This window comes from Lemur catta, chromosome 5 (assembly GCF_020740605.2).
Source record: "Lemur catta isolate mLemCat1 chromosome 5, mLemCat1.pri, whole genome shotgun sequence".
Taxonomy (NCBI): domain Eukaryota; kingdom Metazoa; phylum Chordata; class Mammalia; order Primates; family Lemuridae; genus Lemur; species Lemur catta.
Window position 1 is genome coordinate 69844861 of NC_059132.1, and position 576716 is coordinate 70421576.

General features: G+C 39.6%; 4 protein-coding genes and 1 non-coding gene across 7 annotated transcripts; 3 read left to right on the plus strand and 2 right to left on the minus strand.

Moving 5' to 3' along the window:
* Window positions 1-114834: 114834 nt before the first annotated feature.
* On the minus strand, window positions 114835-114939 carry LOC123639022. The gene has a single exon (XR_006735594.1). It is a non-coding gene; the product is annotated as a U6 spliceosomal RNA (small nuclear RNA).
* Window positions 114940-127323: 12384 nt separating this feature from the next.
* Window positions 127324-196221, plus strand: SMAD1 (SMAD family member 1). Of its 2 annotated transcripts, none has more exons than XM_045552077.1 (7): window positions 127324-127621; window positions 159082-159663; window positions 179801-180058; window positions 182613-182729; window positions 186286-186507; window positions 191364-191620; window positions 194809-196221. In XM_045552077.1, exons 2-7 carry the CDS (start codon window positions 159264-159266, stop codon window positions 194950-194952), a joined length of 1398 nt encoding a protein of 465 aa, XP_045408033.1. In that variant the 5' UTR covers window positions 127324-127621; window positions 159082-159263; the 3' UTR covers window positions 194953-196221. The 2 variants fall into 2 exon arrangements, with proteins under 2 accessions (XP_045408033.1, XP_045408034.1); XM_045552078.1 differs by lacking the exon at window positions 127324-127621 and adding an exon at window positions 143254-143311.
* Window positions 196222-233863: 37642 nt separating this feature from the next.
* On the plus strand, window positions 233864-253342 carry MMAA (metabolism of cobalamin associated A). Its single transcript, XM_045552079.1, has 7 exons — window positions 233864-233893; window positions 241085-241589; window positions 243756-243878; window positions 247310-247480; window positions 249889-249974; window positions 251837-251986; window positions 253033-253342. Exons 2-7 carry the CDS (start codon window positions 241145-241147, stop codon window positions 253318-253320), a joined length of 1263 nt encoding a protein of 420 aa, XP_045408035.1. The 5' UTR covers window positions 233864-233893; window positions 241085-241144; the 3' UTR covers window positions 253321-253342.
* Window positions 253343-267596: 14254 nt separating this feature from the next.
* Window positions 267597-311113, plus strand: C5H4orf51 (chromosome 5 C4orf51 homolog). 2 transcript variants are annotated; one of them, XM_045552081.1, is made up of 7 exons: window positions 267597-267829; window positions 273365-273441; window positions 285413-285471; window positions 287596-287656; window positions 288357-288430; window positions 290606-290775; window positions 309820-311113. In XM_045552081.1, exons 1-6 carry the CDS (start codon window positions 267597-267599, stop codon window positions 290708-290710), a joined length of 609 nt encoding a protein of 202 aa, XP_045408037.1. In that variant the 3' UTR covers window positions 290711-290775; window positions 309820-311113. The 2 variants fall into 2 exon arrangements, 1 of the variants encoding a protein (XP_045408037.1); XR_006735366.1 differs by lacking the exons at window positions 267597-267829; window positions 273365-273441; window positions 285413-285471 and having other exon boundaries at window positions 287595-287656; window positions 309820-309982; window positions 310135-311113.
* A 1104-nt stretch (window positions 311114-312217) lies between these two features.
* Window positions 312218-474950, minus strand: ZNF827 (zinc finger protein 827). Its single transcript, XM_045552080.1, has 14 exons — window positions 474366-474950; window positions 438902-439954; window positions 429944-430116; window positions 423803-424283; window positions 409898-410131; window positions 388754-388993; window positions 386336-386393; window positions 368874-368977; window positions 332503-332640; window positions 329446-329617; window positions 328192-328358; window positions 320185-320376; window positions 319630-319807; window positions 312218-316206 (listed from the first exon to the last, which is right to left on the minus strand). Exons 1-14 carry the CDS (start codon window positions 474406-474408, stop codon window positions 315387-315389), a joined length of 4053 nt encoding a protein of 1350 aa, XP_045408036.1. The 5' UTR covers window positions 474409-474950; the 3' UTR covers window positions 312218-315386.
* Window positions 474951-576716: the final 101766 nt, after the last annotated feature.

Genomic DNA, 576716 nt, shown 5'->3' on the forward strand with positions numbered 1-576716 from the left:
GATAGTTTCTTTTCATTGGTAAGCATTTTGTTTAGTACAACTGACCTTAATTGTGCCCTTCACCTACTTTACATAAAAAAAAACACATGCATAAGTAAACTGAAAACTATTAAATCACAAATTTGCATGTCTTGTGTTATCTCTTTTTAAACTGCTTTATTGAGGTATAACTGACATATAATAATATAATACACTGCATACTTTTAAAGTGTACACTTTGATAAGTTTTGACATATGTCTATGCTGTGGTTTGAATGTACACTTTGATAAGTTTTGACATATGTCTATGCTGTGGTTTGAATGTGTCCCCCAGAAGTTCCTACGTTGGAAACTTCATTGACTTTGTAACAGTGTTAAAAGGTGGGGCCTTCAAGAGGTGACAGATTAATGCCTTTATCTCAGGAGTGGGCTCCTGAAAAAAGGATGAGTTCTGCTTGATTTTCTCTCCCTGTCTTATGTGCTTTCTTGCCCTTCTGCCTTCTGCCATGGGATGACCCTCACCAGAGGCCAGCACCATGCCTTTGGACTTCCTAGCCTGTAGAACCATAACCCAAGTAAATTTAAGGACTAATGGGGTGATGGGAGGGATTGGCTACTGGAACCTGCAAGGGCCAAAGCTGAAGGGAAGTGCCACCAGACAGAAGTGGGGCCGTAGGTGGAGGCACACAACTGTTGCCGTGCTGTGGTCTTGCAGGAAGCCAACCACACCTCTACTCCTGCCCAGTGATTTCTGGAACAAACTGGAAATCAGAAGGCAGGGGAGCCATGATGTATTCTGCACAGCTCAGTTGCCAGAGGTTCAAAGAAGAGCTGGAAAGAGTAGAGAGTGAGTCTGGAGGAACATATAGAAAATATTCATGTACAGACTTCCCACAAAATCCTATTCTCCTAATACATTAACACTGTAAACTACCCACTTCTCAGCTTGAAAATCATAAGAGATGGTTTCAACCCAGAGACTGGTGTTTCTTAATTTCTTTGGGGTCATGGACTCTAAAATGTGCATATAAGTATATGCACGAATTTACACACAATATTTTGCCTCCTCAGAGACAGAGAACCTTTTATTAAACAATGAATTGGATTTTTTTCACTTATATTCTTAGAAAAAAATAGTGGCCAATAGCTAAAAATTTAAGAAATAAATCCAAATTATGTATTTAAAATGAAAAAAAAGACATTCAATAGGAAACCTCTGCTTAAAAGGAAATTTCAAAAGTCCATGGATTTTGTTTTTTAACTTCAATAAGAACTTTAACTTTTGGAGTGGTCACTGGCATGATAACACTCATCAACTTTGACATTCCACAGATGTCAACTCTAGTGCTGATGACAGAAAGTTATGAAATCCCTGACTTCCAAGGGTACGTAGTTGCAGATAGGATAAAAATTCCCCTTGCTTGCCTTTCCAAGTGAGGGTTGGCTTATATCAAAAAATGCCAGGATTCTCAAACACTTTTTGAGTTGGATTGCATGTGTACTATTTCTTTGTCCTCAGGTCATTGAGGACATTTTTGTCATTGGCACTATCTTTATGGTATTTTGAGCAGAAGTAACCTGCAAAGAGATTTGCAATGTTTCCATGTTCTACAAGTTTCTTCCTCTAGAGGGATTGTTACTCTGGACTCTAGCTGCCAGAAGAATTTCCCCCAGATCTGGAAAGTTTCCACAGCTATTTACCTCCAAGCTTCACTTCCAGAGAGGTAGCTTCATCCAAAGAGTAGGAAGTTTTCTAGCAACTCCCATAATGGTGAGTATGGAACCTTGAGTTAGGAGTGTGGGCTCGAGATTTAGACTGCCTGGGTTAGAAGCTTTGCTCTACTCCCTTATTAACCATGGCAACATAAGCAAGTTACTTGCCTCTACCTGCCTTGATTTCTTCATCAGTGGATAATATAGCCCCTATCTGGTAAGATTATTGTGAGAATTAGTTTACCAGCCTTACAATAGCAGCGGCTGCATGTTTTTGTTCAAATGGCCACATAAATCTGGAAACCTCTTCCTGAAAACCTCTTCTCTGCCGTTCATTCTTCTGTTCATTCATTCCTATATTTCTGAATATTTATCAATGTGCCCAGCACAGTGTTGTACGTCAGAGATATAATGATCAGCTAAAATAGAATCAGTGCCTGGCCTCAGTAAGTCCACAGTCTAATGGGGAAGACAGAAATTAATCAAAAATCACAAACACACATGTAAAATTGCTATGGAGGAAAAGTACATGGTTCTGTGAGAACCAATAATGGAGGGTTAACCATTGTTTAATCTGAGATCTTAAGACTAAGTAGGAGTTATCCAAAAGTTATTTGTCTCAAGTTCAATTAAGTGCTATTAGACTTAACTTCCAGATGGCTTAACTTCCAGATAGATTTCTGTATAGCAGAGGACAACTTCATGATCTGCTTTCCTAACAAAACTTCCTGAAAAGACAGGAATACAAGACCCTACTACTGAATAGGTTGATGACTTCCGTGGTAGTATGCAAAATTTTATTTGGGATTTATCTTTGACACTAATGCAAGACAATCTAGACTAGAATGAATCACGCTGACGTGTGGAGTTTCTTCCTTCACCGAAACAGAAAACCTAGATGTGCTTCCAGGCATTGCTGGTTTTCCAACCATGCACAGTACCAATGTTTCTTTGAGTTTAAGTTTTGTTTGGCAAATAAGGTTTTTACAATTTCAACACCACAGGAGTCCTTTGAACTTTCCAAAAGTGCTCCCAAAATAGGAATCCTTATTTGATGCTGACCTTGTGCAAATAACGTGGGCCCCTGGACTTGGCTCTGCTGGGAGAAGTCAATACTGTCGCAGGGAAGGGAAACAGCAATTCCTCCATGATCTGCTTCAGAATACTGGAATAGATTTTAGTGATTCTGGAATGGATGAGAACATTTGACGGAAATGTTTTAGTTTTTAAATTTTCCTCCAAAGCACAAATCAGCTTAACCATATCCAGGGTGTATGGCTTCACCAGGGTCTTTTATCTAGTAATGCAGCAAGCAGTCTTACAGGTTCCCCACCCCTGCTTGAGACGATACATCTTTGTGTTGGAGCAAATCCAATTTGGGGAAAGTTTTTTAATGTTTTCCAATTGAGACTTTTACTCAGGCAAAAGAGCCAGACCATGTGGTGTATTTCCAGGATGTAAGGGGACACTTCAGCTTTTCTGGCTTCCTACTTCCATAGGTAACATGTTCAACAATACAAATAAAATATAAAGCAGGAGAGTGGAGTGGGGCAGGGGGGGAGAGAGAGAGGGAGACTGATTTTTTTTGGGGGGGGCGTATTTCCTCACCTAAGCTGGCATTAGGTATAGATAGACAGATGCTCATAATCTTAACGACAACATGTGTTACATTTTCAATTCATAGCAAAGAATGGCCTGTTATAATATCTAACAATGACAATTATAGATTACCACGCTGTATATTGTTTTTTGCATGCTGCTTTTTACTTGTTTAGTATGAAACAATGCTTTAATAAAAATATGTTGCACAAAAAAATTTCTCTACCCCCAACTGGAGTTTTAAATATTAGGGAAGACATAAAAGAAAATTACATTTGCCCCCATATTTGTGGATCTTCCAGAAGCCATCCATGAGTGCTTGGGCTCATAAACTCCAGGGCAACAATTTCACTTGTCAATAAGTCTTTAATCTTATGATACTAGTGTCTTTCTGATTTCACCTCTATTAAGCATAATTGTCTGAAGTGAGACAGGAAATAATTAAAATAACTTGGAGTAACATGTCATAAACTATCATGCAAGGAGACACCGATGGCCCACTGAAAAATATGTCACTTCCCCAGTGTCCCCAGCCTTCACAGTTACCAGAGCCTTTGCCATTTCCTCCTTTCTCCTCAGACTTTTTTTTCCTTACCCCTTATCCCTACAGTTCTCTGAAATTATGATGAATCTTTCAGGAGTTTTTTGTGTATCAAGATTGAACATTGGCACATCAGAGAGAATATTGCCTTCTCTTACAGTCTTGACCTATGCGAGGTCTGCAAACTCAGGGGATTCATAGGTGTCCTTTAAAAACTGTCTGGGGTGGGGAATGGTGGCTCCTGTCTGCAATTCCAGCACTTTGAGAGGCCGAGGCAGGAGGATCGCTGGAGCCCAGGAGTTCAGGACCAGCCTGAGAAACACAGTGAAACTGCAACTCTACAAAAAATTTTCAAAAAATAAGGGGGTGGTGTGCAGCCCTTGTAGGTGCAGCTACACTGGAGGCAGAAGCGGGAGGATCGCTTGAGCCCAGGAGATAGAGGTTTCAGTGAGCTGTGATGATGATGCCATTGCACTCTAGCCAGGGTGACAGAGAGAGATCCTAACTCCAAAAACAGAAAGGAAAAAAAAAAAAAAAGGTAGGATTCTGTAACCCAAGCCTCCATTTACAAGACCAGTGCTCTAATCCCTGAGCTATGAAGCTGACTTCCCCAAACCTCCATTTAAATTTATGTATCTTAAGTTTCACGTACTATGATTCTTTTCTTGCTATGACTCTTTTTCATGCCCTTCCTGTGATTTTTCCTGAAGACCAACTACCTCAGCCTGTTCATGCACAAGCACTTTATCTTGGATCCTTTTTCTTTCCTTATTCTAAATCCTCATCCTTTTAAGTTTTTCAATTTGCAACCTCCTCATCCTAAGCCTGGCTCTATGTGGAGAGCCCTAACCTTCATTCCCCCAGCAGGGGTCACCATAGTTCCTTCTCAGAGAGCCACATGTTTCAAACTGCCATTAGCACATAAAAGAATCCACCTTCCGGTCAGGATATAGTTCCAATTTCCACGAACACTGTGAGTACTTGAGGCTCAACATTCACATCAGAGTCATGTCCATCCTTATCTAATACTGAGTAACACTTTAAGCACTTTTTGAAGCAAATAATTTTATTTTAAAATGGTATTTGTTTATTTATTTTTGCTATAATTCTAGGATGGTCAGGAAGGACACCCCCAAATCCTGCCTTATACATTGCAGATCAAAGTTCCTGTCCTTAGATACAAAGGTATACGAAGGTAAAATTACTGCACTTTTCTTTTTTCTTTTTTTCTCTTCAATCTATACTTTCTTCTCATAAACTGGAGATTTATATACATATGTATTTGAAGCACTTAGAATCTAAGTGATGCAATCTAAATAAGATTGAATTAGCATATATTTTAATTGTTTTTTAAAGTCATTCTGTGTAAAATTATTTTCTCTATGCCATTTTTAATTCATTGCATTTATTATTTTTTTATCATGCTAAATAAAAAAGAGCCAAGAAAAGTTAGCTACATGATAGCCAGTTATGGAAACGTAATAAAGTGTTAATTAAAGTGATTATTATTAGAGTTAAGTTCAGGGAGCAACCTGATTTAAATAAGGATATCACATCAGCAATTCTACCCTCTCATTCTTGCATCACTAAATTAGATCATTCCCACAAACATCAAACATGTTATTGTCTTTTTCATCTTAAACAAACAAACGTAACCTCTTTAGAGCCTACTTCGCCAGCTGCTGCCTTGGTTCTCAGCAGGAGAAGCAAAACTACTTGAAAGAGTTGCTTATACTTTCTGTCTTCCTCTCCTTCCATTTTCTGATACCCATTCCCATCAGGCTTTTCCCCACCTCCCCTGAACTTGCTCTTGTCAAGGTCACAGTGACCTCCATGCTGCTAAATCCAATGGACCATTCTCAGTTCTCCTTTTACTTGGCCTATGAGCAGCATTTGACAATTAATTACCACTTCTTACTTCGACATTTTCTTCACTTACTTCCAGGACACCACCCAGGCCTGGTTCTGCTGCTACCTGGTTGATGCCTCATTGTTGATCTCTTTCCTCATGTGAAGATGTCAGAGTTCCACAGGCTCTGGCGTCGTCCTCTTCCCTCCTCTATCTCCACTCCCTTTCCAGATCACCCCATCCAGTTCCATGGCTTTAAATATCATCTGCTCTCTAAGAAATTATGCTCACTTGCTGATAACAAAGATCCATCTACCATAGGTTTGACACAAAAGAGGCTAAAGTGCAGTGGCACAATCAAAGCTCATTGTAATCCCTTGGGCTCACGTGATCCTCCTGTCTCAGCCTCCCAAGTAGGTAGAACTACAAAAGCATGCCACCATTCCCAGCTAATCTTTAAATCCTTTTTGTAGAGATGAGGTCTTGCTATGTTGCACAGGCTGGTCTTAAACTCTTAGTCTCAAGGGATCTACCCACCATGGCCTCCCGAAGTGCTGGGATTATAGGCATGAGAAAATAATTATTTTCTTTGATAATTGAATAAAAAGGTGGATTCTGTCTATAAAAAGCCATATTTTTCAAATGAAAGTATAGAGAAAAGAGAAAATAAATGATTATGAGGAAAGAAGAACAAAAAGAGAGAAAAAGAAGAAAATGGTAGAGATATGTCACAGTAGCATCTGTGAGAAGCAGGTAGAGTGAGCAGCAGATACTCAGAAAGGGGAAAGGACAGTTTAGGAGACAGATCAACTTTGTTCTTAAAGGGGGGTATCAACTAACCACTCCTTCTCTATTGACCATCAAAAGTTTCTTTGTGGTATATTTTAGAAAATTTTTATCAAAATAAAATAAAAGTTTATAATCTATTTTTTTAAGAGTTAAGTGTCTACCTGGAAAACTGCTCTTGAAAGCTCAGTTCTCAATGATGACAGTTATTAAAAATGTAAGAAAGTTTCTTTTGCCTTTCTTCATTTAGAAAATAATAAATTATTATGCCACGGAAACCTGGTAATATTCTGAGTACTTGAAACACAGCCATTTATATGTGTCCATTCAGTTTTTACTGCCTGCGTACCTGCACACATCACTGGCTTAACTACAAGGAAATGTCACGGCAGGTCAACTCGATCACCTGGATTCAATTCCAAGTTCTGGTACTTAATACTATTGTGAACTGGGATTGAGAGAGTTACTTAAACTCTTTGAGTCGCTCCTTTCTCTTCTGTAAAATAGAGAGAATGATAAAAATACCCATTCTCATCAGGTTCTCGTGAGCATTAAATGATTTAAGATATTTAAACTGTTTAGAGCTTGCAAGTGCTCACTAAATAGTGGCTGCTATTGTTATCTACTAATTAAAATTCCAATGAGCATATTGTACTGTCTTAGACAGTACAGCCAAAGTTAAGTATTTTAGAGCCGGCATAATATATACATTGTATTAATATATATCCAATGCACCTGGCACCATTTTGCCAAAGTATTTTGCGTTTGATAGTACTTTACAGTTCTTAAAATGGTGGCATAGCATAACCTAAATACAGCCTCATTGCATCTGGAGAAGCTTAAGTGACTTGACCATGGCTTGTAAACTGAAGAACCCCAAGTAGCATATAGGTTTTTATTACTCATGATTGTTAATAAGCATCACACAGATCGAGAACTGTCATTCATGGAATTGTTGGTTAGCTTAATAATTGCCCTAATCATTTCTTTGTTTTGATACAGAAATTGTATTATTTTACTTCCTGTTATTAATATATCTAAGGATATACACAAACCACAAAGTGATTTTGTTAGTTCATTATGCTGTATGAAGCATAATTTTTCTTATACATTTACAGGGGGAGCCGTTTCTTTTATTCAGTAGTTTAAAATTCATATATTCATCAGTCCCCTTCCAGTTACACATAATCAGCTAAAGAAAATGTCACTATTGTTCTTGCCACATTTCTTTTTAGTCATTATCTTCCTCTTTCCCCTTCCCTTTTCTGTTTCACACTGAAGATTGGTGAAATTTATGACATTTGTTATTTTTGCTGTATGGTGTCATGTGAAAATAAATTAATATGTTTTTGTTCCAATAGTTTTATTATGTATTGAAAATGGGAAGTTACTGGCACTTTTTATGAAGCTATTTTAAGCACTTGCCTAGAGTTTGCTGTTGCTATGATCTGACCTTTGTCAGTCTTTCTCCCTACCCTTTTGTTTAAGAAGGAAGGCCCTTTCCTGCTTAGGAAGATACACCAGAGCCTTTGATGTCCTGGTGGAGAAAAGCGCAAAGCTACGGACCCATGGGAGCCTAGAAAAGCCTAGAAAAGGGGGTGGATGGCTCTCTGGAATAGGCAAGAGAGACAAGAAGAATAGTGTGGGGATAGCAGCTGCCATGTGACATGGGCCCAAGGAGAAACCTCGTGGTGTGTGATGTCAGGGTAAATTCTCTTAACTTCTCCTTGAGAAAATCTGTGAAAATTTACATTATTCTTCAAGGCTTTTGGAGTTGAATTTGTAAATATTGTGTATGTGTCACTGTGGGTCCTAAGATCAGAGCAATGTTGTATTTGGATTATACAGTCATACACACAAAATTTATTTAATTCAGCTATAATTTAATTAAATACTCATTTCTATATGGCCCTGTTCAAAATGCTTATATAAGAAAAAAAAATTGTAGTTTCAATCATAATGCAAAAAGTTGAAAAAACCTGCCCACTAAGGGATTTCTTTTTAAAACCTGCCTTAAAAGAGTGTGGATAATATTTTATGATTTATCTAGACAGTACTAAAACTTTGTTGGTAGTCTTTAAAACTACATGGAAGGGTCATTCCTAAATGGATGCACTTCCACAAAAAAAAATATTATTACTGATATATGTTGCATATTATGGTCATTAGTTTGTAAATTTATTCAGAAGACTCTTAATTTTTCTGGAAATGAGATAGTAGCATTGTTCCAGCAGTTTTCCTGAATTGTCTATGTAGTTCGTTTTAGTGCCCTCTTTGCTAAGAAAATTTGGCCCATAGTTCTTCCAAGTTAGCAGAATCAGTGAAATTTAGTATAAAGCTGTCCTTTTTCCAGTTAACCAATTTTACTGTCAAGTTGGTTAATTTCTACTGATTGGCTCCACCACAGATTTATGGTGTCCGGCCTCAGCTGGCTCTTTAGTGCCATTGGGCAATCATCCCTGTGGCAGAGACCAAGGATGAGCTACCTGAAGCGATTCATAGCCCCCTTCTCCCTTATCTTCATTTACAGCTTGGGCTAGAAAATTAAAATTCCCTACTTTCCAGCCTCCTCTGCAGCTGAGAGATGGCTACATAGTTCTGGCCAATGAAGTAAAGGATTTCCTTTGACACGTGGAAAGGTATCAGCTATCTAGGAGATCCCTTTTTCCCTTTAGACTGTCTGGCTCTTTTTTGTTTTCCTACCTTGAACTTGGATGGGACACCTGGAAGTGCAGTAGCCATCTTTTGACATGAGGTAACCATCCTGAGAAAAGGGCGTCATTCAAGGGCATCACTGAATCACCACACCCAGCCCTTTATTTCCTACCTGTTGTCCCTTCACTGGGTGAAATAAATAAACCCCTGTCCATTTAAGGGTTCTTGTTAGGCTTCTATTCTTTGATTACACTTTGGACTTTTCTAGCCCCAGTTGTCTCCCTTTCTTTACAGTGGCAGGACTGTGATTCTACTTGCGTGAGCACCTCTGTGGCCTCTCCAGCTATTCCCCAAAGCTCCAACTTCTGTTCCAGAATCCATGTGGCTTATGGAAAACCATCCCATTCCCATATGCAGGGGGTGAAGAACCTTGCCTAGGTGAAGCCAATTGGTGCATTCCATAGTCTAGCCATACTGTTCACAATTGAGTATTTGACCCAAAATAGTCTAATCAGAGTGAGTCTCAGAACTTTTATTGGGAATTCTGAAACATTGTTCGCTTTTACTAGTCAGTGTGGTACACAGGTCCAATGTCAGGAACTGCTGCAGCAATTTTGCTACCATGTGGTAAGGCAGCACAGTGAGAAGAGCAGATCTTATGGCATTGCAGAGAACCAGCCTCCTGATTTGACTACACGTGAAACCTGTCCAGTAACTCCTTTTTATTGTGTAGTCAATTAAAGTAAGCTGAAGTCTTACTGTTACACTGTTCTAGTGCAGCATCTAACTCTCAGTAGAAAACCTCATGTGCAGGATGTCTTCTATAATATTTGCTCCTTCAGATCGACTCTACTCCTTTGCTCCCTGTTCTGTACCTCATGAGGCTACGTGGTAGGGATTCCATCAATAAGCATCCTTGCCTCTGGCTTCCAATTGAATTGGGCCAAAGGGAAGTACCAGCAGGTGATCAGAGGGAAGGAAGGAGAGGAGTAAGATCAAGGTACTGCTTTCCCTAGATCCCTTCTTGTGGGGTCACTACGGGCTGCTGTGTGCCATGGCCAAAGAGCAGAGCTCCTGTGAGGTGATCTTCCTGCACAGACTTTCCTCTGCCCGTTCTAATAACCACATACTCCTCTTGTTCTTTCAGTTCTGTGCATGGTAATGTTCCTCACTGATGCCAACTAGAAAACTGCACTCGGCCTTGTAGTTTGCCTACACCCTGAGCACTCTTTTGTAAGTAATTCCTTTATTAAAATCTCCTCAAAGTATCCAATTTGACCACATCATCTGTTTCCTGCTAGGACCCTGACTGGTACACCTCATTTGCTGTTTCCCCATATCGCCAGCTGTCATTCAGAGTCCCCATAAACTTGATGTTCAACTGTTTGAGCCACTGTTTAAGGCTTCAGTTCAGTATTTCTGAGATTGTTAGGGGATGTAGAACAAGTCTGTGCCTCTTTCCTTCTTCAAAAGAATGGGAATAATGATGTTATTCCTACATATCTTGCCAGGAATTTTGTAAGAATTAAATCATATAATGGATACGAGAATACTTAGGAAAGCCAAGTGTTAGACATACGTGAAACATTATTATCATTATTGTCACTACTATAAAACTAAATGTCACCCCAAGTTATGATTGTAGTCCAATGAAAGATGTTTGAGCGTGCTCTCTCTTTCTCTTTCTCTCTGAGTTTACATGCTACTATCTAAACAGAGATATATGTTTTGGTGACAACCGCAAACATCTCTACTTACTGGCCGCACAACCCAATCAACCACCATCTTAGTACAGATCACGTGTGCTCCTCCACAGTGGTCACATGGTGGAGAGAGCATGGGCTTTGGAGCCCACTGGATTTAGCTTCAAGCTTTGCTCTGTCATCTACTAGTTCTCACATACCAGGGAAATCACTTAGCCTCTCTCAGCTTGGTTTTTTGGTCCATCAAGCAAAGAAAATTGCAAAGATTGAATAAGATAATGTGAAGGGCCTGCTCTGGTGTCCTTTTCCTTGTCTAGTAACAGGAGATGTCCTGCAATGGTGTGGCACACGTTTCCTGGACCTGGCACAAGCAGGCCATGGCTGATCTCTATAGGGGACAGAGGGCTAGAATGCCAAAAGATGGACTCCATGATGATTGTGGCAAAAGGACTGGGAAATGACAGCATGCTCAGGTCAGGGAGGGGACACTCTCTTTGATTGAAGCTTACTGGAAACCACACACTGTGGGTGGGACTAACCGGCCACAGAAATCCTTCCCAGAAGTAATCCATGTGATTTGAAGGCATTTTACTGATGAGATTAAGATGCTAAAATGCCATCATGAAGCAGCCAACCTAAAGTATAACTAATGTCTAACCAGTTTTAAACTTGGAAATTGTAACATCCTATGGATGTCTATTAAAGTGATGATATTGGGATGAGAGAAATAGCATTTATACAGCACCTACATTGGGCCTGGCAACTTATACAGCATATATTATCACATGGAGACCTCATGTTAACCCCATGCAATGAGTATGACAATCCTTATTTGACTCATAGGGAAATTGCGGCTCCAATGATTGGTGTGTAAGTGACCCTGGATCAACGTCTCAAACTCACAGGAATCTGATGTATGTGATATGTACAGTGGGTATGAATCCAAGGCCAGAGATTTAGGTGCACAAGAAATACAGAAGTTTTATTCTTATGTAACTCAGCTACATTTGTATTGAGTCATGATTCCATCGGGATGGCAGACACTTAATCTCTCCAAATTGGATTCCTGCTCCCTCTCTTACATGGTGTTGTATCTGAGTTCTGACGTTATGTGGTTTATATGTATTTATATGGTCACATGGTTTATATGATCCAAAGCACTGGTGGTGTAGTACAGGGTTGGAGGAAATCTGGTCTCTATTGAGGGGCCCAAGGGGAAAGTTGTTCCTCCCTTGAAGGCTGTCAGGGAGACATCTTTTGTTCCTATCTGTGCAAAGCTAGTCAGTCTCTCTCAACTATTTTTGTGCTTCCTTTGGGTGCATGAGAATATTCTGTTGCTGCCCCATCATGATGTCTTAAAGGTTAGTCATTCACACTATCTCTAGATAGATCTCAGAGGCATTTCTTCATGGTTTTATTGTATCTACCCAGGATTCTACTTAGTTGCTGGGGCACGGGTCTCTTCTGCTACTGGGTTCCACAATCTCATCTGGGGTTTGGGCTCTGGCTCACTTCCCAGTGCTTAGCCCTAGAGCAAGGCACAGACTCTCTTTCTCAGTGTCACACTGGTGTCATACTCTTGCCACTTCGTCTTTAATTCTTTTCCTTTGCTAGATGTGGAGGATCTTTTTCTAGCTGGTAGGAAAGGTTGACAGACAAGTTCTATTCCTACTGCTCAAGAATCTTGCCATGATCCCTTTTGTTACTCTAAGGAGGTAACTTTGGAAACAGAAAGCTAAGTTCCGTTTTTCCCCTGTTTTCTGCTATCACATATCTTCCCTGGACCAATCAATACCTAATGGCTTAGACGTCTTATTAGATAGAAGAAAATGCTTGGAAACAAAGTATAACTCTTTGTTAATCCTATCTCATCTGTACACAGATGACTTTATTTTTAATTTATTTAAAGATAGTAAGATACTTGAATTCTTGGTGGACGGGAATCACCCCTCACCCTCCCTCGGCTAATTGGGCTATATTGTCTCCATGGACAAGATACATGGGAAGCCAAATAGTAATTAGAAACTTGTTGTCAAGGCAAGTAGAGGCAGGTGGATGACGACGTCGCCTCACTGTGATGGTCTGAAATACCTTCTACTATTGCTCAGGAAAGAGCCGACAGAGTTACACTGACTTGGGTACCCGGCATCCAAATGGGAAGAGATTCTTGATTTCCAGCTCTGACTTTTCCTGGCTCCATCATGCCCGTCTCTCTTTCATCTGTCCCATCCCCTCTGTCCTCGCCTCTCAGATTGGCCATCAGGCTTTCTCCAGTCAGGGTACACCAGACCTGTTTAAGCCTTAATTTTCTGAAAGTTGTATGTATATATATATATATATATATATATATATATATAAGGTCTGTTTCCAAATGTGGCTTGGATGTGCTTGGCTATGCCCCAAATACCTGAGCCTTGCATTTCTGGGCAACTCATGCATTCTTGTTTTGCTTTGAAATGAAAATACATGCACATAATAAAAAAGAAAACGACAACAACAAAAAATACAAACACATAGAAAAAGGTACACAAGAAAAAAACCTGCTCCTCACTCTAGTCCTTACCCCACAACCTAGTACTTCTAATCCCATTTCTCAGAGGCAACCATTCTTACCAGTTTCTTATGAGTCTTTCCAGAGACATTTATATCACACACACATACACACACACACACACAGCAACACCACAAATTGTAATATATTCTGTCCATTTCTTTGCCTTCTGCATCTTTTACTTAATAATATATCTATCCACCATGTTCTGAGTGCCTCACTTTCAGTGTTTGTGTTCTGACCATATCCATCAAAATTACAAAACTGTTGCTTCTAACCTTCTCTTTAGCCCTCATTCATTATTACCTCCATCTTTGGAGGAAATAACTTCCAGCAAACTTCACAGTACCACTAGCTTGTGACTATTTGTCAATCATTTCCTTACGATGAGCAGAGTAAAGGAACCCAGATCTTTTGAAAAGATAGAGATCTATATTTGTACCATATTTTTATTTCTATACCTGTAAACTATGACCATGTATAGCACACTAAAATAATGTATTTTAATCTGCTCTGACTACAAATTAGACTCTCCTAAATCTTAGAAATGGATATTTAAGTGGCTTATCCTTTACACCTAAATTATTTCTATTCCAATAGTGTAAATTTTCTTACCAGATGGAAGCCCTTTTTTTAAAAAAAGAAACATTTCTTAAGAAATGTGCTATGTTTTATAGTGTAGAAAGGAGATATAATGGTCCAAAAAGAACCCTCTGATTCCTCATTTCTTATGCTAGAGATGTCATGGGACAAAAGTGGTCCTTGAGGTACGGTTGTCTGAAATGGTTGGCACTTGTCTTTGCTGACCAAGAGAACCCACTACTGTGTAAGTCCTTGACATCTTCCTCTAGTTGGTGAAAAAGCTTTGCTGTAAGGATTTTGTGCTGCTTCTGAACACCTGTGCAGCCTCTGCTTGAGAGGGCCTTGTTCTTGAAAGCTTATGTTTAAGATTTTATTTTAATATTACCTCTTCTATCATGACCTGATTGATCCTTTATTTCACTGCAAAATTGGCCTTTGGAGTCAGACAGATCTGTATTTGGAAACCAGTTCTGCCACTTATAACTGTATCAACTTAGACATGTTACTCAACCTTTCCAAGCCTTGTTTTCAACACCCACAATGATGGGATAATGACATCTACCTCACAAGAATGTTGTGAGGATGAAATGAGATAATGTATGTAAAATGATTAACATATAGTGGATGCTCAGTATTTGTTAGTTAATCATTCAACAGGTATTTATTCAGAACCTACAGTGTGTCAGAAATCTAGCACAGGAACAAGCTGAATGTTGACATACAAGCAAGAATCAGTCAATTAAGGTGGATGGAAGGTTCTGGGATCAGGGAGAAGAGTGTCCTTCTAAACAGAGAGAACAATGTGTGCAAGATTGCAGAGTATGAGTGAGCATGTAGTGTTTCAGAAATGGAAAGAGGATGAGGATGACTGGACCAAGAAATGCAAGATGGGCCAGGGATGAAGCTATAGAAATTTATAGGCCAGGCAAAGTTGTTTTAATTTCATATTAAAAACAATAGCTCACCATTTTTCCCTATTCTTCAAATGGAGAAATTAACCCAATGAAGGTAAATATTTTCTTAGTGCCAAACAACTCACGAGTGCATGGCACTGAAGGGCTTTAAGTAAAAAGTGACATGATCAGATTTTGCTTTAGAAATACCATTAAGGCAGCAGAATGGAGTACATGTGTGTGGGAGGGAAGCCGAGGTGAGGAGGAAGGCTGGGCGGCAAGGAGGCTATTGAAACAATTTATGGGAAAGATAATGAGATGAGAGCCTTAGGAGTTAGAACAGCAGGACTTAGTGGATGTAAGGACGGAGGGAGGCAGGGAAAAATCAAAAGCAGTCTTTCCTCCCCACGGAGTTTGGCAGTGCTGCCTCCTTCACCAGTAACATGACCATGAATGTCCCAGGCTTTAGGGACATGGAATGTGGACTGACAGATTCAAAGCAAGGGCAGAGGGTGAGAAGGACAAGGTAAGGAGAGGGAAGGACAAAGCCATATGCTATGGCAGGGCAAGAAGGAGGTGGAAGAGAAGAGAATGACAAAGTCAAATCTCAACAAGTGCAGCAATCTTCCTTCCTGAGCAGGGGATGGGGTAAGCTGTTTTCAAGGTGTCTGTGTACTTGTTTAACATAAAGTCATAGAAAAGGAAAGCCAGCTCTCCAAGCCATGACAGAGGCTAAAGAGAGGCTATTAAGTTTTGCGGCTCTGAATCTGTGACTTGGGAGGTTATATTTTTGTGTGTATCTGATCTTGGCTAGGTCCCTTTCTTTCATTGCCCTCAATTTTCTTGTCACCGCAATAAGGCTACATCATCTAAGGGTATTGAGTGCTTGTGGTATGCCATACATTTTATGTGCATTATCTCATTCATTCTCACAACAACCTTGAAAGGAAGATATTGTCTTAATTTTACAGATTAGGAAACTGAAATTTAGAGAGGTTAGATGGTTTTAATATTTATAAGTGTATCAGAAGAAGTTTTGTCATTGGGGTAAAGAAGACATTTTTATGCAAAATTAAAGCTTGTCAGCTTCTAGGAAAATAATTACAGATTATACAAATTTTAAATTTCTATATGTTGAAAGACACCTAAAGATGGGTAAAAGGCAAGTGACAGGCTGAAAGAAACTATCTGCCCCATGTTTATCAAGCAATATATCAATATGCAGAATATACAAAGAGTACTCACAAATCAATAAGAAAGATTACAAATGACCTAAGAGGAAAAACTGGGCAAAAAAAAAAACCCCATAAATAGGCAGTTCATAGAAAATGAAGTATAAATGGTCAAAAAACATAAAAAGATGCTCAACATCTCTAGTGGTCGGGGACAATTTTTATTTTTAATATTTAAAAAATATTGAAATATTTTAAATTTAGATAAACAAATTTTTTATTTCCAAGAACTTTTTCACAGCAATCTATTCTGTTTTAATCGGTGCAATATTCTCTTAGGATACTTATATCGTTTTTAAATTATCTTTCGTTTCTTGCATGTTTCCCAGAGGTTAATTCAATAAAATAAAGTAATGCCATGAAATGAAATAATTTGGTTTTATTCCCATGTTTGGCAGTTTTTTGTTGTCTGTAAAAGAGGTCTAGATGGGCCGATGTGTGTCTGAGACACCTGATCTCCTGGCAGTGACTACAGCTTCCTGTCATAGGAGCCAGCTATGGTGCTTGGGGTGAAGGGGAGGGCCAGGAGGACTGAGTGTGGCCAAATGGGCTCTTTTCCTCAGGGTGGCTGGGTACCTGGTTTTCTGCATGTGGGGGCTCCCTGTCCCTCAAGCCAGTTGTCAGTTATGGGGGCTACCGCCTGTTCTCTCTTGTCTCATTGCTCACACTGGGAGTCTTGCTCATCAGAATCCTAATTTTATTTGGCTTTTTGCAACTATATTCATGGCTTTACCCCAGGACTGAGGCCAAGTCAGCAGCTCTGAGAGTTCCAAACCGGTGCAGTTCTTCCCAGAGCCTTAGCTATCTGTTGGCTGCCTCTCAGACTCAGTGAACCGCTAGCCCCGGTTACTTCTAATCAGAGTTTGTTCCTATTCTTTATTGGGAACATTTACTTGTTTAGAAGTATCTTCTTTCATTTATACGGGGCTTCTGGTTCCTTGAGGGAAGAGAGGTAAATGTGTGCATCTTGAACTGAACGTCTAAATAATTATTTGAGCCCATTTGTGGTAAGTGCTTTGAAGGAGAAACACAATACAGTGTGAAAGTGTATACTAGAGGAACCTAACCTAACTTGAGGGTAGCAGGGAGAGGTTTAGGGGAAAGCCCTCTCTGGAGATACATTTTAAAGTTAGACTTAAATTTTTTGCTTTTCCTCAGAAGCAGAGAAACAGGCTAGATGGCCTTTAGAGATTGCCTTCATATTTATGATTCATTGGTTTGCCACATTTGTGTTCATAGTTGAGGATTTTTAAAAAATGAAGGGAAGAAAGAATAAATTTCTTTTCAAAATAGGGAGACTTAAGAACCTGAAATGGCAATGGACTGAGCTCAGCACTTCGGCTCGCTCCTCTGTCATCACCCCATCAGACTTGCTCCACTTAGGCCTGAGTGAGCTCCTCAAAGAATTAGAGCTTTCACTGGAGACTGGAAGACTTTTCAAGGGATTACCTCCTTGTGGGCAAGGAAAGTTCACTTTTTGCCTAGGCAATAATTATCTCTTTTCTTTAACTCTCTAATTTCATGGAGAAAAAGCCACTGCAGAAATTCTTAATAAGATACAAAAAGCTAAATTAATCTTTCCTATGGAATGTAGGGTAAGTAGAGTTTATAGTGCTTTTTTGGTATAATCAGTAATTATTTTAGTACCATGATTATACCTTGACCATCAGCATCAGGATCAGAACTTTTATTACTCTTATAATCTTGCTAATAGGCTAAACTAATGGCTCAACATAAAGGGATTAGAGAACGTGTGCTTCTTGTCATACCTAACTTTGAGTTTTAGAAACTTGTATTCAAAAGACTTTCTAGAGTACAGAAACATGAATGAACGTTCTGATAGTTTCCAAGTTAAGATCACCATAACAGTCATTTAATGATACCTCTCTTATCTAGTGAAGAATCCCCAAGTATGGGCATAAAATTCCAGAAAGTCTACTTCAAATGCATTGGTAGCATGGATTTGGTCATCTGATGGATCAAATCCTACCTCCTGTGTACATAGCAATGTTCACCAAAATACTAAAAAAATTATAGTCGTTTGTCACATGATAAATTGACTGTTACATAACTATTACCAACACTTCAGTTGAAAACTTGTTATTTGAGAATAACAATTGAAGGAATGTATTAGCTGCTTGCTATTTTTCTTACTCTCTGTGCTCAATCCCTGAGAGAAATTCTATTCCCAAGAAACAATATGCCTGGATTTTGTAATCTCAATCTCCCACTGCTTCTTTGAGATATAATCTAATAATTTTCCCTCTCAACCTTTATAGAAGTTTGCTATTTAAAGAAAATCTTTTGACCCGTTTGCAAAAGCCCAAGATAAAGATATTATTCATTTTGTATTCCAAAGTCCTGTAGGGAAAGATTTCTTTTGGTATTTAATTAAAGGAAATTTCTCTCTCTAATATACCATCTTTTTAGCATATGAAAATTTATTACTAAAGTTTGGCATCATCAAAACTTATGACTTTGGTCTTTCCTTCTTGTTTTTGCAACAGGATGAGAAGGAGACAGTGGCTACTTTGACAACCTTCAAACAAACTCCAGGAGTGTCACCAGCAGCAACCAAACCCAAGCAACCAGAACCTCATTGTTTTCCTCAATAAAGCTCAAGCGACCATCATCAGGTATGAAATCTGTGATTTTCTTGCCTTTCTTTTTTTTTTTTTTTTTTTTTTTTTTTTGAGACAGAGTGTCACTTTGTTGCCCGGGCTAGAGTGAGTGCCGTGGCATCAGCCTAGCTCACAGCAACCTCAGACTCCTGGGCTTAAGCGATCCTACTGCCTCAGCCTCCCGAGTAGCTGGGACTACAAGCATGAGCCACCATGCCCGGCTAATTTTTTTGTATATATATTTTTTAGTTGGCCAGATAATTTCTTTCTATTTTTAGTAGAGACGGGGTCTCACTCTTGCTCAGGCTGGTCTCGAACTCCTGACCTCGAGCGATCCACCCGCCTCGGCCTCCCAGAGCTAGGATTACAGGCATGAGCCACCGCGCCCGGCTTCTTGCCTTTCTTGATCAGCTGGACCCTGATACACTTTTGACAACAGAATTCAGCTGTTTGGCTTCAACCTCTACTTTTTCCAGCACAAATCCCCTTAGCAGTTGACGTGGCTGCAAAGGGCCTGGCCTTCAGGGCTATACCTAAATGGGCTTTCTTGAACTGTCTGTCATACCACTTCTGGGCCCGTTAGTTGGCTATAGAGCTTCCTGGCAGCACAAAGACTGCAATACTGGCCCACCCTGCTAGTGCCCACCCTGCTAGGCTGGAGTGAAAGATCTATTAATAATATACTCTATAAAAAAATTGTGGTAAAATACACATATCATAAAATTTACCATTTTACCCATTTTTTATGTGTATAGTTCAGTAGTGTTAAATATATTCATATTGTTGTATAACCAGTCTCCAGAACTTTTCATTTTATAAAACTGAAACTCTATACCCATTGTGATGATTAATTTTACATGTTTACTTGGCTGGGCCACAGTGCACAGATATTTGGTCAAATGTTATGCTGGATGTTTCTGTCAGGGAATTTTTGGATGAGATTTACATTTAAATTGGTGTCCTTGTAAAAAGGGAAGGAGACTCCAGAGATGTCTCTTCCTTTCCACATGTACTCAGAGGAAAGGCCATGTTAGGACACAGTGAAAAAGTGGCTGTATATAAGCCAGAAGGAGAGGCCTCCCCTGAAACCAACCTTGGCTGCACCTTGATCTTGGACCTACAGCACCCAGAACTGTGAGAAAATAAATTTCTATTGCTAAAGCCAGCCAGTCTGTAGCTTTTGTTATGGTAGCCAATTGTGTCCAGCTTCATTGTTTTGCACGTGTATATCTCGTTTTCCCAATGCCTTTTGTTGAAAGACTGTCCTTTTGCCATTGAATAGTCCTGGCACCCTTATCGAAAATTATTTGACCAATAGGTGCAAAGGTTTATTTCTGGGCTCTCTATTCTATTCCATTGGCCTGTATGACTATCTTTATGTCCGTACCACATGGTTTTGATTATTGTAGCTTTGTAATATGTTTTGATATTCAGGAAGTATGAGACATCCAAATTTGTTTTTATTCAAGATTGTTTCATCTATTCAGGGTCCTTTGAAATTCCATATGAATTTTAGAATGAATTTTTCTATTTCTGCAAAAAATGCTGTTGGGATTTTGTTAGGGATTGTATTAACTTTGCAGATAGCTTTGGGTAGTATGGACATCTTAACAATATTATGTCTTTTAATTCATAAGCACAGTTGTCTTGCAATTTATTTATGTCTTCTTTAATTTCTTTCAGCAACTTTTTTTTTTTTTTTGAGACAGAGTGTCACTTTGTTGCCCTGGCTAGAGTGAGTGCCGTGGCGTCAGCCTAGCTCACAGCAACCTCAAACTCCTGGGCTTAAGCAATCCTACTGCCTCAGCCTCCTGAATAGCTGGGACTACAGGCATGCGTCACCATGCCCGGCTAATTTTTTCTATATATATTTTAGTTGGCCAGCTAATTTGTTTCTATTTTTAGTAGAGATGGGGTCTTACTCTTGCTCAGGCTGGTCTCGAACTCCTGACCTCGAGCGATTCACCCACCTCGGCCTCCCAGAGTGCTAGGATTACAGGTGTGAGCCACTGTGCCCGGCCTCTTTCAGCAACTTCTGATAGTTTTCAGTGTATAAGTCTTTTGCCTCCTTGGTTAAGCTATTAATGAAATTGTTTTCTTAATTTCCTTTTTAATTGCTCATTGTTGTACAGAAACACATTGTGTACAGAAACACAACTGATATTTGAACAGAAATGGCAGAAGTGGGCATCCTTGTCTTGTTCCTGATATTAGAGAAAAAACTTTCAGTCTTTCACCATTGAATATGATGTTAGTTGTGGGCTTTTAATATATAATTTTTTTTTTTTTTGAGACAGAGTCTCACTCTGTTGCCTGGGCTAGAGTGAGTACCGTGGCATCAGCCTAGCTCACAGCAACCTCAAACTCCTGGGCTCAAGCGATCCTCCTGCCACAGCCTCCCAGGTAGCTGGGACTACAGGCATGCACCACCATGCCCAGCTAATTTTTTCTGCTTTTAGTTGTTTGGCTAATTTCTGTCTATTTTTAGTAGAGATGGGGTCTCACTCTTGCTCTGGCTGGTCTCAAACTCCTGAGCTCAAGCAATCCTCCCGCCTTGGCCTCCCAGAGTGCTAGGATTACAGGTGTGAGCCACTGTGCCCAGCCTCATATATGATTTTTATGAGCTTCCCCAGTTAGAAAATTCTTTCTTGAAAAAAATGATTAATAAAGTCAGAAAATCAAAGAAAGTAATAAATATGCACTTTAAATTAATCATGCCAAAGAGGGTGGTTCCTGCTTCTCAGAAAGTTGAGGTTCACTCCGTTAGGAGTCTCATTTCTAGTTATTTTAAGTTTAAGAGTAACAATACCCCACATTTGCTATTTTATTATTTTCTGGTAATGTTATTTTTCTTGAGTTGGGTGCTGACTGTTTGGATGTGCTTACTTTGTGAAACTCATCTGGCTGTCCCTTCATGATTCTTGCACATTTCAACATGTATGCTATGCTTCAAAAGATGCTAAAAAAAAGCAGATGACATCTACATATGGTTGGTATACATTTATTAGGGTACAAAGACAAAAGATCCATGCATTTTACTCATGATGATTGTCAAAACTGAAAATGATATTTCCAGCAATAATAATACTGCAAGCACCCAAAATAATCTCCTGCAGGGGTCATTTTTGTCATGGGACACTGCGTGTTTGTGTGTGTTGGGAGGAATGCTGATAAAGAGTCCATCCTAGAAAATATGATGTTAAGACTTGATACTTACATAATTTAGGCTGAATCTACATGATTTTGCAATTATTTAGAAGTGAAAAATTCTGTCAAGAAGTTACTTTGCCCTGTAGTTCTAAATGACTGGAGTGGCTGGTTTTGTTGTTTAGAATTGGTGTACACGCAGGCTTCTTCAAGTTTTTCCTCCATAAAATGTCTATAGATCATTATAAATGTCACTAAGTCATTTGGAGTGGTAAGCATTTTTAAATTCTGAGGAAATTCATAATGTAAAGCAGCCAGTACAAACTGACAGGCCAGATCAGGCCCGGAGACTTATTTGATTTGGACTGTGCATTTGTTGGCCCACACAATGTTTTTCAAAAATTTGAATTAGTTGACAACTTTTTAAATGGAGCGATTTCATGCAAAAATCTTGATTTCTAGCTTTTTTGGAAAAACTAGCCAATCTGGCAAGACTGAGCCTGCATTCCCACATGGCAACAGTTGGCTGGAGCTGAGTAGCAGCTGCCCTTTTTAGCTAGAGCTTGTGCTATTCTGTTTTCCTCCGTCCCCACCCTGCCCTGAGGCTGGAGAGCTTGTGAACACCCAGGCAGTAGACTTCTTGGCTTTGCCAGGAACCACTTCTAACTTCCTGGAATGTCCAGTAGAACACAAGGCTCATGTGGCTTTCAGTAGTTGCTTGATTTTTTGTTGATTCTGATTTTTCACATGCTAAAATCCTTCAAAATCCTTGGCTTTCTTCTTTGGTGGAAAAGGAAATGATAAGAAGACTATGGCCTTAAATAAATGAAATATTGCAAAAGGAAGATGATTTAGACAGAGCAGAATGGGGGAACACCTTAAAATAAAATATTAACTAAAATATAATTTTTTACTAAGCAGTTTAACCTTGAACTCTTTCTCCCATTTGAGGAAAACTGAAGAAAATAGCACCCAAGAAATGTTTCAAACCAAGCCCTCTGGTGGTTGCATCCAAGAGGGAAGCAAGGGGCAAAAGGTCAATCAGCCCTCTTACAGTGGCAGAATTCTTTAGTTAACATAAATAGAAATAGATACAGAAAATGAAGACCATATGGTGGGCTAGGTCAGAGCCACCCTTTATGTGTATGTGTGTGTGGGCGTGTGTGTGTGTGTGTGTGTGTGTGTGTGTGTTTGCAAGGCCACCCACTGAGCGAAATATTCAAGTCAATGTGTCTCAGTATATTAACTCCTCCCTTTTAATTACTGAGGCAAAATATAGTAGTTGTTCCTTATGAAAATTGGATTTTAATATTTGTATTATATCTATTAAAATCATGCCCATTTTTAAAATGCAAGAAATACAGAAATTACTAAGAAGAAAGAGAAAAATCACCGAAGGCCTACTACTTAATAGAAACCATTCTTAAAATTCGGGGCACATGATTCCAGCAACGTCCACTTAGAAGTGGTTCTGATCCACTTGGAAGGGTCTCCAGAGATGGTAGAGGACAGAAGCCTGAGCTACACTGGAATCAGTCCTCCCCTCTAGAACAGTCTGCAGTACTTTTCATTCTGTGAACCATGTGTCTGTCTGTAAGTGCGCTTTGACTTAGAGTTGGAGAACCTTCTTAGGTTGAGAGAAAGGGAAGAGGTAACCTACACTCATGGAAAAAATCATTAAGAGGAGAGAGAGGAAGGGAACAGCAATCACAAAAGCCATCCAGCATGGAGAGGGGACAGCAAAGTATGACACAGCCGTGGGGATTTGGTGATGCGGGAAGGGCTGACTTACTCTCAGGCACAGTGCCGAGGGCCCACGACACATCAGAAGAAAAATAAATGAACTTTTAGGACAAGAAAAACATTTTCTATATAATATTACTATATTTATCATTATGCTAACACAGTCATAAAATATATTTTTTAATGTCTTTTTATGAGGGAGGGCGTCAGGGAAGGCAGAAGTGCCTATGGCCCACAAAAGTCACAATCTGGTCCTGGGGGCAGTGTCACGTCCCAACTTATTCAAATTTATTAAACATATATGTGGCCATGTATTGTTTGCCACCTGTGATACTATTGTTCCAACTTTACAAATGAGAACTCTGAAGCCGGAAGGAGGTGGAGGGAGAGAAAGTGGTGAGGTTAGGGGCTGCTCTCAGGGGTCCCCATCTGCATTTCAGTGCTCTTTGCACAGAGTGGGCCCTGGGAGGCGGCAGATAAGGGATAGAGACCAATAGGGGAAGGAAGAGGATAGAAATTTAAAATATGGAAGGCTTTATAATTGGCCAAGGATTTCCCTAGCCACCAGACTTTCTTCTTGAGATGATACTTAGATGTAGAAATGAATATTTCTAAAAATATGCCAGCGCAAGCGGGCATAAGGGAACGTGAGGGGAAGATGCTGGGCACCCAACGACAAACAGGCTCATCAGGTTGGTCGTTATCACCCTTTCACGTTCCTTTGTGATCATGTTCTATGAAGGTGAACAAGACAGAAGAAAAACAAAGTCAGTTTAAATGCCGGGCAGAAAGTTAAGGCCCTTAAAAGACATCTAATAAGATTGCTTGTTGCTGAGTCATGACTGTATTTAGAGGCAGACTGCAATGAAATTCAGTAATGAGTTAAAGTTCTTTACTGACAAATGTGTGATTTATTAAAAAAAAAACCACTTTCTTACATAAAGATTTCTTTTGCTTTTTGTAAAATACAGATAGGTACACACATATTCGTATATTTCTGTGTCATATATCTTTAGGTGTTTGTGTATATATATCTTGCTCCTTTTTGCTGTGTTATCTACAAATTAATTTTACTTTGAACTTGAATTTTGGTTTGATAGAGAGCCTAAGTGAGTCATTCAAACAAAAAAAAAGACATGATCTCATGAGCATTATTTTAAAAGTTTACTCCATTATTCAGAAGGCTTCATGTTTCTAGAAACAGCAGTGTCTGCCTCCCAGATGGCTGACTGAGGACAATGAGATAACCCTCGAAAAGGCGTGGAGCGAGGATGGTGCCTCTGGGAGCACAGGGCTGGTAGTCACCCCTCGAAAAGTCACCATGCTTACGTCTGCCAGAGAGACCCTCATGAAGTCTGACTCTCCAAACGTAAACTATCAGATGATGTTTAAAAAATTAATTTGGACTAGAATTACCCTGTGATTCCTTTTATGCAGATCTATGGAAGCGAGAACACGAGTTAGCTTACAGCTCTCAGAGCAGCATGTTTTTCTTGTTAGCTGCAGGGGAGAATAATGTACAGGAAAAGGTGACGTAATGGTTGTCTCACTTTCATTATTCTCTCCCAAATGAATAAAGCTTCCACACCAAGGATGAGCTCACTCACTATTAGTGGAATAACATCTGGTGAGCTAGGGCCCCCAGCTGAACAGGCTATTGGTTTGGGGCTATATTTAACCAGCAGAGACTCAACTATTGTTACATGTATCACATACACGGCCCAGATATAATGTGAATATCTTTATAAGGGGTAAGGAAATACTCCTTAAAGTATTTTACCAGGCAAGCTTTTTCCTTATGAAGCAAGGCATTCACCTATTCCAAAAGAGAACCTAGGCTATTATTAGAGTGGAATATCTGAGACATGTGACAGATGCCTTGGTCCTCCCTGGCTGAGGCTCAGATGCTTGCCATAGCTATCTAAGTTTAAATTTCAAATCACGGAGAGGAATCTCTCTTCTTCAATTTCCTTTCCCATTCTTAATTTCCAGGCAGGCCTGCCACACTGACAATGGTGAATTTTGCAGTGTAATCTATCTAATAGATTTACTGTAAATGATGAGTCATCCTAGTACTTAAATCTAATGAGTAATGCTATAAGTCAATTTGGTTTTAAAAAATGCAGCATAGCTAAGGTCATCAGTTAAATGTGCTAATACAGAGTCAGGGAGATGTTCAGACTCATGCGCAGTCAGTCCTGCTGGTCATGAAGTCAGAATCTGCTGGAATCCACTGTGTGCCAAAGCATTTAGGGGAATTGTCCACTGAAGACCATGACAGTCAAAAAGGAGATGGGAATTTCATTCCATCAGGATGAGGAACACTCCCTCAAGTTTAGGCTCCTCTGATTGTTCTCTGCATAAAATGTATTCACACTTTATTGTGAAAACATTAACAAGCTATTATTATTTTTACTTAAATGACTGATTATGAAAATAATACCTGTTTATTGAAGAAAATATGGAGAATTTAGAAAAGAACAAAGAAGAACATGCAATGCACCTGATTCTAACCACGTAGACCTTTTAGCATATGCTAGTCTTTTTGGTTTAGTGTATATAAGCATTTTCTCATGTTATTAACTGTTCTTCTATATTTTATTCTAAGTGGCCATGTAATATTCCATCATATGACTGTACCACAATTTATCAAATCTATTCCCTCTTGAACATTTAGTACGCTTCTAATTTCTTGCTGTTATGAACAAGGCTGCGATAAAGATCTATGTAGGTAAATCTTTGCATGCATAGGTGATTATTTCCTTAGGATAAATTTGCAGACATAAAATTGTTGAGTCGAAGTGAAGGTATGTCCTTAAGGGTTTTGTTACCTGTTGAGGATGCCTTCATGGGGGAATGGGAGATTGCTTCCTTCCCTGCAAACGGCATCCTTGAGATTAGGGATGCTGCCCCAGTCCCTTTGCCTCAGTCTACCCTCTGGTTTCTTATCTATAAAATAAAAGGGCTGGAACAATGAGGAAATAGTGATGTTTACCCTGCCAAATGACTTTCATATATTACCTCATTTAATCTGTATGATAGTCCTATGAGATAGGTTATGTGATTTGGTGAAGTTCAGTCAGCTCATAGACAAGAGGAGCCAGAACTTGAACCTGGGTCTGCCCTCTCCAAAGCCCATGCTCTACTCTGCCTACTATATCGTTTCCCCAGGGCTATCACACATCCGATCACCAATTCTGTGCACTGTATGAGAGGCATTGTTCTAGGCGCAGGGCACTCAGTGGTGAACTAAACAAAGTCCTTGACCTCAGGGACTCTGTAGTGGGGAGACAGACAAGTTTGTAATATGTTAGGCAGCAGTAAGTTCTATGGAGAATGATGAAGCAGGGAAGAAGGATGTGGTATGACAGGATGCTGCTTTAGACAGAATGGTCAGAGAAGGCCTTTCTGAGTGGATAAAGTGAGTGAAGCTGCCAGGTGGGCATAGAAGGACATACTCTCCGGGCAGAGCAGCAGCGGGACAAAGGTTCTAACACCAGGACTTACCTTGCATGCTGGGGAACTGCACAGAGGCCCTTAGGGCTGGAGTGCAGTCAGACTGACACTGACCCAATGAATCAGTTAGAGCAGCGGTCCCCAACCTTTTTGGCACCAAAGACCATTTTCATGGAAGACAATTTTTCCACAGACCAGGGGTAAGGGGGGATGATTTCAGGATGATTCAAGAGCATTACATTTATTGTGCACTTTATTTCTATTATTATTACATTGTAATACATAATGAAATAATTATCCAGTTCACCATAGGCTGGGGACTCCTGAGTTGGAGAGTCAGGGAGTTAGAGATTAGACACAGGTGAGCACGGAGCGGCCACTGGCCGGCAACACTGGTGGAGCAGACGACACCTCCGTGCTTCTGGGGAGGGAAGATGCCTAACCACCCCTCACCTGATTCCCCTGTGTTCGAATTGGCTTTAGGTAGCTGGACCTTAAGCCATAGCATTAAAACTCTAGCCTTCCATGCCCTGGAAAAGCTCGTGCAGGTATATTTCTTGACGCAAAGGGAAGAATTCCAATCCATGGATCATTCGGCCATATTCATCACTCACCCTCTCCAGAGCAGGAGCAACGTCCGCTCCATATATCACTGGGAAATAAAATAACAACATAAAAAATAAACAATTCATTTGACTGGAATTATCTTGCAGCTTTGGAAAAACATTCCATTTCAAAGTCCAAAATGATGTAGTTATTAATCACTTTAAAGGACAAACACATCTATCCAGAGACCAGCTGTTTCCTGATGTCATTTAAATTTTCAAATACCACTACAGGATCCTGCTAGAGGAAGGAATCAAGCTTCCTTTCCATTCTTGCAAATGTGTCTTTTAAAATTTAATTTGGGATTAAACTAATTTATTACACATTATTAAAATCTAAATGTTCTCCCAGACCAATTTCCAAGAGTATAGGAACAATAGCATTGCTGGGTGGGAGTTTACCTGCAGCAAGTGAACTGGATTCTACAAGGTTCTTCAGACAGAAGAGAAGGGTATGTTGAGAGCTTCTGTTGTTCCAATGTAATAACCCACGAAATTTAGTGCAAGAAAAAGCTAGTGTGCTTTAGAATCCTCTAGTTTCAAGGATCATATGCATTCTATGTATACTAGTAAGGAGGAGGGGCATTCTTAACAGCAGAAACTAGCATCTGTGCTAGAGAAATACTCTATAAGCTACTGGTAGTGAAAGAGGCTTCCTGAGGGCATAGGATAGCTGGGGACAAAGGACAGCCATAGCTAAACTGCTCTACAATAAACATTTGGAAGGGGGAGAGACTGAGAGGAGGGAGTGTATGGAGAAATTGGGTGATAGATCTCAAAATCTTTCAAGATGTAGACTATGCAATGCTCAGTTTTATCTTTTTATTTCTGTGATGTGAACTCCACCGTCACCATCCCAAATCTTTAGGGAATTCCGCTGTGTACACAAATGCCCCGTGTGAAGGCTGCGCATGTGTGAGCACGTGTCCTGTGAGCACTGAGAGGCTGAGTTCCAGGTTTGCGTTCATGTGGTACAGAAAAACGACAGTGTGTGCCACATGGCAGGATAATCTGTCAATTAAACTCATCAGTGGAAGCAGCATCCAGAGCCAGAAGTAACAATGAGGATGAAAGTCCCCTGGGAATTTCCAGCCATTGAGGGGATGAGCACTGCACTTTCACAGGCGGAAATAAGAAATGGGAGTTTGGGGCTCATTTCTGTACTCCTAGCACTCTGGGAGGCCAAGGCTGGAGGATTGCTTGAGGTCAGGAGTTCAAGACCAGCCTGAGCAAGAGTGAGACCTCCTCATCTCTACTAAAAACAGAAAAAAATTAGCCCTGTGTGGTGGCGTGCAACCATAGTCCTAGATGCTCTGGAGGCCAAGGCAGGAGCATCTCTTGAGCCCAGGAGTTTGAGGTTGCAGTGAGCTATGATGACACCACTGCACTCTACTCAGGGTGACAGAGTGAGACTCGTCTCAAAAAAAAAAAAAAAAAAAATCCAAAAACGAACTCTTGAACAGCAGACTTGATGAGCTTTTGGGTCACTGAACACAGCGTACAGGGAGGACGGCATGCCCAGAAAGGGCATGGAAGCTCTGTGCACAGCCAGCCCACATAGTGTCCTCCATCTAGCTGTTCCTGACTTGTATCGTTTATAATGAATCAGTAAATGTTAAAAAATAAATAAATAAATGGGAGTTTGAACCACCTTAACAGGCAAGGAGACTCTTTTGACATCTGGGTGATATGTCAACAAAAAATTTGGAATTGAATGAGCTCTGTCATATTTCTCATATTGCTCTTGAAACATGATTTTGGTTGAGGCATAAAATGTAGTCACTGAGGTTTCTCACCTCGTAGTAACAGCTAGGACCTTGGGCTGAATGTCTAGAAGTTACCCAGTCCTCTCTGGTCTAGACAGTGGTGAAGACCAGATTCTGAATTTTTTTCAGTATTTCTTGATTTCCATAGTCCTAAAGTAGTTCTTCACAGGACTGGGTCAGAGCTTGTAAATTGACACACAAACGTTATAGAAGTTACAGTCTATTGTGACTACAGAAACCAAAAGAAAACACTTGAAGGAAAACATCAGGAAATACCAGGCTGGGGGATGTTTGTGGAATGTGGTTTCTGAAGTGTCCCCAGTTCTTCAGGGGAGACAGGCCTGGGTTAGTGGCAGTGGCCATCTGCACGACCACAGTTAGCTCTCTCACATCAGCTGAAGCCCCACTTAGAGGCTTATAAAACTTCTCATCAACCTCACTACCCTAAAACTCTATTATATTAATAACTTTTTTATGGTTGGAAGAAGAAAAAAGCCTTTGGCAAGTTTTGTCACTTGGATAAGATCACGTTCCAAGTGTAATTTCTTGGTATGCCACATGACCATGTTGCTTCATTGACCGCAGGTTATCCAATAATTACTAGACACCCCCTATATAGATGTATTGCAGTTACGATCTGGAGGCAAGCCTGTGGCATGCGCGACTGGTTGAGTACTCAGAAGTGGTGGAGCCTAGCGGGACGGGACGGGCCTCCCACAGAGCTCTATTTAAAAAATGGTTGACTAGGATATTCAGAATCTGTGATATCATGTTAGAAAATTGTTTTCCTAAGGGTCATATCTGGCTTCATATAGAATAATGCCATACACCAGAGAAGGGCTTCCTGATTGCCTACGTAGGATTTGCTTATATTTACCAGAAGAGTAACTTTTCCTATTTTTATCTCCATCTTTGGGGAAGGTGGACAGAGTATAACCTGGGAACAATTTCTTTGCAAGAAGAGAAACTTAACACAATCCAGTTTAAGTAAAATTTGAGCTTAATTGAAAGAATACTAGAATAGCTCAGAGGACTGAAGGATGGTTCTCAGGAATTACAGCAATTTTGAAGATGCCATGACCAGAACCAGGCACTCAAACGCTAAGTAGCATATGCTTCTGAATCCCATTTCTGCTTTCCTATGCTTGTTGTTTTCATTGTATTTTACTACGAGGAAAGGGTTTTTCTTCATGGTGGGAAATAGGGTTTTCCCAGTCCTGGGCTTTCTTCGTCCTTAGAGGAAAAGGGGCTTTTCTCATCCAATCTTACGTTAAAAAATATCCTGAGTCAGGCCTCTGGCTGGCTGGGTTTAAATCATGTTTCCAACCCCTGAATGAATTCCCGTGGGTAAGAATATGAAGTCCCATGATTGGCTGGTCATGTGTCCATTTCTTTCTTTTGTTTTTGTTTTTTTTGTTTTTTTTTTTTTGTGACAGAGTCTTGCTCTGTGGCCCGGGCTAGAGTGCTGTGGCGTTAGCCCAGCTCACAGCAACCCCAAACTCCTGGGCTCAAGCAATCCTCCTGCCTCACTCAGCCTCCCGAGTAGCTGGGACTACAGGCATGAACCACCATGCCCAGCTACTTTTTTCTGTATAGATTTTTTAGCTGTCCAAATCATTTCTTTCTATTTTTTTTTTTAGTAGAGATGGGGTCTTGCTCTTGCTCAGGCTGGTCTCGAACTCCTGACCTTGAGCAATCCTCCTGCCTCGGCCTCCCAGAGTGCTAGGATTACAGGCATGAGCCACTGCGCCCGGCCCATGTATCCATTTCTGAGAGTAAGAAGGTGGATTCTGCCAGCATAAGGAGAGCATGGATCATTGCATGCCAGGCAGCCACACCCATTTCTGTGGTACATCTTTTAGCATCTTTCCCCTGCCTCCCTTACCTTAATGAAGATCACTGAGAGGAGGAGACCCACCCACAAATTCAACCTGGCCCAAAGAAGGAAAGTTGCTTTTCCATTTTCATGTAAGTAATGTTGGCCATCGGGGTAGATGGTTCCTTTGCTTGGCAAGACACTATGGTAGACTTTATCTCTGAAACATAGGTAGGCCTCTGGAAATTGTTTGGAAGTAGGAAAAAAACCTAAAACCTTTCTGGCATAATCTTGTAAAATGCTGTTTCCATCGTGGGCAGAGGAATTTAGACAGATAATGTTACATTTAGAAAACATGTATCTTCTCTAATATATTAATAGATTCAGAGTGTACTATCTTTGAAAAGTATTGTTGCTATTAGAAAAGGTGTGTGGGATGTGTTTAGTCCAACAGTTACCCACAGAGAAAACTACAAGAATGGTAAAGAGGTATAGGTTCACGGTGAACTGGCACAGAGATTTCAAAAAGAAGTTGGATTTGCAGGGCAAAGCCCACCTTGGCTGTCCCATGAGTCTCCCCGTTAAAACAAATGCATTGCTATGGTGGTTGTATCCTTGAATCGTCCAGGTGGGAGCCCAGGGCCAGGGGTGGGGTTTATGCAATAGAGGTAAGGATTTGCATTTGGAAAACTGAAGAACTAAACATTTTTACAAGGAGCAAAGGAGGCTGCACTTCAAGCAAGGGAGCAAAGTGAGAAACTGCAGTGTTTCCACAGAAAGACACGTGCAAGGGGCTTGCAATTTTTTTCCCCATTGGGCTGTGGCAATTGTCATATTTGTCATCCAATCTTAAGTTTTCTCCTCCTATATTATAAACCAACCCTTTAATTAAGTCGAATAGATATGCACAAGTTCTGTGTTGGTGCTGTGGGGAATTAAAGAGGAGAGCAACAGAAGAAAGTGCAATCTTGTATCCTTCCGCAGAGACCATCATCGTATCCTGAGAAAAGGAATCCCAGGCCATCCAGGTGGCACCAGGATGGAGACTCAGGGCAGAGCTGATGGCAATGGAGAGGAGCAAGTGACTCACAGGAGCAGCTGCAGAGAGGGTGACTCAGGGGCAGATGTGAGGCAAACATCCTTTTTCTCAAATATCCTAGAGGAAGGTGACTCTCTGGGGTTGAGAAATGGGAATGATGAGGAGGGGTAAAGGTAAACACTGACTTTATTCGCTGCAATTACGTTCTTTCCTCCTCTTTTTTTCTCTCTTCCTCAAAATTTATTAAATTTATTTCTCCTTCAAAGATGGCTCAGAGATGCTTTGCTTGTGCAAGTTCTATGGAGCTCATTTTATTCCACCAGGAATTTTTACTAGCTATATGTCTGTCATTCCCACTGGACTGCAATGACAGTGACTATGACCTGTACACAAGGGAGGATGGTACTTGAGATAGTGCTTTGAATACTGTTGGTGCTTAATAAATGCTTTTAAATTAATTTCAAAATTATTTACTTAAATTCCCTTTCTACAAGAGCCAACTAAATTCTAGTTGAATCTTGTCTTCACTCCATTCTCTCCTTTAAATTGCCATGTTATTTAGAATATTTTAATAACTTTTGCCATTTTAAAATGATACCTAATTAAGGGCCAGGCACGGTGGCTCATGCCTGTAATCCTAGCACTTTGGGAGGCCAAGTTGGGAGAATCCCTTGAGCCCAGGAGTCCAAGACCAGCCTGGGCAATGGCTAGACCCTGTCTCTACAAAAAATACGTAAGTAAATAAAAATTAGCCGGATGTAGTGGTGTGCACTTGTAGTCCCAGCTACTCGGGAGACTGAAGCAGGAGGATTGTTTGAGCTCAGAAGTTTGAGGTTGCAGTGAGCTATGATGATGCCAAGGCACTCTAGCCCTGGCAACAGAGCAACACCCTGTCTCAAAAAAAAAAATAAAAAACAAAGATACTAACTTAAACTAATTTCTTGCTAAGCTTCTCAAGGAAGGAAAATCACAAATATTTCAGGTTTCAGAACATCAAAAGCACACATTGTTCTTTATGAAGGGAAGAACCACAATGGGACATTTACTTTTCAGGAAAGTTCTTGATGCTGTTAGGATGATCTCAACTTCCACTTAGGAAGTTAGGCTGTTTTAGGAAGAGAGTAATTGTTGCCTGAAAGGGAGTTGGATTTTCTAGTGGTCCAACCAGCAGGGTCGGCTACTGAGAAACTGATACTTAAAATTTGTTTTCTGCTCAAGAAACAATCCCCGACTCCAACCTTCTCTAATTACTACATATGCTTGTGGATGCAACAGTCATTACATGAAGGGAGAATCTCAAAAGAAACGTCAACTTTTTTTCATTGTACCAATCTTCTCTGAGCAATTTCATTTTTTTTTTGTTTTAAAATGAATAATTGAAGATAATTTTGAATCCTGGAACACAGTTATGAGGTAAGAAATGAAAATAACAGAGTAAGAAGTCACATGTACACTGCGATTGCAGCTATTTAAAATATTTATACCCGTGGAAGATAATATTGCAAAAATAAGATAGCTGTGTTGAAGAAGAGCAGAAAAAAGAAAGAAGGTGTGTTATCTTGGACAAAGACAGCCCTGCTGTAACAGAGACACCTGGTGGCACAGTGGCTTAAAGGACAAAAATGTTTATTTTCCTTCACATGAGTCCAGGGCAGGGAGGCAGGCAACTCTGCTCCATGTGGCCACGCAGGGACTCAGACTCCTTCTGTCTTGTTCTCATGGCATTCCCCAGGGCCTTGTCCTCATCTGCTGGGTTGCAGTCATGCCTGTGTTCAGCCTAAAGAAAGCAGACAGCATGGAGGAGTTAGTGCCATGCCATAGGATCCAGACTGAGAAGTGGCTCTCATCATTTCTACTTACATTCTTTTGGCGAATATTGTCACATGGCTATACCTAACTGCAAAGAAGGCTAGGAAATGCAGTCTAGTTGGGTCATCTTGTGCCCAGAACAAAGTAGAGCATGGATTTCTCTGCTGTTCTATCTATCAATCGTTGAGAACTGTGCTTGGTGATTTACAAATTCTGCCTCATTTAATCCACACAGCTCCATGTCCAAGACCCTCTGGCTTACAATAGTCACCAACCATATAAAGGATCTTCAAAAAAGTTCATGGAAATTGCATATTATGAGAAAACTATGCATGATTTCAATCTTTTTTGTACCCGAATAAACTCATACTAAATTGTTATAACACGTCTGAACAGGATCTAGTTTGAAGCACTAAGGAGGATAAGACAACAGTTTGAAAAGAGCCCCTATCAGAGCAACACGAATTCTGCTAAAACGGAAGCAAAAACAAACATAAAACTTATGGTGACGGTTGGGTGGAAAAATGGTGAAATCACTGATGCTTTGCAGAAAGCTTATGGGGACAAGTCTCCTAAAGAAATCAGCAGTTTACAAATGGATAACTCATTTTAAGAAGGGAAAAGATGACATTGATGTTGAAGCCTTCAGCAGCAGACCATCTGCAGGGATTTGCAAGGAAAAAATTAATCTTGTTCATGCCCTAATGGAAGAGGACTGACAATGTATAGCAGAAACAATAGTCAACACCATAGATACCTCAGTTGGTTGAGCACACATAGTTGTGACTAAAAAATTAAAGTTGAGCAAACTTTTCACTTGATGGGTGCCAAAACTGTTGCACCCAGATCAGCTGCAGACAAGAGTAGAGCTTTCAATGGAAATTTTAAAGAAGTGGAATCAAGATCCTGAATCATTTCTTTGAAGAGTTGTAACAGGAAATGAAACGTGGCTCTACCAGTATGATCCTGAAGACAAAGCACTATCCAAGCAATGGCTACCCAGGGGTGGAAGTGGTCCAGTCAGAGCAAAAGTGGTCCAGTCAAGAGCAAAGTTCATGACAACAGTTTTTTGGGATGCTTAAAGCATTTTGCTTGTTGACTTTCTGGAGGGTCAAAGAATGATAATATCTGCTTATTATGAGAGTGTTTTGAGAAAGTCAGAGAATGCTGCAGCAGAAAAGTGCCTAGGAAAGCTTCACCAGAGAGTCCTTCTCCACCACAGCAATGCTCCTGCTAATTCTCCTCATTGAACAAGGGCAATGTTGCAAGAATTTCAATGGGAAATATTAGTTATCTACCTTAGAGTACTGATTTAGCTCCTTCTGACTTCTTTTTGCTTCCTAATCTTAAAGAGTTTTTAAAGGGTCCCTGTTTTTCTTCAATTAATAATGTAAAAAAGACTGCATGGACCATATGAAATTCCTAGGACCCTCAGCTCTTTGGGGGTGGACGAAATGCCTGGTATCATCACTTAAAAAAGTGTCTTGAACTTAATGTAGCTTATATTGAGAAATAAAGTTTATATTTTAAAATTTTTATCTTTAAATTTGATTTTCCATAAACTTTTTGAAGTCCCCTGGTATGATCCTTGCATTGCATCTACTATCTTTCAGCATAATAGTATTCTGAGTATTTATTATCTTAAAATGTTTTAATGTTGTTGTACAGTCGTGCCAATCTCAGGAATCCACATTTCATTACCTCTGAAGCTCCTTTTGGCTCCAAAATATCCGTTTTTCATTTCCTACAAAAACAGCAAGCAGGGCTATATGGACCATTGACTAGAATTGAGGTGTGGGAGGAGGGGGGATTCTCAAGGAAACTGTGATAAAATAATTGAGAACTATTGATTCGTATATTATGACTTTTATATCCTATGTTTTTTGTTTCATTATTCATCTCCATCAATGTTTAGTTTCTAAAGTAAATTTGCTTTTCATATTTAAAAAATTCAATAAGTTATTATATCAGAAATCTGATTAGGATCAAAATTCAGTTACTTCATTAAATATGTGGATATGGATTTTTAATATCAATATCAGAGAATTAACAATTTTTATCATGTATCCTAATTTCTAACTCCCTCTGCCCAACACATATACCAGTTAATTAAACCATAAATTTTGGTGTCATCCTTGAGTACCTGCTATTCTCACAAAGCAGGTAGGATAAGTAATCCAGTGCTATCAATTTTACTCCTTAAATGTGTTTCTTGTCTGCCTTCTCTTAGAGTACCACGGCTGACTCCTACTGTTTTCTTGATGTTCTGGTCCAATCCATTCTGTACACTGTGGCCAGAAATGTATTTTCTAAAACACAAACCTGATCATGGAACTGTCTGACTCATAACCTTTCAATGACTTTCTAACACCTTCACCATATGCACCATATTTCATTTGGTCTCACTGACATTTCCCACCTCCTAGGGTATAATGTCAAACTCTACGCAGGTCTCCACGTACGCCATGTGCTCTCTTACTTATGGGCCTTTGCATATGCCTCTCCCTGGCATCCCAGCTCCTAGTGGACCCTCAGGTCTCACTTTCAACACCAGTGTAAACAGAACTGCAAACTGACTGCCCAAAATAGAGTTAATTGACCCGCTGCGTAATCCCCTAATACTCTGTTCTTAAACCTATCTTGGCACTTATAATGTCTTATGATTTTCTGTCAATTTGTCTATCTGTGTAGCTAAACTGTAGACCCCTTGAAGGTAGGGACAGTGTCTTATTTGTTTAATCTCCAGTACCTGCCATTAGTCTGGCACAAGATGGACACTCAGTAAATGTTTTTTGGAGAAAGAAAGGGAGGATGGAAAGTCTTGACTTATCACTTAGCCCTCATCTTTCTTGAGGAGTGATGGGAATATCTATTAACTCTGATGTCAGCCTTTATTGAGCCCACTGAGAAGTTGAGTGAACAATTCAGGGCTCTCTGAGTAACAGAGATGATGGAAGTAATTTCCTGTCCTCACTGCTGGAGCCCATAAATCAGCTGAATGAATCACGGTTATGTTCCTGGTATGAGTGCCATGAAAATGGTCTAAGAACTCCTAGCAGCTCTCTCAAAATTAAGACAAATTTCAGTGTTTGGCAGCTTAAAGTATTTTCTGGCACATACATTTCCAAGCTCCACACCTGGCAGAAAGATGGTATCATAAAATTGAACATGATTGTGTTGGACAAGTAAACTGTGCTTCTGCTAATATAAGCACAAAAGCTACATTTATATTCTCATTCACTGAGGTATGTAGTGGTGACTAAGGAAGACATATCCGAGATGGGTGTGAGTCCAGAGCAGGGTTAGGACCTAAATTTGGCTGTGGAATACATGTCCACTGACCTTTTCAGTATCTGGCAAACTTTATTTTGAAAACAAATTTGATGTTTAAATTATGCCTAGAAAAATCTGAGCTGAGCAGAGGTCCCTGCCCAACCCCTGCCTCCCAAATAAGAGAATAATGGTCTCCGTCTTTAAAAAATTACCAACTATCCTCTAAATAGATAGGATCCAAATGGCAGATAATTTTTAAATTTCTAGAGCCCTCACTTAGAAGTCACTGTATTGGTCAGGAATTAAGTTCTGTGTGAATATAGAAAACCTTGAATAAATAGAGGCTTAAACTGATTAGGAGCTTTGTGTTTCTCATGTGATAAGTTCAGAGGTAGAAAATCCAGATCTGGTAAAGTAGTTCTAGAATGCCATCAGGGACTGTTTTGGGTTGAATTGTGTCCCCCCAAAGATAAGTTGAAGTTCTAACCCCTGGTACCCTTGAATGTGACCTATTTGAAAATAGAGCCTTGCAGATGTAGTCAGGTTAGGATGAGGTCATTAGGGTGGGCACTAATCCAATATGACTGGTGTCGTTATAAGAAGATGAAATTTAGATAGAGACACTCAGGAAGATGGCCATCTGAAGATGGAGGCAAAGATTGGAATTATGCTATAGCAAACCAAGGAACACCTGGGGCTACCTTCTAAGGGGCAAGGAAGGGCCCTCCCTTAAAGGCTTCAGAAAGAACATGATCCTGCCAACACCTTGATTTAGGACTTCTAGCCTCCAGAACTGTGAGAGAATACATTTTGGTCTAAGCCACCCAGTTTTTGGAAATTTGTTATAGCAGCCCTAGGAAAGCAACACAGGGATCCAGGCTCCGTATACGTCTTGGCTGAGCTGAGCTCTTTGCTTGTAAGCACATGATGGCGGCTTCACCTTACAGCATCTTGTCTAAGTTCCAGGTAGGAAAAGCACACAACAGACAAGAGGCATCTGCCAGTGAAGTCTACCTTCTTTTGTTTTCCTGAAAATTAGTGTTTTATTCAAAGAGAGAATAAAAAATAATTTACATTAATATGCTTATGTATCTTTAAAAATTTTTTAAATAAACTTTATTTTTTAGAGTATTTTTAGGTTCAAAGCAAAATTGAGCAGAAAGTACAGAGTTCCCATTTACTCTCTGCCCCACGTGCACAACCTCTCCCATGATCAACATCCTACACCAGAGTGGTATGGTACATTTATTACAATTGATGAACCTACATTGACACATCATTCATTATTACTCAAAGAACATAGCTTACCATACGGTTCACTCTTGGTGTTGTACATTCTGTGGGTTTTGACATTCTGTGGGTATAATGACATGTATCTACCACTGTAGTATCATACAAAGTAGTTTCGTTGCCCTAAAAATCCTCTGTGCTCTGCCTAGTCATCCCTCCCAGCTCCAGCCCCACCCCTGGAAACCACTGATCTTTTTATTGTCTCCATAGTTTTGCCTTTTCCAAAATGTTATATAGTTGAAATTATATGGTGTGTAGCCTTTTCAGATTGGCATCTTTCACTTACAATGTGCATTTAAAGTTCCTCCATGTCTTTTCATGGTTTAGTGCTGAATAATATTCCATTTTATTAATATACCATAGTTGGTTTATCCATTTACCTACTGATTGGATAGTAGGATTGGTTGCTTCCAAGTTTTGGCAATTATGACTAAAGCTGCTATAAACATGTGTGTGCAAGATTTTGTGTGGATATAAGTTTTAAAATAATTTGGGATTATTTGAAAACATTTGCTGAATCATATGGTCAGAGTATGTTTAGTTTTGTAAGAAACTGCCAAACTGTCTTTCAAAGCAGCTGTACCACTTTGCATTCCCACCAGCAATGGAAGAGAGCTCCTGTTGCTCTACATCCTCGCCAATATTTGGTGTTTTCAATGTTTTGGATTTCTCCCATTCTAATAAGCATGTAGTAGAATCTCATTGTTTAATTTGCAATTCCTTAATGACATATAGTGCACAACACCTTTTCATATGCTTATTTGCCATATATCTTCTTTAGTGAGGTGTCTATTCAGTCTTTTGCCCATTTTTAAATCAGGTTGTTCATTTTCTTATTGTTAAGTTTTAAGGATTCTTTGTATTTTTGGACGACAGTCTTTTATCAGATATGCCTTTTGCAAATATTCTCTTCCTGTCTGCAGCTTGTCTTTTCATTCTTTTGGGAGTCTATTTTCTTTTAAAAAGCTTTACTAGAGGCCTCATTCAGCAAATTCTGCTGTCATTTTATGATCATCCCATCAACAAGGGTGTCTGCAAATGCATTATTTTAGCTAGGCACACTGTTGGCACACATTAAATTAGGGTTTTCTTAGTAAGAAAGAAGGGGAAAACACTACAAAAATGATTCATGTAACCTAAAACATTTGTACCCCCTTAATATTTTAAAATAAAAAAATAAAATTAACTAAAACAAAAGAAAGGGGGAAATAGATATTAAGTCGTGTCTTCTTCTATTTGTGCTGCTATAATAAAGTAGGGGCTGGGTAGTTTAAAAACACCAGAATTTTATTTCCTACAGTTCTGGAGGCTGGAAAGTCCAAGATCAAGACACTGGCGGATTTGGTGTCTGGTGAGGGCTTGCTTTCATAGACGGCATCTTCTAGCTATGTCCTCACATGCTGGAATGGCTAAGCTGGCTTTCTGAGATCTCTTTTACAAAAGCACTAATCCCAGTCATGAAGGCTCCACTCTCAGGACCTACTCACCTCCCAAAGTTGATACCATCCTCCTATTACCATCACATTGATGATTAGGTTTCAACATATGAATTCTGGAGGGACACAAACATTCAGATCATAGCAAGTGGGCATGAATAGTGTTAGAAACCTTTTTACTTACAGGTTTGTAAATAAATTTATGATAGAGTAAAAGTAAGAGATCGTAAATTAATAGAACCTCATGTGCTTCTTTCTAAAATATTAAAAATTATAGTACCTAAAAAATAAATAAATAAAATTCACAATTGGAAAATAAAAAAAAAATTATAGTACCTAAAATCTAAAAGGGCAGTTACAGGTTGTCTAATCAAACACTCTCATTTTATACATAAAGAATAATTCTCTGAGATGTGTAAGCAGCATAGTTAGAGTTTACAAAGATAGCCAATGTCAGAGCCCTTGACTGCCACATATAAGCTTTTGCTATCGTACTTGCCTCAGTTGTGCATTTCATCTTTAGAAGGTAATACCCTAATAATTTCTTTGCCAAGCTGTATTCTACTAGATACACAAAAAAACTTACCGAAATAGCTAAGTGTGGCATCCATTCATTTTGCTTCTTATATTTTATTTCTAAGCTTAAAGCAGAAATGAAAGGTTTTTATCCCTGAGGGACAGGAGCAATAACCTAGACAACCCATATTGGGTATTAAAAAAAGGATAAACTGCTTGTGAATCAGTCTAATCAACTTTGTTTATTCTGTGACTAGATTCCTAGACCAAGAAATTTAAAAAGTAAAAACTCAGCTGATTTCAGACCCCCAAAAAGAGTGAGAAAAGTAATGTACTCACACTTTTCCAAAAAAAAAGCATCATGGAAGACATTTTGAATTGATGTATGTCCTTGAAATTGGTCTCTGAGTGTTAGAAGTTTAGATAATTTTATGATTTATGTATAAAAAGTACACTAGAAAGTTAATTGAGCTAGGCTGAATGGCATGAAGTTTTATATAAAACACAATAAAATAAATTTATCATTCAGGTAAGATATGATGTGTCTATTTCATTAATAAAAGTTCCTCTCACAATACACATAGCAGTTATATAATGAAATCTAACCCACTCACCAGGATATAAACCTATCAGTTAGGTTAGGAAAATGGGCCTCCAGCGTAAATCAGATGTTAATAGTAGTTTACAGTTTCTTGCAATACAGGCACTGTTTTTGAGCTATTCCAATGAGACTTGCATGGAAAAATTTACTTCATAATGATATAAACTCTAATGCCTACAGGTACGATTCTGAGTCATTCAGTATTATTTATTTATTTATTTATTTATTATTTCAAAGTATTACAGGAGTGCAGATGTTTTGGGTTACATGGATTGCTTTTGTAATGTCTGAGTCATTCTAATTTTGGTTTATATGCTGCTGAATTAAGCATTGCCTCAGAATAACAAGTCATGAGGCAATGAGCAGGAGATCAGAATAGGGATACTCAAGGAGAAAATAATTGACAGCTTGTCCCACGACCCATTTTCAGTGCAAACTGCTCCTTCCACACATCTGCCAAGGAAGTTTTAAAATTTTGACTATATTTATTAATACATTTCAATGGTTTGACATTTCAAAGATACAAAAGGAGAGGCAGGGAAGGCTCTCCCTCTTATTCCTTTTCCCAGCCACCCCTTTTGTAAGGCAATTAATGTTACCAATGTTCCATGTTTTGTCATAACAGTGTATTGATGTATGTAAATATTTACACTTTATTATGTTAAATTTTTAATATACATAAATGTAGAGAGAATAGTAAAATGAACAACAATCATCAATTTATGGTTATCTTTCATTCCACCACTGCATTATGATGAAGCAAATCCTAGATGTCATATTTTATCCATAAATATTTTAGTATCTATCAAAAATAAGGACTCTTTTTTAAAAAAAAGCCAACTGCAATACCAATATCATAACCTCCCAGATTAACAATAATTCCTATTCTTTAATTTCAAAATATTGTGGGGGTACAAATGTTTTTGGTTACATGGATCACTTTTGTTATGCTTGAGTCAGAGTACCTGTTTGGTAGGTTTTTGCCCATCCTCTCCTTCCCTTTCCCCCAGATTGATTTCTACTGACTTTTAGTTCCCTCTGTGCACATGTGTGGTCATTAGGGAGTTCCAATTTATTAATAATAGCAAGTACATGTGGTGTTTGTTTTTCCATTCTTTAGATACTTCACTCTGGCTCATGGTCTCCAGTTCCATCCGAATTGTTGAAGAAGGCCTTAATTCATCCTTCTTCATGGCTGAATAGTATTCCATAGCATACGTATACTACATTTTGTTAATGAATATACATATACTACATTTTGTATGAGTCCTTGTCAGTTAGATGCATTTCCTGGAGATAGCAGATACTTGGGTTGTATTTTTTCATCCATTCAGTCAACCTATGTCTCTTGAGTAAGGCATTCAAACTGTTCACGTTGATTGATAGAATTGATATGTTGGATGCTGTTCTGTTTATCCTGTTGGGTAGTGCCTTATTGCTTTGTTTTATTTCTTATGCTATTGTTTTATATGAGCTCTGAGCCTTAGCTTTTGGGTGGTTTTATACCAGTGGGTGTCTATTGTGCTGATCCATGTATAATGCAGTTCTGAGTATTTCCTGTAGGGCAGGTCTTGACAACTTTCCTCAGTGTTCGCTTATCTGGAAAAGTCTTTATTTCTCCTTCATATATGAAACTTAGTTTTGCAGGACACAAAATTCTAGGCTTGCAGTTCTGTTTAAGAAGACTGAAGATGGGGCCTCAATCGCTTCTGGCCTGTAAGGTATCAGTTGAGAAGTCTGCAGTTAGCTCGATGGGTTTTCTTTTGTAAGTTACTTGATATTTTCAGCTCATGGCTCACAGGAGTTCCTCATTTGTGTTGACTTTAGCCAGTCTGATGACTAGCTAGTCTTGGTGATTGCCTCTTTGCAAGGAACCTCCCAAGTGTTCACTGAGCTTCTTGTACCTGGATGTCTAAATCTCTAGCAAGACCAGGGAAGTTTTCCTCAATTCGTACCTCAAATAGTTTTTCCAGCCATTGTTCATTTTCTTCTTCACCCTCAGGGGTGCCTATGATTCTTACATTTGGCCATTTTACACAATCCCATATTTGTTGTAAGCTTTGTTCATTCCTCTTAATTCTCTGTTCTTTATTTTTGACTGACTGAGTTAATTCGAAAAAGCTGTCTTCAAGCACTAAGAGTCTTTTTTCTGCCTAGTCTAGTCTAGTCTTAAAACTATCCACTGTGTTTTGTATTTCCTTAAATGGATTTTTTAATTTCAGAAGTTCTATTTGATATTATTTTTAATATGTTGATCGCTTTTGTGAATTTTTTATTCATTTCCTAAATTGTTTTTCTGGTTTCTTTGAGTTGGTTTTCCATTTTCTCTTATATTTCATTGAGCTTCCTTACAACCAATATTTGGAATTATTTATCTGTCATTTCAATATTTTCATTATGGTGGGTATCCATTGCTAGAGAGCTGGTGTTCCCTTTTGGGAGTGTCCTTTTGCTCCGATTTTTCATACTTCTGGAGTTCTTTCACTGATTCTCTCTCATTTAGGCCAGCTGTTACTTCTTATTTTTGGATTTTCTTTTGTTTAGATGGGTTATTTCCTCCCCCCAACACACACGCATGTAAAAGAGTGTCTGTAGCATATGTTGGGTAAGAATCTTTGGCTTTGCTTGTGGGTGCTTTGATGGTGATCTAGGTTCTGTATGGATGACTTGGTTATAAATATCCCTAGCATGGTGGTTTTCTCAGTTGCTAGCTTTTTGTAGGCTGTAACAGTGGTAAGCTGTGTGTGGGGACAGATTCCCTGTCTCTCTTTGATGAGGAAGGATGGAGGTCTTTGAAATTCTTTCTATTTCCCCAGTCCTGTGTGAATTCTTAACAGTGTGAATTGTTATGGCATGCCCAGTTTAATTTCTGAGACAGTAGATGGTGCTTGTGGGTAAGAATCAACCACACCCTCTATGATTGAGTCAGTAAATGCTGTAAAGGGCTGTGCAAATTGACCTCCCGTCAGTAGGTGGTGCTTCCCAGAAGGAATAATCTGTAGTGTCATTTTTGGGATTCCTGAGGGGTTAGTGACTGGCTCTAACCCCTCAGAAGAAGCACTAGAATGTCCCAGGTGGTGGCTGGGATCCTGAAACTTCCAGGTTAGTGTTTATATTCCTCAAGAAGCTTCCAGTTCACTGGTGGCAGCAGCTTTTGGAATCATGAGGGTAGAATGTCTCTCCAGCAGCTTGGGAGCCTGCTGACTGCCAGAGATGTGAGGGAGGGAGAAACAGACCATTCCACCTACTCTTTCCGTTGGACCGTACGTCTCTCAGGGGTTGTCCTCTGCCGATATCTTGCTCCTTCTTATTATGCTCTGCAACTTCTTCCCATGGAAGCTCTTGTGGGTTCTGGCACTTTTCCCTTGGAATTACACCTGATCTATGATTCTTTGTTTGTTTTTTTCTTTTTCACCTAAAACATTTCCTGCTTTCTCAGACAATCTGGCAGCTGGTGTCTCTGGTCAGTCATCTTGTCTCTCCCTTCAATAATTCCTATTGTCAAATTAAATATTATCAAATGAGCCAATATCTACATTTCTCTGATTGTCTCATAAATTTTTTTTACAGTTGGTTTGCTTAAATCAGGATCCAAACAGGATTTACAAATTGCATTTTATTAATATATAGCTTAAGTGTCTTTTAATGTATCAGCTTCACCTTCCCTGGGTTTTTTTTTTTCCTTGCAATTTATTTGTTGAAGAACTTTTTCACTCTATAGAATTTCTCATATTCTGGATTTAGCTGATGGTATCTTTCCAAGGAATTTATAAATTTCAAACTTAAAGCAACTTACTATCTTTCTTTTTCACTTGTGGATTTAATTACTCAATATTTTTCATCTCCCCTAGATAAAAAACATAAATTACTATCACTGGAAGGTAAAGAGAATTTGCCATTTGACACAGGCCAAAAATTCTGGAGTTATCATTCCTTCCTTTTTCTTTCTTTCCTTCTTTGCTTGCTTTCTTCCTTCCTTTTATATCTTCTCTCAATCCATCCCAAATCCAGTTGGCCTTCCTTTCAAAATATAGGCAGATTCCAAAAATTTCTCACCAGATCCTCTTCTACTATCCTGGCCCCAGCCACCAACATCTCTCACCTGGACTATGGCAATAGCTTGCTAGCCCTTCTCTCTGCTTCCCTCTTTGCCTCTTTAAAACCAGAGTAATCCTAAAACAAACCAAATCAAATCACATCAATGCTCTGATCAGAACCTTCCAATGGCTTCTGACTTTACTTAGACAAAAGCTGAAATCCTTTCAATGGTCGACAAGTCCCTTTACAATTTGTCCCTACATCCTTTTTATCTTGTCCACCAACCACTCTCATCCTCTCTCATTCTCCAGCTACACTGTCCTCCTTGTCTTCCTTAAACATATCAGCCTTTCTCCATCCCACTAGCTGTTTCCTTTGTCTGCAGTCCTCCTTCTCCAGCTATCTGCATGGTTTGCCTCTTGCCCCCTTCAATTGTTAGTTTAAGTGGTACTTCTAGGTGAGGCCTCTCAGACCACTCTGTTTAAAACTTCAGCCTCCATCCTACCTCCTGCATTTTCCATCCACCTTACTTAGGCTTCATAGCATTTGATGCCTACTGAAGTACTATGTGATTTACTTATTTATTTTGTTTATTTGCTGTCTCCCTCCATCGGAATATAATCACTATGAGGGAGAGGTTCTTGTTCACGTTGCTCACTGCTGTGTTCTCAGTGCTCTGAACAATGCCCAGTAAACATTTGTTAAATGAGTAAATTTCAGACACTCAAACCCTCCTACTTTCTTTTGCATAAAATATTTCTAAATTATCTCTGTCTAGAACACATGCAGAACCAAGTTTGTAGTACTTGAGAGCTAGCTGACTCTTGTAATCACTCTGTCCCTGCTTAATCTCATTCCTAAAATAGAAGTAAAGTTGCCTTATTTATTGGGCACAGTGGGTCATTGCTCTGGAAATATGATCACTAAGGACCTGTTATGGGTTGAACTGTGTCCCCTCAGAATTCATATGTTGAAGTCCTAACCCTCAGCACCTCGGAATTCCTCAGAACCTTATTGAGGAATAGGGTTGTTGCAGACGTATTTAGTTAAGGTGAGGTCATACTGTAGTAGGGTGAGTTCCTAATCCGATGTGACTGGTGTCCTTATAAAATGGGGAAATTTTGACACAGATACGCACACAGTGAAGATAAAGACAAAGATCCACAAAACAAGGAATGGCAAGGATTGCCAGCAAACCACTAGAAGCCAGGAAACGTGTAGAGCAGTTTCCTTCACAGTCATCAGGAGGAACGATCCTGCTGATGCCTCGATATCAGACTTCTAGCCTCCAGAACTAGAAGACAAAGAATTTCTGTTGTTTAAGCCACCTGGTTTATGATCTCTTGTTATTAGCAGCCCTGGGAAACTAATACAGGACCCATGGAACCACGGCATCTTTTTGTTTTTGTTTACAAGTGATTTATATAACTGGCGCAGAATAAGCACTCAACAAACAAATGTTGAATGAGCAATGGGAAAAGGATACCATTAATCTGCTTCAAAAAGGGCAAGGAAGATGAGAAATAGGAAATCATCATTAGATTGTAATTTTCACCAGAGTGGTGACCATGGCATTTAATATTCAGTTCCAACACAGAACCTAATTCTCAATACACATTTGTTGAGCCAAACTGAATACCAGGCAATGCAGGTAGCTCTATGCCAAGCAAGCAGTCTTAGATGGGAGAGCTTGGGTGGGCTGGTTCTTCCTGAGCCGTTCATGAAGCTTAACCAACTGTCCTGATTCCACATCAACAAAACAATAAGGTTATGCTTGTTATTTCATTTCATGTTTATTTCGGTATATGGTTTTTAAGATATATTTCTGGGATGAAGATCTATTTGTAGGTAGATACAGATTTATTTTATGTTTAAACAGGTGGCTCAACATTCTGTAAAACTCAGACGTGTAATGGTTGTTAAGTTACCCATGTTGCATTTCTAAAACTTTCACTTTCTTAAAGTTTGATACTAATACAAAACCATTCTTTCTTCAGATGGACTGTTTGAAACCACAGCAGGTATTCCTAATAGATTGTCTTTCTTGATGGTTATTTTATATCAGAGGAGAAGATAATGCTGTTATTGTGGATTAAAATATCATGTTTTAAATGTCATTGCTATTAAATATCAAGGACCTAGAAAACCAAAATAGTAGTGACAAACATTTAGGATAAAAATAATGGGATCCAATATAATATTTTCGAAATGTGCCTATTCATGTGAATTCAGAATGGGTGTAATTGTCTGGACAACTCAGGTAAATATTTATTTTTCCATCTGAAATATTTTCTAAAGGAAATCATGATTTTTTTTAATGCTTGAAATTTTTAAATGTCTCTATCATCCATCTGTGGTTAACTAAAGAGGGCCATGAATTCCTTGATAATCTACCCCTTGAGAGGTATGAGGTGTGATCTGGTTGCCCTTCTCCTGACCCTGGGCTGACCAGTGACTGCTCTGACCAATGAAGTATGGCAGGAGACATGCTGTGCTAGTCTCAGCCTAGGCATCAGGGGACTGGCAGCTTCTGTCTGGTCTTCTTGGACTCTCAGTTACCATGTAAGAAGTCTGACAGGCCCAAGGTTACCATATGATGAGGGGACCCAAGGCAGCCATATAGAGGGCCAGTAAGCAGAGAGAGAGAGAGAGAGAGAGAGAGAGAGAGAGAGAGAGAACCAGGCCCCCTTCCCATCTCTTTCAGTCCCCAGCCATTTGAATCACCCCAGACATTGTGGAGCAGAGACAAGCAGTCCCCACTGTACCCTGTCCAAATTCTGACCCACACAATAGACATAACAGACCCACAGTGAGAGTTTAATAATGACAAATTGTTGTTTTAAGCCACTAATGCTTGGGGTAGTTTGTTATGTGTCAGTAGGTAACTGGAATATCATCTTTCATGTATAGATAGCTTCAGGTTATATCTTGTAACTTCCTAGGTATTCTCTTTATGTCATCTAATAATACTTCTAGTCTTCAAAATTGGAATTTCTTCTTCACTTATATTATGTTTCCCATCCCAGTAAATACTGATTAATTTCTTATCACTCAGTAATAATCTATTCAAATTATTGGTGCCATTTACGTGAAGCACAAGGCGCCAAAACACTGTTCAGTGCACTTTTTTTCTTGGCATGGCATGAGGATTATGCTCACTAAATTATTTAAAAAAGAATTTGTGTACCTCTGCTGATGGAGATTTTCTTTAATTGATATTAGGGAAAAGTAGACTTCTTGTTAGCACTAACAGCTGGTCCAGTGGTTCTTGTAGCAGAATGTTAAAAATATTGCTGTTGGCTTCCAAGAAATACAATATAACGTGTGTTTTTAAATATGATTAGTTACTGGACTTGTTACCCTCTTTGCATGGCTACCAGAAACTATATAATGTGTCTCATAATGGTTTGGCAAATATCAAATTCTCTCTATCATTACTCCCTTTTTTCCTTTTGTTGCTGCTATATAATGTTTATACCTTTGAAAACCTAATGCCAGGTAAAACCATAGTCTATTACAAACATATATTTTAATCATATGCAATGTGACCTTTAAAAAGCAACTGTTTTTGTGGCTAGCAGTTAAAGAGAAATTAGAGGTATAATATATAGTATGAAAGTAAGGGATTTGCAAGGTTGCTCTAGCAATTTGCATTTAGAGGGCGTATATTGGATGTTTCTATTGAAGTCAATTCATTGTCCCTATAAAAGAGATGTATTTAGCACATGAAATTGAATTTACTTTTCTATTCCCAGAATTATGTCAGGCATATGGTAACGGTTGTTTAATGTGCCAATAAACTAGGGTGTTTGTTTGTATTTAGTATAAACAAATTACAAACATGCACATGAACATATGAAAGAGCTTCTCTATAGATGAAGTGAATTTTGCTTCATATGTTTAAGGGTCCCTTTTATGAAATGAGTTACTTATGCCTCCACAAAACAAAGGTGCAAGAAAACTTCCCACAAATAAAATTATTATATTTTAACTTGAATATAAATTGAGTGGTAGAAGAATGCCAAATGATTTTATCTCTGTTAAAAGGGTTTAATGAGGGGCTTACGCACACCCATAACAGGCTCTTTATGTCTCAAGTAAACAGAAGTTTAGAGCCCTGATTGTCAACTGCATTTATTTTCAATCACAAAACCACTGTAAGGCTTCAGCACAACTTATAATAATGGGCAACCTCTGTCCAAGAGGAAGTTTAAGATTGGCACATTGGCCATACTAAGGGCCAGGTATATGCATGAGCAGACTGCATGGGTTTTTGCATAGTGCTTGACTCAAATGATTGCTACAGATCACTCCAAAATTCATACTCAAAAATGACTACAGGGCTTTTATTAGGAATTAAAAAATATAGTGAGAATTTATAGTCATTCTTTAACGTTCTTCAAATTTTGATTCTGCTTTACAAGATACGTGAACTTGAGACCCCTGACAACCACGGCTGTGGAGAATGTGTCAGGTTTTTAGCATAGAGGTCAGCTTTTCCCTCATTTTGTCACTGGTATGCTCAAAGAAAATTTGTTGGGGCATTTTTTTCTCATCCCTGAGATAAAAACAATAGGCCCAGGTTTTTTCCTTTTAAATACTTTGACCCGGAGAGCGACGATTCTCATCTGCCTAGAGGTGCTATCCGAATTGCTCTGGTTCCGTGGAGTACATTTGGATAGTGCTATTTATATTAGTTCTCCGGAGCAAAGCATTATATATAGCTGCGAAGCCATCCACAAAGTGACACAGGAAACTTGATTCACAGTGGGGGTAGCTGATCTAAATCATTTTTTGTTTCTCATTTTAAAAGCCCCTTTATAAAATCCGTAAGCTTTTGCCAAGCTCTTCAAATAGTCTTTTAGCCACCACATGAGTTGAGTTCCTGCCTCTGTGCCCTGACTGATTGCTCAGGCAGCTGCGTGGGTGGCTTGGGAGTTGCACTGGAGGCTTTTATGTGGTTTTTTTGGCTGATGGGCTATTTCTACTGCCTTGTCCTTACGGGTAGCATCTCAAATTTGACTGGCTGTGATGAACACATCGTTAGTCATTTCAGAAAAATATTTGGTGAAAATTCCTTGTGATGTAAATACAAATTTGTCTTCTTTTCCCAGCATGGAAAATTTTCTGCCTCAGAAAATTATAAAGGACTTGGAAGAATTAGATCGTGTCCCATTTTCACGAATAAGAAGCCAACAAAAACATCATCATCCTTGCTGTATTCAAATCCTGAAAGGGCTTTTGAATTAGAATATAAAAGTAAAGAGAAAATAAATTTTATTTGCATTTGCCATGTTACTTGACCATGACTAAGCACACAGTTTGCCACAAAATACTTTAGAGAAGTCAGTCCTGGTCACCAAACAGTGGCTGAGCGCCACTTATATTCGAGGCACGATGTAGGTAATCTGGTAATAAATATGAATAAGATTTGTTGAATAAGTTCTCTGGAGGGCAGAAACTGAGATGACTTAAGAGTGCAACAATTTTACTGGGAAGTAACCCCCATGAAAGAGAATCTGAAGGAGCAGGAATGAGAAGAGGGAATCATCAGAACATGAAGACGTGACACTGTATCTGCCAGCCCGACAGGAAGTTCCATGGTGAAGACGTCCCATGGGAGGACGCCTGCGAGGTGCATAAAGGGCTTGGCCCTTATACCCCTGCTGTGCTCACTTGTTGGCGGGGGCCACCCCAAGAAGAGCCTGACCTCTGCCACCATTGCCTTCCTCAGTCACTAACCAGGTTCTCTCCGGGAAGAGTTTGAACGTGGCTTGAACGCTGAGGTGAATCTTGAATAAGCCAGCAGTTGGAGGCTGCCAGGTAACCACCCTCTTCCTTCTGGTCAGCAAGTCTTTTCTCCATGTTATTTGGAAACAGCTCTTCAAGGGCTCTGGTGGACCTCACTTCTGGAGGGATACTTAGAGGGAGGTCAGTGTGACAAAACAGAGCCCCTGTCTCTGCAGTTGGTCTCAAGGGCTCCAACTGCTGCGTATGTCAATCCCAATAATACACTCAGGGACAAGAAAAATAAGTCAGACTCTGGCCAGGACCATGTGTTGACTATCTCCACATGCCCCGACTCTAACAGGTAGGCCCTGATGATCCTTCAGGTCTCTGGGAATCAATGTAAACTTAGACTCCTTGTCCACTAGACCTCAGGAAGCTTATTTATTTTCATTTCCACAGTGTATAGCCCTTGAGTATATGGCTATAGTTTGCTTTGGAGAAGGACTGAGGGACTCTTTACAGTATATGTTTGTTACAGTTTTGCAGGGTCTTTCTTTCTGGGGATTCAGTTCTTTAGTCAATGGGTTCTGGATCTGAGAATTGGCTCAGGCACAGGAACTGAAAAAGGGGCCATGAATTTCTATTTGTACAACCACCCTCAACTTCCTGCTTCTCCATTCTTGCTTTATTCTTACTACTAATGTTAAATAGCACCCTTCTTGGCTGCCTATTTTATCCACAGGGACACCTCCATAACTCCCTATGGGTCAAAGACCCTTGGCTGCCTCTGGGACCTGGCTTCTAGTGATTAAGTACCAACACATGGCCTCTATGCTATTAAAGAACGCAGCTCTGTGACTACTTCCCGTATCACCAGCCCCGGCCTGCAGAAGAGAGCCCTTGCTGAACATTTTAGTGATACTGGTATCTCTCCCACCAGCACAATCTTGATTGTGACATCCAAGGCTCAGCCATAAAAAGCTTAGTCACTTTCTCCTTGGCCCGTCAGGATCTCAGATACCGTATTGTGAGGAAGCCCAAACTAGCCAAGGAGAAGAGACCAAATAGAGGCCACATGGAGATGTTCTGTCTACAGCATCAGCTCACTCAGCAGCCGGTATCAACTGTTAGATGTGTGAGTGAAGGTGCTTCCAGATAATTCCAGCCTCCAGTTGTCAAGTCACCTGCAGCCACTAAGTCTTCTCAGCTGAGGCCCCAGACATTATGAAGCAGAGACAAACCATCCCTACTGTTCCCTGTCTAAATGCCTGACCCATGCAATCAATGAGCAAAATAAAACAGCTATCTTATACCACTAAGTTATGGCATGCTTGTTTTGTAGCAATAATAGTAAACACAGTGAAGATCAAACTGACAAATATAAAATATATTCCTCTCTAGTAGCAGCAACTAACCAGAAAATATAGTGTAACATAAAATATTCAGAATCGAAAAAAAAAACTATAAAGAAACTAGGAATCAGCTTGACAAAGAATTCACAAGAGCTTTATAGAAAAATTGTTGAACTCTATTAAAGAACGTAAACACTAGATTCAAATGAATCTGATTTAAAAAGCAAAAATAATGTAGCAAAAAGTCATTGGATGTGACTACATAAAATTAAAGATTTCTGTTCAAAGAAGTACACATGACAAAGTTAACTGATGATAGACTGAGAGAAAATATTTGTGAAGTCTAAAATTGACAAGGGTTTAATACCTAGACTTTACAGCAAACTTCTGTAAATTAGTAGTAAAAAGATAGGAGACACAATAAAATATTATCAAAGGAGATCTACTGGCAAGAACATAAAGTAGTGCCTGAATGAGTAAAAACTTTATGAAAAAATACTAAAACTCTCTTATAATTGAAGGGAAAAAGCAAACTAAAATCAATCAATGCTACTTTATGTCCAAATATCAAATATTAGGAAGGTGTATAACATCAAATAATGATGAAAATGTGAGAGGATGAGGCCTGGCATTCATTGATGAGGGACTTTAAATGTGATAGTCATGTTGGCAAGGACTTTGACAGTATTTTGAAAAATTTCATGTGCCAAGATTGTTGCATGTAGCACAATTCCTGGAATTATGCAACATAGGAGCCCCAGCGGTGGCCTATGCTAAGGAGAGAAACCAAAGTGGGAATTTCAAAGAAAGGCAAGAAAATAAGGAAAATAAGAGAAAGAGGCCATTAATAGATGGGAAAAAATAATGTGCTATGAACAGAGGAGTATAACTCAAATCTCTATACTTGAGGGTTTTAAAGTAAGCTTTCATTAGTTGTATTTATTGCAGAATTTTTTCTAATTTTGACCTTTATTATTGCTTTATGAAGCATTTGACATTCTGAATTTTTTTCTGTCATTGTAGGAATTGATCTTTTTTTTTTTTATTTCTGCTGATAGTGGATTAAAGGTGCCATTCTTCCCACTAAGAGTTCTTGTCTATTTCTCTTTCTCCTCCCATTGCACCTAGGCTGGCCTTGTGACTTACTTTGGCATAAAGCATATAGAATGTAGAAAATAATACTGTGTAATCTTCAAAGTTGGACCTAAGAAACCTGCAATTCTCACCTTCTTTGGTTCCTTGAAACCCAACGACCATGTTGTGGGAAGCCCACAGAGGTAAACTGAGGCACCCCAGGCGACTGCCATCACCAACTGCAAGTGGTATGGAAGAGACATCTTGGTGGTTCTGGCATTGTCAAGCCTCCAGATTTCTGCAGCCCTCTTCAACACCACATGGAACAGAAGAACTACCCAAAATCAGCTCAGAGAGTCACGAAGATAACAAATGGCTGTGATTGTTTTAAAGTACTAAATTTTGAGATGATTTGCTAAAAAGCAACAGAGAACCACAACACTTCTTTTGCTTTGAGAAAACCTAGATACCAGTGATCTCTTTTCCCATATTTTCTTCTAATTTTAAGAAGTATCATCTAGAGTTTTAGTTTAAATATCTTATTTTGTCATTCAGCTAAATGACTCAACTCCATTTGGTAGATAATTTACCTATTTACCTATTTGTTTGTAACTTTTTTTTCTCTAAGCAATTGAAGAAAGATTTAGTGTTTTTTTTTTCCATTATAAATTAACATAAGTCCATTCCAGGAAATGAGGGTTGGGCAGGTAGGGCTAGACTCTGCCCCTAATCTCATCTTTGAAAGGATAACCACTATTACCATTTTGATGCATTTCTACAAATTTTCTCTCTATATTTTTATATAAATGCTATTATTCAATATAACCCATTTTATAACTCAGGGATGCCACATACCCTGTAGAGTTTATTCATTGTGCAAAAGCACCCTGCTGAGAAAGTGAGTGGGTACTGAAAGCAGGGCTGCTCTAGCCCATAGGAAAGAGATACCTTTTCCTAACAAAGATGCTACAAGCCTATCAAGCCCTGTGCCCTCAGCTGCTTTCACCCAGACATAGAGCCTTTTTTAGCCTTGACTCTGTTATGACCTGCTCTATTTTTGCTTAATTTTTTAACAGAAGACTTGCCCCATATTCCTAAAAGCTGAGAAATATTTTGAAGAATGAAACCACTAGACCTGGGCAAAACTGAATACATGAATAAGAAATATGGGAGACTGAAGAGTTAAGAAAAACTGAGTTTTCAAGATTGGTGTTATCAGTATTATACCAATATTACCAAAAGGGAGGGAGGAAGAGTACTGTAGTGGGTTGAACAATGTTCCACCAAAATTTATATGCATGCAGAATCTCAGAAAGTGAACTCATCTGAAAATAGGATCTCAAGATGAGGTCATACTGGATGTAGGGTGAGTCCTATATCCAGGACAGATGTCCTCATACAAAGAAGGGAAGACACATAGAGACACAGAGAATGCCATGCGAAGATGAAGGCAGAGTTTGGAGTAAACATCTTGAAGCCAGGGAATGCCAAGGGTTGCCAGCAAGGCTTGGAAAGCATAGAGCAAATCTCACTCAGAACCAACCTTCCCAACATCTTGATTTAGAAAGAACCAACCTTCCCAACATCTTGATTTCAGACTTCTGGCCTCCAGAACTGTGAAAGAATAATTTTCTGTTGTTTTAAGCTGCTAAGTTTTTGCAGTAGTTTGTTACAGAAGCCATAGAACATTAATACTGATACTTATTACCAGTAGTTTATTAACAGCTTAAGCTGGTAAAGTTGAATCATAGCAAACTGTCAACATTTGACCATTTTTTTTTTCACCTACTGAGGCAGCAGTTTCATATACTTCAACCTAATAATTTATGTAACTAACTTATTTCTCTCTCTCACACACAAAACCAATTCTCTTGGATATGTTCCCAACAACTTTTTGAAGTAAGCATCAGTAGCCTGACTTTACAGATGAAGAATTGAGATTCAGAGAAGCTAAGTAATTTGCTCATAGTCTCAGAGACAATAAGTCACAGAACTATAAAACAAACTCAAAATTGTCAGACTCTACAAATCTATGTGCTTCACATAAGTTAGTGCATCTCAAACCTTAATGTCTTACAAATTACCTATGGATCTTGCTAAAATGTAGGTGATGGTTTAGTAGGTCTGGGGCAGGGCCTGAGATTCAGCATTTTCAGCAAGCTCCCAGGTAATGCCAGTCTTGCTGATGTTCAGACCATACTTTGAGTGGCAAGGGTCCAAGTATCCTGCTTTCCCCAACATGGTGTAACTGACAACGTGATTTCTTTTGGAGGAATTATTATGGCTCTAGTCATACCCTGGCAGAGTCATAGTGCAGACAGTTCAAAACATCAGGCTGGACCATTTTGAAGAAATGAGTGTGAGAAGAAAAGCTTTAGGAACCATCAGCAAAGAGAAGATGGTTGAAAACATGAACGGATGAACTCATGGAGACACAATGTAGTCTGCTTTCTAAAATTTTTCATTGTTCATTCCTTTTTGATGAGACTGATTAAAAAGAAAACAAAACCTAGGGATTCTTTGCATCATCGTTAAAATATTTTCTATTTATGATGTACATCCTCAAAGCAGTATTTTAAAATGTTTTAACTAAATAGGCTTAAGTCCTATACATTTATGTTGCCTTATGGTAAATTCAATGAACTTATCCATACGCCTAATTAATGACATTTTTACAACTAAATGTTTAAGCGAAAGCTTTCATAGTGCTTCTTTCAGAATAGAGTTTTGGTTTCATGGAGCAACTGAAGAAACTGGGAAAATGTTAAAGATACTCCCATTTTCTATAGCCTAGAATGAATCTGAGCTCAAAGACGTCCAGATTTCTTGGCTGCCCATAAGGTGCAGCAGCATAACACATACCAAGGGATAAAAAAGTAGAGGAGGAAAACCGTCTTCAGATTTTTTGTAAAAAGTCTTCTCTTGAGGAGTTGCATAGATTTCTGAGATTGGTCTGTCTTTGTGAGTCAGTAATGAAATTCACATTTGAGTTAGATCTACTATAAAGGATTTTTTTACTTCATTTGCAATATTTTAAGAGCTAATTTGCAACATCTGCCTAAGTAAACAGAACTTACTTGAAAAGTGGAGAAATAAAACCATGTGTCTGAAAAATTGCACACAAGTACTTGATGGATTAACTAAATCAAATCCAGACGGACATGTGGCCATGTAGAATCTCAGTCGTTTCCCAGCACGCCATTTGACAAAGGCCACATCATTAAAGCCAAGTAGAGTCTTCAAGGCCAAGGAATTCTTATTGTTGAATATATGATTAAGGAAATAATTGATGGTTTCCATTACACTGGCTAAGGACTCATAGAAGCCTTTTCTCTGAGTTCCATGTCTCAGAGGTTCTGGAAAGAAACTAGCCGAGGTACCCTGGCTTCTGACTGACTTAGAGAGAATATTGATACCACAGAAAGACTTAAAATTTTCATTTGTGGGTAGTTTTTCTTAGTGATTTCATGCAAGTGTCAAACATTTGAGACATTTTCAGAGCTTGGAACCCATTATCCACCTGTTAAGACTTGATAGAACTGTTTATAATCTCTAAGGAAAACAGATTTATAGCCACAGATTTCTTATAGAATATATATGTATATTCTGTGCAATGAATCAGGAGGAACAAAGATGACAATCATTTCTTCATAACATATTCTAGGGGGAATGTTTCAAGATAATTTAATAGTTCAATTCACAGAGATCTTAATAGTGGCTAATCAGATTATAAAATAGTGAAGTTTATTTATCTCCTCCATGGTGTGCTATACTGTAATTATTCAATGATAAGACAAGTTATGGTAGGGTATTGTGATCTATTGAATAAATAGATTTGAATGTTTAAGCCTGGTAATTCTTCCACATATGTAAGGCAAATCAAGTTTCCTGGATTGAAATTAAGATATCCAGAAAAGCATCTGGGAAATCACAAAACTAGTATTCTTCCTCTAAAGGAGAGATGATATGTTATAATTGCTGGATTATTTTCTATTTTTCTTTAACTGAAATATGTTCTACTTCTGTAATTTAAATATTATAATGAAGAAAAATGATCAATTAAATTTATAATAACTCTAGCAGTTGCATTTTGAAGAAATAGATCAAGAGTTTTTCTAGGTGACGGTTCATGTAGAAGTTAGAATGATTTAGTGACTACCCCGAACTCAAAAGACATTCCACAGTAAAATGTCTTTCTGTTGCAAGGGCCATGCTAAGCACAGTCACTTTATAAATACTTTTTGATGACTGTTAGAAAATCTCCTAAACCCTTAAAATTGAGTAACCATAAACCATTCTACATTAAGACATTTTCTTGGCTTTCTTTTATAACTCCATGAAAAATCAAATTATTTTCCACTTTGGCTAAATACTTCGTCATTTGTGGTTGGAGGATGCCAAGCATCGTTTTAGTTATTTTCATTTGGGAATCAAAAGATAAATTGACCCTTTGTGAATACACATATTATACACAGTATGGTCTTATTTCAATCTTTCAAACTGACATGCTAACTAGGGGGGATGAGAAGAAGATCATGACCCTAGGGATTGATATTGCAAGTGTGTCTTCACTCCCAGTCTACCCTGCTCATTCGCCACTCCACTGAGCTATGCTGAGTTGACCTTGCGCATTGTGCATACCATATTGAACAGAAATTATAGGCCTATGTGTCTGTTTCCCTCACCAGAAAAAGGCTCAGGATAATCCAGTCAATGGTTGAGCAAAGCAGGATGGCCGAGCTCATATTCTTCTCAGATAGTCCCTAGCTTATGACCTCATAAGGAGGTGGTAAAATTGGCTGGCCATCTCTACCTGACACAGGACAGCTCTCACAGCTAGTCTTTGCTCCAGAGCTCCCGCTGGGCTGGCAGAGATCTGTTGCATCTGCATTGTGCTCCAATAGTTACCATGACCAATCCCACTTCCAGCTCTTTTAATTCACAAGTCATCCTCCACATAAACTTTTCCACCCCTCAATCAAGCTCATATCTGTTTTCTGGAAACCCCTATCTATGACTGTTGGTGCCAGAGCTGTCGAAGAAGGCAGTAAGGTGGGGTCTAGGAGCTAGTTCACTCACTCCTTGGCTAGTAATAAGGAACCAATTCCTGGTGGTAGTTGGTTTACAGAAAGCCCCTGGAGCAAGTGGCAGTCCACTTGATACACCTTTCATAAGTAGTGAGCTGGGATGTGCTGGTAGAAGAAAATACACTGGTCAAGGAGATGATTCAGGCATTTAAAAGGCATGGGAGGATGAGAAATACAATGATAGTGGAATTGGGTGGTTGTTTCTAAATTGCATTGAAACTCTACAGATTAATAACGGAAATCCAAGGGCAATTAACAAATTGAAAACTAAGTGTAAAAGCCAGAGAGGCTGTTTGGTGGCTTTCACAGAAGTCCTCGTCTTACTCAGTGGGCTCACAGAAAAAGCTGATCGAACCTGGGATTTGGTGTTCAGACTGGCCAAACTTCAAAGATGATTGAAAGCTCCACCATGCTAGTCATGATTCTAGCTGGGAGAACCTGAGCTACTGAGATGAGATGAGGGCACCTGGGTGAATGCCTTTATAGATTTTGACTCCCCAGGCCAATCTGAACCTTATGAATGTGCACAGGTGACTTTCCCTCCTCATTACCAGCCAGCACGTGAGAGTGCTGACTGAATGGCAGAACGGATTGCCCAAGGGGCAGCCCAAGTGCCAGCCCAAGTGACAACTTGTAGGCAACACTTTGGCCCTGTTTCTCGTCCCTCACTTGTCCCCTGTCATTACAATTACATCACTTTCTTTGGCTAAAATAATAACTTTGTGTTTTTTTTTTTTGTTTTTTTTTTTTGAGACAGAGTCTCACTTTGTTGCCCGGGCTAGAGTGAGTGCCGTGGCATCAGCCTAGCTCGCAGCAACCTCAGACTCCTGGGCTTAAGCGATCCTACTGCCTCAGCCTCCCGAGTAGCTGGGACTACAGGCATGAGCCACCATGCCCGGCTAATTTTTTTTTTGTATATATATTTTTAGTTGGCCAGATAATTTCTTTCTATTTTTAGTAGAGACGGGGTCTCACTCAGGCTGGTCTCGAACTCCTGACCTCGAGCGATCCACCCGCCTCGGCCTCCCAGAGCTAGGATTACAGGCGTGAGCCACCGCGCCCGGCCTAACTTTGTGTTTTATATGTTGTGACTATCAATATTGTTTTCTCTAAAGCCAAGTAAAGTAATATGATTATATATTTTCTCTCACGATCTATTATTTTTTCTGGAGTTACCACCTAGCTCTTGGTTATACACACAAACATATATCCCACTATGCTAAGTATCCACTATAATGTTTGCCCCATCTTTCCCGAAAGCAACCTACAACCATTTATATTGTGGAAAAGGGAATAGCCAGACCTTGTGAAGACTTGTTGGATATACAGTCCAAGCTGACATCAGTATCCAGAGACCCAGAGACCCAAAGCATCATCATGGCCTCCCTGTCAAAGAGAGGGTGCAGGGAGGGAGGTCAGGTAATACATGGAGCTCTGGCCAAAGTCTGGCTTATGGTAGATCCCCAGGGTCCATAGACTCACCACGTGGTCATTTCTTAGATCTCCAAGGATGTAATAGGATTTGACATGCTTGGCAGTTGGAGTAACCTCACGTTGGCTTCTGAAGCTCAGAGAGATTATATAACATACCCAAGACAACATGGCTAATAAATGATGGAGGTAGATTTGAAGGCAGATGGTCTATCTCTAAAGCCAGTGATCTTAATCATTACACTGTGCTGCATTCTAGGGAAGAATCTAGATGTCCCAGGGCTTAAGAAGCGCCATTGTATTATGCCATAATCACTCATCACATTGTGTCATTGAGTGGGGATCATTTGTGTACTAATCTTCCTCCTTTATTAGTCTTATGAGCTCTTTGAGGATATATACATACTTGTCTCAATCTGTTTTTAGTTTACTTCAGTGCAATGCCCACCATAGAATAAGTGTTCAGAAAAATGTGTACTAAGTGAGTATTGGCTACTGATTTCAAACATTAGGAAGAAAAGCAATCTGAAGCAGCAAAAAATGGGTTTGTGGGAATAGGGAAAAAGGAACTTCCTAACTTTATTTTAGTACTTATGGGAAAGGAAACAGGAGAATTTTACTTTGAACTTGGGGAGAAATTTATTCTTAACTTATGGTATTCTTAAATGGTACTTTAAAAAAATCATCAAAGTCTGGCCAAGTACCCAGAGAATATTGCTATAACTAGCCATGAACTATGACTAAAAAGGACAGCTCTATATTTAAAAGTTGTGGTGGCTGCTGGGATGGGTAAAGGAGGAGGAAATGGAGGGAAGTGAAGTTTACAGTTCTGTAAATTACAGCCTGCGGCAGGACTGTGATGCCTCCCTGATCCCAGCCAGGGGACAGTCAGCCAAGGGACATTTACTCACACTTGTCTAATTAAGGTTGAATTTTTGGTGCAATAAAAAGGCTTATGTTTTGGCTTGTATTTCCTTATTAATAGTTATGGTGACAGGCAATTTATTCCAAAGGACAACTGCCAGGATTGTCCCTATCAGGAGAATACAGTGAGTAACACAACTCTAAAATTGGCACAAATAAACAAACAAACAAAAACCCCACAAAAAATAGGACTTAAGACCAAGAGCTTCTGAGGAGAAAGAAACCCAAAATTAAACATTGAGATACCGACGTTCTATCCATATCCTTGCCATTCAGAATTATTTACCTGTCAACAGCAAAATCTAGGGTCAACACGCAGAAGTTCTTTCTGTACTTTGAACATTAGTCCCACCACGGAGTGTGAGATTGCCCTGCTGGGGAACTTATAAAGGAAGAGTTAGTAATTTCTTAGAGAATGTGAAAAATACATGGATTCTCCCAAGATGTATGTTCCTGATGCAAAAGAAAAGCTAAGGAATTGATTTTCACTGGGCTGTTCACTAAAGGAAGCCGAGTAGACTATCCTTAAATGTGTATATACACCCTTCCTCTCAATGTGGCCATGGATTGTTCCCTCTCCATGAACTTTGGTAGCCGCTGGACTCCCAAACCTTGAACTAATTAAGCAGCAGTTAGGCTTTGTTGCAAGTCCTCTGTAAATTCCTTGAAAAATTTCTTTTTGGAAGATAACAGTCGCCATTGAAGAAGTAGGGGTGGATGAGGGTTAGTTACTCCTCAATCTTACTACAAAGTTGTAAGGAATGCAAGTTTCAAACCAAATTCTGCAACATATACAGATATTTATTAGCCAAACATGGATTAGCAAGCAGGTCTGAAATCATTTATGCAGTTCTGTATGTTTGATGAAGGCCCAGCTTTCTGTCATCTTAGGCTCTCTGAAAACTATCGTGTCTGCTTAGAGGGTGACACAGCACTCAGAGTCAGGATCTTTTACCTTCATGGTATTTATCAGAAGTTACAACCAAGAGTTAGACACAAGACTGGTTAGGGAGCAAACCTGGGGTTCCACCTTTAAGGGTAAAGGCTAAGTCTTTGTTGACTTCTTATACCATATTCAGGCAAGCTTGGAGAGAGTCTCTAATATATTTATAGCCACTCCATGCCTCAAGAATACTTTAATTTCACCAGTGATGTCCAATATCTAACATTCAATATTGATTATGGCAATCAACACTGTTAAACCCCAGAGATTTGCTTCTGACATTCAATATGCTAATTAGCAGGATGTAGGGTATTGATCTTGAGATATAGAAAACAGGATGAACTATAGTTGCCCCCTCTGGTATGTGGGCTGAACACCCCTGAACTGTAGCTTAACTGAAAAATATTTTAAAGTGAATTACAGACCATTTTAATACTGACTTGTTCACCAAGCACACGAACCTGGCCTAGAAGGACCTACTCAAAGTGTGCTGAGTTGAATGGGATTGTTTGAAGAGCTTGTAAGTTCAAAGATGTTTATGTCCAGTAGGTTACATATTCATAGGTGGTTTGGATGTTTAGATTTGATTATTGTGACTCGTGAGTTTATGTTGGTTTTCCAGTTTTCTTAGGGCACTCTAGAGAATGCCCTTGGTTGGCTTCAGGCCCCTGAGAGGAGCTTGATAAAATTTTTGTCATGTTTCTAGGATGCCACAGGAGGTCATTCTACTTTGTCAACAACTCCTTTGAAGTGATGGTTTAAATCATGTATTCATGAGACTTGCTTCAGTATTGTAGGTAATATGTTTAATTGCTTAAAAAAGAATGGGCTTTTTTTTTAAGGGGGAGGAGGATAGGGTGATATCTACACACTTCTGAAAACTAGGCCAAAGCATCCCTCCTTCACTGTCTGCCTCTGAGGTGGGTGGGCAATGCAGAAGTGGGAGTCCTAAAGCTAACGATGGCGTTGACTTTGGCAACTGCACTGTTGGCTACTGCACATCTCCCTTGTTGGACAACACTAGGTGAAAGAACTATGGAAGAGGCATCCCAAACTCCCCCCACAACCGGATCCACCACCATCACACGTAGAACTCTCTCAGCTCCGACAAAGTGAAGCTTCCCAGTTCTGGTATCTGGCTCTCAAGGCCTAGCATGTAGTTCAGAGTCACGAAAAAGGATAAGGTCATTTAGATGTTCTTTTAAAAACGATCTTCATTTAAAATTCCTTTAAAAAAATTCACAAAGTCATAAGCTATTTGCAATCGTCTCTGGTTTCCCAACTCACGTTAGGTTGGGAACCTTACTCTTAGGGTGAACGATAGTGTCTCTTTCACCATCCAGGCTGTCTGAGACAAGCATCAAGTCCATGTGCCTCCTCCTCACCCTGGGACACACGTTTTCCTTCCCACACCCTTGTCCCTGCAGAAATCTGTGACTACACCTGTACCGATACATGTCAGGTGTTCCAGAATAATGGATGTCTGGTTTGCTAGCTCAGAAAGCACCCTCTTGTTTTGCCTCTTGCTCATGAGAAAACATGCACTTCTGCACTTGAGCTTTGATTTCTTACAGTCTGCAGCTTGCTAGAATAACATATGGGCTTGCTCAATGTCTTTATTTTGCCAACAAAACACCCACCATCTCAATGATATTTTCAACCCTTTGTATCGTATCCTGATGTCTATTTATATTGACATCCAGACATTTTAGTCTCACTACTGGCACAGATAAGACATTTTTGTGCCCAATTATTACTGTGATAATGTAATGCAATCTCTCTCCAGGCAAAACCCCGTACTGCCAGCCACAGCTCAAAAAGTTCCTTTTTGAAAGGCTTTTCTGATAATTGTCTTTGGCTTCTTAGAAACCATCCATTTAATATTGTGTGATTTCAGGAGATTTTGAAGAGCAGGGGCCACCTGTTCCTCTTTAAAGCTAAATGTTTGTATCAGCCACGAGAAGATGTGATTTATTATTCATGTGACCAACACACTTGACTTATATATTCTTGGCCTTGCTAGTATAGGCTTAATGTGAGATCATACACATTATGGAATATGGAATGAAAGAAGCCCTACAGTGATTTAAAAATATTTATTTGCCTCTGCTGTTAGGTGGGAGTTTAGGACAGGGTGGGAGGAGACGCACACAGGACTACAGTAGAGTAAAACCCATGATAACACAATCCAAGATAATGCAAATTTGGGTACAATCCAAGTAGCTCCTATCTTCTGTCCAGTCCCCATTCTCAAACACAAGTGTGTTAACGTCCTTATGTCCTGGGAAATGGGCTGGGACAATGGAGAGAGTGTGAAGACTGCCGGGGAGCCAGCAGGCAATCCCAACCGGGAAGCAGAGAACAAGAGGATAGTTCTGTAGAATTCCACTGGTCTAGTCTTTCAGGTTGGGTTAACAAAGAAGCTTCCAATGGAGCAGAGATTCCCAGAGTCACTTGCACTGTCCTGGAAGTCCTAGCCATCCATGAGATCCAGAATTGATATTTAGGCTGGTGGGGGGCAGGAGACAAAGGAGTCCTACCAAAGGGCTCCAAAATTCGGCAGGGACTTGAATGGGTTTGGATCACACTAAACATTCCCTAGGGATATCCCAGCTGGCAGGCAAGATAATTTTATTAACCTTGCAATAATGCAAACTCACATGTTACACAGTCTACAGCAAGTCTGTTTGGACCCTGCTTGTCATATTATGGTGGGGTTCTACCATAGCTCCCCACTTTCTATTAAAATATCATTGATGTTTACTTAGCATTACGAAACTTTGATAGGTGTATCATGACACTGACTCTTCAGCTCAAATATCTTTTCCCTACTCCTGAAATATATTCTATCACATAAGATAGAATCTATTCTATAGATAGATTCTGTAAGATAGATTCTATTCTATAAGATAGATTCTATCACATAAGGTTAAGATTATGATTTTCAGGCAGCTTTACAAAGCAAAAGCAACCCACATTCCAGATTTTGGCAGTGGAATATATATAAACATCGCATATGTGTGTGTGCACATGCATATATATACATATATAAAATAAATATGTTCATATGTTTAAACATGATACCATTTTTACTGATTGAATAGAAAAGCACAGGTGGATTTAGATTTGCACTTAACATACAGAATTTGAGATGCTAACACACAGGATGCAAGTGACAAGTAAACCAGCAAAGCATCACAGCATCTGCTATGGATACCAAACTGATGCCCAGCTTGCAATTCAATTCGAGCATTTAAATTTTTTTTCTTGCTTAATGTACAATGAGTCTGGGGGGAAATGCAGTGAAGCAGATCATTATAGTTTGGGGGAGAGTCACTTAAGTGGCGTCCTCACTTATGTAAGTACGGCATGAATAGACTCCATTGTCCTGGTGGACAGTATCACTTTGAAAAGATTGCTCTGGGAAGGGTCATGTAAGTGGCCTTGCTTAGTCACATAAGTGCAGGGTGAGTCGACGATTATTCTGGGTGGAATATAACCAGAACTTTGGTGTTTTAAGTGTCTTAAAAAAGTTGTGAGTCCATCACTGCAGAAAAAGGGGAGAATTTCCCCAGCCCAGAGCTCCTGGGGCTGTGCTGCATTCTGAGACGTGACCCTGGACATGAACTGGCAGAGCTTAATCACTAAGATTCTTGTGATCAGAATTCTCAGCTCAGGAGGTTCCTATAAAGGGACTACGAGGCTTGGGGGGGGGTGGCCTCTCCCCACAAAGCACTGCTGTGAAAGAAGGAGTGGAGGACAGTGCTGCCCCAGTAAGCTCTAGCACTGCCCTCTGGAGATGGCTTCTAGGGTGTGGGCAGCTTTTCACCTTCTTGGAGTTGCCCCAGGGGACTCAAAACACTTGTTCTGAGACACCTCCCACCCCAGGCCTCTCAGCCTGAGCACACTGCCTGTCTGGGACCAGAACTCGTGAGGCCTCAGCCCTCTGAAGCACTAGAGAGCTAAGAGAGTGCTGAGCAGGTGGGCCGCAGCCAGTGTGACCAGGAGCCACTCCACCGTGAGTAACACGAGGACAGGCAGTACTCATCTGTAGGGCTGAGCCCTGTGGCTGCCATGAGGATCGGGGACTGCCCCCACTTCTGCTTTTTGGCTGCGCTGTGGTGTGAATGTTCTTGTCCCCTCCAAGTTCATGTTGAAACCTAACCCCCAATGCAACAGTATTGGGAGGTAGGGCTTTGGGGTGGTGATTGAGTCATGAGGGCTCTGCCCTCATAAATGGAATTAGGTGCCCTTATAAAAGGGCTTGACAGAGGGAGTTTGTCCCTTTTGCCCTCCCATCTTCTGCCATGTGAGGATGCAGCAAGAAGACCCTTACCAGATGTCGGATGCTGGCACCTTGATCTGGGACTTCTCAGCTTCCAGAACTGTGAGAAATAAATTTCTGTTCTTTATAAATTACCCAGCCTCAGGTATTTTGTTATAGCAGCACAACAAGGACTGAGACAGGCTGTAACTCTTCAAGATGAGCTTCCACTTAGCATATGGTTCCCATGAACCATAGCCAGTGATGTCTCTTCCACTTGACTGTCCTTCTCAAGTCACTCCTGTGCACTGTGGGACCCAGGAATGCCTAATGAGGAGGTTTATTAGGAGAGGTAAGATGGATCTCAGGATTTGCAGTTACTGTCATAAGGAAACTCAAGCATTACATCCAGAGAATGGACTAGGACACGTTCGTTGTACCCCATACCAGGCTGAGGGGCACCCCAATTGCTCATAAGAAGCACAAGTGACACGCAGGGAAAGATCATGGTCCCATGCCATTAAATGGAAAGAGCAAGAGACTAAGACATGCTGAGGCACACACACACTCACACGCACACACACGCACATATACACGTACTATGCTACTTCTGGTTATGTAAATCTTACGTAAGCAGCAAATTCCCAAATGAAATTAAAATTGGAATAAACAAAAGGCCAAAGAATAATTTCTTTCAGGAAACAGACCAGAGCAGAGTAAAGCAGCCAAAAGTTCCAGCCCATACAAGAGATCTATGTTAACAGCAGAAAGAGACACTTTCTCACGGGCTAAGCCTTCGGGGTTTCCCTGAGTCATACGTGGCTTTGTCATTAGAAGAGGTCAATTTAAGTTAAGGTAATGGAAAGTCTATGACCTGCTGACCTTGTTTTAACATTAGAGAATCAACCTCTAGCCAGAAAATGGTGATTCTTTTCCCTATGATTCATATATTACCTAGAAGCTTCTGGTTTCCTGGAATTCTTTTAAAATTCCAGTTCTTTCAGCAGTAACTATTAAACAGCACAATTCTGGATAACACATTTCCCCTCCAGAGGACGGAATTAATTCTCTTAACTAAAATTGTTTGTCTTTTAGTGTCCCCTGTCCCAAATAGCAGTGACCTAGGTTATTTCTGAATTGCATAAAAATGTAATGATAGTAATAATGACTTTCTTCTATTTTTTTGTCTTATAAATTTTATGTATCATTATTGTTGTTGTTAGAGCTGTCATTCATTCAGTAAACATTTATTGATAGCTTACTATTCTAGGAGCTACTGCATATTGTCCTTTAACAAGGTGCTTTACAGATATGTCTTAATCCTCACAACAATACTGAAAAGTGAGGACTATTATTCCCATTTAATAGAAGGAAAAAACTGAAGGTCGGAAAGTTTAAGTAACTTTCCCAAAGTCAGCTCATAGAGGGCAACACCAGGATTTTCTGATTGCATAGCACTTTCTGCTAGACCAAAACAAATCTTCTTTAAAGCTTTATTTTCTTTTTTTCCTGCTAATCCATTAAAATTTTTCATTGTTATTCTATACTGCTGCTCACTGCTGATAGTAGCTGTTCTGCTGGTCAATATGTAATTTCCTTCTATTTATTTTGTAAGCAGAGAAACTCTCTGATACCCAAGTACTTCACCATCACCCTTACACTAGGAAGTTTCAGGGAAAAGCAAACTCAACCATTGAGAGAGAACATGGAATGGAAAAGTGGGAAGGGTTGATGAAGGGAGTTTGGGAAACTAAGAAGTTTTGGAATCAAGACTTCCTGGTAAACATTCACTACTATCTTTGAAACAAATTCCCAGAATATCAGTTAATTCTATTGCCAAGTGCCATCCCAAAAAACATGTATTGAAGTCAAATATAAATAATTGTAAACATGCCATTTAAGATTGCCCATAGATCTACTCCATTTAGTGCAATAATCAAGACTTGACTATAACTAGATGAATGTGCACAGCTCCTTGTAACTCACTGGCATGCCAGAACGACAGGCAAGATGGCATTTGTGTATTGTGTTGTTTTCAAGTGTAGGAAGCCCAGAACACTGTAAATACATATTAATGGGTTGAGTTCTTTGCTGAGGAAGGAAAAATACTTGGCTGTCTATAAGGTGATAAATGTGGGAATGTGTCATGGATATGAATGCCATCTGGCATGTGTGCAAAAGTAGAAAAAAGCTTTTGACCTCCTCCTCTGGCTGTGTTTTGGTTACAAGACTTGAGTCTGGCTATTGTTGAGAAAGAGGTGCTCCAAAGTAAAAGCAGCCTCAGTAAATCAGAGATGGTTGATAGGTCTAGAAGGATATTCTTCCCAGGGCATTTGGCTATCAGTCCTCTTCCAGGTTCAAGGTAGATAATCACGCAGGACAGTCATATGTGTACTTAAAATGTCCAGTATTATATTTACATTCATGCCAAGCAAAAATGTAAGAAAGGTTCTCTTGCTCTCTGTTATTTATAAAATAACAAGACATTTTTTTTTTCTGGATTACATTTTCCATTCAGGTTATATTTGGATAGTATTTTTTTATATAATTGATCCAGACATTATACTTCCCACTATTATCCTAATTTGCAATTGTATAGATTTAGGGGACTAAACCAAAGCAGAGTGGAGTTAGTGGCATTCAGTGCAGTTTGGCTGGAAGTCATGTAAGCTCATGGTTGGGGAGCTTGTCCAAGCCTGACAAAAATTGTGTTTTATTTATGTTTGAATTTCTAGCATTTATCACCTAAAATACACCAAGTATTCACCAATGATGGTTAATATTGAAATACTGATAGCAGCAGTGATAAAGATGACTTCTTTCTCTTAGAGGGACTTGCCTGCATCCGCACGTCCAGCCCATGCAGGCAAACAGGGGCCTCAGATGCAGGATTAGCCTGAGAGTGTTCGCTGGTTGCCTTGGAGACATCTGGACTTACTCAGCCAACACCTACATTCTCCTCTGTCGTTTCTGGTCAAGTTTTCTGTTTCTGCCTCTCTCCTACCTGTTTCTTTCATTGGATGAAATTTTAAGAATTTGTTCAGAGACTTGTGCCTGGGACCAAATAAGATGATTTCCTGTGTCAAGGGCTTTAACTTCACCCTTGAGATTCGCCTGGGTACTGAGTGAGGGGAGGACCATTCAGGCTGTGGACGCATGTCCACAGGGGTCATCTCATCTCACTGTCTAAGAGGTTCCCTTTCCACAGGGAGTCAGAGCATAGTCTTCACCATTGCCTTTGGGGATTAAATCGGGGTGGGGAGAGGGATTTCAGATTTCCATTTTTTTGTCTTTCTGTCAATGGTAAGTCATTGGCTACTTCTTGATGTGTCATCAACTCACTGGTCACCACAGGGCCAAGTAAAAAGGACCTGCCACTTCTGCTCAGAGGCCATTCACTTTTGGCATTGGATACAAGGACTCTGCTTTAGGGCGTGTTCCTTCACCTTCTTCAGGTCTTTGCTTAAATGCTGTCTGCTCCTGAGGTCCTCCTGGAGCACTATGTAGTGTTCCCATCTCTCTCCCACCGTCCCCGTCCTCCTCTGCTTAATTTTCCCCATCATATGATCAGCCATAAATGTAACTTATTTACCTTCTTCGTTGTTTCTCTTTCCACAAGACAATGTAAATTCCATGAAGGTGGGATTTTTGGTCTCTTGTTCACCACTGTAGTCAGTGATTAGAACAATGTCTGGTTCAACACTATTTGTGGAAGGAGAAAGGAACGAAGGAAGGAAGGGAGGGAGGGAGGGGAGGGAGGGAAGAAAAGTAGGTAGGGAAGGAAAACGAAAAAAAGGTTTGAGGAAGGAAGGAGTGGAAGTGGAGTTCAGGGCAGGAAGCTGATAGCTTCAGAGAAGCATTAATGGAAGAGAGAATTGTTGTTTTGGTCTCCTCTAAAGGTTCAAGAATACATTTGAGAAAAACATTTATAGACATATGGACAAGAACCCAGGGCTTTTAGGACTAATCAGATTGTCAGAACTTAGAAATAGCCACAGAAACTGCTATTATACCCACATGCTCATACATACTTAAATCTTCACCTGAAATATTTATTTGTGCGTTTGCATCTCTTTGTGGAAGGTAAGAAATGGGATATATAATTCCATCAAGAAGTTTATTTGCTAGAACATGATGTTAATGAGGTTATGACTACAGGTTCAATCCTCAGGCCAATGATTTGTCTGACTGCCCAGAGTGGACTCCTAAGTCCAGCCATTGCCTCAAAAATGCTTTAATTAATTGTTTGGTGCAACAGTGATGGGGCAGACGTGTGAGTGTGGGAATGAAGACGGAGTGAAGCAAATCCATTACTGCTCCTAGAAAAGCAGCTCAAAACCCCCAGCCCACCGCTGTTGGATCAAGAGATCAGTAGCTCTTCACTCCCAAAGTTTAGCACGTAGCTCCCAAGTTTTCCAGATTTAGAAATACAACTTGATTTTCAATACAGCTGAGTACAGAAGCTAATTCAGTATAAATAGTGAAATCTGTAACTTCTTTCAGATAGGGTCAAATCCATAATTATCTGATCATTTTCTTTTAAATTGAGAGGCAGATAGGCAAGCATATGAAAGTAATATCCCCATGGGGATAGTTCCTACTGCCTCTTGCACTGTTGGCTAACAGCTAACAACCTGGGAATGCCAGAGGTTTTTTTTAAAATAAATATTATTTACTTAGTTTATAAACTCCTTTTGGGAATTTGCTATTTGTAAGGCATAGCCTTGCCAGATGCCAAAAATGAATCAGACATGGACATTGCCTTTAAAGAACTTACGAACCAATAAGGAGACAAGACAATAATGTCTTGTCAACATCCTGTTGTTTTGCCACATTTACTAAGTGATTGAAATCAATAAGAACAATATAAATGATTGTGTCTTTGCTTTCTCACTTGACATGCACAAAAATGCTGCTAGTTCTTTGAACAAAGAAAAACTGGAAGCATGCCTAAGCACGCCATTTTAGATTTCCCTAATCAAACATCCCTGTGCAACACCCTCAAAAGCCTAAAATCTTACAGCAGCTGAGCTGCAGTTAAGGTTGTAAGGCTCAAAAACAACATCAAAGAAGTTAAGACGGAGGCCCTGCAAGGAGGAATCCCAGCACACAGCTCAGTTTGAGTTTTCACAATTTAAGGTAAACTTTAAAATATCTGATGTGAAGAAGAGATGTGGACAGCTGTACTGGAACAAGCTGGTCTCCTGCTGACTTGTTATCAGATTATCAGCTGGGAGAACCATTGGTAAAAGAGGTAAAAGGTGGGATTGGTTTTATTTTTTTTTAAAGCCCCAGAACAAAACCAAATAGCCAACAGGCATAGGAAAAGATGCTCAGTGTTACTATCAGAGAAATGCAAGTCAAAAGCAAAATGATATTATCAACTCACACCTGTAAGGATGGTTAGGATCAAAAAGACAAAAGACAACAGGTATTGCTGAGAATGTAGAGAATTTGGAACCCTTTACACTATTGGCGGGAATGCAAAATGGTGCAGCTGCCATAGAAAATAGCACAGAGGTTCCTAAAAAAATTGAAAATTGAACTACCATTTGATCCAGCAATCTCACTAGGGGTATATATCCAAAAGAATTGAAATCAGAATCTCAAAGAGATATCTGCACTCTCATGTTCACTGCACTACTCTTTACAGTAGCCAAAGTAGGGAAACAACCTAAATGTCCACCAACAGCTGAATGGGTAATAAAAATGTAAATACATACAATGGAATATTATGGAGCCTTCAAAAAGAAGGAAATCCTGGCATATGCAACAACGTGGCTGAACCTGGATGGCATTAAGCTAAGTGAAATAAGCCAGCCACAGAAAGATAAACGCTGCAAGACTCTGCTCAGATGAGATACCTAAAATAATCAAACTCATAAGCAGAGAGCAGAACAGTTGTTTGCTGGCGGTAAGAGGGAAGGGAAAAATGAAGAGCTGAAAATGGGCCAGATCCTTGCAGAAGCCACCAAGCAAACCCCAGTGGGAATCTGTTTCTACCTGTTTAAACATGTCTCTTTATAACAGAGGAACGTCTGAGCCTTTTTTATTTTCATTTTTATTGTATTGTGGCAAGAACACTCAACATGAGATCTACCTTCCTAATAGATTTGTAAATGTACAATACAATATTGTTGACTATAGGCACAATGTAGCAGATCTCTAGAATTTTTTCACCTTGCATAACTGAAACTTTATGTCCAAACAGATTCCCACTGGAGTTTGCTTGGTGGCTTCTGCAAGGATCTGGCGATGTCTACCGCTCTTATTTCGGAGCAAAACTTCCAAATGAGGTGTGAACTGGGGGCTACAACTGCTTCCAAGCATTTAGTGGTGAATTGAGAAATGGCTGGCAGCGAAGATGCCGTGAGTCAGGAAGGCGTCCACTCTGGCGGCTCTGGCACACGCGTGTGCCCCAGGCCACCTTGGATCTACACCCCTGTTTGCAGGGCCCCTAAACGCAGCTCGCAGCTTGAGCCGCCAGCGCGGGCAGTCGGGAAGGGAGGAAGCAAGCGCAGCACCTGCTCCCCGTGCGGAAGGCAGCTATCTCCTTCATACCTTTGGCTTGGCTCTCACCGCCAGCCTTCTTCACCTGTTCCTGGCATGTGTTCTTTTGGGCCCAAATGGCCAGAGTATGGAGACAATTGTTTCTTCCACTTGTTTTGGAAAGAAAACTCCCTACCCATCATAACTCCTAACATTTGCTCTTGATGTTTCTGCTGTTGCTTAATATGGTAGAAGTTTTTAGGCATTTTTGTAATGTCTTGTTTAATTTCAATACTTCTATTTGGCCTTTCAAATAACCTGAACTTAAATTTAAAAAATGGGTATTAGAGTCTTAGAAGAAATGAATAAAGTGACCGTGAATGTGATTGGGGAAAAAATTAATCACTGACAGACATCTTGCCAGATAGGTCAGCTTGGCAGACGATGGTGTTTAGATTTTTCTGAAGATAATATTTATTTTTGCATGTGTGGATATATATGTATATGTATGTGTGTGTCTATGTATGAATATGTATAGGTATATATGAATATATATTATATTTTTTACAAACCCTCCCAACACTTCCCTTTTCAACCCAAGACACACACATCTAAATGTTTTTCAAGTTCTTAAAACTAGTCCAGTTCAACAGAATTATATTGTCAAGAACTAGGGATACAAAGAAGACTAAGATGTATTCATGCCTATCATGCATCTCTTGGAATTCATGCCTGGTCATCCTTTGTTCACTAAATACCACCCAGTGTTTCACCTTCTGCTCCTGTGGTTTCCCTCTGCTAAGAATACGTTTTCTGCCGTGCACCTGGTGAACCTCTATTTCCCAGTCCTCTGCAGGCAGGAAACAGCCTCAGTCCCCTTTCCTGGGTGGTCAGCCACATAGCCCTGGTACAGGCCAGCAAATATGGAACAAGCCCATCATCACTGTTTGTTGTACACTTATGAAAACCTGCTATGAAAACTACACATCGCAGAAGCATAACACCACCCAATCGCAGAAGCACAACACCCAATCCCCCGCTCAAAGGAAAAAAGGGGGAAGTACTCTTATAATTCCCCACTGAGCCAGGCTACATAAAGGGTATTCAATAAAAATACATATTTAGTACCACAAAATCACCATCAATAATTAACTTAGCTACTCCTGGGTGTTGGGATCTTATCTAACGCCTGCCCTGGCTGAGCAGTTGGAGCTGGTTGGGAGTGGAGGGCTAAGTCCACTTGGCTGTAAAGTTGGAAGAGTGAAAGTAATCACTCTGTTGATTGTGTCAAATATTAAATTTGAAAGCAATTACAATCAGGGAATCTCAATGTCTACAATTTTATATTTCCTGAATCTCATAGAAAAAAAAATTCATTCCTTATACAGAAAAGTCTGTCTCTGAATTTCCTAAAAACTATGGAACGGTGAATTTAGGAGACAAGATGTCAGAGTTGGAAATGTTCGACTTGTGTAAAGCACAGTGCATTTTTCCCCATAAAGAGCATGATTTTGCTTGATAAAAGAGAAGTGGTATGTAGAAGAGGTCAGATAAGCAGGCAGGTGCAGATCCTGAGGCAGGTGGACACCTAAAATCACGAAGGGAATGCAGAACGAACCATATAAATGCTGTTGTACAAAAATCAGGATTCTAATCTGGAAACCTAAGGCAAGGAGTGCGGACTCTAATCAACTTACCCAAAATCATGAAGAATGAGGACAAGAGAACAGCAGCAATATAAATTGATTCAAGATGTAAATCTGTTTGAGTAATTCAGACTTACAGGTGACAGTAAGGTAAATTAGGGATGTTTAGAGTTTACAGTCCCATTAAGGCTGATAGGAGATCAATAGGCTTCTATATGGCTGCCTTGTAGCTATAAAAGAATAAATGGCAGCAAAATATCATAGAAAAAAGAAACAACAAAACTTATGTCATGTTGTTATATTTTAGCACATAAAACAAAGCTTTATTTAAAAATTCAAAACCTGAGAGCATAGGAAATTGGACTCTGACTCGGTTGCCCGGCCTACCACATGCCCATTGGCAAAGAATTCTGCCTGGAATACCCTGTGCGTCAGCTGGAGAGTTAGTCTGGAGCCTCAGGCGACCCTGGCTGCACAAAAGAAAAATGAAAAGCTCAGGATATTCTAGTCCTCTTGCTGCATTTGAGGCCTACCTAAGTCAACTGGCAGGTGCCAGAGCAAATAGAAACACCAGATATTGATTTTGGAAACGTATCCCAGAAAACTGACCTGGGCCAAAGGGAACTTAGCGTTATGGATGTGAACGAGGAAGGCAGCCACCTGCCAGAGGTCTGCGGACCCTCCAGCTGGCAGCCCGGGTCAGGGAGACCTGAGGAGAGAGAGACTTGCGAACTGGCAGACCCCAATCAGAGCTTCTGGCGGACGATGATCTCAATTATTAATGAACAGACCCTAAGGCTCAAGCAGAAACTGACTTGGATTTCTGTCTTTTACTAAAAAAAACAAAACACAAGCAAACAAAAAACAGTTTATGCAAATAAAATGGAGCACCTACAACAGGCTGTGCTCTGTGGGAGAATCAGGAAAGTATAGGCCGCCTAACTTTCCACTGTAAAGCATTCCTAGAAACACATGTGAACACAGATTATTATACAGCAGGCTCCTGTAGGAAGGAGATTGTAATTCGGGGTTGGCTTCCTGATCCAGGGAATAAGCCACGAGGCAAACTTCACACACAAATTTCTATAGTTTTTAAAAGAGTAAGTTTGCTCCAGGTCTCTATAAAATGCGCTTTCCATATTGGGTATATAAAAGCAAAATAAGCTATAAACTATCAATAAAATACATAAAAAATACAGCTCTGTCATTTCAAAAGTTTGTTTTATTTTACCAAATGTGCTGCTGCAACACAGAGAACACAACTGCCTGTGTTTATTGAGCACTTACTAAGTGCCACCACATGCTAAAAGCTTTGCTTGCATTATTTTACTTGATCTTCTCAAAAATCCTAAGAGGAAGCTGAGGCTTGAAATGATAACATCACTCATCCAAGTACAATTATTTAATAAGTGACTGAACTGCAATTTAAACCCAAGGTATCTAATTCTAGACTTGGAGTTCTCAATGCTGTGCTATACCACCTGAAACAAAGTGAAATTTAAGCATTTCATGAATCTATGGAATTTGAGAGCTGGAAGAGGCATCAGATAGCATTTAGCTCAGTTCTTTTATGTTATAGATAATGATCATAAGCTCAAGAGAAGTGAAATTACTTATAAGTATTTCTTAGTGACAGAGCCAACGCGGCATTCTATTGATTTCCAAATCCAAATTCTTTTCACTCAAGACAGTGTCTTCTCACTTTAGTCCAGCAATTTTCAGACATGTGTATGAGTTCCATATACAAAATAAATATTCAAGTTTCCTAAAGGAATATGATAGTCACAATTGGTTACCTAATCTATTACCTCAAAACTTAGCGTTTAAAACAACAAACATTTACTGTCTCAGAATTTTTGTTGCTAGGAATTTGGAAATGGCCTTGATGGATTGTCCTAGCTCAGGGTCCCTCATGCACTTGCGGTCCGGCTGTTGGTGGGGACGGCAGGCATCCGACCATGGCAGAGGATCCACTTCAAGATGTCTCCCCCACACGCCTGCTGCCCGGAAGCCTTAGTTCTCGCCGCATAGGCCCTTCTTTTGGCTGTCTGAGTGGCACGGCACCCAAGACAGGGGGCGGGAACGAGGCTCCACTCCTTGAAGGGGAAAGATTATCAAAGAATTTGTGAGCAGATTTTAAAACCACATCTACCTATCTTAGACACTTTTTTCTTCTTTTTCAGAGTCTTCATTTCCTTTGGTGTTCCTCCCGGCTCCAACGTGACTTGGAGGTAAATCCTAATTAGTCTGAATCAATCATGGCAGTCACATTCCTCTTAACAGTGATTGGTTTATAAAAGGACATAGGATTCAATCGTGGAAAGAACATATCAAGGGAGCTCTGTTGGAGGCTTTACAAGAATGATTTCCTCACTCTTTAAAAGAGGCACATGGGAAGAGATGCTACCTACCATCTAGGACCTTTTCACGTCTTGAGGGCACATCTGGGACTGTTACAGCCACTTCGCAAGCATCAGGAGAGCCAGTCTTAAGGACCAAGGTAATACGCTCTGAGGATGGCAGAGAGGAAAATCGGAGAGAACCTGGATCTTGATGGTGTTATCAAGTCACCGCTTTAACCAACCCTGGAGAATATTGTCAACCTCTGCACTTCTTATTACATGAAATAATACATGTTCTTTACTGTTTAAGTCATTTTGGGTTGTGTTTTCTGTTATTTTCAAAGGCCACACTACCTGATATCCTGCATAAGATTTAATGCCAGCTCCAAAATGTGCAGTTAGTGCTTTCCTTGGCATGGTCCCAGGCCAGAGCTGCACAGCATTTAGTAATTCAGAATCTAGAGACTTACAAAGGCTTTCCAGAATACAAGGACAAAAAATGCTTTTCCCCATGCAGGCAGGATAACATACTCTCCCACCCCCGACAGTTTCCAATTATTTTCCATTATTTTCCAATCCTCTTTGAGTTTGGGGAAAAGGAAAGGAAGGAAAGGGAGGATAAAGGCTTGATCTACTTGTATTCCTCTGCTCACTTTGTACTTATCACCTAAACTGTCCTCTCCTTTCCTGGCTCCTCTAACTAGCTAAATCTTACCTCCTTTTGAAGGTTTTTCAAGTCACATCTTGTTCAAGAAATTTGAGAGCACTGTAGTTCCTTTCACTTTGATCTGTAATTCCTCTGGAGTCAGAGTAACACATTTGCTAACCACCTGGAGACATCTCTCAGGTTATGTATTCCATATTGCTTCTCTCTTGTTTATTTCTTGCCTTCCCTCACACATTCTAAATTTCCCTGAGGCCAGAGACTCCATATGGTGCCTACCTGCATATGGTACCTACCTGCATATGGTGGATGTTTACAACTAGGTCTTGATATATTGACTTAAAAGATAAGTGAAATTGTGGGGATAGAAAGAAGAAAAGAGAAAAACCTAGGAATGCATGTAATCTTGGTTTGGCCTGTCTTGGAACTTACAAAGTAATGGTCTGGGTGCAGTGTGATTTGGATGCCTTAGGATTCCCAACACAATTGTGTTATTTCTCCATCATATCTGCACCTGGGTATCAGTAAGGAAAGATGAGAAAGCTGAACTGGCTCATGGATGTAGACTTGCGGGGTTTTCAGACCTAGCCCATGCTCTTCAATTTCCAATAGCATTTCCTAGGAGTATTTGCTAATACTCACAAGATCTTATCCCTTGGTCTGCACACCCTCTCATGTCCCAAGCACAAGGAAGAGAAGGAAGTGAATAATAAAAGCTCTGTGGAACATAAATTAATTGAGAATAAAATTCATTATACTTTTAGTCCAATATGTGGAGTAAACATGAAAGATTACTTCTAAAACATTTCTAATTCGTAAGTATTTACTGAATAACTTTCTACATACATGTTTAGAACAGTTCCTAAATGTAAGATTTGTTTTGTACATACATACAAAAAAACAATTGAATAATTTAATTACAATCCTGGTAGTTTATGAATAAGTTTCAAAATGAATGGTACAGACAATGAGTGTTCTGGAAAGAAAGAGAGAGAGAGTGGGCAGGGAAGGTTCTGGAAAATAGAGGGGGCATTTGAGCAAGGCATTGAAACACGGGTGATAAGACTGGAATGAGGAGAAGAGCCCTACTTGGGAGTGAGGCACCCCTTCCAAAGTAAAAAAAAAAAAAAAAAAAAAGGAAGGAGAATGCACGAGAGCACACCAAGGGAAGGAATGGCATTTTGAGTGACAGAACTAGATTCTCACACATGCTTATCAGTTGGAGCTGACCACAGACAGTGATGAGGAAGAACTTTGATCCCACAAAGGTGACTGTAAAAACTTAATTTCTACTCCTGGTTTCTAGTCTGGCATGTAATGAGCTTGGAGGTTGTCACTCCCATCCTCGCAACAAGAAAAATGCTGAATGAACTAAAAATCAACAACTCTTCTTAGATCCATCAGAACATTGAGGTCACAGGGCAAACTGCTGTCTTAAAATTAAAAAGACAGACAGGCAGCAGGTACAGAAAATCATAGTTTATAGGAGCAGAAACCCAGAAGCAGGAACCTCCACAAGAACCAGGACTGAGGTACAAAAACCTAAACCATAATTGACAAATTGCAAGAGGCTAAGTTTGGATAAGCTTGAGAGTTACAAATTCCAGGGGCAAAGGGCCCATACCTTCATGAGGTTTACCTCCCTGTGCCCCACTAGGTTCTCACAATAAAGGTCAGAGAAAAATCCCTCATGCTTCTGACAGAGGGAGGGGGAAAGTGGCCATTTTTAAATATGCCCAGAGCATGCCTTCAAGAGCATCAGAGCGGAACCAATTTGGAAAAAGGGAGATACCCAACTTCAGCCCCCTCTAGGCTTCCCATTTTACTGTGGCAGGTAGCAGGGAGACAACTGAGAAGCACATGTGAATGCCACAGCCCAGGGGCACAGGCTCTCAAAAAGACTGAGACCTACTAAGTATAGGACTATAAAACACTTCTTTCCCCGCATTTTACTACCAACATGGATATAACTGAAGACCATTGTGTTAAATGAAATAAGCCAATCACAGAAAGTCATGTGCTCACTCGTATGTGGGAGCTAAAAGATTAGATCTCATGGGGGTTATCAGAGGCCAGGAAGGGGAGTGGAGAGGAGGGAATGAAGGGGAAAAGAAGAGAATATAAATGTATTTATTACCACTGAGCTGCACACTTAAAAATAGTAGAGATGGTAAATTAGGTATGTATATTTTACCTCAATCAAAAATTTTAAAAACTAAAACTAAATTTAAAAAAAAAGTAAAATGCATAGTAGAAGGGTAAGGGGTGTAGGAAGAGTTTGGTGGGGATGAGTGAACTTTAGGTAGAGAAAGCTGGGAAGATCTCAAAGAGAAAGACATTCCCAGGAAATATATGAATTGAGTAAAGATCAGAAGAGAGGGAGCAACATTTTTGACAATTTCCCCATTTTATGAATACAGAAATTGAGGCGGGGAGTGTGCCGGCTCTCAATCTCAGAGCCAGCATACGGTACAGCTAAGTGGTGTAGATCTACCTGATCCAGTAAACTTGCTACTGAACCACAACTGCCTTCTGCATGAGCCAAAGAAAAATAAATCTGTCAGCATGTGTTTGAGTTAAAAAAAGAAATAAAGACAGCGAATCTGTCATTCTGCCAATTCCCACCTGTAAATGAAGTTTTCAGACAGAAACTATTATTCTAAAGAATGTCAGAGGATAGGGGAAAATGTATCATGATCCCTGAAGAGAAGACAGGTAAATATGTTTTCTTGAATTGAAAGAAAAGAACCAGCTAAATTATTATTACATATCCTTAGGCAGGCTCTGTATTTATTATAGGCAGGGGGCTGGAAGAGTTAAAATTTTCTTTTTCACATCTAAGAAAACTCACTTAAATAGAATTATTTTTAAGTAAACAAATATGTGAAGTGCTCTGATTTCACAAAAGAAAAGCACTAAATTATCACATTAGAGTACTAACATTTTGTTTCCTCTCTCCAAGAAACTGACTTGGTCACGCTCTGGCTCCAAGTTTCAGATCCATTAGCCTTGACCACAGAATAGGTACCAATGGGCATATTTGTTTGCTATTTATGATCCCTTAAACATAAATCTAAAGAAAGATTGGAGTTTTTAAAGTCTTTTGAGTTTGCTTGATTGTGGATGAGATGGAATTGTAACCCCACATTCCAGTCCAGTACTTGAAAAAAATTAGACCAAATAAAAAGGAATTCGGGCAACAGTTGAGAAAATATATTAATAAGAACCAGTACTCTTTAGTTGCTGGATTTCACTGCCTTTAGCAATATTCTAGATCACGCTGTGTCAATAAGCACAGCTGTTTTGTGCCATTAACATGTGAAGAGTAGATTGGTGGGAATTCTACAGGGTAGTGAGTTCATAGAACTTTGGATTATTTTAATATGTTAGTAAACTTACCTTATCTTGAAGCAACAAAAGTGTTAATTAATTAATATTTGACAGTTCTATTCAACGTTTTGTCAAAGACCTTTCTGTTACTTTAAAAATAAATTTACTGGGCCTTGAGAATTCTAAAATGCAGTTCTCACTGCTGGCTTTATACATATAAGGACATAGAAGCAACAAGATTGGCCAAGGACAAAGAGAGAAAGTGTCAGCACTGAAATTGAAGTCTTGGATCCACATCTGGGTGTCACGTTACCAAACAGGAGGAGATAAAGATGGAAACTTTATCTGGGCTGGGCTAAAAGGTGCCATACCAATGATTTGGGAAGAAATTGGGTTTGCAAAAATGAAAGTAACATAAGAGGCAAGAAACAAGATAGAGGAAACTCAATTTTCATCCTGTAGAGAACACTTAGAGGGCATTTGAATGTGTTCTTTTAATATATCTAAGAAAACAAAACTCTCAATAAGGTAATTAAAACTATGAAAAGGTAGCTCTCTATTTGAAGAAGTCAGTATATGAAGGAAAGATAAATCAAATTTCTTATTTTGAAACCAAAGATTTATTTTTCTTTGTCAGATAGACTGGGTTCAGATGCCGATAATACCTCTGGTTGGCTACGTGACCATAGCAGATTTCCTAGCCTCTCTAAAAGTCCGTTGCTAAGAGCACCAAATGAAGTAATACATGGAAAGTATTTGTCATTCTGCTTGCCCCATAATATGCATTCAATAAACAGTAGCTACTGCAACTACTACTGCCACTGCTTTGACGACTACTGTTACTACCACTGCCACTACTACAAGTTGAGCAAGCACATGGGGGAATCTGGGCATGTGTGGAAAAGATACATTGCAGCTGAAGACTGGAGATTCTTTTTTCCCATTTATTCTTTGTGTTGTTCTTTTTCTTTTCTGATATTTTGAGAGTCTTCCTTTTTTGTTATTGTTGTTCATTTATTTGTTTCAAGAGTTTCCTTTAGCCATTTTTTAGAGTAGGTCTGCTGGCGACAAATTCTCTTAGTTCCTTTCATCTGAGAAAGTCTTGAGTCCCCCTTTATTCTTGAAGTATATTTTTATTGGATAAAGAATTCTGAGTTGATAGTTCTTTTCTTTCAGCACTCAAAAAATGATATTCCACTTTTTTCTGGTCTCCATGATTTTCAAAGAGAAGTCTCTTATTCAAATTATTTTTTCCCTACAGGAAAAGTGTTGCTTTTTTCTTGCTGATTTCAAAATTTTTTTCTTTGTTTTTACTTTTCATAAATTTGACTATGTTGCGCCTTAGCATGAGTTTCTTTGGTTCTATCTTGTTTAAATTTCTCTCAGCTTTTTGAATCTGAAGGTTCACGTATTTTGCCAAATTTAGGGGTGGTTTTATCCACTGCCTAGATGAAAAATATCCATATTGGAAGATACTCTTGGTTATTTGTCTAAGTGAGAACTTGTGTCTTAGAGAGTCTCTTCTGGTTGTTTAATTACAATTGACCCATAAACAACATGAGGGTTAGGAGTGCCAACCCCCTGTGCAGTCAAAAATATACATATAACTTTTGACTCCCCTAAAACATAACTACAAATAGTCTACTGTTGACTGGAAGTCTCACCAATAACATAAACAGATGATTAACACATATTTTCTATGTTACATGTATTATATATTGTATTTTTATAATAAATTAAGCTAGAGAAAAGACAATTTTATTAAGAAAATATCATCTGTGAATATTATGAAAACCTCTGCATATACAAACTAGTAAACTTAGAAGAAATGGATAAATTTCTGGAAAAGCATACTCTTCCAAGCCTAAGTCAAGAAGAAATAGAAATCCTGAACAGACTGATAATGAGCATATCATTGACTTCTTCTGGAATCATAGTAGTGCCTTAGAGAGCTCAGCTTTGAAGTTGTCAGCTTCAACTCTTAACTATAAAGATCAAGAAAAGAATATTTCCAACATGACAGCTTACCTGTGGTCTAGTTTCATAGCTTCGTTTTCACAAAATATCGTTTTGTGTGTCCAAAATTTGATACATTTGAAACAAACTTTCTATCATTTCCTGCTAATCAACTTCCCCTCTGATTTCCTTATTTTTATCATATGCCCAAATATCCTTTATATTCCCACTTCAACTACTTTAATACTACTCCCTTTGTTACCTCATGCCTGGATTATCTGAAACAGCTTTATTCCCAGTTAAACTGTTTTGCAACTAGAAAGGCAACAACAAATATTTTTTAATAATACAAGAACTCAAGGAATAAAAATCCCATGAGCACTTTGAGAAAGATCAAACTTCAGCCAATCAAATTATATGCGAAGAAACTACGGTCAAGAGATTGCCAGAAAACATTCAATCTATTTAGTCGGTAAAACTAAATTGTGAAGATAATGGTCCGGAACAGACAATAAATGTTATAAATCATGACAACATATAAATTAAATGACTGAAAGTTGGAGAGAAAGGAGAGGGAAGATGAAAAATAAATATTCAAATGTTCCTATCTTTTATTACCAGGAGTAAAAAGATTAAGATAAATGAATTATGCAAATGCAATTTTACTTCAAGGTATAAACATGAACACTAAGGAAAATAACACAATCAACTAAAATAGGTGGTTGATGGGTTAGAGGTGAGGACGGAGAGAGGAAATATGCTAATTTTGCCATTACTCAGAGTGGCTTCAGGCCAATTTTCTGAAATTCATCCAGTAAACTGGCCATAAAGCAAATTGGCTTTTGGTGAATCTGTTCAGTGAATTATAATAGCTTTGGGAAAATATGCTTTTCGTGAATTGGCTTGCTCCTGCTTGAGTAGGAAGGCAATAAATATTGCCTAAATAAATAGAGGATTGAATACATATATGTATTACAGTACCTTATATATATATAAATATTTTATATAAAATTATGGTACATAAAGATAACCACTAAAACAAAGACAGAAACCTTCTAAGCAATCAGGAGTATCACACACACACACACACACACACACACACACACACACACACACACAAGGAAAGGAAATAGTAAAGGATTTTTAAAAAAGCAATAAAACAGAAAGCATAACAAAATATTGCAAAACTATACCCAAATATAGCTGTCATATCCATAAGTACAAAAATCATTCAGTTTTTAAAAACTGATTGGATTAAAAAAAAAAAAACCCTCCACCATATCCTGGATATGAGGTACTGTAAAGAATTTACTAACAGTTGTGGAGCTAGATTGCCTATTTTTAAATTTATGTGATTTGGGGACACTTACTTAATTTCCAAGTGCCTCAGTTTCCTTCTTAATAAAATGAAGAATTAATTAACTCACAGAATTCTTGGAAAGAATTAGCAGCTTAATATATATGTAAAGCACTTAGAATGGTGCCTGTCACATAATAAAAACTCAAAACATATTAGCTCATCATTATTACATGAGACACACCTAAAACAAAATGCTTCAGAAAGGTTGAAAAAAGAAGATGGCCAAAGTTATGTTGATCAAATGCCTATACAGAGGAAGTAGGGGGTTGGATCTTTGTACCAGAAAAAGACCGAATTAAGGGGAGGAGCTTTAAATAAGAGACAAAGAAGGACACCTTCTAATGATAAGCGTAACATTAACACTAAAAAAGCAAAAAAGACATGAAAAAGGAGAAATTGGCAGGAACCATTAGGGATCACACCAGGTCAAGATGATTGGAGAATTCTACCAAATTTTTAAAAATAGATAATTCCAATGCATTTATACTCTGTCAGAAAAAGAAAAAGAAGAAAAGTTTTTGAATTATTTTTATAAATCAGCAGAAAGTTGTTCTGAAACCTAACAAAGATAAAATAAAGACAGATACGGATCAATCCCACTTATAAATATAAATACAGAAGTCCTATATAAAATATTAGCAAAAATCTGGCAGTATATTTAAAGGAAACTACACCATGACACAATATTTGGAAATCTATTAATACAATTTATTATATAACAAAAGAGGAAAAATACCTATGTTCATTTCCATAAATGCTGAAAAATTACATAGTGATATGCAACTACCATTTCTTTATAAAATCTGTTAATTAAGCAATAGATTATTCCTTCCTTGAGATAATAATAAATGTGTACATTGAGCAAAAAGATACCGTATTTTATGGGGTGACACTAAAAGCATTCCTATTAATGAATAGAATTTTAAAAAGTACGTCTAATATCACTGCTATTATTTAAGATTTTTTCAGTATTATCCAATGTAATTAGAAAGAGAAGGAAAGGAAGTGGTAAAATATAATTTTACTAAATGTTTAATTGATGTCCAGAGAAAACATGAAAGAACTGAAATGTATTATATAAAAAGAGCATACCATAAGATGGTAGGGTTCAAACTTAATAATCAGAAGTCAATAGTCTTTACATATATAAACAAGATATAAATGGAAGGGAAGTCTCCATTTACACCAGCAACAGAAAAGTTAGACAGTGTTGGGGTACAGACAATGATACCCCAAAGTATGGTGCCTTGGCATGCTGAGCACTTTTGAATTAAAGGAAATTGGAGGACCTTAGTGGAAGCTGCCTTAGAACCAAAAACTTTCTAAACTTCTTTTGTTTCCCCACCCTCCCCCAAGCACACAGTGGGTTCTCTCTGGAAGTTCCCTTATATGACTGAGCAAAATTTCTTCCAAAAGAAATGCAATTGTCTTAAAACCCCCTTCCTCATAAACTCATAAATAATCAGGAAAGATTAACCACTGGAGGTTCTGGCAACCACCATTTTATTTTCTGTGTTTGTGAATTTGACTTCTCTAGGTACCTCATATAAGTGGAGTCATACAATATTTGCCCTTTTGTGATGGGTTTATTTTACTTGTACCTAGTCTTCAAGTTGATCCATGTTGTAGCATTTGTTAGAATTTCCTTTTTTAAGGCAAAATAATATTCCATTGTATGTATATACCACATTGTGCTTATCCATTCATCTGTCAAGAGACACTTGGGTTGCTTCCACCTTTTGGCTATTGTGAATAACAGTGCTATGAACAAGGGTGTACAAATATCTGCCTGAACCCCTGCTTTCACTTCCTTTGGGTATGCACCCAGAAGTGGATTTGCTGAATCATATAGTAATTTTATGTTTAATGTTTTGAGGAACCACCATACTGTTTTCTACAGTGGCTACACCATTTTACATTCCCACCAGCAATGCACAAGTGTTCCAATTTCTCTGCATGCTCACCAACACTTACTAGTTTCTGGGTTTTTTTTTTGTTTGTTTATTTTTTGTAATGGCCATCCTTGATTTCAGCCCAGTGAAACCTGTTTCCAACTTCTGGCCTGTAGAACTGTTAGAGAATAAATTTGTGTTGGTTTAAGCCACTAAATTTGTGATGATTTGTTACAGCAGCGATGGAAAACTAATACTGGGTTAATTAAATAAATTATGGTAATCCAGACAATGGAATATCATGCAGCCATTACAGAAGAATGAAGAGACTCTCTGTGCATCATCACGGAACAACTCCTGGAATATATGTTAAGTCAAAAAAGCAAGAAATGGAACAGTGAGTGTAGCATGACACTTGTTGTGAGGATGTTTTTAAAAAATATATATACAAGGGAATAGTCAGAGTGGTTTCTCCTGGGAAGAGAAATTAGGAATCTGGGACACGGGTGGCAGGCACAAAAGCACTTTTTACAACATATCCTTTTGTAATGTATAAATAAATATTTTATGTAAAAATAAAGAAATGTGATTTTACCAAGGAAGCTGTCCTTGAACCCTTAAAATGGGTCAGGCTTTTGGGTGACACACTCTGAAAACTTTGTAAACTTCTCCTTCATAACCAGATAGTATTATAACAATAATGTCATAATTTATAAACACATACTACTGAAAGAAATAATTTTTGGTCCCAGAGAATTTGGTTAATGTCTGTCTTATCCACTAGACTGTAAGTTTCATGAAGGCAGAGACCATATCTGCCTTTTAGCCAATACCTAGCAGTTTCTGTCACTTAATAGGACTTTCATAAATATTTATAGGAAGAATAGATGGATTTACTAATGAATGAAGCCAACATACCATGGTTTTATCAAGTAAAAAGAGCTTACAATCCAATCAATTATGATTTCCAAAAAGAAAGAACGATTTCTAAAATGCAAAATAATAACACGAAACAAAAATAAAGACTACTATTCTTCAAAGACACATAAATGTCTAGCTATAAATAACTATCCTTCTAATATTGAACTCTATTAAATCACAGCTAAATCCAGTTCTGTAGCTTTCTTTACCCAGAGAAAAAAGTTTCAACTATTTCCAACTCATGGTGTTAAGATCCCTGGACCGTGTTCACAGATTGAAGCCGTTTAACACAGGGTTTGCCTTTGTACAGCTGTCCCCAGCTTTAGCGGTCAAGTGAAAGGCCTTTAATTCACAGGCTTTCCCTGTTTGCTCTGTCTACCCTACTGTGTCTATTTCTTGCAGCTTGTGTCAGGTAAACCACTATTCAGAGAAAATACTATTTGTTCACCAAAGTCATTTTTTTTTCCCTCCAGGACATACAGACAGTCTATGTTTCCCAGGCCTCTTTGCTGTTAGGTGGAGACATACGACTGAGTTCTGGCTGATGGATACAGAGACCCAGTGAGCTCCAGGACTCCGGAGGATGGGGAAACCACTTGATTAGAAGAAGTCTGAGTTCCTGAGCTGCCATGACGAAGAAAGCTACCCAGGAGATTCCCTCAACCACAGACACCTGTGTTGGATGGTTTCAGATCAAAAAATAATTTTTTATTATTTAAACCACTGAAATGTTGATGCCTCTGTTAAAATTCAGAAACTGGCATTTTGAAGTAGGGTGCTAAGTGGTGAGGTGGTGAATGGTAAGAAAACTGACGCTAGTGGCTGGAATGAAGGATACTGTGCTATATAGTGACAAGATGTTATGAAAAATTGTCACCTGTAGTAACTTAAAAGCAGACCATTATGAAACTGGGGCTCTAGGGGAAATGTTTAGAAATCATGTGAGTGCCAGTGTGTGCTGGCCGGCTACCATTAGCTGTCTTTGGTAATGTTTTATGGGCAAAAAATGAGCTTAGGAAGGAATGGGCTGGCTAGCAAGCTGAAATGAAAGGGAATAAACTCAAGAAATCTGGGTCCTTGAAATGTTGGGAAGACTGATAGCTTTTATTCCCAAATAGTAAGAGATAAAGAGTAATCAAGGCCAGTGATACTCCTCAGTTAAACAAAAGACTCAGCCCTGGGGCAAAGATCAGATTAGGAACGTGCCTTCCCATTTATTTTTTAGATATATATCGGATAGTGGCCATTCAATTGAGGGAGAGAGGACTAGGGTGAGGAAATGAAGAAATAAAAGAAATTTGAGAATTATGTGATCTTTCACATAAGAACTTTGGCATGGTGACTGTACAAGGAACTGGTTTGAAGTTTATTAAGTTTTTAAAGGAATTTTATGGCCAAAGATATTATGACCATTCTAAAAATATCTTTGAGCTATAAAACAACTTTTGAGCCCCAAACTCAATCCAATGGGAAGCAATCTACAAAGGTGTGAAGGCCTCAGGAGAGCATACTCCCCGGTGCCTACTGCAGATGTGGCCAAAGAAGAAGAAGGACAAGATGGAACCTCCCCGAGGGTAGAGCTAGGAGAACAGACAAGGGAGCTTCCAACAGAGAGCTTAATCAGGGCCTAATAAAACAGGTCAGAGAGCTTTCTGAAGGTCTGAGAGGTGAAATTCTATACATGCATGGACCAAACTTTGCTGTCTGTCTTCATTCTCATCCTTTCCAAATAGGAGTTTTCATTGTGGATATATTGTCTGTGTTCCATAATTGTTCATTAGAGAAAGGAGAGGAAGAGGGACAAGTAATTTGTTTTGTTTTCAACCACGATAAACTACATGTGGAGCTGATGGAGGGGACTTGCGTCACCAGGAGATCCCAGGATCTCCATCCCTTGAATGGCATGCAGTGACAAGTTGAGATTTGGGGTTGTTTCTTTGGGGGAAGGTAGAGTGTGTTACACGTTTGAGAGGAAGTTTAACAGATGATTGGTGAGTAGAAAGACAAACTGAGGCAAACACAATGCTATGGGCTCTCCAACCTTGTTTTCCTTTCCTCCTAGACACACAGGCAGACTACATTTGCCAGTCTACCCTGACGTTTGGTGGAACCAAGGAACTGAGTTGGGGCCATTGAGATGTAGACACAAATTGCCACTTCCCGATCTGGTTCATAACAATCTCCCATCTGATCATCCACACTCTCTCTTCCTTTGTCTGCCAGCAGCAAAGATCCAGGGAAGGTCTCTGATGCCCTAGGGCAGAGTTGCACAGAAGGCCTCTGGGCTTATCGGCTAGGGCTGCTTTCATGCTACACAGTAGTTGTGACAGAGACAGTATAGCCTAGAAAGCCTAGAATATTTACTCTCTGGCCCTTTACAGAAAAAATTTGCCAACCCCTGCTCTAGGGCATGACAGAGCCACTGTTTGGAAGTAGCCTGGCTTGTCTTTAACCATTATCACTTGGAGGGGAGCCAGTGGACCAGGATCATCCACATTGAACTGTTGACTAAGCTAGAGATAAGCTTTTGTTGTAGTAAGCCACTCTACTAAGGAGTTATTCATTATAGCAATTCCCTTACCCTAATACAACCATGAAGGGACATGTTGCCTTTTTGAGTACGGATCACTGAAAGCTTCTCATTTACTGCAGTACTTGGGAACAGGGCTTCTGCCATGATTCAGTTATACCTCCTGGCATCCATCCATTCATGCATCCTCAAGTGTTTATTGAGTGTGTACTATGTGCCAGGCACTGTGCTGAGGGTACAATGACATATAAAAACACACTTGAACTCTGTCCTCAGAGAGAAGGCAATGGGAAGAGCAGGTAGCCACTAGCCCCTTGAGACCTGAAATATTCTTTCCTAGTTCTCCACAACCTCCACTGGGCCTGCTTCGCTCAGTAACCTTCCTGGCTCTTGTAGCATTTTTGGTTTTCAATGCTCACATCAGAGACAAAAGGATAGTGTGGCTGGAGCACACAGCAGAGAAGCCAATGGGAGTGGTGTCTATCTACTCTTCTCCTTCAATAGAGAAGCCACTGGGATGATTAAATGATTGGAGGAGAAAGCATGGGAAGATATAGCAAAGATGTGGTTGAGGGACAAATGCAAAAATAATAATCATAGCAATTGGTAATAAATTCATTCAACAAATATTTTAATGAGCCAGGCAATAAGATCAGCTCTAAGGAGCAGAGCTGTGGCCTCAGATATTGATTCAAGGTCTGCTTGCTTTCCACTCAGTCATTTTGCTTCTTGATTTGTACTCAGGAAAGGACCCGTGGCAAAGAAGCGTAACAGCCCTAGGATCAGATCTTGGCTTTACTGATTAGCTGTTTGATTTTAGAAAAGCTACTTTTCTATCCATTGAGTTAGGAGGTTTATTTCCCCATGCTTTGCCCCATCACACTTGACCTAGGACTGAGCCTTTTCCTGTTCCCCCTACTCTTATAGACTACCCCATCCTGGACTTGACTTGTTCACCAAGACCCATGGATGGTCTTGGTAATTGAGACTGCCTGCTCCTGCTTATCTTGCAAGCCTTCGCAGATATTCTGGACTCTGCCTACTAACCTGAAGCTGTGGCATTTGCTTTTCTATACTAGTTAAGCCAAAGCCCAAGGGTCTGACTTTGATTTTTTTTCTTCCTAGACCTCCAAAGCTCCTAAATATTTTTTCTATTTTTTTTCTCATCTCCCCGTGTCCACTATCACGAGCCTTGTCCATCCACCATCTCACTTAACCTTCTAGAAACCTCTCTCCTCCACCTCCAGTTTTTTCTATATATCACAACCAATGTGATCTCTAGTAGTAAAGATTTTTATCGTGTCTTTTCTCTAATTAAAGCCTTTGTATGATTTCCCTTGGTTCATAGGATAAAGCCCACACTTTCTAACATGGACTTCAGGACCCTGCAGGTGCCAGTAATACACACTTTCAGAAGTGGCACATGCTAGATATTTCAGGACTTTTAAAAATGGTTCTGAAAAGTTTAAATACTTGAAAAAGACTGATTTTTTAAAGCGTATTCCCTTTTATTTATTATTTCAATAGATCTAGGGGTACAAGTGAAATTTTGTTAAATGGATATGTTGCATAATGGTGAAGTCTTGGCTTTACCTATCACCAGAACAGTGTACATTACACCCAGTTGGTATTTTTTTATCCTTCACCCCCTCTCCCCTCCTGCTTCTAGTCTCCAATGTCCATTATGCCACTCTGCATGTCCTTTTTAATTACACAAGAAATGTAGAAATATCAGAAATACAAATGAACAAAAATAAAAATATATATTAAACTAAAATCAACCAAAAATCTAAAACACTCAGGAAAAAAAATATCACTATTAGCATTTTGGTGCATAGCCAATCAGATTTCTACAAAGCAAATGCACGTATTTTTAACAATTAGATTGTAATGTACACATGCTTTTATACTCTTTGTATCATTTCATATGTTATAAAAATTTATCAATATCAATAAGAATAAAGGTACAATATCATTTTTTAATGACCTTATGGTATTTCATTATATGAATATACCATAATTTATTTTAACAAGTCCTCTACTATTGGATGTTTGGATTGTTTCTATTTGCCATTATTGCTGATGGTGCTGATATTACTATCTTAAACAGACAAATTGTCTAGTACATATATTTCTTTCCAATTTATCTCATTGTCTCCTTTAGATTAATTTCTAAGTCCTAGGATTTCTGGGTAAGCAGCATGAATGTTTTTAGGACTTTGATATATATTGCCTAATCTAACTCCAAAACAGTTATAAAAAATGAGATAACTCCTAAGTAGAGACACATAAAAGTGAGATCTAAACTCCTGGCCATTGTTTCTCAAACTGAGTTTCTCATACAGTTGTTTCGACTTCTCCAAAATGTGATTTCTCAGGGAGGAAGAAACTCTTCCAAACTTATTCTATGAGACCTGTAACACGCTGATACCAAAACCAGACCAGGACACAGCAAAAACTGAAAACTATAGGCCAATATCTCTGATGAACATAGATACAAAAAATCCTCAACAAAATCTTAGCAGACTGAATTCAACAACACATTAAAAAGATTATTCATCATGATCAAGTAAGATTCATCCCAGGGATCAAGGATGGTTCAACATACACAAATCAATCAATGTGATACATCATATCAACAGAATAAAGGACAAAAACTATATGATCATTTCAATTGATGCTGAAAAAGCATCCAGTTAAATTCAACGCCCCTTCATGATAAAAACTCTCAAAAAATTGGGTATAGAAGAAACTTACCTCAACAAGACAAAATTGGAATGTTCCTAACACAAAGAAATGATAAATTCCTGAGATGACGGATACCCCGATTACTCTGATTTGATTAATTCACATTGTATGCCTGTATCAAACATCACATGTACCCTATCTTTCTAAAGATAAACAACTACTATGTGCCCATAATAATTAAAAATAATCTTTAAAATGTGATTTCTTTGGATTGACATCCTTCTTGGCCAGGTGGCAAGCTGAGGCATCCATGAGGAGGGAAGCCACCCTCTGTCATTCCTCTAAAAACAGTGCCCAGCTTCTCACTAATATCTCCTGCACTCTTGCACTACTCCCACCTCTATTTTGATTATTCAACTATTTCCTGGAAATATAATAGTATGAAGTCAAAGCAGGGCTGCCAGGCTGCCAGCACATTGACAATAAGAGATGTGAAATTACCAAAGCTTAGACCCTAGAGTTGAAAGAGAATTCAAGAAACCACTTGGCCCAGTTCACTGGCTTCAAGCAGACAAGATATTCCATTATGCAGAAGTATTTTAAAAGATCTAGGCTGCTTTTGGCAAGAAGTGATGTCTCTCTGGTCATCATATTAAAATAAAATAGAAAACACTATATAAGGAAAACAAATTGCAATTAAAATTAAACTGTTCTGCCTGTGAAGGACTAGCCCCCAGAGTAGTAATCTCATTGACGTAAGATTCTCCCCTGTTCATTTCCTGTTTTCAGTTTGTCTTCAGCTCCACATCTTTTCCTCACAAACTAGGATAGCAATTGCTATCAATCACTAAGATGTAAAATAATAATTTTACATTAATTTTATTTTCTCTACAAAAATAATGTTTAAAAAACACATAAGGAAAAGCCACTGTTTTAACACCATTTTAACACATACTCTACCATCTTAAAACAACCACTTTTACCATTTTGGTGCATTTCAGTCTTTCCTGGGTGCATTCCAAAATAAAATTTCTTTCAATATAATATACTTACATAGTGTTTTAGATTGCTTGTTTCCCTTAATATTATTTCATAACAATTTTCATGTGATTAATAATCTATTAAAGTATCCTTTTTAAATGACTGCAAAATAATGCTAGGCTTCATTCTGTGGCCGTACCATAATTTACCCAACCTTTCCCCATTTTTAATTAGTATATAAATAACAAGGTGGGAAATATTCTCATGCATGGAATATTTACATATTTTGGGTGATCTTAAAGAGATATATTTCTAGAAATGAGATGTCTTGTTCAGTGCATATGAACAGTTAAATAATATATAATGAGGATACCTGTTTCATCACAAAGTAAGGGTTTTTCCAAATGAGTTCATTTTAGGACATCGAGGAGTAGAAGCAGACTAGGATTATGAAATTGTAAAAATAGAGGAATGGGAAAACTATCTGAGTGATATTTCTTATTTGTAAAAATAGGTCTACTCACAGATTTTTCTTAATTGTGGTAGCTTAGGGAGCTAACAGCTTCTTTCCTTCACTTCCGGCCGGCGTGATGTAGACTAAGGCAGGCACTGCCACTATTCCTGATTTTCTCTTGAGTTCTGTGACGCACATAACACAGGGCCTAGTACTTAGTGAGTGATTGATAAGGCTCTGTTAAAGAGGTGAACGAAAGCACAGGTGTAGGAAAGCACAGGTGTAGGCTTTGAACCTGAGCTGAGGGGGGTTCAAATCCTGATTTTGCCACATAATAGCTGATACTTGTTAGAGAAATTGCTATGGAACAAAACAAAAGCTGTGTTCTGGATAAATTCCAGAAGTTAGTGCCAAGTCCTTTTATATTTTTCTTATGTGAAACCTTACATTAAATTCTTAAGTACTAAGAGCAATGCTCAAAATGTATCTCAACAAGAAATCTAAAGACTATGGTGTGATACAATAAGAGATTCTTTAAGGTGAGGAACCACTGCTCACTAGGATGAGCTTTGAAAATCAGCTTTTATTTCCTTTTCCTGTTGCCAACTTTTACAATTGCTGAACCATTAAATGCCAAATAGCTTAATGACCTCATCACCTGAGGGAGGCAATGGGACTTATGCAATGGACACCATACTTGGTTTTTGATAAGATGAATTACCTTGGCTGGGCAAGGAACTGCTGACCTGTAGCACTTCTTTCTTTCTAGTATTTCCATAACGTCAGCACTTTCAGGCACCTAGCAAGTACAGCAAACAAAGGCAACATCTTTGATCCAACTCCATTTCCATAAGGTGGGTTTTTAATAGGGATGTGCTGTAGGGAGCACGCATAGGAATCCACAAATGACAAGTTATGGCTGGATTCCAAGGTTATTATTAATGGGCCAATGAAATAGAGCTCTGAACGTTAGTTTGTCTGCTCTAAGGAAGATTGTCAAAAGGAAGAAATTTTAAATATATATTTTTCAGCTTCCACCAGGAAAACTCCAGTTTGTGGGGAAAATTTTTAATCTTAGGAACAAATGGGGGAGTGGAGTGTGACTAGGGCTAAAGCAGAAAGTGTCTACATTTCAGGTCTCCCAACAGTAAGTCCAGCCTAACGGTCCATTGGCGGCCATAGGCCCGTCATCCCAACACAGTTCTGCAGGGGCAGGGCACAGAGGAAGGTGGGCTTAGAATTGTGAGCAGAGCACAGGAATGACACTTAAAGCAGGGTTAGATGGCATCTCTAGGGGGTCTGTTGGAAATAAAAGGATTATGCTTCAATCTAAGAACCCTTGTTGCCCTACTAAAGCAGGGAGCTCACCCCAGCTCTCATCTCTGCCCTCTTCCTCTAAGGCAGGGTCATGAGGCTTGTGATGTGGCCTTATTCTCCTTCACGAGCAGCATGTCCCACCCTGCACCTTCTACCTCCTTTTTGTTAAGATAGGAAGAGAGAAGTATGTAAAATAGTGTATCAGTCAGGGTTCTCCAGAGAAACAGAACCAGTAGTAGGATATACATACATGTATAAAATATGACATATGACTTATGTATATCCTCCTAGTGGGTTCTGTTTCTCTGGAGAACCCTGACTGATACACTATAATGTATGATATGTAATATGAACGAATATAAAGAATATATGATATATATCATATATAATGAAAAGGAACATATAGGCAGGGCATAGTGACTCACACCTGTAATCCTAACACTTTGGGAGGCTGAGGTGGGAGGCTCACTTGAGGCCAGAAGTTCAAGACCAGCCTGAGCAACATAGCAAGACCCTGTCTCTACAACAAAAGTAGAAGACTTAGCGGGCTGTGGTGACACACACTTGTAGTCCCAGCTACTTGGGAGGCTGAGGCAGGAGGATCACTCGAGCCCAGAAGTTTGATGCTGCAGTGACTTATGACGACACCACTGCACTCTAGCCTGGGCAACAGAGTGAGACCTTGTCTCAAAAAAAAGGGGGAACACACACACACACACACACACACACACACACACACACACACGAGAGAGAGAGAGAAAGAGAAATTTATTCCAAGGCACTGATTTCCATAACTGTGGAGGGACTGGCAAGTCTGCAATTGTAGAGCAGGCTGGCAGGCTGGCAATTCTTTGGCAGAAGCTGATGCTGCAGTTTAGTTAAAGCAGAATTTCTACTTTCCCAGAGAAACCTCAGTTTTGCTTTTAAGGCCTTTCAGCTGACTAGATAAGGTCCACTTTGATTATCAAAGAAAATCTCCTTGATTTAAAGTCAACGATTTAACCACATCTACACAACACCTTCACAGCAACACCTGGATGAGTGATTGACTAGGGAACTGGGTATTCTAGCCCAGCCAAGCTGACACATAAAACTTACCATTACCGATGGTCTTGGGATTATACATAATATATACATTTTTAATTAAGCTATAAGAGACATACACTAAGTAGATTCACACTTGAAGTAGGATCCTCCTGCCTTCTCTCTCCACTCAGCTTCTCCCAGAGCCCACTTCTTCAAGACTTCCCTCGCTTCTGGGCTCTCATTGGTTTATGCTGCCCGGATGGTCACCGTGATCACACTCTCTCTCTCATACCACGGTCACTCTCCTCCCAGAACACGCCCTATGGAGGCACATCCATCTCCCCTTTACTATTAATATCATCCCCGGGTCCAATCCACCACCTTATCTCCTTAAAAGTCTCACTGTCTCCCCCTTTGATTCTGTCCTCTTCTAATCCACTCACCCCCGAGCACTCCAGAAGTCTATGTAAAATTAAATCTGACTTTGTCACCCTATTTAAAACTCTCCAAAAATGTTTCATCAATAAAACTCAAACCCCTCATATCACAAGCTGAATTTTGTCCCCTCCAAATTCATATGTTGCAACTCTAGCCCCCAGTGCCTCGGAACGTGACTGTAGATGGGACCTTTAAAGAGATAATTAAGTTAACACGAGGATGTCAGGGTGGGTCCCTAATCCAATCTGACCGGTGTCCTTGTAGGAAGAGGTGATTAGGACACAGGGAAACATGCCAGGGGTGCAGGCACACAGAGGGACAACCGCATGAAGAAGCAGCAAGAGGGTGGATGGATCATCTATAGGCCAAGGAGAGACCAACCCTGCTGGCACCTTGATTTTGGACGTCCAGCCTCCAGAACTACAACAAAATAAATGTCTGTTGTTCAAGCCTCCAGGCTGCAGTATTGTTATGGCAGCCCCAGCAGACTAAGACACCCTACCATGGCCCACAGTGTCCTAAGTGCTCCGTCCTACCTACCTGTCCACACTCATCTCTTCTCATTCTGCAAGTTGCTCACTTTGCTCAAGCTTCCCCGACCTCCTGGCTGTTTCTCCAGCGTGCCCAGCTGGTTGCTTTTAGGGGACCTTTGCACTGGTTGTTTCTCTGCAGGAAAGGCTCTTTCTTCAATTCTTTCTGTCATGGGCTCAGGACTTGCCTCAAATGTCACTGAATCACAGAGGCCTTCCTAGACCATCTAATTCAAAGTAGCCTGCCTGCCACCAAACTCAGCCAGGTAACTACCCCATCATTCTGCCTTCTTTCCTTCCTGGGCACTTACCATTCTCTGGTGTGTCATGTTTTTATTTGGTTTTAACTCATTTATTGCCTGTCTCCCCATAGGGGAAAGAAGTTCCCTGAGAGCAGATACCTTCTCTGCCTTGCTCACCACTGGATCCCCAGAACTTAGGGCCTGCCTCATAGTTGGTGTCTAAGTAAACATTTATTTCTATTTTTTAAACAAGCAAACAATAAAAGATTTAGTGTATTGCCAATAGTGTATTGGCAAAATATTTGGAACAGTGACTCAGAAAATGAAGAGATCTGATTTATGTTTCATAATTCTTATTTCCTTTGTCCCCTATCAAAACTCCTGGATTTTTAATTTTTTTTATTTTTATTTATTTATTTATTTTTTGAGATAGGGTCTTGCTCTGTTACCCAGACCGGAGTGCAGTGGTGTGAGCATAGCTCACTACACCTCAAACTCTTGGGCTCAAGCAATCCTCCTGCCTCAGTCTCCCAAGCAGCTGGGACTATAGTCATGCACCACCATGCCCAGCTATTTTTTTTCTATATTTTGTAGAGGAAGGGTCTTACTATGATGCTCAGGCTAGTCTTGAACTCCTGTCCTAAAGCGATCCACCTCAGCCTCCCAAAGTGCTAGGATTATAAGTGTGGACCACTATGCCTGGCCACTGCAGCCTACTCTTTAGTGAACTTTTTCCCAGACTTCAGTATGCCAAAGAATGAGTTTGAAGGGGGCCAAGGACAATATAAGTAACTTAAACTTATGTACCCCCATAATATGGTGAAATAATAAAAAAATGAGTTTGAAAGCTGTTAAAATTGTAGGTTCCAGGCCCCCCATTCTTAAAGATTCTGTATCAGCCAATTTTGGTGTGTCCAGGAATCTTTATTTTTAACAAACATCCAGCCAAGGTGACTCATCCTTTGGGAAATGTTGTTCTAGGGGAAGACACAGATAGTCCTCCAGACCCAACTTTGCTGAGAACTTCTCTTAGCAACTGAAATGGTATCAGAGAAACAGCTCTCAGATACTCTGCCCTCCAGGTATGTCAGGGGCTCTGGGAAACACACAAGAAGGATATGCTTGAAGCTGAGAGACAATAGGTAAAAATCAGATCAATGTTCTAATATTTCTTCCAACTGCCATCTTCCACTTTGTGTAGGCACAGGTCGTAGCCTAAGTAATGGATGCCACTTGCTTCATTCACTTTTAGGCCACACTTGGGGCAAAAGAAACTGAAGAAGGGCTATGGCCTATGTAAGGTTCACCTACCATGCTGTCTTTATGGCAAACCTGCTATAATGTAGCCAGAGGATATGAGTCCTTTCTGAGAGGAGATAGAGATGCCTCTATCATTTTTTCACATCCTATTTCTGCACCAGCATTCCTTCCAACCACCCCTTCAGGTTGCATGATAGTACTTGTTCCTGTAAAGATCTGACTTGTTAGATACTTGACCTCTAGGTCCGAGGGGAGTAGAAACTTTTTGAGGGCATGAATTATTTATTCTTCTATCCCCAATGCCCACCACAGTGCCAGGCATAGATTATGGGCTCAGAAAATACCAATATCTTCATGTTTGGCTGAGGAAGACAATAAAAGAGCATTTCCTTTCTGCCGAGGTAACATCTGGGAAGACCTCAGATGTGATAGCACATGTTGATGGGAAGCAGTGATTACATCACACTCCATGGTATAAATTAATGGAAAGAAATTGTCCTTTTTGTTCTTCCTAGGGTTATGAGAAGGTGGGTTTAATTATTCCTGATTAATCTCAATATGTTGAAAATCTGTATTTATTCGAGCTTTAAAATGTGAGGTGACTTGCCTCAGCAAAACAATACATATAAACAGGCATTATTTTAATTATATTCATGAAGAGTGTGGCTACATTCTTGTAATTTCTCATTTGGTTTAAATGATGCCAGTGTTTCATACTTAAGTCACAAATGTGGAATTTTGAGACAGAGGACTCTAAGAATAAAGACATATATTTTGCCAACATTTCCCCACATTGGTATTTGAGGGAAGAGAATCAACTCTATAGTTGTGAAGAGTAGGGTGCTTTTATATTTAGCAAAAGAATTGCCTGAGCAAGTTAGACAATTCCCGACACATCCATTTTTAGCTAGGAAGGAAAAATCTGATAGAATATTTCTGAGTTCTTTGATGAAAAGGTGATAGGACACATTTATAGTGTTCCCACAGTAACAAAAGGGCTCCCAGGACACACAGCTGCTCCAGATAGCATATGTTCAGGGAACAGTGAGAACATTACTGTTCTTAATAATAAAAAGGTTCATCCTTTTTCAGACGCCAAGAAATAGTCAAACGTCTTGGACCAGCTCCAACTCTTTTTGGTCAGCCCTCTCTCACCTCTTGTGGATGTTCTTTTAGCAGCAGTGAAAAAAAAAACATGTGGACTAGGAGATGAGCCCGCCAGGAGGAAGGGAGTGAGCATACCAACAGTTCCTTGGTTAGGTGTGGAGGCAGCTGTTGAGCTTCAAATACATAAATAAAGGCAAATTCAAAGATCGAGAACACAGATAGCGCTGTCTCATATTTTCCCCAACTGCGTTTAACATCTATCTTTTTCAACAGTATTTGATTGCTTTTTCTTGGAATAAATAAAAAATTGTCTTGATCTTCACATGACTATTCTAGATCAGGCCCCCATTTCTGTCTTTCACATTAATGAGGGAAATAAATTTATTGCTCTTTCAATCTTCAAGCATAAAACCTGGTCTGCAGGGTTCCCAGGGATGGAGGTGTTGTGTGTCAATCACCAAAGCTAAGTCAGACAAAGAATATTTTGTTAAGTGATATATAATTATTATACAAATGTACGTTTTACATATTGACAATGATTTAATACTGGGAAATTGTAAAAGTATATTTTAAAACAGTAAACAAAATGATGAATTTTCACAAATAGTGCAAAGTCTTCTGGACATGTTGGTAGGAGAGTATTATGTAAAACTGGAAACCTTTGTAATAGAAAGAATGATCCAAACCAATCTAGGCGTTGCCAGGTGTGAAATTCCATTCTTAACCATTTTGTCGAAGGGTCTCAGGACACGTGGAGCAAAAAGGATCTGACCGTACACAGAGAGAATTGGTGGCCGCATACCTGACATGGTGACCTGAAAGACCGTCTCACCACAGGCTATCAGAATACCTGTTGTTCCACCTCCAGAGCCATGCTATGGCCTCCAGAAAGATCATATTATGTACAAGTATCTTACCCAGTAGAAGTGTTGCATTGACTCATAAATTCTACTCTTGGCATGGACAAGGTAAACACATGTACTGAAACCTAGAGAATGGCTCAATGTGAAAGGAGATTTTGGAGATGAGAAACGAATGATACTGGTCCTCAGTAGGGGACCCTGCTTGGGTAGGGGGAGAGATGGGAGCTTGGAGAGCCAGGGGACAAGTGTGAGGACCGTGACTGTGGGCAGATGGCAGTCAGAGAAAGGTGAGGGGAAAACCTCAGGGTTCTCCTCTCTGGATTGTTTGGTTGTTCTACCAAGAGAAAGCAGAAGATTTTAGACTCTGGAAACTGGGAAGACTGCTCACTGTTTGGTTGGATGAGGCCTAATGAAATCTCCACTTTAGGGCGCAGGGATGATGTCCTTTATGAAAAGGTCAGCTCTGGGGGAGGCATTTCAATTGTCTCTGCTTTCACGCTCAAGAACAGAATTTTCCAAACAGCGAAATGGGAGCCACTGTGGGACAGGAGGGATATTTTTGTCTTAATAATTATATATGTTTAGTATCTATTAGAAAAAGGTAAGTAGCACATCAAACCTATGATTTTATGAATATTACAACTTAGGAAGAAACTAAAGTAAAAAGAAACTGAGTCCATTTAAAGGAAAATATTAAGTAGGTTAAAAAAATCATGAAGGCATATGAATGATTAGAGTGTGGAAAACACTGTTTTAAAGATATTTGGAAATAAACACACCACTGGTCTACTTAAGGGTTATGATATATTCATAAGCTAGTAAATGGAGCCATTTATCTTAAATGCAAATGACTGGGGGGAAAATAAAGTTGGATCCTCAAATGATACAGCATTCTGGTGTCCACAGCATTTTGGGGAAAGTACTGTAATCAATAGGCAGCACTTCAGAGACACTATTACTGGGTGGGGTCTTTGGAATTCAAGGTCTGAATTCAGACTTCACAAATTATTAGCTGTGTGACCTTGGGTAAGATACTTTATCTCTCTGAGTCTCAGTTTGCTCACCTATAAAATGAAAATACAGTCGGCCCTCTGTATCTGTGGGTTCTACGTTCATGGATTCAACCAACCTCAGACTAAAAATATTTGGAAACAAAATAGATGATTGCGTCTGTACTGAAGGTATACGAATTTTTTTCTTGTCATTATTTCCTAAACAATGCAGTGTAACAACTATTTATATAGCATTTACATTGTATTAGGTATACAAAGCAATCTAAAGATGGTTTAAAGTGCATAGGAGGATGTGAGTAGGTTATATGCAAATACCATGTCATTTTATGTAAGGGACTTGATCATCCGTGGATTTTGGCATCTGTTTGGGTTCCTGGAACCAACTCCCGAGGATACCAAGGGACAGTTATATCTCCTTCCAAGGATTATTGCAACAGTTAAATGAGATGATGAATGCAAATTGCTTAGCATACCTAGATGATAGCAGTATCTCAACAATCTCAAAAATGGTTGTTCTGTTGTGCTTATTATCCTTTTCTTGCTTGGGACTTTTTTCAATCCTTTTCTTTTAAAGTACCTATCTCTACAGACATGACACTTATTACTACATACTTTGGTTTCACATGTCATCATTTTAGTATAAAAGACTATGGAAAAGTACATGATTACTTCCCAAAAAACCTCCTGATTGCCTCCCTGGGTAATTCAATTCATGACCATTCTCTGCTTTTCATGCATTTTTAAATGTTTTGCTTCTTCTGTTCGTAGAAGATCCCATATAATCTACCTCTTTCTATTGCCAAAATTCCAGAAAGGCTTCATGATGATCTTTCACCCATTTGATACTTTCATAACAGCCAATCGACCTTGTAACTACGTGACACATTCTTCCACTTGTGGATCATCTGCCTCTTTTGGAAAGACATGTGAAATGGAGTCTTCTGTTGCTTTATCTAGATACCGTGTGCCAATTGCTGGGGCCACTTAATACCAGGAGAGGGTCAAAAGGAGACATTCCTGAAACAATTCTTCCTAGTGCCAAACTGACCAGCTTAGCTTTCTAGAGCTGAATCATAACCCTCATTGGCTGATATATTAGGCTAACCTAACAGGCCTGAACTACCAGGTAACTAAAGCTAGGCTGTTCTATGCTATTTTGAAACAGCCTTGTAAAATCAGTGTTTTCACAATGTGCTTTCAATCATTAAGACATACATCACCACCATGATGCTCCTGCTGTCCCTGATCACCACTGCCACTGTGGCTCGATCAGCAGAAGCTGACTTTGTTAAGAGCGTGGATTCCCGTGTGAATCCCAGCTCCACTACTCATTGTGCGACCTTTAGCCAGTTACCCGGTTTCTCAGTTTCCTCAACTATAAAATGGGAAGCACACATGAAGTGCCTAGAATAGCGTCTGCGTTGTAGTCATCCCACAGGATTGATACGAACCCCCACCCAAAATTTGATTCAGATGTTGAAAATTGATAATGCTACGCACACACCAAGAAGGTATGAAAAGGTTTATCATGATGAGGGTTTTGGGGGAGAGCAGGGCAGGCCTCCCAAACTGGTCCAAAAATGGCTTGAAAGAACAAGGAAAGGAGGCTGGCTTGGAGTTTTATTGTGGTTAGTGGGTAGGGACCACTGAGGGTCCCAAACATGGGCAGGATCTTTTGTGGTTGGAATCTTGCTGGTGTCAAAGGAGGGAGCGCCAGGACTTCTTACCATCTTGCCCAGATGTGTGTAGAAGGGAGGAGGGGTGGGGCTTAAAAGCTGTCAGGAGTATAACATCAAAACATGGAGTCAGAATCTATTATAGCATGTCGCAGAGCAAATAGTCAGTAAATTCTGTTACTGTATTTGCCTTCCACTAATCCCTAAAGTTCTCCTAAGTATGATACACTGGATTTTTGACCTAATAATGAGATGTATTATATAGACTTTCTAGGTAGACTTGTTCTCTATTTAATGCCAAATAGAGCATCACCCTGAATGCGTTTATGTTGCCCCTGAAAGTCCAAGTCAGTAAGTCAATATGAGCACTTCATCACCAATAGCAAATGACTTAAGAGTGAAGAAAAAAGTCTCAATCTACTTTTCTATATTCATGTGAGTATGTGTGGATGTTTCATCATCTGTATGCATATAATAAATACATAATCACTGGTTATGACATTAGTTCAGTACATTGCAATAATTTTATACATTATTATCAGCATCCTTGAGATCATTAAAAATGTTTTCAACCTCAGGAATATGGGTATATGAGGTAATAGGTGTGGATTTACTTGCTTTTTGTTTTAAGAATTTTACATCAAAACATCTGTGATAAGTCAAAAGGCAAAGAGAGCCCTAAGTTATGGTGTGTGTATGTGTGTGTGTGTTAGTTTTATTGTGGTATAATTTATATATAATAAAATGTAATAATTTTGACTACAATATGGTAAATTTTGACAAATGTACAGTCATATAACCTCCACAATAATCATGATATTTCCATCACTCTAAAAAGTTTTCTTGTGACCCTTTGCAGTCAGTCCCCTACCTAAAACCCCTGGCCCCTGGTAACCAACCACTGATCTGATTTTAATCACGATAGCTTTATCTTTTCTAGAATTTCATATAATCAAAATCATACAGCATCCAGTCATTTGTGCATGATTCCTTGTATTAGTTTTCTATTGCTGCCTTTACAAATGACCACAAACAGCAGCTTAAACAATACACATTTATTATCTCACAGTTCTCTGGGTCTGAAGTTCAGGTACAGCATGGTCCAACCTGGTCCTCTGCGTAGATTTCACAGGGCCAAGATCCTAAGGCAGCCCTGTTCTCTTCACTGGGTGCCCTGGGGAAGATGCCGTTTCCAGGCGCATCCTGGTTGTTGGCAGAATCCAAGCAGCTATAGGACTAGGGTCCCATTTCCTTGCTGGCTGATAACTGACCACCATCCTTAGTTGCTAGAGGCCTCTCTCCAGTCATTGCATATGGCCCCTGATGTCTCAGAACCAGCAACAGTGCATCAAATCCTTCTCACACTTTGAATCATTCGGACTTCCCCTTCTGCTGCATCTCCATGACTCCAGCTGGAGAAACTTCTGTGCTTTTAAGGGTGAATGTGATTAGACTGAGCCCCCCTGAATAATCCAGGGTAATCTGTTTATGTTAAAGTCCTTACCCTTCGTGACACCTGCAAAGTCCCTTTTGCCATTTAATGTAACATGCTCACAGGTTCCAGGGATTAGGGTGTGGACATCTTTTGGAGGGTATCCTATCTACCCCACTGCTTTCATTTAATAATTCTTTTAAGATCCATCCATGTTGTTTTATGTGTCAATAGTTCATTTTTATTGCTCAGTAGCATACCATTATAAGGATATACCATAATTTGTTTATTCCTTACCATTGGTGAACATTTGGGTTGATTTCAGGTTTTGTCTAATATTAATGAAGTTGTTATTTTGGGGACTCAGAAAACAATACCCCAAAGTATGGCACTTTGACATGCTGAGTACTTTGAACTAAAGAAAGCAGCCTCCTAACCAAGGTCTCTTAGACCTTTTCCCAGTCCTCCCCTCCCCCTATTTCTTGCCCCTCTGCCTCTCCTGAAGTGTATGGTGGAGCTTTCTCCAAAGTTCCCTTATCTGACTGAGGGAAGTTCCTCCAGAAGGAATGTAATTGTCTTGAGTCCCCTCCCAGAGCCCAGATGAACTTCGTCCCAGGGTATTGTTCGTTTCATGTCCCCTAAAAATTGTTTACTCTTCCCCTAAAAGTGCCCACAACGCTTCACCTCCCTCTCTCCTGTGAAAAAGGGTATATAAGCTGCTAAATCTCATTGGGTTATTAGGTACCCAATTTCCTCTGATACGCTTTTGCACCTAGTAACTTATGCCTTTTCTCCTGTTAGTCTATTATCAAGTTCATTTCTCATTCAAATACTGAATCTCAACAGGGGAGAGACAGGGTTCTCTCACCCCAATACTATGAAACGTGTATACAAGTCTTTATGTGAGTATATATTTTAATTTTTCTTGTGTAAATACCTAGAAATAGAATGGTTGGATCACATGATAAGAGTACATTTAACTTTAGAAGAAAGTGCCAAATTCTTTTCCAAAGTGGCCGTACCATTTTGCATATCCACCAGCAATATATGAGAATTCTAGTTTCTCTACATCCTCACAATAGTTAGTATTGTCAGTTAAAAAAAAATAAAAGCCCCTCTAGTAGGTGTGGAGTGATATTTCATTGTGGTTTCGATTTGCATTTCACTAGCAACTGATGACGTTGAGCATCTTTTCATGTATTTATTTGCCATATATCATCTTTGTTTCTGTTTCTTAATTTGCAAAATGGGGAATGTCATGTCCATTTTACAAGGTTATCATGAAGATTAATGAAAATGATTTACCCCAAAGCACCTAGAAATAAAAAATTATTACAGGACAGGTGCTTTAGAAAAATCGTCTCATTTAAGCCTCAGAACAACCCTTTTAGGTAAGTACTTGTAGTGAGTTAAATGGCAGCACCCAAAAAGATATATCCACATCCTGACACCTGGAAGCTATGCATGTGATCTTATTTGGAAAAAACTTTTGCAGATGTAATTAAGTTAAAAACCTGTAAATGAGATCATCTTGAATAACACAGGTGGGCCCTAAAGTCAATGACAAGTATCCTTATTAAGAGACACACAGTGGGGATGGGGGGAGGATAAGGCCATGTGAAGACAGAGGCAGAGAATGAAGTTATGCAGCCACAAGCCAGGGAATATCTGGGGCCACCAGAAGCTGGAAGAGGCAAAAAGGGGTTTTTTCCTGTTCCCTCTCCAATCTACCTTTCCTGGGACTCCAATTACACATATGTTAGACTATAACTTACTGATGTCCTGTTCATTTTTTTCCCAGTCTTTTTATTCTGTGTATTTTATTTGAGTAGTTTCTATCGCTAGGTCTTCAAATTCACTATTTTTTTTTCTTCTGTAGCATCTAATCTGCTATTAATTTCATCCACTCTGGGTGTTTCTTTTGTGTTTTTGTTTTTGCCTCAGGTATTGTGTATTTCATCTCTAAAAGTTCCATTTGTATCTTCTTTATGTTTTTCATTTCTCCCCTCATCATGTTTATGTTTTCATCTACCTTCCTGAATATATGTAGTATTTTTATAGATTGTTTAATGTCCTTTTCTACTAATTCTATCATCTGTATCACTGTTTTTTATAATTATATTTTGTCCAGTTCATGTTTGTTTGGGGAAATAAATCTGATTCTTATATTCCATGATGTTTAGAATCTAAGACTTTAATGTTGTTGGGACAACTGTTGAAGAGAGTTATTTGTTTTATATACTCAAGGTACGGGCAATAATTAGCCAAGTGGGAGAATATTAAAACTTATTGCTGAGTTAATCTCAACTTGATGAAAACTGTTGCTTGATATAATTAGGTAAAAGATATGATTACATGATTAGAAAATAAAACTTGACTATGTCTTCAGGGTTCTAAATTTTTGTCTTAAATAGAATAAAACTTTTTTACATCAATAATTTTCTCTTCACTTCATATACCACTACAGTCACTAAATTTTCATCAGGTGCTTGGCATTTCCTACATTTGTACTCCTGCATGCCTCAAAAATATGCCTGCACTACTGGAAGAAGTTTTAACACTAGCTGCTAGATGTTCAGATCTTCATTTGCAAATACCTAGCATAGTTTCCCTACTGAAATCCCACAGATAGAATTTCCTATCTGGTTAGTATCTAGTAAATGCTCAACACTTTTTGGCATATCGCCAAATTGATAAGTGAAAAGGGAGCTGTAAAAGTCTCCTTTTGCACAAAGCACTATTGCTTTGTTATGTGAGATGAAAGTGCTTGTGTATTGTTTGCTATATGGTAACTTCTTTGGGGAAAGGAGTGTGTCTTGTGCAGAGCTGTATCCACAGAGACCATGCTGGGCACATAGTAAGTGCTGAAAATATTTGTAGAAATAAGTGAAGAGACTACTGTTTATACTCAAAGGTGACAAGACGTACCCTGGCTAATTTACCAGTATCTCTCAGAGCCTGTTAATTTTTGCATTTTCAGCCGAACATCCAGAAAATTAAAAGACAATAAAAACGATAAAGTACACCCTTAGGTGTTACAGGTTATAGCTAAAATCTTTTGATCAGAGGCCCATCTGCAGTGGCCTATTAAAGTCTGGGTGCAAAAATCTGAGAAGACTGGATTGCTGGCATCAGACTGAATTCCCAGAGGTGAATCTTTAACCTTAAAGATAAAACTTAATTCTGGTAGCATATATTTTTATGGTATCATATAAATTTAAACCACCTTAACTAAGATTATATTCCATAAGGAATACTTTTTCTTATACATTTTGTGATTTTGTATTTCATAATTAAATTTACAAGAGAAGAGATAGTAGATGTTTAGGCTGTTTTAAAATGTTTGCTGAATTTTGCTTGTCACATCTGTTCATTACTGTGTACTTTATGTCCTTTTAACCAAGCCCAAATTTGAAAGAAAATAGCAGATGTTCCCTTAATTATTTTTCCGTGTGTGTGGGGGGGGGGGGGTGGGTGGGTGCGTGTAAAAAAGAGAGAGAGAGAGAGAAAGAGAGAGAGAAACTATCTTTAAAAGATAGGCATTGCTTATTGATTGGCATTGCTTATTGATTGGTAGGCATTGCTTATTGATTGGTAGTCTTTTTTGGTTGCAAACTAATCAACTGACAAAAATAAAGTCGATCCTATGTGAGCACTTGGAAAATAGTTTATAACAAAGAACCGCAAGCAATGTATGTCAGGAACAAGACCATACATGTAGACTAAAGCATGTATTGTTTGCTTTGGGAATAAACAAGGAAGCTATTAGCTATGTAAATCTTGAATAATTACATTGATGTGCTTTCTCTTTATCAAAGTACATTTTTGGCATATGGATATCAAATTATTCCACCATTTTTTATTGAAAAGACTATTCTTTCTTGACTGAATTGCCTTTATACCTTGTCAAAAATTAGTTGACCACATATATGTGAGATTATCTCTGGAATCTATATTCTTTTGCATTGATCTGTGTATCTATCTTTATGGCAATATCACACTATCTTAATAATTCTAACTTTTTAATAAGTCTTAAAGTCAGTTTGTTTGTTTTTTTTGAGACAGAGTCTCACTCTGTTGCCCAGGCCAGAGTGCCATGGCGTCAGCCTAGCTCACAGCAACCTCAAACTCCTGGGCTCAAGCGATCCTCCTGCCTCAGCTTCCCGAGTAGCTGGGACTATAGGCATGCGCCACTATGCCCAGCTAATTTTTTCTATATATTTTTATTTGCCTAGCTAATTTCTTTTTATTTTTAGTAGAGACCGGGTCTCACTCTTGCTCAGGCTGGTCTCGAACTCCTGACCTTGAATGATCCTCCTGCCTTGGCCTCCCAGAGTGCTAGGATTAGAGGCGTGAGCCACTGCGCCCTGCCAAGTCAGATATTTTTAGTCTTCCAACTTTGTTCTTTTTTCAAATTGGTTTTGGCTTTTCTAGGACCTTTACATATACATAGAAATTTTTAAGTCAGCCTGTCAAATTCTACAAAAAAGTCTGCTATGATTTTGACTGAGATTGCATCAAATCTATAGATTACAATTTCAGGAGAATTGACATCTTAGCAATATAGAATCTTTTGATCCCTGAATATGACATGTCTTTCTACTTGTTTAGGTCTTCTTTACTTGCAGCAATGTTTTATAGTTTTCAATGTCTAGGACTCGGATATACTTTGTCAGATTTAACCCTAAGTATTTTAAATTTTTTGATGTTATTATAAATAGTGTTGTTTTAGATTTCAATATCTGATTGTTTATTGCTAGCATATAGAAATAAAATTGATTTATGTATACTGATCTTCTATCTTGCAACCTTACTAAATCACTCATAAGTACTACATAAACAATGACACTATCTCCAATTAAGTACAGGTTGGGTTCTTCCTTTACCATTTAGATGTCTTTTATTTCTTTTTATGGCCTCATTATATTAGCTAGAACTTCCAATTCAACATTGAATAAAGATGATGAAAGCAGATATCCTTAACTTGTTTGTGATCTCGAGGGGAAAGCATTTAGTTTTGTACCGTTGAGAATGATATTAGCTGTAATTTTTTATAGGTGCTCCTTATCAAATTGAGGAAGTTCACTTCCATTTCTAGTTTGCCAAGAGTTTTTATCAGAAATGGATGTTGAATTTTGTCAAATGCTTTTCACATGTCTATTGAGATTATCACAGTTTTTTGTTTGTTAATGTGGTAAATTACCTTGATTGATTTTCTAATGTTAAACCAACTTGCATTACTGGGACAAACCTCATTTTGTCATGATGTATTACCTTTTTCATGTATAGTTGGATTCAATTTGCTAAAGTTTTGTTAGAATTTTTGCATTTAGGTTCATGAGGTAAGTTGGTATGTAGTTTTCTTTTAAGATCTTTCTCTAGTTTTAGTATCAGGGTAAAGCTGCTTTCATAAGATGAATGAAGTGTTCCCTCTCCTTCAATTTTGTGGAAGAGTTTGTGTAGATTTGGCATTAGCAGTTTTGTTTTTTTTTTTTAAGCAGAGGAGAGGGTTAAATAGAAATTCAATTTCTGTCTTAGATATAGGCTATTTGGGTTATCTGTATCTTCCTGAATGAGCTTTATATAGCATGTATCTTTTAAGGAATTTGTCCATTTCCTCTAAGTTGTCAAATTTATTGGCATAAAGTTGTTCATAATATTCTCTTATTATCCCTTTAATATTTATAGAATCTGAAGTGATGCCACTCTCATTCATGATATTGGCAATTCATGCCTTCTTGCTTCTTGATGTACATTGGTGTGGTTTTCTTCATGTTTCTTGTGCTCTGGGTTTGTTTTGTTTCTTGGATCTGTGAGTTTTAGTTTTCACCGAATTTGGGAGGTTTCCAATCATTATTTCTTCAAATGTTTTTTCTGCCTCCTCTCTTTTCAGGAACTCTGATTATACCTCTATTAGGCCATTTGAAGTTGTCCCATAGCCACTGGTGCTATTTATTTTCTTTTTGTTCTTTTTTCTCTCTGTTTCATTTTGGTTAGTTTCTATTGCTATATCTTCAAGTTTACTAATCTTTTCTTCTGTAATTTCCGGTCTACCATTATTCCTATGTAGTGCATTTTTCATTTCAAACATAGTACTTTTCATCTCTAGAAGTTCAGTTTTGTTTTTAAATATCTTCTTGTCTCAAGTTCACTTTTTAAACATATATAATACAGTTATAATAGTTGTTTTAATGTCTTTGTCTATTAATCGTAACATCTGTGTCAGTTCTAGTTTGGTTTTAATTGATTAAGTTTCTTCCTCATTGTGGATCATGTTTTCTTGGCATGCGTGGTTATTTTTTGTTGGATGCCAGACAGTGTGAATTTTTCTTTTTTGGTTGTTGGACATTTTTAAATTTTCTATAAGTACATCTGATTTTTTTTTTCTGGGATGTAGTTACATTACTTGGGGATAGTTTGGTTATTGTCTTCCTTTTTAGATTTGTCAGGCAGGTCCATAGCAGTGTTTAGTCCAGAGGTAATTATTCCTCACTACTCAAGTAAGACTCTTCCACCCCCTGAATTATAAATTTTTCCAGTCTAGGTAGGAACAGGCACTTTCCCAGCCCTGTCTGATCACTAGGCATTCTTCCTTTGAATCTTTTCAGGTGGTTCCTTTCCTAGTCTTGGATAATTTTCTTATCTGAATTTAAATAGGTCTCTGAAGTTTTCACTCTGTGCTGTTCTCTCTTCTCCAGTTTCTGTCCCATAAATTCTAGCCATCTCAATCTACCTGGACTCTTAACTCCATCCCCTCAACTCAAGGAGTCTGCTGGGATCCTTCAGCACTTGTCTTCCTGCATTGTAACCTGGAATTTCTCAGTAAATGGAGGCAATCCGAGGGCCCACCTTTTTACTTTCCATATCTCGAGGATCATCTCCACTGTCTTGAAAAATCATTGTTTTGTGTATTTTGTCTGTTTTTTTGATTGTTTCAAGTGGGAGGATAAATTTGGCCCCTGTTTCTTCATTTTGATCAAGAGTAGAAATTCAGTTTAAATGTGTTTTAAAGGTACAGTGTTATAGCAGGACTTCAAGACACTTCACCAAAGTGTATATATTTACTTTATTATTCCAAAGTAACAAATAGGCACCTAGGATATTATGAAAACCCCACCAATTATGTCTTATTCCCCCTTGTACACTTAACATCTATTGTAGTTCCTGGCCTGTAGCACATAGTAGGTACTTAATAAATATTTTAAAGATAGATCATGAATGAAATAAAGTGAAAAAGTATTGAAAGGAATTAGATTCAGATGTTGCCTGATTGAGTTCTGGATTCTCTATCTCTGTGTATGCTTAATTTTTATTCTTCCTTATACAGCCAGGCTTTCTCTAGGGAAGAATATATCAAGGGCGATATTTCCAAGCAACTCCATTTTCACATCCTTCTCACTATGTGACTCCAGAGATAAGATCCCCTTCTTCTCCAGCTCCAAATGGAAAAATCCTAGGGCAGAACTCTAATCAGTCTAGATTAGATCATATACCCACCCACATGCTGAGAGAGAGCAGGATACTGTTATTTTTCAGCAAAGCATTTTTTTTTCCATTAAAGTATATGTCATTCATAAAAATTGTGGAAAATTTAGATAAATAGAAAAAAGAAAGTATAAATATTTCACCATCCATAGTAATCTACTATCAACCTGTAGAACATTTCTTTTCTTTTTACAGATAAGTTCTCATGGAAGATGGAGGAGGGGCAGCAGAAGTAGCACGTTAGCATGTTATTTCAGTTTCTATTTGTAAATGCTTGAATCCATTCTTTCTGCAGAAGGGTAGATGGAATTGGAAACCAATTAGACCCTGTATTTTGCCTGTAAACACAAGAAGTCAATGTTTTAATTAAGCACTAGAAAATAAGGAAAGAGAAGAATCATTCTACTTCTTTGTCTATATTAAGAAATACTATGTCTTTAAGAGACCCAGAAACTATTTTGCTCCCATTCCCAGGCTTGACTCACCTGTGTGAAGAAACACTTGTATACCTTCAGGGCAGCCTCTTTTGAACACTTGTATAAATTAAAGTTTGCCTTTAGGGATTTCAAAATTCTGTGTCAAAAGTTACCTGCGAGGGGAGTGTTAGCAAATCAGCTCTTGTGGTTCTCACAAAGCATAGGCCTTAAGATACAGGTTTTGAAAGCAAAACCCCTATTTTATTGGGGTGAGCCATTCACCAATGTTTATTGAATACCTACTTTGGGCATAACACTGTACATGCTACTTTGGGGATCATAATAGGAAATGGACACGTGATTCCTGCCCTTAAAAAGAAAATGAACCATCTAACTGAGGAGGTAGGAAAAATGGATTTCTCAGCTTTTGTAGGAGGGAGAGATCAGGATTTTAAAGCCACAAATCCAGGTTTGACAAACATTCAGTTCAACAAATTTGTATTTCATTGCCCATAACACAGTTCACTGCATCTGTTACTGAAGCATAAAATACGAAAGGCACAATGTCCCTCCCGACAGGGCCACTGTGAGAACATAAAGTACCTCTTAATCCAGGGAATGGAAATCTCACCAAATCTCTCTGAGTGGGGTTTAGCAAAATAGTCTCTTCTCTTGACTGACCAATTAGAAAAAGGTTTCCCCTCCGGCAGACTAATTCAGAAAAAATCTGCTCCTTCTCCTACAGCCCTGGGCTGAGTAGAGGGAGGCTGGAATTTGGATACTGTTTGCATCCCCATGGCACAGTCTACACGAGGAACCTGTAGTTTATTCTCACTCATCTGTCCTTATTTTTTCTAATAATTACCAATCCTAAGTTTCTGAGCCAGGCAACTAAGGAATGTCCTTATAGATGTGGAATTCTGCTGCCTCAAGTTGTTACTATGACTTTTTTTAACCTCGTCTTACCTACAGATTCCACAGTCTTGGTGCTGTACTTATTCCAAGAGATATGTATGTTTCTTTTCCCATATTGTTAGCTAGATGGCAGAAGATAAGAAGCCCTGGGCAGCTGGAGTAGTTTTTGCCAATACATGCATTTCAGTGCTATGACTTATGGGCAGAGACAAGAGGGCTAGAGTACCTTTGAGCAAATACACAATCCTCCAGTGACCCCTCTGGCAATGCATCAGAGGTTCTGCAGTGTAGCTCCAAGCAACAAATTGAGGCCAGCCAGAATGGATGGGGAGGCCTCTGCTGTGCTCAGCTTTTAAAAATACCTGCACTACAGTGCATGACAACTGGCTTCTGCTCAAGTGCATTTGATGACTTCAAACTGGGCCTGATTGATATTCAGACTGCACTGACCTCAGGAGTGCTTTGGGGAGATGGCTCTCGTCTGCAAAACTTTCTTTTGAGTCAGAGTTGTTTCAAGAATATAACTAGGGTGTTCCTATAACTGACTCCGAATAAACGGAAGCCTAAAACTAAGTAAAAACCTTCAGCGTTTTTACAAACCTTGTTATAAATTACCTGGGATTTGTTGGGACTACCAAGCGTACTAAAGTTAGTATCTTGAAAATAAACATTGTTTTGTGGGGTTACATCCTTGTTTAGAAAATAATTGGATTTCTGGCCCTCCTTCAGTGCTGGTGTCCAACAGCTATTTGGAAAGCATGAGATTTGCCCCTCTTAAATCTGTACTTCTTTACTCAATTTTTACTAACCAAATAATAATCTTACCAAATGAGAAGGATAATCTAGGCTCCTAGAGAAAGAATTAGGTTATTTGTTGCTGCAGAATTTGTAGTAGTGGGCAGCTGGAGGTAACCTTGGGATCTATTACTGGGTAGTAAATGCACACCAAGGAATATTATGCGGTGGTTAGAAACAACTTACATGTACACATAGCAACATGGATGAGCCTAAAACACATAGTACCTAGTAGAAAAAGTAAGAAGGAGGGGTGAATAAATATAGCACACTAACATTTACATAAATTAAAAATACATGCATACAAGACAACACTATCTATATTGCAAAAATATATACAAACAAAAAGGTAACACATCACAAATACCAAAACGGATGCCCAGAGGGGCAGGATAGGAAAGAGAATGGGGTATGAGAATGAAAGAATAAGGCCAGGCGAGGTGGCTCACACCTGTAATCCTAGCACTCTGGGAGGCCGAGGCGGGTGGATCGCTCGAGGTCAGGAGTTCGAGACCAGCCTGAGCAAGAGTGAGACCCCATCTCTACTAAAAATAGAAATAAATTATCTGGCCAACTAAAAATATATACAAAAAATTAGCCAGGCATGGTGGCGCATGCCTGTAGTCCCAGCTACTCGGGAGGCTGAGGTAGTAGGATCGCTTGAGCCCAGGAGTTTGAGGTTGCTGTGAGCTAGGCTGATGCCACGGCACTCACTCTAGCCCGGGCAACAGAGTGAGACTCTGTCTCAAAAAAAAAAAAAAAAAAGAATAAATAGCATAAGAATCAGACCTTGCACAGAGCAATGATTAGTTTTGTATTTATACTTCTGTATAACTGGGAAGTTTTAATTTTTTTTTAAATCATGAGTCTGCACTTCTTTTATAATTAAAAATATTCATAATTTTTAACAATATGTGTCAAGGTCAAAATTTTAAACAATTTATCCTTGAGGAAAAGGGAAAGAAAAATTGAAAAAGATATCCCTGACTTATTACTCTATATATTTATACTTCAGAATTTTTTTTAATATGGAACACTTTACAAATTTGTGTGTCACCCTTGCACAGTGACCATGTTAATGTTCCGTGTATCATTCCAATTTTAGTATATGTTCTGCTGAAGCAAGCATGATGCTTTAGAATTTCTTAATGTACATAAACTCCTTTTATAATTTAAAAAATGTAAGACTTTCAAAATATTGTCACAAAGAGGAAAAAATAAATACTTGATATTTTGCTCTATGATGTTCAAGTTTAAGTGCTGGGCACAAGGATACAAAGTTCCTGCCCTCGGAGAGCAAAGAGATAGGTAGGACATAATGTAAAATAGCTTCTAAGTACCAACCCCGGGGTGCAGAGTGAAAACATCATGGGACAAACTAAAAGGCTATTGGAACTGGTAAGAATAAATGAATTTGTAACTTTCAAGAATGGTGTCAGTGGTCTATCAGGGACACCAGGTTTTAGGAGTTGAAGAAAGCCCGGATGGGGATGAGTAGGAGGCATCGAGGGTTGGCCACTCATCTGAAATCTCCACTGAGACAAAAAGCACTTCATAAGAAAGTGGTTGAGAGTATACGTGCTCTGGATGCTCGCGTACGAGTGCTGGCTCTGTCTCTTTCTCCTTGTGTATCCTTAACCTTAAATGGGGCTAACCATAGTCCTTGCCACATAATCTTTCATGAGAATTAACTACAGTGCTACATGTAAAGCATTTAAGATGCCTGGCATATGGTAGGCACTCAATAAATATTAGTTGCTGTTATTATTACTTGTCAAGTTATATTTATATTTATTATATTAGAAAATATAAACGTAATGGCCTTGGGCCTCTAATAATTCAATTAATATTTATAGAACATGATGCTTGCATACATGCCATGAGATATTATCCTTTCCTTAAAGGCTAATAGCCAAATAACATTTTAAAAGATATATAATAATGCAGGTCAGTGTATGCCACATTCCAAATATGTGATCTGGACCACACTGGTTCTGCAATTTGAAGATCAGAAAAGTCACTGAGGACAGGAGCAACTAGGAAAGACATCGCAGAGATAAGACATGAATGGACTTTAAAGAATAGGTCAGGAGAGGAAAGTGCACGCTGGGAGTGGGGTGGGGAAATGTGATGAGCAGAGACTAGAAACAAGAAAGACGCCTGGTCTAAATGTAATATGGTACCCTGGATTGGATCCTTGACCAACAAAGGAACATTAGTATGAAAACTGGTGTTCCATGAAAGCAAGACTCCTGCATTGCTTAGTGACTTATAATGGGGCCTGGTGGATGCTCAGTAAATATTTATTGAACAAACAAATGAATCCAGTGAGCTAACCGACATGAGAGTATCCAAATACTATAAAGTAGGATTGAAGGTTGATGAGGGCTAATGTCTATGCATTGAAAACGCTACTAGGGAGGGAGAAGTTTTCTGGAAGAAGATTGGCAAGAGGAAGGAACACCTTGACACGAATACACAGTGGAGAAGGCTTATGTGACCGAGGGCTTCAATCTAGATCCCTGTAAGCTAAATTGAACCAGAGAGCATTTCCTTGTTGATGAGTGTCCCTACCTAGAGGAAATAGAGAGCTTTAAGAAGTAGAAGTAAATCTCTGTTTTCTGGGCATGATTCCAGATATTGTAGCACATTAGAGATGACAGACAAAGGAGATGACACCTTAAGACTTATTCCAGATTGCATATTTTCCTCCTTTTGTGGGTTAGCTGGTATTGAGGAATGACTGTCCAGGAAGTAATAGGGAATGTGGGGAAAGAAGGTTTCTGCTGTTCTCTCTATAATTTTAAGAGCTACGTTATCAGGGAGGCTTGAGGTCTAACTAATATTGTGATGTCTAGACTAAGTGCAAACTACTGATCCATTTTATAGATGAAGAAGCAAAGAGTATGAGTTTCTTGCCAAGTTCACATGGCTAACCTAGCTCCGGAGCCATCGAAACATTCCTCTGCTCGTACATCCTGTATACAAATCTACAATGATGAGCACGCAAACATACACATGCGATATTATAAAAATACTGAAGTAGGGCTTTTGCCTGTGTGGAGATAACGATGAGGTAAATCTTCTTAAAGGAAGTCAGGCCAGAATTAAGCCCGAAAAGATGAGTAGGCATTAAGCTGATGGTTGAAATGGGGTAGGCAGGAGCCAGCTCACAGAGTGTTCTGTGTACCTTGTCATGGAACTTGGACTTTTTCCTGTTTTCATGGAGAAACGACTGAAACCACTGGGAAGTTACATTGCCAGACTTGCATTTTAGACAGATCTCTCTGTTGGATTTTTTAGAGCAGTGAATATCCAACTTTCACATGTGCATCAGATTCACCCAGAGGGCTTTTAAAACAGATTCTCTGGGCCCCATTCCCTGAGTTTCCCATTCAATAGATGGCATAGCCTACCATACATCTAGGCTATGGGTACAGCCTATTGCTCCTGGGCTACAAACCTGTACAGCATGCTACTGTACTGAAATCTGTAGGCAACTGTAACACAATGGTGTATCTAAACATAGAAAAAGCACAATAAAAATATAATATAAAAGATAAAAAGTGGTACAACTGTATAGAGCACTTACCATGAATGGAACTTTCAGGACTGGGAGTTGCTCTGGGTAAGTCAGTGAGTGAGTGGTGAGTGAATGAATGTGAAGGCCTAGTGCATTATCACACACTACGGTAAACTTTATAAACACTGTATACGTAAGCTACTAAATTTATAAAAAGTAGTTTTCTTTCTTCAATAATAAATTAAGCTTAGCTTATTATAACTTTTTTACTTTATAAATTTTTAAATTTTTTTAACTTTTTGGATCTTTTGTCCTAACTGTGTAAAACACATTGTACAGCCATACAAAAATATTTTCTTTCTTTATATACTTATTCTATAAGATTTTTTCTATTTTTAAATTTATTTACTTAAAAATTTTTTTTGTTAAAAACTAAGACACAAACACACATATTAGTCTAGGCTTGCACAGGGTTAAGATCATTAATATCACTGTCTTCCACCTCTATGTCTTGTCCCATTGGGAGATTTTCAGGGACAATAGCACTCATGGAGCTATCATCTCCTATGAAAACAATGCTTTCTTCTGGAATTGTAACTGTTTCACAGTTGACTTTTTTTTCATAAGTAGAAGGAGTATACTCTAAAATAATGGTTAAAAAGTATAGCATAACAAGTACATTAACAAGTAACAGTCATTTATTATTAACAAATGAGGAAAATGAACTCTAGAAAAGTTAAGTAATTTATCCAAGGTCAAAAAAACTAATAAATGACAGAGTCAGGCTTTTGGGGAAAATAAAACTGCAGCAAATTCAAAATGGACAAAATTTAAGTTTAACCTCCCTGAAAACAAAATGCAAACTTTAGGGAGTTTTATTTAGGCAAAGTGGAACCTCCCTGGGTTAACTGGAAAAAAACCTGATCACCTTGTGTCAAATGGAAAACTGCAACATTAGCCTTTCTTTTGAAAGGTGATATAATTTAGGGCATATGCTGATGCAGAGTGGAAGAATCCTTCAGGAAACCAGAAAAAGGGCATTTTCTTGCGAGAGAGTGACCTTTTTTGATCCACAATTATACAAGTAAATTGCAGCCTGTGGCTGTTCCACTATGCTAGTGCCTGAGACTTTTAAATTTGGAGGCAAAATATTAGCAAACCAATCTGGCCACAGACCTAAGGCCAAATCTTCCATTTCACTTTACAGATAACAAAGATCATATTTTGACTTTCATCTCTCTGACTTCTTATTTGGCTTCCTAATTAGTAGAGAAAGCAGGTGTTATTTACTGACCACCCTCTAAAAACCCACAATAGACGGTGTTCGAATATATACAATTCAGTTACATTTCCACCCCTTTTAGACTGATCACTATTGATCATTGTTTTTATTTTCAAAAAAAGTTCTTCATCGTAACTCCTACAGTTGGACAACGTTAACTAGTAGTCATACAAAGCAAGATTTTTACAAGAACCATCTCAGGTACATGTTGCAACTCTGACACGTGACTTTGTTTCCAGTGTTCATTTCTAAATACCCCAAATACTATCCTGGTGGCAAAACCCTCCAGAAAGGTTCATGTTCACAAACCCTTGATGCTTACTTCTCAGTTTCTGGCTCAGCTCCTAAAATCACGCTTCTTATTGCTTTCTTTCAAGCTGAAGGGAAGGCATTCTTTGTCCTTGTCAGTGCTGTGTTTTTAAGTACCTGTTTGTATTCAAAAGAAAAGAGAAAAAGACCTATCTAGGAAGTCCCCTCCTCCAGAGTGAAAAACCACTGGCTCTTCCTTATAACCAGGAGGAGACAACATTACATTTTACTCTTTTTTTCAGGATTAAATCTTGGAAGAAGAAATTATTTTAAGGTAGTTTTTATACCCCACTGAAATCATACCTTGAAAAAGCTGGTTGTCTCAGCCACAGCTTGATATCACAATTGCTTTCAGTACAAAATTGAGAGGCTATTTCTGAACATGTCTGAATCTTACCAGAACAGACTGTTTTAAACCAAAACTTTTAAAACGTCATGAACAGAAACTTACAATAGTTTTATGCACCCCTAACTTAAACCACCAAAGAACAACTTGTACATCCTCTGGAGAAAGACTAAAACCCAATATGAATGCATACTCCTAACACCTTTATGGAACAAAGAGAGGGGAATTATTAACACATCAAGTATTTTAAAAGATTACTTGCCAAAGTGTTAAGTCTCAACCATTACAGTCAGAAATAACCGACAAATGTAATAAGAGAAAATAGCCTTCAGTAGCAGGGACTACTAGTTACCTATCCAACATTCAGTGGATGCTGGTAAATGCTTAACCAAAAGAAGGCAGGGCCTTAATTTTCAGTGTTTGTCAGTTTTCGTTTTAAATACTCCTACTATGGCCAATTTCAGGCTACCAATGTGTTTTAGCAACAAGCTTTACAAAGACTCTGAAAATTTAACCATCAGCTTTTGAAAGCCAGTGCAAGCCTTTTGGAACACACTGTGGAATTCATCCTTTACCTTCTTTCTCACTTCCTCATTTTGTGACAGTGACAATTTGCCCAGATTAAAAATAAAAATGATATTTCCTAGCCATCTTTGCAAATAGGAGAGGCTCCATGAGTGTTCTCACCAAGGAGATGCAGGCAGATGTTGTAGCAGTGGTGACGGCCTATCATACATGGTGGCAGTCAGTGGTGTCTTCCTCAAAGTGGCTTCAGTTTCAGTTCACCTCTCTCTGTCCTTATCCATTTCTTTTTCCTGTTTGGAATACAGACATGACGACTGGAGCTGCAGCAGTCATTTTACAATCAACAATGTGGGAGGGGCAAAGGCAATCACAGAAACCTTGGCCCTAACACCTTTGAACTGTCTCACTCCTCCTGATTCTTTTTTCTGGTCTTCCTTTTACAAGAGATGAAGTAAAAACAAACAAACAAAAAAGCTCCTATCTTGCTTAAGCTACTGTCATTTAGGTTTTGTATTAAATGCAGCCAAAACCAATCCTTCAACATGGGAAAACTTGCCAATGGCGCTGTAGGCCTAGTGAAGAGAAATTGCTTGCTACTGGAAGCAAAACTGTTGAAGAATTTTTTTTCTGGAAATCACATAGTCATTAAAACTTTTAAAAATGAATCCACTAATTATTCTGTTGGTACAAGTCTACCTAAAATACTTGACTTGGGGGTGGAAATTTAATTCTCAGCCCAGCACCATGAACATTCAGTGAAAAGAATATGACCACATTTACGGAACACATACAATATGCTAGATACCATGTTAAGTACATTAGAGGCATCAGGGAACTTTGCTGTGTGACCTTGGGCAAGTCACTTAACATGTTGATGCCTCAGTTTCCTCATCTATAAAACGGAGAGAACACAGTACCTATCTCATAGGATTGTTTTGAAGGATAAAGGAGTTAATAACACATATGTAAGGTGCTCAGAACAATGGCTGGCAAATAGTAAACATAAGCTATTATTATTTCTCTCAAACCCTATTTAATAGTCCCTGCTATTATTCACAAATGAGGATGATGGCATGTACCTCACAGGGAGCTTCTGAGACTATAAGGAGATGCTGCCCCTCAGGTATTTAGCTTGCACCAGGTAAATGCTCAGTAAACTCTAGCCGCTATGTGTCTGATATGTAATAGCACTTGAATGAGGCTCTTTTAGTGAGATTAGTGCCAAAATATTGTGTCAGTAAAGAGAAAGAACTAGGTTTTTGTGGGAGAGAAGGCCATTATTCATTTACCTCTATAATGTACTAATGGGGTCTCACGATACATAATTAACGGGTCAAAGGATGAGTGATATGTGACACACAATACAACCCAGGTGTTACAAGGCACCATAAGAGGGAAGGAGCACAGGACACCTCAGGAGGGAGGTTTTGGTAGATAGAAGAGTTAACTCTAGATACAGAGACCTGGTATTGGGCCTGATTCTGCCATTTATTCATTTTTTGACCTTGCATAAATTACTTAACTTTTCATTTTCCTCGTTTGTTAAAATGAGCTCAACAAGCTCATCCATCCTAGCTTTTAAAATTATTTTTGTTTATTTGTTCATTTATTTAATTCCTAGGACATGATGTTGAACTTTAAAAGAAAAGATAGATGTTTTAAAATTAGAGATGCCAGGATTATAACTAAATATGAACAAAGGGTATGACATTTAAGTGCTTTTGGAGAATATGTGTTGCAAAGTTGCTTGTGTTTGTATGAGAGTATGGAGACCAAGCAAGAAATGTGGGTCAGAGTTGTACTTTGAGAGATCTTGGGTACTAGGTCTTGGAGTTAACAGTTTATTGGGAGGCACTGCTAAACCATTGAACTTTTCTGAGCAGGAGAATGACGTGGTCAAACCACTGCCTTAGGAAGAATAATTCAGCAGTTAGAATGATACCCACATGCCGGAGGCAGGGAAGAGAGTTGGGGGACCACTCCAGAGATCACAGTTAATGAGAGTGTGAGGAAGGAAGGACCTTCCTCTCATGAGAGAGTTTGAAAAAGGACATGAGTATCATCTGGAAGGAATGAACCAATGGAAACTTCTCCCTGTGTGATTTAAATGGTGAGGAGTGAATGTGACAGCTCAGTAGTTTAGCTCAGGACCAGGCCTGGCACAAACTAGGGATATGAACATTTGCTAGGTGAACTTAGGAGCAACATTTGAACAACAGATAGTAAAATCATTAATAAGCAAAGAGAATGCTGTAAATATATATCAGGAGTTGAGTAGCATTAATATTCACTGTGAGGTTTTGGGGTATAAGAACACTGAAGTTCTATATAGCAGGAAAATGGATGAGGGAATTGTCCTCAAAGGCCTGTGTCTAAATACTACAAATAGTTCCTGACCCCACTGGCAATGTGGCCCCAGAGAGTAATTCTGTTAAGCAAACAGTATTAATGCCCCTCAAATTTCAGAAACTGTAGGAATCAATATGAAATTCTACTGTCACCATATTTGCCATAAAATTTTCACACGGAACTTGTAGTATACATAGACTGTTACAACCCCCTTAGGAAAGGGCTAGCAACTTTTTATGAATTCCTAGAATTTAGAATTAGATCCAAAATTCAGACTTGATAGTGAGGACAATCATGAGAACAATTACTGTATCTTACTTTAAGGAAAAATATCAATTGGTATTTGACCATAACAGTTGTATTACACATTTATCCCTTCAGGGAATATATGAGGGTCTGCCATGACAAGTCTGTGCAAACTTTGGGCCTGCAGTGGGGAACAAACCAGACACAGAGTTTACTGGGAGGCACTTAAAAGGCTAGTGGGTCTTCCCAGTAGATATTCAACGACATGCCTAAATACATTTATATACAGCTACAAATTCTTTGTAGCAAAAAGGGTGTGATGAGTAAATAAAGGTTCTCATAATTCTTTAGCAGCAAAAATCATAATTTTCACCTTTTCTGCTCCATAGTGATCACTGAAGCATTCCTTTTTAATATGAAGAATACCCCACCAGTGATCCTTGGTGGGCTCATTCCAGGGAAATTGATTCACTTAAATTCACTGAAAGAGCTGATAAATTATTACATTTATTTTTCTATTGCGTGGAACCATCTCTTAAAGTAGGTTTTTGCCATTTTTTTTACATATATAAAATTTACAGCCAATTTTAAGGGCTTACCTTTTTGTAAATGGTTAATAGCTGACTTTTTAAAATAAACTCATTAAATAGCATAATTAATTTCCCTTCAGTTCCTTGAAATCTCCTTTTCTCTGAGGATCTTTTCCTCCTCTCTACTTCAGCTGTCCACTCTCTCTGCTTACACCCCTAGATCTTGGCATGACTCAAAACTGTCCCAGCTTCATGATTTCAATTTCAAGCGTCTCATTCTCAGACTGCTCCCCAGCTTTTGGGAGTGGCTCCCAACTCCAGCAATTCGTGGACCTTACTGGGACCTTCAATCTCTGGGTCCTGTCATCTTTCCAACATCTCACGCTCCTTTATATCCTCACCTCCCTCCTATCACAGTCCCCCATAGTCACTCCCTTGCCTACACCTTCTGCTCTCTGACCCTCTTACCCTCCCACACCCACCTGCAAAACCCCAGCCCTTGTTAAACCCAGCTCTGCCCCTTATGCTGACTGAGGCTGGAGAAAATCCACAGCCTTGCTGACTGGTCTTGCTCTAAATTCATGCCCACTAACCTCAAATGGGCACTTAACAGGGCTGCCTGGCAATCCTACCACATTTCCGTAATCCATTTGCTCTCAAACTCTCCCAGATGACTGTTTCATATCGCTCCTCTTTTCCAACCTATAGCATCTCTTCCACCCCTTCCGCTCTCAGGAAGCAGGTTCCTTGGCAATTTCACCAAGGTAAGAGAACAGTGAGAAGACACCTGCATTCCCACTTCTGCAGCCACCAGCCCGTGTGCATCTGGGCCCACTCATCCTGCCTTCCCCGCAGTGTCTAGCTTTTGTGGACTGGACCCCTGGCTTTTCTGTGAATGGGTAAAGTAGACTCAGCTTCTGGGTCCTTGCACTTGCTCTCCCCTCTGGCTGGGACGTCGGAAACGCATCCCTCAGTCTGCCAGTTGTGCTTCCTGCTCTTCCTTCAGGACGTCTTGCCAGTGAGCTTTTCCCTGCCCCTACAGAAATGGCAACCTCCCTCATTCCCAACCCCTCCCTCCCTGCTTTTGCCATCAATTGTATCACACCCTAGCATATTTGTATATTTATTGGTTATCTGTTTACCTTGATGGGGGCAGGGATTTTTATCTGTTTGCCACTGTATCCCCTGCTGGCACCATGCTTGATTTATTCATTCATTTACTCAACATATGTTCAATGAGCCCCCGTTAGGAGCCAGGCACTGCCTGGGCACTGAAACTGTAGGAATGAACACAACAGACCAAAATTCTTGCTCTTTTGACTAAATAAGTAGTTAGATAGTGATAAGTGAAACATCCACAGCCAAACAGGGAAAGAAGGTGTAAAATGGATGTATGAGGGATTGAAGAGAGGTGGGTGAGATTTTAGATGGTGGTTGGGGTAGGCCTCATTGAGTGGAGTGAAGAGGGAGGTGAGGAGTGAGCTGTGTGGACATCCATGGGAGGGCTTTCCAGGGAATGCTTTGGGTTGAATGAGTGCCCCCAAGTTCATGGGTTGGAAACTTAATGGCCAATGCAGCTGTGCGGCGAGGTGGGACCTTGAAGAGGTAATTAGGTCATGAGGGCTGTTAAATTAAGTTTAGCCTCAAGCTGACTCCTTACATAGTTTAGTTCAGCCTGAAGGTTTCTCCATACACAGTGAACTGTAACCTAACTGGATGTGCAAACAGACTGTAACTTACTCTTGTACCAATCACAGAGTTTCATCCAATCACAGGAAGCCAACTGTTCACACTGTATTCAAATAAGGCAAATGGTAAGCTGTAACCAATCCAGCTGTTTCTGTACCTCACTTCTGTTTTCTGGGTGTCACTTTCCTTTCTCTGGCCATCAATATTATCCAACTATGTGGCAGCTACGGAGTCTCTTGGAATCTATCCTGGTTCTAGGTATTGGCCGATCCGTGAATTGTTCTTTGCTCAATGACGCTGTTGAATTTGTCTAAAGTTTTTCTTTTAACAGAGCCCTCATGAATGGATTAATGCCATGATGGGAGTGGGTTTGTTATCTCAGGAGTGGGTTCCTGATAAAAGGGTGAGTTCAGCCCCCTTCCACTGTCTCCCTCTCACATGCTCTCTCTCTCACTGTGTGATGCCTTCTACCAGATTATGAGGAGCAAGAAGGCCCTCACCAGATGTAGCCCCTCGACCTTGCACTTCCTGGCTTCCAGAACCCTGAGCCAAATTAACTTCTATTGTTTATAAATTACCCAGTCTGTGGTATTCTGTTACAGCAGCACAAAATGAACTAAGAGAGGGAGGGAACCGCTAGCACAGAGGTACTGAGGTGAGAGTGTGTCCAGATTGTTCCAGAAGAGTGAGGAGGCTTGAGTGAGAAGGAGAGCAGGAGACCAGGCCAGAGTGGTAAAGGCGGGAGGGGAGGAAAGATTATATAGGGTCTTGTATACTTTGTGAGAACTTTTATTCTGAGTAAAATGGGGAACCAAGTAAAGATGTGTTTAAAATTTTAATACAATAATATTAATATACAGTCCACACTTAGGTTTTTACAACAGTCCCAGTATCCCAGTAGTGTCCTTTCAAAAAAAGAGAATCCAAATTTTTATTACCATTTAAAGAAATAACTTGCACAAGGGGCAAAATCGAATTTTATAGCATACATAATAATTATCACTGAGGCTACTAGGACTGCACTAAGAAAGGCCATGTATAGGTTAAAAAAATATTAACAGCTTTATAATGTCATTTTATAGCTCCCCCCCCAGAATCCAATCAAGGATCATACACTGCATTTAGTTATCATGGTTTTTTTTTTTTTAAAAAAAACAGCTTTATTGAGCTAAAATTCACATACCATATAATTAAATGGCTTTTAGTACATCCACAGAGTTGTGCAACCATCACCAGAAACTAATTTCAGAACAATTTCATCATCCCATAACCTTTAGCTATCACCCTCCAGGTTTCTCATTCCCCCAACCCCAGTCTACTTTGTCTCTATAGATTTGCCTACTCTGGACATTTCATATAAATGGAAGAATATAATATGTGTTTTTTTGTGTCTACCTCCTTTCACTCAGCGCCATGTTTTGAAAGTTCATCCTTGTAGCATGTACCAGCACTTCATTCCTTTTTTATGGTTGAATAATGTTCCCTTGTGTATATATATATATATATATATATATATATATGTATGTATGTATCTCATTCTATTTATCAAGTGAGGGTTTGCACAGGGGAGTGGCCTGATCTGAGAGGCATTTAACAAGGCTCACTTTAGCATTTGTTCCAAGGAACAGGGAATGATCAATTGTGCCAAATGCTGCTTTTAGGGAAAATTAGATGAGGTCCAAGAATTGACCAATAACTGCTCAAATAGTTTAAGGAAGAAAGGAATTTAATTAGCAGAAATATTCTGATACATAATTTATAAATGGCATTTTATGAGTTTTATGGGATTTGTTGCCTTTCCTTTGAATAATTAAACATGGAATGCAGATATAATAACTAATAAATAAGAATTTAAAATGGAATGCCAGACATGTAAAGGTACACAAACAATTAGAAAGCACCATTAATTTACATTGATCTTTGATATCTTCTTTATGTTGCTGGTAACAGTTTTTTTGGTTCATGTGAAATATATTCCTCAGAATAATTATTCTTCTCTAAACATAATTGAACATTATGGTAATTACCCAAGATTTTATGCCAGCTTCCAGCAAGTTGGCCAAGAGAAAAACTGACACTTGTAAGAGGATATTTTCAATATCTATGCAGATCGGGTACATACAAGTTTGCTTTTGTCTGGGGGGGGTTGGTGTCATCTAAAAGATTGTAGAAACCGAACCAAAAATTTAGAGTTCTAAAGAGATATCTCCTTGTGGCATGCCATTATTTGGAGCAACAAGGTTACTTACTTGAATCATTGGATTCCCATTTGGCACAAAAGGCATCTGTTGACTCAGGGTTTGGTATAAGCACAAGCAATAGGCACTAGGCTATCCAATTCTGGGCACGAGCAACTTCTGGGGCCTGCAAATCATTGGGGGAGTGAGCGGGGGGCAATGAAAACTGTCAAAAATGCACTCCATGTTTATAGGACGATTCGGTGGGCGCGGTGGAATGAACTGATGAACATTGCAGAAAATAAACACACGGAACATTGAACTTCACTTGAAGAGAATGCACCCAGTCCGCTCCACCGGGACTGAAGAAGACAGGGTTAGGAAAGTCGGAGCGCCGCCGTGTTGTTTCCTCTCCTCGGAATAAATGGGGCGTGGGGCTGGGGGCGGGGGGCGGTGGCTCGGTCCGCTGCGCTCGCGCCGGCCGGGCCGGGAATTTGGAGAGGATCCCTGGTCGCGCGGCGGCGGCGGCGGCGGCGGCGCGCGGGTGCGCGTGTGAGCGGGCGGGCGGGCGAGTGCGCCGGGTACTGGCAGGCGAGGAGTGGAGGCTGGGCGGCTCCGACTCCCTGACGCCAGCGCGACCAGATCAATCCAGGCTCCGGGAGCGAGCGAGCGCGCGGGCGGGCGGAGGAAGGAGAGGCCGAGCGGCTCAAGCCCGGGCGAGGCGCGGGGAGGGACCCTGGGAGCAGAGTGCGGCGCAGCGCCCGGCAGGGGCCGCGGGACCCCGTTCGCCCGGCCACTCGTGCGCCCGCGCGGACGGGCGCGCCGCCAACCCGGTAAAACGCAACAGACCCGAACCCAACTTTCCCCTTTAGCCGCTTCCCCGCCCTCCCCTCGGCGCCCTGGGCTTTCCAGCGCCGCGGCTGCCTCCGCTGGGGCAGGCGCGGGGCCGCCGCGGTGGTGCGGGGCCGGCGGCGCGGGCCGCGGCGGGGAGGGGGCTGTTCCCTGCGTGGGGCGGACCGCGACCCCCACCCCCACCCCCCATGATGGCGCCTCCCGGCCGCTCGGAGGAGCGAACTTGCCACCGCGTCCTCCGCCCGCGCGCAGCCGGCCGGGCTCCCCTCGCGCCTTTGTTGGATCTGCTTTGGGGGAGCCGCGTTCCTCGGCGCCGAGCCTCGCCCCCGGGCCTGCCCGCCGCGGGACCTCCCCGGCCGCCCTCCCCCGCTGCCCGCTCCCGGCTTTGCTTTCCCTTTTTGCAGCCGGGCCGAGGCCCGTCCGCGCGGCCCGCGAGCCCATTGTGTCCCCGCGCCGGCCGGCGGGGCGACCCCTGCGGGAGTTTGAGGACGGCCGCCGGGGCCGCCCCTTCACGCGCCCGGCGCCTGGCGAAGCGGGTCCGGCAAGGGGGACACCCAGCGCCTGCGACCCTCCGCATCCCACGCGGGCTCCCCTCTCTGCCCCCAACAGCCTCTTTGGGGTCGAGGTCAAGGGAACTTCGCACCGAAATTCCCTCTAATTTATTCAAAGGTTTGGCGGCGGCGCGTAATTTTTTTTTTTTTCCTCTTCCGCCTACACCCCCTGCGTCTCCGTGTGTCGTCTCATTCCTTTCCCTTTGCCGGATTCGATTGCCTCACTGCGTGTGCATTCGTGAGTTCGCTCCGGAACAACTGTGCCTTTACTCTGCTCCTGCCTTTGTTAGTGATTCTCGGCGTTGTTTCTGTGGCAAGGTGGGGGTGGTGGGTGTGAGAGACAGACGTGGGCTTGTTTTTCTAGTTGCTGAATATATAGGAAGGTGTAAAGGGAGAGCGTTTACTTGATTTGCTTTAGGAAGGGAGGAGGAACAAATGCTTGCCAGATCTCACAACTCCAGTAGCTGCGGCTTTTGTTTATTTTGAGGCGCATGCGATTTTTAAATACACTGTGCAAGATAACCGGTGAGGCGCTTTCCTTCTGAATACTGAGGCCCGTCTCAGAACCATCTCCCGAGCATCGTTTTCGTGAGTGCTGTCATAACCGGCCTTTTTCTTTGCTCTCCTGTTGTCCTTCCTTCCATTGTATTTGAAGTTTCAAAGTACGTGGAATGATACAGAAGTTGCATGATAACTGGTATGTCTTCCTGTTGCTGAAACTCTCAGCGGCTAAAATGACAGAATTCCTTTATTTCAGAACATCTCTTTATTTGTCGTTGATAACATGCCCACACCTCAGTAACACAATGGGAAGACTATTCCCTGCCCATGTTGATTTTTCATCTTGTGTATAATTCCACTTTAAATTATATTGAAGATAGGTGAGCAGTGAATCACTGTTTATTAATAAAAAGAATCAAGACAGATATTGTTCACCGCCCTGGCATTTTCAATTGGCATAAATATTTTTGCATCAGTGTTACTCTGATGTAGGTGGCAGACCTAAATATGATATACTGATTAAAGTGTTTGTATTCCTCTCACCCCCTGTCTTTCCCATTTGCAATTATTTGATATTTCTGTGCAGGTGGTGTACCATTTGTGTAATGCTGCAGTTCTTAGGAAACTAACTAGGGTCGTGAGAGATGATTTTCTGGAGGTGGGTGATGCCAGAGCCTCTACAAGATCCAGGCGGGATCAGGTTTCTTCTGAGGGTAGGGATTTGTCCTTGATTTAGTTTTGACCCCTACAACCATAGGTATGTAACCAAATACATTTTTCTTTTTGCCAGTATCCTTTGGTTTTATACCCTTGAAGAGCTGATGATATTTGCATTTTAGAGAAATGACAGTTTCTAGGCAATTAAAAATGTTGACCTCTTACACCTCTTGGAATTTAATTTTATTTTTACTAAGTTCAAAACATTAAGAGGAAGTAAGTCTCATTTCTCCAACTACATTTATTACTTTAGCTAAAAACTAAGTTTTAGTTTGTAATTTTGATTTCTAGTGATTCTGGGTTAAAGATAAAATCTAATAACTCGGTAGATTGGAAAAAGAAGTAACTTGAGTGTAATTAGACAAGCATGTTTAAGCTGCAGTAGCCTACATAATCAAGGCCAAGTTGTGTGTGTATAAAAGGTCTCATTTGTGTAGTCTTACAGGGCTAATGGAGGCATCATTGAGGCTTTATAAATAATGTAAGTTGTGTATAATGTAGAGTCTCCAGAGACGGCAGAGAAAGCATCATTACCAGCCTTTTCAACCTGCTTGAGATCTTAAATTGATTTACAGCACTGAACTGGTGCAAAATGATACATCAGGATGACATGGGGTCAGCCTGTAAAAGTCTATGATGTCAGCCTATTAGTTCAGTCATCATAATTAAACCGTATTACAGGGGCAGCTAAGCAGGAGTCTGGCGTTATACTTCGGATATGGGTGGTACATGGATTTTGTTTATAGTAGAAAGGCTAGTATGGCCAGGACACTGATCTTTCTGAAAGAGGGAAGAAAGGCTTACAGAACTATGAATTTCTGGAAAAAATTGCAGATAAATGCAGAGATATTTACTCTGCATTGTATAAGTAGCTTTTCATTTGGTAGTGGAAAAACAGATGCGTTGGGGGTGCTGATAACTTCTGATTTGTACTGAATCATGCTTTTTGTGAGCTTGAATTTAACTTGGCCTTAGGGACCTTCTAAAATATCAGAGGACCACGTACTTCTTATCTCTGATCCCTTTATTAGCACTGAGTTTGCACTGTATTGATGTATCAGCTGACATATTATTTCTTTAGTCATAGTTACCAGGCTTCTACTAAAGATACTTGAATTGAATATAGGAACATTTCAGGAAGAGAACATCCTTAGTATTTTTTGCTTAGATTTCTCACCAGTGCTCATTCAGTTTTTGGGTCATCTAGGGTTGCCTTTGTCCAATAAGGCAGCCATAGTCACACGTAGCTGTTTAAATTAAAATTAAATAAAAATACAAATGTGTTTACTCAGCACATGCCACATTTCAAGTGCCTAGTAGCCATGCATGGTTAGCGGCTACCACATTGGACAGTGTGTGTACAGAATAGTTCCATCATTGCAAGTTCTGGTAGACAGTGCTGCCCCAGGACCTTTGCCTCTCTTCTCACTTATTACCTCCACTAATGAGTTTGTGGGGTCAAAGAGAGAAAGACATATATCAATTAATTTTACTACTAAGTAGCTGTTCTTGTTAAAAAACAGTTTGGAAGTGACAGTTGAAGCTACAAGATAAAAGGAGGTTGACTTTTCTGTAGATTTTATCATCATTAGTGTCATGGATCCTAATTTGATTTAGAGCATTAGGTAGGAGAAATAATCGTAGCTGATTTTTTTCTGAACTTTCACTGGATATATGTATGCCAGGCATTGTTTATAATATTAATATCTCATTTAAGTCTCAAAACTTTCCGAAATGCGGTTGTTAATCACATTTTACAGGTAAAGAAACTGAAGCCAGAGTGATTCAGTGTCTTGCCTCAGGCTGCATAACTAGTGAGTGATTATGGTTTATAATCTTAGCTGGGATATGAACGAGGCAATCTGACTCTAGAGCCTCATTCTCAACTCTACCTTTTGGTCTTTCGCCTAGCATACCCAAATATGCTAGATGGAAACATTGCTCTGCTGTGCTTCACGGTGCCAGTATAGACATGACTTTGCTTTTAATTTTTTAGGCCTTTAGATAAATTTGCCTTCTGTTGTGTTTTTCTGGGCTATTTTCTTCTGTTGTAAGTGTTTAAGAAAGGAAAAATAATGTGAATACTTATCTAAGCAGTACTTAATTTGAAGAATACAACTGACATAAAAGTAATGCATTTCAAAGCCAAATTAGTTTTATCTTTGTTTTTCTAAATAATTCCTTCCACTTGCCTCTTCATTTTCTTGTATAATCACAAGTTGATATTACTTATGAGGAAAGTTCTAGTAGTTCAGTTTATCTGTCTTGCCAAAATTAGTCTGTCTTCCCTGAGCTGTTAACCACTGAGCCTTGAGATAAGAATAGTTCATTGCAAATTCCTTGGGGATTTTTTAAAAAAACATCTAATGTCTACTTTTCTATAATGTCTTTTACAAGTCAGTTCTTAACTTTTTGGGATCAGGGCTATTTAAATCTGATGAAACTATGGATTCTGTATCTTCTCCTTATTTCCATCTTCCTATCCGAAAATGTTTATATACCCTAGTGAATTTATGTGTACACTTAAGTGCCCACATTGCATGGTCTTTCAGGTGAAGTACATCCGTGGAACTGCCTTGTTGAGTGCTTTCATAAACATTGATTTGTAATTTCCTTTACAGAGAATAGAGATATTTAGTGTTAAAGGTTGCTTTAAAGATTTCCTAATCTAGTTGGTCCGTACCAAGATGAGCAATCTGAGACCCAGAGAAGATAACCAACTTGTCTGAAGTCACGCATCTAGTGACTGGAAGAGGAAAAGCTAGGACCTGGATCCCTCCTAGTGTGAAGTACCCATTTGTTTGTTTTTTTCCTATCATGCTTATGTTCCTGAGGGTTTGGTCTGAGCATATCCAGTGTAATTTATACAGGAAAGGAAGAATTTGGCATGATAATGGCTTTTTATACCTAACGCTGTTTGAGCTAAATAGGAATCAAGTCTGACAACCATATAGAGATGTGTATGTTTTTGTTTTCTACAGATTAAAATAGATTTTTTTTCATTCTGGAGATGGAAGACAAAAGCCCTATGTCTAATTTAATCAATAGGACCTTAGTAGAAAATGGGAGATCCAAGATTGTACACAGTTCAAATTAAACCAGGCAATTCTGACATACAACAAATACAAAATAAAATCTCCTCTTTTAACTCTCAAATCGCATTCCCAACCAAAAGCTTAAGTTTGCGGTATTTAGGGAAGGAGCTAGGGAGTATCAGGGAGAGAGTTGGACAAGTCTGAGAAGAAAAAAGATAATTTAAATATTAAAATGTGGAGAAAATAGGTATAAGTCATAAAATAACTTTGAGGTTGATGAAATGTTCTGGTACTTACTACATGGTTTTACTTTTGGGTACCAAAATTTCAAGGCATGCTTTGATAACAAACAGGGACATCTTCTCTTTGCCCCAAGCTGAAATCTCTTGACTTACTATATTCCTTTTCTGCTGTTGTCTGGTGGTACAAATATTCAGTCTAATCTGGTGATCTGTCATCTGATTTGCAGCAAAAATACCTGAAGTATTTTTAACACTCTGCTGTAGCTTCCTTTAAAAAGAAAAGGAAAAAAAGGCAAAGATAAGTAGCCTGAATGCAATTACTTAAAATCTAAATTAAAACATTAATTTTGATATGCATTATCAAGATGGTGTCAGTTTTAGAGATGCACCACTAGTCCTGTATGGAAAAAAGTAACATTTACAGCTGTTACTGGCTGACTTGCAGAAATTGGTGGGCTGTTTATAACATTCATTTGCATAAGGGAAGCTATCTTTCAGACAGGAAAAGCCAAAACTTTTGTAAACGGTTCAACTCCTGTGACTACATCAGGGTTTTAGGAAAGTACTGGGAACTGTAGTATTTGAACAGTTTAGCATCTTTGTAATTTCTGTTAGCTAAAATCATAGCTTTCGAGAAGTCTCTTTCTTGAAAATAAAGCATCAGTTTCTCTGAGATTTGAGGAAGTCCTGGCCTGGTGATTCTCCCAAATATCTTCTCTGTTCCCAGTGTTTGAAAAAGCAGCCTTATTCTCTTTTAAGAACCCCAGGTCTGTGGTGTGGTAGATTGGTTTCTTAACTAATTTTTTTGAAACAAATCTAAATTTAAAGAAAGAATGCATGTACACACAGTTGTTAATTATGCATCTATATGCTTTTGAGCTCAGGATGTAAATGAATATTCACTATGCCCTGTTTGGGAAGAGGGGAATAGGAGAGTCTTTCTAGTGATTCAAAATGTATATTTATATATAATTTTTAAATGCCTTATTTGTAATTTCCCCTTAATTTTAGGGCTGCTGTACTATGGATATTTTCCTCTACAATCTGAGAGTGTTAGGGTATAGTTACTCAAACTATTCATTTATTTTCTTCTCCTTATCTATTTTTTGTGGTTTCTTTGTGGTATGCTTATACAAAGTAGAAGTATCTCAGACCTTTATGGCCTTTTTTCCTTTCCATTTGAAACACTGCAAGAAAAGAAAGGGGAACTAATTTCCTTTCAGCTATTATAATTAGGCATTAAATTAAGTCATTATTCTGTTGGTTAAATGCAAAATCTTTTGTTTGTTTAGATTGATGGGAAACGTATCTCATTAATGGAGGAGGGATATTCAATATCCCCTTGTTTGATAATTTTGGTGCAGTATTGTAATAGTATATGCTTCATTTATTTTATGAATATTTATTCTAATAAGTGGGAAGACACATAAAAAATACAAGGTAAGATAGGAGTAAGTACAGACAGCTCACATGAGGACCACTGTGCTATGGAAGGACATGTGGGTTTGCGTAGGTAGAAGGGTGAGAGACATTCTAGGCAGAATAGTGGCCTGGAAGACTTAGGAGATAAGCATGAATGTTGAGTATCTCTAGAGCAGCACTGTCCAGTAGAATTTCTGCAGTGATGGAAATGTTCTATATCTGCACTATCTAAAGCAATAGCTTTAGCCACAATTGGCTACCAAGCACTTAAAATGCGGCCAGTGCAACTGAGGAACTGCATTTTTTTGTTTTAATTAATTTATGTTTCAATAGCTACATGTGGCTATCATGTTGAACAGCACATATTCAGAGGCGAGTGAGCTGCTCTGCCTGACCTCAGTGGGTATTCCTGATGGAGCCCAGTATGGTGGGGTGGAGATGCTCAGAAAGGGTAGTTGAGGTAGGAATTTGAGGACTTTACAGTACCAGAATAAGGAAGCACTGGGAAGTCACTGCAAGTGTTTGAACATGTAGTTCAGATTGGAGGGAAAGAGCCCAGTGCCAGGAGATTAATAAGAAAGCTATAGATTTATCTATGTGATGATAAATCTCTGATAAAGTTCTATATGGAAAGAGAAAGGTTTTTGTGGGCAAAAAACCATGAAGAATAGTAATTATATGGTTACAGAGTAATGAGAGAGAGATTGTCCTTAAGTTTCCAACCTCGGTGGCTGGAAAATTTATAATGCTGTTACTTAAGAATAGGGAAGAACTGGTTGTAGAAGGAATAAGGATTGTGAGAATAATAAATTAGAATTAACATGTTGAGTTTAAGGTGGGATATCAAGTAGAAGTATTCTGCAGGCAAGTTGGAGATATATAACTAAAGTTTAGGGAGGATCAGTGAGTCTTACGTGTAGACTGTGGGTAGTCATCTACTGAGTATTCTGAGAGAACTATGGAGAGAGAAACAGCTGGTAGTTTGATTCTTTCATTGGATCATCACATTAGGAATTGGTAGAAGAAGGAAGAGGCTAATTTGAAGTAGATTGTTTTGCGAGGCTGTTGGAGGAGATGAAGAACTGGAAGAAAGGTGTGGGGTCCGAAGAGTGGTGAAACCAGGAAGCCACAGGAAGAGATTCCAGAGGTAGGTTTGGAGGGGGAAATGGGATAATCAAGTGAATGCAGTTTTGCAGAAGAAACTGAGCATATTAAGAAATGAGAACTAGATTCTTATACTCTCTCAGGTAGCTTGTTTGTGAAAATAGATGAGACCTTTTCACATTCACAGATTGAGGGAAAGAAGTCTATGGACAGAGAGTGGTTTTGGAAGAAACACTGTACTTAGTGTGCCAGGGAATCTATGAAGAATTCAAATTCTAAACAGTTGGTGGGAAGTCTAGGGTGAAAAGTGTGATGAGGTTGTATAGTATACTAGGTAGTTGTCACTTTCTAGTGTCACTTTGTGGCCTGGTAGATTCAGGCATAGCAAATGGGCTCAGAGAAAGGCTCTAGAGTCAGCCTGCCTGGGTTTAAGTCCAAGCCTAACACTTACTTGCTTTATAACTTTGGGGAAGCTGCCATTAACTTTTGTAGCTCCCTCGTCTGAGAAGGAGAGATAATAGTATCAGCCTCAGGATTGCTGTAAAGATCAAATGAGTTGTACTTCCATTTTTCATCTAAGATTGTGCTAAGACATTATTTCATGTACTACTGAGGAAAAAACCTGTCAAATAAGACATACCATTAATTGTAAGAATTCCTGGTTTCAGGGTGTTAAAATAGGAGGGAAAGATGTTTCTTAGTGAGTGAAATATAGAATACATAGAAGATTTAGCATAGGAATTGGCACATAATGAGTGTTCCGAATATGTAAGCTATTTATAAAAATCAATGTGTGTGGGTTTTTTTTTTTAGAGTCCAGATTGTTAATGAGGACAATAACTAGTCCAATCTAGATAAGGGGGTGACAGGTTATAAGGAGCCTATGCACTTAATAAATTGAAAAGAGGTAAGCAGTGGGAATCCTGGTAATGAAATAATGAAATACCAAGTTTAGGAATTTGTAGATAAAGCGTTTCCATAACGATTCTAGATAAAGATTTCTAAGAAAAGTATAGTAATTGAATTAAGAGAAGAATCTGTTTGATGATTTAAAGCTATTTAAGTTGCCAGATCTTTACAAAATAAGTACTGCATTCTGAATTTATCTATTAATCTTATAGCACTTATTACTGTTAAAACAATTTCTTTTTCATTAAAGCAATACATGCTTAGTGCAGAAAGATTTTGGAATAAATTCTTGTCATAGTGTTAGAAGAAAAGAGGGAGATTGATTTATGCCATTTTGGGGGCGGGGGAGGTTGTTGCTAATAGCCAGCTACAGAGTCCTTCTAAATGTGGCTCCGAAAGCAGAAACAATAAAGGAAAATCTTTATAGATTTGACAGCATTTATGTGACCAAACATACTCAGAAACACAACCTGAAAGAAAGATAACAGATTTGCAACAAGTTATTGTTCTTTGTAAGAAACTCTCTATCAATAGGAAACACCACCCCAATAGAAAAATTGGTAACGGACGTGAACAAGCAATTCACAAACAAATGAAAAACAAACTAATAAACATAAAGTGTTCTGCTGTGTCCTGGATCAGACTCTTGACTAGAGTAGGGACGATGCCTTTTACTTTATTTTGTTACTTTTTGTGGACCAGGGAATAATCAGACTGGGAAAACTCGGCTTTTCTTATTGAGGAAAAGGAAGCCAAAATTTTCCAGCCACCTACGAGAATCTGGAGTTAGGAGGAGGTACAAGATACCTATAAGCTGAAGTTGTAAAAGGCAGGTATCGTTCTTCCTTCCGTGACATGATTTTGGACTAGGAGTTTCCGTATTAGCATGTGAGGTGGTCCAAACCCTTTAGGGGCCATCAGTTATACAGTCTCCCAGACAATTGGCATCTTCGATGAACCTTAAAGACACAGATGCCTCCTAGAGCACGTTGAAATAGGCCTCTTTTTGTCCTGCCTGAGTTTCAGTATTAGATTTTATAGTGGCATTTACTCATTGAAGTGAAACACAGTGATGGTCCTTTAATATGGTTTTGATTATTGAGATGGATGAGTTTATAACGTATTAAAGTGAGAAAAGTTCTTCCATGTAGTAGTAAAACCCTTTATAGTAAAAAAGTTTTTAAAAGTTAGGTATCAGCGTTTAATTTTCTAGATTTTCTTTTAAGGATAATAGTTAATGGTCATGGGCTTTCTATCGGTGGAAAAACTCAAACTGTTTTTCTTCTGCTTTCACACCACAGCAGTCGACACAAAAGGCTTCTGTGACCAGACGCATGGGGTTTTTTCGCCACATACTAGCAGCAGACACACCTAGGCGTCCTCTAATTCAATTGAGTTCTGACACTGTCTACTTGGAGATGACCTCAGATCCCACAGGGTGAGGGCTCAGTCCCCAAGGTTGCCCCTCACCACCGCTGCTCACAAGCTGGGGCCTCCAGAACTTCTGACCGACCAGCTTCAAGTTGCCCACAGCTGCCTCTTTGGGTTCAGTTAATTTGCTGGAATGGCTCACAGAACTCAGGGACCTTACACTTGCTGGTTTATTATAAAGGATATTGCAAAGGATACAGAAGAAGATACGGACAGGGCAAGGTATGGGGGAAGGAGTGGGGAGCTTTCATGCCCTCCCCCTCCCTCCAGGAACTCCCGCGTGTTCGGCTGTCCAGAAGCTCTCTGAACCTTGTCCTCTTGGGGTTTTATGGAGCCTTTATTACGTAGGCATGATTGATGAAACCACCAGCAGTTGCTGTGATCGATGTTACCTTCAGCCCTCTCCTCTCCCTTTGGGGCGAGGGGGAGGTTGGAGGGTGGGGCTGAAAGTCCCCACCCTCTAATCTTGTCTTAGCCTTTCCCCAGGTGACCAGCCCCCATCCTGAAGCTACCTAGGGGCTGCCAGCCCTCGTCAATCATTAGCATACAAAAAGAATCTTTGGCGTCCCCAAGGGTTTTGGGAGTTGTATGCCAGGAAATGGGGTCAAAGACCAGGTATATATTTTACAGTATTACAGGTTTAAAAAGGCTTTTCATATGCTGCCATAAGGGAATGCGTTTGTCGGTTATTGGTAGGATCCGTACCTAACTGAGTGACATTCAGTCTTACCTCAGCATTAAGTGGGTTCTTACCTAGCCACAAGAGGGAATCAGAATTTGTCTTCTGCCTTACCATCTCCTTTCTTTGAGATGATCTGCAAATATTCCATAGTTGGGAAAAAAAGGCTTTTAAACCTCACAGGCTCATGGCTTGGTCTGCTGGCGTCCGCGCCAGTCCTTAAGCCCTTTCCGGTGATGCTCCAAAGTGGTCTGTGTCCATCAGACCTGTCACTCAAACCTTTAAGCTAAGTTGGACAGGGAGGATGAATGCCTGGAAAATGGGTCTTAATTTTATTGGAGACAACAGCTTTTTGTAGAAAAGAGAATAATGATGCGGTGAACGTTGCCGTGGAAATGATACAGCTGATCCTGTATAGCTTGCTATCTCTTCTATTACCGCTTCCTGTTTTGCTTTCTGCCCATTGCTGGCTTTGCAGTCCAGCATAATTAATAACAACCTCTTTATTTTCCATGTGTTTCTGTTTGTGTACTCAGGACTTCTATTTAGTTTATTCGAGCTTGAGGGAATATTTTATTGGTTTTAAATGTTTTTCTGTTCACTGTGAACAAAACTTGATTATCATTTAAATGTTGGCACAAAAACTATATTTATAGCATTTATTTGCAGTTAAACACTGAAGAGTTTTGTCACATTGTGTGGGCTGAGATGTTCTGTATTCTAGGAAAGCCTCTGAGAAGGGTGCATCCTCACTGTGGGGTTCTGCTTTTTTGTTAAGCTGACATTAACCAGTTCAGCAAGCATTGCATGCATTCCTACTGTGCAGCCAGCACTGGGCTCTGTTTTGGGAGTAATAGAGAAATATGTAAGTCATTTTCTGCGTTGAAGAAGCATCTAATTGGTAAGAGGAGATTATAAGTTTGAAGATGTTTCACTTACAGTTGGGATAGTCTTTTAAAATCAAGGGATTTTGTCTGATGCAGTTGGTAGGGCTTTAGCTTCTAGCCCACTTCTATCTTAGTTCATTCCTTCAGCAAGGTTTTGAGTGTCTTTATTTATATTTATACTTATATTCATAGTATATCTCTTACTGATAAAGTTGGGATAAGGGGTCATAAATGTAGGACTTGCACTGAGGATCTTGTAACTTTAAGGAGCAATACAAACCTGCTTGTCTAGTCTAGCTTCTGTTGTAATACCTTTTATTACAGTTACCTCATTAACCCTTCAGACTGAGTTCCTTGAGGGTATGGACACTGTCTCTATGATCTTTGTGTTAGCATAGTGCCTAGCACAGTGGTTCTCATTTTGTCTGCTCATCAGAATCGCAGGAATAAGCACCACAAAAATGCCTGGGCCCATCCTATTAAAGACTAAGGTAGGGAGCTTTTAAAAAAGTACCAGGAGAGTATCAGTATTGTTAACCTTCAGCAATATTAAGAACTGTTAGATTGACACACAGTAGGTACTTGAGTGAATTTTTCATTTTGCTGTTTTAAAAAATGTGTCAGGAAATACAATACCATACGTTGTAAGTTCCTCGTGGATGTGAACCGTGTCTTTTATACTCGGTGGTGCTTGGTGCTGTGTGATGCCTGTTGTAGGTGCTCAGACACCACACCAGTTAAGTTCTGGGGATTGACTGTTTTGCTCCCCCTTGTTTTCCTTTGAGGAGAAAAGAGATAGGAAGAAAGGGTATGTGTGTTTCACATCTTTCCCTTTTCCCTTTGTGAAGGCATCAGCAATTCCTTGAGTCCTAGAGTCCAGAAGTGGAGTTAAATGAAGCTGTTGAGGCCTGAGGTGCTCAGATGACAATGAGAAAGGGAGAGGAAGAGTGTGGTGGAACAGAGCAGTGGTTCAGCTGCCAGTGTCTAGGAAAGTTCCTGGTTGTTACAACTAGGGCGGGGGCAGGGGGCCTTGCAGCTGGCATCTAGTGGATGGAGGCCAGAGACTAACAACCTGTGATGCTAACGTTGAGAAACCCTGAAGTAGAGGATGAACGGGGGCTCAGGAGACAGACAGGAGCTGAGGTAGTGGTGGCAATGACCACTGCTGCTGCCACACCAGTCCCAGGTTTGCTTTGTCCTTCCCCCTACTCCTCACCTTCTCAGCCCACATCCTCCAGAGTTCAGAGGACTGTTTTTTGCCATTATCTATAAATAGCTTTGTGATTTACAGCTGGGTGTTAAGCATTAAAATTAATGTTTTGGTGTCTTACCTATATTAAAATATAGTACTTGAAAGAGTATTATCTTTTAGTTTAGTTACATTTTCTTTATTTCTACATTTGCTTGATTGGAAAAGTATGACCTCAAGAAAAAAAATGAGCCAGTAATTTTTGTTGCTTTGTTTATGTTTTCAATAAAGGACCTTAAAAATAATCAGTGGGACTGTAAAGAAAATTAATTTCTTCAAAGGAATTTAGGTTTAATATTCCACAGATTCATCATGACAAAAGGATCATTAAGATTTGAACACATACATGGGCCGTTGTTGTGAAGTAATGTTGATAACTTGTTTATGTCTTGTTGAATTACAGTTTATAACTTCTTATCCTTGTTCTAAGCTCTTTAGATTAAACTGAGTTTAGTTTTATCACTGCTACTCTGATAAAAACTCTTGGTCTTTCCATGTCTAGGAATGTGGGAGGATACTAAGAAGGAAAGCGACAAGAAAAACATGACTAAGTTGGGAAGGGAGGGGAGGGAGATGGAGGGATTAACATAAGACTGTAAGCAAATCCTTGCTCCTCAGTCCTGCTGTATGCAGCAGACAGGAGGGGGTTACTGAGGAGGAGGGTGGCAGAGGGGTTGCCTTGGCAAGTTTCTTAACCTTTGTGTCTCAGTTTCATATCTCTAAAATATTTAATATTAATAGTATTTATTTTCTAGGATTCTTATAAGGATTTTAGTAAGTTTAAAGTGCACAGAACAGTGCTTGGTTATTCATTGTGGTGGTGATGATAATGAGATATGAATGATTTTTAATTCTTTCTGAATACAGTTGACCCTTGAACAACAGGGGCCTGAACTGCACAGGTCCACTTATACTCAGATTTTTTTCAACCAAAACCAGATAGAAAATACAACATTCAAGGGATGTGAAACCTGAGTATGTGGAGGGCCTACTTTTCATGTATACAAGTTCCACAGGGCCACCGAGGGCCTTGAGTGTATTCGGATTTTGGTATGTGTGGGGTGGGTGGGAGGGGTGGTCCTAGAACCAATCCCCGGCGTACACCGAGGCACGATTGTACTTGTGTTGGAAATTGGTGGAGACCGTGGATGCATGTTTACACAGTGTTTCCCATAGAGCCACCTACCCGACACTCTCTCCCTTTGGAATCGGTGGTGATGGTGATAAACGTTCACTGAGTTTTCAAACTGGGATGTTTCATGTGTTCTGTAAAAGTCTGTTTCTTGCAGACTCTGAATTCTAAGAAAAAAAAAGGGTGATTTATATGATAAAACATTTGTCTTAATAAGTTCTTATAATAAAACCATTATAGTTAACTGTTATCCACTTACAGGTTTTCCACAGTAATTTCTGAGTCTTGAATAGTCATTTCTCTAGAATTTACCATGTTCTCAGGGTATATAATAGCTTTATTATTGGTCTAAGCAAAATATAAATGATTAAAAGCTTTCTTTGTTAAATCATAATGCATTCTAGAGGCAATAGTTAATTATTATTAAGACTGCTTTGGATTATCCATTCTGCTGTTTGTATGCATTGATGTGACTGGTTGATAGTCAGTGGAACATTGGGTTTTCCGTTGCAAGGTAAGTAGCACAAAGCTTAGGGTGCATGGAAGATTAAGTTGTAGCAAAGCAATGGCACAGATTATTATGTTCCTCCTTAAAGGGCTGAATGTGTCCTGTGACTCTTATCACAGTTTACCATATTACTTGGTTCTTCCATGCTTCTCACACCTACTTTGTAACTATAAGCTTGGTGGTGGTGGGAAATGTATCACACTCATTTTCTTTCTACTGCACCTTTATGTTGGTGGTAAGGGCTTAAAGAATTTGTTCAATTAAATAGTGGATTAATTGAGACTAAGCTGTCTTAGTCGTTCAGCATGTAAAGGAGGAGAACTTAAATTCCTAAGGCTTCTAAGAGCACTATATTGGGTTTTTCCATTCTGATTGGTAAATAAGTTGCAGTAGGGAAGTTAGTGGATAAGACTGGACTGAACAAGTCATCAGAGGTAGAAAAGGTCTAGATTTATGGTACTGGTCTCGCCTAATTCCACAGGTAATGCTTGCTTGTATCTAAAGCGTGATTTCTCTAAAAGCAGTGCAAAACTTTGCATTTGCTTCTTTTAGCTCTTAGGTGGAGGGAGTGCTTACATTCTGGAACAGGGCTGCTGCTGTTTGTGCAGTTTCTCCTCTGAGGTGGCCAAGCGAACGTCTGTAAGTCCAGTGCAGTGTTTGGCAGATTGAAAACAGACTGTCATTGATTGTCATGTGGAGGAGAGAGAAATCTGGCCGACCTCAATGTTTGTTTCAGTGGTTACATAAACTTTGATTTTTAGAAGTTATTCTTCTAAATAACAGATTTATATACTCGAAAAGGGACAGGACCAAATTGCTCTTGAAGATATTTAAGTGATGTGAGACTTTTTTTTTTTTTGGTAAAAAATTCATGTCTTGAAAAATTTAATAGATATTTGAATTGGTAATGGAAAGGAAACTTACTTTTTTGTTATAATATGACATTTTGTGGCATTGGATTTTTTGATCATGTGGCTGAATTGCTTAATAAAGTACATTCCATTCCCATCCATATCATATTCACCCAGAATTAGGTCATATATTCCAATGGCGTATACAGGAATACATTTCTCTGAACATCCCCGTTCAGTGGCATTCCATGTTGTGTAGATACACTTTCAATGGTTTTTTTCCTTTATAAGAAGATACATCTTGCCACCTCTTGGTCATAATGTTATCCTCTTGAGCCATGCAGAATAAATCTCTTATCTACTTTCGGTTTTTATTTATTTATTTAATTTTATTATTAAAAGTAAAAGTGGCCAGCTCTCCTGCACTCCCCTGCTCGCAGCTCACTCCTAAAGGTAATCACTTGTTCCGTTTTGTTTATTTCTTTCCAGGCCTTTAAAAACACACATGTATATACATAGTTTTTGTTTCTGTTTGTGTTATTAAAAAGGGATCATACTACAGATATTGTTCTGCTACTTTTAACTGAACAGTTATGGTATGGTTTTCTTTTCACGCTAGTACTGTACATGAAAGTCTGTCTTTTTTTCCTTCTTTAACAGTTACATCATAGTTGAATGTACCATAATTTATTTAATCATTCCATTATTGTTAGACATCTGGGTTGTTTAGGACGTGAATATCCTTGAATATAAATCTTTGTGCGTGCTCATTTGAGAATGCTGCTTCCCTTGTTGCTCCTTCAAATTGTGGCTGTTTTTTCTCATAACCCTCAGACCTCTTCATTGCCACCTCCAAACCATCCTTCTACCATCCTCTATAAAAACACCCAGCTTTGACTATCATGTAAGGTTGTACCACTTACTACCCTTCTTTGTTAGTTATTTTGTGTCCCACTACCCTAATTCCTACAACATTTAACTTCTAGTTGCTGCTCCCGTTAGACTACAGGTTGAATATCCCTAATCCAAAAATTCATACTGCCCCAAACTCTGAAACTTTTTGAGCACTGATGTGATGCCACAAGTGGAAAATTTTACACCTGACCTCATGTGATGTGTTGCAGTCAAAACACAGTCAACACTTTATTTCATACACAAAGTTTTAAAATTATTAAAAATACTGTGTGTCACTACTGTCTAGCCATGGTTAAAAAATACTGTATAAAATTACCTTCAGGCTATGTGTATAAGGTGTATATGAAACAAATGAATTTTATGTTTAGAATTGGGTCTCATACCCAAGATAGCTCATTATATGTATGCAAGTATTTCAGAATCCCAAAAAATCTGGAACACTTCTGGTCCCAAGCGTTTTGGATAAAGGATACTCAACCTGTACCCTTGTCATAATTCTCAGACTACTTCTCCAACGGCCTTGTCTTTGACCCAACCTCAAATACTCAATCTCTGGCTAGAAGGATTCCATAAAAAGAAAAAAGAAAAAACAAAACTCAGTTTCATAGTCCCCATAATATGGGATTGCATACTTCTAATAGTTATTTTCTTCATTGACATAAGCAGTAAAGTGTTACTTGTTCATGTCTGTACTTTCAAAATATATCCAGAATGTAACCATTTCTGCTACATTGGTCCAATTCTTTATCATCTCATACCTTAGCAATTGCCATAATTTCCTAACTGGTTTCCCTACTCAATACTCCCTACTTTTATCCCTGCATCGTTCAGTTTGTTCTCAACCCAGCAAACCATAGTGATTCTATTGGACTATAAGTCGGATAGTGGTTCTCCTCTGCTCAAATCTCCCAGTGGTTCATCTGCCCTTGTCAGCTCTCTGAGCTCATCTTCCATTTCTCTCCCCTCAATCACTCCATTCCAGCCACAGCAAGGACTCCTTGCTGTTGCTTGAGCATTTCAGGCACATTCTTGCTAAATGGCCTTTGCACTTGCTCTTCTCTTTGTAATGTGCTTGCCCAGTTATTCCTTTTCACGGTGCTTATTCATATAGCACATTCTCCATAAGACTTTCCTAGAATTTCGACCCCATGAAGGGATGCACTTGGAGAAACTGTTTTTGCCTGTGCTGTGTCCCCAGTGCTTAGAATAGTACCTGACACGTGGTAGGTGTTTGCTGAATAAATTGAATGACTATAGTGGCTATTGGTTTTTCTTTTTATTGTTTTCCTTCCTTTTTTCTTGTTATAAAGTTAGAATTTCATTAGACAGAAAAAAACTAGAACATAAACTTATTTTTTTTGTATATACAAAGTATTAAAATTAGCATTATTGGTGAAACTGCTCTGTTAAATACTTTGTTTTTCACTGTGTTATAATTTTCAAATCAGTCTTGCATATTTATATTTAATCCTTGTAACAACCCAGTGGAGTAGGTGGTAGTATCAAAATTTTGTGGAAAAGCAAGTTGAGGCTCAGCGTTGTTTTTTGTTTTTTTGTTTTTGTTTTTTTCTTCAAAGTACCGCTACTAAGTGGGAGAGCTACAAGTCAAACCTTTTCAAGTTAAGGACTCTTGTTTGGAAGCCTTTTTAAAATGGCAAAAAAATTTTGGGCGTTTTATTTGAAAGCCTGGAGAATATGCCCCAATTTCTCATTCTGGGTTTAGTCTGCCTTTTGTTTCCATTTTGAAAATATGTAAAATAAATGGTTAACTTTAAAATTCCTGACAATGACAGATCAACAAGTTTTATTTCTCTCACCTGTGGAGGAAGTGGCCTCCACCCAGTTTTACTGAATTAGGAGGGAAGTGATTTTTTCAAGTGATAAAAAGAAATAAAATTCCATGCTCTTCCCAGAGGAGGAGTTCAACAATTGGGAGAGTGGCGTGAGACCATATGTTGGTTTGTAAAAGGATATAACTTGTAAAGATGTTTCCTTTGATGCCTGTGATGAATATGGATGTGTTTCCCTTCTAGAGGGTCCTGATTAAATTATGCAATTAAGAGCTGAGCTAAAGGATCTAAATATAGGGAGAGGGTTCAGGCTGTCCTGCTTTGTGTAAGTCAGTTCACCTCTACAGATGTGCATGTTGTTGTCATAAACGGCACCTGTGAGATCAGTGGAGAAAGAGAGGTGTGTTCCAAAAAATGAAATGTAGTAGAATTTTTGTTTTAAAAATAAGACAGATAAGTTTTTCTTCCAGTAGTTGACTCCATTTTCATCTGTGAATTTGGTATTCGAATTACTTATTTTTTGTAACCTGATTAATGGATTCTTTAGTATCAGTACTGGTTTAAAATGTAGATCTGCCACTTACAAGAATATGGTCTTGAGAAAGTTTCTTAGCCCCTGAGCCTCAAAGTTATTAGTCAAACTGAGGTAATGATATATACCTTGAAAGATTGCTGTGCAGAGTCAATGTGATGTTTGTAAAAATAGACAGTATAGTGCTTATATAAGGTAATAGCTCAATTAAATAATTTCATTTATTAATATGGAATCATTCATAACTGGCCACTTACGGAAATTTACCACATTAAGCATTCTTTGTAATCTGTAAAATTGCTATTCTAGGATAACAGTGACTCAAAGAGGATAGTTTTTTCTAAGAGACAAACTCTTAGATTTTTGTCTTTGGGTAGTCAATAAAATTTATTTGTTTGTTTATTTGTTTATTTTAATTTTTTATTTCGGAGTATTATGGGGGTACAAATGCTTTGGTTACATAAATTGCCTTTGCACCGCCTGACAAGCATGCCCATCCCCCAGATGGTGCACATCGCATCCCTTAGGTGTGGGTTTACCCATCCCCTCCTTACCCCTCCCACCTGCCTGGCACCCTGTGAATGTTACTTCTCATATGTGCACATTAGTGTTGATCAGTTAGTACCAATTTAATGGTCAGTACATTTAGCATTTATTTTTCCGTTCTTGTGATACTTCACTTGGAAGAATGGGCTCCAGTTCCATCCAGAATAATACAATAGGTAGTTCACAATTTTTTTTTTTGTGGCTGGCTGAGTATACATATACCACATTTTGTTAATCCACTCATGTATTGATGGGCACTTGGGTTGTTTCCACATCTTTGCAATTGTTGATGCTGTGATTGCTTTTGGGGTCTTCTTCGTAAATTCTTTGCCAATGCTGATGTCTATAAGAATTTTTTCAACCTTTTCGTCTAGAATTCTTATGGTTCCATGCCTTAGGTTTATATCTATTATCCATCGTGAGTTGATTTTTGTGAGAGGTGTGAATCCTAGTTCAGTCATCTACATGTGGCTATCCAATTTTCCCAGCACATTTATTGAATAGGGATTATTTTCGCCAGTGTATGTTTTTGTCTGCTTTATCAAAAATCAGATGGCTATATGAGGATGGTTTTATATCTGGGTTCTCAGTCCTGTTCCATTGGTCTGTATCTCTGTTCTTGTGCTAGGACCATGCTGTTTTGGTTACTGTAGCCTTGTAGTATAGCTTGAAGTCTGGTAAATTGATGCCTCCCAATGTGTTCTTTTTGTTTAAGGTTGCTTTAGCTATATGGAGTCTTCTCTGGTTCCACATGAAATGCCTCTGGTCTTCAGTCTTTCCTGTGTTTGAGGAGTGAGCACTTGCTGGCCAGAGGAGCCTTTATAGTGTATGAGTTGACATGAATATGGATGGACTTTATCAGAGTGAGGTAATGAGGACCTGGATATCTTGAAAGGCTACCATGTCCTGAGGGACAGTATTCCATTGTAAGCATCATTTTGAGAATGGAGAATCAATGGGATTAAGGAATGTTATATGACTTTTAGAGGAAATGGCATGGAGAGGTAGAAAAAGCCAAGTTTATTGAAGTTGGGGGCAGTAAGAAAACTTATCAATGCCTTCAGTCTCCTTAAGTCAGCATGTCATCATCTGATGAGACAACAGAACTGACACCTGCTATTATATCGGGAATCTCTATGACTAAGAAAAATTAACCAGGGAGACTATAAGCAGCCTGGATTTGTCAGGATGGAAGGATTTGTGTATGCAGAGCAGAACTAGAAAGAATTCTAGAAATAATTTTCCAATACTGTGAAGATATGTTAAATAGCATACTTGGGACACCTAAATGTATAAACAACAGTTATAGCCTTGTAGACTCACATAATTGTGACATCCATACATTCCTTACTTTTTGTCAAGGGGATGTGACTTTTGAAATCATTTGGCTGAAATATGACAGCTTGTAGTGAATTTACAAGTGGTAAGTGGTAAGTTAGAATTCAGTCTACATGTTATTCCTTTTCTTTTTGATTCCAAAGATTTCCACTCACTTAACAGCATTGCAACTCTTGTTAGCATGTCACTTAAGTCACACCTGACAGGCTGGAATGCTGGCTGTTAGTGTGTGTGGTTTAAAGGCAGTAGTTACCTACATTATTGCATTACTATACATGGGCTTTCAAGTGCTTAGCCTCTCTCCCACCTCCAACTCCCCAGTTCTCCAGGTTTGGAAAATCAATCTCTGAAAAAAATTTCTCTAATGGAAAAAACAGCAAACTGGCTATTCTTTATCATTGATCCCATGTTTGGAAGGTTTGGAAGTGTTTGAAAGTAACTAAAACAAGGCTGAAGTGTAAGATGCTCAGTAGGTTAGAATTTGACTCCAGGGCGTTTGTGACAGTAGGACTCCCCTGCTGCTGGGGACTGACAAGGCAGAGTTCCATGATCTCCGTGGGTCTCCACATGGCTTTTTTTGTGTAAGAATTTTGTTTAAATACATTTTTCCCCCTGAAGACTCAAGCGGAGTTCATGTTAGCCTTTCTAGCAGTGAAATTAAGTACTGTACTTTTAAAAGAATACTCAGAGTCTGTAAAAGGAATGGAGAGAGGTTTTATCCATTTTCATTATTCTTCTTATTCTAGAATTTTTTCTTATTTTGGTTAGTGGTGAGTTTTAGCCATATTTGACTGATTTGAGATAGAGAAATGTTGGAAGGTGAGGGCTAACTGCTGTTTTAAAACAGGAAAAAGGAGTGCAAAGGCACTTCACCTGTTTCCTCCTACTATACAGACACAGCGGGTCCTCCAATAACATCATTTTGTTCGATGTTGTTTCTTTCTAATGTTGATGAGAAAAAAATTAATTCCCAGGTGGTGCCGCTGTCTATGGATTTAGCACGTACTCCCATGTCTTCATGAGTTTTCTCTGGGTACTTGGGTTTTCTCCCACATCCCAAAGGTATGCATGTGAGGTGAATGGTCCCAGTGTAAGTGAGAAGAGAGAGAGAGTGTGAGTGTGAGTGCCCTGTGGCGTCCTGGCCAGGGCTGGTTCCCACCTTGCACACTGAGCTACAGGACAGGCTCCGGCCACCTTCAACCCTGAGCTGGAATAACTGGGTAAATAATTACCTTACTTGTTCTGTTTAATCTCTCTTAAATATATGCGTAGCTCACATTTATTTCAATATTTTATATTAGAAATATTTTAGGTCTTTATTTAGAAGTTTCATGATGTTTTTGTGGCCAGAAATATGCCCTAGGAACTAACTCATGTCTGTATGAATTAGCCTCTAGTAAAATTGGTTTCGTTATTTGTCCTTTTTCTTAAAGTTGCAGTTTCTGAGAACCTGTCGATGGTAAGTGAGGACTTACTGTGTCTCAAAACCCAGTTACTTCCTAATTGGAGTGACCGGAGGAAAGAAGTATTTGGGCATATTATTTATAGAGCATTCCTACTTTGGGATATTTTCTGAAACTGAAATAGTAAGATCCATCTCTGTTTTTATATTCATTGTAATGGCATTGGACTTGTGTAGCAAATTTTAGCCTTTTTCCTGTCTGCCTTAAGGATAAAGATTTATTTTTTTTAAGGAACTGTAGAGTAACCTTGCATACTTTTTATTAGGAACTGTTTAGAGTCGGTACCACTTGCAAGTGCATTCTACTTGTTCCAAAATACTGTATTCCCCTGTCTTCATTACTGTTTTTTGTGGGTACTGGTATCAGCTTGTTTCTCCATCTGGAAATGTGAGTGTATACCAGTTTCTGGTTCAGCCCTCTTGCTGGGCTATTCTCTCACGTGAATTGTTCGCTGTTCCACTTTTAAGTAATAGGTATTTTAGCTTTATCAAAAGTTTGCAAGCTCCCAATTCTTCTGGACTTCTGGTTAATTCAGTAGCTTAATTTTATTTAGGACTAATGATTGTGACTATGATTTTCCCTCTCATTTTATGAAAAATTGTCTACTCTTACCAACAAAACTTACTGCAGTTCTTGGCTTGCAAGATGGCTCGCAAAATGCAAGCAATGATGGATTGTGCTTTATGTTTTAAAATATTTACTGACATTAAAACTCTGAGGGTTTTTCTGAAACCTTTGTGTTTTTAAGCATTTTTAACCCTCATCTTTAGTGTGTAGTCTTCTGTGGTTTCTCTGAGTGTCAGGAATTTTTAAGGTGTCTTTTTTTTATCCACCTTGGGAATCCTGAGGTGTTTTGACAATTCTGTCTTTGTTAGGAGGATACAGTTAACTACTTAAGTGAAATGAAGCAGGTTAAAAAAAGTAGTTTATTTCGGAGTAATGAAAGTTACATTACAGATCCCCTGGCATGATCCCCTTTGACCCTTTTTGGTGTTTTAATTTAGCTAAGCATCTCAGAGGAGGCAAGAGTTAATCTCATCAGGCTCTGAATCCTGTCTAAAATTGGATGTTAGGATAAATGACACATGCCTTTCTGTAGTCTTAATTAATATTGCCAATGATCACTTTATACAACATATCTCTGAAGTTTCTTACATCTCCATGGCATCTAACGAGGTATATTGTGAAATGATTTTATATATTAAAAGTACTGAACTGCAGAATCTATGTGGTTGGTTTCCTTGCGATCACTCTGAAGCTCACTGTAGATCTCATTTGGGAATTCAAGTTTTGCTTTTTCTGTGTATTCACAAAACCAGTACATCTGTTTAAGAAGAAAGTTAGTGGTGTAAGTCTGGAAATACGCACACGGTTGTTTTATTTAATTACTTGGAAATATTTGTTTCCAACAACAACAAAAAGCATCAAACAAAATTTTTATAAAGTTGTCTTTTTTTTCTTGAATAGCTTTTCCAGCTGTTAAACAGTTTCAAAGTGAAGTTGATCGATACCCTGAGCTTTTAGTTCCTTAATTCTTTAGATTTTTATGCCATGATTTTTTACCATTAGTTAAGATGGAGTAATGAACCAAAGAATAAGAAGTGGGGACAAAAAAGAAAAAGAGTTTCTTGCTTCATTGACAATAGACCATTTATCTTTGTCATTTGCCTGAAGGTACTATGAGTCTTTGGGTTTTCTTTTCCTTCCCCAGTCACTTTTTGGAGCCTAATAGTTTGTTTATTTTATTGAATAATATAATTATTCTCTCAGTATTCAGTGAGAGGATTTATTTTGTCTACGTTGAATTCCGTGCCATTGCAAGAATTGTAAAACAGCCTCTAGTCTGAAGGTGATAAGAGGACAGTTGGTCATTCTTTGTCTCCTCATCTTTTATTAAAGGAACTTGGTTTGTAACACTTGTAGATTACCTCTCCCTTTTTAAGAAATTGTATCTTCAGATACAAATTAGAGTAATTTTCTTTTAAAACTTTCTGTGGGTATTTGAGTTCTGTATGGTATTCAATGGCAGAGAGTGTATTTTGTTGATATTCACACAGTTGGAAAATTTACATGTTTGTTTACTATTAATACATGAGGCCAAGATGAAGAAAATGTTCATTGTTGTGCAGTTGTCTAATTAGGTTTTCTTTAAATAGAAAGCAAGTGACACAGCTGTTAAGAGTATTTTAAAACTTTTTGCTTTTTTCCTTTTAACGTTAAGGAACATCACATAAGTTTACAAAAGTAAATAGCTTGTCAAGAGTAGTATATTTTTCTAATTTCACTTGTGGTAGTTCTAATAAAAATCCTTTCCATGGCTGAGACTACTTAGGAAAAGGTTGTGAATTTAGAACGCTGTTTTAATTTCTGTCTTTATTATTTCCAAAACTGGATCACACTATAAGTCCAACCTGACTTCTAAATAGAGTATATGTGTGGCTTGAGCTCACAACTTGATTTTTGTAATTTTGTGATTAACAAATATTTGCATAGAAAGGCTTTTTTAAAAATTTGAAAGTTACAAATTTTCAATGTTTGAAAAGTTTAGAGAAGTAGGAGAGGTATTATACTCTGCTTAAGATCTTTTCCAAGTTATTACTTAGTTTTTATGAAGATAATTTTTAAGGGCTATATAATATTCCATTGAATGGATTACACAGTTTACTTAGCTATTTTCTGATTGTTAGAGGTTTCTCTCTTTTTCCTATTATAAATAATGCTCTGATGAAAATCTGTGTGAAATTTTTTTCCCTTTCCAGTTCAGAACATTTCCTTAGAGTAAATTTCTGAAGGTGAAGTTGCTAGAACAAAGATCTCAATATTTTTAAGGCTGCTGGAAGGTTCTTAACTAGGCAAATGCTTTTTCTTTCTCGTCAGTGTGAAATGTTTTTATTTGGACAAGAGGGAAGGAAATCTCTGTTTGCTGACTCATGTTTTTATTTTGCACTTTAAACTGATAAGGCCACTTAGCTTTTGACATAAACTAAGGCAGGAAGTACAAAAGGGGCAGAAAAAAAATTAGTTGTCTTGCCAAGGCCATGGTATCATGGACTCATTTGAGTTCCTTATGTGAAGTAGTTTACTTGTTTGACTTGTATATTTAAAAAATGCTTAACTCAGGTAGGCAAAAATGAGTCATCAGCCTGCATTTGTTTCATCTGTGCATATTTATATGCAAAGGTTTATGATCTTTTCACTTTAATTTTTGTGAGTGGCATCAAGACATTTACTACCAAACTGGCGTCTGCAGTGTTTGGAAGTGGTAGGTTTTAAAATTTTTTTGCTCCCTGTATGGAGAGATCTTCCTGAATAGAAAGATCTTCCTGTATTGAGGAGATCACCTTAGCTGTCTTTCTAAAAGAGATCTGATCACACTGATGCTCTGATTTGAAACATTCCACTTGTCCACAGGATAAGCTGTGTCACAGGCCCTTCACAGTCCTGCCTTTGCCCTTCATATCAACCTGTGTCATCGCCACCCAGATTAAATTCTAGCATTTCTATCATGTGTCTGTTAGAACAAGCAATTTAGAAAAGTGGTTTAAAAATTCAAGGTCTAAATGGGTTCAAATTCTGGCAGGCCATGCCACATATAGCTGTGTACATAACTTTGGACAAGGAATTTAACTTTTCTATCTTTCCCTTCCCTTACCTGTAAAATGAAGAAAATGGTAGTATTTACATTAGAGAGTTTGTTGCTAGGATTAAACTAATTAATAGATGTAAAGTGCTTAGAACAGTGTCTGTCATGTAATGAGCACTCAAAATGTTAGCACTATTGTTTGGCAAAAATTCTAATCCTTTAGATCTGATATTTTCTTTGGAAAAACTTCCTGAAATCCCTGGAGTTAATTGTTCTCTTCTTTTCTGCTTTTATATATTATTGGGTGTCTTAGTCCATTCAGGCTGCTATGACAAGATACCATGGACTGGGTGGCTTAATAACAACATAAATTTATTTCTCAAAAGTTCTGGTGGCTGGGAAATCCAAGATCAAGGTGCTGGCAGATTCTGTGTCTGGTAAGGGCCTTCTTCCTCCTAGATGACCTCTTCTAACTATAACCTCACATGGTGGAAGAGAGGGCACTAATCCCTCTCTTGGGGATTCCACCCTCAAGATCTAATCACCTCCCAAAGGGCCTACCTCCTGATACCATCACCTTTGTCATTAGGATTCCAACATTCAGGCCATTGCATTCTGTATACTTGTTTTATAGCTGTTATCACACTGTGTTCTTTTTAGTCAATAGTGGGAAAATGCACAGGACATGGGCATCCTCTTCTCTTGTGCCTGTGCTCATGGTTGACCTTGGTACACCCACAACATTACTTCTGACTGAGGTCCTGGAGATGGCCTGCCTAATAAGAAGACATCTCAGCACAGTCCTTTGTCATTAGCATGCAGGTTAGCAATTTGCTTTGTGGGAGTTAGTTGTTTACACATTGGCCCTTCTGTCCCATTGTGAGCCTCTTCAGGGTGTCACACATCTTTGCCTTTGTGTCTCCTGTGTCCAGTATGATGCCAGGTGCTCAGCAGGCGCTCAGGACAGCTTTGTGGAGTGAATGTCAATTTGAGTAGTTTCAGCAAAAGTCTGAAGTGGTGGTTCTTATCCACACCCCACCCCCAACTTATTTGTCTTATATAATACTCATCTGAGTTTGAAATAGCCCCAAGTGATTTTGATGTAAACTTACCCCTTCCATTTCAAAATGATTGGTTAAATATTAAAAAGCTGTTTTCAGAGTAGAAGAAAAGGACATGGAGAATGTAAAGAAATGTATTCCCTCTACAAATTGTTACTGGAGGCCTAGAAAGAAGTCGTCTGTCTTGTTCTTTCGCAAAACTGACCTTTAGTAGAAAGTAAATTATCCTAGCAATAGGTACACTCTGACCAAGTGTGACTTTTGATAATAGCATAGTTTTGTTTTCTCTTTCCTTTTCTGTTAAAAGAAAACACTACCTTCTTCAAAAGAACTAGTAAATTTGTGTAAAATGTTTTACTTTAAAAAAGAAAACTGACCCTCTGTAGCCTACTGAATAAAGTTGAACCTCCACACTTGGCCTTCTAATTTTTTTAGGAAGCTAAATCATTCATCAAACATTTGATGAGAATCTGCTATTTGCCAGGTATTGTGCTAGGTTCCAAAGATAGGAAAATAATAAGTTAGAGTCCTCAACCATTTTCCTGTAGTGAGGAAGGCAGGTATATAGATTATCACAATTTAGCAATAGATGTGCTCAATTTGCTGTGACAGCTATTCATGATCATTATATTTTTTTAACTTATGAAGATCACTAATAATTTCCCCTGTTTTATTAATATTCCTGTTAATGGTAATTTGTGCTTCTCTTTTTTATTGAAACTGTGCTAGGGCTTTATCCCATTATATTAGTATTTCCAAAGAACCAACTTAGATTTTATAGGTTTTTTCTTTAGTATACTTAAAAAAAAAAAAACTGCTCGTTTCTTTTTACTTTCTTTGAATTTACTGTTCTTATTTTTTTTTTCTTGTGGTAGATACATAAAATACAGGTTTTCAGCTTTTTTCTTTGTAATATATGCATTTAAGCCTACAATTACCCTCTAAGCATTACTTGAATGACATCCTATAAATTTTGATATGTCATATTCAGTTTAAAATATTTTCTATTTTGATTGTGATTTCTTCTTTGATCCATGGGTTGTTTAAAAGTGTGGTTATTTTTAATAACAATATTTTTGTTGATTTCTTAGTTATACTAAGATCAAAGGATATATTCTATATGGTTTTACTCCTTTGATATATGTTGAGATTTGCTTTATGGCTCATTATATGGTCAGTTTGAGTACATATTCCATGTGTATTTCAAGGTATTATGTATTCTACAATTATTGTGTTCAGTGATCTATATACATGAATTGTATCAAGTTTTTAAACATGTTACTCTTATATATATATCAATTTTTGTTTACTAATTTTATCAGTTACTATGTTAATCTCCCACAAGAATTTTGGATTTGTCTATTTGTCAGTTTGTCAGTTTTTGCTTTATGTATTTTGAGACTGTTATTACTTGCATAAAAATTTGGGATATTGATATATATATGAGATGGATATGAAATGTCCTTTTTTTTTTTTTTTTTTTTGAGGCAGAGTCTCGCTCTGTTGCCCAGGCTAGATTGAGTGCCGTGGTGTCAGCCTAGCTCACAACAACCTCAAACTCCTGGGCTTAAGCGATCCTACTGCCTCAGCCTCCTGAGTAGCTGGGACTACAGGCATGTGCCACCATGCCCGGCTAATTTTTTCTATATATGTTTTTAGTTGGCCAGATAATTTTTTTCTATTTTTAGTAGAGACAAGGTCTCCCTCTTGCTCAGGCTGGTCTCAAACTCCTGACCTTGAGCGATCCACCCACCTCAGCCTCCCAGAGTGCTAGGATTACAGGCGTGAGCCACCACACCCGGCCTGAAATGTCCTTTTTTAACAAAATCTGTGGTGATGCTTCTTGCTTTAAAGTCTATTTTATCTGAACGGATAGCTGTGCCAACATTTTGGTTAGAATATGCATAGTAGATCTTTTCCTATCCTTTTGTTTTCATTCTTTCTGTGTCCTTATGTTTAATTTAACTACAATATAGTTAAGTGGTGTTCCCCCCACCTCTGTCTTTTAATTGTCATATTTTAGTCTTTTTTATGTTTAAGCAATTGGTTATACTTTTGAGATTAGATCTTAATCTTATTATTTTCTATTTGTCTCATCTATTTGCTCACTTTTCTCCTTACATCCTTTGGATTAACCGTGTTTTTAAAAAGTTTTCATATTTTTTAACTTCTCTATTAGCTTGCTATAGTTTTTAACTCATTCTCTCAGTTGTTGCTTTATTATGACATGAATTCATAACTTATGATACCAGTAATAAATTAATGCTTAACCATGGCCTGGACAATACAAGGATCTTAGAACACTAACTTCATTTGTTCCTTTTGTTTTTTATTGCTGTTTTCACACATTTTAATTCTACATATATTTTAAACACCACAAGACAGTCCTGTTGTTATTTTGTAAAGTCATTATTTATTTAGACTTTCAGGAGCTCTTCTTTCTTTCCTACAGTTCCTTGCTGATTTGTAGAATGTTTTTTCTTTTACCTGAAGAATTCCCGTTAGTATTTCTTTTAGTGCCAATCTGCTGGAGGCCAATTCTCTCAGATTTTGTTTGTTGGGAAACATCTTTTTTTCACAATCATTCTGAGTGATTTTTTTCCTTTAAGTGTAGAATTCTAAGTTACCAGCTATTTGTTTACATTTGACATGCTTAAGATGTCATTTCATTGTCCTCTTGTTTTCATTGTGTGTGTTGAAATGTCAGCTGTCAACCTTACTGTACTTATTTGAAGGCAATGTGTCTTTTTAAAGATTTTCATCTTAGGTTTTCAGTGATCTTACTGTGATATAATACATAGAAACTTGTGGATTTCTTTGTATTTATCTTTCTTGGGATTTGTAGAGCTTCGTGAATCTATGGCTAGATGTGTTGTCAGTTTTGGAAAATCCTTGGGATCTAAAAATACTGCTCTGTCACAGTCTTTCTGTCTTCCTTTGGAACTCCAGTGACATGGTGATAGACCTCTTCACCACATATATTGTGTCCTTTCAGTTCCCAGTTCTTTTTTTGAATTTTCCTTTTTTTCTTTCTCTCTGCTTCAGTATGGACATTTTTACTGATCTTTCTGCCCACTATTCCTTCACTGTAGTTAGTCTATTGTTCAGTTCATCTATTTAAAGTCTTCATTACCGTATTTTTTAGTTCTAGAATTTTTATTTCATTCTTTTTTAAGGATCAGTTTTCTGTTAAAATCCTCAATCTTGTGTTGTTTCTTTGACATATAAATCAGCAATCATTAATATTTTAAAGTCTGTATCTAGTAACTCCACTATCTGGATTACCTCTTAGGTATGTTTCTATTCTGTTTTGTTTTGGTTATTTGGTCCTGTCTCCTGCTATGCCTGGTAACTTTTTATTGATTTCTGCACATCATGAATAAAAAATTGTAGCAGCTAAGGATAATGTTATCTGTCTCTATAGGAGATTTATTTTTCTTCTGGCAAGCTGTTAGAGTGATACCCATTGTCTTGATCCAGTTTAGGATTAAGATCATTCTTGGCCAGGTTTTAGTGCCAATGAAGACTAGTCCATTTCAGTGTTGCCCTTATTTTTGGGTATACTCCTGGAGACTCAGCTGAAAGCCTACAGTATTTGCCAGGGCTTCTCCTTGAGGGTAGGCTTTTTTGTTTTTGTCTCCTCAGCACTGTGAGCGTACTGGAAGCTCTACTTAGTTTTTAGCCCCTTAGTTGCCACTTTCTGCTTGGCTACTAGACCCCTTGCTGCTTATAGCATAGGCACTGGCAAGTGCCTGGAGAGGAAAAATAGTGAAGAATGTTCAGTTCACTTCATTGCATTGAAAGGAAAGGAAGTTGCTCTGACATGCTGTTCCCTCTTAGCTGGCGTTTATGCACAGCTAACCTCTTTAACTTTTCTCACCTTTTGTGGTTTAATTTGTTGAAGATTAGATAGAAGGTTTAAGTGAGACAACTAGAGTAAAGAATTTGGTACAGTATGTGCTCATGTGCTTCATTTTTTTCATGTCAATAAAAAGCAAAATTTTAAAAGTGGGAGTTAAATTTCTTACTCTACTTGCCCTGTAGCCCATAGACACGGGCTTGTTTACTTAATAAGTACTTTAAAATGTTAACCACATTTATATGGTAGAAATATTAATGTAACTGCCTTTTCTTTTAATATAAGAAATACTTGTGGAACAAACTAAAAAACAGAGATGTTAAAACTTGTATTTTTATTACTTCCTGTTTTCAGTTTTTGTTGATTGAGGTATATTTTGAAACATATTTTTAGAGGTCATAAATGAATCTAAAATAAAGTATCACAATATCTGTTGAGAACTTGGACTTTTTTGCACTAAAGTGTCTGTTGCCTCTATCCCAGAGCTTACGCAAACAGTGACATACTACTTTTTAAGCTGCGTCTCAGTTTACTCATCTGTAAAATGGCAATGGTTGCATTACCTAGCTCAAAAGATTGTGAAAAGGTTTGAATGCTGTGTATTAGTCTGCTTTGGCTGCCATAATAAAGTATCATAGACTGTGTGGCTTAAGCAGCAGAAATGATTTTCTAATAGTTCTGGAGGCTGAAAAGTCCAAGATCAAGGTTCTGGACAATTCGGTTTCTGGTGAGAGCTCTCATCCTAGCTTGCAGATGGCTGTCTTCGTCTTGTCCCTTCACATGGCCTTTCCTCAGTGCATGTGCATGTGGGCTAGGGGTTAGGGGAGGGCGGGGAAGAGTGCTCTCTCCTCTTATAAGACCACCAGTCCTATTGGATTAGGGCCCCAACCTTATGACATTTTTTTTTTTTTGACCTTAATTACTTGCTTGGAAACTCCATCTCCAAATATAGTCACATTGGGAGTTAGGGCTTCAACATATGACTTTGGGGTGGGGTGAGGGGGACGTAATTCAGTCCATGACATACTATCATACATAAAAGCACTTAAAATAGTACTTGGCACATAGCAATTAATAAATTGTGGTTGTGTGGTAGAGAGGATTTTAAACAATTTTTTTCCTTCTTTTCTTTGTAGGTGCTGACTTTGGGTTACTTTTTAAAACACTAGGAATGGTAATTTCTACTTTTTGGAACCTCAAACTAAGAAGCTAAAGAGAATCCTGTGTAAATGAACTGAAATCTCTTCTGCTGTTTTCTTGCATTTTGAGACTCCTTTATTTCCCGGTATCCAAGGAGTGTATAACCAGTGCAGTCATTATGAATGTAACGAGTTTATTTTCCTTCACAAGTCCAGCTGTGAAGAGACTTCTTGGGTGGAAACAGGGTGATGAAGAAGAAAAATGGGCAGAGAAGGCTGTTGATGCTTTGGTGAAAAAACTGAAGAAAAAGAAAGGTGCCATGGAGGAACTGGAAAAGGCCTTGAGCTGCCCGGGGCAGCCCAGCAACTGTGTCACCATTCCCCGCTCTCTAGACGGCAGGCTGCAGGTCTCCCACCGGAAGGGACTGCCTCACGTCATTTACTGTCGTGTGTGGCGCTGGCCCGACCTCCAGAGCCACCATGAACTGAAACCACTGGAATGCTGTGAGTTTCCTTTTGGTTCCAAGCAGAAGGAGGTCTGCATCAATCCCTACCACTATAAGCGAGTAGAAAGCCCTGGTAAGTCAGTCCTGTTACATTGACGTACTTTGGGTACCCAGTAGCAGATTCGTGGTGTTTAGAGTATCAAAACAGTCCTTTTCCATGTATTTATTTGTAATTTAAAAATATTTGGGGAGATTTTCTGTGTGTGTGTGTGTGTGTGTGAGAGAGAGAGAGAGAGAGAGAGAGGGAGAGAGCACGCTTGAGTATTTCATATATTTTAATAGTTTATTCCTCTCTAGTTATTTCCTAGGAGCAGGCTATCAGAATTGTCATTGCAGCACTAATACCTCTAATTTTTAATAAATTGTTTTCTTTCTAAATTTAGTTTTTATGTTTCACATTGGTTCTGTGCATTTCTTTAGACAAATTTAGCTATGAATGCATTACAAGGGAAGAAAATTAGGAAGGTAGCACAGTGGTGCCAACTACGTACTTGAGGGAAGTACAGCATGAGGGCCATGCCATTGACTTTGTACCACTTTGTACTTAACAACGCACTTTTTATCATCTCTGGTAGAATTTTGCTGTGCCATATTCCCTGTGCAGGATATGAAGGAATGATATTCTGCTATAGAATCACTTGCTACTATTACTTTATAAGATATTCCTAGTTTTTACATGTTTGACCTTTTTGGAGAGGGTATAGTAAAGGATACATTTTTAAATTTGTATGGTTTTGCCCTCAGGTTAGAATCTACATTCTTGACAGTTGGATCAATGGGAAAGTGATTAGACATTCAAGCATTTAACTATCTCATTGTCAGATTGGGACCAATTTTGTTGATGGATTGGCTATTAACAGCTTCATGGTTAACAAAGGTTCCCAAACGTGGCAGTGCATTAGAAACACATGGCTCCCCTCCCAGAAATCCCGATCTTGGGATAGCCCAGTTATCTGTTTTTAACAAGTACTTCAGGTGTTGCTTGGCGTTTGGGAACTACTGAGCTATCGTGTAATAACATGGTTTTTTCCTTTTTAAAAAAAAAATCTATATTTTTGTGGAATATTTAAGATATACCAAAAAAAATTTAAAGACTAGGGAAAAATATAATGAACATCTTTGTATCTACCCCTCATTTTAAGAAATAAAAAATTACACATTTTAAGAAATAAAAAATTATGCATATGTTTATGCCCCTCTCTCTGATCCTGTTCCCTTCGGTAATCACCATCCTGAATTTGATATTTATCATTCCTATGCATGTTTTTGTACTGTTATTACGTATGCATGAATCCATGACAATATGTAATATTATTCTGTGTATTTTTAAATGATATATAATGATACTGAAGTTTCCTTTTACAACTTGTTATATTCATTCAACATTATGTTTTTGACTTCTAGATTATATACTTTAGGATTATCTTGTCAAATTCTGTGAAAAACTTTCTGGAAATTTATTGGAATTTCATTGATTTCATTTGGGAAGGATTGACATAGTATGCTCTTGAGCTTAATATTTACCACTGTAAGTTTTCTCTATACAGTTCTTGCACATCTTTTCTTAGATTTATTTCTAGATAACTGGTTTTTATTGTAGCCTTTTTAAAGTTACATTTTGTAACAGTTGTTCTTGGCTAGGAGTGCTATTGCTTTTTTTCCAATAACCATACTGAATTTTCCTCATTAGTTCTCATATAGACATTCTTTAGTCCTTGTTATACCAGCTGTGATACAAATTAAAAAAAAAAAAACAAAAACTCAACATAGAGATACGTGATCCCCTTTTAGCCAGAAATTGAAATGGAGCTAAAAGTTTTGAAGAATAAAAAGTAGTGTATACATAGTGATTTTTTGATCCCCATAGTAACTTTAAGAAGAGAAGTTTTTAAATTCTGTACAAGCGATGACATTGAAGCCCCTACAAATTGAATGACCTGTGTGTGTCAGACAGCTGGAAAGCAGAGGTGTTTAGACATGAACAGTGTTCTGATACATCCTCTCCATCAATGCTCCCCCCCTCTCTCCCACCTTCCAGCATTTCATCTTGCACTGCAGCACCTGCCTCCTGTCTGGTCACCCCCCTCAGTCTGTCATCCACACTGTGGAGAGGGGTCTTTTCAGATGCAGATGGAACCTGTTGTCTTCCTGTTTCCCATTGCTCTTGGGGAGACTTGCACGTCCTGGTCCTTGCTTACTTGCCAGCTTCCTTCCCCACCCTTGCGTGCTTTGTGTGCTTGAGTTGTGTGGAACACTGTGCTTTTCCTCTACCTGTACCTTGTTTCTCCTCCCTCTTGCTGACTCTCATTTTTCCTTCAGGTCTAAGCGTAAGGGAGGTCAGTCTCTTGGGGAAGCCTTTCTTGATCCTCCTTTTCCAACCCTCATTCCCCTCCCTGGAGGTTATGCCTGACTTTCCCATAGCAATTTGGGTTTCTTCGTAATGTTCTTCACACTTACAATTTTTGTTCTGTTGGACTTCTCTGCAAGATAGTGCATAAAGCCCCATGAGGCCAGGGATCATGCATATTATTAACATTTCCATCTCAGCAGCTAGCACAGTTCAATAAATTTTTACTGTTAAATGAAAATGCTGATTTTAGTTTACCCCTAAGGTCATTTTTCCATTTTTTTAAGAGATGAATTTTCAGTTTGTCTATACGCTTTAACCATGATCTTCTCTTCTTTGGTCATTTCATGGCTTATTATTAACACCACTGACACAAGGAGAAAAGTTAAAACCAATACTGAGATGATTTTGTTACTCTTAATAACTTACATATGCTCTACTAAAAGGTTTGAGAGGGAGGAGGTAGAAAATGGGCTAAAATAGGCATTTTGAGACTCCACGAATATCATTTCAGCCTTCTCTTTACCCAAGAATCCTGTGAGTTGTGCATAGAATGGAACAACTCTAGAAGACTCTAAGGCTGATGCTGAAATCTGTTTAATTTGAACATATCAGGATTTTACTTACATTTGTCATGTTGTGAAGTGACTGGTGTGAGAATTGGAACAAATGGACTTTTCTTCCAGAGACTGCGATGAAGCAGTTCCTGTCCCTTGTGGGGAAAAGCCCCACTAGTCAAAGTGCAAGGGTCCCTCCGCCCCTCACAGCTCCCAGAATGAGCATGTTCCCTCTGTAAAGCCCTGTGCAGCACACTTGGGGTTTGTTTCTGTGAGACAGTAAAGGGGGAGGTCTGGAATTCCAAGCTGCACGTACACAGTGCAACACTGACTTATTTTGAACCATGTCATTATTTTACCTCAGATGAAGTATTTCAAAGAACAATTTAGCAGTTGAAGCATAACATAGTTAAGTCTCCCAAACCTAGTGTTTTCTGCTGAGGTCCCAGCAACTCTTGGAAAAAAACTCAGTAAAAACTGAGAGTATCTAGAAGGTGCAGAGTAGTGGTTTTCAGAGTGTGGTCTGTAGACTAGTAGCATCAGCAGCACCTCGGAACTTGTTAGAAATGCAAATGATTATTACTTTAATTGACAAATAATTATATTTGTGGGATATAATGTGATGCTTCTATACATGTATATATTGTAGAATGATCAAATCAGGCTAATTAACATGTCCTTCACCTCCCATACTTATTTTTTGTGGTGAGAACGTTTAGAATCCACTCTTTTCACAATTTTTAAATATACAGTACATTATTAATTATAGTCACCATGCTGTGCAATAGATTACCAGAATTTATCCCACCTGTCTAACTGAAACTCTGTACCCTTTGACCTACATCTCCCCTTTCCAAGTCCCCATCCCTCTCCTCTACCCTGCCTCTGGTAACCACCATTCTACTCTCTACTTTTATGAACTTTACTTTTTTAGAATCTACATGTGAGATAATGTAGTATTTGTTTTTCTTTGCCTGGCTTTTTGCACTTAGCATAATGTCATCCAGGTTCATCTGTGTTGTCACAAGTAACAGTTTCCCTCTTTTTAAAGGCTGGATAGTATTTCATTTGAAAAAATGCTCAACATCACTAATCATAAGGGAAATGCAAATTAAAGCCGCAATGCGGTATCACCTCACACCTGTTAGAATGGCTATTATCAAAAAGATGAAAGATAACAAGTGTTGGTGAGGAGGTAGAGAAACGGGAACCCTTGCACACTGCTGGTAGGAATGTAAATCAGTACAACCAGTATGGGAAGCAGTATGGATGTTCCTCAAAAAATGAAAAATAGAAATACCATGTGATCCAGCAATCTCCTACTGGGTATATATTCAAAGGAAGTAAAATCAGCATGTTGAAGAGATACCTGCACTCCCATGTTCACTGCAGCATTATTCACAATGGCCAAGATAGAATCAGACAAAGTGCTCATCAACAGATGAATGGAGAGAAATGCAAATTCTTAAAACTTCCACAGACCTACAGTACTGAATCAAACTCTGGGGTTGGGGCGGGTAATCTGTGCTTTAACAAGTTCCCCAGGTGATTCCAATACTTGCTAAAGTTAGCGAACCACTGGTTTATGGTATCCAGGCAAGTCATCAAGTCCGATTGTCCAGGTGAAGTTGTCTCTTATGAAAAAGAGATGCTAATGATTAGTTTTTTAAATTTTCCAGTGTTTTGAATTTTGCCTATTCTTTTACAGATTTAAAATTGGCTTGTTCTTTCCAGAATTTTCCTTCTTATATTCATTAAGATTAGTACTACGATACGATGTGATAAGGCATCTTGAAGTGGATAGGGAAGTGGGGGAGGAAACCATGCTTTGCAATTTGGGCCAATGCAAGTTTTATAACTGTTCTTTTGAGGATCTTGTTGTATCTCTGTACTTTGACCAAAAATAATTTTATGGACTTAAGTAATAGCAGTTTTTCCTTAACCTATGCCATTTATTTTCTTATAAATAAAATAGTATAAAAATAGTCGTGGGGAAAAAACCTGAAACTTACGGAAACATTTTGTTGCAACTTGTGTTCAGTATAGTTACCAGTGGCAAAAAGTGTGCAAGGTGAAGAACCTTCCCTTTTTTGAAAGGTACTACTTTGACCATTACTGAAAAGTACATTTTTGGGAAAGTAAAAATGTTAGGAATTTCTTTTTCTGCAAATGTGTGGACACTTACAGGGAAAAGAGAGTCTGTGGAGCTTCTGAAGACTCTGATCTTGCTGCTGATGTAACAGGTGGACTGTTTACTTGGACTTGCACTAGCCTTCAGAATCAAGGCTACGTATTTGTGATTGAATTAAATGTAGGTTTTTCTTTTTCTTTACCACAGTAAATGGTGACAGTGGTTAAGGAAGTCATCTAACTGTGACATGGAGAAGACCATTCACTTCCTATCTGCTGCTATTAAAATGACTTAATGGAGATTTCCTGCCATTTGGCTTTATATTTTTTATGTTTTTCACCTGGTTCTTGAAAGTTATCTTTCTGCCCTTTTAACTTAATCAACTTGAAAGGCTATATTAAACCAGAGCTTGAGATTCTGAGATTTCAATTTTGATCTTTAACACGCTGGAGTTGGCTTCCAGGTGCTTTTATTTTCAGCATCATGGCTGCCAGCTGTTTAAAATTGAAATGCACCTAAAATCCTCTTCACCTGTTGACTAAGTGTGTGATTTGCTTCTCTGGCTGCCTCAGTCACCATGTAATTCGTGGCTTGGTAAATTTTGCCTTGAAGAGAAAGTCTTAAAATTTTAGGAATGGCGCACAGAGTGGTTGTTGCCAGGGGTAAAGGAGGAGATGGAGGCAGGAGGGAAGTGGGTGTGGCTATGAAAGGGCAAAGGGAGGGGAGAGGGAGGGACCCTTGGGCTGTTGGAAACTTTCTGATGGTGATGGGAAGGTAAGCGGGATTGCTCTGTTACAATTGCATGTGAATCTAGTTATCTCAACTTAACAAATGCTGTTCCATGAAAAAGCAGTTAGTTCAGCCTACATTCCTTAAGACAGCCATTGTCCCTTGGCATGCAGCAAAGGTGTTCTGTGCAGGGGTCCTGTGCGAACTTCTAATTGTCACACAGAATATTAAAAAAAAAGGAAGAGTCAAGATTTAATAAAATTAATAATTTTTGGAAAACAAAAAGGAAAGTCTTTTTTTTTAAGTGTTGCTTCAGCATATTGTGAATGTACTTTTATATGAGCCAATAATAATAAAATCTTCAGGTTAATTGAATTTTTTAAAAAGTCTTGCATTAGTATATACATTTGGAGGGTGGGGGGAAAAGTATTAACTTTTCCTTCAAGTTTATTTGAGTGGTGATCTCTGGGGATCTGATCATTGAAGATGGAAGTCAGATACCAAAATGTAACCATTACAAGTATTTTTGAAGACTTGGGATTAATTAGCAGCAATATAAACAGTAAAAATTAGGGCATTATGCCCTTTGTTAATGTACATCCAAATTTCTCTTCATTCAGACATTTATAACACATACACAATTCCTGAGGAACTGTGCTTGCCTCAGTAGGCTGGCATGTAATTACAGCGTGGTGTGCAAAATTGAATAATAGAGGATGCAGCTAGGAGTTATAAACCCGAGAAGAGCCACATAAAAAGCTCACTGAACTCTAACACATTGTGTTGCAGCCTGTGCAGTGGTGCAGATGTGTATGTATATCTCATTGTACCAAGGAGTTAAATCAGTTTAGAGGTAGAGATACAATAAGAAAAATATTACTAATAAAGTAGACCAGGGAAAACAAAATTAAAAGTAAAGTAGCATGTACGTGTTTCATAGGAGTTACTGTGATAGAAATATACTACTATGTATAATTATTATGTTTGTAATCCTAGTCTGGATGTTTCTCCAATTCTTTTGGTGTAGGGGAGAGATGCCTACAATGAGGTGAAGGAAGAAAGCTTTAAAAGTTATTTTGCAAGGCACAAATCAAGCATCTGTGGCTGGGTGTGGGGCAGAGTCTTCCTGAGGGAGGGGTGCCTTGGGGTGAGCAGAGTCCCGCCTTTGCAGGTGCCCTTCCACAGTCCACATGGACGTTTTTTTAAAAATCTCTAGGTCACTACTTAGATGTCTGTCTGTGCTTGGCACACAGCCAAGTGGGCCTGTAGTTTAGACAGCAAACTTTCTCCACAATTTTATCATTGGCATTTGGCTTATGTTTGAAATTTTCATCATTGTTATCCATAATATTACTAGAAACATACAGTCATGAGTAACATTTTATACCCAGATCTTTTAGTGGATGTCATAGTCTTAAATCTAAGACAAAATATGAAATTTGTTATTTTGATTTTTTTTTTCCTGAACAAGTATTCTTTTTTTTTTGAGACAGAGTGTCACTTTGTTGCCCTGGCTAGAGTGAGTGCCGTGGCATCATCATAGCTCACTGCAGCCTTGAACTCCGGGGCTCAAGCAATCCTACTGCCTCAGCCTCCCGAGTAGCTGGGACTATAGACATGCGCCACCATGCCCGGCTAATTTTTTCTATATATATTTTAGTTGGCCAGATAATTTGTTTCTATTTTTAGTAGAGACGGGGTCTCGCTCTTGCTCAGGCTGGTCTCGAACTCCTGACCTCAAGCGATCCACCCACCTCGGCCTCCCAGAGGGCTAGGATTACAGGCGTGAGCCACCGCGCCCAGCCATGAACAAGTATTCTTAAGTGCGTTGTTTGGGGTGTTTGTTCTGGGTTATTTATTAATTGATGAACAGATAGTTTCAGCCATGTTACTTTTACATAAATTGTAAAAGTACTTAGATTATATCAATTGAAGCAGACATCTAGGCAACTACAATGTGATTTGTTTCTGGGTAGAATTTTTCTATTGGCAAATCTACTCCAATTTGAGATTTTAAAACAGTAGTAATCTATAGATTATATAAAGTATCTTTCTCATACTTACACTTTCCTGACTGTTAATCCTCCACTTTCTTTTTGTTTTTGTTTTGAGATAGGGTCTTGCTCTGTCACCTAGGCTGGAGTGCAGTGGCGTCATCATAGCTCACCTCAAACTCCTGGGCTCAAGTGATCCTCCTGCCTTAGCCTGCTGAGTAGCTGGGACTACAGGTGCATGCCACCACACCCAGATAATTTTTTTTTTTTTTTAATAGAGACAGCATCTTGCTGTGTTGCTCTAGCTGGTCTTGAACTCCTGGCTTCAGGCCATATAGTCAGTCCCTCCTGGCCTCCCAAGGTGCTGGGGTTACAGGCGTGAGCCACTGTACCCAGCTTATTTTTCTTCTTATTCTATTAATATTTGTGCAGTATGTTAGGTGAGCAAGAGAAGACATTTTCAGATCTTCTTGATTCATTTAAAATGCAGCTGTCTTCCACCCTCCAGTGCTAGTTCATAGAGCAGAAAGAACACCAGCCAGCTAGCAGCTGTTAAAAACAAAACTCAACAACAACAAAAAAATGGCTGAAGAAAAAACAGCAATTTCGAAAATCATAGAAAAACATTTGTCATAATAAGTAGTGTGTAAAAATAATGCTTCAAAAAGAAAAGCCTGCCTAATATTTCCAAGACTAGCTTTGCGTGAAACAATAATCAAGACCTTGTAAGTTGTGCTTTTTGGCTTATTTCCACATTTGGATCATCCTCAAACAATGATTTCTTATAGGTCTGAGGAGGTTTTTTGTGTGATTGGAAGTGGGGAAAAATCACAGGTGATTTGACCCATGTTGGGAGTGCCCTGTGCCCTTGACGGACACTTGCAAAAGGGAGAGAAATAGAAGGGATGGTTGGCTTACATAATGATTTTTAGGTTGATTATCTTGGTTTTACTTTCAGCCTCATTGCTACTAGATATCAAGAGGCCAGAGAAAAAGCTGGAGATTTCTTTGGCCCAAATGTATGTCCTATCCCCTTGCCATTTTCCACTTCAAATTGCAAATCTTCTCTTGAAAGACGTTGTGACCAATAATCATGAATTAGCCAAATCATGCAACTTCTGCCCTGATATTTGGAAAAATGAGATTTGTTTGGGGAGGAGATAGGGAAGCAACAAGGGGCTATTTATTTTGAAGAGCAGAGCTGTGGGGTGGATAACCATGAGCGCTGTGGTAACAATCTGAGGGCTTGCAGTATAGTAGAGCTAAAAACCCCACATTCTGTTAATTTGCCAGTTTGGCTGAGGATTAGTATAGTTGGTCAATACTCGGGTTAGGGCCAGTTTGAAAGGTGCATGCAGACTTCCGTTTCCCCTGGGTTTGGCCTGGGCCTGGTGTCCATTGTCTGGGCAACGCTTCCCCATGCATGGGAGATGGGGAGATAACCACTTAGCTTGCTGCTTCCCATCCCAGTTTCCTAATTATCATTGCACTCCAGAGGATTTCTCTAGCACTCAAGCCTGACCATTACACTCGATTGAGGTCTGCTCTTCATAAAACTGTTATGGGCCACAGGGGTTATGTAACTAGAAGTAGCCGTGATTTCCTTGATAAAAGATCTAGAGTCTGGAAACACATTCTATGGTTCCAATAAAAAGACTTAGATCAACAAAGGATATTTTGGCAAAATTTTTTCTTTACATTGTAGTTCTTTTTCTTTATATTGTAGTTTTTATGCTCTGGAATCTTAGCAGACCTTACAAATGGAAGATCAAGTTTACATTCTGTATCACTGCCTCAGTTCTAAAACAGCTCTCCAAGAAATGTTGCCGTTCTTAGTTCTTTACTCTTTCACACAAGAGAAGCCATTTCCTATCTGAGTTGTGGCCTGGCTTGGTCTGGCTTATGTAGTCACACATCACCCTCACTGGACTACCTGCCTGCTTGCCTGTCTGGGATCTTCAGTCAGAAGACAGCAAAAAAAGAGTGATTTTATAAGGGGTATTTGGGCAGCTTATTGTAAACTAAAAGTAAGCATATATGTGATAATAGAGTGATATTGCTTTGTATGTTTTTTCCTGTGTTTCCCTGTAGTTTCTTTATCAGATATATCTAACTAGCTAGCTTTGTAGTAGATTCGACAGTATTTTTTCTATGACAGTATCTATCTTTGAGCATCCAAAAAGTTTACCTGTGGTACAGTCATGTACTCAACAGATATTTATGTATTTATGTAAGATGGTCAGATTAGGAAACAGTTGTGGATAAGTGCTTTTGAAACATACAACCTACAGCTTTTAAACAGGAAAAGGAAGGGCTAATTTTAAAATGAGTTATTAAACATTTAAGAGAAAACTGATGGGAGCAGGGCACAAGGACCCAGGGGCAGCTTGAAGGGGCTGCTCCCAGCCAAATCTGAGACAGTTTGATCAACAAAATAATTAAGGACAGAAATGAATTATAAACCGTTGGAGGAAAAACAAGAATCCAAGAGTCCATGCTGGTGATAAGTAGGGAAGAAAAGAGAGGCTCTTTCTCAGAGAAGAATGCTGATTTCCAACTGGTAAATGTGGAGGTCTTTAGGAAATTCAGGACAGATAAGGCCATTTAAAGGAGTTGCATCCCTTTAGTAGTTAAAATATAGTGAGGGGGAATCTAGGGTTAGAACTCTTGGATGAAATTTTGGCGCTTGATAACTTTGATTTTGGGTCAGTCACTTGTCCTTTTTGAGCTTGTGTTTGTTAACCCATGAAATAGGGGAGTGTTTGCTTCCAGGGTTGTGGTGAGGATTAAATTAAATAGTACATATGAAAAGGCTTTGTGCACTAATGCATTCTTGAAACATAATGTAACTGAAACAATGATATAAGGAACATAACTTCTATGTACATCTTTTTAGAATAAAAACAAAATATGTAATGTAAGCAAGTTTTCACTAAACAAATATTCAGAAAACTAATGATAATCGTTACAATAAAAACAGTAATAATAAAAGTTAAAATAGCTACTTTTCATGTTTACTGTGAGCTAGGTACTGTGTTTATCACTTCCCATGTATTCTCATTTAATCTTGGCCACAGCCATAGTAGGTACCAGCAGGGCTACTGAGATGTAGAGAGTTTAAGTTGTCACACAACTTGCAACCTGGCATGTAGGGTTCAAATTAGAGTCTAATTCCCAAATCCATGCTGCTAACCACTGTAGTGTACTGCTTCCCAAAAGAAGTGGTTTCCCCCTTTTAATCAAGTTTTTCTCTTTAACACAGGGGAGGGACATCCAGAGTTTTTAGTAGTAGAGGATGTGATCTGAAATACACCAGCTGTATGAGTTTGGGGTGTGTTTATGGAGGCTTTACTTGTGTTTATTTCCCATTGGTCAGTAATTATCGTTATTAGATAATAAGCATCTCGGAATATATTTAATGGAATCAAATTTCAACTCAGAATGAACTGGACATAGTCAATTCAGCTGCATTTACAGAGCTGGTGTAACACCTGGGTTAGTAGTGTAATACCTAGCAGTCCCCAAACATTTTGGCACCAGGGACCAATTTCATGCAAGACAATTTTTGCACAGACCAGGGTGGTGAGGGGTGTGGTGGTTTTGGGATGATTCCAACACATTACACTTACTGTGCAGTGAAACCTCTCTGCTAATGATAGTCTGTATTTGCAGCCAGTCCCCAGCTCTAACATCACTGCCTCAGCTCCACCTCAGATCATCCAGTATTAGATTCTCATAAGGAGCTGCAACCTAGATCCCTCGCATGCACAGTTTACAGGAGGGTTCACACTCCTATGAGACTCTAATGCCACCGCTGATCTGACAGGAGTCGGAGCTCCAGCAGTGATGCCAGGGATGGGGAGAGGCTGTAAATACAGGTGAAGCTTCGCTTGCTCACCCACCACTCACCTCCCACTGTGTGGCCCGATTCCTAACAGGCCACAGATTGGTACCGGTCAGAGACCCTGGGGTTTGGGGACCACGGTAGTAGATGATTAGACACACAGGCTAGCTGCTTTCTGTGTAACATGACTGTCCCTCACTGAGTGCTTACCATAGCTCAGGAACTTTGTTAAACTAGCTGTTCAACACTGTGAGAGACATCAGCACAGTGGTTAGGAGCTTAGATTACAGTGCCAGGCTGCCTAGGTTAGAATCTGTCTCTGCTGGTTACTTATTGGTTATATATTTGTAGGCACATTGCCTAATCTCTGTATCTCAGTTTCCCCTTTCACAAAGTGGAGGTAATGAGTGCCTAGGATCAGAGTTGTTATGAGGATTAAATGAGTTAATATTTGGTACAGCTTGGTATATAGCACGTGGCATATATACGTATAAGCACTATGTAAATATTAAAAAAACTGAGAGAAGTACTATTATTTCCATTTTACTAATAAAAGTGAGGTTTGAATACCAAATTGCCCCAGGTAATTGGCTAGTAAATAATTGAGCAGAATTTCCAGTTTTGAAACTCAAAAACTAAAAACCTGCCTCTGGCTATTGTTATACTTCATGTGTGGCTTACAAAGGGTTTTTTCTTCCTGATGTTTTTAGCTTAAACCCTGAAGTTTTTTCCAACCTCTAACAACTTTTGAAGTCTCTAATAACATAGTACCTTCCTTCTGTGGATGTTAGGCAAATAAATGTTTGGCAAAGAAAAGGAAACTGGGGTAAGAGTAGGAAGAGAAGAGACAGGGAGCTAGGTCTTAGAAAGGTGGTGTGCCACTGCTCTTGACCCTCACACTGCTGTTGGGGCTGCTTTTGTTATCCCTCCAGGGAAACTGAGGCAAGAACTTACGCTGCCTAAATTCGTACAGCAAGGACCCTGGACTTTCTTGATCCAAAGCCAGTGCCTTTTCCATGACACCATGCTGCTTGACCAAAAACCCTGGACTCTGTAACTTCTCGTGTCCACTTAGTATAAGGCCATGCCAGCCTTTTCCATGACATTCTAAGTTAAATCTGTGTCTGATACTACCTAAGAATCAGGACCAACACTGTATAGTGTTTTTTATGTGTGAAAGGGAGGATCTCTAGAAATTTGACTTAAGAAAATTGAAGTTCAAGTTCCACAGCTACTTAGCGACCTAGGTAGGGCAAGAAACCCAGCTCTGTTGCCAGTGCATGTAGCAGCCCCTCATCGTCCTTCACCCAGGCTGTGTTCCCCCAGACTTCCTGCAGGTTCTGATTTATTATATCTGGGAGGAGGTATAAGAATCTGCCTTTTTAAACAAATATCTTGCTGATTCAGATGCCAGGAGTCTGAAGATTATACTTTGAGAAAGACTGGTCTGTATTAATCCACTTAAAACAAGTAAGTCAGGAATAGTAATGTAATTCACAAACATACATTAGTTGAAAAACTATTTATTAAGGACCTATCAGACAATGGATGATACAAAAGAAAGAAAACCAGTTCTACCCTCCAGGGCATTAGGGTTTAGGTGAGGTGAAGTCAAATTTGCAATATAATGTTACAGATGCTTGGTGAAAGTGTTAAGGCCACCATGGGCACAGAGAGGAATTCGTTTCTGTTGGGGTGGGTGGAAAGACCAGGAAAGGCACCACAGAGATGCCATTAGAACTGAGACTTGGAAATGTGGCCTAGTGAGCAAAGGTATAGAAATATCAAACTAGCAGGTAGAAACTACAAAAAGCCTAGGCTAGCTGGGTGCAGAGTAGGGTGAGAGGACAGTTACCCCCAAAGACAGGTTGGAGCAGGAATCTGAACTAGGTCATGGAATCACAGCAGATGCATTGTGAGTGTATGGTCTCTCAGATAAGATGTATTTCAAGGAAATGTCTGTGGTGTACAAAAAGAGAATCACTGGCCTGGCATTACCTAGGAAGTTGGATTCTCAGAAGTTGACCTAGGTTTAGGGTATTTTTAAGTAAATCTAGTGATTTTTTTTTTTAAGCTTGAGAATACTGTTACTGAATATAATTCATTACCCCTATTTGAATTGTGTTCACAGATTTGTTTTCTATTAATGAGTTTGTATACTTAAGAGTAATATTCCTAGAAAGTAAATACTACAATGTTGCTACCTTTAGGCAAAACTATCTTATCTTTTAAAAAGATGTCTCCTCCCAAAGACAAAAAAAAACTAAACAGAAGAATGGAAAGAGAATTTTAAAAATAACTTCCACAATCTCTGTCCAGTTTACAGTACCAAGTAATGTTGCCCCGTGGTTATGAGCAGACCTTGATTCAAATCCTGGCCCTCACCTTAGCAGCTGTGTGACCCTCAGCTAGGCTGCGCCTACTTCTTCATCTGTAAAACAGAAATGGCCGTGTGAGAATTCAGCGATAGCAGCTCTCCACGGGCAGGGGCAGTCTGTCCTGTTGACTCCTATATCTGCAGTGCTGCCCACAATGGAGGTGTAGCTAGTGCTCAGAGAACCTTATCTAATATTTCAAAACCCTCCCCACCATCACCTCATCACCAGTAAGCAAACAAAAAGATAAAGTGCCACCACTCAGGGATTCGGGCTATTATATATTTTCATAAAATTTAAACTTGGTTGAGGTTCCAAGAATCATTTCTCCAGTGTAAAGTTTCTCTGACATGCCCTGAGGTAAGGAATCTTATATAGTAAATGTGTATACTATTAATTTTAAGTGGTCTTACCCTTTCCAGCACTTCCTTCTTGAAAAGTTTCCGTTCAGAAGGTCAGTGAACGCGCTATCTGGGGACATCCGTGAAGTACAGATATTATATTGGGCGCAGCTGCTCTGGCAGCTTGCCCTCCCCTTTCAGTGTTGCTGCAGCTGACTCGCTTTTGGGTCATTCTTCGACTATCCCTGGGCCACCTTTCTGCTCTTAGGTGGCCTCACTGAAATGTTCTGAGACTCCACTTAGATGCCGTCTAGGACGAGCTTTGGACACTGAAGCTCCAGGTGTGTACATAAAGCGGTGTTCTCATCAGTCAGAAGACTTGCAGAATTTAGAGCAGGAAGACCCGTTGGGGAGCAAAGTCCCTTGCTCTTTGGGGAGGAAATTGATACCCTGAGACGTTAAGTGATTGGCTCAAAGTAACAAAGGGAGCTATCATAGCCAGGACTAGAATTCAGGTGTCCTGACTTTACCTAAATGCCTTCTCCAGCGCTACAGAACCAGAAAGCATTTCTCTACTGCCAGGTTGCAAGTAGCTTGTTTGCCATTGTGTCTATGTGGACAAACATACCAGAACTCCCTTATGTGTTTAAAAAAAAAGGAAAACTGCTTTTTCACAAACATTCGGTGGGTGGGTCACAGCCCAAGTGGGGATTTGTCAGATTTAGTGGCATTACTAGCTACTTTATCATTGACAACGTGGTGCTGGAACTTCAGGCAGTACTTCACTGGAGTGTACAGGAATGCTTTCCAGACCTCAGCCCTCTTTACAATTTCAGCTGTTCTTCTTCATTCTTTTCCTTGCGCCTTGGCAACGTAGAAAAGCTGAGTCCAATAGCAGAATCACAAATATCTCCTGAAACTCCTGCTTCCTGAAACATTCAGAAGCTTGGTTTCTCTGTTGGCTGGACAAGGGATTTTATTTTTTAACCAAAAGTACAGTTTGGAATCAGCAAGGTTACATCGCTGAGAAAAGGCAGAAATCTGAAGTATTTTTCTGCCTGAGAGGTCAGGAAAAGAAGGGAAGATAGCTTTTTTCTTTTTAAGACATACGACAATTAGGGATTTTCTGAGTGGGTGGAAAGGGGATTTCTGAAATCACCTGGGAGCCTTTTTTTCAGAATATACTTGAGGGGGTGGGGTGCAAAACCAGGTTTGGGTTTTTGCCAGAGGTAGTGCTCCTAGAACATAGGAATGACGCACACAGCCTGATTTTTTAAATGACTCAAATCAGAAAGAAATTCATGTGTGTAGAGAAAGGTGTTTTAACATTGGGCTCCTCTTTCAGAGGAGATTCATGTAATTCAAATGAGCCATTAGGAGCAGCCCTGAGAGGGAAGCCCCACACTTTAGTCCTTCTTTGGAGATTCCAGTGGGAGCAGCCTTAGTGCACTAAGAAAGTGGTTCCCTGGACACGTCAGTGCTCTCATAGTTCTGTTTTCCATAAAATAGAAATATCCTGAAACATAGAAATAGTGAGAGGAAAACATTGCTCACCCTCACTCCCTTCCTGTTTCTGACCTGAGCCAGGCCTAGAGTTTGCAAATTCTAATTCTTTAGGCTGGTTTATCTCTCACCCAAGAAATGAGAATTGCCCATACAGATAATTAGTCTGAATGTTTCTTCTTTCCTTTTCCCCCAATAGAAAACAGATCTTCGTTATTCCTTGCTGAAATAAAAGGAACAAGCACAAGGTGGGGAGGTAAAACATCAGGCAGAGAGCCCCAGCATTACACTTTAGGATTCCACGCAGGTGAGAGAGGCCCAGGCCTTGTTATTTGAGAGCAACACATGTGTGTAGGCTTAACCCAGCCCGACTAGCTTCCACACGTTTCTTCTCTTCCACATTAATCCTTCTTTCTAGGGCTGGCAGCTGTTCCAGACCTGTCTCTATACTTTCCTGAATTTAATTAGTCATTGCTTATAGTTAATATGACCTTATAATTTATTCTCCAAGCCAGGAAACTTTTGAGCTTGACAAGGATCACCTATTCCTAATTACATCAGACAACAGGTACAAATTGGGATTGTCCCAGGCAAGTCAGAACACACAAACACCTTCCTTACAAAGACTTCAAATTACACGAATTTGAACTTGATAATGATTTATTATGCATGATCAGGGAGCTAGGTACTTCTCATAACTGAACTAATCAATTAGACTGGCATTTTCTCCTTTAAACTGAATGACTTTAATTTGTCCAGAAACACTCCAGGATTTATTCTACTCATCTATGCCTTGAACAGACTATATAGGATATAACTTAACATTCTGGGAGTTAAAATCTCCATTTTGCAACCATTGTAGCAAAAATTGATTCAAGCAAAAATGGATGGTAAATATGAGCGGTGATGAGAACAGGATATTTACGTAGTCTAGAGGTATCTCCCCACTACATACTTATTAATTACAAAAGGAAAAAGTAACTACAGTGGAGGAAGTGCTCAACACCTGTTTAACCAAGGGATCGAGATTAACATCTATCAGGAAGACATTGTGTGCTTCTGGATACATGCCTTGAGAGGGGCATGATATCACTTAACTACTAGTCCAGCCACATGAGGAAGCATCAAAGAAACCCAAATTGAGAGAAAGTTTATAAAATAACTTCTGTCTTCAAAAATGTCAGCATGAAAATGGGGCAGGGAGACGGGAGGTGGGGAAGGCTGAGGAACTATTTGGAATTACAGGAGACTACAGAAATATGACAACAAAGTATAATACATGATCCTAGCTTAGATCCTGTATCAGGAAATTGCTACATAGGACATTTTGAGGACAATTGGCAATGTTAGAATGTGATTTTACATTAGATAAAACCATATCAATGTTAAATTTCCCAAATTTGGTAACTATAATGTGTGTATGTAAGTTAATTTTTAAGGAGCTACTCGGAAATGTTATGGGATAAAGGGATATACGTTACCTGCTCTCGTACGATTCAGAAAGTGTGTCTTTGAGGGCAGAAGGGAGGAGAAAGAATGAATAAGTAAATGTAGCAAAATGTTAAATATTGGTGAGTCTGGGTAAAGGGCATATAGTGTTCTTTATATTATTCTTGCAATTTTTCTGTAAGTTTGAAATTGTTTCAAAATAAGTTAAAGAATGTTCATAGAAGCTTTATTATAATTGCCCCGAACTGGAAGCAATCCAAATATTCATCAGCAGAAGATAAAACTGTATTAAATAAATTACAGTATATACACATAAGGTGCTACACACATTGGATGAATCTCACAGACATAATGTTGAACCAAAGAAACCAAACACAAGAGTGTATTTGATTCCATTTATATGACTATTTTTGAATCTTACCGTAAATGTGCAATGTTTCAGTATATTTTTTAAGTTTATTAAAAGATGACTTCAGCATTTTACAGCGTATCCATATAACAAAACATTTGTACACCCTTAATATTTTAAAATTAAAAAAACAAAGGTACCCGTACCTATATTAGCCGTGGCAAAATCATCTTAATAATCAGAGGTGAGGAAAAAAAAGTTCCTGTCTTGTCAAGTTCATCTATAGGGTGCTGCTTTCTTGGTGGCTCATCTCCCAGGTCATCTACTAAAGGTGATTGACCTCACCTGTGGTGTACACTAAAGACAGTGCTATGCCTTAAGGAAACCACTGCACACCATACAGCAGGGTTACTGCAGGAACATGTATGCAAAATATCAAGTTGGGGGTGCAGAAGTGCATTGCCCTTTGCTGTGGCTGTTGCAAAGTTTAATTCTTTCCCCCTGACTACCCCCATTTGAGGTAGTAGAAACAAGGAAGTCCTCAGTTCTAAAACAGGCAATAAGAGCTGCTAAAATAGGCACCCAGTAAGCAGAATCTGTGCGTGGGTGTGTGTGTGTGTGTGTGTGTGTGTGTGTGTGTGTGTGTGTGTGTGTGTGTGTGTGTGTGTCTCGTAGGAGGAAGGGTCCTCTGAAGGAAGAGGAAATGTTGAATTGATTCAGGTTGCTCTCTGGTGCTGCATTTGCAGGAATGGTTTAGCGGTCAGTGTTTGCCCGCTTTAAGGGTAAGAATCAGCCGGCTGTGGTGGCTCATGCCTGTAATCCCAACACTTTGGGAGGCCTATGCGGGAGGAGTTCGAGAGCAGCCTGCATAATACAGCAAGATCCTGTCTCTACAAAAAAAAAGAAAAAAACGAGACCATAGCTAGGTGTCTGTGAAAAGGCAAGTTGGGAAGTGGTAACTCAAGCTGCTGCAGCTAAAAGAAAAGAATGTTTATGATTGCATAGATCATTTAAGGGTATTGGACTATTTTGGAATGTCAATTTCTATTGGCATTGGGGGAGCCTTTATCAGGATTTTTTTCTCCAACAAAACAAAGCAGTTTATACTTCAGATAACTATTGAAAGGCACAAGGAGAAATTATCCTTTTAATGGTTTGGTTGGGTGGACTCCATCACTGTACTAAAAAGAAAACATATTTATTATATACTCAAAAGATTGTTTCTAAAGGACCAAATAGAGAAATCCACAAATTTATTGCTACAGGATTATGTAGGAATTTAAGATACAGCATATGAGAAATTTTTAATACTATCAAAAACCTATTTTTACTTAAACAATTTTAGTTAACAAGTGATAATCCAAGTGTTAAGACCATGTTTTTCCATAGAAATGATATAAATTATGGATAGATTCCCTGGGAATCCCTCACAAGTCTACTGAATTTCTAATGCCACTAAATATTGTCTCTTTGGGGAAATATAATATATCCTGAGTCCTAACTGCCAACAACGATAGGTTTTAAACATCCTCCTCTCTTCTCCCATACAGTTTACAAAATGGGTTTTCACTCCCAGGCTGGGGCCATAAGAGCAGGATGGATTGCAGAGGATTTTATTATTAGGACCCATCCAGGGACCCTGGTGGGGAAACGCAGGCTCTAACCTTGGCTGAGACTCTCTAACTGACTGTTAAAGCCCTTCCCTTATAGAATCATGAAATTTATAGTGGCTTTACCTCAGGAGGTTTCTGGAGGTTGATGACCATGGCAGTTATTAGCTCCTTAGATTCCTAACGTGTAGAGCTTTTAGGAGAGACAGGAATTCTTTGCTTCTCAACAAGTGTCAACCTTTTGGGCCTTTTGTAAGCTTGAATTTTCAATTAGCAAAATGTGGATTGTATGACACATTTTTTTCCTTGGCCTGTCAGGTGGTGGTAAGGATTATTGAGAAGTGGGTAACTTCATTAAGATCCTTAGAAAAAAAGATGTTCATGAAGTATGACTGTTAGCACAGGGTATAACATAAGTTCTGTTTCACAAAGCACCATATTTTGTGTAATTAACTATCTTCACTGGCTTTTGGATGTTATACTGCTCACTGTATTTATTTCCTCAGCTTTATTTACTACACTTCTTTTTGTGCTAAAGTGTATCAAATTAAAACATTTGTGGTGAATAATTCATATCATTGGATAAACATTAACTCTTTAATGTAAAATTTTACGAGCAGAGCTGTGAAGGGGAATTGTCAGTGATGATATATATTCTTAATTGTGCTTTGGTTTTTAGCGAATGAAAAATTAAGAATGGGGAACCTGAACATTTTTAACTTAAAAGAATGTATTTTGCAGACTTTCCTCAGGCAGTTTGTCAGTGCTGCAGATCTCAGACATATGTCATCGGTGATTCTAAAGAGACCATATTTGTTCCTGAGTATAAAATAGCTTTTCATTTGAATGGTGCTTTTGAGTTGGCAGCAGGGCAGGGATCAGATAATTTGTTGTCACTTACAGATTGTTTTAACTTTGTTGTGATATAATTACAGATTTTTATCATACTCATTTTTGTCTTTCTCTTTTTTTTTTCCCCAGTACTTCCTCCAGTGCTGGTTCCAAGACACAGCGAATATAACCCTCAGCACAGCCTCTTAGCTCAGTTCCGTAACTTAGGACAAAATGAGCCTCACATGCCACTCAACGCCACTTTTCCAGATTCTTTCCAGCAACCCAACAGCCACCCGTTTCCTCATTCTCCCAACAGCAGTTACCCAAACTCTCCGGGAAGCAGCAGCAGCACCTACCCTCACTCTCCCACCAGCTCAGACCCAGGAAGTCCTTTCCAGATGCCAGGTGGGTTGGAATGTTCAGTGACGTTCTGTGGTCAGATCAGTGTTGTCACAGCGTCACGGAGAAGCCCGGTCAAGCTGGACTGGAGGGAACTTTCCAACTCTGGTATATGGCACAGTGCTGTCCTACTCTTAGGGTACAACTTTTGGTGAAAGGAGACCTTGTAGCCAAGTAAGCCTTATTTTATTTGTCAGGCACAGATGCTTGAGTAAGCTATCTTTTTTCCTTGTTTTTAAAAGGTTTTGAAACAGCTGCATCCTTCTGGGAGTGGCATAATTGTTACAGTCTTTGCTCTTGATAAAAGAAAGAGAAAAATAGTGTGTTATACACATTTGCTGTTATGAGAAATACAACCTCCATTAACACCATTTCATACATGGAAGAACCCCTGTTGTAAGTGCAACCTCAGGAAAGATATTTCCTGAGGGATCACATGCCCTCCCATTTAATTAAATTCATCTAAATGGTGATGTAATCCCAAGAAACATATACTTTAACAACAAAGGAATTGCAACAGAAGTACTGGAAACCATCTGCTTGTTCAGCTTAACAAAGACAAAAAACAATTATCCTTTTTTTTTTTTTGAAGACATAACTGATGATGTAATGGTAATCAAAATAAATGATTAATTAGGACATTATAGTTTTCAAGTTATAGGTTAATAAGCATCTCAGAAAGAAAAAATAATGCCAAATTTCTTGCCAGTAGACCTCAAGAAAGATATCCTAAATATAGATATACTTGACATCTATTAACATTTAGGAGGGAAAATGACTGTGCAAGCATGTTTATCAGGCCAGTTGAAATGTTTTTAAGTAAATTTGAATTCAACATCAATGCTAGGACTTCAATTGAAAGCTTTATCTCAAACCAAGAATGAAGACAAAGAGGTCTTCACTTTGTCCACACTTGAAAAGTGGTCCACACTCTATATTGCTTCCTTTTATTTATGTATTTATTACTCTCTTTCATTTTAAGCCTGTTTATTTTGCATTGTTTTGTTTTTCAATCCAAGAGATTGGGATAAGGATGGGCGATAGATTAGTTTAAAAGTCAAACTAATATATGGTGATTTCCTGTCCACCTCACCCCCTTCCAAACCCATTGAGTTTGACAGACAGGTCGGTGGTGAGATTAGATTCACTCTTGGGTGGGCCCTAGAGTGAACTGAAGGTTATTGCTTGAATTTACATTTTGTCCTTAGCTGTCAGGGATTAAGGTACAGGCCAGGTAGAGGAAATACAGAAGGAAACCAGTTACAAGGGAGAGGTGTAGTTACTTGTGGAAATAGTAGAATTACCACCAAGAAATTACCTGGTCCGTTTTGGTGGTACTAATGCCATAGGTTTGCTGATAAAATTTTCAGCAGCCTGTTGGCAGAGATTCACTGATTCAGGCTCAGAGGAGGCTCTTTGTCTTCATTCCTGGCTTGAGATAAAGCAGAGACATCCTCACAGCTGCAGGGAAGAAGCTGAATTAAAAGAAGCTGGAGAAGGGGTGAAAAAGGCATCCAGAAAAGGTCCCTGTGGTCTGGTCTTGATGCTTTGAGTCGTTGCTTGTGAGCAGCTGGATAGTGGAAGTTCCTGGGTTGTGACTCAGCTGGAGAGTCAGTCCTGGAAGCCACTGGGGATCTCCGAAGGGGCAGTGTTAGTTACTCATGTGCAGTAGTTGCCCTGAGTGGTCTAGAGCGCTTATTCAAGTGTTTTGAGTCCCTTGGGAAAAATCTGTCCCTAAGGCCCTGCCATATATGCTCTGGCTCACGATAGCCAGTGAGAAACTTGTTTTTGGATTGAAAAGGATTATGTGTGGGAAACCTATACCCTTTATTTATATTAAGAAAACACAAAACTTGTGTTAATGTTCTTTGTTTCAAAAATCATGTTGTTCACCTCTTATTTGCCAGCTGGTTATGTGCTCTTCAGAAGAAACATGTAAATTCTGAAATAGAAGATAGCTGTGACGAACTGATTCATTTTCTATTATTCTGTTACTAGGGATTTAAAGACTAATGATTGTTTTAGCGGGTGGGGAGAAGATAGTCCTAACAGATTGCTTAAAGTCAGAGAAAAGTAACAGTTTAAATCAGTAGGCTGCAATGAAACTCAGTTGGTAAATTCCTAAAAGTCCCCAGGAGGTGTAATGCGAGACCCTGAAGCTCCTTTACCTAAGAGGTCCAATGTAGCTTCCAAAGGTTTTCCATCTACCAGAGAAGCTGTGAAATGCAGAGGCCCTCTCAGAGCTGATCGTATGAAAGTATGTTTAAAAGCTCTTCTGGTTGCTCTTAATAGCTTGATCCTGGATAGGCAGGCAACTTTTCAAACTAGCATATAGTGCTTTTCCTCCCACTGAATTTTTGCTAAAATATATAAGATTATGGGATGATAATACTTTTCAGAAATTGTGTATCAAGTCCAGTGCATGTAGTATCCAGTCTTTTAATGGGGAGGTTCAAATAGCAACTTAATCTCTTAAGAATTTCAGCACAGAAGAGAATGTATGTTTTAAGCATGTATGTTTATTAAGGTTTAAGAAGTACTTTTTTTTGCAACTTTGTAGCTGATACGCCCCCACCTGCTTACCTGCCTCCTGAAGACCCCATGACCCAGGATGGCTCTCAGCCAATGGACACAAACATGATGGTGCCTCCACTGCCCTCAGAAATCAACAGAGGAGGTAAAATGAGTTGCTGCTTATTCCCTTAAAGGTTATCTGTCCAAATGTTACTATCTCTCACATATTTTTATTAGATTTTAAAAAGATAGCTGTTTGAGGCTGGGTGTGATGGCTTGAGACCAGTCTGAGCAAGAGCAAGACCCTGTCTCTACACAAAATAGAAAAGTTAGCCAGGCCTGGTGATGTGTACCTGTAGTCTCAGCTACTCAGGAGGCTGAGGCAGGAGGATTGCTTGAGCCCAGGAATTTGAGGCTGCAGTGAGCGATGGTGATGCCACTACAGTCTAGCCTGGGCAACAGAGTGAGAACCTGTTTCAAAAAAAAAAAGCTATTTGAGAAAGTTAGAGATAATGATAGAAGAAGTTCGGTAGAAAGAATCCTTTGGATAACAAATGAGTCTTTTATTTAAAGAACAAATACACTGTCTTAACTAATGAATGTCTGAGTACAGTTGTGCTGTCATCTGTTTAGATCCTCAATACTTAGTAATTTTTCATTGGTGATGAAAAGAATGTTTTTAAATGGACAAAGTAGTTTTGAGAAACCATGAGCATGGTAGTATTGAAGTAGAGTTTTCAAGGGTGATTTCCAAAATTGGAAGTTCCTATAACTGGGCTGTCCAAAAGGTTTCTTTTGTAGATTCATAAGCCACATCTATTTTCTAGTCATAATATATGTATAGCTACAACTGGAACAAACAAATAGCATACCTTTCTTGCTGTGTTTGCTTCTTACTTTGTTACTGGAAGAAATTGAGGCACAAGTTTTTCTTCTTTTCACCCTGGAAAACTTATAAGCAGAACTGAAAATTTCTTTCCCTCTTTAGTAAAGTATGGGTCTTTCCATCTCAATGTTATCCTTAACAGTGACTGAGTGGAGCATGCCATCATTTTTCTAGGTCTACACTGGCTAGTTGAGTAGGCAGAGAACTCAGGTAGATAAATTTGGTAGAATCCCTGAGTGTCTGTAAGAAACCATGGCCACATTGGTGAATAAAACTATTCCCAGATAACCTCTCATGGAGGAAAGTGCTTCACCAGTGCACTCAACACGTGGCATGGGTTGTTCAATTTATATAAAGTTTATGCAAATTGAAGTTTGATCACTAGATATGTCTTATTTCATTCTTGGTGCTTTTTTGTTAAAATAGGAGATACCTCAGAATTTGTCAGAGTTCCTTATATGTTTTAAGTATTTAAAATTTGATGCATGATACTATAATGATGGCCACTTGTCAATGTACATTTGTCCAAACCCATCAAATATACAAAACCAAGAGCGATTACATTACCTAACATTAGCTATAGATTTTGATAATGATGTGTAATGCAGGTCCATCAGTTTTAACAAATGTACCACTCTGGTGAGGAGTATTGATAATGGGATAGGCTAGGCATGTGTGAAGGCAGGGAGCATATGGATATATAGGTATATGCACTTTATGCTCAGTTTTGCTGTCAATCTAAGACTCCTCTAAAAAATATAATCTATTAAAAAATTGATGATGAGGTCAAAGAACTTTTCTTGAATGTGCAGTGTAATAAATTGGAATATATACCTTTCTAATTGGCAAAAAAAATTTGTATCTTTTTTTATTGGCTCTGAATTTTATAGTTTCCAATCATCTCTAGAGCATCCTCTCAAACAGATAATTATGAGCCAACAATTAAGCACTCTGGTTGGGGAAAATAACCCCTATCTCACACATCTTTGGAATTTGTATTTGGGAAACAAGATAGCAGGAAAGAATAGGCACCATACTACTATACTGTTATGAGCACATGGACCTCTAACTGTTTTGTTAAGCCTAAAATGTCTAATTTCAGGAACCAGACCTTTAAATAGCTTTAAAGTTTTTTCCTTTAAATAGCTTTAAAATTTTTCTGCCTTAAAATAAGTTTATAGTCAGTTAATATTTTCAAGAGGAGGAATGTTGGCCTTTTTTTCTTGTACTTTTTTTTTTTTTTTTTTTTTTTTTTTTTTTACCTTTGGTGATTTTCCTAGAGCAAGTGTCAGCAAACACAGGCCAATTTATCCTGCTGCCTATTTTTGTAAATAAAGCTTTATTGGAACACAGGTGTGTTCATTCCTTATCTATTATTTGTGACTGCTTTTGTGCTATAAGGGCAGAGTCGAATAGTTGTGATAGAGACTGTACAGCCCACAAAACCTTTCTGGCCTTTCAAAGAACAATCTGTCAACCTCTGACCTAGATGAATAGTATTTTGAACAATCCTGATAGCCGATAAAAGCCTTCTATTAATGATGTTGCAGCCTTCTTTAAGATTTGGCACTTGTAAATCACTAAAATTTTGTTCCTTGAAATACAGCAAATTGACATAGTAGAGTTGCTTAGCAAATGGGAAAGACTGTATGTTTTTAGCTAACCTACTTAAGTATATAAAGCAACTAATGTATGTGTGGGGTTTTTTAATGATCATTTTCTTTTTTTTCTTTTTTTTTTTTTTTAACCAAATTCTAAAGTAAAATGCATTTTTATGGAGGTTGATGTTAAGAACACAAAGGTCCTTCTCCTTTAGCAGTTAAAGTCCATGCTGATGTGGATTTTCTTTCTTTTCTTCTTTTTTTTTTTTATGATTGTACACACAAGACTTCTTAAACCTCAGATCATTATATACTGGTATGCTAAAAAGATACGGTTTGTATTCCTGGAATCTCTAAAGCAGTGGTACAAGAGGTTTTACTACAGAAGGAACTTATCTTTAAAACCTTTTAGTTGCAAATGTTTAGAAGCATGCTCTGTTTGGAGATTTGTTAGTCTTAAGAGATTTGACTTAACAAGCTGCATCCTGTCAGTAAAGTTGGGTAATTTCCATTGTTGGCCCATTCTGGGAATGGAGAGACAAAACACACCTGCTCTGCATGACTTAAAGCAAATATAAGGAAGTTAGCATGCAATCTGGATGAGAAAGATATGATTCATTCTGTAAGAATGGCCAGCTGGCAAGATTTCTTCCTGAGTTTGAGAACTGGAGCAAAACTGTAGCTGCGATAGTTATTGGCAACTTAATATGAAGTAAAGTAACTTCTTATCAATAATTAGAAACTGATTTTCATTGCTTTGGAAAAGCGTAGATGTACTAAGGCTTTGCCAAAAGTAATTCCTTTTTATGCCAGCACCTTTGGCATATTTCCTATCTTCTATTGTTCTCTTCCCACTTGTTTTTTCACTTGTCACTTGTTGTGTTTCTTTAGATGGTGAGCCAGGGTCTGTGGTTGGGGTGATTTCCATTTCTGCATATTACAGAGCAATTAACATGTTGTTAGTATTCAGCAAAGACTCTTGCTTTGCTTGCTTAGCTGGTGTTTTGGTTATCTAATAGTAATTGGAGAAAATTGTTTTCCAGTTAAAGGAGAATGTCATACTTACTAAGAAACACCTGCTTTAGACATCATAGAAAAACTATATACATTATAATAGCAGTTGCTTTTCCATATCTTCATTCCATGATCCTGAGCCAATTCTACAGCATAGTTTCAGTTTTTGAGAGCCTGAGGTGCTAATCTTGGATGATACAACCTTTTCTTTCTTACAGATGTTCAGGCAGTTGCTTATGAGGAACCAAAACACTGGTGCTCTATTGTCTACTATGAGCTCAACAATCGCGTGGGTGAAGCGTTCCATGCCTCCTCCACAAGTGTGCTGGTGGATGGTTTCACCGATCCTTCCAACAATAAGAACCGTTTCTGCCTTGGGCTCCTCTCCAATGTTAACCGGAACTCCACTATTGAAAACACGAGGCGGCATATTGGAAAAGGTGAATTTTCACTTTAACCTCTCTTTGTCTGTTGTGTTCTTCCCTCAGAGCTGATGTAGTCATTCCTACAGCAAACTAGTACAGCAAAGATCAGGTCACGTTCATGTGCTACAGTTTGTAAATATTTTTCCAATTTGTATTACTGGGAAGTACTTCCCGTCAGTTATTTCTGTGGTCTATCAACTCTCGTAATATTGATATTAATTAGTTGAAATTATGATTTGCTATTTTGGGACATTACCTTACGTTTTGCTACAGAGTAAGATGGCTATTAAAAGATGAGTTACAACCTAAAATTAAAAGCACATTAAAACAAACTTAATCATCTTTCAAATGAATAGTATAACTCACTAAAAAGAAAAGAAAGAACTAATAGCTTATGAATATAGTATTTGACTATGTATCCTCAGTCTAGGCCAGGTGGGGTAGGGTCAGGGGAAAGATTTCAAATAAATCCTGAGCTCTTTTTAGTAGACTTGATTATTTCATCGTGGTGTGAGTGAAACAGTTCTGAAACTTTCAGATGTATTATAAGATTAAGTAAATGACTAAACGTGTAGTTATTGTTGGGAGCTTCAGTTGCCACTGTGAATAAGGGACACCTGTGGAGGAGGGCAAAAGCTAAACCCCTTGTAGGTGTGTGGAGGTGGACAGATAGCATATACCTCCAGATGTGACACCCCAAGAAGGCCATGACATCACTACACAGAATTGCAGCCGAGATTGCAAATCTTAATCTAATCCCGAGGAAACATCAAATTTAAAGTGGGGAATGTTCCATTAAAAAGGGTGAGAAGGGACTGTATTCTTCTAAAATACCAATGTCAAAAGACAAAGAAGGGTGTGGGAATGTTCCAGATTAAAAGGTTAAAGAAATAGGACAGCTATATGCAATACCTGACATGATCTGTATGGGACAGGGGAAAAAATACTGCAAAGGACATTATTGGGGTCAGCAAGCAAAACTGGGATATGAATGGTAGATTAGATCAATGTTAAATTTAGTGACGTTGATCACTATACTGTGGCTATGTTAAGAGACCATCCCTATTCTTAGGAAATAGACTCTTAAGTATTTAGAGAATGGTTCGGGAAGAAATTATGGATATAAAAGTACCTATTTCTATCTTTGTTTCTGTGTAAAACACTCCTGAATTAGAATACACACACACACACACACACACACACACACACACACACACACACGTATGGGGGGGTGCGTGGTGGGGTGAGGGCACAGATGATGAAGTAAATGGAGTAAATTGTCACAATAAGTGAATCTGGATAATGGTTATATGGGTGTTCCTTGTTCTATTTCAAACTTTCCTATAAATTTGAAATTATTTCCAGAGTGAAAAATGAGCTGTGAAATTTAGAACAGTGGACCAGATTAAAAGGTTATGTAATAGGTGCTTAATGGGCCTTCAAGATGAAGTTTACCATTTAACTCTGGTCGGGTTGGGGACACTCAACAACTCTTAAACCGGGAATTGGTATTTTCTTAATATGATTAAAGAAAAAAACTACACATTCATTAGTGAAGTGCTACTTAAGTTCATAACACACATAAATACCTTCCTATGGGCTTTAAATCTGTGAAATTGTATATAGACACAATTTTGCATACATTTGAGAGGGAAGGACATATTTTTCACTAAATTCTAAAGATGATGATTATTCCAAAGTAGCAAAAAGCCATTGTACAATGGGACATTTCCTCTTAAAAAAAATTAGGAAGAAAATAAAGATTCTGGGAATACTGTTATTTAAAACTGTTACAGATGCCCTGAGTGGTATACTCAAATGTAGAATTATAGATACTGGAAATAAAGCAAGATTGTCATTATTTGCAGATGATATGATTGATCTATAGTATTCTTGGGATAGATTCTTGAAATGAAACTAGTAGGTCAAAGCTCTTTATATATTTTGCCAAATTACTTTCTGAAAAGCATTTATTAATTTGCACCTCCTACCGGAAGTGTATGAATCCCTTTCTCCCTTTACCCATTGCCGGTATTTATGGATGGGCATTGTGTTTGTTCAAATGATATGATTATTTACTAGAAACCTCCAAATATCTATTTTTTAAAAGTTATATAAGTCAGTTTCCTTTAATCTGGTAATAACCAGTTAGAAAATACAATGGAGGGGAAAATCCCATTTCCAATAGAAAAACATAAATTTCTTGGAAATAATCTGAACCTACAGTATCTGAGGATTACTTAAAGAAGACCAAATCTTACCGAAAGAGAAAATTTGAATAAATAAATAGGCAGTCTGTGTTCCTTAAAGAGAAGACTTCATGTTGTGAGAACATTTTAAGGATATTAATTCTTCCTAATTTAATATATAGTTTACAACAATTCTTATCAGAATCACAATGTGATGTTTTTTGAAAGTTGAGTAATGTATTCTGATTACCTGGAAGGATAAACAAGTGAGAATAGCCAAAATTTTTTAATGGAAGAGTAAAGAAAAAATTCTTGACATTAGGGTTAATAAAACATTGTAAAACTACAGTTAAATCAGTATGTAGACAAAACAATAGAGTAAATTAAATTCAGACTATACTGTATATAAAAATTTAATGTATGTTAAGTGAAGCATAACAAATCAGATTCTTCTAATGGTCCTGCAGTAACAAAGTTAAGCTTCTTCGGTGCGGCTGCGGAAGAGAAACGCTGACCTCATACCATATATGCAAATAGATTAATGAGTTGAACATTTTTAAAAAGGCAACACAATTAAAAAGCTGTAAGAAAATATATTTAATTAGAGAGGTAGAAATTTTCTATGCATAAAAAGCAACAGAAAAGACTAAGAGATTTGACTAAAAGATTGCAGACTTCCTGTAGGTTAAAAAATATGAACAAAATTAAAAGAACTAACAGGGTTAACAAATAAATAAATTATTTATATCCTTCTTATATGCACAGCTCATAAAAAATAATAAAAATACTAGAACCCCAGTGGGATAAATAGGTAAAATATAAACAGTGAATTCCCAAGAGAAATAGAGATGGCCAATAAACTACGAGAGCATATCCAGCCTCACATGTAAATTAAAACAATTATATTATTTTCAGCTATAAATTAGGGAAATTTGTTTTTGTTTTAAGCTCGGATTCAGGAGTGGCAGGGGTAAAATTAGAAAGGCACTCATACACTGCTAGTGAGGGTGTAAATTGATACAAGCATTCTGGAAAGTCATTTGGCAAAGTGAATCAGAACCTTCGATCCAATGATTTAACTTCCAGGAATCTCTCCTAAGGACATTATCAAACATTGTCCAGGGACATTTATCATGGCGTTGTTATAATAGCAGAAAATTAGTGTCAACTCAATGGTCCACTAATGGGACAGTTGTTAAAAAATTGTTAAAGCCATACAATCAATCACTCACATATTTTAAATGTTAGCAGAGTAATTTTAATGATACTCCAAAACTGAATACAATGAGTCAAACTACTAACAGTTATTGCCTCTAGGTCATTAAAGGAGTGATAATATATTCTGCTTCTTTATATTTTAATTTACTTTCTGAATTTTCTAAAATGAAACTTTGTCATTTGAATAATCAGGGGAAAAAAGTAAAACACACGCACACACTTTTTCTCTCTCTTTAAAATTGTTTTCTCTACATCAGGCCAAAAAATGGGCTTCTGCCCCAGCAGCTATTTAATGGTTACAGAAGTCTTAACTGTTGTGTGTACATATAAACACAACACATAATACTTTGTGCGAAGCAATAGTTTTAGCATTGACTAAGCCATGCCTGAGTTATCTGCAAGGTGGATTGTTCAAAGGCACAGATCTGACTGTTTGCTGGGCGGCCTGTATAAAGTAATCTCCCTTAATGGTGTTTGGGGCTTTGTGAGAATGGGGTTTTTTTCCCCCACTTTCTTTTTTTTAAAGGCTGAGTAAGATCAATTTCCTACACTTTCAGCACTCTGGTTCTCACAGGAAAATGTTTGGAGCAGGTGGTAATTTACTGAGATCTGATTTCACACAGTATGAATTATTTTTCTACTTTTTAATTTTTTAACTGGACCGTCCATCAGCAATGTTTCTCCACCTGTGGTTTTCTAGTTCCTCTACTTCTCCTGCTCCTCCCTTCTCTCTACCTTAAAATTTTCTCAACAGCTTAGGTGCAGAATAAATCTAAGAGAACTTTTGTGGTGAATACATAAAGTCCAGGTTTTATTATGTTATATTTTTAGAGTGAGACTACACTTTCAATCCATCCCCAAATAGGGCTTTAAACACCTATCAAAATAAAATTGCTATACTTTGTTATAATTTTTAAGAGATTTTGCAGCCAGGGCTCGGTGGCTCACACATGTAATTCTAGCACTTTGGGAGGGTGGAGGATTGCTTGAGGCCAGGAGTTCAAGACCAGCCTGAGTAACATAGTGAGACCCCATCTCTACAGAAAATAGAAAAATTAGCCAGGCGTGGTGGCGCATGCCTGTAGTCCCAGCTACTTGAGAGGCTGAGGCAGGAGGATTGCTTGAGCCCAGGAGTTTGAGGTCGCTGTTAGCTATGATGATGCCACTGCACTCTAGCCTGGGCGATAAAGCAAGAACCTCAAAAAAAAAAAAAAAAAAAAAATTAAGAGGCTTTATTATATTATTTTCTAAAAACCTCCTAGCCATGCTTGTTGACATGTGGACATTGTATTAACTAATACAGCTAACTGAGATTTTATTAGTTGCGCAGGACATAGAGAATATCTAGCTAGAATATCTGACTAGCTAAAGTTTAAATCCATGTAAATTTATAGGTTGAAGCTGCACAGGTGCCTTTCAGCTGTAAAAAATGATAACTAAATGATACGCTCTGTCTTCCTACAGGAGTTCATCTTTATTATGTCGGAGGAGAGGTGTATGCCGAATGCCTCAGCGACAGTAGCATCTTTGTGCAAAGTCGAAACTGCAACTACCATCATGGATTTCATCCCACTACTGTTTGCAAGATCCCCAGTGGGTGTAGTTTGAAAATTTTTAACAACCAAGAATTTGCGCAGTTATTGGCACAGTCTGTGAACCATGGTTTCGAGACAGTCTATGAGCTCACAAAAATGTGTACTATACGCATGAGCTTTGTGAAGGTAAGTGAGCTCTGATTCTCTAGTTAGGGTTTCACACACTTTTGCTGTGCTTTTTTGCAATATGAAAATCTACATCCTCTTCATAATATGTCTATATTAGCTGACTTACTATCTAGGCACTTTTAAACTTTAATACGAATGTCAGTATTAGGAGAATACCATTGGAACATAGGGGTACTTGTGTTAAACAGCAGTAGCAGTAGGCTTTAATAACCTTTTCCTTAGTCAAATAGCACTATTTTAGCTATTGTAATACCATTAGAATATGTTAGGTTATACATTTAACATACGATTTTAATACATGGTTGTCTTATGAGATCAACTGAATAAACACATCTTCTTTTCTTTTTCATTCTTTGTGTCTAGTAATTTTTATGATGGTAACGCTTGTTGCTTTTGTTTTAGCAATAAGCAAGTGATCTTTTTGTAAAAATTAAAGTTCATCACACTGGAAATTATTTTTAATCGGTCAGTTTTTTTAGCAGTTTCAATAAACCTCATGATTTTCTTATAATTCAAAAGTTAACAAGACCCTTGCCCAAGGATAAATAGAGGACTTTGCTCTATGATTGTATCATGAGATTTGAGGAGGGAGATGGTTAAGGATATGATATTGTTCCTAATAATTGATCTCTTTGCTGCCTCATCTTCTGCTTCTGAGAAATGAAAATTTTTAAGATGCCACTGAAATGTTATTAAAAAAAATCTTGAAATATGTGATTAGATTTTGTGAGTCAGTGACTTATTCTAGTAACTGACTGACTAGTCTCTGAATTCTCAAAGATAAATTTCATCCTGTGTTACTTTGAGAAACAAAACTAATTATATATTTGGGTGAGGCAATCTCCTTTTATGTCCTCTCTTCAGAAGCTCACCAAACTTGTTGTTAAACCTGTTTTGTAACGTATTTATTACTGAGGATAATTTTGGAGCCTTACTTTGTTAATCATCCTTTAGATCAAAGATATCTTTTCCTGAATATAATTATTTTTCCTACTTCTTTGAATCATCTTAGCAGATTTTCAGTGTGTTTTCTTTGTGTTTGTTTTCTTGAAATATACTTCACCAGTTCTTTGCAGCTGAGTCCAGTACTTCTCTCATATTAAGGGAGATTTTTTTTTTAAAGAGGTTGACCTATATGCTGTGTGCATATGAGACTACAGAGACCTCTCTCATTCATTATTAACATTCACTTTTTAATTTTTGACTTAGCTTTTTGGCCCAAATGACTTTTAAAATAAGAACAGTGACTTGCCAGGAGTATTTTTTGTTAGTTTTTATTGGTATGGAGGAAAAAAATGGCTCTTGAGAGTGAAGAGATGCAGGTTCTAGTTCTATTTGCCATTTTAACTGTGTGATTAAGGCACAGCAATTCTTCTCTGGTCTTCACGTTCATCATCTTTAAAATTAGGGTGATGGAGTTGGGAACTGTAGTAATTATTACTGTGGTCCCTCAGTATATTATTATTAAAAGACCACTCTAGAAGAATTTATGACTCTAATGTTCCAATTAGCATTCTCCTCCAATTCATTTCATATTGATTACCCAATGAATTTTTGTAACTGTTTTACTTTTGCACAGTTTTAATTTACTTTTACTCAAGTAAAAACAACCTTTTAAACTAATAAAAAGTACTTCAGTGCAAATCTGTGTCTTCCAAATTTCTTAGATTTCATTCATTCAGCAAATATTTTAGCACTATTCCGGAGAAGTAATACAAAGATGAAAAAGCACCTAAAGTCTCTAGCTTCAAGGTACATAAGGTCTAGTCTAATTATAAGATGATAAGCACTAGACTGGAGGGTTATATGAAATATAATGGACATAACTGGGAAGTTGGATTTAGAGAGTTAAAAATTAAAAATTTGATTAAAAACTCCTCACATGATAAAGGGCAGCTGCTTATCATATATTAACAACAAAAAAACATTGTATAATGTTTTTACCACATTGTTCTTTTAATATTATTATAACTCCAAACTTTACCCTCTCCCACTCAGCATTTTAGAGAAATGATATAGAACATTTTACTAACATTAATAGCCAATCTTGTGCTATTTTTAAGATGATCATTTTTGGATATTAATATAAAACATATTTTATAAATTATTTGTGCCTTAAACTCTCCCATGTCTGAAAAAATCCAAGTCAGTTCAGCTGAATGAGTATTTATAGAGCTTCTGCTTTATGCCAACCGCTGTGCTAGATACTGAAGGTCAAAGACAAATCCCTGCCTTCAGAGATCTTACTATCTAATGGAGGAAACCTACACATAAACAAACTTGTAAATGAAATTTAGCAGTTTGTTGATATATATACAAATACATGAGTGTACATACATACGTACAGATGTAGTTCATATAGCACAACTTTCTCTTGAAAGTTCTGATATTCAGATATATTTCTTGAAACTGTTAGAGTAGGTAGGTAGCAGAGATAAATAGAACCCAACCTTCTCTGATATTCCTCATGAAATGAGGATTAATAAGAATCTTGTATTCTGTTGTTCACCCACACCAATGAGTTTTTGATCTTGCATTAGCAAAATTTGTTTTCTCTTTTGTGTAGTAACTTTCTCCTATGGAACTTCAGCGTTCTAATTCAGTAATTCTGAAGATGTCTGGCAGGCTATCTTCTTGTACAAATGAGTGATGGAATCTATTGATTAAAGGCAATGGCTAGGTGTCAGTAATAGCTTTTTGGATGCTGCTATGTCCCCCTGCCAGTTTTGCTTAGAGATGGAAAGATCAAAAGCCCTGTGTTGATAGGAGGACCTTGAGCAGCTAAATAGGGAAGAAACAGGATGTCAGTCTAACACAGCTTTTTCCTTTTCTTGATAAAATGAGAATTTAATAATAGCTATTACATTGCTATCAATCATGTAATGGGCAATGAAATGAAAGTTTAAAAATGTCTTTATTAAAACAACTTTATAATGTACCTTAAAACTTTCATTCCCCCAAACCAGTAATTCTTAATCTGGAATCCTTGGATGGACCTCGGGGAACCGTCTTCCCTCCCCTGAAATTGCCTGCCAGATTATGTGTGCCTTTGTGCATGTGTGCATCTTTCTTGTGGAAAAGGTCCATAGGTTTAATTAGGGTCTCTGGTTGTGTGAACTCTTTTTACTTTATCAATTTAACCACCGAATTAAATAAATAAATACCTCCAATATGTTTTTTTCTAGGGCTGGGGGGCAGAATACCACCGCCAGGATGTCACCAGCACCCCCTGCTGGATTGAGATACATCTGCACGGCCCCCTCCAGTGGCTGGATAAAGTTCTCACTCAGATGGGTTCACCTCATAATCCTATTTCATCTGTGTCTTAAATGGCCTCAGGCTTCTGCCTCTTGAAAACTATTGAGCCTTGCATGTACTTGAAGGATGGATGAGTCAGACACGGTTGAGAACTGACAAAGGAGCCTTGATAATACTTGACCTCTGTGACCAACTGTTGGATTCAGAAATTTAAAAAAAAATAAAATAAAAAAATAAAACCTTGGTAACATACTGTTGATATCAAGAACCTGTTTAGTTTACATTGTAACATTCTATTGTAAAGTCAACTAAAAATGCAGACTTTGAGCAGGACTTTGTGTATAGTTAAAGGAGAGATGGCCAAGCCAGGGACAAATTATCTATTAGAAAAATGGTCCTAAGAGATTCTTTTGTGTTTGGCACTTTAAGGTCATCGTTTGGCAAAAGTTTAGCATTAATAGTCTTTCTGAAGCGTGTTTTTATCAGGTTTAGAGCCCATGTTGAGTCTTCTTGTCATGGGTTTTCATAATATTTTAAAACTATTTGTTTAGTAATGGTTTTTTGTTTGTTTTTTAAGTAAAGGTTAATCTTGATGATATACATAATAATCTTTCTAAAATTATATGCTGCCCATACTGCTGTCAGAATAATGTTAGGCATATGCTCTTTGCTAAATATGTATGTACAAAATATTTGGAAGTTAAGAATTGATTAGACTAGTGAATTTAGGAGTATTTGAGGCGGGTGGGGGGAGAGGGAAATGACAACTGCAAATGTAGAATATACTGTAAAAATTTGGTTTGTTGCTTTAAAGAAACAAACTGATGTCTGAATTTTGCTGTGTTTCAATTTTTTAGAGATTTTATCCTGTTCTTATTTTTTTTGGCATTCTTCTATCCCATCCTCGTCAAAAAGCAGTTATGCAGCTGGTTAATTCATATAACTGTGAGAGCAAATGAATAATTCCTGCTACTCTGAAATTGACTGCCTACATGTTTCAATACCAGTTGTATGGAGTGCTTGAATTCAATAAGCAGTTTTTATGGAGTTTACAGTACAGAAATAGGCTTTAATTTTCAAGTGAATTGTTTGCCAAACCTAGTAACTCTGTTAAATATTTGGAGAATTTAAAGAACATCCCTGTTTGAATCCATTTCAGACTTTTTTAATTTTTTTTGTACTATGTTTGGTTTTATTTTTCTTCTGTTACTCTTTTATATTCACTATGCTCTCGTACATTGAGTACTTTTATTCCAAAACTAGTGGGTTTTCTCTACTGGAAATTTTAAATAAACCTGTCATTATTGCTTACTTTGATTAAAAAATTGTCATTTTCTTTCTTCACATAGTAGATTTTAAGATCAGGAAGGTTTGCTACTCCTTTGAGAGTTTTTTCTCTGATATTTTCTGCCAAACGTAACAAACTAAATTGCTAACGCAGAGACAGGGACACTGAAGCATGAAAAGAGCACTTTAAATCAGAAAAGAAAGGACATTGTAGAACTTGAAAAATTAAAGAAAACCTAACAAAATCTAACTTTTAATGGAGGCATTGGAGCAACAACAATGTTTTGATGAGTGCCACTAAGTCAACCAAAAGTACCAATTTCTAAACCTCGGGTGACAATACAAGCAAGGGTGACTGTGGGAGGATGTGATAAAGGGAGGGGTGAAAACTGTTAACTGCGATAATAGAAACGACTGCTTTGGCCATCTGCTTGGCACTGGGACAATCCCCCCAAAAAAGTTTGCCCGTGAGGAACCCAGACTGGGGGACTCTTAGGTTCTTTCCTGGGCAAACAGGTGCCATTCTTTCTCCTTTTTATGTCTTTGCTGGAGTGTGCTTATGCGCCCTGAAATTTAAGGATACTCCTTCCCCTTTTTAAACCTAATTTAGAAGAAAAGAATATCTTGCTTTTTCCTGCCAAAATATAACATTTATTTCCCAAACTATAACCAAGCAAAAATTTCTACTGGTTCTTTTTGTCTCCAGAAACATCACATCACAGTGTAAGTGGAGAAAGCCCCGGACAGGAGACCTACCTTGTAACAAATTCATGCACTTCTTTGCTGGGTCACTTCTGTAAATCTCTGTTTCTTCATTTAAGTGAAGAAAATGTAGTTACGTCCTTATCACAAAATTGAGGTGAATACCATTGAGCTAAAAAGTATGTGTGAAAATACCATAGAAACCTACCTGCCGTGTCAGTATAGGGGTCACTGTTTTCTTGAACTCTTCGCCCATACTCTGTGTTCACCTGTTACCTACGTCATTCCTGGCACAGGTGATCTAGATCCATGATGGTGATAGGTGAGATAGAATCAAAGAAGAATATTAAAACTATTGGGCTTAACAATGCAGTATAACTGGAATTGTCTAAACATAAAGAGCTCAGGTCAGGATTCCTCACCCTTTTCCTAGTGGAAAGCTCTTTTTTGCTTTCCTTGAGTTCCCAGGGTTGCCTGCTGGGACAGTTATGCAAGCTGTTAATTGGGTGTAGCAATGCTGGTAGCCAGCTTGGGATCCCTCAGATGAAACACCAAGATCATCCAGTAGATTGAAACCTACCCGCTGAGGACCTCTGGAGTTTGCAGCATGGGGCATAAGTGGGCCCTTCAAAGTGCAATTAATTGTGTGGTAAAGGAAGACCATCGTCATCAGTTATAGGAGGCTATAAGTCTCATGTAAAATTTTAATTAAAGGAATTAAAAATCAACTACTCGTTTAGATTACTAGAAAAAATTTAAGCTAGTTCAAACAACAATGAAGAGCAATGTGAACTGTTTCAGAATAGACATATTTTCTGCCAGTAAGAAACCAGTAGCTGGGACAATTAAAAGTGGAGGGCCCTGGAGCTACTGCCTCACTCTGTCACTTAATAGTATTTGACCTCTAGCAAGTTTCTTAGTTTTTCTGCACCTGTTCCCTTATCTATAAAATTGGAGGCAATAAAGCCCGCCTCTTGAGGTTATCCTGAAGATGAAGTCAAGTACATGCAAAGCACTTACAACCTCTCACTAAATGCTAATATTACTAATTAAGTCTGGCTGGGAAGACAACTGTAGTCAACAGACATTTGATGAAGACCTACTTACCTTTGAAATATTTAATAAACACTGGGAAATCTTGTTCTCAAGGAACTTTAGAGAGAGAAACCTGAAGGAAGAAAACCAGCAATTCACAAGTGCCTAGCCCACTGCATTCCAGGCACCTTGTAAGGAGTTTCCAGACATTGTTTCTTTCATCCTCACAAGAATATATGAGATACTACTCTGTCCTCAACTCCTTATGCCATTTTTCTTATAAATGAGGAAACTAGCTCCGAAACTAAATAACACGTCCAAAGTCAGCTAGCTAGTTACTATGGGAATCAGGATTTCAATTGAGATCTGACTTTAGAATTAATTCTACTATTTCTTGCATTAGTTTGCAGACATATAAAATTACTATAAAATAAGATAGAATGAAGAACACAGAGGGAAGAAGCAGCAGTCCAGACTTGTTTGGGTGGAGCCCAGTGAAGGTGTTACAGAGGAGGTGACATTTCAGGTTGAGCCTTGAAGGATGGGAAGCATTTTGTTCACTGGAGAAATTTCTGGGCAAGAGAAGAGTCTGAGTGGAAGCATGTGTGACAGACATGTTGTTGGGTATGTCCCAGCATCTACCCCACCCCAATTTCTAAAGATGTGCCCCCCAGTCCACAGGAGACTGTGGGATTTGTCATGCTGCATAACACCATATCCCCCCCACCCCCGCCATTGTGAGGGGGTCTACTTGGGAGGCTGCTTTTTGGGAATTCTGGGGCTGGAAATAAGGAAGCTTCTCTGCAGGGCTGGAGATGTAGTAAACCTTGGGAACTGTTCCCTACCACCTCTCCTGCTATATGGGCTGGAGACAAGGAAGAAGAGAGAGTTTCCAGGGCACCCAGGTGGCTGGGTCTAGGATTTACCAAGCACTGCCACATTCCTGTTCTTCACTATCCTTTGTCACACCAGAATCCTCACAGGGAATCCCTACTTCTGCCTAATGTAGTTTGATTTGAGTTTTTGTTACCTGCAAGCGAGGTTTAAGTAACACAGTATGAAAATATTTGAGTTTTAAAAAAAATATTTGTTTAATAGATCAATTTCTTTTAACCAAAACAATACTTGTTCACTAAAGATTTTTAAAGTACCAGAAAACAAAAAGAAGCTTAAAGTCCCCTGTATTAACCTGTGGTAATTAAATTAGTTTATCCTTGAACCAGGTGATTATGCCAACCTGGCACTGAGACAACAGGCTGTAGGAAATGCAGGTCTGGAGGTTACTAGGATCATCTCTTCAGCACAGAGATAATGATCATCTCCATGCATGGGAGGCAAGAATGCCACCAGGGAGCCACCAATGCCTTCTCATTGACTCTATTTGTTAAGCAGTTATTGGGACCAGTCTTGTGCCAGCCACTGTGGTAGGTGATGAAAGTGAGCATACGTCAGCCTGCACTCTAGTGGGAAAGGGGGACTAGTAAGTAGTAAATGAACAAAGATGACACAGTGCCGTGATTAGCAAGGGGCACAGAAAGGTACGTAACCCAGCCCAAAAGAGTAAGGGAAGACTTCTCAGAGGAGCGGGTGGTGCAGAGCTCAGTGTTGCTGTGCTAACTGGGTATTATACAGGCAAAAGGTGGGAAGGGGAAAATGGGTACCAGGCAGAAAATAAAGAGGCACGAGTGAGAGAACCGGGCAGGTCTGGGAAGAGCCAGTAATTCAGTGTAGCGGGAGTGTAGGGCAACGAGGCACAATGGTAGGTAAGAGAAAGGAGAGGTAGGAAAGGGCCAGGTCATTAAAGATCTTATGTATGTTGTACTAAGAAATGGGATTTTTTCCCCCTAGGATTTTATCTCCCAGGAATCTCAACCAGAGGATCAAACAGACCAGGGATCCAAGAGAAAACCAATAGCCAAGCACACACGTAAGGAGCAGGGAGGGGCAGGGAAAACCATAGAGGCCAAGGGAGGCATTTCAACAAGGAGGGTTCGGTTCACAGCGTGACTCGTACAGGAGAGAGAAGGATGGAAATTAGAAAAGATTTACGCTTAGGAGGACTTTGATGACTTTAGAAGTTTTTTGGGGGGGGTGGCACATAAAGCCAAATCATAAAGGACTGAAAAAAGTAGATACAAAGAGTATTTCGATTCCAGAAAAGTTTACTGGTGAGAAGAAGGAGGCATAGCACATGGTGGCTGGAGAAATGCGTTGATGTGCAGGGAGGCTGTGCGGGAACGAGGAGCTGTGGACATGCCAGTTAGGTGAGTCTGCCTCTGTGGTGAGGCTGTCCACGCAGAGGGGATTAAGGCTGGGCTGCAGAAGAATGCTAAGGTCAGAGCAGCTGCTGTGAAGAGAGGAGGCCACTAGTAATAAATTCAAGCGCATCAGTGTGCATAGCTGAGGTTGGGCCTGGACTGGCTCCAGTCCACATAGTTATGTAAAGACTCTGGAATTGGGGGACAGGATCAGAGGGGAAGAACACTGTAAAGTTCCAAGAGTTGAGGATTGACAAAGCAGTCCTGGGGAAGTTCTCTCAGACTAATGCCCGTCATTGGAACGAGGGCCTGTGTGGTCCAGACTAAGGATGGAGCTAGGGACAAGAGGCCGGAAGGGAGCTGCCGGGAAGCTAAGATGAGAGCTAAGAGCACATTCAGTGTGAATGACCTCAGCCTTCGTCATTGCCTCCTGCAGAGAAATTTAAGAATGCACGCAAGCATCTCAAAATTCTCAGAGATAATAAATCCTGAAGCACTGCCTTCCGTGAGGGGTGCTAGTACGGAGTAGAGTTGTGAAAGTCAGTGGAAGAGAGAAAAATCAAGAAGTAGGCTGAGAGGCATTAAATGTTTTTGTTCATCACTGTATCACTAGGTGGTGCCTGCCCCATAATAGGCACTGAGTAAAGAATGAATGAATGAACAATGCAATTTAGCTTCAGCAACATTCAAATCCTTTAGCAGATGATGTAGGAGACCCTGTGAAGCTTCCAGTGGCATGAGGGTCAGGGCTGGGCAGAGCCACAGTTGTGAAGAAACAAAAACAGAACCATCAAGAATCCAGAAGCACAAGGGTCTGAAAAGGGAGACAAATGGGGAGAGAAAGCCAGGGAGCGTCAGCACCACCCCCCTGGGGGCAGAGTGGGAGCAAAACGAAAAAAAGTGAAGAGCCTCCTTCTCCCAGTGCGCCCGGAGGCTGGCGTTGCCCCAGAGCTCTGTATTTTTCATGGACATCCCTATGCTATCATCTCTGTCTTTTGAAGATTCTCTACACCTGAAGTTTTAGAAGGATTTCTGAAGAATTTCTAGCTCAGCTCACAGAGGCTGTGATAATGTTAAATGAAGCAGGAGCTGGAGAAAGAGGGAGCATGTGTGGGGAGAAGCGAGTGAGGCCGGTGAGGCACACTGCATTCGAACTCCTGGGCTCCAAGCGTCTCTCTCCTCTTTCTTGTATTTCAGGTTGTAGCCGAGTTGCTTCCCCAGCTGTTACCACTTTCCAAATAAATGCACACCCAGCAAGCAGGATGGATGGCAGGCAGTGAGAAGGTCACAGAGGCAGAACCAGGAGAGCAATATGGTGACAGGGATACAGGATCTTTTCATCTCCATCAGCAGCTCCAGGATGTGGGGACAGACCTTCCTCTTCCTAAAGCACACTGGATTTTTGCGGCAAGCGACAGAAAGAATGGAGAATCTCTGATAAGCTAGATGCCCATTGCCAGCTCTAGGGACCACAAGCACGAAACATTAGGTATTTCCTGGGCTAATATAATACCAGCTGGGTCGTTTAGAACAGGAGGTGTTTCTTTCACAGAATATGTTTTATTTTATGTCTGCATTTTCTTATATGAGCAGGACATTAAAAAGAAATAATTTGCCGAGTGCCTTGCAAATGTACCAGATTCAGACTTTATTACTATGAGGTTTCAGCCAACATAGAAGATGCCAAAATGCTGATTGGTTTGTTATACAAACATTTGTTTCTTTTCTAGGAGAATTGAGATTGCACAAACTGTAGGAGATTTACTGAAAGGTCTATTTTTTATTGAGTCTGGTAACTGCATACCAGGTACACTCTTATAATTCTTAAATGGTTTTTAAGACAGGGGTCTCCAAAGAGGGTGCTGTGGGGAAACCTCCAAGCACTGGAGCTGAAAAACCTCTTCAACAGATCTGGAAGCTTAGTGTTAGCTACTGACAGGCCATGATCTATCCAGACTAAATGTAGGGTGATAATTAAAACACAGGGACCTATTCTATTTAAAAGCTTGGGAGCAACTTCTCTAAGGAATACTTTATGAAAAGCTGACAATTTATAAATTTCCCCTTTGGTTCAAAAACAAATAAATCAAAATAACTTGGCTCTCTTTATCCCTAAACATAGACTAAGTTTTAAAAAAGAAAAAGAAAAGAAAAGAAATTGCAATAGAGTTCCTTGTTACGCTTCAGGACTAGATACCCTGTGAGAACAAGAGAGAGAGAACAGTTTCATCTCTGCCTTGGCCTTGGGTCGGATAGAGACTGGAGAACAGCCACCTACACCTGGTTTCCATGCATGGATTTGCAATGATGTTGCTGACGTCATGGTTAAGCATGGGCACCGGGTTCTGTAGACTTGCCTTTTCATGCCAGCCCCACCTCTTTCTAGCTGCATCTCAGGCAAGTGAATCAATGTCCGAGCTTCAGTCTCATCATTTGTAAAATGGAAAAATAATAATCACTCTCTCGTAGGTTGCTATGAGGTGGTAACGGGTGTCATGAACAGAGCCACACGGTGCTTAATAGTGGCTTGACTGCAATAGTGACAATACCTAGAGGGCTTCGTTGATACAGACCTGGTGAGCACTCAGTGGATGGAGGCGGTAGCGTTCTCAGTATCCTTGGGATATGGCAGATGATTTGAAACCCAGTAAGAATTTTTAAAATCCCCACAACAATAATAAGCATTATGGTAGAGAGAGAAAAAAAAAAAAAAGAAAGACAGAAAGAAACCCAAAGCAGTGCTCAGTGCATAGCCAGCTTATGTTAAAACAGACCTATCAGTTCTCCCCTGATGCTCCAACAGGTGTCTCATCTGTGGATTCTTCACTGAAGGGGATGATGTGACTATCTTGCAAATTTTATCCTATTTGCTCTGTAATTGTGCTTTCAGGGTACTTATGAATAAGAATTTTCACTTAGATTACTGCCTATGCCACCCTTAATTTATAGACGAGCCGCTTGGGAGGACATCCCCGAACCTTGTGATTTCTGATACTGAAACAGCTTCTTCATTGGTGGTTCCACCCAGAGTTACTCTACGTCGAATGGATGCCACCACGCCTGCGCTCAGTCCTGTGAGTCGAATGGATGCCACCACGCCTGCGCTCAGTCCTGTGACTCTCAGCATCCCGCTGACCCCTAGGACTCGAGCTACTCTTCAGTTCCTACCGCCACCCACGTCCCACTGCATCTGCTGAAAGGACATGCCAAGTAATCCTTTCATCCCACTGGGAATTCTCAGCCAGTCTTTGTCCTCACCCACGACTTTGGCCGTTGCTTTCTGTGCAGTTTCACATCCCACGTTCTTGTTTATCCCTCTGTAGGCAAGGCTTTATTTCGGTAGCGTGATTTTGTCTCCTCTAGTCAGGACACTGAAGTCTCCTATTCTACTTCTGGAAGTAGATGATTCACAACTGGGTGAACTGGCAGCCACTTTGCCCTGGGTGTCTGCCTAAATACACAGCAGAGTCTACTGTTACCACTCATTGTGTATTAATAACTCACTGATATCTAGTAAGTTCCATTAACTCATGTCCCTACCAATTTTCCTACCCCACCCCCACACTTGCTTAAATATATTTAGAGACTTAAATTAGCATAGGTCCTTTTGAGAGGAAGGAGACAAGATAAACCAATTTAACATTTATAGGATATGTAATTCTACTTAAGCATAAGGCATTAAAGGCATTAAATGTAACACCACTAAGACATTTCTTTGAAGCTAATCCCCATGTGACAGTAAAATGCTTTAGAGTTTGAACTAGCAAGACTCCAATACCAATGAGTTGTGACACTGATCTATCTTTAAAATGGGCAGGGAGTTTCTATATATATTCCAGACTCCAGCTTCCATCTTCCAGGAGACTGGGAGCAGGACAAAGTAAGGGAGAGAGACGAAGCTTTGAGTCAGAGACACCTGCGTCCAAATCCTGGCTCCAGCGCTCCCTCCACGGTTATCTCTGGGCAGGTCAGCAGATCCTTTGAGACCAGATTTTCTCTCTGTAAAATGGGAGACATACTATTCAGGGATGTTGTGAAGATTAGGAACGATTAAAATTCTGCTCATCACACCTGTCACCTGAGTTAGTGCCCAACAAGCACTAGTTGCTATTATTATGTCTGGTTACACCAGCAGGGGGACTTGTTTTTTAATTTGTGTATGTCTATTTGAAAATGCACCATAACCACCTTTAAATTCAAAAGCATTAAAGTTGAAGGGTATGACAGTTATACCTCAACAAAGCTGTTAAAAATTGTTTTTTAATTTAGAAAATAGAACCTGTCAAATTCCCCAAAATATGAAAGTGATTTTTAGACTGAAAAATTTCACTGCCTATTTTGTAGGTGACCAATAAATATTGATTAATGGATTTTATTTGTAATTTTTCATGAGAACGTGAGTCCAAGACCTCTCTTGCGTAGCCTGCCCTTAATCTAAACATTAATTACCACTTTTGTATCATAAGATGATTATGATATCTGTACTCTATGCATTGGGAAATCATTTGAAATTCATGAAGAAGTACATCCTTGTGCTTTGATAAATGAGTATAATTAGTTCCAAAATTTTTGTTCATAAACCAAAACCAGTGTCATCAATCATTAAGTATTCCCATTAAAATTAATGCAAAAACCTGTGTTTCTCTTAACGGAATAATTAATAGAGTAAAGTGCCTCATTTAATAGTGATGGAGGTCCCCAAGGCTCTGTCCTGGCCACCCTTCTCTCCTCCACCCACCCACTCTCCCAAGGTGACCTCCCATCTCCAACCCCATGGCTTGGATGCCTTCTATGTGCCATCGACTCCCAGACGCGTCTCCAGCCAGGGCATCTCACAGGAACCCATACCTCTAACCTGATATTTCCACGTGGGTGTCATCTCAAACTTAACATGGGCATGGCATGGGGATCGTGAGTTCAATTTTGGCCATGTGAAATCAAAAAGCATTAAGAAGGCCGGGCCCGGTGGCTCACGCCTGTAATCCCAGCACTCTGGGAGGCCAAGGCGGGTGGATCGTTTGAGCTCAGGAGTTCGAGAACAGCCTGAGCAAGAGCGAGACCCTGTCTCTACTAAAAATAGAAAGAAATTAGCCAAACAACTAAAATATATACAAAAAATTAGCCGGGCATGGTGGCGCATGCCTGTAGTCCCAGCTACTCGGGAGGCTGAGGCAGAAGGATTGCTTGAGCCCCGGAGTTCAAGGCTGCAGTGAGCTATGATGATGCCCCTGCACTCTATCCCCGTGAGACCTTGTCTTGGAAAAAATTAAAAATAAATAAATAAATTGTTCAGGTGAAATTAACATATTATCTAGGAATTCCATTTTAGGACAGTAGGAGGGGCACTATGAATTTTTTCTTAAAGCAAGGTGTTGGGTCTGATAGGTTTGACAGCCACTGTCCTGCGGGCTCTGGCTCCTGCTTACTTCTGCTTGCTTCACCCCACCCCAATCCAAATCCTCGGACACACCAAGCTGGTGCCCATCTGAACACCTTTGCACCAGCGACTTGCTCCCTCTTCCTACAATGCTCTTCCCTATGGTTTGCATTGATGCCTCCTCCCTGAGTATCACCTTCATCCCATCACCTGCTTGAATTCTCTTTAGCACTTGTCACTTGATCAAGGACCTTTTCTCTTACACAACAGTGTATCTTCCACGCCTCAAACATTGCCTAGAATACGGTAAGGCCCAGTACATATCTGTGGAATGCATTAACGAATAAGATGAGGCAAGGTATAGCATCCTGGCGGTCATGCATAAATAGCATTCCTAATCCTATGATATACAAAACTGTGGAGTTTTACAGAATGAAATGAAGTGTGAAAACATTTGAGCCAACCCCGTAGCCTCTGCGGTAGCTATATGCACCATTTCAGAGACAGCAAATGCGGGCTAACTGAAAGTGACATTCACAATATATTTACCAGGTTTTTTCCAATTAGGTGTGATATTTCTTAGATAAAACATATTTGCAGGCACGCATGTGGGGTATAAAAGCTTATGTAAGTGAAATCTTGTTCAAACTGAGGTTAGAAACAAATCATAATGGATAAACATGAGGTCAGAAGACACCCAGCAAGATTACCAATAAGCACAAAAGTGTCTGTCAGCATCAAAAATTGGCACGTGTGCACAGGGCTCAGGCAACTGGAAATTTTTCTCAAGAAAGTCCACAAAGAGACGTGTGTAGAGTGTCAACCCACCTCCAGCCTCCCCATCTCCAATCCATCCTCCATGCCATCTTTCTAAAATACCAATCGTATCACTCTGATGAACATCCTTCAGTAAGTCCTTGTCCCCATAGATGACATGATTAATGAGGAGATCAATAAAGTGCCACCTACTTGCAGAGCATGCTGAGCCCTTCGTAGTCTGGCTTCTCCCATCTTCTCCTAGCACATCCCCACATGGGTGTACGCTCCAGCCACACCGGGAAACTTGTTATCCTCACCCAAGCCCTCTAATAACTGCTTGCTCTTACGCAGCCATTTGTCCCAGAGGTCCTCCTCCTGCTGCCTGGAAAATTCAAACTCATCTTTCAAGAAGTGTTTGAGTCCCCCCTGGCACCTGACTCAGGCAGGGTTGGGTACTGCCCACTGTGCTCTCATAGCAGCCCACTCCCCACACACCATTGCAAGCAACAAGCACTCCTCCTGTGATTTTCTAGCCACCTTTCCTTGCTCCACAAGCTGCTGTTTGAATCCAGGACTGTATCTCATTTATCTGAGGATCCCCAGTGCTACTCCGGGGCTCAGAATATGACAATCGCTCAAAAAATGCTTGTCTGAATGAGCTAACACTTTATAACTCTTTTTTGCAGGAGTGACTAGATCTCCCAGAAACTGCTATTTTAAATATTTTTATCCTTTTTGATTTGAACATGACTCACTTTTTCCATTCACATTTGGTGTGAATGTGTGATCCGAGCTTTCCTTCCTTGAGATTCTTAGATTCTACCTCTTTAGAACACTGTCCTGGGCCAGGCGTGGTGGCTCATGCCTGTAATCCTAGCACTCTGGGAGGCCAAGGCGGGAGGATCGCTCAAGGTCAGGAGTTCGAGAACAGCCTGAGCAAGAGCGAGAACCCATCTCTACTAAAAATAGAAAGAAATTATATGGACAACTAAAAATATATATAAAGTTAGCTGGGCATGGTGGTGCATGCCTGTAGTCCCAGCTACTCGGGAGGCTGAGACAGGAGGATCGCTTGAGCTCAGGAGTTTGAGGTTGCTGTGAGCTAGGCTGACGCCATGGCACTCTAGCCTGGGCAAAAGAGTGAGACTCTGTCTCAAAAATAAATAAATAAATAAATAGAACACTGTTCTGTAGAAACACAGGAGATGCATGAAGGCAGGTGAATATTTACGTACATTAAATTCAACAAAATTTTATCCAGGATGTTTGTGACCTTAACACTATGATGGAGTGTCCAAAAGAGTGGAGGGTGTGGCCCAGGGTGGTTGACAATTAAGTTGAGGCAGCCCAGCATACAGGGACAGAGAGAGCTTGAAGGATTAGAAAGATCATGGAGCCCACAGGCCCTTGGCTGGTACATGTGTGGCTTTAGAGGTGGGGGATGAGACCTTGAAATTGCATGTAAAATGTTCAGTGTATGTACCAAGGTTTATTTCCCCTGAAAGAGTGGGAGTGAATGGGCCCACAGGTTTCACCAAATTCTCAAAACCATCTGCAGCTGATAAAAGGTTAAGATCTAGCCTAACATCCACCCTTCCTACCTCTATGAAGAAAACTGAGACCTAAGTTAGGTAATTTCTCCATGGGGTCCCAGCACCTTAGTGTCAGATTTGTGTCTAGAACCCAATCTCCAGGGATCTGTCCACTTCTTGTCCTCGTTGTCATTCCATCAAGGAAGCCTGGAACCTCTGGCAGTTTTGTTAGAAAGGCTTCATAAATTGATGACAGTACTCCATTTGTCCTTAGTTAAATATAAAATGAAAGGGTACTCCTTTAAAGCTGGGAGTAAACAGTAGGCTTTTTATATTTGATTTCAGTTTGACACCAGATTATATAATTATGCTGCAATACTTACATCTCCCCCCTGCACCCTGCACAATTTGGAGACACTTTTAAATTACTTTTAAATTTGTGCCACAGGTCAGAATGCAAATTTTATAATGAAATTACTGAGCTGTATCTGAGCTTTTAGAATTGCAGTTTCATAGGCTCTTAAGTTTCTAAAATAGTGATGATTTGGTTTATTTATTCATGAGACAAGTTAACTCTCTTAAAGGGACTATGCATTTCAATATTTGGGTCTCTCTGTAGGAAATGACAGTCAGAAGTTCCCTGGGAAATTCTTGTTTCAACTCTATTTTTATGCTTTTGGAAAGAGAAGCATGGCTGCTTTTCGGTTTGGAATAGAAAAAGAAAGAGGCTATGCATTTCTGTTTCCCATGGAATATGCCCCTTTTTAGAGTTATTGCTTTGATGTAATTGCAGATGGAAGTGAAGAGAACGGTCTATCATCATTTATATATTTTCTTGGCTGCTAAATACAGTGCCCCTTTGTGTCCCCAGGGGGGATTGGTTCCAGGACCCTGCCACACAAACACACAGGGAACCAAAATCCGAGGATGCTCAAGTTCTTTATATAAAATGGGTAGTATTTGCAGATACCCTATGTACATCCTCCCATATATGTGGAATCATGTCTATATTACTTATAATATCTAATACAATGTAAATGCTGTGTAAATAGTTGTTATACTGTATTTTTTATTTGTAAAATAAATATACTGCATTGGTGTTTTTTTTTTAATTTATAAAATAAAAAAAAATGTGGTTCTGCATCTGTGGATTTGCAGGGCCGGCTGTAATATTAATGCTAAAGGAGAACAGGAGGTTCTTCCCAGGTTGCACAACTGCCTATGGTGATTTTACTTGAAGCTCGGAATTATTGCTGGAAAAAGTCTGACTTATAGTGCTTACATGAGGGAAGGAAGGGAGAAAACTGCTCCCAACTGCAGGAGAGCTCCATGAGATATGTCACTGTCATTATGAATCAGCTAGCCATGCGGGGGTGGGGAACCTGTTCTCCCCCTATAGGAATTCCTATTAAAAAAAAAAGAAAGTGGTATAGACCAAGAAAGAAGAAAGGCCAGAAGGAAAATGATGGGAACATTATGCAAATACAGTGAAATGAATCATTTGCATTTCATAGGAGGGACAAATGCATATAAATTGCAAATGCAGAAGAGAACCAGGGAGCAGGAGGGGTGAGTCTGGAAAGGGCCTGAGAGCAGGGCCGGGCAAAGGAAGGTAAGCAGAGAAGAAAGAGGAGGGTGGAGGGCTGACAGCAAATGAAGGAGGAGGAGGAAGAAAAGACTGAGAGGAAAACCCCGCTGTTACCTGCAGCCCCACTCCCCTGAGGTACTCAACTCACAAGTTCCCCGCCTCCACCCTCACCTACAACTGCTGACCAGCTCGTTTCCAAGCTTGTCCTGGAAGCCTATTCCTCCGGCTTCTAATCATTCATTCAGGTACGCAAGCATTAGTGCAGCAAACGTTTATTGAGAATGACTCTGGCAAGAGTCAAGAATTCATCGAGCTCTGGAGCAGGAAATTGCAAGGAGGAAGTAAAACCTGGGACAGTTCCAACAAGAGCCTTAATCCCCTGCTGTGTGTGGTTACACTCAAATAGAATTGGGGTCACTGGCAAAATGGTCCCTTTCCCCAGCTTCCCTCACACAGCAGTCAAGTTGATGTCGCGTTTGTGCTGACTGCGGGTGACAAGGGGGAGCCGCAGGCGCCGGCGAGTCCGGGCCGTTGGAGATGCGCCCTCTGATATTAATTTGGGGGCAGTTGTTTTGTTGTTATCACACATTGACTTGTTCTCTGGGATTCTTCCCCAATCTCCAGGTCAGCTCTGTGTGTTACCGTGCTGAACTGCCACCTTGGCCCCCAAACACAAATCTTGGGGGGCTTCTCATTGCCTGCGGCAATAGAATACAGGTAGTAACCCCGGATTCCCTTGTGAATGGCCTGAGTACTACAGTGCTCTCTCCTGTCTAACTGCCATCTTTTACACATCACACAGCTCTGTTTCTGTTTGAGAATTCTTTTTTACAAATACAGTTGTTTATATATTTTTATAAAGGTAACATGCATTTAATTAACAGTCAAATGATACAGATGGACTTATCCTTGCAAAGCAACCATCCTGACTCTACTCTCCCCTTTCTTAATTTTGCTGCCTTGAGGCAACCACTGTTAACATTTGTTATTGTTTTTCTTTTGGTTGCCATCTCCACAGCACTGAATAATAAGCTTCTGCTTCTATTTCTTGATTTATTGACTCTAGACTTTATTTATTGATTTCCTCCCATGATAGAGGATTTAGCTAACTCATGTAGCTCCCACATCCCCTTCCCGCCTCCTCCCAGTGTAGCAATTTCATGATTCTCATTTCCCTCTCTGGCCTTCTTGTGTCTTCAAACCTGAATCTCCGTTCTCGTTCCATCCATTGTAGCCAGCGCCTCATGACTGCCCGCTCTCCGAGATGAAGACGTAAGTGTTCATACCTTGTCTTCAGTTTCTCCTCCTAACCGGAACCTCTATTTGTACAACGTCCAGGCTGGTGGCATTTACACCATATTCCTCACACATCGTCCAGTCTCCTGTGATTTGCCCAAAGGTTGATTCTAAATGTTCCAAGGCAATAAGCGTTGACATTGTCATAACTGTGAATAGTGTGTGTCCAGAGCCAGGTGGCGGCTCTGATTACCACCCCTCCTCTGTGGATCCAATGTCATAACGACTGAGCCCCTCAGTGAAAAATGTTTCTGGTCAAGTTCAAGTGGATGTTGTTTTTGTATGTCCCACCATGTAATCAAAATAGTGTTTTCATTTTAGTTCCCTTTGTATTTGGACCATAACTTTCTGATGATGGAATTTTTTTTCTTGTTTCTGATTCCTTTTCTTTTCTGTTGCCTGCACGTGATGCCTTTTTTGAGTATGTCAAATTAGCCAGGCTAGAGTACTCAGTTATTCAAACACTAATGTAGAGGCTGCTGTGAAGGGATTTTTAAAATGTAGTTAAAGTCCCTAATCAGTTGATTCTAAGTAAGAAAGATTAAAGAGAGTGGGCTTGATTTAATCCATTGGAAGGCTTTAAAAGCAGGTGAAATTCCCCTGAGAGAGAAAGAAGAGATTCCACCTGTCCACAATGGCCTCAGCCTGCACCAGGGTTTCAAGCCTGCCAAGATCTTCCCTTCATGACAGCGCACTCTACGGATTTTGAACTTGCATAGGCAGCACCCATAATCGTGTAAGCCAATTCCGTGTAATTAATGAGTCTGTCGATTTACCATCTGTCATCTCCTACTGGTTCTGCTTTTCTCCTTGAACCACATCTTCAAGTTGCACCAATATCTTCATCGTACTGTTTTGCCTTCCAAATCCCCCTTTGTTTCTGGAGCCCTCCTTCCTCGAGCTGCCTCCCTCCTCCTGCAGCCCACACGAGCTGCTCTCGAGGGCTGAGTAACCACTTTCGCAGGACTTCCCTTCCCTGCTTTCTCAGATTGAACCTGCGTTTCCTGGATTCCACGGTATCTGCTTTGTTGGTTTACTTCCTCATGTTGTTAGAGTTCAGCTGAAAGTTATTTCCCAAAAAGAAAAAAAAAAAAAACATGAAAGTAACTTTGAGAAAACATTTTAAATTTGCTCTTCTTCTCCATTGATTGAACATAGAATTCCAGGTTGAAAATAATTTCCCCCTAAGAACTTTGAAGGCATTGATAGAGTTTTTCCTTATTATCTAGGGTTGCTGAAGAGAAACCAATGCCAGACTAATTATCGGTCTTTTTTATGGGACCTTTTGTTTTTTGGGTTTTTTTTTCCACTGAAAGTTTTTAGGACCTTTATCTTTGGCGTGCTGAAATTCGCAATGATAGTTCTAGTGGTGTGTCTCTCTCTCACCAATTTTGCTAGGCACATCCTAATCCCTAGAACCTGGGACTATGTTACCTTACGTGGCAAAAAAGGACTTTGCAGATGTGACTAAGTTAAACATCTTGAGGAGAAATTGTCCAGATGAACCCGATGGAATCACAAGGGTCTTCGTAACAGGAATAGGAAGGCAGAAAAGTCGGGGTCAGAGAAGCAGATGTGATAATGGAACACCGAGGCGAGACAGCACGTGAGGTTTGAAGATGCTATGCCGCCGGCTTGCAAAGTGGAGAAAGAGGCCACAAGCCAAGGAGTGCAGGTGGCCTCTAGAAGCTGAAAAAGGCAAGGAAACAGGTTCTCTCTTTGAGCCTCCAAAAGGAATGTAGACCTGCCAACAGGTCTTTGATTTTAGCCCAGTGGGCCCCATTTTGGACTTCTGATCCCCAGAACTCTAAGAGAATAAATTTGTGTTGTTTTAAGCCACTACGTTTGTGGCAATTTGCTACCGCAACAATACACAAGTGGGACAGATTGTGGTGAGATTTACTCATTTTTATCATCCAGCCTTTCAATTGCATGCTTTATTTCATGCAATATCATGTTTTCAATTTCCAAGAACTATTATTCCTGGGTTCTTTTTTATAGCATCCCATTCTTATTTTATAGATATACTAGCTTCTTGAATCATCACTGTGAGAAGTTTTTCTGAAACATCTCTTATTTCTTTAATTTCTTCTTTCTCCACTGTAAATTTTTCTGGGTGGTGGTGGTTGTTTATTTTTAATCTTGGACTTTCTCCATCATGGTGCCTTGCTTTTCTCAAATGTCTGTTGAGCTCTAATTGTCCATTTATCCTGAAGAAAGAGGCAAGACAAAGGCTGGTTTGAAGCTCTGAGTGTAGGCCAGGGGCTTATTGACCAGCAGGTTTCCCTTCACAGCTATTATGTTGGGGGACCCCTAAGCGCCAAGCTGAGCTAGGTTTTGCTCCGGGGTTCCAAGACCCACAGTGGCTGCCCTAGTTCTTCCCAGAGAGTTTGAGGGGGAAGAATCTTTGTCTCGGTGTAACTGCTGGGCTGCAGCCGTTCTGCAAACAGTTCTGCTGGAGTCAAGAGAGAGGTGAGAGAATTGTTCTATACAGTGGTCATTCTGTTCTCTGCCTCACTTCTTTGTCCTGTGCTGTGATATCTGTCCTTTCCAGCCCCCTTCCTGCAGCTGTAGCCCTCACACCTCACACTCTGGTGGCTCCTGCCTCCTAGCTGCATCATGCCCCATATTCACCATTCTCTTCGCACATTCCAGAAGTGTGTTGGGTTCTCTTATCTGTGAATGCTTCCCTTGCCATTTCATTATTATTATTATTATTATTATTGCTGGAGGTTTTTTACATTTTAAATAACCATAATAACAATGGGCTCTCGGAGGGGATATTGATCAGCGTGTGTGCTCTGGTCTGTGATCTTGGGTAAATCTTGTGGAATTCTGAAATTGGTTAGGAATGTGGGCAAAGGAAAATCCTCAAAAACACAACTTGAGGCAAATGGGGCTTGATTGTGCCTTGAAAGACAGGAAACACAGCCACAGACAAAATAACATAAAGTTCCTATTGGCAGATGTAGAATAATTACTAATAGCCTTCAGTGGACCAGTCAGAAGCACCCCTAGTGTTGGCACGCATCATCATAGCCACAAGCCACACAGGACACTTTGCCCATGTCCCGAACATGAAAAACAATGTTAATGTAGCCTGAATTTTTTCAATCACCGACACCAGTGATCACCATTCATTCAATAAATAGATAATTAAGCATCTATATTTCATGCCAGATACTGTACTGGGGGCTTGAGATATAATGGTGAACAAACCCAGATACATTTCTTGCCCTCATAGAGTTTACAGGCTTGTGATCGCACAATTACATGTGAAATTACATCTGTGGTTAGTGCTTGGCAGGAATGATACATTTACCTCTGAGAGGGAATAAGGGGTTGCTGACCAAGTCTGAAGGGTAGGTGGGGGTTTCTGGGAGGAATTGATACATGAGGAGCATCGTTTTCAATAAGTGTCATTGTATATTTTGTAAACATGTGTGTATGTTATTATTTCATAGCAGATTTGATCATGAGACATGGTAGAGCCCAGCCTGGGCATCAGGAGACCTGGGAGGCCTGGGGTCTTTTAGTCTCAGCTTTGCCAACAGATGGTCGCATGACCCCGGGCAGCTCCACTCAGCCTCCCTGGGCAGGGTTTTTTCCTCTGTAAAATGAAGAGGTCAGATGAGATGATATGTTAGGTCATTTCTAGATCTAAAAGTCTCTATCAGAATATATATGTTTGCATTCAAAGTCTTGTCTCCCTTAAGTGCCTTGGCTTTTTTTTATTTTTTATTTTTTGAGACAGAGTCTCTGTTCCCCGGGCTAGAGTGCCGTGGCGTCAGCCTAGCTCACAGCAACCTCAAACTCCTGGGCTCAAGCGATCCTAGTGCCTCAGCCTCCTGAGTAGCTGGGACTACAGGCATGCATCACCATGCCTGGTTAATTTTTTTTATATATTTTTAGTTGTCCAGCTAATTTCTTTCCATTTTTAATAGAGACAGGGTCTCACTCTTGCTCAGGCTGGTCTCAAACTCCTGAGCTCAAATGATCCAGCTGCCTCGGCCTCCCAGAGTACCAGGATTACAGGCATGAGCCACTGTGCGTGGCTCTTGGCTTCATTTTAAATTGAGAAAATTTCTGAAATGTTAACTTGCTATAATGTTAACTATTGCTCTTGAAATATTCATGAAACTGGATGGAAGTTTGTGTGTGTGTGTGTGTGTGTGTGTGTGTGCATTGTTTATTTGTGGGTAAAATAAAAAGACCTCTTTGGAGAAATGCAAGATTATTTTCTCAATCTATAGAAATATCCCTAGAAACTGTAACATGTATTAGATTGCCTGAGTAATTTGGCAAATTGAATGGGAAACTTAAATGTGATCAGTAAACCAAAACAGTAAACAGAATTAGGCTAGCTCTGATTCTTAAGTGTGTGGTCTTTAATCCTTTACCAATTTGTGCTTATTCTTACACTTGATTAGAAATGTTTATAGTTTGGAAATATGATCTCTAAGTGAATTAATACCCACATATTTTACAAATAAAGATATACTTCCATCTTTTAATTTATTTTCAAAGTATCCTTGATTATGTTCATAATTTTAATTCCTAATTTGGACTGAACTCTCTGCCTTCAGGAGCTTCAAGTCAGTGATCCACTTGGTGCTCAAATCGAAGTAAGTTCATTATTTCACTAGAGGTGCCATCCCTCGCCCCTGGATAAAGAATTGGAACTTGGATGTGGTTGGCTAAACTCACAGAAAACCTGACTCTACTATGATTTCTTTGGGTGGTGATGAAGCAGGAAGTTAAGATGAGACCTGACTACTAACAGGTGGGTGAGAAACCTCATTTAAGTCATTGAAAAAAGCTAAAGGAGAAATGTCTCTCTTTCACCAGTGATATTCTTTCCTCCCTGAGAAACAGTGGTTCCACTAGCAGAATGCAGCCGTCAATCTCTTTTGATCTCCAAGGGCCTTTGAAATATGAACATAATTACAGACAGGGTTTTGGGTGGCCATGGAAACATTAACACTTAGCATCATCTTTGGGAAAGTGGTGGTGCTCTCCATGGATTTCAATTCAAAGGCCAAATTCCTTTCCTGGAAGAAGTTTTGTGTTTTTCCCGTTTTCTGTATTGAACTTGGCATTTCAGTTGCTAACCACCAACTACAGTCCAGAATGTGGAATGAGACAACAATCAATGCATAAATAAATACATACGAACTGCTAATAGGTGTCTCAGAAATGACAGTCATTTTAAGAGTTAGAAGCAAATATGTTATTCATATCAATACACATAACCTTGATAAGCAGTGGAGGGATTAGAAAGGGCTGATTAAATCCTTTCTTAAAAATTGCATTAAAATGCAACACAGAAGAGATAAAAGGAAGGCATTTATGAATTTCCTAAACCTACAAAATCTGTGCCAATAGTTTAGACCTGCATTTTAATATTATACAGCCATATTTAGAAACACAGAATCTTTTGGCATTAAAAACTGCACTGTGGATGAATATTTACTGACATGGGAGGAAGTTTGTGATAGACTGATAATTTAAAAATCAGGTTAATTAATATACTAAATGATGTCACTATAGTGAATAAATATGTATACATTTATAATAAGAGAGCTGAATTGATATGTGGAAGTTATTAACAGTGATTACCCCTAGACAGTGGAATCATAAGTGTCTTATTCTTTTTGCTGATCTGTGCTTTCCAATCTTTCTTCAATAAAAGGTTGCATTGCTTTTTTAATAAGAAAAAATAATAAACATTAAACATACTGTATAATGAAAAGTATTAAGATCACTTGGCAGCATCTGAGCCACTGATATTTGTAGTGATCACATAAAACATGGATGAGAAGCAAATACATACAGTATAAATGATTCCTTAGGGCCAACCTTTCCCAAAGTGTGTTCCCCAGAACATGTCTACAAAATGCTCTGTGAAAAATGAAAAGGAGATTGATTTTAAGATGACCTATGGCAACGTCAGCAACGTTAAACAAAGTATCCTTTTGTCAATTCAAAATGCACTCTGGAAAGTTCTGCAGTGGAGAAACCTGTTGCAGCAATTACTTAACCAAAGACCCTTTTTTTCATAGAACACCTATTAATATTCCATGGCCTCCCATTTTAGGAAATCCTATCTGTCTCAGTCTGTTTTGTGTTGCTCTAATGAAGTACCACAGACTGGGTAATTTATAAAGAAAAGAAATTTATTTCTTACAGTTCTGGAGGTTGGGAAGTCCAATATCAAGGTGCAGGTGTCTGGTGAGGACCTTCTTGCTGTGTCATCCCCTGGCAGAAGGCGGAAGGTCAAGAGAGCGTGTGTGCAAGAAAGCAAGAGAACAAGAAGGGGCAAAAACTCGCTTTTGTAGCAAGCCCACTCTCATGATGACAGCATTAATCCATGCACAAAAGCAGAGCCCTAGAGACCTAATCCCCCATTATTAGGCCCTGCCCTCCAACTTTGTTGCATTGGGGATTAAGTTTCCAATACACGAACTTTGGGGGACACATTCCAATCATAGCAACAACTTTGATAAAGTCTGAGAAGACCTTCTATCTTTAAGTCCCAAATGCCTCTTATTACTTTTCTTTTTTTACTTTGCCTAAAGAAGGAATTGCATACCAAAGGCTTTCACTTTAATATGCCTACTAAGTTAAAGTGCAAAATAAATACAGAGCAACCAAACAAACAGTAGTAACTGAGCTTCTGCTGCCTGACACTGGCTGTGCCCACCATTCCTGTGTTCCTGTTGGTGAGAAGGAAATCCAGTGTGCTGTTTCTCTTTGGACCCTGTCTCTGCAGTTAAAAGGAGAGTGGACTCCCCACAGCAAACTACAGGGACTTTCAACTTTCACCTCCTGGCTTTCATTCCTCAAGGTTAGTCCTTCTCCTGGTCTTTTCCAATCCACTCCCACTTCCTCCATACTGTAGAAATGATGCTTCAAGAGTCCCTAATGAGAATTTCCAGAGCTGGCGTCCAGCACCCACTGACCAGCCGCTGGGTGTTTGGCGCACACACAAGGCTAAGAATTTGGAGTATATTCAAATGCATTTTTATTATAATTTCAAAATAGTAATAAAAACAATTACTTTACTGTGGAAAAGAATATAAAACAAAATTTGCCATTTTAACCACTTTTAAGTATATAATTCAGTGGCATTAAGTACACTCATAAACATTTTCATTACTCCACACAGAAACTGAGTACCCATTACACACCCTCTCTCTATTCCTGCCTCTTCCCAGCCCCTGAGCACCTCTATTTTTCTTTCTGTCTCTATGAATTTGATTAGGTACCTCATATAAGTGAAATCATATAATATTTGTCACTTTATGTCTGCCTTATTTCACTAAGCATAATGTTCTCAAGGTTCATCCAAAACACAATATTTTTCAATTAATAACTATCAGTTCATATCTGTGAAAGTGATGATATTATTTGTATTTTTTTAGCAAGTTTCTGTAACCCTCTAAAAAATGAAGAGTTCGAGGCATAGATTAGCATTCACCTGCAATCAACTTCTTTTCTATTAAATATTTCTACTGAAATAGAAAGTCCTAATCATCATTATTGGTCATCAGGTTTGGCAAAATTGCTCAGGAGCTCTGCCTGATGATTCTAAGTATATGGCTCAAACATGCACAAGAAAGTATGGTATGCTTTCTTTCTCAGCAGTAAGTCAGGCACTAGGATGAAAAAATTTGTACTTAATGCCTGGAATGCCCTCTGTGTTAACCTCAGAGATGATGGTAAATGAAGTCCTACTCCACTTTGATTTCATTTGGCTCTGGAAAATGTTTCTGCAGGTTTGGGAATAGTAGTTGGACTTATTTCTCTTTATGTATCTTATCTTTTTGGTTATGATGTATGAATATCCCATGATGTCATTGACTCTCCGATAAATAAAAAAAATCAACTGTTAAAATCAAACTTGTTAATTAAGATATTTATGCCATAGTTTGGTCTTCTTAAGAAATGCTGATAGCCACAGTATTTAAAATGATAAAATTTACACTTTGGCATGATAAACTGAGGCTATTAAGAAGTAGACTGTATCACTGAGCTATGCCACTTGAAAAAACTACTTTAAAAAAAATAGTGTTACTGGTGTCATGAAGAAGTGCTTTATCTCATCCCTGGTTTCAAAAACTTCTGTCGGCACTTTTCACCTCAATGAGTAGTTTATTTCTGTTTGGAAAAGGAGGCTTATACTTCCCAATTTCTTCACAATGCATGAACACGTGGGGCCACAGTTTGAATGTATTGACTACTTTCACCAAGTATTTTCTAGGAGCAGTGGGCCATTATTAAGACAACCATTTTTATCCAGGTAAGTAAACATTTCCTTGTGGAACACATAACTGGTGCCGTCAGTGTCTTTCTAGCCTACATCATGGCTCACAAAATAATTGCTAACTACGTGAAAAACCTTCCCTGGCATGGGGTTGGAGGAATAAACTAGCCAATACGTCACTTCTGCACATTTCTGCCAAGCGCTGATTGATACGCTGCACGTCTGTGATTCATCCCCAGTGTAAGCCACATACCTGCTAGCACACACTCCTGATAAGACATTGCTCTTGTGTGCTGTTTGCCATTAATATTACATGATGTAGTCCACTTGGATTGTGAAATTCCCAGTAGCTAATTAAAGTTTCTTCTCGGAGCATGGTAACCATCACTAACCTTATAGCTGGTCTCTAAATTTCTTAGCAAGGGTATGAATGCTATGTATGTTTGTTTGGTGTAAAACTCTGAATAATGTTTCTTTAATTTTAGTCTCTTCTCCACCTTTAAATGACAACATTTATCAATTTCATATTAGAAAGCATTATTTTGTGCTTGTTCAGGAAAAACTCAATTGGTTTATCAGAAAGGTCACGGTACTTTGAAAGCAATGCAAAAGCTTCTGTGGCTTCTTGCCATTCTCTAACAAAGTTTTGTAACAGACAATGCAATAGAAACTAGAGGCAAATTGATTGCTGGTCTGATACAATCCAATTTTCACGTATTCATCAAGATTCACTTGTTCTAGCAAATACAGCTCCACATTCTATATTTGCATCTGATTCCTGTTCACTGTTTACATTTACAGTGTTCTATTTATGTTACCATTTTCATCACTATTTTTACACTTAACTACTTTAAAGTCATTTATTTCTGTGAATTGGCTATCACAGCACACAATCAAAATGTAAGAGTCACAGATGTAAATAGCATTTAAATATATCAAATTCAATAGTCAAGGCAGAGTGTACCATTAACTGTTAGCTGAGATGAACTTTTAGGAACACAGTGATTATTAAGTATGTGACTAGATTTCTATAAAATATAATAAGTTAACCTTTTGAATTTACAGAATAAACATGAACTAAATTGTTTCCTTGCCCTTTCCTCTTATAGCCAGCCTGGGAAATACCAATGATCCGTAGTTCACCTGGGAGCAGCATTTCCCCATAAGGTGTGATTGCAGGTGTTGGCATGGCTACCAGCCCTGCAAAATAGCTCATCAAAGTCCCCAAGTTGTGATGTATTCTTCCTGTGGCTGCACGATAGATCTGGCTCATAACACTCAAGGCAATTTTTATTAATATCATGGATCCCACAGCATAAAGACAGACTATAGAATAAGCTATATGTAAAACTGCTTTCCTGGAGCATGATTGGACCTCAAATCAATAAACACGAATAAATGGCAAACTACCAATTGTGGTACTCGCTGAAGGAAAAGGAAGATAAGAGAGAATGATAAAGTGAGGGGGTGTCTAATTTAAATTGGTGAGTCAAAGGCAACCCCTGAGTGAGCTCTTCAAAGGGGGAACACATGATGAGTACTTGCTATTAATATATATTCTTTTCTAATGACAGTTGTGTAGTATAGGAATGTCTGGAGACAACATTTGTTTGTTCTTTCATTAAGTTAATTTTTCTTCTTTTTTATTTTTACTATGTCATAGGCACTGTTATAGGCTCGGGGCAGGGCAGGGTACAGTGGTGACTGGGACAGACACAATTTCTGTTCTTATGTAGTTTTTGTTCTAGAGGTGAGACATTCCTCCCCAGAATGTAGAAAAATATATATCACTAAATTCTGGAGTAAAGATCACCATAGGGATAAAGAAATATACCCTTGCCTAACAACACTTGACTGTAACCTAATTGAATGTTTAATCACATGTTAAAGAAAAAAAGGTATCTATCCGTCAGAACTAGTGATCAGCAACGTAGAAAAGAAACCCTAAAATGGAGCTGGTGTGTCAGGTATTATACAGATTGACGACACTAGCCATTAATATCAGCTTATCCCTCTTGCGAATGAAATTTGACCTCAATTGGAAATTTGCTGGTGGAGAGAATTATTAACAAGTACTGTGTGTGCTACTGGCATTCTGGTGCATGCATTAGTCTCTGTGAGCGTGAACATGAATCTTTACCTGAGAGAGTATAAATCTAGCCATGAGCCTGCTAGGCTGGGGGCTGAGTGTGGTGACATCATCCCCAGGTAGTGCCCCTCGGCCCCCTGCCGGGATGGCCAGCCTTTCCCCAGGAGACTACTGGCTTTAGGGTAAATTCTTGTTCCAATCAGCAATTTCAATTCATCAATCATGAGATATTTTGGAGACAGGACATCAACTATCCTTACGATTTAGGATGTCAGGTAGGAAATAGTTATTTCAAGGCTTATAGTAAACCATTTTCAAAAAATTGGCTGATGTTCTCAAGCACTATCCGAAATAGACTAGAAAATGTAGGAGCAACTGAACCTACAACTTTTGATCCTTTTATAAGTGCAGTTGCTTGTACGATCAGGGGGAAGATGGGCTGACACAGCCAATGGGATTCTTTTAATTAAATAAACAGACATTTCTCATTTATTCTGACAGCTGAAATTGTGCATAAGATCAAAAAAGAAACATTCAGCAGTTCAGTCTTGTCTGCCTGACTTGTGAAACTGAAAAGAAACAAAACAAGCACATTTGAATTTGGTATAAAAGGGATGAAGAATATTTATTATAGACAGTTGACTATTACTCATTCGAAACCAAAGCTACTCTTTCTGAGTTCAGCAAAAATACACAAAGAATTTCATAAATATTGAATTATGCTTCAGGGCAACTGCTCACACTTTTAACATAATCTTTTTTAAAAAAAATTCCTTTTCTTCTACTTTGAAATTAAAATCTGTCACCAAATATAATACAATTTCAAAAATACATTGTATTGCTTTTTGTCTCAGTTTAGGGAAGAGCTTTTGCTTGCTTTTATACCATAAAATTTAGCAACTTTTCTCTTGAATGATAGGAAAGAAATTTGAACATTTCCAGCGAAATGTAGCAAAAAAAAGGCTTTCGGTAAAATCATGTGGTCATGTCAGATACATTACACATATCACTGTCAAGGTAAGACAATGTCTTTAAAGATATTAAGTGAGAGTACGGTAATTATTTTGATAGTATTCATTTTATGGAGCTTTGTGTGAAATGGAGAATATTTAAATATTGATCAGTTTTTCTAAACTTTGCACATTAGGATCATGAGGGAAGGGGTGAGGGGTATCATGTTAAAAAAAGTACTAATCCCAGCTTCGCAAGATGCTGTGGCTTCCCCACCTAACTAACCAAAATTTCCTAGACTATTTACTAAATAATGCTTCTTTTCCCCACATATTTGGGATGCCATCTTTCTCATATACATTTTTTTTGTTAGTATTGTGAATCAGGCATTTTTGTTGTGATTCATAACTGGTTTTGCTGTTATAAAGGAAAGTTATTAATGTTTATCAATTTATTTTGTATTCGGCCTCCTTTGTGGACTTTCTGTTTAAGCAGCTCACCAGACTGAGGGACTGCTACCCCTCCTTTGCCTAGGCCTCATTTAAGCTGTAAAATCGGGTCATAGGGAGGAGGAAGGAGATGGATATAAATCAAGGGATGGTGGTCTCCTTTAATTCCTTGTCAACTACTTAAGTAGGGTTAAAATATGCCTCTCCTTTCATCCAGCCCTCTTGGGAAGGAGAGGTTTCTGCGTATGCCACTGGGAGGACCACTTCCCTACTCTTCACAAACGGGGTTGTCCTGACCCTCTTATTACCCCTGTGGGTCAAAAACTGTGTGCTCAAGGTATCACCCAGCCTCCGTATCTTCACCACTGAGACACGTTCAATGGGCATTTCCAAGACCAACGTTTAACCTTAGTAGGGCTATCATTTTTACCCTTTCCTGTCAGTTTTAAATGGCAAGAAACATAATTTCTTGATAAATATCATCATCTAAGAGTAGTTTTTCAAATATTAAATGGTCTGCTCATGTCGCATGATGTATACTTTATTTTCTGGGAAGAGATACACAAATCTTGGTGTGACTTAATTAAGAATCATGTCACAGTTTATTAACCCCATGTGTTCCTGGGAGAAAAAATGGTGAAGCCACGAGCATGGTGAACCCAAAAAATCTCTGTGAACTGTCTTTTATTAGTTATAATAGTTTTAAAATTAGTTTTCTTGGGTAGATAATAATAACATCAAGACAAAAAATAGTTTGGTCTTCCTTTTCAACATTTATATCTTATAAATGTAATACATCAAATTAAATAGGTCAGTGAAGAAAAGTCATGTGACTCTCCGAATAAAGAGAAAGGCATTTGATATTCACCATTCATTCTTATTACATTTTTCAAAAATTTAGTGAACAAGGGATAAGATTCTTCCCTAACATGATCAAGGGTATGTATCTTAAACTAATAGTCAACATAAAGATATCGTTGTATTTCTGGAATAAGACATAAATTTTATGTTGGCTTTTGACATTTCTCCTATAATGAGTTAATGTGAATTATATTAATTGATTTTCTAATTAAAACCAAATATGCTTCCTCGGGTAACCCCAACCTGACCTTCAATTATTATTATGCTTTTTACAGATTGCTATTAATATATTTAACATTTTAGAATTTTAATTAGGATTTATGCATCAAAACTCATGTTTCAGACTGGGCTATAAATTCCTTTCTTGAAAAGTCTTTGAGATTTTGGTATCCAAGTTATGATAGCCTAATAAATTTAGTAGGAGAGTCTTTCCTCTTTTCTATTCTCTGGAAATGTTTGTGTAAAATTCAATTTTTTTTCTGATTGATTGGTGGAGCCCACTGGTGAAAACACCTGGGCTTGAAGAATTTTTTTCTGTGGGAATATTTATGACTTCTGGTTCAATTTCTTAAATGGTTATAGGACTATTCAAGTTTTCTATTTATTCTTGGCTCTGTTGTGATTAGTTACATATATTTCCTAAGAATTTTTCCATTTCATCTAAATTTTCAAATGCATTGACAAAATTTTTTTCATAATCTAATTACACATAATATCTTTAACCTCTCTTATATTTTATTTTTTATTCTTTGTATTGATAATTTGTGCTATTAATATATCTCTTTACTTTTGGTCACTGTCACCAGAGGTTTATGAATTTTATTAAACTTTTCAAAGATCCAACTTTTGGCTTTGTTTTCCTCTTCATTTTATGTTTGTTTTCTATTTCATTTATTTCTGCTTGTTTTCTAATTATTTATTTCCTTCTACTTTCTTTTTTTTAAATTAAAGCATTATCTATCTTTAATAGCAAACAATTGGGAATAACAAGAATGCCAAACAATGAGTCATTTAAAGTAAATTATATATATTTTACCACCTCTAAGATGCCATCCACACACCACTGAGAAAAGCAGCACTACTAACAAAATAATACTTACTGAAAGAGCTTTTCAGGGTTATTTCAACATCAATTTTATCTTATAGCATTCTGTGCATACATTAAAAGGAAAAATAAGTGAAACGATTGGTTAAATTATTCTTAAAACTTCTTTCATACAAAATCCAGCTCTTCTCAGTCACTTTTCTTCTTCTTCTTCTTCTCCTCCTCCTCCTCCTTCTTCTTTTCATTTTTAATTATTATGGGTACATAATAGTTGTATATCCTTATAGGGTACATGTGGTGTTTTGATACAGGCATACAATGTGAATTAATCAAATCAGGGTAATTGGGGAATCCATCACCTCAGGCATTTATCATTTCTTTGTGTTAGGAACATTCCAATTCCACTCTTCTAGTTATTTAAAAGTATACCCTAACTTATTGTTGACTATAGTCACTTTGTTGTACTACTCCTTCTATTTTCTGTGGGTTTATTTTACTAGTATTTTTCAAACTTCTTGAGATGGTTGGATAACTCATTAACTTCAGCTTTTTTTCTTATATTGAGCATTTAAGGCAGTAAATTTCCTTCCATATACAGCTTACCTACATCCCACTAGCTTTTGTTATGTAGCATTTTCATTATTATTTAGTTCAATATATATTCTAATTTTCATTATTACTGTTTTGACCCAGTGATCATTTATAAATATATGAGAATTTCATATTATTACTTTGTTATTGACCTCTCAGCTTAATTGGTTTGTGGTCATAGAATATGCTTTGTATACTAAAACAACAACATACCTTTTTGTGTGAAATATGACATGCATATAGAAAAGTGCATAAAATATATGCATACAGATTAATAAATTATTATATTAAGTCATAACCACTACTTAGGTCAAGAAATACAACACCATCAGCATTCCAGAAGCCTTCCTCATTCCTCTTTTAAAGCACAACCTCCTCCAACTTCTAAAGGTAATCATAATGCTGACTTAAAATAATCTGTTTTCTCCCGTATCTTAAATAGTTTTCCCACCCAAGTGGGATCTCCTTTTAGATCTTTACTTTGGGTGGACGCTAGGCTTTCATTTCTGTTGTTCACACTCTACAAGGCCACTAGAGCCAAAGTTTGCTTGGTTTGGTGCATGCTCTTAGGGCAAAAGCAGTTTCAGGGCTCTGCTAACATCTTGGATTCTCTTCTCTATTTGGATTATGTTCTGGAAATTCCTTACTATCTCATCACATCTTTAATGCTTTAAAGACTTTGTTATTATATGCTATCTATCATTTTAAGTTGTTCTTCCCTCCAGCTGGGAGAGTTGGTCTGAATATCCTAGCCTGCCATACAATTGGAAATGGAGGTCTTCTTCTATAAATAAAAAACTATATCTAAGTGTTTCTATCCCCTTTGTCGCTCCTAACGTATTAGGGGTGTGTGTGTGTGTGTGTGTGTGTGTGTGTGTGTGTGTGTGTTTCTTAATTAGAAATTTCCAATGCATTTTTGAATTATTTTTCCTCTAAAGACACTACTCTCTTGGTCTACTTATAACAGTAATGAATTTTATTTCATAATTCTTTAATTTTTCTTTCATCTTTCTTATTTCTTTTCTCATTTTCTGGGGGGAGTATTCTTTCTAACTTATTTAATTGAATGCGGAGTTCATTTAGCTTTTCTTTTTAAAATAATGAAAATATTTAAATAATGGATTTGTTTTTGAGTTCATCTTTGTATGTATCCCATTAGTTTCATTATTTCATATCCTTCTTGTTCTAAAGGATCAATAATTGTAGTTTTGATTTCCTTTTTGTCCTAAGACTTATTTGGAATAATTTCCCTCTCAAATTTCTAAATTATTGCTTTTTTTTCCTTGTATAATCAAATATTATTAATTTTAATTATATTTCATTATTTTCAGAGAATGTGATTTGTTAAGTTTTAGATTAATTTTTAAATACTGAGTTTTTAAGGACCTAAGATATTGTTAATTTTAGCATATATTCCACAGGTCTTTCTCAAAAATAAAGAATCAAATAATCATATATATAATAGGATCCAACATTCAAGATATACATAAATATAGGTAGGTAGTAGATATTAATCTTTTAAATTAGAGTCTTACGTGGCTTTTTTTTTCCTACTTGACTCATCGGGCCATTAATTCAAATGGCGCAGGTATAAAATAAAATCTTTCTCAGGGTTAACATGTCTAAGCATATTCTTCTCTAAATTTGAACATATTTTCCTTTACATTACTTTACAATACTTAATATTCTAACTGATACTTGAAAGAGCAAAGCATGTGGTTAGTGTCTGTAACAAGATTGTTTTCTCTCACTGTCAAATCTTTATCTCCTACACCCCTTTCAACACTGAATACAAATCAACTATGCCAGAATGGTCTTTCTGGGCCTTGTCTCTCCAGTAAGCAACATGATGACTGTAGGGGGTTTTTTGTTTTTGTGGGGGCTTTTTTGTGCTGGTCAATTTTTTCTCAGCAACCATATATATTTTTTTTTAAATGGCAAGAATGTAATCTCCAAATAGGACTTCAGAAAGTCAATCTCTCTCTCTCTCTTTCTTCCCCCCTTCTTCCTTAATCATATTGATAAGACATTTTATTTTTTTGTAAGCATAAAATGGTTTCTCATAGAAATTTTGAAAATAGCACCTGCAATATAAACAAGCAGGGGGAAAAAAGGTGCTTGTAATCTCATCACTCCAAGGCAACCACTGCTAACTAGTTTTGCTTGTTTCCTTCCAATATTTTTTCTGGAATTGTTTTTACACAATAAAGATCAATTTTATATTCTGACTCTTCCACTATTGTGTCATAAGCATTTTTCATTATTAAAAATTATTCAACAGAATTGTGTTGAAATGTCTTGATAATATGCCATTATTTACTTAATATTACTTTAATATTAGACTACAATTTCAATATCTTTATATTATTAATTATGCTTTAATGAATTGTTTCTCAAACATTCAGGTGCATTTGAGTTTCTGAATCAGTAAGTCTGGGTGGGGCCAGAGAATTTGCATTTCTAACAACTTCAGGTGATGGTGATGCTGTTTGTCTAGGGACCACACTTTGAGAATCACTGTAATAAGAATCTGTGAAGTTTTGCTTCCATAATTTTTGAAAAGCAATCCTTCTTCCTTCCACCGTAGTTTATATCTTTGTTATTGCAGGGGGGAAAATGCTTATCCTGATTAGAAAAGGAAGTAATGATGTAAATGTTCTCTAAAATCTTTTAGTCATTGGCTTTTGCTGACCTCTGCACTCACTGTGGAATCTTACTGGGACACTTGTCCACGTGACCCCGGAGCTACATCACTATACAGCTGGTCTCGTTATTTTTTTAAAAAGTCACCTGCTCTCATTTAATTCGTTTCCTTTGGTGTTTTCCTTCCTGTGGAACGTCTCTGACATCTGTCCTACATACTTCTTTTGAATACAAAAGCTCATCTTTTATATTTTTATTTTTAACTTTTACGAGACAATTACTCTTACCCTTTTGTGATCTTTTCATTCCTTATGTTTTTAAAAGATACTCTACGCTATAATTATTTATAACTGCTCTTTTTTTAATACTTGTTTTTTAATATCTTTAACTACATTCTGTTGACATTTATATTTAGGTCTGAGCCTAGTGGGAAAGACCGGCAGGACACAGCTTTCCACCTCACTGGCACCATCATGTGGTGAAATTGTGCGCTGCACTGAAAATTTTGCCAACGTGGTGCCATTCTATCACATCTTGTATAGAAAGAACACTAACACTGGAGAGGTCATAATAAGTTGGGGGAATCTGAAATAATCCTGTTACTTTAGTAAATGCACAGCAAAATGGGAGGTAGCAAATACCAATGATTCAGTGTGTGGACACCGAAGTCAATTACCTAAGCTCAAAGCCAGGCTCTATCACTTAATATCATGTGACCTTGGGCATCTTGGTCAGTCTCAGTTTCCTCATATGTAAAATGGGGATACCACTGGCATCTATCTCACAGGGATGTTAAAAGGAATGATTAATACTATAATAGCACGATGGCCACCAAATAGTTTAATAATATCAGCTGTGATTAGCTGTTACCAAAGCATTACATTTGGTTTTCCCTTTATATTCAAACCTAGAATAGAAACAGTATCAGAAAAGAAGACATCCCCTGCAATTAAAAAAATTATATCAGGCCGGGCGCGGCAGCTCATGCCTGTAATCCTAGCACTCTGGGAGGCCGAGGCGGGTGGATCGCTCGAGGTCAGGAGTTCGAGACCAGCCTGAGCGAGACCCCGTCTCTACTAAAAATAGAAAGAAATTATCTGGACAACTAAAAATATATATAGAAAAAATCAGCCAGGCATGGTGGCGCATGCCTGTAGTCCCAGCTACTCGGGAGGCTGAGGCAGGAGGATCGCTTGAGCCCAGGAGTGTGAGGTTGCTGTGAGCTAGGCTGACGCCATGGCACTCACTGTAGCCCGGGCAACAGAGTGAGACTCTGTCTCAAAAAAAAAAAACAAAAACAATTATATCAAAATGGTATAATTATTTTCAGAATGATCAGAAGTAGTGAGAAGTTAAAAACTGTAAAAGGTGGGGATTGAAAAAGCATTTAAATAAAAATTTTTTTAGAAAAAAAGGAAGAAAACTTCTGGAAAGAAAAGTCTTAGGGACTCTACTTACAAAGTGAAATTTGAAAAACAATCTAGTTAAATTAAGCACAATTGACAGCTAAATTGATTATAGGGAGAAGTATCTTAAAACCTTTTGAAGGGTCAAAAAATACTTTTTAAAATTAGAAATAAATTTTTTTGAGATAGAGTTTTGCTTTGTTGCACAGGCTAGAGTGCTGTGGCATCAGCCCAGCTCACAGCAACCTCAAACTCCTGGGCTCAAGTGATCCTCCTGCCTCAGCTTCCCAAGTAGCTGGGACTGCAGTTGCATGCCACCACACACGGCTAATTTTTTCTATTTTTTAGTAGAGGCAGGCTCTCACTCTTGCTCAGGCTGGTCTCGAACTCCTGACCTCAAGGGATCCTCCCACCTCGGCCTCCCAGAGTGCTAGAATTACAGGTATGAGCCACCGTGCCCGGCCGGAAACGATTTATAGTCCCAAATCCTTTCAATGGTCTATTAAAGATAAATTCATACTTTTATAAATTCTTGAAAGAGATACAGTTAGAGCAAATCTGTATGTTAGAAGTATTTTAATTAGAAATAAATTTTAATTATTTTATTAGAATAATAGGATGAAAAAGATCTAAAATCAGTCAAAGTAAAGAAAAGTATGCAGAGTTGCCACGGTTGTGCGTGTTCCCCAAAGTTCATGTGTTGGAGGCTTCATTCCTAATGCAGTGGTGTTGAGGTGGGACCTTTGAGAATCTCTTTCTTTCTCCCTCCCTCTTGTCTTTCCACCTTATGCCCTGGGATGACGCAGCACAAACCCTTTCCAAGATGTGGGCCCCTCAATCTTGGTCTTCTCAGCCTCCAGAACTGTAAGAAATAAATCTGTTTTTTATAAATTACTCCGTCTCAGGTATTCTGTTATAGCAGCACAAAACAGACTAAGACAGAAAATTAATACCAAGAATTGGGGCTGTTTTTATAACAAATACCTGAGAATGTGGAAGTGGCTCTGAAACTTGGTAATATCTGATTTAGATGAGATGTTTGGATTTTGAGTTGATGCTGGAAGGAGTTAAGATTGTTGGGACTATCAGGATGGAAGGAATGTATTCTGCATTGTGAGGACATAAATTTTGGAGGCCACGGGGGGAGTGCTATGGTTCGAATGTGTCCACCCCAAAGTTCACGTTGGAGGCTTGATCCCCAATGCAGCAGTGTTGAGCGGTGGGACCTTTGGGAGGTGATCAAGTCAATGGATTAATGCTGTTATCACAAGAGTCAGTTCCTGATGAAAGGAGGAGGGTGAGTTTGCCACCCCCACGCCCTCTGCTTTGCTCTTGCCCTTTCTTGCCCTTTGACCATGAGATGATGCAGTATGAAGTCCACCAGATGTGAGCCCCTCGATCTTGGACTTACCAGCCTCTAGAATGTAAGAAATAAATGTTTGTTTTAACCTTTATAAATTACCTAGTTTCAGGTATTCTGTAATAGCAGTACAAAATGGACTTAGGCAGGTGTATGTCCCCCTCCTCTTTAAAACCTTGCATCATCAAATAGGAGTAATCTTGCTAGAACCAGAATCTTACATTCAGTTTCCAAACTGTGGTTTCCCCAGGTAATTAGCATTGTTCAATGAATTTTTGTTATGCCATTATGCAAATGTAGACTGTGTTCATTTTTCTACTTATTAAATTCATCAAAAGCTGTCCAGGAACAGATTTTCTGTTTTGTCAACTACACCCACAATCTTGTTCCCTGATTTTTCATCAGTATTTTCAGACTGCAGGGAAGGAAAGCAAAAAATGGGAATGATTTCATGAATTTCAAATATGCTGTAACTCTTGGTACAATATTCAAGTATGTAACAGCTGTCCACAGTTGCTCCCAGCACACCCCAATCTCAGGGCAGTGCCAGGTTAGTGCAGTTGGTTAAAATGTGGCACTAATATGTCCACTATCATTTCTGATGTGAATCAACTGGCTATGCAGAGAAGAAAAATGTCTTTGGTGTCACTCTGGACATTGCCAAATGTTCTCTGGGGGCAAAACACCTCTCGTTGAGAACCCATGTTGTAATGTCTGTACAATCTTCAGACTATGGATACTGGTAATTTGTCTATTTTTTTATTAGTTTTATTAGAGTTTTGTAGGCTGTACAAAAAAGCAGACTAGGTACTGGACTTGGCCTGAGGGCCACAGTTTGCTGACCCTGAGTTAGATTTAATTTTTTCCTCTTTGCTAATGAAGGCATGAAAAACTATAAATTTCCCTCTAAGAATACTTTAGCTGTATTTCATAAACTTTGAAATGTTTTCTTGATGGATATTAGCCAATTAATGGAAAATAATGTGAGCTTTACTGAGTGTTATTCCAACAAAATGGCTAACGAATGAACTTTTGGTTCTGTGAGAGATGAGCAATGAAGAACAATATTAACTACAGAAAATTTAGTCACATACACATTACATACGCTCTCCAAACTAGTTGATAAATTGATATGAAAATCCCGTAATCTTGCAGCAATACTCTTTCGGCTCTTCTAGCTAAAGAAAGCCAGTCTGCAATGTTAAAAACATTTACCGGAGCAAGAAAATTACAATGATTTTACTGCACCCTATCGAATATTGATTTGCTGCCACCTGCTGGGAGGCAGAAACGGGTTTGTTCTGGGTCCTTAAAGGGTGAAGAAAACTACTACATAAATAAATTTTGTAATTTCTTATAAACATAATCAGTGGTTTTTGTTTTACAAAATATAATTGCTAGCCACAAATTGTTCCCACCTTTTTATGTGGAAAAATTGCAAACTTACAGAAGAGTTAAAAGAATGCCCACATACTATTAACCTGAAACTACCAAGTGCTTTGTAGTCTCTCTCTTCCCACTTATTTTTGGTTTTGGTCTGTACTATCTGAAAGAATTGTGCAGACATGACTTCATTTCTAAGTAAGTGAGCATGTATCTCCTGAGAACAAAAGGATTCTTCTAATAACTGCAATACCATTATCATTCCTGAGTAATTTAAGTCCATAATATTATACTTTGATGTTCAAATTTTTAAAATCTTTAATCCTATCCAGTTGACATTTGCCTTTAATGTAGACCAGTCCTCCTATTTTTGTTGTCTTTCCTGATATTATTATTGCAAAGTCCAAACAAATCATATTCCGAATTTATCTGTTTCCTCATTATCAGATTCAGGCCAAACATTTTTGACAAGAATGCTACATAAGTCTACTTCCCATAGCCTCACAGTGACAGGTTCATGTCTTCACCAGTATTGGTGATGCTAGCAATTTTTTTCCCATGAAGCATTGTTAATATTTTGCAAAGGACTAATGTTCCACAGAACACAGTTTAGAGAACACCTGAATAAGAAAAAAATCACATGGACTAAAGTGTTTTCGAGTTTGTAGACTAAAAAGAATTAAAAATCAGTTTTTAACAAACTACTTCATTTCTACGGTAGTGCAAACTGAGCTTTCATAAAACTTAACCCTTACCAAAAAAGAAAACAAAGAACAAAAAAATATTGTACAGATGAGCAAATCCAAGCTTAAAGAAATGAAGCAAACAGTCTCAGGTCCTGTCCTTATTGGGCTTGTGTTCAGGAACTCAGAGTTGAGTCAAAGTCTGCTTCCACGTTCTTTCCAGTAGAGCCTCTGCTTCATTTGGAATTGTTTAATTTTCTGTAATTGACTACTCTTGTGTCCACAATTACTCTTTGGGGTAGAAGTGGTAGTGTTTTAGTCTAAATAATAACAAAAAAGATGTTAAGGAACACCAACAACTCATTTTTTTATTGCTCTATAGTCCGTAAGAATCAACCTATATCAATCAAATGGTTGAGAGGGCCTAAAACCTCCCAAATGCATACAATTACGCAAATATGTGAGGACTTAAGTGTTGGTTCCAGATACTAATTATACTGTATAGCCCCAATTTATGACCATTTCTACTTACTTGTCATAATTTGATTCTGGCGATTGCGTATGGATGCTGTATTTTTCACAGTATAGCAAACATTTGGGAGATTAAATAAGTTTTCCCTAAAAATCCTAGAACAGCATACGAGGGTCTTACTACTTATTACGTCATCTCACAGGTTTTAAAGAACTCAGTTACCGTCCGCCCCGCAGTGAGGCGGCAAGTATGACGCATGTTCGTTTTCATGTCCATTTCAGGCGTGAGCCTTTCGCCCGCTCAGGTGACGTCCCGAGGGCATCCCTGCAGCGGTGGGCCCGAGTCCTGGCTTTGGTGCAAGTTAAAAACTATTAATCAGTATGAACGGGAGCCTTTTAAAAGTAACAACCTGTGGGTCCTTCAGCCTTTAAAAACCACGCCACGGTTAAAAAACTTAAAAGTATAAAGTTGAGCATTTATTCCAACAGGTTGCAAACTGCTCTGCGGAGTCTGAGTTTAATTTCACCAATTTGTCAAATATTACGCGTCTCGCCCGCCAGCCCACACTGTAAGCTGCCAGGGAGCGGAAGACCGGGCCGGCGTGTCTCGGCCGCCGCGGGGCCGGGGACCTAGGGCTGGACTCGGCCTCCGACTCGAGGGCAACGCGAAGGGCCAAAGAGTCAACCCGGACCTAGAAAAAGGCAAAAGCTACCCCAAAGGCCATAAACCGCCCACCCTCCCCTCACTTCCAAGAGAACGTCCCCACTACGCCGCAGGCAGGGAGGCCCCTGCGCTCCCACACTGTCAGCCACACGCCGGAACTCCGCAGCCACGTCCGCTGGGGGCCCGGCCGCGCCCCTGGCCGCCGTCCGGCCCCTGCGCTCCGCGGGCCACGCGCGCCGGCAGCCGGCGCTGCGCCTGCGCGGGCGGACCCGGCGGAAGGGGCGGAGCCAGCCGGCACTTCCGCGGCTGCGGGAGGGTGAGTACGGGGTGTGCGCGCGACGCCCGAGAGTCGGGGCTGGGCTCCCGCCTCGGGCCGCCTGCCGGGGCGAGCCGGGTCGTCGGGGGCGCCCCCTGGAGGACTGGGGGAGGGGGAAGGAAAAGGAGACTATAATTAAATGGATGGTGTTGGGGGTGCGGAAAATGTGTGGACGGGCAAGCGTCGGCAAAGGGGTTCAAAGGGAAGGTTTGTTTTTTCCTTAAACAAGAAAAGTCCTGTCAACAGTTTTAAAATTCTCATCCTTTTGGGCAGGTTTGTCAACTTACCTTTGTGCCACAGGGAGGCAGCTTCCGTAAGGTGGCTCTTGCATTGTCGCCACCAAACCTGGTGAATGGTTAACCTGGGGCACGGGAAAGGCACGAGAGTCTAGTGTGGCTGCTACCGAGGAGAGAAATTAAAACTCATTTTGGTGGGAATAAAATCCAGGATATGAAAGTAGGTTCACACCTAGAGCCACCAACAGTATCTAGAGTCTCTCAAATAACCGTGCCAGGCAGGGGCTAGGTCTCTTCCAGCAGAGGACATGCTGGCTTCAGGTACTGTGTATTTCTCATTAGGAAATGAAAGGCAACCTAAGCCAAGATAATCTGATAAAAATTTCCTATTTTATTTCTTGAGAGGTGTTTCCCTAATACATATATTTTGGAAAACAAATAAACAGACTAATAAAACTTTTCCATGTTGGTAGAAAACCACAGTTTCCAAAAGAACTGTGTAGATTCTTAAACATTTTGGGGTTGTCTGCAATGTCCAGAATATTCTTTTACATAGGAAACACTAAATATTCTTGTCCAGGGCAATAAGAATTTTTTAAAAAGACAAAGACCGGAGCAGTTCTTTTTAGTGGCTGTATTCTCTCAGGTGATACAAAACAAAGGTGTAAAGTTACATAACCATAGGAATGTAAATCAGCATTTGAGATATTTGAAAATACCTAAAGAAAACCTATATTTGGAATGGAAGGAGCTGGTGAGTACTTGAAACATTTACCTTTCAGCTGATTTTGCCATATGGAAATGTCCCTCACACACAGATTTTCTGATTTTTTTCCAACACAGGTGAAAAATCTTATGGTTTTTATGTGATTTTTATTTGTTTTTAATGTTACTGGCAACCAATTTAGTTAACACGCAGCCTCTGTGGGCCAGGTGGAACTAGTTTGTGAGTTGTGCTTGTTTTCACCTGAATACAGACGACCCTTCTCTCCTTTACGATGATTCAATTTATGATTGTTTGACTTTACAACGGGCTTAATCCCGTCGTAAGTTGAAGAACATCAGTGTTCAGAAATAATGGAATTAGAGGTCAGAAAAAATTCTGGAGACTGGGATTGTCAGGAAAGAATTTAAGAAAACTGTGGAATTTAAGCTGAGTAGGATAGGAGAGGTGTCAGAGGGTGAAGGAGCAGATGAGTAAAATCTCAGAATTGGGAAAGTAAGCAGCAGATTTAAAAGATAATGAGTAAACTCTCTGTAAAGGAGGTCTGGAAAAGCATGCACAACAAAGAAATGGAAGAAAAGCCCTATAATGCTACACAAAGAAGACTAAACTTTATCCCAACACAATGGTTCTCAAACTTGAGCATACATCAGAATCAACTAGAGGGTGTATGAAAGCAGATTCTGGGCCCCACTTCTGGAGTTTCTGATTCACAAGGTCTGGGGTAGGGCCTGAGAATTTCCCAATTCAGGATGAGACTTGTTGTGAAGTCCCAGAGGGGGAGAGAAGAAATGAGAAAAGTTCCTTAGAGGTAATTAGCACCTGCATGATGCCAGGTGCTGTGCCAGGCTCTCTCATGCACACTATCTCATTTCATATTCACCATGACGCTGATGTATAGGTCTTAATGTTTTCATTTTGCAGATGAAGACACTTTGATGATATGAAAGATTGCCAGGCACTGTAATTGGTCTCAGAGCTTCCTAAAACAAGTGCAGATTTGAACTAGGGTGGTGGCAGCAGGAATAAATCAAAATGTTTCATGATGAGGGAATTTAGAAAAATAGAGACTTCCCACGCAAATTGAAACATAAAAGTGGAAACTGGGAAATCTGAGTCTTATTGAAAATGATAAAAAGTAAAGTGGATAGAACTGTAGAGAATCCCTTCATGAATTTAGTATGTGTTCTGTATTGCTCATAAATAGTCATGACCTATTTAAAATCTATTTAAAAGTTGCTTATTTAAAAAGTCATTCTACTCTACGAGAATTCTCTGAAATTTAAAAAGGAGACAGTAAAGCCTTCTGTGGGGGTGGTGGGAGATGGTAGACAGATTAATGGCATCTGACAGCTTATCTTCCAATCAAACGTGATTAGCAGTGAGAAATGGAAACACGTGGCATAACACTGCATTGCCTGTATGAATTGTGCTGTGCCGCAGACACTGACCTAATGTATTGATTTTGGAAATCCTGTATATTTTTTCTTGCCAGAGTAGTTATTGAAATTGAGAGTATTCATTGGATCAATTTCAAGACAAATATCCCAAGTCAGACTGGCTGCTGCTGAGCAAATTTTTAATGAAGGAAAACATCCATATATTGAAATCAGACTTTAAAAAAGAAAGTCCTTAAAGTAAATATATATTTACTGTAAAATCTAGGAAAATGTATGTTTTAAAGACATCAATTAACTGAGTAATCAGTGTAATGGAGTTATTGACCCATGCAAAATTATGGCATACATTCATTCGTTTATTCTGTGAGCAATAAACTGCTGTGAATACAAGATACCTCATAGTCTAGGGAAGACTGACATCTTAAAAAGGAACACAGTACAGTGTGGTGGGCACTATAATAGAAGTTGTGACCACTACACAATGGAATAAAGATAGGGGTGACAACTAAAGGGGTGGTAAAGGAGGCCAGGGAACTCTTTATAGAGGAGGAGACATTTGGGTTGATTCTTGAAGGTGGAGCAGAATTTGTGAGATGGTTAAAGAAGAGACGGGCATTCCAATCAGAAGGAACATCATGGACCAAGGCCAAGATGCATAAAAGAGTGTAACTTTTTCTGGGCCCTGTGTGCAGATCAGAATAGTTATAGCCATGTGGTAAAAGTGGAAGAGGGGAATGAATTAAGTTGGAAAGGTGGACAAGAGTGCTCACAGGGTATGAAAATATTTATGTAATGACTGTCTTGGCTGGATTGTAAACTTCATGATGTCAGGAGTCATGTCTGACCTATGTGTCAGTGTATTCCAAGGCCTAGCACAGTGCCTAGCATATAGTAGGTTCTCAGTAAATATTTGCTGAAAGAATGAATGGCTCAATCACAGAAAAATATTCTTTCTACAGATAAAGGCAAAGGGAACCTTTTGGATAAGTGGTAGTATGGAGGATGAATTAATAATAGTCATAGAGGTGGCTATGGTAGATTGGGGTTTTTCATACTTAAGGTTGTGCCCATTTATGGGTTGCAATCTGCAATAGAAAAGATTTTAAAAGGCAGTATTAGAGCATATGACATGTAATGGGGTAAGTATTGTGAAACCTTAGTTTCAGTTGTATGTGTGTGTATTGACCGATGTAAATGTATTTCTTCCTATGGACTGCAGTCAAAGCTTGAAACTCAGTAATAGAGAAACAAGGGAGTGAGGATGGAGAGGAAGGAATGGATATGAAAGATATTTTTGAGGAAAACAAATGTGAATCTTAAAATGCTAATGTTCATGTGACCCTTCCTGCAGTTGAGGGGATGCACTTACCGACCCATTTTAGTATTTTTGCTCCCTTTGTTTTTCGTTATGTATTGGTAAGTTGACATTCTGGTTTACTAGACATGGCGATGCTTTGAGGTATCTTAATGAATGTCGTAAATGCTGGAGAATTTCTCTTGTAATTTGGTAGTGTTTAGCTTACAAAGTGTAGGAAGAAACCATACTATCAGGAATCATGAAAATTAGTTGAAATAATCTGATTTGATTATTGGCCAAGTTCTTTGATTTCTTTCCATAAGAAAGCAGGAAAAGAGGCCTAGACATATGAGCAGGTAGGAAGTCCTTCCCCTTATCTACATACTTGATTTTGCCATTCTGCCTGTGAACTGTATATAAGGGTAGAAATTTGCTCATACAAGGCTGTTATATTGGCTTTAAAAAATTTATGAGCTCCTTTAAAATCGGGTTGATTGCCTAAATTAATGGGGTTAAATATGTTATGAACTTAGTTATCAGGTGTGAATTCTCTGTGCAGTGAAAAACATTTAAAAATACAATATTGAAAATTTAGTCTGTTCCGGCAACTAATACATTGGGATCTCCTAACAAGGTTTGCATGGGAAATGTAAACTAATTTTTAATTTTCTTTTAAAAAATTAAAAAGATAAACAGCCAGCCATAATCATACCATATTCAAATATAAGGATTATTTTTTTCTCTGGAGTTGACACCATATAGATCTGGATTTATGAAATCCATAGTTTTTCACAAATTCTGCCACTAGTTGTGAGGCTTTGGTCTATCAACCTCGTTGCTGAGCCTTACCTGTAAAATAAGACATCATTCACTGTAGGATTGTTGTGAGGATTAGCTGAAGAAATGCATGCATGATCCCTCACACAGAATAAGCGCTCAGTAAAAGGTAGCAGCTGCTGCTCTGACATTCGGGTGGTCCACAGGGTTTGGAGGCATCGAGAAAATCAGCCTCCAGGGAGAGGCTTAAAGATACCACAACTGAAAATTACATACATCTGGATAGCTTTTTGTTTTGGAAAAAATGGAATAAAACAGTATCATCCTTTCCCTGGTTGGTTCTTTTCACTTAAAAGGCCTTTTAAGATTTGTATTGGCATCAAAAGACAGAGAACTTTGCAATCCCAAATTGTGATAAAGCCTGCAATATAAACCATAAGCTTGTCAGATGGTTGGCTTGAATTTTCTGAGAAAGATTGCAATTAAGTTGTTGTAAGAAACCACTGTTTTAAATGTTAGAGCAATCTGGAATACTTTTATTAGACAAGTTTTATTCATCTCATTTATTTAGAGAATGTTATTTGCTAACATTATTATAAATTGACATATCTTCATCTAGTAAAGCTCTTGCTGTTGAGTTTTGATTCCTTACAAATTTATCTTTTTGTATTTCTGTTTTGGAAGATTGATTAGATGTCAAAGGTACCTTGATTCAAAACATGGAACTTTGAAGGCAGAATGCTTTTAGTAAAGGTTCTCCATGATCACACAGGTTAAGATTGTTACCCAGACTTTTCTTTATAGTATATTAGACAACATACATTCATGAACCTAAAAAAATTACTGAAACATAATAATTGAAATATACGGTAGTATACCAGACATTGTGCTGGATTCTGAGGAAATAAAGAATAAGATATTGTTCTTTCTCTGGGAGGATCATCAGCTGAGGTAAGGGATGAGAATTAGGGGGAGAGGTCTATAAATAAATAAATAAATTAGAAAACAAGAAGACAAATACTATACCCGGGGTGTGAACAAAAGGCTGTGGATCATTAAATAGAACAGTTAACTACCTGGAAAAGGTAGGGGAAGATGTGTCCCAGAGGAGGTTCTAACTGACTGAGTAGGCATTTGTCAGGCAAAAAAGTGGAAGATCTGCATTCCAGACACCTGATTTTTATTATAGCACATAGATGTTTTAAAAAAATCAATCATGCCTAAAATGATTGCTAGCTTATGTACATTGTGTTATTTCAGAGTATTGTTGAACTTCAAATCTATAATTCTGATAAAAATCTCAGTGCATAGAAGAATAGCTAAAATGTGATCATCACCTTTTTCATCTTGCACATAATTCCTTTTACTAGGTTTTTTAGTATTTGTGCTAATTTTATGTATAATTTAGAAATTAACCTAAATACATGGGCTGTAACACAGATGGTCGCAATAACTAGTTAAGGACTCATCAAATTTGATTCTCATGTTAGGAAGAAATCTAAATGTAGAAGGAAGCAAGGTTATGGCAAAGATAATTAAATCATTAATAGTTATTAGATATTTTCCATTAAATTCTAAAAATTCTTAATTTTATCTTTAAGAAGAGATTTTTTGGGGTTGCTTTAAAAAAAAAAAACGTAGCAACTGTATTAGTTTTCTATTGCTGCTGTAACAAATTACCGCAAACTTAGTGACTTAAAACAACACCAATTTATCATCTTATAGTTCTGTTGGTCAGAAGTCTGACATGGGTCTCACTGGGCTAATATCAGTGTGTCAGTAGTTCTTTGTTCCATCCTGGAGGGTCCAGGGGAGAATCAGTTTCCTTGCCTGCCAGGCAGTCTACAGACTGCCTGTGCTGCCTGTGTTCCTTGATTCAGGGCTAACTCCTTCTTCAAAGCCAGCAAGGGTGGGTGAATCCTAACATGAGGTCATTCTGCTCTTCTTTTCTCCCTCTCTTTCTCGTTTTAAAGATCCCTGGTGATTACATTGGATCCACCCAGATAATCTAGGATAATTTTTTTATCTTCATGTCAACTGATTAGCAACTTTAATTCCATCTGCAACTCGAATTCCCTTTTGCCACATAACATAACATATTCCCAGATTCCAGGGATTTGGACATGGACATGTTTGAGGGGCCGTTATTCTGCCTACCACAGTAACATATGTTGCTTTTTAAAAAGTCAGAAAAATATGCTCAGCCAAAAAACAACATAAAAGCACCATGATATCACTCTTTCTGTAGATGAAGCTATATACACATTGATGTATATATTCCTTCTGTCTGTGTGTATGTGCATGTGTGTAAAATTTTATGAAAACATGATGTCATGTCTCCTCTTTATCAGAGGGATTTGTTTTTAAAAACCTTTATTATGAGCTTCTGAATCAGGTATATTGACCTGAAGAAATTGTTAAGATGAATGTAAGAAAAAGCATGACATAATATTTCTACCCTAATGGTGTTTTATACATTTGGTTTTTGTTGAGGAGAAACTTTTAATGTAAATTCTACTTTACAGTAAAGTAATACTTAATAGTTCCATGATTTGGGTTACTCTTAATATTAACTGTGGCCAAAGAAGGAGTCTTCTCTTTTAAATTTAGTAAGAAAACTTTCCCCCCATTTGTACTATCAAGAACTCTGATTATGTGTGGTTTAAAATATGGAGAAAACACTATGTTTTCAATTTTACTATTTCAGTATTTCAGTTGTATATTGAACTGGCCAAAATATGTTTTCCTTTCTTCTAGGGAGGTCACAAATCACATTGAGCCAAAACGCGTCCAGTGCTTTCATCAGTTACAAACAAAATGAATATTCCCATGCTGCTGCCACATCCCCACCAGCGTTTCCTAAAAGGCCTTTTAAGGACACCTTACCGATGTTACCGCTTCATCTTTCCCTCACGTACTCACCTGGGATCAGGAACCCTGTGTGCTCAGTCATTTAATTCTCTTGGACTCCATTGTACAAAGTCGATGCTGCTGTCAAATGGTTTAAAGAGAAAATTATGTGTACAAACAACCTTAAAGGACCACACAGAAGAACTTTCTGATAAAGAACAAAGATTTGTGGATAAACTTTATACAGGTTTAATCCAAGGGCAAAGGGCCTGCTTAGCAGAGGCCATAACTCTTGTAGAATCAACTCACCGCAGGAAAAAGGAGTTAGCCCAGGTGCTTCTTCAAAAAGTATTAGTCTACCACAGAGAACAAGAGCAATTAAATAAAGGAAAACCACTAGCATTTCGAGTAGGTCAGTCTTTTTTTGTTTTGTTCAGTAAACAAAACTTCTCTGTAGCCTATAATAAGTCTAAAGAGTTTACAATCTAATTTTTTTTTAAAAATTTTGGTTGAATTTTAAATACCCTTTCTTTGCAAATACTAGTCTTATTAGGTTGAAAATATTGCCATGACCATTTGAAACAAGGCTTACATTATTTAAAGAAATAATATAAGGTTTTTATTTTGGCAAGAGTCTTGCTCTGCTTCTCAGAATAGAATATGCATAGGAAGAATTATTAACCAGCTTATTCCTTTCATTCAGTAGTCCTACTTAATAGTCTAAAGTGAATTGCTTGTTTTTATGGTTATATCAACTATAATTATCATGTTTCAAAATTCTTAGGTGTGTCATTAGTCTTTGTATAGGTAAGTCTCACATCTTTCAGATACTTTTTATTGAGTTTCTAGGAGTGGCTCTAAACTCAGCCATCTCAGTATCAAAATATTTTTAAAAAGACATCATATTTATTCGTTATCTGTACATTAGATGTTCATTTGATTTCTTGAACAATTTGAGTTGGCTCTGTGATTGCAACTCAGCTTGTTATATTTTTGAAATTGTGCATTTTAAAGCAATTGAGATATGTTTGACCAGCAAGAATTAAGCATGGCAGCTTAGGTGGAATGAGCGAGTCCCATGATGGTGAGCTAGGTGATTTGAACCAGCCCTTCTGCTAAAAACAACTTGAAATGGTGGTCAAAGTGCAGAAATTATGTGGGAAATGAGTAAATACATTTAAAAATTCACTGACATTACTTTTATCTCACAGTTTGTTGGCAATACAGGGACTGAAACCTAGTTTTTAGGGTAATAGGCATAAATGCTTTAAAGATGATTTAAAAATAGCTAACAGCCAATGTTTGTACTGGTCCACGTTTTTTGAACTTCTTACTCCTTTTGCCCTCACTGAGGGACTGTCATTTTGAGAGTACTACATTGGGTATTAATAATCTTTATGTGTTCTAGACAGAGAAAATAACAAACTCCCAAAGAGAAATTCTAGCTATGGCAAAGTGTCTACTTACTAGGTTTTAGAGAATCTTTGAAGAGAAAATGTCCCAGAAATATCTGGAATTAACTAGCAATTCACACTTAACTTTGTAGTGCTATTCTGGCTCTTCTGTCTTGATCTTACGAGCCCGGATGAACCTGTGTCTTTATTGCAATTTTTTTAATCATCATCATAAATAAAAGCAACAAATGTTTATTCAGCACCTTTAAAGGTGTTTAAGACAGGACCGGCCCTGAGAGTTGTGGTAAGAAGCCAGACGTACCATACATTAATACTGTACCTACTTTTGAGTATAGTTACAATTAAATGCTTATGTTCTATATACTTCATTGAACATACACTTACATATCTCTTATGCCATGCACTATTCTAAAGCTATTGCGATTGTTAACTCATCTAATTCTTAAAATGACATGAAGAGATAGGTACTGTTACTATACCTGTTTTATTGTGGAGGATACTAAGGCACAGAAAGAGGTTAAGTAACTTGCCCAAGATCACCCAGCTCGTAAGAGAGAAAGCTAGAAGGAGAACTGGCTGAGCAGCTCTAGGGTTTGTGCTCTTACCCACCATGCTCTGCCAACTCTCCAAGTAGGGGAGCTTTCTGCCTTTCTTAACACAAATTATTTTTTTTTCAGGATTCAGTTTATGTTCTTTGAGTTATGAGAGAGATGAAGAAAAAAAGTGATCTTTTATAAATGAAAATTACTTAATCACTGGGAATTTCTAGAGTAGTTTTTCCAGTGGGAAGACAAAGTGTACAGAATTGGGGTAGGTGGAATAATTACAGATCCTGATGAGAGGTGGGCAGATATAGAAATTGAGCACATTAACAACATGGGCAATGAAGTCTGTCCGAAAAGATCTGTGTTATAGTACAAAGGCAGACCATGTTATTTTTAAAAGTGAATTTTGTGAACATGTGGAACTCAGAATTTTTTCTTTCCTATATCCCCATTACTCAGAAATTAGATAAAGAAATAGATTTTCATTTACTCTTTTTGGACATGTTAAAATATATTAATGATGGTTTTAGGAGGTAGTCTAATATTTTATTCACTAAAAAGGATCATAGTTCTGATTTCCTTTGTTTCATTAAATTAGAAGATCTCTTTCCACCATAGGATTGTCTGGTCCCCCTGGTGCTGGAAAATCAACATTTATAGAATATTTTGGAAAAATGCTTACTGAGAGAGGGCACAAATTATCTGTGCTGGCTGTGGACCCTTCTTCTTGTACTAGTGGTGGTAAGTATGGCTAATGCTTTTTAAATTGCAGAGCTGTAGGGGCTCTCTGTTGCAATTTAGTGGGAATTTGCACAGTTAGGTTACCTCTGTTAGCAGAGTTTGGTCTCACTGAAGGAAGGAAGTTCCACAGAGTAAGGTGGAAGCTGAGGGAGGTAGTTTGGGAGCATTGGACTTTTCAGAAGTCAGCTTGTGGGTAGCTCAGTGGTAATTAAAGAACTGCGATAATAGGTGCCAGAAGTTGAAGATGATCAAAAACAAATTTCTGCCCTTTGGCTCTCATGTCTAAGGTTAGGCCCCTTTTCCCTCCTGTTTTTCCTGGCAGCATCAGCAGCTGTGCAATTCAGAAAATGGGTCTTTACTCATTCATTATTTTCCTCATATTGTAACATCTCTTAAGCTTAAAAAAAAATCTTACTGCTGTTTATAACTTGTCATCTGTTTGTATTATATGTTCAGTTAAACAGAAAGCTTTTAGAGAGACCACGTAATATATTGCTGCTCCCCTTACAGCACTTAGCACAGTACATTGCAGATTGCAGAGTGTTCAGCAATTACTTTCCTATTTGAGGTCATGCAGTCACTCAAAGTTTAATTTGCAGCTCATCAGAGATAAAATGAATATAAATTTAGTTCCCTAAATGATCATTTAAAGAAAACATAAAGCATAGTATATAAATACTCAGAAATAGTTTTTCTTCCCTTGTGATTTTCAGCTTCTCATATTACAGTTATTCACTTAAGTATCTGAGTGCCTACTATAGGCGAGGCCTTGTGCGTGGAAGGTACTGTGTTGCATAATGGCGAATAAGACACAGTGTTCTTGGCCTTATGGAGCTTTACATCTTAAGAGGGAAACAAACAGTAAACACAACCATTACAATATAATGTGTGTTGTAAAGGGGTAAGTCCGGGGTGCTTTGTGGAAGTATTTGGTTTGTGTGTTGTGGTATACTCTGGGTTTCATACAGAAAGGAAAGAGTGATGATGTAATCATATTTTGGGGCCTTAGGTCTGTAGAGAGGTAGACAATTCCTGTCACCACCTATCAAGAAATCTAACTCAGATCATTCAAAGTTTTTGAGTCACTATAATAAAAAAGTTAACTATAAAATAAAATTTATACTCACAAGTTCAAGATTAAATCCATGTCCATGTATTGTCTATTTACAGTCTTAGAACTTTGTTAAAGAATTTCAATAAAGGATTTTTTGATAAGTGGCCTTCATTTTTATATAGGTGAGAAGGCCTTTCCCCCTCCATCTTCATAATATTCTAGAATACTTGCAATGGAAAAAGAAAATAATAGCTTGAGATAATAATGGGTAGCAGAAATGATATCATAAGATAGTCTGTGGTTAAAGTTGCATAGCTATGTACTTCCTAACCTTTCACAAACAAAAAGTGAGGTAAAAATGTGTAGACTTTGAAAGAAAGAAATACATGAGGATAAACAGAACACTATAAGTACAAAATTTTACCTTACTGCATCAGTACATATAATACATTTGAAAAATAGTATTACATTAAAGTTTGAGATGCATTAGGTTTTTGGTCTACAATCAATTCTTATTATCTGGATTCACAGACCCCCTGTAATAACTTTGAGACCTCCCTGAGGGTCTGCAAGTAATAGTTTTAGATTCACTGGCAAAGACAATTATATGTGAGAATAAATTTCATAATCTGTAGTTCAATGTGATAGGGTCTGTAAGATAATAATTTAAGGTATAGGTTTGGCAGATTGTTGACTTACACAGAGATGATTTCATGTAGACAATTACTTCAGAAAAAAGTTTTATGTGAAGTTAATAAGGTAATTGAGGTATGGGGTAGGCATATGCTCTAGAATTAAAACCTATGAGAAGACCCTAAACTGGAATCATAAGGGAAAAGAGCATATCTTTAAGGAACTTCTTAATCTTTAGTATCAACTTTATGTGGAAAAATTGGCTCTTAGGCAGAGTGAAAATAAGTATTTAGATTAGAACAGTACTACACCTACAAATGTTAGTATGCGGCTAAAGCAAAGTAGTAAAAGGTAATAGCAATTTCAGAGGTTTCTGTCTTCTAGTATTTTCAGGTATTGATGTTTGTCAAAATACTACAGTGAACACAAAAACACAACCAGTTTCATTCCACAAGTATTAAAATGAATGCCTAGTGTGGACACTTGGTAAGCACTCAGTGTACAACATATGTAAGACACAGTCCTATAGGCAAGGAACTTACATTAAAGTACTATTTCTCAGCCTTGGCACTAGTGACGTTTTGGGACAATTGTGGGTGGCTGTCCTGTCCATTGAAGGATGCTTAGCAGCCTAGTAGGGGCCAGTAGCACCCTATCCTTCATACGTTACAAGTAAATATGTCTCTCTCTAGAGATTTCCAAATTTCTCCTGGGGGCAAAATTGCACCTAGTTGAGAACTATTATGTGAAAGATATAAGACACATAGATGTGAAACCAAAAAATATGTTGTATGAATAGTTTTCTATCCATTAACTCAGCTTTCAATGCTTTCATTGAAGACTCCAAAATTTCTAAGTAGTGAGGGAATAGATAGGAAGCAACAGACTGGGCGGAAGGGGCAGCTTGAAGGTACATGTGCATAGCATTTACGTAAGGTTGAGAAAATGTTGTTTGTACAAACGAATGGGGAGCAGAGGGTGCTCATGGACTTAGTAGAAATGGGAGGGATGCTAAAGTTCTCTTTGCCCCTCCAGGATTGCAGAACAGTTGTGCCATAGACATTCACAGAGATGGGCAGGGGTGAAACGTTTCCTGACTATGAAGGGGCAGGGACTTTCACTGATCTTTCTAAGGTGGAGGAATTCTGTGTTTTCGTTATTAATAGTTTTTGAAGTGCTTTCCTGTATATAATTACATTTGATTCTCCCAGTGGCTTATTACCCCTATTACATAGCTGAGGAAAGAAGGGTTCAGTTGTTAAAGCGACCTCCTAAAATTGAAGAGCGAGAAATGGTGGAGCCAGGATGGGGACCATAGACTTGGAACATAGTAAATTAACAGTGAAAAAACAGGGGAGATGCCTCTGGCAGGAGGGCACAAACAGGACAGGAAGTAAACACAGCAAAACTAAGATGACAGTAAAGAAACCCCCCACGCTGGAGCAGAGGGTTGACTTGGGGACTAGTGGAAGCTGGAATTGGATAGGCATAGGGTAGGGGGGAAGGATCCAGATTTGAACCTCTGGTCAGTGGGAAGCCATTATGGGTTTTGAGGGGCTTGAAATGTTACAAAGATTAATCTGGCATCATTGTACACAGTGAGTTGGAGGAACGCTCAATAATATGAAGTACAATTTGAAGATTTAGGGAGAAATGGCATAAAGCCCTTCCCTCCCAGGAACCGGCTGATTGATAATTGGCCCTTACAACTGTTGCACAATTATAAAATGTAACTGTGTTTTAGGGTCACTCTTAGGGGATAAAACACGAATGACTGAGTTATCAAGAGATATGAACGCATACATCAGACCATCTCCTACTAGAGGGACGTTAGGAGGCGTGACAAGGACAACAAATGAAGCTATTCTGTTGTGTGAAGGAGCAGGATATGACATCATTCTTATTGAAACCGTAGGTGAGTGTGATATATTTATTAAAAACAATAAACGATTATCGCGAATGCTATGTAAAGATGAGTGACAACTAATTTCATTTTGTTCATTCAGCAGATATTTGCTAAAGGTGTAACTAAATATAAGATATCCAATATTCCACAGAAGATATGAGTATATAGGCTATAATCCCTACCCTCAAAGAGCTTACCGTTTAAAGAGTGAAAATAAGCCATGTACCTGGATAACTGTCCTACAGGTGATATGTTATACGTGCCAGAGGGGAACTGTAAGCATTAGGATGACCCACGTAAATGATACTTCAGTGTAACACCTGTTTTGTTAAGTGCATTTCATATCTAAGCAAATTTTTTTTTTTTTTGAGACAGAGTCTCGCTGTGTTGCCTGGGCTAAAGTGAGTGCCGTGGCGTCAGCCTAGCTCACAGCAACCTCAAACTCCTGGGCTTAAGCGATCCTACTGCCTCAGCCTCCCGAATAGCTGGGACTACAGGCATGTGCCACCATGCCCGGCTAATTTTTTCTATATGTATATTTTAGTTGGCCAGATAATTTCTTTCTATTTTTAGTAGAGACGGGGTCTCGCTCTTGCTGAGGCTGGTCTCAAACTCCTGACCTTGAGCAATCCACTCGCCTCGGCCTCCCAGAGTGCTAGGATTACAGGCGTGAGCCACCGCGCCTGGCCTTCATGTCTAAGAAAATTAATGTAGTTAGGTGCCTTTTGAGTACAGAGCTATGTTCTATTTTTACATCCTTAGTGTATAGTTACATGCAACAAAGAGAGTGAAATAAAAACCCAAAGAAAATTCACATTCTTATGGGGAGACACTCTATTTTATAATAGTATTGTGTGATAATTGTTTGTGACACAACCTAACTCAGATTTGGGAGGATCAATGAAGACTTCCTAGAGGAAGTGACAGCTGAACTCAGTTTTGAAGGAAAAATTAAACAAAGTAGGGATGAAGGGTATTTACAAAGATGCACAGGAGTGAGAAAACACGACCCATCCAGAGAAGTGCAGTCTGCTCAGGGCACTTAGAGCACAGAGTGTGGTGGCAGGGAGAGAAAGGAGGTGGGTTGGAGCAGTAGGCCAGGGCCAGATTGCCAAGGACCTCGTGTGCCATGCCAGGGAGTCTGGAGTTGGCCCTGAAAGAAGTGGGAAGCCACTGCAGGAGACACAGGAGAGTGAGAAAACCAGATAGACACTCTGGCAGGACCCCTGGCTGCAGAGTGGAGAATGACTAGAAGAAGGGCTAGAGTAGAGCTAGGGAGGCAGGTAGGAGACTATTGTAGTATTCCCAGGCGGGGGGTTAGGGAGGGTCTGAACCAAGCAGAGGGAGTGAGAATGGAGAAGGTGAAATGGATTACAAAAAGCATTGAAGGTAAATTGGCAGGACTTTATCCATGTTAAGATTATAAGGGAAGGAAGGAAGAGGAATTAAAGATAATGGAAAATACTGTGAGAAAAGTGTACTTGGAGAAAGGAAAATAACGGGTTTAACTGTAACCATATTAAGTCTGAAGTCTCTCTAGGTGTCCAGGTGACTCTGTCTAAAGAGAAAGGGCTGAGTGAGAGATCCTGATTTAACAGTTACCAGCGTAGTTCGTGGCTTCACACTTCAGGTTTGGAATTTGGTTCAGATCAATGGGAGGAAATACAGGGCAGAAATGGAAGGTTAGTTGTATTAATTTGCTAGGGCTGCTATAACGGAATACCACAGGCTGGGTGGCTTAAACAACAGAAATTTATTTTCTCACACTTCCGAAGGCTGGAAGTCCAAGACCAAGGTGTGGTAGGGTTGGCTTCTCCTGGGGCCTCTCTCCTTGTCTTGTAGGTGACCCCCTTCTTGCTGTGTCCTCACATGGCCTTTTCTCTGTGTACTCGCTCCCCTAGTATCTCTTCAGCTTACGAGGACACCAGTCCTATTGGGTTAGGGCTCTATGACCTCATTTAACTAAATTATGTCTTCAAAGGCCCTATCTCAAAATAAAGTCACTTTGCTGGTTAGGACTTTAACATAGGAATTTTTTTGGAAGAGGGGAACACAATCCAGTCCATAGATGAACATACTGGCAGGCATGACTTAAGGTTAGAGTCATAGTTTTCCCACTGCTCATTGATGAAAGGGAAGCAGAGAAAGAGCTGTGAGAGTGAGGAGAGAATGGAGGTTCTGGGTTCTCCAATCCAAGAATAGGTTTAATGGCAGCCAGGGAGGGAGAGAGCTGGAAGGGTAGCTGTTTGCTCAGAGGGTAAGACAGTGACACTTAATACTTTCTTCAGAGGTTCTGTGTTTAAGGGGGAGGTGACAATGAGTATGAGTTAGTGAAGTGGAATGGAAGTGATGGTCAGTGTAGTTGAGGAAGTCTGATGCTGAATATTTGGGGATACAGTTGTCATTTAAAATTTCAGGTGTGGGTCAGTCGGAGTTTGCAGTTGCTGACATGGTTGACATGTTTGTTTTACTACTGCCACCAGCAGGAGGAGATGAATTGCAGGTAATTATTTTTATTTTTTCCCCAAGTACAAAGAATATATCTTCTGAAAGTACAAATTTCCAGTGTATGTTTTTGTAAATTAAGTTGATAATAGTGTAGAGAAAGAAACATCATTCACATTGGCTAAAATACCGAGTCAAAGGCAGATTCTCTATATTTTTTGTCAGCTTATAGGAGTAGAATGTATGACCTTGAGGTAATCATACATATTAAACTTTTCTACCTATAACATGGGAGTGACTGGAATACAGGGGTGGCTCCAGCCAGAGTAGACCACAGTTTTTAGTACACTTGGTTCAAAAGTTCTTCGTAACGTATCACTTTGTTTTTAACTGGGATCCTGCTATCATGGTTTATACATTGTATAATGGGATTCTTACCCTCCCCCTGTAGTGCATTCTGACGCTACCTACCTGGCATTAGTGCAGACTTCACAGGGTGCGGGCACCATGCACCACAAGCTGCCCCTCACTCAGACACCAGCCGCAAGCTCCATGGTTCCCAGGCCACCCACACCTCTGACCAACTGGCTACAAACTTAGGGGTTCCAACTACCCCTTAGGTTTAATAATTCACTAGACTGACTCACAGAACTCAAGAAATCACTATATTGAAATTATAATTGTGTTATAAAGGATACAAATCAGGGCCAGCCAAATGAAGAGATCTGAGAAAGTCCCAAACACGAAGCTTCTGTATCCTCAGGATACATTTCTCTCCTGGCATGTTGATGTGTATCAGCAACCAGGAGCTCCCCTGAGCTTTGGTGTGCTGAGTTTTCATTGGGGTTTCATTAATGAAGGCATGATTGATTGAATCATGGGCCACGTACTTGAACTCAATCTCTAGCCCCTGTCTCCTACGTGGAAGTTGGGCTGATGTCACATGGCACAAGGCCGCAACTGTCTTCCTGGTAGACACATGGTAGGTCCTCCTGGGTGGTCAGTCCCACATCCTGAGTGATCTTGCTGCATAACATCAGGTATGGCCCCAGGCACCACCATGAATACCAAAGATACTCCTGCCACTTAAGAAATTCAGGGAACGTGGAGGTTACCTCCCAGGAACCTGAATAAAGACCAGAGAAAGTCTTTATTATATAGCACTTCTGTTTCCATTTTAGAATTCAAAAAAATAGTGATAGTAGACTATGGCTGCTGTGATTTGGAAACATTAACTATTAGAATTTAATAATTGAAAGTTAGGTTTAAAAATATTTGAAAAGAAATTTTAATCTTAGGTGGAAAAATCCATATTTCCCAAATAAGATTTGGCCTTTGAATTTCCTCCTTTATTTCTAGAATTTTTATGCAACATAATTTAAATCAAGAGATTGTGGCATTAGCTCTCAGGTTATTTTTCCTCAAATGCAAATTGAAAAACACTGCTATATACGTTTAAGGAAAATTTCAAAGACTTTGTTTCTAGAAATACAGATGTTAATGATATGTCTGTTTCTTTTTAAGCACGCTAATTAATGATGGATGGTTTTGCATCCTGCAGTGCTAGCTTGTGAGAAGCAGAATCCATCATGACACAATGTGAACTGTCTCCTGCTACTCAATCATGTCGTGTGTTGATGATATATTTACTCTAGTTCTGAATGTATTTCAACATGTTAGTTTCTAAATTTGGAAGAGACATAACAAATGACTTCCGTAGTCCCCAGAGCCAGCGCTTTTGAGTAATTTCTGTCAAATAACTATGATTCCTGGCAACTGGAACTTAGGAAGATGCAGAAAAAAAGTTGTAATAGTTAATGAAGTATATGACTCTCAAAGTCTTAGCATTGACCGGTTGTCCCATTTTTATGTTGATTGTGAATAAATGTTTCTGATAAATCAGTTCCTTTTTCTCTTTAGGGTATCAAAAGGGGTATAATTGAGATGGCAGATCTGGTAGCAGTAACTAAATCTGATGGAGACTTGATTGTGCCAGCTCGAAGGATTCAGGCAGAGTATGTGAGTGCACTGAAATTACTCCGCAAGCGTTCAGAAGTCTGGAAACCAAAGGTTAGCTTGAGTTCCATTTTATATTTTTCACCCTGAGTGGATTGTGTACATTAGAAGAGAGGATGTAAGTCCCAAACCAGACATATAATCAATCTTTGCTTGTATGTGAAGATTACAGTTTGAAAAATTATGACACAACTAGAGTGTCTAGTCATGATTTGAAATGTAGTCCTTTAACCACTAGATGTCAAAAACTAGGTATGAGGTGATAGATTAGATTGTTTAATGCTTGACTGAAGCCATTTGGAAGTGACAGCAAATCCATTCTGAAAGGGACTATCCTTAAGATTATGGAGCAGTTGATGACTTGATTATCTATACTGGAATTTGAGTAAGAGGGGAAAGGCTTATGATGTGATACGTCCATTCCCATTATGTTTGTTGGGTGCTGTTTTCAATAAGGAAAAAAAAGTAATGAAAAATCCTGTAATAAGTGCTGCAATAATATTGATGTGGGCAGCTTTATCTGCAGGAGGACACTATGTCATTAAAGAATAAGGTGTAGTCATTATACTGAGAACAGTGACGACTTAGCTTAGTCATCTCTTAGATTTCCCTATCACTTTGTCTGTGTTGAGTCTGGAGCCACCTATGTGTTCATATATATGATCTGGATGCTCAGCTCTGCCACTCGCTGAGTTAGGAAAATTTGACAGAGGGAATTGGGCTATTTTCTCAACGTAGCTTTCTTTTCTGGCCCTGAGGCCTCAGGAAAATGTGCCTAGCATTGCCCTTCTTGTGCTGTGACTCTGACAAGTCCTCCATGCTGTCCCTGGCCATCTGAGCAATTCTAAGTTAAAATAAATCTCTGGGCTAAAATATTTGACCTTGAATCCGTGTTTTATTTCTGCTATGCACTTAGTAATCCTAGGTACATTACCTCAGAGTATATGTCAGTATATTCACTTTGACACAGCAGTGAAATCTCATTCTTGTCTCTTGCCTTGTTTTCATAGACTATAAGAATTAATTGGCAAATACGAGTCCCCATGAAAATGTTTTCTGTCATTTTAAGTAAAACAATCTGGTTCTTCCCTTTTCAATAGGTAATTCGTATTTCTGCCAGAAGTGGAGAGGGGATCTCTGAAATGTGGGACAAAATGAAAGAATTCCAGGACCTAATGCTTGCCAGTGGGGAGCTAACTGCCAAACGACAGAAGCAACAGAAAGTTTGGATGTGGAATCTCATTCAGGAAAGTGTGTTAGAACATTTCAGGACCCATCCCATGGTCCGGGAACAGATTCCACTTCTGGAAAAAAAGGTTCTCATTGGAGCCCTGTCCCCAGGACTAGCAGCAGACTTCTTACTGAAAACTTTTAAAAGTAGAGATTAATAAAATTTATCCAATATCACAATTTATGTGTTGTTTCATAAAGTATTTTAATATTAAGAAATTGCTTGTATGCTTATATTTTCAGTAATTTTTTATGGTATCCTTGGCTTCCTTATTTGTGAACCATGCTTGAAAACTTGAAGGAAGTTAGATATGGATGGCAAAGGTTGGGCAGTCAGGCAGTATTTATAAGGTACTGGTTGTCTGATAACTGAGTTCCTTTTCTTTTGATTCTTATGCCCTGGCATGGTGGCCTGTAGGGTAGTTTCTTCTTAATAGTCAGGAGCAGAGAAAGCAGAGGAAGACAGAAAAGATCATGTACCTTAAAATGCTTCTATATTCTAAAATGATTCTATATTCACCGAGTTTCCAGAGAAAAATGTAAGCAAGAGTGTCCACACTTTTGAAGTCTTCCCTGAGGCCAGAACAATCCATAGTGGGTTTCTAAGAGCTGAAAATCATGATTGACATTTAGTGTACCAAACTATTATTCTAGGGATTTCTTAAATGGCCATGTACATGAGCAGTGAAACAGCTGGATTACTATAATGATGTGAACACAGTTTTAAAGTCTACTTTTCTGGATTTCCACCCCCTCCCGCCCCCGTGATAGATAGGAGAGCCAAAGGGAAACTGGGAAAATCAGCTGTAGATAATGTGGGTCCACTAATCCCTAAGTGTTAGAGTAAACCCCTAAAAGACCCAGCTGAGGTCAGAATGATTCAAGGGTTATTCAGTTTGAAGTTTATCAAAGGGCTTTTGCTTCTCTTCCTTGGCCATTTAACTTCATATTAGCATTTTAAAAATCTGTTTTTTTCTTGATGGTGCAGAACAAGTTTTGTCCTATGGAGGAAGCATGGCACCGTGGTTACGAGCTCGAGTTCTGTAGTTGGACTGTGTGGGATTAAACTTCAAACCCAGGTCAGTCACTTACTAGTTAGATAAGCCTGGACAAGTAATCTGTCAGTTTCCTCCATGGTAAAATGAAACTGGCATATAACTTTCTATGGTTAGTGAGGATTAAATGAGATAACGTAGGAAAATCATTTAGCCATCATGGTGGTATACAGGAGACACTCAAAGCCTGCTTACTGTCATTAGTGTGTTAAAGTTATGGATACCCAAAGCTGTACAAACCTTACATGTAATTTCAATTTTCTCCAATGGTCTTATTACTACCATCTTGACCTTGTGATATTTTATGATTATCTATAAAGCATCTTTTCTAGTTAATTACTTGAATATATTTTATACTAGTTGATGGTAGTTATAACTATGTACATTTGAATACAATGATTTCTAACCATAAAATTTCTCCACTGTACAAAATATCTTCACGGACACTTCAAATATATTCTATTCTGAAGCCTTTAGAATATTGTACACGGTTTGTCAGCTTGCATTATTACTTACCCTACAGGAATTAAATTTCTTGAGTATTATTTTAACAAACATTTCTTTGCATTTTTTGAAAGATTTTTGGTACTGTTTTGGCATACCTATAACATATATGAGGGTTAGAAGAAACTTTGAAAGGTTATCTAGTCATTTTTCCTGATTTTAGAGAGGGACCACCACCATTAAACCACTCTATCAAAGGAAAAACTGGCTTTTAGAAACTTCAGAGAAGGAATTTCGTGATTTCCCTTAGTGAACTATTACAGGGAATAACAAACCTCCTGTCATTTATGGTACAATATAAGTAACGGTGGGGCACACACACTTGCGTTATGAAGAAGGTAGAAAGGGGGATTTTGTTAGCCCTGAATTTAGCTGTGCATTTCTTCTCAGTTTGAACTACTTCTAAATGTTATAAATGTTGTCATAAAAATTACTAGAAAATCCCCTTCTCATGTTGTCATTGTACCATTGGCCATCATAAAGAGAACAATTTCTAAGATATTTTTCATTTCTATTTCTGTTATTTGCTGTACTAGAGGCAATATAATGAAATATTTATAGTCTTTTTTTTTCCAAATCAAAAATCCCAACCCCTTTCCTCCATCTGTGATTCTACTGTGCTGGGCTTCTGACCTGGTCAAAACCATAGATTTTGACTTGGACACGTGCAGGGTCAAATCACAGCTCTGTCACTAACTAGACGTGTGGTTTTTGGCAAGTTATTCCTCTGTATGCACCAGTTTTCTTATCTGTAAAATTAAGGTAATAGCTACTTTACAGGATGGTTGGAAGAATTAAATGAGAAATTATAAAGTGCTTAGCACTCAATAGTTGGTAGGTATTGTTGTAAATATTACACATAGACATTTAGGGCAGTTATTTGTTCTGCAAAACAGACCCGTATCGTTTAATTTCAGATTGACCAAACTACTCCCTGTGCCTCAGTTTCCTCACTATTAAATTTAGATGACAATAGTGTCCACCCAGAATTGTTGAAAGAACTATTTTACAATACCTGGACATAATAAGTGCTAAAGAAGTATTTGGCAATGTATTACCTCTTAAGAGTTGTGAGGATCAAATGAGTTACAGCCTCCCTTTATCTTAAAAAGGTAGTTCTTTTCTGGAAAAACTCTCATAGGTTGGTTTTGCTTTGTTGTCAACATAATTACATTAATTTCTGTAGGTAGGAAAAAATATGCTGTTTCAAACTTAGCTCCAAAATTGACAGAATTTTTCTGAAATAATATCAAGTCTCATTAAAATGACTGCAAATACTTCAATAGTTAGCTATCCCAATACAACCTAACACGGCATTTTGTCTTCATAATCACTCTATAATATGGCTATTTACCTGCCTTCCCTAAGCTTTTATAGCTAATAGTGTACACTTAAGACAACAGCTAATGAATAACATATGTCATATATACTCAATGTTTATGTAGTTCAACTTGTAATGTGTTAAGAAAACAGGAAAAATCAATGAATAATACTCAAGTATTGCAACCTGTTCCATCGTGGAAGTCATGATGCTACTGTTAAAAACTCATAAGCTACAAGGACTCTGAGGAGAGACGTAAATGCTGTAATCTGTATGCTTGTGCAGATGGTGGGGCTTTGATGCTCCTGAAGCCAGGAAGTCCATATGGGGCTTCATAAATGCTTCCTAAGCCATGCTTTATGAAACTCTTCATGAAGTTGGATTCTTATAACCAAATGGGCTTATCTCAGGATGCCGCTGTAATTCAGGTAGACTGTCAGAGTGGTGGCTGGCACCAACACTCACTGAATGTTAGTGTGGTTATTCAGATGAGATCAAGACAGTGGTGAACAAAATGAAATTTTCCTTGAAAAAGAACAATCAGAAAGACTTTTTAAGCCAGGCATGGAGGTGCACATCTCTAGTCCCAGCTACTTGGGAGGCTGAGATGGGAGGATCTCTTGAGCTCAGAAGTTCGAGGCTGTAGGGCACTATGATCATGCCTGTGAATAACCATTGCACTCCAGCCTGGGAAACATAGCAAGACCCTGTCTCAAAACAAACAAACAAAAAAATGAAAAACAAACCCCCCCCAAAAGGCTCATGCCTATAATCCTAGCATTTTGGGAGGCTGAGGTGGGAGGATTGCTTGAGGTTAGGAGTTTGAGACCAGCCTGAGCAATAGAGCAAGATCCTGTCTCTACAAAAATTTAAAAATTAGCCAGGTGTGGTGGTGCACACCTGTAGTCCCAGCTACTCAGGAGGCTGAAGCGGGAGGATTGCTTGAGCCCAGGAATTGAAGGCTGCAGTGAGCTATGATTGGGCCACTGCACTCCAGCCTGGGTGACAGAGTGAAACCCTGTCTCTTAAAAAAAAATAAAAAAAGACTCTTCCACCTTTTTGTTTTTCTTTCCACTATAGTATTTTGGTTACTAAATTTACGAACTTTTTCTGAGGAGCTGACCAGCCTCTCCCCATCCTCCCCCTCTGCTCTCCCTTCCCCCATCTCTGGTGACCACTGTCTACTCTCTACTTCTCTGAGATCTATTTTTTTTTAGATTCCACATGAGTGGGATCATGCAGTATTTGACTTTCTGTGTCTCTGTCTTATGTCACTTAACATAATGTCCTCCAGGTTCATCCATGTTCTGTCCAGGTGTGGACAGAATTCTACAGAGAAGTATCTTAGGATGACAGTAGAGCCATTTATAGGGCTCACACTTAAATGCCAAATCTTGTTATACATGGAGACCAATTATTTCAAGGATCAACATTCTCTTTTGAATAAAGTCATGTTAGTATTTACACCCAAGTTTTGCTGACTCAGAATTCCATCACATCATGCAGGATTCTCAGTCCCCTGAAAAGTCCTCTCCGCAAGTATTTTTGGAAGTCTCGGGGGTTTCTCACTGATTCACAAACGAGTTCACACTCTTGGGTGCAGCCTCATCCTGCCAGGCTTCTGTTGGGCCGCCACTGTTTCCACTGTTGCGGTTCCTGTAGGAGAACGCTAGCCTGCGTAGATGCTCCCCAACTGTGAAACTCTGAAGTTGCCAAACTAGTGCTGTTTCCAGGGTACAATATCCTTGCCTCTCTTCCCATAGAGATCAGCCCATTGTGCCAGGGTAGGGACCAACTGCTACCATCTCTCAGTGCCCTCAGCTCTCCTGTCTCTTCCCCCAGCGCCTAAGTACACGACCTCTGCAGAAAGCTTTCCCCACACAAGCCCACTTTTCAACATATAAATCAAGTCCTGCAAATGATGCCTAGATAGTTAGCTGTACTTCATTTTCTGGTGGTGTCACCTTAGGTTGAATCGTGATCTCCAGCTTCACACACACACACACACACACACACACACACACACACACACACACACACACACACACGGTTGCTAATTCTGTTAACAACCCCTCTAAAAAAAGTATTTATCACCCTTGTTTTCCAGAAAAAGAAATTGAGCATCAGGGATATTAAGAAATTAAGTTCACTGTTTCTAAATGGGATGCATTATATACATTAGATTTAAACAATACTATTTTCCATATTTACCACATTAATTTACCCCTTAAGTTCCCACTTTAACACTTCACACTTTCTTGGTTCCATGATAGAAATCTGATCAGCCTGTTCATCTTGTGGAGGCAAGAGGGGCCCCTGAGAGGCATCTACGGACAGCTTGCCCAGAATCGATGCCCACCTCAATCTGTGTCTCAGGAGGTGGGAAGATAAAGTACAAATATGGTTCCTGCTTGTTCAGCAAGCGCAGTTTGTAAGGCACTTTTTCTTGGGGCCCGTGGGTGGGGAGGCAGTGATGTACGCTTCCACCGCAGAATAAATTGGTAGGTAGATCGATGAGTTTTGGAGGAGAGAAGCGATTTGCTTAAGCAGCCAGTGTGTCTTAGACTCAAACCGACCTCTCTTAGCTAGTATTTACTCAGTGTTCTCTCCATTACATGGATTAGAAACAATTTGTTAAGAAAAATGTGTCTCTTGACCATCATCTTTTTTTTATTGTGGCAAAAAAACACGTAACATAAAATTCACTCTCATACAACTTCCCAGCATGCAATAGGGTCAAGCACTCGCACATTTTTGTGCCCCAGGTCCCCAGAGCCACCCCCACCCTGCCTTACTGAAACGCTGCACCCACCAGACAAACTCCCCACCATCCCTCCCACAGCCCCTGGCGACCACCATTCTACTGTCTGTTTCTATGAGTTTGACTGTTTTAGATACCTCGTGTAAGCGGAATCATGCAGTATTTATCTTTTGTGACTGGCTTATTTCATTTACCATAATATCCTCAAAGTTCATGCAGGTTGTAGCATGTGACAAGAATTTCTTCTTTTTTAAGGCTGAGTCATATTTCACTGCATGTGTACACCATGTTTTCTTTATCCATTCCTTTGTCAATAAACATTTAGGTTACTTCCGCATTGTGGCTGTCATGAATAGTGCTGCAAATGTGAATAATGCTGGCTGTGTGAATACCTCCTCAAAATCCTATTTTCAATTCTTACGGTTCTATATCCAGCAATGGGATTGCTGCATAGTTCTATTTAAAATAGTTAAATAAACTATTTAGAATAGTTAAATAAACTATTTAAAATAGTTAAATAAACTATTTAAAAATAGTTCTATTTTTAATGTTTTAAGGAACCTCCATACTGTTTTGCGTAACAGCTAAGCCATTTTATATTCCTACCAATAGAGCACTAGGGTTCCAACTTCTCCACATCCTCACCAACGCCTTCTGTTACGGTTACTTTCCGTTTTGATAGTGGCTATCCTAAATTGTGCGAGGCGAAATCTCACTGTGACTTTGATTTGCATTTTCCTAATGATTAATGATATTGAGCATCTTTTTATGTATGTATTGACCATTTGTATGTCTTCTTTGGAGAAATGTCTACTCAAGTCTTTTGCTCATTTATTAATCAAGTTATTTGGGTTTTTGTTATAAAGTTGTAGAAGTTCTTTATATATTCCAGATATGAACCCCTTATCAGATATATGGTTTACATATAAAAGTCTAAATTATTCCTGTTCTTCTATTATAAAGTTACCAGTCTATTTCATTCTAGAAATGCTATTGCTTCCTAGAGATCTGATACATATACTACATCTTTGTGTCAGATCAAGAATCTATGAAATGACACTCCCTTTTTTTAAAAAGCCAGTGGTGCTGCTGGTTCCAGAAACTTTCTTCCTACTAGGGCTAGTCACTTGGAGCTCTTGGAATAGTAGAGGCTACAGAGACCATTTTACTGAATGAATCTCAGAACATTTTACTGCCTGTTACATAGCGTCGCTGCTATAGTTTGAATTGTGTCCGCCCCCAAAAAAGATATGTTGAAGTCCTAACGCCTGGTACCTCAGAATGTGACCTTATTTGGCAATAGAGTCGCTTTAGATGTAATTAGTTAAGATGAGGTCCTACTGGATTAGGGCGGGCCCCTAATCCAATATGGCTGCTGTCCTTATAGGAAGACAACATGTGACAGAGACACAGGGAGAATGTCGCGTGATGCTGCAGGCAGACACTGGAGTGATGTAGCTGCAAGGCAGGGATGCTGCAGGTTGCCAGCAAACCACCCGAACCTAGGAAGAGGCAAGGAAGGACGCCCCCACAGGTTTCAGAGGGAGCATGGCCCTGCCAACACCTTGATCTCAGACTTCCAGCCTCCAGAACTGGGGGACAATAAATTTCTGCCATTTTAAGCCACCTAGTCTGTGGTACCTTGTTAAGGCAGCCCTAGGAAACTAATGTAGTCAATCTATTTAAGCCTGACACAGAGAAGGAAACTTCTGGAGAAGATTGTAAAATTATAATTCACTAAGATTAATTTCTCTTTAATGGATTTTTTTGGATACCTTGCTTGCTTTGATATTTCACAAATTATACCATACTTTGGCCTTGTACTCAGTATTTGGCTTTGAATATCCCAAAGAGCTAAATTTTACAAGTCTGGGGGGTTTGGGTTCCCACAAGAGGGATTCAGGTAATTATAGAGGCATTCCAAAGCAATTAGCCATGAGCAACAGAAAAGCCATTATGAAACGTTTGGCCACTGCAGGCTGTTCTGTCCTGAGCAGATAATATCTGACACTCACCAGAGAGTGGGGAAGGGGCAGAGTGTATATAGTGTTCTGCCTTTATAAAACTCACCTCAGTTCTATTCAGTTTTTTATAAAGTGTTTTAAGCTTCTCTACCATTAAACTCTATCATATGGTATTTGCAATACGAATTTTTAGCTTAAAATAAGTTAGCCTAAATAATTTGCTCAAAAATTTTACTAGGTATCTGTATCTCAAAACAACAGAAGATACTTCACTATACATGGTTGACCTACTTTCCAATATACCCAGTTAAATTTTTATGCTGTTTATTCTGCCTTTTTACTAGTGTTTTTATTTAAACATCTTTTGATTAGTGAACTAATCCTAAGCAGGATGGCAGGAAGAAATGCCATAGGTATGGTGTGTATCATTCAAACTAATATTTGTAGGAAGTAGATCAATGTGATAGGAAATAATAAATGGTGCTGTTCAGTGGCCCAAGGTAGATGTGCAATAAATATTTATTGAATGAATGGATGAGTGAACAAATTCTGAGCAAAGCTAATAAGTAGCCACAGAGACAAAGAGGCAAAGTCACACAATGAAAAGTCCCTTCAAAGAATGGCAAATCAAAGGGCAGGAATATATTGAATTAATACAATTCTCTAAGTATCCTAAAAGGCATTTGTTAGGATGCCCACATTTCTGCAGGGACAAAACACTACTGTGCATCTCTTAGCTCAAAGCATCTCTCTGTGTAGCTCTGGAAATGCAGAAACAGGTATGTAAATACCAGTGCACGTTATAAATCTGCTACCATGCAGATTAAATGTCCAAAGGAGGTGGGTGAAGTATTAACTTTGATCATTCTAGGGTAGTCTATTCCCAGGTCTTGCCACATTCCTTCCTATGCATCCCTAAACTTGTGGACCCCAAATCAGCACGCAGTGAGAACAGAGAAAAGGAAGTTGAACTTGGATGTGTATTTGACTAAGCCAAAAACACAGGCAAATAAACTCCCCTTGGTGAATAGGGAGGGAAGGAAGGTTCTGTCCATTTAACCCCAAGAGGATTTATCCACTGATCTCTGTTCACCAACATATACCCACTAACTGATCATTTTAACATTGTAATTTCATGCCTTTCCCCTAGACCACCATGGGCTTCCAGGTAGAATTCAGCTTGATGTGAGGAGTTCATCAATCTATTACTTGCCTTCAAGCATTACGAAACTGTAATTCACTAAGATTAATTTCTCTTTAACAGATTTTTAGGGGGGACCATAATTAGGAAATATGCCATGGGAGATAACTTCTTAGAGCTTCTCCTCTTAGCTTGGATAATTTCTGGGCTAGTGAGGGTTTTGCATGTTTATATTTAATTGATGTTATTAGATGTATGGTTCTTAAACTTGGTTTCAGAATCTTCAAGGTATTTAAATGCTGCCTGTAACAGGAGGCTGTGTGGCTCTTTCCTATAAATGAGTCTGCAGACCTTAGCTTGGGAACACAAGGCGGTTTGCATTTAAAAAAATAAATAAAGGCTGTCATTCATTTTTCCATCTTGCTCTTCGAGGCCTGTTTATTAGGTCATCATTAGAAGCTTCTTTGAATATGAAAGTCAATCTTTTACAGGTTGTTGGGGATGCTTTTGGACTGGACTAAAGAGAAGGGGAGTAGTTAGCAAGTGTGGGACCAGACCAAGGAGGCATTAGGCAGAGACAGCTGGAGGGTGATGGATAAGGAGAGTGAAGCATGTTAAAGACGCAGTATTCGGGAGTCTAAAACATCCAGACTCTGCAGTCACTTTGCCTGAGTTTCAACTCCAGTTCTACCACCTCCTAATGTGACATTGGGCAAAATCCCTGTGGATCAGTTTCCTCCTCTGTAAAATGGGAGTAATAATGGTACCTTCCTCATAGGGTTGTTGTAAGAACTAAATGAGTTAATGGATAAAAAAGATTTGGGAAAGTGCCTGGAATATGTATGTGCTTCTATATTAATCAAGCATTATTTTTATTAGTTATATGAGACTCAGGTTACTTAAGCAAGGATACTTTGAAATACCTCTTAAATATCCTTCGAAATGACTTTTGATTATCCTAATAATGTGTTGTGTGTAAGACTGAGACTGTCGTCCAAGCAGAATTGTACAGCAAAGGCTTACTTTTATAGTGCAGGAAACGTGGGCCGGCTCCACTAGGGAGTCGATTTCTCCCACTCACTCCTGGAGCGAACCGAAGGAATCAGCTATTTCTACCTGCTGTTTGTTCCAGGAGGTACCACTGGGAAATCCATGGGGCCCTGATCATGATTATGAATCATTTTTTATTTTCAGTTGTTCTGAGCCTTTTTATTTGAGGGTGCGGAACACAATTTGTGGACTACTTCATTGTATTTATGAATAGACAAGATTTCCTTGAAAAAGAACAACCATTCACTCAAGTTTTCTCACTTATATACCTTGGTCCTTTCCTCAGTAGACTCTCATATCCGTTCCATCCTATTTTCCTATCCTCTGTTCCCTACACACACACACACACACACACACACACACACACACACACACACACACACACACACACACACACACACACACACGGCTGTATGCTTTATTTTCTCCTACCTCTGATTACTGGACCCAAAACTAAAGAGAGAGAAAGTTTAAGTATCATATTTGATTGAATTGGTTCCAATCTCTTTGCCTTAGAGCCATTTTTTTTTCTCAAGACCTAAACTCTAGAAAGCAGTAGAAAATAAATGCAAACCCAAAAGAGAGTTCTTGCAAGATCTGAGTGATTGATTATATGTGGATGCATTCAATTTGTTTTAGTTTTTGTAAAATAACATTTTGGCTCTGATTGTAAGTTACACATATTCATTTTAAAAAGTTTGGAAAATAAAGAAAAGAATGTAGGATATAAAAAAATCATGTGTATCTTCTCACTCAGCTGTAAGTATTAACATTTTATATGTAGCTTTCTAGGCATTTTCTTTTATACACACACACACACACACACACACACACACACACACACAGCTTTTCATGGGATCACAATGTACACACTGTAATCAGTTTCAGTTTTCAAATAGTAAACATAGCCAAAAATAAATTTCAGGAAAGCAAAGAAAAAAGATCCTTCCTTTTGGGCTTTTCCTCACTAATTTTATCAATTTCCTTTTCCTGTTCCTTTGCAGTTTACCTTTCTTTTATTTCCACCATGTCCTGTTGCAACTGGTTCCTTGCTTCCTGTGTTCTTTAGACCATCTGCCACACAGTTTTTGATAGGTTACTAAAAATTTCCAAATCACACAATTGGTTGTAAGCGTGAAGAAATTATTCCAAGATCAAGGACTAAGAATTAATATTGTTATAATCGACACACTCAGTTATTAGCTAGTTATATGTATGCTCATCCAAATGTTAGCCACACTCATCCAGATAGCAGAACTTGGCACCTTATGGGGAGGAGACAGAGTCAGGCTGAGAGGGAAGCTTTAGCTTCACATGGGATCTTTTTCTCAAGGGAGTTCTGCCTTTTCTGGTCTTCACCTGTTTTCTTCCTGGGTTTCATCTTGTGATGGCATCAGTAAGTTTCTGCCTTCACACAAGATAACCTGACATTTCTTGTCTATGGTGCTAGAAACTGAAATAGTGGTTACTAGATATTGTGGGGTATACATTTATGTGTGTATATATGTGTATGTGTATGCTGTTTTCACTGGAAAGAGACATGGAAGAGTCTTCTAGAATCCTGGATATGGGTTGTAGTTACATGGGTGTGTACTTTACTGTTTGATGTTATCTCTCCATTTTAAACAAAATCCTGCTTGATCTATCCTTTTGCCAGCCTGTCTGTGCTTTAGGCTGGAGATCTAGCCAAGATCTAGTGAATTTCAAAAACTGTAGACCAGCCATTGTTTCAGCTATAGAGACCTCTAGCCTTTCCAATTCCTGGACTGTTCCACAGAACAGCAATCTTCAGAGATGCTTCCAACAAAATAAATTTTGTGGTCAAGCAAGTTTAGGCCATGCTGCACAATCTAGGCCCCTTTGAAAGATGTACAATGCACATTGAAATATTAAGGACTCTGAGAAGTCTTACAGCAAAAAAAAAATCATGTTTACCCCAACTTGTTCCAAACTTACATAACCATGAAACCCTTTTAAGGAATACCTACTAACACTTCATTAGAATAATCAGCTTGTGTTTAGAGAAAGGCTCCCATGACCAGGTGACATGCACGCCCCCTGCTGGTTTTATTTGGTATGAGGCTACTCAGCTCCCATTGCCACTAAACCGCACCACAATCCAGAGTTCCTTGTCACAGTGCTTTTGATTCTTTTTGTTGTTATTACATTTAATATACTTGGGACTGGAGAACACAGCTGGCAATAATTCAGTTACAAAAGGAAGTTTTTAGTGCAGACTTTCCGACATGGAAGTCAGACCATATAAGCCAGCACTGACTATCAGTATCCACTAGAAAAGAAGTATCTGATAAAACGTGAGGACAAAGAATGAGTATGAGGGCCTCTAGAATTCTTACAGATTAAACACTTACGATAATAAATTCAATTAGTCCGTTCCAATTATTCTCTAATTTGCAGTCCGACCTATCTTTAACAGACTTGTTCAACATCTAGTAGACTGATGCACTAAGCCATAATTCCATCTAAACCCAATAGTAGACATTTTCACTTAAATTAAGTTTCACTACTTTTGGTTCTTGAGGTTATAATTGTTAAAATGATATCATAATTGATTGTGAGAGAAGAAAAATATTATAGAGAACAAGAAAGGGATAACGAAGTACACTTATACCATAGTGCATTTTTGAAAGACCTTATTTTATTCTATATTTGTTTATAGACTACCACATAATTTGAGAGAAAATTTAAAGATGTTTTCAACAAATAATTTTTCACAATTTGCTCAACTATTTTCCTGCCTCAAAACATTACATATTTCTAGCAGAGTTAAAGTAAAACTCACCATTTTTAATAGAGTGAAGAAAGGTTAAAATATATAAGAAGCTGTTATATATTTCAACTTTCTGGGTGGGTTGAAAAGACCTAGGCAGCCCCATGTTCTTTCCTTTCCTCCACCCCTTGTCTCCAGCAACTTTAATCTCACCTGGGTTTCTCCATAAAGCCTTCAGGTGAGAAAAAGCACCTGAGTTGGCAAACATCTGCCTAATTCTTTTGCTAGGACAAAGGTGCTTATGTTCCAAATTTCAACATTTTAAGGAAGAAATCTCTAATGGGACATGCTAAGTAGTATTTGCAAATGATTGCATTCTCAGAGAAACACACCATGCACTGTGTCAAAAGACTTGAAATTCAATTAGTGTCCTCTGTGCTCAAAGATCAATTGCATCAGACGTGTAACAGTATATGTCAAATACCCTATGTTCTCGCTTATAAGTGGGAGCTAAATAATGTGTCCACATGGCCATAGAGAATGGAATAATAGCCACTGGAGACGTGGAAGGGTAAGAAGGTAGGAGGCTGGGAGGAGGGTCAGGGGTGAAAAATTACTTAATGGGTACAATGTACGCTCTTCGGGTGATGCTTACACTAAAAGCCCAGATTTCACCACTACACACTATATCTACATAACAAAACTGCACTTGTACCCTCTAAATCTATAAAAAATAAATAAAATAAAAGCAAATGGGGACAAATGCAGATTCCTAGGCTTTGACTCAGACCTCACATAGGCTCTGCCTGTTTAATGTGCCCAGTCGCTGCTGATCAAATCATCTACGGAAATTCTTTCATGCAATGCTGATGATGGCTCCGCTAGGGGAGCTGCTGATCGATACCTGGGGCGGGGGCATGGCATCCGTATTTATAAGGAATTCCACAGGTTGCTGGAATGAGAACAGAGGGTTGAGAATTACTGCTGCAAGAGTTGGTAACAGAAAGGACAAACACTGAAAGATCCATTTCTTTTTGATTTGCCACCAAAGTGCCACTGAATTGTTCATTAATCTGGAGCAGTGAGAATGGGCACACATCTTAACTGGATTTAGAGTAATTATTAGTGAAGGATAGAGGCAATCATGTGAATAGAAGATCGAATGCTACAACTTCTCAACATAAAACAGGCTCACTGTGGCATTTCCATGACCCTGATTCTTAACCCTTGCTGCTCTTTAGAATCCTCCAGGATTAAGCTTTTAAAAAATACCAATGCCCGGGGCCCTACTCCAGGCCAATTAAATCAGAATCCATGGGGTTGGGGCCTGGGCTCCTGCTTATTTTAACGGCTCCCAGGTGACTCCTGTGTGCAGCCAGCCGGAGCACTGCACTGCCCTATGACACATGAGAAGCTGTTGAGTCACCTGCTATTGTTGACATCACAAGAGGGTCATGTTCTTTTCCAGACACTTGGAGGCCAGGTCTTTAGGGGAAATGAATGCGTGGCACTGTCCTTTTATCTCTTGTGTCCACTTCTTAAACCATTGTCATTAGCATTCACTGCTTTATTTGTGATAACAGTAATACCCAGATAATTTTGTCACCCATTTTCTTGCCAAAACTATGAAGCAGTCAATTTCTTAGAGCAAAGTCCAGAAAGTCAGATCACTTGCAAATTTGTTAGTTAAAATTTGGGGGCACTGGGGGCGGGTAGTATTTGTGGAATTTTGTGATCTGTTGCTTGGCAACTATATCTAAGACAGTTAAGCTTTTGCACTCTGTAAACTGTTGGAGTTAAGAAGTTGGGTGAGCCCGGTCAATTGCTTCCTGCTACTGGAAGGAAATTAATTCTTCATTATGCAGAGGGCTTGAAAAGTTGTCATTCAGAGAGGGCCATCCTTAGCTATGTCACACTTCTTCTACTTGACTCCACAGATTCTTCTGCCATTTAGCCCTCTTACTTCCCAAGAGTTTGAGCTGATCAGACGCAAGGCTGGAGCATCTTGGCAGAATGAAACACGGTGGTCAGATTCTTCTGTGACAACATATGCAGGCAGTTACCGGAAAAAACAACTGGACAAGTTCACGTGCAGCGGGTTTTCTTTTAGAGCAGGACAGCATAAGCCTGAGCGTAAACAGTAAGATTTCTTTGTCATTTGCACCTGGATATATAACTATAAATAGACAAGAGTGCTATAGAAGAAAGAGGGCATTGTAGACTCTGAGAGATTTCATAGACCTTGACCCTGCAGATTTTCCTGTTTAAATGTCAGTGGGAAAAAGAGCTAAGAGTCAGTGACCAGCTGAAATTAGGATTCCAATCTCTATTTAATACTCCTGAAATTACACCTGACTACCTACTCAGGAAAGTATACAGATTTGACTAAGTTATAGATATTTGGAGTTCTCAGCAAAGACGTGCTCCTGAGAATTTCATTTTGTTTCTTATATAGTTTTCCCATTGTCAGGAATTTAAAAGTTCCCTTAAACTAGGAAGAAATCGACTAAATTCTCTGCTCCATACCTGTGGTTATCAGTGCGTGCAAGGACTGAGGGCCCGATACACATTCTGAGTGTTTACTGAAAGCCAGGCCCTGTGAGGGGCCCACAGTCAAAAATTTAATTTCAGTTTGATACAGTAACTGTGACTAATAGAAATAAGTCGTCAGTGCAAGGGAAGAAGACTTTATCAGTGTCTAGGTGGGGGAGGGATTATTCTATGTCTGAAAAGCAATTTCCTCTGAGCTGGTTTAGAAGGCAGGCAAGGCGGGCAGCAGAAAAGCACCTTGTGTGGAGGGAAGAGTATGCACAGTGGCCAAGCGGTGTTTAGCCCCAAGAACCACTAGGGAGCTGCAAAGAGCTCAGTGAGTTTGAGACAGAAAGTATAAGTGGGGATGTGGAAAAATGTGAGGACTCATTATAACATTTCTCCCTCTGTATATTAATTGGTAAATACCTTATCCAAATTCTGGAAACCTATTTGAAAATCAACTGGATTGTTGGCTCCAACTTCAGATGTGAGGAATAACCCACGTAATACCCTATTAAATCCAGGTCTTTTCAAACAAAGTGCTTAAAGCTAGAATGCCTCACAAGTACTTTCCAACTGGGTGCCTTGTCTGGTTTATTCTAACATACTATGTTTCTGCATTTTTAATAGCTCTAAAGTATGTAGACGCTTCAATTAGCTTGGAAAGTCCCTTTGCAAATTCTGTGATATTTGAGGTACCTTTTGGCCAGATAGGGGAGTTGTCTTAGTCCATTTTCTGCTGCTATACCGGAATACCACAGACTGGGTAATTCATAAACAATAGAAGTTTATTTGTCTCATGGTTCTGGAGGCTGGGAAGTCGAAGAACATGGTGCCAGCATCTGGCACGGTCATCCCATGGCAGAAGGATGGAAGGCAGAGGTGAGCACACAAGACAGACTTGCATTATAACAACCCACTCTCAAGATAACCAACCCACTCCCATGATTAATCCATGAGGGTTCTGCTCTCATGATCCAATCACTTTTTATTGCCCCCCCGCCCGAACACTGTTGCACTGGGGATTAACTTTCCAACACATGAACTTTTGAGGGACACATTCAAACCATAACGGGAGTCTCTGAGCACTGCTGGGGTTCTTTCTGAAAATAGTGTTTGAAAGCTGGTGTCCAAACAGACCCCGTCACCATGCAGGAAAGAAAGTACTGTATTTAATAACCCTGAAAAAAATGTAGAAAAATGACATCTGGTGAAAATGCACAGAACTTTGAATTTGTTTCCTATTCAAAGTGCGATCATTATGTGAGTCATTCCAACCAAGGCAGCCTGTACTTGTGAGGTTTATCCATTTTTTGGAATCTCAGAAATGTAAATATATTTTTCGCACAACTACTACTTATTCTATTAGAGGCTAAGAAGAAGCAAGTGTTATAAATGAAGATGGAGGGCAGATTGAGCTCATTTTGAAAGTACTGATTATATTCTAAATTTGCTTTTGTTTTTAATCTTTTTCATGGTTAATTTTAGCCCTGAGGACAAATGTCTTCTTAAGTTCTGAGCAAAAACTGTTTGATTAAAATTTTGTATGTCTATAGACAGACATTTTTACACTGCTATAAAATCAAAATTGTCCAAGGGGGATTATTGGAACAGAATGTGAAATGACTGATCATTTAAAATGTAAGTCAGAAAAATATTAAAGTATAAAAGACAAATACTTTCTATTCACCATATTTATTCACCACCTACACTGAATATCCATAATGTATAAGACAGAAGAAACTTGGTAGAAGTCTTGATCATTTAGTTCTGCATCAGTTTTAACAGCAAATATGTGAAATTCATACACATGCAAAAAGACGGATCCTTGGAGAATTCTCCTTTGGAGAATAGAGATCAGTGTGTCACAGAACTTAAGCCATTATGAAATATTGGTGTCAATCTCAGTTGTCTGCCAAGGTTCAAATAAGGGAAGAGTTGCATTTTGGAATTCCTAAGGCAAGAATATGGCTCGATGTTTTATTTATTTATTCATTTATTAATTAAATATTTATTAAAGTCATACTATGCATAAGGTATATGTTTAGGTCTGGGGCTATATCTGTGATCAAAACATATACAGGTACAGCCCCTGCCATCATGGAGCTTTTAGTCTAGTGAGGGAAATGATCGCCAGGGAAACATATACCATTTGTGCTTTGAAGGAAACAACAGGGAGTTTTGTTAAAAGCAAAGAGGGATGAAAGTTTCTTACAAAACTAAGCATAATCTTACCATATGATCCACAAATCATGCTCCTGTGTATTTACCTAACTGATTTTAAAATTTTTGTCCATGTGAATGTTGATAGCAGCTTTATTCATAATTGCCAGAAACTATTAATAGAAGGAACCAAGATGTCCTTCAATAAGTAAATGAATAAACAAACTGTGGTACCTCCAAACAATGGAATATTATTCAGTAATAAAAAGAAATGAGGTATCAAGGTACAAAAAGGCATGGATTAATCTTAGATCCATATTCCTAAATAAAAGATGCCAGTCTGAAAAAAGTCACATACTGTATGATTCCAATGATACAACATTCTGACAAAACAAAATGAAGAAAGTGACAGATCAGTGGTTGCCAGGGGATGGAGGAAGAGTTGAGTAGGTGAAGCACAGGGATTTTTTAGTTTGTTGAACTTATTCTGTATGATACTATAATGGTGACTATAAGACATGACATATTTGTCAGAACCCATAGCACTTTATGGCACAAAGAGTAAACCTTAATATGTGCAAATTGAAAAAAATTACGTACTAGTTGGAGGATCCCAGGATGGAATACAGAATCTAGATGTACTACAATTGTAAAGTGCTCATCTAAGTAACTTTGGAAATAAGTGGAATTTTTAAGGCTAGAAGGCTAAAGGAAATGTACATAAACACTGTACTATAGTTGATAAAGTTGTTACCCATGGGAGTTTTAGTAACAATTCTTGAAACCACTATACATGTATACTGGAATTGAACAATTAATAAATGGCAGATTGTGGGAGCCAGGTGTATTGTTGTTGGAGTGGGAGATTAAAGATAAACAAGGGAGAGAGGCCAGAATAATCCATACAGTAATGGATTAGAATTGGATACATCTGTATGAACTCATGTTTAGCTTAATATAAATGGTTACATATAAAAATATTTCTAGGTAAGTGTGTATACACAGATTAGTGTGCACACATATATTTCCTTGTTCTTTGGAAGAAAGTCACCATGCTTAGCGCCTATCAGCATGGACCAGTAAACATATCAAAGGGGCTCAACCACATTAACAATCAGGAAATGCAAATTAAAATCACAATGAACTGGCCAGGTGCAGTGGCTCATGCCTGTAATCCTAGCACTCTGGGAGGCCGAGGTGGGTGGATCATTTGAGCTCAGGAGTTCGAGACCAGCCTGAGCAAGAGCAAGACCCCGTCTCTACTAAAAATGGAAAGAAATTATATGGACAGCTAAAAATATATATAGAAAAAATTAACCAGGCATGGTGGCACATGCCTGTAGTCCCAGCTACTCAGGAGGCTGAGGCAGGAGGATGGATTGAACCCAGCAGTTTGAGGTTGCTGTGAGCTAGGCTGATGCCATGGCACTCTAGCCTGGGCAACAGAGTGAGACTCTGTCTCAAAAAAAAAAAAAAAAAATCACAATGAACTTACTCTACACAGCCTCTAGAAAGTTTAAAATTTAAAAGACCGTCAGTACTTAGTGTTGCTAAGGATGTGGAACAATGAGATCTCTCATATACAGCTAGGGAGATGTACACTGATAAAGCTTTTTAGAAAAACTGATCTTACCTTCTAAAGTTGACTCTATGGATACCCTAAGACTTCACAATTTTACTCCTAAGTATATATCCAACTGAAATATATTTGTACATGTTGTACCAAGAGACATCTACAAGAATGTTCCTAGCAGCATTTTTCATAATAGCCAAAAAACCAAAAACAAGTGAATTGTAGAATAAGCACTGTTCATCAACAGCAGAATATATAGACAGTGGTATGTTCACACAATGGAATACTATATGGCAACGAATAAGAACAAACTATGGTTACACTCAATAATGTACACATTTTGAGCCAGATACACTACATACTGTATAACTCTGTTTATATAAAATTCAAAAACAAACAAACAAACAAACAAACAAACCAGCTCAAACCAAACTAAGTGTTTGGTGATTAAAAAAAAAAAAGAGAGAGAAGCAAAAAAGTGATTCCCGTAAAAGTCAGGAAACTGACCCACTGACTACGTGTATCACAACCATCTGTCCCAATCTACTGACAAATAATTACTGGGACTTGAGCTCATAAATCTGCATATTTAAATTAATGCCTTCAGGTGATTTAACTGCTGGTTTAGGTTAGAAGAAGAAAGATGCAAGGTGGGCCACCAGCCCGTCTCAGGGATGATTAGGGCTGGTTTTATTTTTGTGGGCTGAATACACATAGAGGAGCATTTTAGGACTCTTCAGGCTGACATAATTTCATTCTATCCCTGCCTCATACACCAAGTTACAGGTTCCTGAAGCTTGGAGACCCTCCTCCCTCCATCAGAGGCCATAAAACAATTATCACCATGTATTGTACTTTAGGAATTGACAACTTTGTTCATTCTGTACAAAATAACTCCTGCTTGCTTAAAAAGGGTGTTATGTCTGGATTCAGGGAAATGAGATGCAGATGTGTTTGAAAGGATAGACATTGCATTTATGAGTCCCGAAATGACTCCACTGATAATTTTCAGTTTTATTTGGAAATAAGCATAATTACTGTAATCTTTCATATTCCATTCATAGCACTTATCTTATTTTGAAAACAACTCCCTAGAGAAACACTTATAAATCCTGTCGAAATACATATAAACTTAATGTTTGAGCTTTTCATACACAGAAGTTGAAAATTTTACCATTTTATGACAAATCAGAAAACAAATCACTAAAGGCAATGAGAAAGTCCAATCTGGGTTGACTTAATGGGAGTGTGGGGTTATGGTTGGGAGTGTGGAAAGAGGGAAGAGAAACAGAAAAAGTTTAAGAAGCCAAATGAAAAAAATGAGTGAAATCCCTGTAAGTCCATAGGCTTCATATGATTTATAAATCCTTAAACTTATAACTTTTTTCTTCTACTTGCTTTCTTTAGGATGTTATTGCCAAACAGGTCTGCCTGGAATCTGCCACTCTGCCAGGCCGGTACCCGAGGGACTAAAGATGTTAAAGGTAAGTGCAACATGATCAGTTTTTCTGAGCCCTTTTGCCCAGGTTGCTGTGTTTCTTTTAGGTTCTTTCTTCCCCCAGTTTTACCGAGGTATGATTGACAAATAAAAATTGTATATATTTGAGATGTACAACATAATGTTTGGATATATGTATATATCGTGAAATGATTACCACAGTCAAGCTAATAGCATATCAATCACTTCACATAGTTACTGTGTGTGTATGTGTATGTGTGTGTATGTATGTGTGTGTAGGGGCGGGGGCGGGCAGGCGTGTAGTGAAAACACTTGAGATCTAGTCTCAGCAAATTTCAAGGATACATTTTTGTTAACCATAATCACTGTGGTGTACATTAGGTCCCCAGAACTTCTTTGTCTTTCATTGAAAGTTTGTACCCTTTGAGCAACATCTTCCCATGTCCCTCACTCCTGGTAACCACCGTTCTAATCTCTGTTTCTGTAAGTTTGACTTTTTTAGATATGACATATAAGTGAGATCATGCAGTATTTGTCTTTCTGTGCCTGGCTTATTTCACTTAGCATAAGGTCTGCCAGGTTCATCCACATTGTCCCAAATGGCAGGATTTTCTTTTTTTTTTTTTAAGGCTGAATATTATTATTACATGTATATACTACATTTATTTATCCATTCATCAGTGGACACTTAAGTTGTTTCTATATCTTGATTATTGTGAATAATACTGCAAGGAACATGGGAGTACAGATATCTCTTCAAGATAATGATTTTATTTCCTTTGGATATATAGCAGTGGGATTTCTGGATCATATAGTAATTTCATTGTTAATTTTTTGAGAAACCTTTATATTGTTTTCCATAATGGCTGTACCAATTTACATCCCCATCAACAGTGCATAAGGGTTCCGTCTTCACCACATCTTTGCCAACACTTGTTATCATTTGACTTTTTCATAGTAGCCATCCTAGCAGGTGTGAGGTGATATTTGATTGTAGTATTGATTTCCATTTCCCATTTCCCTGATGATCAGTGAGGTTGAGCACATTTTTATAATATACACTTTTTGGCCATTTGTATGTGTTCTTTGGAAAAATATCTATTCAAGTCATTTGCCAATTTTTTTATCAGGTTGTTTATTTGTTATTGAGTTGTGTGAGTTCCTTTTATGTTTTATATACTAACCCCTTATGTGAGATATGGCTTGCAGTTATTTTCTCCCATTCTGTAGGATGTCTTTTCATTTTGTTGATTATTTCCTTTCTGTTGCAGAAATATTTTAGTTTGATATAGTCTCACTTGCTTATTTTTGCTTTAGTTGCCTTTGCTATTGGTGTCATATCCAAAAAAAAAAAAAAAAAAACAGCAAGTGCTGATGGACAAGCTGCAGTAAGTTATCCAGAAGATCTAGCTAAGATAATTGATGAAGGTGGCTACACTGAACAGATTTTCAATGTCGATCAAACAGCCTGATATTGGAAGAAGATGCCGTCTAGGACTTTCATAGCTAGAGAGAAGTCAAGACCTGGCTTCAAAGCTTCAAAGGACAGGCTGATTCTCTTGTTAGGCGCTAATGCAGCTGGTGACTTTAAGTTGAAGCAAATGCTCATTTTCCATTCTGAGAATCCTAGGTCCCTTAAAATTAGGCTAAATCTACCCAGTCTATGCTCTAAAAATGGAACAACAAAGCCTGGATGACAGCACAACTGTTTACAGCATGGTTTACTGAATATTTTAAGCCTACTGTTGAGACCTATTGCTCAGAAAAAAAGATTTCTTTCAAAATATTACTGCTCATTGACAATGCACCTGGACACCCATGAGCTCTTATAGAGATGTACAAGGATATACATGTTGTTTTCCTGCCTGCTAACACAATATTCATTCTGCAGCCCATGGATCAAGCAGTAATTTTGACTTTCAAGTCTTAAAATTTAAGAAATACATTTATAAGGCTACAGCTGCCATAAATAGTGATTCCTTTGATGGATCTGGGAAAAGTTAATTGAAAACATTCTGTAATGCACTCACCATCCTTGATGCCATCAGGAACATTCGTGATTCACGGGAGGAGGTCAAAATATCAACATTAATAGGAGTTTGGAAGAAGTTAATTCCAACCCTCATGGATGACTTTGAGGAGCTTAAGAATTCAGTGGATGTCTGCAGATGTGGTGGAAATAGCAAGAGAACTAGAAGTGGAACCTGAAGATGGGACTGAATGGCTACAGTCTTATGATAAAACCTGAATGGATGAGGAGTTGCTTCTTATGGATGAGCAAAAAAAGTGGTTTCTTGAGATGGAATCTACTCCTGGTGAAGATGCTTTGAACATTGTTTGAAATGACAATAAAGGATTTAGAATATTACATGAACTGAATTGATAAAGCAGCAGCAGAGTTTGAGAGGTCTGACTCCAGTTTTGAAAGATGTCCTACCGTGGGTAAAATGCTATCAAAGAGCATCACATGCTACAGAGAAATCTTTTGTGAAAGGAGGAGTCAATCAATGTGGCAAACTTCATTGTTGTCTTACTGTAAGAAATTTCTACAGCCACCCCAAACTTCAGCAACCACACCACCCTGATCAATCAGCAGCCATCAACATCAAGGCAAGACCCTCCACCACCAAATGATTATGACTTGCTAAAGACTCAGATGTTAGTGTTTTTTTCCCAATAAAATATTTTTAATTAAAGTATGTCCATTTTTTAGACATAATGCCATCACACATTTAATAGACTACAGTGTAGTGTAAACATAACTTCTATATGTAATGGGAAACAAAAAATTCATGTTACTCACTTTATTGATATTCACTTTATTACAGTGGTCTGGAACTGAATCCACACCATCTCTGAGGTATAGCTGTATACAACACGATTTTATGGGATACATATGGATAGTAAAAAGTTACTAAATGAAGAAAATTAACATATACATCATTTCACATAGTTATCCTTTTTTTTTTTGTTTTTGTGGCAAGAGTAGCTAAAATCTAATTATTAAGCATAAATCCCATATACAGTACAATTTTATTACCTACAGTCCTCATGTTGTATATGAGATCTCTAGACTCGTTCACCCTATATATCTGCTACTTTGTATCCTCTGACCTACCTCTTCTGTTTGTTGTTTGATTTCTATCTCTTTGCTGAAATTCTCATTTTATTCATATATTGTTTTCCTGATTTCACTGAATTGTCTGTGTTCTTTTGTAGCTTGCTATGCTTCCTTAACACAATTATTTTGAATTATTTGTCAGGAAATTTATAGATCTCATGTGGGGGTTGGTTACTGGAAAATTATGGTGTTTATTTGGTGGTATCATGTTTCCTTGATTTTTCATATTCCCTAAAGTCTTGAGTTTCTGTCTTCATGTTTGAAGGTGCAGTCATGTCTTCCAGTCTTTCCTGACTGGCCTCAGGAGAGAAAACCTTCAGCAGTCAGCTCAGAGAGGGATTTTGAGGCTCTCTCAGAACCTTTCTATGCATGCACCTGCTTCCACGCTTCTTGCTCCCTCTTTGGAGAGAATTCTTAAGATTGTGTGCCTTCTCTCAATCCTGCAAAGCTAGGCCAGATGCTGAGAGCCTCCTGTTTGTTTTCCCAGGGGAGGTGCCCTGAAATGCTCAAATTTCTCCCAATCCCATGGAGTTGGGCTGTCTGTGCATGCCATCTAGCAGAGGCTTACCCGCCCTGTCCGCGGGGATGCATGCAGGGAACCAGCTACAGGGTGGGGATAGTGAAGCACGTGGGACAGTGGCAGTGCCTGTGGGTCAGTTGGGGCGGTCTACAAGTGAAGCAACCCAAGCAGCATACGGGTGAGCATTCTGATGAAGTCCCTGAAGCAGTAAGTAGGATCCATGGCTGTTTGTTGAGTTCGAAACCTTGGTTGCTCTGAGTCCCTGCCTGTCTTCCCTGCTCTCAGTCTCCCTCAACCACTCAGCTGTGCTAACTGCCTCAATATTCTGTGTGAGGTGAGAAAGAAGTGGGCCTCTTGGGCAGTGTCTAGCATGCCTGGAGGAGCCAGGTGCTCACTCACTACACTCTCACTTTTTCCCGTGGAAGACATCATAGGCTCAGGAGATGTCTCTTGGCACGGAGCCGTGCTGCCCTGGGGGAAGGCTGACAGGGGTAAAGGGAAATTGTTCTTCTTACCCTCTTTGATGCATCCATTCTTGGCATTTTTATTCCAGTAGTGTGCCGGAACTTCTCTACTAGATGCCTGGGCTCCCACAAAGGTACTGTCATCTGTGGGTGGTTGTCAAAATCAATACTTCTAGGGGGAGATGATGATAGAAAACTCCTATCCCATGATCTTACTGAAATCACTGTCCTCTACCTTTAGGATCTTGATTACAGCCCATATGGCTTCCATTTGCTTAATAAAGGCAAGAACATGACCATGTCTCCCTCTGGATATGTTGCTCTCAAAAATGATAGTTTTTCCAAGGCAAAAAAAATAAAGTTTCTCCTCATATTAGTTCCAGAATGAAACTTCTGGTCTCCACCAGAGCTTGGAGCTCTAGATAATGTAATTTGAGCTTTACTGGGTACACTAAAGAACTAAGAATAGAAACCAAAACTATTAGGTTGGTGCAAAAGTAATTGCAGTTTTGGACTGTGAATTTTAAATCATTATAACTAGGCTGAAACACATCTTTATTAATCAAGATAGGAATCATTACAAGCAACACATTGTTGCCAATGAGAAATAAGTTTGTTTATTCCTGTAGCATAAAAATCTGTGCTTCAGGATTCCACGAACTCTTGGAAAGCATTTTCTGCATCCTGCTGGTTGTGGAAGCGTCCTTCCTTCAAAAAGTTGTCGAGATGCTTGAAGAAGTGGTAGTCTGTTGGCAAGAAGAGGTCAGGTGAATATGGCGGATGAGGCAAAACTTCATAGCCCAATTCGTTCAACCTTTGAAGTGATGGTTGTGCAACGTGCGGTCGGGTGTTGTCCTAGACAAGAATTGGGCCCTTTCTGTTGACCAATGCTGGCTGCAGGCATTGCAGTTTTCAGCACATCTCATTGATTTGCTGAGCATACTTCTCAGATGTAATGACTTCACCAAGATTCAGAAAGCTGTAGTGGATTAGACTGGCAGCAGGCCACCAAACAGTGGCCATGACCTTTTTTGGTGCAGGTTTGGCTTTGGGAAGTGCTTTGGAGCTTCTTCTCGGCCCAACTGTGAGCTGGTTGTCACATATTGTTCTATAAAATCCACTTTTTGTCGCATGTCACAATCCCATCAAGAAATGGTTCGCTGTTGCGTACATGAGGAGAAGACGAGGATTATTTTGATTTTTGGTCAGGTCATGAGGAACCCACTTATCAAGATTTTTCACCATTCCAATTTGCTTCAAATGCTGACAACCATAGAATGGTAGATGTTGAGTTCTTCAGCAACTTCTCATGTAGTTGTAAGAGGATTAGCTTTGATGATTGCTCTCAATTGGTTGTTGTCAACTTCCGATGGCCCGCCTCTGTGCTCCTCATCTTCAAGGCTCTCATCTCCTTTGCAAAACTTCTTGAACCACCACTGCACTGTACATTCATTAGCAGTTCCTGGGCCAAATGTGTTGTTGATGTTGTGAGTTGTCTCCACTGCTTTATGAGCCATTTTGAACTCAAATAAGAAAATCGCTCAAATTTGCTTCTTGTCTAACATTATTTCCATAGTATAAAATAAATAAATAGAAAGTAATGTCATTAGCAAAAAACAGAGAGAAATGTGCATTAAAATTATGTATAACATAACCGCATTTATTTAAGAATATATTCCACTATCAAACAGCAAATTTCAACAATGTTAAAACCGCAGTTACTTTTGCACCAACCTTAATATAAGCCATCAACTCATAAACTATATTTACATCTGTAGCCACCTCCACTCTGTTTTAGTTAAATTAGGTTAACACTAGCTGTTATAATAGATAAACCCCCAAATTCCAGGTGCTTACCACAATAAAAGATTTTTTTCTTCTTTATACAAGGGCCAAGGTGGCTGTTCTGCAGGTAGACGTTTTTCATGGTGATTTAGGGACACAAACTTCCTTCCCCTTGGGGTTCTACCATCTCCTGGGGCCCTAGAGTCCTTTGTCTCCATCTGGCAGGTGGGAGGTGAAGGGTAGCGAAGGCACACGTGCTCTTTCTGCGCTTCAGCCTGGAAGTGGCATGCGTTACTGATGCTCACATTCCAATGTAATGCAAGAGGGCTCAGAAGCGGATTCCTTGGCTGGGCAGCCACATCCTGGCAACAACTGCACACTGTGGCAGGGAACACACTCTGATTTTGAGAAGGGAACACAATAGAGTTTTTCCATATAATTTCAATCTCTCAGGGTTGATTCTTTGAAGGTTTAATAAGACCAATGATTATAATCTCAAATCGGGATTTTTAGCACTTTATAAAACATTCTGGTAATGCTTGCCTATTTGCTGTAGTATTTAAAGTTTTGATGGAGGGGGACAGCGGATAGTGGAAAAAGTTATCCTGCAGCCTTTTGAGGTTTTCCTAAATAATGGAGATAAAGGTTTTTAATGGTTGCCTTGGACGATCACTGTTCTGCTGGCTTTCCTAATACAATTTGACTTTATGGGAATAGTACATCTGAGATCGGTTTTATGTGTTCCTCTGTGGTTTGCTGAGGCAAGAGGACAGGACAGCTGACCATTTGTGCTAGTGTTAAAATCAGGAAAGACTTTCTTTCTCCCCTTTGCAGTAAAGAACATAAAATTGAAACACTCTGCATAGCTTGGAGACAAGTCTGAGCTCGTGTATGGGAAATTAAACAGCCTGATCTCATCATTCATAGGAAGTCAAGGTGACAGTGCATCTGATCTGTAGCACAAAGTACAATCTTATTACATTCACATCGATATTTGTGCCCTTCAGAATTCTGATTAACCTCACTAATCACCTGTGGCTTGCCAGAGCGGCTGAGCCGCGCTGCAGTTGGGTGGGAGTGAGTGTTTGCAGGGTGGTAACATGAGCAGCTAAAGTGATAATTTACCACTCTACAACAGGTGTTACTTTGTTTTCCTATCTCATTTCCAATTTTTATGGTAAAGTATTGGTAGGAAGAAAGGTAGCAATGACATATATATATTCATAATGATGACATCAATTTACCTTTTTCAGAAATTCCTCTCAAATGGTCATTTTAATATAATTGATGGCTCCTCTCTTCATTTAGAGGTGACAGTAAATCAAGGCAGAATTATTGAATTTACCCAAATGATACCTGCTCTGTGCACTTCTTTTTCATTTCCATGTCTAATTTTTGGATTATCAGTGTTAATTTTGCTAGAACTCCCTAATGAAGGGAGTTTTTAACTCCCTTGTAACATGAAGCCAAGGATCAAATTGTCAATATGAGCCAAAAGCTGTCAGAGAGGCCTTCCCTGAATACCGTGTTTAAAGTAAGTTCTTCACATTCTCACCTTCTTTATTTCTTTCTTGATATCTACTTTGCTTTCTGTGTAGTATGGTATTTGTTTACTTGTTTATTATCTCTTTCTCCTAACGTCAGCTTCATGAGGGCAAGAACTTGTCTTTCTTCTTTGTCTTTATATCCCCAGAACCTGGGACAGGACTTAACATAAACCAGATGTGTTATAATTGTAGGTGTGAGCAGACCGCATTCCCCACAGCTTCTTACCCTCAGGATCATCTTCATTGCTTTTCCCTAGGGCCACTCTTACTTGCCTTCAACAAAGCAAAGCTGCTCCTGTGAGATAGTTGAGGAGTGGGGGCCAGACAGACAGACTGCTCCCTCCCCTAAGCACTGCCTCACTCTCCTTCTGCTATTTCACTGTGGAACTCGACAGCCACCTCTGCCCGGGGTGTGCGACAGAGGGAACACACGCAGGGACTTAGAACAAGCCTCACTCCCCACAGGTGCCCCACATTCACTCCAGGTGTGAGCTTTCACAGCAGAGGAACCTTCTAATGTAGGCATTTAGTTTGTTTTCTGGCTAATTTGTATGCCCTGCTGTGACAAGTGCATATATTTCTTTGAAACTACAGAAAGGAAAAAAAGATCCCACTGGCCACTGGTAAATCTGGGTAGAGTGACAAGCACTTTGCCTGGAATTGAGGTCCTCACCACACTAAAAATGACAGCTATGCTGTAAGACTGCCAGCACAGCCCAAAGAATCCCAGGATGCACCTCCAGACTCAGGAAATACCAATGTCCCTTCCAGGTGTCGGGAATTTTGTTTTGTTTTGCTCTATTTAAAATTAGGGAACAGACTAATAAATGGTTAAATGTGTTTGCCAGAAAATATTCAAGTGTAAGGCAACAGTTTCCAAATTCCCTGCAGAGACTGGACACAAGGGAACATTGGCAGCCAAGCCTGTTATTAAGAAGGTCACAAGATGCCATCTGTTCTGCGTGCACTTTACTGTTCAAGCATAACATCAACTAGGAGGTGGCTGCAATTGATTTTGCCTGTGAATTTAAAAGTTAGCACGGTGGTGGGCACTGCCGTGATTTCAGTAGGCTCATAGGAACAAACCGTGCATCTGCCTATGAGATGGCTGGAGTTATGTGGGGAGGGAATAGGAAAAAGGTGAAGCATTATTTTTAATTCTGTCCTTGCTTATAGCTCACGTGTAATTTGGGGTGGGCTGACTGATTTTTCTGTGCCTGGTTTTAGCCATCTATAAGATGTGATAATAGCACTGCTTTCTTCTAATTATGAAGTTAAGGCAGATAAATGAATGCCTTATTCTTTTATTCACAACTTAAAAAAAATTTTTTAATACATAGAAAAGTGGAAAGACTAGTACAATCAATACCTACCTACTCCCTCTTAGATTCATCAATTGTTAACATTTTGCTACATTTATTAACATTTTACTTTATCTCTGTCTCTATATACTGATACCTGAATATACTTCTTTGCTGGTGTATTGAGAGTACAGTAAACATACCCTAATGCTATATCCTTAAATACTTCTCCTATGAATAAGAATGTTCTCTTATATAACCACAGTACTATTATCACACTTAAGAAATTTAACACTGATAGAATAGTTTTTATCTAATATATAGACTATTGAATCACCTATTCTTAAAAATCTGTCAGGAAAGAGATTCATTCTATAATCTATCCCAATGGTTAACACATCTCTCTCTGAGACAGTGATACCTTATATTTTTGAAGCACTTTGAAAAATCTGAAGAAAGCTCTAGGCCCTATCTTCAGAAAAGTATCCATAAAGACATCTACACTAGCAAACAACGCAGAAATCTTGGATCCCTCCGGGGTGTCCATGGTTTAATATTTAATCTAAATTCTCCTCTTTGTATACATACCATTTAAGACCATGGTACTCAAAAAAGATGGAGAACAGTTTGTCTTCACCTTCCATCATTATGCTTTGTATTTACGAAACTTCATTTCAAGGAACTTAAAGTTTCAAGAAACTCAGAGATAGGTAGGTGAGAATTCAAATTATTCCCACTCTACTAAAAGAAAACTGCATCACAAATAAGGCTGACAGTTGTACTATGACAGACACCCAGTAGGTGGACTAAATGACTAGAATAGAAGACCTAGAAGAATACTGCCCAACTTGAGTTTCTCTGATTCTGAAGAGCTGACACTCACAAGCCTACACTTGCTTTCTTGATAATTTACTTTTAAAAGCCAAATACCTGTCGGGCTCTGTGGTGCAATAGAGCACTGGACTTCTAAAAACCAAACACCTGTAACATTCCATCAAGGTTGGCATAACATTTAAGGACCTAGTATCTAAAGGTAGAATTTGTCGGCAGTTACTAAGATAGTTTCATCAACAAAATCGCCCAATTCAGTTACAGTTCTAGGACTGGGAAGCAGAAGCAGCGAGGTGGATACATGCTAGCAAATTAGGGTAACATTAAACGTCCTTAATTAAAAGGGCAGCTGAAACTGCCAAGGTCAAGTTGCACTGTGGGCTCTATTTTGTCAACCGTGAACTCACAAAGAAAAATCATTAGCTAAGCATACTACAACATATGTGAGTTTACCGGCGTTACTCTCCACAAATAGATTAAAGAAACTAAGAGACATTCCTAGCTCAGTTAGAAAAATGACCAAGTTTGGCTAAAATATGGATACAAATGTGTAAATACCTCATGCTATGGTCTAGCACAAATTCTAATGTCTGTTTTTTTTTTCCATAACACATCAAATACCTCAAAATTACTTTCTGTAAAACTTTAATATTATAGAATCATATCATTTACTATTTAATGATTATCTAGCATAATTCTTGAAAGGAAGGGTAACAAAAAGCTAATTAAGCCTCTAGTAGGAGAAGTCTTATAGAGCTTTGAAAGGCTAAGAATTCACCTGGCATGGAAAAATCAGAGCTAATTGTGCAGGATAAACTTCTTATCTGTCTGCTTTTATTATAGCTATGAAAAAGTGTTTTTTTCTTGAATATCGTTAAATAATTGTTAAGCTTTTTGACTCTGACTTAAGATACCTTGTTTACAAAAAGTGTGTTAGCATGAAATAGCACACATAACAATAAATATTTGTCAAAGGCTATTTCTCTCCCTTGACTCATCCCTAGTGACCAGAGTCTATCATATTATATTTTTTAATAAAAATACACCAGTGAACTCAACTTTATTAGTCACTAGGGAAATGCAAATTAAAAACACCATAAGATATCATTTCATGTCCATTAGAATGGCTATAATCACAAAGACAATAACAAATGATGAAGTGGAGAACCTGGAAACTTCATTCATTGCTGATGGGAATATAAAATAGTACAACCATGTTAGAAAACACTTTGGTGGTCTTTAAAAGTTAAACATAAATTAATCATAGGATCCAGCAATTTCACGCCTAGGTTTTTTTACCCAAGAGAAATGAAGACATATGTCTGCACAAAGACTTGCACATGAATGTTCAATGTAGCATGATCCATAGTAGCCAAAATTGAAAACAACTCTAATGTCCACCAACTGGTGAATGAATAACAAAATCTAGTACATTCATACAATGGAATACCATTCAGCAACAAAAAAGAACAAAATACTCAAACAGCTACAATGTACACAAACTTCAAAAACATTATATTAAGTTTAAAAGCCAGACATGAAAGATCACACAAGTATATGAGTGATCATTTATATGAAGGCTTCAGTAAGGGCAAATCTATAGAGAAAGAAAAGAGATTAGTGGTTTTCCGGTGCTGATGGTAGGAAAGGAGATTAACTGTTAAAGAGCATGAGGGATCCGATTGTGGGGATGAAAATATGCTAAAACCAGACTGTGATGATGGTTGCATAACTTGGTAAATTTACTTAAAATCATTGAACTATACATGTGAAGTGGGTCAATTTTATGATATATAAGTTATATCTCAATAAGTTGTTCAAAAATATACCTAAGCTTCTCAAGACCTTAATAACAATTTACAGCCTTGGAATTTCAGTATAGTCTTGGTTCCCTCTGATTCTAAGAGGTAATTTGTGTATCATAGATGAATGTTTCAGACACAAAATGTTTACCCTCCCAAAAGCTCCAGAAGGTTTACTACAAACTTAACTTTTAGTCACAATTTCATCTTACCTGATTGACGCTTACTTTTTAAAATATTATTCTTCTTAATTGACACATAATAATTGCACATATTTCTGGGGTATAGTGTGATATTTCAAAATATGTATAATATATAATGTGTAACGAGCAAATTGGGGTAATTAGCATATCCATCACCTCAACGCCTCAAACACTTATGATTTCTTTGTGTTGGGAACATTCAAATCCTCTTTTAGCTATTTGAAAATATACAATAAATTATTTTTAACTACAGTTACCCTACAGTGCTATAGAACACCAAAACTTATTCCTCCTATATAGCTGTCATTTTGGTCAGATGTTAATGTGTGTCCAATTTGTTGGTAACAGCCTAATTGGAAGTGTAAGAAATTTTATTCTAACACTGTGTTTAATCCCGACGTTCCCTCTTTATTTGCATGCAGGACTATTTTCTGATATAAACGGGCCCTTTAAAACATCTTTTGATGTCGAACATGGAGTGGTAAGTCCAGCATTTCTCAGGGATCATTTCCCTGCACAGAGCTTAAGTGATTGCACCCTGCATATTACTCATTAAAAGCAAAACAAAAAGGGTTGGTTTTTTTAAACATAATACTCATTCACCAAACATTTATTTCTAAGTGCTTATCAGGCGTGTAGCTTTCTGTTAGGGGATGGGGAAACAAAGACAGCCAAGGTTACAAATTGTAAACAACTGGTGATGCTGTGTTTTCATCTTAGTCACCAACTTTTCCTCTTTCCCATGCATGGAAATAATTATATGTAATATATTGACAGTTAACAAAAACAGCTTTTCTCTGGTTGTAAACTTTCAAAAAATACAGACAAATGAAAACAAAACTAAAAATCATCTGGAATCCTTCCCCTTTCCTAGGGATAATCACCATTTTTGTTTTAGTGAACATCCTTACAAATGTCTCTCTATACTTACGTATACATAAAGATACATGCACATACTACATACGCAGTGTATATGGGTGAGATCACACTGGACATTGTCCTCTGTAATCTGCTTTTTATCACTCAGTGTCTTCATGGACATCTTTCAGTGTTAATAAGCATAATTAAAAAAATAAATAAATAAGCATAATTATTTGTCATCACCTTTAATGGATACATTATATTCCTCATAATTTTAACATACCCCATATTCCCAGGCTTTAGGTTTTTTGAAATTTATAACTATTATAAACAATGCTGTGATGAATAAAATTTGAATATACATTTTTGCAGTTGTAAAATCACCTCTTCAGGATACATTCTCATAAGAATCCTTGGGTCATAAGGTATGCTTATTTTACATATGACTAAATTGCCTTCCAAAAAATTGGCCTCATGCCCCAGCAATGCATGAGAGTGCCTGTTTTCCTGTATTCTCTCTAACACTGGCTTTAAAAAATAATCTTAATGTTTTCCAATTTGATAGATGAAGATATTTCATTTTTTTCATTTAATTTCTTTATTAGTGAGGTTGAGCATCTTCTCTTATGTTTATTAGTTATTCATAGTCTTTCACAAATTATACATTAATAATAGGTGATTCTCATTAGTCACAGTACTTATGTGTTGTAACGTCACCATGAACACTGAATTAAGGAATATTGAACCATTGCTCCTAGAGGAAATATAAGGTTAAGTTCCTGGGAGCCTCCAATCACAACATTTTTGTCAAAGGATCAATATGTAACTTTGTTTTTATGTGTGTTTCTGTTTAAAGACTCTTTAATATATACTGTTAACTTAATGAACATTGAATTCGTGGTTAACAGCCCTACAACTCACGGCAGAGTGGAGCTTAATTAACACACATCTTTTCTCTGTGAAGCACATCATAGCCTTCTTGTACTTAGGAACCCTAGACAGCACTTCGGTGCTATGCTTGGGGGGCATTTTAAACAGCTAAATCACTAACAGAATGCATAAAAATGTGGAAAATGTGGCACGGCAAAAGGACTGCAGACAGAACACCTGGTTACAGTATAAGAGCTGAAACAAGAAGGGCTTGTTCACCTTGTTTGACCTCAGCTGGGAAAGGGCATGTCAGGTGACTCAAACTTTTGCCAGTCTGTGCATGCCTGCAAATGACCTCATAAGTGCTGTGAGCATTGACTTTGGGGTTACAAATAAGTTTTAGTAAATAGGTGAATTCACAAATACAAATCCATGGATAATGAGGATTGACTGTGTATTTCCTTTGTCCATTTTCCTATTAGGGTGTTTAGCTTTTTCTTAACTGATTGGCATAAGCTATTTGCAAATTAGGATTGTACTCTTTTGTCTAGCCTATTTCATAACTATTTTCCCCAGTTTTGTCTTTCCATTTTACTGTTATTGTCTGTTACTACAGTGATGGCTTTTTTTTTCCTTAGAAACAGAGTCTCACTGTGTTGCTCCAACTCCTGGGCTCAGGAGATCCTCCTGCCTCAGCCTCCAGAGTAGCGGGAACTAGAGGCTCACGCCACCACACCCACAGCAGTGGCTTTTGACAGCAGCATCAAAGTGCTTTTTGAATGGGAGGGAAGCAGGGAATAGCACTGGAAAAGGAATTTGATTAGATTTCTATTATTGTGGAAGTGGTTGGTATTTATTTCCCTCCTTTTTACAGGCACACCAAATTTGGGACTTTGGTGATTTTTCTCGGGCACCTCCAAATTATGAAAAATCATGTAAGTCCCACTCTAAACTACTACTTTATGTCCATTTTCTTTCTTTATTTTAATCATGATCTTTATGTGATTTTTTTTCACCCCTTCCAGAGTCTGAGGCCATTTAAGGCCTTTTGCATTTGTGCTCCCTCCCACCTACCACCCACTGTGTCACCTCATTGTATCTGTCTTTTCTTTTTAGACAGAGTCTCACTCTGTTGCCTAGGGTGTGTCAGCTTAGCTCACAGCAACCTCAAATTCCTGGGCTCAAGTAATCCTCCTGCCTCAGCCTCCCGAGTAGCTGGGACTACAGGCATGCGCCACCATGCCTGGCTAATTTTTTCTATATATATTTTTAGTTGTCCATATAATTTCTTTCTATTTTTAGTAAAGACAGGGGTCTTGCTCTTGCTCTTGCTCAGGCTGGTCTCGAACTCCTGATCTCGAGCGATCCTCCCACCTCGGCCTCCCAGAGTGCTAGGATTACTGTATCTCTCTTAACAGTAAGAAAGATAGGATGCAGAAATAACAAGAGGGAGAAATCCAACACAGACATTTGCTACTCGTGGTGGTGGCAGAGGTGGGGTGTGTGTATGTGAGGGTTTAGAACAATTGATTTAAACAAAAAAGGTTTTAGAATGTCATTATATTTTATTTATTCACACTATGGTAGGCTCTGTTTGCCAGAAACACTTACGCATTGGCTGTCTCTTCACTATAGGTGTGAAACCTAAAATGCCAGCACTTGGGACCCTGATGAACTACGGACTGCGAGGGAAAGACATCCTAAAGCGCGTAAGAATCTTTTTGCTTGTTATCCCACAGGGGATCGCTGGGGGAAAGTCAGGAGGTGGGCTTCCAGGTGCCTCTGTATGGCAGTGGGGGTGGTGGCCTGTGTATGTTTAGAGTTGGTATAAAAGTATTCCCTAATTTATAATCAGGTGAAAAGCAGAGCTGTTCTGATAAGATATGCAGCCTTCCTTAAAGCATCAGAACAGCTTCTTGTGTAGATCTCTCCAGTCGTTTTGGAGACAAGCCTCAAAGAAGCTTACAGGGATTGGAATTTCTGTTGTATTGTCCAACTTTCTGTCAGTGATATCAGTGAGTTGTTGGATTTTGCCTCTTGTAAAAAAGGCAGTAAATTTTCAGATTGTCCTGTCTGCCAGGGACCTGCCGTGGGTGCCCAGTGTCCTTGGTCCCTCCCCATGTACCTGTGCTGCCACCCCGGGTCCACTGTCCCTGTTTCCCCTGATATGGCCCTCCAGACCAGGGGTTCTGTCTTGCTTGATCAGACTTTCTCAAAACCCAGTAACTTTTAACAAGATGTTAAAATGGGATTCTTCTGTCTTAGCGTTCTGGCAGAGACTCTTAGAGAATAAGCTGAAAGAAAGAAAACAAACTGGTGTCTGCCCTTCTGACTTTATTTATTATAAAAATCACAACTTTTCGCTATCCAATTACTTTTATTAAGATTTCTCTTTAAATTGACTTAAAAAAAAAAACTCAGACTCACCCTAAGTAATTATATTTGTGATACCATCAGTTTGATGTTAGTTATGTGTAATAGGAAGAAGAAGAAGAAGAAAAAAATAAAACAACCCTGACCTAGAGAATAACATAAAAAATGTTGTTCAAGTACCACCTAACATCATCTCAAGAACCACCACTTATATACATATATTTCACTTTGAAAATTCTCGTCTATGGGCAACAACGAGCAATCTGATCAATTTAGCTAACGGGACAGGGCTAGATAGCACACCTTGGTTCCCAGGCAGCTAGTCTATTTTAATGGTGGTCCTGCAGAAATTGTGCGTTTTTTCTCGACTTTTCTGCCTTAGGACCTGATAACTTTCCCAGGGAGCATGTCAGGCCGGGAAGGCAGCGCTGTAGCAGACAGTGGAGGGAGTTATTTGGAGGGCATCTGAAACTGTGAAGTCCACTGAAAATTATATTGTGTGGGCAGCCTGGGACCTCCCTTCACTATAGGGTTGCTGCTTGCTTCTAGGAACGGTAGATGATTTCCTGAAAGTATATTTACTTCTAGTTGGCCTCCCGGGAGTTACTTGGGAGAATCATTAGCTATTGTTAAATAAATAAATCCCTGTTACTACATGGAGTTGTGCTGGTGCCAAGCAATTTCATTGCCAATCAGCGTCCGCAGCTGTTCTGGGGAACAGTTGCCTTTCTAACGTGCTTCCCCAACCTTCCCTGAGTGTGGTTTCTCTCTACTCACTGCAGCCTCTTTTTAAGTCAGCCATTCCCGAAAATAAGTGGCATTACATCCTGCTCCTGGGTGATACAATAACAGGCTAAAAGTGTACACACACGCATGCGCACACCCCAAACAATATGGGGCACTTAATTTGGGAAACCTTTGACCTAGAGTCCCGACCACAAAATAAATCATTGACTTTTATTTTTGAGCCAAGGCAAGTCTTATTATTTTTAATTGATGATACATTTGGGGGGAGGAGAACAAGCACTGAGATGTAAAAATGTGCAAATTCCTGCATCAGCAACAAGTAGAGATTGAATGAAATATTCAATCGTCATTAACAATATTTTTACTTTAAAAATTAGTATCTGTTTGGTGTCTAGTGCCCTCGTAACCATTCTCTATCTATATTCCTGTGTCCTATTCTGAAGAAGTTTGATGATGCAAACTGAAAAGCAGGGAATTTGCACCCGGGAATGTGGGCACTAACGGAATGGCAGGGAGTGAACAAGGGGCACCGCAGCAGCGGGACCGAGCGGCTGCGGAGTCCTCGCCCTATTTCCTCTCCTGCGTATTGATCTGGCCTTCCTGAAATAGGAAGGTTAAAAGAGACGGAAGAAAGTGCGGGAGCAAATCCCAACTCCTGCTCGTGAATGATGTCTGGTTTGGAAGAGGCAATTTAATTCCCAATTCTGTGGAAAAGTGACCTTTGCGGATGAGCGAGTGTTGACAACCAGGCCATTTTTCTCCAGCTTCAGGGACAGCGCGATTCTGAAAGCAAGGTTGGCTCATCCGAAGACTCAGAAACTGATCGATACTCCGATCACTGCTGGCGAGGACCGCTGTCGTTTTTTTAGCTGACTTGGAAAACGTACCCACAAAGCTGGCGGCCCGGAGTTTGCCCGATAAACGACTGTTTGAGGTAGGAGGGGCCGGGGACATGTGGCCCTCGGCAGGCTGGCTTTCTTAGACACTTCCTACGCTTCATGCCTCAAGTTTTTTCCTTTTTAATTGGCGGAGGGGGACAAAAGTTGTTGCCATCATTAAGTTTAGTTTTGCTTTTCGTTAAGTGCTTGCAGCCACATTTCTCTGCAGCAACCACAGAAACGGTGCCACGGCCGCGACCGTCGCGGGCCCCCGCGTCAAAGCGCCAACTCCCGGGTGTCCTGAAGCCCCGAGGCGGGGCGCGGGGGCGTGAGAACGGCTTCTTGGTATTCGGAGCAATCACCCGGAAGAGCCGGAGACTCCCACCGCCAGGTTTTCCTCCGCGCAAGGCGCCGCCTGAAAGCAAATTGGCTCCGACGGTCGGTCGCGCGGGGGCGACCTGAGCGCAGCGGGCGCCGGGGCCGGGGGCGGGGAGTCGCGGCCTTTCACGCCCCGGCCGGCTCGGGAGGCTGCGCGCCCCCTGGCCCCGCCCACTCCTCGCCCCGGGCCCCAACCACGGCCCGGCGCGTCCCCCCCCTCGCTCCCGCTCCCCCCCCCGCCACGGTCCTACTCGTTCCGCTCCGACGTCCCCGCCTGGAGATCTCCCTCCTCCCAGTACCGCCCGCCTCCTCTCCCTCCGCTCCCCCACCCCCGCCCACCACCCTCCTCCCCGCACCCTCGATCCTCCTCCGGCTGCCCGCCCCCGCCCGGCGGGGCCCGCTGGAGGGAGGGAGCGCGAGCGACCGAGGCTGCGCCGTGACCCGGGGCGCGGGAAGGAGCCCGCCGCCGTCCCGGCAGCCGCTGTCTGGGGCGGGACGGCGGGACAGCGTGTGGTTCGGGGCAGTAGCCGCCTCTGCCCCTTCTTCCTCCCTGATCCCGCTCTGCTGCCCCCTCCGTCCCCGCGTCCCCCCATTTACCGAGACCGTCCTTCTCTTAGGATTTCTCTTGAATCGAAAAGATAATTAAAAGTCGCACTGCCACCACCCTTACCTCGCGTCCCCCGAACTCCTAGTGATTGTTTTTGTCCTTTAGCCCTAGATTGGGTTAAATACATTCCCGGGGAGCCATCTGGTCTGGTTCCCGGCGGCCCTTCGTATGGTTTCCATTAAGCTCGCCAAAACCGTGCATTGAAAATGCAGCCCCGGAGCCACTCGGGAGCCGCCAGGACCCTTCCCCCGGCCGGCTAAGTCGGAGAATCCCAGGCAGAGGGAGGTAAAGGCCTCTGTTTGAGTTCTGAGTCCAGTTCCTAAAGATCCCGGTCTCAGGCTGGAATTACTACGCTTTACTTACTCCAACTGTACAAGAGAAAATACGGTTCTCCGTGGCAATGGTTATCACTCATTCATCATTATTTTTTTTACTGTATGCAAGGCATAGCCTATTAGAATCCTGTTTTAATTCTAAAAAGCAATGTTAACAGCTTTACAAAAATCACCTGGCCACAAAAATTCAATTTGACCAGCAGCATTGGTATGGTCCGGTCTGCCTCTTCTCCCTTGCCTGTCCCCATTCCTTAACCCCCAAAGGCAAAGAACAAATGTTAGTTTGTGGAGAAATATTCCCTTACACATGGGGTATGGTATGTGGCCCAAGAAAAAGGGAAGCGGCAGGTTCATGGAATCACAGTGTTATAACTGGAGTGTTGCTTGGAATTCATCAAAGGTAAGTCTATCCGTTTATTGGGGAGACTCAGAAGGTGGAGGGGCATGGGGAAGGTCATACGACTTGTGAGTACAGCAGTGACTCTTTAGGTTCTGTGGCCTAATTTGGGGATAGGAGGGTGGGGAGGAGACCAGGTATCAAGTGCTTTATCATATACAGCAAAAAGGACTTTGGTCAAACTCTCATTTGTGGCTAGTACTCACTGCTTCCTGCCCTTCACCTGTAGTTCCAGCTCTGTTTTGTTCTAAGTCTTGCCTGTTTGGGGAGTTCCAGCCCTTTCTTCCTTCCCCTAACCCCCCTTCTTTCCTTTCCTTTGCTTTTCTGCCTATCTCCCCACCCCCTCCCTGACCGTGTGATTTTTATTTGGGTTTTTAAAATGAAACCAGGTGCTGCATAAAACAAAAGCAAAGTAATAACAAGGAAAGACTATCCAACGCCTAAGGAATGTGCTGAGTTTTATGACTCAGGCTGTCCTGGCAAAGAACTTGGACTGACATGGAGAGGTGGGTGGCACAGAGCACAGACCATACATGGCAGCCCTGGCCTCCCCAGATAGGCATGGTCAAGGCAGCCTGTGACTCATTTCACAAAAGCAGAGACTCTTGTTCTTCGTGGAACAAGACTTCTTGGAGGCTGGAGCTAAAGCATCGTCAACTTTTCCCATTAGTGCCAGTTCAGTCTGATGGAGTAGGAGCCACCCCAGGGGTTTGGCGGGGAAGAGAGCCCAGGCAAAAGGCCATCCCTGGGAAAGAAGCAGGCTTGATGGACTTGGGCGAGGGCTTTGGTGCATTTAGGAGAAGAATAACATGGAAGCTGCAAGGAGACATGAAAATTAGCACATATTGTAGTGGAGACAACGGTTTGAGAGTTCCAGGTCACAGCAAGATTGCAGCTGTGCCTTGGAGCCTCCTGAGCACCCAAGAAGTGTTTGCTCTTTGCAGCAGTGTGCTGAGCACGGTAGAAGCTCCTTAGATGCTGGGGGGATTCTGAGGTGCCATTCATAATGCAATCAGGAGTGGCAGCTGAGGGCATTAGTGGTGGACTTCATTGCATAAACACCCACAGAGACACCCAGGCACACATCCTCACATTTTGCAAATTCTTTTCAAATGAGCATGGTAAGGGTGTGAGGTGTACATTTTTTCTGTTACTAAGAGACAGGCTGAGAAAGTGAGAGTGCTAAGGAGAATGTCTCTCCTAGCAGAGGTGGTAGGAGGAGTCGGAATTTGAGTGACAAGGATCTGCCTGTGCTCCCTTCATTACATGGTCCAGGGACTGATAGTGATCCTTCTGGTTTCTGCCACTCCAGAGAAAGCTGTCACTTTCTGAATGAGAATGAATCTTGACTGGCATAAATGAGAGCTCCATGCGGCAGCCTCATGGACCTGGGCTTGGTTTTCCTTTTCTTCTTTCTTTTTGTCTTTTCCTTTCCATGGAATGCCCATTGAAAAGCTATGGCGACTATTCCATATTTGCAGGAAAAGCCCTGCTTAATTTTTTCATTAAAGTCTACTTACCTAGAAAAATAAAGTCTTTGAAGGAGGATGACTTCCTAAATATTTATAGTGTAAGCAGGCGTCACCCTGGTTCTGTGGGAAAATGGGCTCATTCAGTTTTATTTATGATGTGACACTCGGGTGAGTGACATCCGTCATCTGGGTCGGCCCTACACTCTGTTCCACTGCAGCATGTTTATGGAGTGATTATGTCTGTAAATATTTGCTATATTTAGACCCTCTCTCCTCCCCTAACCCTCTCTTAGCCTTCCTACGTCCCCAAACCAGCAAAAAGCCAAACTTGTGGGCCAGGAAGATTTGAACCCTAATGACAAGGCCTGATGGGAACTTGAACATGTGATGTAGCAGCATTTGACGAGTTGGGAGGCAATTAGAGTGGGAAGGCTGCCTGTTATTATGGCATTCCTATACGAAGGCGGTTTTGTTGGGCCTGTCTAGCAGGTGAGGGCTCTCAGCTGGGCGTGAGAGGTTTTAACAAGGGCTGAGCACAGCCCTAGTGAAGAGTGCAGAGGGATGCTTAGGAAAGTCCTTGCTTTGCAGGGAGTGTTCTCTGGACAAGATCTCACAGGCCCACAGACCTGTCACTGTGCACCCCAGGGGTCCACGGACAGGACCTGGTGGGGGCTTTGTGACCTCAGCTGGGTCAAGGTCTGTGGTGTGACCCGAGGCCCCTCAGCCACACCTGGGCCCTGGCTGCGGAGGAAGGAGGGCCCCTTCTGGCTTCCTGGCTTTAGAGCTGCACCTGCCCTGACCTAGGCATTTCAGGTTGTACTTCGGCCAACTTTAGGACTCAATATTTGTGTCCAATCAGCTCAGCCACCTATTGTTTATTCCAGGAAAGGCCAGGTCCTGGCACGGGGGCCTGAAGTGTTGCCAGCGTTTTTATTTTTAGAGACAGGAAAGTGTCTGCTTTTTGGCAGCTGTTCCTTTTCTGGCACACACCAGGGATGGCGTAAAAAAGTTCAGGTGAGTGATTCCAAGCCCTAAATTCATGGCCTATGACATAGGCAATGGCACCAATGGGCCTCTCTAGAGAAGCCTTTGGGGAGCTAAGATCTGTCATTAGAAGGTCTCCTGGATAGAGTGGTGGCCCTCCTGCCACACCCTGGCAGCCAGAGTCCTCTAATATATTAGAATTAATATTTGTCCTAATATGGTTTCCTCTTAAAATAATACTTTTGTAGGTCTTGTGATTCTGGCTACTGACAGTTTATCTGCAAGCATTTTGTAAACTGTAATGAGATATTATGCAAAGGTAAAATGGGATGGAAATAAAGGTAAGGAATTAAATTTTAAGTATTTCCTACCTTCTTTTCTCCCCAATCTTTGAAAAAAGATTACTTTCTAATAATAAAAATAAAACATGAATACATTCCCCTTTACTGCTGATAGCCCATGATTACCTTTTGTATACATTTTTCTTCTTGCTGGAGTACATCCTTGGTAGGTTTTCTTTTGTTTTCCCTCCCTTCTTCATCAGACAGTGGGCAGTAAATTTTTCTGAGGGTTTGTGTGTCTGAACATTTATTTCAATCTCTCTGTGAGTGTTAGTTTGGCTTGTAAATAGAACTCTAAGTTCAAATCTATTTTTCCTGATCATTTCTAAGCTATCGTTCCATTATTTTCTTGAAACTGCTATGGTTGATGGGTAGTCTCCTGTTGATCTGAACCTCACTCCCTTGTAGGTGATCTCTGTGTATCCTATTGTACCTTTTGGGATTGTCTTTTTCATTGTGATGTTCTGGAGTTTTATTTTGATATCACTAAGTATGAGTTTATTTTTAAAGTTTATCCTCCTCAGAACTAATGGGCTCTTTCAATCCGAGGGCTCAGGCTTTGTTTAGTTCTAAGATATGGGGTGGGGAGGAAGAAACCAGAAAGGTTAAATTGATCGACACATTACAGTGCTGAGGAAGAAAGGAAAGGGACTGTGTTGCCCGAGTGTTGGGAGGAATTTTAAGGGGTTATGGAGAAAGAGAGAAGAGTAAGACTTGGAGAGATTCAGTGCCAGTTAAGAAAGAAAAATGTCTAAAGAAGATTTTTAAGATCTTTGGGTGTATATTGAAATGTGCTCCCCTCTTTGGTGTTTTGTGGAGAAACTAAGATTTGCATTGCTGATAATTATATTTTTTCTGTGGAACTCTTGTTCTGTGATTTGGTGTTGAGACTGAAGCACAAGACTGCCTTGGGTTAATATGAGTTCTATAAGCGATTGTTGTTATTTACAATAATTAAGCAAATATTTTCCTCTCTTTGCCTCTCTCTCCTTATACCTTCCCCCACCTATTAAGGCCACAGTTTCTTCTTCTTTTATGTAATAAGGAAATGGAATTTAATACTCTAACATCCTGCCATTTCTCTATAACTCTTATTCTTTCTATCTTACTCATCTGTCATCTACCTACCTAAATATTCTCTTTTATGGCTGATAGCTTATAAGAAGCATAGACACATAGTTTGTTCACTCATTTGGTAATCTAATCTGTTACCAGATGAGCTGTCATGAAGAGGCTATAGATTTGGACAGAAAAGACAACACAGTGACTAAGCTTATAGCAGGTTAGGACTCTTCACTTTAAGATCCGGCCTGTGAAGCTCTGCCGAGTTCCCTGGAAGTTCCCTACTCGAGGCGAAGTAATTCATTCCATAGATTCTCTAGGTGTACCCACTGGAGTTGATGTGTGGCACAGGGGGACAAGATTTGAGAAAGGCTCAAAAATGAACTGATGTTCAACCAACAATAATAGCATTTCTGAGTAAATGAAGGCAGAAGATGCAAACAAAATCATGTCTTTTCACTCTCTTCTTGAGACAAGATCATTCATTGTATTGGTTTTTATTTTATCATGTATGTGTATTACCTTTTAAAAAGTACTAAAAGCAGTTTAAACTTTTAAAAGTGTAAGGAATAGAGGAATAATCATTGAGGGTCCCAGTTCTCCCAGGAGATTTGGGTTGCACGAGGGCTTTTTCTTCTACGTCTACTATCCACGTCGCAGTGTTTAATGTGATGAGACAGTAAACATATGCCGCCTGTATAATCTGAATTACTCACTCTCCTGACTAAATGGTTGTTAGGATTGAGTCGCTGCAGCCCAACACCCCTGAAAAATACTGAGCTCCTAGTTGTTAGATCCTGCCAGTCTCACTGGAATTTGAGACATGCATAGCCTCTGCCTGAATAAGTAGGAACTCAGTATGTCACAGTAATACAGTTTGGTGTTTAATGTGGCACTTTCAGAAGACTCCATACATAATGATGAAACTTTGGTGGGTGGGTGCCTGATAGTCTTGGGTAGAGCCAAGATGGGAATGAACTCTCAAGTACTGAAAAGCTGCCAAGGTCAAGCTCTACTGGCCTCTCCACAAGCTTTCTATTCTTCCCTGAAGAGTATCTTCTATAGATTCTCTAGGTCCACCCATTGGAGGTGTTGTGTGACCTACAGCAGGGAGATTTGGGAAATGCTCAACATGAAACAGATATTTAACCAGCACTGGCATCTCTGAGCAAACGAAGGCAGGAGATGCAAACAAAATTAAGTTCAGGAGTCCACTGACAATGGAGGGTAGCCAGATGATAACAGTTCACAGGGATCCTCAAGGGAGTAGGGTGTTCCTTCACGTTGCCATCAGCATTTCTTCTTTTCTGGAATGCAAGGTTTCCTCCACTTTGTATGTAACCGGTGTTCCACCCATCCCCAGAGAGAGAGAAATGCTTTCCAAATTATAGACATCTCTTCCTTTTTGCAAAGAAATGTGACAGTGTGAGGTTTTCAAAACGACATTTTGCCAAAAAAGAACCATACATTTGCTTTATAATTTTAGGATGCTGTATGTTTCATTTTCGGTTAATCTATAATTAATTGTGGCTCCTAACTTATCGGGTTTCCCACATTCCCTTTTGTCATCTCTTCAACCTTTATGGTAAGCAATTCATGCTCTACACATTTGTATGGAAATACCCTTCTGGAATTCTGTGCCCAAAGAAAAATCCATTTTTAAGGAGAAGGAATCTGAAATAATAACCACCACTTGTTTTAAAAATTTAGGTTTTCATAAAACAACATTTGTAAAAGCAGGCCCACCTCTAGAGAACATGTGACAAGTATCTAGCAGATGTCATTACTGCAAAGTACTCCCCTCAAAACCCTTAGATTTTCACTTCCTCAGGATTTGCCGCTTTGATGGAAGAAGCCGCCATGGTGACACATACGCTTTGCTTCTCAAAGTGTGGTCTGCGAGGCTCTGCCAGATGGTCTCCTTCAGAGTAAATTCTTTCAATATGATAATGTTTATATTTGTGTTTCTGGCATGAATTAATAATTTTCTCATGATATTTAATAAAAAACAGATTACTTCATTTCTATCTCATAAAGCCTAGTACCTTTCTTCCCATTCTGTCTGAGGAGGGTTGTTTTTTCTTTTTGGTGAGGTGGCAGCAAGTGTGAGCAGGATCACTGAGCAGCAGCTCTCTCTCCCCAGCTGAAAGGACATGCAGCCCAGAAGGACTTGAGAGCCACTCCTCTCCACAAAGGTCGGGTTTGCAGTGCATCAGAAAGGGCCAGTTTGTCAGGGTAACCTGTGACCAGGACTCCAACATAAATAACCTTTTAAGCTTCACGGTTTACCTCCTAGCTCTAATATTCTGGAATTTGGTGACTGAGTCTAGACTCTCTGGCCATATTTACCATGTTTTTTTTAGAGGCTTGTCATACTACTTTCTAAGCCTTCATTTTTCCAGAATCCTTGTTTTATAATTTTGGCAACAGCAGAGGGGGACAGGGAGGGTGACTTTCTACCTCTTGACCTTTTTTTGCACTCCTCTGGACTCTTGTGCTTAGGAGAAGTGGTACTATATTTTATCCATGTGTAACAGAGGTAAGGTCCTGAAAAAGGGCAAAATGTATTACAAGTTGTCTCTTTCACCACCATCCCCAATCTTTTTAGGAATTAAATCCTGAATTCCTGCTCGAGGCCAGTGATCAGAGGGGCAGGGAAGCGTCCTTTGTTCTTTGTGCCATAGGTGATGGCTCAACAGAATTGTCCAGCCAAAGGTCACGAAATTGTCTTCATGAGAGATGCTATAGTTAAACAGCAATATCCCAAAGCTGAAAACTCTCTTTCAAAGCTCTGTATTTTTGCTTATAGATAGGATGGTGGTACTTTAAGATTAGAGTCTACCATCCTCCTCATTTGCTGGCAAATTAATAAACTGCTCTTTCCTTTTCCTTAAACCACTTGTCCTGATTCTTCTGATGCAGTCTTGGGGACAAGTGCAAACTTTCGGTAACAGAATTTGGTGTTGCAGGTTGGACCCATCAGTGCCCTGGTGGAATGGCACCCCACAACTGCTGCTGTGGCTGGAAAAGGTGGGGAGCAGCCCCAGGTCAAGCTGTGGGTCTTCAGCAGTAGAGACAATGTGTTTGCTAGGCAAGAGAGCAAGGGGCAGTGCCAGCAGCTGCCAGAGCCTGTTTAGCTCAGGGAACTCCTGTCTCCCCACCATCCTGAATTAGGTGCAGCTCCCTGCAACCTGAACTAAGTTGGGGAAAAGGAAATGGATTTGGGAAGTGTCATGATGCTCTGGCCATTTTGGTAAGTTCTCTGATGTGCAAACTGAGCCCCTTGATCCCACCATTTGGGAAAGGTTCTCAAACCTTCCAGCCCTGTGGCAGGCCATTGTGTTTGGAGGCACCATTTAGGGGTGGAAGTCATGGTTGAGTGGAACTAGGGAACCAGGGGAATTCATTCTCTTTTTGGATTAGGAGATATTGGTTCTTGGTTGAGAATTTGGTTCTCATTTGTCTGATTCCCATTTGTTTGGCAAGGCCTTGGCATTAAGATGATTTGTGTTGGGAATTCCCTATATTGTCTACTTGTCATTTGTGTTCATTGTTGTTTGTTAATAAGTGAGGCTCTGTTTCTGTTTCATCTGAAAGCCCCTTGGGGAGAATCTTGGCTGAATTGCCAACTTATAGCTATAAGTCTATGCCTAAAAGAGAATGGTGTTATTGTAATCCAGTGTACATTCTGGAGTAAGAGGAGAAGTGGCCATTGAATGGAACCTTAAATTGTCATACTGTCTTACAACTGGAATTATTTTACCAAAGGACAGGTAAATGGGACGAGATCCCATATGTACAGTCTTTCATGCAATTGCATAATAAAGAGGCGGCAAGGCTGTGTGACAAAACTGGGGAGGGATTAACCAGGTTATATCTCATGAACTTGCTCCCCCACTGCTATTTCCTCACCTGCCGAGAAAGGCACTACGGGCTCTACTGCACTTGAGCTTGCACTGCTGGGGTCCCCAATGCAGTGGCCATGGAGCACACTAATGGGAGCAGCTTTCCCCCCACTGGAGGTGCATAGCCAGCCCAGGAAGCGGCCCCACATGGAACCAGGTATGGGGCAACTGCTGCTGCCACCACCAACCACCGCTGCCCCCATCTTGGTGCCACGAGAGGGGCCAGGGAGTGTGCGACTGGGACTGATTCTTCAGTCTTACCACCACTAGGTTAGAACTTGGGAGTGGGAATGGTCTTTCCTTCTAAGACTCAGCAGGGAACTCAATTCGGCCACAGGGCATCCATAGCTGGGGCAGGGCAATTTCCATTATGGCAATATCAGATAGAGGGGTTGAATGCCAGATCAGCCAACAAGGTATTATTGGACTTGCACAAAATGGGATCCTAATGCAGATGATCCTTCTGAATTTTTGGAACATATCTATCAGGCTTATCAGAAGTATACAGATGTGGATCCTGAGGCCCCTGAAAACATGTACATGGTTAATGTGACTTTTAGAGGGCAGAGGGCTCCAGATATAAGGAGAAAGCTACAGTGTGTGGAAGGGGCAATTGGCATGAATCCCTCACAGCTTGTTGATATCACCTTTAAAGTATTATACATAACACTAGGGAAGAACAGAAACTGAAACCTATATGTGTTCTATTAGCTGCACCAACCAAGGGTCTTTTGGAAAGGAAGGTCAAAAGGAAAGGGCAAAAAAGTCACCTCAGGTTGAAGTACAACTGGTGTGCTTTTTTTTGAAAAGGAAGGACGTTAGAAAGAACGTTGTCCAAAATTGCAAAGGGCTCCAGGTAACAAGAACCCCCTCCAGGAAAGCAAATGATTTTTTGAGTCCAGAACTCAGATGATGAAGGAGGGGGCCCAGGGCCCCTTACCTCACTAGTGGCTCCAATCCAAATATCCCCGCAGGAGCCCTGGGTATGATTGACAATGGGGACTCGATTAGCATCAAGCTGGGTGGGCAGAAGTGATCTGGGGCCTCCCACCCCGACCCTCTGGCACCAGCTGTGCATGGCACTCCATGAGCCAGGCAGGGGGCGGGGGCTGGGCAGCAATGCCTGAGGAACTTGTCACCATGGGCCCAAGAGGCAGGCCCTGGGGAGCTGCCGCCAGAGCTGGTGCTGCTCCGCCATTGACTCCAGTGACCCTGATATTTTCAGTGGACCTGGGCAAGCAGTTGGAGTGCCGGGAGCTGTTCCAGAGGTGGCAGAAGTTCACCTCCAAGGGCACTGCCAAGCTCCTGCTGGCTTTGAATAATACCAGGGCCTGGTGAAGCATACAGGAGGTTGCCACTGCAGAGCAGTTTGTTTTGACGTTTGGGCCTCAGCGGACTTGCACGTTGTCAACTGAAACTGCAGCATTTGCAAGAGGAAGCAAGTTCTATTCCTCCTGAGGTCTACCAAAAAGTGAGTAAGGCCATGTAGGCCAATAGGACCCTGGGATGTGCAGAAAGAATTTAAATCCCCCATACCAATAAGTATAGATTCATGAAGGATCTATGTGCCATTAATGATATTGTACAAGTGACTATGAATGGTACTCAGTCTCATTTGAATGGCAGGATCCTGAGACTAGGGTGACCTCATAGCACTGCTGGACTGTGTTGCCGCGGGGGGTTAAAAACTCTCTTGCCCTGTTTAGTGAGAGCTTGGCGAGAGACTTGTGGAACCTGCAGTTGGATTAAGGGAATCCATTACAATATGTAGATGATTTACTTATAGCCAGCCCTGATTATGATCATTGTCTCACAAATACCGTGGCTGTGCTAAATTATCTGGTTTTGTGTGGCTATAAAGTATCACCCAAAAAGGCACAGATTTGCAAATAGCAGGTTACTTATTTGGGATTCCAAATTAGCAAGGGAACCCGTGACCTAATGTTAGACTGGAAACAAGTCATCTTGAATCATAAGGTGCCCCAAAATAAAAAGCAACTGTGTGGTTCTTAAGAATGGCAGGGTTCTGTCGCATCTGTATCCCAAACTTTGGACTAATAGCAAAGCCCTTGTATGAGGCCCTAAAAGGAACAGATGTGGAGCCCCTGATCTGTACCACAGACTGTCAAAATGCCTTTGAAAAACTAAAGCAGAGCCTTATGACTGCCCATGCTCTGGGGTTGCCTGACTCACAGAAAGAATTTAAATTATATGTTCATGATAAACAAGGAATGAGCTTTGGAGTCTTAGTACAGATGTTGGGAGACATCCCCCCAGCCAGAGGCATACTTGTCAAAGCCACTGGACAATGTTGCGAGAGGATGGACAGTATTGTGAGATGATGGCCTCCTTGCCTCCAGCCAATGGCAGCTAGTTGTGAGTTGTTATTAAAGATTGTATCTACTGTCAATCCTGCCACCCTGCTACTACCTGAAGAAAATGAGCCTTTGTAGCATGACTGTTTTGAGGTTCTTGAGGCTGTCTATTCTAGCAGGATGGATCTGTCAGATCAGCCAATGCCAGAGCCAGACTGGGATCTTTTCACTGGGAGCAGCTTTATGGACAATGGATAATGAAGGGCTGGATATGGGGTGGTCAGGGAATGACGGGTACTGGAAACAATGGCACTGCTGCCTGGGGCTGAAGCCCAGAAAGCTGAGCTGATTGCTTTACCCAGAGCTCTTCAGTTATCCAGAGGAAAAAAACATAAACATTTACATGGACTCTAAATATGCTTTTATGATTGTGCATGCTCGTGGTGCCATTTGGAAGGAAAGGGGGCTCCCGATGGCAGGAAGTAAGGATATTAACTACGCCACTGAAATAATGGCACTGATATGGGCCATGGCTGAGCCCAAGTGGGTGGCCATCATGAACTATCCTGGTCAAGGAAAAAGGGAGATACTTATGTTGCAAAAAGAGATCAGGCCACTGGCAGAGCTGCTAAGAAGGCTGCTGAAGGAGATCTGTTCCTCAGGGCCTTGATTCCTTGGCTAGATTAGATCAGTACAAACCGTCTTTAAAGCTAAACATGGGCTCTGAAATTTGGGATAGCACAGTTAGTGGAGGCAGAATTCTCATGGACTCATTTTCCTACCTGAAGCCTTGGTTCAGCCTCTTATGAGGCAGCTACATGAATGCACATATTTTGGGTATGATGCCTTAATGGATTTGGTGGGACCTCATTTAAGAGGACCCCATTTGCAACAAACTATGTGCTCAAAACAATCCAAAGACAGAAAAGCAACCTGCTGCACAGGGAACCCAACATGTGGGGGTGCACCCTTTTGATGATTGGCAAATTGAGTTCACTCAGATACCTAAACTAGTAGTAGATACCTTTTCAGGCTGGGTAGAGGCTTATCCTACCCAAGTGGAGAGAGCATCTGAAGTTACCAGAATCCTTCTGAAGGAATTCATTCCAAGGTATGGGCTCCCTTCCTCCATACATAGTGATAATGGGCCCTATATTATATCGGAGGTAACTCAGTAAGTGAGCAAAGCCCTACATCTAGAACGGAAACTGCAGGAAACCCATCTAAAGTGGGATAGGGTGTTGCCACTTGCCCTCCTCCAGATAAGGGCTTAGAAGCAGGCTTAAGTTAAGCCCCTATGAAATAGTTTATGAGAGACCCTTCTGGCCCCCTGAGCTAAGTATGGTAATGTAACCATGAGTAAAGAAAGCAGAGTAAACCAATACGTAAAATGAGTGGGTCAGGTGTTAACCATTATGTATGAGTTTGCCTCTTTCAGGTCCTTGCCCCAGTTGGAGACAACCCCTGCCCCCACCCCTTTAAACCAGGAGACCGGGTGTTGCTTAAAGCCTGGAAAGAACAAGGACCTGAACAGCCACTGGCAGAGAAGTGAAAGGGACCCTATGATGTGCCTTTAACAACTCACACCTAGTTGAAATTGTTAGAAGTAAAACCTTGGGTCCATCACACCAGAGTAAAGAGGTGTCCCATGGAGGAAGAGGACCCAAGCCCCCAGTGAAGGGGCCAGCCTTTGGGTGATCTAAAGTATCTGTTTAAGAAGGAAAAATGAAAATGCTGATATTCTTTTTGCTATTCTTTCTTTGGTTATTTGTTCTGTCTATAGGACGGAGTGACAACTCCTTAGTGAAGATTTCCTCTTTTGCTGATCTGTGTCACTACTGGGTTTGTCATATTTGTGTATATAATTTACTTTCCTACACTCTGAATTTGCAGAAGCCAGTCTCTTGGATACCTACAGGATGCGACTAATAGCTCTGTACTCAGAGGTCCATGTTTCTTTCTTGCCTAGCCCCGTATCAGACATTATGTACAAGGCAACAGTCAGGACCCACAGTCCTATTGGTGTCTTACATACCAAGCAGGGTAAAATCTCTCTTATCAGGTATCCTCCATTTTGCCTTGTCAATCCTCACAGTTGTAACTGTTGATCATGCCCCTTTTCACCTGGTAATCTGTTGCATTCTTTTCTTTTCTTTTTTTTTTTGTAAGTCTACCGCCAAAGCTTTGCAATGGCATAAATAAGTACAAACCTTCCATCTAAAACATCACCCCAATTCAGCAGGAAGTAGATCCATGACTACATCGCCACTCCTCCCATAGATACGGAAGGGTAAAATTGACGGTGGGGAATATGTAACAGAAGTAAGGGTCTGAAAAATGGCAAAATGTATTACAAGTTATCTCTTTAACCATCCCCCGAATTCTTTTTGGGAATTAATGCCTGCATTCCTGCCCAAGGCCAGTGATCAGAGGGGCAGGGCATCGTCCTTTGTACTTTGTACCACAGGAGACAGCTCAATTGAATTGCCTGGGCAGAAGTCATGCGACTGTCTTCATTGGAGGTCTATAGTTAAACAGCAATAACCCAAAGCTGAAAACTCTCTTTAAAAGTTCTATATTTCTGCTTATAAATAGGATGGTGGCACTTTAAGATGAGAGTCTACTATCCTCCTCATTTGCCATCAAAATAATAAACTTCTCTCTCCTTTTCCTCAAACCACTTGTCTTCATTCTTCTGACGTGGCCTCAGGGACAAGTGCCAAACTTTTGGTAACACATTCGGCTCCTGTTTCCTGCAGATGTCTTTGGCTAATAGAAACTGGGTCCTGGCAGATGGCAATGGCAGATGGTATGAAGACAAATAGCCCGCACTTCAAAGGATGAGTTTATACCAAAAAGATATGGAAAATTGGTTTGGAGTGTGGCTGGCAATTATAATGCCAGCAGTTTCTCTTCTTCAACAGAATGTGAAGTAGGGAATGGGAAAAGGTTAGATTTCCTGATAGAGAAGGGAAGATTTGGCATCTTTTGGCAAGAGCTAGGTATGCATGAACTTTGTTTCATTCACTACCAAACTTAATACAAGGGTAGACCTTTCTCCTTGTTGCCAGCTTCTCACCACTGACTCATTCTTTAACCTCTTGGAATCTGGTTTCCACTCCCAACCTACCATTAAGACTGCATTCTTAAAGATCATCAAGGACCATCAAATTGGTAAAGGCTATGAGATTCAGCCTCACTCTATTCATCCTTCTGTACAACTTCATATAAGTCTCTCTATCCTTGGATTCTCTAACAATGTCGTGGTTGCCTATGACTTCTCTGATCGTTTTTTCTCATCATGCTGTGTTGTCTCTGCCTCTTCCATTAAAGCTGGCATCTCCCAAAGTTCTGTCTTTGTTGCGTTTGTTGTTGTTGTTGTGCTGCTGTTGCTTCTATCACATTACCACCCTCTCTGTTGTCTTCAGATATCACCTTTGTGTCTACAAGTCTGGCCATGAATTTCTTCTGAGCTCCGGAATACATTTTCACAGTCTTTCTACACAAGTGCATCCTATTCAGGCAGGAAACTATTGTGGTATACCTGGTGAACTTGCTAAGAACCTGCACCAGGATGTTAAGAATGGAAAATACAGGATAGAGCCACAAAACATTTGACAGATAAAATAAGCAGAGCTCTGTGTTGCATTAGCTGTCCAAAGAGGAGGAGGAAGAAAAAAGAGGAGAGATAGGTGACAAATCTGACGCCAAGTTTTACAGCTTAGGTAACTTGTAGGGTTGCAGTTTAGGTAACTTGGAGGATGGATGTGCCTTTATTGGAACTAAGAAATACATGGTAAGGGGCATGTATTTGGAAGAAGATGATGAGTTCAGTTTAGGACATTTTGAACACACCTCGTCTCTCTGCCTTTTGAATCTTTCTTTTTTGCTTAGTTCATTTTGTGCTGCTGTAACAGAACACCCGAGACTGGGTCATTTATAATAAATTTCCGTGGCTCTGGAGGCTGGGAAGTCCAAGATCAAGGGGCCAACATCTTGTGAGAGCCACCTTGCTGCATCATCCTGTGGCAGAAGGTGGAAGGGGAAGAGAGCACGTGAAACAAAGAGATGGGGAAGAGGGCTGAACTCATCCTTTTATAAGGAGCTCACTCCATGGTAACGAACCTATTCCTGTGATAGAAGTATTAATCCATTCTGAGGGCAGAGCCCTCATGATCTAATCACCTCTTAGAGGTCCTACCTCCCAACACTGTTGCATTAGACATCAAGTTTCCAACACACAAACTTTGGGGGATGCATTCAAACATTAGCACTTTCTTAATGCTGCTAGAATTATCTTCCTAAAACACAGGTCCAATCATGCTGTTCTCAAAATTTTTTGTTAGCTTTTACTAACTACAGAGTAGTTTAGGCATTCAGTCTCTTTGACAGGAACTGGAAGCCCTGCACAAGCTGGCTTTGTTTGGTTTTATTGTAATCTTCTAGCACAACAGAATCCACCAAGCAATTTCTCACCTTCTTGCCTTTGCTCAAGCTGTTCTCTCAATCTGGAATGCCCTCCCCACTTTTTCTGTCTACGAAAGTCCCACTCATTCTTTAGATTGCAATTTGCATGCTACGTCCTCCGTAAAGCCTCCTCCCACTCCTGTTAGAATCTGTAGCTCTTTATTCAATATTTCCACAGCAATTTATGTGTATTTGTCCTACTATGATAGATAATACATTTGCTCAGACATGCATTTCTTCCATTGGTTGGTGAACTCCTTAAACCTAGGAAATGTATCTTAATTATCTCCATTCTTTGTCAGCTGCTAGCACATGACTTTCCACATATTTGTTGCTCATTAAATAATAAATGGAAAAGAGAGGGAGACATTGATCATGGTTAGAGTAGAAGGGGATTCTGGAGGAGAGAAGAGGTTGGTAGGGTAGGCTTGGACTTGCTTTAGGATGTGTTCAACTTGGATGGAAACTTTGGGCTGTGAAGGACAGGGAGGGAGAATAATGAGGGAGGCAATGGATCATGGGTCATGTGAGGGGCTCGTATTTAAACACAGCATCCTGTGGCACAAAATCATGCGTGTACATATTTAGCCTCTTATGCACAGGAAGACAAGCCAAATTGTAATGTCCTTCAGCAGGAAATTATTATTCTGACCATTTAAAAAGATACATGGCCTCTTTGTGTAACTAAGAATCCTGCATATTTAGCTATTGCTGCTGCTCTATCTATTGTCTGATGCCACAAAGAGATGGGACCTTGACTGATAGGATGGTGGTGACCCGCTGCCCTGCCCATTTATTTAACTGTAGAAAAGATGGGCAAGGGGATATTCTGATTAATGAGATTTCTTTGACCCCTAATTATTCTTTTCATACGTTAGACTCTTTCATCAACCTGTTTTTATTTGCTGCAGTACAAAGGAAAAATGAAAAATATTGTCTTTTAATATGAATCCCAGAATAGTAAAATTGGTGACCTTCCTTCCGGATGTTCACACACAGACGTATTTATTATGTTTCTGTCTTTATTATGGATGCACGCTATGCATTCTTTATATACACATTCTATGTATCTACGTACCCATCCATCAGTCCATGTTTACTCCAATCTTCCTTTAGTAAAAGGACGGCTAATTGAGTGTTAGAGATGGAAAGAAAGGGAGAAAACCCATATCTGGGCTATTTTAATTTTCAATTAGCTGTTTTCCATGAGGGTAGCTCCAGGTTCCTGAGGGAGCTATATGCACAGAGAAATGCTGGACAAATTTAACCTTTTTATTCCTAGCTGGAGCGTGGCCCCCCACCCCTTTGGTGGACCCCTGTTCATGGTGAGTTGGGGCCTGAGCGCCACCAGGGTGCCTTTTGCTGGGGCTCAGGCTGGCCCCCGAGGCCTGGGTGGTGGCTCCGCTCCTTGCCCGCTTCCGGCTCTCACGTGACTTTCCCACGCCAAGGAGGCTCTCTGAGGTGGGAGGCAGCCCCGGAGTCTGGCAAGTGGCTTCCCCCTATGGGATTCCTAGAAGAGCTGCATCCCATCAGAGAAACCAAAAGCCCGAGAAGAGAGGACGCTAAGAGACCCTGCCCCATAGGTGAGAAGGGCCTTTACCTGCTCCTCATGTGCCTGCTCTTCCATTCCTGCCATCAGTCCTTGGGAGTGGGAGGGAGGGGAAGAGCTTCAGCCGTAGCCAACATTGGTCCAGAGGCTAAAGTGACAGCAACGTTCACACCAAATAGGATCATTTCACGGGACCCCGTCGCTTCCCACCTCACACACTCACCTTCTCACCCAGCCTTTGCTGCGGTAGCCAGCTGCGGTCAGGTGTGACGGACAGCACCTCACCTGGGCTTCACCAGGTAGCTCCTGCTGTCTGCCCGCCCAGGGCTTCCTTGCCACCTCAGTCTCTAGCATATTCTTTCTTTATGCTAAAACTGAAATGTCTTTCATTATATCTATTAAAAGAAACCATTGACTGTATTGCAGTGCACATCTGCAAGCTCCGTGGTTGCAACTGCCTAGTTACCTGAGGAGGAGGCTGGAAGCAGTCAGAGGCGGGCTGGGGAGGTGACAGTGGGCAGGACAGAATGTCTCCATTCCGCCGGGCTCACCCCTAATTCATCGAACCAGATTGAGTATCCACAGTGTGGTAAAATACATTTAAGCCACCTTCAAGCTGACTGCGGGCAATCCAAGCATGGTGATTTAGCTTTAATCAGGAGAGAAAAACTCTGGACCTCTCAAACTCTGAAGTGGGTGAAAAAATATTTTTTTTAGTCATTTTTTTTTCCCTCTACTGAGCCCGCTGTGGCTTGAAAATGTTGAGGTGCCGTTTTTGCTGTAACTGCCTTGCAATCACGTCTGCTTCAGAAGGCTTTTTCTTGTTTAGAGAGAGTAGTAGAATCACAGATTATTATATGTTGTCTGTTAGGGTGGGAAGGGGTCTTAGAGATTGTTTAGTTCAGCCTCTCTTTTTATAATATCCTTAATGGTATGTCATAATCACAACCCTGGTTTGTGTCTGAGCCACGCAGCAAACTCAAGGAGTCTCAGACTCCATGGTAATGTCTCTCATGGTTGAAAAGCATTACAGATATGATCCAGATTTTCTTACTCAACATGGTAGAAAACCACCTGTAGGGACTGGTGTAGGGGAAATTGATTTTGAAGTGTGAATTAAGGTAGCTTCTCTGTCCCAAGTTTATAATTCCACTGAAAACCAAGAACTAATAAACTAATACTTAACTGTACCAAAAAGAAATTTCAAGGGGATACAGTGATTAGTTTTCCTTTTCTCTTTTACAGTTCCTATCAACATGAGCAGGATTTGTATTTTTCTGTTTTACAGATCCAATTACAAAGGAAAAAATATGGAGATCTATTACCTCATGAAGAAGGGATCTTGATTAATACCTGAGACCATTCAGACCTTGGACAGGGGAAATGGGGTCTTTTCATCCCCAGGAGTTACCATACTGCACTTCCTCCCACCTGTTTATGGGCATTTCCTGGTTAGTAAATTGTAGTTATTCACAAAATAAGCCCCATTCTGTGCGGGATGCCTCTCTTCTGAGGGAGTGATGTAACAAAGAGTGTTGGCTGGAGTATCTTGAATATCCTGAACCTCCAAGGGTACCTTTTTACCTTGTGATTTTGCTCACAGGTTATAAGGTGCTGCTGGGAAGTTGTCCAGTTCCGCATTCTCTGTCTTCTGGGAGCTCAGGTGAAATCACTTAGCGGCTATCCCCTTCCTTCCCTCCCTACCCTCTTGCCTGCGCTGAGCTCCCCTCTGCTGTCCTTCCTTCCTCCCCACGGGATGGAAGCACTGAGGCAGCTGATGAGATGTGTCTTCCCCTTCAAATTTTTCATGAGCCCCACGTGACTTTTGGCAGGCAAGAGTTCTGATGTGATGCTTCTGGCGGTGGGGAGGAGACACATGTGCTCAGCAAGTCTTGATATTTCTCCTTGTTCCCCTGTGGCCAGCACTGTGGCTCTATTAAATGGTCAAGCATAGTTTGCTGGTGACCACCAAATGATCAGTCAGTCGTGTTTTCAATCATAGAAAACATGGCCCTGAGTCTTAGCTTAAAATGTATTTATGTAGCATGATAGTAGGCGAAATGGCCATGATATTGGATTCAAATCCACACAACGGCCACATGACTGGCTTGGAGATGCCCAGGTCCACATGGAGTGTTTTCTAGATAAGCTGAGGTGGGAGGGGATTTGGTCTGTTCTGTCCTGATGGCTCTGTTCCCACAGAATTTCTCCAAGTCATGGAGCTCATTTCAGGGGAAATGATTACCAAACTAATGATCATTTTCTTCATATTGCTGGCTATTATCAACCACAGGGGAAATGTGAGGTAGTTGAAGAAAAAAAATGTGTATACAAAGTGAGAAGCCACTATACAAAATGAGAAGCCACTCCATCTTGTTCTGCTAGCAGAAATCAAAGAAGTCTGGGTTATTTTAATATTTTCAATAAATACCAGCCACCCCAAAACAAAATGGAATCTGAATCAAAGAACTTGATTCAATCATCTAAAAAATAGCTAGTGGATGAAAAAAATGAAGGAGAAAATAGTGTCTGATTAGTGACTGGTCGTTTTCAAAGTGGCTTCTACGTTATCTTTTTTTTTTTTTTGAGACAGAGTCTCACTCTGTTGCCCAGGCTAGAGTGAGTGCCGTGGCATCAGCCTAGCTCACAGCAACCTCAAACTCCTGGGCTTAAGCAATCCTTCTGCCTCAGCCTCCCAAGTAGCTGGGACTACAGGCATATGTCACCATGCCCGGCTAATTTTTTATATATATTTTTTTAGTTGGCCAGATAATTTCTTTCTATTTTTAGTAGAGACAGGGTCTCGCTCTCGCTCAGGCTGGTCTCGAACTCCTGACCTTGAGCGATCCACCCACCTTGGCCTCCCAGAGTGCTAGGATTACAGGCGTGAGCCACCGCGCCCGGCCATTACATTATCTCATTTTTTAAAAAATAAAATTGATCTTTTTAAATGTCAAAGTGGTTCACAATTTCTTGAAATAAGCAAAGGACGTAATATTTGTAAGCATGCAAATTACAAACCAGGCAAAACATTCTCTTCTGCCGCTTTATATAGTTTTATCAACCATCGCAGATTCATGGGAAGGTCTCAAATGGATAAAACTTTAAAAGGGATTAAAAAAATTGTTTTAACTTATCACTGTGCTTCCCCCCCCCCTCTCTTTTTTGGCCTTAGTTTCTTTCTCTAGTATCTTCCCTTAAATGGTGAAATATTAGTACTTGCATTTGGATAGATTATTAGTTTGCAAAACATACAATTTTTCCCCTAATTAAAACCTCATAGTTGCCCAATTTCATTAAGATAAATGGAATTATTCATCTGTTCCCCCAACTCCCTCCACTTTGGCTATGGGGCCAATAAAATAATACTTAGCAGGATAGCATACGGCTGGTGAACACTTTTAAATGTCACTAAATAATTTCAGGAAGGAGCTAGCCTGCCACTGTCCTGAATGATGGATATGCTCTCAACCTTAATGGCCATGAATGACTTAAATAATAACAGTTTGCACTGTAACCATGGCTGTTCAAAACTTGTATTTTGTAACAGTTATAAGAATGGACATTTCCATAATCTAATTAAAATACACTGAAAAGTGAAAAAAACAGAACAAAGCAAGACAGACAAAACCCTGAGACTAACAGGTAGTCAAGGATGGCAACCAAGAAAGAAAAAGAAACAAGAGTATAGCCAACCTTTTTTTTTTTTAATTAGAGTATATTATACTTTCAAACTGGATACACTAGAAATTGGCAATGCAACATAAGATGCAAAGGAATATACCAGTTACTGTCAAAATGACCCTGTACAGCCTTGTAATGCAAAAAGCTTTATACAATACAAATTTTCAGTAATGTACACAAACCTTGACAGTATGATCATCTGAATGAACATAATATGAGGAGTTAAAAAAAGGATAGAAGAAAGAAAGTGCTGAGAACCCTAACTGCATTTACTATATGGAAAAATAAGCTAGCTTTCATTGAAGAATGCATAGTGACAACAGAATTGGAGTTAGTTGGTAGATGAATTTCTCAAAGATGTTAGTGTTTTACACGGAAAGGATATCTATGGAATACATCCTTCCCTGAGTATCAAACTGCAAACCAAATTCGAGGGTATGTATTATCTAGGTGGAGTCTGAAAAATGCTGTAGATTTTTTTCTTTATTAATAACAATAATAATATAAAAAGTCAAACAAACTCCAAACACACCTTTCTCACTCAGAAAACTTTTATAATTTACCAGAAAGATTGATGACTCTTTCCAAAGTGCTAAAAAAGTTGCCCAATTATATTAAGCATTACTAAGTCATTCAAATACAAGTTCAGTGGCAAGCAGTGAAATGCATGGCATTTGAGCAGTAAACGTCTCCTTCCTTCACCCCTCTCACTCTTCAAAGTCTCAACCCTAGGACCCCCTATTGCACAAGTGGCATGCTGTGAAAGCTACAGTCCTCATTGTCAGGGCCACCCTTTCAGGTTTTTAACCTGCTGGTGCTTAAGTGTGATTCACCTTTTTCTACCAGCCTCTGTGGGATCACCATGGCCGTCTTTCCTGTCATCACTGAACTTGTAATTTTGAAAACATATTATTAGCCAAATGGCACATTCTCCATTATATGGGGATAAAGACATGACTTTCAAAAAAAACCCAACCCACCCATAAGCCCAGTATTCTTGGAGTGTATTGTCCATAACTGTCTATATAGTGTCTTTTGCTGAGACATTGACATGGCGAGGTTGAACAATGCTTCAAACCCAGCCAAGAGCAAAGGTCTCTGCTGGAGGATGACTGAGGGTGTGGGAGCTTCCTGCCCTGGCCAGTTAGGCCTCCCTGCCCCCGTGGCCATCTCCTTAGTGTAAACAGGTTTGCCAGGGCACCGAGCAGGCTCCCCATCCATGGCTGGATGACTGGGAAAGGGAGGTGGAGCACCCCTGCTTGGTCTGGGGGGACAAGGGCGGGAATGCAGGGGAGGAGGGACTGTGGTGTAGAAAGACAGTACAGTCTTCTGGCTTCCTGTAGAATTGTATTAATATCCAGGGGCCTTTCAGTGAAGCAAACTGACTAGAGGAAGAAAATTAGGGATGGTTTTATTTTCCCCTGGTGAGACAGATAAAAAAGAAAATCCCAACTCTAGGATAACACATAATGGAAAACAGCAACACAGTAAGAAAGTGTTCCTCTTGTACACCAGTTCTTCAATAGATAAATAATATATAAACTTTTATATTCCAAACTTCCCATTATTATACAAAGCACATTCCTTCCTGCTCTTTCAGCCTGTTTCATACTGGAAATTCTGTTGTCTTAAAAATACAAGCAATGAACATATTCAGCCAAAGATTTTTTTCCTTTTTAAATCACCCATTACTTTTTAAGATTAGCAAAGGGCTATGCAACCAATCCACACCTGCTTCCTGCTGCAATAAAGTGCTGTACATAAATTGCCATTTTAATGACCACAAAATAAGAGCTTTAAATAAGTATAAAGTTAGCCTCCTAGCAGGTTACATCTACCAGGCGTTAACAAAATGGAATACAGAATTACTAATAACATGGAGGATATCGCTATAGCCAGAGGATCTGCAAACAATGGAAACTTGTCAGGAGCATAAACTGAACCATAGGACTAAACAGCACCTTTTTGTTGTGTCATATGTCAAAGAGGATGTGGCTAAATTTTCAAACATACAGTCTACTCATTCCATAAAAAAGGTACATTTTCTTCCTTTTACTTTTTTTTTCAGATTAGAAACAAAAACTAGTGCAAGACCATAGCACTGTGCAAAACTGCCGTTTCTTTTTTTTTAGTCTGAGCATTTATACCCAGAATTTATCTGAACCCCTTTTAATCTCCTTGGCTGGATTTATCAACCATAAAATTTGCACTCATACAATTTTTTTTTTCCTGCAAACAAATGGTAACCACTGATTTAACACATCATATATATATATACATATATATATGTATATATATATATATATATATATATAATCTGCCCTTAAAAAAATGATGCACTGTGTGCGCGCCATACACATTGTCTATGTGTGGGCACACGCACAAAACACACTTAAGTTTTGTGATGTTAGCTGCAGTGCTGCGAGATATTTCTTCCAGATCAGTCACTCGATTCCTTGCATCTTCAAAACGAGAGAAGATCTGAGTGCAAGGTCTCCAGCACTCTGTTGGAAACCTCCAGCAGCACTGTAGATGTCTACCATTCCTTCATCAACTAAGCACCAAGCCCTACCACTCTGTAGCTGTAAAATAGAGAGGGGAAGGTGATGAAGGAGCTCAGGGAGAGACTGCAGAAGATAAACAACCCAGGAGGGAAAAGAATGTTCATCGCTGTTAAAGAACCCAGTACAAAGAAGGTGCAATAGAAATGTCATGGCACACGACATACGGCTTTCTCTTTCAGATCCACAGACACCTACACACCCCATTCACCCAACAGAAAACCAAATGCACCAGTAGATAAGCTTACAAGTGCTGATTGCTATTAAGGACACTCTCTTTAGGGTTTAACAAGACAGAATTCCTTTCAGAGAAAAGTACGGAGAAGGGCTGAGAGTGGGAGTGGGTGGCTGGGGGGGCATGCCTCTGAAGGTAGAAGTATGCAGTAGGTCACCTCTCTGAAGACTGGATAAAGCAGCTTTCAGGTCAATGCAATAGGTATACACACAGAGCCAATTCTCTATTCCTTACTAAAGATATACAGTACACGTGGTTCAGACCCACGGGGGTCTGTAGGTTTTGCAGCAAAATACACCTGCTGGGGTTGTGTTTAAGTTTTGTAGGTTTTTTTTGTCTTTGTCTCTTTGTTTTTGGTACAGAACATGGCTGCCCTCAGACAGTCTCTGCTCTTTCTCTTAGTCCGAGATAGGCGAGGAAGGAGTGTTTCGGCGAGGGGATACTGGGGGGCGCAGTCTGAGGTCGGGGAGGGTGGAATGTGAGATCCAAGTGGTTCTTGGGGTATAACATTGTCAAGGGAATGAGATGGGCGAAATCTGAGTTCCGGTACTTGTCAAAGCGCAAAGGGGAGCCGTTGAAGGCCAAAGCCTTGAGTGCCAGGTTGGGCTCTGAGCCGCTGCCGTGGGCGGCTGACAAGGCCACGGTCTGCAGAGCCTGGGAGGCGGACATGACCGACAGGGGAGACAGGAGATTCCGGGAGCTCCCGACGACCAGGAGTGGGGCCCCGGGGCCGGCCGGTTCCTTGGGGGCCGGACACGAGCCCTTCTTGTCCTCCTCGGGGCAGTCCCCGCTCTGGTGCTTCTTGATGTGGCGGCTGAAGACGAAAGGGTGTGTGGTCTTGAACAGGCACTCTTCGCAGCTGAAGGTCTGGCGTGGGGCGTGCTTCAGCTTCTTGTGCAGGTTGAGATTGTCCTTGCGCTTGCAGCTGTAGCTGCACTGGTCACAGTGGAAGGGCCGCTCCCCGGTGTGGACGCGCACGTGCTCGATGAGCTTGTTGGCCGTCTTCGACAGGTAGCCGCACTGGTCGCACTTGTAGTGGTTGCCCAGGCGGTGCTCCCGGGTGTGCGTCTCCAGCTCCAGCTGGTTGGCCTTCACCGTCTGGCAGATCCGGCACTTGTACTCCATCTTGTAGTGGGTCTTGAGGTGGCACTCCATGGCAGCGGGGCGGTTGGTGGAATAAATGCAGAATGGGCACCTGCCGGGGGAAGCAGCGCAAGGGAGGTTCAGCCGGAAGGGTTCGGCGGAGCCACGCTTCTCCCCTCCCCCCGGCCTTCCCTCGCACCCCCTCCAGCGTCTGAGGCCTGCCCAGCCCAGCCCGGCCGCCTCTCGGGGGTGGGATGGCCCGCCTGGGCTGCTGCTGCTGCTACAGCTGTCCCCACTGACGGGCAGCTCTGGCCAGGGCCGCTCACCCTACGCAGGATCTCCGGGCCGGAACGGGCAGTGCCAGCCCTCGTGAAGGGGAGCAGAGAGGGTGTGAGGAATAAATAGCTGGTGCTCCCCTCCAGGCCCCACCCCGCCCCTTCTGCCCTCCCCGCCCCCACCGGACAGCATGGAGGTCTAAACCTCCTGACCTCCCCTCTAGATGGGAGCAACACAGAGAATCGACTTTTCATGCACCACACCAAGCACACGCAGAAAGGCTAAGAGGTTTTAAAGAACAGCTTATAAGGGGAGCGCTACCTCCAGCAAACAGAAAGTCACAGGGGTCAGAATCGTGCTTATTAAAGGCTTGTTAAGATGAGAAGGCCTGTGTGTGTGTCTCTATGTGTGTGAGTGTGTGTGTGCACACATCTATGTACTTGTGAAACGTATCTCTTAAGGACTGGCTCTTCGTCAGGAAAGGAAGGTGAGGGCTATGGCAGGGGCACAGGAGAAGAAGGAAGCCCACCCATCAGCCCATCTGCTAATGAGGGATGAGGACAAAGGGAGACGACTGCCATCTGGAGCTTGAAGACATTATTAATACATTATTATGCCATGGAAATAATAATAATCCAACTGGATCATGAATTCTCAGAGGGCAGGACCATATTTGACATTTCTTCTGCATTCTCTACAGTGCTTGGTAGAGTACTCAGCACATGGTAAGCACTCAGGACATGCTGATTCATTACTGGAGTGGTCTCTACAGGAAATTTAGGTAGATTCTGGAAAGGCAGATGTTAGCCCCAGCTCCATCACCTTATCAGGCTGTAGCTGGAGACCCCAGGACAGAGCCTGGGCTCCCTGTGGCTTGGTCTCTCCGTCCTCTACAGTGAGGCTATGCTGCCACCAGCCCTCCTGGCTGTCCAGAGGGGCCACAAGGAGTAGCGAGGGTATGTTAACAAAATCTACTGAGCTTCTCTTTTAGAAGCTGCCAGGCTTGAGTTGGTGGCTTATATGGTAACTATAGCGTGTTTGCTCTCTTTCCAAACAGAATGCAAATGCAAAAGTGGCTGCCTCAACTCTTGCTTGGCTCCTGCAGGGCAGGGCCCAGGGGTGGATTGTCCTCAGAGGGTTTGGAGAGGTGTTCAGCAGAGCCCAATACAACCAAGTGCACCGTGCACTGCCTCCTCAGCGCCAAGCTCGCCGTTAGCCCTTGAACCTCAGCTCACAGAAGAGTGCACACGAGAGAAATATAAAGCCCATTCCCAGGTCAGGTGCACACACAACCCCTACGCCAAGCTGGGCCTTACCTAGAGGAGTCTGAAACTCACCACTGTCCTGAGCTACGGCAAAAGAAAAATAATAGTATAATCTTATTTGATCTGCATTATGAACAGGATATAGAGTACAAGCAGTTCCATCACAGAAAAGCAATTTAGACATTGGCAGTCTGTTTCATTTTAAGGACATTTCTGTGACCCACAGCTCAATCTTTCTTTCGCTGCTCAGGCAAAGTGCTAAGGGTTTTCCGTGCTCCCATTATTTATCTTAAAGACACTCTCTCAGGCAAATTAATTCTCTGATACGGCAAAGGAAACAAAACAAAACAAAGACTCACTGTATAGCCAGAAGGCATTATCAATTTTTTCAAAGTATTCTTCTACTTGGTCATCCTAGAACATAAACTATTACACGGGACGGTTAGCACCGCACAGAAGTGTCTGTACCAGCACAAGCATCAGGGTTCACTGTGCATTCTCCCCAAGGGGTTCAGAGGCTCAGGACTTCTTAGGTCCCTGAGGAGAGGCGAACTGGCAAAGCCACAACTGGCAGGGCTGCAGCCTTAATGGGTGTGACTGGGCTACTGGGAAGGGCAATGAGCACTGGTCCAACCACAGAAAAACATGGTTCTTTTTTTCTTTTTAAAATAAGAACACACAAATATTTATAAAGGGACAGTGGGAACAAACCAAATCAAATCCCCAAATAAGCTCTTCCTAGGCACTTCCCATCTACAGGTTTTCTTAAATTATAATCACCCCCTCCCCAATCCCTTTAAGGCCCCCCTCCCCCTCCCACCTAAGCACCACTCCCAAGAGTGAAATAAAATGGAATTCAGCAGTGGGTACTGTTCCCTGACTCTTCTGTTGGGGGAGGTTTCTGAGGAGGGTCTCCCTGAACAGGCAGAGTCCAGGGGGGCCAACCCTGCATCGCCCCCAACACTCGATGCCCAGGGTCCTTCATGGTCTCTCCCTTCCTCACCCATTCAAGGGAGCCATGCTACCTCTCTGGCAGGTTGTCAGTTTCAACAATGAAAATGTTTTAAAACAAAAATTCCCCTCCCCCCCATATTAAGTAAGATGTAATTTTTCATTCTTTTAACTACATGATCGTTTCAGCTAAAAATGAATAATTATGCCTAGAAAATTATGTGTCTTTCTGCGCCTGACAGCATGTGCTTCTTTCTCTTTACTAGACCGTGAGTGCCTTGGGAACAGGGCCTCTGATTTCAGAATCACTGGGCAGATTAAATTCTGGTAGTGCTAGGACATAAATTTCCTGAGGGCAGAAACGGTGTTTTATTCTTGTGTGCCCTTTAGCGCCTATAATCAAGCCAAGCACACTGTATGTTTGATAATAATTGAACAGTCTCACTCGCAACCAGAGGGCTTCCTGCGCTGCTGGTCAATGGTGATGCGCGTTGCCCAGATTTCTGGAGGAGGCATCAGCATGTTTGCAGGAAGACATGAAGCATGGGATCTTTGCATGAAAATGTTGCTTCCTGCCTGTTCAAACTGTCTAATTTTTGCAAGTGGGGTGGTTATAATGCTTACTTACAAGGTATATGGCAAGCCATCTAAAAAATAGACATGCTGAACTGCAGTGACAGTGAAATGATCTACACTTGGGGACACGAGCCCCCAAGTCCATTAAAATCGAGCCTGAACAAAACTCAAGCAGTGTGGGATGAGTCTACCCGGCATGCTGGGTGATCCAGCATGGCTTCTTCCTTGCCCTGAATCCCAGAATATTTGTGCAATGGACTCTCCTGTTGACATTGTCGATCCCCTCAGGGGACAGGTCGAAGTCAACCCAGTTAAAGGCAGCAGAGGTTCCTGACTGACTCCCCTCACACCAAACTCCCCCACCCTCTCCACTGACCCCCAAAACCTTCAGGAGAAGGGCTAGGTAGGGAAGGGGAAAGGATGTTTAATAACAACGCAGTAAAAGGTTCTGTACTTGCTTTCCTTACTTGAGCCCACCGGTGGGGACAGTGTGGCATTTCTTATGCTCCAGCAGCTGTTCAGGGGTCTTCATGAACTTGTGGCACACGTCACACTCAAACATCCGGGTGATGAGGTGTATCTGCAGATGGCGCTCAAACATGTTCTTCGTCTTGCAGACAAAGTTGCAAAAAACGCATTCGAACCCTGCAAGGACCGAAGCTGGGTGTAGAGGCGCATGGGGCAGAGGGGGAGAGGAGGGCAGGAGTGGAGCTGAGGCCTTCTTCCTCCTACCTGCTGCACCACCTGACAGCTCTACCTGTCCAGGCACTGTTCCTGCAGCTCCGAGCTAAAAGGAGCTAAACGTATAGCTTTGGAGTCAAAGTCAACCTCCCCAACCTTCTACCCCATATTTAGATGCAAATCAAGCCAAAAGGAAATGCAAATTTGAGATAATGCATATTATACTGTATCCTGGGCCTAGTATCTGTTTTCGGACATGGCTCCTCTCCAGGGCTTATTCTCAAGAATGGGTCATCCTGGAGTGGGGAGGGATGAGCAGGCCACACCCACCTCCTCCTTACCTTTCTCTGGCTTTTCCTCACTGTTCAGTGAGGGCTGGCTCCCAGGCACGACAGAGATGACCAGCAGGTTGTTCCCGCCCTTGTTTTTCTGGGAGCTGTCTGAATCCTCTTTGCTGTTGGCTGAATCACTTAGAGCTGAGAGGGAGGATGAAGAGGGGCTATTTGATTCGCTGGGGGTCTTCCTGTCTTCCCCTGAAAAATAGAAATATAACCCAGGCCTGTGACTTTGGAGATGAAAACTCTTAGAGCAGGTGTTGAGGGTGGGGAGCCGGATTCAGGAAGGCATCACCATTTGGGGAGCACAGGCTATGTCTGCAGCTCCCCAACACACACACTGGAACCCAAATCCTAGGGCACCTACCTCCTTCCAAAACATATCAACAGTTTTCACAACATTGGACATTAGGCAAGGAAGAAGAGACGTTCCTGAGAGACAGGAAACAAAAGAGGTGAGCCCTTTGATTGATCAGCTTCCCGCCCTGAGAGACCTTCCAGGCTGCAGTGCAGGGAGGAGGAACCAGGTGGAGCCTGATGGATTCCTGGACTCTTCGTGTGGAGGAGATAGAGCCGAGGGTCTGATCAGACTGTGCAGGACAGAGTACCAGAGAGGAGAGTAGCACAGAGAAAGAACTCCAGAGACATGCAGAGGTCCCCTTTAAGTATTCAGCAAAATATGGATCAAAGCATGAGGTGAGGAAACTACCCATGGTTGGAGGGAAAGAAAGCCACCTGAAAGGTTAGAGAACAGTGCCTGGCATTCACAGAGGGCTGGAAATAATGCCTGTTTCCAGCAGCCAGATGGAAAATTATATAATTTACAGGGCATTAGGTAGAAAACTGAGGAACATCTCTTAGTAGTAGGTAAACCCTAGATGAATCACTCCCTAGTTATCTAGATCTGCCTCACAAATCATAAAAGACACCAAAGGATCAAGGTTTCCAAGGAATCAGCTGCATCCTAGAACAATGGTCAGGAATATTTATAGGAATATAAAATATTGAGCACCCAACATGTTGAAAACACAATGTCTGGCATCCAAACAAAGATTATCAGATGTGCAAAGAAACAAGAAACAACTCAAAATGGGGAGAATAATCAAAAGGGACCCAGAACTGACCCAGTTGTTAGAATTTGCAGACAAGGACATTAAAACAGTTAACTACAACTGTATTCTGTATGTTCAAAGTGGAGACATGGGAGATATAGAAACCATCCAAATCAAATTTCTATGGGTGAAACCTACCATTTTATGTCTGAAATGGAAAAATACACTGATGGCTTACCAGCAGAATGATTAGTAAACCTGATGATAATAGCTAGAGAGACTATCTGAAATGAAACAGAAAAAAGAATCCTCCACATGGCAAGAGCATCAGTGAACTGTGGAATGCCTTCAGGCAGCTTAATATCAGTTTAACTGGAATCTTGATGGGGTGGAAAGGGCAGAAAAAAATATTTAAAATGGCCAAAAATTTTCCAAATTTGAGGAAAATCATAAACCCATACATTCAAGAAGCTCAATGAATTCCAAGCGTAAAAAACATGAAGAAACCTTTACCAAGGAATGTCATCAAATTGCTCAAAAGCAGTGATAAAGAAAAAATCCTAAAAGTAGCCAGAAGAAAAAAGATAACATTATGTGCAGAGGGAGACAGCAGATTTCTCACTGGAAACTATGCAAGTGAGAAGACAGTGAAGAAATATCTTTAAAGTACTGAATGAGAACTGTCAACCTCAGATTTTATACCCAGTGAAAATATATTTCAAAAACAAACGCAAAAAAAAAAGAAAGAAAGAAAAGAAAAAAAAAAGCACTCACATTCAAAGAGGTGCAAGAATTCATCATTGGCAGACCTGCGTTACAAGAAATGTTCAGAGAAATCTTTCAGGCAGAAGAAAAATGACACCAAATGTAAAAATGGATCTACACAAAAGAATGAAGAGCACTGGAAATGATAAGCACATGGGTAAATTTGTGATTTGTTTTCTTATTATGGAAATATCTTTAAGAGATTAAAGTAACTTTGTTTAAACAAAAGTAAGTGTATTTTAGGGTTTATAACACATATATAAGTAAATATAGACAACAATAGCATAAAGGCTGGGCAGGGAGAAAGGTAAATATAGGATTTTGAGGTTCTTATGCCACATATGAAATGCTATAATCACCTGAAGTTACACTGTGATAAATTAAAGATGTGCATTATAAACTCCAAATAAGTGGAGAGCCATACTTTGTTCCTAGTTCAGGAGACCTGGGATTGTTATGATGACTTACAGATTCAGTGTGACTCCATGGTTTTAGGTTAGAGTAGAAATATAGAGAGACTGTTTTTCGATTCCCTTTAGATCAGTCAATAAAGCAATCTAATGATTATAAATTCTACAACCTAACTTCCTTTATTAGATTAAAAAATAAATCACCCATAGGCATAAAGAGTCTAGAAGTAAACAGAACTGTAATGGTGGGTTACATCTGCAGCTCAAAATTATCAGTATCATGTTTGTTTACTTTTATTCTGTTTTCAAAATTTTCTAGAGTGAACAATTTATTACTCACCCAATTAAAGAAATTTTTTTAAATTTTTATTTTATTTATTCATTTTTTTTTTTTTTTGAGACAGTTGCTCTGTTGCCCAGGCTACAGTGCTGTGGCATCAGCCTAGCTCACAGCAACCTCAAACTCCTGGGCTCAAGCGATCCTCCTGCCTCAGCCTCCTGAGTAGCTGGGACTACAGGCATGTGCCACCATGCCCAGCTAATTTTTTTTTCTACATATATAATTTTAGCTGTGCAGATCATTTCTTTCTATTTTTAGTAGAGACAGGGTCTCGCTCTTGCTCAGGCTGGTATTGAACTCCTTACCTTGAGCGATCCTCCCGCCTCGGCCTCCCAGAGTGCTAGGATTGCAGGCGTGAGCCACCGTGCCCGACCAAAAAAAATTTTTTTAAAAGAGAAAGGAAGAAATATTTACCCACTTACAATATTTTCAAACCCTGTTTCTGTCAGAACTGCACTCAGGGTCCAAGGTAGACAATTCTTACTTCAGTTCGGAATTTAAAAAATCTTGTTCCTATCAGAACTGAATTGGGTTCCTAGGCAGACAGTATGTGACCTCAGTCAATGACCACGAGCAGGGACGGTAGATGCCTTTCGAATACAGAGTCTTCCCTTGGTACAAGGAAGTTATGTGGAAACTAGTGTCATACGTGTTTAACCAGCTTAGTCACATTTTGTAGAAGAACAGAACATTTCCAGTGGGGGCCTTGAATCCCTGATATTGTAAATCCATCTTCTAAGACTGGTGTGTTGCAAGTGATTGTTTTAAATTCATTTTTAGAATTAAAACACATTCATTTGAATTACCATCTTTAAAAAGAGATTCAAGTACCCTCAGGCTTAAGGCACTAGGCAGAGCTACCTAAATGAATACATTATAAAGACACAAGGTGCTGTGTCAGGCACTCTGTGATGCAGCAGGGGAACAGAGCCAGCTTGCTCAGCGTGGAATCCCATCCAAACAGCCTCCCCGACTTTCAGTGTTCATTTTATTCCTTGTCTGTAGAGAGTGAGCCATGTGGCCTTTGCCAACTACACCCAAGGCTAACTGAGATCCAAGGTGATGTACACCTCACACATTAGGACAACCAGCTGAAGAGGAATTTAACAAGAAAAAACTCTAAATACTTCATAATTTTAAAAAATGGAAATTGAGAAATTGAGACCAAAAAAATTTACCAATCACCTTGATGCCTCAATACAAAAACCATTACATTTTGGTGTTCTTCTTTTCATTCTTAAAAATGTAAGCATCTCTATTTTAAAATTGTTGCCCTTAATTGCACAGTGGTTAAGAATAAGGACTTCAGATCCAGCATATCTGAGTCTGAATCCCACCCGTACCACTTAGTAGCTGTATGACCTTGGACCAGGTACTTAACTTTGTGCCTTAATTATCTTATCTATAAAATGGAGCTAATACCCACACTTGCCTCATAGGGTGGTTGTGAGAATTCAATGGGAGTGTATTTGTAAAGCACTAAGATGAATGTCTGGCTCACGGTAAGCATTATATTATATATTATTACTCTATTATAAAACATATAATGCTTATAAAATATAATAATAACAATAACTAACATACTGTATTTTTCCCATGCTATTTTAGATACCTGGCACACAGTTGTCTCTCAAAAAATTCATGAAAATGTTTAGGAATTAATCGTTGTAAATGATAATATTATATCCATGGAGGAGACTTATCCTATTCTACTTAAGTATTTCCATAAAATTAAATTGTAAGTTAAAATCATTTTTGCACAATTTGAATATTTTCTCTTGAATAAATTCCCAGAGGTGGGATTACTGGGTCATAAGACATTACATTTTTAAGCCTCTTGGTATATATAGCTTAATTAGCTTCCAGAGAGTTTTACCACTTTGCAGGGCAACAGCAACATGAGAGCAGCAGCATCCTAGTGACAGTGGGTAACACTAGAAAATGTTCTCCAGACTTAGCAGGTGAAATAGAAGCCACTGTTGAGTTTTAATTTGACTACTAGTGAGGTTGTTATGCTTTTCCTTATGTTAAGTAGTTAGTTTTTATTTCTTTGTGAATTGACTGTTCATGTCCTTTTGTCCTTTGCCAATGCTTCAACTACACGCCTAAAGTTTCTCCTACTTGTTTACATAAATATTCTATGTAGTAAATATATTATTAACCTTTTGTCATTTTTATAAACACATTTTTCAGACTGTGATTTTGGTTTTTTTTTTTTTTTGTTCCTTTGCAAACTGAAGAAATTTTTATGTATCAAATCTCTTATTGGTTTTTGTTTGTGATTTCTTTTTTATCACTTAAGCTTTTACAAATCCTCACTCTGTAAGTCTGATGAAAATTCTGTTCTATTTTCTTCAAGCTTTTCTAGGGCTGATTTGTTAACAGGGATTCTGTAAGTCATCTGGAACTTATTTTGGTATCAGTGTCAGGTGAGGTATTGACGGTTTTATTTTTCAAATAGCTATTCAGATTCCTCAGTGCCACTTTCTGCAACATTTAAAAACTGCAGCAAAATTTGCACTGACGAGGTCACAAACACCAGAGGGGCTATTTTCCCCCTGCAGGGATAAGCAGCCAGGAAGTGGGAGAAGAGGGTGAGAAGAGGTCACTAGGCAGAAACATCTCAAGAGATGACAGTCCTTCAGAGACCCCCTCAGTATTCCTTTCACAAGTATGCCTTAGGTAACAGCAACCCCTCAGGGAGTGTGAGAAAGCATGGGCTCCATAGGAGACTAAGTGAATGTGTGTTGTTGATTAAAGCTCATCCTGTAGATCACAACTTCACTTAAGTATTAGTAACAAGACAGCACTGCGGATTTCCTAGGGTCCTGAAATCATAGGTGCCTTTTCCTAAGACAGGTAAATCAAATTAAAGAGCAAGTCTCATAGAATTAGAGAATCGTAGGCCTATAGGGCATATTCCTGTGAATCTATTAATAAAAATTCAGGGAATGGATGGATGCCCAGAGAAGTTATATGAATTCCTAAATTCACAATGCTATATATATTACATGGGGTCTAGAACTCAGTTGTAGAATTCAATGTGTACTTTCCCCATATCAAGTAACTTCTTCCACATAGATTATAGAAATAAGACAGCAGAACTCTAAGGTTCAAGGAAGGGCCATGTCTGAGCAATTTTCTTATTCAGCATGCACAAATACATGTACATGAACTTGTATACATGTGTATTCACTTACTGAATGAACATTTACTCCCCACTTACACTGGGGAGTGGGGATAAAGCAGTGACTTAGACAAGCTCCCTATTCTTAGGAATATGTATTGCTATATATGCTACATGGCGTACGTATATATCATATGCTTTATATAGATATACGCTTTATGTCATAACTGTGCAACAATACAGCTTATTCATTTATAGATTTAGATCGATATATTCTGGGTCAAATTCAAATAGCTCAAAACAGCACTAAATATAGAAAACTCTCTCTGTGAGATCATTAACTTATAACAGGGGTCAGCAAGCTATAGCCCTTGGGCCCAAACTAGCCTCCTATTTCTGTAAATAAAGTTTTATTGCAACATAGACATGCCCATTTATTTGCATATCATCTATGACTACTTTCAAGTTCCAATGGCACAGTTGAGTAGCAGTGACAGAAATTATATGGCCTGAAAACCTAAAATATTTACTGTCTGGTCTCTTACAAAAAGTTTGCAGGGTCCTGGCTCATAAAATAGGTTTTAACCTTATTCTAATAGCAGCAGCATCAAAGGCTTCTACTGAATTAAAGAAGAAACTAATACATTTCACTCTTGGCTCTCTGTACCACCAAAGGAGAATATTCCCAGCTAGACAAGGAGCCCTGTCACTGCAGAGGAAACAAGATCTTTGCCATATTCACTGTGGCAATTAGGAGTGAGTATGTTTGCACTGGTTAGTTGTAAATGTGAAGTTTGCATTGATGACAATGAAATGATAAGTTCAGCCTCTTCCCAGCCATTATGGTTTCTATAGTGTCCTTATGGTAGAATGAGATTAGGGAGTGGGTGGGAGGTAGGAAGGTTTTCAGCTGGGTTCAGGCACACTTTGGAGTGAAGAGCATTAGAAGACCAAGGGTTTAATAGAAAAGAGAAAAAAAGAATATCTGAAAAGCCAGTGGAAATGGAAGACAGGCTGGCCTTTTCCTCCATTAGCCACTCCAGAAATGCTGAATTTAATTTGTCTTCAATGTGGGTTTCCCGGCTCACCTGCTGCCCACAGGCTAATGTGATTACAGTCAGACAACTGACTGTAAAAATGGCACCTTCTCAGTCAGCATAACGGGTCTCTGCAGACCTCCAAGTCATGGCTGCTCAATTTACTGACAAAAACAAGCTTTTATTGCTGTTGGCACCACTGAGCCAAAGCGTCCAGAGAAGTACAGAGAGATCCTTCTCTGCCGTGCACATCGTCAGCACAACTGTCAGGGAAATTCCCTTTCCTGAATCCTTCAAGGGCCGGTGGTGTGAGAGGCTGACCCAACACTCAGGGCTGGCAGTCAGCAACATCAGCTCTTAATCTGTAAGCACCGCAAATGCAGGGGGAGCGCTCCTTACTCTCACATAATGACTCCACGCTGGTGTCATTTGTAACCATCACTTGTGAGAGTATAATTGCATGGTGAAGTCAGAATGTTAATATCAATAAATGGAAAAAGCTAACTAGAATGGCAAGAAGCTTAAATGAAAGGTGAGCACTGGCAAAGTCTTGGCCATGGCCTAGAAGTGATCGGTTTGTTTCAGGAGGATCTGGTTTTCTTTGCTCCTGAACACACATGCCAGGCGTCAATATGGAGAACACCAGGGCTGCAGGTTCATGAGAGGAACAGAGCCCGCAGAGGTAGGGGCCCTGGGCCCTGACATAGCAAAACAGAAAGGTTCAAAGGTCTGCCAAGTGTTTCTCAAGGCTGTCAGAACAGCAATGATGCAGAGAGCAAGCTCTGGAACTAAACCTATGCTAGGCTGAGTTTCAGTAGTCACATCCAGTTGCTGACCTTGGATGGAATACCCCACCTCTGTGAAGCCTCAGTTTCTCTACCTATACTGTATAGTGTGATAACAACAGTATTTACCTCGCAGGGTTGCTATGAGGCTTAAATGAGATGCAGTGTGCATAGGCGTGAGCCTGAGGCACTGTAAGAGCAATGGCTATTAGGTATGGGGATAAGGAAGAGGACCTAGGATGAGGAACCAGCAAACAGCTCAGCACCTCTCATTGCACTCGAACTTGTAAGTCATTCAGAGCAGTGAGGCACAGGGCATGTCAGGCAACAGTACTATGACTGCAGGGAAATGTGGTTCTTTTCCTGGGAAAGTCCTTCTTTCCATGGAAGGACATGTCAGTGTCTCATGGTGGTGAGGATGCTTCTGCCAGGTGGCAAGCACTCTGTGGTGCAGGGGATGGAAGGGAAGGGTAAGAAGGACTGACAGAAATGGTCACCTGTGTGCTTGGTGCCAATGTGAGTCTTTATCTCTGCTTCCTCCATGGTGACGAAGTCGCAGGCAGTACAGCAGATGGAAAACATCCACTGTTCCTTGTCCACGTGGAGTGACATGTGGCTGACAAACTGGACATTGAGCTCGGTCTCAAACCCACACACGTGACAACTGTATGAAAGGATAAAATCACAGAGGGGAAGAAAGAGGAGTGATACATGCTTCTAAATGTAGGCTACCCATTTATATGTGGCATATTCAAGAAAACTGGAATTTTACACACATTTCCTCTATACCAAAAGGTTTTTCACTAGAAAATTCTTCTGCTTTCTGGGATGCCTCTGAAGTGGTCACTGTGCCAAACAGATTAAGGGCCAGCATAATGTAACAATCACATACATGCTATAATGATGCTAAACAATCATAAAGTTAATTAAAAACTACAGATTCCAGATGCCGAGTTTCACCTAAGTGCTTCCTTTGGGCAAAGAGATATGGGGCGATGTTGCCAAGATATTTAGTGGTGCTGGTCCACTGATAAACCCAGAGAGCACCTCATACCACATGAGCTTCTCTCTGGCTCTGGAAACCCTCCTTTGTAGTAATGGAAACATATTAATGTTGTCGTATGACACTCCGAGCAAGAGGCAGCCCTATCTGTGACAGCTTCTGATAGAGGCCACCCATCCAAGGAGACATTTTGTGCAAAAGCAAGTTTCTGCCAATCTGTGTGGCATATCTCTAGGGCAAAATTTGGTAGACAGCCTGAAACTTGGGGTTTTATGGTGACCAAACCAATATTGAGTCATGGCTGAATATGAAAGGAAAACATAAAATCCAAGTACTAAAGGGCAACACAACCGGGGGAAAATATGTAATGCTTTTTCTGGGCTATTTCCTCAGGGTTCTCAGATTTATTTTTCCTCATTTTTTCCCCCTACAATTCGTAGGAAGCAGCAAGGCACATAGTTGCACAGGTGGGAGCTTCTGAGCTGCAGAGACCTAAAAGCTAATCATCCCTAGGGAGCCACCTCCAAGACCATTTCTCTTTCAATTAATTCTACCAGGGCCACCCACGCCAAAAGCGGAGTCTGTGCAACTGCAGGGTTCAATCTAAGCAAAAAAAAAATACTAAAATGACAGTCAGCTGTGATTGAGAAAAGGGGCCTCATGATGTATTCCCCCTAGCAGACAGGCAGAGGGTGTTGAAGCCAGGAGTCTGAGATGCCCAGAGTAACACTTTCCGTCCACAACTCACCTGTAATAATAAGGGTGTTTCTTCCCATCACTGCCTTCAGAGGTGACGGCGCTGACAATGTCCTCAGTGTCTGTACTCACCAGCTTCACGGAATGGACGGTCAAGTGCTGGTTCAGGTTTGCACGGCACTTAGCAGCATAGGGGCACAAGTGGCATTTGTATTTTCTTTCCTCTGGGAAAGAAGAAACAGGAAAAAAAAAAAACCCAAATGGCTCTCAAAAAAATGAAATTCCAACACCTTACAAGAGATCAGTTAAAAGTTTCAGAGTTAAATCGTTCAAGTATCATTCCAAATGGGGGCAGAGGTAATACCTTGGAATTGTAAGTATCTAAAAGTGTTTACCCAGCAGGTCACTCCTGTATTAATACTTCTAAATATAAAATAAAGTCTCAGAGCAACTAGACAATCTGCTTTTTCCTGGACACCCACAGTCCCCCTTCCTGATACGGTGACCCCCACAAGGGCCAAAAGAATATTGTGTGAGTGTGTGTGTGTCTGTGCACACGCACCCCTGTGTGTCGGGCGGGGGGGGTGGGGAGTGCTGTGCACAGCAAGGGGAATGCAGTATAAGAGAGGCCCCATCATTTTCCCTAAGCTCCAGGCCTGGGTCAGCCAAGAAATAAAAATACTAATGAAATTAAAGGGAAAAAAAATGCTGTGTGAAATAACTTAATTGGAAATTTCATTTTATATAAATAAAATAAAAAATTTCTATTAATTTCCTAATGGAAACCCTCTCATAAAACTGACAAATGTTTCAGGATCGTTTCCAGAGTGGCATTCGGAATTCATTTGATTAATCAAGCAAATTAAAGTAAAAGGAGCGGGCTTTGCTTTCATTGTACAGATAAAGGTAATGAAGAAGGAAAAAACAACTTCATTTTTCTACTCTTAATGCTTACTTGGTATTACTGGGCCTGACTTAAAGAAAATACCTGCCATTTACTTCACAGAGAAGAACATGGAAAAAAGTTTTTCTCTACAGAATATCAGGCACCCTTATTACCATAGGTGGTCCCTAACAGCTGAAGGCCTGGCAGCTCAGCAGGGCTGGGTGGGGTGGGGTGAGCCCCACAGCAGATAAAATAGAGCCCTTTCTTTACAATGTATGCATTTGTATTAATAAGTGAGGTTGTTAAGTTTTGCTATTAAGGTTATGCTTCCTCCATAAAGTGAACTATGGAACTCTTTATCTTTTTCTATCACTTGGGAAGGTTTAATAACACTGGAATTTCTTCCTTTCAAAGGTTAGAAAGAACTCACCTGGGAACATTTCTGGACTTGATGTCTTTATTAATAATATTTCCTTCATCTTTACAAATTCCCCTTTGGTAACTGATTTATTCAAATTTCCCTCCCCCTTCTTGGATCAATTTTGGTAATTATGTTTACATTATCTGTCATCTAAGTTTCTAGCTCTTTTTTTTGACATAGAGGTATCCTTTTTCTCTAATAATTCTTTAATATAATCTACATTGATAATTAGGCTTCTTTTTTCATTCCTAATTTTGAGTATTTTTGCTTTCTTTTCTTAATCGGGCTTAACGGTATTTATCTATTTTATGGCTGTCTTTTTCCTAGATTTTGTTGTTCTTTTACTAATTCCTTAAGAAGAGTGCTTAGTTCCTTTATTTTTGTCTTTCTTGTCTTCTAATTAAAACATTTAAGTCTATAAATTTCCTCTGATTAGTGCTGTAGCCCTTTGTGCCAGGTTTAGGTATGAAGTGTTCTTTGTTCATTCCTTCTAGATATCTGTTATTTGAATTTTGATTTTCTTCCCTTTTCTTTGATTCAATTAGGTAGGATATTTTATTGATCCTTGGTTGTTTTAAATTTCATTTAAGAATGCTCAGAGAATGTGGCCTTATAAAACCTCCACTTTTCTTTGTGACTAAGTATATAACTAAATTTTGCCTTTAGTGGAATTTAAGATTAAAAATATTAAAAATATAAAGAGGAAAAAAGGACGAAATTAATCCTGTCATATTAATATCCTGCTCTTGCTTTTTTATTTTGTGTGATGTACAAAACCTTTATTTTGAACTTTTCATTTTGTTTTTGTGTTTCTGATATACAAGATATATCTGGATTTTTTTTAAAAGCTTCACTTTCAATGTAAAAATTGAAATGCTTGATTTTATTATTTCCATCTTGTTTTATTTTTACTATTGATTTCACCTTGTGTTTTTTTGTCTTCACTTATTTTTGCTATACTGATTAAGTTACTATTTATTCCTCCTATATACTTTGTTGACTTGGTTGCCTTCCCTTTCCCAACCCTCAGAACCAACCATATTTCTCCGCTATTACATGTAAACAAACGCAGGAACTTTCTCCATCAAGGTGCTCTTTTCCCCACTGTTCCCACACACAAGAAGATGAGCCAAAAAAATGGGGTGAGTCCCCATCCCCTGCACCCTCAAGATGAGATCAATAAATTCTTTTTTTTTTTTGGAGACAGAGTCTCACTTTGTTGCCCGGGCTAGAGTGAGTGCCATGGCATCAGCCTAGCTCACAGCAACCTCAAAATCCTGGGCTTAAGCGATCCTATTGCCTCAGCCTCCCGAATAGCTGGGACTACAGGCATGCGCCACCATGTCTGGCTAATTTTTTTTTCTATATATATTTTTAGTTGTCCAGATAATTTATTTCTATTTTTAGTAGAGATGGGGTCTTGCTCAGGCTGGTCTTGAACTTCTGACCTCGAGCGATCCACCCGCCTCGGCCTCCCAGAGGGCTAGGATTACAGGCGTGAGCCACTGTGCCCGGCCTGAGATCAATAAATTCTTTATAGAATTTAAGAATCTTACCTGAATATGCCTAAATGTGTACCTTTTTTCATCGGTGTTACTTGGAACTCAATGAGCCCTTTGAACATAAATAAAAAAGCCTTTCCAGGGTCTTCTTTAAACATGCCCAGTAAAATGGCTTGAAAAGGTTAGGATAAGCACGTTTCTATCATTCCTGTAATACTCCTCTTACAGAAACTCAGCTTCTTGGTAAGAGGGAAGTTGGTGACGGAGTGTGGAGGGCTTACAGCTGAAGCCCTGACTCACCTGTGTGCAGTGAGAGATGTCGGGACAACGTCTGCTGTCGGCCAAACACTTTCCCACACACATCACAGGGAAAAAGCTGGTCATTGAATTTCCAGGATGGCAATCCATTTCCTGCCTCTAGTACTATCTTTTCTGTTTCTGGGCCAAAAGAACAAAGCATCATGAAGGAAGAAACAAGGCAAAATGAACACATTTCATTTTAGTCGACATTCAGGATTTTAGCAGAGACTTCCCTCTGAAGAGTGTGGCTAGTGAATGCAAACAAGCCCCCGTAAGTGGTCTTCATGCTCACTTCCTGTCTCTAAGACACTCTTGAAAGCCACAGTGGCAAGCAGATTCCAATTCCAGTCAAGTCTCCAGTGTTTCTCTCTTTCATCACTAATGACCAGCCAATCTAACCCTCTGGCAGATTGATAGCACTGGGCCCAGTACACAGTAGGTACTCAATAAGTACTTGTTTGATGAGTGAATGGCTAAATTGCACATAAAAATTTTAGAAACGTAGACTCTTGCCACAAGCCAGTAAATAAAGAATTGTAAATCTCAAATTCTGATGTGAAAATAAACGGTTCAATCCCTTGAAAGGAAATATATTTTCACTTTATTTATTAACATGAAGAAAAGTTTTGCTCTCTGTTCCAGGTTGTACAAAATGCTTAATGAGGAACTTATATTAAGCAGACTCAGTGATGATAACTGCATGCTGTTCCACATAAAACTCCCTAACGCAAGAATGCATAACTAGAATTTCCCCAAAGTCTCATCATATTTGGGAAAATAGTTGAGTACCACAAGCTATCTGCACATAATTCACAGCCATGAATAAAATAAGCAGATGTTAATACATTCCCTTGTCATCTTAAAGTGTGTTTATTTTCTTATTATCTATAGGATTACCTTTAATTTTCTTATCCACATTTCTTCTCACTGAACTGTAGTGGACTGTACACACATTCCTTCTACAGTAATGTAATGAGACAGGTGACAGAGAGCACCAAAAAGAGGGAAGGGGACACTTCCAAAAGGACACTTGAATAGGCCACTAATAAGCCTTTTGGCCTCTCTCTGAAGAACAAGACAAATGATGTACTGAGTTAAGATCTTGTCCTTTACCTCAGTCAATTATTGTGAATCTTCTTAAAGCACAGTTCTATATTACAGAACGGGATACCATGTGGTGATAATTAAATGGTGGAAAGAACTTTTGTTAAGATCCAGGCAGGTGAAAATGCTCAGAACACTGGTCAGAGACAACATCAGAAGAAAGAACTTTATTTTCCACAATTTGGTTAAAACTGCTTTCCAAACACAGGTTTCCACCTGTATTTGGATGAGTCAACTGGATCAATTTTCATTTGAACGAAGCCTTGCCAGAGATTCATCTAAGGAAAGAAGAAACCAACCAACCAACCAGAACGTGTTTGGAAAGGGGGGGAAGTGGAATGATGGTGAAACTGCAATCATGTTTGCTATGCAGCACCTGCCAGCAAGCCCAACATTGATAAAGCACATATATTGATTTATCTGTGTGTGTTAAAACACAGCTCTTGGCACCTCAGAGGGAAGAGCTAGTCTTATTAAAATAGGAATGTGTGACTAAACACCTTTAAGGGGGAAGAGGTGGAGTTGTGAGAGAAGGGAAGGTGAAAAGGCAGCGACAGGCCAACTGAACTTCTGAGAACAAGAACCACTCTTAGATGACTGTCCTTGAGTCCAAGCAGTGAGTATTTCAGCCACATTGCAACGAGAGGGTATTTTAGTGGCTCCTTTACAGTGTGTAATCAAAATAGTGCTTCAAAGGAGGATGACAGTAATAATTATAAGGAGAGGTCAAGAGAGTACAGGGTTTTCTAATACATTCACTACAAGAATGAATTAATTGGGGCACATATCAAACAAGTAGATGTAATTAAAAAGAAAGAAGTCTCTTAACAATTTTTTCAAGTATTAGTCATGTACTCAAGAAGCTTAAGTATCATAGACTGTCCAATTCCCTCTACTAGTGTTAGACACGATGAAAACGACTAAGACTGCTGCAGCTAAGCAGAAAGAACATCTGCAGCTGCGGAGAGGCAGGCGGAATTCTTACGGGGGTGCCCATCTTGGTCAGCCCCAACGCTGAGCCTGGACCCCAGGCCTTGTCCAGGGTGGCTCCTCTCCCCACTCGATGTTTGCATGCACCACAGCAATCCGTTTTCACTTCACACGTAGGAACAAGGCAACCACAGGCCATTTTGACCCTAATCCCAGAACGTGACCTTGAATCACACCTGGGTGAGGCGGGGCAGGGCACTGGGAAGAGGAATATTACTTTGGGAACACAACTACCAAAGTGTAAGGCCTGCTCCTCTTTTCATGGAGCTGAGATGAGCTGAAATGGAGCTCAACAGATGCCACGTTCTCCTGCATTTCCTGTTAATGATGCCACCCAAGTGCCACGTGAGAAACCTCACAATCTTCTGATTCCTCTCCGTCTTATCTTTAGCACCTCTCAGCCCAAAGAGCTTTCTGGATTCCACTGCCTTAATTGAGTCATCATCTCTCACCAAGATTGTTGCAAAAGCCTCCAAAACAGCTTGTCTGCCTTCCAACATTCTTCTCACCTCATGGGTTCCAGAATGTTCTTTCTGAGGCACAAATCTGATTATGTCTCGCCCTGTATTCCAAGAGCTCCCCAAGGCCAAACTCCTTCCCATGGCTTCTGAGGTCCTTTATAGCCTGGCTCTGGCCACTTCTCACCACCCAAATGCTCTGCAGAGTGGACTGCTCAACCTTTCAGGAACAAACTATTTCCTTTTAATCTCTCAATGCTTTTGAATCAACCTCCACCAAAAGCTACTCCCCACCACCATCTCTTTTGTATATCAAACTCCTACTCATTTTCCAGCCCTATCTCAGATTTCGTCTCCTGGGTAAAACCTTCCCCATTTCCCAAGGTAGAATTAGTCATTTCCCCTTCTCTGTCCCAAAGCTCTTTTACAAATACTTCTGCTGTACTACTTTACCTATTATATCACTTGTTAACATATCTTCTATATTGTACATCTATCTCCTGTATATAAAGCACCCTGCATAGTCTAACACTCAATACATCCCCTGGCCACCCTTCCCGATTACAGCATGAGTCACTGGGGGAAGCAGGTCTGCATTACTTACTTGTGTATCCTCAGCATTAGCCCAATGCCTGATACATAAGATGTGCTTAGTATATATCTGTTGAATAAATGAATGACTGAACGAAAGGATCCAAGTGAGACAAGGCATAAACATTACCCTTATTTTATAGTGAAAAAGACCGAGAATTTATTAGCATTAATTAAGGTCTATGGCCACTTCATAATAAAAATCTGCATTTTGAATAGGTGGTTTAACTCAACCCAAGAACTGCTTTCATGATTCTATTAGTGGATATGTTTGCAGCCCTGAGCCATGCCTCTCTGTATTCTTACTTCTTCCCAATAGCATCAAGCCACAAGATGATTCTCTTTGAGACAAACTCTCTGGCAGAAACTGTGGATTGGTTAACACAATAGCCATTCTCAACTTTCCTTCTCCCTGTCTTCTACAGAGGCAGATGGGGTAGCCACGTGCTAAAGTTCTGGCCAATGAGAAAGCTTTTGCTTTTCTGATAAAAGTAAAGATATGCCTAGTTGTTAGCTCTCGTCTTTTTCTGGGCTGAGTACAAAGGAAATGCCTGGGATTCTGGCAGCCGCTTTGGGAATATGAGGCATGAGGATGAAAGCCAACTGACAAGAATGGAGGAAGGGAAAGGTGGGAAAAGTATAGGTCCTTCATGGCATTTCTCAGATCTGAATGAAAGCCAGCAACCACCCATCTCTGGACTTGTTTTGTGAGGACAGTAAGTCTCATTTGTTTCAGCCACTGTTAGTTTGGTTTTCTATTACTTATAACATTCTTAACTGAGACCCCCTCCCATGGTTACTCTTGGTCTTAGGACTTTGCATGTTAGGTTCCAGGCTCTGTTCCCAAACTCCCGCAACCTATAAAGAACTCTCCACGTTTATCATTTTTCAGCCAGCTGAACATATTTCCATCTTAATTATCTTCCTCTGCTTGGGAAGGGGGGAAACAAAACAAAACAAAAAACCCTTAAAAGCTTCTTTTAGGTTAAGGCACTCACCTTTTAAAAATTTTTTTATGATGCATAACATATACAACAGAAAATACACATATCCGTTACGCTTTTAAATCAGTTCCAAAGTCACAAAATAGCTTGGAGTATAGGTACTATTTTAAAATTTTTGCTCTTCTTCATTTGTATTCCCATATCCTTTAGTATTTGTTTCATTATTTTTGGGAGCTGTGAATGTATATTTAAGTTTCTCTTCATTTCTTTCAGAGATACTTGTCTAATGACAACCTCTTTTTTTATACAGAGTCTCACAGGATTTTGTTTCTTACAAAACATTTCTTTTCATACTCTTATACTCTGGAATATCCATAAATTGCATCCATAAATTTCTGGCTATTCCGTACTATGCAATCAAATGTTTATGTCTCTACTTATCCACCTGTGGTCTTTGCCTTGAATGTGATTTGGGTTTTTTCTCTTCCTTAAACAGGTTTTTGTTTCAAATAAAGCAAATAGGTATATAGGATTAAGCACTTTTGTCCTTAAAGTACAGCTGGAAAAACAGGAACACATTGTAGAGAGAATGATCCCATCTTAGCAGTCCCAATACAAGGCTCTCAGTTCTTCCTGTTTATGGTGAACTGAGGCTCCTCATTCATAATGATGAGGCCTTAACTGGCCAAGATACAGTATGACAAACTATGCTTCCTATGACCTAGTGATCTAAGGGGACACGTCTTATTTCATGCACAGGTCCTGGGAAGATGAAACCCATCAAATTTTTCTCCAAAAATTTTCATTAATTAAACCCATCTGGTAGAATTTGGAAGGAAGCTCTATCAAACTCTGCTTGACAGAGCATCAGATCAAGTAGAGGACTCCAGCGATCTTCAGATCCAACTCCTTCATTTTCAGGAGTTCAAAATTAAAGCATTAAATTCCAGGACCTCTCCCACCCCAGGGTATCTGACAACTTGCACAGGACTGAGTACCAGTTTCCCCAGTAACTAAGCCTCCATCCTGCCCCAAACCTTAGTTCAAGGAGGAGCCTTAATGATCGTCTTGTTCAATGTTCTCTTCTTATATATGAGGAAACTGAGGCCAAAAGTACTTAAGTAATTACCCCAGGTAACCTGGCTAGTGCCTCCGGCAGAACAGAGACAGACCTGCCATCTCATTCAATCTCCTCCAAGCCATTTGAAATCAAGGCCAAAGTCTACAATAAACAAAGAAGGGATTTTTCTCCTTCTCCTGTTCCTTGGCTCTGAGTTTAATACTCTTGGTTACAAGTGGACATGTGCAAATTTAGCAACAATTCACAGACACTAGGAAAGTGTCAGTCTAGAATATTTCCAGGCACAGAGAAGCTAGAAACCATAAAGTGTTGAAAATTAGAATAAAGAAGGAACAAGAGGAAGATCAAATGGTAAAGTCCTAAAAGCTTACCCCTCTGAGGTAAGCTAGTTATTACTTAAGAAAGTTCCCTTGGGCCTTTCACTGCCATTTAGGGAACATTTTTTGTAAAATAAATAAATAAATAAATAAACAAACAAAAACAAAAGAACAAACATTCAAAATACAAAAACACAAAGAACAAGGGGGACAAAGGAAAGGGCTTTAGTTTGTTTCCTTTCAATTTTAACACCATTTAGCCCAGTATCTGGTATATCACTTGGCTTTGTTGGTGCATTTTACTGTTAGATCTCTGTATTACCTGACAAAATAATCCTCTCAAAGAACCATCTCTCAACTTGACTTTGGCAAGAGAAATGCTAAGAGAGAAGGATTTGGTTAAAGTTGTAAGCAAAAGATTGGCCAAAACATGACCTCAACTCATAAATAACTGTCCAGATCGGCTGGCTGGCCACTGAAGAAGAGGCTCTGGGCCGCTTGGGTTTTCCATCGTGACATATGGTATTTTTGATCATTTCCTCCTTTTATCATCAAGGCTGGAAAGTTTTGAGCCATAACTCAAACTGAAATTCTGAAATTCTCTGTACTCCTGGATAGATTAAAACCTCTCCGGTCATTTTCCAGGCAGGACATATAATTGTTTGGTTAGACCCTACTCCTACTGGCTCTATCTTTTGGTTTCATGGGCTCTGCACTACCTCTGCCTGAAACAAGCTACCACCCTCTGAGGGCTGCTTGTGAAATTAAGAGTTAGCTGTGGTTTATAACTCTTTTTGGGGTTAATATCTTTGTTCTAGTGCTTGCAGCTCTTCTATATCACCTTTTAATTTTTTCAGGGTCATTTCAATTTAGGGTAATTTGCCAACATCTACCCTTTTAAGATTTTCAGCTTGGAGGATCTACCTTGCAGCATTGGGGCTATCCTAGAAAAGTGGCTGCAAATCAGATGGCTGGCATTGGTGACCTGTCCTACCCTTTCATTTATCACTACTGGCTCTGCATAAGATGCCAGAGGTATTGCTCATGGCAGGTCCTAACAGACCCATTAGGTTCCCTATGACCTCCTCTCTGCAGGTCTTTGTGTAACCAATTTTCCCTTTAAAGACCATTACAAAGATCCTCCCAAAGTATGGGATTTTCTGCTAGTTAATATGTCAACTCAATGAACTGCTAAGACAGTAGAATTTATATACAATTTTTGTCAATCTGTACCCAATTAGAAACACTGGTGGAGATTCCTAGGCATAAAAGAGTTCACAGCCTTGATGTTCTTTGGGCTTATTTCAAACTTTAATGCTTAAAAAACTTAACGAAATATAGCTTTGCATTACTACTTTTGGAAGGTTCGTGCACAGATCCTGGGAAGATGAAACCCATCAAAGTTTTCTCCAAAAATTTTCATTAATTAAACTCATCTGGGAGAATTTGGGAGGGAGCTCTGTCAGCTCTGCTTGACAGAACATCAGATTAAGTAGGGGACTCAGGTGTCTTCAGATCCAACTCCTTTATTTTTAGGAGTTCAAAAACGAAGCATTAAATTCCAGGACCTCTCCCAGCCCACGGCACCCCATGGCACCCCACAACTTGAACGGGGTTGAGTAACAGTTTCCACAGTAAGTCTCCATGCTGCCCTAAACCTTAGTTCAAGGAGGAATGTCTTGTTCAATGTTCACTTCTTACATATAAGGAAACTGAGGCCAAGAAAATTTAAATAATTACCCCAGGTAACCTGGCTAGTGAACCTGGGAGAACAGAGGCAGACCTATGCTCTCATTCAAGCTCCTCCAAGCCATACGAAATCGATGCCAAAGCCTACCACGAACAAGGGTTTGTGGAATTGGTTCTTAGTATAGCTGCTTCTGAAGGATCATACCAGGAAAGCTGGGCGGCATTTTTTTCCTTAGTGCTGGGCAACAGTTAGCCTAAATAATACTTACTGATTGACTTGTAATCTGTTAAGCTGGTAAAGAACCGTAAATGTTTTCTACATCTGGTTCTTTACGCAGGTCATCTTAAATCAATAGTAGAAAATGGGACCTGATTCCTCTGGTAATAGAAAATGGCTAGGACCAGGTACCCCTAATTCCGGTGAGGGTGATCACATAGAAATTGTGCACAATGGGGACCTTCTCTAAGCATGCAAATGTAAAGAATCCCTGCCAGATGCAAGCCAACTGATATCTGTCACCTTTATATAACGATAAAAAAAATCCATGTATGAAAATTTGGATGTGGTTTCTACATTTTTCCTTTACTTCTATTCCCAAGATCAGTGGGATCCTCAATAAGAGATTATTGAATAAACGAGACAGTCGTATCTCCAAGATCATGACTGTTGTACTAAATGGCAACCTAATTTTACACTGCAACGTGGAAGCAAACTGACAATACTGACTGTCGAAAGGATGTGGTTATTATCTTGCCAGTTACACAGACCAGTGACCACAGAATTTGAAGTCTTAGCTAATACCCTCAGCATGTCCCAATGTTGAGAATGTTTAAAAATCTTTTTCTTTTTAGAAAAATCATCAGGACTGGGAATGGTTTTTTTTTGGGGGGGGGGGTTGTGGCAGATACTGATGATTACTTATTCAATATCCAACAGAACTACAATTTTTAATTTTTTTTTTTTAGGATGGCAATGGAATGTGTCTGGAAGCTGGGAAGGAAGGTATGTGGGCTGGCCATGAAACAGCTCTGGACAATGAAATATACATAGAAGTTCATTCAGAGGATTCTCTCACACCCCTCTGCTCCCCAAAAAAGACAGTCTAGTAAAAAGGCCCTTTACTCTGGACTCTTCCTCCTTGGATGTCTGGAGGTAGAGCCGCCCTCTTTCAACAATGAAGATGAAAACCACTGATAAGGGTGGCAGAGCAAAAAATTAGGTGGGTCCTTGATGTCTTCCTCAAACAGTTGTATCAGTCTTATATTGCCTATTTGTGAATTCCATATTAAGTGAGAAAAAAAGACCCACAATTGGTTAGGTCTCTGTGGTTAACCTGAACGTAATTCCAACAGAAAAAGAATTAAACCATATAACTACTTTCACCATATTTTGGCAGTTTATCTCCATTATGCAAAACAACATTAGAGTTTGTTAAAAGTATGTTAAGGAGAAAAATGCATAATTAAAACAATAGCTTACATTTATGGAGGATTTATCATTGCATTAGCCACTATACTATGCATTTCACACATATAGTTAACCTTATAACAGCACTATGTGTTAGATAGTACTATTAGCATTCCCATTTTAGAATTTCAAAAAAAAGAGTATCAGGATTAGGGTGGTTGAATTCAGGGTCACTCAGCTGGTAAGTGACAGCTTATCCCAAACCCAAGTCTGTCTGACTCCAAAGACCATACTTTTAACCATTTATTTCATTATACTACAAGATCAAAGAGGTGATGGTTTTAATTTCACCAGAGACAAATCTTCTGTTACAATCTTGATTTGTTCCACTATAAATTTACCAACCATAAAGAAGAACATCTATGACTACATAAAGGTAAAGAGAGTTTTATTGGGGCAAACCAAATGCATCCCCTAGAACCTACTTGGAAAGAAAATGGTGGAACTTGGCGTCTTTGCCTCATTTCTGGTGTCCAACTCCTTTATGACCTCTTCCTGGGTTTTTACATCTAGTGGGTTGCTGCATATCAAAAATCTGAGCACCAATTATGTAAATTTTAACTATAAAACTTATTTTGGGTCAGCTTTTACTTGCCCCAGAATAAGACCTTATAATGACTGTTCTTTCAACTTTTCCCAGTGAAGAAAAGTAACCCCGGCATTCAGGTGCAGGTCTACCTCAAGACTGTATTAGGTGATAGCAAATTTTTAAATCCAACAGTTTTCTCCTATGATTTAATACAAAGTATGGGCACATAGGAGAACACCTTGAAGGAAAACATTACCATTGTTGGGCAAATAGGAGAATTCCCTCTTTACTCTTTTCATTGTTGAACTAGGTGCTCAATATGTTTATTGAATAAATGAGTAAATAAAATAACAACAGAGCAGACCATCACTAAAAAATTTAACCTTTCTAAAATACTCTAAAATTTGAAAATTCAGACTTTCTAAAATATCTTCTAAAATACTAAGATTTTAATGTTCATTTATTCCTGAAATTATGTGATGTGCTATGTGTCACATGTACAGAGTACTTTAAAAATATTGAATATGTTTCTTTTTAAAATTCAAGTCACAGTCATTTCCAAATATTATAAGAGTAAGGCCCTAGGGGCTCTGCAGTTCTCTTCACTAAGATTGGAATCCATGGGTATTCTCAATTATTCTAGCCTTCTTTTCTTATGGACAAGGCTTGATCATATCAACCATTCCTTTAAAGATTTCTAAATTTCCTTAAAGCCCTTATCAGCTCCCAGACACTGCAATATTCTTGTATGACTACAGCCAGTTTCAAATTTTCAGTCTTCTTTCTCTGTTCCTAACCTATTGAATTCTGTATTAATAGAAAATATAACTATTCTATTCTGCCTTTCTCCTGACCTTGGGTCTTAGCACATTATAAAATTTATGTCAGTTGATGACAGTTTTAACATTTTAAGGCAACACTGATCACAAATATTTTTCTCCTTGATCCAGAAAGCCTATCTATTTGATTAAGCAGAGTTATATGTTTTTATATGGTGGGGATGTCTGTTTGTTGATCTATTTAATTATTTCCCAGGGGAAATCACAGACATGGGATTGAGAAATATCTTGTGTCTTAGTCCATTCAGTCTGCTATAACAAAATACTACAGTATGGGTAGCTTATAAAAAACAGAACCACCAGCAGAATGAGGGCTTCTTCCTCCTAGAAAGCCATCTTCTCACTCTAACCTCACATGGTGGAAGAGGTGAGAGGGGTCTCTCTCAGGCCTCTTTTATAAGGGCATTAATGCCATTCGTGAGAACTCCACCTCCATGACCTAATCACCTCCCAAAGGCCCCAACATCTTGTGGGTGAGGATTTCAATGCATGAATTTTGGGGGGACATAAACATTTAGATCACAGTATTTTGTTAGCCAGGAAAGGAAAGAAAGGGATTATCAGTATTTTCCTATAAAATATGTCATAATGATTTGTAGTATTAGCAATTTGTTACCAATAATAATAAGTAACACAGTTGGTACACATTACAGTTTTTAATAAATAAAATAGGCCATTTCTATAATATCATTCTCAATAATATGAATAGCCATATACTTTCTTTAACCAGGGGAGAAAACTGTGGCTTTAGATATAGCTGAACGAGGAACTATACATATGAATAGCTAAAGATTTATTTAGCACTTATTTTATTCTGGGTGCTAAGGCTAAGGGTCTTATATAATTTCATTTAATTCTCATAACAACAGATTAAGGTTGGTTTCATCATTATCCTCATTTTATAGATGAGAAAAATCAAAGCTCAGGATGATTAAGGAATTGGTAAAAGGTAGAGCCAGGAATTGAACCCAGTATGCCCAACTAGGAAGAGTATGTACTCTACCAGCTTCCTTTATACTGCACACATCTCTAGATGTGTCCATGGGGTAAGTCACCCTCTTTGCAAAGAACCTTTAATCTCTGTGTCAAAGTAGAAAAAGGCTGATAGCTGCTGGCCTCAAGATTTTTATAAGCTGGTGACCTCATTTTGGACCTGATGCCAAGGAGGCCAATATCATGCGTTTAATACTGCATTTCATAGCCTAAGATCAAACTACAACCTCATCGGCTGCCTTGAACATAAATGTCTCTGTTGAAGAATGGAATGGAATTAGAGTTGGAAAGTTTGATATAAATTTAATCCTACTTCAAAGGCATACCCTATTGACAAAGAGTCTGAAGAACTGAACTTGCATGTAAAAGTTAGGGCATTGCTATTATCAATATAAATAAATGAAAAATCTAAGCCACTTTTATTTAATCATTTCAGGATTGGGAAAGAGTAAGAAATGGATTTTTGGCTCACAGACCAAAAATGTAAATATCCAACAGCCTAGGGATATTTTTAAGTAACAGATAATACTCAATGATACAACTCAAAGCAGATGAACAAAAGGAAGAGAAGTATGTATTTCTAAAAATACGTCTTCCTTCCATTTCAATTTTCAAATTGAAAAGGAAATCAAATAAATTAAATAGAAAAAATATCAATGCATTATTTTAGTTACAAATCAAACTAAACATCAAATGATAAATTTGGAAATATGGCAGGACTACCTTACTCTTGAGTGGAAATGCAATAGATTCTAGTTATGTGCCCTGTATTACTATCGGTTGTGTGTGTTTATTTTTCTCATGCATTCTGACTTGATCATCTTTAAAAACATCTTTTCCTATTCCTTTTTCTTTACATAGATCTTAAATATAATAGACAGTATTTATTGATTTGATCAAAATTTCACTAGTTACAGGCAAACGAGAGAAAACACACACTGATGTATGATACATGTAAATGAATGTAAATAACTTCCAAGCAGACGCGGCTGAGAAGTCTTAGCCTGTCCCTGTTGCACCCTTTCCCATCCCATAACAGAAAGTCACTACCTCTAACTTTGATGGTGAAGGCTCAACATTCTTTAGAGACTTCACTTCAGTGGAATCTTTTCCTCACCTTCTGTGAATTAGGGAGAACTAGAAAAAAAAGGCATATTATTGCTTCTAATTTACTTGTGAGACAGAATTTGAGATTTGTTATTGTTCAGTGTTCTGTTCTGCTGTGTATGTTACCGGTTTCCTTAACAGTTGATACAGCTCCATGAATTGGGTCTTGACAGTTAAAAGCTTTTCCATTGGCCTTTACAGGTACTGAGTATGTATGTGCTTTTTAAGTGAGAAATGTAAATATCTCTATTTACATAGAGAACTTGAGGTGTGGGTAAGCTAATCGCTTGCCTATGATCATACAATGAAATCCAGACTAGGAGAGAATTAGTCTTAGCTGGGCTCCCTCTTTACCTTATTCCCCTGTCTCCCTACAAGCTGGGGTTCAGGTCCTTAATTGCACTACACACTAAAGGCTTTGCATAACTAATCACTCTTCACACCGTACACTGTATTATGGAACATGTACTATAGTGGAGAACAGATGTCACCATGAGAATCTTATTTTCTGCTATTTCCTGATTTTGGCATGTGAACATTTGTAACCTTAATGTTGCATGAACAAAGATTTTTTCATTTAATATTAATACAGGAACTCACAAATGCTCCTTCTGGATTTGGAATGCTGCCATGTTCTGATTTCAACAGTGCGTGGCTGTTTTTTCAGTGTATTAATTTGCTTCAAGGTCCTGTAGCTGTCTTCTGAGCTGAAAATGTGGTCACATTCTAATCTTTCAGATATGACATCAGACGAAACTCCTAGAGATATTTACATTTCTCGCTTAAAAAGCACACACATACCCAATACCTGTAAAGGCTGATGGAAAAGCTTTTTACCTGTCAAGACCCAATTCATGGAGCTATATCAACTGTTAAGGAAACCAGTAACATCCACAGCAGAAGAGAACACTGAATAACAACAAATCTCAAATTCTGTCTCAAAAGTAACCATGTAACCAAGGGTTAAAAAGTTAGTTTTCAAAGACAGGGCTTTCAAATGGACTGGCACATTTATTTCCTCTTCCAAAGCTAAGATTTGACCCAAATGGCAAACTCTGATGCTCAGACTAGCTCTATGAGCCAGGTGTGCCTGCCAACAGCCCCAGAATCACAGTCAGCTACTTGGGGATAGTAGCTGGGGCTGCTGCTTCTCTCGTTGCATCTACCTATGAAAATCTCACCACATCCTTAGGCAACATAATGATAATAATGATAAGTATTCTCTTTTGACCCATTTTGCCTTAAATGGCAGAATGTGGACCTGCAAAATCCCTAGATTAGATTCACCTATGTGTGGGGTAGAGCTGAAAAGCAGGGAAATGGAAGCAGTTGTAACGTTTCAGAAATTCTCTGCTATATCTGCTCAGCCACAGTAGGGCATCTTATCAGTAGCTCCTCAACTAAGGCTTCTAATTTAATGTGGGGCCAGTCAGCTAATGAATCATATAAAAATATATAAAAGAAAATTGGCTGTTGATTCCAGGCATCCACATAGTTAAACGACTATCTCTGCAGTGAGATAAGATGGCCTATCTAGTGCAGTGATGAGCTCCAACTTGACTCTAGAACACTCCTTTAGGCTTCAGTGTCTACCCCATTGAAAGGACGCTAATGTCGTTTATATTCTGTTAAATCAGGGAAAAATGTAACCATTTCATTCCACAGGGTAAAAAACCTTGCCATTTGGAACTGTGGAAGGAAGTAACTGGTACTTCATTTCCCCACTTCAATTATCAGCTTGAAAGGAGGTTTGGAGAGCTGCTTAAGAATAAATGTTCCTAAAATAAATATCAATATAAGTAGATGGGTTTTCACTTGTTTGTGCATATAATGTCTCTGGAAGGATGCAGGTGAAACTGGTAACATGGGGGAAGGCAACCGTGAGGAGCAAGGAATAGTGAGCTGGTGCGGGGCAGGGAAGAGTGAGAGGAGGCCTTATCTGGTCACTTGCAAACAGAATTGATAACCGACTTTGAAAATTTGGTGTCACTCCTCTCTATTTACCCTCTTAACCCCTGTGCAGGAAATATGGTGACAACAGTAATAATAAAATTTACTGAGAACTAACGATGTGCCTAGCACTCTATTAAGTACCTGACATAATTATATCATTTGCTCCTCCTAACAAGCTAATGTGGTAGGTACTATCTCCATTTCATAGATATTAAACTGAACCACATAGACTGATGAGAGATGTATATACTGGGGCTATCCTCCCTACAGTTGTGCCAAGTCAGAGGCAGGGTGTTAATGCTTTACAAAGAATTTTGGTTTCTTAGGGCCAGTGGCTCTGAGTTATACAATTCTGGGACTACATTTGCAATAATTATTAATCAATGGAGTTCTAGTAAAATCTAATATTCCAAAACAAAAATTAGGGGTCTTCAGGAGTTTCCCACAAACAAATTGCATCAGGCTCAAATCAGAACCTGAGTTTCTCTGAGTTGGATAAAAGAGACTATAAAGCAAAGTAAGTACAGATCTTGCTCTTAAAGGTAAACGAGATCTTTGCCTTTAGGTGAAGTTATTTTTAGAAAGCTTCACATTGACCTTTACAGACACTCCCTTTCCTGCTCTCATGTCATAATAGCCAGAGGATTATCTCCCTATCATGTTACAACTGTTCACCTGGTCACACACATGAGTCATGCCACAGAGGTTTGTGAAGTCTCTGAACTTCCAAAGATTATTCATACCGCCTTCCACAAATGCTACCTTCCTCTTTCCTCTGGAGCCTGCTCATCAGTGTATGGCTACACACCTTCACTCCCATCCGCTCCTTCTATGCCTATGTCCTGCATTCTTTTATTTTATAAAGAACAAGTATGAGAGTGGAATCCTTCTTTTTTTTTTTTTTTTTTTTTTTTGCTTGGAGGAACTAACACTCTAAGGCTTGTTTCTTCAAGTCCTTGAACAATTTTTGAGTATTATACTGTAATATGTTGAGTTTTAAAAACCAAAGCTTCTGTGGCATAAATGGAAATGATTAATTCTGGAAATTCTCATTGTATTGTTGTTAAACCCTCACTCCCTCTGAGTGCTTACAATTTTAGCTAGCCCAGTAAATATTTTGACCCAAGTCAGTCCAAATAATGCTCATTCCCATATGATTGTATAGAATTGTTTTATCATTTTCTGTTGATAAAAATATGAATTGTATAATGAGTCACTATCATTCTCCCTCACTAAATTTAAGATTAAATGGATGTAAAATCATCCTACTAAATTTTACATTGTGAGGACCAAAGGGACTGAGAAACATTTTGAAAAGAAAATCAAGACAAAAGTTTGTGTCCAGGAATGTGGCTCTCCCCACTGTCTTCCTGGTCACAATAGAGTAGGTTATAACCTATAGAATATACCTCCTGCTCCTTTCAAGCAATATACAAGATTTATCTTTCTATCACTTTAAATTCAGGTAAGATACTGACCTGCTTTCAAAACTTACGCTAGTAAAAAGTATAAAATGACCTAACATTGACTATGTGGGCATTAGGGCCCAAACCATCCTGCCATCAACACAGGATTTTCTCTACACACGTGTGTATGTATGTTTGCAGCTTTAAAGATGTTCTAACTTTATTTTTTAGTCATTAGAGCTGATGAGGCAGAATTTTAGGGAAGGAGATCTACTACATGGTGTTAAAATCTGAAATAGTGTAAAGGTAACACAGCTACTGACATTTGTAGACCTTCTGAGTTGCAATTTATCCACTATGAGTTTTTAATGCCATTATTGAGGGGTAACCAAAGAATTATCACTAATTTAATGAACTTTGTGGGGTCAAACCAGAAATCTCTGACATGTGTTGAGAAATAAACAAATGCAAGGTGATGTTACCTGAAGTTGACGAAACAGTGGAGCCTAGTGTCTACACTGAATTTCTTTCTAGATTGTTCACAGATGTGGGTATGATGTAAGAGGCTGGAAATCCACTGGTTTATGAGTTGGCTCAGGCCCACATCAATTTCAATTTAGTATTATCTTCATTTTCACATCAAATCTCCCATTTTGATACTTTACTGGGGTTGAGGGTAGGGGTGGCTACCACAATATTAAAGTGACAAATATTTATTGAGATTTAAAAACCAAATGAAAAAATAAAATAAAATAAAAACCAAATGAAATTAACAGACATTTATGTGCTTAATAAATTAAGGCTTAAATCAGCTGATAACATATCAGCTAGTCAGGTTTAGCAATCACTCACAACAATATTTATAGCTCTTATTGGTACGCACTATGTGGTAGGCACCATTCTGAGTGTTTTACATATATTGCATCATTAATCTTCATCACCACCTTATTAGTTAGGTACTAACTAATTGTTAGGTACTGTTAGTTAGGTACTAACAGACTGCTATTATCGTTAGCAATCTGAAAATGAGGAAGTTAAGGCACAGAGGGCTAACTGTTCAAGATTAACATATCAGAGTGAAGTAACAAGCCACTGTAGACACTGTCACAGTCTGTGATCTCCATTTCAATTAAAGGTCATTTGGAATTATTAACCAGTCTTTGAGTTCCTATCTTGAATTAACCTGAAACCAGATATCTGATGCAGAGACTGCTAGCTGACCTCCAACATCCATGCTTTTCTCCTTCCTTCAGTAAAGGAACCCCTGAGTTTCAGCTGGGCACATGGCTGCTCAACACTGTCATCCTAACAACTAGGTCTGGCCATGTGACCACATTCTAGACAACAGGATGATCAGAAGTGATGTGTACGACCTCTAGGTCATGCCCTTAAAGGGCTTCCTTCTTATCTTCCTCTTGTTCAGGACGTGGATGTGATGCTGGGAGCAGGAGCGGCCATATTGGACCATGAAATGGAGGCTGTGTGCCAAGGATGGTGGAACAACAAGATAGAAGGAGCCTGTGTGGCTGGAGCTGCCCCGTCAACCCTGGGCTGCTTATACTCTGGCTGCAGCATAAGAGAGAAATAAGCTTCTACCTTATTTAAACATTGTCATTTTTACAGCCATAGAATCTTCATCATAAGTTATTCATATAATAATTTTATTTTATCATTTAAAGTATGCTCAGTTTATAGGGATTAGGACCCCTACTCTATAATGCATGTTTTCAGTTTCCAGAGATTCTGTCATGTTTAATACTTAATTTTTAGGCCACTGTTACATTGAAGTAATATCAAAATTGCCTAGTTGTTTTTTATAAAATATCAGTACTAATAGAGCTATTAAGTAACCAAACCATAGGTTAGAAATTTGAAAAGCTTCTGGAAATACATGTTTAGACCCAGTTGAAGTAGTATCATATAATTTAGAGACCTGGTCACTGAGTCTTAGTTTTCAGTATGCCCTTATGTACACATTTGCCAACACTTAATGCAGGGCTTCTCAACCTCAGCACTACTGATCAGATAATCCTTTGTTGTGGGGCCTGTTCTATGCCTTGTAGGTTGTTTAACAGCATCCCGAGCTTCTACCTATAAGATGCCAGTAGCACCTGCCCCCAGTTAAGACAATTAAAAATATCATGAGACACTGCTAAATGTCCTCTGTGGGGACAAAATCACTCCTAGTTGAGAAACATATATATAATGGATCCTAGGTTGCGGATTTTGAGAAAGCAGAGACTGTGACTCTGCTTAAATTCTAAATTTAAATTCTAGTGGGGACACAGACAGGTAGGTCCTTAATGTACTTTCGATGACAGTGGTGCCCTGGCGATTACCAGGGGCAAGGAGTATGAGCTGATTCTTATTTTTTAAATTAAGAAGTTCATTGAGCTTTCAATAAGAAAATTCACAGGGTAGTAAAAAAGTCATAGGCATAATTCCAAGCACAGTTAACTATTAGACCAACTTCCTTTATCCAAGGTTAAGATGGAAATAATTGCCTATGTGAAATAAAAAAAAAATCACTATGTATGAATAGGATTCTTTTACAGAAATTCTAATGGTGGCAGAGAATTTGACCCTTTCAGAATCAAGACCACTGCCTTATTAAAAACTTCCAGTTCCTTTAGCATTTATATGTTGCCAGCACTGTATCTGCAGACATTTGGATATTATATATGTACAATAAGGGAGAGACATTTGTAGATATTTTCAAATATGTAAACTTTTTTAGCTCTACCATCAAGTTCTTCTACCCTGAAACCCCCATAAGACTTAGCACGGGATCTATTTTGATGAATGGAAACCTTTCCACCTTCCACGGGATCAGCTGATTCAAAGCAAATAGTTTCTTCATAGTCTCTTTCCTATTAGAGAGAGTGGGGAAGAAGTGTACTGTAAAAAGATCCATCAGGCCTGTCACCTGTCCCAAGATGGGACTCTAGAGTCAGGAAAAAGCTGTCACCTTGCATTTCTTTCAAATCACTCTACTCAGCCCCAGCACCTTTGGCATAATTAATGATTGTCAGGGCGTGGGAAGCCAATCAATTTGATGTTCATTTTCATCAACAAAGCAGAAGTAATGCCCCAAGGGTGGGATAGAAATTACATTATGTTTTGAGAGAATTTTCTCTTTGCTGATTTCTAGAGTGGGTGGAATTCAAGACATATCTTCTTTTCCCTTTCAGAACATATACTTTTAAAAGCCTGGCTGATTGCTGCCACCCATCATTTCCAGCAACCAAGAAACTCCATTGTTTCAATGTGAGCATTCTACCGCTCATGGTGGGGGCAGGAGAGGGATCTGCTATTCATTGGAAGAGATCATATTTAAAAATGGAAATCAAAGGCAACATACTGAGAGAGGGGGTCATTTGTCCCTTACGTAATACGCTGAATAAAAACAAAGGCTAAGCATTGTCATAGTCACCTATATCCAAGAAGGTTCATAACCAAAGACATTTCAGATACTAAGGACTCTAATAAGAGTTCAATTAAATGGCTAAATGCAGAATTTTTAAAAAATTTCTTCTACTTTCTTCCTCCCATTAAGTTCACTTCATCATTACTTTAAGATTTTGAAAAGCAATTCAGAGACATTGCTCTTCAATGAGATTCACTCAAATGTGAAACACTATTATTTTCTCTTTCCAGTACGATACAAAGCAAAATAGTATCAGACTACACCGGGAAAGGGTTTGGGTTTCTTTTGCTTTGTTTGTTTTCAGCATAGTCAGGCACAGCCTCAAAGGTCGGGCTCAGGAGTAACCCAACCATCTCAATAAAGACAGGAGTTTGGATCCACAAGCTGTTTGGCACAATCCAACCTGTTCAGTCAAAACCAAACCATCTGGCACAAACATGGTAGTTGGGATGCATGAGGTAATTCTCAGGTTTACCTGAAGGGAACTCAAAGGTGGGGACTCCAGGCTCCCTTAGTGGTTAGCCTAGTGATGTTCATGACCCACCGGCAGATCATGAGATAAATTTAGTGGATCTCAACCAGTACTTTTTAAAAAAGATGAAATAAAATAGCATAGATTAGGACATGTTAGACATGGTACATGTGTGGATTGTTTCAGTTACACATAGCTTCCTTCCTTCCTATCATCATCACCTATCTACTTACCCATCAACCTATCTGTATACATTCTGCATCATCATTTAACACACACATACGCCTATACACAAACTACAGGTAAAATTTACTCTGGGTTTTTGTCAAAGAAGCTCAAAAGCCACCATTTCAGCACATTGTTCCACCTACTTTGTTATGACAAACTATGTTAAGAATCCAAGTCTATTAAAACCAAACCAAAACGAAGATAAATATCCTTTTCCTAGTGCAGATTTAAAATTCCTTCTTTTAGAAATCTCTTTAATCCCACGAAACTCAGCAATTTGAAAAAAAAATGAGCTCAAGCTGGTTACCACCATCAAGAGGGTAAGAAAATAACTTCTTTGCTAGCAAACAGTGTATCAGAATCACTCCTAGTTCTTCGATTGCACAAATAAAGGCAGTCATGTTGGAATCCAGCTGTTTGCGAAAGGATTTAAAAAGTGTCATGGATATAGTCTGAGAGGCACAGAGCTAATATCATCATCTTGAGAACATCAACCACACAATCTGACCAGGGAGGCATCTTCTCTGCCTTCATTCTAAGCAGAGAGGAGTTTTTCCAACTGATCAAAGGATTCCTTATAAATCAGTGTATATGACTCCCTAAGACTCTAATAAAGACTCTAATAACTTAATAGAGATAGCAATATCATTTAGCTTGAGCCAGTGATGATTTCCCAAAGGTCTAACTGCAAGTTTATCTCAGTTCCCCAATCAAACGAAAATGACTTAAATGCATTCACAATGTGCTAAGCACACAGGATCCTCCTGGTTGGGTTATTTATACAGACTAAAAAAAGAAGGAAAAAAAAAAGCACGTCTCAAAATGGATGTAGTTTTCCTTAATTTCATTTCTTTTTTGTTATAACTTGTTCTAGTATATGCTTGTGCAACCCAGAAGAGGGGCCACCATTGCCGGATAACAATCTGTTCATTTCAGTCAACCAAGAATTTTCTTTTTTTAAACTCTAAAAAGTCTCTTCAGTGGAAACTTCTACTTAAAATGGCAAAGTCCTTTTAGAAATCTTGACCAGTTTGCTCTTATATGCTCAAAGGAAATGAACACACACACATACATAGTAGAGAAAATGGGTGTAAATTGAATCACTTGTGACGGTTTCTCCTCACTCCACCCTCTACCCTTCACTCCAGTGAATTCTGAAACGTGCATCATCCCAGAGGAAACTGTAATTCAGACTCACTCTCTGGCTCAGCATTAAGTAGTCAACCTCACACCTGCCAGCAAGAAGTGGACTGCCTACTTTATTACTGAAACGTATTCTCACTACCTATCTCAGCATGAAGAATGGTACACGAACAGGTCTAGACTAGATAATCACCTACTCTATTCTGGAGGCTAAAAACATTTAAAACAAACATTTAGCTGAACAATGGATTTATATAATGCAAGTTGTGAAAAGTCTATGGAGAATCTGTTTTCTCAGATATTATGGATACCAAATAAAATATTTTTTCAAAGTGATTTTTGACATCTGAAGACTACTGAAGGTAGGTGGGAGGTGGTATATTTAGCTGAAAAGTCATCTTGTACCTGTGCCCTTCTGAGGCTGTGGTCATCTTACTTAGTAACTAGGTTTATGATGGTTTAGTATTTAGCAGTGTTTCTAAATATAAAATGCAAAGAAATTCCTTATTAAGTACTATTTCTATGAATGGGGCAAAATAAAAGCCCTCACTTTAATTACATATTACGTACTAGCAAATATAAGCTCTTTCAATTGTATTATATGTATATAACAAATATTTAAGAATTCTGTTGTAAATAATAGATGTTATTGTCTTACACAATACAATTTGGTATAACATTTAGAAAATGCCATCATTAGTGGTTTTAGGATTGTAAATCACTTCTTCAATGGCAGTACTGCCAAAATACACACAGACAACAGCCTCTAGGCACGTTTTGTAAGCATCTGTTAGAGTAATTTGCAGTTTTATTGGCAAATTCATAGTTCCCTAACATAGCTCTTTTATAAATAATGCTGGAGCAATTCTTGTGTGAAGTTAAATTTACCTTTCTGATGAAGGTAAATTCTTTTTTCTAGAAGAAATTCTAAATAATGGGACTTGTTTGTTTTTTAAATTCTGATTTCAAGTTCTATAACGCTCTGAACCTTTTTGTTATTAGATTGCATTTTGTAGATGTTTTCTCATAAGTACTCATTTAAATAGTTATTTTTAACTGATTATGAAGAAAAATTAAATGCGATAAATATTGGGCAACACACACCATCAATAATTAACTGATTATTAAAGGCATATGCACAGATCCATCCACTATAAAAATACTACTTAGCAAATTAACTCTGCTTCTCTTATCTCTATGCAGTGTCTCTCTGTTCCCATTAAGCTTTCAGGGGACTTTATTTGAACTTTAAAGATTAAACAAGAAAGAGTCAGATTAACTTTTTAAAATGGAAGTGAGATCATGTCACTTTTCTGCTCAAAACATTCCAATGGTTCCTGGCATACTTGCAATAAAAGCCCAAGTCCCTGCTATTCCCTAGGAGGCCCTAGAAGCTGTCTCCCTCCCGCTCTATCCTCCCCTCCCTTCCTGCTGTCACTTACCCAACCAAGCTCCCCCAACCCCAACCTCAAGACATTGTGGTTACTGCTCCCTCTGCCTAAATACTCTCCCGCACACATCACACAACAGGACTGCTCCCCCACGTGCACAGGTAGCTAGCTGCTTAAATTGTACCTTTTTGGGGAGTCTTTCCCTGACCACCCTACCTAGATGGCCCCTTTCCAAATCCCCCCGTTCCTTATTATTTTTTCCATGATGATGATCTCTATATAAAAATTTCTTTATTGCCAGCCTCCCCCTCTAGGGTGTAAACCTCATGAGGATAGAGACTTTGTTTTGCCCACTGCCATTCCTCAGGACTGAAGAAAGCAAAGAAAGTTAATTTGCTAAGTAGTATTTTTATAGTGGATGGAATCTGTGCATATCCCTTTAATAATCAGTTAATTATTGATGGTGTGTTGCCCAATATTTATCTCATTTAAATTTTCTTCTTAATCAGTTAAAAATAACTATTTAAATGAGTATTTACGAGAAAACATCTACAAAACGCATCCCTGGCATATAAAAGCTGCTTAGTATGTATATGTTGAATGAATGAATGGACTGTCTTTTCACCCCAGTGGTACACACACCCCACAACCTTCTCACACGGCTCATCAAATATTTAATGCTACTCAGATTCTTTTATATTTAGTCTTCATTTCATAACATTCCAGTATTCTCTGACAATGATGGAGAAGAATGAAAATAATCTAAGGGGAAAGTCAATGAACCTGTCTGGAGCCACCAAGATCGTTTTTTCTAACTGACCTCTTCCATGAGGACATTAAACAGATAAAGCAGAAATCTGAATGCTCATTATACTTCTTGATATAACTACTGAAAATACCTTCCGCCAGCAGCTAATATTTTTTATTATATCTAAGTCAATGATACTTGCGAGACCAATGGCACAATGCAACAGCACAACAGACTGTTCCACTGAATACTTTATTTTCGACAACCAAGTTAGAGAAAATGGTGTGCAGTTCTTCTAGAACAGCTGGTGCCCTAAGATAAATTTAACTCATTAATCTCTTTTGGAAGGTTAAAAGTAAGTATCCATCCTCAAACTTCAATGATTCCTTGAGTAAGCTTAGTTAAGTCTCCAAATTGAAATATGTATTTAAATAACGGTGGTCATAGTTGTATTTCACAGGAGGATTTCACAGCTCTTTGTTAATAAACTTACAGGATATGTAACCTTAAAGTTTCTGCTAAAATGTGCTTGTTGTTTGTTACACAAGATGTTTAGGAGCTTCTGACAAACACCTCTGTGTGGCCACAATAATTATTAAGCTTACGGCCTATAACTCAAAGTATCATGGATTTTATCTTTGTTCCTTAACATACTACTCCCTCTAATAAATTTAATTTTTCTTTTTATAAAAATGTTTCATTTTCATTATAGAAAACTAGAAGAATATAGACAAGTGGAAAAAATCAAAATAAAACTCTCAACCAGAGTTCCTATCACCACCCAAAGACAACTGCTATGAACATTTTGGTGAACTTTCATTTTTCTTTTTCATGTCCCAATGCCTTTTTTTAAAAAACATTAATTACTATGAAAGGCATGTAATCCAAGGCAAGTCTTAGTATGACACCAGTGATGATATTTTTAAAATACCACATTTTCGAGTGATAAAAGTAACAGTTGGGAGATAGACCAGAGTGTTTTAAAAATTAACATTTTTCATAAAAATGAAAAACAATTTGACCAAAAATAGTGTCAAAAATAACTTTCACATACCGAAACCATGCCTACATGTTAAAAGCACTTGCGAGAGTACACATTTCTCTCTTTTCTAAGTAAACTTTTCCCCTGCTTTTCTTTGGGCAAGTGCCTATACAGTACATACAAAATTAGTGAGCAAAAAATAATTGGGATGAGTCATCTCGCCTTTTAAGTCATCTTGCCACAAAATGATTACCTAAAGTCCACATAACCAATTAATTCCTGCCTCCATACTCTAGAAAAGACCAACAGCCCGGGTTTGGATCTAATCTTTTTTGTAAATCATTCCACCTCCGGGCTATCCCACTCCCTAATTATCCTGTTTCCTGGCCTCTTTCCAATTCCTATAATACAGCTGATTTCCCTGATAACCTCCTCAGCCCCTTTCCCAGGACCACCCCCCCAACACACCAATTCATGAGTCTTTCAACTGAATGTCCCTGAGCCTAATCCCATTGAAGTTAAAAAAGAAGCAACTGATCTGGGTGACTCATTCCTGGACACTTATGGCGGGAAACTAGATTCTGCAGCTGGATGAATCATTTTGACTGGAAAGCCCCAGTGGGAAAAAGGTAACTTAGGGTGCATATAACAGAGGATGGGGAAATCATGAAGGCAGTAGATGCCAATAAACACAGGACATTAAAACAGTATTCCTTAGTCTAAAGTTAGTTTTTTCCAACATTTTCATCTCTTCCAGCTGAAAATATCTCTGTTCACTTTTGTTGCTTTTAGGTCTACTATTCTTCTGGAGTCATATTTAACTGCCAAACGTGATCTTATGCAAACCTCCAGGCATATCCTCATGAAATTTCCAGAAAAATCTGGTGTCAAGCATTCAGTACTAGACTATACAAGACAGTTTCTCCTTTGTCCAAAATAAAAAGAATGTATTGATGTGTTCTGATTATAAAAATGGAAGCTCATAAAATATAAGTAAAAATCACTTGAAATCCCAACTAAACTGAGGTAGAGCTAACATTTCTACATTTATGCTTTTTGATTTTTTTCCTGTATGCACACATTTTTGCAAATCATGGTATCATATCAATTCATATGGATTTGTAAACTGCTTTATATTCTCATGAACTGTATGAAAAACTCATTTAACTGTGGCTTCTAGTTGGAGGACCTCACTTAAGGCAGATGGCTAAGAATTGTTGCTTTATCTGTATTTTTCATAGTTCACTTAACCTAGAGGTTTTTCACTATGGCTCTAAATCATATGTGTAAATGCTAATTCTCAAAAAAAAAAGTGATCTGAACACTTAAGTCTCCCACATTACCTTTTTTAATTCTTAAAAATTATAAAAGTAATGCAAATTAATGAGACAAAACAGAATAAAAGATATAAACTGAAAAATAAAAGAAAACATCTCACTTCCTGCCCTTTTCTTCCAAACCCTGTCCTTTCCACTAGTCAATGGTAACCACTGTTCATAGTTATCTGTTCAGAAATTATCTATGCATATACAATATGTTATATACAGATAAAATGTACTGCCTTTTTAAAAAACATAAGTGAGATCATGCCACACTTGTTTTCTGCAGCCAGCTTTTCCTTTTTTTAATCTAACAATATGTCTTTGGCATCTTTTCAAATAAATTCCTACAGATCTCCTTCATTCTTTTTTAATGGCTGTGGAGTTTTCCATCGAATATTCCATGGTTTATTTCACCAGTTCCCTCCCTATGGACATTTAGTTTGTTTTCAGGTCTTCATGGGGCAAAGTGCATTCTTGCCCATATACCTTAGAGGTACTTGCTCAAATCCATTTGTAGGTTAAATTGCTAGAATGAGACATCAGCATCCAAGTTCACAAAATAATGTTATTTCTCTGCAACTGAGAGAACTCATTTCTCATTTATGTTCTTAACAGAGTATTTAATGTAAATCTTGCTTTATGTAAACCCCACCATGGCTCACAGTAGAAAAACGGAAGGAAAAGAATGGAATGAGACAGAAAGCAAGGGCATTTGAGAGTATAGGTGGCTAAGGGCAGAAATGGCTGTGTACATGTGGTGATCTCCATCTGCAGTAGGGAGTTACTTGTTTCTTAAAGAGCTGAGGAGAAAGGTCTAAGACCAGGGAGGTCTATTAGCTGTGGAAAACTATTTCTCTCTTCATATGTAAGAAACAATTGGGAAAGTGTCAGAAGATCTGTGTGATATTTCCCAAGCAAGAGGGAAAAGCTACATATAATTTTTTAATAATTTAAAAGAAAAAAGATATTTCCATTTTATGGCTGCTCAAATTCCATAAATATTCAGGCATGAATTCAAATCTATCTCAGTTTCCCTTAAGTATTTACAAAAGACTCCTCTGTGAACTTTTGCCTCATTTGGATCAAAATATAAAACCGTCCTTCAATAAAATAACTTACATTAAAAAAGAAGATCACATGATAAAAGATTTCTTTAAAACATCTGTTTAGCTCAAAGATGGGAAAAATTCTACTTGAAATAATTCCTAGCTTTTTGATATAAGACTGATGACATAGGTAATTTTATGACTAAGAAACTGATTATTATATGTGATAACCAGTTTTGGGTTTCCACATTAATTTAAGTATTGGACTTTCACATCAAACCATCTAGAGCCTTCTTATACCTCCACCTCCCACTCTCGCCCCAAGAAATGCCCTAGAGCTTCTCTGGTGGTTGGCAGTTAGTTCTACATCTAAAGTGAAAAAAGGGAACACAAGAGCCCTGCAATCTTTCTCCTATGGAGGTAAACCAATTTATCCTAAAAGGAGAATTACTTCATGGTATAGTAGTCCCCCATCCAAGGTTTCGCTTTCCAAGGTCCAAAAATATTAAATGGAAAATTCCAGAAATAAATAACTCTTAAGTCTACACTTATGAGTAGCTGTTCTGTGTAGTGTAATGAAATCTCACACCGTCCCACTCTTTCCTGCCAGGGATGTGAATCCTCCCTTTGTCCAGCATATCCACGCTGTACACACTACCTGCTTATTAGTCACTAACATCCAGCCATCAACGTCATCATTCCTCGATGATCCAGGATCACCCAAAGCAGATGATCCCTCTCCTGACCTAACCTACCATCAGAAGGTCAACAGTACCCTAAGGCACATCACAATGCCTGCATCATTCACCCACCTTCATCTCATCACGTGGGCATCACATCATCTCATGTCATCACAAAAATAAGAGTAAGTACAGTACAATAAGAAATTTTGAGAGAGACCACATTCTCATAACTATCATTACAGCATATTATTATAATTGTTCTATTTCATTGGAAGTTATTGTTGTTTATCTATTATGTCTAATTTATAAATTAAACTTTATCATAGGTATTATGTATAGGGAAAACATACTATTTATAGAGTTCAGTACTATCTGTGGTTTCAGGCATCCACTAGGGGTCTTGCAACATATCCCTCAAAGATAAGGGGGGGACTATTGTAGTGTGAGCACCTGCATTAGACAGAGAGACCAACTGTATTTATAAAGGGCTTAACTGTACATCTTATATTTGTAAATGGATCCATTTTAACCTGTGGTAAAAGACAGATCTGTATTATAATCAAAGTCTCATGAATGCATGTGTATCAGTTAAAGTTTAGATTTTATCCTAAGGGCAATGGGAAGCCACTAGGGCCAGCAGTGACATGATGAGATCTGCCTTCTAGAAAGATCAGTCTGACTGCAGGATGGAGAGAAGAGATTGGAGCGGATGACACTGAAGACAGGGAGGCCAGCCAGAGCTGTTGTTATAATCCAGAGAACTAGTAATGAAGACTTGAATAATGTTATTGGCAGCTGGAATTGAAAGAAAAAAATATAATTAGGAGAGATCTTGGAGGAAGGATCAATGCAGAAGGACATGGCAACAAGACGCAAGTGGAGGGTGAAGAAGAGGTAGTAATGAAAGATGGTGTAGCAGATAGTGTTGTTCTCCAGATTCCTCCCCAATTATAGGATGAGCATCCCAAACCCAAAAATCCAAAATCTGAAATGTTCCAAAATCCAAAATTTTTGGAGCACCTACACAATACTCAAAGGAAATGCTCATTGGAACATTTCAGATTTCAGATTCTCGGATTTGGGATGCTCAACTGATAGGTATAATACAAATATTCTGAAATCCAAAAATAATCCCAAATCCAAAACACTTCTGGTCCCAAACATTTCATATAAGGGATACTCAACCTGTATCACTCTGCCTTTACCACAGTGCCTGACTCCCACTGCCACCACCTGCATGTATTGCCCAAGGGCTTTCTGTGGCCAGTGAAGCCTACGTGGCCCACCTGTGGGGTAGGACCAGTGTGGAGGAATTACCTCTCCTGGGAGCAGCTTTAACCAATGACTGATTACATAAATATCCCAGCTGTCTCACCCACTCAGGTGGGAAACTCTGAAGTATGTGTCCTGCAGTGCTTCCCAGAGCTCCCTGGGGAAATGAATCCCCAGGTGTCCACGCTGGTAACCTGTTTGATAATGTACACTTTATAGGTGCTGCCTGCCTTTGCCTGGCTCACTTCCCCATCCCCCTACCACTGTTTCCTGGCCTCACCTGCTTAAAAAAAAAAAAACAAAAAAAAAACCTAACTGCACTCAAATCTTTGTTTCAGAATCTGCTTCTGGGAAAACCCAAACTTAACCATAAGCGTCCAGACTTATGGTTTGTGCCATGGTGGGTGATGATGATAATGTTATCTACTAAGATACAAAAAACTGGCAAAGAGGGTTTTAATTAATTGATTGATTAGCTTTTTGGAGGGGAGGTATAAGGAAGGTGGCAGGCAGGGGAAAAGATATGTTCAGTTTGGGACCCTTTTGAATTTAAAGAGTTCCAGGGACCTCTAATTGGGATGTTTCAATGGAACACCCGGAGATGGTGTGGTGAGCCTAATATTAAGCAAATGCACAGACTGACCATACTTCTGTACTTCTAGTTAACATCTTTCATTTCTGAATGATAACTTGAGAACAGAAAAGCTAAGTATCTTGCTAATGGAGACACACAGAATGAAGAAAAACAGTGGGAAAAAAATGAAGCCCCTGTCATGCTAATAACTACATCAAAAGAAAGTGATGGTGTGAGGTGGGGGTGTCTTTCTTTCCACAGAGACGCACTCTCATTTGGCCTGAGTATGGGAATACAGAATGGATTTGTCTGAATGAAAATAGATGGTCTAGTTTGTGAGTAGAATGACTTTTCTTTTTTTTCTACCCTAGTAACCAGAGGGCAGTGGCTGCCCTGAAAAGGAATAAACACAAAGAAGAAATTGCATGAAATGAGAATATGTATTTTTGATAGCAAAGGAATGGAAGAACATAGTGTATACATAGAAAAGGCCTTGTAGATTGAATTAGCCAGCCCCAAACTGAAGCCAGGGTCATTACCTTGCAATTTTCAAACAAATACTCTCCATCATCCATTACCTATACTCAAGAATTTGGCATTTTATAGCACTATTCATTCTCAAGGCATCTGAATAGCCTTTGCAAAAGTAAAAATGCAACCACAGACACTGCTGAGGCCTTACAAAGGGTGTTTGGATATTTTATGGGAGCACATATAAGTTTGCTCTGCTCAGAGGTAGACACCAGGCCAAGGCCAAAGTAACCTGTGCCTGAGAAACAAAGTCCTTGAACTGGGTTTTTAAAATGGCTTTTGGATGTTACCGTTTCCCACCAAGTACAAACATGAAAGTGTTGACAATTATCTTTGATACCAAGTGACTCAATCCATGTGCCATATGGGCAGAGATTAAAGGGCTTGGCCAAACAGTCACTGTGCTGTTTTTTTTTTTTTTTTTTTCTTTATCTTTGCGACTTTCTATAGATACCTTTGGTGAGGCATCTAAACTGGATATAAATCTTTTTGGAAAAGGTACCATCCTGAAAAAAAGTGTGCCTGTACTTTAGTGTGTAAACCCACAATTGTTGGTCTGTAGAGACCAACAATTTAATCTAATTAGTTAAATTTTTGAGAAGGGCTAACTTGGACACAAAGCTGACAGTGCCTAATGAAAGACCTATCTCTACAAATAGTTTTTAATGGAGTTAACAGCTCCCCTTTGGAATAAACTTATGCTCTAAGACCAAACTAGACTGGTGGGAGACAGATGTGAGCACACAATTTTTAGCCTCAGATAACATTATCTACATCAGGAAAATCCATAACTATGAAACTTTCTCCCGCTAGTAAACAGCTGCACAGAGTACAGCTTATCTACTTGAAGCACATCAAAGAAATGCTACAAGCAGTGTGAAATAGTTTTTAGAACTGAAACACAACAGAAAGAAGATACATCAACCTACAGGTCATTAGTTAGGGCAACCAGTTAGTGTTACAAATAGAAATGGTCCTACAAACTAAAAGTTGCATAGTTGAAAGACTATTATCATCATCCCCTGTAAGAGTCTGAAGTGAATGTGCACTGCTACTGATGTCCTGAAGGTGCCCACTTGGTAACTAGACCCACCTATTTGTAAATAAGCCAATTGGCCTTGACAAATGCAGAAATACTGTCACGGGTACACAGCTCGATGAATTTCCACAAAGTTACCTATGAATGTAATCAGCAGTCAGATAAAGAAACAGAACACCCCGGCTTCCTAGAAGCCCTTCTCACACCCCTCCCAGCCACTACCACGCCCCAATACTGTGTCTTTCAAGAACTACTTATGGTGACTTGTCTCTTTCCTGACTCTCAGTGGGGGTGGCAGAATTTTAGGGGTGAAGCCCCCAGACTAGACTCTGATTTTTCCCCTGTATCAATATATAGTTTGAGCCCTAAGAAGAAAAGAAAAGAACCTGGGCTGAGGTTACAGCGCCATTACAGACAGCAGAACTTCTGAATTAGAGGGAATATGAAAGGAACTTGAAGACCTGCTAGTTTCTTTTCACCGGAAACTGGGCTAGGACTAAAGCCAAGTTCTCCCGAATCCCAGTTTAGAACTTTTTCTTCTGTGCTCCTGACCAGATTACAACTTAATTCAGCATTACATGTTTTATTTAATCAAAGCTGTGTTTTAACACAGCTTCATAAAACTATTTCTGTGGGGCAGACGATCCATTAAAACTACTGAAGTCCTAACTAAAAGAAACATTCCTGTGGCTATGATATTACCAGATATCAAAGCATGAAAGGAAGAGAGAAAAGACAGAGATAGAAGAATATAAAATTAGAATTATATTAAGAAACAGTAAATATTTATAAATTCTTTGAAGTATCTTACTTAAGGGACTACTTTTTATTCCTAACTAAAAGAAGGCAGCCCCATCGTAATATTTGAAATGCCAACTGCAAGGGACACGTGTGGGCAAACACCAGGGAGATGTGCTCCTTTTGTTCATCGCCTGGTGACACATCATCTGACGTGGCAGGCAGCATGACAGGGCAGAAAGAGAGAAAATGTACTGTGCAGATCTGGGTTTGAATTCTTGTGCTACCACTTACAAATCTACACCTTTGAATAAATTATTAAATCTCCCTGAACCTACATTTAGTCATTTGTAAATTGTGGATAATTCCTATGTCTCCGTGAGTTGTTTTCAGAATTAAAAACAAGTTGGCATATGTCCTGTGCCTGACAATTTAGGAGATCCTCGATAACTGCTAGCTTCCTTCTCTGTACAAAATGAATTTGTTTCATTAAAAAGGAGCTTAAGTTACAAAACGATACACACCAACACCCAAGGTACTGTTTATCTATGACTTAGTCTGAATTTAAAAAAAAATCTGCTGTGTTTAAGAAAGGATTGAAGGAAACACTTTGCTGTAATCCAGAGCAGCTTCTCTCTCTCCCTCTCTCTCTCCCTCTCTCTCTCCCTCGGTATGTATGAGTTGGAAGTCCTAAAACAAAGGAAGGTGACATGCACACATTAAGACATATCTTTTAAGCCAACTGTCTTAAAGAGGTCATTCATATTAGGAGCATGTCAGGCTAAGAGTTAGTTGCAGGTGGCACTCTAATGTAAGACATCATTTATTTAGATTTCAAAAAAGTATATGACATAGTACAATAGATTGATAGGCAGAGCAGAAAGAAGAAAATGGACCAAGAATTGACCTGGGGACAAGGCAGACAATTCCAAACCAGCTTTCTGATTTAACATCAAATCCTGCCTGACTGGAACTAAAATTTCCCCCTGCCTACCAAAAGAACCTTGTTTTTATGAGGGGTGTTGATGTTGTTCTTTTCTTGTTTGCATGTTAAAAACAACAACAAGAAGAGTTTTTTTAAGTCAAGCTAGAAAATAATGGGGGTAGGGATTTACGAATATAATTGCTGTTGTGTTTAACTCCAGGCTCCATCTGAAATAACAAACAGAAGCATTGGTGACTCCAAACACTATGAAAGAATTCCATGGAGACCCATGTTTTCCTTCACACTCGCTCTGGTTGTGTTTTTGTTTTTTGGCTTAAAACAGAGCAAACATAATGTGACTTCAAAATCATAATAACACAGAATTGAGGCTCCACATTGTTTAAAAGCGGTACTGAGATATAAATTCTTCCCTTAATAGCCTTTGCTTACAGAAAGATGATAGGAAACATAAACAACTGCAGGTACACTGGTAATGGGTCTACTCTTAATACTGAATTGCCTGAGTCTTCTGAAAAACATCTGAACTCAGACTCTTTCTACTTTTAATGCCAATCTTGTACAAAGTCAGACAACTATAAATTATACAAAGTACATTAAATTATACATGGTCTGTAATTTCTATCTCCCCCAAAATAGGAAAAGCTCTTATTTCTTTTGTAAAATCATCACCAGCAACACCACCACCCAGGGTGTACTCAGTAATCTATTTATGGCTTTAAGGATATTTTGTCCCCACATCCCTCCAGCATAAAGTGACAGCACTTTTTAACTCATCATTTTATTAAGGATTCCTGATGTTACCTCTGTCTAAGACATTTGCAGCAAGTGAAAATGTTAGGTCTTGGCTCCTGAACATTCTTTGGTTCTCAGGACAGTCAATCTAGAAATACTGGCAACAACCAAGGCCAGGACACCGCGAAGCTCTGTGTTTATTCTGTTTCTCTGGGAGGGTGGCAGCTGTGAGTTTCAGATACCATCTGCTGAAGGCAAATGTCTAGTTAACTGTGCTATTCTTGATCTCTGCACAGTCCACAGTTGGACCAACCTCTCCCTGCTCTGCTATCCCCCTCACTGCTGGCTTCATTCTCCCACAGACCAATCACTAAACACTGACTCTACCATGGATCCCCTTGGCCCAGCACCTGCTATGCCTTAAATGATACTTGCATCTGGCACCTCCCCTGCCGTGTGGTCTTACTCTGAAGGCATCTGGAAGAGAGCTTCAACCCACTGATAGGAGGTATATAAATATATACCAATACAATATATATTGTTGAAATAATGCTATGTGTTTTCAGCACTTGCAAGAGATTTTGCAGACTGGAACTAGGCACATTAAATCTCATTAATTATGGTCTCTACTAATTGGGAATCAGAGATAATTCTCTAGGCTGACATTTACCTTTGCATTACCTGTGGAAAGAACAGATTTGCCAAGCAAATAAAGAGTAGAAACAATATTTTAATGATAACATTTTAAAATACCTAAGAGAAGATTTCTAAGGATTCTGAGGCTTTCATTTACATACTAAGAACAAATTGTTGTCTACCTAGTCACTAAGCCAGCCATCTCCATCCTTGCTTCTCCATTTCTGCACAGCCACCATCATTCCCTAATTCAACTTGCTTAGAGCAAAGCTAACCAGTCTCCCAGCCAGTCAATTCACCCTTTGCCTGCTTCTCCTACTGCCCTCCTCTTTTGCTTTCTAACCCAGGCCCTCATTAATAATGCCAACCTGGAACTAGAGGCCACTGGGCTCCTGTCCCTTGCACCACCCCCCTCCCCTCCACCCCCCATCCCCACCCTGTCCTCTCCAGTGGGGTTTAGCAATCCACTATCCAAGTCATCTTCTAAAATTTTCTATAAGAATCCATGACTCTTATGCCCCAGAACATTAATATCCCCACCTGTAGCTTCAATTTCCTTGCCCCCAGCACTGCATTTAGCAGAGTCCTAAAATAAATGCAGGTCCATGGTGTCTATCTGAAACCCTTGGGGCCAGATGTATTTTGGGATTCATACTTTTTTCTGATTTCAGGATGATAATATGGTGTATATAACATATTTTATGTAACATCCCAGTGGACCTGGAACGACACTTCATAATTAAGCACACATTGATATTTCTGCAACAAAATGTATGAATCTCACCCTGGTAACACATAAAGGCTAAAAACAGCCTCCCATTAGGTTCTGCCACAAAATGATTTATTCAAAAAATTTTGATAGGTAGGGTTTTTTGAATTTCAGAATTATGATTAAGGGATTAAAGACCTGTAGTAGGTATAAAATGGCCATTTATCACTGTCCAGACTTGAAAGAAGTAAATTTTCTTTAAAAGTCTCCACACTGCTAACTTTGGTTAATACAGATTGGTCTTCTGCACAATTAGTCCAAATAATTGAGGCTTTCCTTACAAAACTGCCTTTACATCATTAGAACGTCACGATCACAAGGTTGTCCCTATCATTTTGAATTTTTCTAATATTAACTCTATTCCCAAAGCATTTTCACCTTGCTTATTAAAAATTAAAAGTCCCTTTTTAGCTGTTTATTTTAGAAAAATGTAAATACAGTCATTTTGCTTTTCTCTGCCTAAAGAAAGCCTTTGTTGAAATACAGTAGATTGATTATCCTTCAGCAGGGTGGATTTACATTTTAAAAATCCCAGTTATGCTGACCTTCTCCTCAAAATAAGAGTTAAGCTTTCTAAGTGTGAGTTTATCTAATGTGTAACATAAGTCTATCAAGCAAATCACAACACCCCCCCCCCCCCCCCCCCCCGGCTTACGCACAGTTAAACATATACTGAAATCACTCTTTCAGGTCGAGTTTTAACTTGAGCAATAAACCCTTTTTTAAATACGGCCAAGCCAAACATTAAGCCAGCAATGCAAGGTTTGTATATACATCATGGGATGCTGGCCGTATGGGTCACAGCACTCTGACATGCAATTCCTAGGCAGTTATTTTGACATTAGAAAGTCACAATCCATCAACTTAACAGCAGGGCAATAATTTTGGGACCAGGGAGATGGCTATTCAAAATGACACTGTGGGAAGTAAACAGTAGTTCCAAGAGCCCGTTTGAGTATGAAGACCTAAACTAAGCAGAATTTCCTTCCACCTCTAGAACCAGCTATTATGTAACGTGTTTTTGTGTAAGCATGTTATTTCTAGTGGTTGAACAGAAAAGCCCTGCCTGCAAAGCTAAAAAGCATGTAGGTATCTGGACTCTGGCTGGATGTGTGGAGATGAGAAGAGATAGATCCGCCATCATAAGACTAAAGAACAACAAAGAGTTCCTTCACTGTTTGTCACAAATCACTTCCAATGACCTGTGACATCGTGAGCCAATATTTCAGATGTTACGTGATTCTTCCTGTATTGCAAATTAATAAGATCTCCAGTACCCTATGAAACAGGGCTCCTTGGATGTGTGGAGGACACTTGGCCTTTATTCTTGAAGCTGATGTGGGCCTAAAAAACTCTGCTGTGAGCCCGTCCTGCACACACGTGGGCTCGGTCTCCCACTCTGCTCTCCTGAACAAACGGAAGTGGATGGAGGCCACCAAGCGCTTCTGAGATTCTGTCAACAGCTGGGAACCAAGGTAACAACTGGCAGGAAGTTCCCAGCTGCTGGCCTGGGGAGGGAGTAGTGTGGGGTATGGGTAGGCAGTATGGACTACAGGGCAGTGGTTCTCAAATGTTCTTATTTCATAATAACACTGAGAACACAAAGGATGGCCCCAAAGGATGGCCATGCTGTTGATAAAGGGACAGCAAGCACATCCTTCCTTTCACTATGGAAAGGAGAAATGAAAAAGGAAGAATGGTTAAGAAATGACGTATTGATGGCTGAGATGGCCAAAAGGAGCATTAGATGGACATATGTAGATACTATGGCTAAGAAGAGAGATGGAACCTGGGTAGCAAGATTTTCTTAATGAGTTGTGTTGCTTCTATGGAAACTAAAGTTGTCTTTGTGGCGGCCCACACCCCACTGGGGTCATGACCTGCGTTCCCTGATATTCCTGGCTGCTGGCCTGAAATATTGAGAATGTGTAAAGCAAATTATTTTTAGGTCATACTTGGCTATTTTAAAGAAAAAGAAATTCACTATACAGGCAAAATATCAGCAGGTAAAGAACAATAAGCTCTTAAAGCAAAAATGAAGAGGTATATTACTACCTACACATTTTATTTTAATACACTTTTGTGGCTGTTTCTCGCTCTTCTAAAACCTAACATACGAATAACTACAACATAGAAGCCGAAAGAATCTGAAAATTCACGTGCTTCAGAAAAGTAATTCTTGAGCAACTAATAGGAGAAGCAAAGTCAATAATGTTTCCATACCTGGGGCAGATATTCTTCCATGAAGCACAGATTCGCTGGGCAGCAGATCTTTTGAATTAGAGGTGAATGGTGATTGTCTAAATGTGTCTTCTGAAAAGAAAGGGCTGGGGTGGGGGAGGAGGAGTGAGGTTTAGTAAATTGAGTTATTTAAGACACCCAGAGCATCTGGCCCCAAATACATACATATGCAATATTGGATAAGTTGTTGTTTTAAATGGTGTTTAGAGAATATAAGAAGATTATGTTTAAAATGGAGAAAGAGAAAAGACATTACATCAGACAAGTGCCATCTGTACATTCTGCCTATTGGTTTTATATTTGGGGTGAATATATAAAACATCATCTTTGAAACACTGTTAAACTCAGTGGAGGGCAGCTGGGCAGTAAGTTTTACTCTTTCTCTGTACTTTCTGTGAGTGTGCTATGACCACATGAGGCCTGGGTGAGAATCAGAAAGGGACTGTCTGCGGATTTTCCCAGGTGGAGATGGAATTGCCCTGGCTCACCCATATTCGTCACCTGACCCCTCAGGAACCAACAGCACACATCAGAAGGTCAGAGAGCTGGAGCCAGGGGCTACTACACTGAAGGAAACATCTCACTGGTCCCCACAGAAACTGAAATTGCAACCTGGAATTCTGTTGGTTCTGAAAGAATGAAAGCCAGAAAACGGGGCTACCAGGAGGGAGCCTTTATTTAACATGAAAGGGAAGCCCTGATCTGAGTGACCCTGAGCTGCTCTAGTGACCCAGCTACAACTGGAACCAGGGCAACTAGACGTCCTGCCAGGGCTTCCCCTCATACTACTGCCACAGTAAACAGAGGTTTGGATTCTTTTAATTAGAGGATTCTAACCCCATCACAGGGTCCGTCTTCTGATTGCGATCACATGTGAGAATCCTGGAGTATACTTACCACAGTCCAACCTAGAAAACAGAAAGCTCTACTTATTTACAACTGAGAAAATGCACCCACAGGAACTGGGTACCCAAGTGGTGGAAAGTCCATAGGGCAGTAACACAGCTCAGAGACAGGAAGAGCAGGAGGCCACCACCACCCTGGTGCTTGGAGGTATAGAAGGGGGAGGTAAATGGCGTTCAGCGTCTAGGGCCACCTGGTGGGAGCTGGAGCCCTAGAGATGCAGCTGTGGCGGAGACAGGAAAGAGTGGAGAAATACCCAGTTCTTCCGTAGGCCCCACCCCACCTCCCACCAGGGCCTCTGATTGGCTGAGCCTTCCCAGAAGGTGGGGAACCACAGCATGGAGGGATCACTCCCCTGCCCCGGCTTCCCCCCAGCAAAACAGTACATCAGCGGAAGGAACAGCAGATCTGAGGGCACACAGCCTAGGACTCCCACAACACAAGGCTATGGTTACTATTATTAAATATTAAAAGGGAATATTAAGATGAAAATGGAAGAGATATATATTAGAGACAGGATTACATATATAACCATACATATATATATATATATATATTAGAGATAGGGTCTCTCTCTGTCACTCAGGTTGGAGTGTAGTGGCCCCATCATAGCTCACTGTAGTCTCCAACTCCTGGCCTTAAGCCATCCTCCTGCCTCAGCCTCCCGAGTAGCTGGGACTACAGGCGTGAGTCACCACATCCGGGTCCATGTATACTTTTAGATCAGGCGTGTTGGCTCACACCTGTAATTTCAGCACCTCAGGTGGCCAAGGCAGGAGGAGCACTTGAGACCAGAAGTTCAAGACCAGCTTGGGCAACATAGCTAGACCCTGTTTCTAAACACACACACACACACACACACAACGCAAATTTTTTTTTTAATTAACTGGGTGTGGTGGCACACACCTGTAGTCCCAGTTACTTGGGAGGCTGAGGTGGAAGGATTGCTTGAGCTCAGAAGTTTGAGGGTGCAGTGAGCTACAATTGCACCATCATACTCCAGCCTGGCTGACACAGTGAGACTCTGTCTCTTAAAACAAAACAAAAACAACAACGAATATACATATATATGTGTGTGTGTGTGTTTATATATATAAATATATATATGGTTTTACATGACTGTTAAGCTATAATAGATTCAATGCAAATTTGTACGGCATGGTTTTTATTTAGATCTTAAAGACAAGAAGTTTAAATAGGCTTAAAAAATGAACTGGCTCTAGGCTAATAGGAGATGAGAAGTAGAGAGAAGGGAAGGCACAGATACATTGTCATTTTATACCAGACATCCCCTAACCTGCAAGTGACAGGTACTCTTTAAAGGATAAGGCAGTGCAGCAAGGTGGCAAGTGCACACACTCCAGAGTAAGCAGCTCCACCACTAACAGCTGTGTGATCTTGCACATTATTATTTAACTTTTACAAGCCCTCATTTCTTGTCTATAAAATGGCATGATAACAGTATCTGCACCTCACAGAAGAGCTGTGAGGATTAAATAAGAGAGTTTCTGGAATGTGCTTTGCATAGTACCTGGCAAACAGTAAGTTACCAATAAATATGAGCTATTTTTAAAATTTGTATCTCTGTTTAACCCAAAAGGAAGCATAAGTTAATCAACTTTTCCACACAAGTTAGCAAAAAGTATTGAGTTTCCTTTGTACAAAAGCCTTTACAAAATGAATAAAGAAAAGGCCACTTTTGATTTTGAAGAGTTAGCTGCAGGGGCATGGGGTGGAGAATTAGGCTAATTTTCAATCCTTTCATAAAGAAAACTGCTAAGGAGCAAAGAAGTTTGAGACACTGGAGGGTTTCCAGTAAAGCCAGGGTGTAAGACTTCTCGATTTCCACATCATTAGCTCTGAAGATTATACACATGGCGACAGTGACATCCTCATGCTGAGTGGACAGTTCACATGGGAAACACCATAGGTAGAAGGCTCGTGGGCACAGGGTAAAAGTCAGCCAATAAGCCTTCGTGTAACCGTGATTCTGGCTATAGAAATTACCTGGAAATCTGAGCACTCATGGAAATGTCTGGACTGAAATGCAGAGACCTACCTTTGGAGGCAGCAAGGATCCCAAGAGGGTCCCTTAAAGGGTGTCTAGAAATATCACTGCCATAAAGAAACATGTGTACTGCCTTCGTTCCCTCAGTTTTACTGTAACTAGTGAGTGCCCATGACATCCTGGGCACTGGGAACATAACGATCAGCAACACTGGCTACGGTAAGAGGGAACTGCAAGGTGGCCGAGGATTGTGGAGGAGAGGCATGCAGTGTTACCATGGGGCATGGCCTGGCCAGAGAACCCAGGAAAAACTTTCCTGCAGAAGTCACCACTGAGCTGAATGGAGAAGAGGACCATCAGGTTCCAAGGAGCTGGAGGACATAGCCCTAGGACAGCAAGAGAGCACAGCCATTCTGCAGAGCTGGAAGAAGGCCCATTATGGAGGGAGATGAGGCTGGACTCCAGGACGTATGGATCATGGCTTTGTCCCAACAACAGTAGAAGCACTGCAGTATCTTAAGTAAGGGGGTGACAGAATGGAGCTTCAGGAAGCTCTGTCTGGCTGCAGTGGACAGCGAGGCCTGGGGGGCTTGCAGAAGACGAGGCACACAGCAGAACAGCAGCCCATGTGGGACATGGTGGCCAATGCTGCAAGCCAGCAGTGACACATGCAGATTGAAAAAGAGTTTAAAAGAGAGGGAAAGTAAAGACCATTTAAAAACATTTAAAAACAATCTTCACCTAGGTTTCTAGGTGAAGCAGACAGAGGCTGCCTTGCTGTAGGCTGGAAATAGCCTCCCGGGTTTTGCTAAGTAGTGGTAATGGGCTGGCCCTGCGTCTTCCCAGGCTCTCTCAACAGGGCAGAGTCCCACTGATGTCAGGAGTGGGGCCCTATTGTCACTGAGCTACTCAGAAGAAAACTGAATTGAAAGAGAGACAATCACTAAGGGAAGTACCAATGCAAACAATTTTCTACCCTGGTGCCAGCTTTATCCTGCATAGAAAAGGAAAGATTTCTTCTGAGAGAGCAGAGAATTAGGAGGGAGTCATGCCGAATGTAACAAATGCACAGAAGGGCTGGCAATGTTTTTACGGGGGCGAAGAATCAATGGAGAAACTTTCAGAAGTCAAAGTGGCTTCAAGCCTGGTGTAACGTCGTATCTATAAAGAGACGGTTATCAGGTTAACAGAGCACCAGTCTCAGGCCAAGCACACAGTCATATTGCTCTGCATTTGGATCCATGCATGCCAGGATGCGGGGAGCACAATGGCTTAGCAGAGTTTGTGATCAGAAAGATCTGAGTCTGAATTCCATATTGGCCACTTAACAGTTAAGTGACCTTTGTCAACTCAGTAACCTCTTTAAGCTTCAGTTTCATCATTATAAAACAGATTTAAAAACATCAGCTTTATAGGGGTGCTGTAAGGGTTAAAATGAGTTATTTCACCATAAAGTTCTTAGTACATAGTACATTCTAATAAAAAATAGCAAGTAACACTAAGTATGTGGCACTGTTTTAAAGTGTTTTGTGTGTATTCACTTCACTCAGTCCTCGCAAGAACCCTACGGGGGTAGCTACCATTATTACAGTAGTTCCCCCACGTCTGTAGCTGTGCTTTCCACGGTTTCAGTCACCCGAAGTACAGTGTAACATGATATTCTGAGAGAAAGACCACATTCACATAACTTTTATTACAGTATGTTATAATTGTTCTATTTTATTATTAGTTATTGTTGTTAATTCCTTACTGTGCCTAATTTATAAATTAAACTTTACCAGGTATATACGCATAGGAAAAAACAGTATACATAAGGTTTGGGACTAACCATGTTTTCAGGAGCGTCTTGGAACATATCATCTGTGGATAAGGGGGACTACTGTGTCATTCCTATTTTACAGATGAAGAGACTTAGATACAGAGAAGTTAAGTAATTATTGCCCGTGCCCACGAGCTCAGCCAGGATTTGAATCCAGGTAGGCTGGCTTACCTGCTCAGCTACACTGCCTTTCATGTGGTCTCTTAACACCTAGTGAATTCATGGACAACAGGGACCCACAAATCCTAGAACAGACAGAGCAAAAGGAAGAGACAGCAGAAGGGGCGGTGGAGGGGAGGGCTAGGGTGGGGAACAGCTTTTCACTATGAAGGATCCTGGGTAGCTGAGGAAGAATTTTTCAACGAGAAACAGGGCAAGTGAAAACAATTTTAGTCTTTACTTCTCTCTAGAAGTTAAGAAATGCCCAATTTGCTAAAACTTCTGCTACCCATGGGTTCAGTCAATTTACAATTCCAAACATTCTCCATTGCCAGTACTCACAGCTTTGGAGGGCAAGCTCGTCTCCATTACTGAGCCTAAATGAAGAATGAAGGGTAACCAAGCCATTACTTCATTAGAAGTAAGGATAACTATTTCAGCAGACATATGAAGCTCATGGTAACACCATGGCTACATACACATCTGTATATTAATCTTTCTGCTGCTCAGATTAGCATCATGTTTCGGAAGGAAGGAAAACTAAGCTTGGAGCATTCCCTACAGAGCATGTGCTTGCTTGATAGGATCAGCTCTCCAATGATATGGGTCATCCTGAACTCTCGGCCCATGCTCTAAAGGACAGAGGATGCTACACTTTTAACTTCGAGCTGAGCAAGGTCATATTTGGAACATTGAGATAGTATTCCACAAGCTCTTTTCTCCCTCCCTGGCCTCACAGTGACTGTAGAATGCAGTGTCCTATCCATTCCAAGCTGACACCTGGCTCTGTGGTGGGCAAGGCACCTTGGCAAGTGGTGGTGAGGCTGGAACCTTGTTCATGCTGCTCAGGGACTGTCACTGATGGGAGTAGGTGGTGCAGAGGGAAGTTCCAGGAGGTACCTGACACATTTTCCCAGGGAGGAAAACAATCCATGAAATAAATCAGACTTTACAATGTACTCTGAAGCACATGTGTGCCCTCTTTCAATAGGTAACTTAAGTTGGTTACCAATTATTCCAGAAAAGAAGACAGTTTGTGAATGCCGTATGGCTCTTGTTTCTGACTCTCCAGCTGCCTCAATTTTAATCATTTTATTATGAAAAAGCCCCTCCATCAGAAAGTGAGCCAAAAAAAAAAAAGGAAAAGGCAAAATTGTTAAAAAAAAGATTTATTTCTGGTAAAAAATTGATAAAAGAGGAGGCTGAAACTAACAACTAATGGGGAGGGGATCATCACTTATTTTCTCAACAAAATCCCCATCTACTATTACTACAAGATATTTCCTTTGGCCCTGGACAAAGACAAGCTACCTGGAAGACTTGGCTAATTCATATAAATGTTCAATAAATATTCAGCAGCAGCATTTGGAAGTTGACGATATGTACTTCAAATGGTCTAAATCCTCCATTACTTTTTATGGGTTTTGTTACTTAGAAAAGACAATCTTATAAAACTTTTATCTATTTGAGTTTCTTTTCTGGAAAAAAGTGAAATGGATGTTGAAAGTGTATTTTTATTTTTCTCCTGTAGAAAATCTACAGGCTAAGATATGAAGGGGCAGTGCTGTCATTGTGACTGGACAATTCTGGGCCTTACATGGTATGGGCTATGGGGTCAACAGCCAGGGCCGCAAAAAGAAAAGATTTACAATAAATAATAAAACAGTCCATAAAAGATTATGGCTCTAAATAGTGATACATTTTGCTAAGTGCCGACTGTGGCACAAATATTTCCACCTTTAACATCTGAGGGCCAACAGGGAGCTCTGCTTCATACACAATAGGAGGCCATCTACTTAAAAACCATCCCTCCCTGTGTGCCACCATCAAAACCAAAGTGTTATGGGAATTCTCACTTTGACAGCAATAAAAAAACAAAAACAAAAAGGTGGATATGGGATGTAAGAGAAAGTTAAGAAAACACCTTTGTTTAGTAATGACACAATAATTTTAAAGGAGCAACAAAAATAATTTTTTTTCCTTCTAAAAGACAATCATAACTTTCAAGATGAAACTTGGGAATGGCAAACAGAAAAGAAAAAGATTAAACAAAGAAGGAAAAGACTTTGCTCTATAAGGAGTTTTTAACTCAGAACTCATAAGGACAGAGATAGCTGAGGGTGGGATGAAATTCTGTTAAATGTAAGTGTTTCTGGCAAATCACCCTGAAGTGATATTCTGACTTCTATCTGCATAAATTTCTTTAGTGAATAATTTTTAAAAAGATATATTTTCAAGTAAAAGTACTTGATTGTTTATTTAGCTATGTGTCAAACAATCTAACAGGGCTTCCAGATTTTTTCCAAAAGCTAGATACGGCATGTCCAAAAGAATTTAGATTTTTATTTTCTTTTGTTTTACTGTAAGGAAATTTTAAGACTTAGAGAGGTCTGACTTAGATAGGTCTAAGAAGCTACGTATTGTAAAAGGAGGACTGGAAGCCCCAGTCTGGAGTGGAAAGTTCTTTGGGAGTGAACGTGTCCTCTCTGTAGCCACTACCTCTTCAAGCAGACCTTGGCCCCTGGGCCACCTCCCCAGATGGCTTTCTGTCCTCCTGTTACCAGGGCCTCCCTCCTCTCTGCTCAGCACCACTTATCCAGTCACTGCAATCCCGGTTTTCAGCATTGACATATCACGTTATTTTTTTAAGAACCTAAATACCATATATTTGCCTAAAACCACTGAATTGATATTTTAAAAACTCTGACCTCTGAACCACTCAGACCTTGAGACACACTCCAGGAGTTACACATGGTATTAACATTTTGCAGTGAACAGGAAGCAGGAGTTGAGAAAACAATCTTCCATGCCTCCAAAAGTCACAAGAAGAGACAGGCGTGAAAGACCACAGTTATTCCAAGAATAACTCTTACTTTAGTTCAAAGACTTTCTGAATATGTGGACCATGTATGTGACAGAATCAAAATACAAATAGGTAACTTCTGTATGGAATCTCCATGTCTATGTAATGAAATTAAAGGAAATGAGAACCGGAAATGTTTTCTTTGAACAAAAACTGGCTTGCTAACAACAACAGATTATAGTCCTTGCCAAAGGAAAAAAAAAAAAGGTTTTTGTTTTTTTTTTCAAGTTTCTCAAACATATCAAATAAAAAAGATGGGATTATTTGAAGATAAGGAATAAGGGAAATATTTGGATTTGTTATAACTACCTTCTCAACATTTATTTCCTCAAGTACTTTAAGGTCAGGAGAAACTTTTTGAGAAGCTGGAATAGACTACATGAAAATATCCTCACAGCTCAAAAACAAAAGCATTGTCACACTTTATTTTTGGCTATTCCATTTTTAAAAAAGATTAACATTATTTCCTTTTCAACTTAATTTTCATGATTAATGCAATTTCTTCATCTTCAGGTAGTGCTTATTTTGTTTTTCTCAAATATTACTTTCCTTGACTTAGTTGTTAAATATTTATAATAGAGTAATAGATGTTTAATATTACTTTTTAATATATTTATACATGTTTTATAACATATTTATAAGTGATTATATTTGGAATATATCCAATGCTTAGTTCTACATATTTTTGTAAAAGAATTTTGAACACTTTAAAAAATAAAATGCCAAAATTTAATACAGGTGTATCAATATCATGTGAACTAAAGAAAACCCTGATATGGTCACTTTGTTCTGGGATAGCATCACTCTCTGTGACCTAGGACCATGTGTGGTCTTCCTAACTTCCAGCGTGGGCCCTCAATTTCATTTGGATGAGAGACTATATAGCTGCTGCTTCTCAAATGTGCCCAGTTATTAACATGTTAGTATAAAAATCAGTGTCAGTTTTCTTACTAACATTCTTATAGTCAATTAAAAACATAATCTAAAATGAAAGAAAATACAGTTTTAATAGTATTCATGGACACTGTCCTTCTCTTTTCAATACCACAGAAATGAGGATCCCTGTTCCTGAATGATTTTATTTACTTATTTATTTATTGTAATAAAAAGAACCCTGGGTGGCAGATCAGGGGATGTGGGGGTGGAGAAAAGAGCTCAAGATTAAAATGACTGTGAGTCTCTGCCCTGATCATCTGAAACAGCAAATTCCTTGTTCAAACTTAGAAAGGACATAACAGAGACCTCCTATGACCTCAGCGGGCTAGGCCTGGAAACCCAGTCATCGATCATGTTGGGCTCACACATTTTCAAAGAAAAAGGGACTGTAGTGAATAAAACTTGAATTAATCTCTATACATTGGCAAGCTTCTGCTGGGGCATTTATCTCAAAATTAAGGCTGGCACTGCAGATTCAGTGGGTTTCTAAATGGGGCTTGTGGGCAGAGGGGAACCAAGGTCATTCCATCATTCTACTACCCAAACAGGCATCAGATTTTCTTCTTTAATCTTTGGAGGTGACAAGGAAGCTAAGATGTGTTAATTCTTCTTCTATTTCATTAATATGGCTGTTCACTGGGCTGGTGCCCATCAAATAAAAACTAAAAGTATTGTCAACTTCGCAAGATGTGAAATGGTATTGTTAAAAATATCCTTGTTTTTAGAGATATATACCAAAGAATCTGAGAGTGAATATATGGTATCTGGGATGTGATTTAAAATATAGCGGAGAAAGAGGATTGGTGAAGCAAGTGTGGTGAAATGTTGATACTTGTTTAATCTGGGTGATAGGGATATAGTGATTTATTATTTTATTCTCTCTACTTTGGTTTGACAGTTTTTATGATAATAAAAACCAACAGCAACAATCAAACAAAAAAATCCAACCCAGACAAACCACCAAACAGAATAATAAATGACTGTAAAAGGAAATACACGAAAGAACAAATGCAAGCACCTCCCCATGAACAAAATGCTTAATATCACTAGGAATCAATAAGTGGAAAAGTGTTAACTACAAGATACGATTTTTAACTCCCTAGTTGGTAAAAAAAAAATTTTTTTAATGATAAAGCACAGAGTTAGCCAGGCCTTTGAAATATTCTCTCCTGTCTCTCTCTCTCTCTGTCTCTCTCACGAGCTCCTGGTAGAATCGTAGATTCAATCTTTTTGGAAGTCATTGTGACAATTCACAGCAAAAGCCTGAAAAATGTGAATGCTGTTTTGAGTCATTTTATCCTAAAAGTGTTTATATTATCAACAATGTCGGGGGGGCCTTTTGATATCCAATAACAGGGGACTGATTAAATAAGTTATGACACATATAAACATTGAATACTATGCAAATATTAAAATAATAATATTGGGTTATGATTACTGACGTGGAAAGATGTTCTTAATATATTTCTAGGTGAAAAGAAATTATAAAACTGTATACATAGTAGGGTCCAGTTTTTATGAGAAAGTATATATATATAAATAGAAAAAAATCAGCAAGGATATACAACATGTACTTAGCAGTGGCTCTTTCTAGGTGGTAGGATTAAAAGTGATTTTTTTTCCTCCTTTTTATGTTCCTATATTCTCTAGAAATAAGTTACTTTTAAAACTTAAAAAAAAAAAACTATTAAGTTTTACTGTTTAGGATCCTTTACTTTTGAAAAGACTCTTAAGTCTTGTCAAGAGTAAGCTGTGAGGGGCTGGGCACGGTGGCTCATGCCTGTAATCCTAGCACTGGGAGGCCGAGGTGGGTGGATTGCTTGAGCTCAGGAGTTCGAGACCAGCCTGAGAAAGAGCGAGAACCCGTGTCTACTAAAAACAGAAAGAAATTAGCTGGACAACTAAAAATATATGGAAAAAATTAGCCAGGCATGGTGGCGCATGCCTATAGTCCCAGCTACTCATGAGGCTGAGGCAGAAGGATTGCTTGAGCCTGGGAGTTTGAGGTTGCTGTGAGCTAGGCTGACGCCACGGCACTCCAGCCTGGGCAACAGAGTGAGACTGTCTCAAAAAAAAAAAAAAAAAAAAAAGAGTAAGCTGTGAGGGACAGTTGTAAAAGACTCAGGCAGAAATAACTGTATCTAAATCGTAAGCCTCAGTATATAGGTATACTTTCATTTCAGAGGTCCAAAAGCTATGGAAGGAAGAGGCAGTAAAAATATTGAGAAGAAAAATACAGCATCTTAGGAAAATATATATTGGTAATGTTTTCTTCTCTGAAAAGTATAAATGCCTCCTCTTTGAGGTTGTCTTAAAGGCCGGCCAATACTTACAACCTAACACCGGGTTTTCAAGGAATAAGCTCCTGTTGCTGTGGCTCTAGCATTCAACCACTGTGGAGCCAGGAAACTTCTCAGGACAAGGAGCACAATGCCAGGCCTTGTCGAGGGCCACTGCAGTGGAGAGGCCAGACCAAGAGAGCCAGAGCCAAGCACAGACCAAGGAAGTGAACACTGCACGCCCGTATACTCAAAATGTCAGCTCGTGGAGGGACCTGGATCTCCCGCAGGAATCTGACTTTATACATGAAAAAGGACAATGAGCTTTCTGCTGAGGTGAACTGAGCGCAGATGAACTCAGTCTTCTCAGCAGTGACGCAAGACTCTGACATGTGGAAGGGGTAGATAATGCTAGTGAAATAGGGATAGTTCCTTGGCTTGCCACATCATGCAATAGGGCTGCTTTGCCCCCTCAACAGAGGTCAATCCTTGAATATCTGATATATTTCTAGTAAGAACCATGAAGATACTCTTGAGAGAAAATCCCAGAGATGAGTACAGGACTTAAGCCAATACCTAAGCCACATATACCTTTTGGTTATATCATATCACCTCTGCATAACCTGTCAAAGGTAGCTAGAGGAGAACACAGGTGCAAAGATGCCTGCTAACAGGGACTTAGTAAATTTACACTTCATACCTGGCTATTATAAGTTATACAAACAAGACAGAATACTATTGCAAGCCAATAGAAATAAAGATGGGAATGTCCATGAGAAATGAAGAGAAAGGCAAAGTTCTCTGCAGATCCTGAAAAAGAGACTTAAACTTGCCTCTGAAGAGTAACACAACCCTAAACAATCTGGAAGCATATTGTTTCAACATAACAATTCAGTATAGATGTCACAAATGAGAGGGAAAATGGCAGAAGGTAATACCTATAGGACAATGGAGTATAAGAATAGATGAAAGTACCGAGAAAAGCCCGGTGAAATGAGAAGGGAAAAAAAACCAAGTGGCAACAAAACACAAAGTAGTTTCAGATTATTGTGTATATATAAAAGTAATCTAGTTTTCAAGGATGAGTTTTAATTTCTTCAAAAAATAAAACTCAAAGAGAAGTTGAAAAGAATGTATTTCCAACGAAAAGGTTGTCAAGTCAACACTGTGTGAGGGCAGCTACAGAGAATGGTGCAGGCTGTGCGCTGCACAAAAGCCACATCTAAATAGGCATGATCACGAAAGATTTAAACATTTATTGTGATAGTATTCCAGTAGATGGCAGTATATTGAGGAAGGGCATCTTTTTAAAATTTATAATGGCACCATGTGGCCCCAAAACAGCCTTGACTTCACCCAAAAAGAACTGAATGACCTAACTGAAGGGACTCCAGGAAATTAGTAGCAATTTCCATTCTTTAGAAATAGAATTCTCAGTGCATTTAATTTTAAAGTCATCAAATATAAAGGGTAAAGAGAATATATGAAGAACTACTCAAAAATCACCAATTTCATTTGCCTTGTTTCCTGTTTCTTAATTGCTTCTGTCTAATTTAGTATTCTTTAAAAGTAATCTTTTACTTTTTAAGGTAATAGAGCATTATTCTCTTATGCCTTCCAAAGAAATGAAAAGGGAAAATTGCATGAATTGAAGCAGCACATCATGCTTTTACAAATTTAAGCAATTTCTATTACTGAATCATAAATATTTAAGGACACATATCCAAACCATCACACAGGAAAATTCTACATTGGACAATTCCAAGTGAATATGTCTTTTAGTAAACACTGTGTGTCATTATCTAAATCATAGAAAAATAGCCCGCATTTCAAATTCTGAAAATTGAGCAAATTAAATGTTGGTCTGCACAGCATGATATGAGTCTATCTTTCTCTGATTTTCTCACTTCCACTTTTGTTTAGTAATGGAGAAAAGAACAATTCAGGCAAGCACTTCCTTGCTTTTGGAATAAAGCAAGCCAGGTGTGAGAAGCTTTTCTTATAGGCCTGCAATCTTATATCCCTATGGACACTGAATTATTAATGGGGAAAAGAGAGAACAAATAACGAAGAGAGGGTTCTTGGCAGCCATTGTTTGAAGTTCATGGTGTTACACAACATTGAGCATGTCCAATTCACCTGCCAGGAGCTATCTGATTCTTACTCTTGGGTTCCATTTTCCTATTTCGATCTTATCCAGCATCTGGCTGGGTGATGGTCCATGTCAAAAGATGTAGATCTTCTTTTTATTCCATTAAACTTTGAGATCTGGTTATGATATCATGCCTCATGTATTTTCATCTACCAAATGATCATAATAGCTGGTTATCTGCTCCCTGCAGAACCTAGGCTTGTGCTAGGAAAGGAAATAGAAATATTAGGATTTTATTAGTCTCACAAATGTTTGGTCCCTCTGTTCTCATGGGTCTGGCTGGGACTCTCTCCTCATCTCATTTGTCAGATAGGATAGCATGAAGAACACTCAGTCCACACACTATCTCAAAGGAGACCCACAACCACACTTGGATTGAATTTTCTAGACTCTAAGGTTAAACAGCCAAAAGGACTGCAGTTTTAGCATTTACAGTGAAGTTCCAACCAAAAGACTGATTCAATGGAAGTGCTCCTATGAGGGCACAAACAAGGGTGGACGGACAAGCTCAAGGCATTGGTGAGCAGGACCACATGGTTCAATCATTTCAGCTGCTAAGTAGATTGATTTTTCTGCCTGGCTACATGGTATGCTTTGGTGGATTGTTTTCTCCTTTACTTTTGGGAAAGATGATCCTAATTTAAGCAGCTGAGTCTAAGTTACTAGGATGAAAAGAAAGGCATTTTCAAACCAGTTCTTAAAATGACATCTGGGATTTGCTTCAAAATAATCCAGGGGGAAGGGAAATGGGGGAGGGGGATAGATAAAACATTGTAGGTCATGAATTGGTAATTTTAAACTCAGTGAAGGTACATGCTCTCTACTTCTGTATGTTAGAAATTTTCCATCATAAGAGTTGTTTTTTTTTTTTTTAAATAGGGTAGAAACCAATGGCCCAGGAAACTTGGCAGTTATTAGTTTCAACCTTTAGCTTCACTTAAACCTCTTTGAAAAAACTGCTAACAAGGAATGCTGTCTCACATCATTTTTTTTCTCCATATCTGCCCATCTTATAACAGAGGTAAAAACAAAGAGCAGAGTTCACAAGGGACAGACATGAGGAGGGAGGATTCGATGAAGAGGGAGGTGCAGCCATCAGCCCTTACAGGATGGAGAGTTAACTGTACACATCCACGTGCATCATGCTCTCTTGGCTTCTGGGCATGGAAATCAGCACTCCCATGTCTCACTAGTAAGCACACATTGGAATTCCAAGCTACAGAGTGTTTCATCTTGGGTTGCTACACTTTTCCTTAGTTCTTGTGGTTGCAATGAGTGTCAAGATCAATAGGGATAAACAGCTGCGGGGAAAGCTGCGGGTTTACAAAGGACAGGGAGCCAATCAGCTCCTTTTTTCAGTATCGTGTCCCTTTGCCTCCCCCCCCACACCTTCAGATACCCAGACACTAAGAGCAGCAATTCGTGGAGGGCTTAAGCATTCATCGCCGGGAGAAAGGAAAGGAAAGTCTTGATCTGAGTGCTGAGGCCAGCATCCTACGGCTGCCCTTTACAACTAAACTATCTTAAGGGTACCTAGCAACTCTCAAAACACAGAAAATTCTGAACTTGATTCTAATTATATAAGCTATCCTTCTGAACAGTCAGCTTCTTCTAGGAAATCAAACACAGAAAATCTGATTACTAAACAAACACTTCGTTAAATACTTAAAAATATGAAGATATGGAAATTTGGAGGCTTGATGTACATCTTTTTGAAATGTATCACAAATCACACCTTAAGACATAATTCATACACTGATCTTGTGCATGCAAGAATTCCTTCTAAAACAGGAATCAGAAAAGTAGAGAGAGAGTCGGCATTTTTTTTCTGTCCCTGATATCAGTTAACTCAGGTTAAAGAGGATTTCTTGGCATAAAGCAACTTGACTCTATTCCACCTGAAGTATGAGGTGAGAGGTAAAAAGGAGATCTTCTATTTGTGGATAGGCTAATTGAGCAAGTTGCCTACTCCAAGGAAAAATAAAAACACATTGAAGATTTTATAGAACTATAAGCCAAGAATTCTTTAAAACTGATTTCTGAACACTATATCATGCTGGGGGCTCACAGGAAGCACCTCTTCCTTTTTCTTTGGGCAAAAGATCTGATGCAGATTTCCTCTCACTCATGATCTCCCAGCAAGAGGAGAATTTACGGATTGCTTCATTTTTGCCAAATGCTTAAAAAAATTTCTCTGCTATCCTATAATCATGCTTCAGCTCCAGCCAAGGCAATTTAGGCTTGAGGCACATTTCAATTGTTTGGGGCCAGTTCAAACCTCCTCTTACCTCTTCTTCTCAGAGAACACCTGAAAGCATAAAATAACATGGCTTTGCAGCATAACTTTACACTGTATAAATACTATCATGTAATCTTAAAGAGCCGGCAGAAACCTCCATAGAACATGCTGTTGGGGTCCTATGCAGATTCTCAGTGCAGCACTAGTGGAGCTGCTGTCAGTGTTGGTTGCCAACTACCAGTGAGAACTGCCCTCTCCATTGAAGCCCCACTCACCTGGGAAGCCACACATCCCCTGCAGGGGGTGATCTGAAGCACATGAATCTCCCTGGGGGATGGAGCTTAAGCTAGAAACCAGCTAAATCCATATCTTTGCTCAGCTCCTTCTCCTTCTCTTTCCCTATCCTGCTCCCATCACCTCCCTGCAGGGTCCTTTGAGAGTATCCCTCAATAACGCACTTCCACAGGAATCGCCCTCTCTAGGGGACCTGACCTATGACACTTCAAGAATCCAATGGAAGCAAATTAAAATTAACATTTGTTACTTTTGGTTTGCTGTCTTCAAATGTCTACCAATCCGACCAATTTCATCAGTGTTTCGACTCACGGACACAAGCAGATATATTAAATAGCCTTAAGACTGGATGTACAAGGAGGTAGGCTGGAGTCTATAGTAGCTCACATCTCTGATTTAGGCATCCAACTTAATACACAGAACAGCCTTTCCATCCCCCCAGATCCATTTCCCATACAAGCAATCCACACTCCATCTTCACGAGTCTCGTTTTCCATCTGTGTACTTATATACAGAGACAAGGCTAATACATTCCACTCTTCTGTTCTATTAGCAGGTTCCTTTCCCTAATATTATATAGACCCAGTGTGAACCAAGATGGTTCTGTTTTAATTACTGTTTGATATTTGATATGCCTAATTTCAATTAATGGAATAAAAAAAAAATCTCAGGTTAAAGTTCAAATGAATACTGCCCACCTCCCTGATGATGCTCTGAGGTCAATTCATATCACATCAAAAAGAAAAACATCATTTATCTTTTGTTGCAAGAATTTGAAACAGAAAACCCATCAACTACTCCCATCAGGAAGAATCCACCTCTGCTTTCTCAGGAAAGCAAAGTTCTTGACTTAAAGACTAGGTAGCTCACGGCTAGTCTCCCTATTCCTAGTTGTTCATCCTATAAACTCATTTCCCTCTTGTTCATCCTATAAAGCTTCTATCTTGGGCTAACTCAGAAACTGAAGGGACGTTTGGGAGGGCAGGATGGTCCTTCAAAAGTGAAGATTGCATTTTCCCTGAGCTTCTTCTCTGCAGTGGTGGAGTTTTCACTTGTTGCCTCTTGCCTACAACATTTCAGGTTGCGGTGGCTGTTGAGGCTCTGTAAGAACAGCCACACTGGCTGCCCACCCCTTTCTGCACTGGCAGACTGACGGGCAGCCTACACTGGCTGACCTCCTCAAACTACCTTTGGCAAGTGGAAAACTTCCTTGCCCACAGTTGTGAATGATATCAATATTTTTGCAATTTTAAAAAAGCATTGTCTTTCTTCAGCTTAAAAAATTTTTGCCCTCCAAGCAGTGCTGTATGGAAAAAAAAGTTTGGATATCCTTAGTGACAAATTATCAGTCCACAGCTACAGAGCCACTTAGGAGCATAGTTACAATAAGACAGGGTGAGGTTTTCGTGAGACACAGACCCAGGCCCCACTAGCAGCCACGCTACCCATTTAAGCTCCCAGGTCAAGAAACTTCTGCAAATAATGATAATAATAACATCTATTTCACAAAATTATTGTAGGGAATAAAAAACAGTAATATATGGCAAGTTCCCCAGAACACGACTCCCATTAGATGTCTAATAAATATTAGTGGTCTTCCGCTTTGTCCTTGATTTCTGTATTGTTTCTACCAACTGAGAAGTTCTGGTTGAAAATGTTGGTAAAGGGCACGACTCCTTTACCAGGGGGAGAAAGTGGTTTGGGAACAATGTTCAACATGCCACACAGGCCTGATGGCCCACATAGGGGTATTCTGAGGGAATGCCCTCCCCTGCTGCACAAAGTGACTTACCTGGTGGTTGTCCGGATGGTGTTTTCTTTTGTGTGATTGTGCTCTTTGCTCACTTTTTCTGTAAGGAGAAAGAATGAAACATATACCTCTCAGGCAGTTCTCACTTAATTTTCATCTTTTGGTCTTAAGTAGAAACACCCTCAACATTTCTTTTTTTCTTTTTTCTTTTTTAAACATCCAAATATTCCCTGTCTTACAGGAAAAGATGATTGTCAAAAGCATGTAAACAGTAACCATAAAAATATTTCCTTAAAAACCAATCAAAGGGAAAAACTTAATAAGAAATTTCAAGTGTGTTGTCTGGTTTTAATCAGGCCTTAGTATGTGTTCACACACACCTATACACACATGCACAGAAACAGTTAGGGATACTGTATCTTCCCCCAGCTGAAAATTTCTGCTTTCCTCTGATTCAGCATGAAAACTGCAGTTGTTGCAACTGTTCTGCCTCTGACTTTGATGACAACCTTTAAGATTCTGTATTGTTAGGCCCCTTTGTGAGACTGGATATAAAAACAGCCTAAGACCTCTTGGTGCTGCAGTCATTGAGTGCTTATTCTGATAAATGTCACAAGGGACAAAAAATATCACTAGACAAGAAAAGGCAGACCCTCCCTTACTGTGGCTTGAGGTCTGTATCTACCAGCTGTCAGAAATTATTTAATTAGCTTTCAAGAGCACAAAAGTTGAACTCTGGCCTTTCCAATCCAGTTCAAATGTGAGGACCCTACCCTGATGGTCACAGCTCTCAATGGCTTCTTTTAAGTAGCTAGAAAAAACCTGGCCAACTCTATAAGGGTTTCAGATTTCAATAGCAGGGCACGTAAAAACTCCTAATCTTGTGGATTTTTGAAAAAAATTTAAAAAGATTTATAACATCTGTCCCACACTTTCTAATACTAGTCAGAAGCTACTGCATGCATGTTTGCATGGACAATTCCTTTCTGTCCACCCAACAATGACAATGAGGGTGAATTTGGATTCACAGCCAGTATTCTTTCAGAGAACAGGAAATCGGGGCTAAATGACTTGTCTGAGGTCACCCAGGCAGTGACAGTGCCAGGGTGAGAACTCTCAGACACAAAGTCTTTAGCTGATAGAGACCATGATAGTGTACAGTTAGAGGCAGAAACTTTCTGAAAAGAACCAAGCAGGTCTCAGTTTTGCAAATTTTAACTCCTTAATCATTACTAAAGTTATGTTGTTTTTAGATATACTTCAGCCTCTAAAAAATGTATCTCATGTATTGTGGAGCTTGCAAAATTCTATGTGTCCTACTAAGTTTACTGAATTAACAATTTCTGCTACTGCAGGGATATGCACAAATAGAGTCCCTGTTTGAGGACCTGGAGGCCACCATCTTCAGCACCATTTGATAACTGTACAGCCAGGAGCTGTGTCACCAGGCCAATGACAAGGTGAACTATTGTGGTGGCACACAGATTTTAGTTTCTTTTCCCTTTCCTTGTATTCTCCTTAAGAGAGAAAACAAGTGAACACTTACACATAATGAGAAATTTAATGGGTGTTTTTGAATTTGTTATCCATAACAAAACAGTTTATCAAACATTAGTAACAAACGTTATTGATACACAAAGTTCAATATGTACTATGTACACCAATGCTTGACTTTGGACAAGGTGTAAGTATGTATTTCTATCAAAAACTGAATCTTTTATGTGTCTACATTACCAATCTCAATCATGTCCAAAAAATAATAGCATATTAAATTTGTTGGGGACAAATGGAATGTGGCTCAAAAATGCCAACAAAAGGAACAACCTATGTACTGGGCACCTCAGGTATTTTGTCAAGATACTTCACTGAGCTGGTAATTACAGCACTTCTGAATTCCAAGTATTTGAAGTACAAAAAGTGGGTTTACAGAAACAGTTCTACCTAAGGCTATAGCTAGAAACAGACCTCATACTTTCATCTTTTGCTTTTCCTTTGTTTTGCCTTTGTTTTGGCAAGAGACAAAAAAGTCATTAATTCAGGCCACACTAATTTGGAATTCATGGTAATTCAGTCACTGCTAGAGTAAACTGAAGTTTATCTTTTGCATGTTAAAACAAAAACTGTTAATGAGATCAATTTTTTGCCTAAGCAAAATTAGAGGTGAGGTGTTTAGCCCAGTCAACAGGAATCATTTGCAGAGAATTGAATAGAGTTCTAGTTTCAAATGTTTCTTAACTATTTATTAAAGAAAGTTTGGCAGGAATCCTACTTGGCAACACTTTATTAACTGTTAGTTTGGATGGCAGTACATGTGTTAAAGCAACAAAATTGATTTCTGTCTAAAAAATCCTATAATTCAGGTTGGATTTTTTTTGGTTTTGTTTTTGTTTTTAACTCTGTTAGAAGGGCTTTCCTTCCAACGATTTCCAATTATTGACATTTTTCTGCATGTAAACGTACCCGACAGTTGAAAGAGGAGCTCAGAAGCCATCTTCACAGAGATATCCTGACTGAAGAGGTTTCTCTCCGGGGGGACTCTGCCCTCTGGCATCTTCTGTAAGGGTTCGGTTTTCTCTCGCCCAGTTAAAGTGCTATAGCCAACATTCCGGCTGGGTGATATCGAGACATGGGAGTCCTGGATGTCAACCTCCATGGGTTCCTCTTTAATCTTCACCATCTGTGTTTCCTTGTGGCTTTCCGCTGCAAGCAGGTGAATGAAAAGAAACAAAAACACTGTTGTTTCTTAATTCTGAACCAAGCTCAGTTTCTAATCAGAAAAAAACATGAGGATTGTGTCAGGGAAGACAAGAGGGCAGGCACAGCACAATGAAACAAAGTGTGAAAACTACTGCCTCATCCCATCTGATTTCCTGAAAAGGTAGGAAACTTCCATTTTTCAGCCCAGAGAAATTAAGTGGCTTGTCCAAGGTCACACAGATGGCAGGAGAGCCAGGCCCCAGCCTCCAGATCCAGAGCTCAGGTATCTTGACCATCTCCATGGGCTCCTTTCTACCACGCTGCTTCCAGAACTAACAGAGAACATGGTAAATGTCTGCCCTTGTTTTATAACTTGCTCAATTCAGTAAATTAAATAAGAGCAAAGCATATTAATATCATAATTTTCTCCCTCCATTTTTACAGCTCTGATCAATTTTTTCCCCTCTCTTCTAGGGCACCTAAATTAATAGAGAGTAAATAGGGTCAATTCAACTGAGACATTTACACCTTGTTGGAAGCCAGTAATCCTCAAGACCACCTAGGAAGTTAATTGCAGCCCAAGGATTAACACCTAGAAAAACAGAAATCTTATAGGTTATAATAACAGTATAATTTACTGACTGTTTGTCCTTTTGGTATGGCTATTAGATGTTTGGTCTTTAGTCTGAAACACATATTTGCTTTGCAAGGCTGGAATGTTTATATTCATATGTTGCTCAGAGCTAATCATGGAACATCTCTGAAACAAGGTGAGACAAGATGGGACAATTAGCCCAGCCATTAATTTGGGTCACTTTAAAATAAGCCCCACTTTCAAATGAATAAGCATGTATTATCAACTACTGTTTACTATTCAGCACCCTGGAAAACAAAAAACAAAGAGGATTTTGATAAGATAGTTAGATAGATGACAGAGTAGTGGGTCAAATGGTGGGCCCCCAAAAGACACTGCTCTGTTCTAACCCTAGGAACCTGTGAATGTGACCTTATTTGGAAAAAGGTCTTCGCAGATGTGACAAGTTAATGATCTCAAGATGAAATCAGCCTCGATTATCCAATGACAAGTCTCCTAATAAAAGACAGAAGAGGACAAGACCTAGAAACTTTGGAAAAGGCCATGAGAAGACAAAGACAGAGACTGGAGTGATGCAGTCATAAACCAAGGAGTGCTGGGAGCCACCAGAAGTTGGAAGAGGTAAGGAAGTATTTTTTTTCCCTAGAGCCTCTAGAGAGATTTCAGACTTCTTGCCCCAGGAACCATGGGAGAATTAATTTCTATTGTTTTAAGTTACCAAGTTTACGGTACTTTGTTATAGTAGACCTAGGAGACCAATAGATTAGGTCATTAAATACGAAAGTCCGATTTTGAGTCAGAAGTGTTGTTTATTATATTTCAAACAAGACACAGTAACATTAATCAAAGTATGCACCTAAGCTATCGACACAGTTTTGCCATCTTAATGGTAGCTTGTTCAGGCCAGCAGCGAAGAAGCCAGAAGAGAGAGTGGCGATGAAATTACGAAAGGCATTTTCCACAGCTTGTTAAGAATTGAATATTTCTCCTTGCAAAAAGTGGTTGAAAGCCTGGAAGAAGTGGTAGTCGGTACAAGGTCTAGTGAATACAGTGGACGATAGAGAGTTTCCAAGTCCAGCTTCTATAGGTTGAGCAGCAGTGTTTGTGCGACATGGTCAAGTGTTGTCTTGCAAGAGAATTGTCCTGTCTCTGTTGACCAATCTCAGTTGATTAATCACAAGCAAACTCATCATTTTGTCCAACTGGTTGCAGTAGACATCTGCTGTAATCTGCTGGCCAGGTTTCATGAAGCTGTAGTGGATGATACCAGTGCTGCACCACCAGACACCATTAGCTTTTTTGATGAATATTCAGTTTGGGACTGTGTTTCAACATTTCATTTTTATCCAACCATTGTGCCAAATGCTTGCCATAGTCCAAAAGAATCCATTTTCATCACACATAACAATATGGTGCAGAAATGGTTTGTCCTTATGTCGTGACAGCAAAGAATGGCAAGCTTCGAGATGATTTCTCTTCTGACACTTGTTTAATTCATGCGGAACCCATCTATCCAGCTTCTTTACCTTGCCCATTTGTTTCAAATGGTCCAATATTGTTGGAATAGTAACATCGAACCTTGCTGCTAATTCACACATAGGTTGAGATGGATTCACTTCCACTACAGCTGTCAGCTCACCGTTATCTACCTTGGTCTCAGGTAGACCACGTGGCTCATTTTCAAGATTAAAATCACCAGAACAGAACTTCTCAAACATCAACATACTGTGTGTTCATTAGCCACATCCTTCGCAAACACTTCATTGATATTTCAAGCTGTTTGCACTGCATTGATTCCACAACAGAACTCATATTAGAAAATAATATGAATTTTTGACTTATCCATGGTTTCACAAAAATTGCTCTAAAAAAAAATTTTAAAGATAATCACAGGCCAAAGCATGCATTTGAAAAACTGAAGATGTACTTTAACAATAAAAATAAAACAAGAAGTGTCAAAGTGAAATGTCAGAGATACCAAGCATCAAACTTAGAACTTAAGGAAATCAGGCATTTTATACTTAATAATGTAAATAATTAGAAAGATAGATAGATAGGTAGATAAAACAGTAAGAAACAGTACAAAGGAGGTGCTGATCTGTGGGACAGCCAGGAGATGTGAAGGGGAAAACCTCATTGCTGTAAGCTGGGAGGTCAGAGAAACCATGCTTTCCTTGGAAAATCTGACACCGGTGAAAGTCAAATACACATATAGTTTCTTGACAAGCAGTTAAAAAAAAAATAGAAGAGCATTTTAAATTAAATGATTAAAATTAACATGGTGCTATCAAGAAGATCTCATGTAAGAAGAGTGCTAATTGTTCTTTTTTCTTCCTGACATAGGACACATGCTTCTCAGGGAAAACTGCTTGTTTTTTGTCAGAAACTAAACTGCAGGCAACTGTGATATTTAATTTAGATTCCTTCCCCCTTCCCCTATTCCTGTCAAGCTTTTTTTTCTCTGCATGTCTGTGAAGTAGCTCATAGAAATCAAATTCATTGATTCAGTCAGTTGAAAGAAAGAAAGAGAGAGAGAGAGAGAGAGAGGGAGAGAGAGGGAGGGAGGGAGGGAAGCGAATGAAAGAGAAATAAAGAGAAAGGAAAGAAAGAAAGAAAAGAAAGCTGTCCCAGGTGCATGCTTAGCCTCTTTGCCTTTGCTTCCAGTTCATCTGACTTTTTGAGTACTCATCTCCCGCTTCCTGTAGGGATCTGGTGACCTCATAGCCATCCTGATGTCCAGCCAGATCACCCACCCGCATGGGCAGTCACAACACATGCTTCCCTTTTCATGTTCCCCCAAACCATTTAATATCTGGAAAATAAACAGTGGGGTCAATGTCACAGGTACATAAAATGATACCTCTGAACCTTGTACTTCTAAGTAATTCCAGGGCCTGAGAACAAACACAAAGGAATACGATCACAAATACAAAGGGATTCATTTGGTTAAAAAACAAAAGAAAACAATACACTCAACAATATAAAGAGCAAAGCCAGAAAGAAGCTTGGATATTTACCTCCTTCCCCCACCCGCTGCCCTAGCCATTTTTCCAGCTCTGACCATGGATTAAGAGCCACCCAGCTATTTGCACCACTGAATTTAATGAAATTAGTTTTGAAAAGCTACTTGGGATCATTTCAAGCATGATTTACATGAAGTGCTTTCTGTCCTTTCTTATGACAACTCTTGACCTTTCAAAAATGCACAAAACACAGACAAAAACCTTCAGCATTCTGACTCTATCTGATAGGTGCCAGACTCACAAAGAAGAGTTTTCAAACTGACATCTCAATGGACAAGTGAGACATAATACATTAAGTATTCTTATAGTCCTTCCTCTTTCGTGCAATAGCATTATTGCCAAGTGTTTTCTTGCCTTTTTTTAAAAGCAAGATTTCTTAACCCTGGCACTATTGATAATTAGGACCAGATAATCTTTGTTGTGGGGGACTGTGTTGTACTAGCAACATCCCTGGTCTCTACCCACTAGATACCAGCAGCGCTGTCCTCTAGGGGTTTTTTGTTTGTTTGTTTGCTTGCTTGCTTGCTTTTCTAGAGATGGGGCTTTGCTATGTTGCCCAGGTTGGAGTGGTGTGGATACTCACAGGTGCAATCATAACGCACTACAGCCTCATGGGCTCAATCAATTCCCCTGCCTCAGCCTCCCAAGTAGCTGGGAGGTGTGTGCCATGCACCCAGCTCCATCCTCCAGTTTTAACAACCAAGCATGACTCTAGACATTGCCAAATTTGCTTTGGAGGCATCCAAATCACCCTGGTTGAAAACCACTGCTCTAAAGTTTTTGCCACACCCTAGTTTTTGCACCAAAAAAAGTTTAATGAGCGCCCAAGGCAAAGAAGAAGGAAAAAGCTCCTCTCATGTTCTAGCCTAGGCTCACCTTGGTTTTAATCACCACCTCAGCCGGGTGCCTGGACAGGCTGTCCTGGGAATCAAGAGTTGGGATAATCTGGGAACACAGGTTTCTGCTACTGCTCCACTAGAGCCCTAGGCCAGCTCTCTCCTTTTTGCCTGGGGCATTCTAACATAACAGTGGTTGAAATAATCATTTCCACTCACTTTTAGCTTTCACTCCCATTATCCAGGGACCTGTCTACACATCCAGGATTTCACTCTTCCTGCCCCCTATACACACAACATGAATCCTTTTAGAATCTCTTTGAAAAATCTCTTTTAGATTCCTTTAATAAATACTCATTTTATCCCAAGTGGCCCATACTGCTATTCCAAGAAAGAAACTGGCACATGGAAAAAGATGAGGGACAAAGTATTAACAGCAGGTTATGCTTGGGGGAAGGGGTGGAGTTGTGAGTGACTGTCTATGGCAATGCTGATTTGTATTTTACAAACTTTCTATGATAAATATGGGTATTTTGTCATTTACCTAAGTTGCCTAAAAGTGATAAACAATTGTATATACGTATAAAAAGATGACAAAGTCCAGTTTGTGAGGGGGAGGTGTGGAATGACATTTCATCTTTGGAAGTGTTTAAAAACGCCGTGTTCCTAGCAGCACTGGAAGGGCGGTTTGTGAAGGGGATAAGCCCTGCTCAAACTCTGCTTGGCAAAAGAAGGGAAGAGCAATAAGGAAGTGGTAACACTGTTTTTTTAACCTTCATATATTAATATTCAATACATATCAGCTATCAAAACGTGCTCTGCTTCATTTGTCAGTCATCTGGTCATTCCACAATATTTTTTTAATGTCCACTATGTACTAAGTACTATGAGAGATGATATTCAAACTACAAAGATAAATAAGACACGGTTCTTGCCCTCAAGCACTTTAAATCTAAACAAATAAGACAAGTATAAACATCCTTCTAACACAAGAGGTAAAACTAAAATACAGTGTGGGAAGAAAAGTCAAGAAGTCAAGACCACGAACCAAGGCACAGAGGTGGAACTGTGTCCCCCCTGGGGTGTTCAGGGAATATCATGTTGTCTGGTTTGGCTGGAGGGCCAATACTGAGAGGCAGAACTGGTACCTCGAATAAGCAGGACTCACAGGATATAACAAAAGCAACTCTATTTTTGTCTTCTATTGTCTCTTTAAACCTGTCTGGGGGGAGGGTTCTTCTTCTGTTCCTGGGTGAAAACTGAGGCAGGCCCATAACCTGGTAATTCTCAGAAAATACAAAGCCTGTAGCTCCTTCAAATACCAAAACAGTCTCAATTCAGAAACCAGAACGCCTAAGCTCAAGTGTTACTGCACAGTTCCACGACTTCCTTTGAAGGTGAGTCCTTCTCCTCCTGGAAGAGTCTCCAGGCTGCCAGACCCAGGTGAGCGGGGTGGGAAAGGGGTGTGTCAGCTCCTGCTCCCTTCTGGCTGCCTTCTCTCCCGCCCACTAGCTGCCCTTTCAGATTGAGGTCTTCACTCACGTCCTGTTGTAAAGTGATTTGATGCTCCTTAGGCCAGCAGAGGTTTCTCTCATGGTATTTCCCAACAGGGTCTTCAGAGACCTTTAACTTTGAGGTGATCTATCTCTCTGATGGAGTCCCCTTTACCTGGGTGAACTCCCCCTTGCCTGGAATCGCTTATCTCCTCTACTGCTCACAGGAATCCACCTGTCGGCTTCCATCTTCCTTTGTGTTGAGGTACCATCATTCTCTAGGCAGCCCCACCAGACAGCATTTAAGACAAAACCCACGCCAGCCCTCCTGTGGGGATTTGGTCTATGTCTGGGCCACGGGAAACAGCACCTCTTTATTTGACACAGAGGCCAAGTTCAGGCAGAACGCAATACCAAGGCAATTCTCCTTCACTCAGCCACCAAAACAGCTCGCCAGCCCATTTCTCCCCTCTAGATTTCCCAGGCAGATGTCAGACGCCAGTCCACTGTGCTCCCCAATGGAGGAACACACAAACTTCCCAGATGGTGCGCTCTAATCTTAGGTGAGAGGCCAGCACCCCTTCCCCATTCCCTCTACCCTGTCACAGGGGAATCACAGCACAGTTCTCTCCAAAGAAATCTTCAAAATCCCCTTTCGCCCCAATCTTTAATCACCTTTCAGTTTTATACTCTCAACCTCGCTGAGAAGTCCAAGAGTTTTGTTTTTTATTGTGGTAAAATATACATAATATTAAATTTACTATTTTAACCATTTCTAAGTATACAATTCAATGGCATTAAGTACATCCACTGTTGTACAACCATCATTACCATCCATCTCCAGAACTCTGTAATCTTCCCAGATGGAAACTCTATGCCCAGTGAACAATAACTCCCCACTCCCTGATCTCCCAGCCCAGACCTTCTACTTTCTACCCTATTCTATTTTCTGTCTTGATGTCAAGAGTCCAGATTTTTAAAAACTTCTTCATACTGTAACCTTGGTGCTGAAATCAAATCTTCCATTTAACACTGCTTAACAAAGAGTATCAGGTTATATTCCAGAGAAATAAAACTAGAGAGGCAGGCAGGGGCAGAGTATGGAATCTCAGGCGCTGGGCTTGGAAGCCTGTACAGAATGGGAAGTCAGCGAGGGGCCTGCCACTGGGGTACACGCAGGGGAGCAGCATGATCAGACTGCATTTCAGAAGGCCAATGTGGCAGTGGCACTTGGAAGGGATGAGAGGAAATGGAAATGGGGCAGTTGTGAGGAGTTTACCTGTAATAATATAAGCAGGAGATGAGAGCCTGAACTAAAGCAGAGGCCAGGAAGATAGATAAGATCCACAAGAAATTCCAGAGGTGTTGGGTTTGATTATTACCTACTACTTCCATGAACAAAAATACAGGCCAAAAGGACCAATGAAGAGAAACAAACAACCAGGAACCAGAAATGAGGTTTCGTAGTAGCATCCCTGTCTCAGGGCCTGGCACCCACTGGCATCTCAGAGAAGAGAGCTGCCTTCTCCGTCTGCTCTTCCAAAAACAAAATGGAATAAAGAGTTAGGTGGGTTTTCCTGGTCACACAGAGAGGGATTAAGCCCCAGACCTACTAGAGCAGAGGCCAAGGATGGAAGCAGAAATGGATGTTATTCCTGGGAAGTCTGATACTACGCATCTTGCTTTTTTCTTAGAGACAAGCAATGTGGGAGTGAAGCAGCCTTGGGCCCTGTGGCCATTCCCTCACCCTGTAACTGGAGCTAGATACCCAGCGAAATGGAGATAATTATATCTCCATTCTTGTTATCAGAATTAAGAACCTGATGCTTAGACACTGAATGTTATTCTCCCTTTTGGCTTACATGCTGCTTCTCCATGGGAAGTTATATATTAAATTTCATTTTTCTCTATGGTGTGGCCCTTGGTTCATTCCCACAATGGCCAGAGTACAGTGGTCCTCAGTGGGGAAAAGCTCCCTGCTCCCTGTTCCTGCTCTCTGAGAAACAAATTCTAACTGGGTGCTACCACACCCCAGAGAGAGGCAATACAAGATCTGCTCAGATGCCTACTTTTTTGGAATATATTGGTCATCTGTTCCTGGGGAAAAAAGAGAGGAAATTCTCTCCATAGAAGAAAAGAGTGGTCGGGCAGATTTTCTCTAGTACTCCTCAATATACAAGAACCTTCAAGAATGGTAGTTTCCAACAGAAAAGCCATACAATAGCCTCCAGTACACACACACACACACACACACACACACACACACAACGTACACTTCGCACACATTTCACCCAGAACAGCACAGGAGTAACCCAGCAAACCATGAGACCAAGCCAACGGCTATGATGAAGATAATCAAAGACTGGGGTCAAATTAAATCATTAATTAACCCATGAACTGAATTAAATACTTTTTCTGGGTAGAGACACTAATCTTTATAATAACCTAAACATTAGGAGAATTGTATTTAAAAGGATAGGACTGCAGGTTTTTTGTTCACCTTTTCCTTCTCTTTCTCTCACACATACACACACACTTTTTAATTCCTAAAATAATTTCAAAGGTATTTTATTAGAATTGGCTTCTTGAATTTGATCATCAAAATCATAAATTACCTAGTGTTTTTCCTTCTATATCAATATACTACAACTTAAGAAGGAAAATAAACAAATGTTTGAAGAATTAGCTATGCACTTTAGAATTCACAACTAAGTAGACAGAGGTAAGCAGGGAATCAACTCGGAGTCCATTTTTAAAAAACACACAACAAGGAGCACCAGGTATTCTATTTTACTAATCATTCTGAATTTGCAAAGAACAAATGTGCCCCTAAAAGAGCCGAACTCAAACTTTAAAGGTAATAAAGAGTTAGTAAGACCTGGAATTCCTCTTTCAGGGGTACATGAAACATATCATTTTCCGCCAAGTCAAAGCACTTGTTACTTTATTCTTACATAGACTTTTAAATTAGTCTTGTGTCCCCTATCCCAGTAATCAATGCAATAGGTCCTGGTCTGAGTTAACTTAATTGAGTATTTGCAAATGTTTTCAGATTGGCCACAGAACTGGGCCCACAGCTGCAGTGTAAGTGTTCCACTTGATTCTGGTGACCAAAAATCAGAATACATCTATCAAACATACAAATTCTGCGTTTGATTTTACTCTTGTCCAAATAAAAATCAAAATTAAAACCCTTCAGTCAGTGGGGACTCAGAGAGATGAGCTTTGCCAACTGAGCAGATGATGTGTGTGGCTCAATCTTTATCTGTTGAACTGAGTGTCCCAGTGTTCAATGTAAAATCTCTCCCAGTCATCTTGTTTTCTTTTCCTTTAATGATTTCATCACTAGAAATTAGCTAAAGAGGTGTATTTAAACTGTACATTTGCCATTTGGTAACATTCCAAATGATCTCATTTTTAAAAAATTAACCTATTTTTCATCTAATGTCCAGAATATACTTTTCTTGTATCACATTAAAAAGGCAAAAAAAAAAAAAGGGTCAATTAAAGTATCTGATCTAACCTTACAGCTATTTAACATTATTATCCTTTGCCATTTCATAAATCTAAGCCCTGTCATTCTTATCTGTTGTGATTAATAGGCCTTTATATATCCTTCCATGAACCAGAATGCTAGGGTGTATATGTGCACAGGTTTTAAGCAGAATTCCTGAAAGATTCCCTAGAACTCCCGCTGCCATAAAAAATTAGCAAAAGGCAAGGGCCATCTCTGTCAAGTGATGGGTTGGACATTGCTTTATGCACAAAGAGTTAGGAGAAGGACAGAGGGATTCCTTAATGCCAAAGACAGGAAGGAGCAAATGAAGTTATATTTTAATAACTAAGAGTTTTGCCAAACTTTCAAATATTTCCCACTTTCAGAGAGTCAAAAGGCTTTAGTAAATGTAGACAAGTTTAAAATGCTTTTCTTAGGTGGTACTAAATATTACTAATATATACTAGTATATAATACTAATGTATGCTAATTAATACTGCTAGGATAAATAAAAATGAATCATGTCACAAGGACATCTCTGCTGAGAAGCCCTGACTACTTCACTCCCATTGGCCAATGTTTCCAGCAGGCAGGGCAGGGCTGGTGAGAATAGTGCAGAGGGCAGGGCATCACACAACCCAGACCAGAAGCCACACAATAGCAAGAGTGAGACGGGTTCCAACAGATGGGTTGGAAAGAAAATGTGGGCTCTATGCAGGTGAAGGCAGTGTGTTATTCACCTTTGTATCCTTACTGCCCAAAAGAGGCCTTGGAAAACAGCAGGAGCTCAATAAACATTTGTTGAATGACTAATTTAAAAAAAAACAAAACAAAACAGGAGGCCCATAAGAAGAGACGGAAAGACAGGACAAGAAGTAGAAGAAGACTAACATACAGGGTTCATTTAAACCCCAGGAAATGTTTACATATGTTTTCCAAAAATGAAAGCCCTACCAGCCAATAATAAATAAGTCCTTCCTTTTGATAGGGCGCTGTCTCTAGTGCCTGCCATGCCTGTGGGAGTCCTCAGGCTATGGGTGAGACCTCCTGTTGGTGGACGATGTTCCCTCTGGGCTCTCAAATCCCCACAGTTCTTAGAGACACAGAATGCATGGATATTCTCATAACGTATTTTGGCTGTGTTTCAACCTTCTTCTCCAAATGTTTTTTAAATCAAACCTACTTACAAGTGGTGTAAGCAACTCATTTTATTTTCCTTTCCTCTCTCTGGTTCCTGTGTTCTCCCTAGTGCAGATGCTGAAGAACAAGGAACAGTCAGCTAGAGGCAGGGGGGAAAGGAGGTAACCCTCAAACTGGAGAGCTAGGCCCCAATAACTGAACACTCTCGCTGTTACACACAGGACTGACACGTTAGCCCTGGGTGTCTCTGGAAGAGCTGAGAGTCAGGCAGGAAGAGCTTTTTAACATGAGCAATGTTTCAGGAGAAAATATTTGAAATAGTATGAGGATGAGACAAACAGGGTGCAAAATGTAGTGGGATAGGCACATGTGATTGAAAGGATTTGTCCTGATTAAATTTTTCACAATCAAATTATCTTCCTAGTCCCCAGTTTTCTTTCTTTATTCTCCAGAGCTCTTCAAATAAAAAAAAAAGTGTTAAAAAAAAGTATTACCTATATATTTACCCAAATATGTTGGCTAAGTAAGCATGGCTGAAGTCCAAGTGAAGGTTCTTATCAACATCTGAATGCAGAGTAAGGGAGGAGATCTGGCTCTCAAAATTAGTCTCAGAAATCAGTGCAATTTCACCTCTCACCCTCATTAATCCTTTGGCTTTGCTGAGGGCCTCTCCTCCTCTTGACTCAAGGGGCTATTTGCACGCCTTTGGCAGCACGTATGTGGACCATAGGAAGCCTCTGTTAGGTTGTCCCCATGAATGCCCCCTACCCTAAAACAGCAGGAAGAATTTCTGGTAGCAAAAACAGTGGAAGTGTGTGTTTATGTTTAGAGCAAGGGTGGTTTTATGGGGATAAGGATGGTAGTAGTGGGAAGTAAGGAAACAAGTTTGTAATTTATTCTTGAAACAGTGACCCTCACGATGTGATTTTGTACCTAAGATAAAATGTGATGGGTCATGCATATATTCTGTCACCTCCCCTCATTTCTCCAGCTGTGGAGATAAGCAATACAAGCATATGGCAAGCCACAGGAAACCAGGAAATGCGCTGCTATCCTGTACCTAGAAAAAGGAAGTAAATCAACTCACAGTGCAAACTCAGGATGGTTTAAAATGGGAAAAATACATGGAGTAAATAGAAAAATTATTAGGAAGGAAGACAAAGATCCCTTCAGAAAGAATACCATGGGTCCTCACACTTTGATAGAGAGAAAACACCACTTTTAAACCATTTCTTTTTCTATATGAATAATAAAAGCCATAAGAGAGATAATTCTTGTGAAAGTTTTCCTGTCTAGAGCTAATATGGACACCCCCCTGCCCAGTGGAAATGGGCCGCATCTCCCTCAGACTACGCACATCTTCCAGGGCTCAGACACACAAAGTGGCCCCACATTGCCACCCACAACAGCTCCTGCCCACTGGGTGGCTCGGCCACTTGGCAGTGGACAGGTTGCTTAGCAATGGGGATTCCCTTCTCCCGAGGCAGGTCTATCAGACCAGCATGTACCCAGATGGGCACAGGATTCACGGGGTTTAATTATACATGCTAATATTCCCCTTCCTTGACATGAATAAGCTAAAGGTGAAAGGTTAATATGGTGACGAGAAGAAAAACCACTGTGGAATGAGAATGTTTCAGATAAGCTTATTGAGGAAAATAACGGTCATGCTCTCCCTCACAAGACTATACCTGTGGTGACATATAGCCAAAAAGGCTGGAGGGGAGGGAACTGCAAAATACTAGAACATTGTAAAGGTACCTAGCTTCTACCTGGCAGGGAAATTTGTCCTCTGAGTGAAAAATCGAACAGACTACTCCACTGGTTACCCAAATATTTGCAACCACACTGCAACTGGATCCCAGAGAAAATGAAGCTGCTTCTTAGAGTTGTTGTCGTCGAACAGTATTTACTAATGGCCCTCTCCATTTGTGCTGCCGTTTGGGTTGTAGGTAAGATAACATGTGCAGTCATTTACACCAGAAACAGAAAGCAACACAGGAATAAAAGAGTGGGGCGCACTATCCCAACCTGCACACACTCCTCCTAGGCATCTCTCTGAATTCTTCTGCTCAGTATTATAAAGGAAGGTGTGGAACCCCTCTGCCACACCTGTACCCCATATTCCCTGCCCTGCAGCCCTACCCTCATCCCTGCTGCATCCAAACCCCTCTCTGTCCCAGTTCTGAAGCAGCCCTAGCCAAAAAGGAATCTATAATGAAGGTGGAGCACACGAAATTCCTTTCTGAGTTCTTGCCTGGTTTCTGGGAACACAAGCCAATACAAATTTTCATGGCTATATTAACAGATGCAGCTATGCAACAGGGAGATGATAACACAACAAGAGCCCTTTTGAGTCGGGGGTTTTTAAATCCCAGGCCTTAGTGTGGGAGATGGAGAAGCAGGGTTAAGAAAGCAAAAAGGGTGGCCAGAGGGGGTGAGGGCTAAAAGAGGAAAAGAGGTGCAGAAGTTCTGGCCCTGGGGATGTGCGCTGGAAAAGCCCCCCACTCCTGCCGGGGTAGGGAAGAGGGTGGGAGGGCGCTCAGCAACAACCATTCAGGAGTATGAGCTCAAGAATTTGTAAACTGCATGTGGAATTACAAAATAAAAAGAATGGTGCTTACTGGCCAAAGTGTGAGTGTAACACAGTTACAATGAGAGAGACTGTTAAAAGCAAGTTCTCTTTGCAGCTGGGAAAGAACAGCTTTCCACAGTTGCATACAGTTACTTCTGACTCTGTCCTGCTTATACGGTCAGGTTAACAATACCACTCCTACATAGCCTCTAAGCGTCACAAAATCTAGACCTTCAAGAGAAGACATCTCTGGGGATAGAAACATGTCAAATTTTTTCCTTACTAAAATGATCTACTCCCTGTTTGTATAAGAAATAGTTCTGGTGCTCCAAATATCTCCAATTCTCATTGAGTTTTCAAGTGCTAAAAAAAAGTCTAATTCCTTATTTAGATTTAACTTACCCCCAGTTATGGGTTTTATTCAAATATAAAGACAGTTGCTCATGACATATATGGCAATGAGGAAAGTGATCTAGCCATTAATTGTAAGCCCGTTGGTGGTTGCATTCATTATAAGTCATAATGTTGTCATATACGAATATTCTTTGCCGTTAGCTAAAGTGCAGAATGCTATAGCAAATATAGAAATCAGAGGATCAACTCCACTAGGGAGGTATTAGGTATTATTCAATAAATTAGGTTCCATAGGCTTTATATCTCTGAAAATTAAATAACACTCTGCTAATACAAGTGAATTCAGGCTTTTTTTTTAACGTTAAACAAGTCTGCATTTTTATTTAATTTTTGGAATTATGGAAAATGTGATAGTGCTCACAAGCAACAAAAGAAAAGAGACAAATTGGACCACGTCAAAATTGAAAACTTTGTGTTACAAATAATACCATTAAGAAAGTGAAAGACAACCAACAGAACAGGAGAAAATATTTGCAAATCATCTTTCTGAGAAGGGACATATGTCCAGAATATATAAGGAACTTTTACAACTTAAGAATAAAAAGACAATCCAATTTAAAAAGTAGGAAAAGAACTTGAATAGACAATTCTCCAAAGAAGATATACAAATGGCTATTAAGTGCATGAAAATATGCTGAACATCATTAGTCATCAGGGAAATCCAAATCAAAATCACAGTGAAATACTAGTTTACAACATTACAATGGTTATAATAAAAAAAGACAGGGGGAAAAAAAAAGTTTTGGCATGGTTGTAGAGAAATTGAAACCCTCATCCATTGCTGGTATGGATGTAAAATGGTGCAGCTACTTTGGAAAACTGCTTGGCAGTTCCTCAAAATGCTATACATAGTTAATATTTGACTCAGAAATTCCATTCCTATGTATATACCCAAGAGAAATAAAATCCTACGTCCACACAAAAACTTCTACGTGAATGTTCACAGGAGCAAAAGTTGAGACACAACTCAAATGTCCTCATCAATAGATGAATGAATAAAGAAAATGTGGTATATCCATACAATGGAATATCATTCAGCCACAAAAGGAATGAAGTACTGACACATGTTACAACACAGATGAACCTGGGAAACATTATGCTGAGTGAGAGAAGCCAGACACAGAAGACCACATGTTATATTATTTCATTCATATGAAATGTCCAGAATAGGCAAACCTATTGAAACAGACAGGTTCGTGGTTGCCTTGGTTTGGGGTGGTGTTTGGGGGACAGAGTGACTGCCAATGCGTAAGAAGTTTCTTTTTGGGACAATAAAAATATTCTGGAATTAGATTTAGTAATGGTGGCACAACTCTGTGAATATACTAAAAATCATTGAATTGTACACCTTAAATGGGTAGATTTTATGATATGTGAATTATATTTCAATAAAGATGTTTTGAAAAATGGGATGGTGCATAAAAAAACGTCAGTCTAGAAGTCCCATCTAATGGATAACAATCTAAACTATATGGATTCCTAGAAAAGCAGAATACAGGATTCAATAAATTTCTCCAAGTACTCAAAAAAAAAAAGTATTTTTCAATTTTGGACTGATCAGACTATGCCATTTTGTCATTTTATCCTGTCAAATTCTTAAGTACCATGTATTTGACAATGTGATAAATAGATGTTAATAAAATTAATAAATAATTTTCTACAAATATTTCTAAGTTACTCTTCAACTATTTTACATGCTTTATTAGCTTTTCTTTTTTTTAAACAGCTAATATAGCTACTTGTTCACTTTAGGAGTGAGCTCTGCTTTCAGCCTTATGTAAGCAAGTAGAATCACAAGGAACCAGGTAAAACCAGGTACAACTTAGCCTCACATCTTCTCCACTACTTAATTCGATAACTTGTACGTCTGAAGGAGGTAAAGGTGAGATGACACTAGTATAAAACTAAAACACCTACTTTCATCCTTATAATTATTGAAGTCACACTGCTTATAAAGTTTGCTAGACTGTAATTTTCCAAAGGAGAAATACCAAATAGAACAGTGAATAAATTTTGCCCTGAGAAATTATTTTGCTAAAATCTCTAATTTATCTCGAGAAATTCTTTAGAAGAGTCTCCAACATGGTCTTAGATTATGTTGAAGGGAGGCGTGGAAAGGTTCTTCTCCTAAAAGAATGCCAACATTGCCCAGAAATAATCATGAAATTTAACAGCAAAGAACACTGAAAAAAGTAGTATTATCTGAAGCTCACAGCCAAGACTATCTTGATTTATTAGGTACATGTGCCCTTCTAAAAAAAGGTTCCCAGATACCATTATTTCATAATAAATTAAAAAGAATCTTCACTGAAAAGAGATGGTTCTTTTTAAAAAGTAAAATGTACATTTAATAGAGCTTTGTTCTCTGTCAGTTTCACCTTAAAGAATTCTTTTCAGATGGACAAAACTTATTTTTCCAATTAACCATTTCCTCAGCATACTGCTTTTCAAACCTTAGCTGTCAGAATCACTGGAAGAATTATAAAAACACAGATAACTGGACCCACTCCCAGAGTTTCAACTAGGTCCCAGGGCAGGGCTCAAGAATTTGTATTCCTAACACCTCCCTAATCCCACCATCCCATGATGATCCTGCTGGTCCAAGAATGGTACTTTGAGAAGCACTGCCCTAGCGACTTAAAGAATTGGGGGCTGGCTAGGCAAAGTCCCTCCTGGAAGGAAAGGTAAACTGCGTCCAAAAGCCAAAACACACTTCCATTCAATGTTGAAATAACATTACTATAATCTGTTTCTGGACCTTTTGTGGTTCATACATATTGTTCTATCCTCCCATTTTACACCTCATCCAGGGTTCACCTCTGGAGATTCTTCTCCCTCCCAGCAATCTCATGGCTACATGACAGCAGCCATGTCTGCCCAGCATGTCTGGCCAATATGCCCTTACCCCAGATTTAAGGGAAATATCTACTGTTGGGTCCAAATAGGAGCCGAGGTGCTCGGCTGGAATTTGGAATTGGGATTAAGACATTTCTGTTTGGCTGCTCTTTTGAGCAAGAGATAAACCTTGAAGCTGTTGGCAATTCCCATTTCCTATCACATGGAATGGGTAACAGAAAAAAAAAAGTCTATCTGTCCACCCAGAGAGAAGCAGGGATTGGGGGGGACTACTTCCCAGGTTCCATATGATCCTCCAGCCTCTGGCTTTCATAGGTGACTGAGGCCTTACCTGCCCGTGGGGTCCATAAACCAATCCCAAATCTGCATCTCATATTAATATTAAATTTTCCCATCTTACCTAAACTACCTGAAAAGGGTTTCTGTTATATATAATCAAAGGGGCCTTACTTAAAACTGTGAATAAAATCAGTGGGTCCCTTTCCTCTCCACTTGAGTTCAATTCAGAGATTAAACTCACCTTAAAACATCATTCTACCCAAGCTTTCCTGCTTCTAAGTATCTCATAGCTGAAGTTCTATCTTATTTAGGTGATACCCTGAACCCCATATCAATATGTACTTCAAATCTAGGGCCTGCTTGGATTCCTATACAAGAGGCAATTATAATTTATATGCCTCTCCAGGACTAGGCAGAAATAAATGAATATAAACCAGAAATAAATACAAATCCATCGGGTGAACACAGAAATTTAAAAAAACCAATAAACTTGTTTCAAATTAAGGTCTAAAACAAAGTTATATTTACCATGTTAGAGAAATTTAAATGTTTAATTTTTCATTAATGTTTCTGAATAACTCCAGCTTTCCAGCTACATACTTTTTTTTGGTGCAATTCATATTTTTAAATGGTATTCTTATTTGCTACTTCTGGGTTTGCCCAACTGTACATGGCACATTTTATATATGCATTCCCATGTAAACATGTGACTCTCCAAAGAAAGAAGAGGGCACATCTTTTTTTATCTCTTTGCATCTAACTGCTTCTCTTAAAGCACGAGAGACAAAGCAGATAAAATTTTGTGCCACTTTTGGTATTATGTCACATCTGCGATAACATATCTGTCCCATAAGTTTGCAAGGTGATTAGACATTGCAAAGCCAGAGTTTAAAGGTACACCTTGAATGTCTTACCTTCTCTAATATTACATATCCTCTGTACTGAACTATGAGATTTTAGCCTCCTTAAATGAAGACTTCTGGGAATTATCTTTGGCAACCATATGCTTAGCAGAAAAGTCTGATTATTTTGGCTGCCTTGTATCACATAGCAACAGGTAGTCGCAGACTTCCAGTGGTTTCCTCAGAGTGGGTTGCTTTCTTTATGGCAATCAATTTATTTGGCCCAGCTGTCAAGTACTCAACTTCCCAATTAACAACTGGAAATAGAACTTGAACCACAGGAAGGAAGAAAACTGAGATTTTTCTCAAACACACAGTTAAATGAAAAACTTAGCCTAGTCCCTAATTCATCTGTGTTTTTTCCATAAAACATAAATGTCAATTTGGAAAACAATATACCTACAGAGGTTTCTCCACATAGAAAAGTTTCACATGGTATTTGGCTAGGCCATGTGCCAAGCATCCCTCTTTAAGGAGTTAACATGAATTAATTTAAAATTGGAAATGAAGCAGCCAAAATTGTTGACTAGTTTCCTCTTATTATTTCAATGAAAAGACTGAAGAGATAGGTCACAGCTTCTAATCTCAAAGAAATAAGTAACAGAGGAGAAAACATCTTTTATTCCACAGCTTAGCGGTTCCTTGGGTCAAAACTGAAATAAGGAAAAGTATGCCCTATGCATTATCCTTGCATAACTCATTATCTCCACCCAACTCTTCCTGACCAAAAGGATTTTCCCCAGGATGACGAAAGACTATAACTGAAAATCAGCAGGCAGGAAGCAACAGGGACTCCTGTTCATGAGAATGCCCACAACAAGGCTTTAGGGGTATCAGCCGAGGTGAACATGCAGCAGCCCTGACTTGGTACACAGAAGCTTTGGGAAATGAGTTATGACTCTTGTTTATAGAGGGACAGAAATGATAATGAAAAAGGGAGTCTGAAGACACTAAGTCCTTTACTTGGATGTCTTTCAAGGCATGAGCACTGAAATTGTATACAACTTGAGGAAAGACAGCACATGAAGTTTTGTCTTAACATCTTCTTTCTTGCAAGAGCACTGACCTATCAGTGATTAGAAACTCTAATATCCACTTAAAACCTAATAAAGGGTGAGTCTTCTTTACCTTGTGGCTTAGGAATGAAAAGACACTTGTTTTTTAAGTTACATGCCTATTTTTAGGACTAACTTAGAAACTTCCTCTCCATTTACCTGACCACAGGCTGTTAGACTGTAGCAGTACTAAATTCTAAGTGCAAATCACTTAAACAGATTCCATCGTCCTGGATTACTTCTGACTGGACTATAGCATCTAAGGGTCAGGACTGTGATGCATATTTCTTTGACCTAAGTCTCTCACACACTAAATGCTGGGAAATTTTTTCTGGGCAAAAATGTAGTTGTCAGTCTTCAAAAAGTTTTTGTTTCCACATCACAAAACAAGGGCAGATGCCCTTTGGAAATATGACCACGTCATCCATTCAACTATTGTTGAACCCCACAGCTTATGTCCTCAAAGTCAACACACACATTCAGAAGGGCCGCTGCTGTCCACATAATATCATTAACTGTTTAGCCGTATTCTATTTGAGCGATCTCATTATTATCTAGGAAATGATTTCATACTTCAGTGTCGCAAATGGAGTCATCCAGAGGATTAAAGTAAAATATTTTCTTTAAAGAACACCTCTCCTGAAATCTCATTTTTGCACATTCTTTTTCGGTGCCACTCCAGCCTTCTGTGCTCACAATACTGGCTGCCCAGCAAACTCTAAACTAGAAATACTATACACTAGAATCTGACCATCAGGAGGGGCACAGGGGTCACTGTTGGACGAGAGTTCAAGTTACTGGAACACAAAAGCATATTCCATGGAGGAAGAATCAGAGCTGTGTGATCTCTTTGAATTGATCAGAAAAACAAAAGATGAATTACTCTGTCACTGAGATCTTTTCACACAAGAGGGAGGGTTCAAATATATGAAAATGTATTGGCTTGAACATCCTTTTTAAAAACTTTCAGCTTTCAGCAATCTCTTGCTAGACCTCTCATCTGTATAGGAGTTGCACCATCACTGCAAAGTTTAGGAAATGGGGTTATGATAAGGATGTAACGATTGCATTATGCTTTATCTATAACAAATCATGTTCCCCTGAAGTTCCAGTATGCTTTGAATTAACATCAAAGAAAAGAATTCTTAACCCCACCAACTGGCAAACACAGGAATTTCAACTGTTCTGATATAATGACTCTAAGTAAATCACTATTAATTTCTTACTTTCCAACCTACTAGTCAACCAGAAACACAGTCAGAATTGCTGATGAAATTACAGATCGCAGAGGAGTCTCTCTAATGCATTTCTTGCTTTCATCCTCCAAGCACAGCAAGTTCCAAACTAAAAACAGCTTTTGATTCATATTAGCATTTTAAATATAGTTTCTAAAAATTACCCTTAAGAGACAGTGAACTAAGGATGGGCTATGACTTGACAAGTATTAGTATTGATATAACTTTTCTTTCCATGTTCTGAAAGTCATACCTTTGAAAGACACTACATTTTTACCTGTTTTGGAAGGGATGGGACAGATAGGAGACAGGGTGAGAAAAAATCCAAAATACATGAATTTCAAATTATAGCCCATTTTTCCTACATTTAATAGGCCGGGATTACATTTAGACACTAGTAAAGAATTATTCAAGGGGTGGAGGAAGAGTAGTAAAAAAATTTTAATTAAAAATTAAAAAAAGAAGTATTCCTTCATCCTTAGAACAGATTATTACAACACTACATCATAAAATTCTCCATCCATAAAAATCTCTTGTTGCTAGTCTATTGGTAATTACTTCAGGTGCCATCACAACTGCTTAAGAAGTTCAAAAAATATTTGTAATGGTCCTTAAAAACTATAGTATCAATACACACAAACTTCAAGGTCCTCTGTTGGGAAAGAATAGACATTTTGATTAACCAGCAAAAGAGCTCTCAATGTCATTACAACCCATTTAAAATTATGGCCTGCCCTACATCATAGAAAGCAGTAGTGGTTTCCAAAAATTTGCAGTATTATTCGGGAAAAGGTTGTATTTAATAAGATGGGTACACAGCTAATATGCACAAACAAACTCATATATACAACACAGGAATTTAAGCCAACTAATCTGATCATTCCTTGAATTCAGTGCAATAATGTGATATTGCTGCCATTAGGTTAATTATAACCCATGCAGGAAGCAGTCCAGTTGGCATGCAAGCAAAATGATTAGAATGTGAATATTTAAGAATAAATCAAGTACCTGAGAGTTTCATGAGAAGTTCAGACGCTGCCTTGACTGACATATCCCGCCTGAGCACATTCCCCTTCCCTTCCTGGGACTTAAGTGTGTCCTCAGAGACGCTTGGGGCTGACACTTCAGATTCCGGGCTGAACACATAGCTGGACCGAGGCAAAGTGGTGCTTAGGGCCTCCTCCTCCTTAGGCTCCTCTTTCACTTTAAAATTAAGATTCATGGGCTCCTTCTGATTTGCAGCTGTCAAAAGAAACAAGGGATTATATATACATAAAAGGCCACTCCCCCTTTTAGCTGCCCCATACTTAATGAAGTAGGGAATGCACAATCACATTGTGCTAACAGCCAGAGGGACCACAACCTGACCAAAATAGGCTGGGCCCTGGGCACAAAAATACTATATACTCTACAAGCCTAGGACTCTGAATTCAGAGTGTGGGCTTCTGAACCTATAATATTTTAAGAAGTGTTGCCTCTACAAAATGTCTGGGCATTTTCTCTTTGGTTTCCCTAAATGTCTTCTTTCCTGTGTATGCCACTGCCTCTCTGACTTATTAGCACTCTCCCCACTTAATCCTATTATAGAATAATGCTTTCAGGCAATTATTCTGCCATAAAATATTGAATAAAAACATGAGTCAGTGGCAATACCCAAAGCAAAAACCTGGGGTGCGGTGGTAAGTTGAGGATGGAGAATGTGCCAAAGAGAAAATGCAGACTACAGATACACCACACTTGCCTTATTATAAGCCAACGCTACTGACCCATAAACGGTGGGGCATGTACTTGGCATTGTTCTTCTGGTCACAGTGAATAAATCCTTGTCTGCAGCTCAAGTCATCTCTGAGTTCAAAAGGGGCTGATTTTTCCTCAAGAAAACTTTCTATTTTAGAATAATTTTGGATTAACAGAGAAGCTGCAAAGATGGTTCAAAGAGTTCCCATATACTCTTCGCCCAGTATTCCTCAATGTTAACATCTTACATAACCATGGTTCATTGTCAGAATTAAGAAATTCACATTACCATGAGCTAAACTCTAGATTTTATTCAGATTCACCAGTTTTTCCACTACTGCCCTCTTTCCATTTTTAGCATGGTTCGTTGGTGTGAAGTGTGTGGTCAGGGTAGAATGAACTGGCCTATTATGGGATGGCTTCTGTGGCTCGGCTACCTACCCTGTACCAGGCCTTCCCCACTGGGCTACACACTACCCAGAAAAGACCAAGAAAGTAGAGACAATCACTCTCTTCCACCACTTCTCACTTTCACAGGCATCTCGCCCCCCTTTAAAGGTCCAGGTAGGAAGAACTATAGGTTGGTTATATTGGCTGTGCCTGTCTTTTGAGTAAGAGGATCTCATCCTAATATGGACTTTTTCGAAACACTTACTTGAATGAGCCTTAAGCCCATTCTATCTTAGTAAACAAAAAGATGAAAATAAATTCCCAAAGCAAATACCTAGCACCCCTCGCCCACTACCTATTCCAAGCCAATATACAAGCACAAAGTCCTTTCTGCCACCTCATGCCCTTCTAAGAATCTGCATTCTGGAATCACATGTTCACATAGACAAGCATATTTGGAAACTGGACCCCAGAGGGCTAAAGTAACATTTGGAAGTTTCACTACCAGAAAGATGCAGAGCTGGAACCAGAACCCAGGTCCATGAGCTGCCACCTGTGTCCCTTACCTGCCTCCACACCACTCCACCACTTCTGGCCCTGTGTTATCACAAAACTTGAATGTAATGTGACCTTCAAATCTGTGCTCAAATACCATCCTGTTCAAATTGCAACCCCCACCCCTACAGTACTCCCAATCCCTCTTACCCTGATGTAATTCTCTGTTTTTCCCCCCAAAATACTTTATCACCTAATAACGGACTGTTATGGACTGAACTGTTCATATGTTGAAGCCCTAACTTGTCAATGTAAATATATTTGGAGTTAGGCTCTTTAAGGGGTAATTAAAGCCAATGTGACTGGTTACATTGAAGAACCAGAAGAATAAGAGGGGTGCATGTGCAGAGAGGAAAGGCCATGTGTGGACACAGTGAGGAGGAGGCCACCTGTAAGCCAAGGACAGAGGGCCTAAAAGACTAATCACATACAAGTTTTTTATTTATTATGTTAACCATTTATGGTCTGTTCCCTCGACTCAAAGGAAGGCTTCATGAAGGCAATAATCTTTGTTTTAATGCTGATGTATCTCAAGTGGCTAGAACAATGCCTAGAACATAGTAGGTGCTCAATATATATTTGTTGCATGAATAAAATATGTTGGCTCAAAATTCCAATACTACCTGTGGTTGACAAAAACTAAGAACTCCAAAAAAAAAAAAAAACTAAGAACTCCAAAATACCCCACCCAAAAGTGATCAGAAATGCTTTCCTTGGATCTAATCATTAGATTGGGGATAAGACCTTTGAGATAAAAGCTTTGCTACCTAGAGCACAGTGCTTACTGAAATGTCTGAATAATCACTTGGATTCTAGAGCTACTAAAGGATGAGCCCAGAAAAATCTCAAAGAAAGTGCTTAAAATCTAGTCCTTTGGGGATAATGCCATAGGAATCTGAACTAAAAAGGGAACAATGACAGGCTCCAGAGCAATCCTTAAGTAAGTATTTCTGACCTCTATGAGAAAGGTTGCTCCTAAGAGGACTTTGTTTATTTAGCACACTTCTCCCCTTTGCTCCTCTCAGCCACTTCCTGTGGGTTTGTCACCTTCTTAAACTTGCTCTCTCCCTTCCAGAACCCTTTGTAAAATCCTTTTCCAAGAGAATCCTAGTTCCTTACAATAGAGTAATTAAATAGTGTGTGTTTATTAAGTCTGTGACTTTGATTCTTTGGGAAGGAATAATTAAAGTGAATCATCATGTATTTTAAAAATGCTTCAGTGTTGTATATTTTATTTAAAAATATTTGAAAATTCTAAGATGAGGTTAGGAAAGAGATAAGAAACTACTGAGTCCCTAGAAGCAAATTCCAACTTCTAACAAAGACAAGCAGATGCTCTCTGAACATGTAAGTGGTTTCTTGAAGAATTAATCAGAATATATGCTCCATGAGACTTAAGAAAAAAAGACATTTAGCATTGTTAGCAACAATCTGGATTTAACAGGACTTCAATAAGACACTTAAAAAACAATAGGCAAGCTGTACATTGCTGGATTATAAATTTGCAAGGCACTACATACCTGGTTTTCATTCTGACAATATCAAGAATGGCATAAAACTGTTATGTCCTGGGGAAGTGTAAATATAGCTAATGACACATCAGAAAAACATGTGGAAAACACTCATTTGCCCAAGGTTTAATTTCCCAAACATTTGGGTCTGAATAGAAGATGTAAAAATAGGAATATGAAGCCTAACCTGCTTTTTTTCAATTACCAAAAATATTTACATTAAGAACAGTACATAAAGCCTATATTTTAAAATTAATATGACTGAATAATTACCATCTTTTTAATTATCCCACTTTAAAAAAAAACCCACATGTGCAGAGAAAAGTGGAATGAAAGATTTCTTTTTCTTTTGAGAAATTGCTAAGAGAAAAGCAACAATTTATGACTTTTTAACACTACACAGTCTTTACTTCATTCCTACTACTAACACAAAAAGATTTGTGCACATATGGAACTCAGCTTGCAAAGGACTTTCACAGCACCTGTCCTGACTTCTGTTTATGTGTCACGAAGCTTCCAGTTACTCCACTTTCAATGCAGTGAGGAAGCCCCACTAACCAAGGGGTTCCTTCTTTCACTGTTTGTTCCAAACATTTTAGGACATGAGCCACTCTGATTATAAATTATGTATATCTCTCAATCCACATACTTGATGGAGTTGGACTGCCATTCAAAGGAAACAAATCAGCTTTTTTTACGATTTAAAAAGGATTCAAGATAAAGGTGAATGCAGGAAAGGAATCGGAAAGTTGCTAGGATAAAATGATTCCAATTTTCCTATTCTAATAGGCACACATTAATGAGTTGCAAAAGTAAACCCCCTCTTTACAGCAAAGTGTCATCAGTTCACATCAAATTCTTTCTCAACCCCCCATCCCACCAGGAAAATTCTATATAACTTCCTTAAAGATGATGATTTGTTTTAACGACACATACAACTAGCATCTAAATAATTACACAGGGATTGAGCCTTCCAACGACCACAAGAGATAGGTGTTATTAGTTATCTTCATTTTACAGGTGAGGAAACTAAGGTCTCAAGAGGATAACAAACTGACACCCCCAAATCACAGAGCTAATACACGGAGACACTACGCTTCAGAGCTTCCAAGCCCTTTCCTTTCTCTCCAGGTCACCCAGGTGCCTTTTAAGAAGGACACTAACCTAAGCAGCTGGACTATGGGCTTTGGAAAGTAAGTGATGTGAAGTGAACTAAGCATTGTTAATGAGAAAAAGAAGGCTGGGTGTCATTTGATGGGAAGGTATGCAGGAAGGAATCTGGTAAAGATTTGACTGAGAGGATGAAAGAGAAGGAACGGACTACAACGTGAATGCTTCTGTTCTGCCCTGTTGGTTCCCTCTGGTGAAGGAAAATGACACCTTTCCTTCAGATTAATGAGACAGAGTACTCTTTCAGTTCAGAGTAAGGCAATTTTGTAAATGCTGAACAGCTCCATGAAAAAGCAAGGCCATTGAGAATTTTATTTACTACTTCACCCTAAAACAGAGCCAAAGACTCTTGAACCTGAAAGGGATCACAGATCAATGATTTTCAAACAGTGTTACAAGGAATCCTAGGATTTGATTCAGGGGTTCCAATAAATATTTGTTCAAGTTTAAGTTTGTAAAATTATTTTTAGTAATTTTAGATGATATATAAAATGTCAACACATTTCATTGAGTTTTGAGTAGCCCTTGTAATGCAGTTTTTTCCTGCTATCATAGGAGTGCCAGAGTTCTACTAAAATATCATTAATAAGGAAGTGATTGGCTTTGTACCAATCTTTCAAAAAATTCAGGCTTGTGTATGTGTCCATGTAAACTGTACAATTATGGTACTGCTATCGTCTGTCAGTGTTTCTCAACCTGAGCACCACTGGCAATATGGACTGGAACTTTGCTGGGAGGAGTTGTAGGTGTGGGGAAGCTGCCTGACACACTGTAGGATGTTTAGCAGCATCCCCAACTTGTATCCACTAGATGCCAGTAGCATCTCCCAGTTGTGAAAACAAAAAATTTCTCCAGACATTGTCAACTGTCCCCTGGGTACTCCTCCCTTAAATTAAATGGCAGGGCAGGTCCAAATGTATCTGCTTTGGTACAGTTTCTGACCATAGCTACCAGATAGGCAGACAGGCAGATAGATGTAGATATATAGATATATCTGGATCTGTCATTTATTGAGCACGTAACATGGGCCAGGAAATACACTAATGTGGAAATACACTACCTGGATTAATTTATCTGATCCTCACAACCACCCTTTGAGGTAGGTACTGGTATTATCCCCATTTGGTAGATAAGGAATCTGAGACCTAAAGAGATTAAATACATTTCCCAAATAACAGTTAACTGGGTAATAGCCAAGTAGTTAGTATGGAATTGCAGATGGCTTTAGTGCATATTGTGAGTTTTGAATACTTCTCATCTGTCATTTATTATAAAGAATGAGGGCAGTTGCTAAATGTTGTCAACTTTGAAGTGAAAACTTGTATTACCATACTCTTCTTTAATTGAAGGGATCCAGAGATTACCAAATGGGTTGTTAAAAATCTGTTCCCATTTGCTACAACTTCCCTGTGTGAAATAGTATTTGTATTTTTTCAAACTGCAATCAGCAAAATAAATTTAGAAATATACTGGATGATAGCATTGCTATGAAGACTAACCCTTTATAACACTAGAGTGTCATACTTTGTGCTTGTTAAATAGCAACTTCTTTTTCTAATTGCTTGGCTTTTAAAATAAAAATGTAAATGTAACAAATGAGAACTTAAAAAATAAACTTATATTAAAAAATACATCTTACATGTGTTTTATATATTGAATCTACACTTAAGATTTTATTTGAAAAAATGGACTCAAAACAAAATGAAAACCACTACTGTTTTCCACTCCCTGATTTTACAATAAGAAAACACAGGCTCAGAGAATGATACAATCTTTTTAAAACCACACAGCCTGTTAATGACAGAACCAGAATCAGAGCCTATCTTTCCAGACTATAAGCCAATGCTATTCTATCTACCCAGTTCCCTTGGTAAGGAGTATGTAAGCACGTATAAACAGGCTGGGACCTGGGATTTTTCAACAATTTGAGGTGCTTTGGGTGAAAAAAATAAATTGCCTTCTGAAATCACAAGAAAAGCTAAGATTTAATTAAATAATAATAACAGTTGAGTATTACTTTTAAATGTTAAGTGTATTATATTCAAATGGAATGTTTAAAACTTACTAAATATTCTTAAATCTTGCTCTTTAATTTGCCTTAAATCGTTTTATTAGTGGTTCCTGAAATTTTAACTATTTCATATTTCTCATTAATCCCCACCTGAGCTAGTCCTTGGCCGCACTTCAGGATCTATGTACCCAAACCCCAACTGCAAAGGTCCCCTGTGACAGCCACCAATATAGATGGTGACAAAGGGGTAACCTCAGTTAGTGGTGCCTCAAGAACTCTAAAATAAATAAATAAGGTTTTTCTCCACGAACTAAACTACTAAAACCAATACATAATGAGCAAAAGTAGCCATCTGCAGTAATCCACTTAACAGACAGGATATCTGCCTTGTCAAAAGCAGGAAGGACAAGTCCTGGAAAACCGATCAAGCCTTGAGTAAATGTGAAGCGAAAGCTCTATTTTAAATTTGTACTATTAATACATCCAAAAAATGAAATGTATGAACAGCAATGAAGTGATTTGCATGGAGACTACAAGAAAGAAAATCTAAAGATTGGATAATGTATTTCCAAGGCTTTTCAGGGAAGTTGGTGACCACCTTCCCCAAATGACATCCCCTCTTGACATTTTAAATGAATATACTGATAATCTGTAATATTAATATGCTTACAGATCGGTTTGTAAATGATTTTTGTCATTGTGGATTATTACACAGAGGGTCTGAAGAACTCTGGGCTGTGGGAGACTATGAAATGACCACAGTGATTGCCCCCTGAAGGCCCACCCTTTGCAATGTGACTTCCCAGGAGGCAAAAGATACATATGGAGCTCCCTGCTTCAAACTACCAGATCCCTGGAACAGCATGAGTGAAGACAGAAAAACAGAAATGAGAAGCATATGTCCATGAGCTGGTGAAGACTATGAACAGTTTTCTTGGGAGAAGTAGGGAGATGGGTTACTCAGTAGAAAGTAGGCAGCCAGACAGGGACATAACCTAATGTAAGACATACTGGAAGAGTCCATCAGAAATGCTGGGTCTTGGGGGTCGGGGGTGGCCTGGGGTGGGGAAAGGCACAAGGGAGACAGCTAGAGGGGCAAGCTGTCTAGGTGTGAGGCTGCATGTGAAGGAATGGATTGTAGATAATTTTGAAGACACAAAAGATTTAACCAGATTAGAGACTGAAAGTGCATGTGTTAGAAATGATGCCATGATTTGAAGCCAAGGAAAATAAACAGTGAAGCAGACAGAGGTCAAAAGACAGTTTGCTCAACTGAGAAAAAAAAATTAGGTAATAGCTAATTAAGTGGTCATGAGCCAAGCCTGTGCAGTTAAGCGGAGCTGAATCTTTGCTCTGTCCCTCATAGCTGAAACCTTTAAGTCTCAGCTTCCTCATCTATAAAATAGGTTTAATATTATTGGCCCTATAGGGCTGTGGTGAGGCTTAAATGAGAAATCACACCAAGTGGTTGGCACAGTGCCTGACTCCCTGTAAGCACATTTGATTAATTATAGCTCTTATAATAGTAGTAGTAGAAGTAGTAACAATAATAGCAACAGTAGTAAAAAGAAGAAAGTGGACTTCTGCGAGAAGGAAGAGAATAGCCTAGCTTTGTTTTTTACGGAAGCAATGGGCTTTGATAAATTTTCCCAAGGGTCTATCATGATAAAAAATTATTCTGATGGCAATTCTAGAACTAGGTACACTGTATCCAGCCCAGTAAAGAAAGAAAAATCTGGATTCCAGACATGACCTTTTTACAGTTATTTACCCTAAGTCCTGGTTTTCTTATCTACATGTTCATTATAACATATTTGGAAATACACTACACAATGTAAAGCTCTACAGAAATGTAAGTTGGTCTTTATTGTTACTACTCATATTAAATAATTCCTGAGGAGCTTAAAAGTATTAATACAACTTCTAAAGATGTCTGACATACAACATTCAGAGAGTGGCTCGCATGCTGGAGACTCTGGCTAATTCCACAACAAATAAGAAAGGCAGAGAACAGAGCCAAGTTCCTGCTGCTTCTTTACTCAGTAATTTGGGGTATAGGTAGCCTGGGGAAGGGAATGCTGGAACCACACTGCCTTGATTAGAACCCCAGTTCTGCCACTTACTAATCTGGGCTAGACTTTTAACCTCTCAGTTTCTTAGTTTCCTCATCTGTAAAATGGAAATATTAATACTACCTACCTCTGGGGTTGTTATGAGGTTCAAGAGTGAAATGGCACAGAGTAAACACTACATAAAGTAAAAATAATAATCAATAAGTAAATAGCATAAGGTCTCCATCCGTGCAAGTTTCAACACCTGTGTTTCTAAGTCACCCAGGGCTCACTTACTTATAATTGCACCTGCCCCCTTCTATGACTCCGATCGGTCCTTGTCTCATAGAATAGCAAGTCACTGAAAATCAGCAGAGTCACATTCTCCCTCTCATATGAATCACCAAGCTCAATAAAGTCCAGGATTTCAAAAGGGCATTCAGGCTGCCTGCATTTTAAGGTCCCTAATGCAGCTGCTCACATAAGGAATTTTAGTCACATGATCAGTGAGTGCCCATCATGAGAAAAGCGAGGTAGGGTTAAAAAGAAGGACCAAACCGAAGATGCAAAGGGAGCTGTCAAAAATAAACCAACTGGGGACAGCACACTCACATGTGGGGAGTAGAAGAGTACCCTGGCTGCTGTAACTGCAGTCTTAGGGTATGAGTGACACAAGGATGGCATTTACTTGGAAGAAGGCTCATTTGTTAAGATGTTTTACAGAAAGCGAATCAGAGTCACCAGGCAATGTGGACAACTTGGTTCAATGGGCATCTCCCACATCTCCTTCTCCAGCGGCACAAACAAAGGTAAAACAAGATAGGGAGCTGCCACTTATACATAAACTGCATTGTAATTACAGATGCATAAAATTATGAAAAATAGATGGAAGTTGCAGAACAAAGGCCTATGGGACACTACAAGATGAGACACAAATAAGTTAACCAACACCTTTCATTTATGCGTGAAAACCTTTGCTAGTCTATGGCTGAATTACTGATAAGTCAGAAACCATTTAGCTTGTATCCATTTCTTGACAAACTTTTTCTCTGTGAGGATAAAAGTAAGTCGCTGCTTTAAAAAGTCCATCTCTCCTAGTTAAAATTATTTTGGTCTCAAATTTTATGAAATTAATATAATGTGGGAGACAGCACAAAAATTTTTGCTGGTTTCCAAAGTAAAAATAGTTGAAATGACATATCTTTTATTTTGGAAAACCAGGGACAAAAAGATATTCCCAGCCAACAAGTGAGGTGCCAAGTTTCTGTCAACCGCTTGGTTATAATTTGGAGAGTTAGAATTAAATTTTATATCTTGAAAAGTGTAGTTTTCAGAAAAAGAAATGATGTAAGGCTGTTGCAGACTACTTTTAATCAACCTTCTAATGATGACACTGCCAGCTCCTTGATGCTCTGGATTGAGCCTTGAGACTAACTGGAGAAATTCTCCTGTCATGAGGTCCCACAAGGAAAAACACAGGGCTCCATGAACACGACTCACCCCAGGCCTCTCCTTCATGTCAATTTTGACCTATGGTGAAAGCCATCTCATACCACTATGCCCCTTTTCATGGTCTGGGATGGAAAGCAAACGAAGAAAACTGTACTGAAGAAAATCATTGCTGTGCTGAAAAAAACTGTTCCGTGTATGAAGTTTACATTCTACGTCAGTGATCCTTAGTCCTGCTACATATTAGAATCATTTGAGGATTTTAAAGAAAATATCAATGTCTAGGGCCTATCCCAGACCACTTAAATCATCATTCCAGGGCCCTGGCATTTTTTAAAAGCTCCCCCAGGTAAATCTAACATGCAGCTGAGGTTAAGAACTGCTCCTGGCTATGGGCAACAAGGCACAGAATCAGCAGGAATTACAGCTTTCCACCGCCGGGTGGGCGCCTCTCGCCTGAACACCCCCAGTCACGTGACTGCTAGATCACTTGCCCAGACATGTAATGATCTGCTATGTCTTCTGGCTTCCAGAAGCCAGAAGGATCTATGCAAAAATGTAGGGCTGTACCCACTCAGGCCTGCCTCACAGGTCGAAACCCTGGGCAAAATCTACAAAGGTCTTTTTTCTATCAGCCCAAAAAGCCAGCAGTAGGGGCCGCCCATATCCTCTCTAAATCAACAATGATGCTGAGCCCAGGAAGCCTCAGTACTAGGGAGCAATGTTAATCTTGAAGGACCGAGGAATGTTAAGTGTGGCCTCAGTAAGAAGAATAGTTGATGGTTTGGAGAAGGCATTTTATTTCACAACCATGCGCACTAAGAAACCTCCAAATGGATGGCGGTGGGAGGAGGATGGAAAGCCAATTTAAAACAGCATTCTACCCAGTGACTTTTAATCCCACTGGGTTCCATTCAGTCATCTTTATGCTTAGTTTTAATCCAAGGAGCAAGAAAGACTCCCCTTAATAACCAGGCAAGAAAGCATCAAGTGTTTTCTCTCTCTCTTTTGGAAACAAGTAGGTGTCTCCACGCTTGAATTTGTCACTGTGCTCCAGTTTTGCAGACAGTGATCTGGCTGGCACAAAGACTCACAGACTCGGTGCCCACAAACAGCTGCACCCTACAGTACCAGCAGGTGCACGGATAGAGCTCAGTGAAAAAATCCAGTGCAAGAACAATGGCGCCGTTATGACGCCAAGGGACAAGTCCCAAGGCTAACCACTACTGCACTATATTTGACGACGGGAAAAGCCAGAAACTCAGGCACAGCTCCCTGGGATTTGGCCTTTTTGTCCCTGAATCATATCCACAGACACAGCCAGGTAAAGCACCATAGTGAGAGCTGCTATCAATTCCATGGCTGGACCAACCAGAGAGTTAGTAGAATTTTTTTAAAAAAGCAAAAATCCCTCCAGAAAATGTATTCCTTTCCTTTTAACGTATCTTCCCCTCTCCTGGGCTGCATTGCCACAGTCACCAAGTTTACATTTACATCCAAATATGCACACACACAAAAAAATTACTGATGCATCTCACTCCCTGGTGACTTTATAACAGGTTGCTAGGTAACAGTGCATACAAGTCAGGTTTCAGGACCTCCAGTAAGCCACCATAAAATAGCTGCATGGGCCTTTTGCATAAATAGTGTGCATTTGTTATCTGTTTTCTTATGCCAATTGATCAGTCAGTAAATATTCTGACTGCCAAACCATAAACAACCTCCCATCAACAGCTAACTGAAAAAACAGATCACAGTATAAGGTTTTGGTGTACAGTTCTTCACCCAAACCCACTAACTGGCTTCTCTCCTCATGTCTCTGCTGTTTGCAATGCTGGCTCTAAGCAGCTGAGGCCTTCTCTTATGCTCCCTGAGATTGGGACTGGAGCTAATTACAGCCTGATGTGGGCACTGAAAGCTGAGCCCAGCAGGCGTAGTGTATCATACACCTGCGTTTTTTCTAAAAACCAAACCTTCCCTCCTCCTAACTCACCTTCCTCCCTGGAGCCCTGGAGTAAAGGGAGTAACACCTTACTAAGAGTTATTCACCCTCACTTAGTTTGCCCCAGTCTGTTAAGTCGGGAAATGTTCCCTTTTCTCAGCTAGGCTAAGTGAAGTTTGCATTTGCATTCCTTCCCTTGGGATTGCACTGTAAGAGCCCAGAAAAGCAGCCCCCCTTGCTATCATATTGGTAGGAGAGACCACCAAGGAAAAACCAAAATTCCCCTGGAGACAAAATCCTAAGGATCAGGGCAACAAAAGAAAAACTGAAAACATGCATTTTCTCTACATTTTCAAAAATTTTTAAACATAAAACTCAAAATGTCTAAAAATCACATTTTCCCCTAGATTGGGATGGAAGAGGGATAAGGTGGGGGTGGGGGTGCTGGCAGGTAAAGGAGTAGAGAACCCACTGTTCTTCAGTGCTGCTGTCAGATGCATTTTAATTCCTGTGACTTGGCCATTTCCAGCATAGGACTTCCTCATTCCCACTGCAGGTCAGTGTGCTTCACCGTAACATTCCTTGCTCTCTTTTCCTCCTGAGCTCATTTCTGAGACGCCTCATTTTCCATTCCCTATCTTCCCTCATTTCTTCCAACTAGTGTCTCTCACACCTGAGGGGCAAAGACATGGGGGACATTCCAAAAGATCCCACTGAAGTGCCACAGAGCAAAGGGACTTCAGAGTGAAGCTGATCCTCTAATTCACCTGGCAATGACATTTAGTGAAATGCAACTCACAGTCCATTTAAAGGAGGCGGTGACCAATTATTCCCCATTTAAAAGGGTATTGTCAATCTCCAAAGAGCTGAAATGGCATTTGGAAATCATCCTGGGGACTGCCATCTTCACTGAAAGACAGAACCAATTCTAAACCGACCTTTCCCCACCCTCTACATCTCCTTTAAAATTTTAAATCATGCTTTTAAAAATGTAATGAGTAGCAGCACAATCCCACATGTCTTATCATTCCGAAAGAGTCAGGAAAAACAGTGCTCCCTAATGTCTTCACACTCCTGTTCAACATCACACCTTCAATCAAAGACAGTGGGAAAAAATGACAAAAACAAAAAGAAACGTCATGTATAATTTGATGGTAATGGAAAGTAATGTCAATTGATAAGAACACATTTTTATCAGATTTTTATAATTTATACTGTCTTCTTTTCAAAGGGCAGCCAGTAGTACAGTTGGAAAAGATGTTTTAAAAAATCTTTTTTAGCTTCCATTTAACATGAGGTACCTAGAGTAGCCAAAGTCACAGAGATGGGGCTGGAGGGGAGAGGGGCGTGGGGAGTTGTTGTTCAGTGGGTACAGAGTCTCGGTTTGGGAAGATGTAAAAGTTGTGGAGATAGATGGTAGTTATGGTTGCACAATGACGTGAATGTACCTAATGCCACTGACCTTTACACCTTAAAATGGTTAAAATGGTAAATTTTATGTTAGGCATATTTTACCACAATAAAAAACTTCCCACAAAAAAAGAAACTGAAAAAAAAATAAAGATCATTATCATTTGCTCAAAATTCAAAAGTCTATCATTCGTAACAGTAGTCTCTGTATACATGCCCTTTAAAAATCTTTCTAATTCAGACAGTAAAGAATTTGAATAATGTGAAATGAGGTATCCCACACAAATACTTTAAAGAATTCAATGCAGAAGAGACACATTACATAGGGCCAAGGCCACACAAAGCAAATGACACAAACCTGGCTCACCAAGTGACCTTCCCCACCCCCCACCAAGAACCCATAAAAGGGGAAAAATGGAAGGAAATCAACAATCCCTATTGTTCCGAGATCCAAGCCAAAGCAATTCCTACTTCTGAAGGACTGCACACACACGCGCGCGCACACACACACACACACACACACACACACACACAAGTCAACGAGAAAATTTATGAAAGTGTAGACTATTCAAGTTCAAAGGGGCCTTGAAATCATCTAGTCCTACCAGCTTATTTTACAGATGAGAATACTGGTAGAGAAAGAGAGAGAGACAGAGAGAGAGGGAGAAAACAACCCTATTCAAGTACCTGACAGCTTCATGAGAAAATCAGACGCCATCTTAACAGAGATGTCCTGGCTGAACAATGCTGACGCACTGTTGGCCACATACTCGGAGGGGTCTTTCAGCTTTGTGTGGTTGGCGGGCCTGTCGGCAGCATTCAGGGTAAAGGAGGTGGGCAGGCCGTTATCTTCCTTGGGTTCCTCCTTCACCAGCAAAGGCGAGATGCCAGCCCCTCCCTGGCTAGTCCTCTCTGGAGTGTTAGACGTCATCATGGTCCCCACTAGCTCTGTCCCTCCTCCTTCCCTTTGCTGCCCCAGGCAGGCACTGTCACTGAGGTGGGGAGATCCCTTGACATCTGGGTCTGGGATCTCCTCCTTCACCTTGGCTTCTGTCCTCAGGAAGTGCTGATGGCAACGCATGTGGAGCTTCAGGCTGAAGTGGCGCGAGGAAGTGAAAGGGCACAGCTGGCACTGAAAGGTCTCTCCCCGGTCCTGGTGCTGATGAACCTGATGGAGAAGCAAGAAGAATGAGCAATCCACCACGAGTGCCTGGACAACACTTTGCTGTGCACCCACACCACGCATCAGTTGTTTTCTCCCCGCACAACGAGGGCTGGCCTTAGTACCGAGGAGTATTTCATTCCTGTGCTCCAGGTAATGAGGCCAATCCCTAAACATAAAGTGGGTCCACATAGGTTAAGAGTCCATTATTGGGGCCATGCTCACAACTGAGGATGCTGTCTGCCAACGGATGCTGTTTTGCGTAGAATCCTCCTAATATTCTAGTCATCCAATCTCAGTTGATGTCTTCAGAGAAAATATTATAAACTCAGCACAATCTGAACTTACATAATTACTAGTTGGGAGGTCAAAAGAGGTAACCTGTCAAGTTAATTCCTCTCACAATAATGATATTTTGCATGTACCCAATTATTGTCACCCAGAGAATTAGCTGTGTTTTGAAAACATAATTTTAATTTTCAAAATGCTCCTCTTAGGTAATTAAGAATGTAGAAAATAATGTCTCCAGGGTATTCCCGTTTCACAGACAGGGAAATTGAGACCCCAGAATAAATGGCATGAGCAAAATTAGATACAAAGAAAGCAAAGCAGGAGAAAAGCCAAGTCTGACTCTCACCAAGTATTCTGTGCAAGAGGAAACCAATGTATTTAAACGTGGCTATAAAATCATGCTCTGGATCCTGATGTCTGCAATGAAAGAATGCAGACTTTTAAATCCAGTTCCAGTCTTGCATGCACACGATACCTGTAAAAATCTTGAGAAACTTCTTCCTGTCACTACCAAATTTAGTGCTTGAAAAAGTGAGGAAATCATTGCATTGGCCCAAGCCAGGCTTTGAGCTGGCAGGTGTTCATAAGCTAGTAACTTCCCCATTCATCTCTGCCAATGTACTTCAGTGCTGACCTGCTACACCCTGCTATTTCAGGACTGGCCCTCCCTTGAGCAGAAACTGCCAATTGTGTAGATATGGGCCAAATAATTTGGGGAGTTGTGTGATTCTGGACAAACAAGATTGGAATTCAAAAGCAAAACAAAACTGACACCTCATCTTTCAGGGATGACCTAAGCAGGACTCGAACCCAGGTCTCACGGAGGTTAAAGGCTCACTCGTTAATCCACTACGCCACCTGGCCCCTCTGTGTAGGTTTCCCTTCCAAGACAGCAAGTTTTACAACAGCTGTTTATGCATTCTGAATGCAATCCAAAAGCATTATTCACCAGCCAAAACATACTTTTAAATAATGTTAAGTGACCAACAAAAGCAAAGAAATTAAAAGTTAATGGTGAGATCCTGTCGCTACAGCACCCCACTGTGGCTTTTTGAAAAAAACAACAGAAGAGATTCTGGGCCCCTAAAAGCATGAGTTTCTCAACAGAAATAACCATGAAAACTTAAATTCAGTTGCGGCAAAGTGCTGCTCATGAAAAGGCTTTCCCTCTGCTGGGGCAGAGGCCTGGGGGTGGGGAAACACACAGATTGTTGCTGGTTGTTAATTATAACATCACCCTTTCTGTTCTTTCACAACAAAGGGATTTCATTTGGAGCTGATCATTTCCCTTGCTCTCTCACAGAATTGAGAAGATTCACGTAGAAGCAGACACTTTGGGGACCTCAGGTCACAGCCCCATGGGACCCCAACAGGTGCTGCCAAAAGCATGCCCCGGAACCAGGTGGTAACGGTCACAAGGCAGAAAGCATCCGTTGTCCCTGAGAGCAGTGCAGGGGGGCAGATTCCATTTCAGAAGTATCCTTACATCTACTGGCCCAGGAGAGGAGAGGAGCTGCTAATCCAAGAACAGAAGCTCCGGAAGCAGCTTCTGGAAGAAGGAAAAGGACAGATCAAGAGCCCAAGTTCTAAAATTGAAAGGGAACCTGGATTAAAAAGAGTCTGTGTGCAAGTATTAATATTTTATGTGGCTTCTTTTCCACCTGATCCTGGCCTTGTCATATTTTAGTTATGGAAAAATTAGTGCAAGTTTAAAGAAAAAACAGTGGGTGTTGTGTTGACTTCTGCACTTACTTTATTTGAGCTACACCTTCCCAAAGGGACTATATATCTATCACATTTGGCCTTTGAGACAAGTATTAGCTCTACCCCCCAGCTGTACTTTCTGCCTTTCTCTCCTAACATGAGAGCACTTTTCTGTTATAATTTTTATCCTCTTTAGTTTAACACTTGCTTTAAAGACCCTCTTAGTCTGCTAATGTGAAAAAATACTTGTCTAAAGTATGTCATTCTCTCCAGGCCATGTTTAGAAACTCATTACCCCCTTGCCATTTCATACCATCAACCCATATCAGGCGCTGTTACATCATGAGGGCCATCTCCTGGCAGCAGACCGATGATTGGGTCTTGGTATTTCAGAGCTTAGAGAAACTTTGCACAATATTTACTTCATCCCCCTTAGGGGAATGTGCCAGGCAGGTGAGGGCTTTAAGGAGGAGTCACAGCTCCTTAAATGGGAGACCTAAGTGCCCTAGAACTCAGCGACCCGACTCTTGTCCAGTTTCTTGTCATTACTTCACCAATGTTCTTTATTTTAGCAGTCCTCCTCACCTTTTCTGTTCAATTTCAGCTTATGAATTTCACATTTAATTCCTGTATGCTCACTCATCCAGGAAAGTTGTAAAAGACTTAATGGAAATCTGAGACAACCCTAGAGGAAGCTGGAGGCATTTACAAGCTCCTTCCGTGGCTGGTCGTAAAAACATTTGCACAATATATTATGGAGGAAAGACAGGTTAAAAAATGTATAGGGTCTAGGACATAATAGGAATATAGTAAGTACTGTATTTGCTGAACAAATAAAATAGAATCTCATTTTTCTTTAAAAAATCTATATAATCAATATAGAGTATAGAATAATAATGGTTATTTCTAGGTGATGGGATTAAGGGTCAATTTTATGGCATATTTATCAGTTTTTCTAAGTTCTCAGCACTAAAGATATGTCACAAAACAAGAAAAGCAATAAAATTTATTTTAGAGTAATTTCTTATACCATTTGATTGATTGTTTCTAAACATAAACATTACCATATATTCAAATGGCTTTTGGATCGTGATTACTATATGAGCTACATTTATTGGTGGTATTTCTCCATGCTGGGCACTGTATTAAGTGCTTTATGTGCATTATCTCATTTAACTCTTATAACAATCCCATGAGCGAGACTATATGATTATTATCTCTATTAGTGGACAGAGGTTTGGAGAGGTTAAATGATTCTTCCAAAGTCTCACAGCTCCTAAGTTGTGGAACTGAGATTCTAACTAAGGTTTTTCTGACCACACAGTTTGAGATCTTAATCTCTGGCTATACTGCCCCCACTTCTCAGGCAGAATTTGTTTTAGAAAATCTATCCATATCCGTAGTCTTTGGTGAGAGTAGCAGAGGATATCTATGCTTAAGACCACAGCCATTATATTTCTGTGTACACAGTATTTGCAAAATTTCACAAAATTAAAGTATGCCTAATCAAAATAAAATCATGAATTCTTTGACTAAAAAAAAGAAAGGCTGACAAGTGAGGTGGAGAGCAGGGAAAAGAAAGAGAACACCATTTGATAAAATTAAACTTGCATGAGCTCTTCTCACACTTCCCTTATCAAAAGCTCGAGTCGTAGCTCAACAGGTTAGGACACCGTGAGTTTGAATAAAGTAGTAATTTCACACAACTGCTTTATCGTACTGGTTATTGATTTGTTCTGAAAGCATTCTAGGACCCCACGACCCGCAAAGCCCTTGTAGCTCTCATCTGTGACACTGCCATGGCCGACCGTCTGTATCATCAAGGCACCCAACTCATCTCCCTGTAGTTTCAGGGTCAGTAGTTCCTGCTATTGAAAACCCAGCTTTTTTTCCATGAGTTTATAAATAGGTTGTTTTAAGTGACCCTGAGCTGAAACCAAGCTTACAAGGTGTCAGGCTAGATGCAAGTTTTCTGCTCACTGAAGCTTTAAATTTGCCAGACCTGATTTCTAAACACAGCTTAGGATATGGTAACTAAAACAAATTTTCATTTTAAAGGTATATCTTTTGAAGTCTTATCCTGCTAATGAAATCCAACTTTGCAGATCTAAAATATGACTTTCTACTTTGGGAAGAGGAGGAAGGTTAAAGTAAAAACTAAGTGGACTGAGTAAAATTCATCCAACCAGAACTCCTGGTTAAATAGATTCTGAAGATGAAGGGTATACTACTCCCAGGAGACAAAGGCAAATGATAGAAAACAAATTATATCATGGATTTAAATTTTTTAATCTTCTAAGCTATTTCCTAAAGTCAGTAGAGGTTCTGTCTGCTCACACTTTTTAGAGCTACGATTCTGAACAGTGATTACTGATCTATTCATCAGGATTACACCACAAGATTTCCAAATAAGTAAATATCTTAATTATGTACATACATTACACTTCTCATGGCAGGAAAGTAGACACTGTATAAACAATGTAACAGTACATTATACAGTAAACACTGTATAAATAATGTCAAGAGCCAAATCATACTGAAAATATCAGTGAAGATACGATTGCTATTAAATGTCCAATGACAGTTATTAAAATTAACTAATACCCAATGAACATTTCTGTGTCAGACATTTTGCTAACATCATCTCCTTAAATACTAATGACAACTTTTCCAGACAAACACTATCATTCCCATTTAACAGATACGAAAATGAGCATCTAAAGATTAATGTGCTCAAGGATACTTAGCTAATAAGTTGCATAATAAGATTTAGATTCAGGTCTATCAAATTCAAAAGCACATGCTCTTCTCATGAGTTTCCTCCTTGAATTTGAGACAAAATCCTTAGTATTAACAGGGACTACTAAAAAGATTTCCATATAACTAAGTTCCTCCCCACCATCTCACATAAGAGTGACACATAATAGATTCTAGCCAATTCTTCACATGCTTATTATAGGCTCAAGCTCCCCAATTGTTTTTAATAGGACATTGAAAATGATGTCCTTGGGTATCTGGTAAATGAAATACTAGAAACTGTGATAGCTCAAACACTGCCAGCCTTAAGGACTCCTCTCAGCCTTGTCGGACATGGTCCCCAAGACTCCCATGGGGCCAAGTTAAAGCCCAGGTGCCTTTCAACACCCTCACACCTGTCCTCTGCAGTGTCTCTAGGTGTGTTCTTCTGGGTTTGCAAGCTGGAGAGGAAAGCAACAACAGCCGAGGGCAGTCTCTCCAGGAAGGGGGCAGGTTCCAGAGCCCGCCTTCGGTGTCCAGTCCAGCAGTTCCTCCCGGACGCGGCTCTCCCCGCCTCCCGCCCTCCCCCGACCCTGCCTCCGCGGCCCCGCTCCCCGAAACGCGTCCCCACACGGGCCGGGTCACGCCATGGCTCCCCTATAGGAAAGGACAGCTCTCCACTACATATACGGTTTGGATAGAGCAGATTCTCTCTACCTTTCAGTTCTTGGTGGAAAAGTGGACGTTAACATCTTCGAAAGAACACCCTCTCCCGCGTCCGTTCTCCTCGGGGAGCTCTAACCGCCAACCGTGAGCGCGGCTCTGCGCATGCTCCACCGGAGGCACCTGGCGAGGCCGGGAAGGCTCGCTGCCCGCACTGCGCAGGCGCGCCGGCTGGGCCCGCCCCTCCGTGGAGCCGCCCGCAGGTGGCTTACCTTCATGTGGGATTTGAGATTGTCCTTGCGAGCACACCGGAATGGGCAGAGCGGGCACTGATGACTTTTTAAACCTGTGTGAATCACCATATGCCGCTTCCAGTAACTCTTCCTTTTTATAACCAAACCGCATATTGGACATTGGAAAGGCTTTCCGCTTTCCTCTTCTGAGGCTTGGAAGAAGGAGAAAGAAAGGAACATTAAGGAAAACAAAAGGCTATGTTGCATCCGGCACTAATTCACATGCATTGCTATATAAAAAGCACTAAAGATGATCTGGGTTTTTGTCTTGGCAATTCCAAGGTTTTATCCATGAGGAAGTTTTGTGACCATTTTTCTTCAGGTAGAAACCTACATACATCTAGTTACTTCTATCTGGGCTCCATTTTCCAAGATCCGGTCGTCCAGCCCTGTGACAGTCATACTGCCAAAGGCCAGCCCACACTTAGGAGAACATCTGCAAAGGGGCTTCACCTGGCCTGGCCTAACTCAAGGGCCCCAAAGGCACCGTATACAGTCAGAGAAACCTAAAACCAGGAGCTTGGTTTCCACATGGAAACTGCCATTCAGTCCATGTCTGAACTTCTGCACTTGGAAAACGGTGAGAAATAAAGACAAATCAAATGGGACAGAGAATAATGCACTGCCTCACACTGAAAATCAAACAGCTATCATAAACATCATCAACTAAACTCCAAGGGAGGCAAATTTTTGAATCCCTACTGCTGACTTGTTGAGTTGTGGCTTGAGCAGATGCTGCCGCCAATTTAGCCATCAAGGACTCTTAAGGTCAGGGTTCTTACCCTCTTATTTCTGTCCCTCTACTAACCACTAACAATATGTGCTGCCTTCCTCTGCATGGCGACTGGGCCCTACCGCCCACTTTGGGAAGAGCTCCACAAATGCTCCAATTTTTCAATAAATTAAACAAACCAACAACCTCCTTCTCCAAGTGAAGCTAAGATCACTCTCTTCTCTATTATCCCCAAAGGGAAGGGTCTCTGTTCTGACATTGTATTGCTAAGCTTCTGGTCTACCAACTTATATTGCTCAGTGCCACACTAACCTCTGCAATTTAGGGACACAGGGAATAGAAACAAGTAGTGTCACTTAGTCCTTTCTTAATCATGAGGAATCAGAAATATTTCCTTACCAGCTAAGTAAATTGACATACATTCATAAAATAAAATATATGAAGCCATTTTTTAAAATGAGCTAGATCTATAGATGAAAACATGTGCAAGATATTAGAGTTAGTGGGTAATGCAAGATACAAGACCATATGTCTAGTGTGATTCTATTTTTTCTAAAAAATGGGAATCAATTGCTGCTAAAACCACTTGACGAAAGGTTGATAGGGAGCTTTATAAAGGATGGATCAAGTTGGCAACACCTAAAACCATTGATTAATCTTAACATCACCAAAAATGGGACAGATAACATATGCTTTCTGATATGCCATCTATGAAACATTCTTATAAAAATTTAATCAAGTTTCTATATAACTAGCCCTTCATTGGTAATACAGGTGATAAAAAAAAAAAAACGTGTTAAACATACCAAGGAGATGGAATCAGCCAAATCTAGAATGTGGGAATTCCTCAGGACAAATGACCCAGTTCCTTCAATACATAAATGGCATTTTTAAAAGGGAAGGAGTTACGGATAAAAAGAGACTTAAGAGATATACAAAACAAATGCAAGGTATGAAGCTTATTTGGATTCTGTTTAAACAAAACAACTGTAAAAAGACATGTTTTGAAATAATTGAGGAAATACTGATTATAGCCTGGGTGTTCCATAATATCATGTAACAATTATTGTTCCTGTTAGATGTGATAATGGAATTGTGGTTAGTTTTTTAAAGTCCTTATCTGTTGGAGATACATACATGGAAGTATTTACAAGCAAACGGATATGATGTCTGGGATCTGCTTTAAAATAATTGAGAAAAAAAAAAGGGAGTGGGAAGAATGGCATGAATAAGGAAACAAACAAAAAGTATCTTTTTATTTGCGTGAAATTTTTCTGGAAGCATACCCAAGAAATCATTAAGCAGTTACTATTGAAGGATTGTGGATTAAAAGGAAGGATTCAGGGAGGAAAACTTGTGTTTTCATTGTATTACCCTCCTGTACTATTTGAATTTTTAAATACACACATTACTTTTATAATTTTAAGAGAAAATATTCCCAGATGCATACTTTAAAATAATTTCATTATTTATTTATTGACTCAACTGAATCTCTGTATGCAAAGGAGCACATAAAATGGATGGAACCAGAAGAGTTCTAGAATAAAGTTAAGGCATTCCAAAAATGCAGTTTTACTGATACAGGTATAAGTGATATTGGTTAGCTTAACCAATAGACTTGAAAAAGAATCCTCTCACTAAAAACATGCCTTTCAGGTCTGGAAATTCTACTTGATATATGTTCCTTCATAAATATTTCCTTTTGTGATTGGGGGTGGGGGTGGGAAGGACAGACTGAAGGTTTTCTTTTATTCTAGGAAAAGCAAACCTTGTAGAGAACTAGAAGCAAGCATTTTTTATTCACCCCCTATCGCTTTCCTGCTGTCGGTTTTTGTTGCTTGCTTCTGCTGATCTGTAGTTCTACCCCCAATTTTGCTTCTCATTTTCTGTATTTCCTTGTCATTCCCTCCACCCTGATATTTTGATCACAAAGACTACATGTTGAACAACAGATTTGAGAGAAAGGACTGAGTCAGACCTCTAGGTGAAATTATTGTCATATGCCACAGGGAAAAAATGATAACAATGTCTATTTTGTGTTATAAGAACACCAAAGTAATAAGAAAGAGATACACAAACAGGCTGTCACTGATCCCCATCTTCAGTAAGCATGTCCCATTATCAAATCCCTAAACTGCCTAATTTTACAGAACTATCTGGAAGAGGAGAGAAAAACTGAGATGTTCTCAACTGACCTAAGACTTCATGGCACACCATAGGAAGGTAATAAAAAGGCATTAACTGATAAAACGAACAGTGCCAGTTTCCCCTAGCATCTTGCCTTGCCTAATGTGACCAATGTGTTTCCTATTCTTTCTGACACCTCCCAGCCCCCACCCTAATCACTGCTTCTGTATTTCAAATGTAGTATAGAGTACACTACCTTAAACCCTGCATATTAGAATTTCATAAAATCCATTTCATTTTGGAGCTATGCTTTCTTAGTTTTAATTAATAACAAAATACACATGAATCATGTATAAATTACAAGATTGGATTGACTAGGAAAAATTAGAATACTCACAATGAAGAGAAACTAACTGCAAGAAATGTGGTCAAATAGCTACACTATTGTAACTTTTGAAATTTTTAACAGACCACAGTGATAAAGGAAGAAGACAGAGGCCAAATGATAAAAGTAACCAGAAAACAATGATTAATTTTCAAATTTGGCCAGTAAGCTCCCTGGTAACATTTGCATTTTTATTTATTCAAAAAAGAAATTTTGTATTTCACCAGGACACCCTCCATGTGTATGTGATGTTGCTGACTACTTTAGAAAAGGGAGGAAGTAAGGATGTATTCTATATCATATGCCAAACTATTTTCAGGGAACTGACAGCTGTAAATTTCACTCAAATTTACAACCTAAGGAAATCTGACCACTTCCTCAGAATACACCACATATTCTTGAGGCAATGAAATCTAAATGTTCATAATTTTACCTAGTTTACAACTGCCTGATAAACAACTCCCCCAAATACCTTACTAGGTATTTAATATCACTGCAAACAAAACTAAACGCCACCGAATGCTAAGAGACCCAGTGGGATGGATAGCTGCTAATTTGCTCCTTTGGAGAAAAAATATTTTCTTTATAGGCAATAATATTATTGGAATAAATGAGGTAATCAATGTGTGTAAAATGCCCGTTACACAGTAAAGGTAAGCTACTGGTAATAGTAGTTGTTGTAGTAATATTAATAGTAGTGACAATAAACAAACTCTATTCACACCCTCCAAAGCAGAAAACTCACCATCAGAGCAGATGTGAATTTAAATAACTGACACCACATAATAAACACATAGCTCAAGGCCTGGCCCAACATGGTAGCTTGTCACTGGAGCCCAGAGGAAATAAAGGAGTATGAGTCCCTTGCGTTGCTCAGGTACAGTCTGGCTCACCCTAGACAAAACTCTGATGGCCAAATTCAGCTCAGCAGGGAAAAATGAGATATGGAAAAGATAGAAGGTGGAAGAAGGAGAGGGTGGAGGGGAAATTGGCTAGCAAAGGGCCTGGTAGTACTTACCTTTGTAAGTACTTTACCTTTGTAAAGTACTTACTTTTGTACTCCAGCCCCCAAATAGTGCCAGGTACAACGTATGATTCAGTAAGTGTGTATTAAATATGATGAGATTGAAGAAAAAAAGTCTGGGTCAAGAAAGGAAAGAAAAGTGAAACACAGGCTGGAAATGGAAGAAAAAGATGCAAGAGGCTGCCAGTAAGTTCCAGTGGAACTAGCATTAACCCAAGAGTGCATGCCTTTCACATAGTGCACCAATACATGTCCTAAACAAATGGATGGATAAACACATAGATGTTCATGTACTTATACCTTAGCTGTTTCCAAAAATGAACTTGGAGCAGTTTATGTTAAAAATGCATACTGTGTGGCTACATCATTAATAAAGTGCAATCATATATGTTGAACTATTTACATTGAGCAAGATCTGCCCAAAGGCAGAGACTATCTTGTGGGAGGTTTGACAGTGAATTTTAAGATGCAACATATTTAATTAAAAAATAGAAAACAATGGTTTGTTTTGAGTTATTAGACAAACTGTTAAAAATTAAGCAGTAAGTAAAAGCGAGGAATTTTAAAACAGGAAGGAATCTTGGAAATAATTCCAAACCAGTTCAATTTACAGATGAGAAAACTGAACTGAGGTGGTATGCTGCAAGTTCCTCTACTATTTTGTGGCAGGACGGGGATTAGAGCCAATCTCTTCATTTCCAGTTTGGTGTTCTACCATATTTTCTACACATAAATTTACAAAGCAACAACAACAAAACTTCACTGGGCTAAAAGAATTTTTTAAAAATTATGGAGGGTTTTAGTAGCTTAATTGCTTTAACACAAAGCAGGTATTTTTAAAACAAATTGTAATTGTTTTGCAGGCTTTGCAATCAAACTTTCTTTTGTTAGATCTTATGTGATAATTTGCAGCGAGTCAAGGTAATTTGCAAGTGGGTAGTTTCTGCATGCAGACCTTACCATACACAGAGAAGGAGTTCAAAATGCCAGGTGACTCTGAGTATGCACAATCTGTGCATCACCACCATCTGTACCCTAGACCTACTAACCCTACAGGTGCACATCTGTGTAGGAGGATGAGTGACCCATCTTCCTTCCTAACAACACACACGGATTCATCATCTTTTAACGGAATTTCTTGGGCGTATCTCTCAGATACTATTTCAGGGCAACAAAAAAACCTATGTATCACTGGGTTTATCTGTTACTACTGACACTGACATTATCAGTGCCTATTTTAACTAGTAAATATTCAATAAAAGTAAGAGAAGAGCCTGATATCTACAGCCAGATGAAGTTGAAATCACTGGGAAAATATTATCGAGATCAGCAAGAGATAATTCTGAATCTTGGTTAAAAAGCGAATTTTCTAAACAAGTTCATGTATGTAATCATTCTCAGATTAAGGCTTATTAAGGCTTATTATAATAACTGTGGACCTAATGGGAGTATCAGAAAAAGTAATCTTCCTCTCTGGACTTTCTAGGCTTTTGCAATAATTTTAATAATATTATATAAATATCAATATGAAGGAAAACAGCAGCCAGAAAACCCCTATGTATCGGCCCAGGAAATATTCTTAGCTGTATGACACCAGGTTGCTTCTAGGCATATTTAAATTTTATTCAGCCCAGTAAGGATGTTTTGAAGACCCTCTCTCTGAAACTCCCCTGTCATTTCTTTTAACCAGGAACCTGGCTTCCTGAGAATCTTGTTGGCCCTCTATAGGAAACTTTGTTTTTAAAATAAAAACCATTTATTTTATCCTGAGCTGCAACAGAACAGTAGCTTCAAAGAGAATTGAGTCAATGTGTGACATTTATCTTTATAGCAAACGGACATAATCTTCCCTCTATCGTGTCCCCTTTCGGAGGAGCAGTGTAGCATGTGCTGAGGGCGCAGGGTCACATGAAAGAAACCTCCTCCTCAAGTGTCACGTCTCTCTTGCGGGGCACAAAGGCTATCAAGTGGTGGACTCTTTAAAGAATTAAATACACCATGACCTGGCAACAACTGAATCCTGTTCAAAAAAGAAGAATAAGGCCAGACCTAAAAGACAATTTTTTTCATGGTTTGGACTTCCCCTGACCTAAAGAAGGTCAAAGAAATGCTGGTGTCTAAATTACTCAAGGCAGGATCGGCTTTTCTAGCACATATCTCTTTGTAACTTTAGAATCAACTTTATATGCCTTTTTGGCAACATTTTGAGAAATAGCTTTTTAAAAAATGGAAGCCCTGCTTGAAATCAGGATGGTGTACAGTTTATTTTTGTGGCTTTTTCTTTTTGGTTATTATTTGTTTATTTAAGTCATTAGGCAATAGAAACTCTTTCCCTGCTTCAAGAAGCCAGTTCACCTATTTTAAATTTAACTAAAATTTCCTTCCAACGTAAAAGGAAAAAATAATAATGAGGAATGTTTAGAAACGTGGGTGATGACTCTCACCATACTCCCATAGTGCGTTTTAGGTAAAGCCAAGTTACACCTGAATCCAGCCCCCAGCTTGCCCTGAAACCAACAGTACAGTGCTGTGGTCCCCAACCCTCAGACCTCAGATCAGACCAGTACCCAGTCTGTGGCCTGTTAGAAACCCTCCACACAGCAGGTGAGTGGCGGGCAAGCAAGCAAAGCTCCATCTGTATTTACAGCCACTCCCCATCACTCACATCACCGCATAAGCTCCGCCTCCTGTCAGATCAGCAGCATTATTAGATTGATTAAAATATTAAGTATTTCAGCAAGAGAAAAAATTCAGTGAAAAGCAAAGAAAAAATGATTTCTTGTAGATCTCCCATATGAAACTCTGCTGAGAAACTCATTGAGATGTTGCTAAGGATTAAATGCATTTAAACCAAAAAAGGAACACAGCTTTCCCCCGAGTGTATTTCCTACAACAAAACAAACAAAAGTCGACCATTTGCTGGAAACGCATGACCTCTTTCTCATCTTTACATGCATCTAGTTGTTTGAGTGAAAAAAAATTATATTTCACAACTATTGCTAATTTTACCCAAGACTACTTTAAAATGACAAAGCCGCTACAGTTTGGCCTTCAGGAAACATGGTTTTATCAGTCATTTCTTTCTAAGTCTTCAGTCATCTAAAATGTACTATTAATTTTGTATAAGCTTTCCAAGTGACTAATGTTCAGATGAATTTATACTGTAAACACCACTCATACATTTATTAAATAAACAGATACAGAGAATATTTATAAAATGACACTTTACATATAGCCATACCTCTCTTTCTGCTGCTACCCCTAAATGAAATTTCTGAGTCAGGAGTGATTTATTCCACTGTAAAATTACCCAGCTTCCTGGGCTCTTCTTCTTCTTTGCTAATTTTAGCCATTTCTCTCCTTATCTCATGAGATGACAGGTAAGAAGTGAGAAATGAAACTCAGAATTGATAAACATTTCAGGATTTTATTGACACTTCAGAAACTCTAGAGTGAATGATTTGGATCACTGAGAATCATAAAAGTCCCAGATATCCATTTTCCTAGTTCTATTCTGCCGTTTATACAAGTTTTAAAGTAATTATAATTAGTGCATATAGCTCACTCAGCAATTTAAATGGAAATTTGTCATAAATGCATCAAATTGATGTTAGCTGTGATAGTTCAGTCAATTATTTGCCATTCCAAGCTCTCCTAATCAATGTTGCTGCAAATAATCCGAAGTTAGCTAGACACACACAATGGCAGTGTTTACACTGATGAGGACACACATAGCCTACTTCCTGTTCCAGTCTGGCAGGATATCCTTGGGAGACACCTGAAACCCCATACATGCATCCCTGGGAACATGTATTTATCATGCGTGCAATTTTAAAGCAAACCAGTACAAGAAATGCTGTTTCCATTGTCAGAACTCAAGTGACTAAATTTCTCCCTCAGATGAATAATTATGAATGCCAAGGCTCTATATAACAGCGACTTCTCCATCGGAAAGACTGTCTCCACTAGAAAAACTTATGATTCAAATTTTCCACATGCATGTTCCTTCAGAATCTGATTGGAATTGAATAAAATAAAGCATCTGCCAGAAATGCTTTAAGTTCTATTCACAATATTTTTTAGAGTTCTTATATACATGACAAGAAATTATAGAAGAATAGGATAAGTGAGAAAGGCTTAAATTCCACAAAAAAAGTAATAAAAATGCTAACATAAAAGTGTATGCTGTGATAAATTAGAGCAGAGTAGTTACTGATTATACAAAAGTCCATTTGTGATGGAGGCAGCAGGAGTGTGGACTCTCCCTTGTCCACTGTTTCAAAAGCAGTGGGTTTTTACCCCTCTATGTTCAGCGATGCCATACACTCCGTGACAAAGATGCTTTGATCTTTCCCCATTAAATATATCTTGTATGGACCTAGCCTGAACTTAGTAAGAAAAAAAAATCATTTGTATGAAAGGGAGGGAGTACTGTATGTCTCTAAGATTATTCATTACCTTTCAAAAATGAAGCTATTTGTGAAGTCTTTGTGTAATACATACATGAAAGGCTACTGTGCTGCTTACTTAAAGTATTTTGTTGTGCTCTTGCTTTTTTACTCCTGCCTCAGATCAGATGGGGACCCCAACTGCAAAACCCAATGAATAAGACATCACAGTTTACAGTCAAAAAGACTTACACGATGATTGAAAGAAAAGATTCCATACCTGAATTGGAGGGTTTAGAAACTCTTCCCTTAGGAACTGGAAGTAACAATAATTCCAAGGATTGTGGCGGTGGTGGTGGAGGTGGCGGAGGTGGTGGTGGAGGTGGTGGAGTTACTTTTTCTGGCTTCTTCTCTGAAGGCGGTGGCGGTAGAGGGTCCTCAGGCAACAGTGATGATTTTTCAGCCAGAAGACTGCCAGCAGCCCTTGCTGCTACCTCTTTCAGAAGGGCCGCTGAGGAGGTCATAGAAGCCAGGGAAAGGAAGGAGCTGGCCGGAGGCGGGTGCTCCTGACCAGGAGTCAAACTTCGCTCACTGACTTTCTTGGACAAAGCTGCCAAGGTAGAACTAGCAGACTGGGAGCTAAAAGGGGAGGAAAAGGACTCAAATCGCATGGTCTCCTCAGTCCTGGTGAGAGATTTGTCCTGCAGAACAGCATTGGCTGCAGCTTTCAGTTTTAGGATGGCTGAATCCGGAGACAAGCCGCAGGTGGTGGTTGAGTTTGGCAACCACTTACCTTGATTCCATATAAAACGGTTACTTGGAGTGTATTGGTCATTCTGTTCCTGCTTCTCAGCTAACTTTCTGGCCAGAACACTGAGCTGTTGGGCATGGTGGGAAGGAGGGGAAAAGGAGAGGTTCGAGCCAACATTTACGGGGGACTCCACTCTGCCATTGGCCGTGGCTGTGGCATCGAGTTTGAGGGAACCAGCCTCCAGGAGCCGCCTCAAGTTACTGCTCAGGGGCTTATTGGAACCAGGGGGGTCATCTTCACACAAAGAAGACACTCCGGGCGAAAGGTGATCTTGACACTGCAGTGAGTCTCGTAGGACCTCACTGTCGAGTGCCACCAGCTCCAACGTGTGACTGCTGGGAGTTGCACTTCCCAAGGAGGTGTCGGGAGATGTGGACTGCTCCTGGATCCGGTCCTCCAGAGACAACTTATAGTTCTCCTGGACTTCTCCATAGGAGGCTTCTGACGGAGTCTCTGAAGAGTTTCCATACCAGTGTTCTCCTTCACTGAGCTCTCCCTCCGCCTCTTCCTGCCTACTAACATCTGGGGGGAATTAAGAAGATCAGGTTTACTCCCAAAGTGAGCAATAGGCAAGTCGTAAGACATTCAAATGGAGCGGGTGACATGCTTTCTCTTCCCTTCCACCCAAGAACCAAATGAAAACCAGCAACAACCTTAATAGAGTGTGACGTGCTGGAGCAGACAGTCTTGGCAGAAGCCTGGAAAAGGTAAAAATGCCAAACAGGCAAAGGTAAAAACATACCCACATATTATATATATTAATCTTTCCAAAAAGTATTCCAGATAAGTCGAAATGGAAAAGAAGGAAAGAGAAAAATGGATCTGGTAAAGAAGTAACTGGATGAAGAAACTGCTGTTTTCAATGAATAGGGGAAACAGAAATAGGCTTGTACCCTTGTGAACAACCAGCATGGTATATTTAGTATTTTGTGAGAATTAGAGAAGCAGTCTGGTACAGCGGGAAAACACTGACCATGAGACACATACAGTGAGAAGCTGCTTCCCTACTTTCCAACTCCACGACTTTAGGCAAGTCACTTAGCTGGTTTGAGAATTCACTTCCTCCAATATAAAATGCAATTCATTTTTTAAAAAGCTTACCAAAAAACGTAAATGATACCTGCTTAACTCACTTGACCAGTTGTTAGGAAGCTTACATCATAATAACCATTTGATCGTGGTTTGAAAATAGTGAAGTACTATATAAAAATCAGATCTTGTTAGCAAATACCATTCCCATTACTGATTTCTTACCGTGACAATATCTGTCATGTTATACATCCAATCACCAACATGCTTGTTATCTTATCACAGCCAGTGATTAGGAATTTGTTCCCTCACTCCACTGAGTCCCCGATAGTTATCTTCTCTCCTTTCATTCATCAGTCTACCACTACCATTCCCACCACCGCCCCAGGCACCAGTCAGGCAGGCCCCTTGCCATTCCAGGTGCATTCGAGAGCTCTGCCACTTTTCTACCTTTGCCCATGATACTCCTTTTCTCTGAAGTGTCTTTCCCCAGAAAAGCTGACTCCCCAAACCTCTTCATCCTTCAACACCCATCTCAAAGTTTTCCTCCTTACAATTCTCCCTAGAACTCTCAGAATGAATCTCCTTCTCATTCATTCAGTCACTCATTTAACAAATACATGTGGAGTACCAGCTGCATGCTAGGCATTGTTCTAGATTGTTCTAGATTGTCTGGATTGTTCTAGTTGGACAACAATGAACAAAACTAAGATCTTGCGTTCTTGAAGCTGACATTCCAGTGGAGGAAGACAGATATCAAACAAAATCAATAAATTAGTAAATCATATAGTAGGCCAGAGGGTGATAAGTCCTATGGAAAACCATGTAGAGCAGGACAAGGAAGATGGGGGGTAGTGAGTGGGGGATGAGCTGCAATTTTCAATAGGTGGTCAGGGAGGAGCTTCACTGAGGTGGTGACATTTGAGCAAAGACTTGGAAGAAATGAGGACTCGTCCATGCAGCTATCTCAGGGAGAGTCACTGTGAAGGCTTTACTGTGGGGAACATGCCTGGCATGTCCATGGGACAGCATGGAAGACAGTGTGGGGAGAGTGAAGTGAGTGAGGGTCAGAGCAGTGGGAGAGGAGGTCCGAGAATACCATGAGTGAGCATGTGTATGTGCAGGAGTGGGGCCATGCAGAGCCATAGGACTGTGAACTACTGAAAGATCTTTTACATTTGGCAAATTTGGGAACCACTGGAGGACTTGGGGCAGGGGAGTGATACGATGTGACATGTTGTCAAAGGATTGTTCTGGCTGCTGTGTGGGAAACAGACTGCAGGGACAAGGGTGAGTGCAGTGAGACAAGCTAGGAGGTTAGAATCAAGGAGCGGGGGATGATGGTGGCTCAGCACAGGTGGCTGTAAGGGGTGAGAAGTGGCCAGATTCAGTGCATATTTTGATTGCAAAGCCAACATCTCATGTTTTGTTTACATTGATTTTATATCACTCTAAATTTTCTGTCTACTATTAGCTTCCCATCTAAAATGGTGCTCTTGGACGGGAGGGACGACTGTGTTTTATTACCTGCATATCTCATACTGTGCCTAGCACAATGCCTGGTCTCTAGCAGGGTTCGGTAAATGTTTAGGGATTCAGCCAGAATTCCTCACTGTACCAAGTTTTGCCATATAGCATGCTGTTTCTTTTTGAAATAGAAATAGCTAGAACTAGTAGTGCATGAACTACAAGCTAATACATTGATCTTCCCATGCTATTTAGAGAAGAAATGTCACAAATGACAAATTCTCTTTCACTAAGCTAAAATTCTGCAACTCCTTCCTGAGATTCTTTATTAAGTTATCAAGAAAATGTAAAATATCAAATGGAATTTGCTTGGGAAAAAGCAGATAAAATTGGATTTTTTTCTGTTAAAAAAAGTCTGGTTCTTTGTGATTTGCCACATTTCCTTCTTTCCACTTGATTTCAACATTTTTCATCTTTCCTGAAATTGGCAGTGACCCTGAACTCCTCATTTCCCCCAATGGCTTCTCGTAGAGATGCTTTTTACCAAACACCAAGCAGTCAACATCAGTTTCAACAATAGGGCTAATTTTATGTTTCTTTGGCAAACCACCTTTCTTGATTTCAGATTAAACCACATAGAAACTATCCTATAAATAGTAAGTAAAAGACTTAAAAGCCACTACAGTAAGAATTGCTTGAATATCTCCTCAAAGAATCTCTTCTTTGATCTTTATTGACACTTATTAAATGAACTAACAGGAAAATATTCAAAATTAAATACTTTCAGATTATGTGTTTGTCATATTAGAGTAGCTCTAGATAGTCAAGATTGGTCCCAAACTAATACAGTAAGGGTCACCTAACAATGTACATAAAATCTAGGTTTTGAGACCCACAAAAAGTTACAAGCACAGGTCCAATCTTGTCATTTTACTCCGACTAGTAAATATGTTAAAGGTTACCAGTTGAATCAAAGACACACAGCCACCTGGTGCTAATGCTGGAAGCAAGAACCAAATCTTTCAACACCTGGCCCAGTGCTTCTCTGCAAGGCCTGGCTGCACAGTCTGCCAGAGGCCGTCCGAATAGCAACTTCTAGTGAGCTTTGGGCAGCTGCCCTCCCACCCTCTCATCCATCCTGCCATCTTCTTGAATCAGAAATCAGCAAGGGATTCTCTTAGATAAGAACAGTATTCACTCGTTATCTTGAGATAAATCATTAAGAGGTGAGTACCCATTATTCCTATACTCTAATCCCTCCATTCCCTTTCTGCCTCTTTATTTCTTTGTTGCAGTTGGTCAGACGTTGATTCAAATGCCTAACATCTACTGGCAAAGTCCCACAGGCAAAGCGTAATTTCCTAACCCCCTCCACACCTTCAGTGAGCAAGAATAGTCTCCTTCCAAAAGTGCTGAAGCAGGTAAGTGTGCCAAAAGCTAAGGAAGTTGTCAATTCAGGCTCTAATCTCATCAAGCAGTGATAAGGAGATCCAAACATCCAAACATTCTCAAATGATACAACAGCTAACATCTACATTTAAAGCAACTTCCCCAACCTTGCCAAAACACAAACCCAAAACAAACAGATGAGCAAACAAAGTATTTCTTAAACAGAACTGTTTAAATCCCCTAAAATACCTGGATATTTCTCAACCATCCATTTCACCGTTCTTTGCAGACACAATCACTGAGATACATGTGCTCTGGACTGCAAGAAAACTCGGAAACATAAAGAATATCTTTTAAATTCATAAAACTTTACTAATTGCTTTTCCAAACATGCTGCTTGCTACTGAACTTGAGGTTATTCAAGTAATAAACCACCAAATAATTTTAATGCACAGCCTAGAAAGAACAAGCTCAGAAACTTGAGGGGAAACATATCTGAAACTGTTCTGGCATCACCTGAGCTCACATAAATGGTGGGGGAAGCTTTCAGAGAAATGAACACAAGGTAAGTGTGGATGTACAGATAGGGAAAAATCGTAAGGCTCAAACAAATATACCTGTAGTTTACGAAACAGCAAAGATTTTCTCCCACAAATATAATAATTTTTTTAAAATGGGTGGTTTTTTTGCTTGCTGGGCTCCCCTATTTTCACGTTCAGTTTCATCAAGGAGGTGTTCTTGAAGGCTGCAGTGGTCCAATTACGGTGAGCTCTTCTTCTGCAGGGTCTGCAGGGCACCAAGCACCTTTCAAATCAGCCTGGAATTTCCTTTCACACTACATCATGAGAAAAGGTTCTCTCACTGGGAAGCTCAAAATAAAACATTCCTGCAATTGAGCATGAATTCGCTGGACACCACAAACTTTGGGACATGCAAGCCTTGACTTCTATCTCTCTCTCTCTCTATCTCACACACACACACAATTTGAGAAGTCCCCAGCAGCAAAACACCTCCATTTTCCAGTCTATCAACCAGCGTGGAATCACAAAGCACAAATCAGGGTCCTGGAAATGCTTTCACAGCTTTCTTAACTCAGGCTTCCTGGGGAAGCCTCTAAATGGCCAATGTAAATAACTTCCTTGTAAATACATTATTTTTAACCTCCATAAATGGAAGCTATTTCCACTGCTAATTTTACAACAACCTCTGTCTCTGACTGCCAGGTTCACACTCATTCTTGTCAATTTTACACAACAGTCTGTGTGTTTTCCCTTTAAATCAGAAACTCAAAGAATTAAGAATAGCAATGGTGCAATTACAGAATGAAAATATGCTGAATAAATTTTGTTTCCATGTGGCGAATATTTCTCCTTTGGGGAAAACAAAACAAAATTCCACTACCTAACACATTTATTTATAATTCAGTTCTCAACCAGCAACTCGGTAACTCGATATCTATAACTCTCCTTGCATTCTCAGAAGAGAATGTCTTTTCAACTCACTTCTTTTGTGGTTTGACAATTTTAATCAGATGCATTTAATTGTACCAATACACAACTCAGAACATCTTCATTCAGAAAGATCAAGAGTAGAAAGAGAAAAAATATATATAAGAAAGAGATACCTATTAATTTTCATTCTTTTTGGCTGAGGTTGAAGCAAGAGGGGAAAGGAAGCCTAAAAGTCCCATTTCTAAATCTGCCCACAAACTTTTCCCACCTGTCGGTCCACATGAATCTAGCCTGCAGGTTTTAAAGAGAACAGGGCTCAAATTCTTAGGGTTCACGCATGGTTAACTCTCTGACAGTCAATGTCTCCAACACCCTCTCCTTGTGACCATAAGTGTGTTCACCTGGTACCTACCAACTAATTTTCTGGTTTATTTTCATCTAAAATTCTTCTAAGTTTTCCCTGTCCACCTAATGTATATCTACAGCTAAATATGTATGCTTTTTAAGGCCACACATGTCCATCAGTATTATCAGTTATACCTGTAGGACCTACTGCAAATCCTACAACCAACTTTTACATGCAATTTTATATAAGTCGTTTGTAGGCTGACTGCAAAAGTTATTAGCAAAACCAACTCTAATAATTGACTTAATTCAACAAACATTTACTGATCACTTACTATGTTCAAGGAACTGGAAGAAACAGGGAGCCTCAGAGACCTAACAGTCTCTGGTCCAAAAGTTTATAATCACCAGGGGAGTGCGGGCTGCACAAGTATTCAAAGCACAATGAGTGCCTGGAACAGAGTAAGGGTTGTGTGAGCAAAAAAGAGGGAATGATTGACTCCAATGGTGCAAGTGGCTTTGGAAATGGATCTTCCAGGATGGAGAAGATTTTAATGTAAGATGTAAATTCATTTACAAGCAGCCTTGCTCCTCTGCAAACTATCAAAAAGGAAATAGCCCATTAATGGGGCAAGCCAAGCTTCAGGTGATATATGTTGGATAAATTAACCCAATGAAAAAAATGTTTACATTCTTAATTCTTCACATATTAAAAACACACCATCTATTGATTTGTTAAAGGTAGATTTTACCAATTATTTTACTGTACTCACTGGTTTTGAAATCAAATTATTCGATTATAAATACCTGGAGGCAGGGATACGAATGAATCATTTTTGTGTGCCTGCTCGATGCCCTGCTCATGGTAGGGGTATTCGGGCTCCTGTGGTTGTAAATGACAGAAGACCAGCAGGACTGCCTGAAGCGGTGAGGGAGTTTTCTCAGTTCCTGCACCAAACAATGAGAGGGGCACAATGGAGCCGGCATCAGATAGGACGTGGAAAGCACCATCAGGGCTCTCTCTCATTTGCCTCTAGTCTTCCTCTCGGGCCACTTTTCCCAGGAGACTGAAAACCTGGCCGCGGCCGGTTCTGGGTTTTCACTTTTGATGACTTCCCACCAGAGAAAGGTCCTTCCGCCTCTGATTGGGCCGCTGGAGGCCGTGTTCCCCTCCCTGGACCTATCGCTCAAGCCAGAGGGCGGGTCCTACCATTGGCTCAATGTGGGTCACAGAAGAAAGGAGAGGGAAGAGGTATCAGGAAGACAAAAGCGATGACCTCTATAATGTTTAATAAAGGCTGCTTCTGCCGCATATCAGGCTGTTCTGAACCAATTTTATGATGTTAAGCATAAAACACATCCGCATTGAGGCCGGTTTCACTTGCCAAGTTTTAAATTGTCCCTTTGTAGCCTGAAAGCCTCAGCACATCCCCCACACCAGGTCTGCCTGAAACCAAGAGACCTCTGGGGTCCTCGGGGCCCCAAGTCCACATTCTGAGGTAAATGCACGGCCGGCAATTGGCTCCACGCCTCAAAGACTCAGAGATTACAGTTCTAGAAACACTGATACCCTGGGCACCCAACGGCTGTCAGTGTGGCCAGGAAGAAAATTTAAGATCTGCTAGTTATTTAAAACTACCAGGGTGGAGAAGCCACCCGGATCCTGTCAGCAGTCCAGCTGGGAGAAAGGTGCTGTGAGGCCTTGGGGAGATGAGAGGAGGTCTGGAGAGGAGGACAGTCCCCAGAATGAGGGAGCAGGGGGGCCTCCTGGGTTAAGAAGAACATTTTGTACATGGCAACGTTTTCAAATTAGTACCTTAAATAACTGTGAGTAAAACGAAGGTAATGAGAATGATCACATCACTCCTTATCTGCAAAGCAAGTTCCCAGCAATATCTAAGCCAGTTTCAATATTCTCACATAAGGTGCTTAGCCAGATCTTCCATGGCCGAGGAACTAACTGCCCAAGCTCCTCCATCAAGCTGCCCATCTCAGCATGAATGGCAACTCCTCCACCCTTCCATCTGCTCAGACTCCAAACCATGCGGCCACTCCTGACTCTTCTCTTTCTCTCTCACCCTATAGCCAATTCATTCACGGATTCTGTTGGTTCTGCCTTCAGTGTAAGTCCCAAATCTTGCCACTGTGCACCATTTCTACCACTACCACCTAGTAGCCAGTGCTGCCATCCCTCACCTGGACTATGGCAATAGCCTTCCAACTGCTCTCCCAACTTCCCATTATTGTCCCGCTATTCTCCACCAGCAGCCTGAGGAAGCTCTCAAAAATATTATGTCAAATTCCATTACTCCCATCCCCAATGCCTCCACAATGGTTTCCCATATTTCTTAGAATAAAACCGAAAACCCTTACGTTGACCTCAAGACGCTACGTAATCTATATCCCTGTAACTTCCTCTCCTGCCACTCTCTCCCTTGCTAGGAGAATGAGCTCCTGCCTCAGGGCCTTTGCAATTGCTCTTCCTATGCCTGAAATCATACTTCCCCACAAAACAGCCACATGGCTGATTCTCTTACTTCCTCAGGTCTCCCCTCAAACAGCACTGTTTATTAGAATAGAAGCTCCATGAGAGGGAGGACTTTGCTTTGTTTGCTACTATATCCTTAGCGTTTAGAATGGCTCTGGGCACAGAGTAGGCACTCCATTATTATTTGTCAAATGCATGAATGAAAAGGAAGAATTTGCTTAAAAATCAGAAAGGTAACACCTGTCAGTAATGGAAATGAGAACTATTTTCAAAATTATAATGCTACTTTTCTCATGCGAGTCAAACATGGAACAGGGAAAAGAGCCTGTTTTGCACACTTTTCCACCAAAGTTTCCCTAATGGCCAAGAAAAAAGAACAGCACCCTAGGGGAATTTGGGATTGAAGCTGAAGCCCGCTCTAATAAACCCCAAATTTCTTTGGGTTTAAGCTTAACATTTCAAGTGGATTCTGCATTCTACTTTATACATAGCTGTTCCTGTCTTTACTAAATAATTCTGGGGTATTTCCCACAAACCATGTGAAGGAAAATTTATTCTTCAGCAAGAAGCAACATGTTTCTCTGGATACTCACTGGCTTTGGAGAAACATGTACCCTATTTGGAGAAGCAAGCATGTATAAAAATACCTAGCAAAATGCCAAGAGCTCAATAAAGGGTGGCTATCTTTGTTACTGCTATTACTAACCATGAAACAGATAGTACTAGTCCTGTAACCTCCACTTTCAGAGACAAAAGCTAAAGCACATAGGATAAAGGAACTTGCCAGGATTGTACAACAGGATTACAGGGTATCAAAAACTATTTGTTGAATTTAGATTGTTGTATGAATTATTTTAGAAATGGAAAAGCCTTGGAGATCTGGTCCATATGGCTAGTCTCTAGGCAGAGGACTAGAGAGGGCCAGTGATTTTTCTCAAGGTCCCATAGTTGACTTACAAACACAGGCAGGACTTGAACTCAGAAGGTATCTGTCAATCATCATTAAGTGAATGAATGAATTCTAGAATAAGCTCTGGCACATAGTAGGCTCCCAATAAACGTTTGTTTAATGAACAATCAAGCAGAGAGCACTGAAAATATGCCTGGTACTATGTTAGACATTTTCATATTCATCAGCAAGTTTCATCCTCACAATAATTTTATGTGGTAGACCATACACTTTTCATTTTGTAGACCAGGAAACCAAAATTCCAAAAAGTTAATGGCTTACACAATATGCATGCTTATTGAGTAAAACACCAGGTCAAAACTCAAATCTTCAGAACGTCTAACAGAATGTGAACAGACTGACAAAAAAAGAAAAATTTCAGATAACCAAAAATTACCAAAGTACCATCAAGTACTCAACATTTTTTAACTTTTATTTTGATGGGATTTTAAAATGCATACACACTCAAACATAATATGTTGACACTATTACTCACTGTTACTGTGTTTGTAATACACACGTCTCAGGAGCTACTGGGACTTTTCAGCAGTTTGTCCTTACATTAAATGGCCCCAAAAGCAACTTACATATTTTTAAGTTACTATGCGTACTTTAACAGTACTTTTGAATATTTGTATTCTCTATTGTGCCCTAAGCAGAGACTCTTTCTTCTAAATTTGTAACTCTTTGTCTGCCATAAACTGAGGTAAAAATCACCAGGCTTATTAAAACTGTGTGCAAACCAGGGATGAATACCTAGCGTCATAGGTTGAACTGTGTCCCCCCCAAAAGATGATGAAGTTCTAACCCCCAGTACATGTGAATGTGACCTTATTTGGAAATAGGGTTTTGCAGATAATCAAATTAAGATGAAGTCATTAGGGTGGACTTGAATCCAATATGACTGGCATCCTTATAAAAACGGGAAATTTAGATGCAGAGACAAACACACACACAGGAAGAACACCATGTGAAGACTGGAGTTATGCTGCCACAAGCCAAGAAACTACCAGAGGCCTGGAACAGATCCTTCCCTCTCACCTTCAGAGGCAGCATGGCCCTGTGGACACTTCAATCTCAGACTTCTAGCCTCCAGGACTGAGAGGCAAACTTCTGTTGTTTAAGCCACTAGTTTGTGATACTTTGTTACAGCAGCCCCAGAAAACTAATATAAGCAGTTTGGACAAAGGCCTGTGACTTTTCTTCTGGATATTTTCACCTCTGGATTCTAAACTGTAGCCTCAGTAGTGTAATTTTTGTATAAGCTGGCTATTATTGCACAAAACTGACCACAATGCCAGTCAATGTTAAGTCCTCCAAGGCTGGAAGGGGTAGGAGTGGACTAACAGGTTATTTTTGGTTATCTTTAAATTTTAACCAAATTTCTTTCAAATGAAAGATTGTTAAAAAGACATTAGCAAGAGAAGCCTTTATTACTAGAGCTACTTAGAAATCTACAAACAACAACAACAAAAAATACTCAGCCTTACATATGTTGCAGCAAATTAATAAGAAGGGGATAGTTCAAAATATAGCTTGAATCTGCTCACCGAAAGGCCACTCTAGAGGCCAAAACAGCACTGGTTTGTCCACGGATTGATACTTGCTCCCTCACCCTTTCACACACCTCCACGTTACAAACAGCACATAGAATCTGTCCCCTCAAGCAATCAGAAATAAATTTACCATGGCTACCAGGTCGTTATCAGAAAAATTGTCTGCTAAGGCTGATAAATCAGTCGATTATCTGCTTCCTTGACTTTTATTTCCTCTTGTATAAATGTTTTCATCCTAACATTACCAATACTTGCTATAAGATGAGTGATGAATTACCAAACTACTGAAATCACCAAGAAATCCTTACTTAATAGATCAAAAAAGAACTTGACCAAAACCAAAAGCCCTAATAACATAATAATGCACTGTATAGTCTAAGAAACAGTACTCTATAGATAGAAACATGGCTACTTACCAAAATCTTAGCTTACACATAAAATGATACATTTCTTTGTGGGCACATATACCAAGAGCACTGGCATCATGCACCTTGTACTGCAATGAAACATATTAGGGTCACAATCATTCTGTCTGCCAAAGGAAAACTTCACACAGTAAGTCCTTTATTTATTAAAAATATACATATGTCCACAAAGAAAAGGGCTGTGAGAGGTAAGCGATTTAGCAAGGGTGAAGAGATGAAATTGCTTTTTACTTGGTGCTTACAAATACGTATAAAACAAAAGCAGCAAAGGAGACAGCTCCCCCTACATATTCACAAAAGGATATTGGTGCTATTGATTGTGTGAAGAGTATTTTTACTGGGTATGCACAAGAATCCATGACACCAAAGAACAGCCAATTTCAAGGACAACCCTAACTCAAAGTTAACTTTAAAACACTGATTTAGTCCAACAATTTTAACTTTTATTCCTTTTAGGCTTTGTGCCAGGTCTGCTATCAAGTGATCAAATACATTCTTATTCCTTCTCTCCTTTTATTTTTCCTGCCTATCTTCTGATACGCACTTAAGAAGTCAATGATGAGGGCCAAAAAACAATGAAAATTAACAAAAACTACAATTAACGAACAAACTAAGGTAATTCCAGGGGCCAGGATACACCAAAACGAAATTAATATTTCCTTAACAACTTGAGTCCAGTGGTTTTATCCACTTAATTCTCTTTGAAGAATCCTGGAGGTGACTTTCTTTCTTCTTGGGCATTTCTCAGGCCTGCCACTTGGGAGTTTCACTAGGAGAGCTCTGCCAGATCTTTCACCTGAAAGGAACCTGGCACTGTTTTCTAGCTCTCTGTCACCAGCAGCGATGTTCCAGAGGAGACATTCATTCCATTTCCCAACAAAGCTTGGATGCTTCTTGTCTTACTTCATCTTATAACAGAATACCTGAGACTGGGTAATTTATAAGGCACAGAAATTTATTGGCTTATGAATCCAGGGCCACATCTGGTGAGGGTCTTTTTGCTGCATCATAACATAGTGCAAGGATAGAGAGAGTGCACAAGAGATGGCCAAATTCACTTTTATATTATAACAAACCCACTCTCAAGACAACAAGCCCATTCTCAAATACCAAACCCACTTCTGAGATAAGGGCAGATCCATTCATGACCTAATCACCTCTTAAAATGTTCCACCTCTCAATACTGTTGCATTGGAGATGAAGTTTCCAACAAATCAATTTTGGGGGAAATATTCAAACGGTAGCATTCCACCCCTGGCCCCCAAAATTCATGTCCTTCTCACATGTGAAATGCATTCATTCCATCCCAATAGCCCCAAAAGTCTTAGCTTGTTTTAGCATTAACTCAAAAGTCCAAAAGTCCAGAGTATCATCTAAATCAGATACAGATGAGACTTAGGGCAGGATTCATCCTGAGGCAAATTCTCCTCCAGCTGTGAGCCTGTGAAATTAAGCAAGTTATCTGCTTCCAAAATACGATGTTGGAACAGGCATTGGATAGACATTTGTACTCCAAAAGGGAGAAATAGGCAAGAAGAAGGGATAACTGGTCCTAAGTCAGTCCAACCCAACAGGGAAATGATATTCAATCTTAAAATGCCAGAATAATCTCCTTTGACGCCATGTCCTGCATCCTGTGTACACTGGGGCCTCAGGCACCCTTTGCTAGGCTCAGTCCACCCAGCAGCCCTCGCAGGTTTCCAGTCTCTAGCCTGCAGCTTTCCCAGGCTGGAGTTGCAGGCTCCGGCAGATCCATTCTAGGGTCTTGAAGGTAGCTCTGTCCCTACGGCTCCACCAGGCATTGCCCTAGTAGGGACCCTCTACATTGGCTCCACCCCAGGACAAGTGTCTGCCTGGCCCCCGGGCTGTCTGTGACAGCCTCTGAAGTCTAGGCAGAGGGAGCCCACAGCTCTTGCATTCTGCACACCTGCAGATTTAACACCCCAGGGACATCACCAAGATTAGCCACTTCACCTTCCAAAGTTGCTGAGCCCCCTTGAGCCACACCTGGGGTGACCTAGGAGCCCTACCCTGGAAGGCAGCCAGCCCCGAGGGCCCAAGGGTACACTAGGCCTCTCTTTTGACATATTTCCTTCCCCCAGGCCTTGGCATTCTGGGCCAGTGAGGGGAGGGACAGCACTGGGACTCTGGAAAGTGCCTCTGGGGTCATTATCCCATTGTCCTGATGAATAGCCTCAGTGTTCTAATCACAGCTAATCTCACAAGCCCTTGCTTGGCCACACCCTTGGTTTCCTCCCCTGAAAATGCTCTTTTCATTCTCTACTACCTGTCCAGGCTGAGAATCCTTCAAATCCCTAAATTCTGTTTCTCTTTTAATTATAAATTCCGTCTTTAAATTATTTCTGTTTTCTGTCATTTTACTGTATGCAGTTAATAGAAGCCATGTAGCTCCTTCAATATTTTGCTTAGAAATTCCACCAGTCATCCTAGTTCAAGGCTCTCAAATTCTTCCTTCCATAAGGCCCCAGAGCACGGAGATAGTTCAGCCAAGTTCTGCCGCTCCCTAACAAGGATGGCCTTTACTCCAATTTCCAGTAAGATACTCCTCTTTTCTGTCCGAGACCTCATCAGACTGGCTTTTACTGTCCTTATTTCTACCTACATTCTGATCATAGCCACTTAAGTCATTTCTAAGAAGTTTCAGACTCTCCCCATAGCTCTCTTCTTCTTCTGAGCCTTCACCCCAGAATCACCCTTAATGCTCTGTTTACAGCAATCTAGGCTTTTTCTAGCCTGCTCCTCCAAATTCGTCCAGCCTCTACTCATCACCTAGTTCCAAAGCCACTTTCACATTTTCAGTTATTTATAACAGTGACAGTCCCACTTCTCAGTACCAATTTTCTGTCTCAGTCCATTTTGGGCTGCTATAACAAAACACCTGAGACTGGATAATTTATAAAAAACAGAAATTTATTGGATCACAGTTTTGGAGACTGGGAAGTCCAAGATTGAGGGGCTGCATCTGGCAAGGAAATTCTTGCTGCATCATAACATAGCGAAAGGCACCTCATGGAGAGAGAGAGAAAGCAAGAGAGGGCTGAACCGGCTTTTACAACAAACCCACTCCCGTGGAAACATTAGTTGTTCGTGAGGCCAGAGCCTCTTAACGTCCCCCTTAATCACACCTTAAAGGTCCCACCTCTCAATACTGTTGCGATGGGGATTAAATTTCCAACATGTGAACTTTGGGGGACACAGTCAAACAAATAACATGTCTGAAAATGCACCAAGTGGTAAGAATGAGGTTCTGGAACATGCTCTACTGTTGCTTTAAATAAGGTTCAACCTGAAGATAGATGTCCCCCCCCCCCAAAAAAAAAAAAACCCTCTGGCATGCATATACCATTTCCTGGGAGTGACACTTACATTACTGGTACATCAATTCCTCTTGTTCTTAACCTTTTCAGAGTCTATAAAAGGCCCCAATTTTGTATTTGAATAAACACACCACTTCTTTTTCATCTTAAAAAACTTAGAGCTGTCTGCAGTTCTCTAGCTGCAACATATCCCACATATTATAAGAATTTAGTTAACCAGTTTATCCTCTACCAAAAACTGGTTATTTGAAAAGGAGGGTGAAAATGTATTGGGCAATTTAAAGAAGTTCATTTGAGGAACACAAGTTTGAAAAGCTTTTGATGTAAATACGCTCAACTAATCAGGTTTTGTTTTAAATCTCTATGTTTTGAAGTTACTTAGAGACAGCTCTATTTTCTTTTATTTCCACATTAATATCAGCAGTAGTAAATCTGACTTTAGGCTTTTTGGGCCACATATGGGCTCTGTCCCATATTCTTTGTTTTTTATTGTTGTCATTGCTTATTTCTTTTAAACAATGCTTCAAAAATGTAAAAACTATTCTTGGCTCACAGCACTGCACAAAAATAAGCCATACTTTGCTGGCCCCTGCTCTAAAGAAAAAGTACTTTTTAAAAAATAATAAAAGCAGAATGGTGTTCTAAAACAGTAGCAGAAATTCAGATATATGGCAACAAGTTTCATCATCTTTTTAATCCAGCCACTTGTGTGAGTCACTGAGCACGTTTGTGCCTCATTGCCTCAGTTTCTTCATCTATAAAATGAGGGGTTAGCATAGATCAGTGGTTTACAAACTATACATCAAGAAATCCTAGGACTCTAGGGCAGGGCACAGCTCCATGGACCCTCCCAGCTCCTACCCTAGCACCTGCCTAAACCAGCTCAGCCCTGCTTTGATCTTTTCTAGATAGTGGAGCTCTCCATAAAGACAAGAGTTCCACCAACTTTTTTCCCCCCAGTTTTGAAAAACACTGTAGTAGTTGATTTCAGGGATCCTCCTAGTACAAATCCTCTATCAATCAATCCTTTTCCAGTCACTTCATTGAGAAGTGTCAGACAGATAGAAATAATTTAAAATCCTATCCTGAGTATTTAAGTAAGGAGAAGCAAAAACAAGAAAGATCTTATTCTAATAAGCCACCTGTACTTGTTTAGATTTGTAGAAATTCACCCAATAGCCGGATCGGAGGGCTCCCACATCCCACATGAGGGAGAGTCTGGGAGAAGCAGGATGGTTTAGCCGTGGAAGGAGCGCTGGGCCGAGACTTGGAGACCTGGTACCGCTCTGAATTTGGAACTTCCCAGCAATATAACTTCTGATGTTTATTTAACAAAAATTGCAGTGTCTACTATATAATAACCCACAGACAGGGTTATCAGGAATATGGTGATGAACCAGAAAGATGTGGAACACTCTGTCCTCTGTTACTCAGCCCCCTCACCCATAAAATAGGGTAGTAACACCTGCTCCCTCCCATACACAGTGGTCTTGCAAAATGGCCAAGTATTTGTACACTGCAAAGCATGGACAACATTAAACTAGGAAACTACAGATTCTCCTCCTTTTAAATAAATGAAATATATGCAACATCAAGAATGTATGACTTTGATAAAATAAGGCCACAATAAGTTTCATGTAGCAAAAAACCAGTTTAGAGCATGAAACAGCATGGCAGAACAGAAAGAGCACATGCTTTAGAACCAGACACTCCCACTCGAATCCAGCCCTGCTATGCACTAAGCCCGCCTAACGTCTATGAGCCCCTTCTCTCTCATTTCTAGAATAGGATATTAAAACCTGCAATTTCGCGGGGTTATTGTAGAGGTAAATTAGCATTATGTAAGTAAAGCACCTGGCATAGAGTTGGCACTTAGTGAATAATAGTTTTCCCTTTCCCTTCCTCTCAGGCACCTAGATCTCAGATGAGAAAACATGGTGTTTTAAAGAGTAGGGCTTACCTCAGCACTGTTGACATTGCTACCCAGCCCTATATCATAATCTCCCCAACCAAAGAGGACAGGAAACTTCTGGTTGTTATGACCATGGAATCCAGATGCAGAATATGCCCAGTCATCAGGAAAATCTGACAGTCTTGGCACAGTTTGAGGACAGAAAGAGAGCAACGGCCAATAGCTGAGGGGAGACTCTACAGTCTGGAATGTGCCACAGACTTCCAACCACAAACGTTCTCTCTTGCACTTAGACTGTGGTATCCCCTGTGGCATGGGCCACAGCCTCTGTTCTTCTTGGCAAGTCTCCTTGGGAAGGGGAGCACATGACTCTCTCCACTCATCTCTAAGCCACATCCACATGAATGTCCACAGCACTGTTCGCCACCTCCCACCCAGCGCAGATGTACAACTAACACAAATCGTTTTCTCATTTCTGGAAGAGGAATACAGGAGGAGATGGTCTCCAAAGCCCTCTACACATCTAAAACTCTTGGATCCTTCATTTATTCATTCAACAGTGTTTCTGGAACACTATCTATGTCTTTGATTCCATGACCCCCTTCATAATTTCATTCATTCATTCATTCATTCAACAGTGTGAACGGAACATCTCCTATGTCTTTGATTCTGTGACTAGTTCTTCACTTCTCCTTTCATTCATTTTATTCAGCAATATTTATTGACTACCTACAATAACCAGGTACTGTTACATGCAAGATTTTACAAAAATGAATAAGACATAGCCCATGCCCTTAAAAAGCTCACAGGCAATAAGGACATGGATGAGTAAGTGATTAAATGTGTGCAGGAGGTTATTCTGACACAGCCATGGGAACCAGGGGAAGAGATGCCCAGTAGGTGGGACAACAGAGGAGGGAAGAAGGAAAGGCTTCTCAGAGAACTTTGAGTGTTGAAGGCTAAGAAGGAGGATATCAGGCAAATCAGATGGTCCAGAAACAGGGAAAAGAATATGCCAAAAAGGAGGTATAAATACGGTTTGCAGAACAGATAATCCGATAGAATGAAATAAGAGGTATACAGGACAGCAGAGGAAAGGGGGCTCAGATGATGAAGCATCTTCTAGACTTTGCTGCTTCCTAGCAAAGTCTAGAAGTCCAAACTTTATCCTTTTAGGGAATGCCTAAAAGATCTTAAACAGGATTATCTGGATTATGTGAGTGTTTTAGAAAGTCCACTGCGGTGGCAGGCAGTGTGAAGACTGGATTACAGAGGCTGGGTGGGGAAAGGGAACAGTGAGACTGAGGCAACAAAAAGATGTAGGCTGGCAACTACTTAAATTCTCTATGGGAGAAAATAGGATCACACACTAAAGCAGCGGCAGAGGGTGGGAAATGCTGAATTCTAGAGATATCTTGGAAGTAGAATCAATGCGACTTGGTGATCAATTCCATGGGGGAGGACAAGGAGGGGGTGGCATTTGGATTACACCCAGGTTTCTGTCTTGGGTGAGTGGGTTAATGGATAGTGAGGATAGCAACCCAGAAAGAGAACACAAGAAAACCAAAAATACTCCTAGTTCCCCAGGCCTGAACATCCTCACCACCTCTTTTTTGCAACTATGCAATTTCCAAGAAAAGTCATGCTGGACCGGTGGCACCCACTGGAGTTCTCCTCCAACAGGGGTACCTGGAAATCACAGGATAAGCATGGAACATCTTCATAGATCAACACCGTTACTTATGTGTTTATGGGGAAGAGATGAGTTTATTTAAAACACAACTTTTATTTTTAAACCATCAGATATATTGCAGAGTAAAATGTGTATTTTCATCGAAATTTATAGATAGAATGAGGGAATTCAAAGGTACTTCAAAGAAACCTCAAAGAAGCTTCGAGAACCCTTGTGAGGTAAGGGTGGCCGTCTTCAGGATTCTTTGCCTTTTGGGTTCTTTAGTGAAGATATTCACAAAGTGCTACATTATAGACTACTTAGATTATTAAGTATGAAATGTCCAATTTCCTTAAGTACTACGTTTGACAGTTGATATCTCTGACATGTCACTTGGACACTTCTTGTTTTATTTTTATTGTGAAGGTACATCCTCAGCCTTTCAAACATACATTTTGGCTTGTGATTATCTTTCAAAAATTATTTTCATGTTCTTTTCGAATATGAGTTCCGTCGTGGAACCAATGCAGCACAGACAGCTTGAAATATCAACAAGTGTTTGGCAAGGAGCTGGCTAATGAACACACAGTACATCAATGGTTTGAGAAGTTCTGTTCTGGTGATTTTAATCTTGAAAATGAGCCATGTGGGCGATCTGAGACCAAGGTGGATAATGATGAGCTGAAAGCTGTAGTGGAAGCAAATCCTTCTCAACCTATGTGTGAATTAGCAGCAAGGTTCGATGTTACTATTCCAACAATATTGGACCATTTGAAACAAATGAGCAAGGTAAAGAAGCTGGATAGATGGGTACCGCATGAATCAAATGAGCATCAGCAAAGAAATCATCTCGAAGCTTGCCTTTCTTTGCTGTCATGACATAAAGGCGAACCATTTATACACCGTATTGTTATATGTGATGAAAATAGATTCTTTTTGACAATCACAAGGGTTCAGCACAATGGTTGGATAAAGATGAGGTGCTGAAACACAGTCCCAAACCAAATATTCATCAAGAAAAGCTAATGCTGTCTGTTCGGTGGTCCAGCGCTGGTATCATCCACTACAGCTTCATGAAACCTGGTCAATCGATTATAGCAGATGTCTATGGCAACCAACTGGATGAAATGATGAGGATGCTTGTGATTAAGCAGCCAAGATTGGTCAATAGAGACAGGTCAATCCTCTTGCAATACAACACTTGACCACGTGTCGCATAACGCTGCTTAAACTACAGAAGCTGGACTTGGAAATGCTCTGTCATCCACCATATTCACCAGACCTTGCACCAACTGACTACCACTTCTTCCAGGCTTTGCACCACTTTTTGCAAGGAAAAATATTCAATTCTCAACAAGCTGTGGAAAATGCCTTTCGTGATTTCATCGCCACTCACTCTCCAGGCTTCTTTGATGCTGGCATAAACAAGCTACCTTAAGATGGCAACACTGTCAACAGTTTAGGTGCATACTTTGATTATTAATTGTACTGCTTCCTGTTTGAGATATAATAAACTATGCTTTTGTTTCGAAATTGGACATTTTATATTTAATGACCTAAAGCAGCACATGCACTAAGACTGGGCATTTCCACTACTATGTAGACACCTTAGAATAGTGGTTCTCAAAGTGTGGTCTGTGGAACCCTAGGGGGTCTCTGAGACCCTTTCAGGGATCCTCAAGATCAAAATGGCTTTTATAAGAATACTAAAATAGCACTTGATCTTTTTACTTTGTTGACATTTGTAGTGATGATATAAAGCAATGGTGGGTAAAACTTGATTTGACACCTTAGCTCAAATCAAGGCACTAACAACAGAAAAACCCTGCCAGCTTCACTTAAGAGTGTCTTTGATGAAGCAGTAAAAATTATTAATTTTATTGAAGACTGATCCTTTTGTAAATATCTTTTTAATATTATATGTAATAAATATATGCATAAAGCACTTCTGCCATTACTGAAGTATGGTGGCTGTCTCAAGGAAAAGTACATGTGTGATTATTTGAATTAGGCGCTGAACTGGCCACTTTTTTCATCAAACATCACTTCTAATTGAAAGAATAATTGACAAACTATGGTCATTCAAAAGTGGGTATCTGGCAGACTCTTTATTGGAAACGAGTTAAGTAAGACTGATACTTCAAGAAAAAACTGACAGTACTTGTTGGCAATGATCAAATTCAAGCTTTCAAGCAAGAATTAAAATTTTGGAAAACTTGTATCCTACATTGTGAACTTGACAGCTTCTCAAGGCAGTACTTAAAGACTTTTCAGGTAAGATCAGTGTTGATATTAATAAATTTTTTATGCCGTATAACAAAATGTGTCAGCATTTGGTAGAAGCAAGATGCTACATGCACCTTGATCCATTCCAAACACAAGAGAGAGCAGTGGATTTTAATTTAAGAGAATACGAATAGTTCATTGAAATGTTTTGATTCAACATGGTAACTAACCTTTAAAAGCTACCTCTTTTTGAGTCTTGCTGTAGTATCAAAGAATATTCACAATTATCTGGAAAGGTATTATATATCTGTGTGAAGTTGAATTCCCTCATATACTCCATCCAAAACATGTCGCAATGGATTGAATGCAATGAGAATCTAGTTGTCTTCTATTAAGCCAGGCATTAGTGATTTGCAAAAATAGAGAACAATGCCGCTAAATTTTTTTGGAAATACTTTTTCATTAAAAATATACTATTTATAGTTAACATACAATGGGTTAGAATTATTATTTTTAATGATAAAAATTATTTCTTGGTTTAAATCTCATTTTCTATTTAATATGAAATAGATAGATGGATACAATGCATATACACAAAAGTTCTTTGGAGTCCTCAGTAACTTTCAGGGGTCCTGGTAAAGGGATCCTGAGACCAAAATGTTTGAGAACCAGTGTCTTAGAGAAATTTACACTCAGGCCAAAGTGATATGTACATGCATGTTCACAGCAGCACTGTTCATAACAGCAAAAAGTGGAAACAAAGGAAACATCCATTGTGGTATATTTCTACAGAGTAATACTAGAGAGCAGTGAAAATGAAGGTACCACAGCTACATGCATCAGGGTGGATAAATCTCAGAAAGGTAACTGCTGAATGAAAAGCCAAGATGCAGAACATGTGCCATATGCTACCACTTTTACAGATTTCAAAGACAAGCAAAATAAACAATATGGTAAATTAAAGCCTAGAGAAAAAGCAAAGAAAACAGTAAATAAAATTTAGGGTCATGGGAATTCTTAGGAGACAGGGAACAGGAGAATACACAAGACAGGTTCAATAGCATTGAAACTTGTTAAATTGGGCAGTAGGTTTATAGATGTTTGTTTTGTCATTATGCTTCATTATATATGTATAAACGTTAGATAATAATTTCTAGAAAGAGCACATACTCCTGCCCTTCAAAGGGAGGAACGGCATTGGAGCTTTCCCTGCTGATTATTCAGGAACCAAAGGGGCAAGTAAAGGGCAAGAGGCGAGGGCCAGCCCTGGCCGAGCTCTGCAGCACTGGGCTTGCGAAGCCCGTCCCCAGGCCTGGCTTGCCCACAGGCCCCTTTAGAGGTCGCGTCCACTGCCATTCCTCCGAGTTTGGTTTTTCAGCAGGCCTCCCTACTTGAAAAATCCATTTCTTCCTTTAGGCCATCATCCTCCATCTCCATTTTTATCACAGTAAAAGAAACCACCACATTTCACAGTTGATTTTTGAGATGTGATCAAGCCACTCGATTTAGCAATCGTAATCTGGGCCAGCTCCTTCCATATTTTTCCTACCTGTTATCCTTACATCACCAAGGCAGCCCCTTTGGTTTAATAAGTTCCCTGCTTTTAGTGTTTCCTGCACACTTTTCCTTTATTTTAACCTCTTTTGATTAATGTCATTTCTTCTGCCTGGAATGTTCCCTCCTCTCTTCTCAAGATCTAAATCCATCGCTTCCTCAAGGATGCCTTATGTGTCATTCCTCTTCAATCTTTCCCCATCACGCTCCCGCTTACTCTGCGTTTCCTCAAACATTTGCACATCTAATTCATAGTATATTGTCTTGCGCTTGTTAGCACATTGATTTGTACTTATCCTCTGTGATTGTTTTGTGTCAACACTTGAAAGAACTGTCAGCAGAGACTGCATCCTACAGAACTTCCGTGAGCCAGGTGAGTGCTCAGAATTTCTTCTTCATGAATGAGCACCAAGTGGGGAGCACAACTGGCAGCAGATCAAATCCTCACTGCTCTAACGTGACACCATGTGAGTTGCCACCTACCCTTATTCCCAAAAGGCTCTCAATTCAGTACACCGAAAGATGTGCTCCCCCGCTGTGGGAACAGATTTCCAATTTCATAACAGAAACCAAGCAAAGCACCACTTCCTTTATAGAATTCTCTTCCATAATATTAAACGATTTTAGAGTTCAACACTTCTCCTCCTCATCCCACCCTGCATTACTTAAGAGTCCTTAGAAAATCACCCCTAACAAGTGGTCGAACGAGCTTCTTTGTAAACACAAGATCTGTTTCATTTTTGGACAGTTTTGTTTATTCAACAGGTCCTTGTCTTATCAAATCAAGTTTATCTTCCCTATAACTTCTACCCTATTGGTCCTAGTCTCTGTTGTCGTTTCATAAGTTTATGAAAATACTTTGCAAGCTGAATTTTAATTATTTGTTTCCATCTCTTTTTCTGCCCCCTTGGCTCTGAGCTCCTTGAAAGCAGGGATCATACTCTATCCAGCTCCACAAATCCCTAATCCCTGACATACATACACCCAGTTACTGTGGAATGAATGAATGAATGAATGAATGAGGTATCAGTTACCAAACGTGCTGAGAAATTAGAATGAATGACAATTCAGAGTAAGCTTACTCCCTTTTTCACTTGACAGAACTTCATATATTTGAATGTAGCTACCATGCACAATTTTAATCCACCCCCACTCTTGTCTTCAAATTAGGCATTCTCAATTGCTTCAGTAATTAATTTCTCATATCATGATTTCAAGAGACTACAACATTCCAGTTGCCTCCCTTCTGGTGACTAGTTTATCAATTTCCCCCTTTAAATCAGGGTACCCAATCTGGGATTCAATACTATAGATGTGTCTAATCAGTTTACGAGAGTGATGCTGCCACTGCTGTTCTGAATTCTGTACTTGAATTCCTTTAGCCAACTCTGCTGAAATCTATCCCTTTTTCAAATAAAGGCTTAATTTTAAATATTACTTGTTGATTAATAGTGGTTACCTCTGGAGGTGGAAGTCGAGCTGAGGGGACTGGTGCACTTTAAACATTTATGCATAAGTTTAACTATTTATACTAAGCATGTACTACTTTTGTCATTAAAGCCAATACAGGTTTTTAAAAAATAAGATAATAAACAGTTAATATGTGTGATGTCTATGGTTCCAGCCTTATGGAGTACATCCAAGTCATATTTAAAGTATTTGTACTTTTTCTCTTCTTCTGCATATACTTTTTTCACCTATCAACAAGTATTTGAGTAGCCTTTTGTGTCCAGCACTTCTCTCTGTCATCTACTAGTGTAGCCATCCAAATCCTACTTCTAGATTGTGAAATTTCTCTCTTCCTATAAATGTCAGCAAGTGGCTCACTATAATTTGATTTCTCACTTTCTTAAGGTTAGATTAAAACCCAATAAGTTATTATTTGAGGTTTGCTTTCCCCTGGAAGGGAGAAATCATATAGCACATTTCAGTTAATGTTTTCTGGAGCATAGGGTCTCCCACACTTTGTTTCCTCCCAAATACAGCTGTGTTTCATGCTCTAGAGGGGATTGTCGGGTTAACAAGTAGGGCCAAACAAGTGCAGATTAGAAAACGACGCCTAATTCTAGGCCATGAGACGAAGGCAGTACTCTCCATACGGAGCACACAGTCCAGGCCCCAGAAAGTGTCATTGAAGTGACTCTGTTCTATTACCCTCTGCTTAGTCTAAGGTCAGAAACTCAGGTCTTAAATCTTTGAGGAAAGAAATATTATTGGCAGCACAAGTTTTCATGAATCATGGAGTCATCATGTTCCATAAGTAGGGAAGGGGTCCTCGTCCTCCTGTAGTGGAGGCTTTCTCTCTGAGCAGAGTTTGGGGTGACAAGGCACCTCCTGCAGGTTGTGAGATCCCATGAAGATTTCACAGACCTAGAGCTGTGCTGGGCCTCAGGAGACCATCAGACGGTCTAGCCTGGGTAGTGCTGACACTGCTGACCGTGAGCTAGTTTCTTCCTCTTTCTGTAGCTCAGTTTCCACTTCTGTCCAATTGGTGGGAGAAGCAGCCCTTCCCTGCCTGACTCACAGGCAGATGCTCTTCATGAACAATAAAGCATAATATAAATAGAAAGTCTCAGTAATGTGTTCTTTTCCCTTTTACAAAATGGAGCTACTCAAGCACAGAGAGGTTAAGTGATTTGCCCAATGTCACAAAGCCAGTGAGAAACCTTGGTGATGGAAGAACGCAAGGGAAGAGTAGAGACCATGTCTCCTGCCTAGTGTAAGTTCCTTCCCTGAACCTCTGGTTTCCAACCTAGAGGAGCTGGAGGCAATTACTCAAGTCTATGAGTTAATTTTAGGGTGTAAAGAGCCTAACAAATTATGGTCAATAAGCTTCCCAGGCTTAGCATCACAAGTCTTTATTTTTGGCTGAAATGATATCATCCCAGAGTGGGCGTTCTGGTTAGTTCAGAGTCCTCAACCCTGGCTATCCATTCAAATCATCCAGGGAGCTTTTTAAAAATGTTCACACCCAGGCTCTTCCCTGAGCCAATTAAACATAAATCTCTGAGGAGTGTTTGAATTTTTTAAAAATCTCCCAGGTGATTCTAATGTATAGCCAGAGTTGAGAACCATTGGTTTGGCTGATGGTGATCAGAGGCTGATGGGCAGCAATAATTGTGCAGCAATAATTGTCCCTGACTAATTATTAACACATAGTACAGTTAAAGCAATCCTACTGAGATCCTCAGTTGAAATGAATTCACACCTCAGGTATATTAATATAGTCAGCACTTATTGTTCACATACTATATGCCAGACACGAGTCTGAATACCTATATGTCTGAGCCCACTTAGTGCCATAGAACCTACAGTGTTCCCCCATTTTTACAGGCATGAAAAATAGGCCGAGAACTGCAGTAACTTGCTAATGTTGTGTCTAAAATGTGGTGCAGCCAGGATCTTAATCTCTGTCTTACTGTTTCTTAATACTGCCATAGAATGTGGTATACACCACCTTAGACTTAGTGATGAATTAAAGATCAAAGAATGTTGGGTAATGTAGAACAGTTTCTAATCCTAATGCCTGTAGGGCCCAGGACGTAAGATACCTGAGGGAGGCAGGCAGATGTATATGCATATGGGGACATGGTGGCCGAGTGGCAGGAATCGCAGCAGACTGACAAGCACATGCCTGGGGAAGGGAGACAGCCGCCGCCGACTACAGCAGATTGCTGCCATGTGGGGAGGTGGGCCCAGTGCTGCTGGCTCTTCCAAGTTTTCAAAAGAAGCTGGAAATTTAGATTTTTATATGAAACCTCCAATTTCCAAAATGTTGTCTCAAGTTTTTAAACATACCGTCTGGGGCGAAACACATCAGTATGGCACCAGCTTGTGACCTCTGATACGATCTATCTCCCCCGACCCTCTCTCTCTCTCTCCCCCACACACACCCACACCCTTCTCAATCCTTCATTTAAGATTTATTTAATGTGTTCTCTTGGACTGGTTCTCTGCAGACCCCACCTTTCCTTCTTTCTGTGCAAAACTTGAACTATTACCTATATAACATAAGGAACGCCCAATATAAATTTCCTGTGAGTTACTTTAATCAGTGGACTGCCTATTGAATAAATGAATAAATAAATAAACATTTATTAAACATTCTATAATTTGAGTCTCACTGATTTACTGTCCTCACTTTACCATAAAATCCAGTCATAATGCATACGATTATTATAAAACTTAGATATAATTCAAGTCAAATCATATAAATAGAGAAACTCAGTCCTGCAGTAAAAGCCTAATATAATACTGTTGACCTATGAAATGAGTATTAGTCAAGCCTTACAATAATAGCCTTGTAAAAGAATTTTACCATGTTATATTACTATTACTCATCACTCTAATGAGATATATGGAAAAAAAAAACCCATAGAAAGCACTGAAAAGTTCCAGGTCAGAAATGCCTATAGTCTAATCACAATCTAAGCAAACGGAAACATATTTCATAGACTTAATAATAGGTAATACTTACTGAGCTCTTTCTATGCAGCAGGTACTAATTAGGAATGATTTTATATATAGGTATACTATCAGCATTTATGTATGTATTCAATTAATCCTTATAACAACTCTATGATATAGGAACTATTACCACTAAAGATGAAGAAACTGGAGAACAGAGAAGTTAAGTAATTTGCCCGAGATGACCCAGCTAGTCAGTGGCAGACCTGGGATGTGAACAACCTAGAGCCAGAGTTAGTACACTTAACCGCTACCCCTTGAACTTCAAAAGCCTATGAGAGGCCGGGCGTGGTGGCTCACGCCTGTAATCCTAGCCCTCTGGGAGGCCGAGGGCTGGATCGCTCGAGGTCAGGAGTTCGAGACCAGCCTGAGCGAGACCCCGTCTCTACTAAAAAAATGGAAAGAAATTATCTGGCCAACTAAAAATATATATAGAAAAAATTAGCCGGGCATGGTGGCGCATGCCTGTAGTCCCAGCTACTCGGGAGGCTGAGGAAGGAGGATCACTTACGCCCAGGAGTTTGAGGTGCTGTGAGCTAGGCTGATGCCACGGCACTCACTCTAGCCCGGGCAACAAAGTGAGACTCTGTCTCAAAAAAAAAAAAAAAAAGCCTATGAGTTCCGGTTTTACTGTAGTCCTGCCATATACAGTAGACAGAGTGAAAAGAGGGCAAAGTCACAGATGACTCTTTCGCTCCCTCATTACAAAACAACAACAAAAGCTTTTTAAAATATACCACCAGACCACCTAAGATACTAGCACTATATAACCTTAGAAAAATCCATCACCCTTCACAAGTACAGCAGCTTGTATCAAAAGCTCAGATAAGCAGAGTGCTGTTGATCAATCATGTAAAAGATCATTTTCTCCTGGCCTTCTTCAGTCCCCTTTGAAGGCCAGCTTCTTCAGATCACTCAAAACAATTCACCCTGAGATCCACATCTCTCTCTCACCCCCTTTCTTTTTTCCCTTACACCACACTTCTAATGGGGTCTAACCACTTCTCTGACCCACATAGAAATTACCAAAGAGAGAGAGAGAGAGGTTATTTTAGGGTTTGCATTTTCAGGCCCCAGCCTCCAAGAAGGTCCTTGCATTTCTTCCTTGCTGGTAGATAAAACTTGGCTGAATTTGGATTTTCTTAAAAACAGAAGCAAAAAGTACCTTAAACCTGGGTCATTTGAGAACTCTAGAGGCAGAACTTCAGCGGTGGAAGTTGTTTTTTAATAAGAAGGGAATGGACAGTTGGAAACAATATCCTTTTTAGGCACACAGAATCTGCTGCATTTAATATAACCCTAGGTCAGTCTGTGAAAGCAGAGTTGCTAAAGGCCACATTCTGACCTCAGGCCGTGGGCGCGTATCACTGTGCATTTTATAAAATTAGCTACAGTGCAGCCTGTGTGTGTGTGTGTGTGTGTGTGTGTGTACACAGGGAAGCTAACTTTTATAAAATAAACAGCAATATGCGCCCATGCAGTTTAAGATTATTATCAAGCCAAACTCTGATTTTTATTTATGAAACTACCTTGTAACTAGAACAATTCCATCCCAAGGTGGGTCCCTGGGGAACGATATGAGTCATCTTTGAGGCCCCTGCTTCAGCACCTAGTCATACACTATTCTCCAATATCATAAAAAATATAATTTACAGACAGAGGATAGAAATATAAAACTTGCTCCCAAACAGAAGGGAGAAAGCAGTTAGAAACTTCAGCCCATCAAGTACTCTTAGCTATTTCTAAGGTCTGTGCTTTGCACATTATTCTCTTATAAAATATGACAGAAGACATTTCAGCTACCATGAACCGTAAAGTGTTTTGTACACTTAGCTCTAGATGGTATGAATTACTAAGCTACACCTGGCAAAGTAGGAGACAGAAAGAGTACATCAGGAAGAGGCATCATCATTTACAATCTATACCTCTAAGATGTGATTCTAAGTGTACATTAACTGAGCCAAAACAGTAATGAAATCTGATGAGAAAAAGCTCACGTCTTACCATAACTAGGCCGAGTCTGGATTTCTTTCCAATAAGAGAAAACCCACAGTCTATTTCTTCACCACAAAGCCCATAGTCTTGTAAAATCTTATGCTGGAAATCCTTTAACGCCCCCAAAAGTCCTATTTTGTAGGTCATACTCTCATTATCTTGTTCTGTGATCAGTCTGATTAAATTATAGAAAATTACTAATACATCACTCAGAATGGAGAGATCAGCTCCAGCCTGTTCTGTTTGTTTTTCCTTCTCCTACCCATTAGGATTATTAACTCTATCGGATATTTAAAAATGAAGAATGGAGGAGGACATGGCAACTTCAAATGAGGATAGAGGATATATTAACCCAATCTTAGGAATATGATACACTTCAGCTCTCACAGATGGCATTTCTGACCAATCATAGAAACCAAGGGAGCTATAAATGCTGTAGGAATGTGGGCCCCACTATCCTTTCCCTCATACCTTGAGCTATGGCCTAAACGTGTACCCTCAAAATTCATACGTTGAAAAGTAATCCCCAATGTGACAGTACTAATAGGTGTGGTCTTTAGGAGGTGACTAGGTCATGAGGATAGAACCTTCATGAATGTAATTAGTGCCTTTATAAAAGAGGCCTAAGTGAATTTGTTCACCCCTTCCACCGTGTGAAGACAGAGTGAGAAGATGCCATGGTTGAAGCAGAGACTGAGCCCTCACCAGACACTGAATCTGCTGGCACCTTGATCTTGGACTTCCCAACATTCAGAACTGGAAGCAATAAATTTCTAATATTTATAAATTACCCTGTCTAAGGCATTTTGTTATAGTAGCCCAAATGAACTAGATACCTTCTCATCTTTGAGTCCAAAAAATATCAATTTGCATATAAGTGACCATATATAGGGATACAGGATAAGAGTTTTTTCTTTTGTAAAACTAACTCATCCAGATATGATCCAAACCTGAACTACTGGGATTACTAAGTAAACTAGGTTACTAACCCAGCCAGGCACTATACATTTCTAATCCAGCCTTTTCTACAAGAACATGTTGACATTAATAGGACTCCTTGTATTTTAAACCAACTTTTGACCCCAGGAGAAGCCTGCCTGGTTACTCCACCAACACACTCTCCTTGGGTGTGTCCACAGCCTTTGTCCACCTAATTTTACAAGCCTCACAAGATAGAGATTTTTCTACACCTCCCTTGGAACTCTCCTAATAAAAGCCATTCAAAGACTCTAAAATCTCAAATGCACAGCAAGCTATAACACTAGTCAAAAGCTGTCCAATTTATACTTCTCTAGCATGATTTATTAACACTTTGTGCAGAGAGACTTGTCAACTCACACCAGCTGTGTCATCCCCAGAGTGAGATGGCAGCATGCAGATAAATTAAAAATCAATTTTTTTATTAGAAACTATTTGGAAGGAATATAATTTTGAGCTATCTTCCTTATTTTAACAGGAAAGCTCAGTGATACCCTACTTACTGTATTAGGAATACATGGATGTTCTTTTCAGAGAACAGACCGGCATTATTTCCCACATCAACCTAGACTGCTCCTGGGTACTCTGGAATCATTAGGTCTGGCTGACAGGATCAGTGAAATATTTTGCTACTTCAGACTCAAATTTTTTCCCACGTGGTTTCTGCCATGGTTAGTCAGGAGCCACTGCTTGGTCACCGCAAAAATTAAAAAGAATAAATAGGCGAAGAGTTAAATCTCCTACCCCTTTCTCTTCCATCAGGCTTGAAAAGACTTGTAAAATTATAAAAATAAGAGATCCTATTCCTTTTCAGTCATTTTGCTTTCCAATTTTACTAGAAAGCAAGAGAGAATTTTCTAAAGTTTTGTTAATGAAGAACACAATAACCTGTTCTAGTCTTGACCCACATCTGAGTAAACAATGAAAATACTGGAATAATAAAACAACTGTTGTATTAACTTCTCCTTTGTGCTCCCTCTTGGGAATAGGCATTGGGCAAATTTTCAATGATAAATATAAGGGGACCTAAACTCATAAACGTTTATGGGTAAATTGAAACTAACGAAGAAATATTAAAAGTGCTGATCACCAATGGTAAAAGGACTTACAGGTGCAACAAATGCAGGAGAAAGCCCTTTCTCATCCTCTCCCTCTTCAGTTTGTGATCCCAAACCTAATGATGTTCATAAAATGCCTAGTCCTGTGCCTGGTAAACAGTCACAGCATCAGTTTCCCTCTCTTCCTCTTTCTTAGGCTGACAAACTTTTTTAAATTATGCAGTTCAGGATTCTGCTAAAGATAAGAGGGTGGTATAGCTCATAAGGGCCTCTGGGACTTTTTATGAATATGGTATTGGACCTTGTTAATGGAAAGAATTTTTATAAAAAGAGCCACCAACAGCAAGAGAGTCATATTTAAATCCCAAAATGATGATTGTTGCTCTAGGCCAAGAAATACAGGCTTTATTTTGAATGATAATTTTTAAAGTCACTTCTCAAAAAGAGTGTAGGTTTAATATCCATTACTGGGGTCACCTGCGAAAGTTAATACAGAACTTCTTTTTGATTTGTAGACAGTAGGATCCCCATTCAACTTTACAGTACAGGCCATTTTTTTTCCTGCATATGTATGAGGCCCATATAACAAAAACAAACACAGATACAAACACACACACTTACTTCAGAGGCCCAGGAGGAAATGACTGTGTAGAATTTTAAATCAGAAACCTAAGTCTTAGGTTAGTAGTGTCAGGTTAAAGGCTCACCCATCTCCAAAGCTAATTCGGTTCTGAACAGTCCCATGGGTGTCTAGCTGAAGAGAAGGAGCTAGGAAACCTTAGCAGGCCGAAGCCCAGTGTGGAGAATTGCTGGGACTCCATGCCAGGGGTTGAGGCTCACCCCAGACTTGGTATCAGATAATACCAAGCGCTAGTCTAGATTTCCAAGACTAATCCACTCCAGAGTGGAACTTCCAGGTTCCTTGGTGTCTGTGCCGTCGAGTGGGAGGACTGTGGGCTTTGCAGATCCAGACTGTGCCTGGTTAGTATTACATTTAATAACAGAAAAATAAATTCAACACGAAGAAAGAGTCTATAAGTAGCAATGGTTTATGCTTCAGAAATCTTTCATATCATTGGGGGATGTGAAGACAAGGGGGGGACCTAAAAGGAGTGGAAAGTATTCCGAATTTTCTATAGCTTCAGTTTTCATGAGTTCTTTTTTTTTTTTGTATTCTAATTTGCACTTCTTAAATGCATGTTTACAGGTTCTACAGATTCTTAAGACAATATATCAACAGTGGCTATTAACCACTTTTGTATTTACTCGGAAGGGCTCTTTGGCTTCAAAAGCAATTTTCCCCATCTCACTTGGCCAAGACCTCCCTTCCCCAACCCCATTACACACATCACTCCTTTCTTTTAGGGTCAACTTTTAAATCTGCCCCTATGTAACTTCTTAAAACCCTGGGATGCCTTCTATGAGGGCAACTTTAATCCCCACACTTACAATATTTTAACTTTGATACAAAGCAGTTCTCCAGGGAATGAGAAAGCCTCCTCCCCCAAATAAATAAACAAACAAAACGTTTGCATTAAAACTGGGACTTAGAACTACCATTATATTCTACATTAAATACTAAGTAACACTAATTTTTACCAAAGTTAATATTTATTACATCCCCACACCACTTGCAAGTTTCTTTGAGACTCATTCAGCACTTAGCAAGCCTTGGGTTACAGTGACTGAATTGCAAAATACACCATTTGCCCAGAAACTGCTCTTAGTCCAAATGCAAATTGGTTACAAAACATGTGTAAACCACGCTTAGAACAGGCAGCACACATCCACAAAAATCCATTCAGTGCAAAAGTGAGTGGAAAAGCTTCGACAATTAAGGCTTCCCTTTAAAAATTGGAGGGACATTCAGGGTGTTTCCAAAGGTAATTGCTTCTTAAAGTGACTTTATGTGACTGGAAGAGGGAGACAATTTTTTTTTCTAAGTGAGTGGAAAGCAGTAGAGAGATTGCAATTAGAGAGCAAAGTGAGAGAGCCCACTTTCAAAATATAACTTAATCACCAGGCACCAACGCAGAGAGGCCCACCAAGCACACGAGCTAAAATGGAGCCTGAATTTCCTCTCAGACGGAGAGGGTAGTAGCACGAGGTCAGGGTCAAGGTCACCGGCAGGGCAGGCTGCAGCTGCCCGACCGTGCTACACACAAGAGGAGGGAAAGCGTTCCATCTCCGTCACAACCGAAACAGATAAATCCCTTCTCTTCTCCCACCCTCCCTCTAACCCCGCCAACATTTTTTTTTTAAAGCAGGGGGAGCAGAGAAGAAAGGAAAATGACCAAATAACCTCACCGCCCTGTTTTCGCACACAAGCTCATCAGCTCCCAAAGTTGCCATCTAAGGGCAAGTTCGCAGAGAACACTGAAGCCCATTTTGTCGGAGCAGGGCAGACCTCCCCTGACGCCCCCAGGATCCCTGCCTCCTCTCCCTCCCCCGCACGCCCCCGAAAAGCGCTGGGAACTGCGGCCGGCCGGCCATGTGCACGCACACACTCTTCCACCAACTGCTGCGACTTTTCTGTGAATCGCAGCGCGGAGCCTCCCAACTCGCCCTCCCCGACTCCACCGCCTTCTCGCTCGCACAAAATTTCCCTACACACGCAGCCGCCTGCGAGTGATTTTATGTGCATATATATTACATATGTGATATTATCCTCAGAACCTCTAGCGGGCAGGCGAAGAAAGGACTACACAGGGGCATTTTTTTTTTTTAAGGAAGGGGAAGAAAAAAAAAAAGCACAACCCAAGCCCTTTGCGTCGACTCCTGCGTACCGGGAAGAGGAAAGAAAAGAGGAATGTTTGCGGAGCGGACTGCCTGCAAGTGCCCTTGCTCGCCACTTCGGCCGCGGCCCGGGTGACACGGAGCCGCCGGGGCGCCCGGCCCGAGCAGCCCGCGCCCCCCTCCCGGTCCCCCGGGCAGGCACCGCCGCTGCTATTTCGCGAGGGGGAGATCGATCGCGCTGCCTGTCTGCAGCGGAAACGCACACGCTCACACACAACCCGAGCCCGAGACACCATAACCTTAACCCTTCCCCCACCCTCCGTGAACTTCAGGTGACCGACCACGTCGGCCTGACACCCGGGCGGGCGGGCGCTCCGGCTCCGCTCCCGCCCCCAGCCCGGGTTTTGCAGGATCGGGCTCCGAGCAGCGCCAAACCGCCGGGAGAGAGTAGCGTGGGGGGGAGCGGAGAGAAATTGACCCTCCGTCTCCCCCGACCCCTCCCTCCCGCGCCTCCCGCGTCCCCTCCTCCCGTCACCCCGCCCCACGCCTTCTCCCCTGCCCCCTCTTCCCTGCATTCAAGGAGCCGGGCGGCCCCGGGGGATATTTTTAGTTGCTTCTTTCTCCTTCACTTTTAGCTTTAGCAGCATCTCGGAACACTCAAAGAGGAGAAAGATGGGGCGGGGGGGGAGCTGGAGAGGGAGTGGGGGAAAAGTTAAGAGTCTCGCAAAGAAAAGCCGGAGGGAGGGCGGAGAGGGACCGGGGGCGCGGGTGGAGGAGGGGAAGGGGACCCGGCCGTGCCGGCGGGTGTGTGTCTCCAGTTGGTGTGTGTGGCTGCCGCCGGGGAGGGCTGTGATGCACTTTAGTCCTGGACTCTGCTCAGGCTCGCCGGGGAGGGGGGTCTGAGAGCCCGAGTCTCGCCCGGCTCCGTCTGCTCCGACTGACCCCGCATTTTATTGCGGCCAGGAGCCCTGCTCCTCCCTCCCCTCGGCTCTGCAGAGACCTCGCGCGCCGCGAGCCGCCCTGCCTCCTGCCTCCGCCTCGGCGCAGCTCCCGCACCCCACATCCGCCCGCCGCTGCCCGGCCTCGCCCCCCGCCCGGCCGCCCCGCGCCCCCTGCGCCCCGGCGCGCCCCCTCGCCCCGGCGCCGCGGGAGCAGCCGCCCGGCGGCGCGTGTGTGCCCGTGTGTTTGTGTGCGGTGCCCCCACACCCTCCCCAGCCGCTCCCGCCTCGCCCGCCCCCGACTCCCCTCCTCCGCCGCCGCCTCCTCCACCTCCGCCTCCTCCTGCTCCAGCCGCCGCCGCTGCCGCCGGCGGCTCCGGGGCCGACCAACCCCGGCGCAACCTTTAGCCGGAGACGGACCTTTCCCTGGATCCCGCACCCGGCAGCTGCCGCGCGCCCTCGCCCCGGCACCCCCAAACGCCATGTCACGGCCCCCAGCCCTCCGCGCGCCCCGACCCCGCACCCTGAGGCACCGGGAGCCACAAGGAATTTTTTTTAAGATTCCAACCTCTCCCACCTCCCCCCCCAACCCCCCGATAAAAACCCCGGCATCCACACTACTCCCCTCCTCCCTTCTCTTGCCCCCTCCCCCCAGCAACCCGGAGTGAGGAGGGGGAAGGGGAAGGAAAGGGAGAAAAAGCCCGATCTCAAGGAAAAAAAGAGGGGGGGCGAGAGAAAGAAAGAAAAAGAGAGAGAATAGAAAGGGCACGGGGCTGATCATCACCAACATGGCTGCCTCGGCACAGACCTAAACGAGGAGTAACCCGGGCTGTGTCTTTGTCAGTTTCACCTCTGTAACCCTAAACTAATGCAGAAAACAACGGCGGAGGCTGCGGAGGGGAAAGAGGAGAGGGAGGGCGAGAAAATGGCACGAGAGGAGGTGGAGAAGGGATGACTTACGTGAGGGAAGGCGCTTGGGCTGCTCCTGCTTCCTCCTGGGCATTTTCCCCCTTTTCTCACATTCTCCTCCTTGGTTAATGTGAGATCAAATAAACCCCCGTGGGGGCAGAGAGGCAGACACTGGCAGGAGCGGGGAGGTAGTTGGGGGGCGGGCGGGCGGGCAGGGGGAAACCCCTTCTCTCCGGTGTGTGCAATGGGTTGAAGCTTGTTTCCTGGAGCCAGAAGAGGGGTTTTCTTCTTTTCTTTCCTTTCTTTTTTTTTCCTTTTTTTTTTTTTTTTAATTTTTGGTCGTGCACCTGGCTTGTCCCCGAGCGTAATATTCTTCAATGGAAACGGATCTAATAGGTGTGAGTGTGTGTGTGTCCTGTGCTCGCGTGTGTGATGGGAGGTATAAATAAATGAGTGCCGGTGCGGCGGTGTCTATGGCCGCGCTCTGTGTCTCCGAGCCCCTAACACTAATGTCGGGATCAAAGGGCAGCGGCGGCGGCAGCACAGCTCACAGCTCGCTCTCTTGCTCTCTCTCTCTTTCTCGCTCTCTCCTCTCGCGCTCTCTCTCGCTCGCTCGCTCTCTGTCACACACACACTCACACACACAGGCACAGACTGAGGGAAAGAGCGAGAGCTACACACACACACACACACACACACACACACACACTCACACAGCAAAGAGGAAGGTGCCCTAAGGCTCCCAGGGCGGACTCAGCCTGGGATTTACAACCGCTCTGTCTGGAAAGAATGGGGGGCGCGCGTGCGGGGGTGGGATGGAGTTCTTCAAATTTATCCCGCTAGTTGCCAAATCTGGGGGGGGGAAAGTTTTTCCCACTCTTTCGACCACGATTAGTTCATTAGATTGCTGATTTTTTTTAAAAAAAAAAAGGAAATAAATCTTGCTCTTCACTTTCTTCTGTTTATTAAACTGCATTTTGTTCTTTATAAAATTCTTCAGGCTTTTGTCACTGAGAGAATTCCCCTCTCACCCCATCACCTTTAAGTTTGGAGGTTACAGTCTCCCACACACACTCCGAAAACATTCCAATAAAAGTAATTTTTGGAAAAAAAAATAAAAAGATAACATAGGGTGAAATCAATAACTAGGTTGACGGAATAAGTGCCCAGTTTTGGAGTGTCCAGTGGAGTTAAAGCTGAAAAATGCTCCTAAATGAAAATTATAGCTCCTTCACAAAGGGGTAAAAATAAGATTAGGTCACCCCTGATGGTTGGTTTAACTGCTACGTGATACTCCTACAGTGCATACAGCTTCGGAAATTTACTTTTTTCCCTGCTATAATGCAGGTATATGAAGTTTACCCTGAAGCAATTCCAGTGTGCATTATGAGCCCAATATAGCAGTTTTCATTAACTGATACACACTTTCATTACTTTACAAATCACACATCTTTCTTCAAAGAGCAACATAAAGGGGAAAAATAGAAAAGGACGGGTCTCACTCTAGCACAAAAGGTACTTGGTGAAAGAGGACTGTTCTCTTTGTGACTTGCAGTCATTTGGATAAAAGTTCACTCAGAGGTTGTTAATGATTTAAACTCCAAAACCTGCTACTATAATTGAAGTAAAAAATGGTCTGAAGAAGAGTTGTTTCATAAAACTCTTTGTAAGATAAAACTTTGAACTTAGCAGAATACATTATATGTCATGAGTCAGATGTAGCTAAAAAATAAAAAGGTGCATTATTTAACTACATCTTCCCTTTTTAGCTTTTTTAAAACTCTGACTCATCATCTTATTATGTTAAATATTTTCCTACCAATTTTTAAATAGACTTTTTCATCAAAGAAGGTGGAGGCACAGTGAAGATATAGAACATTAAGATGACACTCTCTGAGCTTACATGGATAACTAATGCCTCTTTGAGGTTCTGACTTAAATTCTTACAACTCCAGTGGTGTTAAAGAGAGCGATGGGGCTTAAATTCTGATGCGCCCCTTTAAAAATAACAATAAGGCTTGCACGCTTTTGTTAGTAAAGCTTAAAGAGTGCTGTATCCCCGAAAAGATGTCTTTCATTGATAGTGAAATCTCAGGATGAACCCCTCTCTGCAAACTCCCCCAAAAAATCTAGTTTCCCAGTAACAAGGAGTGCTATCTGAAGCAAGATTTGAAACTTCTGCTTGAATTCGATCTAAAACAAAACAGCAGTCAAGTCTAAAATGAAGCATCAACCTTAAACCAGTTCTTCCTCGAATATTGGTTTTAAAAACCTGTTAGCTAAGTTTCCCTGCATTATAAATTGAAATAGAACTATTTTTCAACTCCAGTCAAATTCAACTCGTCATGAGTTTGACTATTGTCAGTGGCATTGGACTTGAAATTAATATATGAATGATAAATCGGAGCCCATCCATTCCAAGTAGACCCATTCCCCTGAATATGTAGGATCTTTACACTTGAACAGAGTGGTCACCACACTCTACCACCACTGTTCCCTTAGATCTTTTGGCTAGGATGTTGAGGATTATTACTGTGCATAGACACACCACCACCTTTTCCTGAATTGCTGTGACTCTTCACAATGTTTAGCACACTATAATTGAAAACACACGTTAGGCCTTTCCTCAAAGCAGAGTACATTTCCTGTGACCTTTTAAAGGCATGCAGTCAAACACTGTCAACTTTTAATTATGGAGGTGTTCTATCAACAGCCAAAAGCATTTTTAAATTGAATTTATTCATACCTCCACCTCTTTCCAAAAATTATTTGAAGTAGTACACAACAATAGAAAATGGAAATAAGGACAGAACAATTCTGCTTAAATCTCAGGTTGGTATCTCTATGCTACAAAACACTCTTCAAGGTCATTTCCATCTCACCCTCAATTGCTGTATGCTCAGGGAACACACACTAATTTTAATGTTAGACTAACATAAAATATTAGGAAAACAAATAGCTGGAGGTTACTACAATGGATTTAAAAATCAAATGAATAAATAATTTGGGGAATATAAGCTTTTTGGGTGCACATACCATGAGCCATTAGCTTGGATGACTGTTGACCATAGTCATCAGATTGGGATATTTATTCTCTTTGATTAACCCCCATGGACCAAGATTTTAAAAGCACATTTTATCTTAATAATTATAGTACTCTCTCCACCCCCATCTCTATTATCTCTCAAATGTGAGTTTAAAATGGATTTTCTCAAAATTGTGCATTCTATAAGCACTTACTCTCACAGAAGTAAATTCTATCGAAGCCCAAGTATTGGTGTGGGTAGACAGAAGGAGCACTTCCTTCCTCTAGAATTGTGTGTGGTCTGAAGAGGGATCCACGAGGTCAAAACTATCTTCATAATAATACTAAGATGTTATTGGCCCTTTTATCCATGTTGACATTTGCACTGGTGATGCAGAAGCAATGGCGGATAAAATGCCACACCTTAGCACTAATCAAGGCAAGAGCACCAAAAGGTATTAATAGTCATTTATTCTTTACCACTGTGCATTTAGAGAAAGGAAAAAGGAAGGTTCATTTCAGAATGTCCTTGATGGAGCAGTAAAAATTATTAATTTTATGAAATCTCAATCCTTAAGTACAAGACTTTTAAATATTCTTTGTGACAGAATGGTATGTACACATAAAGCACTTCTGCTGCATACTGAAGTACATTATTTGTCTGAAGGAAAATCACTTGTGAGATTGTTTGAAATAGCCACTTTTTTCATGGACTGTTATTTTTACTTGAAAGAATGACAGACAAACTCAGACTTGAGTATTTCTCCAAAAATGAATGAAGTGAGCCTGTAATTTCAAGGAAAACAATGCATAGTATTTTTTGGCAATGACAATATTTGCACTAACAGATGAAAATTAGAATTTTAGATAACTTGTGTCCATCACTGTGAGTTTAACAGCTACCTAATATTTCAAGTTTTTTTGATGAGATCAATAGTGGTACTCGTAAATGTAACTTTTTGATATTGTCTCAACATTTTGGAAGATCTGCATAATTCAGTGAATGAATATTTTCCAAATGACCAGTGCTTGATGTTACCAAATCATGCTATAGTAACAGATCCATTCAAAGCACAAGATAGATCAATGAGTTTTAATGTAAAGGAGTATGAAAAGTTCTCTGACATGGTTTTAGATTTCACACTGTAAGTAACCTTTAAGAAACTACCACTCTATCAACTTTTGGTGTAGTATCAAAGAATACCCACAATTATCTAAAAAGCCTATCTTCCATCTTCCAACTACATGTCTGTGTGAGGCTGGATTTATTTTTATGTACATCTATAACCAAAGCAACACATCACAATGGATCCAATGCAGAAGCAGATACGAGAATCCAGCTGTGTTCTATTAAGCCAGACAGTGCAAAAATTTACAGAAATGTAAAACAATGTCCCTTTTCTCATGAAATGTTTTGTTTCAAAAAAGTGTTATTTTTCATAAAGATGTACTCGCTTGTATTGAGTTTATGATTATTGTTTATAATAAATTAATAAATATTTTAAAAAGTCTACACTTTTAATGAGTAACGCAGTAAATGTCAATAGACATAACTCATATAAACAAAAGCTCTTTGGGGCCTCAATAACTTTTAAGAGTATAAAAGGATCCTGATTCCAAAAAGTTAGAAAACCATTGCCATGTAAATTAAGATGTAAAGAGAAAAAAGAACATGTATGGAGATTTTACTAGATGTCTTGGAATCCAATCGTAAATATGCTTACCCTCTTCATAAAATGAAGCCTGCTTAGTCTCTGGAGCTAACGGTTGGTCTGTGTCCTCAAGATTAGCTCTTCCGTGGAGATCCCTTATGAGACAGAGGAAGAAGAGGGTGTTCACCCAGTCTCGTTGAAACAGGTTCTCCAGTCGTGTGGACAGGCTGGTTACTCTAAACCAAGAGAGAGCCAAGCCTCTTCTGGCCTCAGACCCTCTAGGAAAGTAAAACCAGGGAGGGTCCCTCTCTCTCCCAGGGCCTGAGCCATCTGCCTCAAGAGTTAAGGCAGTACACTCTTTACCCCAAAAGTGCTCCAAGTGTGACATTTGAAATAATGAATGCCTGTCCCAGAGTAGAGATATGGGTCTGGCATCTCTCCTAGCCTGGAACTTCATGTGTTAATAATCAGTATCTGGTGACGATGACCAGCCATCCTTTACAGAGGGGTAGGCTTTTGCTGTAATCTGTCTTTGTGTTCTTAGGAGGTGAGGGCCTGGTGGGGATCCACAAATTTTGTCCCAATTTGGATAAACTATGCTTTCAAAAGTAGTGGACGTATGAGCACATGACCCAACAGAGAACTTGGCAAAGAGTATCTTGGGTGTCCTTCATCTAAACCCATGGGCTTGAGACCTTTCCCTAAACATCTTCCCAATAGTTTTTCCACTTGACCCCCACCCCATGTAAAAGTTTCAGAGCACAAAGTCATATTTAGGTTAGGTAAATTCCAAATGTGTGTGGTCTGTGTTTCCCTCACCTAATCCATCCTGTTAGCTCTGATGCTTCGATCACTCAGTCCTTCCTTGTTTACTCCTGATTTGAACCTCAGTTTGAAATAAAACTCTTGCCTCCAAATCCTTATGTGCCAGGATTCTTAGCATCTTTATTAAGTTAGCTTCCTGGGGCCTTTTTTATCAGCATGGATAAAAACTCCCCTAAGCAGCTGCTCCCCACTTTCCTGCATTTTGAACTGATTTGTCTGAGTGTATAATGTACTTCATTGCTGCCTGACCCAGTCATCCTATGACCTGCCTCAAATCATACTGCTGTCTGCTTGGCAGTCAAGTCCCCTCCTGCATTGTGGCTTCTCTCATGGCCCCTCTCCCTGGCAGCTCTGTTTCAGCTTCTCTGCAACATCTATCTGTCCTTTTGTCAATTCCGCCTCTATCCCCTTCACCCACTATGGTTCACACACCCGGGACATCTCGACAAAGTTGTTTACTCCATGTACACGTCAGGCAACATCCTCCTTAGAATACAGCATTATTTATAAGCATAACGAAGGACAAAAGTATTACATGCCCAGATTAGTGATTTTTGGTGATCAGCAAATAAAATTGCGAGCAGAAGTCAATCAAAAGCTCCCTGTGGGTTTCCCTCAATTCTCTCCTACGTGATTTCTATCTCTACCATCTGTGGTCGCCCCAGTCTACCTCCATTCCTAGAACGCCACTTCTACCTCTGTCCATTTTTGTGCTATGGGAGGTAAGACCAAGTTACCTTGTGTTCCAACTGTGTCTTTTTTGTGCTGGAGTTTGGCTATGCCTTTTTATTGGACTAAAAGTCCTTTCATATAAAACAACAAATGGCAATGCTGTGGGAGTTAATTATTATATGCCTCTCTGCCATCATTTCATTTCATACCTTAATATTTTAATAAGGAGGCAAAATTAGAGCTTCAAATTAGAATCACAGAACTTTATGACCAGAAAGTGCCTTGCAGATCACTTGGTGTAGCCCTGGTATTTTGCAGATGAGGAACTAGAGTGACGAAGACACTGGGTGATGCTGCTTGCTGAGCTCTGACAAGTGAGCTCTCCACTCTTCCGGAAAATTAGAGCTCAAACATAGGATAATGTAAAGATTTATTTGTGCATCCTAATGGATTTAAACAAATGAGTTTTGCAAACCAGAATGTAGAAGTATTTGAAATAGCTACGTACAAAATTAAGGAATTGAGTGCTTTTAAATATTGTACATGGACAATTTATCTTAGGTTTGATATTGTTTTGCTAGTTCCTGGAAGATTCTTTTGAATGTGAATGAAGAGTAGTTATGTGGGCTGGAAAGAAACTTTAAAAAATTTCCAAAAAAAAGCACAACCAAAACCTTTTTTCCCAAACCATAGAGATGAACTCAATCTTGAGAATAGAAGTACTATTGATTAAAAACCAGAAATCCTTAAAAAAAAAAGTGAGGGAGAGGAGGTGTTACATCTTCTGAGAATAAACCTTGCAGACATTTCAAAATAAAATGTTTATACTGTCATGAAAAAAAGGTAGCTTAAGTTCAAATCCCACTTCAACGTTAGCCAGTGGACACTTAGCCTTGGCCAATTGTCTTAGAGAGTCTTTCAGTGGGGTTCATAAGTACCCAGTGTCAATGTGTCAGTGCAAATCTCTTACCCTTAAAGCACAAACCATGAGTCACCCAATTCAGCTCAGCTCCCTAATGGCACATCCACAGGCCACTTTCACGTTGGAAGAATGGGTGCTCTTGCAGAGGCAGCTCCTGAAACCTCATCCTCCTCTGCATTGCACTCAAGAGTCCATATCTGGGGGACAATGGGACAAATGGAATTTCACAGAATGTTTGGGTCAAAAAATGATTCCTCCGAATTGCTCAAAACGATAGGAAGGAACAGAATGGATAAACTACAATATACATCCTTGCCCTGGTGTCTGAAGCACAACTGGTTCAGCAAGTGTCCTTTCAGCAAAAAGACTCCGGTGAATGGATTAACAAGTTAGTGTGCAGTTACGCTACGATAGAGGAGCTGCACCATGGAAATGTCAGTGTGTGAAAGCCTCACAGACCTAGGCTCCTTTGCACACATCTTGGGCCCAGAGAGCACAGAGGACTGGCTGCCATACCGTTCTTATTAAAGATGTCCTGAAAAACAAACAAGCATTGCAGGAATTACTTGATTTCCAAAGGTCATGCCTCTAGAAATTTGCACCCCAGGAGATTCAAGCTCCATTTGTGCCAGGTTGTTTGTTGTTTTAGAGAAAGGTTAGGTTGCTTACTTCTTTTTTACGTATTCCAGCTCCTCAGAGAGTTTGCTTCTTAGTGGGGTGTCCATGGGAAGCTTTGTTATGACTTTTGCATAATGTAAGTGTTCAGCAGTATTTGTGTCTGGGTGTCAACATAGTTACATATAACAACAACAACAACAACAAAATAAAGAACATACTGTATCAGCAGGGACTATCTAGTTCATCTACACATCAACCCTCTGAATCATTTTCTCCTTCATTTTATGGCTAGGGAAACTGAGGCATGGCCCAAACAAGAAATTGTTCTAGGACGTATGATTAGACCACTTGTACTTGAGGACTATAGACATCTCCGTTAGATGACTAAATTCTACTTCAGCCCCAGTGAGCTCCCTACATCCATCAGGCAGAAGCCTGAGGAACAGATGGACCATGCATCATGCCCTAAAGGCCAAGAGACTCCACTTTCATCTAGTGGGGAAGGAGTAGACCCAGATGCCTGAGTATTCTCCTCAGGAAATCTTGTTTTCAGTTTCTGCAAAGACAAGTATGAGCTCCCACATAGATATTAGTATCAATTGTTACATTACTAAAGAGAGCAAAGTAATCTCTAAGAGTAAACAGAATCTAAACATGCAAAAATGGACATTGAATTTCCTGTGCACTAGTTAAAGTAGCATCATGCTGGTCCTACATTTCCTCCCCCAATTGTTCTCCCTTCTCCACCCTACTTTGTGCCCCAGGAACTGACCTCTAGTGACCGCAGCACCCAAGCTCCCCGGCTGGCTTGACATACAGTTGGGTTCAGCCAACAGGAGGTACTTGTAAGAGGGGAAAGAATGGAATGGGAGAACGGTACGGATATCTCTTCTCTCTGCCCTCCCTGCCTGGATGCCTTGTCTCTCCAGGGCTGTAATTCGGTCCCTCCATGAATACAGATTCTGGGCACAGTGTGGCCTTCATTGGACTTGGGATATACTCTTTCCTCCCCTTGTTCCTTCAGCCCCAGGGCTGGTAATAGACTTCCACTGCTGCCAGTCTGTGGGTGCCTCCCCAGCCTCGTGGGTCCCCTGCCCCTGCCCCACCCCTCTGGAATAGTCCCTCCTTAAAGTCCTGCTCTTCATTTGAATCATCTGGGATGAACTCTGTTCCCTTCGTGAACCCAGACTGATACAACCTCTTTTCATTCATTCATCAAATATTTAATGAATATCTACTATGTTCCAGGCACTGACCAAGCCACTGTGAGCAAATAGAGATATTATCCCTGATTCTGCAGAGTTTACACAACTCCACAGCTTATTTTACTTAAACTTTCTTTGTTATTTTCCCATGAAAATGAAACACTTTCTTTAAACTTTAAAGTCCAGAAATTCTCCAGCCAAGCCAGGAACACTGAGACCAGGGAATGAGGCTATGTGAGAGGTAATAATAGACCCCAGCTAAATCCTAAGCACATCATTGGTAGATGATTAAGGGGGAAAAATGACCAAGCAGAATCAGTCACCCAAAGGAAAATCTCGATCCTCCAAGGATCTAGGACCATCTAGTTCCATGCCATGAACAAATTGAGGGTGACCTAAGCAAAAGTGCTGCATGGGCAACACTGGGCTCCAGGACCCCATTCTTGATGTTTCCTCCATTCTTTCTCCTATTCCTGCTTCTAGAAGGTTTGTTGCCATTTGCTCTCTCAACAGTACTGTTCCGTTTAGCACCCAGAAATACCCACCGTGGTGTCCCGCCACAACCTACCATCTCCTGATGGATGGGTCTCATGATCTTCCTTCATGCAAAACATAATGGGTTTTTTTTCTTTCCATTTTCCAAGGCCCTGTCATGCTTTTATTCCCCCAAAATGGTAGCCAATGGGATAACAAGAGTTGTTCATATTTTTCTCTTTTATTTTCCAAATTTTCAACAATGAAACATGTATCATTACAATAATTTAAAAAAATTTTTAAAGCCACAAATAAACAAAATAAAGTAAATAAATTAGCTACTCAATGCCAATGTGTTCAGCAATACAAACAGCTTAGCTTGTTTTTCCAATAGGGATACATGCGAAGTACTCAGAAAGTACAAGACATCACAGAATAAATATGGCCATCTTTCTGGAATGTTCCTTCTGTTCATATATTTGTTGCGGGAAAGTTAAGCACTTCAGCTTTCAAATAACTCAAAACATACTTTTATTAAGATATGTATAGAAATACTGTGTACTGTTGCTTTTCTCATCAAAGATGAGGATAATGACAATATTGTACTCCCCCCCCCACCCCGTATAGGGTTGGTGTGGGATTTGATTGCATCTCTAAGCACAGTAGCTAGTATGGTTCCACTGCCCCTGATGGCATGGGGTACACTACGAGGTCCAAACACTGCATGAACTTTAAGTCAAGATGCAAGGTTTCAAAGAAATTTTGCCCGGAAACCCTTCAGGCTCTATCCCCAGATTCCCAGGGGATGCATTTTCATTTTCTTTGGCTACTAGAGGAAAAGTTTGAATATATTACCTCTGCTTTCTGGATTCCCCATGCTTTATCCCACAGCAGTAACTTTCACAGCAGGAATTTCAGGCATTGTGGCATTCATTCAGTTATAAATTTCAGTTATAAAACATTTATTGAGGTTTTCATGATTTGATTTTTTAAACCAACGTATTCTCTCTCTCCATCTCCTATTGTTGTGCCTGAAACAAAATAAATGACCTAGAATTATTTGGCATTCATCTGACATAAATCATAACCCACATCGGATTACTTTCAAGTCTACATTATAGTCCTATGGCAAAGTGTAGTTCCGAATGAGGACTACCTCTTCCCTTTCAGCACTTCTCTGTCACTATCCAAAACAAACAGACAGGCAAGGGAAATTAAAAACAAAGACAGAAAGAAATAACAACATCAAAAACAAAATTTATTTTGTAAAGTAGGTCTTTCTCTGAATTCAGAAAACAATTTTTACACCAAAAAAACCCAAAACCAAACAAAGCCCACATATACAAATTTTGATAATGTTTAACCAAATCTTGGATTGGAATCTTACCCTTGAAAGATCTAAAGTCACAAGACAAGCTGTTGTCTCCATGTGCTCTGAATGAATGGTTTTAATCACACACTATTTCAAGTACCTGTGTCACCCTGTTCCTGTGTTGGATGATTGCATTTAACTCACCACAGAATACACTCAGTGCTTAATAATAACAATAATAATAATAACATTACACACACAGTAAAGGCTAATATTATCTATAACTCATGCTTTGAGTATATGGCGTGAAGAAAGATCCATGGCCCCTGCTCTCATGGAACAAATATAATGACAAACTCTGATGATTTTTGTTAAGGCTGTAATGGTAACACCACAGACATTACCAGTTATTTTCGTTTAAAAATTAACAGAACAAAACAATTAGACATATGAACATTGGAAAAATGATAAAATATGATAACATTCTCTTGTTTCAGATGCTTTGGTCAAAGAGCTTGTATTTTATTGAAAGCTCTTTAAGTACATAAATCACTTAAATTCACCACTTGTTTATAATTGGGTAGCTTGTCTAAATGGACAACAGGCCTGGGGGGAGTGGGTCACACACTGTTGAGCAGGGCAAAGAGGACACCTCCTATTTCTCCACTCCAGGGACTGTGGGCCCATTGTTGCCATGTCTTCTTTTAAGAGAAGCGGGATATCTAAAACTTATTGAGAAATCTCCAAGTTTTGGAACATATGTATGAAACAAAATACATCTGCAGGTCAGATCTGTGGATCATCAGTTTGTAATCTTTCCCATATACAAGTAACTCCCAACAAATCATTGTAATTCATTGTTCTTGTCTTACATGCATCAGACCAGAAAATAGACAAATAAATAAGGTCCTCAAATGCCATTGTGTCACAGAATCATAGACTCTCGATTTTGGAAGTGGATAAGCACTTACCTAGACATCTCTGACTTGATCATCCCTAGTAATGAGGCAGACCCTAACTGGACAGATTTTATTGTGAAGTCATTCTTACTTTGAGTCAGTCAAAAATCTAGCATTTCCCTCTACACCCATTAGGATGGCTATTATTTTTAAAACCCACAATCAAAAACGTAAAAGTAACAAGTGTTGCTGAAGATGTGGAAAGGTTAGAATCCTTGTATATTGCTGGTATGAACATAAAATGGTAGTCACAGTGGAAAACAATATGGCAATTCCTCAAAAAATTAAATATACAATTAACATGCAATGCAGCAATTCTGCTTCTGAGTATATTCCTAAAAGCACTGCAAAAAGGGACTCAAACAGATATTTGTACACCCATGTTCACGGCGGCGTTATTCACAGTAGCCAAAAGGTGGAAACAAACCAAATGTCTATTGACAGCTAAATGCGTAAACAAAATGTGGTATATACATACAAAGCAATATTACTCAGTCTTAAAAAGGAAGGCAATCCTGTCATGTGCTACGACATGGAAGAACTTTGAAGATATTATACTAAGTGAAAGAAGCCAGACATGAAAGGACAAATATCGTAAGATTCCACTTATACAAGATACCTAGAGTAGCCAAATCCATAGAGACAGAAAGTAGAATGGTGGCTGCCAGGAGCTGGGCAGAGAAGGAGAACTGAGCATTATTGTTTAATGGGTACAGACCTTCCATTTGGGAAGACGAAAAAGTTCTGGAGATATATGATGTACAACAATGTAAATATACTTAATGCCACTGAGCTGTACAACATAAAAATGGTTTAAATGATAAATTTTATGTTATGTGTATTTTACTATAATAAAAAAATGGAAATGGAAAAAGCAATGTAGCATTTCCACCCTCTGCTCTTTCTTCTGCCCTCTGAGGCCACAGAGCAGAGGTCTGCTGTTTTGCATGATACCCTGCAAATATTGGCAGAGAACAGCTCCAGCCCTGTCTCCTTTCCGGCATCCTTGCTGCTGCACTCTGAGGCCCACCAGTCTCTCTGTGACCTGGACCCAGGCCAGATGCAGTGGACAGGTGACAGGGAGCAGAGAGGTCACCTCCCCTGCTCTGTATTCCAGACTCGTGGGAGGCTGCCTCCAGTTGCACAATGCAAGTATTTTAGGCTTCATCCAATTTTCTTTGGGTCCTTCAGAGATAGGGGCTCTGGCATCACTAGCATGGCTCACTTACATGCACATGACAGACAACCCGGAGAAAAAGAAGCAGAGACGAGTTGCCAAGGTTTGTTAGTCCCGATCAAACGTCTTCAAAGCAGGTCTACCAGTGATACTTCAATTTCTTTCTGAATTCTGGAACTGCAGTGTGGATGAATTTGAATTTCCACTGAAAATTAACCTGCAGTTGAAAAAGACCCCAAAGGGGGCTTTCCGGTTAATCCATGGACTTTTCCATCCAGAAGCTGTATCTGTCAGAAATCAGACGAGGCTTAAAAAAGAGAGACACTGAAAGATGTTAAAACAACAAAAAATATTTTTTTCTCTATATGTTTTCTGACACATTTACTATTGAAAAAATAAATAGTCTCACGATTTTAAATTTGGGGTCCTTAAGCATTCTAATAGGACTTTTCTTACCCTGAAGTATCATTAAAACCAATTGTCCTTTTTCCTGTAAAGCCCTCCCTCACCCGAAAATGCAGAAGCCCTTTTATATTATTTTTTAATTTGGTATTTGTCCATACAGGAGAATGTAATAAAAAGCAACTTCCTAAAGAAGCTCTGACAAAATCCATGAGCCCTCTTGACCTCACAGACTTTAAGGCATCCCAGCATATTTCCTTCTAAGAAGAGAGGCGGAAAAAAGGCTTCCTTGCTCAAATGGCTAGCTTTGCAAAGGACCTGGAGAGGTCTGGGGGATGCTGGGAGCTCCCAGCTTGCCTGCTCCGGCTCCAGTTCCAATAGGTCGTGTTAAATATGAGTATGCACAATAGAAAATGAGGGATGACCTCAATTGTCTCAACAGGATGTAGGACGGCAAAGGGGTGATGCAGCAAGTGGCTCAGGCCTTCACTATTAAGAGCTTTAAATATCGCCGGTATTAGTAAATGAGCAGCTACAAGCAGTGTCATAAACTTTATGAGTCCACAAAACAGTGTGACAAACCCTTCCTGAAATATTGGTTGTGGCTGAGAGATTCCTAATTGTGCTGGGTCTAGACACAAGGTAGGCAAGTCAGCAAAAAAGGTCATTTGTCTCTAAGCCAAAGTCCATCCATGGACAGAAGCGTTATTACTTACTATTATTAACCATAATGACAACAATCCACATTTTCATGGCATTTGAATATTGCAAAGTGCCTCGGTGTTACTCTAAGTTGTTATTCTACCCCGCAATGGAATAGGGTAGAAGGTCAGAAGGAAAACATCAAGCTTAGATGCAGCAGCAGGTAATCTCACGATTCGGGTGGGGGTTGGTAGCCTATAAGAAATCATTCACTTAAATTGCTGAAAAATTAAAGCATCACTAGAAGCCCCTTGCTTGAAGTGGCCAGAGATGTTCAATGTTCCAATTGTGGACTTCAGCAGTGTCAAAAATTCTGAATACTCAGATATCTCTGCTCCCTCTTTCCCCATTAAGCTGCCTACTCCCCAACTCCAAACAGCCGGCCAAGAAATGAGGCTCCAACTGCCTGTACCCCTGCCTATACTTCCAAACTCACTTCCTGCCACACTTCCTCTGGTCACACAGTCTTGCTCTTCTTCCAACAAACCCAGCTTTTTCCTGCTTCAGTGCCCAGGATTTCATGGACTTGTGTGGGCCCATTCCTCCATTTAAAAAAAATAAAATAAAATTAGAGTTTATGATTCTGTTGCTATAAAGATGAATATATGGTTATTATATATTAAAGCATTTCCTTTGACCTGAAAGTTCATTTTTTCTTCTGATTTTAAAAGAAACTAAAACATTTTTGTGGGCTCCTAAAAGTAGGCCCTGTGTCTCCAGTAGAGAGATGGAGAAGCCGGTCGGTCCTCTCAGCACCTCTACAGTTGCTGTTCCCTCTGCCTGAAATGCTTCTCCAGACATTCATGTGTCTGAACAAATGGCATCTTCTCAGAGAGGCTTTATCTTATCACCTTATCTAAGACAGCTCCTCATCTCAACTCTAGCTGAACCTCTCCATCCATCTACCCTGTCCTACTTTTCTTACTTGCTTGTATCTTTTCTCACCCATGAGAATGGAAGTTCTGTGACACTAAGGTACTATGTCTCCAGGGTCCAGAAAGTGCCAGGCACATAGTAGATAAATGTTTGTTCCACGTGGAATGAATTTGCACCTGGGATATTTCTTCTATATTCCAAAATCTTCATCTTCCAATATATAGAGAGAATGAAAAGCGAGCAGGAAGGAAGAAGGAAAATGCTTTCTTGCTCAAAAGTTCAACCTGATGGAACATCTTTGGAAGGCTGATACATGCTAGGAGCCCCCAGGCCTTCCAACAAGGCCCCCTGTTCTGTGTTCTCCATCACTTTTCACATTTGCCTATCCTAGAACACACCACCTTATGCTGTAATTACGCATGTTGGCTGAGGCTGAGGCTGAGGCTTTGCATTCCTCATGCCTTCTAAAAGCACACACCAAGCAGTGGATAAATCATTGCTGAATTAAAAGTGAATGAATGGGGAGGAGAAGAGACAGAAGATCTGTCAAAGTGTAAAGAGCTTGTGCTTCAACACTGGTTTTCAAAGAGTTAATGAAGTTGGCTTCAACAAAATGGGGAGCACTCACCAGGGGGCATTTATTGGAGAGTAGGAGAGAAAGATCATTTTACCGTGCAAAGGAGAGAGCTTATAAATATAGCAGGCATCTAGAAAACAAGTCTCTGAAATGATGCTTGGAGTAGCAGGTGTGACTCTTTTGGTTGCAAAATTCTCTCTTAAGGAAAAAGGAGGCTTAATGAATGGCTCTTTGGAAAGGCCAGGGCTTGGCTTGCTTCAGGCTCCAGATTCAGAGCTCTAGCAGCATATTCAGGGTTAGGTTGCTCTTCCTTTCTCAGCAGCTCCTCCTGTGGGGGGTAGCTTTCATCACAGGCTCTACATTGTACCAAAATAAAGGGACAGTTCTTACCTCTTTGCCCTCTCAATTCAGCCTGGGGAAGAAAGAGGTCTCTTTCCCAGAAGTATCTGCTGGGTCTCACTGTGTCTCATTGGCACTGACTTGGCCGTTTATATACCTTTGGCCCAGTAGTAGTGCCCTGGAAATTGTGATGATGCACTGACCATCTCAGGCCTGGGTGGTGTGATGGTCCTGAGCCCCAAAGACCAAGAGTGAGTGGCCGGGGCTCTCCTGACTGCAGTTACAGGAAGTGGGCTATATGGACACCAGGTGGCCGAAAACCAAACGTCCACTACTCTTGGCTTCAGAAAGAAAGTATAATGGATTGGTTTGGCATAAAAGGACTCGAACTAAGAGGTTGCAGGGAAGTATGCTAAGTATTGAATTCTCTACGGACAATGGGAAAAAGTTATTAGCAAATATGGAAGAATTAGAGACTCCTTTCCTCACAATTCTTGTGTCCTGTTATGTAAGCAATTCCCATGATCTAAGGAGTGAGAGGGAGAAGTTCATTTTATTGAAACATCCCCCCCCCAAAAAAAAAGAAAGAAAGAAAGATGCAGGACATTAATTTTTCTAAATCAGCTTTGGCCCAGCAAGGGGTATGGGTGGGGAGTGAATTACCTTTGTTCGTAAAAGGAAGGAATCCACGCCCAGCAGAAGCTGCTGTATGTAGGAGGAGAAGGTGGCTTTTCTACAGCTGCTTCTGAAGGGATTATCTTAAGCAAGTCATTTCTATGCCTCAGAGAGGTTGAGTAGATGCCAGATGACTTTCTGCATGGGCTTAAGATGTTAAGCAAGAAAGCTTGGCACACGTCTTATTTTACTTAGTACTGAGAGGAGACAGGATGCTCCCCAAGTGCCCCTTGTGGTCACAGCAAAACTGCCTTCCTCCAGGCCCATGGTGTTGGGATCAGAGGAGAGAGAATGTTCCTAACACTGAGGAATTCTGAAAATCCATCCAATCCTGCTCACCTCTCCGCCTGCTCTAAGGCAGAACACCACTTGCAGCAAATCAGACAGACGAATGCGCCTGTGTTCTTTTCTTCAACACTGTGAATGGACTGTTCCCATTGAGTAACAAGTTCCATTAAGCCATAATTGGAGTATTTTGTCTCTTTAGAGGAAAAAGAAAAGCACAAAACAAAATAAACAAGAAAATATTTAATTTAATTCAGACAGCAACCACCCTATTTCATCACCATCCTTTTTTTTTTCCCTAATGAAAGAAACTGTGTATTTTCCATTTCAAATTTAAAATCACTATAAAGGCAACAAAAATTAAAATTCAGTGAGTGCACTACTTTTACGGAGTTGGGGGTGCTGGATTGGGAGCTGTTCCAATCTCTGACCTATTGTGCAGAGTAAGAGAGTAACGTGTGTGTAAAATACTTTGCAATCCTTTGGCTCAAGGTATGTAACAACAAAAAAATACCTTTGACATGATGCTACGTTAGTTCTGTTTTCTTTTGGTCAGCCAAAATGTCAAATAATGTCTTACTTCTCATGCCTCCTTTCTTGACTTAAAAGAGAGAGCAAGTGAGCATGCATTTTAATGAATTGACTAGATTTGTACACTAAATACTGATTTCCTCCTCCGTGATGGTGGTGGTGTTTAGAATTTTAGACATGGATTTATAGTCTGATATCATGACAAAGTTTTTGCTGTTATTAAGCTCTGTGACCCTTCTCTGAGGTAAGCCTTCCTTGTCTTTCACTTTCCTCCTTATCCCCTAACCTTGACCGCTACCCTCAATATCAATGTATATAAAAGAAGCTAAGGAAATGAAGGGATGGCTCCACACTCAAAAGCAATGGATGTAAGATCTTGACACCAACCTGGATAATTCAGTGAACATCCATCTTTTCCTCCCCTCACAAATGAATACACCCAAGAATGAGCGACATTCCATCCTACTTGCTAATATTCAACTTCCTCCATCCTCATATCCCCCTAACATGGTCCTAGATACACATGGCTCTCCTAGCAAGCCTCTCTTCCCACATCGGTTAGCAGGATTTCAGTACCACCTTTTACCCACTTGCATCATTATGCCATCTGCCCTTTCCCATGGGGAACCCCTCTATCTATTTTACGTTTTAAATTTGGTCTTCTATTTTACCTGAATTTCTGCCATGATGTGATTCTCTTACCAACCTTGTCCAACAGAGGTCACTCTTCTTGCTCATGGGTTGAGGTGAGGGGGTCCCCTCCTTGGACTCTGCTAATTCCAGGCAATAGTTCTGCTACCCCTCTTCTGAAGTCCAACAGCCACTTCTGCCATCCTTTCTCCATCCCTGGCACATCAGCCCTCACTTTGCAGAGGGCTTCCTCTTCCTTAGTGACTTCAGCAGTATCTGCATCTCATATCATGCCAACATCCATTGGTATTTACGTATTCTCAGCAATGACACTGCAGCCCTTCAGTTTCCTGATCTCTTAGGCTCTAAGAACAATACAATAATCGCCACTCTACTGGGCCATGGTGTGGCCTCCCCTTAATCTTGGCCTTTATTGTCATTTTGAACTGTCCCTTTCTTTTTGTCTTTTTTGTTTGTTTGTTTCTTGTTTCTAGGGATAGAGACAGGATCTCACTGTGCTCAGGCTGGTGGTGTCAAACCCCTGAGCTGCAGCTATCCTCCCACCTTGGCCTCCCAGAAAGCTAGGATTATAGACGTGAGCCACGGCACCCAGCCTGAACTGTTCCTATCTAAGCCTGTTACCACACCCAAAAGGGATTTGGCCTAAGTCCGGTTGCTCACTGCACAGAAAATCCATTGCTGAGACAGTGAGGATTGCAAAGGAAGAAAGGAATTTTTAATAAGAAAGATGTCAGCCAGGAGAAGGGGGCATTAAGCCTCAAATCTGTCTCCCTGACTAACAGACAATATGGGCTTTTTAACAAGGGGCTATGTCCTTTGGGGCAGGGTGTGGTGAAATTAACAAGGGGCTACAAGCATTGGGGTAGACTGTGGGGGATGGTGAGTCTCAGCTCAGGGTCAGGAAGTTTGTGCAGGGGCCTTTGGAATCTAAACTCCTTTGTCTTGTAGAAATTCCACCATTTCTGGAAACAACTCAAAAAGTTAGTTGAAAGTTACAGGGTTCTTGTCATCAGAACAAGCTCTACTGGCCTCAGAATCTAAAATATCAGAGGGAAAGGATTATGAAAACCACATAGGGGTCATTGAAACTTTTTCATAGAGCTGATTACAAGCCTTCGTGGTAACTAGCCTCAAAATATGACTCCTAATAATTTCCCCCTCTTCGTACACTCGTGCTGCCTCACACATAAAGACCTATAATCTATTTCCCTACTGCTGGAATCTGGGCTGGCCTTGTGACTGAGTGTGGTGGAAGTGACACTGTGACCTCTAAGCCCAGGCCTTAGGAGAATTGGCAGCTTCTGCTTCCTTCCTTTGGGAAAACAGATGCCATGTAAGAAGTCTGATTACCCTGAGACCTCCATGCTGTGAGGAAGCCCAACTAGCCATGTAGGAGGCTACGTGGAAAGAGAGAGGCCTGGCCATCCCCCAGCTGAGGCTTCAGACTTGTGAATGAAGAAACCGTCTTGGACATTCTCCAACCCAAATGCAGAAGAGAGAGAAATAATACATTTTTATTGTTTTAATCCACTAAGTATGGGATGATTTGTTATGCAGAGATAGATCACCCAAACAATCTTCAAACGTGAAATTTCTTTCTAACCATAACATTGTAACTTTCGAGGTCTCCCACAAGTTCATCCTTACTGACTATCCCAAACTCCAGTCTTTATAGGGATCGTTAGAGGCTACAGCCCATTAGCCTCCTACCCTATGGAACCTGGACCCCTCTGACATGTTCATGTTTCATATATCCCCTTTCTCTACAAAATACCCTTCCTTAAACTCTACAGTACTACTGTGGTTTCAACTTACCTCTTCTTTCCCTTCACCTATACATGTCTGGAAAACATCTGTGTTTCCTGCCATTATTTCCTCATTACCCACTCCCTTTTTCTTTCAATCATTCAAAAATATTTATTGAGTGTCAACTACATATACTGTTTTAGGGAAACAGCAGTGAATAAAATAGATAGTATTTCTGCTCAGCCCTTATGAAAATTACATTCTGAGGAGGGGGTCCTAGGGAGACAGACAGCAGCAACAAAATCAAATTGATAATGACAGGTAGTGTTTCATGCTTTGAAGAAAACGCAGAGGAAGGACAGAGAGGTAAGAAGGCCGCCTCCCTGAGCTCTGATCTTGTCTCCTCTACTGGGTGTGAGCACTTTGCTTTGCTGGCTTTCCCTTCCCTGAGGCTGGGTCCCGCACATGCCTCCAGGCTGAAAGCTGGGGCTCTCAGTGGGCTCGCCTCTCTTATTCAAATTTCTTTCAGCGATGACAGTTGACAATTGTCCAGTATCTAATGTTGATTCATGTATTTTGTCCAGTTTTCTAGTTGTTTATGGTGGGAGGGCTGGTCTGGCATCAGCGTGCTCAGTCATGATCAAAAGTGGAAGTCCTCCGGCTTCAGCGTGCAAGGGTAACTCTGGCTGCTGTGTTCACTCTCTGCTCATTTCCGCCTTTGCTGCTCTCATTACTGTTAGGCTCCAAATGCCATGAATTTGTTTTGGTCCTTACACTTAGATGTTTCTTAGCACTCGATTCTGTTGATTGCCCTCTCTTTCCTAAAACTCTCTCTTTCTTTGGATGTTATAATACTCACAGGGGTTTTGGGAGCTTTTCTGTTTTGTTTTTAAAAATCATACTTTACTTTGTGTTGTGCACATTTGCTTATATGCCCCATTTTTCCCACTAGACTACACACAACTCGAGAGCAGAGAAACGGACCTTTCATGTTTGCATACCCATGAATAGCACAGTGCATAGTGACTTTAGTAGGGACTGAACAAATGCTTAATGAATGGATTTGAAACACAGCAATGAAAGGGAGTGTATGGGAACCTTGAAGTGTGACACATCATTCCTGTTTCTTTAGGACTGAGAATTCCAAACTTTTAGAGCTAAAACCAGGAAAATTAGTCACCTGGGTACTCCCCAGTCTTGTTCAAGTCACGGCACTGGTGGAAAATTGCTGTATTTGTGAAGCATCTTGGGGTCCATGGATAAAATTGCCCTTGGCAAGGTGTTGAATCTCAATGTCTCAACCCTGCAAGGCCCCCGGGAGGGTTACAGAAATTTAGTAACTCAGCACTCCTCCAACCTCTGGGAAGCTGTGTGTGTGCTCGCCAGTTGGGAAGCTCTGCTGTAGTGATTCCAAGGAGGAGGTAGCCCAGGTAGTGGGCTGGGCCTGAGGCTGGAAGGCTTGAGCTTGAGTCTTCTTCACTCTGCCACTGCCGACTTGAGTACCTTTTTCATAGGCTGATTGTGAGAGCTCGAAGAAAATCATGTATGTGAGAGTGTTTTATGTACTAAAAATACCATACATGTGTTTTATCTCATTATTATGTCTTAACAAAGCCTGCTATAACAAAATATCTTAGATGGGATAATTTATAAACAACAGAAATTTACTGCTCCCAGTTCTGGAGGCTGGGAAGTCCAAGATCAAGGTGCTGGCAGATCTGGTGTCTGGTGAGGGCTCACTCTGCTTCCTAGGTAGTGCCTGGTCACTGTGTTCTCACATGGTCAGAGGGAAAGGGTGCCAGGGTACACCCTTCAGCCTCTTTGATAAGGACACTAATTTCATTCACGAGTACAGAGACTTCATGGCATAATCTCTTCCCCAGAACCCCCTCTTTTAATAGCATCACATTGAGTATTAGGTTGAACACATGAATTTTGGAGGGACACTAACATTCCTACCTTAGTATATTGCTTCTATTACATAATTTAAATGCTTAGAGAGAAAGGAGCTCGTTGAAGGGATAGAGCCGTAGGGACATTCTCCATGACAATGATGGAGGGTTTAGGCCTGAACATGGGTGAGGGGACCATCTTTCCTAAGATAGTAGGAAAGAAAGAAAGGTTTGGTGAAGAAATGAGCATACACTGGGTTAGGGAGGGTTAGCGGGGGCCTGTTTAAACTTAACTACTTTGAACTGCACAGGAAAGTAAAAAGTAGCGTCGTTTGCTCAAATTTAGGAGGTAAGGGTGACACCGGGAGCTGAAGGCTCCTGAAGGTCTGGAGTAACTTTCTTTCACTGCCGCAAGGCTGGTGGTGGGTGGCCGAGGAAGGGATGGGAGTTGTTTGTGGGATGAGTGAATCAGGGATATCACACGGGTATTCAGGCAGGGCTGACGAGGGTTGCAGAGTTTGGGAGAAAAAGTCATGACTGAATGTGATCATCTTATTTTCCCTTCTTTCTTTCCTTTCTCCATCTTTCTGTTCTCTCCTTTTCCCCCTTAACTGATCACAAGACAGCCAGTTTTAAAACATTAGTCTTATTACTTGTATTTATTGAATTTGATATTACCTTAAAAGCTTGGGAACTGAATGCTTTTTCTTATTCTTTCAAAAAGAAATTAATAGTGAAAGTGTTTTTATTTCTGTGTGGCCAATAATGATTTTTTTAGTGGCTCCTTTATGACACTTATAGGGGAAAAAAATCTCCCACCCTTAGGCTATTCCTATAATGCTTAAAATATGTAGCATCAATGGCTCTTCCTCAATATTCATTTACTTCATAGTGTCATTTTCTAGTTTTATTTCCTGGGCAACATTCTTTCTGGAGAGGCAAAATCTCCCTTTTGACCATTTATTCCTTGATGCTAAGGGCACACTATAGTTAGACCTTTCCAAGGGTCACCTGCCTTCTAGCTGTTCCATAGCCAGGGCTTTCCTATGGAGAGGAGGATTTAGGTTTAATAGCTGTTCAGCCCTTCTGCCCCAACTCTAAGTATGTGTTGAGTGGTTGTAATTATTCTCATAAATAATGGATTCCTTTTAATTATTGCTTTGATCCTTGTGCGATAACTTAATTTGTCCCCATTCTCATGACCATCCCCTCACTATTTATTATGAATACCTTCACACAAGCATACTTTTTCACATGCTTCCAGGAACAATTAGGGCCACATCTCTAACTTTGTCCTACAACAAGTGAAGGATTAACCCACTGCCATTTCTCTGTTCACTGAAGTCCGAGCCAAGAGATTATTTCTGACATTGAGTTTGCTTATTTGGGGCTTTGCTGTTTGGAGTTAACTTATGACATGCCCACCCAACTAACTTGTTACCTCCTTACCAGCCTACGACTAACTTTTCGTAGAGATGAGGGAATATTGTAAAAGTATAGAATGGTCTTAGACTTTCAAATCCTATCTTTATCTTCTTTCCTATGCCTTTTAAAATCAACCATCAATTCAATAAGCCACTATCTGGCATTATCATTCAATATGCAAATACATCTTTATTCGTCTAGGTATTTCTAATGGCCGTAATTTTCATTGAGGTACTGGGATACGTTTACACAGGAAATAGTTGAAGACACTAATTATATGAAGTTTTGAAACATCCAAACTCAGATATTTGAATAAGTTATTCAATTTAATCCACGATTCTCTGTCAAGATTGCAATCTGCTGGAAGCTCATTTGGTATCCAAATGAATGACGATCAGAAAGTTAGACTAAGATTTTCTCATTGCAGTGTGTTTCGTCTACTACATTTTAAAAACTTCCTCTTAAGAATTTCAAGATTCAGAAACAAATTTATAACAACATTATGCTGCCTTCTCTCCCCATCACTATTTGCTGCAATCTTCTAACCTTCAAGTGATTCTCCTGCTTTTGTATAGCAACTGGAATTCCTGTTTGCTCTCTTCCACTCCATCCCAATCCCTGCTGTCAGCCTGGGTTACTTCAATTTCCAAGTGAAGATAAATTAAACACCCTATCTCACAGTTTCGTAATTTCTTTTCAGTGATCTTGGTCTCTGTCTCTCAAACCTCTACGGAGACCATATCCTGGACTTTGTTATCATACAGAATCATTCCACCTCTGAGACTCTACTGTTTTCTTCCTGGGCTACAACCTTTCAGCTCTTGTTCTCCTACTCTGTACCTTGCAAAGCTCTTTCCTCAGTATTCTTTTATTTTATTTTATTTATTTCAGCTCTTCATGGGGGTACAAAAGCTCAGGTTATATACATTGTCCGTGTCCCGCCCATCCCCCTGAGTCAGAGCCTCAGTATTCTTTACAATGCCACCTCCTCTATTTCTTAATATGCTTGTGTTTTGAGCCTGATTCTCTTTTCTTCTTACTCTACATTCTCTCCTTGAGTGATTCCATCTATTCCATTGGCTTCCACTATCATCTATGCGTTGATAACTCCCAAGTTGTTTTTTGTTTTTTTTGTTTTTGTTTTTTTTTACTGTATCCTTTACTTCTCTTCCAAGGTCCAGATAAATATTTCTAGTTACTTAGCAATAAAAGTAACTAACATTTACTGAATGGTTATTATGGAACATGCAGTGTTTTAAATACTTTAAGTGTGTTAACTCCATATACAACTCTATGAGGTGGGTTATTCTTAGTACTGAATTTCACTCAATTTAAGAACATATGATCCAACAATTCCACTTCCAAGTATCTAACAAAAAGAATTGAATGCAGGGACTCAAACAGATATCTATGCACCCATGTTCATAGAAGCATTATTCACAATAGCCAAGAAGTCGAAGCAATCCAAGTATCCATCAATAGATGAATGGATAAACAAAATGTGGTATATACATGCAATGGAATAATACTCAGCCTTAAAAAAGAGGGAAATTCTGACACTTGCTACAATATGGATGAGCCTCAAAGACATTATGCTAAGTGAAATAAGTCAGACACAAAATCACAAATACTGGATGATTCCACTTATATGAGGTACCTAGTGTAATCAAATTCATAGATACAGAAAGTAGAAAGGTGGTTCCAGGGGATTTGGGGAGAAGGGAATGGGGAATTGTTTAATGAGTACAGAGTTTCTTTTTGGGAAGATGAAAAAGTTCTGGAGATGGAAAATAGCATTAGTTGCACAACAATGTGAATGCTTTGAAAGCTGCTGAACTGTACATAAAATGGTTAAGATGGTAAATTACATATTATGTGTATTTTACCAGAATTAAAAATTATAAAAATAATAAGAATACAGATTGAAAACAAAAAATGGCTAAAATGATTTAAAAAGATGCTATTGATGGTAAAATACATCATTATTTTATGTACTTCTGAGGAAAATAATAATGCCAATTAAACAATAGCACAATGATTTCTTGTCACTTATAATTTTTATTTTATTTTGTTAAGAGAGCTATTTAAGACTTATTTAGGCATGATTTTTATTATGTATTACTCTTGTACATATGTAAATAAAGGAACTTCATCACAATAAGTATCTGAATTTTCTAAATCACTCTTCAAAGCAGAGTCATTATTGATACCCATGATTTTCCACACAAAGTGGTTTTTTTGTGCTATCCACAGCATTGGTGATGTGGCATTTTTAAAGAGAGAGCTCCACTATGGTCTCTGTATTTTCTTCCAGCACACTGACAACCATTCTGCAAGTTTTGATGCTGACACTATATTGATCCTACCAGAAAGTATCAATGGAAGGTTTTAGACAACTACAAGGGCTCATATTTCTTCCTCAAATGATTTGTTGACTGCAGTGTCAACAGATGTCATTGTCCAGTCATGACACCAGAAATAACAATCATATTGCCATGCTTTCTAGTAAGCTTATCTTTGGCTGTTAATATACAAGTGCATGAAATGAATCAAAAACTAATATACTGGGTGGATTATGTGGGGCTCATAGAGGACTATGTGCAATGACATTAATCGTTTCCACTTCTTTCTCTCCTTCACTGCACTCTGGGGAATCTCTTTGTGGCACAGGAGAAATCTTCCTCCCTTCAAGTTTCTGTGGAGGATCCCCTATGTCCATGATTTCTTTCTTTTAAAGGCTAATACTTTGCTCAAGCAATGTACCCAACTCAATTGAAATGATATAATATACATAGTTATGAGCCAATGTGAACATACGGGGACAAAAACAACTATGTTGTGAATGCAACCTGACCAATAGCAACTGAAAGACCACTCCCAACTCTAGAGAGATTAAAATGTTTATTTTAAGACTTCCACTTCCAGGGACACATAATAGACATAATTTTCCCTATTCCTTCTGCTAAGTACAACTTAAAACCCTGGGCAATATAAAATAAACACAGCCATCTACCCTAAAAGAACAGCTAACAGAATTTCTCCAAACAGAAAGGCAATAATAAAAGAAGGAACCTTGGAACATCAGGAAGTAAGAAAGAGCATGGTAAGCAAAAATATGGGTAAATACAATAGGCTTTCCTTGTCATTTTGAGTTTTCTAAATTATGTTTGATTGTTAAAAGAAGAATTATAACATTGTCTGATGTGATTCTAAATGTATGTAGAAGAAATATTCCAGATAATTATATTATAAACAGGGAAGAGTAAAGGGATCTAAATGGAGATAGGTTTTTATATTTCACTCAGAACTGGTAAGATAATGACATCAATAAACTGTGATAAGCTATGTATATATAGTGTAGTACCTAGAGTAACCACTAAAAAAGCTATATAAAGAGATATAGTCTAAAATGTTTAGATAAATCACAGTAAATTCTAAAATGTTCAAGTAACCCACAGGAAGACAATAAAAAGGAAATAAAAAACACAGAGAATAAACAGAAAACAAAAAATAAAATGAGAGACTTAAGCTCTAACATATCATTAGCCATATTAAATGCATATGGTATAAATATATTGATTAAAAGATAGAGGTTGGCAGAATGGGTTAAAAAATACCCAATTATATGCTACCTACAAGGAACTTACTTTAAATACAATGACATAGGCAGGTGGAAAGTGAAATGATATAAAAATATAAATCATGCACATATTAATCAAAGAAAAGCATGAGTGGCTATGTTAAGATCAGATAAGGTAGACTTTAGCACAAAGAAAATTGTCAAAGACAGAGAAGGACATTATATAATGTTAAAAGGGTCAATCTACTAAGAAGACATAGAAATCCTAAACAACTATGCACCAAACAACAAAACTGCAAAATATATAAAGCAAAAACTGGTAGAACTGAAAGGAAAAATAGACAAATCCTCAAATATAGTCAGAAACCTCTCTCAGTGATTAATGGAACAACTAGACAGAAAATTAGCAAGGAAATAGAAGAACTCAATAACATCAGCAACCAACAGGATCTAACGAAAATTTATAAAACATTCCACTCAACAGCAATAGAATACACATTCTTTTCAAGTGCTCATGGAAGATTTACCAAAACAGACCATGTACTGAGCCATGAAACAAATTTCAACAAGTTAAAAAAATTTTAAATCATACAAAGTGTGTTCTTGACCACAATGGAATCAAACTAGAAATCAATAAGAGAGAGATAACAGAAAAATCCTCAAACACTTGGGAACTAGACAACACACCACTAAATAATCCATAGGGCAAATAAGAAGTCTCAAAGGAAATTTAAAAATACATTTAACAAAGAAAGTTAAAATACAACATATAAATATGTTTGGGACACAGCTAAAGCCATGCTGAGAGGGAAATATATAGCAAATGTATGCGTACTGTAGAATAAAGGAAGTGTCCCAAATCAATCAGCTAAACTTCTATCTCAAGAATCTAGAAAAAGAAGAGAAAAACCTAAAGCAAACAGAAAGAAGGAAACTATTATAAAGAGCAGAAATCAATGAAATTGAAACATAAAAACAACAAAGAAATGTAATGAATCAGAGAGTTGGCTCTTTGAAAAAAAATCTATAAAATTAACAAACTTCTAGTGAGATTGACAAAATAAAACAAGAGATGACAAAAGTTATAAATATAAGAATTGAAATGGGAAATAACTACAGACCTTGTGGAAATCAAAAGGAAAATAGGGACTACTATGAACAACTCCACAGACTAAATTTGAAAACAGATGGAATAGACCACTTCCACAAAGAACACAAACTACTATGACTCATCTAACACGAAATAGATAACTTGAATAGCCACTATAACTATTAAAAATTTTAATTCATAATTTTAAAACTACCAAGAAAGAAATTTCTAGGCATAGATGGTTTCACTGTAGAATTCTATCAAACATTTAAAGAATTAACATCCATTCCACAAATCTTTTTCAGAAAACAGAAGGGAAGGAGCCACTATCCCATTCTTTTTATGAAGTTAAAATTACTCTGATACCAAAACCAGACACAGACAGTGCAAAAAGAAAACTATAGACAAATATCCCTCATGAATATGGATGTAAAAATCCTTAACAAAATATTGGCTAATAGAGTTCAGCAATATATACGAATGTTATCTCTCTGTTATAAGCCATGACCAAGTATGGTTTACTCCAGGGATTTGAGGCTGGCTCAATATTTGAAAATTGACCAATATAAACTATCATATTAACAGACTAAAGAAGAGAAACCATGTGATATATCAATTGTAGAAAAAGTTTGTGCAAAATTCAATGCTTTTTCATGATAAAAAACTCTCAAGAAATAGAAGAGAGGGAAATTTTGTTAACTAGATAAAAATCATCTGCAAAAAATTCTATAACTAATATCATATTTAATGGTAAAAGTCTTTACCCTTAAGTTGGCAATATGCCAAGAATGTCTCCTTTCGCCACTCTTACTCAACATAGTGCTGGAATTTTTAGCCAGTGCAATAATAAGGCAAGAAAAAAGGCATAGAATATACAACTATTATGTATCCATAAAAGTAAAAATATAAAAATTTTAAAAAGGCATACAGATCAGGAAGGAAGAAATAAAGCTGTCCCCATTTTCAGATGACATGATTATCTACATAGAAAATCTCAAAAATAATAATAATAATAAAAACACTATCCTAGAACTAATAAGTGAATTTAGCAAGGTTGAAGAATACAAGATAAACATACAAAAATCAATTGTATTTCTATAAACTAGCAATGAACACTGAAGTAAAAAACATAATAACATTTATAATTGCTCAAAAATAAAAATACTTAGGAATTAATCTAACAAACATGAACAGGACTTTGATGATAACTATATGATTCTGATGCAAGAAAAAAACCAAAACAAAACAAATAGACTTACTGTGTTCAAGGATTGAAAGACTCATATCTAGTGAAGATGTCAGTTTTCCCCAAATTGATACACAGCTTTAATTCAATTCCTATCAAAATCCTAGCAAGATGTTTTTGTAGGTTGTGAGCAAGATTATTCAAACTTTTACATGGAAAAGCAAAAGAACTAGGATACTTAAAATGATTTTGAAAAAGAAAAATAAAATATAATGAATCTGTTTATTCAATTTCAAGACTTTCAACATAACTATAGTAATAAAGATTGTGATATTAATGAGGGATAGATACATAAATGAATGGAACAAAATAGAGATCCTGAAACAGACTCAAAAAATGTGCCCAAATGATTTTTGACAAAGGTGCGAAAGCAATTCAGTGGAGGAATGATAGCCTTTTTAACAAATGGTGCTGGAACAATTGGGCATTCATAGACAAAAAAACTAAACCTCAAACTCAACCTCACACCTTTTGTAAAAATTAACTCAAAATGTATCACAGACTGAAATGTAAAATGTAAAACTATAAGACTTTTAGGAAAAAATGTAGAATAAAATCTTTACAATTTAGAGCTAGGGCAAAGAGTTCTTAGACTTGACACCAAAAGCATGATCTATAAAAGTAAAACAAACAAACAAACAAAATGATAAACTGGGCTTCATCAACATTAAAATTTCTGCAATGCAAATGACTCTGTTAAAAGGATCAAAAGACAAGTTACAGAGTGGGAGAAAATATTTGCAAACAATATATCTAACATACAATTATTATGTAGAATATATAAAGAGCTCTCAAAACTCAACAGTAAAAATGGCAACAATCCAGCTAAATGTGGGCAAAAGGCATGAAGATATATTTCACTGAAGAAAATGTACAGATGGTAAATAGTACATGAAAAGATGTTCAACATCATTAACCATTAGGAAAATACAAATTTTAACCACATTGCAATACCCCTATAAACCTGTCAGAACGGCAACTACAAAAAATAATGACAACATCAAATGCTGGTGAGGATGCAGTGAAACTCAATCTCTCATATATTGCTGGTGGAATTTTAAAATAGTACGGCCATTACAGAAAAGAGTTTGGCACTTTCTTTTAAAACACTTAACATACACTATGATATGATCTAGCAGTTGCATTCCTGGATTTCAATCCCAGAAAAATGAACACTTATGTTCACACAAAAACTTGTACACAAATGTTTATAGCGGCTTTAATTATAATAAACCCAAACTGGAATCAACCCAGGTATCCTTCAACTGGTGCATAAACAGTAGTATATCCATATTATAAATTTATTCTGTACCATGGAATACAAAGGAATGAATTTTTTTCATATAACATTCTTGAACTGATGAAGTTATTGAGCACAGATTAATGGTTTTCAGGGATTAAGGAAGAGGTGGGGACAAGAAGGAACTGGGTGTGGCTATGAAAGGGCATCTTGTGGTGATGGAAATGCTCTGTATCTTGACTGTATCAATGTCAATATCCTGGTTGTGATATTGTTCTATAGTTTTGCAAGATATTATCATTGGGAGAAACTGTGTACAGGGTACACGAGATTTTTCTATTATTTCTTAAAACTACGTGTGAATCTACAATTAACTAAGAAAGTTTAATTTTAAAGAGGTAGTGTATCTCTTATACCTGATAAAATACAGTATCTGACACAAAGTCACACAAAGAATGAGTGGTGGACTCTGTTGGAACCCAGCCTTCTGGCTCTGTCTCAACCCCAATGCCATGGTGCTTCTCAATGTCTGCTGGACATGCCTCAATTTCTTTCTTCCTCTTCCCTTCCTTTCTGTTCCTTTCTTTTCCATTCTCTTTTTTGCTCTTCCTGAACAATTCAGCCCTGTTAGGTGAGACAAAGCACGGTAGGTGGGCCGGGGCATGGGACAGGTCCCACTGTGCCCAGAGTGGGATATGGGAGCGGGGCAGGGTGAAGAGGAGGAGGGTATGCAAATGGCGGGCAGGCCCATAGGAAGTGTCAGGGGGTGAGTGGGACAAGGTGGTCTCTGTACAGGGGAGGGTACAACAGTAGCAAGCTGGGGTATTGTTTATATCTGATGGGTTGACCAAAAGTTAACCAGAAAGCCAGGTTTTTCGCTGTTGGAGAATGGACTTAACAGATATAGAAAAGGAGACAATTAGAATGAACCCTGTGTTGTTGGATGGAATTGGTGCTATCAGTATGAACTCGTGGTTTTCAGTACGTAGAGATAACTTAAGGAAAAAAAGAGAAGATATAAATGTGTGTGAATGTGTGTCTGTATGTATGTATGTACATATGTAAATATATTCCCTATCTCTGTCCATCGAGAGAGCCTGGAACAATGACACTACAATAATATGAACACATCTGAACTCCCAGAATGTGGCTTCTAAATATTATTCTCCACTGAAAGGAACCAAGGCTCCTTAGAGAAATGATTGATTTCAGGGCTGGTAGGGTAAGTACGAGATGAGTCTGAAATGTCTTATTTAAGGCAGAAACCAAGGAAGTGCTCAAAGAATGATAGGAGCATGTCAAAAGGACTCAGAAACCAGCCTGAAGGGGCTCCCGCTGGCCAAATCTGGGACCTTTTAAACACATAAATAAATAATGATAGTAATGGATTATAAACAATTGAATGAAGAAATCATAAGTCCATTCTGATATAAACTCATGAAGAATAAATTGAAAGTTCGATGAGAAGTAGCAAATTTACTTATTAATTACATAGGGGAAAAGAATAACTTTAAAGCGAAGAAAACTGGCAGACACCCCTTTAATCAAGTGATCAAAGCAAACATCATCAGGAGCGGGATAAATTGAAATCATGTGCCACCCGATAAGGCGCAGCGAGAAGAACGCAGTATCACTTCTTTGATTTTCCTGCCAAAGATGCATCACCTGAATCTCATAATGAGGAAACATCAGACGAACCCAAATTGAGGGACATAGACTAACTACCCCGTAATTTTCAAAAGAGTCAAGGACATGAAAGCCAAGGAGAGACCGAGGAGCTGTTCCAGGCCTGAGGCGGCTAAGGGGACCCGGCGGCTGAACACAGCCCACGATTCTGAGCAGGGATCTTCTGCTGAAAAGGAGCAAGGGGACATTTGGCAAAACTCCGCTGAGGTTTGGGAATTTGACAGTAGTAATGTGTCTAGTTAATTTCCTGATTTTGTGGTTATCTTCTGATTAGGGGGGAGAATGTTGCTGTGGTAGGAAATAAAGAATTAGAGGGTGTTGGGGCATTAAGGTCGGCAACCGATTTAGACATAGTAAGTAGGGGCCGGGGGTGAAAAGTGACCTTCCCCCTTTGTACTGTACTTATAGCTTTTCTAAAGGTTTGAGGACATTTGAAAGTTTTTTTTTTTTTTTAAGAAAAAAAAAAAAGAAAAACTATAGCCACCTGGTTCAACCCCAGGTATCTAAAATTTAGTATATCTTAAACAGAAATGATCATCCTTCCAATTTGCTCCTTTTCTGACTCTCAATTTTGATTAATGATATTTATATCTAATCACTTACCAAAGATAGAAAATCTGGGATTATTCTTAACACCTCTTTCTCTGTTATTCCCATGTCTATGTCTTCTCTATTCTGCCTCGGGACTATCTCCCAATGTTAACCCATCTTCTCCACTCCCATTGCCACCAGCTTGGCCTCTTTCTTGGTCCCTGACATCACTAACCAGTCACCCAGCCTCTCTCCTCTACAGTCCTGCTAGCAATGACCTTATAAAAAATGAATCTTTCCACATTATCCTCCTGCTTAGAGACATCATCTGGCTCCAGGGTGTTCAGGATAAAGTCTAGCATTAGTAATTTCAAAGCCTTCCTCAATTCCAACCTACCCATAGTCATCTTAACTTCTGCCCCTCCTGAAAAACTACAACCGGCTGCTCAGACTTCTCAGCCTTCCTCAGATGTACTTGCCCTTCCTTACCTCTGGGCTTTTACATATGTTGTCCTCATTGCGTAAAATGCCTCGTATGTCACCCTTAAACTGGGGGACATAAATTGCAAGTCCAACAAACTGAATCTGGCCTCCAGAATACTTTCTGGGGCCAACACAGAAGTTTCAGAGTATTGAAGGGGCATCCTTTAGCTGGGCCTCCCCTCTGCAGAGCACCAGGAAGCCTCCACATCTGGCAACTTCACACATTCCTCTTTCCTGGAAGGGCTGGAGCTGTACCTTTCAACACTCATTTTCCCCGAAGCCTTTCATGACTCCTCCCTTGTGAAGGCTCCATTCAGAACCCTAAAATAGCACTTATCACATTATCTTGAGGTCTCTGCTTTCATGCTGCTCAACTCTGAGCTCTCAGCAGGAACTGTGTCACCAACCTAAATTCTACCAAGAAAATTATAGACACATATTGGAAGGCACTAGTTAGGGATCCAGAAGCCATTTACTCCTTTTTTTTTTTTTTCTTTCTGTTGCCCAAGCTAGAGTGCCATGGCGTCAGCCTAGCTCACAGCAACTTGAAACTCCTGGGCTCAAGCGATCCTCCTGCTTCAGCAGCATGAGTAGCTGGGACTACAGGTGCACGCCATCACACCCAGCTAATTTTTCTCTTTTTAGTAGAGATGGGGTCTCGCTCTTGCTCAGGCTGGTCTCAAACTCCTGACCTCAAGTGATCCCAATCCTCTGGCCTCTGCCTCCCAGAGTGTTGGGATTACAGACATGAACCACCATGCCCAGCCAATTCACTCCTTACTTGAAATATTTTCAAGGTAAAATCTGGAACATTCATTTTCACATGATCCCAGATCATACGTATTTTAGAGGAAAGTTGCAGGGAGGGAAAGTACGTTGAAAGTTTCTTCCATCGTCTTTGGAAAGGTGGTGATCCTAAATGATTTGCCTGAGCTGTGTATTTTGTCTGATGAAGCTTTTTGGTTGGTTTTGAAGCAGAATGTGAGCTTCTGCTTAACTTTGGTTTCACTGATTCCATTTCTGCTCCAGGTCTGCAGGCCTTTGGACACAAAGCAAACAAATGAAGGAACATTATCACTAGATAAATGATATATATGTTGAGATTTTTCAAGTTCATATGTTTTGGTGTTAAATGAGAGGTGTTCATAGGCACCTTGGCTTATATGTGAAAATGACCAAAATCATCATGTTTACTGCTCACCTAACTTGTGCCTATTGTTTTAAGTTGTGAGGCTGTATCCTCCAGTGGCCTATAATCTAGATACTCTGCCATCTAAAATGTCAGAGATTTAAAGAATGGAAAAACAATCACCACATATACTCACTATTAAATTGGAATAAACCAGTGAGCACACATGTACAGAGAGGGAAGTATAACTCAATCAAACAGGGGGTAGGGGGGAGGAAGGGATGGGCAAAAACCTACCAAAGAGGTACAATGAATGCTATCTGGTTGATGCAAACACTTATAATCCTGACTCAAGCATTACAAAAGCAATCCATGTAACCAACAACATTTATATCCCTGTAATATTTTGAAATAATCATACAAAAATTCAGAGATTTAAAGCTCTAGGATGTTGGGTTTATGTAATACACGATTTGTGTGACACACTTTTAACTTAAGGCTTTTATTTAACACAAGGCATACAGTGCAGTAAAGATCTTCTTGCATTGCTTGCAGTGGGGGTGCCAACTGCCAGAATCCTTTTAGAAAGCAATTTGGAAAAGTATACCAAAAACCTTAATGTGTCCATAACTTCCTTTTGAATTTGGTTTGAGGCTTATTTGAACTGGTTATACAGTTGGCACTCAAAGAAAGCTTGTTGAGAGATGAGTTTACACTTTATTTTCTTTTTACATCATGTTCTTTCACACTTTTCTGTTTAACTTGCCTTACTATGTGTGGCATATCAGGCTCATGTTTGAACGACTAGAACATTTGTGAAAGCAGGTTAAAATGTGTGCATGCAATTAGTAGAATTGAACAGAGATTTTGTGCAAAGGAGTTTTGTGCTCAAGTTGGCCTGTGAATACTGGCTTCCAATGTGAGCTTTAGGATGTGATGATTGAAGGCAAACTTGGAGAAAGGGCACCGATGAGAGGTTGAAGTTTTATTTTGTCCACTTGTAAGTAGAATTTGATCGTCCCAGAATTTTCTCGGTCTGGCTCAACTCAATGTCATCTGCGGCCAGAACTCATCACCTCACCCAGTGCACAAGAGGCCTGTCTCTTTCCTTCAACACTGGCTCATTGTCAGCCGTTGGAGAGAAGGCTGTGCAGCATGACACGTCTTTAATGCCATAAGCTTAAGAACTCCTCTGCTTTCCCCACTCATGCTCCCACATATTTTATGATATTCTACTTAAACCAGGCTGTTCCTATAGGATTTTAATTTACAGAGTCTTCCAAGAGTGAGATCACACGTTGGTCCTTCAGGCTCTAGTACAGCAGGATTCGGATATCATTTTACTGACTTGTGCAAAAGTGGTCTCCAATCTTGAAGAGAATTGTCATCGCACATTCTTGTTGCATGCATCAAGATGTAGACCATCCCCTGTTTCCTTCAGGACTGTTGTTCCCAAGGCAACAGGGGGATTGGTTAATACCAGGATTCTGCTTCCTCGTAGACCAGCTCAGGTAGACTGCCATCTTTACCTGTAGTTTGTCAGGAACTAGACAGATCTACATCAAAATCCCCGTAATTTGAGGGTATGCATATTCATATGCATAGTAATCACATTTTTTTTTTAAATTTGACATGTTGAATTTAAGTGTTTTTAAAACAATGTGGAAATTCATCACTGAGTAGAAGAACTGGGCATTGACTGTGAAATTACTTAAAATAACTTTAAAAATTCAGTATTAAATGAATTTAGGGTTTTTGTTAGGTTTCTGAGATCTCAACGCGTCTTTAACAACATCTGTCATAAGCAGCGCCAGCTGCGTTTGGCAGGATTGCACGATCCATACTAAAGAATATTTTGCTAAAGTCCGTTGCAGAACTCATACACGTGTGCCTTCTTTTCTCATCCAGATTCCCATACCTGAATGCTACAGAAAAGCAAATTAGCATTTTGGGGGCTGGAGAGAATTTGGGAGGAGGGTTAAGGAAAAGGAGACAGGTGATTTTGTCTGTTTCAGTTTGGAAACGAAGTTTCTAAGTAGGCCTCTGCCAAAAATCAACATAAGGGTAAATTGATGTACTTCAACAGATGCTCAGTGTTTACATTATAATTCTGATACATTTTCCAGAGTTTCCTGCTAAAATTTATATTTTCTAGGAATTGACAGAGTGACAAGGTGACTCTCCTGGCCTTCAGTCAGTTTGAGGCCTTAGTATGTAAAGTCATTTTCTCCCAAGGCTAAGGGGTAATTGTAGGTTTATCTCCCTAATCCAGGTTCTTAAAGATTCCAAGAAGCCTTGGCCTTGTGTCCCTTTGTCACAGAGCTCCCACAGAACTGCAGACAGATCTGGCTACTCGGTCATGATGCCAAATGCTAGCCTACTGAGATAGCAAGGGAACTTCATATTATCTACTGGCTTCTATTGTCAATTCCCAAGTTCAACAACAAAGAGGAACTTTCACCTTGTCCCTAGACCTCATTCTTTCCTGGAAGTGAGAAAGCTGTTGGCACTAGTACACGCACTCAGGCCAAGAGGAGTCTGCTTCCCTTGTGTTTTCTGATAACTGAAGGTGCAGAAGGTGACCACAGAGCTTTCCCTGGGAGTCACTCTGAGGCACTGAGGCAAACTGGAGTTGCTCTGATTGTCTCTTATTGTTCAAGGTCAAGAGAATATGAGATATCTTACCCTAATGCCACCTGCGCATGTAAAGTACTCTCAACCCTACATTCTGCATTGAGATGTATATGGAAGCAACTGGAAAAAATGGAAAGTTAGGTGGAAAAAATAAATTTCTCAAAATCCATATGCTATTATTTTTCAATCTTACTCAAGTAAATAGTTTTCAAGAAGGTAAATGTCTTCATTCTTTTCCTACCAAGGGTGAGGCATTTCAGTTTTTCCTTTGTGGTAGCTGCAGGGAGACACAGAGGAAGTGCCAGTAGTTAGCCAGGAAAATTGTTAAGCATCTGTACTTTATGTCATGACTCTGTCACCATGCAAAGTGTAACAGAGAGCGTTATATCTTAATTTCTTGATGAGCCACATAAAAAATTAAAATTAAAAAAAGATACATTAATGTATAAAGCTATAGTTTTTTTCCTTTCATGTTTACCTGCTTGTCTGATTTTAAACATTGTTCTTACATAACATTTTATATGTGGATATAAAAATACCTTTTTGCATATGAAAATGCTTATTCTCTGGAAATTTTTTAATTAATGCTTTCCTGAGTTTTATATTTAGCAGAGAAAAGCTCAACGAAGTTCTGCAGAGCATTTCTTTAACTTGCGATTGGCTGCGATTATATTTACAATGCTTACTTACTCCTCAGTTAAATGCATTAAACACTATTGTTTCAATGGCCCTTGCTGTGTCAAACTGTTATTCTTGGCATTTCATATAAGCAGGAGGTCAAGAAGAATAGAAAACACCAAATAGATTCTCAGCAGGAATTCAAGGTTTCCTTCTCTTATATGGTCAGACTTCTGATTTCTAGGAAGAGAGAAAAATCTTAGAGGCAGATAAAATCATCTGAATTTTGCTCTTATTTCTATTCCTGGATTTTAGAACACAAAATGTATAGTATTCTATGCTATAGTGGATTGTTTTGTGTAGTAGATGCCGACTGTAAATCTCCTTGGCTTATACAGACAGAATGATCCTAAAATAACACATATTTTAATTCTTGAATTTATACTCTCCCCAAATCCTTCCTTATATAATTCTTCTACAGGAAAATAAACCACTATGATATCTCATGTCTGGAGCTCTCATTGTCTGGTGCTTTCTAAACTTTGATGTTTGAATGTCTTTCAAAATGTTTAATCACCATAATGCATAAAACAATGTGGAGCAGTCTGACATTGTTTGTCTTTGTGTGCTTGAAAAAAAATGCAAAAATAAATTGTTTGTATAGTGCTGAAAATGGAGGTTGGGATTAAATTGACCTAAGGTTAATGATAGGATGAAGATCAACTGTCAAGTAGCAAGAAAATGCTATAGCCTTGGCAATAATTAATGGTGAACAATGACTGGAGTTCAGATTATTGTAATGAGAGATGATATGCTGTTCTGACTGTCCAGAGGTCAATGTTACTTGGTTTCCTACAGTTAGGGGTAAATAAGGAGAACTTTCTAGTAAAAACAATGTAACTGGATACAATGAGCCTACAGTGACCCAAGGTTCATGGGATACATTGTTAGTAGGTATACTTTATAAAATATGTAGCAACCAATGTTTTATGGAATTTGGTGCCTGAATAAGGAAGTGGGGGTGGGGAGGTGAAGTCAGGGAGGTGTTTATCGAGCTGCAAAAAACCAACTAAGTTACATTTTTCAGAGTCCCATATGTTAGCTATTACCCTGTAATTCTAATGAATCTTTTTTCGAATGCTTCATTTTTTGAATGGCACCATTCTTCCCATAATATATCATCAGTTGTCCTTGCTCTGATAATGTATTACATTAATATATCATTAAAGCAACAGATGTATTAGAGTAATACATTATCAGAGCAAAGCTCTCTAGTGGTGATATATTTCACAAAAGAGGGCTCAGCTCCATCTTGGGCAGCACTGGTCCGGAAGCAGAATCAGTTCAACAAGACAGAAGGAGGCCGGGCGCGGTGGCTCACGCCTGTAATCCTAGCACTCTGGGAGGCCGAGGCAGGTGGACTGTTTGAGCTCAGGAGTTCGAGACCAGCCTGAGCAAGAGCAAGACCCCATCTCTACTAAAAATAGAAAAAGAAATTATACGGACAGCTAAAAACATATATATATAGAAAAAATTAGCCGGGCATGGTAGTACATGCCTGTAGTCCCAGCTACTCAGGAGGCTGAGGCAGGAGGATTGCTCGAGCCCAGGAGTTTGAGGTTGCTGTGAGCTAGGCTGACGCTACGGCACTCACTCTAGCCTGGGCAACAGAGTGAGACTCTGTCTCAAAAAAAAAAAAAAAACAAGACAGAAGGTGAGTCCATGTCACATGCTCTTTAGCACCTGACATTTGGCTGCAGCTGCAGGATATGGCCCAAGTGCAATGCACGTTCCAGTTTCTATTGGACCTCTGAGTCTTCGTGAAATCCTTGAATATGGTGAGTCTCATTTCTGAAAAAGAAATAAAATGGAACATAGGTGTTGTATGAGAGCGATTTGTTTGTAGGCAATGAATTGTTCAACACTGCATTGTTTCTGAGAAGACAAGTTCATCTGGGAGGGCAAACCTAAGTCTCACCCGTGAGGTGCCATTTGCTGACAGAGAATGCCAGCTATATTTGCCTTCCCTACCATCTCACTGCAAATATCATTTTTCTCTCAACAGTGTCAAGTCCTTTAACCTAGGACAGGTTTTCTTTCTCTGCATATGGATATTCAGTTTTCCCAGCTCCATTTATTGAAGAGATTGTCCCTTCTCTAATAAATATTCTTGGTGCCTTTGTCAAAAGTCAGAAGATAGATTTTTTTTTAATGATTTGTCTATCATCATTTTCCTTCTCCTGATAACTGGTTTAGGATTTCAGGATATAGGGAGGGTTGAACCTACAGGGCCTTTGGGTCACGTGTGAGTGTGTTGACATGTTTATATGCAGATAGGGCTGCGGCCAGTGCCATGGTCAGTGTTGGGATTTTTATGGCAAAACCCCAATTGCATTATAGCTGTCTCTGTGCAGAAATCAGATTTCTTGTTCATTGCTATCCATTGCAGTTACTAGGCTTGGCTTACAAAAAGTCCAAGAAAGGAACAGAATATTTATAATAACTCAAATGCAAGCTGGCTTGAAGCTACAATGGATGGGAAGAATTTCATTAGTCATGATGTGGGTGAGGAGCAGGGAATAGTACTACTGTCTAGGTAATGACCTTGTACCATGGAATGAGCCTGAGAGAAAGGGTCATTCACTTAAATTCTTTCCCTTTCAGAGTCCTCTCTCAGCTCTGAAGTTATTCCACCTTTTCTCCCTCCCTCCCCAGAAAAAGTAATAATCACTTTCTGACGAGCCTGCAGCAAGAGCCAACACCTTAAGAAAGTAGCCCCAATTTAGAGAATGGCATCCCATAGGGATCTCTGGTGCTCGAAGGAAGGCTTTGGGAGTGTCCAAAGCAAGAGCATAATACTTGCTAATGTATTTTTACAGTAATTGTTGTGACTATTTTTCAGGTCTTTTTCCAAGACTGTTGATATAAGATGTTTGTTAACTAACTGGCCATTTTCTAAGTGGACGACTTAGATAGATAGATGGATCTATTCCTTAATGGGTTGACTATCTCTTCATAGATTGCCAGATATCACAAGAAAGAGAGGTAGAGAACTGAGAATTTTAAGCGAGACTCATTGCAAAATGGTAATGACCACAAATACAACAGCAACAGGCTTGTAGGAAGGGAATTATCTCACAAATAAATTTGAGTCTTATTGTATGTGTATTTACAAGTGACCTTGCCACTAACACTTAGTATTGGATTATATGAGAAATAATTGGGTGCCATTTTTACCATTTCACCAGAATAGGCTCGGTTCCCAAAAGGGCACTGATAGATCTAGTCCCTGAAGTACCATCGATTAATTCATTGATTTTTAATGTTTTATAAAATGTGCCCATTAAAAGTCTAGAAGCATATATCCATCAATTAAAAATTAAATAATCAAGGCAACACAGTTCACACACACACACAAACACACACACACACACACACACTGTCACACATACACCCACACAAAAGAACTCAACCATGCCATCCATTACTAGGAACAAGTCCATCAACAGGAGACCAAGCAAAGACAAATAACTTACATCAGGTCTGCAAGTAAAATACATTTATCAGCACACTTAATAAATGCTTTTTGACATTTAAGAGCTGTTTCTCTGTGGTCCTGTACCAAGAGAGATTTACACATACCTACTCTTGTGCATTCTCAGAGTTTATAAGAAAGACACTTAGTGAAGTCCACTTAGGGCAGCCAGCATGCTTCACTAATTAGGAAGTTATTTAAAAAAAATAAAACAAATTAATATGAGTGTCTTTTGAGGGTTTCCTTACATCAATCTGAATTTGGAAGAAAGATGAATTAGAAGGCTCACATCATATGAGCATGTGGTGACTCACAGACATTACTGAGGAGAGTGCAAATGATTTCTAACTTCCTAGGGCAATTTGGCAATGTACATTTAAAGCCTTGAAATTTTTCATTTCCTTTGTCCCAGAAATTTTATTTACAGGAATTTATTTTAACGAAATAGTCATAAAGATTGGAAAGATTTAACAATAAGCATATTCATTTCAGCACTGTTTATGATAGCTTAAATAGCCAAAATGTGCAAAAATACAGGATTATTTCAATCTATTATGGAACACCCATGCAGTGGAAGCCTCTGCAAGTTTCTAACAGTAATAATGAAAGAGAATTAATAATATCATAAGATGAAAGAAAAATGCTCTACAGCATTCTGAGCAGTACTGAGTCATTCCTTTTTGGTTAAAAAAATTATGTACACAAATATCCTTACACACTCTAATATCTTCATACATGTAGGTAGCACAAGTCTGCAAGGAAACACACCCAAATATTAATAATAATTATCTCTGTGTGATGCAGTTATGGGTGATTTTATTTTATTTATGCTTCTTTGTAGTAGCCTCATTTTCCAAATTGAACTATATAAAACTGATAGAAAGCACTAGGGTTGGTAAAAACAATGTTAGTATAGTTGAGGAGGGGAGTGGCAAGGAGATAAAGTTGGACATGTAGGTAGAAGCCAGAAGAGCCTTGAATGCTAAGCTAAGAAATAGGACATTTTCTCCAGATAATACACATTTTATTAGAGCTATGTATGGCTATATAAACTACTGACAGTCTCACTTTATATTCAAAATTGGAGATAATTTGAACCTCACACCCCAATTCAAAAAACCTTCTTCAAGAATCACACACTGTCAGAGCTGGCAGGATGAGGGGTCATGAGCTGTATTTGGTCCCTGGTGACCTGACACTACCCCACTAGCTGCCTTCATCCTTTTTAAATGCCTGGTGAACCACTGTACAGGAACATACGGGAATGTCTGTGAGTAATCTGATGCCTCCGCCTCTGTTATTTTAACATTTGCTGCTGTTATCACTTAAAATCTTCTTTATATCCTACCTATAATGCTGTAACAAGGTCACCCAAGAGTTCATTAAGTGTTAGGGCTGTAAAACACTCAGAACACTTGGGAAACTCGGGGACTTTGGAACAGAACCTAGACGTGCTAAATCTCTATTGAGAAGGCCAAACAACCACCGCAATGCTCTGTACTGTTAATTTAAGAGAGAGCACTTCAAAATATTAGAGAAAATACAGGGAAAATAAAAAGCAGTCTTAAAGCAAATATATATTACAAGGTTTGCAGATTTATGCACTCCAAGATTGCATTCCCCTCTCCTGCACACACTTTATATTCAGTCCTGTGGGAAAAATAGGCTTGAATTATGTAAGTTTTGAATTATATGAGGTCTCCAGAAATGTGTTCTTTGCATAAAATGCAACCATCTTGTACAATGAGGGTGGGATGGGGTGAGGGTGGTGGTGGCAGACGGAGGGCAGAAGGGGTGTTGAAAAGAGGGAGATGTGAGTTTAGGGTTTGGAAGCCTACTTAGGCTTCTACTCGGCTCAGGGGATGACTTGAAGGGAGGAGAAGCTGAGGCCTGGGGAAAGGGGAGAGAGGGAATTAAAACCAGCTAAAAGAATTAATACAAGGCCCTGGGGGAATCAATTTACATGGATCATGTGGCTTAACTTTCACAACCTGTGAGGTATTATTTCTTCTTGACACTAAGAAAAAAAACCACTAAGAAAAAGAAGCCCCAAAGAGACTGCGTGGAAAGACTCCTTTATTAATTCATCCATTTGTTTTTCATTCTTTTGCTTATTCAAAAATGAAATTTTTAATTATAAAAGTAATGCATGCTTAAAAAAGAAGAAGTGTTGAAAAGAGTGGAAGCTCATGTCTGATGATAACCTCCTCCCTTCTCGCCATTCAATTCTGTTCCTCAGGATGACCATTGTTAACCACTTCGTTATTAACTTATAGACATTTTTACACATATAAACAGGTCATTCTACACCTACTAGTCAGCAACACCCTTTTCATTCCATGCAATCATATGTTGTGGATATTGCACCATGAACCACCTAATCTTTTTAAAATTCTTAGCTTAGACCAATGTCTAGAAGAATTTTCCCTAGTTTTTCTTCTAGCATTTTTGTAGTTTGAGGTCTTACATTTTAATCCATGTTGAGTTGATTTTTATATATGGTGAGAGATAGCGGTCTAGCCTCTTTCTTTTGTGTATGTCAATCCAATTTTTTTCAGCACCATTTTTTGAAAAGAATGTCCTTTCCCCAGTATATGTTAATGTTAACTTTGTCAAAGATAACTTGGCTGTAGACATGTGGCCTTTTTTTTCTGGGTTATCTATTCTGCTCCATTGATCTATGTGTCTATTTTTATACTACTTCCATGCTGTTTTGGTTACCGTAACCTTATAGTATAATTTGAAGTCAGGTAATATGATACCTTCAGTTTTGTTCTTTTTGCTTAGGATTGCTTTGGCTATTCAGGTTCTCTTTGGTGTCATCGGAATTTTAGGATAGTTTTTTTCTAATGCTGTGAAAAATGACATTGGTATTCTGATAGAGATTGCATTGAACTTGTAGATTGCTTTGGGCCATATTGTCATTTTAACAATATTAATTCTTTTGATCCCTGAGCATGGGATTCTTTTCCATTTTTTTGTCCTCTACGATTTCTTTCGTCAGTGTTTTGTAGTTTTCCTTGTAGAGACTTTTTACCTCCTTGGTTAAATATATTCCTAGTTATTTTATTTTATTTTTTTGTAGCTATTATAAATGGGATTGCCTTCGTGATTTGATTCTCAGTTTGATTGTTATTGAATACAGAAATGCCACTAATTTTTGTATGTTGATTTTGTATCCTGAAATTCATTTATCAAGTCTAGGAGTTTTTTTTGAGGAATCAGGTTTTCTGGATATAAGATTATATCATCAGTGAACATAGATAATTTGACTTCCTTTCCTTCAATATGGATGCTTTTTATTTTTTTCTCTTGCTTGATTGCTCTGGCTAGGATTTCCCATACTATGTTGAATAGGAGTGGTAAAAGTGGGCAGGCTTGTCTTGTTCCCATTCTTATGGGGTTTGTTTTCAACTTTTCCCCATTTGGTATGATATTGGCTCTGGGTTTGTTGTATGTGGATTTTATTATTTTCAGGTATGTTTTTTCTATGTGTAGTTTGTTGAAAGTGTTTTATCATGAAGGATTGCTGAATTTTATTAAATGCTTTTTTGCGTCTATTAAGATGATCATATGGCTTTTGTCCTTAATTCTGTTTGTGTGATGAGTCACATTTATTAATTTATGTATGTTGAACCATCCTTACATCCTTGGAAAAAAACCCATTTGATCATGGTATATTATCTTTTTGATATGCTGTTGGATTCAGTTTGCTAGTATTTTCTTGAGGATATTTGCATCTATGTTCATGAGGAATATTGGTCTATGGTTTTGTTTTTTTTGCTGTATCCTTGTCTGGTTTTGGTATCAGGGTGATACTGACTTCATAGGATGAGTTAAGGAGGATTCCCTCCATGTTGATTTTTTGGAGCTGTTTCCAGGAGGGTTGGTACCAGTTTTCCTTTATACATTTGATAGAATTCAGCTGTGAATCCATCTGGCTCTGGGCTTTATTTCCTTGGGAGACTTTTATTACTGATTCACTCTTGCTTCTCATTATTGGTCTGTTCAGGATTTCTATTTCTTCCTGTTTCAATCTTGGGAGGTTTTACGTTTCCATTTCCTCTAGTTTTTCTGGTTTGTAAGCATAGAATTGTTCATAGTAGTCTTGAATTATTTTTTTGTATTTCTGTGATATCATTTTTAATATCTCCTTTTTTATTTCTGATTATGTTTATTTAGTTCTTCTCTCTTCTTGGTTTGTCTAGCTAGTGGTTTATCAACTTTGTAAATCTTTTCAAAGAATGAACTTTGTTTTGTTTATCTTTTGTATTGTTTTGTGTTTTTTGTCTCAATTTCATTTAGTCTGCTCTGATCTTTGTTATTTCTATTCTTCTGATAGCTTTGAATTTGGTTTGTTATTGTTTTTCTAGTTTCTTGTGGTGTAACATTAGCTCATTAATTTGTGATCTTTCTATTTTTTTGATATAAACATTTAATGCTATAAACCTACCTTCTTAGCATTGCTTGTACTGTATCACAGAGTTTTGTTATGATGTGTTTCCATTTTCATTAGTTTCAAAAAATTTTTAAATTTCTGTCTTAATTTCATTGTTGACCTAATGATCAATCAGGAGCATGTTGTTCAATTTCTATGTATTTGTATAGTTTAGAGAGTTCTACTTAGTATTGATTTCTACTTTTATTCTTCTGTGATCTGAGAAAGTACTTTATATAATTTCAATTTTTAAAATTGATTGAGGCTTATTTTGTGGCCTAACATATGGTGTATCTTGGAGAATGTTCCATGTGCTAATGAGAAGAATGAATATTCTATGGTTGTTGGGTAGAATGTTCTGTAAATGTTTATTAGGCTCATTTGGTTTAAAATCCAATTAAATTCCAGTGTTTCTTTGCTGCTTTTCTGTCTCGATGATCTGTCTAGTGCTGTGAGTGGGCTGTTGAAGTCCTTCACTATTATCGCAATGCTATCTATCTCTTTCTTTAGGTCTAGTAATATTCTGATATTAGGTCAGTAATATCAGGATATATGTATTCAGCACTATAGTGTTGAATACATATATATTCAGAATTGTTATATTTTCTTGTTGACTTGATCCCTTTATCATTATATAATGACCTTCTTTGTCTTTTTTTTTACTGTTTTTGATTTAAAGTCTGTTTTATCTGATATAAGCATAGCTACTTGTGCTTGCTTTTGGTTTCTGTATGTGGGGAGGGGTATCTTTTGCCACCCATTTACCTTCAGTCTATAAATGTCTTTACCAGTAAAGTAAGTTTCTTGTAAGCAGCATATAGTTGGTTCATTTTTTTATATTCTATCAATCAATCAATCTATCTATCTATTTTTATGAGACAGGGTCTTGCTCTGTCATCCAGGCTGGAGTACAATGGCATGATCATTATTAGCTCACTGCATCCTTGAACTCCTGAGCTCCCACCTCAGCCTCCCAGTAGCTGGGACTATAGATGCATGCCTATAATATTTATTTATTTATTTACCTTGTAGAGATGGGGTCTCACTATGTTTTACAGGCTGGTCTCAAACTCTTGGCCTCGAGCAGTCCTTCCAACTTGGCCTCCCAAATTGCTGGAATTGAAGGCATGGGCTACTGTGCCTGGCCCAATCTATATATGTTAAGTGCATAATTTAATCCATTTACACTGAATGATAATATTGACATGTGAAATTTTTTTTCTGTCATATCATTATTTGTTATCTGGTTCTTTTGTAGATTCTTTGTTTCTTTTTTAAAATCTCTGTCTTTGTGGATTGGTGGAATTCTGTCATGTTACCATTTGATTTTTTTTCTTCATCCTTTGTGCAATTGCTTTCAAAGACATGTGACTTTTGTACTTTTATGTGTTTTTATGATGGCAAATCATTTGTTTGTGTCTGCTTCAATTTCTTTCATTTGGTGTTTTATAGTTTTACTTGTAGAGAACTTTCACTTCTGTGGTGAAATTTACTCCTAGTTATTTTATTTCATTTTTTGTAACTATTGTAAATGAGATTTTTTTGTTGATATCTTTTTGAGTTAGTCCATTACTGGTATATAGAAATACTACTGATTTTTGTATGTTAATACTGTATCCTGCAACCTCACTGAATTTTTTTTTTCAGTTGTAAGAGTTCTTTCATGGATTTTTTTAGGTTTTCCTCTATATAAAATCATGTTATCTGCAAATCGGGACAGTTTGACTTCCTCCTTTCCAATTTGGAAGTCTTTTATTTATTTTTCTTGCCTAATTGCTCGGGCTAGGATTTCCAGTACTATGTTGAATAAGAGTGGTGAAACTGGGCATCCTTGTCTTGTTCCAATTCTTAAAGGAAAAAGTTTTAACTTTTCTGTTCAGTGTGATGTTAGGTGTAGGTTTGTCATATTGGGCAGTGGTCCCCAACCTTTTCGGCAACAGAGACCATTTTCATGAAAAACAATTTTTCCGTGGACTGGGGTATTGGTGGTGGTGGCAGGTACCAGGCAGGCCAGTCCTCAGGACCTAGGGGGCATGCATGATGCATGGTGGCTCTGTGAGCATTTCTTATTGTGATCAGAACCTTGGTTTTCTTTCATTTACTCTTTGTGGGACATTAGATCCAGTGTCTCCTTCTCTTTAAGGGAGCCAAAGGGGCCAATCCTTCTTCTTCCTGCCCCAGACACACCCAGAATATTCAGCCACTCAGTGCTCTCTGCTGGAACTTTGAAATTGAATGAGTGACCCAAAGAAAAATGCTGGAAAACTATAGGACATCCCTCATTTCAGTCAGGTATGTCCTAATTAGACCATTCTTACCACTGGTTATTAGTTCTGGTTTTTCCTTCCCTTCAGTTCTCAAACTGATGCCTCAGGGCCCTGTTGATCTTACCTGTTGATCTTTAAGTCTTTGTGAGCCTCTAATAAGTTATCCAGAACTAGTTTCTGTTGTTTCTACCCAGGAACACTAACTTGTGCTTCCACCTTTTCAGGTCATGTCACACACACAAATTCATAAGAAAGTATATATTTATGGCACAGTGGGATAAACTGAGGATATGGTCCTGCCACTTGAGACTCCCTGTCGTAGTCTTGAAAGGTGAATTGTCCAGTCTCAGCACACCTGACCTCACTCTCAGCCCACCAATGGACAAGACCCACCAGATGAAAGCTCTACCCTCATTTGTTACGCTATTGATATACATTTAGATTTTTTCCAATTTTGTACTATAAGAAACTATGCTACAATAGCATCCTGCAATGTTCCTTTTAATTTTAAATTAATTTAGTGCATTCAAAATTCCCCCAAATTTGGTCTACAATAAATTTTCCAAAAATATTTCTTATAAATCAAAAATCTATACTTTTCCTCTGGCTCAAAAAGAGTCTTTCTACTATCTGTAGGCAAATGACCTCTTTGAGTACCCTACTGGTTGATGCTAATTGCTTTGCTCTCCTTTGTGGAGAGGGGTAGAACACATCATACAGAAGGCTCAAGTTGCAAGGTTGCTCTTGGCTTAAAAATGAAAATTCTGCATTTTGTCTGCAAGTTATGCATATTTGTCAGATTGCCACAGACTGCTTTGTCCTGTCCCAGTTGTGAAGTATTTGTGGGACTGTGGCAGAGAAGTTATGTAACAACCAACATTTTTCAAGGACTCACTATGTGTGGCACTGTTGTAGGTGCTGCACCTGTTATGATTCATTTGATCCTCACATCAGCTCTATAAGGAAAGTCCTATTATAAGTCCCAATTTACATATTAAGAAACACATAGGAGACATTAAACCTTTCCCAAGGTTACTTGGATAGTTAGCAGTGAAGTTAGGAATTGACTCAGAACTGTCTTGTTCCCCAGGCCTCAGGAACAAATATGTATAAAAAAGATAGCTTTAGTTTAAGCATTTTAGGAAATATTATACTGATTTTTATATCTCTCAGACACCCAGATTAGTATTTCTTTGTTTTGATTTTTTAAAAAACTAAAATGTAATGATTATTATAAATATAGAACAATTTCATTATTTAAAAAGCTGAGGGCTGGGCACGGTGGCTCATGCCTGTAATCTCAGCGCTCTGGGAGGCCAAGGCGGGCGGATCATTTGAGCTCAGGAGTTCGAGGCCAGCCTGAGCAAGAGCGAAACCCCGTCTCTACTAAAAAAACAGAATGAAATTAGCTGGACAACTAAATATATGTATATACATATATATATATAAAATTAGCCAGGCATGGTGGCACATGCCTGTAGTCCCAGCTACTCAGGAGGCTGAGGCAGTAGGATTGCTTGAGCCCAGGAGTTTGAGGTTGCTGTGAGCTAGATTGATGCCACGGCACTCACTCTAGCCCATGCAACAGAGTGAGACTCTGTCTCAAAAGAAAAAAAAAAGCCGAGGAAAATCATGGGCAACTATTGATAGAAAAATAAATATAAATCACAGGAATCCCACTGTTCCAAATTACCCTTAACATTTTGACAACATTCTCTTATGTACGCATTCCATACATTAATATTTGTTTTATAGAGTTAAGACAAACTACATATAGTTTTATATCTTACTTTTGTCATGGAATATTTTATTATGAACATTTTACTATTTGTTAGATAATGTTCCAAGCTTAATTTTTAATGGTTACATAAAATCCCACGGACTTGAACGTACTATCAATTATTTAATTGCTTCCCTTTTGTTGGCGTTTAGGTCAATGTGGATTCTTTGCAGAAATAGCTATTGCTGTGATAAATATTTTTATGTTTTTAATCCCGATTTTCTGGGACTTTTATCCACTCTGAGAAATCCTGAGTACCTTGTGATTATGCCAGTCCGTGTGATGGCGACACCAAACTCTGGGTGGAGTTGGGCAGGCATATTGTCAGGCCCATTTCCTTTCTCTCTGATGGAAATGGAAAACATGAGAAAATGAACTGGGAGATAGATCAAGTAGCTGTTCACATTTAAGCCCTAGGTGTGGTCCACAATGCATTTTTATTATCACCCTTCTTCAATGGCTAGGTTAAAGGTGGGTCCAGCGACCAAACAGATCATATGTGAATTCAAAGAAATGCATCAAGTGTAAATGTAGTTCACAATAGATTAGCATCACATTTTAAAATTTCCTTTCTTGTTCTACTTTGCTCCATATTAATCCCAGAATTTTATCATCATCACTATCATCATCCCATTAACGTACTCTCATTTAATGAATCTGACATATTCTATTTTTTTAAAAAAAGAGACTTTAAATTTTATTTTGGAATAATTTGTGATCCATCAGATCAAATTTCCAAGAAATGCGGCAGAGAGTTTTTAAAAAAATCCTTATTATAATTCATAAGAATTCAAAGACCCAAATCTTTTTTGGGGGTCTTTGAATTTTTTGTGATTAAAAACTGTATCAATTTCTAGGCTAATCATCTTATCCTACTCTACATGGTTCACTATTGATCAGAATATTCACTGGAGACTGGTTTACTGATAATTGCATCACAAATTATCTTCTCTCATAGAATTTCTACAAAGGACTATAGAGAACAGCTTCCTCCATCTTCGAACACGGTTTCTTTTTAATGATACATTTGTAGTAGAAGTTTCTTAAACCAATATTTCCTAGAGTGTGTTCATGGGATAATTTTTCTAAAAAGGGGGTTCCACAGAGGTGGTACAGTGTGGTGGTAAGTGCGGGCCAGTCCCCTGAGCCAGTCTGTCCTGCTCTGCACAATGGCTCTGCCTCTCGCAAGCCTCTATGGCCACATTTTTAAAGTGGGCATAATTGTATTATACTTGCATTATGGCATTGCTGTGAGTATTAAAAGGAGGTGGTAAACGGTGCTTAACAGGGTGAATGGCACGTTGTGTGTGCTAAATAAGCATTATTATCAATGCTATAGCATTATTATTAATGCTATAATTGCTACCATAAACAAGCTTGGAAAACTGTAGATTTGAGTTTGTTTGTACACTACAAGACTTCTCAGAACCTGTGATAGATCAATATGTGTTTTGAATCTCTAGAACAGTTTGCCAAGCTTATTTGATGAGAAAACTCTCTTTCAAGGAGTACTTCTCAGGACTAATGTTCCAGAAAACCTTTCAGGAAAACACTGCCCCAAATGAAAGCACTGTGTTATAGGTCAATATTCTTTTTACTTATGTGTCTGTGGTGCTAAGATTTTAGCTTAATGATTTAAGATTACCAATAAAGTGCTCTTACTGTAACTCAACTTGTTCAACGCTATCTTTGCTGCAGCTCACATCTTTGTGTAAGCATGTGATGATAAAGAGAAAATAACTGCCCACAAATGAGCCCACGTAGGTCCTGCATGCACATGCGCACACACAAACACGATGTTTCTCGGGTAGGACCATCTGAATGTGACTAGTGCCAGTAAGAGGAGACAAAGATTTTTATTTTGCTTTAATTTTATATCACAGGTCTGGAAAACAATCTATGATTGGTAACAAATATAAACCACTCATGAATATTTTATTGGGATTATTATCACTAAATCTCCCAATTATCAGTCGCACTGCTTTTGTGATCTTGGTAAATGTTCATGATCCCCAACACCACTCTTTCAGTTACTACTATTTTTTTTAATTTTAAGTGTAATTTACATATCATAATATTCATCAGTTTCAAGTATGCCATTCAAGGGTGTGTAGTAAATTTACTGAGTAGTGCAACTGTCAGGATAATCCAGCTTTAGAACCCTTTCATCACCCCAGTGAGATCTCTCATGCCGATTTCCAGGCCCATTTAACCCACATGCTCACCCCTAACCTCTCATCCTGGGCAACTACTAATATACTTCCTTATCTCTATAGATTTGCCTTTTCTGGACATTTCATATAGATGGAATCATACCATAGGTAGCATTTTGTGTTTGACTTCTTTCAATTAACACATTTTTGAGACTCATCCATGTCGTAGCATATATCAATAGTTTGATCCTTTTTACTCCCAAATAGCACTCTATTGTGTGGATGTACCATGAAATACCATATTTCGCCCTTCTTGTTCATTTGGCAGTTTCTTACCTATGCACCAGGATCCAGGTTACGGTAGATGCTGTGGGCGGATAACCCAACAGCTGTTCCCAGCTCCTCCCTGTAAAGGGGAGAGAAAGTCCCTTTTGCAGCCTCCTTTGCTGCTATGGTTGACCATGTACTCAGTTCTAGCCAATAAAACGAGGGGAAATAACTTTATGGGGCTCTTGAGAAAGTTTTTTTGCTTTCTAATAAAAGAGACCAGCACAAGAGGAGAGCTGTTGGTGCTGCCCCTCTCCTTTTCTTCTTTGCTTCTTGTCTTGAGCATGGCTGGACCCAATGCAGGAGCCATTCAAGTCATCCCGTATTACGAGAAAACAAGCACGAAGGAAGGTGAAGCAGCCAGAGGGAAAGAGCCTGGGATCATGACAGCGATCAGGGGCTCCTGAGCCAGAACTAGTCACTACCCACCTCTGAGTTTCTTGTTCTAAAAAAAATTAGACCTCTGCTTGTTTAAACCAGGTGTTGGCAAATTATGGCCCTGGGTCTGGCTGCCTGGTTTTCCTTTTCTGTGATTACAGTCAAAGCATTCTTAGTTGAAACATGACTGAAGGATCACCTCTTCCGGGATCTTCCCTCCACTCCTTGGCGCTGTTCATGTATCATGTGTATTTGGAAGTTATTTTATCGAACGTATCCCCCAGAGGTAGACTGGCTGCTCTCTCATTTCTCTGCTAGGTTGTGAGCTTGGAAGGGCAGGACGCAGGTCTTGTTTCTCCTGAATATTTAGCATCATTCTGGGCCCATGCTCAATACTCGGGAAATGATTGTTGAATGAAGGAAAAGACATAGTGTCCCCTCTGCACTGACACTGGTCGTTGCCTTCCCAACTGCCAAGTCATCCTGTGGCTGCAGTTTTCTTTCCACCCTGCTCTATCCCTAGCGTGGCCACTGTCCCTCCCCCTTCATTCCCCAAAGCACCACTACTGTAGTCTGTTGGGTATAGACAGCCACTTTCAATATGAGTTTGAGAGTAGTGGATGAAGATTTTAGCACAGCTCAGAATAGGGGCCAACTTAAAATGAAGTTCAATATTAGACATCCCTCTCTGATGTTCTTTGGTTCCCTCTCTCTCTCTCTCCCTTTCCCCAGAGACCTCCTTTTTTTCCTCCCTTATTCCAGAGCTTGCTACCTGTATTTCCCTATTTCATTATATAAATATGTTAATCAATTTAACTCTCAAGATCTTTCCAAACCAGGTTCTGGACTGACTTTTGAATATCAATGGCATCTTGCTAAACAAAAGTACAACCTATTTTTGATGACACTTGGCAGAAGTTTTGAAATTCACTTTTCTTCTACTTCTGCAGGATCAATTTCTTTGGCAGGATGTTTTGCACCCTGTGATCTGTGGACTAAGGGTGGAACAGAGGTGGAGTGGTTCTTATTCTTGCTATGGTTGGGAAAAATTGAGATGATTTATATTAGAAAAGAGAAAGCTAAGGAATAGTTTAATAGTCTTCAAATAAAAATTTTATTACTATATTGAGAGAGGAGAGTGGTGGCTCTGATAATCCCAGATTTATGAACAACTTTGACATGCATATGTTTGCACACTTGACTTAGCTAATTTTATAATGAGTTTGTTATTCACCTGCTTTTTGAGAATATGCTTTCTGGGTCAGAGAAGAAGATGGTGCTGTGGTAATGTATAGGATAGCAGAGGAACTTAACCTAGGATTTTTTTTTTTTAATGCCACAATGTGTATAATTAAGTGCCAGCTGTCCATGAAGAGATATTATGTAACCATTCTTCAACCCCAGAAGCAACAGAAGTGGGATGAGGGAGTGAAGAGGAGAGCAATGAGGAAGCAGAGAGGATAACCTAGCTGCTCTAGTTTTCTTTTATCCTCTTGTAGTGCTGAAATATTCTGCAATCTCTGTGGAAGGGTTTCCTGTCCCTTTAAACAAGAGGATCGCATCACAAAGTTTTTCCATGCCAGACTTTGACTATTTTAGTTCACTCAGCTGAAACTATGGATCTAGAAGCTGGTAGTACAGTCTAGACATACAGAACCTACTTTAGCCAAGGACAGCGTTCCTTGGAATAGCATCCGCCGAGCTTCTGAGAACTAAACAGAGACCAAGTTACCATGTGCTGGATCCTTTCCCTCACCACCTCCCATATGTTGTTTTCCTGAGGGCGGCATAGAATGAACACACAACCAGAGGCAGAAGAAAAGGAAGACCATTCTGTTTCCCTACAAGAAGAATAGCCATGGTAACAAAAACCCAGGTTGCAGGGCCATGTGGGACCCTGTTCCCCATGACGAACTTGTTACCTCCACCTCACGTGTCTGCCAAGGAAGAACCAGGATAAATAGTTAATGAAGTGATCTGATGTAGCTAAAGTTTAGCTCTGCGTGGGCCTGAACCCAGCTCCAGCCAAGGCAGCAGGTTTTCTAGATTCTGAAAGAATTAAAGAGAAAACATGAAGGTTACTTTGGGTGGAGAGCGGCCAGCAGTTAAGGTAGGTAGGTGGAGAGAGGGGAGTGTGGGAACCATATGGCTCATTGTGATATTGGCTATTGTCAAGGTCCTACTTTTGGTTAGAGGTGGTGGGCACGTGGGTGCTTATGATGTTATTAAAAATAATTAATTAACCTAATAAGCAAAAGCAGGTTAAAGATGAACCAATGATGGAAATGTGTCATGAATCAAGGACTATGATCAATCCAATCCCTAGTTTCTGAGAGCAAAAGGGGGAAAAGATGGAGATTCATTCTCTTCCATGACATCATTGAACTTCTGACCTATATGTTAAAACTTCAAATTATTGGAAGGAATTTAGGAGGGACAGACACTCTATTGGCTGTGACAGATGACCATCACAATGAGTCTATGGTATGCACATAATGTGATCTCACTCAATCCTCTCTAAGACTCCATGGATTTGGTATTACGTCTATTTCACAGATGAGGAGACTGAGCTTAGAGAGATTAGACGGTGTGCTCGAGGTGGCAAGGTTAGGAAAGGGTGTCATCAGGTTTTTAACCCCTAAAGGCAGAGGTTACCCACTGCTCTACCACGTGACAGGTCAGTGGACTCGTGGAGAGTGAGTGATGGGTGGGAAAGAGAGTCATTGCCCCTCTCTCATGGGTGCCAGTGTAGTGCCAGGTGTGTGGGCAGTATTTGTACTTTTACAATGATCCTTTACTAGAGTAAAGCATTGTCACTATGCTCATGCTCACCTTGCTTCCACATTGTGGACAGGCTCAACATACCGTTTCTCAGAAATCTTTGCTTTGAGTAATAAAAATGCTTTTTCCCCTAGGAGCCAAGTTTTATAAGTTTCTAATATAAAACAATATTTAAAGCATACTGCGCCATCATCTATTCACCACAATATCAAAAACAACAACACAAATAACAGCAACGCCTCACTGTGGGCATAAAGCACTCTCGGGACTTGCAAGAAAATATGGTAACAAACCAGGCTGCGTCCACAGCACAAGGTCGTGCGATCTCTGCATACGGGCCTCACAGCAGTGTCCTCTAAACTAACCAGGCTGGAGCCCTGCGTGGGTTTTGAAAGCAATTTAGTGGGTCGCAGCCAGTATTTTTAAAAAAGACTAGAAAATAGAATTAGTCTACATTGTAAGTACTGTTTTATAAGGCTTTTGTTTCAGTCATATAGATGTGTGTGTACATGTGCACGCGTGTCACGCACTTCTTACTGTGGGTAATGGTCAGAAGGCTTGAAGGCCCTGCTGCTCAGAGCATTAATGAACACCTCTGAGGTATTAATGAAAAAGTAGCTGAGCACGTTCCCTGATCTTGTGCACCCACAGGGACCACAAATGCCTTCACGTACAGGATTTCCTGTGCTTCGCAGGGTTAAAATTAGATATTGAGTCATATCGTGAATGCGTGCCACTTAAAAGGAGATGCCACCTGGGTATCATCTGGAAGATGAATGGTCAGCTAGAGAGTTGGGCTGGACAGAGCCATTCAGACCGAGTAATTGTACGAGTTATAAAAGGGTGGGGAATGGCAGGGCCTTAGAAATATTGTAGCCTAACTGCTACCTCACTGTCTTTACATATATTGGGAATGAATTTCTCCTACTTACCATTGACAGTAATTATTTATTACTCCTTCTAAGAGTAATTTGAGGCACATATAATCATCTCTAAAATATTACTGCAAACAAATAACAACAGTGATAATTTCCGTGGGTGTTGTCTACTGGGTGTCAGGTACTCTCTTAGGTGATCTGCCTGCATTATCTTTAATCCTCCCAAAGACCTTACAAGGTTGTTCTTGTAAAAGTTTCACAAGTAGAAGGCCAGCACCTGTTGGTTTTGAGGGGCTAATGGGAAGGACGTGCTGGTTGCCCATGCCCCAGACTCATACGATCCCATTAACTTGGCAACTTCAGCCCTGTTCTCAGCTCGGCAGGCCCAGACACCCACTTTTGTCAACAAGCTGAGAGTTGGTCTCTCAGATATAGGTCATGCTGTCCCGGCTCACAGTGGAGGTGTGGACAACCAGAATGCCTATTGATTAACTTACGATGAGAATAACTGTGACACAGCCTGGACCCCCGGAGCCAGCATGACTGGCTCAAGGAAACTCAATGCCCAATAAGAAGCTTGCTTGGTGAATGTGGAATTAGAAAAGGGGATGGAAGGTAGCTATCAAGGGTTTAATGTCACCAGGTAAGAATGGCCTGAGCATCTATTAGAAGTGAGGGTTCCAGTCCCCACCCTTTACCCAGGTAGGATCTCAGGGGGAAGCAGAACAGACTCAGGGAACTGTTTAGATATCGGAGTGGTAGGCTGTTCCCCGAAGCCCTAGTGCTCAGAGCTAGAGACCTCAACCTGGACTTGAGCCAAAGTGCTGACCTTTGATACTCACCCAGACTGAAGACAAGACAAGGCCAACCTGGCTTGCCTTCCCCGGTGCACTCTGAGAAGCTGGGGCAGAAAGAAAGCAAAAGGAAATTTGCTGAGAACTTGAGGCACAAGGACCCCAATGCCTGGTAGGCCGATCAAAGGAAGCAAAAGAGGGTGCTATGAAAGAGCAGTGCCCTCGCTGCAGGACCCCACCCCCCGGTACAGGAGGCCCAGTGGTTGATGTGCTGTCTTGAGTCAGCTTAGCTAATCTCACCCCAGGGAGAAAAGAATAAAAGGATCTATATAGAGAGAGACTCCAGGTGTTCCCTAAAATGATCTGCAAGTTTAACAGGGGAAAGTTCCCTCATCTATGAGCCTGAGATAAGAATATGGGAAGAATAACATTAATCTCCACAAAAGGACAAGCGCTGCCCTTGACCTAGAATAGCGGATGTCCCTGACTGAGGTGCCTCTCTTCCCTGAGCCGTTCTTAGACAGACCTTGTCAGCCTGCCCTGGGATCCCATGGAGGTAAGGGTAGAATTGGTTCATGCCCATAGCACAGCGCTTAGCAGACGCTCGAAATATGTATGGAATGTAGGAATTTGCTTCCCTCCCTCCTGTTCTTCTCCCATAGTATCGAACCCTGCCTTAAATTGACCATTATTCCTTTCGCTGGGTTATTATCCTCCATCAGATTGCTATGTTCAGCATGATGACTTGGCACATCTCTGCTCCAGGCAGTACGTATTGATTTTGTTGTTTAGCTCTTGGAGGACAAGACGAGCTCATCTTCCTTTCTGATACCGAGTTCTTCAGGAAGACATTTTCCTGGAGCCGCCAAGCGCTTACCATCTCGTTCCCATCCTATGGTCATTTAAGACCCCAGTAAAGTTAAGATACAAAGACACAGGAAAAAAGGTTACTGGATGTACTGTTTTGAACAACCCCTGCTAGGTGTTCCTGTTTTCCAGAACTCATCAGAGAAACCCAAGTTTTCGCAAAACACTACATTATTTCTACCTCCCACAGCAGTTATTTTGCCCAACAGAGGAAACTGTTTCCCATTTATGCATGGTAAAGGACACCTTCTGAAAATTTCCCTTTGGGGCCAGAAACTCAATCTCATTACTGGGTTAATGCTTTTATTTGGGAGGTGAGCAATACTCACTATCACTTCCATAATTGCTGTGAAAAGAGGCCCTAGCGGTGTCGCTGCAGAGGCAGCCTGGGCAACCCAGTGAGGTGAGATGCTGCCGCTTGCAACAACTCAGACCCTGTCACCAGGGAGCCTGGAGGGGCAAAGGGCGATTTCTCTTTGCCTTTTCTTGCCACTTCCCGTTCTTCCATTGTCTTCTTACAGCTAACCTGGGCTTTCCTCTTCCTTTTCTCTCCTCTTTTCATGTTCTTGGTCAAACAACAGGTTAACTTGCAAAGACATTCCTTTCTTTTTTCGCTCTATCTACATCCCCCTAGCTGCTCAAGTGCTATGAAGTTCACCCTCCAGGTAAGGAGGTGGTGAAAATTTTAAAGTCAAGACTGTAGGCCACGAAGCCGTATTTCCTGGGGCTGAATCCCAGGTGTTGGGGAGAGTTATTTAATGTCTTGGGGCCTCAGTTTCCACATCTGTAAAATGGGAATGATACTAATAGTTCTTAGCCCATAGGGTTACTATGAGAATCAACTGAGTTAATACATGTAAAGTGCTTAGAAATGTTACTTCACAGATATGAAAGTGTTTGCTGGAGAAACATGTCACAGGTGGGTAAGAATGAACAGGAAAGTGAAAATGGGCCTTAGAACAGAGATCGTATCCCACTCTCTCTTTCTTTGACCGAAGATAGGGGCTTGGCTACATCTGTATTTCTGCAGAACTCTGGATCTGTTCTTTGTGTAAGCTGAACTTAGTCCAGAAATATTTTCTCAGCTACCATTTTCTTTTTGCAGAGTGAAAAACCTGAGCTGTTTTGTGGCGTGATCTCTCTGGCTAGTTTTAAAATAGTGTTTAAATTAATGACCATTTGTTTATGACCATGATGTATAAGCTAAATAACTGCCCCTGAATTTCATAATTCTAGTCCCAAGGTATGGGGAGAAAAATGCCAAGATAGCACAGGGAAGAAAAAAGCAATGATCAGCCCACCAGAAAATTCCCCTCCTCCCATATTCACTCTTTAATTACAGAACTGTATTTATGCACACATTTAGATAATTGCATGTTTATACATCTTGTCTCCCCTCAATCATAAGCGGGTGTCTGTTCCATATTATGTATTCTCGGTGCTCAGTACCGTGCTATACTTACCTGTGCATATAAAGTACAATTTGCTGACAAACTGAGATTGTTTATGCAAATCCATATAAATAGACCATATATCAGACTAGCTTTAAAAATAGAGTCTGTAAAATTTAGTTTTAAATGACAAAACTTAAAGGAAAAAATTAAAATGAGCGTGGTTTGTATTTTTCTAATCACACTTTCTGATTTCATTCCCATATGCCCATGAAAGGTATATATCTATAATATATATTATAGATATAAAATGTTTATGTGAAGCACATATATGTAAGGTGTATATGTGTGTGTGGTACATATACATATATCTTCTTAATGTGTGAATTAAGCTATCAAGTCAGTTAGTACCCACAAGGAGAAGATCATGTACAGCCCAAACTACCTTAGAAAATTGCATACATCACTTGGGCCTCCATGCTTAGAAGCTCAAACACTAAAGTTTAGCTCCTTTTGTTTCTATTTACATTCTGTCTGTGGCCTCACTCTCTTTGGAGCACTGGAGGCTAGAGTCTAGTTTGAAAGAGGCGTAGGGTACCTGTCATAGGGTAAAAAGTTCGTTTTTCCTTCTGTGCAAAGATTTATGAAAACTAAATACCTTTAAAATGCAACTTCACTGTGTGTGTGTGTGGCATCTTATAATATAAACACTTTGATTTTTGTAATTTCATGTAATTTTTACAGCAAACCTATAAGACAAGGTTTCCGTTTACAGATCAGGAAATGTAAGAATGTTGAAGTGATTTGCTCAGAGCTGGTAGGTGGCAGTGCCCTAGCCTGGAGCTGGGGACACAAGCTTACAGTTTGATGTTTATCCACTAACACTAGCTCCTTCAATGTTGATCACAAATCATGATAGTGAGGGAAACTTTGAGACTATGGACCTATAATGTCCCTTTTATAGGACAGGAAGGGACCTTAATTAAGTCCCTTCTATTTCCAGAGGAGGGAAACAACTCCCAGAGATGCCAAAAGACTTGGCCAGGTCATACTTTGGTAATGACAGAACCGAGAGAGCAAGTCTGGCTCTTCCTTCCCGCCCTTTCTGCTCCAACCGGGAGGCTACATCTCAGAATGCAGTAAGAAAAATCCTTCACTGGGAAATATGAAGACTAGAATGCTAAGAAAAAAATATTAACAGTTCCATAATAAAATGACAAAGAGCACTCTTAGATAACTTACAAAGAAAAATTAATTTATTTTTTAAAAGTTTGACTTTGTTCCTTAAGAAATGTAAAACTATTTTGACACAGTTGGCAAAGATTTTTTTTTAAGCTAATACTCATTGTTTTGAGGGATGGGGTGGTGTGACTGACAGACACTCTGGTTGCTGGTGGAAGTAAAACTCACCATCTTTCAAGAAAGCAAATGAGTCTTGTGTATCTAGAACCTTAAAAATGTTCAGAGATTTTGATCTAGCAATCTGAATTCCAGGAAAGCTTTCCAAAGACAATCATGTATGTGGCCAAAGAATATCATATGCAACATTATTTATAATAATGAAAAATTGATAATCTCATATGCCCCAAGTAGAGGGTTAATAAATTAGTGTAAATTCATGTGATGTGATATTATGCAGCTGTTAAAGATCATAGCTTGGAATATTATTTGATGACTTGGGAAAAGGTTTGTGATATATTAAGTGAAAAGTAGAATCTAAAACTGCAAATAATCTGATTTGTAAGCTATTATTAAAGTGCATTGAGAAAGGGCTGGAAGGAAATCCGTTATAGGCTAGCATTTCTGAATAGTGAGTCTTGGCACATACCCTGCTTGTAGTCATGTGAAATTTTGTATATTTTCTTGCTCAAATAAGCAAACGAATGAATTATGGGATTATGGATAATTTAAATTTTCTTCTCCATAGGTTTTGGAATTTTCCAAATTTTGTATGATGAGAATGTATTCTTTTTATTATCAAAAATTATTATAAAAAACGTGTAGTATGTTGACATTAACTGAACAAGATTGAAAAATACTAGTTTCCCCCTCCCCCCCCCCCCACCACCAATATCCTTCATTTTTATCAATTGCTGGAACTCAACATTGGCTCAATGTGCTTTGCATGGAGAGACTGGATAGACACTTCAAAGATAAGTTTGCTGTCCATTCCTGCTTAGCCATCCTGGTTGACAGAATTCTTCCTTCATCAAGATCCTCTGCTAAAGAGCACCCTCAAAATTAAAATCATCCTAAAAAGCTCTTTCTAGTTTTGCAGAGACAGTTTTGTTTGGGGGCATGACTTTTGAACAAGCCCTAGGTTTGTGTCATTTTGGGCAGACTATAGTTAGGGCTGGGTCTGTGCTACCATGTCTCTGCTGTAGAACCCAAGTGGCCTGCATGACAGTAGGAATTTCCACATCACTCTCTTGGTATCATGCATTAGCCAAGTGACTTTATATGTGCTAGAAGTCACAGTGGGAACTCTCAATGTAAAGCTATGGATGGCTCAGCTCAACCCATTTCTTGTTTCTGAAAAACAATTCGAAGCATGCAGCCTCTAGCTGAAAGGCCATTGGGTTATCTTCATGGAAGGGCAGCTCAACTTCTTTCAATATTATCATTTCTTTAGAAAGTCAAAAATAAGTGGCTACGTGTCATCCCCAAGCACAGGCAAATTGGTGTGGAAATTATAAAAGAACATATCTCTTGATTGAGACCTATCTCCTATTTATTTTTCATTATTTTGTGATTTTCCTAATTCAGTAGGGCAGAAATTGTCCAAAAAATTACTGTCAAGTTATAACTGGTTTTCTTACAAAGGCAAATGGAAAATTTTTAATTTTTACTAGCTATGGGGTTATGCGTTGGGAAATTACTGAGGAGCCAAGGGAACTTATGTACTTATTCCAAGCAGAGACATGATATTAAAATAATTTCACACACAGAAAAGAGGGAGAGAATCATATATGTGGCTGAAGTAAAAAAGACACCCCCATGCCAGCACACAGGGCAAGATTCCACCTACTTCCTACTCTCAAGGGAGCCTATTAGAACTTACCATGTAGTTTGCAAATGATTGAACAGTTAGGATTATTTTGAGTAGTAAGGTTATTTGCCATTGCAGGTTATTAAAAAATGTGTGTCTCTATCTATATATAAGTTAGCTAAATGTGATATCACGTTTGGTTTTTATGAATATATATGTGAGAATTAAACTGAGAACAACATGGAACATTGGGCCTCCTCAATAATTTTATGTGGAAACACATAAAAATGAGCTAGGCATCCCCAAGCCACAGGTAGTAGTTAAATGTATTAGCACTTTGTTTCCGAGCAGAAATGAGCAAACATTTTGGTAAACAATGGCATGTAAGATCTGAGAATGAGAAAAATCATCTATGCAGAGTGGTTGATCTCAATGCTTTGCCAAATAATGAAATTCCCGTGGCGATGATCAGTCCTAAAAGGTTTCTAGACACACACTCATTTTCTCTTAACTTCCAAATAAATTTTTATTGAGCATCTCCTAGGTGCTAAGTGCTATGAGAGCTAGGTAATTAAGCAGACAATGACTCAAAACCTATTCCTGCCCTCAATGAGCTTTCCCTCAAGTCAAGAGGGAGAACCACACATCTACTCAAGTGTAGATGCAAGAAGAAAGTGTGAAGTGTAATAAGTAAAAATTACGGTAGTTTTAAAGTTACGCTGTTGTGAGAGCTTGAAGAAAGGAAAGATTGTATTTTAACTGGGTTAAGGCATTAAGTCACCCAGGAGAATTACCAAATTGCCAAGGATTAGATCATTGAATGAGTAAATCACTACCATCCACCATTATTTTTAGCAGTGGATTCTGAACATTTTTGATTTTACAGTCCAATAGTAAATAAAAATTTGAGTATCAACTCCCAACTATGCATATTTATATTTTGTTCTATACACGTCTTGCTGTATTCACATATTATGGACACCAAACATATACAAACTAGATATGCTTAAAGGATGAGCAAAATTTGGAATACATAATATTTGAAAATATTTATTAATTTTTATTCCTGGCACACACTTTTTCTTAAAAATCCTGTTTTTAACCAGTGCGATGTGGTTGAATATGCTTCATTATTTTTGAAAATTGCAGTTTCATGTTTGTGATACAGCAATGCAAAGGTCTGCTCTTCGGTTCAGTGTGTTTAGTCATTGGTTTTAATGACTGTCATACTGCAAAAGACATTCACAGATACAATGTAAACACATCTAAAGTGAAATTTAGGTATGTGATGGTAGGTACACTCCGTATTTCTGGTAGTCTTCTTGACAGTTTCATTTGGTGAGAGTGGCTTCTTTGCTAGATCCAATTAGATGGTCACTGGTTTGTGAGCGGCTGCAGAGACCTTGTCCAGGCACACTAAGATCAGATCTACCATTATCTTGTTTGAGTTTGCTTGCCTTGGTAAGATCTTTAGTCAGATTTATGTAATCCTTTAAAGCCATTCATGTGTTTTTTATTATGTTATTAACTTAAATTAGATACTGTGATCTATAAATCCACTTCATCTGGCATAAACAAATGGTATCTGTTGTAATACGCCGGAAGGGCAGGGAGGAGTGGGCTGCCACAGCTGACCCCTCCAAGCCATGAAGTCCCTGCTCTTCCAGAGATGTGTCCCCCAGTAAGTGAGGCCTGACCACCTGACATCTCTACCCAGTGATGGCACCACTGTCAATCCATATAGTGAATGTTTATAGTGCATATTTCCCTTATTTTTAAGATAAAATTTAAAATGTTCTAATATTTTCTTGTCACATCCCAGTGATGATGTAGAGAATTCGGCAAGGTACACTCTCACGTCCCACTTTGGAGACCTGCGAACTAGAGCATCAGTGCCCAGACTTTTAGGCACCAGGGACCAGTTTCATGGAAGACAAGTTTTCTGTGGACTAGGGGAGGGGGGAATGGTTTGGGGATGATTCAAGCACATTACATTTATTGTGCACTTTATTTCTATTATTACATTGTAATATATAATGAAGTAATTATGCAACTCACCATAATGCAGAATAAGTGGGAGCCCTGAGCTGGTTTTCCTGCAACTAGATGGTCCCATCCGGGGGTGATGGGAGATAGTGACACCTGAAGTGTGTTGCTTATGTCCAGTCTACTCCGTAGTCTTGTTTTGGTGGCTGTCACTACAGAAAACCCTGCTTCACAAAGATAAGATGTTAGAAATGGAAGCAGGCTTTTCAGTGCTTTTGTGACGATCTCAGGATATTCCACTTTGACTTTAATCCAGAACGTATGGAGATTTGAAGTTGTCTCAAACATACTTTCAAGGCCACCGTCATTTTCAATCTCAAGCAGTTGATCCTCTCCTAGCACAGACAAAGTCTGCTCACCTGGTTTATTCACAAATGGGTCATGGATCCATTCCTTCCCAGTTCTGGGGTCCTTAGTGGTTGGGAGGTAATGCTCAAACTCTTTGAAAGCTGAAATAGGTGATTGTGCACCAGCTAGGAGAAAGAGGGTCTGGCCCAGTCTTTTTTAAAATCTCTGCTAATGTTTGAACATGTCAAAAATCCCGATGTTCACTCGTCACCCCCATAATTCCAGTTTGGCTTCGAATGCAGCCACTTTACCTGCCAACTTGAACACAGTTGTTGTTCTCCCCTGAAGGGACAGATTGAGTTCATTGAGCAGGTTGAATATGTCACACAAGTAAGCAAATTTTGTGGTTCATTCTGTCACTGAAATGTGCTGCCAGTGATGACTGTTTTCTAAAAGAAATCTCTGGAGTGGCTCTCGCAACTCAAAAGCTCTGGCCAGTGATGTACCTGTAGGAAGCCATCTCGCTTCTGTGTGTAAGAGATGTGTGTGTGCTCTGTGTCCATCTCCTCACAGAGCCACGCGAACAGATGTGAGTTAAAGGCACGTACTTTAATGTGGTTGATAACTTTAATCACATCCTGCAAAACGGTGTTAGCTCAGGTGACATTTTTTGGCTGGCCAGCATTTCTCTGTGGATGACACTATGCATAGACTGACACTCAGAAGCGACTTCCTTGACCCGAGTAGTGAAACCACAAAGCTGTCTGGTCGTGGCCCCCACTCCCATCTGTGCATGTACTGACACAAAATGACCAATTCAGTTTTCCTGATACGTAATCATTCGAAGACTTGACTAGTTCTGCAACTGTGGTGTTGGTTGGCAACAAAAGTACACATAACATATCCTCATGTATGTCCTCCTGAAAGATACATTGCACAAAAATAGCCATTGTTGCCTTGTTGTCAACATTGGTGGACTAGTCAACCTGGATTGCATACCACGGTGACTCATTAATCCTCTCCAACAATTGTGCCTCAATATCCTCTGCTATTTGATCAATTCCTCCAGTTACGGTGCTAGCCGAAAGAGGAACACATGCCACCTTTTGAACTGCAGCCTCTCCTAAAAGTTCACCGCGAATGTCCTTAGCAGCAGGCAGGATCAACTCTTCACCAACAGTAAAGGGCTTCTTACCTTTACAATCCCGTTAGCCACTAAGAATGATGCTCTCAGTGCAGACACATTTGATGAAGTGTTGGCCTTCAATAATTGCTTCTGTTCTTCGTGTTCACGTTTTTTTTTTTCTTTTGAAAAAATCCAAAGGCTTGTCTTTTAATGCAGGGTGCTTGGTCTCCATGTGGCAAAATAGTTTTGAAGGTCTCATGGCTTCGCTGGATAGCCGGTTGCCACATATTATACAAAGGGGGCTTGGAGAATGTGAATCACCTGTTGCAATGAACCCATAATTTAAGTAGCACTCTTGGTATTTTTTTTTAAATGCAGCTTTCATTTTGTTGGCAGTCTTAGAGTTTTCTGCTATCTCATCATTGGGTCTTTCCCCCTTTTCAAAGAAGCTCTCCAGTGATGTTTGTTTTTTACTCCTTTTTGCTAGGGTTAGCTTGTGGGCTTACGAAGACTGTGACTGAGACAAGTGCGCAGTGCAGGAAAGAGGCATGGATGGAAGTGGTAAATAAACTAATGGATGGGCCATGTGCAGACTAAAATAAGTGTCAGATTCTGACTTAAAGCCTGCCACCAGATGCAGCTGTACTATTGAAGTAAGATGCTCTCTTGCCACCATAAAGTCTGCCACCAGATGCAGCTTAATTGTCACTTGCCACTCACTGATAAGGTGTTGATATGAGTCTGCAAGCAATTGATTTATTATGGTCTCTGTGCAGTCAAGCCTCTCTGCTAATGATAATCTGTATTTGCAGCTGCTCCCCAGGGCTAGCATCACCACCTCAGCTCCATCTCAGATCATCAGGCATTAGAGTCCCATAAGGAGTGCACAACCTAGATCCCTTGCGTGCACAGTTTACAGTAGGGTTCGTGCTCCTATGAGAATCTAATGCTGATGCTGACCTGACAGGAGGCGGAGCTCAGGCGGTGATGTGAGCGATGGGGAGTGGCTGTAAATACAGATGAAGCTTGGCTCACTCACCTGCTGCTGACCTCCTCACCTCCTGTTGTATGGCCTGGTTCCAGCAGGTCCGTAGCCCGGGGTTTGGGGACTGCAGAACTAGAGAATACATGATCCCCTCCACAGGGGGTGGGGACAGCAGGAGAGGATGGACACCCCAGGATGGAGGCCTGAATGGCACCCTTTCCCTGGTAAATAAAATTTCAAGTATCTACAGAGCCAGATAACCATTATGTTACAACTACACATTTTTCTTTCTTTTCGGATCCTTTTGAAAAAATAATCAGATTTACCCTGTCCTTGTCCCCAAGGTGCTTTCAATCCTCTTCAACCTGTGTTGGCAGCTTCATGAGACTGACGGATTAGCACCCTCTTCCCCCTACCCCGCATCAGTAGTGTGACACTGGACAGGAGGCTTCTATTTGTTAATCATCAGCATTAGGAGTTTGATAAACAGTTTTAATACTAAATGCCAAATATCTGTGCTGGTGGATATGTCAAAACAGATGGTCCACGTTGCTCTTTTCGCACTCCTCAGACTCAGAATGAAACACTGCCCTCTCTAGGATTTCACTTACGCCAAGGACAGCCCCGGGGCTCAGTCTGCAGGCGACTGCTGACACACAAAGTTCCTTCCACTACTCCAAAGGCCGAAAGTCTCACCTTTTGCTTATTTAATGTGTGTCTTTGAACAGCCCCTGGACTCCAGCTGTGACTCCCACTTGCTCACCTCCATTAGGCCACCTGACACCCTTGAATTTCTGTTGGCCTGAGAATATTTGTATGACACCCAAACCCCCAATTTAGCCTCGAGTTTAGTTAGATTAGTTGTTTGACATCTTTTTAAATGGGCACAACACCTAAATCCCTGGTTATTAACCTTTTTTGGGTCACCTGCTCCTTTGAGGATCTATATAAAATCTAATCAAAAAATGCTCAACTACATAAATTATGCACACAATCTCAAAGAAGGGGTAGTTGATCACTATTCTGAAGTTCATCTTAAACTGGGACTTCTTTTTTTACTAAATTTACTGAGTTGTTCTACAAACCAATTCATAGCAGAAGTGATTGTATTTAGGTTTTTAATTTTTACTGCTATTTTTTCCTCTCTCTTTTTTAACAAATTAGCTTTAAAGAGTTATACAGTGTTTATGGTATGTCTATTTATATGGCCTTGAACAGTGAGGGACTCTTCATTATGGCATAATATTTATCTTTACAGACATAGTTACTAAAGCCCTGCTTTATAACTTGGTTGTCACCGAAGCTTGTACACAGGCTGCTAGTTATTTACCCTAAATCAATTTTCCCCATCTTCCTTACTAAGAGAACCCTGATTTTGTTGGGAGTGGCAGTATGCTCTGAAAATCTACATTTTCCTGCCTCCCTTGTGGATGGAGGTGGCCATGTGGTTAGATTATTGCCAATGTCAATTAAAAATGCTCCTTAAAAAATGCCAACTCTTTAAAAAGAGTTGCACTGTGCTCTTTTGTACCCATTCTTTCTTTTTCTTGCCCAGAACACAGATGCTATGGCTGGAGCTCCTGTGGCCATCTTGCAGCCATGAGGCAACCTTGGAATGGAAGCTATGTGTGCAGATGGCAAAAGAAGGAGTTAGAAGGACACTGGTAAACTAATAACCCTGAAGCCTCTAACTAGCCCTTGTCTCCTTTCTCTGGACTTCTGGTCTTTGAGTTAAAGGAGAGAAAAATAAATCCCAATGTTGGTCAAATAAATAAATGTGTACTAAGTAAATAAAGATACATAAATATCTGTACATATTGTAAATACAGACATATGTATATATACACATCCACACACCTAGAGACACTTCTTAATGCAAATCTCCTATATATATATGTATTTTAGAAATATATGAACATTAAGTAGCAAATTCTCCCTCATAAGGAAACTGATAATTTCAGCAAGTTCAATGAAGTCTTTTGAAAATGAGTTATTAAACAACCTATTTGTATACCATGAAAAATATATATTAGTGTTTAACATACGAATAACACACTGTTGCACAAATTCCCAGCTTGGAAGTATTGATGTTCCTTGATTTCTCCTCCCACTTCACTCCCCAAAAAAACCCACTTCCAAAGAGTAACGACTTGCATCCATTTTTCCTTCAGTGTGACAACAAACTGTAACCTGCCATTGCAATTTAGGGAGCTGGGTTTCCTATTGCACCTGAGCTGTGGTGCCCAGCTACCTCTGTACTCCAGCCGGGCAGCTGAGTTTAACACCTTTAGTCAATATCTGAGCTGAGTGGAGATGGGAGAAAAGAGTAACAGGTGAAAACAGTCCCAGTGAGATACCACCTATTCCTTAGGAATCAATTACTGAGATATCAAAAAGGAAAAGCAGAAGCATACTCTGTCCAATTAAGCAGTTGATTTTATAACTCTTTGATAAAACAACCAAAAAAGTAAATACAGTACGTTAATCAGAGCTCTTGGTTGTAAATAGCAGAAACCCAACTTTAGCTTACCTTGAGCACCAAAGAAGAGCAATGGGAAAGACACAAAAGGAGCTCGCAGAAAGAAGAAGGAATGGCCAAGCTCTGGAAGACACTGGGGGCAGAGTTGGGTGGTGGGGACCTCAAACACTACAGTTGAGGACTTGACACTTCGTGTCACGTGTCCCTGCAATTTGGGTTGATTCTTCCATACCTGCTTTCTCCATGTGTTGGAGTTACATGGCTTTTTCAGGCATCATCACTAGATAAGAAAGAACTCTCCCCTGCCGCCACCCCCTCCTGCCACCCCCCAAGCTCTGGTTCAAAATCCTGGAGAAGGTCTCTGATTGGTTTAGCTTTCAAAGGCTCTTGGAGCAATCACTAAAGACAGTGCATGACGCATGGTCATTAACCACATTCCTGCCCCTATGACAGGAACAGAAAGGTCAGCTGTCTATAATTAGAAGTTCACACTAAAACCACCTGGTTGAAGTAGAGATCGGTAGATAAAAAAATTGAGGTTCAACGAAGTCTGTGTATGGGGGCACATACGGCAAGGAGTCCTTTTTGGTGTGCAATAGGCCTATGGGAAGAAAGAATCTGGACGTCATTCGGTTTTACAAACTAACATTCCATCAAAGGTGAAAACAAATAAAACGAGATTGAGTCAACAAATATTTAAATGGTTTAAAATGAGCAAAGCTTGTTTATTCCTGAGTTTTTACTTTTTCGGGATGCCACTGACATTCTCCTCCCTGGGAATGTGGAGGCCCTTCTAAATCTGCCTTAGTCATATCGCTCCTGGAGGGTTTCCTAATATGTGCAGGAGATAAAGGAAGAACTGCTGTATATTTGCCCCCAGCATGGATTTGCTTGTCAGCTTTTTTCCAAAGGGAATACAGCATGCATTACCAAAGTTCAAATGCATGAGTCTGTAGAGTTGCACTTAGAAAATATTTAAAATACAAAAAGGTGTGTGTATGTGTGTCAAATGTGCGTATTTGTGTATGTGAAAACTCTTCTAAAAAATAAACACTGAAGGAGAGCTGAGTAACATAGATAGCTCAACAACTTTTAAAGGAAAAAAAGTATACCTATTAAATTTGACTTATGACGTTTATTTTGCCTGCATCGTGAACATGTTGATTTCATTAATCATAGTAGTTGGCCAGTGACAGCTATTTCAAAATAATCCCTGGATAGTTGACAGCCCTGCCAACCATTTCTATGTTATTAAATTATTCTTCTTTGTACAGTGTTAGTATATATTAATGTTACTATAGTTTTTTCAAAGTTTGGTTTTTTCAGTTTTTATAAACTAGTGAAAATAACTTTTTAAAACTGTTCTTCACATTTTCACTACAGGTATTACTACAGATACACATTATTTAGGCCTATCAATTGATAATGTTTTACTTTTCTCAACAAAATTATTAGCAATATTTGTAGCAGATAACTAGTATGGGTAGGCAAAGTTGTAATGAAAACTTGCCATCTTCGTTTGGGTTCCCCTAAATGCAGACTGAGATAAGGACTTGATTACGAAGAGCCTATTTGGTGACCCCAGGATGGAGTGGGGAAAGCGAGAGAAGGAGAGGGAAAAAAAAATGTTAAGAAAAAAAGGGTGCATTAATGAACAGGTTCCACTCTGCTGAGCAAACGGCTCACTTCCACCGGTGACCCTCTGAGAAGCCGCATAGACTATGTCTCAGTACGAACCCACCGAGGGCTTGGGAGTTTGGAGGATTTAGCTTCTGACTCTTGAACCCCATAGGTTAGAGGTTGGCTGTGGGGGCGTTAAGCCCCCAGCACTTCCAGGCATCCCAAACTGTGAGCTGAGAAGGGTCTCAGCAGAGAGGCAGAGTGACGGCACCTGAGGCAGGAAGCGGTCAGGTGTGTAAACATGTCTGTACTGCTGCAGCGGAGCTTAGAGGTGAATTAGAGGCCATGAGCAGGGTATCAATAGTGACTCCATGTTCACTCCTTGCTCTGGTCAGATCCTCTTATGCCCATCTTGAGTTTACTCTGTTACTGACATTTTAGGGTTGTACCTGGCTGCCATCTTCAAAAAAAGGACTTAAAATAGCAGAATATGTGGAACAAGTCACAGCCTTCACTGCTGCAGCTGGTCCCAAGGCTATAATGCATACCCATCATCTCTCCCCTTCACCATCTGTTCTGTATTTCCCTTACCCTTGGCCAGCACTTACACTGGTCTAAGTTGCTTCTAGGGGAATGGCCGGACTTCCATCTCCGAGGGGGTCAGACTTGATTGCCTTGTGCTTGTAAGGCCCATCCTTGTCCTTCAATGGCCCATCTGCTATTATCACCAGGCATAGAATCCCTAGTGAATCCCCCAAAGTTTAGATGTCTTTCTCCTGGAGCCCAGTATGTAGCAGCAACTCTAGCTCTTCAAGATTGTCAAAGCCAGCCATCCCTGCCAGTATAGTAACCCCCATTTCCACCAGCTTATCTATCAGCATGAGGACCCCCAAATCCTCAGATGGCAGCCATGGGTATAGATGCAGAGGAAACCTTACTGTAGCCCTGCAGAAATGTCCCCCTCTCTGCACACACACCTTGAGACCACGGCCTTCAATCAGGAAAAGCCTAAAGTCATAAGGGTTAAAAACAGTTTCTACTAATCAGTCAGTGGGAGTGTGGTAAGCCAATCCTACTTGCATTGTTTAATTACCATTCCTGTATATTCTAGATATTGGGGAAACAGCACAAATAGTAACTACATATAATGATCACTGGCTCAACATATCAACATATATGTGGCATTGTTGAGGACAATGACCCAGCCATGTAAGACATAACTAAGCTGATGCCTTAGTTAAGTCTTCAAGAGACTATTCAGATATTCTCTCAGCCTCTCTCAAAACCAGTAGTCTTCTGATAAATGGAGCAGAGCAGTATTCTCAGGGTGGCATTATATTTTGCCTCAAGAATTCAAAGCAGCTCGCTAAGTGCTATACCTCTTTCTTAGTGGTAATAAATGCAATGTATCCTTTTAGATAGGATGTCTCAACATACTCCTAGATCTTTGGGCCACTAAAATATTCCCTGGTGTGGCAGGCTTCAGAAACTTTATAGGGTTTATTTCTTATCCTCTGGCAGGAAGTATTTACTCAATCAACCAGCATACTTGCTTCTTCTTAAAAACCAAGTCCAATTATCATTCTGTTGTTATTATGATGGGCCAGGATGATGTTCTTCTGCATAATGGCAAAATGATCAAGGTCCCTGAAGACTATATTGTAACAGAAAGGAGGAGCATTGCGATACTTCTAGGACCAGTGAATGGTGAATAAAATGCATTCACCAAAACAACAGCCTTTGGCACTCAGTATGAGACTATAACAAGAAGTTTGCATTCGCAAGAGAAAGAGACAAGTGCACATGAAGTATCTTGCTAAAGCAGCCATGTGGCTCAGCTTCCTTACCACATGGCTTTCTTACTTGCTCTTCACAGGACTTGGCTTTCGTACAGAATGGTGGCCTCAGGGTAGATGGTCTTCTTCCGTGGAAGTTCAGGCCTACAAAGGCCAATGTCCCCATGAACAAAGCAGAAGCTGCTTTGCCTTTTATGATTCAGCCTTGGGAATCACACAGCATCACTTCTTCTCTAGACTATTGGTCAAAGCAAGTAAAGTCCAGACCAGATTCAAGGGGACGGTAATTACATTCCATCTCTTGGCGGGGGAATGGCAACGTTGCATTACAGAAGAGCAACTGGGATGAGGGATGTTGTTGCAGACATCTTTCAAAAATATGATCGGTCACATCTCCCACAGTAGGAACTGTACTACCCTATGCAGGCTACATTAAGACCAAAACCTGTCCCTCGTTTTTAGAATGGTGGCCATGAAGACAGGTAGCAGCAGACCTTGAGGCAGACAGGTGTGATCTGTGGGTATCTGCTTCAGAGGAGGACTGTGTCTAGTCTCTAGGCAATGAGAAGCCGTGCTCTTCAGCTAATAGGGTGAAGGATACCCCCTCCAGTCTGGGTGGTTCAGGAAAATCCAGGAGCTCAAGGTTCTGTAGCACATCTACCCAGATGCTCACATCCTAGTAGTTCTCAGAGCCCATTTCCTTCCTCCCGGGCTTGGGCTTTTGCATCGGAGGCCTGCCTGGACTGTGCTGTCCATCTACTTTGTAGTTCTGTTACCCTTACAGTTAACCTCTGAGCCTGATTTTTCAGAACAGTCTGTCCTCTGGTTGTAGGAAACGGAGGTCTCTTTAAATGCTTCCAGGGAGGACTTCTGGCTTCCATTGCCACATTCTGAAGGGATAGTTGGATGATGTAAGCCTGTCTTTTTCTTTCTCCACTTCTTCTAGGGTAGTCACCAAAACCCAGACAACTCTTCAATTTCTGTGATGACCACACCCCTGTCTTTCAGGCATCAGCACTATTGCATAAGCCACGCTTCTCCTTTCACCTTTACCTCATCCAAGTAGAACACAATGTCTATGTAGATATTTCTTCTAGAAACCTGGCCACTAAGCTCCTTGTCTCGCTTTCCTTCAATTATTTAATTTTCACCATTTTTTTAGCCAACTTCCTCCCACTGCCCAGATCCAAGACTTTATCAATGACAATACGGTCATTAATAGTATTATAATTTGATAACCTGAACTTTAAGCTTCCCACTTTCTGACCACAACTGTCTATTTTTCTAGTTCGTTCCCACCAGCATCCCAACTCCTGAAATATTTCTGCTCCTTTGTGACCAAAAAATGGTTAATCTGATCCCACCACTTTTTAATGTCCCTCTCAACCTCATGTCTTTACCATGCTTAGATTCTAGGGTCCATCATTATAAATGTCCCCTTGCATACACTTTTGGCTCTGTTGCCCCTCTCTCCATTCATTATATTTTCTTGATAAAGACCCAATCCTGGTTTAACCCAACTCTCCACTCATTATGTTTGCACATGCATGCAGCTAAAGATGGCTGGGGAAAAATTCACATCCATATCAGGTGGTCCAGTTTTAAATTCATGGTCACTCACCTCCAGGGAGCCTGTTGTGCGACTTGGCAATCTCACACTTTCCTAGCCTATTCACCACCCCGTTCTCCTAGTTCATTTCCTCTCCCACTCTCCTAAACGATTATTTTGCATCTTCCCCTCCAGTATCTCCTCTCCCACCCTTCTTTAAAGCTAATGTCATTACTTCCTAATTCACTAAGAAAATGAAAGCAATCTGAAAAGCACCTCTGCTCATTCTCGCCAACACATTCACTTGCAGCTGCTGGTCTCCTCTGCCTGGTACAGTGTACATGCTGTCCATCCTCTGAGCTAAGGCACGCCAATAAATCTTTTGCCCTTCTAACTCCATCTCGATGTCTGCTTTCCAGAGGACTGAACTGACACAGTTGGAACCAGGATTAATCCAAGAAGGCAGGAAGCAAGAGGGATTTAAGGGCTGGATCACTCACTGCCTGGCTACCAGGGAAGAGCCCATCTGGAATGGAGTGTAGGGTGTGGATAATCGTTGGCACAGGATGTGGCCTAACTGCTAAAGCTTTCATTGGTGCTGACCTGGGAAATCAGGCCTTTGAAAATTATGATGGGAGCAGTGCATACAAGGACAATGGACTTGGTGGGATTCTGCTAAGTTGTACTATGCCCTGCAAAGGGATTATGAGAAATGAATGCTAAAAACTATGTGTGAAAGACAAAAAGCCATATTTAAAAATGGGGAGAAGATTTGAATAGACACCAGAATAGTGAGGAGACTTGAATAGATCCCAAAGAAGACATGTAGATGGCAAATAGGCCCACAGAAAGAGGAGCAATATCATGAATTATTAGGAAAATGCAAATTAAAACCAGAATAAATTATCACTAGATACTTATTATAGTTTTAATGGCTAAAATTAAAAATACAGATAACACAAAATCCAGACAAACATGTGGAACAACTGTAACTCTCATAGATTGCTGGTGGGAATGCAAAATGGCACAGCCACTTTATTAAAGAGTTTGGAAGTTTTTTATTAAGTTAAAATAGACATTACAGTATGACCGAAGAATCCCACTCCTGGCTGTTTACCCAAGAGAAATGAAAACATAGCTTCACATAGAGACCTGAATGTGAAAGTTTATGGCAGTTTTATTCATAATCACCAAAAACTAAAACAACCCAAGAGTCCATCTAACGGGGAATGGATAAACAAATTGTGATACATTCATACAATGGAACACCATTAACAATAAACAGGAATGAACTACTGATATTTGCAAAACATGAATGAATCTCAAATGCATTAAAGTGAAAAAAGCCAGATGCCAAATACTTCATGAATGATTCCATCTATATGATGCTTTTAAAAAGTCACAGGGATAGAAATCAGATCAGTGGTGGCCAGGGGTTGGAGCTGGGAAGGAGAAGATTGATTACAAACGGACATGAAGAGGAAACTTTCTGGGGCAAAGCTAATGTTCTACATCTCAGTTGTGGTGGTTGTTACCCTACTGTACACATTTGTCAAAACCAATCAAACTGTACATCTAAATTTTACAATATGTAAATTTTACCTTAATAAACCTGAATTAGCAAAAAGAAAACAAAACTAACCAACCAAACACAAACCCAAAACCCAAAGTGTGAGAGCCAGAAGTCCTTTCTGGTATAATAGCTTGTAAAGCAGCCCTTAGCCTCAGCAGTGGGAAATGGACACAGCTGGGCAGAAAAGTCAGCACTTACAAGAACTGCAGAACTACAAAGACAATGAATAGTCAGGCAAGGCCGGCCTGTTATGCTAAGGTCAGGGTGCTGGTTGAGAAAAGCTGGGACCCTGAAACATGGAATGGGGACATCTGGGGAAATGCGGCCTGAAGACTGTGGCTCTGCAAACTCCCTGAGCCCTCGGAGCATGCAGAAGCTTTCCCTCACCCTCCAAGTCAAGAGCTTTGCCCAGGCAGGTGGGCATGGCAGAGGTCTCTTTCCTTCAATACGACAAGTGTCCTCTCAGGATACTATCTCTTTTCCTGGTGCCAGGTGACTTAAATAGGGCTAAATCTCAGCATAGCCCTTCTGAGGACGTGCTGAGTCTGATAAGGGAAGAAAAAGCTTACATTCCAAAGAAGCTGGAAGAATGAGCCAGTGTGTTCTGGGTGGAGCCAGGGCGAGTACTCTTGGGATTTGATGTTGAGGGGGTTTGATCAAAGGGGCCAGGACATAAGACTGGATAGGTAAGAGTTCATAGACTTGCGACATTAGATTTAACACTCTGACAAGGACCTTAGGAGCTACGCAAATCCATGGCTGGGTGGCTCCTGGAAGCATGGAGAAAGTGATGACCCTACTAGAAAGCATTTACTATAAAAGAGGCACTAAATATGCAAGCAGACAAAAGGACTTGGCCAGTTAGTGTTAGCTGGCCTTTGTCATAGGCTACCCTAGAACTAGCATGACCAGCACGTGAATGGAGCAGCCACGGAAGCAGAGATGGGTTCACCAGCATGAGCTCTCATGATCTAGCTACTGCTGCTTCTGAATGTCCAACCTTCCAGCAACAGATACCAATGCCAAGCCTGCAAAATGGCACTATCTCTTGAGGAGACCAAATTGCCACTTGGTGGTGAGTTGACCATGCACTTCACACTAAAGGGAGCCCATGACCATGGGGCCAACTTGTTGTGCCACAAACCCACACCATCCAGAAGCCTCCGGCTTCAAAGAGCACTGGAATAACCCTCTAATGGCCCAATTTCAGTGCCAGTGCAGATAAAATACTCTGCTAAGCGTGGGTGTTGTGCTCCAAGATGCAGGATATGCACTGGATCAGAGACCTCTTTTTATGGAGCCGTGTTCCCAGTAGGAAGAACACATGGGTCCAGGAACTGAGGGGTGAAAGCAGGAGTACCTTCCTATCTACTGTCATTTATTACCATCTTACCATCCTTTCTAAGGACTCACAGGGAACACGTTACTTCCTGGCTGCACAACTGCAGGCTATGCAAGGTTAGAGTTCCTGGTCCTCAAAGGGGGTGCGCTCTTGCCAGGGGGCATAGCCAGCTTTCTACTGAACACAAGTGAAGGCAGCCTTCTGGGGCACCTTGGGCTCTTTCTCTCCAGAAACCAGCAAGTGAGAAGAGAAATTAGCATCTTGGTAGAAGTAATTGATCTTGATCAGCAAGAGGACATGAGAACATTTTTATATAATGGACACAGATGTGGAATACATGTGGAACTCGGGTGACCTAACTGTGTGTCTCTTAGTACTCCCCTGCCCAATTGTACTGTGAAAGGACCCCCTTGTCCAGCAAACTTGGCCAGAGAAGGGTGTGAATACCCAGGGCTCAGTCCCTGCAGTAATGTGGTTTAGATCACATCACCGAGTAAGCCTCTGAGACTTGCAGACGGAAGAGTGAGGGTGAAGGGCATTTAGAATGGACAGTGGAGAAGGAGAAAATTAGTGCCAGTCGCACCACTAAAAGCAGCTGCAGTGATGGGGCTGAGGTTCATCCCGCCGACCTCCCTCTTCTGGGTTCCTCCTCAGGAAGCAAAGCCCACCGTACCTGTGGCGGAGCTGCTCCCTGACCATGCATGGAGAAGCAGACCACAGTGGTGAATTGCAGTCGTCGTGGATTTGTGCCACTCACATCTCCCTTCAAAAGAGAGCAAGGAGTGTAGTTAGCTGACAGTCTCCAGCTGCAGAACCTCCTGGATCCTGTGCAACGTTTGCATATATTGAAACCACGCTCTCTCCAGTGATTGAGCACGGTAGGGATACTGGGGCCTGGCCATCCCTGCCCAGCGCAGGACTCTCTCACAGGCAGTCTCAGCTCTGCGGCTCTCCCTCGAGCAAGCCGGGACTTTCTGAGAGCTGCACCACAGTGAGAGCCTCTTTTACCCAACTCTCCTTCCTTCCCCGTTCCTTTCATAGGTGTCAGAGCCGACTGAAGTCTGAAGGGTTTCCCTGCCTACTCCTGCTTCCTCAGTCCTTTATCTCTCACATGTGCTTCCCCCAATACATCTCTTGTGTCTCTAGTTCTATCTGGGCCCCTGATTCTCAGAGGGAAGTCGGCACTGACAACTCCCCTTTCTTATGTCTGATCCCACTGGAAGTCCAGCTTCTGTGCAGGCAGCCACACTGCAAACTGACCTCGCTTCCACTGATGGTTCTGATCATGCTACTAAAATTAAGAACAAAAATTAACATCCCTCCACATTTTAATGCCCAGAACATGTAAATTATTAAAAGTGGGGAAAAGAGTTCAGACATATAACCATTTATATTTTAGCAAAGCACGGTCCCACAGAATAAGTGCACCCATAGTGCACATGCTCAGGAAATTTCCAAAAGATCCTCAAACAGGTTTTAATCTCTTTCTTCAGGTCTCATCAAGTTTGGTTAATTTCCACAAGTCTTTATTCTGAAACCTACATGTCAATTTTTCTGCTCCATAACATGTTAAGAAAATTTCAAATTTTCATTGACTGAAGAGGAGATGACAGATATATAAAAAAATCACCTGACAGCTTTGGAGGGGCTTGCGCCATTCATTATGTTTAAATGGTTTCAAGTGTTTTAATTTCATCAGCAACCAGATTTTATGCAAATAGAGTAAGGTCTGTGCCTTGTGTTTCATGTATCTCCCCAGGCCCCAGGCACTCTGCCCGGGCTTCACAAGTTCTCCATAAACAACCAGTTTGTTTAATCTGTCCCCATGGTCTCCTCTGTCTCACCACAACTCTAGGATAATGGCCATTATATTAATACTTCTTAAGGCCAATTCATTCCTTCTCTTGTTTTTCTTTCCCAATATGTGTAATTTTTAAAAATGATTGTTTTTTTAATTATAATATATAATAAAAGCAAGCATGGTAATTAAAAAAATGGAATATATCTAGATATATTTGTGTATATATAATGACAACATCAATAAGCTTCTTCTAATCATTTCCATCCTCACTCCATAAATAAGCAATGGTAACACTTGGTGTACCTTGGTCCATATCTTTCCTTATGCTCATACAGACCTATAAAAATGGTATATTCATGGTAGTGTGTATTTTGTTTGATGAAAACAAAAATCACACTTGAAGCAATTTGTTTTTTTCATCCCTTCATCTCAGTAAGTGAGGCTCTGGCTCATTCTTTTTAAAAACTACATCATATTCCAAATTATTGATAAAACCACAATTTATTCAATTCACTTATTTCTGAGTTCTAATGACATTGAGTATATTTTCATAATATTATGAAACATATAGTTATTTCTCTTCTATGCATTGCATGTTTTATTCTTTATTTGTTACGTTTAAATCTCTAAGGTATCAGAACATTATTTTTGTGGATGGTCCCCATTTTGAAGGACTCCAAATGCCTAAATACAAGGTCTTTTTTAATAAAATATTTCAGCAATTTAAATGTTATGAGACAATGCTTTAAAAGAGTGCATGGTACACGGTAGGTATTTAATAACTATTAGTTTTGACACTCTCACATTCTCTCTCTTTTTAAATGTACTACTTATGTAATCTGACATCTTTCTCTTGGCTCTTGGCTCAGCATAGCTCAGGTGAGTTGATCGCTATTACCCAGTTCATTCAACTTTAGGAAGTAGACAGTTACCAACTGCTATTACCCTCAATTTGTGGAAAGGGAAATGGAGTTACATGTAAGTCAAAGTGATTTGCCCTAACTTTTATGTGTCATTGTCACAGGTTTTTTTCCCATCAGTTCTTGGTACTTCAAAGCCAATATTTAGCCACAGTTTCATGAGAGCCTTTAAGTGAAACTAGCTGTAAGAAATCAGCCTAGGAAAAATACTTTATATTTATTACAGTTCCCTAAGACCCTTGAGTATTCAGCATCTCAGTACTCAAGAAACAAGCAGTAAATTCTGGGGTCCATTTCATGATGAGTGAAATGATTGAAGTCAACAGTCATTAAAGGGGATGGAAGTGATAAATTCTGCTCCATAGTTCAACTGTTTATCATCCCTGCTTATCCTCATCAATCAGCAAATTAATAGACAGTGCCTATTCTGATATTTCTATACATTCAAATAATTTGCTTAACCACTCTCCTAGACTTTTAATATAGCAAAAAAGGAGAATAAAAAAATTCTACCAAATTTATAAAAAAAGATAAATATAAATCCAATTCAATGCTTTAGAAACCTCAGAAATTACATTTCCAAGACCTCTAAATGAAAGCTATGAATGTCATCTCAATCAGTTGCCAAACCTGATTGTGTCTGAATCATGTGGGCAGATTAAAAACAGAAATGCATGGGCCCAATTCCCAAACATTTTGGATTCAGTAGGTCTGGGTTGGTGGCACAGGAATCAGTATTTGAAAAACAGCTCCCCGTTGAATCAGACGTAGGCAGGTTTGGGAATCACTGAGTTAAATAAACAGAGTGTTAGGATGAAAAGAGACTCAGCTAGGAACTTCTCAGCAATTGCTGATTGTCAGTGGACCAGAGCTGGACAAATCGATTTCATTGGAAAGATTTCATTCAGAGTATCAAATAGGTAACTTAGCATATTAGATTTCCTTTACAAACTGCTGACCCATGCCATGGAAGGCCAGGATGGTGGCTTTTGTAAATACACCACAGAGAGGCTGTGTCAGACCCACCTCTTCTGATACTACCATCATTGCCCAGGTGTGGTCCCTATCTGTAAGCTCATGGGAGCCTCTAATTTTCGCATCTCTTCCCAACCAGTCATCTTCTAACACCATCCCCCTAAGTCTCCCTACCACACCACCTTCTCCCCAGTGGGGAGAAGAAATCTGAACTAAGTCCAGGTCTGAACTAAGAGGGTGTATATGTGGAGTAATAGGCCTCAAACAAAGCGCTCATGCAGGCCCTGAGCACCAAATTTATTTTGATTGAGTCTTTTTAATCACCCCACATAAGATCATATTTTTCTTTGTTGTATTACTTCCTCTTTCCCTCTACTTAATTCATGCATTGAATCATTACTGTCTTCTGATAGCTGTTGTATATTTATCATTATTAAACTCATTTTATTGATCTCATCCTTTGCTCCAATCTGTCAGGATTTTATGAATTTTAATTCAATTCCTTCTGCATTTGTGGTCCCTCCAGCATCGTACCATCATCACATTTTTATTAATATGGTCTCCAGTCTATCTTCTAAGCTGCTAGTTATTATTATGATGTGATGTTAATGAGACTATTTAAACTTATTGTACCACTGCAGCACCTTATTGGGAAAAAAAAGTCTTACCTTGACATTAAACCATTAATATTAATTCTTCTTTATTTTTTTTGCCAAATTTGCATTCATTTTACAGTATAGTTGCATGATTCACATGTCTGTTGTTTCCCTCTGAGTGTTGTGTAAAGGCAAATGCTTCTCTAACACTGTGAAATAAAACCACAAAATGCTCACACTGTACTGCCTTTACCTACAGAGCTTCTTAGTCCACCAAATAGATAAATTCTCAACTTTTCTTCACTTCCATTAGTTAAGGCGGAAAAACAAAATTCAAGGCAATGTAAAAATAATATAAAGCCCTTGACATAAGACTACAAATCCTGGACATTTATAGGTAGGGCTGACACTGTATCCTAAATTCATTCTGTGGAGTCCAAGTTCTAGTCAATACAGGATTTTCAAGTGTCCCCAAGGAGCTGCTTGCCACGGATGCCCACTGTCCATAAAAGAAGTGGGTTAAAATAAATTAGCAGATCAAGATATAGGTATCCCTGAGCTTTCTGGTAATTTCAGTCAAAATATTATATACCTACATTAAGATGGTAAACCTCAATAGTGACTCTCCGCACTTGTTTGCATCTTCTAGTTGCAAATTTCAGCTCTTTCTAGAATCATTAAATTTCAGAACACTTGAGAAACTATGTTAAGCAAAGTTGTTCTCTGTTTCCATATAAATAAGCAGAAGAGCAAGGGGCATTTATGCATCCCTGGGTTTTTAGGTGGAGAGATCCACCCTCCCTCTGTTTCCAACACCACCGCAGTTCTTCCCGCGCGCTCTCTCCTTGATAATCTCAGGGCTTGCCTCCCCACTGGGCCTCTGATGTATGACCAGCTTTCAGGTTGAAGGCCTCATTATTGCCACCTGCCCAGTTTTGACCTTTTAATTCCCAGTGGCTTAAAATTCATGATTTAGAATCTCTCTCCAACCGGGCATGTCGACTACTGCTGGTAAACACTTTGCTGCACCCAGCCCCTGAGGCATTTCATCTCAGCAGGACCTGGGGTCTGGCATCCAGCTGCCTTTACCCTGGACCCTGTTGGAAAATCCGGATCCTGTCCATGCGACCACAGTCTAATTGGCCTGAAGTGAAAAACATGGTCATTTCAAATTGATAAGTTTTGTCTGTACAGCTGAACCATGTGGCACTGTCTCTAAGATTATAAGGACTTAAGACATGTTCTGCCACACCTGTGAATGTGAAAAAGGGCTTTTTATGGCATATGTCTGATTTCCCTGAGCAGAAAAGGCCTACATTATCACTGAACTAAAAGGGACTTCAAAGTCAATTTGTCTCAGGTTTTCAATTACTGTATATATTATATGATACAAAGTTGGTCTCAATTCCTTCTAATCTCAGACATTAGAGGCAGGAGGGAGGGACCTGAAAGAACATATAGTTCTCATTTAACAGAAGAAGAAATAGAAATCACAGAGGAGCTAAGTAATTTTTCTAGAGCTGGAACTAGAACTCACATCTGCAGTCATGGTCTAATCTTTTTATCACTCTGCTTGACTTTCATGTCAAAATGCTTCTACTTTTCCAAGCATTAATAAATTGAAGACAATCTTGCACTGATAATAAAATACAAGCATTATAAGGCAAATAACCTGGTATGAATTAGAAATTTCTAGAATGCTTTATGAATTGTTCACTACTGAAATTGGACTGTGGCATTTTAAAATGGGAAAAAACACATCATCCTCCCTAGCCCAGCCTGCCTGAGAAGACGGTGGATGTGCTTTGTACCTATGTTAGCTTAGAGTTCACTACCCACCTCCCTGTTCTTAATTCTACCCCAAAATTCTATCACATATGGAGCTTACATGGGAATGTAGCTGACACATCCACATGGAGAAATCTGTCTAAAAAATTCTCAAGCTCACCCACTCAACTTGCACCTTCACGATTTCAAATAGTTCCCTTCAACCCCCAAGAAAAGAAAATCATACCTATGAGGCGTAACAAGCCAGTCTAAGTTCATTTAAGAATTTTAGGCAAAGAAAAAAATAAATCTCCATATTACAGATGAAGAGATGAAGACAATGAAGTAAGCAAATAAAGTGGCTCTTCTCAAGGTTGTTCCTACCTGCAGATGATCAAGAGTGGTGTTTTGGTTTATGACTATAGACTGAGTGACAACATTCTGACATTGTTAGGACAGACTCTAGGACACGTTTGTCATTCCTCAGACAGCAGGTTCCAGTCATCTGTGTCTCTTGGCAATTTCATCTGGCTCTCAGTCAACTATACCCACCTTTGCTCTTATATCTATCACATCTCAAAGACCTCAGTGAGGGTGAAGGAATCATTGCGCCCAAAATGATTAAGTTGCAACCACTTGCAGGAGGGAAACCGAGGAGCTCTTTGTGGAGCCCCGATGTTTGAGATCTTGTGAGTTATGCTAGACCAGTGCTGTCCAACATAAATATAATGGGATCCACATAGGCAATTTAAAATTTTCTAGTAAATATGTTACACAAAAGTAAAAAGAAACACCGAAAATTAATATGAACAATCTATTTTATTTAACCCAGTGTATTCAAAATATTGTCATTTCAACACGTGGCATAGCCACATTTTAAGTGCTCAACAGCCCATGTGTGGCTAGTGGCAACGATATGGGAGAGAGCAATTCTCTTAGCAAATCGTTTTCTTCAGTTAATCTGGTAAGCTCAAGCTCTCACTCTTTGCAATGAGCTTGCCATGTTAGAAAAATGATAGCAAGTCAAGACTTCTCAACTGTATTAGTCAGAGTTCTCCAAATAAACAGAACCCATAGGATGTGTATATATAAATATATAGAAAGATTTATTTTAAGAAATTAGCTGACACAATTGTGGCGGCTGAGAAGCCCACATCTGTAGGATAGTTCAGTAGGCTGGAAACCCAAGGAAGAGTTGCTGCTGCAGCTTGACTCCAAAGGCAGTCTGGAGGCAGAATTTCGTCTTCCTTGGGGGACCTCGGTATTCATCTCATAAGACCTTTGCCTGATTGGATGAGGTCCACCCACATTATGGAGTGTAATTTGCTTTACTCAAAGTCTGCTAATTTAAATGTTAATCATGTCTAAAAAACACTTTCAAAGCAACATCAAGACTGGTGTTTGATCCAACATCTGGGAATCATAGGTTAGCCAAGTTGACACATAAATTTAACACATAAAATTAACCGACTAAAGCAAAGGAAAAGATTTGAAACAATGATCCACATAACTCAGGAAACAATCCTTATTCAAGAAGTCTAGATAGAATTAAGCTTTGGTTTGGCTGTGACAATGTGGCAAAATGAAAGTCTTCTTACATTTTCCTTTAAGCTGCTTACTATTATCCTGGATGGCTCTCACTGGCAACATAACTAGTATAACAAATAACTTGATTGTATTATATTAGCAATGAGTATATTTTATGCGTTTAACAAATCAACAAAAGAAACTAGGAATGTCTCAATAGCATTCTCTCGGGAAGAAAGGGTAATCACAAGAGTATGTTATGTGTATAACATCTAATGACATCATGGGAAATTACAGATGATCGTTATTAATTTTTTGCACGCTCTGTTTCACAAGGGACTGATAAATACAGAAATCACATACTTCCAATTACTTCCCTGTTTCTTCTGTTCTTCGTAAGTTAAGATTTAGGTAGTTGTCATTTTGGGCTGCCCAGGAGTTTTTCAAAATCTCTGCCTGTTCAGGGCGTATCCCAGAAAAGGTGGAAGGAAGGCAGTCCCTCTCCTTCCACCTTGGAATTTGAAGGAAAAAGAAGTTTCCTTTGCTGGCTCCCTGGCAACTGGTGTGAAGACATATGAATGTGGCTCTGCCAATCTGACGATCACCCCCTACAATGTTGACTGCTGGTGTTGACTGTTGACTGCCGGTGCGGGAGGACCAGAGATTATTGGAGGAGGCTGTGATGGATTTGAAAGGCCAATGGGTGGAAGTGAGTGCACAGGGGCCCCAGTGCCAGCAGCAGCAGCAGCTCTGTTAAACGATCACAATGCCAGTAAAATAGCATCACATCACTTCCTGTGGCTGAAACTGGAACTTAGCTGTGCCTTGCATTCTTGGCTCCAGCTCACCTTCTGAGTCTATGAGCTAGCAAGTATTATATCTTTCCACTATTTTTTTCTTCTAAAGTAGCCAGAGTTAATTTCTGATGCATACCACCAATAACCTTGACCCAGTATAGAACCCAACCTACCTAGGAAGGTAGAATTTTATCTGACTCTTCAGATCAGCAATTAAATTCATGGATCTCTAATGATTCAACAGAGAGGCATTCAAGGTTTTTGGTCTCAGGAGCCCTTTACACTTTCAAAAATTATTGAGGACACCAAAGAACTTTGGTTTATATGCATTATCTATTGACATTTACCCTACTGGAAATTAAAACAGAAATTTTAAATTATCTATTTATTAATTTAGCTAAAAATAAAGTGATAAAACCCCATTACTTGTTAATGTATATGATACTTATAATAAAAAATAGCTTTATTTTCCAAAACAAAAAAGAATTATTGAGAAGAATGCTATTGTTTTACATTTTTCAAAATGTATTTAATCTCTGGCTTAACGGAAGACAAGAAGATTCTCAGATATGTCTCTGCATTCAATCTGTAGTTAGACATTCTTTGGGTTAAAGTATTATGTAAAGAAAATCAAGCTTCACCCAGATATGTAGTTAGAAAAGAGAAGAACATTTTAATAATCTTTTTAGATATTTGTGGCTTTTCTTTGCTACCACACTAAATCTTGACAAGTGGTGGTTTCTTAAAGGTTAGTTGCAATATGAAATCTGAAAGCATACCAATAAACAGTTCCTGTTTTATTGCAATAAAATCTATTTAAAAATGATTTTTAACATGGATCATTTGGAAAATATTGGTTTATTGAATTATGGAGATCTTCCAAATGCTGACATATTTCACCGTACGATATCAGAATCACATTCATTAGTGTTACCACCAACCTTATTAGAAAAAATCTTTAGGTATTGGGAAGTTGTCAGGCTAATGGTGGCAAATACAGGTTTTTTAAAATTCTGATTTTCTCTTGAAAGCTCAAATTTTATCATTGGCAATAAAAATTCTCAGCTGTTTTCCTTCAAATGACAAGACCACTTCACTTTAAAAAAAAAAAAAAAACAGTCTGCCAAAGATATCACTCAGAAAAACTACAGTTTGTCTGAGTTACTTTTAAAAGTGAAAATGGTGTTCTATGAAAAAAGTGGCTATTCGGCTGCATTCAGACAATCACTCCAGTGCTTTTCCTTGAGACATCTGTCGTACTTTGAAACGCAGCAGAAACTTTGTATACTTCCCATTTCCTCACTTAGATTATTTTTAGACACCTGCATCCAAGTGTCTAGATTTAATAAAATTAATTTTTACTTTGTCATCAAGGAAACTGGCATTTTCTGCGCTGCAAGGGTGCGGCCGTGAAGAATGCAATGACAACTAGCATAGTCTGGAGCCACTGCCTTGACTCGTGCTAAGGCACTAGCAGTTTTCCCCGTCATTGCTTTTGCACCATCAGTGCATATACCATCATAGTGGAAAAGGCAAATAATGCCTTAGTAGGATTATAAAAATAGTTTTGACCTGATAGTCCCCCTGAAGATTCTCAGGGCCTCCAGGAGTCCATGGACCACACTGGGAGAACCTCTGTGCTGATAAATTAATGTGTACCTAATCCAACAAATGAGAGCCTTTGCAAACCTCTACATTGCAGAAGCAGGTGAAAATAAGACCTGCCATCTTAGCTTACATTGTTTGGTTATGACTATTTCTAAATAAAGAGTAACTTGTCCTGCTTTATTGCGAGGTCTTTTTCTAGGATTTTAAAAGCTGGACTATCTGAGCACTTAGAACCTTGTGACCAGACTGGTTATTTTTGCCATTTTGACCTCTCAGAGTGTGGTTGGTTATGCCATAAAGTATCATGAAACTCATTTCAAGGAGTGAGGCTGGAATGGCAGGAAAGTTTAGTTGACTTGAGCTTGTGTAATGAATGATCTGTGGCTATGTTGGTTTAGATATCAGAGATCCCAGGAGGTGGTATCAGTGAAACCTTTCCTGAAATCTAGCCTTCATAGGTTTTGGCCCTCTGATTAAAGGCTTTTAATGTGTGGTGAAATAAGGGGCAATTGTAAAGGTAGAGATGAGAATTCTTCCTGAACTGGCTTGAAACAACACCACAGAAAGGACCCTGGTGAACTTGTATAGTATATCATATTGGACTGACCACACAATGAGGACCACTAGTAAGAGTACTTTTTTCAGTAATAGTGTACAGGTGTACCTCAGAGATATGTGAGTTCAGTTCAAACCACTGCAATAAAGCAAATATCATAATAAAGCAAGTTACATGAATTTTTTGGTTTCCCAGTGCATATAAAAGTTGTGTTTAAACTCTTCTGCATATGAAAATTCGGTTTTCCTAGCACCATTTATTTAAAAAAGATGCTCTTTTGCAATGTATATTCCTGGCACTTTTGATGACAATCAGTTGGCTGTAAATATGTGGATTTATTTCTGGTTTATCTGTTCTGTTCCAGTGGTCTATGTGTCTTTTTTCATAAAAATATCATGCTGTTTTGGTTATTATAGTCTTGTAATATACTTCAAAGTCAGGCAGTGTGATGCCTCCAGCATTGCTCTTTTTGCTCAGGATTGCTTTGGCTATTTGGGCTCTTTTTTGATTCCGTGCAAATTTTAGGATTGTTTTTCTTATGTCTGTGAAAAATGACATTGGTATTTTGATAGGGATTGCATTTAATCTATAGATTGCTTTGGGTAGTATGGTCATTTTAACAATATTAATTCTTCTGATCCATAAAAATGAATGTCTTTTCATTTTTTTTGTATCTTCTTAAATTTCTTTTATCAGTGTTTTGTAGTTTTCCTTGTAGACGTTTATTACTTACTGGGTTAAACTTATTTCATGTTTTTTTTTTTGGTAGCTATTGTAAATGAGATTACCTTCTTGATTTATTTTTCAGCTGGTTTATTATTGCTTTATAGACATGCTACTGATTTTTGTATGTTGCTATTGTACCCTGCAACTTTACTGAATTTATTTATCAGATAATTTGGTGGAGTCTTTAGATTTTCCTAGAGACAAGGTCATGTAATCTGCAAAGAATAAACCTGGACCCCTATCTCTCACCATATATAAAAGTCAACTCAAGATGGATTAAAGACTTAAGGTAAGATCTGAAACTTTAAAACTACTAGGGCAAACACTTTAGGACATTGGTCAAGGCAAAGATTTTATGGCTAATGCCTCAAAAGTATAGGCAACAAAAACAAAAATAGACAAATGGGACTATATTAAACTAAAAACCTTCTGTACAGCAAAGGAAACAATCAACAAAGTGAAGAGCCAGCCTATAAAAGGGGAGAAAATATTTGCAAACTATTCATCCAACAAGGGACTAATGTCCAAAATACACAAGAAACTCAAACAACTCTACAGTAAAATAACAAATAATCCCATTAGAAAGTAGACAAAGGGCATGAATAAACATTTCTCAAAGGAAGATATACAAATGGCCAACAGGTATATGAAAAACATGTTACATATCACTGAACATCAAGGAAAGGCAAATAAAAACCACAATCAAATATCATCTTACCCCAATTAGAATGGCGTATACATTGTTGGTGGGAATATAAATTAATACAGCCACTATGGAAAACAGCATGATTTCTCAAAAAACTAAAAATATAACTACCATAAAATCCAGCAATCCTACTATTGGGTATTTATCCAAAGGAAAGGCTATCAGTATATCAAAGTGATACCAGCACTCCCATGTGTATTGCAGCAATATTCACAATAGCCAAGATATGTAATCAACCTACGGGTCTATCAATAGATGAAAGGATAAACAGAATGTGGCATATATACAAATGGAGTACTATGCATCCATAAAAAAGAATGAAATCATGTCATTTGCACCAATATGGATGGAACTGGAGGTCACAATGATAAGTGAAAAAAGCAAGGCACAGAAAAAAATATTGCATGTTTTTACTTACCGTGTAAGCTAAAAAAGTTGACCTCATGGAGGTAGAGAGTAGAACAATATATACCAGAGACTTGAAAGGGGGTGTGGGATGGGGGGAGGAATGAATAGAGCTTGGTTAATGGGTACAAACATATAGTTAGATAGAAGGAATAAGTTTTAATGTTCGATAGCAGGGTAGGGTGACTGTAGCTAGCAACAATGTATTGTATATTTCAAAATAGTTATGAGAAGACTTGAAATGTTCCCAACACATAGAAATGATAAATACTCAAGGTTATAGTATTACCTTAAATACCCTGACTTGATCATTACACATTCTATGTATATAACAAAATACCACTTGTACCCCATAAATATGTATAAATATTAGACATAAATAAAAAATATTTTTTTAAAGTTATGCACATACCATACAAGTATGCTATAACATTATGTCTAAAAAATGTACATTCCTTAATTTAAAAATACTTCATTGCTAAAAAATGTGAATAATTATCTGCCCCTTCAGCAAGTCAAAGTCTTTTTGCTAGTGGAGGGTCTTGCCTTGATGTTGATGGCTGCTGATTGGTCAGGGTGGTGGTTGCTGAAGGTGGAGGTGGCTGTGGCAATTTCTTAAAATAAGACAACAATGAAGTTTGCCACATTGACTGTTCCTTTCACAAAGGATTTCTCTGTAGCATATGATGCTGTTTGGTAGCATCTTACCCACAGTAGAACTTCTTTCAAAATTGGAATAAATCCTCTCAAACTCTACTTTCTCAATGAAGTTTATGTACTGTTCTAAATCCTTTGTTGTCATTTCAACAATTGTTTAGAGTATTTTCACCAAGAGTAGATTCCATCTCATGAAACTACTTCTTTGCTCATCCATAAGATGCAACTCTTCATCCATTTAAGTTTCATCATGAAATTGCAGCAATTCAGTCACATTTTTAGGCTCTACTTCAAATTCTAGCTCTCTTCTATTTCCATCATATCTGCAGGGACTTCCTCCACTGAAGTTTTGAGCCCCTCAAAGTCTTCCATGACGGTTGGAATCAACTTTTTTCAAACTCCTGTTAATGTTGATATTTTGACCTCCTCCCATGAATCATGAATGTTCTTAATGGCATTTAGAATGGTAAATGCTTTTCAGAAGGTTTTCAATTTATTTTGCCCAAATCCATCATTAGAATCACTGTCTATGTCAGCTATATCCTTAGGATACATATTTCTTATATAGTAATACTTGAAGGTCAAAATTATTCCTTTATCCATGGAGTACAGAATGGAAGTTGTGTTAGTAGGCATGAAAACAACATTAATCTCCTTGTACAACTCCATCAGAGATGCTCTGAGTGAGTAGGTGCATTTTCAGTGAGTAGTAATATTTTACAAGGAATATCTTCTAAGCAGTAGGCTTCAACAGCGGGCTAAACTGTTTAGTAAACCACGCTGAAAATAGATGTGTGGTCACCTAGGCTTTGTAATTCCACAAGCAGAGTAGATTTGGTACAATTCTGGAGGGCCTTAGGATTTTCAGAATGGTAAATGAGCATTGGCTTCAACTGAAAGTCACCAGTTGCTTTAGTACCTAACAAGAGAGTCAGCCTGTTCTTTGAAACTTTGAAGCCAGGAATTGATTTCTCCTCTTTAGCTATGAAAGTCCTAAATGGTGTCTTCTTCTAATATCAGGCTGTTTTATCTACAATGAAAATCTGTTGTTTAATGTAGCCACCTTCATCAATTATTTTGGCTTGATCTGGATAACTTGCTGCAGCTTCTCCATCAACACTTGCTGTTTTGCCTCGCACTTTAATGTTATGGAAATGGTTTCTTTCCTTAAACCTCATGAACCAACATCTGCTGACATCCAACTTTTCTTCTATAGCTCCCCTACCGCTCTCAGTCTTCCTACAACTAAAGAGTTAAGGCCTTGCTCTAGATTAGGCTTTGCCTTAAGGGAATATTATGGCTGGTTTGATCTTCTAACCAGAACACTAAAACTTTCTCCATATCAGCAAATAGGCTGTTTCACTTTCTTATCATTTATGTGTTCGCTGGAGTAGTACTTTTAATTTTCTTCAATAATTTTTTCTTTGCATTTACAACTTGGCTACAAGAGGCCTAGCTTTTGGCCTCTTTTGGCTTTTGATATGTCTTCCTCACTAAGCTTAATCATTTCTAGCTTTTGATTTAAAGTGAGAGACATGCAACTCTTCCTTTTACTTGAACATTTAGAGGTCATTGTAAGGTTACTAATTGGCCTATTTTCATTATTGTCGTGTCTCAGGAAATTGAGAGGCCCAAGGAGAGGCAGATAGACAGGGGAATGGCTGGTTGGTCGCACATAACATGTATCAGTTAAGTTTGCCATCTTCTATGGGCATGGTTCATGGTGCCCCAAAATAATTACAATAGTAACATCAAAGATCACTGATCACAGATCACCATAACAGATTTAATAATAATAATGATAATGGGTTTGAAATATTGTGAGAATTACCCAAATGTGGCACAGAGACACAAAGTGAGCACATGCTGTTGGAAATGTGGTATTGAAACACTTGACGCAGGGTTGCCACAAACCTTCAATTTGTAAAAAACACAGTATCTGCAAAGGGCAATAAAATGAGGTATGCCTGTATTAGACTAGAGAGCCAGTTTCAAATCCACCCTCACTTGAGTGAGCTTTCTCACTGGTCATTTGGAGTATTTTAATTATTATTTACACAATTATTGAATAAATAATAGTATTACATAGATAAGTATTAAATAAAATTTAAGTAGGAGAACCTACTTTTTTTTCCTCCAATGACCTGTGTTAAAGTTACTTTTGCAGACCACGTTTAATAAAGACTAGAGAAAAAAATAAAACAATAAAATCCCCAAAATAAATGATAGTTGTACAGTTTGAAAAGAAAAGTTAATTCAATAACAGAGTTAATCACACTGTAAAACATCCCCAGTTAAAAATGTATGATAAAAATTCTAAAGAGACATATCTGGTAGCTAAAACAAGTTATGTGGTTTGTTATTTTTATTTTAAAGAAGTTAAACTGTGAACAATTGGTGTATATAAGAGGCTGGAGACATAAATCCTTCCAAACATTTCTCAGGCTTCCAGTTTAGCTAAAATTACAACACATCATTATGCAGTAGCATCCTGCATATCTTGAATTGGGGATGTAATTCAATGACTCAGAGCCTTTGGCATGGCACAGCCTCAAGGTCATGGGCAGGCCAAGCCCTGGTGAGGCACGGAGCTCACGAGAACCATCTTCCCTGCTGGTGGGGTGGGAGTCAGTACATTTTGGGAAACAACTTGGCAGTATCAGAAAATTTGAAAATGCATGTTTTAGTTTGTGCAGGCTGCCGTAACAGAATACCACAGGCTGGGTATCTTAAACAACAGAATTTTATTTTCTCATAGTTCTGGAGGCTGAAAGTTCGAGATCAAGATTCCAGTGGGGTTTGGTTTCTGATAAGGGCTCTCTTCCTGGCTTGCCAATGGTCACTTTGTCCTCACATGGCCTTTTGTCTGAGTGCACTCAAAAAGAGAGAGAGAGAAAAAGTATGTGTTATCCGATGTCTTCTCTTATAAGGACACTAATCCTTGAATGGGCCCCACCCTTATGACTTCATTAAACCTTAATTACCTCCTCATGGGCCCTATCTCCAAATGCAGTCACATTGCGGGTTAGGGCTTCAACATAAGAATTTGGCGGACGGGGGACACAATTTGATCCATAGCAATGCACATATCCTAGGACCCAGAAGTTCCACTTCTAGAAATATTTCCTAGAGAAATTCTTGTTCACAAGGGGATCTACAGAAAGAATATTTATTGTTGCATTATTTATAATGGCAACATTTAAAAAATTTAAACAACCACCATTAGGAAATGGAGAAAGACGTTGTGGAATAATGAAACAATAAAATAATGAACAGCAGTTAAAAAGCAAACAAGAACTACATGTTGTGGCTCTATCAACATGAATAAATCTTATAAATATAATTCAAGTATAAAAATAAAGCTACAAAAAGCATACAGAATGATATCATTAATGTAAGAAGGTAAAATAATCAGTAGATCATATTTTCTTATATTTGCGTTCATATGAATGAAATATATATAAAATATGACAACATGAATGAGAAGGAAGTACCTGGATTTCAGCATAGTGTTTGATTTAGAGAAGGAGGATGGACAGGATAGGTGACTTTAATTTTGTCTGTAACATTTTATTCTTTTTTTTTCTTTTTTTTTTTTTTTTGAGGGAGGGTCTCACTCTGTCACCCAGGCTGACGTGCAATGGTGCGATCACAGCTCACTGCGACCTCCAACTCCTGTGTTTAAGCAATCCTCCTTGCTCAGCCTCCCAAGTAGCTAGGACTACACATGAGTGTCACCACACCCAGCTAATTTTTAATTTTTTTGTAGAGACACGGTCTCGCTATGTTGCCCAGGCTGGTCTTGAATTCCTGGCCTCAAGCAATGCTCCTGCCTCAGCCTCCCAAAGTGCTGGGATTACAGGCATGAGCCACCAAACCTGGCCTGTAACATTTTATTCTTAATCTGAAAGGATCTGAGATAAATATGGCAAACTAGTAACATCTACTAAAGGGGTAGTGGGTACATGGTAATTTGATATATTTCTATTCCTTATGTTTTCAATTTTCATAATGAACCAACACACAAGCAATGTTTAAAAGGCATATGGACCCGGAAGTTAGAGAGGTGTAAGTCCCAATAGAGTTCCCATTACTAACTAGCTATAGGTCCTTGCGCAAGTTAATTAACCTCATTAATCTGCTTTTATTTACTTTTTCCCATCTATACCTACCTCTTGGGGATATTGTGAATCCCAATGGCGCTCATATAAAGCACCAGCACCCAACCTACAAAACAATGCTAGTCTCCTTTCTTGCACCAAGTACTATTTGGTAACATTGGTTACCAATGCCTCCATGCCTTTGTCTAAACTAGGGGAAAGCTCTGGATACTTGCAAGAAGACAGCATAATCTTCCAATTTGTCTTATCTTGGCCTTTCTTTCCTTTTAACCCCTACCTGTCTCAGATTAAATGTGCTTGTGCATATATGAACACATAAGCAATAACTTATAAGTACTTTAGAATAGAGGCTAATCTTTGGAGTGTAGGAAAGTGCTCTGTTTAATTTCATGTAAACATGAAGCATTCTTCACTTACAGGCTCAAAAGAATTATATTGCAACAAAACCAGAAATCAGTTGAAGTTTTCATATTGAGAAAGTGCTTGCCGGCTGAATTCTCCTAGTGTATGTGGTTTTTTTTTTTTTTTTTGCTGATGGGGTCTCACTATGTTGTCCAGGCTGGTCTCAAATTCCTGAGCTCAAGCAATCCTCTTGCCTCAGCCTCCCAAGTAGCTGTGCCCCACTATGCCCAGCCGCATTCATTTTTATGTAGTCTTTCATATTGGTATAATGAAAACAGTTTTGTGTGTGGTCAGCTTTCAATTTTCTTTGCTATGGAGATGTCAGAAAGCTCAGGAAAATCCAGATACTTCATCTGGATGAATAGTTTTCATTTTTATCAATTGCCATTTGAACTAGCAGAAAAGCTAATAGATTCTAGTATCTATCCCCTTTTCTCTTTTTTCTTTTTTCATGCTAGGGAATTTGCAAAAAAAGTCAGCATCAATAAAAGGTAAAAAAAATTAAAAGGTCTCTGCTGCTTTGGGGATACACTGTCTACTGAATATCAAGCTGACCAAATTAGTTGTCTTTAATTCTATGTTGTATGTCTCTAGACTGAAGCTCAGAGCCTCCTATAACTAAGATTAGCCCACGAAGGGGGAAGAGATGGAGACAATAGGCAGAAAGAAGACTAGATCATCAAGGACTGCCATCTGTGTTGTGTACTGCACAATTCCAGAGGGCGCCATTCACACGGACAATCATGTATGCCTGTGGTGGTTCTGAAAGCAATTGTCAAAGTAAAGAACAGGAAAGGCCCCTAATGGCACAGAAGAGTCCCTACTCTCTGCAATTCCCCACAATCTAACTATATGGATGAAGCCCATTCTTACTTTACTACTCAAATAAGTGATAGATTTTAGAGAATCAAAGTCAATAGTGTAGATAATATATATGATTATTCAGTGGGATACCTCCAAATAACATGGAAATAAAGAGAATAAGACTATAATAATAAGAACTGACATGTAACAAATAAGATTATTGATCTGCAGGAGTCACCCAAAAGATTGAAATTGACTAGTAAATAGACATAATAAACAATCAAATCTAATTTGAAAAAGAGATCAATATATATGTTGTACAGTTTTCTGTATTTAAAAAGGTAATACAAAGCAACACTAATCAGAATTAGGATGAATGTGTGTGTTTCATGAAACACACCATCTTTCCTTTAGTAGACATGTCTGGGGTGCACAGTTTATGCAGTTTTTGCAGCTCTTGAGAATGAGCTTGCTAAGTGTGAAGAGAAAAATAAGTACTGGACAGTTTTGAAGACCATCTTGAGTTTCATCACTTTGGCTGGAAGTGTAAAGTGGGTGAACCCCTAAAGGTCCTTCTATTAATATGTATGTGTGAAATCAAGGGGAAGTTCATGAGTTCTTTTTAGTTTTAAGGGTCTGTGATTCTCTTAACAATGATGGGTGATGCACAAGGAAGAGGAGCAGAAAAAAAATCATCCCTTTCCATGGATGAATGCTCTCCTTTATCATTGTGTTATATATGATTAAATTCTATAATTATGGTAAAACAACATACTATTCCAAATGCTTTGCTCCAGATCTGAATAGAATGACTTTGATGTAAGCAATGCTGGGCAGTTGTTTAAAAATGTGATTTGGAGATCAAGTTCTTGCCCTAATATAGTCAAGGTCTATTTTTGACTCTTTCATTTGAAACTAGCAGCAATAGATTAAAGACAAGTTTACACTGAAAATTCAAAGTAGAAATGTCTTTTTGACCAACATCTAATTTCTTGCCCTTTGTGATTCAGATGGTAAGTCTTTGGGGGTTGAGTATTAAGATTATATCTCTGCATTGTGTAGAAGAATAATTCTAGTCTATAAAATGAAATGGTAAGTGTTCAGAGATGTCTGCAGCTTGTTTTCATGGCACATTGATGGCTACTGGCTTGTGACCCATTAGTAGGTCAAGTTTATTGTCAGTAACCACCATATTATCCTAACCTCTGCTGCTGACCACAAAGCAAATGAACCAGAAGATAAGGTTCTTTCCTGGATCACTAAAACTTTCCATTTTGGTAAATTTATATCATTCCTAATGTAGCAAAGTAGCACAAAGCATTGTAATTTCAAGAGGTGAAGCAGAGCTGTTGCAGAGAGAAGCCAGATGGCTGCTGACAAACGTCTAACTCAGTGGTGGTGTCCTGGTAAGATCACCAAGTCTGTACTCAGATTTTCAGGCCTAGAATTGGTTCTGTTTGCACATGCAGATTTGACTGTGCTGGGGGATGGCCGCAAATAACCAAACTTACAAGGGATTGATGTAAAAACCGGTGTTCCAAATTCCTAATTATAAGGTAAATATTACTATATCATGAACAGATTGTTTATGCCCCCATATTCAGGAACTGCTCTTTTAAAGAATCTTGATTTCTGGGAAGTTGAGTAAATTTCACAAAGATGTTTGCTGTATCAGCCACGATGATAACAGCACCATGCCGGAGAAAAACCACACAGTCATTCTAACAGGGTATGTTTAATATAAAGAATTCGTTACAATAAGAGAGCATTGGAGTAATAAGGGATTGCCTAGTAAGACATATACATAACTCTACAGAACTCAGAGTAACAGCTATAAACAGCAGCCATTACTCCCAAGGCTGAGATAGAGCACGCAAAGAAGAAACATATCTTGTTGGAGAGGGGGCAGCCATGGCTCACTGGATGGCTAACAAGCCACTGAGATGTCTCACCAGTAGAACTTGCTGGAAGTCCATACTCTGGGGTATCAGGGAAGCTACCCACAGGGCAGTGCCACCCCTTGGAATTGACTGCAAAGCCACCCAGGAGGTGCCAGAGGAAGCGGCTGGACAGTGGGTGCTATTGGCTGCTACCCACTGCAGGAGCCTGGTGGTGGAGAAGCCACACACACGCTGAAGGAATTTGGAGATGACAGCAGACTAGAATCAGGAAGAGAAACCCCTTCCTCCTCTAGTGACCCTGCGCACCCTCTACTCACATGCATAGCATCATGCTAGATGGCAAAGAAGAAATATTTACAGGGTCCAGCTCCATTCTCACAGAGTAGGTAATAAAGGATGGATTTGGAGCTGGGGGGTGATGAATTGATAACTGGCACAGTTGCTAAGTTAGTCAGCATAAAATTAGTTCAAAGAAAGGTAAACAGTCTTGAAACCCATGTCATTCGAGCCAAGGAAAATCTAATACACAATCCCTGTCAAAACACAGAGCATACCTCGTTGTTTAAGGAAAATGTCTATGGGTTCCAGACTCATAACTCTTGCGTAGCTCTGGATAATCACAATCCAATTCTTGGCCTGTTTTCCAAGTTCTATTATGACTATCTTCTTGCTGTTTGGGCAGGGTATAACACAGTCAATGTGTTTTAATTTTCTTAGGTTTTTCTCATGTTCATGCCCTATCTCCCTCACATTATAATCTTATTATTTGGATGAATCTTGAGTATTTCTTCTTATTATCAACCATACATTATAATCTTTGGGTGCCAGCTACAGATGGCTAACTCTTCCAGGCCAGAGTTCCAGACCAGAGATTACCTTAGTTCCGCCTTATAAAAGATCCCTCACTATAGCCTCCTTCATGGCTATAGAAAGAGCTCTTACTCACTTTAATCTGACCTCAGAGAGCAAAGATCAATTTAACTTTTTAGGCTAATAGTGTTTGATTTCATGAATTACTAAAAAACTTAGGAGCCTTCCTAATGCCCTTTCTTATTTCCTGGAAATAAGCTTCACAAAAGGGAGTTAATAAAGTAAAAGGAACACTTACTCAGAAAGATAGGTATTTGCTAGCTGTGTAACTTGAGGCACTCTTTGTCTTTCAGTTTTTTGCAAATATAAAATGTGGATACTAATAGGAACAATTTTGCTGGGACATTGTGAAAACCAATGTAGTTAATCCATGTTAAATAAAGCACTTGAGCCAATGCCAGGTACATAATCAACACCCACAAATGCTACATATGATCTGATGTGAAAACTAAGAAATGGGTGGGCATAAAAGTTACTCTCAAGTTGAGAGAAAAAAGATTAGTAAGAATGAAGAATTTTAATAAAATTTTGAAATAAACAAATGTATTGTATCCTTTGGTACTAGACTAAGTCTAGTCCCATTGACTATAGTCAGATATATTGTATTTATTAAGCATTGTGGGAACTTATGAAACTGTAGATCTGTCCATTTAGGGCCTAAAAAATCCCAGGAAAACATTGTTTCCAAGGGATTTGTGATGGATTGGGAATGCTTGGAGCAACATTCAATGTCACTAGATGGCGCTGTAGAACAATTAAGCTTGGTTGCTTGTTAAATGTGATTTAAAATATTATTTTAAAATTAGATTATTCCTATATGAACATTTTGCACAGGCCTAAGTACTTATGTGAACCAAAAATAGTGTGAGTATGTTCACCAAGTTTTTTAGCCTTAAACAGCTGGTGACAAATATGAGAGACATTGAGCACAAGTGGACCAGGAGGAAGAGTAGACATATGGGAAAATAATTGAACACAAACCAAGGCCAGATTCATTAGCTGACTGGGATCACGAAATGGTGCTAGAGCAACCATGGCCAAGGTCAAATTGTCAAAGATAAGGCTAGCATTGCTAAAACGGAAATGTGAGCTAAATAAACACCTCACAAATAAAGCATTAAAAGAATATGATTTGATACAATTGTTAACATTTGCGGTCCCAAAAATATTCCTGATGTCTCCCTATTCTAGTTCACAAAAACAAGGCTAAATTGAGATTATATTTTTTCTAGACTCACTTTGGGTTAGTATTTTCGTTTTGTCAAGAGCATGTTTTTAAGGAATCTAAGCAATAATATAAAAAAGTATTTAGGATTTGGTAGAGCATTTTTATGGAAATAGTGAGGAGAGAGATATGAGGCAGAGAAAGTAGTTGGTTTTATATCCAGATGTTAAGGAAGGTTGTAAAGAAAGAGAAGGTGCAGGCCATGTTTAGACATTTGACTCACATTATAGCGCAGTAAAACCAGTCGATGCAGCTCATTGCCTTCAATCTCCTCAATCAGTACAGCCTTGCCAATTTTAAAACCAGCCAGCAGAGAGCAAGAATGACCAGACAGCCGTGCTGTGATCCATTCATTGTACTACACAGAGCTGTAGCCAGATTCCTACCACGCTGCGACATCAAGAAGGAGCAGATTGCACTTGACCTGTAGATGAACGGCTTTCCATGGGGACTTAGATGGAGATAAAGGACATCGGGTGCTATAGCTCAAACATTAGAAATGGCGAGAAAAGGAAACAATCTAACAACCTTGGAATAAAGCAGAAATGGAGATAAGAGATTTACAAGGTCAAGAAATGAAGAGGAAATATAAAGGAACTTAAAAGGAAATTATTCCTTGCCTTCAGAAAATTAACTGCTGATTCTTTCCTTTGTAAGTTGGAGCCTTAAATAGTACGAGATGCCTGTGGTATGTGGGGAGGAACATCTGTCTGACTGTGTTGTGACTCAGGATGCTTGTCGGTGCCCAAAGGCATAACATTTCAGTCATCTGGACCTTGGAACCCTCACTGGTTTTAGTGTTGCAATCTCTCTGTCTCTACAAAGCTAATCTCAATGGAGTCATTGATATTTCGTTAATGATTCTTCCTTATCGTCAGATTATTAGACTTTAAGTTTGATTTATAGAATCCCACTTCCGACATCTTAAAATTAACTAAGGGCCAATGTGTGTAATTCTTAGGTAACGCATATACAGGCAAAGTTCAGGTGATAATTAATTTAAAAATCAGTTCCTGAGTAGAATGATACAGTGGAAGTGTTATTTCTGTTGCAGCTGGTATGAGAATCTCATCTTTGAGGGGGGCTTTGCTGAGCCCACGAGACACCTTTTTATCAGCGCTTCCCCTGAGCAGGAATGGGACCACTCATCCTAGGAGCTCTGCATGGTGACAAGGGATCTGGGGTGGGCAATGGGGGTGGGTGGTCCTGTGGAGAGGATGACATGCTAGTGAGAGGGCAGAAAGGGACCGCCTCATTGGCCTGTCAAAACTATACTGTTTCGGAATACGTGATATGTTTAGTGCGAGTAGGTCTTTTGGGAATATCCTGAAGGGATTGTGTCTTGTGTCCAGCCGGCAGGTTCAAATTTAGGGGAAAAGGTAGAAGCAGCCATCATGAGAAAGTATGATGTGGGGAATTATAATGTTTATTTAATGCAGTCATTAAAACTGACAGCAGGTCACCCCGCTGGACAGCAGCAGATACACCACACCGCACTTGCCCTGGCAGAGTGGAAAAGCAAACTCTTGTGCAGTGAAAGGAAAGAACATGGCGGTGAGTGAGGCCTTCCCCCAGCTCCCCCGCCCAACTCACCCTTACGGTAACTGGGCCCTCCCTGCCCCCTGAAGACTGAAACTGAGTAACTGACAAATTTACCTCTCGGTTTCCTTATCTGTGAGGTGGAGAATTAATAGGATCTCCTCTGTGAGATGTGGTGACAATTCCTATCAAGCCCTTCAACTATTAACTGTCATATGGTTGAATATAGAATATATGTTAGTTCTTATCATTAAAAAATGACCTAGGCTGGGCGCAGTGGCTCACACCTGTAATCGTAGCACCCTGGGAGGCAGAGGTGGGAGAATTGTTTGAGCTCAGGAGTTCAAGACCAGCCTGAGCAAGAATGAGACCCTGTCTCGACTAAAAATAGAAAAATTAGCCGGGCATGGTGGCACATGTCTGTAGTCCCAGCTACTCAGGAGGCTGAGGCAGGAGGATCGCTTGAGCCCACGAGTTTGAGGCTGCAGTGAGCTATGATGATGCCGCTGCACTCTGCTCAGGGTGACCGAGCGAGACCCTGTCTCAAAAAAAAAAAAGAAACAAAGAAAAAGAAAATTGAACCCCTTCCCTTTCTCCCCTCTTAAAAATAAAAAATGAACTATTCTAATACTCTCTGCAGTAGTAACAGATGAAAGAAACATGACTTTTGATGTTGAAATTTCCCTTCGCCTGTGCTTCATGACCATGATTTCTGAGGCCCCAGGAAAAGTATCAACTCTGGGACTTTTCAAAAGCCTTGGTACCCTAACATGGGAAGAGGCCCAGGGGTCTTACTGTCATGCAGTCCACTTTCCAGCTGCCAGCACTGTGGCCAAATGTCAGGCATTCAAATATTGCAAGGAAGGCAAAGACTGGAGCCAAAGCAGAAAGAAATCAGAAGGAGGAAAATAATCATGTTAATGACACCCAGTCATAATTAAATAATACAGAACTAAAACCAAGCATTTTTTGTTACACCATCTGTGAGTAATGTTTGTACTTTGAAACTTTTAAAATATTTAAGGCACGAAGAAATGAAATGCATGGCAACCAGTTAAGGTCATACATTTAGGACAAAAATGATAAAATATTAAAATGAAAGAAATAAATGTTCTAACTCAAATCCTGAGATTCCGTAGAGATGAATTATTCAAAGTAGGAAACACGTGTGACCTCCAATCTATTATATAATGGGGGAAAGGGTAGTGAAGTTCAAGTGTAGAGCAATGCCAAGAAATGAGGAAATGACAGCAGGTAATATTTAACACTCTTCTAACTTTATGCTTGGATTCAAGGAAAGGGGCTTCAAAGAAAGAGGAGGTTGGCTAGTGTGAAATGGAGTCTGGGGGCCTGAAAATGGTATTTTTCAGTCAGGACACCTAAGTGGTCAGGACAGATGAGGTTATGTTGCAGTAACAACCAACCCCAAGCCTCATCGCTTAAAACAATGCAGTTTTATTTCTTTTTCCCAATAGATTACCTATCATGAGCTGATAAAGAGCTCTGTTCATCAGTCACTTAGGGATTGAGGTTGTGACGGTACAGCAATCATCTTGAACTTTGCCAATCCCTGTTCCAGAAGGAAGTGAGAACTCAGGATTCCAGATCATATAAAATGCTAAGATCCAGAAATGACTCGTGTCAATTTTTCTCAAAATCCCTGGCCAGGACCATTTCAAGGGGGCCAGAAAGTACAGTTTTACCCTGTGCCTGGATGTGAGGACGAAACAAAAGAAGATTTGGAGAACAGCCCTAGTGATTTCCAAGTAGCTCCACATGGCACTTGTTATAGGGGAAACCTGTTTGCTTGCTGGAGGTTTCATACCCTTCTTTGTTCATGAGAAAAATAGCTCCTGACCCCAGCACTTAGCATGAGCAGAACATTTGTGGCTAAAAATGTTCATAAACTCAGGGAGACTTTAAGGAAAGGATTTTAGC

Excerpts from the sequence above, each read along its gene's own strand:
- SMAD1 (XM_045552077.1), top strand. The coding sequence starts at position 159,264 with ATGAATGTAACGAGTTTATTTTCCTTCACAAGTCCAGCTGTGAAGAGA. Across the intron at positions 159,664-179,800 it reads TAAGCGAGTAGAAAGCCCTG|TACTTCCTCCAGTGCTGGTT; the intron begins GTAAGTCAGTCC and ends TTTTTTCCCCAG. Across the intron at positions 180,059-182,612 it reads AAGTCCTTTCCAGATGCCAG|CTGATACGCCCCCACCTGCT; the intron begins GTGGGTTGGAAT and ends GCAACTTTGTAG.
- MMAA (XM_045552079.1), top strand. The coding sequence starts at position 241,145 with ATGAATATTCCCATGCTGCTGCCACATCCCCACCAGCGTTTCCTAAAA. Across the intron at positions 241,590-243,755 it reads ACCACTAGCATTTCGAGTAG|GATTGTCTGGTCCCCCTGGT; the intron begins GTCAGTCTTTTT and ends TTTCCACCATAG. Across the intron at positions 251,987-253,032 it reads CAGAAGTCTGGAAACCAAAG|GTAATTCGTATTTCTGCCAG; the intron begins GTTAGCTTGAGT and ends CCTTTTCAATAG.
- C5H4orf51 (XM_045552081.1), top strand. The coding sequence starts at position 267,597 with ATGTCACACTTCTTCTACTTGACTCCACAGATTCTTCTGCCATTTAGC. Across the intron at positions 267,830-273,364 it reads CATAAGCCTGAGCGTAAACA|GATGTTATTGCCAAACAGGT; the intron begins GTAAGATTTCTT and ends TGCTTTCTTTAG. Across the intron at positions 273,442-285,412 it reads AGGGACTAAAGATGTTAAAG|GACTATTTTCTGATATAAAC; the intron begins GTAAGTGCAACA and ends ATTTGCATGCAG.
- ZNF827 (XM_045552080.1), bottom strand. The coding sequence starts at position 474,408 with ATGCCCAGGAGGAAGCAGGAGCAGCCCAAGCGCCTTCCCTCAC. Across the intron at positions 439,955-474,365 it reads GCCCAAGCGCCTTCCCTCAC|ATGTTAGTAGGCAGGAAGAG; the intron begins GTAAGTCATCCC and ends AATTCCCCCCAG. Across the intron at positions 410,132-423,802 it reads TTTTCTCATGAAGCTGTCAG|CTGCAAATCAGAAGGAGCCC; the intron begins GTACTTGAATAG and ends TTCTTTTGACAG.